The 531,493-nt window shown below is 36.8% G+C and overlaps 17 protein-coding genes across 36 annotated transcripts in view; 8 read left to right on the top strand and 9 right to left on the bottom strand.

Moving 5' to 3' along the window:
• Positions 1–21,902: 21,902 nt before the first annotated feature.
• LOC139139712 (atrial natriuretic peptide receptor 2-like) lies at positions 21,903–25,484 on the top strand. Its single transcript, XM_070708572.1, has 4 exons — positions 21,903–22,067; positions 22,509–23,250; positions 24,767–24,904; positions 25,360–25,484. Exons 1-4 carry the CDS (start codon positions 21,903–21,905, stop codon positions 25,482–25,484), a joined length of 1,170 nt encoding a protein of 389 aa, XP_070564673.1.
• Positions 25,485–49,384: 23,900 nt separating this feature from the next.
• LOC139139745 (dihydropyrimidinase-like) lies at positions 49,385–125,646 on the bottom strand. 14 transcript variants are annotated; one of them, XM_070708622.1, is made up of 17 exons: positions 125,512–125,646; positions 85,988–86,200; positions 82,252–82,340; positions 81,229–81,413; positions 77,463–77,627; positions 76,562–76,623; positions 76,219–76,299; positions 75,734–75,802; positions 71,037–71,157; positions 69,669–69,825; positions 69,305–69,446; positions 67,681–67,851; positions 61,749–61,841; positions 60,672–60,758; positions 59,758–59,941; positions 53,299–53,406; positions 49,385–52,008 (listed from the first exon to the last, which is right to left on the bottom strand). In XM_070708622.1, the coding sequence occupies exons 2-16, from the start codon at positions 86,036–86,038 to the stop codon at positions 53,315–53,317; spliced, it is 1,749 nt and encodes a 582-aa protein (XP_070564723.1). In that variant the 5' UTR covers positions 86,039–86,200; positions 125,512–125,646; the 3' UTR covers positions 49,385–52,008; positions 53,299–53,314. The 14 variants fall into 14 exon arrangements, with proteins under 14 accessions (XP_070564723.1, XP_070564721.1, XP_070564722.1 ...); XM_070708620.1 differs by lacking the exon at positions 71,037–71,157 and adding an exon at positions 70,514–70,634; XM_070708621.1 differs by lacking the exons at positions 71,037–71,157; positions 125,512–125,646 and adding exons at positions 70,514–70,634; positions 121,710–121,803.
• Positions 125,647–135,647: 10,001 nt separating this feature from the next.
• Positions 135,648–147,486, bottom strand: LOC139139747 (molybdate-anion transporter-like). The gene is made up of 2 exons (XM_070708629.1): positions 147,346–147,486; positions 135,648–137,275 (listed from the first exon to the last, which is right to left on the bottom strand). The coding sequence occupies exon 2, from the start codon at positions 137,142–137,144 to the stop codon at positions 135,780–135,782; it is 1,365 nt and encodes a 454-aa protein (XP_070564730.1). The 5' UTR covers positions 137,145–137,275; positions 147,346–147,486; the 3' UTR covers positions 135,648–135,779.
• On the top strand, positions 147,446–151,235 carry LOC139139749 (large ribosomal subunit protein eL15). Of its 2 annotated transcripts, none has more exons than XM_070708631.1 (5): positions 147,446–147,473; positions 149,351–149,543; positions 150,148–150,284; positions 150,577–150,769; positions 151,008–151,235. In XM_070708631.1, the coding sequence occupies exons 2-5, from the start codon at positions 149,372–149,374 to the stop codon at positions 151,118–151,120; spliced, it is 615 nt and encodes a 204-aa protein (XP_070564732.1). In that variant the 5' UTR covers positions 147,446–147,473; positions 149,351–149,371; the 3' UTR covers positions 151,121–151,235. The 2 variants fall into 2 exon arrangements, with proteins under 2 accessions (XP_070564732.1, XP_070564733.1); XM_070708632.1 differs by having other exon boundaries at positions 147,449–147,473; positions 149,348–149,543.
• A 7,020-nt stretch (positions 151,236–158,255) lies between these two features.
• LOC139139748 (E3 ubiquitin-protein ligase SIAH1-like) lies at positions 158,256–180,288 on the bottom strand. Its single transcript, XM_070708630.1, is given in 6 exon segments — positions 158,256–158,593; positions 165,080–165,272; positions 167,247–167,381; positions 167,384–167,485; positions 168,105–168,340; positions 180,188–180,288. Coding segments are annotated over 6 exon segments (864 nt in total). The 5' UTR covers positions 180,208–180,288; the 3' UTR covers positions 158,256–158,415.
• Positions 180,289–187,943: 7,655 nt separating this feature from the next.
• On the top strand, positions 187,944–201,518 carry LOC139139744 (uncharacterized). Of its 3 annotated transcripts, none has more exons than XM_070708611.1 (2): positions 187,944–188,544; positions 198,639–201,518. In XM_070708611.1, exon 2 carries the CDS (start codon positions 198,673–198,675, stop codon positions 200,284–200,286), a length of 1,614 nt encoding a protein of 537 aa, XP_070564712.1. In that variant the 5' UTR covers positions 187,944–188,544; positions 198,639–198,672; the 3' UTR covers positions 200,287–201,518. The 3 variants fall into 3 exon arrangements, with proteins under 3 accessions (XP_070564712.1, XP_070564713.1, XP_070564711.1); XM_070708612.1 differs by lacking the exon at positions 187,944–188,544 and adding an exon at positions 189,232–189,350; XM_070708610.1 differs by lacking the exon at positions 187,944–188,544 and adding an exon at positions 193,966–194,120.
• Positions 201,519–204,778: 3,260 nt separating this feature from the next.
• Positions 204,779–254,175, bottom strand: LOC139139741 (E3 ubiquitin-protein ligase UBR3-like). Of its 2 annotated transcripts, XR_011553873.1 has the most exons (35): positions 253,731–254,175; positions 252,022–252,158; positions 248,615–248,752; positions 246,529–246,657; positions 244,718–244,851; positions 243,737–243,965; positions 239,646–239,825; positions 238,904–239,037; positions 238,231–238,383; positions 237,582–237,671; positions 237,023–237,151; positions 236,037–236,223; positions 232,914–233,059; positions 232,017–232,180; positions 231,592–231,739; positions 230,651–230,746; positions 229,817–229,954; positions 228,205–228,878; positions 227,764–227,855; positions 226,897–227,049; positions 224,493–224,626; positions 223,937–224,047; positions 223,473–223,676; positions 222,408–222,541; positions 221,572–221,654; positions 221,285–221,393; positions 220,370–220,467; positions 219,534–219,664; positions 217,454–217,552; positions 215,504–215,629; positions 210,171–210,359; positions 209,467–209,676; positions 208,509–208,648; positions 207,584–207,774; positions 207,047–207,180 (listed from the first exon to the last, which is right to left on the bottom strand). XR_011553873.1 is itself a non-coding variant. In XM_070708606.1 (34 exons), the coding sequence occupies exons 1-34, from the start codon at positions 254,150–254,152 to the stop codon at positions 207,657–207,659; spliced, it is 5,559 nt and encodes a 1,852-aa protein (XP_070564707.1). In that variant the 5' UTR covers positions 254,153–254,175; the 3' UTR covers positions 204,779–207,656. The 2 variants fall into 2 exon arrangements, 1 of the variants encoding a protein (XP_070564707.1); XM_070708606.1 differs by having other exon boundaries at positions 204,779–207,774.
• A 1,965-nt stretch (positions 254,176–256,140) lies between these two features.
• On the bottom strand, positions 256,141–265,946 carry LOC139139740 (uncharacterized). Its single transcript, XM_070708605.1, has 11 exons — positions 265,752–265,946; positions 265,467–265,574; positions 264,563–264,632; positions 263,389–263,707; positions 261,950–262,029; positions 261,440–261,604; positions 260,743–261,058; positions 259,957–260,036; positions 259,336–259,548; positions 258,873–258,998; positions 256,141–258,493 (listed from the first exon to the last, which is right to left on the bottom strand). The coding sequence occupies exons 2-11, from the start codon at positions 265,515–265,517 to the stop codon at positions 257,415–257,417; spliced, it is 2,499 nt and encodes an 832-aa protein (XP_070564706.1). The 5' UTR covers positions 265,518–265,574; positions 265,752–265,946; the 3' UTR covers positions 256,141–257,414.
• A 2,250-nt stretch (positions 265,947–268,196) lies between these two features.
• Positions 268,197–277,762, top strand: LOC139139743 (tissue factor pathway inhibitor-like). The gene is made up of 10 exons (XM_070708609.1): positions 268,197–268,451; positions 269,566–269,652; positions 270,203–270,233; positions 272,777–273,074; positions 273,549–273,625; positions 274,692–274,889; positions 275,026–275,166; positions 275,825–275,992; positions 276,429–276,596; positions 276,895–277,762. The coding sequence occupies exons 1-10, from the start codon at positions 268,449–268,451 to the stop codon at positions 276,903–276,905; spliced, it is 1,182 nt and encodes a 393-aa protein (XP_070564710.1). The 5' UTR covers positions 268,197–268,448; the 3' UTR covers positions 276,906–277,762.
• A 2,524-nt stretch (positions 277,763–280,286) lies between these two features.
• Positions 280,287–294,305, top strand: LOC139139739 (U1 small nuclear ribonucleoprotein C-like). Its single transcript, XM_070708604.1, has 5 exons — positions 280,287–280,371; positions 283,054–283,096; positions 283,919–284,027; positions 286,500–286,700; positions 293,901–294,305. The coding sequence occupies exons 1-5, from the start codon at positions 280,364–280,366 to the stop codon at positions 294,047–294,049; spliced, it is 510 nt and encodes a 169-aa protein (XP_070564705.1). The 5' UTR covers positions 280,287–280,363; the 3' UTR covers positions 294,050–294,305.
• Positions 294,306–300,087: 5,782 nt separating this feature from the next.
• Positions 300,088–347,829, bottom strand: LOC139139742 (DNA-binding protein SMUBP-2-like). The gene is given in 17 exon segments (XM_070708608.1): positions 300,088–300,991; positions 302,107–302,224; positions 303,789–303,990; positions 309,870–310,046; positions 311,636–311,759; positions 312,045–312,139; positions 321,077–321,195; positions 321,619–321,650; positions 321,653–321,803; positions 322,432–322,529; positions 326,885–327,109; positions 336,736–336,933; positions 337,306–337,478; positions 344,009–344,115; positions 345,062–345,257; positions 347,175–347,344; positions 347,632–347,829. Coding segments are annotated over 17 exon segments (3,036 nt in total). The 5' UTR covers positions 347,712–347,829; the 3' UTR covers positions 300,088–300,220.
• Positions 347,830–351,756: 3,927 nt separating this feature from the next.
• LOC139139737 (ephrin-B2-like) lies at positions 351,757–398,348 on the top strand. Of its 2 annotated transcripts, XM_070708602.1 has the most exons (5): positions 351,757–352,490; positions 381,642–381,931; positions 386,080–386,196; positions 388,149–388,217; positions 394,272–398,348. In XM_070708602.1, the coding sequence occupies exons 1-5, from the start codon at positions 352,396–352,398 to the stop codon at positions 394,424–394,426; spliced, it is 726 nt and encodes a 241-aa protein (XP_070564703.1). In that variant the 5' UTR covers positions 351,757–352,395; the 3' UTR covers positions 394,427–398,348. The 2 variants fall into 2 exon arrangements, with proteins under 2 accessions (XP_070564703.1, XP_070564704.1); XM_070708603.1 differs by lacking the exon at positions 388,149–388,217 and having other exon boundaries at positions 352,236–352,490.
• A 9,756-nt stretch (positions 398,349–408,104) lies between these two features.
• Positions 408,105–413,498, bottom strand: LOC139139736 (ephrin-B1-like). Its single transcript, XM_070708601.1, has 4 exons — positions 413,147–413,498; positions 411,369–411,649; positions 410,195–410,287; positions 408,105–409,332 (listed from the first exon to the last, which is right to left on the bottom strand). The coding sequence occupies exons 1-4, from the start codon at positions 413,251–413,253 to the stop codon at positions 409,121–409,123; spliced, it is 693 nt and encodes a 230-aa protein (XP_070564702.1). The 5' UTR covers positions 413,254–413,498; the 3' UTR covers positions 408,105–409,120.
• A 9,222-nt stretch (positions 413,499–422,720) lies between these two features.
• On the top strand, positions 422,721–431,025 carry LOC139139735 (proline-rich transmembrane protein 1-like). Its single transcript, XM_070708600.1, has 4 exons — positions 422,721–422,900; positions 428,812–428,993; positions 429,343–429,480; positions 430,180–431,025. Exons 1-4 carry the CDS (start codon positions 422,882–422,884, stop codon positions 430,351–430,353), a joined length of 513 nt encoding a protein of 170 aa, XP_070564701.1. The 5' UTR covers positions 422,721–422,881; the 3' UTR covers positions 430,354–431,025.
• A 5,889-nt stretch (positions 431,026–436,914) lies between these two features.
• LOC139139734 (proline-rich transmembrane protein 1-like) lies at positions 436,915–443,465 on the bottom strand. The gene is made up of 4 exons (XM_070708599.1): positions 443,257–443,465; positions 442,021–442,130; positions 441,322–441,453; positions 436,915–438,322 (listed from the first exon to the last, which is right to left on the bottom strand). Exons 1-4 carry the CDS (start codon positions 443,270–443,272, stop codon positions 438,089–438,091), a joined length of 492 nt encoding a protein of 163 aa, XP_070564700.1. The 5' UTR covers positions 443,273–443,465; the 3' UTR covers positions 436,915–438,088.
• Positions 443,466–443,476: 11 nt separating this feature from the next.
• Positions 443,477–481,401, top strand: LOC139139733 (selenocysteine-specific elongation factor-like). Its single transcript, XM_070708598.1, has 16 exons — positions 443,477–443,618; positions 452,116–452,199; positions 452,911–453,030; positions 454,850–454,920; positions 455,503–455,601; positions 456,941–457,072; positions 458,785–458,925; positions 459,263–459,440; positions 460,957–461,025; positions 463,243–463,320; positions 468,903–469,123; positions 469,990–470,046; positions 471,141–471,212; positions 473,402–473,558; positions 479,503–479,586; positions 480,989–481,401. Exons 1-16 carry the CDS (start codon positions 443,540–443,542, stop codon positions 481,108–481,110), a joined length of 1,764 nt encoding a protein of 587 aa, XP_070564699.1. The 5' UTR covers positions 443,477–443,539; the 3' UTR covers positions 481,111–481,401.
• A 30,984-nt stretch (positions 481,402–512,385) lies between these two features.
• The window catches only part of LOC139139732 (prostaglandin E synthase 3-like), a 22,626-nt gene continuing 3,518 nt past the window's right edge, over positions 512,386–531,493 (bottom strand). For both annotated transcript variants that reach the window (XM_070708596.1, XM_070708597.1), the window contains exons 2-6: positions 529,993–530,188; positions 529,285–529,383; positions 523,024–523,107; positions 516,664–516,763; positions 512,386–515,550 (exon numbers count right to left, since the gene is read on the bottom strand). In XM_070708596.1, coding sequence (XP_070564697.1) covers positions 515,531–515,550; positions 516,664–516,763; positions 523,024–523,107; positions 529,285–529,383; positions 529,993–530,188 — 499 coding nt within the window. In that variant the 3' untranslated portion in view covers positions 512,386–515,530. The remainder of the gene's footprint in view (positions 515,551–516,663; positions 516,764–523,023; positions 523,108–529,284; positions 529,384–529,992; positions 530,189–531,493) is intronic.

The following is a 531,493-nucleotide window of genomic DNA, read 5'->3' as shown; positions in this document are numbered from 1 at the left end:
GCTCTATTGGCTGGCTCAGAATTAGATATGCGCATAATTAATGAGGTACAGGATGTGGTGTCATAAGGTCTCCCATCATACCAAATATGAAGGGTGTAGCACTTGTGGTTACTGAGTTATTGACATATACGTATATTCAAGGTCAAAGGTCATCGAGGTCACGTGATATTTTGTCAAGAAAATTGTAATGCTAAGTTATCCCTATATACCAAAAATCAGACCTCTAGCTCCATTGGCTGGCTCAGAATTAGATATGCGCATAATTAATGAGGTACAGGATGTGGTGTCATAAGGTCTCCCATCATACCAAATATGAAGGGTGTAGCACTTGTGGTTACTGAGTTCTTGACATATACGTATATTCAAGGTCAAAGGTCATCGAGGTCACGTGACATTTTGTCAAAAAAATTGTGTTGCTAAGTTATCCCTATATACCAAAAATCAGACCTTTAGCTCTATTGGCTGGCTGAGAATTAGATATGCACATAATTAATGAGGTACAGGATGTGGTGTCATAAGGTCTCCCATCATACCAAATATGAAGGGTGTAGCACTTGTGGTTACTGAGTTATTGACATATACGTATATTCAAGGTCAAAGGTCATCGAGGTCACGTGATATTTTGTCAAGAAAATTGTAATGCTAAGTTATGCCTATATACCAAAAATCAGACCTCTAGCTCTATTGGCTTGCCCAGAATTAGATATGCGCATAATTAATGAGGTACAGGATGTGGTGTCATAAGGTCTCCCATCATACCAAATATGAAGGATGTAGCACTTGTGGTTCCTAAGTTATGGACGTATATGTATATTTGAGGTCATAGGTCATCGAAGTCATGAGACATTTTGTTAAAAAAATTGTTTTTCGTAGTTATCCCTATATACCAAAAATCTGACCTCTTGCTCTATTACATTGCCCAGAATTAGATATGATTCTTACATAGGCCAGAATAAGCCATTTGTATAGCGTAGCTGCAGAGGTATAGGGGAGGTCAAAGGTCATTGAAAAATCAGAAAAATAATACTTTAAAAATTTTCTTCTCAAAAACTGCCTGGTTAATTTCCTTGAAATTTATTATATAGCATCTAGAAGTATGGCCTATAAAGTTTGCGAAAAGATTTTGGTGTTAGTTCTGGAGAAGAAGATTTTTAATGATTAAATTGCGATTTTCGTAAAATCCAAGATGGCGGCCAAATCATGTGACCAATCCAAATGTCTTTCGCAAACTTAAAAGAGATCACTCTAAGGATGACATGAGTAAAATTTCAGTGAAATCAGTGTGTTTGTTCTGGAGAAGAAGGTTTTTAATGATTAAATTGCGATTTTCGTAAAATCCAAGATGGCGGCCAAATCATGTGACCGATCCAAACGTCTTTCGCAAACTTGAAAGAGATCACTCTAAGGACGACATGAGGAGAATTTCAGTCAAATCGGTGTTTTGGTTCTGGAAAAGAAGATTTTTAATGATTAAATTGCGATTTTTGTAAAATCCAAGATGGCGGCCAAATCACGTGACCGATCCAAACGTCTCTCGCAAACTTGAAAGAGATCACTCTAAGGATGACATGAGTAAAATTTCAGTTAAATCGGTGTGTTGGTTCTGGAGAAGAAGATTTTTAATGATTAAATTGCGATTTTCGTAAAATCCAAGATGGCGGCCAAATCACGTGACTGATCCAAACGTCTCTCGCAAACTTGAAAGAGATCACTCTAAGGATGACATGAGTAAAATTTCAGTTAAATCGGTGTGTTGGTTCTGGAGAAGAAGATTTTTAATGATTAAATTGCGATTTTCGTAAAATCCAAGATGGCGGCCAAATCACGTGACCGATCCAAACGTCTTTCGCAAACTTGAAAGAGATCCTCCTAGGGATGACATGAGTAAAATTTCAGCTAAATCTGTATGTTGGTTCTGGAGAAGAAGATTTTTAAAATTAAATCGGTATTTTTCGAAAATTCAAGATGGCCGCCAGGTCGCGCGACTATTCAAAATTTGTATACCCAGGTGCACGAGATCTCATAGGTACCTATTAGCCCTGCAAGTTTTAGAAGTTTGCGGTAAGCGGTGTTTGAGTTCTAGGTCGACAAAAAAAGAGCGGAAGAAGAAGAAGAAGAAGAAGTAGAAGAAGAAGAAGAAGAAAGTTGAACTCCTATAAAACCAATAGGGGCCCAGCCGGTCGGCTTGGGCCCCTAATAAAATAATTTCCGCCCGTAGATTAATACGGTGATGGCGGTCATTTTGAATTTCAAGTGTAGATAAATCTTCGACAATTTGCTTCTCTATGACCAAAATTTGCCTGGTGAGCCCCGATTTTTATTCGCATTTGTAAAGAGAATGATTTAAAGGTTGCTAGAGGAAGTTTGAGTAACAGTCCAAGTCTTTCAATTTCGAGGCACAAACTACCTTAATCGCCAATCTGCTCTATATGCTATGAAAAATAGCTATGAAACATATTTCATATGTCTGTATGTTCACATAGTCAGGTATATTTAGAGAAATGTGCCTTGTTTACATTAAACGGGTATGCAGAGAAAATAAGGACAATTTGACAGACTGAACAATTTCTTACGTTGCACTTAAAAAAACCATGATCGCCAATTTGCATATTTGACTTGCATTAACTAACAAAAAGTAAAATATGACAAAGTTACCCTTTAACCTTCTTTATTCATAAGAAATCCCAACAATTCAGCGGCTATGATGATATTTGAAAATGGAAATCAACATTTTGAATTTGCAGTTAGGTCACCGACGGCAGACGTATTAACAGTGACTCAACGCAATTCGACGGGGGACGTAAAAGTTTTGTTGGTAGTGGAGGGGGATTTGAAAGATTTGAATTGTGTATATAGGTGGGATCTGAAAGTATTTTGTTCCCCTTTTTTCAGATTTTCAGATTCCACAGTTTGGTAGGTAAATTCGATGAAAAATGAATGAATGGCATTGATATGTTATCCAATGGCATTGATGTAAATAATGATGAGACAAATCTAAAATATATGGTTGTTTATCACTTTTAGTTTGAAAAAAATTCAAAGCAGGACGAATACGGTTGGATTTTCATAGGAAGAACAACAAGTGAACTATTCCGTGGCATTATTAGGCCAACCGAATTTGAATGTCGAAATCGAAGAAGGAATTCTGAAATATCGTGATATTTCTTTCTGTGATTGTCGTTTTAGAGTTGGCATTCCCAACATCGGATTTTACATGTAACGCTGTGCATTACGCGGCCAGCTTATATATGATGACGATATTAGAGAACGAAACGCGTATTAGCTCGAAATCCAGCACATATGCAATGTTCGCACGAAATAAGTGAGAAGATGTAAAGGCCATCGCTTTGCAATATGCTAGGAATAAATCGAATATCGAAATTTGGTGTAGAACAGGAAGTTAATTCGTTTGTCAATGTTTCATTTGTAAAGGCGGAGTCTCCTTTTAAAAGGGCGCGAAGCTGTGGTTGCGTTCACTGTGTAAGTGGACACCAAATAGGCAACACGCGAGCACACGCTCCAGAAACTGCCACTTTCTAATTTTTTTCCAGTCGCAACAGGGCAGAAAACTGTCAAGCAGTCAGCGCGAAGCTGCTGCCGATCGAACTCTGTGGTTATATTCAAATTCTAACGCGACTGGAAGATGATTTTTAGGAAATTCGAGCGTTGGTGTTTGGGAATCAATGACCATTGGCGATTTGAACGGACTGTCAATCAAACGCTAACCTTGTATAAACTCTGTTTGCAGGATTAGCAAAAGAAGCCAAAAGGTTGAGATCAGTTTGTGTAATTAATGGTATAGAAATCAAACATCATACTGGCCAAGTGTTTGACTGGGAGGAGAACTCCACTAATGCGAGAACCTGGGATTGAAAATTGCGGCTTTAATGTTGACCTTGACCTGGCGTCGCAAGTCGGACGGCTATGCCAAACATAATAAGTTTCAAATTAAATGAATGTTTCAGTCAGGCATATTTAATTACAAACGAGTTACTCTGCTTTGTTTCCGAAACAGACGGCACATGGTCACCATGCTCCCCCCAATCCCAATAGAGCTGTTATTGAGTTGCGTTTGCCAGAGTGGACAAAGTTTCAGGGTAACCACTTTTCGGCTAGATGCGTTCCTTATTCAGAATAAAATAATTGATGGGGGTTTATAAACACGTAATTAATTTGCAGTTCTCTACAGCTCGATATCTTTTCTTACTTTCTTTTTTCACTTTTCCCGGGATCAACTTGAAGAAAAGCCTTTATGTAACTATCATCTACTGACAGCTATTCTAGATCCATAGCTTTCCTTGTGACAGACTTTCAGATCAGCCTCAGGCTGAGTTAACAGCGGCTCAGCATAGACACTAACTTTAGGGTTTTATCAGAAAGTATCACAAGGGCAGGAAGGAGCGCGCTTTTTACGTGTAGACACCAGCTATTGAGGAAACCGTTGACAGTATAGGCGCGGATGGATGTTTTGTCTAAAATGTATCAGTCTCAGTGAGACGGGATTATCACTAAAAATGTAACATTGTCGGGTCCAAACCAATATCGAAAATCGCATATCGGAAATAAGGGGCTGTGTATCAAATTGCAATATTCGATTTTGTTTCACGCATAAGACAGAACACGTCTCACAAGAGCAACTACTTCATGCGCAATATTGCTGGTCACACTCGTAAATATCAATTTAAAGCCGATTCCATACAATTGTTTTTCTCTTTCCAAACTAGGAAGATGCCTGGTCGCCAAATGTATCGCGCACCTCGCGGAATTTAAATTTTCGAATTTGTTCACAAATCGCAGCGGTTTATGTAAAATTAGCTGGTAAACGTCATTTCCTTGGGTCTGAAATCTGTGACGAAATGCAATTTAGACATAATTTATCATGTCTTTCTCTGATTTCCACATCGAATATGGTTGGCCTAATAATGCCACGGATTTGAACTATACCAATGACAGCACAGCTACAACGAATTTTTATTAATACTTTAACTATTCAATGTACCAACTGCAGTTTCTTGCTGTCTCCCTAAAGCGCGCTGAAACACACAATATTCAACTTGGCAACAAAGCTTTTATATGTATATACTATCGTTGATGATTGAATTAGAGCCCGGACTGAAAGTCATTTGTCAATTATACAAATGCACAGTACACATACACAGGCTGAATCTATTGTTGATATACTGAAAAACAAATTATAAAATACAAAATTTTCGTCAGCTAATTTCTATCAAATAAAGATCAGCGTGCCCCAATAGACAACAAGAAATCCACAGATGTCTGTTAACCTAACCTGTCCCTTTGACTCTCATAGCAATGCATGCATACTGGTACATGCAGACATCACAGTCCGTACAGAAAGCAATTATATAATTGTTGACAATTAAATTTTAATACTTTTGTTTTGCCCCATAATTTTGTTCTATGTATAAAAATGAATTTCTTGTTCTACTCATTTTAGCATGTATTGAAACACCAAGTGTTCACTTCCGATATCGACACAAGCTGTATTTTTTAATTTAACGATTTATTTGCAATCAAGGTTTGTGCTGACTGTATATAATACCATCTATTGACAAGCCAAATACTTGTTATCAAGGAGTAAGGCAATATTGATTATATTGTCTTTCATATCTTTTATAAATCACTACCCCCATCTAAGTGTTCAGTGTCATCTTCCTCATTCAGCCTAGCTTATCTACCTCCATGAAGTTGCCATCATTACTATCCTCGCCACCACTTCCCTCTTTCATCATCATCATCATCCTGCTCCTCACCATCATCATCGTCATCATCGTCGTCGTCTTCATCATCATCATCACCATCACACAACCATCACCACAACTATCATTATCACTGCCATCTCATCACCATCATCACAAACCCAATTATTATACTTGGGCCTCAGCCCAAGTACATTTGTTTTCATTCCGTGGGAAAAAACTCTGTAAGGTATAACCATTTCTGGCTGAGACCAGGGAGGGCAAAATGTCTTGGCTTCATCTTTCTTGGCATACTAAATGGCGTAATGATGTTAACTGAATGGAAGTGCTGCTCTCAGCCAGTCTTGAATAAGTGAGATGTGAATATTAATGCTTCTCTATCTGAGTTTTTGCCACAGAATCTTCTGAATATAATCAAAATGTGCATCGAAATGCAACAATTAATGCACCCTCCGTTTCCTAGGCGATGGCACGACCCTTGCTACACCCACTGGACGAGCCAAAGTGGGAGGGGTAATTTCAGTTTGGTCGAACAAGAGGGCTCGAGACCAGAATTTAACATTTAAACTTGAAACATGTTTAATCGCTGACAAGATATGGACTAGTGTTAATCAAGTTAATCAGTGTGAAAAGGAACGGTTTTATATCCCGGACACGATGAAAAACATTACGACTGGAAACTGTACCCCCAGTTGAGAATAGTAATGCCCACAGCGATGGAGAACACTTATCCTTGAGCTGAGAAAACCAGACCATCATTTCGAAATAGAGCTGCAGATTCGAGAAGCTCGTTCAAAATAGCTAGGTACACCCCGTAAAGGGGTGGTTTCGAGTTTTGAGGGCAAATTTCGCCTCCTTCATATAGAAATCGTACGTTTGTTTTTCCAGGAGAACACACCATTTGACACAAAATTTGCATGTAAAGGGGCCCCCAGTAAGCACGTGGTCAAATCTGGCATAAGAAACAATATGAAATGTTGGGTAAAGCCAGTCCAAAATAAACTGATTTGAACTTTTGTGTTTTGTAATCTATACCACTGCAGTAACATTACCTTTTTTTGACAACATCACACAATGTAATACGTTTTGAAACTGAATACTCCGACGTATTCTGTGCCTCCTTTGCTAAAAAATACGGTATGCCGATTACCATGTAAGGAGATGATGACGTCAAGACAGATTTGTAGTGCGTTTGGTCCTGGATGGTGCACGAAGTTTTGTCCAGGTAGCTTGTGTATTTATTTCCAAAATGGGAGAGATTAGGGTCGATCTAAACGAAGGCCGAAGAATGTTATGATACTCTAAGCGAGCTGAACTCTAACGCGAATGGTTGGATAATTTGGAGGATGTCTAGAATGATCTCGTCTCTGTCTCACTATTAAAGATTATTTGGCGGTCAGTATTGAATTTCAACTGCGTCACAAGTTAGCGAAATGAGTATTCCGTCGAACGGTCAACCATGGGTCAACGAACGATATTTTAGAAATCTGGAGACATGGCACATCGCAGTTTTATTTTAGTATTTTATATTTTACAAAAGATTTAAGAAGCAATGATTTTGTCGAAAATTCTGAAAAAAAATATAGGAAGATTTGATCGCGAACACATTTTCACTTGGGGTCAACTACTGAGCCCTGCGTACGATGCTGTGTGTTCCGCTACAGCTAATCGCCCCGCTCACCACAGCCCTGCAAAGACCCGTACGTAGGGTCGGTGACTTCAAATCCATTTTGGGACTTGACGTAAAAAGCCAAATTACTGCCGAAATTCAGCGTTCTTGGGCCCAAGTCGTATCCCAGCCTACCTCAGCTACTCGATCGCTTCCAAAAATGACAGTCTTTTATTCACTTCTCGTAAATAACCGTCGATGTCGGCAACTCTCTCGCTAGCCCTGCGTACGATGCTGTGTGTACGTGTTAGCTGTAGCACATAGCATCGTACGCAGGGCGGGGGGTCAACATTGGGTCGCAGCCATGTTGCATCAAAACTTATTTCTGTTGCACTCGTCGCACTCGAAACTCAAATGTCGGATATGAACCTGAAAAATCGATGCAATTTTGTCAAACTTCGGCGAAATTTCAGCCTATTGACAAAATTTCATCTAGGTAAGGTAAATTTACTGAAATTTGATCGACAAATAATCCTGAGCTTGAACGTGACAGCTCGCCTTCTCCGGGAAGTCAAGCATCCAGCTGCCCATACACAGTTGACCATATGGCCAGGCGACGGCGGCAGACCGTACGGGGCTCTGGATATGAACCTACCGCCGGTGTAGCTGTAATAACTGTTGCGTTGTTTTTAGTGCCCACGGACGAAGTCCTTGGGGAGTTATAGGTTTGGTCATGTCAGTCCGTCCGTCCGTCCGTTCACGCAGATATCTCAGACATGCCCTGGTCAATTTCTTTCAAACTTTGCACAAGAATAGTACCCAACCCCATACAGATGCACGTCGATTTGTTTCACAATGCGATCGAATTTGGCCGCGTTAGAGGACTTTTTAGTTTACACCTCCATAGACTCCAATGTATAAGGCAGTTCTCCATAGACTCCCATGTATAAGGCCAAGAAAAATAAAAATTTAGGTTCTCGTCGTATTCATATTGCCTAAAGGATGCAATGACACAGTTTTTTGTCCCCACGGATAAAGTCCAGGGGGCTTATAGATTGGGTCATATCCGTCCGTGAGTCAATCAGTGAGTCCATCGGTTCACGCAGATATCTCAAACATTTTGACAAAATATCATGTGACCTTGGTGACCTTTGACATCAAATATACATTATTGTCCATAACTCAGTAACCACAAGTGCTAAACCTTTCATATTTGGTATGATGCGACACCTTATGACGCCACATATTGTAGGCCATTAATTATGCGCATATCTAATTTTGAGCAAGCCAATAGAGCTAGAGGTCTGATTTTTGGTATATAGGGATAAGTTAACAATATAAGTTGTTTGACAAAACGTCACGTGACCTCAATGACCTTTGACCTCAAATATACATATTTGTCCACAACTCAGTAACAACAAGTGCTACACCCTTCATATTTGGTGTAATAGGACACCTTATGACACCATATATTGTACCTCATTAATTATGCGCATATCTTATTTTGAGCGAGCCAATAGAGCTAGAGGTCTGATTTTTGGTATATAGGAATAACTTAGCAATACAATTATTATGACAAAATGTGACGTGACCTCAATGACCTTTGACCTCAAATATATATATTTGTCCACAACTCAGTAACCACAAGTGCTACATCCTTCATATTTGGTATGATAAGACACCTTATGACACCACATATTGTACCTCATAAATTATGCGCATATGTAATTTTGAGCGAGCCAATAGAGCTATAGGTCTGATTTTTGGTATATAGGAATAACTTAGCAATACAATTATTTTGACAAAATGTCACGTGACCTCAATGACCTTTGACCTCAAATATATATATTTGTCCACAACTCAGTAACCACAAGTGCTACACCCTTCATATTTGGTATGATGGGACACCTTATGACACTACATATTGTACCTCATTAATTATGTGCATATCTAATTCTGAGCAAGCCAATAGAGCTGGATGTCCGATTTTTGGTATATAGGGATAACTATAGGGTAGAAATCTAAATATGCCCATCTAAATATTAGACATCTACCATCGAGAACAAAAGAAATTTGCTGTAATTTGTATATTTAAGGAGTTTAAGCAATTTCCACTATAAATAAAGAACCCCTGCCTCAAACTCCACAAAAGTTGCTAGACATATTTTGCCGTTGTCATGCCATTGCTTCGTTTAATAACCAGTTTATCAAATGCCTAATTGACAGGAGGAAATTCAAGACCATATTTGAATAGTAGTATATATTGTCCTCAAAATTACTCTATCACGGCCCAAGTACTCATTGCCTTCAGCAATACTGCCTTATTATTATTATTATCATTATCACCACGGCAACAAAGTAACAACAACAACGACGACGACAACCATCACATCACCGTCACCACCATCATTAACTTCACCAACACCATCACCATTATCAACACAACGACAACCATCGTCACAACTATCGTTACTAGAACCACCATTATCATCATCACAAGCACCACAATTATCGGCACCACCACCACAACCTACGTCACCATCATCCCAACCAGAACCATCAAATCACCACTATCATTATCACCACCATCTCCAGCATCTTGACCGCCACCACAACCACCACCACCACCAACATCATCACAACCACCACACCATGACAACTACCATAACCACCACAATCATCATCATCCTCATTCTCATAACAATCAACTTCACCTTTCTTTCTAAAGCTCTCTCTCTCTCTCTCTCTCTCTCTCTCTCTCTCTCTCTCTCTCTCTCTCTCTCTCTCTCTCTCTCTCTCTCTCTCTCTCTCTCTCTCTCTCTCTCTCTCTCTCTCTCTCTCTCTCTCTCTCCCCGAGTCTGAAACCTCTTGATTGGGCCGAACAAAAAATCGTGCTGTTCCGATATTCCGACGTACTCTATTTTTTACCTGCCGACCCTAAACTTTTTACAGCTACGTAACGAAAAGAAAGAAAAAAACCCGTAAAATCATGCGTTCGTTACTTGGCATTTGATTTTTGCTTGAACGAGGATGTCTTTTATGTTTTTTTCCCTTTAAATGTATGATACATTTTTCTGGAAATGTTGTGGCCAGTGTTTGACCATCCTGAACCCCTGAAAAATGCATATTTAAAAATAAAAATATTTTGGAAAAAAAAATTCCTGTCGACCTACCTGCCCTATTTTTGAAAACCATGTTATCGGAACAGCACAATTTATTTTGATTTTTTGATTTTTAGTCCTTTGGGCCTTTGGCCCAAAGTACTAATGTGATGACGCGGCCTCTGTTGTTGCATACAGTGGGCCGTATGCTGTGGACGCAGGTATCCCAGAAACGCTTCAGTAACTTTTTCTGAAATTTGGTCTGGTGGTCACTTTGGCATGTATCTCAAACGGTCTTTTTTCTTTTTTTGATTGAATCATTTTAAAGTCACTTTTTTAGCTTTTTTGTGAAAACCACTATTTTCAATTTTTCCTCAAAACCACTGATTTGATTATTGTGATATTTGGCATGGGTGTTCGTATAGTTGAAATGCCGTCAGAAATGTTCAAAATTTGGTGATACATGCCTTGTATTATTTTTAAACAATATTTTTATCCATTTTTATTTTATATTTACTTGATTGTGACTCGCTTTCGTTAAAGCTACCGTCTGCGCATGCGCACAACTCCAGGACAAAATCTGAGTTGAGAATCGAATCGGACGCCATCTTGTTTCTCGGTGTGGGCACATTTTTTACTTTGTGAACGTTTCACTGTGCATTTCAATATATTCTATAGTTATGACGTTGACAGTGATGCACTTTTGCGGCTGTCGTGTATTTTTTGGTACGAAAGGCGCCTTTGATCGACTGAAGAATGATGGTACCGGCAGGCATATCAGTTCTACTGAGGAAGTAATCCACTGGCCCGCATAGGTCAGGGACTCACTTAGGGGAGAACCACTTGATTTGTGGGGGGGGGGGTATGGAGGATTTTGAGAAAAAAAATTGTCACCAGGTGAAATAAAAGAAAAAAATAAGCCTGTAATGGCTTGAGAAAAAAAATTCTCATAACAGACAGAAATAAATAAAAAAGGAATTGTCATAATGCAGTTGAAATGAGCAAAATTTTGGAAATTCATTCTCATGTGTTCTTTGCTAGCATGCTGCCATAGGCAGCGCAAATGTTTTTACCACAAGCAATTCTCATGTGGGTTTTTTTCCCAGCACTTATGATATAAGCATTCACTACTTTACACCTCAGTGCACTCGATGTTTTCCTTCCCTTTTCTGACCCAAGAAATCATATTTCTGGATTTCTGTTGCAATATCTCAATGGTACAGGCAATATCTAGATGGGACTATTTGACTTCTGTACATTGTGAAAATTGAAAACACAAGACAGGAGTCAATAAACTAGTGTGAAAACCAATATATTATTCTCTCAAGATAAATATGTTAGAAAGATTACAAGTTGTCAAAGAAAAATTGAGGAACAACAAATATAATGAAATACAATGTGTGAGCCTTGTTTCTCTGACCACAAAAGATAACATCTCCCCTGAGAACTTAAAAGGAATTGACTGTTATAAAGAAAAGCAGGTATAGTACTGATCACTGTTGATTTGCCAAAAAAGTGTTCTATAATTTAAAGTTGTATATATACTAGACTTTCCATTTTGTTTTCATTCGTTGGAATGTAAAATGAATATATAAAACCATCCTGTGATATGTGAAACACTGGCTTAAATTTGAAAAATTGCACTGCTACTCCATTTGATAAAAAAATTGATGCAGGTGTGACAGTTGAAATTAAAAAATGCTGTCTCTCTGACAAAAAAAGTTCCCATACCCACTTCCTGCATACCCCCCCCCCCCGAAATCAAATGGGTCTCTCCTTAATATGCGCATGCGCATATAACAAGTTAGCGTTGTTTTGCAAGGACCAGCTCCTGGGAAGGACTTTGAAAAATCAAACCGACGCTGTCTTGTTTCTCGGTCTTGTGCGAATTTTGACGTTTTGAAGCTTTTAGCATTTATTTGATGATGTTTTGTAAATATGAAGTTCACGGTGATTGTATTTTTGTTGCTGTCATGTATTTTTTTGGCACGAAACGCTCCTTCGTTACCGGCGAATCCATTGCTTTAGCGAGGCAATCCCACCGGCGGCCCGTTAGCAGTCCGGGTTATGTCCATATAGAGGATAGTAGGGAAGAGCCAATGGCGTACCGTATATGTAATGAAATTAAGGCAATAACCAATCACGTACTGTATATGTAACGTGGGTCAAAGGTTACGTTGGTTCACTTTGTTCAGATCGCGATATGACAGTGACAGATCCACATTAAGGTGCGGAATTGTGTTTTTATCGTTTTTAGCTAGTTTAGCTGGAAGTTTAGAAAGCTAAATTAGCATTGTCTAAATCTAAATCTAAACTTAGAAAGTTTAGCCAGAAACGATAATTATCGCTTTCTAAATAGCGTTCTAAATTTAGAAATTAGCTGAAGTTTAGAAAGTCGGGCTTGCAGTGGAAAAGGTTTTGGGATATAGGTTGAAATTTTTTTCCAAGGATATATCGGATAAAAACGATAATTATCACTTTCTAAATAGCGTTCTAAGTTTAGAAATTAGCTGAAGTTTAGAAAGTCGGGCCTTGGGTGAAAAAATTTGTTCTAGGATATATCGGATAAAAACGATAATTATCACTTTCTAAATAGCGTTCTAAGTTTAGAAATTAGCTGAAGTTTAGAAAGTCGGGCCTTGGGTGAAAAAAATTGTTCGAGGATATGTCGGATAGAATCAGGAAAATACTGTATCAGTTTTGCCAAGCGGCAAATTCAAAGCTCAAATGTGATTTTTTTCCATAAAGCCGCGAGAAAAGCACCCCTTATTGAATTGACCATTGCAACGGGCAAGAATTGAATGTCATGAAGTAGAGAAATGTGGCTCTGAGTGAGCGATGACGAAAATTGTGAATGTTTATTCTTTGACCGTCAAAAACAAAGACTGTCAAATAGCCACCGCTAGTGTTAATGACAAATAAACCAGATGTGTGACGTGAAGACGAATGTAAATAACCATACTGCCACAATTCGCATGACCAAGGTGTGTTCAGACACAGACAAGAAGAGGTCAGATAGTTCCACGACAATCGTGTCCATTGTGGTGCAAATTAATGCTAATAGCCTTATCAATGCCTCATTAGCATTAACTTGAAGCACAAATTGACACCTTGGTCATTAGAACTGTGGTAGTATTGTTCCATTTTTGGTTTATTGGACAAGTCCCATTTGAGCTTTGGATTTTAAAACTTACTTCTGAGGGAAACTGATAGTATTTTCCAGGTTCTACAAGAAAACTCCTACATACTCACACTTTTTACTTTAATAAAAACACTTGGGAATATACAGATTACAACAGAAACGTTGTATCAGCCTTTTTTCCGACATATTCTTGGAAAAGTTTGCACGACTTCATCTCACGCACTTCACATTTCACGGTGAACACACAGCCTGGAGATGGCAGCCTGGCCGGCAACACTTTTGATAGGGCCAATGCATTAATTTGGAGGTACTATCTCGTCGGTCTATTGGACAAGTCACATTTCAGCATTGGCTTTTAGAACTTGCTTCTGGGAAAACTGATAGTATTTTCCAGGTTCTACAAGACTGCTCCTACAAGCTCACACTTTTCCCCTTGAAACACTAGGGAATATACAGATGACAACAGAAATGGTGTACCAACGTTTTATCCGATATATCCTTGGAAATTTTTTGAATGATCCAATCTTTTACTGTGAGTACGCAGCTGGGAGATGGCGGCCTGGCCGGCAACACAATTGATAAGACCATTAGCATAAATTTGCATTAATCAGCACAAATGGACGCGATCGTTGTGGACAAAGATAATCTCAACACACCTTGGTCATTTAAGTTTGGCAATATGGTCACTTTTATTTACATTCGTCTTCACGTCACACAGCTGGTTTATTTGCAATATACACTAGCCGGGAGGTTGCTTGACAGACCTTGAAAAACAAACATTTACAATTTTTCTTCACAAATTTTGTTTTAAGCTGACTCACTGTCATATTTCTCTACTTCGTAACATTATACTTCTTGCCTAATGCAATGAGCTGAAGGTATAGTATCTCGGGCATCACATTTGAGATTTCGATTGTAAAACTTACTTCAGGGGAAAACTGATAGTATTTTCCTGGTTCTACAATAATGCTGCTACAAGCTCGCAGATTTTCATCCGATTTATTCTGGAAAAAAGTTTCACTTCAGGCCCGGATTTCTTAATGACGCCATATTTTACTGCGAGCACGCAGCTGCCAGGTGATGGCAACCACAGGGGCAACACGTTTGATAAGGCCATTAGCATTAATTTGCATCATTACTTAATCTGCTCCTGTCGTGGAACTAAGATAATCCCAACACACCTTGGTCATTTGAACTGTGGCAGTCTGGTTACTTTTACGGTATTTACATTTGTCTTCAAGACACACAACTGGTTTCAACCTAAGACCTAAGACCCGACTTTCTAAACTTCAGCTAATTTCTTAACTTTGAGCGCTATTTAGAAAGTGATAATTATCGTTTTTATCCGATATATCCTTGGAAAAAATTTTCAACCTAAGGCCCGACTTTCTAAACTTCAGCTAATTTCTAACTTAGAACGCTATTTAGAAAGTGATAATTATCGTTTTTATCCGATATATCCTTGGAAAAAAATTTCAACCTAAGGCCCGACTTTCTAAACTTCAGCTAATTTCTAAACTTAGAACGCTATTTAGAAAGTGATAATTATCGTTTTTATCCGATATATCCTTGGAAAAAAATTTCCAACCTAAGGCCCGACTTTCTAAACTTCAGCTAATTTCTAAACTTAGAACGCTATTTAGAAAGTGATAATTATCGTTTTTATCCGATATATCCTTGGAAAAATTTTTTTTAACCTGGGGCCCGACTTTCTAAACTTTCTAAACTACAGCTAATTTCTAAACTTTGAGCGCTATTTAGAAAGTGATAATTATCGTTTTTATCCGATATATCCTTGGAAAAAATTTTCAACCTAAGGCCCGACTTTCTAAACTTCAGCTAATTTCTAAACTTAGAACGCTATTTAGAAAGTGATAATTATCGTTTTTATCCGATATATCCTTGGAAAAATTTTTTTAACCTGAGGCCCGACTTTCTAAACTTTATAAACTACAGCTAATTTCTAAACTTTGAGCGCTATTTAGAAAGTGATAATTATCGTTTTTATCCGATATATCCTTGGGAACTTTTTCCACTCCAAGCCCGACTTTCTAAACTACAGCTAATTTCTAAACTTAGAACGCTATTTAGAAAGTGATAATTATCGTTTTTATCCGATATACCTGGAAAAAAATTTCAACCTAAGGCCCGACTTTCTAAACTTCAGCTAATTTCTAAACTTAGAACGCTATTTAGAAAGTGATAATTATCGTTTTTATCCGATATATCCTTGGAAAAAAATTTCCAACCTAAGGCCCGACTTTCTAAACTTCAGCTAATTTCTAAACTGAGAACGCTATTTAGAAAGTGATAATTATCGTTTTTATCCGATATATCCTTGGAAAATTTTTTTTAACCTGGGGCCCGACTTTCTAAACTTTATAAACTACAGCTAATTTCTAAACTTTGAGCGCTATTTAGAAAGTGATAATTATCGTTTTTATCCGATATATCCTTGGAAAATTGTTTTCAACCTAAGGCCTGACTTTCTAAACTTTCTAAACTACAGCTATTTTCTAAACTTAGAACGCTATTTAGAAAGTGATAATTATCGTTTTTATCCGATATATCCTTGGAAAAAATTTTTTAACCTGGGGCCCGACTTTCTAAACTTTCTAAACTACAGCTAATTTCTAAACTTTGAGCGCTATTTAGAAAGTGATAATTATCGTTTTTATCCGATATATCCTTGGAAAAAATTTTCAACCTAAGGCCCGACTTTCTAAACTTCAGCTAATTTCTAAACTTAGAACGCTATTTAGAAAGTGATAATTATCGTTTTTATCCGATATATCCTTGGAAAAAAAATTTCAACCTAAGGCCCGACTTTCTAAACTTCAGCTAATTTCTAAACTTAGAACGCTATTTAGAAAGTGATAATTATCGTTTTTATCCGATATATCCTTGGAAAAAAATTTCCAACCTAAGGCCCGACTTTCTAAACTTCAGCTAATTTCTAAACTTAGAACGCTATTTAGAAAGTGATAATTATCGTTTTTATCCGATATATCCTTGGAAAAAATTTTTTAACCTGGGGCCCGACTTTCTAAACTTTCTAAACTACAGCTAATTTCTAAACTTTGAGCGCTATTTAGAAAGTGATAATTATCGTTTTTATCCGATATATCCTTGGAAAAAAATTTTCAACCTAAGACCCGACTTTCTAAACTTCAGCTATTTTCTAAACTTTGAGCGCTATTTAGAAAGTGATAATTATCGTTTTTATCCGATATATCCTTGGGAAACTTTTTCCACTCCAAGCCCGACTTTCTAAACTACAGCTATTTTCTAAACTTAGAACGCTATTTAGAAAGTGATAATTATCGTTTTTATCCGATATATCCTGGAAAAAAATTTCAACCTAAGGCCCGACTTTCTAAACTTCAGCTAATTTCTAAACTTAGAACGCTATTTAGAAAGTGATAATTATCGTTTTTATCCGATATATCCTTGGAAAAATTTTTTTAACCTGAGGCCCGACTTTCTAAACTTTATAAACTACAGCTAATTTCTAAACTTTGAGCGCTATTTAGAAAGTGATAATTATCGTTTTTATCCGATATATCCTTGGAAAAAAAATTTCAACCTAAGGCCCGACTTTCTAAACTTCAGCTAATTTCTAAACTTAGAACGCTATTTAGAAAGTGATAATTATCGTTTTTATCCGATATATCCTTGGAAAAAATTTTCAACCTAAGGCCCGACTTTCTAAACTTCAGCTATTTTCTAAACTTAGAACGCTATTTAGAAAGTGATAATTATCGTTTTTATCCGATATATCCTTGGAAAAAAAATTTCAACCTACTGCCCGACTTTCTAAACTTTCTAAACTACAGCTAATTTCTAAACTTTGAGCGCTATTTAGAAAGTGATAATTATCGTTTTTATCCGATATATCCTTGGAAAAAAATTTCAACCTAAGGCCTGACTTTCTAAACTTTCTAAACTACAGCTAATTTCTAAACTTTGAGCGCTATTTAGAAAGTGATAATTATCGTTTTTTTTGCCGTGTTTATCGTTTTTAGCTAGTTTAGCTCCCATAGGGAATACACGTAGTTTAGAAATGGCTTTCAGGAAAAGACACAATTCCGCACCTAACTCCTCAAAAATTGTAAGATTTCTTCAGGAATAGTTTTCTGAGTTTCTTAACCCTTGACCATATTCGACAAAGAGTTATTGGACGTTTTTCGTTCTCTTTTCCAGCTTTTGGTTAACTTCTCGGCGATTGATCCGGCGCGCGTTTTTCTGAGCGAAGGGTCAATCGTACCGGGCAACGCATGGTGATCGAAAAAATCGTGCTCCATCGTGCTCCGATGACCGACTAAAACAGTTGACCCATCTTTGAAAAGCTTGAAACATTCTCTATACTGCAGATGGCAAGGTTAAATTGAAATTCGACCAAAAATAGGCGATATTTGGCGACAAATAAACTTACTGTAGATTTACAAGGGTCAAATGCTGATTTCTAGGAGCCGTACCCGGCCAGGAAATTCATCCAAATAAGTAATTTTCAATGTACTAACCACTTGTGTCGGTCACCATCTCGACCGTACTAACATTGTGCATAACGTCTACATCTAAAAACTACCCAGTGCTAAAAATAAAGGGCGAAATCAAGCCGAAAACTTCCAAACTCGTTGCAATGTACGAGCCCAGGTTTGCATGGTTAATTATTCGTGACGTTGGCGGCGGCAGGTTCGCTGATTGGTCAATCGTAATATCCTCTCTATGGACATAACCCGGACTGGTTAGTAATAGCTGGGTGAGAGCGAGAGAATTCGCTCTGTCCATGTCATAACAAACTAGCGTCGTTTTATGTTGATGTACAGTCCTTTCGACACAGCGATAACTTTAAGTTTTCTGTTGCTTATTTTGGGTAATTTCGACAGTTGTGCATTGATTTTGACATCATTGTTGAAGACAGTGTGTGCTTTAGACTGTCGACAGTCCTCGTGCCTTCTTTTGACCGGATCCGGAGTCACTTGCGGTAGTAATCCAACGTAGGCGATCGAGCGCCGAAGCATCATTGTTGAAGACAGTGTGTGCTTTAGACTGTCGACAGTCCTCGTGCCTTCTTTTGACCGGATCCGGAGTCACTTGCGGTAGTAATCCAACGTAGGCGATCGAGCGCCGAAGGCGCAAGGTCGAGTGCCGAAGGCACGAGCTTGTATAAATACCGAAAGCTACGCGAGACCAAGCAGTACAAGCGACTGGCGAGAGTCTATGTGTGCTTATGTTGACCGATTTACGCGCACTTCAGAATCACGGCATAATCCGACATGGTAATTTGGCATGATCATCAGATCATACATGATCCGAGATTGCACTTTAGCAAGGTCACGATAACTAATGTTGTTTGTTTCACTGTGGTTTAATACCTATATTTCCACTAAAAGACCATTAGAATTTCCTCCTGGCTACTTTGAAATCGTGCACTGGCATGCATGTAGTTGTCAACATCACTATGCTTGAATGTAGTAGACTCTTACTATGAATATATCGACTGTCACTGCATATTGCATATGTGTGCAAGTCACTCCATATCATATCAAAAAATGTAGTATTGCGACGTTTGAGCTGCCACAAGCCAGAATTTACAGTTTATGAGAAAGTTATCTTACATGTAAAACTCAGTTCTACTGTGAACAAATGCAAGCTATGTTGCTTAACTATGGTCACAGTCCCTCCACTTGTGGAGGGACTGTGACTATGGTGAATAACATAATATTTTGTACCTATCACCGTGTCAGAAAATCAGAAGGAAACAACCACTCAGACAAACTCTGGTCAGGATGATACTGTCCAATTTTAATATGTCTCTCGGCACACACTAGATACTCATGACTGTAAAACAACATAATTCAAAATTAAATATTGTTTTTGGCCTATACATACTTGAGGGGTAAGCTTATTTAGTCTCATACATTAAAGATGCACTGTTGACCTTCAGAGTCCAAACTTTTTATCATTGTATTGTAGATAGGTGTACACTCCAAATACTAAGTACAAGTGTGGTGAGTGTAACAAGCAAATGTTTTTTAGTCAATGGCCCAAATTTATTTTCTATTTGATGGACAATAAATACATGTGTAATCAATGCCAACAATCCAGTTTAAGTAATTTGGTTTAGATTAGCCATTGTCCATTATATTACAATAGTTTGTGGCTAAATTTTCTCCCTTCTGTATCATATAAGTTCACCGTTTCCTGTTTTAGATATTGTTGATCCTATTGAGTTCCATCTCTTATTCTTGATTCACTTTCACATTAACTTTCATTTATGTCCAAACAATTTGACTTTTTGCCAGATTTCACATTTATGGCAAATAATAAACAGTAAGGAGGCACAAAGGACGTCGGTGCCCCCGGGCCCCATGTTTTGATTTAATTTTTTTTTTCCCTTAAAAGGTGGTTCAAATTTGATTTCAAAATTGATCTGGCTTGACTTGGCCTTTGCATTTTGGGGATTATTTATAATGATAGCCAACATATGCTTATCGAGGTCTACGAAACAATTCATTTTGCCAGTTACAGTGTCCCCGGCTCAGAGTGACAATCATGCAGAATGAGATTTCTCGAAAATATGATGATGAAAAAACACGGTGAACGTTTCGCATTATTGAACGGTGACTATGTTACTATAGAACTAGCAGATCGTAAGGTATAATTATCACAGAAGTTAGTCTTCCAATTAACATGGCATTTCTTTAAGTTTCTTCACGGAGGGTAATGCACGAATCATATTCACACTGAGAATGCAGAGGGTATAATGAGCACTTTTGCCATGACGCTTTCACAGTGTCACGTTTCTCAATGATGGCCCAGATATTGGCGCAGTCATTAAAATTAAAACGCTGTTGTATCGTGAACATACTGACAAGTTAATTACAAACGTACAGTGTAGTCCATAAGCAGAAGTAAGTAACGGAGAGGGACGTCGGTTAATCGTTTGACGATAAGGATGTAGGCGTATGAAATCATTTGATTGACATTTGTGTTCAAGGTAGTGTTATAGGAAGGTTTACATTGTCCGAGTATAAGTAAAGGTAATGGCATTGATCTGACCAATGAAATTGTATCTCGTCAGTGCTTCCTGTCGTTCAGGTGGGATCAATGTCAATAACGTTTTGATATCCTTGAACCTCGTTTTCATGTACCGTCGGTAACTCTGAAAGTACTTATTGAAATTGTGCTTCGGCTAGATAAGGAGCATTTGAAACTAAGTACTGACAAATCTGTAGCTGAGTTGATTCAGGGAGGTAAGGTTATAAAATCCTTCAGCAGACCCATACTTGTATGTTATACAGCATTAGATGTGATGGATGATAAATGAATTATTATATGGCGAGATTCATTCTATTCAAATTTGCACCGCGACAATATTGCAACACTCTCATGAATCTATATAAAGAAATGTTTATGAACGAGTCAACATTGTTGCTTCAGTGTTCAGATTGGCGCCAGTGTCGAGGGAATAGTCAGGTTTTCAGACTGAAGGTAATAGATACACGATTATGATTGTAGGAAATCCTAAGGCAAGTCTATCAAATACAACAAGCGTGAAGCAGGTTGAATCACTTGCATTTAACTTACTCCTTATTTCTTAGATTTATCAACGTTCAAGGCAGGTGTAAAATTACTTTACTGAATCTACAGAAGGGGTACATGTGACGTCAAATTTTGTCAAATGGAGCGTTCGATGAATTTGAGCGAAATATAACACATTTCTATCTACAGCGCATAATTCTGAAATTATCACCATTTACCTCAGTTGGTTAAACGTCGTTCTCAACTGTGACTAAGCTCCGTTTTGACTTTGTAAAATGAAACAAAACTAGATTGACAGATGTATGAGACTGATGGACAAGAGGAAGTTACATGGCGTTGTACCGAGGCCCCGGTGTTATAATACTTTTGGTAAAAAAGCACAACCTAGAAGATATTAAGCTTTGGTCATACATTTGAATGTACACTGTGGGTAACATTCTTCTTTCTACATATCTTGAGGACGGTGCATAAATATAGAATACAGACAGCGTTTGTGAGAAAAGTAGTGATATAAAACTTTCCGTGAGCTGCCAGAATTGCTCCTTCGATCTGAATAACAACGGTACGTAGAATTTGGTTTCACATGTCATACTCGTATGTACATTTCAGATTTTAAACGGTTTCTTTGAAATGAAATCACAAAGAAGAGCGCAAGATGGAGTGGACCACCGAAGTGAGGTAACAAGTGGAGTTAGCCATGTTGAGTCAAACCATAGCCAAGCAAGCCTGAGTGAAATCTCGACACCCGCTCAAAATATTTTCTCTTCGAACGGAAGGCATCAATGGAGCTGCGATCCAATGAGGAAGTCTGGCAAGAGATGGCAGCTGACCAAGATGATAGCCCTGACGATGATTCCCATCATTACATTGGCCGCCTTGGCCAGCAACAACTTGAAATTGGTCATGGCAGAGAACGAAGCCTCTATGAAGATCCGTCAAGCTATTTCGTTTGGTAGAGAGCTGGGAAAGTTTCTTCATCATCTGCAAAACGAGCGTGATATGACTACCCTGTATCTAAGTAGTATAAGTCCATTAAGCCGACAGTTTCTCACAGAAACGTATCCTGAGACTGATGCCGCACTTGCTGAACTTAAAAGCTGGCCAGTTGCTGCAGAAAACCTTATACTTGATCTGAATTCTAAAGAGGCTTTTCAAAGATATCTGGATACTCATCGCCGTGATCTATACATCTCTTCATCCACTATGTTCGACGAGATCGAGTTTTACTCTAATTCTATTAAGTTTTTCATCGACTGGCTGTACACTGCTATAGCACCTTTCGTGGTTCTGGCCAGACGTGGACAAACCTCGTTGGTTACCAACTTTTAATCGTGAGCAAAGAAGACGTTGGAGTTGAGCGCACACTTGGATCTGTTTACTATTCTCAGGGCACGTTTACAGACTACAATCATTTCGTTGACTACCTGGAAAAAGCTTACAGGGCACAAGGCAACTTCGAGGCATCTTGGCAGTATGCTCCAATAATCAAAACACTTCATGATTCAATGATGGATGATCTACCAGGTGATGTGGTGAAAGCTATCGCTAATATGCGAAGTATCATCAGGAAAAATGTTCCAGTAGAAGCTTCCTGGTCTGGAGCAAACTACTGGTATGGGAATATGACAAACTATATGGAAATAATTCTGCTGATTCAAGAGCAATTATCAAATGAAATTTTAATGACACTTGATAACGAAATTGAAAGCGATATGAGAAATTTGGGTCTGGTTATATTTGTTTTGTTGCTTGTATTCACTATTGGTCCAACTATCGTGGTTCTAATGAAGAAATCAACTACCAACATGCAAACCTTTGCCTCTACCCTTGTCGTACAGAGTAAAGCCCTGCAACGCGAACGGAAAAGGGCGACTTCTCTCCTCTATCGTCTGCTACCAAAGACAATTGCTCAGCAGATTAAGAAAAACGAGCATGTTGTACCAGAAAGATTTAAAGAAGCCACAGTTTTCTTCTCCGATATCGTCGCCTTCACTTCAATTTGCTCCAAGAGCACCCCACTACAAGTGATACGCATGCTCAATATGCTGTACTCGTGTTTCGATGCTCGCATTGAAAAATACGACGTCTATAAAGTGGAGACCATTGGAGATGCTTACATGGTGGTGTCAGGTACGTGGTTAAAAAGTGAATGAAACAAAGTGTATATGAACAACATAGGCCTAATTTATTTAACATTTATTTCCCGTTTATTTATTGAAGTATGAAGATATTTAAGACAATTTAAAGAGACCTGAATCAATCCTTGGAAAGCGATGCTGTCACGGTGTCGTTTAAATTAAAATCATGATATAATATTTATCTCCTGTCTAGCATTACCCTAAACGTTAGAACATCGATCTCAACATTTATTTTGCTACAGTTCTTGTTGTTGCCTCACAGGAGCGCATTACCAAATGTGGCATTCATAATGTCCGTGTATCTTCGATAAGGAGAGCGCGGATCGTGTTGTCCACGCCAAGGAAACCGTTACTAGCTCAGATTGTTAATCCGTCGCCCGGCTTCTCTCAAGCACAGAGTCTTAAGTGGTAAAAACTGGTAAGGAGTTTAGGGTACTTTGACGTTCAGGTTGCATGTAGCATTGAACATTATTAGATCGAAGATAACAAGTTTTTATACTTGTTTTAAATAGGAAGGTCGACTAATAAGTGACTTTTTGTGTATTAGACTTGTAAAATACCCAAAACATACATACATACATACATACATACATACATACATACATACATACATACATACATACATACATACATAGAGAAAAACAAGATTTGAGCAAAAGCTGAGGAAACAAATCATACATTGTGCTATCATCATGTAGTTACCGACTGGGTTCACTTTGCGCACGGCCATCGATAAACTGCTTTAATAGACCGTATAAATGGACTTTCTGTTACATATCGACTGCTAAAGTTGACCTGCTACCAATCACAATGTCGTTGTACCGAAACTTCTACATTCAATTTTTTTGTATTTGATCTAAAGTTTACAACAGATACACTTTTGATGCAAGGAAACTTTTTTCATTGAGAATGGTTTACTGTGCAAGATACATTGTTACACCAGACAGATTGGATACTTGAGTACATCAGGTTGCTGTCATCTATGTATCTGGTCGTTCTTTTACAATTACAGCTCAACCATCGCAAACTTCTGAATCACTCTACATGATACATTACAATCAAAGGAAACTGTAGCCGTATCTTCTTCATTTCATTCATTATCATGTTAACACACTGTGTGTGTGAAATCTTACTTCATGATTTATCTTGACTCTACTAAAATCGTTTTACAAAAATTTGAGCCTTCAGAATATTGTCAACTTTGCGCGTGTAGACCTGCAATAATATCGTTTGCTGATGGTGTAAATACCCTGAGTTTAACTGTGTAAGTATAAGTATTGACGATATAAAGGACTGCCATACTACTATGAATGACGTCAGAAGCAAAGACAAGCTAATCATTACACATATCATGCGCTTTCATTTTTTAATTTCAATTTAATCAATATGTGTTTTGTTGGTATGTATCGGATATTGGAATACGGAGTATTGTAGTTAAAAATGTCGGATAGCAGTCTTGACAGTTTGAAAATGACTCTAAGATATGATGATGGTCTTTAATTCGTCAGGTGTTCCTCGCAGAAATGGACAAAGACACGCCGGTGAGATCGCCACTTTGGCATTGGATCTGAGCCATCGTATATCGTGCTTGTTATTACCCCATCTTCCAGAAGTTGAAATGAGACTGCGCATTGGAATCCATTCCGGTACATCAATGGTTTTGTTTGTTTTCCCAATGAAACATGTCATTCTTTCAACCAATCAAAGGTCGTCATGACTTAATGAAAATCAACAAAGTATGTTTTCAACAATAAGATCCTGGATTACTATTGCACATCTGATTGATGCAGTCTTACATTACTCTATATGAGTCATGAACACGAACTGATGTCATGATTCAAGAAATAATTTTGATACAACTTTCCTCGTTGTTTCAATCTCTAGCAGGTTCGGTTAAAAAACTTTGGTACAAAACTTTGACACGTTACAATGCTTGTCATACGCCACCAATTTTACACATATTGAAATTATGCTTCTCTATGGCCGTGTTCTGAATCACCAAAGATGTCCGTATACATGTAATATGCTTTATAACCATTTCAACTTTCTGAAAACAGTCATGCTTTCACCTGCAAGTAAAGAGAACTGTACTTCTTTGCAGGTGCTGTTGTCGCAGGAATCGTCGGAACTAAAATGCCCCGCTACTGTTTATTCGGCAACACTGTTAACATCGCTGAACGTTTGGAAACTCTGGGAGAGCGTGAGTTTAACACCACCTACCGTTGAGAAATATCCACACGAGGAATTCATTGAATCTTGGGAGGGAGAGAGAGAGAGAGAGAGAGAGAGAGAGAGAGAGAGAGAGAGAGAGAGAGAGAGAGAGATTCTAAATTGTATCTCGGTGTACCATGGGACTGGTCAGTTTCTTCGGCCTGGGTGGATTCATGGGGGAGGGGGGAAGTCACTCTGTTTTTTACTTTGGTGATGGGGAGGGGTCATCATGTTTTTGAAATACTCGATAGGAGGGGGGGTCAGTGTGTTATTTTAATTACAACACGGGGTCATACTTGCCTAAAATACATCGTACCAGCCACGAATTTCATCAGTCAGTGGATGTTTGCATATTTTTGAAGTTTGTTTTGCAAAGCATCCTACCAGCCACAAATTGCATCATTCAGTCACAGTTTTCGACATGCCCATAACTTTAATGTACAATATATATATATATATATATATATATATATATATATATATATATATATATATATATATATATATATATATATATATATATATATATATATATATATATATATATATATATATATATATACTGAGAATCTAGGAACTTGTAGTTGTCACTCTACAGGCTGTTTCATGCGCTAAGCAATCATCAGGACTCCTGATGATTGCTTAGCGCATGAAACAGCCTGTAGACTGACAACTACAAGTTCCTAGATTCTCAGTATTACCGCCCTGCAGAAATGCATTGAGCACTATACTTTGCCTGCATTGACAAGCAATCCATTTCGTATATATATATATATATATATATATATATATATATATATTATATATATATATATATATATATATAATATATATATATATATATATATATTATATATGGGTCTAACACCCATATATATATATATATATATATATATATATATATACGAAATATATATATATATATATATATATATATATATATATATATATATATATATATGTATATGAGATATCTAGATATTTGTAAATTGAAAGTCTGTTTTGCAAAGTGTACTAATCATTATAAATTCTGCTGTTCATATGGAAAGCATGACAAGTTCGATTCCCTATATCCTTTTCTGTTTTCTCTATGAGAATTCAGTATAAGAAAGCAACATGCGCTAATATTTCACTTTATGTTTGATAAAGTGACATATTTTAGAAAGAGAAAAATGACAAGATATCTTTCGTTCTCATTGATGCAACTACTTTCCTTTATGTCACAGATTTTCAAGGGAAAGGTGTTTTTGCATGACTAATTATAAGTGATAGTCAACAAAGGCAGTTTTTGTCATTATTAGCTGTGCTTTTATGGTTTCAACGTTAAAATATAAGGTCGTCTCACACACTGCACACGTCACATTTGGCTACAACTCATAAAAATAGCTCTCAATAACTTCTCATGTGATGTAAGAGGATGGCTGGCAAGTCTAACACCCATCAAAGTTTTTGATTACTGCTTTTCTCTCTTTGACATTAATGATTGACATCCATTTATGTACAGCAGCTCTGGAAATCTTGTTAATCTTGTTAAGGGACTGGTCAGTTTCTTCAGCCTGGGGGGGGCGGTGGATTCATGGGGGGGGGTCACCCTGTTTTTGACTTTGGTGATAGGGGGGGTCACCATGTTTTTAAAATGCCCAATAGGGGGGGTCAGTGTGTTTTTGAATTTTGACACAGGCTCATCATTGCCTAAAATGCTAGTGTCAGCCACAAATTTCATCATTCAGTTGTATTTTTCGGCGCGCCCTTCGGGCGCGTAACTTTAATAATCAGTCATATTTTTCAGCACGCCCAACTTTAACATATCAAACATACATATATCAGAGATATCTGTATGTTCAATATTTTTCAGCGTGCTCTTCAAGCTCATTACTTTAATATATCAGACATTTTTCAGCATGCCCTTCAGGTGCATGACTTTAATATACAAGGCATATATATCAGAGATATCAGGATGTTTCATATTTTTCGGCGCGCCCTTCGGGCGCCATACTTTAATAAATCAGAGATTTATGTCACAGATATCTTGATGTTTGCTAAGTGAAAGTGTACCATTATGAAATCTGCATTTCATACGAAAAGGATGACAAATTCCTGATACTTTTCTGTTCTCTCTATGAGAATTCAGTATGAGAAAGCAACATGCACAAATATTTCACAATATATATTTGATACAATGACTTATTTTAGAGATAGAAAAATGACAAGATATCTTTCCTTCTCATTGATGGAATTATTTTCCTTGTGTCTCAGGTTTTCTGTAGAAAGATGCTTTTTTATGAACAAAATAACAGTTAAAAAAGGCAGTTTTTGTCATTATTAGCTGTGCTTTTATGGTTTCAATGTTACAAGAAAGGTCCTCTCAGACACTGTACACATCAGATTTGGCTAAAAAGCTCTCTATGGCTCCTCAGGAGTTGGCAAGTCTTAACACCCATCAAAGTTTTTGATTCACTGCTTTTTCCTCTTTGATATTAATGATTGACATCCATTTCTGTACAACAGTTCAGGACATCTGGTTAAGCATAGAAAGTGTAAAATACATTCACAGCTCATTCAAAATGTACTGTATTCAAACTTTAAGATTGACACTTTGAAATTCCTATCTTACAACTCTGACATGTCAACAATTTCATTAAAACATAGAATGACTATTTAAAATATAAATATATATAAAATGTAAAATATAATATATATACATATATATATATATATATATATATATATATATATATATATATATATATATATATATATATATATAATTTATGTCCACCTTTGCTTTACTTATGTCGCGCGGCCGCAGGGGGGGGGGGGTCACCCTGTTTTCGAAATTGGGAATAGGGGGGTCACCCTGTTTTCAAAATTGGGAATGGGGGGGGTCAGCCACTTTTTGACGTCGGCAAAAAATAATCCACCGCCCCCCCCCCAGGCCGAAGAAACTGACCAGTCCCTAATCTTGAAAGTGTAAAATACATTCACAGCTCATTCAAAAATTCTGTATTCAAACCTTAAAATTGAAACTTTGAAATTCCTATCTTACAACTGACATATCAATAATTTCATTAAAACACAGAATGACTGAATATTTAAAATATACCCCAAAATTTTATATATATATATATATATATATATATATATATATATATATATATATATATATATATATATATATATATATATATATATATATATATATATATATATATATATATATATATATATATTATATATATATATATATATATATATATATATATATTACGAAAGTTGGAATAGGGGTGAGCCATTTTTTGATGTCCGCAAAAAATAGCACCCCCGGCCGAAGAAACTGACTAGTCCCTAATGATTCACCTTCGTCCTTACCTTTGTCTGAAATTGTTGTGCATTCACGATGCTAGTGCGAGTTGACCTCTGACATTAGTGTGATCTCTTTACACACAGCGAATCGTATCCATATTGTTATGTAGGTCATTCCCCCCACACTCATCATGACCTGAGTTCAATTAGTCTAGAACATTCTCAAGGTCACTGCCCTTGATGACCTCACAACCTTGAATTCAATTAGTCATGTTTGGAATGTTCTGGAAAGTTGATTAGTTGTGTAAGGGAGATAATTTTAGAACAGTAATTAGCATGTCAATAAAAGTTCTAGATTGTTCTTATATGCCTTTATAAAAGGGACGTGCTCAGCTTCCAGTCAGACTTTTGGGATCGTGTCTCTTGTGTGTTACTAAACTCCAGCAGTAGTCATTCTCAAGACTTTTCAAGACCTTCACTGCCAACGCTGGATTTATACTGTGGACTTTGTGCAGCTTCAAGCCTGCAAGGACTGTTCATACATCCAACTGACTGTTACAACTCTGAGACTGGAGCTTTGCCGTCCCAGCTGAGATAAGTAGTCTGTACCTTTTAAAGCTTGTACTCTATCCCTGACTTAGCAATTAGTTTTATTTTCGTAATAAATTTTGTTTAAACGTTAACTGCTGAGTTCACCCTTTTGTTCGTTTTCTCTGCACGTAACAAAATTGGGGGCTTGTCCGGGATACGAATATTTTGAGCCGTTTGACAACATTTTGACAGCCTTTTCAAAACTACTATATACTGTGAACTCAGCGAAATTTAATCATGGCGGAATTTAAGCCAGACGAATTTATGAATGACCTTGATCAGGGCACATTTAATTCCCTCAGAAAAGACAACCTCATAGCACTGGCAAATTTCCTTAAAGTAGATGTCAAAAGATCTATGCGCAAGCGAGAAATTCAATTCAAGATTGCAAAACATTTAGTTAATTCTGGCCATTTTGAAGAGTCTGCCTTAAAAGATTATGAGCCTGAGTCTTCCTTCGAACTCAAAAAATTAGAATTAGAAATTCAGGCAGATTTGGAGCTTAAAAATTGGCATTAGAAAAAGAAAAAATACAAATGCAATTACAAATGAAAGAAAAGAATTGCAAATGGAAGAAAGACAGAAAGAAAAAGAAAGGCAGGAAAGATTAGAAATGGAAGAAAGACAGAAAGAGAGGGAATTGGAAATGAAAGAAAAGAATTGCAAATGGAAGAAAGACAAAGGGAGAAAGAAAGAGAGGAAAAAGAAAAGGAAAGAGAATTAGCTGAACACCCGACTGCAGTTAGAAATGAGACGTTTAGAGCTTGGAAAGTCAGGAAAATTCTTCCCTTCAGACAATTTTGACATCACTAAGCATTTCAGGTTAGTTCCCCCTTTCCAAGAAAAGGATGTTGATAAATATTTTCTCCATTTTGAGAAAATTGCTCAGAGTCTGAATTGGCCTAAGGAGTCCTGGTCTATGCTTTTGCAGAGTGCTTGGTGGGTAAAGCCAGAGAAATTTACATTCAGTTGTCAGTAGAGCAGGCTTCAAATTATGATTCTGTGAAGGAATAATTCTCAAGGGCTATGAGTTGGTGCCTGAAGCTTACCGTCAGAAATTTAGGGATTGTGAGAAGAAGAAGGATCAACTTATGTTGAATTTGCTCGAACAAAAGAACAACTGTTTGACCGTTGGTGCTCTTCTGAAAAGGTCAGTCAGAATTATGACAAATTACGACAGCTTGTTTTGATTGAGGAATTTAAAAGGTGCATCCGGAGTGACATCAAGACGTTTATCAATGAACAAAAGGCAGATAAATTAGAGGTTGCTGCACGTTTGGCCGATGACTATTCATTGACCCACAAATCTTCATTTCTCAGCAAACCATCCCAGTCCTTTTCCTACAGAAACAATGCAGGTAAATTTAACTCCTCCTTTTCATCCAAGAATTTCTCAAAGGAGAGTAGAAAATCAAATGACAACAGTTCACAAAATTCAAGTAACACTCCCACATCATCAGATCCCAAGTCTCAATCTCCTTCTGACAAACAGTTCGGTACACTTTCTTGTAATTATTGCAAGAAAGACGGCCATTTAATGTCAGAGTGTTTCAAATTGAAAAGAAAACGTGAAGGTCAAAGTGGTCAAAGTGGATCTAAGCCAACCGGCTTTATTTCTTCATCAACTCAATTAGAGTCTAATAATGTGTGCAACACATTTTCTGAGGTTAAACCCCTCTTATCCCCAATTAATGAGGTCAAGGTCAATTCTTCTCAAGATAGCATTATGGGTATTTTCGAACCATTTATTCATGATGGTTTTATATCACTTTCTAGTGATTTCTCTTCCGCTACCCCTGTCAAAATTTTAAGAGATACCGGGCGTCCCAGTCTCTTTTGTTGGCAGATACCCTGCCGTTTTCTGAAAAGTCATTTTCAGGTTCTAAAGTTCTTATTAAGGGGGTAGATTGTAATGACTTTATTCCTGTTCCTCTCCATAATGTCTATTTGTCTTCGGACTTTGTTTCTGGACCTGTGACTTTAGGTATTAGGCCTTTTTTGCCTTTTGAAGGGATTCACCTTCTTCTTGGAAACGACCTTGCTGGGGACAAGGTCATTACTAATCCACTTGTGACTGATAATCCTAGTTTAGATCAAAATCCAGAGCCATAGAGGAAGACATTCCCGGCCTTTTCCCATCATGTGCCATTACTCGAGCCATGTCAAAGAAAACTTCTGAGAATCAAAATACTCTCAAAAATAATGTCACAGATGTTGACTTAAATGACACCTTTCTCAGTCAGGTGTTTGACACGGAGCATTCCGTTATCCCTCGTGGATTTGAAACTTCCAGTAAAACTTCTGCTGACCAAAGTCAGACATTTTCTAGATCAAATCTCATTGCAGAACAACACAAAGACCCAGATATTTTGTCTTTGTTTGACAGGGTAGATGATGAAGATAAAACTTCAGATAGCTCTGTTTCCTATTATACAAAATCTGGTATTCTCATGCGTAAATGGAGACCTCCAGATGTTTTGGTTGATGACGATTGGGCTATAAAACATCAAATTGTGGTTCCAAAGCCCTACCGTGCTGAAATATTGCGCCTGGCCCATGAAACCCCCTGGGCTGGTCACTTAGGAGTCAGGAAAACTTATCATAAAATTCTCAGTCACTTTTATTGGCCTAATCTCAGGCAGGATGTAACACATTTCTGTAAAACTTGTCACACATGTCAGATGGTAGGAAAGCCGAATCAGACCATTCCAAAGGCCCCTTTACAGCCAATTCCTGCATTTCAAGAACCATTTAGTAGGATTCTAATAGACTGTGTTGGGCCCTTACCAAAAACAAGATCAGGAAATGAGTACATGCTGACAATAATGTGTACATCAACTCGGTTCCCAGAAGCCATACCACTGAGAAACATAAAGACAAAGACTATAGTGAGAGCTTTAGTCAAATTTTTCACTTTATTTGGCCTCCCTAAATGTGTCCAGTCCGATCAAGGCTCCAACTTTATGTCTGGTATTTTTCAACAAGTAAGGATCAGCTAGGCATTAAACAGTATAGGTCATCCGCCTATCATCCAGAAAGTCAGGGTGCTCTTGAGCGATTTCATCAAACTTTGAAAAACATGATTAGGACCTACTGTTTTGACACAGAGAAGCAGTGGGATGAAGGAATTCATTTTTTGCTCTTTGCTGTTAGAGAGTCAATTCAGGAGTCTCTTGGTTTTAGCCCATTTGAGCTTGTATTTGGACATACAGTCCGTGGCCCACTTAAGCTCGTTAAAGAGAAATTCCTGTCTGACGACGATGATTGTCTGAATATTTTGCAATATGTGTCAGATTTTCGTACAAAACTCTCTAAAGCATGTGAATTAGCCAGAGAAAATCTTAAGTCATCTCAGCAGTCAATGAAAACCAAATATGATAAAAGCACCTCAAAACGGAAGTTTGAACCAGGTCAAAAGGTTCTTGTTCTACTTCCGGTTCCTGGCAAACCACTCCATGCTCGTTACTTTGGGCCATACCTAATTGATAAGAAATTGAGTGATTTAAATTACATCATAATAACACCTGACAGGCGAAAACAAAAACAGCTATGTCACATAAATATGCTTAAGCCATATTTGGATAGGGATAATCCTACTATAACTCAGCCTGTCAGTGCAGTCAGTTCAAACCATTATGAAGATAGTGATACTGAAACTGACTTGAGTGAAAATACTCTAAACTCAAAGCTGGGCTCGGTCAAGCTTCAGAACTCAGAAATCCTGGAGAAGCTGGAGTCTACAAAGTTGGCACACCTCCAGCCAGAACAACAACAACAGGTGAAAGAACTGCTCCACGAATATAAACACCTGTTTCAAGATATTCCAACGAGGACAAACATCACCTATCACAACGAAGATGTCTGCGACAGTAATCCAGTGGAACAACATCCAGACGGACTGAATCATGCAAAAGCGGAATATCTCCAAGAGGAAGCCAAGTATTTGCCGAACAATGACTTTATTGAACTCAATAAAAATAACTGGACTTTGCCATGCATACTTTATGCCAAGTTCAGTGCCATTTCAAGTTTTCCAACAACAAATTGCAAGAAGATAGTCATGGGACATCCTGTTTGCTACTTTTCACGCAAATTTAACAAATCCCAGAGAAACTACTCTACAATTGAAAAAGAGTGTTTATCTTTGATATTAGCTTTACAGCATTTTGAAGTTTATGTTACTTCTTCAAATCAGCCAATAGTGGTTTATATTGATCACAACCCTCTTGTTTTTCTGCAGAAATTTAAAGGCAAAAATCAGAGATTGCTAAGATGGAGTTTAATGTTACAGGAGTTTAATCTTGACATTAGACATATCAAAGGCAGAGACAATTTAATTGCAGACTGTCTCTCTCGTATTTAGAGTTTATTGTTGTTCACTTCAAGAAATTTTATTGTTGTTCACTTTCAAGAAACTTTACTTTAGAGTAAAACAAAATTTGAGTACTTAAATCCTTTTCAAGATTACATTTGTAAAAGAAAGATTTTTCTTTGAAAAATTTTCTTTTTTTGAAGAGGGGGTGTGTTATGTAGGTCATTCCCCCCACACTCATCATGACCTGAGTTCAATTAGTCTAGAACATTCTCAAGGTCACTGCCCTTGATGACCTCACAACCTTGAATTCAATTAGTCATGTTTGGAATGTTCTGGAAAGTGTTGATTAGTTGTGTAAGGGAGATAATTTTAGAACAGTAATTAGCATGTCAATAAAAGTTCTAGATTGTTCTTATATGCCTTTATAAAAGGGACGTGCTCAGCTTCCAGTCAGACTTTTGGGATCGTGTCTCTTGTGTGTTACTAAACTCCAGCAGTAGTCATTCTCAAGACTTTTCAAGACCTTCACTGCCAACGCTGGATTTATACTGTGGACTTTGTGCAGCTTCAAGCCTGCAAGGACTGTTCATTCATCCAACTGACTGTTACAACTCTGAGACTGGAGCTTTGCCGTCCCAGCTGAGATAAGTAGTCTGTACACTTTTAAAGCTTGTACTCTATCCCTGACTTAGCAATTAGTTTTATTTTCGTAATAAATTTTGTTTAAACGTTAACTGCTGAGTTCACCCTTTTGTTCGTTTTCTCTGCACGTAACAATATCAGCTTACAAACTAAAGATTTACTGACTCAGTTAGGAGGCTACTACATGACTGAACGTGGACTGATGGAACTGAAGGTAAAATTGTTGAATAGCTTAATCAGTTTATAGAAAAAATCATACCCATTTCATATGTTTGATCTGTCCCATCTTTTCTGGAGTCCACCCTTTTCTAGTTACAGAGGTGTTGTAATTTGTGCAAATTAGTCCCTGCATTTTCTTGAGTCGTAACTCATGACATTGAACTTCAACGATGTCGGTCAAGTCAACGACCATCATCTGTACGTCATACAATAGTTTTCTTCACTTAAAATTATAATCTAAAAATCAACATTTCCAAGAATATAGCAAATTCCAAATAATAATTGTTACTTAGTTTCCAGGTTGAGATCTTTATCTTCTAGAGATACAAGGGACGATTCGATGGAAAGCATACTTAAAATATTGGATCATTCAACCTCGCATTGTTTTCTTTCTACAAGACTAAGTACAGCTGTTGTACACTTCGTTCAAGTCACCATCTCTTTCACCGTAAATCGACAGTTGCGTGATCACAATATTATCCACACAGAAACTGCAATGCACCTTTCGTTTTACCGTTTGACAATGGCAATGTAATTTGTCACTTTACAGGGCAAGGGGTCTGTATACACCTACTGGTTGAATGGTAAAGATGGTTTTGATCCCGACTCTCTGTCCTACACAAGTCACGTACCGTCCTTAAATATACCTTCGCCGAAAACGGAACCTCTCGTCAAAGTCGATTAGAGCGGCGCAAGATAAATCTCATTGGTTTCATTCAATCTTGTATTGGAAATGCGACAAGGTATGTTCAGCGAACAAAGCGTCAGGAATTGCAAAATCCTCAAATTCTTCGCAGGAGAGACAGCTTAACAAGTCGTACGTCTACATTGATTTACCTGTTTTCACGTTTTGTTCATTACAGCTTTTTCTAGTACTTTTCTTTAGGATACCCCATGCAGTGACAATGATTGACATTTGATGATGGCAATCACTTGAAACTCATTAGCGTTTTTCTGCTGTGAGTTATCTGTACAATATTGTTATTTAGGAAATTAAAAAAACACGGGGAGGACAGCCTATTTAGGCAGTTTCGCCTTCAGAGAAATAAGGTTTCCAGACTTATCAAACGAGCAAAATCCGAATTCTTCAAGACAAAATTAGTCAATTGTGGAAATAATAGCAAAGAGATTTGGAAAATCTTGGAAAGCTTGGGAGCTCCCCTTAAAAAGTTGGTTCTAATTTCACAAATATTGGCTTGGTTATAGGCAATGAGGTTTGTTTTGATAAAACAAAAGTTGCACAAAGATTTAATCACTTCTTCAGCACAATAGCATCTTCACTTGTTGACAAACTACCTCCTATGTCAGGTAAGTTTGGCATAGACCATGTCAAACATTTTTACTCTAGCAAAGGAGTTGTAGAAAACGATTTCAAACTGTCCCTTGTTAGTGATTATATTGTCTACAAGCATCTTTCCTCTCTTGACAGCACTAAATCGACAGGTTTAGACAATATTCCAGCCAAATTTATTAAAGACGGCGCTGAGCAAATTGCTGCTCCTCGAACTCATGTTATTAATTTATCAATTCATCAACAAGTTGTTCCGAATGATTTAAAAAATGCCAAAGTTGTCCTAGTTTACAAAAAGAATGACAAAACTTTTGAAGGTAATTATCGGCCAGTTTCGATTACAAGCATTGTTTCTAAAGTTCTGGAGAGAAAATTTATGACCAGCTAGAAGAGTACCTTTTGAAAAACAACTTACCGTATGAATTTCAATCAGGATTTCGACCAGGGTACTCTACTGATACATGCTTGATTTACATCACTGATCAGGGTAAACGAACAGGGATGGTGCTTATCGACCTTAAGAAGGCATTTGATACCGCGGATCATACGATCTTATTAGACAAGCTTAAAGCGATAGGCCTGAGTCAAAAAGCTGTTCGTTGGTTCAGTTCTTATCTGACTGGCAGACAGCAAGTGGTCAACGTAAATAATCATATGTCATCATTTAATCAGATTAATTGTGGGGTGCCTCAAGGATCGATACTGGGTCCGATTCTATTTTCAATATATGTTAATGACATGTGTTCTGCTGTAAATTGTAAACTTCTTTTGTATGCTGATGACTCAGCACTGATGGTGTCTGACAAGGATATTGGTAAAATACAAAACGAACTAAGCTTAGAATTGCAAAGTTTGAATGAATGGTTAGTGGATAACAAATGACTTTACATCTTGGTAAAACTGAGTCAATTCTTTTTGGCTCGAATCATTTCTTAAAGAACAGTCTACGCTGGAAATAGTCTGTAATGATACCAATGTCATCGCCAAGGATATCGTTAATTATTTGGGTGCCGATCTGGATCAAACACTATCAGGAGAGAGTATGGCCACACAAATAATTCAGAAGGCAAACATTCGTCTTAAGTTTTTGTTTCGCAAACGTCACTTTTTGGACAGGAAAACACGTATACTTCTTGCCAACAGTCTCATTAATTGTCATTTTGATTATGCCTGTGCCTACTGGTATCAAGGTTTGAAAGTTGTCAGCAAACATAGACTACAAACAAAACAAAATAAAATAATAAGGTTTGTTCTAGGTATGCACCCCAGGGAACATATTGGGCCAGCTCACTTTGAAAAACTGGGTGGCTTTGTGTAGAGCAAAGAGTGTCGTATCTGAAACTGAATCTCATGCATATAATAATAAGGGGTCAAGCTCCATCCTACCTAGCGTCACATTTTATTACCAGACAAAATGTACACAATTATAATACACGTTCTGGCAATAACTCAGTTTTTATCCCAGGAGGAGCTTAATTATTTCAAACAAGTTTTCAGTACTCAGCTTCGCAGTTATGGAATTGCCTTCCACGTAGTATAAGGAATATTGATTCCAATTACAATTTTAAAAAAAGTTAAAACGTCATTTGCAAGATTCTTATGTCGAACGTGTTAGGAGAGATTTCATTTAATCTTTGGTGTGATTTGCAGAGGGTTTTAGTCCGTTTAACTTATTTTTGGAAGTGCTTGTTTTACTCTCTGTTGTCGGATTTCTCACTTTGTACTTTTTCTTTTTTTGTTAGTCTTTTGTTAATATGGACCACAGTGGAAATAAGTCTTTCGACTTTTCTGTGTAATCCATGCACAATTTTGTTCATTTTGTGGTGTTTTATGTATCATTTTGTGCAAATAAATAAATAAATAAATAAAATATTGTGACTATCCGGAGGTTAGGGATAACACTTTACCCGCCGTCATGCATTGCTTTAGATTCAGCCTTGTTACAACTTGCTAAATTGTGTTGAAATGTCTGGTGGTGTTTAACTTGTGTGATCGTCGAAAAAAGCTTTTTCGACGATAACATTGCATATTTTACATTATTGCAGAGCGGTGGCAAGGAAATACTTTGTATAATTAGAAAATATATTTCTTTTAGATCAAAGATAACTAAAATATCATTGAAAGTCACATTTAATGTCCCTTCAAGGTTATCGCTTGTTCAATAGTCGTTCATACTATTCCTTCCTTTGCAAGAAGGACTGTTCACATTGAGTGAACTCGTCCGAACTGAATGATGTACCTGTCGCTTAGATTGTTTATTGCTGTTACATTATCGCAGTGTATCGAAATTATAGAATGAAACGTGGTAAAAGTGAAATATTCTGTAACTGAAAGCTGGCGTTTGTTGCAGCTGAATTAAATCGCGGATATAGCACTTATTTGTATATCTTTACCGGCCACCCGTATAATATAATTGCGTGGATATAATGTTCATTTTATTTTAACAACCCCTCTGTTGTGATCAGCTTTATTTGATGAATAAACAAATAAATGAGATGAATAAACAAATCAATTAACAGATATGTCAGTAAGTATGCCATCATTTGATGACCTCGACAAAAGACAATGACGCTATGGAGATGTTGACCAGTTGTATATGATGGCACAGAGCAGAAGGTGATGCTACCTCAATGTCAAGACGACCTATAACGTAGCGCAGTTCGATTCGTAAAACTTGATGTTACACCACGGTTGGGGTAGAGGAACCGCGGTTACACTTTAAAGAATTTGTATGCTGTCGAACATTTTAACATTTCTAAAAGATTTACAGACATTATTTTACGAAGGCAAGTGCATATTTGTACAATACTTGTCAAGGAGACTGAGTGACTCCCGGGTAGTGTCTGCTACGATGCCGGATGAGTGATCGGGCCACTGCGCTTGCAACCAACAATGCTTCTTTATTTTCTTTTAATTGAAGGTTAATATTTGAGACTTTTAAAATGCAAAAAATCCATATGTCACCAGATTAGTTTTGTGGCTAAGACGAAATGAATAAGCTAGGGTGACTTGATAATATTGTATGAGGAAATTTCATTGGTCATATTACACGGCAAACATTTTCAATTTTTTCAAAGTCTATAATTTTAGATACAGAAAAAGCCAGACGGAAAATTGTGTTTGTAACATATGTTGCGTTGTAGGTTGTAAATGCTTTAGTGTATTATGGAGTGTCGATACAGTTACATACTCCATGATGTAAACTAATTATGGCACAATTTGTAAATCAGCTATTTCATCAGTAGAAATGGAAATTATGACCATGCCTTCTTTCATTCCCATACTATGTTAAAAAGTAGTAGGCTCAAATGTTACAGTGCCCTTAACACGATTGGGAGTAATTTGAGTAGATAGGATATTGTAGTAGTGTTAGTTTAATCAGCAAATTTAAGCTCATCTACTTTTCTTTTTCGCAATTCTCTTGTTTTTATGGGTAATTTTTAATATTGCAACTTTCAGCTATATGGCACTGACATTTTTGATAAATTTGGACAATTAAAAGATCCTATTCTACCAAATAAATTCCAATCGTGTTTTTCCTAGAATTATGAGGAATGAAACTGTGGAAACCATGAAAAGTATGTAGTTTCATACGTCTGAAGAATGTCAATCAACGAAATTACAGAAGATTTTCCTTGGATCAAACACTCAATATATCAGCAGAATGACCTTTCATGAACTATGACATAATAATTAGTAGAATAAAATGAATGAGCGCTTGTTTTTCTGTGTAGAACCGGAATGCATGACAATGGAAATAGACGAAACGATATTAGACGAAAATTTCTTAATTCAGAATATCTCTGAAAGTGATGTCAACGTAGCAGTAAACAACATTGGAAGCGGCATACATCATCCATTATACTCTTTGGACATCTTTCACGGTTGATGAAGTGGCACTGTGTATCGTTGAGGATCCAAAGAGCTGAATCTTAAAGCAGAATATAAGGCTTAGTCCTATTAGAAGTGAAAACGATATACGAAAATGAAAAAAGAGTGAATTTCGCCGTTATGACGTCAGCATCCTCAAACACTTTGTTTACTGAGTCGAACAATGTTCGGAAAATTAAGATGCAGCATATATTAGCGTCTAGAAGCTTCAATGGGGTGATCATATCGTCATTACGTATTTTTCCCCTCGACAATTTATTAATTATTAAACACCAATGTTCGGTTTTCCGATAGGTTATCTAGCCAATAGATAATGCATCCGTAAATTTCCAGAGATGCACTGCATTGTGGGATGACACAAAGGTTAAGTCAGCGCCATAAATTTCTAAAAGAACAAGAGAGCGATTCATTTTGGGTCAACAAGCCGATACATCGTCATACTTTAGCCAATATCATAATAATTTTACTTGCTCGGCTTTGGTCAGTTTGGCAATCCACTGAGCAGCTAAGACAACATGTATGAGAATTTTGTGGCCCATGCAACGTTCATAATCTTATCAATTGTAGACCTATAATTCACATGTGAATAATAATGTATGTAATTTACTATTCGGTTCGCATAGCTAGCTACACTTTTGAGTTCGCAGACGACTTAGCCAGATCAGGTTCGTTCAACTCGGTGGGTTGAAATCTGTCGTTGCCGTTTGTCTTTTGACTGTCCCACGTGCCATGTATCGCAGGCAGATCATTGTTTGAAGGATTGTTAAAACTTGAAGTATTTCTTACCAACGATGGAGCAACTAGCCGATATGTGCCGTTGCAGTGCTGTCACTCATCCAGTCTCTATTCTTGCATGAGGAATGATGCATACACCGTACAGGGTGAGTGAGAGTGGAATATCGTTAGCATTTAATTTGTTGATCATTTAAATATCAACCCCATCACCATGGAAAATCAGTATTATTACGTATTAAGAGGTTTCAATTACCTACAAAATATTGAAATACCATAACAGGTGTGGTTTCATAGCGTTTTGAATTCAGATGTCGGACTTTCTTGGGACACACCTTGATTTGACGACTTCAATATGGAAGGCTCAAGGTCAGAAACTCTTCATCAGTCACAATGTGGTAACGCCCCTGTCTTGGTTGTTTTTTGTAGTTAATTTGTTAATAATACATATGCAATGAAATCATAAAGATTAACGGTTTATAAGGGAAAGTACGCTGTTTAGCTACTTCCATTTAATCGACGACATGGTGACACTTCTAACGTTTTATGTGTAGCATGGAGACACCTAACGTTTTATGCATGGTGTGGCGACACTTAACGTTCAATATATACAGCATGGCGACACTTCTCCATGGATCCATCCTCGCTGTCTCACATAACAACAAGTTTCCTTCTTATTTATTGAAGCGACATGACCAAATGTAGCAAATGGAGATGTTAGAGTATCCCTACGTCGTCAAAATGTCATTAGTTAGGTCGTCTTCATTAGATTACATGAAATTACAACATGAAATGATTGAAATATTTTTCTTCTTTCCAGAAACAATCTATTGCTCTCGAATGTCCTGGAGTGACATCTTCACCGTTCAAGTCAGCATCCCAAACGGCCAGTTGAATTTGATTACATATTCAACGGTGTCAAATCGATGCTTTACATTCTGCACACCGTTTCACTGTTCTTCAACAGTTGTTTCTTGAGCGGTTTAATTTATCGTCATTTGAGCTTCATTTGAGCATTTCAACGTATACGGAAGACATTTTTCAGAAGAAACTCTTCCTCCAGTTGGATCATTGATATTCGCGTTTCGCGTGTGAAACATAAAAATAAAATGGCTGTCGAGGTTCTGAAATACTGCGTTAATTGCGGATACAATTCAACCAGTTTACCGCAATGGCTTGACACAACAAATCAGATGCTTCTCTATATCGACATCAGCATTGCCGTCATGGGAATATTCAACAACACTTCCTTTATCATCGTCATCTTCAAAGTAAAAGATATGCAGACAAAAACACACGCTCTGCTGGTAAACTTAGCGATTTCAGATCTTGTTTACCTTGGATTTCGACTGTTCAGATTTTTCGTGTCAAACTTTCCATGCTTTATTTCGAATATATCTTTTTTTGCCCCATTGATTGAGTCTTCTTTGACTGTGACTTTAGTTTGCGTAGAAAGGTACATTGCAATCTGTCATCCCTTTCGGGTCCATACATTTCTGGATGGCAAGAAGACAGCTGTTATTGTTTCCCTGACATGGATTTTTAGCATCCTGTCGCCAATCCTGTATGCACAGAAGTGTTTTGATTTTCTGACCGAGGAAGAAGTTAACTCAAGTGTAATAAGTTTCTTTTGTGTAGTAGTGACTCTTCTACTTGCATGTGTCTGTCTTGCATCCGTGTTATACATCCAGATCACTAGAACCATGTACAGACGTAGCAAAGCCTCTAGGCTACGGTCACACTTACAACTCGTCAAAACGTCGCGGCAAGTTATCCGAACAGTGACCATCACTAAAGTTGTAAATTTTCTCTGTGTCATTCCAGCTGTAGTTATTCTTTCCGTGCCTATCTTGGTGCGTTCTGAAGTAGTTACATTGACTATTGCAGAATTGACAATTCTCCATCTTCTAATAGAAATTATGCTGACTATACTCACCGTGAACTCTTCCATAAATCCTTGTATTTACAAGCTGAGCAGTCCATCATACAGGAAAAGTGTCAATACAGTTTACTGCCCGTCTTTTACGAAATGGAAGGGGAAAAGAAAAGAAAGAAATGTCAATATTGAATATCATTTAAATATTACGATTACTTCTTTTTATTTTACCGAAAATATGCAGATACTATGTGTGTGCGGTCAATATTCCTGCCTTCAAATAATCTTTACAGTCTACCAACTGAATTACATTAAATGTTCTGGTTTTAAGGGACAAAGTCAGCCATTTTTCATGAATTTTGTTTGATGCAAGATACTACTTATATTGTTTGACATGTTGAAAGATACTGAATGAATGGGTGACTATGCCTATATTCTACCCCGATTTAAGACAAATTAAATGAAACCATCGCGAAAATGAATTAATGATTATGACCATTAATTCATTTTCGCGATGGTTTCATTTAATTTGTCTAAAACCGGGGTCAAATATATGCATGGTCACCCATTCATTCAGTATCTTTCAACATGTCAAACAACATAAGTGTATCTTGTATCAAACAAAATTCATGAAAAATGGCTGACTTTGTCCCTTTAAAATTATAAAGAGTTTCGTTGCTTACAGGCTTGATCTATATTTTCATGTTTGCGCTTTGTCTGTTTGGTAAATAGATAATCGATCAGAAAGCATATAAAGATATTCTCCTATTTGATTCTAATAGAATTCCAACACTGCCTTTTTCATTCTGTCAACTTCTGTATATATCAGAAACGTTTGTAAGTATGTTTTCAGTAAACATGTCCCAGATTGGCCTGGGTGATGTATTTTCATCACTATGCACACAACGTAAAGATATTTTCCTGTCATCAAATTAAATCAGCGAGATTCCATGCAATTTTACGCTTTGATAAATATACGATCTGGAAGAAAAGATGTACTTAAAAATCACATGAACCAGAATGAGACATCAGAGTTGCTAATTGTTACTAAGAGTCATGTTGTCAACTACCCTTTTTCACATCGCATTTAACATTCTTAATTTCTCATTTATGTCGGGTTAAATATTCAATTTCGATACTCTCCATAAACGTTATTCTTGTAGATACCGAGTGCTGCATAAGCAACCTTGTTGAATAAGGTCAGTTGTCTGTCGATGATTAGTCATTAAAACCGTTCAGTCAACGATACACTTTCAAAATTCCGAAGGCAAAACGGATGTCGTAACATGTATTGTCTGATGCTGCAATTCTATCATTGTGTACGACAAAATGTAGAGTTTGTAAGTGGATAAATGTATGTCGCTCGACTTTATTGTACATAAGCTTATGGCAGCCCTTTGTAGTCTGGTCAGTTGCACGAATTCTATACGCTGGACCAATCATAGACATGCAACTTGTGAAGGCCACTTCCTGTCAGACGCTGTAGACTGCATCACGTGGTTTTGATCAGCAAGAATTCGCATCTTAAATTATTTTGTGAAACGATGAAATACAATCATCCTAAACGAAGAGGTATATGCATATGGCATATGTAGAGGGACATTGGTTTCAATATTGTTATTTTTAATCCTCAAAGTACCAAGCAATGAGAATTGAATCAATCCAAAAACGCTTTCTCCGTTTTTACCTGTCAAACATGGCTTTCGTAAGGACATTAATGTGCCTATGACTTATTCTGCATTGTGTTAATATTCCACATTTACATCTCGGTAGGGATATTTTAACTGTATATTCCAATGTAGATGTTTTGTCACATTTGTATAGTCCCAGAAGAAGGAACCTTATTTGTAGACCTCATAATAGAGTCGATGCTACAAACAGAAGTAGTTCCGTTGGTCGCATTTACTGCTTATTTAAATCACTGAACAGAAATATTGATATCTTATACGATTCACTGCAAGTTTCCAAAACAATATCTTTGCGGTCTTGTCCATGTGATTTTAAAGGGACATAAGCTGTAACTTGTGGCAAGTTTTTCCGTATTCTGCTTCTGTACATCAACAACCGTGTCTGACCCTAATCCGTTTGTCATGCTGAAATTTCGAGTATTTTTTTATCAACACAGCTTGTATGTGTGTAGTGATCATTGTTTATTGTTTACAAATGAATTCTAGTCCGGACTTGAATACAATTTTCAACAATAACAATATAGATTATACTCATATAGGTTGTGCTGATATCCTAAATACTTGGCATTCAATTACAGTTTAGGGATTCAATGCAGAAAGTGTAGGGAAACAATAAAACAAAAGTTCTGAAAAATAGCCAAAAGATACAGCTTATGGAGCTTTAATGTTTGTAAGTTTCTTGTATATATATTTTTTATTTTCAATTTTGTTTATTATCAACTTTATTATTAAAATTGTAACTTCTCTCCAAGTGGCTGCCAATTAACGCCGTTGAAGAGAATAAAATAATGTTGCACAATAAATGCTAACAATGTAAAGAGAATTATTTGCAAGATTCAGATTCCAAGTTTTCACAACATAATTACATTTGAACAACACATGGCAATAGACAACACTGAAAGAGTAAATAAGGGACGCATGCAGGTTGTACGACGACTTGGTTAAATAAGGCTATGAACTTTGACCTACCATACATTCTTGACTTGTTGAATGACAGCTCTCTGGACATTTTGCATATTCTTTGTTGAAACAGAACAATAGACTCTGAATATATTTGTTTCATCCGTGTCTCAGTGTAAACGTTCCATCGAATCCATATTTGCAAAACTTCAATCAATGCTCGTAACTGTCACTCACAGTGTTTAAAACCATCGGTTTTACTTCACCGTGTCTTCCAAACGTTCAAACAAAACAAGCCAAACTATTTCAATGAATATTTTAAAAATTATTCCGTTATGACAATTGCTACATATTAATATTTGGTGAGTTTGGCGGAATATAAAACTATTACAGAAAGTGAAATCAGTTTGAAAATTACAAACCTGGTGTACTATGCCGTTGGTTTTGCTTGGTAAGCTGCGACATGAACAAATTGTGATTTGCAGAGAGATTTTATGATGCAAAAATATTGATGAGAACAGCTAAATTAATGATATTCGAATTGATTAATATACTTGAAAAACATTTCTACTGTTTACATTGGATAGAAACAATGAACCATTAATGCGTAAACATAGTCACTTCCTACACAATGGAAAATGTCATTCAGCAACGGTTGAGGAATATAAACACCCAGGACGCGAAATGATGGTTATCCCTTAAAGGTATACTGTCACCTGTTCCAATTTTGCCACAGTTACCATGGAAAGAGAAAATCTAACCAATCAATTTTGCCACAGTTATCATGGAAAGAGAAAATCTAACCAATCACAGATTTTATGCGGTTGGCCGCTTTTAAAAACAGCGCCCTCAAATGGTCATTTTGAATATCAAGGAACGCCCCTTTGACCACATATGGGCATATTTAGAGGTGACTGTATACCTTTAAAAGTGTCTCAGTTACTTTTTCCCTCAAAAACCCCTTTCACCGTTCCGAAGTAGACCAATTTTGACGGTTAGGCCAAAAGTGGCTGAGATGTCCATTTTCGGGCGTTTACACCTTATTGCAAGCTGATTCAAATTTCTACACTCGACAGTTGCCTTCAATTACATTTACTTTGCCGATTTGTTGATGTTGGAATCAATTTTAGCGTCAAATTACCTGTAAAGCGGTGAATGTTGGTCATAATTTTCAAATATTTAGGTACAAATGATTAGCGGTGAGGGCGCACTCTATGCTGGTTTGAATTAAGGGACCGACAACACTATCACTTAATGCGGGTAATCTCTGCAACGCACGGAATAGGGCATGCAGAGGGAATATGGCAATGACAGTCTTATACGTGGTCAGAGATATTATAAAATAGACCAGGGCAACAATTTCAGGACATCAGACCGTATATTTGGATAGTTAAGACTTAACCGATGCTGCATAGGCGTATAAGCCACATATTACTGTAAACAAATAGCTATGAAACATTCCACAATGCAATTGAGTTAAAAAGTTCATAAAATACAGTTAGTTTTTTTCGGGGTATAACAAGGAGGGCAAATGTAGACCTTTATAAAATATTGTAGACTCATTTGTATAGAATGGGCTGAAGACTTACCAAGTATCAGAGAAGCGGTCATGTATCAGTAAATGTCGTGAAGAAATGCAAACCATAGCATGACAAACTCCTACGACAAATGCCTATTTTGTCAGAAATGTGTGGGAGAGGCATTGATTTCAGAGTAGATGAAAATCAATCAATATGTTATCGTTGAAAATCTAAAAAAAAAAAGTATATGGGAAGTGATGACTGTCTGACAACTATCGAACAAACGACTATTCTCGATGGAGTGCGTGCCTTCACACACACACAAAAAACCCCTGCGTACTAATATATATGGTTTTCCTATCCATCACAAAACATCGTATATTTGGAATTTGAATAAAATGCAAATTTGTTTGGTTTTTCAGTTTTGTGCAGTATAAACTGTGTTCTGTATATGGTGGTGCAGGGAGGCCTTGATTGATGATGTAATCGGTAATCTCTTTGTTAGCAGATATCACTACCAATGAGAAGCAAAAGGAAAAAAAAATTGATAGAATTGTTGAAAGCTGACGACAATTACGTTTTTCTAGTACTGAAATTAACTAAAGATTGTGCAGAAACATTTTTCTTTCAGTCGTTAAAATTTCAATGGTGGATGTCAATCTAAATTTTGATGTTAAGTGAAAGGTATTGAGAGCCAAAGATCCACATATAGACCGTTTGAAGGAATGGTGTCGAAGGAAATGCTCGTTCAGTTTATATGCCTAATAGTACCCGTGTTATTTTGTAATCAATTTAACCTGCTAGCACTTCAATTTATTGACAACTCTAATAACCTGAAGCTGCCAATTCCAATAGCATGAGTTTTTAATATAATTATTTGATGGATAAACCCGAGGAATAAATTAATCAATAAAACGAAGAAAAACTGTGTACATGCATTTATTCTTTTAATTAAACAGAGAGGGCGCTATTCTGCAAAGCAGTACACATCATGCACAACCAGTTCAGTAAACCTTCATCAGTAATGAGAGTGCTGCACAAGATTATTAAAGCCATTCCGTAATGCCATTGTATATCCAAGTGATCATGTCCCATAATGTGGGAGAATCTATTTAAAGCAGATCTATGTGTGGGATATTTAATAAAGAGTAACACAAATTCAAACCATCCATCATCACGCCTAGACAGGTTAGCAGACACTGATGCAATTACTAGAATTAACACACAGGTCTTTACATAGAGATTGATGTGCTGAAACAGAAGAGAGTGTTGTTGCCTATGCATACAAATAAAAGTATTTAACCAATACAGTTACATGTAAGACTGTCTTAACTGTCCTTATTAGGCATCGGCAAAATTATTTTCTTTCTGATAGGTTATTCCTTGAAATTGAATAGTCTCCAGAATGACATCACAAAGTTTGATGAAGCTTGTTAGATACATTGTTATGATAAAAAATTTATAACAGGGTTGTGACATTTTCCAGTGCTTTACCATGCCAGAGTTGTCATTTTTGCTCTCTCTTTGTTTTGCTTAATTTCTACTTTCATGGACGAGGCCATATAGGCCTATGATACTTGGTCTAGGCTTTGAATTTGTTCAGCAACACTCAATCAATTTTAAAATCTGCTCTTCCCTTTTGAGTGCTAAACTTCGGAGAGAAACATACCTTAACATGTTGATGTGTGTGTGTGTGTGTGTGTGTGTGTATATATCTTTATCACATGAACTGGACCGAATTCCCACCTGTGTGACGTAGAACAGGACGGATAAGAAATCCGAATTACCCCTGTGTACGTCATCAACCGGAACTTTTTTCTTGCATGGTACCGTTCATACATGCGGGTCGCGACGTGAACATAGACCGATTTGTTGTGATCGATGCCGTGCTCTCATGACATTTTTAGCTCCGCTGTCAGCGACGCGGAGCTTATCAAATAGGCTGATTTTCCGTCGTCGTCCGTCAACAATTGCCTTCTGCTCTGAAACCGCAAGTCCAATTGCTTTGAAATTTTATATGCAGCTCACTTGGGGTGACCTCACTTAAGTTTCTTCAAATTGTGGTGATATTTGCATGTTTGTATTTTTGGGGCATTTTTTTGGTGTTTTTGGTAAAAAAATCTTCTTCTCTGAAATCGCTTGTCTGATTGCTTTGAAATTTGATATGCAGTTTACTTAGGGTGACTTCAGTCAGATTTGTTCAAATCGTGGTGAAATTTGCATATTTGTATTTTTAAGGCAATTTTTGTCATTTTTGGTAAAAAAATCTTTAAAAATCTTCTTCTTCAAAACTACAAGTCAGATAGCTTTGATATTTGGTACATACTCGAGCGTTTGTGGTGGGGAATCAATGACCGTTGGCGATTTGAACCGACCGTCAATCAAACGCTTGTATTAACTCTGTTTGCAGGATTAGCAAAATGTGACAAAAGGTTGAGATCAGTTTGTGTAATCAATGTTATAGAAATCAAACACCGTACTGGCCAAATGTTTGACTGGGAGGAGAACGCCACTAATGCGAGAACCTGGGATTGAAAAGTGCGGCTTTAATTTTGTCACAATCTGAACAAATCTAAATATCATTACTATGAGGCCTTTGTGTACAAAATTAGACAAGACATCACGTGATAACAATGGTAACTGATGACAGGTAATCACGGTTTTATAAGATTTGTATCATAAACAGCAGACCTACAAAGCACATATCAGCTAAAATGTTGCCAGATTTTCTTCTCACAATAAGGAATGTGTATATGGTCAAGTAAAGTGAATTGTGAGAGTGGCATACATGATTATTGATTGTGAAAAGTATTTATGAAACCAGAGAGTGTTTAACAGTGCTGATAAACCTGTACCTATACATGATGATAGAAGTCAATATATAGCAGACAGTGATAGAATGAATGCTAGTCAGCATAGCAAGCATTGAAGACGAAAAGAAACTTGGTACTTTTTGAGCGTCACATTTATTTTATATGCACTTTCCAGCTTGGAGGTTTTTCAAGACTCAAGAATAACACATACATTCAGTTAAGGTAAACAGGATAGAGACCTTTGACCTTTTGTAAAATTGAAGAGTTATTAACCAATCACTGTAAGGCAAGAGTCTGGAGATGATTTGTATTTGATTTTCATCTTTATGAGGGTAGTGATTGATTTGAAATTCGAAATGAAAAATATTGTTTTGAAAAAGACCAAGATTGAGAATAAAATAACCTAGACTGCATCAAATGATTAGTGACATTGATTCATCGTGTGACAATGAATTACACAACTTAATTTTGATCTTTTTTTTTATGAAGGGACAAGAGACTTAATGTAAATTGTTGTATTTGATGGATTGAAATATATAAAGTTGGTCATGATTGTACAGGATTTGTGAACCCTTTGTATTCAAACTTGTTACCACAAATACACAAGTGCCACACACAATTTTGTGCATTTCTACCTTCCAACTTCTCACACAAGTTGGTAAATTCCTGGTAATTGCTAATTTTCACTCTGACGTCAAAAATTATATTCACTCAAAGATGTCTGTGATAATTGACTATTTGATCTTTTTTATGTTCAGAGTGAGGTTTTTTACTGTTTGCAATTCTTATCGCACAACTTCAATAAAGTTCAACTTGGTAGAACATCAGAACTGTGATAATGTTCTCCTGCACATCACATGGTTACTGCAAAGACACATCTGATGATAACTTGAATGTCTCTCTTCAAAGATTTCTACATTAAATTTTTCAAAAAAATCGTTGATAAAAAGTTGTTACTATCTCCTTATAATTGCATCATTTGAGAATGTATTAAGCTGGTGGATGTCTGACGGGGGAGAAAACTCTAAAAACAAAATCAAGACAAAATAATGTACTGTGATTCTTGTTCAAAAAATTATATAACAAATATGTTTCTTGAAAAAAGGCACTAGAATACTGTCAAAATATTCCTAATTCACTGATTATTGAATGTATTGTACTCAATGCAACTCAAAATGTATAATTACCATTGTGTTAGGGGTATTCTCTGATTTTAAAACCATAGACATTATCAAAACAGTGAAATAAAATCCTGGTGAAAATGATCTATTCCACAGTAATCATCCACACAACAACATATTCATAGAAACCGATAGTCTGAAGTGGTGATTGTTGGCATCAGTGCTTGTTATCTAAACCTACTGATTTCACTACATCATCAAGATTGAATATTTAGCTGTGTCTACCATTTAAGCTGCATGTGTGTAGATCTGTGTTGAAAATCCACAATTTCATGCATCAAATCTTTTGACATTACAACGGAGACACAGATAAGATGACTGAGAGACAAAAGTTACACTATTGTGGTCTGTTACAAATTTTACCCAGCATGTATTACTCTAAATCATGGCATCCATACTACAGTCAGAGTACAAACTGCCAAAAGTTATATTTCTAAGTGAAACAATCACTCAAACTGATATAAAACTGAGAATGCAAAAATCAAAGTTCCTTGCTTCAAAATCAAGAGAGAGGGCAGCAGCGTATTTTATACGATATTTCAGTTAGAGTGAAACAAAATTCAACTTGGCATAGTTTTTGTGTCTGGGATGTTAAACCAGATGAAAAATATTAAATACAACAAAATGACCGTTGATCTACAAATGTGTGATCATGGAATTACAAAAATAATGAATTAACACAAAGTGTTTGGATTATCATTTCCCATTCCCTGGTGAGAGGCACATTTCATACAAAGAAGCACTTCAAATGTACTTGATAATGTATAAATAGCATTACTTATTACTTTTCAAAATGTCAGCTAGCTGTGCAGTGACAACAGAGCTGTATTCTGCTCATTAATTCAGTCACCATACATGCAGCATGCACTCTGTTGTCTAGCATAAACACATTAACTAACTACTCATTTGTCACTTGATCTCAAATCTTGATGACATTTTCATGCTTTCACTGCAACATTGCTGATTTTATTTTCTAAGACTACTTGGCCATGGTAATCTTAAAATGAAATGATTGTGAAAAAACTCACTGTATGTAATTTGAAAAGCCATTAAAACAGTATCTGATGATAGAATATATATATGAGTGCACTTGTCAAAGCTTTACAGAATGACAGACGTATAGTGACATCTAAAGTTGCTGCAAACTTTGATAGGTTAGTGCTTCAGTACTGCCATGATATGACATCTTTCATGAACACGTGTTCTTCTTTAGTGACTGTACTCACTAGGTTTACTGACAACATTTCCAACACCTAGACTACTTTACATACACCTACTCTAAATGATTATCAATTCACAATTACACCATACGCCTTTCTACTACACATGGTCAAATTTTATACCAAACCATTTATACACACAGTACAGGTTCAAGTATTTTTTGTTCCTTTCTGTTCTCAGACATCTACAAATTGACAAAAGCATAACTACATGATTCTGTTGCTGCATAACACTCAAAATAGATTCAGTGGATATTTAAAATTGAAGATTGGAGCGACCGCCTGGAGGTGCTAGTATGCGTTTGTTTGACTGACGAGAACTCTTCTGGGAACCGTAAGAGCTGTCATCTTGTCCACCTGAAAGTAAAAAAGAATCTTCAAATAAGAATTAAGTAGTGTTATATTTACAGGTGTGTATTTGTGTACAATACTTTGCAAATATTTCCAACATCTTTGTCACAACATCTTCCATCACAGCTGAGCTGTAAATTTTCTCACTTGTCAGTGCATCATGAAATGAAGTCAGCATTTTGTCTGTATATGACATTCCATAGACATCTACAACTATTTGTCCTGACATTATGACAGTCAGTGTGACAGTCATGCAATGTCCTGTATACGACGTCAATTTCAGTGAGTGCCTTGAATTGCAAGTGAGTCAACAAAGCAAGCACTACACGCCTCATGGCTTTGCTATGCACCATCCAATCCATACTTCAATTTGAAACATTCACACTAATGCATAGGACTTGTATGTGTACATGCAACTAAAAACTAATTGACATAAAACTTAAAGCAAAAAAAGTATGCGCAGTTATCACTGAATACATGACTCTAGTAAACAAAGACAATGTACAGGAATGCTGGAAAGTTTTGCAAGAAATGAATGCGTTCTTACAATGAGCAAGATCAGTGCTTACATGCAGTCACTAAAGATAAGATACATTAATTCTACAGCAAAACAAGACATGAGGTGCATGAACAGGCAACAGGTACAATAACATCACAAACAATACATGTATGTCAATGATGGAGGGTAGAGAGTTAAAAATTTGATAGAATTATTATCTTTGCTGTACTTTTGTAGTTTTTCTTTGAATTACTGGTTATTCTGTCATTGGTTTCAATGTTACATCATATTTTAGATGGAATGACAATTCGTTTGTTCTAAATAATGCCTTAGATTTAAAGCAACTATCTGGTGTTGAACATTACTGATTCAGATATCTATCAAGATTTTACCAAATTTGTAACACAGGATCTAAATTATCTACTTAAGAAGTACAATATGCAAGTACAAAATCAACTGTCTTGAAAAATTTACGCAAATCAAACTTTTGCACATTTTAAGTGTTCAATGTGCCTTTGGTAATTGTCATTCAAGATGTATTGGTTTAATTTAGAAATGTAATCCATTCTACTATATTTCCAGGTTTTTCTTTTACATCAGGTAAAGTATGTTCAAATTAAAGCAACTGTAAAAGTTTGTCATAAATTTTCAGTGAATATCATTCAGATTACAAATTAAGAAGGACATTTGAAGGACAAGTCATTGAAGCATGAAGAGCAGAATATATGATAGAATTTTAGAGATAAGGGAAGGAATTGCTTCAATATCTGATGTTATTCATAGAACAAAATATTTACTTTGTTTGGCAGAAACCTAATCACCAAAGATGATACTAGACTTTCCACCAGGAGGGTTGCTGATCTTTTGGGAGGCCCTTGGAGAGACATGATCATCTACCTGTCGACCTGTGAATATGAACATATTCATTTGGAAAATGTGGAAAACTCGCAAATCATATGGAATTAACACGGAGAATATCATGACAAACAAAACACATGAAGGAACAAATTTAAGTGCAAACCTTTAGATACATGCGTGTTAATAAACATACCATTGTTTTCATCACAGCTTAAAACTACTGTAGGTCAGTGTGACATTGATTCCTATTCTACAATACTATGGAATCCATTGGAAACAATTTTCTGCTTTTTGATGTTTGCAGCCATCAGAAATTACATTTACCATAGTTAATGTCGCTTTATGATTGACAAGTTTTACACTTAAGACACAAACTCCTCAAAAGTAGAAAACTAAAAGAAGAAAAAAACATTTTCACAGTTGTCCCATGAAATGAAGTTCTCAGTCAATACAAGAGCAGAGTATTTGTACTACTCTAACAAGCTACACTATTTATTGTCAGTGGTTACATTGTTTCTACTTGTTTACATTAGGTAGAAGATGTTGTCATGGTTACTTTGTTGTATGGAGACACCTAATATGATTGGTCTCTATCTGAATAACTTGCAAACACTTACTGTTATTCTTTACAAAATGAAGACTTACTTTTTGATCTCTCTACAGATTGGAAACTAATTATCGGTGCAGCAATCTACAGTAAATTTATTTGTTTCCAAACTTTTAGTGACATATGCAAACTAAATTCTCAACACTGCTTGAGCCATGCTTGTACAAAAATAAAGCTATTGTAGTTATGTTGCACTTTACAAATGACAAACAAAGTACATAACCTCTTGATAAAATCAAAAATCATACTAAATTACTAAATCGAATCACTTCTCATATTCTTCCAGTTTTGGCGCGAAATGATGAAATGTATGATGATGAAAATGCAAGAATGCAAAGAGAAATGTAACAGTAAATTACTCTGCTTAAAAATGTATTTGTACATTTATTTGTTTTTTCAATAATTTCACTTTAAAGTCAGGTCAAATTTTCTTTCTTTCTTTCTTGCTTTCTTTATAACAAACTAGCAGCATTGTCAATGTAGTAACTTTTGAGACTAAAAGTCATTTCCACACTATCTGATTTTATCAATTTTTTCTTTTCAACTTTATTACCATTTTACAAGTCTCTAGCAATGTACAACCTGATTCTGACTTAGCCAGACCTAAATCCTGTGTTTACGCTTGATTTGCAATATGGGCACCAAGTGTGAGCTGTGAGCAACCACAGCTTGTGAGCTGTGAGCAACCACAGCTTGTGAGCTGTGAGCAACCACAGCTTGTGAGGTTTTGCTGCAACCAACAGGCTATATATACTGTCAAATTTGACTCTTTGATGCTTGGCCACATCAAAGGGAAGCATTATGAATTTTTCAGGCATGTATCGAGCACCAACAAAAATAGCCATAGTAGTCGACTGATTGACTTGTGTCATTCAACCAGATATGAACTGTAAATGCTCACGTGTTTCATTATATATTGCAGTTACATGTATGTGTAAATTTGAACCTTTGCCACATGTTTGCAACTTCATTGAAAGTATTATGATCAACATAATGAACATAATTCACCACAGATGAACTCTATAGGTCATTAAGTATTGAAATATGTAATTAGCTGAAAAAAATATTAATTTCTTTGACTGCTGTCATTGTATCACCACTTTATATAGCAAGTGTAATTGCCTTTGGTCAAGTCCTTCACACTATATATTCCAAACTTTGAAAGCTCATTAGATATGCAAACTATAAATTAGCTGACATGAAAACTTAAATGCGAAATGACTTCCAATATTGATATAACCTGGTATAATCATCAATGTACATAGCATGTTATGCCAATTTTGATTAAATAAATCCAAGTATATATCCCTAATTAGGAAAGTTCATTAAATACACAAATTAGGAATTGGCTGAAGCAAAAATGTTTAATGCCTTTCAATAAAGTTAGCCTACATAATAGTATCTTTAATGTACACAGCAAGTTTCATCAATTTTGGTCATGTAAATTCAAATATATATCCCTAATTTCAAAAATTCATTAAATATGCAAATTAGGAGCTGCATGAAGTAAAAATGCTTAATGACTTTCAATAATGTCGTATCATAGTATCTTTAATGTACATAGCAAGTCTCGTCAACTTTGGTCTTGTCAATACAGATAAATATCCCTGATTATGAAAGTTCATTAAATATGCAAATAAGGAATTGGCTAAACTTCAAATGCTTAATGACTTTCAATAATGTTCTATTATAGTATCTTTAATGTACATAGCCAGTTTCATCAACTTTGGTCTCATCAATTCAGATAAATACCCCTAATTAGGAAAGTTCATAAAATATGCAAATTAGGAATTGGCTGATGTAAAAATGCTTAATGACATTTAATCATATTCTATCATAGTATCTTTAATGTACAAAGCAAGTTTCATCAATTTTGGTCATGTAACTTCAAATATATAGCCTTAATTTCAAAAGGTCATTAAATATGCAAATTAGGATTTGAATGAAGTAAAATGCTTAATGACTTTCAATAACGTTAAATCATAGTATTTTCAATATGCATACCAAGTTTTGTCAATTTTGATCAAGTAAATCCAGATATATACTCCTAATTAGGAAATTTCATTAAACATGCAAATTAGTAATTATCTTTCAGGTCACCCCTTAATATCTTTCAAAGCTGATATATCTTGGTGTGATCAACATTTGTAGCGAATCTCATCAAATTGTGTGCAGTCGTTGTCAATATATATCATTTTTTTCTAAAATAATTAATTATGCAAATGAGCAAAAAGTAAGCAAGCCACACCCACCAAAAACTAATCAGTTCTTGCCATTTGCAAACTGAATCTATGTACCAGATTTGATTCTGATCTGATGAGCCGTTTTTGAGATATTGAGTACACAGACAGACAGACAGACAGACAGACAGACAGACAGACATCGCTGCGACATATGCCCACGTGTGTCAACACGTGAGCAAAAAAGGAAAGTTCCGCCGGACGAAAAGTATCTTGAGTTGATCTCAGCATGAATGTAGGACATGCAAAATGACTACTGTACCCTGATTAATGAAATAAAGAAATTAGAGCAAACACCTGATTTGTAATAGCATTTCAGGATGGAAACAACATTTTGGTAAATTTGCTGAAGGGTTGTGGCAGGTAAGTCAACTGTGTACCAGATTGCTACATTTTGCAGATATTTTACAGTGTGCGGCTGTCAGACTGTGTTTGTGACTGGAAGCAGAAGATATTGTTACATTGTCGATCATCAGTATCCTCTACATTTTAATTTCTTTATTAAAACAGAACTTTGGTCTTTTGGAGCCAACCAATTGCCGACAAGGCAGTGATAAACAACCTCACTTTGTAAGAGAACCATTAATATTTACAGCCATTTTCCTCAGCATTCATATGTGGAACACAGGTATGTGGAATGTGCAACGCTGTAAATACTCATAATATCTGGGTAGTCATCAGCAGTCCAAAGTACAACTCATTAGAATAGGAAAGACAGCCCAAACTCTGATGCCATCACATTCCTAAGCAGTTGTTCCAGACCTCGGAAAATGTGGTTGTTTGCCGCTTGTGGTTTTGCCACAAGGAAAATGCCAGATTAAACCTGACTTTGCCATCAGTTCCTTTGTTATAGGAATTCCTAAAATATTGATATGCCACTCATGTGAATTCTACTGAAAATCTTGGATTCAACTATAAATACTATTTATGAAGTAACGATGTATGAAGTATGAAGTAAGCTACCTTGCACAACACTTCTCATTCAATATTCACGACTCAGAGGCATTGCAACATATGCCATATTTGCAACGTCTCTCAACATCATGCACATTTAAATATTATCTGAGCTTAATTGTTTTCTAAATGAAACAGTATGTAAGATTATCAAAAGTGATCTAATTTGATACTGATCAGAGAGACAAAGTGTGATCTGATTTGACACTGACCTGCCAGACAAAATGTGATCTGATATGACACTGACCTCCTGGACTAGATGTTATCTGATTTGATTGCTGATCTAACAGATTAGATGTGATTTGATTTGAGACTGACTTTCCAGACTAGATATGAACTGATTTGACATTGACCTTACAGACTAGATGTGATCTGGTATGACACCCACCTTACAGACTGGATGTGATCTGATTTGACCTTACAGACTAGATGTGATTGATTTGACACTGACCTGACAGACTAGATGTGATCTGATTTGACACTGACCTGACAGACTAGATATGATCCGATATGACACTGACCTGACAGACTAGATGTGATCCGATATGACACTGACCTGACAGACTAGATGTGATTGATTTGACACTGACCTGACAGACTAGATGTGATCTGATTTGACACTGACCTGACAGACTAGATATGATCCGATATGACACTGACCTAACAGACTAGATGTGATCTGATTTGACACTGACCTGACAGACTAGATGTGATCCGATATGATACTGACCTGACAGACTAAACATGATCTGATTTGACACTGACCTGACAGACTAGATGTGATCCGATATGACACTGACCTGACAGACTAGATGTGATCTGATTTGACACTGACCTGACAGATTAGATGTGATCTGATTTGACACTGACCTAACAGACTAGATGTGATCTGATATGACACTGACCTGACAGACTAGATGTGATCCGATATGACACTGACCTGACAGACTAGATGTGATCCGATATGACACTGACCTGACAGACTAGATGTGATCCGATATGACACTGACCTGACAGACTAGATGTGATCCGATATGACACTGACCTGACAGACTAGATGTGATCCGATATGACACTGACCTGACAGACTAGATGTGATCTGATTTGACACTGACCTTACAGACTAGATGTGATCTGATTTGACACTGACCTGACAGATTAGATGTGATCTGATTTGACACTGACCTGACAGACTAGATGTGATCTGATATGACACTGACCTGACAGACTAGATATGATCCGATATGACACTGACCTGACAGACTAAACATGATCTGATATGACACTGACCTGACAGACTAGATGTGATCCGATATGACACTGACCTGACAGACTAGATGTGATCTGATATGACACTGACCTGACAGACTAGATATGATCCGATATGACACTGACCTGACAGACTAAACATGATCTGATATGACACTGACCTGACAGACTAGATGTGATCTGATTTGACACTGACCTGACAGACTAGATGTGATCTGATATGACACTGACCTGACAGACTAGATTTGATCCGACATGACACTGACCCAACAGACTAGATGTGATCTGATTTGACAATGACACCTGACAGACTAGATTTGATCCGACATGACACTGACCCAACAGACTAGATGTGATCTGATTTGACAATGACACCTGACAGACTAGATGTGATCTGATTTGACACTGACCTGACAGACTAGATGTGATCTGATTTGACACTGACCTGACAGACTAGATGTGATCCGATATGACACTGACCTGACAGACTAGATGTGATCTGATTTGACACTGACCTGACAGACTAGATGTGATCTGATTTGACACTGACCTGACAGACTAGATGTGATCCGATATGACACTGACCTGACAGACTAGATGTGATCTGATATGACACTGACCTGACAGACTAGATGTGATCTGATTTGACACTGACCTGACAGACTAGATGTGATCTGATATGACACTGACCTGACAGACTAGATGTGATCTGATTTGACACTGACCTGACAGACTAGATGTGATCTGATATGACACTGACCTGACAGACTAGATTTGATCCGACATGACACTGACCCAACAGACTAGATGTGATCTGATTTGACAATGACACCTGACAGACTAGATGTGATCCGATATGACACTGACCCAACAGACTAGATGTGATCCGATATGACACTGACCTGACAGACTAAACATGATCTGATTTGACAATGACACCTGACAGACTAGATGTGATCTGATATGACACTGACCTGACAGACTAGATGTGATCTGATTTGACACTGACCCAACAGACTAGATGTGATCCGATATGACACTGACCTGACAGACTAAACATGATCTGATTTGACAATGACACCTGACAGACTAGATATGATCCGATATGACACTGACCTGACAGACTAGATGTGATCTGATTTGACACTGACCCAACAGACTAGATGTGATCCGATATGACACTGACCTGACAGACTAGATGTGATCCGATATGACACTGACCTGACAGACTAAACATGATCTGATTTGACAATGACACCTGACAGACTAGATGTGATCTGATTTGACACTGACCTGACAGACTAGATGTGATCTGATTTGACACTGACCTGACAGACTAAATGAAGATGCATGCAGATCTCTTCCTCCTCCATGGCGTGTTGGTGGTCTGGAAAACTCATCCTGGTGTGTTATGGGAGAAACTGCTACAGCCTTAGCACTCTCATCTTCAGTTGATGGCACAAACACTGGACCGTCATAAGGTTCACGTTCTACTTTTACTGGTTTTTTGATCTGCAATATGGAGTATCACAAATGAACGGTCAATTTGCTTATTTATCCTTATAACTTATTCACTGTGATGCTCTGTAAGGATTGGAAAATGACATCACTGTATATGTATGTATATGCTATAAGTTTCCAATTGGGTTTGAACTCACAACATACAGCAGCAAGTCACCTAGCAAAGAAGCAACAGATAGAACCGCTTGGCCAAATCCATCCACTCAAAAAAAGTGGTTCAATAACCGAGCTAAGTTGTTAAAATTTTTCTGACTGGAACCCCTCCACACCTGCTGCAGAGTTCGCACTCACCCTTGTACACTCACTATCACACATCACACATAAACTTTATAGAAGCAATGAATACATCGCTTAAACTGGGTGAAAGACAGCCTCAGGGGCAATTCTGTCCACCAGCAGAGCTATCAACCCAGGGTAGAAAATACGGTAAGTTTCCAATCGGGTTCAAACACACAACAATAAGGCAGCCAGTCACCTAACGGAGAAGCCACAAAGTGGTTCAAAAATGTTATTCTTCATTGACAAACTTCATATGAAGAGAGCAATACCATCCCATACTTGTTCATTACTAACTAGTGGTACAGCACCATTTTTGAACATTAAACAGCAGTGAAAGGTTTAACCTCTCTTCATCGCGATACCCTGAGAATAGATCTACAATAATCAATGATAACAATGTATTTGGACCAAACCATGTCAATGAAAGGTGAATTTGAAATACCTCATCTCTGCGGGCAATCTTGGAGTAGCAGGCGGCAGAATTGGTTGGATTTGGAATGAATCGTCCCGCACCTTGTGTAACATGTAACTGAAAAAAACCAACATATCAAATTTGCAAATGACCAAATCTAGTGAATTAGAACTGTTTACTCTGAATCTGAACAAAAACTCATTGAATAGTAAGTATTATTACATATGTACCACAGATTATTCAGTCTACGGCAACAAAATAAAGAAGGTATTTTCAACGAAGGTCTCCCAACAGAAAAAAATAATCCCTCTCAACAATATGTATATTTAAAAATCTTGGGATAAATTTCAGTTTTCACTGCGTAACTTCAAAGATGTTGAACATGAAAATTTCGCAAGAAAATGCTTGATACTGTTCCTTAGAGGAATATTAATTTGAAGGGATTGAGTTTCCTTTCCCATGAAATCCAATCTGTAATTTCTTGAATTCAAATGATCTGATAAAGATTGACATTGCATGTGGTAAACTTTGAAGTACTTTACACTTAGGTTTTCATTTTATGAGATCAGCCATCAACTGATTAACATATTGCAAGCTAGATATCAACACTTTAATCATCAGTTTCTTTATCTGTTTGGAATGCAAATTAAGCTGATGGTATGTCATTCTGACCATTCTAACAATGCATGTTTTACAGTTCTTACTGATATAACTGTCTTCTCAGATGATAAACAAACTCCCAAAGACAGGACTTTATATCACAACTCCTAGCATTAGACAAATTTGAATTGAATAGCGTTGATCGCCATTTCAGGTTTGTTACTGAATATAGCTGCACGTGCGCAACTTTTGGACAAATATGCCTGAAATTTGGACAAATTTTGTCGTTGCATGCGCGGCTGTTGTTGCATCTTGTAGTCTTAGCCATCAATTCATACGAATAAGTGTAACTTTTAGTTGCCATTGTAATACTATGCGGGAAATGCGGACGAATATTTATTTATGCATATCAATGAGAGAAAAACATGACGTTATTTGTGATCTGTGCTATTAGCTATTTGTCACAGTGAGTTTCTTTTCCATATTGTTCACTGAGGAAGAACTTACCACACCATCCTCAAGAACCACTCTACCCTGACATATGACAGCCACTGGCACACCATGGCATTCCATTCCTTCAAATATGTTGAAATCCACAGCCTGTGAATGAATTAGTGGTAGAAAAATGCGTAATGATGACACTGTGCTCCTCAGTGCATTTAGCGGTAGGGATGCAAGGAGAGAGGTTTGGGGAATGTTGCTGAGAAAGATGCACAGAAAGGGTTGAAATGTGAACTGTAATAAAACTTATTGATTTTTTAGCAGTGAGCGTCCAGCTTGGTAAACATGCCCTCTTGTACATGAAGGCAAAAAACATAATTTTCACATGTCCACCAAACTTGGAATTTGCATACATGTACATAGATCATCCAAATTGATTTATCTGCAAGATTTTGTATGTTCCTTGCTACAAAATTCTGACCCAATTGAATTATAACAGGAAAACATGCACGCATGATTGGACAGTGTGGACTGTGTATTGGATGCACTACCGGTACATCTGCCGTGATGATGGATTGCCAGACGACCACACTGCATCAAAGAACTGTAGTTTAAAACGAAAATATAATTCTAAACAAGTCATTGACAATGACATAGTAATAGGAGTATTAGTCTTGATGGGGCAGGGAAATGTGGTCATTAAGAAGTATCACTGGATTGATATGTTGAGATCTATGGGCACATAGGTCTATGTCGTTGTTCCTAATTTGAAACACATGAGGCATGTCTAAGTTATGGTTCTAAATTGGGAAAAAAGATCAGACCTGTAGCTGTATTGGCCAGCCAAGAAATACATATGCGCATAATAAATGAGGTACAAGATGTGACATTTTAAGGTCTAATATCCTATCAAAATTGAAGGGTATAGAAATTGTGGTTACTGAGATATGCATATATATGTATAATCAAGGTCAAAGGTCATTGAGGTCACATGACATTTTGAAAAAAAAACATGTATTGCTAATAAATCCCTATATGCCAAAAATTAGACCTCTACCTCTATTCGCTTGCCCAGAATTAGATATGTGCATAATAAATGAGGTAAAGCGTGTGTTGTCATAAGGTCTCCCATCCTACTAAATATAAAGGGCATAGCACTTGTGGTAATTATTTATTGACATAAACGTATATTTTAGGTAAAAAATCAAGTTCACATGACATTTTGTCAAAAAATTTCTATCCTATAGTTATCCCTATATACGAAAAATCAGACATCCAGCTGTATTGGCTTGCTCAGAATTAGATATGCACATAATTAATGAGGTACAGTATGTGGCGTCATAAGGTCTCCCATCATACCAGATATGAAGGGTGTGGCACTTTTGGTTACTGAGTTATGGACAAATATGTATATTTGAGGTCAAAGGTCATTGAGGTCACGTGACATATTGTCAAAAAAAATTGTTTTGCTAAGTTATCCCTATATACCAAAAATCAGACCTCTAGCTCTATTGGCTCTCTCAAAATTAGATATGTGCATAATTAATGAGGTATAATATGTGGCGTCATCCCATCATACCATATATGAAGGGTGTAGCACTTGTGGTTACTGAGTTATGGACAAATACGTATATTTGAGGTCAAAGGTCACCGAAGTCACGTGACATTTTGTCAAAATGTCTGAGATATCTGTGTGAAAGGATGGACGAACGGACACAATGACCCGGACACCATGACCCAATCTATAAGCCCCCTGGACTTCATCCGTGGGGACTAAAAACTGTGTCACTGCATCCTTTTTGCACTAGAATACGATGAGAAACTAAATTTTTATTTTTCTTGGCCTTATACATGAGCGTCTAGGGAGAACTGACTTATACATGGGAGTCTATGGAGAACTGCCTTATACATGGGAGTCTATGGAGGTGTAAACTAAAAAGTCCTCCAAGTCTAACACGGCCAAATTTGATTGCATTGTGAAACAAATCGATGTGCATCTGTATGGGGTAGAGTACTATCCTTGTGCAAAGTTTGAAAGAAATTGACCAGGGCATGTCTGCGTGAACGGACGGACGGATGCACGCACGGACAGACGGACATGACCCAATCTATAAGTCCCCCCAGACTTCGTCCGTGGGGACTGACAAACTTTCTTCGTGTCATTGATAGCCTTGATTTTCTTTGGATATTAAATGGACACATTTATTAAAGACGTCACTTTAGCTTGTCATTGACAGTGAAACGATTTTTTGCAGAAACTTGATCGGTCCAGCCAAGTACACATGCTTGTACACATATACATGAGTATATGTATTTTTCTTGAGACAAAAAGGGTTGGGCCAAACACAACTCTTGTAAAACACAAGACACAATGACACAATGATATATATATGTTCATTTAAATTACTCAATGTTTGAGAGTATTCATTGTTTTAATGATTATGATAACATTTTAGCTCAGATATATTTTCATTTCATATTTTGATATGATCAAGAAATGTTTGATGTTCACTTCTACATCATTAAACAAGAGGTATCTGCAAAAAATATTAAAATAATTCAGAATCACATAATTCTTGTATAAGTTATAACAGTTTGAAATAGGCCGAATGGACAATTGTAGTAGTTCTACTTTGAATTGTTGCTTTAATGTTGACATGCAAAATTTTAATTCACAAACTTTATGATATGAAAATGGATATGCTTACTGCAATTACTGTTGACAATTTCCCTTTGCCATGACTCTTAATAAAATTTAATTTAAAACTGACGGTCAAGCTCAATGCCATTTCAATTGGAAGGCAACAGAAATTACCTTTCAGCTATTGGACCACCCTAGGTGGTTTCTTGTGAACCATAATTGTGTACTTAAGGGGTCTTCATCCAATACATCACATGATGAGATGACCTTGACTTGACCTTTCAAAAAACCTCGGTTTTTCTCCTTTTCCTTTGTATTATGACTCCGTTTGTGAAAGTTTCCTTTGAAATTATGGTTTTTACTATCAAACTGAGTAGTTGCAGGCCAAACGTTGATTCAAGCAAAGTATGTAAAACTTTTGATAGACTCCAGGATGGACGGGGCTCACAGTACAGCGGCAAAGCAAGCCCAAAGCAAAGCCTGTGTACTGTACCCTGTACCAGGGAATTTGTAACTTTGTAGAAATGAGAGTAAACTGTTTCAATACATTGCAACTTTGTAGGAAGGAGGGTAAAATGTTTCAACATCTTACAACTTTCGATTGTTTGCTGTAGTTTTCTGTTGAGGGGCACTGTCTAGAAAATCAATCGCCACTACATTCGCCAAACTGGAATTTTTGTAGCCATTTTTAATTTTTTGTAGCATTTGGCTAACTGGCGATCGGGTATCGGGAGCCCTGCCGTTTCACAGAAACTGACTGCGTATTCGAGCGCCACAGCAATGAACGAACGGTCGGGGAATCCCCACGAAAATCGCTCACACTACGTACTCGTCCAAAACATTGATTGTTCACTTTTTAGCTGCATGATTCACTTGCCAAAAATATTTTTATTTTGTAGATAAATAATTAAATTTCTCAGTTTTTTATTTCGTTTGTTAATGAAAAGTCATTTTAATGTTTTTAGATGCTTTAAAAATTTCAAAACCCGCTAAAAAGCAACTATTTGGCCAAAATTCAAACGAAAACCAAGCTCGAATCATGGGCTATTTCTGTATGAATACTCTTAGTCTCTACTCTCGCCGATGCACGATTTTGCACCGACATTTTTCACTCATTTTCGTTGGTATCACTTTGAAACTCCAGGAAGCGATTGAGAAGAAAGGGTTACCTTGAATTATTGAGGTTTTGGCTGATAATTTGCCAAATTAAATGAGAAAAAACACTACGAAAATTTCCACAGGCTTACACACTGAGTGTTTCAGAGGCCTTTCATGTTCGTGTGGTACAACATGTGATCATGGAGGTAGTAGGAGACTGAGGTTTCTTGCACGGTCGCGCCGATGAAATGGGAAGCTTAAATTTTCGCTCGTAATTTTGCAAACGAAATCATAAATCCACTCAAAACTTCGTATTTTTTTTACATATTTGAAACCCATGAGGAACGTAATTCATTCTCCCCTGCACAGTAAAAAGGAGATCGAAACGACATGCATGTCAGACCATGGAGGTAGTAGGCTACCCCATCTCGTAATTTACACTGACGGAACAAAAACAATTTGATCGAGCATGGACGTTCTAACGTAAATGCATCATTGTCTATCGCATTTTCATGTAAGCCAATACACTCACACGTAAACTCTACGTTCAATTATTTTCGCTGATAGTGAGAGTGCAGCGTGAATGGTATGCTTTAGTCGTTAGATAACACTGATCACGTGGTGTGACAAAATAGTTTTACGGAAGTTGTTGACGGAAATGACGTCAACTTTGCCTCTCCTAACTCTATAAGCTTCCTCAGTTACGTAACTTCGTCGCTAAAAATGGTAATGATAATACAGCAAGATTGGTTTTTATTACAACCTCTATGGCATGCAATACATATTCCTGTACTTCAAGAGCCATACATTAATACTTCTTATAAACATTGTTTTTCCCAAACCTGCATGAAGATACATATCAAATCAGCATATCACATCAAGCTCAGTTGACCTTTACAAAATTTACAATCATAAACATGTAGTTTAGAAAATGTGACTGGTCTGGGATGTATTGGTTTAATATTTTATCCAGTAAATGGTTGTTTTATAGATCTACACATGTTAATTAACCCTTATCATGCCAGAACTATCACTCCTCCATCTGCTGATGAGTCAAGGACACGGACACGGACCCGACTAGTTCCTCGAGAACTATTTCTCTGACCCCCCACAAGATCTGAGATTACTTTTGTCTTCTCTTTCGCACATGTATATATTTTGTCTACATATTTCTGGTGAAATAAAATTCACTTCATTTCACTTCACTCAGTGTAAAGCAGTATTTAGCAAACATTTGTGAATATTATCACCTACTCGGCATGATGAGTTATGGCTGCTTTGGTCAGTAAAGATAACATATAAAGTATCTATGTTTTGGTCGGTAAAGATAACATTTAAAGTATCTATGTTTTGGTCAGTAAAGATAACATTTAAAGTATCTATGTTTTGGTCAGTAAAGATAACATTTAAAGTATCTATGTTTTGGTCAGTAAAGATAACATTTAAAGTATCTATGTTTTGGTCAGTAAATATAACATTTAAAGTATCTATGTTTTGGTCAGTAAAGATAACATTTAAAGTATCTATGTTTTGGTCAGTAAAGATAACGTTTAAAGTATCTATGTTTTGGTCAGTAAAGATAACATTTAAAGTATCTATGTTTTGGTCAGTAAAGATAACATTTAAAGTATCTATGTTTTGGTCAGTAAATATAACATTTAAAGTATCTATGTTTTGGTCAGTAAAGATAACATTTAAAGTATCTATGTTTTGGTCAGTAAAGATAACGTTTAAAGTATCTATGTTTTGGTCAGTAAAGATAACGTTTAAAGTATCTATGTTTTGGTCAGTAAAGATAACGTTTAAAGTATCTATGTTTTGGTCAGTAAAGATAACATTTAAAGTATCTATGTTTTGGTCAGTAAATATAACATTTAAAGTATCTATGTTTTGGTCAGTAAAGATAACATTTAAAGTATCTATGTTTTGGTCAGTAAAGATAACATTTAAAGTATCTATGTTTTGGTCAGTAAAGATAACGTTTAAAGTATCTATGTTTTGGTCAGTAAAGATAACATTTAAAGTATCTATGTTTTGGTCAGTAAAGATAACATTTAAAGTATCTATGTTTTCAGAGCCTTCAAATGTTCAAGTCTTTGTTAAAATGCAATGTATAGGACCTGTAACCTCACTGGTGTAGTAACCGACATGACATGGTAACATATGAACTTGGCAGAATAAGGGTTTAATAATTGGGTAAATTAAAATAAATACTGTTTTACAGATTATTTTTCTATGTCTGTTTATTTGTATAGTTACCTGGTGGTGAGTGTCTTTGGAGATTGTCCTCGTTGCATTTGGATCCCACACTACAATATCAGCATCAGAACCAACTTGGATAACACCTTTCCTTGGATAGATGTTGAAAATCTTGGCAGCATTGGTACTTGTCACTGCTACAAATCTGCATGGATCCATCTTACCAGAATGCTAGATATAATCAACAAACAAACCAACAAAGTTGAATAGAATTAGTTTCACCTTTGTGATCCTAGATCAATGAATACCTTGTAATTGATACTGCTCTGTTGTAATACTGAAGTAGTATAAATCCATGAAGGACAATGATTTGATTCTGTCTGGTTTCAAAAACTACACACAAAGATAAAAATATTGAGATATAAGTTCCACTACTGTTATACCATAACAAATTCATTAGATAATTTAAAACCAAATTATTAATATAAAAGTGATTAAAGCATCTGTTCTGACTCTCATGTGGTTAATTTCATTGGAGTCAAAATGGGATATCGTAATGTAAGTCCCTGAAATTGAACAATTCACATCTCATAGTAGTTCAACCAAACCAATTGAAGGAAAGGTATTTTGTCTGATCAAATATTACAAAAATATCCCCAATACATAAAATACTGCAGTTAAATGATGGTGTACTTCAAGTTGAAGAATGAGTGAAAATACCACAATAAATTATTCAAGAGAAATTCCATACACATTCACTTATCTTTTATTAAAATGCATGCTTTCAATAAACGTCAACACGTCTTATTTTACACAAACTTTTCTAAATTCACCTAATAATTATAATTACAGTATATTTGTAGGAATGCCATTGAGTAATTGAAAACTTTAAAATAAAAGTTGTATTTCGTTCTGCTCATAAACTCATATTTTAAAAGATCACCGATAGGGAGCTGTTTCTCCATTTGCTAATATTTGTGTACTGTCTATATGTGATCAGAAAGTTTACAAAGTTTTCATGTGGTTGAGTACAGTGGTTAAAAACATAGAAAGTACAATGTGTGTTCTTCTTTTATTATCGTTCATTTATGTATGATTTTTGCAATATTTCACCATACAGTAGGATTAAAATTATCTTGGGAGATCTGTATTCTATGACACTATTTCCTGAGAGATTTTGAAGAATGGCTGTTGTCATCGGTTAAAACCATTTTTTGTAGAGTTGGAGTGGATTTAAGATGGAAACCTCCACTTTTGGCCAGAAGCTTGTTAATGTCATGAGGCTGTATAGCTGACAAAAAATACATGTTTACACCAAATTTGAAGCTGATAAGTGCAACCATTTCCAAGAAAACTGAGTGGAAAGACATAAAGACACAGACGACAGATACTGGACAGCTACTACCCTTGAAACCATCGCAAGAGGAAGCTTTACATTTCCAATTGTTGAAATGATATGGGTTTATAGATAACAATCATTGTGAAAGACATTCCATAGTTTTCAAGTTTATTCTACGCAGCTACATGCAACTCAGCTTTCCTTTTTTAATTGTTGCTAAAAGTTATTTCTGATGATTTAGTAGTTTCCTTAAAAGAGGAACTTGTCACATGCAATGTAATGAAAGATGCTCTCTCTTTGCAATTCTAACTCTGAACCAAACCTATAGCTTCATGTTCAACTTACCACACCCTTCTCCCAAACAACAGACATTCTGTCTTCAACACCATTGACACCATTTGGAATCATTGTAAAGTTATCCTTGCCAAGAGCCTTCTGGTTAGAACTGAAGGTACAGTTATCAGTGCCAGTCAACTGCAACTCATCACTGTTCATATACAAAGCAGAATAGACAATCAAAATTACAAATTGCAGAGTTGTGTTGAAAAATACACAGTTCTCTCCACATTACAGTTACTGTACACTATCAACAGGGTTCAATGTATTCTCACATCAAAGTCAACAGATGGGAAGTTGGCACTTTAATGTCACAGAAAGGCAGTAAATAGTACAACTTAAGAACTCTATTGACAGAGAATTATTAACTCACTTGGCCAACATGTCCATCAGATATGAGGGTGTGGTTGTATCTGGTCTCAGTGGTGGACTCAACACATGACCAGCAGCATGACGCCAGCATTTGTCATGGTAATGAGTACCATCTGTGCCAAGACTGGCAGCAATAGGTTCACCAAATACAACATTACCTATTGAATAAACAGAGTCAAATACAAAAATATTATGGCCTACTAAAAAAGTTGTGTATAGTATTCAAAACATAGGAAAAACAATGTAAGATACAGCTACTGATGGGAAAGCTCTTCAATAACATTATACATCAATATATATTCAGCTACATGCAAGTGTAAAAGCAATATCAATTTTACAAAGCACCACTGTACAGTGATTGTGTTTGTTTCAGTTGTTTTTGAAAAAAAAAATTGTTTTGTAGAAACATGACAAAAATGACAGTGCAAATGACAACATGCTCCTATTTGATCACTAACTTTACTATACCACCATGGAAGCTATCTGAAGAGGTTGAAGTGAAATAAGATATTTGGCCAAATAAGAGAAATTTTGGTAAGAAAATTTACATATGCAAATCTTACATACATTTGATCAAATTGGACTGAAATTATCTGAAGTTACCTACAAGAACAATCTGACATATACTTTTGAAAAAATGTTGTTGTACAAAAAAATAAGAATATTAACCAAAACACTTCAAATATCAAAATTTTGCACTCATAAAAAATTAGGTTAGTTAACTGCAGGCACCAGTAAATATTTCAGACAATATTTTAGAGCTGTAAGTCAAGTGATTATGGAGAAAAAGATTGTGATCTTGAAATACAATAACCTAAAATCTACATGAAGAGATGAAGCATTTACCTCTCTTTCTTGCGGCTGAAACAACATTTGCAGCACTTTTACTCATAACATGCACAATATAAAGTGGACAATTGACTTCATTGGCTATTACTATAGCACGGTTTGTAGCTTCAGCTTCAACCTTTACATTGACACAAAATCACATATGAAAAATAAAAATGAAATTGAAAAAAAAAAAAATTATTATCATGAGGTACATCACTTGGAGACTGCACACATTACTTGTTGGTACATCTAGATTATGAATAGAAAACATTTTTGTAATCAGGTGGCTTGGCCCATTCTGAGAATTATCATGGCAGAGTAAATCGTTTGTCAATAGTGTTCATATAGTCACATTGGCAATCAATGGTTTTGTGTACGGATCAAGCGATCTGCAAACATTCACTTTAAAGTAAGCTGTTGCTTTCATCATCCCAATAACTGATGCAATGCAATGATCAATAACATAAATGTAAAATCTGATTTGTTCTCAGAATGGTCAAACACACACTGCTCACATTCCTGCAATCAGTAATTTCACCTTTCTTTCTAGCTGCTGATATGATATCAGCTGAACTTTTGCTCATGACTTTGACGATGTAAAGAGGTACATCCACTTGTTTGGCGATGCAGATAGCTCTGTTGGTAGCTTCAGCTTCCATCTGTATTTGTGAACAAATGATGATTTTCCGGTTGAAAATACACAACAGGACACTTCAATATACAATGATGCATGTAATTATAATTATACTGTCATCTTCAGTAAAATACTGGTTAGATATACTATGATAATCACATGCTTTCATAACTTGTTGATTAATTTCAAAAAAGCAATTGAAAAAAAGCAATAAAACACACTGCAGTGTGGACAGCTGAAAAGAAATATGCACAGTGAAATTGTTCTGCCATTAAGAGTGAAATGTATGAATATTCTTCAACAGTGTCAATCATCAAGGTATACATGTATACTGCAATGCATGGATTCATAGCTGTTGACATTGAGATGTTTTCCAAGATTACACATGGGGAACTTAATAAATACACTGCATATGCTAATCCTGTACATCCCTCCAGAGATAAAAGTGGACCATTCCTCAAACACATCAGGTATCCTCAGAATACTGATGCACTGGGTTAGCGTATTTGAACATTACGGTACTCATTTAAGAGAAGGACCATTTGCTATCCAGGGAAGGTGCCTTCGCAGATTGATGAGGGCATAGTTATGTTTTCAACTTGGTGAATTCCTGTAAATTTTTTTTTGTACTCCTTCTCAAAGGAATTTTTTCAGATCATGGCCAATATTTGAAGTACTTATTGACCATTTAATGTTTCTGATGTTAGATAATAAGTTGGCACAGGAAAGTATACATTTCATGTTTTTGTCTTGAAAACTGAATTTAATACGGTAAAGATACCAAACAAGTGTGTAAGATGTACTTTGAGATACAAATCTGCATCATAGGCAAATGTATACACACAAAATAGCAAACCAACAACTTGAGAGATGATCTGCTAAATTCACCATATCAATATCATAGCAATGTCTTCTAAAGACATCTTTGGGATTCAGAAGTGCCTATTTATATAGTTCCAATAACACTGGTGAAACTATATATTTATATGTAACAGCAGTATAACTGCTAGTCTTATAAGAGGCATGTGTTGAACTGCCTATGAAATACGCCCCTACAGCCAACATTACTATCATTATTGTGACCTAAAGATGTAATATGTTCATCACCACTGCATCTTATTATCTGAGCTTGTGAGATTGACATGAAGAAACTACATGTATGAGATGGGCACTTCCTTAAATTTCGCACAATCAATTTTTTTGAAAACAGGATTTCCTTGACAGTATTCAAACTAGGCCATCCTGTTCATGTTTTTTTTACTTTTTCATTGGTTTAATCCCTGCAAGTACACTGTATCAACTCTCTTTGCTTATTCCAACATTGTCTCTCCTTTTTACATTACAGCTCAATGAGGCAAAGTGAAATTGACCTTTGGTTGATGAAGTGAACAAATTGTTACCAAAACGTTACTACACATGCACACTTACAACCCATGGGTATTGTGGATCAAGCAGGTCACAATAGCATGTGGAAAGTCACAAGTCTGGCAAAGAAAAGTTCAGTGATTAGAATTTTCAATGTTTTAGCCAAAATTTACCATGTTTACAGTGAATCAAATGACCCATGAATCTAGACAATAACTAAATGACAGCACAAAATATGTTAATCTTCCTGTAAAAGACAGAAAACTTGTTTGCATACCATTTGGGTATAAATCGAATGGCTAGTGTGGAAAATGACAGAAAACCACATCCTCCACTTTATTGTAAGGCGAGTTGTAACTCCTTTGGTGTGCCAACTCCATGGTTTATATAAAATCATGAGATTGATCAGAATCATTGAAGTTTTCCCATATTGATACAATGGGTGCGGTACTCAACCATATTGATACAATGGGTACAGTACTCAATGGTTGAAGTTTTCCCATATTGATACAATGGGTACGGTACTCAATGGTTGAAGTTTTCCCATATTGATACAATGGGTACGGTACTCAATGGTTGAAGTTTTCCCATATTGATACAATGGGTACGGTACTCAATGGTTGAAGTTTTCCCATATTGATACAATGGGTACAGTACTCAATGGTTGAAGTTTTCCCATATTGATACAATGGGTACAGTACTCAATGGTTGCCTTGAAAGGAGACGTGCAGCCACATTTTATAGTCTCAACATTGTGACAACACTGTCTACAGTGAAAAGTATGTTACTGACATGGCAAGACAAGAGATGACCAAAACCATACTAAATATTTTTCTTCATTGATATCAGTCTCAAATCTATTTCACATTTTCCAGAACCTCCCCTCCCCATCCTCCTCCATATCAAATATAGTCTAACGCTTTGCACCACCCCATCCCCTTTCCATATCAAATAGTCTAACGCTTTGCACCACCCCATCCCCTTTCCATATCAAATAGTCTACCGCTTTGCACCACCCCATCCCCTTTCCATATCAAATAGTCTAACGCTTTGCACCACCCCATCCCCTTTCCATATCAAATAGTCTAACGCTTTGCACCACCTCATCCCCTTTCATATCAAATAGTCTAACGCTTTGCACCACCCCATCCCCTTTCCATATCAAATAGTCTAACGCTTTGCACCACCCCATCCCCTTTCCATATCAAATAGTCTAACGCATTGCACCACCCAATCCCCTTTCCATATCAAATAGTCTAACGCATTGCACCACCAAATCCCCTTTCCATATCAAATAGTTTAACGCATTGCACCACCTCATCCCTCTTCATATCAAATAGTCTAACGCTTTGCACCACCCCATCCCCTTTCCATATCAAATAGTCTAATGCTTTGCACCACCCCATCCCTTTCCATATCAAAAAGTCTAATGCTTTGCACCACCCCATCCCCTTTCCATATCAAAAAAAAGTCTAATGCTTTGCACCACCCCATCCCCTTTCCATATCAAATAGTCTAATGCTTTGCACCACCCCATCCCCTTTCCATATCAAATAGTCTAATGCTTTGCACCACCCCATCCCCTTTCCATATCAAATAGTCTACCGCTTTGCACCACCCCATCCCCTTTCCATATCAAATAGTCTAACGCTTTGCACCACCTCATCCCTCTTCATATCAAATAGTCTAATGCTTTGCACCACCCCATCCCCTTTCCATATCAAATAGTCTAATGCTTTGCACCACCCCATCCCCTTTCCATATCAAATAGTCTAACGCTTTGCACCACCCCATCCCCTTTCCATATCAAATAGTCTAATGCTTTGCACCACCCCATCCCCTTTCCATATCAAATAGTCTAACGCTTTGCACCACCCCATCCCCTTTCCATATCAAATAGTCTAACGCTTTGCACCACCCCATCCCCTTTCCATATCAAAAAGTCTAACGCTTTGCACCACCCCATCCCCTTTCCATATCAAAAAGTCTAATGCTTTGCACCACCCCATCCCCTTTCCATATCAAATAGTCTAATGCTTTGCACCACCCCATCCCCTTTCCATATCAAATAGTCTAATGCTTTGCACCACCCCATCCCCTTTCCATATCAAATAGTCTAACGCTTTGCACCACCCCATCCCCTTTCCATATCAAATAGTCTAACGCTTTGCACCACCCCATCCCCTTTCCATATCAAAAAGTCTAATGCTTTGCACCACCCCATCCCCTTTCCATATCAAATAGTCTAACGCTTTGCACCACCCCATCCCCTTTCCATATCAAATAGTCTAACGCTTTGCACCACCCCATCCCCTTTCCATATCAAATAGTCTAACGCTTTGCACCACCCCGTCCCTTTCCATATCAAATAGTCTAACGCTTTGCACCACCCCATCCCCTTTCCATATCAAATAGTCTAACGCTTTGCACCACCCCATCCCCTTTCCATATCAAATAGTCTAACGCATTGCACCACCCCATCCCCTTTCCATATCAAAAAGTCTAATGCTTTGCACCACCCCATCCCCTTTCCATATCAAAAAGTCTAACGCTTTGCACCACCCCATCCCCTTTCCATATCAAAAAGTCTAATGCTTTGCACCACCCCATCCCCTTTCCATATCAAATAGTCTACCGCTTTGCACCACCCCATCCCCTTTCCATATCAAATAGTCTAATGCTTTGCACCACCCCATACCCTTTCCATATCAAATAGTCTAACGCTTTGCACCACCCCATCCCCTTTCCATATCAAATAGTCTAACGCATTGCACCACCCCATCCCCTTTCCATATCAAATAGTCTAACGCTTTGCACCACCCCATCCCCTTTCCATATCAAATAGTCTAACGCTTTGCACCACCCCATCCCCTTTCCATATCAAATAGTCTAATGCTTTGCACCACCCCATCCCCTTTCCATATCAAATAGTCTAATGCTTTGCACCACCCCATCCCCTTTCCATATCAAATAGTCTAATGCTTTGCACCACCCCATCCCCTTTCCATATCAAATAGTCTAATGCTTTGCACCACCCCATCCCCTTTCCATATCAAATAGTCTAACGCTTTGCACCACCCCATCCCCTTTCCATATCAAATAGTCTAACGTTTAGCACCACAATATACTGAATATGGACAAACTGTAGTGCATAAGTAGCATCTATTGCTGTTATTGACACAGCATGTAAATTGTTCTGGACATAACACTATGTCTTCTTTGTCACGGATACTTACATCTTCTGGTCTGGCCTGGGAATGACCCTCTGGTCCAGTGATACCTAAGTCTAACATCTTCTTGCAACTCTGAATATTGAAAGGAAAAAGAAGGACAGGAGTCAAGCAATGAATTACATAGCTTTCTCTGTTTGCTTTCCATCTATTATTAGATAGCACAATCAGGCTTTAATAGATAGGTTCGTCTCTTGAAAAATTCTAACATCGTTTCCTCTAGAAATGTTGATACCTGTCCTATTAACATGGTCAGAACTGGCAGAACTGGAGCTCTTCCAGCATAATGTATATGTTGTAACAAATCAGATGCACATTAAATTGTTTCAGATCTTCACATAAACCATCATAAAGTCAACACATTTACCCTTGAGATTAAAGTTGCTCTTTATCTAGTGTGATCACCTAAAATTGTTTTAGCATTGCTGGATTGTATGTGATTTGACTTGTAGTTCACTGACATTTTCTAATGGATATTATAGTTCAAATACCTCTGCGATGAGATCTCCATTTTCAGCATGGACTTGAGCCAAGGCATTCAATTCCTTACAACGTTTGAACGCGTGATACAGCTGTGGGGGTAAAAATAGAAATCACTTACAACCTATGTGTGACATTGTATCCAGCACAGTCAAATTCAGTTTACTCTGGGAGAATGGCTAAAACACTTTGACATGGTGTTCAACAATAACAGTGCAAGTCAGCAATGTTCTCAAGTTATTTCAAGTTGTGTTCTTCAAGTTGTCTTTTAATAATTTGCCATTTCTGGGGTTTAAATACTCCTGCCAAACAACTCTCCTGACAGCCTTGGCCTTGAATGTCAATAATACCTACCTCAGTATCATTCACCATAAATACATCTTTGTATGCCATAAACATTTTGAAGGAGTTGATGCCTGTAGAGGACAATTATACCACATATGAGCATTCAAAAGTGACTATCACATGGTGAAAAAATCAAGGGGTCTGTCTCATAAAGAAGATGCTTTCCTTGTCCTATATAAACATCAAAACTTACAGATGTGTGTAAAACTTACTGTGACAACATTTACTGCATAGTGCATTTAGCCAATAAAGCACCCCCTGCGATGGTATACACGATATTTTGACCAGTTCACAACATATATGCACGAGTGATAGTGAGTGCATATATGAAGTGAACTGGTCAAAATCTAGTGGTATACCATCGCTGGGTGTGATTTATTGCTATTATATAATAACAGATTATTGAAATTCTGGGATAAAACGTCAAAAAAAAGGATTTTTGCACTTGCTGAGAGCTCGTGCGTGTGCCAATCGTGGTATATTGCGAATATACCACGGTTGTTTTCATGTCTAGACCAATCAGATTGCTGCATTTGCGCCATCAATATACTGGTATGATATAATACACAATATTGAATCCTATGGACATAACTTGGAGGCATGTAATTATCATTGGGATAGTTATGCTGACACTCAATCAATATTGTGAATTTGAAAGCTCCTCCAAACAATAGGTCGATAGACTTCCAGTGTAATAAATCTGAATCTACAGTAATACCACGCCATAAATATATTCTCATCTTCTTTCATCCTACATGTACACATAAAACATAGCTATGCAATGATATTGCATTGTCATCGACCAGTGAAAAATTTGTATCAAAGGTAGAATATCTCATTCAAAGAATAGTGGTGCATCATGTGTACAATGAGTAGTAACACAATATGTGTAGTCTTGTCAGAAGCTTACCCTTTTCCTTTGTGAGAACTTCCATTTCTTCTGCCACTGTACTACTCCACCATGTGACAGCAACATGGAATGAATAGTCACAGCAAACCTTTGGATCTGCCCAACCACGCCACTTTTCATAGGCAGCTAGAAGTGATTCACCTTTCCCGGGTATCACAAAGTCCACTGTAGAAATACAACAGCCACACATGTTTTAACAACAATTGGAAGTGAAAAATGAACTGCAGATTTTTGTGCACACATAAATCTGTGCTTAAAGGTGTAGGAGATGAAAAGGAAAAACTATTTATAAAAATCAAAGCAACTGCACATTTTTATCTTCTAAAATGTCTCATTGCCCTCTCTGTTGAGTTTCCAAAAAACCTCATATATCTACATTGTGAGGACTGTAACTTTCTAATCATGGGGGTGACTACTTTTCTGATCAGAGTGAGTCTATTTACTGATCATGGTGATGACTACCTAATGACTATTTACTGATCATGGTGATGACTAACTAATGACTACTTACTGATCATGGTGATGACTGCCTAATGACTACTTGCTGATCATGGTGATGACTACCTAATGACTACTTACTGATCATGGTGATGACTACCTAATGACTACTTACTGATCATGGTGATGACTACCTAATGACTATTTACTGATCATGGTGATGACTACCTAATGACTACTTACTGATCATGGTGATGACTAACTAATGACTACTTACTGATCATGGTGATGACTGCCTAATGACTACTTGCTGATCATGGTGATGACTACCTAATGACTACTTACTCATCATGCTGATGACTACCTAATGACTACTTACTGATCATGGTGATGACTACCTAATGACTACTTGCTGATCATGGTGATGACTACAATGACTACTTACTGATCATGATGATGACTACCTAATGACTACTTACTGATCATGGTGAAGACTACTAATGACTATTTACTGATCATGGTGATGACTACCTAATGACTACTTACTGATCATGGTGATGACTACCTAATGACTACTTACTAATCATGGTGATGAACTACCTAATGACTATTAACTGATCATGATGATGACTACCTAATGACTACTTACTGATCATGGTGATGACTACCTAATGACTATTTACTGATCATGGTGATGACTACCTAATGACTACTTACTGATCATGGTGATGACTACCTAATGACTACTTACTGATCATGGTGATGACTACCTAATGACTACTTACTGATCATGGTGATGACTACCTAATGACTACTTACTGATCATGGTGATGACTACCTAATGACTATTAATGATCATGGTGATGACTACCTAATGACTACTACTGATCATGGTGATGACTACCTAATGACTACTTACTGATCATGGTGATGACTACCTAATGACTATTTACTGATCATGGTGATGACTACCTAATGACTACTTGCTGATCATGGTGATGACTAACTAATGACTACTTACTGATCATGGTGATGACTACCTAATGACTACTTGCTGATCATGGTGATGACTACCTAATAACTACTTACTCATCATGCTGATGACTACCTAATGACTACTTACTGATCATGGTGATGACTACCTAATGACTACTTGCTGATCATGGTGATGACTACAATGACTACTTACTGATCATGATGATGACTACCTAATGACTACTTACTGATCATGGTGAAGACTACCTAATGACTATTTACTGATCACTACCTAATGACTACTTACTGATCATGGTGATGACTACCTAATGACTACTTACTAATCATGGTGATAACTACCTAATGACTATTAACTGATCATGATGATGACTACCTAATGACTACTTACTGATCATGGTGATGACTACCTAATGACTATTTACTGATCATGGTGATGACTACCTAATGACTACTTACTGATCATGGTGATGACTACCTAATGACTACTTACTGATCATGGTGATGACTACCTAATGACTACTTACTGATCATGGTGATGACTACCTAATGACTACTTACTGATCATGGTGATGACTACCTAATGACTACTTACTGATCATGGTGATGACTACCTAATGACTATTTACTGATCATGGTGATGACTACCTAATGACTACTTACTGATCATGGTGATGACTACCTAATGACTACTTACTGATCATGGTGATGACTACCTAATGACTACTTACTGATCATGGTGATGACTACCTAATGACTACTTACTCATCATGCTGATGACTACCTAATGACTACTTACTGATCATGGTGATGACTACCTAATGACTACTTGCTGATCATGGTGATGACTACAATGACTACTTACTGATCATGATGATGACTACCTAATGACTACTTACTGATCATGGTGAAGACTACCTAATGACTATTTACTGATCACTACCTAATGACTACTTACTGATCATGGTGATGACTACCTAATGACTACTTGCTGATCATGGTGATGACTAACTAATGACTACTTACTGATCATGGTGATGACTGCCTAATGACTACTTGCTGATCATGGTGATGACTACCTAATGACTACTTACTGATCATGGTGATGACTACCTAATGACTACTTACTGATCATGGTGATGACTACCTAATGACTACTTGCTGATCATGGTGATGACTACCTAATGACTACTTACTGATCATGATGATGACTACCTAATGACTACTTACTGATCATGGTGAAGACTACTAATGACTATTTACTGATCATGGTGATGACTACCTAATGACTACTTACTGATCATGGTGATGACTACCTAATGACTACTTACTAATCATGGTGATAACTACCTAATGACTATTAACTGATCATGGTGATGACTACCTAATGACTACTTACTGATCATGGTGATGACTACCTAATGACTACTTACTGATCATGGTGATGACTACCTAATGACTACTTACTGATCATGGTGATGACTACCTAATGACTACTTACTGATCATGGTGATGACTACCTAATGACTACTTACTGATCATGCTGATGACTACCTAATGACTACTTACTGATCATGGTGATGACTACCTAATGACTACTTGCTGATCATGGTGATGACTACAATGACTACTTACTGATCATGATGATGACTACCTAATGACTACTTACTGATCATGGTGAAGACTACCTAATGACTATTTACTGATCACTACCTAATGACTACTTACTGATCATGGTGATGACTACCTAATGACTACTTACTAATCATGGTGTGACTACCTAATGACTATTAACTGATCATGATGATGACTACCTAATGACTACTTACTGTCATGGTGATGACTACCTAATGACTATTTACTGATCATGGTGATGACTACCTAATGACTACTTACTGATCATGGTGATGACTACCTAATGACTACTTACTGATCATGGTGATGACTACCTAATGACTACTTACTGATCATGATGATGACTACCTAATGACTACTTACTGATCATGGTGATGACTATCTAATGACTATTTACTGATCATGGTGATGACTACCTAATGACTACTTACTGATCATGGTGATGACTACCTAATGACTACTTACTGATCATGGTGATGACTACCTAATGACTACTTACTGATCATGGTGATGACTATCTAATGACTACTTACTGATCATGGTGATGACTACATGTACTTACTAATCATGGTGATGATTACTTACTAATCATGGTGATGATTACTTACTAAGCATGGTGATGATTACTTACTAATCATGGTGATGATTACTTACTAATCATGGTGATGATTACTTACTAAGCATGGTGATGATTACTTACTAATCATGGTGGTGCCTCCAGCTAAAGCAGCTTTAGTGCCTTGATAGAAGTCATCTACCGCTGTAGTTCCCATAAATGGTAACTGCATATGAGTATGAGTGTCAATACCACCAGGCATTACCAGCTTGCCATGAGCATCTATGATTGTAGCCCCTCCTGGCGTTATCAGGTCTTTTCCCACTTGACTGTAGAAGGAATTCATTCATGATATCAATTCCTCAAATCATAATTGACTTTACAATACATCAATCTAGTTGATAAAACTTTGTGGATAAATGTTCTTGATGAAAGACTTTGATGGACTTAGATGCCAGTCCTTTCAAGCTCTGCAGCACTATGCAGCACGTTATGTTTGTGGTGTTTTTCATGTTTAGTTCTGTTTGTTCTAGTTCTCCTCCAAAACTTGAGTTTAAATGCCTGGTGTTTACATTTGTAATGTCCAATGTTATTGATGACAAATAAATGTTAGTCTGGATAAGAATCATTTATCAACAATAGCGCCGGCAATGGTTCACGTTGAATAGTGTTTACAAGACGGACTATGTGAATTCAATAGTATTTCACAGTGAAAAAAAGAAAGTCTGCATGTTTTCTGCAATGGTAATGATTCAAATATTGTCAAAAATAAGTATCATACACTAAATATAACTTAAAATTCAATGATTTTCAACAGCTTTTCGGCAATTTTCAAGGAGGTTTTTAAACCAAGATATCACTTTCAAGGTATGACTTAAAGACACTTCATTTTTGTATCATTTAACAAATCATTTATAAAATATCATGCCAACTATTAACAATTTTTGAAAGTCATAGTTGGCTCATCAATTTTCCAGGACTTTCTGGACTCAAGTTCATGTTCAAGGATTTTCAAGAAATTTGCAGAAGGTCTTTTAAGGACTTCCCAGGAGTGTATGTACCCTGCAAATATTGTGGCATTTCTTGTACCTTTGATAAACACATCATGTATTCAAGAAGAACAGACATTTTAACATAGACAAAAAGAAGAGTTGTAAAGAGACATACCGAATAACTCCATCTTCGATGTAAACATCAGCATCAAAGGCGTGATCAGCATTCACTACCTTGCCTCCTTTAATCACAATTCTCTGTGTCTGAAATACAACACACCATTGATAAAAATTATATTCGTGTGCTTTAATATTATTAATGAACTTGGAACTATTCTTGCCAGTGAATCTGAATATTCTTCAAAGAAGAACCTATAAAGCTAGAAGGAGAGAGAAATTTTTCCACATAAGATGAGCAACAGAGTCCTTAAAGTAACATAAACCATATTTGATCATTGTTTGACAATGTCACAGAAAAAAAATTGAAGAAAATCGGGCAAAAACAGAGAAAAATTCACAAAAATTCATATACTCAAATTCAATGCTAATTTTAATAACACTTAATCAAGGCATCCCTCAGAAGATATATAACAACTTTGAAAGCTGAAAGACCAGCTGTATCAGGGAATATGATTTTTGACATAAAATAAGCCCCAAAAATTTGCATAAGCAAATAACTGAGAGAGGTCCTCAAAAGTAAGTTGAAACATAAGTTTGATTGTTATAGGATTTCCAGATACTGTCAGGGAAAGTGATTTTCCAAGAAAAGTAAGATATTGAAAAAATCCTAAAAAATTTGCACACAAAATTTTTTAGGTAATTTTCATGAAATTTTGTATGGTTATCCCTCAGAAGCTACACACCGAATTTAAAAGATGTCAGACCAGCAGTGTCAGAGAAGAAAGCTGTTAACTGACCAAAAATAAGAAAATCAGCCATTAGGTTAACATATGCAAATTTCCATCACATGTAAAATTTGAGGACAGTCATCCTGAGTGACCTGTAAATCAAATATGAAAATATAAAAGATTTCTGAGCAGTGGTTCAGAGAAAAAGTGAAAGGTTCACGGAGGCAGTTCACAATAAGTAGGTCTTCCAGTAAAATGATGAAAAACAAAGTGTTTAAGATAATCAAGATAAAGATTAAGATAATCAAAAATAGTAATTTTCCTCATCCCACTTGAGAAACACATTGGAAATTTCATGTATGTATTTACATTGTTTTATTTCCTTATTTGTCTTTTCTCTGTCGTTAAGGTGGGTTTGAGGAAAATTTGCGGATGGCAAATAAAGAATGTTATTCAAGGTGCCTAATGCCATTGCCTGTGTTGAGATCATTTTCTGTTGATCAAATAGAAACCCATAGCATAAGGTACCATACGGTAGTACTGCATAGTACATCAAATAATAGTTAGTTGTGGAAATGGCATGGAGAGACGATGTTAGCATTGTCTGCATTTTACATACCAACAGTTGATATCATTGTTGACTGCATAAACAGCATGCAGATATGCTTTTACACGAAGGAAAATCATCAAAGAATTTTATAAAAATGTGACCATTATAGTTTATACTCAAATACCACTTTCTTCTTAATAGCTTATTTTACATGTCAATGTTGCCATAGAAATGTGCGTTGTAGTTGTCTTAGCAACGTCATCATACAAAAATGTTGCAGCAAACCTTCTCAATAAGCATTTTCTTCACTTTCACAAGACTTACCCTTTGTGAAAGTTTTCAGCAAGAAGTTAGAAAGAAGTGTCTCTACCAAGCTCCTGCATGTATCATTGTTATAGAAGCATTAAGAATGGTAAAACCATGGACAGTAGAGGATGCGGGAGACCCCCTCTACTGTCGTATGGTAAAACAGAAATCAAAGCACCTTTAGATAAATACACTATACCAAATCTACAGTACAAATAAATCAGATTTTTGATTTTCATCTCAGTAGACACAGTTAAGGTTGTTACTACAAACACAACTGTCTAAATGCTAATGAAATACTGTAGCTCTTTGAATGCAAGGTTACAAGCCCTTGTACAAAATACCAAGAATCGGTTGTAAGCTGTAAGTGTTGACAAATTCATTTTTGAATTACTGTATATCGATAAAAAATTGCTGAAGGAGAAGTCATCCAACTTATTTCAATACAAGTGCCCATCAACAAACAGTTTGACAATGAAAAAAGACCCTTCTTAAATCAAACCAAAGCAAAATCACAATAAAAGCCAGACCATCTTTTAGTTCTCATCAGCTGCTGAGCAAGCACATGCTTCAAACATACATGAATGCACAACTAACAGGTTTTAGTTGAGTATTCTTGTAACTAAATTGGAAGATTATTATCAGAACTTGATGTTGACTGTCAGCCATTTCTAAAAACAGACTTTGTATTTCACAAAATACCTTTAGGAATCTTAGAAAAGGGTTGGTACAAAATTTTACCTACAGTTATCTATCTTACTACCAGTAGTGATTTTCTAGAGCAGAAATGCAGATTCACATTTATTAAAGAGAAAAGTTTTCAGACAGAGGAATGGTCAAACAATTGGAAGAGAGCAAGGAAACAAGTAACAAACAGGAAATTTGTACTCTACATCAATATTATGTAGCAATGGATGTGGTGGGCAAGGCATGAATTGATGTTGATATTTACAAATTAAGTCTTACATTAAAATCCTTACACAACCCTCTCTGTCATACATGAAAACCTAAAATGCCAGACTTAAATGTATCCTTGCAATCATATAAAAAAAAAGGGAAACACATTCAAATATTTCATTTCTCTGTTCCTAATGCTTGATTATCTGAATGGACTTCATTGATTCAATGGGTTGAATTTGACACTCTATGGTTTCAGCTGAATATTGTAATACTTGTATATCAGTCTTTGGTATGCTGTGACGCCACAGAGTACTGCTGGTAATTTGTGACAAATTAGGAAGGAGACACTCCAGTTAGCTGCCAGGCATACATACAGAATAGAGTATTTCATTATTGTATTTCAGAGAGCCTAGGAATACAATCAAATTTCTGAATGATGGAGTTTGATTCTGAGAACATTTTTACTCTCAGCTTTTACATGGTAATTCTTTATCAATTTTTATTTTTTTATTTTTTATTTTATTTTATTTACCTTTGAAACGGTTAAAAAAAGCAGTGTCCTTAAGTACAAAAACAAACACACACAAACAAGAAGACGCCAAAGGAAAAAGAGCCATCGTTAAACACAAGTAAATACTGAGTCTTTAAGAGCAGTATTTCTCATATTCCAGAGAGTTTTTATGTATGTCTTGATCAATTTTGTGACATTTTCTCCCACAAGATCTTGCTAAATAAAACGTTCGACCAAAAGTTCAGCTAGATACATGGAAATGATAAAATCTGGTTTCCAGTGACATGACAGATCATATTGGGAATAGGTGGATCATGATCCCATCTTGGGAGCTTGCATAAGCATTTAACATTCAGTGACAGACTGAATGCATGTGTACCTTTCTTCCAGTATAAACTATTATATTTGTACATTTTTTACAGCCTTCATCTTCACACATGTACATTATATCGGTGTGCTTGCCTGGTGTATGGCGCCATGCTTTCTCTCTGTGACTGTACAAAATATTGAATGCTTATGTTTGAGAGTTTGTTTTCAAATGGTACCAGGACTACAAGTTGGGATAGAGAAGAAAACTGCAAAACAAAGTATTGGGCAAAATGATCAAAACTAATCAAGAAAAGAAAAATAACGCTAAAAACATTGTATAGAAAGATAGAAAGAAGCTGGCAGATAGGAACTATTGCTAATTTGCTACTACATGTACGAAAGGTAATGAAAGAAAGAAAAAAGATGCACTGCATTAAAGAAATGCATACTATGGTATTACAATAAAACTATCATACATTTACAATACCTTAAGATGGGGCACTTGCTTCAGTGATCGTTTCTCTTTTTCATGATCCATTCTAACAGTTGGGGTTGTTTTCTACACACCGAGTAACTTACAAATTAGTACAACTGCTGCACACGATGGGATATGTGACACCAAGATGGCCCTCAGTCTGTTTAAGTGTAGTAGTGGAATTCAATTGTGCTTTATGAAGTCATCAACCCAAAAACATAAGACCTGTTTTCACAAAAGTGTTTTCAGTCAGTTGCGGGGAATACACACAACACAAGACATGTCTTTACATCATAAAGAAATGGCATACAATTATACCACAAAATGAAGCAGCTACAAATATTACACATCCAGGCCAAGAGATGGAATTTCAAAATTCTACATTACTCAAACACATGATTGCATTTGCAGTATGGTAGTATTTAGAGGTTACTGAGTGACCTTTGACCTATGGATGTTAGAAATTTCTATCATATCTCACAGCAAAATTCAAGGTCATTTAAGAGATGTGCATTCCATTAGTAAGACTAAAATGAGGTTATGTGACATATATGGAAAGTTAGCATAAAATGTCAATAAAAAACCTACAACATAGAAAAGTAAACCAAAGCTGACCAGTGTAAAATTCACATGCAACAAACATGCATCACAATAGATGTATGCCTGATAAAAATTGTTGGGTCTACCATTTAGTGCAAAAATATGCTTTTCACTTTGACTTTAAAATGCATTCTTTGATTTTCAATATTTTACCAAAGAGTAATTTAACATGACATATTTCTGCACAAAATTTGATGTATTTCAAATATTACACACCTTCTTTGAAATTTTTAATTACCATTTCCAAAGGGTAATTTGAGGAGATAGAATGACATATTTGGATTGGCCTTGGATGCTAATGATGACATCACATGAGGCCTTACACTGTTGTAGGTATTTGGTATTGATTCGATTTACTGGTCAGCTTGGCTGTTTCTGATTGGATAAAACGATTGCTACACAATGAAACTTATGAACCATCACCAATGTCTGTTTTGTCTTATTAATAAAACAGTGTTCTTTCAAGGTAGTTGATACAGAGACAAGGCAGGTGTTCCATAACCATAATTTCACACAGAAAGTAACAAAAGCCATGGACTTAACAAAATACTTCACTCAACACAGCCTGTATTGACAAAATTTACAACTCCCACTGATGGACATTATATGAATGTATGATGATGGTTAGCGTCTATTAATTAATATTGGAGCCTTCACCAAGGTCAATATAGTTACAATACAATTAGCATTATCTGCTATTGGTATTACATGCAATTACTGATGATAATATCCCATCACTACATCTACAACATGTTATCTTTTTGTCAAGTTTCATTGTAAATCTTGAGAAACCAAATCTTGTTATTTCTGAGAAATGGTCTACAAGTACAACTGCCTAGGACAGCGTTTCCGTTACAATTTCAAAAATTGCGTACGATTTTACGCAACTGAGTTTTTATTTGCGTAAAATGTATTCAAAATGCGTACGGTAGGAATCAGTATCTGAAGTGAGTTGGGCAGTCTTTTCTGTAGAACTTGGGAGTTTCCTGTAATGCGCATGCTCTATTAACAAAAAACAACAACCTGGGGGGCTTCAAGGTGTAGCTGAACACTTGCAATGCCGTGAATCATGTATCGTATATGATCGTTGAGCAGCACAATGAGTTCATGTTCAAAGAAAATACCTTCTGACTACGAAATTAGTGTTTTCAAAGGGCCAACAAAAAGCGGATACTGTTCAAAGTCCAGCGGCACCTCTCAAGAATGCAACCCGACAGAGTCTAAATGGTCACCCGTAAACAATTTCCAAATAATGCGAGTAATGACCATTAACTGTATTGTGTTACCAACAACGTAGACTCGGATCGATTCTCGAATTTTTTTGCATCTGTAGTGCCATAGTCTGTACAGAACTGATTGACATGACGTTTTGTGATGATGAAATACAATGTTGCATAAAGTGCTGCGGTCTGCTAAAGTCTAAAATGTTGCAATATCATGATAAATGTCACTTGCAAGCAGGTGCATATGTTCTATTTTTGTCCTGCATTGAACCACGTTCAGGCAATGTAGTGCGAGCCAAGTACATCATGTCATGGGGCGGCATTTCTCAATGCGTATTAGTTTACGCAGTCATGATTTTTTTTGCGTATTTCCGAACAATTTTGCGTAAAATACGCAAGATTTTGCGTTAACGGAAACATTGCTAGGACTTGAGTACAACTGCCATAGGACTTGAATGCTTTATGTGTACAACTGCTATAGGACTTGAATGTTTTATGGCTTCAACTGCTATAGGACTTGAATGCTCTATGTGTACAACTGCCATAGGACTTGAATGTTTTATGGGTTCAACTGCTATAGGACTTGAATGCTTTATGTGTACAACTGCCATAGGACTTGAATGTTTTATGGGTTCAACTGCCATAGGACTTGAATGTTTTATGGCTTCAACTGCTATACATTCTCGCAGGCCAGAGCAATAATTTCCGCTCCGCTGACCTACGCAAAAATCAAGCTCTGGCAGATTACGCCGGGAAACTGCGGAAGTATGAATGGGGTTAATTAATTATTCATGCGAACATATCATCAGAATTAGCCAATCACGAATACGTTTTACAAAGTCATGTCGGGTCGTAAGCTCCTCATTGTCTGTGTATACACAATCGAGCTTTCAGGGCCTGAGATCCTCTGGTTCTGTTGCACCTCTTCCGATATATGTTGCATTAAATCGACAGCTTTCAAAATTTTGACTGTTTTTCTGTCATGATCGAGAGCAACGGCGACACCATGTGGATACTATGGCTTCGATAGGTACACAGACTACGGCCATCAACGAACCCTACCCGGTCCCACTGCAAGGTCGTCCCCGTACACTCAGTGTGACTATTTTCGGACGATCTCGGTTCGGACATTCAAAGACATGCTGTTCGTTGTACTCACTTTGCTCCGTATTGATAGCGTTTTACAAGTCATGATACCGCATATTAAGTCAGGTGACGCTGCTGTCCCGTTTTGAATAGTTAGTTTTTTTCGGTAGAAGCTATTTCGGGCGCTATAAAACTTCGCGAAGTTAACACACCGTACGATCTAAAGCAACACACAGAGACAGCCCATATCCGATGTAAGCACCATACACGTCGAAATATAGTTGCGTCGTCCATGGGTTGAACGTAACTAATTTATCACAAAATTTTACAAACAGTTTTCTCAACACATCGAAATTGAAATCGAGGGTTTGAAGTTTCAAAATATCAATATTTAGCCCCTATAATCACATTCCAAATACGACGTCCGATTACTACGCACTCACTATGGAGTCAACAATTTGGCAACTTTGACCCCCCCAAATACCACTTCCGTCCTGTTAACAGTTTTAGGATAAACACAATAAAGTTTCGAAGGGTATGGTAATAAGATTTCGTACTGCTCGTTATTTGTGAAACGGCTTTGGGCGAAATTCACTATACCCTGTCCGAAAATTGTCACCAGGTCACACTGAGCGAGTGTACGCATAAGCTTATACGTGTTCGTACCCCGCTGAACTGCAAACCCATGGAACAAACTAAACCTCTCTTGGTTTGATTCCGTTGTAAGCGTAACTTTTGTGATGAATTAATGAAACATAATCGGACTTGAACAACTACGCAATTTCCCGAGATCTGTGATTTCGGCAGTGTTGAGACGATCGGGAGCCTTAGTAGCGTACATTTGTGATTTGTATCGCGGAGCACCAGCTCGAATGAAAGGGCCCAATATACCATTCATACGTTTCTAGCTCCATGTATACCCACAGCACGATAAGAAAGCTTTCAGTGTGAACCTTAATGAAGAGATCGATACATAAACGTTTATACATAACTTGTGGTAAAGTAAATTTATGATCAATAGTTTTGACCAACGGGTTTTACACAGCGGTGTTGTTCTACGTCTGGGTCGGACACTGTGCATAGCGAGGCGTGGGGCCAGCTGCTCCAGTTATGCGATACCCTTCGATATAACGCCCGTGAAACACGATGGGCCGGACGGCCTGCCATGCCTGGTAGCATACAGACTTGCCACCGCTGGTCCTTGTGCAAAGAAACCCATCTTTTCCTTGTGAAATAATTATCAATGGCGTCTTTTTGGTGTGAATAGAGCGGTTGAGTCCAAAAACATTAAACATTTACACATTGCGCGCTCTTCGTCGACAGTGAACGCTGTGTGGTTACCACCACCAAGATCAGCTCTGTAACGGGCAATCTGATTGGCTCGTAGGTTTTCCTGACTATCATAGAGCCTTGCAGCAATGCGTGAACGCTAAACGTGGCCAGTGATACCACGGCCTTTTCGGCGTTGGGTGATGAGACTCGCCGAAGAGGGCGTGGTGTATGACGATGCTGCTATAGGACTTGAATGTTTTATGGGTTCAACTGCCATAGGACTTCAATGTTTTATGGGTTCAACTGCTATAGGACTTCAATGTTCTATGATTATAGGACTGGGACTTGTGTGTTCTATGAGTACAACTGCTAAAGCAGGGAAGACACTTATTTTTTTATCCACTTGCCCTTCGGCAAGTGGGGGGTTCAGTTCACTTGTCCGAATTGGAAAACCACTTGCCCAGTATAATTTACGTGTTTGAAAAAAGCTAAAACATCGGTTTTTCATTTCACCCACTTTATTTTGAAAATTATCATGTTATCATGAGAAAATGTCAGACATTCTCATAGGGTTCTCCTCACACTTCTAAGAGTGCACGACGGCTCATGTATATTCAATTAATTATTACAGCCCCACTAGCTGTATCTTTTAGCATTCTTTATGTGATTTTACTTCTGAACTAAAACAAGTTTTTGGAATGTGCTCTTTGAGGGGTTGGAATACAAGTATTGTTAACTGCCCAGTGAGACTGCATGTGCAATTTTGAACAAGAAAAATAATAAATGTGTGCCCAAACGTAAAATGGCACCCATGCAAATATAGCAAAAACAGTGTACACCGTGCATATATCATTTGAATATTCACGGAAACAACAGAGTAGTCCAATGTAATGCATAGTGTTGAATATTTTCAACTGGGACACATATGCTTTGTTTTCTTTGTAGTATGGCGGGCAATCAAAATAATGGTTACAATGTAAATTTACTTGTCCAATTTTTCAATAAAGAATGTTTTGTAAAGCAGTGAAAGACTATATCCTGTAAATAGGTAGAATTTAAAGAAAACCACAGAAAATAGGAAGCCTTTTTTAGATCAACAAATTTCAAGATTTACAGCTATTGGGGCTTTCATATTCATAGAAAAAATTCTTACAATTCCTACATGTATAATAACAGCCATTTCAATTGTACCTTCAAGGTATTTTTGCAGTTAAAAGTTTTCACTTATCTATACTGAAAGAAAAAAATCTGTAGCTCTAAAGGTATGTTTTGAAGCTTCTGAAAATAATGTACTTCTTTGTCATGTTTTTTACTGCGCTTATATCATGCACCAGCCCTATGAAGTTTGGATTACCATTGCACTATACAAGTATCCTATGTTTTTCTAATAACCTAGGTGGTCTTTAATGCTCATGCGCAGACTAAATAGAATTTAAACCAGCAACCAAAGGCGTCGGTGTTTTTCAATGTATTTTGCAAGCTGAATTTGTCGATGTCAATTTCGCTCCAATTGCTCTTGACAGTCGTTTTAGAATGGGAAAATTCACAAAAAGAGAGGTTGGTCGCCACGGACAAGTAACTTTTGGCTTATTGACCTGAAAATTAAGTCAGTGTTCATTGAAATTTCAAAGACAGGACCTGTTGACACCAAAGCTTGCTCATGACGTGCATTGCATGCGGTCTTGCCACGATGCCACTCACTCACTGTCACTCAACAAGTTAACATTGAAGAGTACGTTTTAGTAAAAGTCTCATTTTTTGTGGTGATTTTTCACCACTAGACTTTTATTTTTACCTTATTATAAACGCTCATACAAAGCACAAAACCACTGTGTGTTTCTTTTTTTTACCGTATCGACATATTGTGAGACACCGTAACCTCACAGTCAATGTGAACGTACGCTCCACCAGCTGAACAGCTTTTTCATATGCAAAATCAGCGTATGGTATTTAACCGGTGGTATTGTTTGAATTGTGTTTTATTGGAAGCGATTATATGATTCTTTTCATCAATTCTTCATGCAATTTTATGAAAAAATCTTATGGAAATGTTCACAATGACATAATATGATACCGTGTTCCCTCGCCAGAAAATCGCTCTTGTGAATTCAATTTCTAGGTAATTATTTTTTTTTCACTTGTCCCGTCGGGCAAGTGGCATCAGAGGTTCACTTGCCCGAACGTGACTTTCACTTGCCCCGGGCAATCGGACAACCCTTAGTGTCTTTCCCTGCTAAAGGACTTCAATTTTTCTTTAAATACAACTTCTACAGGACTTAAATGTTCTATGAGTACAACTGCTATAGGTTTTGAATATTGAACACAACTGCCATGGCAACAGATGATGTGGACATGATGTCATACATGTAATAGTATACTTTCAAATATCACAAAGTTTACGCCCAGAGAATAACTCCAGCTAGAACTGCTTAAAACAATCACCATTGCCATGATATTCATCTTTGGTGACTTTAATATATCAGTAATGAATGGAAATTAAAAGGGAAATGGGTCAAAATATAAAGACACAATGTACATGTACTATGATATGGATACTTAAAGTTTCAAGTCATGAAAAGTCCTATAGATATGTCTGTAAAACAAATTGTGACCTTAAATTTTGGATAAAGCATGAAGACATTTGATGAAAACCCTTTGATTTGAGTTATGGAGATAACTATGACCTAGATTTGCATGTAAAAGAGATAAACCCCAGATGGAATGTATGGTATGAGATTGCTTATTACAAATAAAATGATATCGGATATGACAATCCATTTTATCAAATGTGTATCGATTTATTATTTGAACCACAACTGACACGTTACATCAACCTTTTATCAAACTTGGAAAGCTCAGTTTACATGCACAGCTTTGAATGTTCACTCTGTGTAAAACCTTAACTTTAAAAGAGGCCATTCAATATTAATCCTTTGCCATTTTCGATACTTGGATAAGAGGATTATTCAGCTGTTTACTAGGTTGCAAGTTGACATTTATGGGGTTCACATCTAGGCCCAGGGCCGGCCAGAACTAATCCGGCAGAATGTGAGAAGATAAGCAAATCTTTTGTCCGCGTTCACATTACGTTCAATACTGTCCTAGCCTAGATCATTTGGTAGCGTCTAGCCGACCTTTGACCAATGACTGTCTTCGACAACAGGACCATGTTCGTCCTTTTCTGGTTGTTTTTACGATTTTTGCGATTGAGACGGGACAATTTGACCCATCGATCGCTTTTAAACGAGGTATCTGGTATACAAGAGCATGGATGTAAAAAATTTTTTTACATCCATGACAAGAGTTAACTGGTGAACCTCGAAGGCGAAATCGACGGAGTGGTCGTCAGCAGCGTGAGGAAATTCGGCGGTCAAGAAGGCGCTTTGTGTTTCTGACAACAATGGCCGCAAACGCGCCGTGGGTGAATACGGTCGATCGGAGAATATGGACACGGTTCCGAAGTCGTAATTGGTGGGAAGATGTCGTTCTCCGAACTTCAAATGTTTCATCTTACGTTTGCATTGATCTGGGCTACGATCAAACCCATGCTCTGACAAACGCTGTGAGATGATATTGTAGGCGATTCGATCCCTTGACGTGCCGTCCATCAGATTTTTCACCATATCTTCGTTCCAAATGCCTAAAAGACACTTGATTTCTTCCGTAGCCCAGTTGACTCCTCGACTCGCCATGTCTAAAATGATACTGAATCGTCGAATAGGTCAAAGACTACACTGCATGTCAACTACAGAGGGCGTCAACTGGGACCTGAGTCGGACAAAACGCGTTCACATACGCTGTTTACTGCTCGGCCAGAGACCTGGGTCGGCCACAAACCACCCCTCTCGACTAGGACAGAAATTGTCCGGACAGTGGCCGGCCAGAACCGTTCACACCTGTTTTTTTGGTCGGCCACGAACCTGGCTAGGACAAGGGCCTAGTCTTTTTGGGCTAATGTGAACGGCCCTATTGACTTTGTATGGTTAGATTTGGCCGAGACATGTCTGCAGGCAGTGTGACATTATCAGCAAAGAAAAAGACACAGATGTCTCGGTACCTGTTGTATTATAAACTGACTAGACACAAAGATGAGTGAGCATTGATCAAAAGTTAGCACAGCATTGGGTCTGGGCAAATACAACAAAGTCTGAAACACTTTGGATTGACCTTCAAAATGTCTTACCCTGACAATTCAATTCTTGCAGTATCTGGAAATTGAAGGATTATAGGTTCTAGCTTACTGAGTAGAAATCACACCACATCCTCTGTCCCTTTACATCAAATAGTACAGTGACAACTGCAACTAATGGGTATGATATGTTCTTGAATCATTGTATATTGGGTGGAAGACAAATTCAGATATCATAAATCAGATATTGCATCTAATCACAATATAATTACTGGTATCTTGTTGTCATTAGCTCCACACAAGACAGATAGTATATCAGTACAAGCATTTACAAAAGAGACACCCATGGGAGAAATTTGTGATCTTTGCAGTCAGATCAATGTATACACACATCAAATTACTTAAGGTACATTACCATACTGTTGAAACTTTCCTGATGATGAAATTTGTGATAAATAATATCAGTTGTGTAATTTGTATAATTTATAGAAATAGACATGTATCCTGTAATACAGCATAAGCAGATGACAGAGCTGACAATTGCTTGATGAAGGAAGAGAGCTGTAAAGTACACTGTGTGTTTGCTAACACTGACTGGATCTTGCACTGTTGGATCAAACAGTATGAACAATGTCCTGATGCTGGTTACAGGACAAAGTGTTTACACATTATAGTAATGGTATTAAAAAGAAATATGGGGGACATTTGAACTTATACATTATATGTAGCTTACCATTATAATTAATATCCTTGCTATTAGTATTTGAATATTAGTGAAATAATAAATTATCAACCCACCAAGCACAATAGATCTATTCAAAATTCAATTCGGTGAGAAATTTAGAATGACGATTACAATGGTTGGTTGATGGGTTTTACTAGCTGGCTAAGCACAAGAAAATATATCTTAAATTTCACATCAACTTTTGTTGCAGAAAATAAGACTGCATCAAACATGTGGTTGCCTAAAGGCTTCAATACCTTCAGCTTTAATGTGACAATATTTTCACATTAAGATTTCTAAGAGGTTCATTTTCCTAATTTACCTAACAACAGCTAACTCAGTATCTCACAAATAATGCATAGAACCGACTTGTTGCAGTTCAATTCCTTACAGTACCAGGGTGTAAGTAGCCATCAAATCAACAAGCCCAGGCAAAACCCAGAGCTACCGTACAGCAGCAAAGGATATCTAGTCTTACACTAAAATACCCTACACTACCATAGCCATCAGATCCACAACCCAAGACAAAACCGAGAGCTACCGTACAGCAGCAAAGGATATCTAGTCTTACACTAAAATATCCTACACTACCATATAATAGCCATCAGATCAACAACCCAAGACAAAACCGTGAGCTACGGTATAGCAGCAAAGGATCTAGTCTTACACTAAAATACCCTACACTACCATAGCCATCAGATCAACAACCATGACAAAACCGTGAGCTACGGTATAGCAGCAAAGGATCTAGTCTTACACTAAAATACCCTACACTACCATAGCCATCAGATCAACAACCCGAGACAAAACCGTGAGCTACCGTACAGCAGCAAAGGATCTAGTCTTACACTAAAATACCCTACACTACCATAGCCATCAGATCAACAACCCAAGACAAAACCGTGAGCTACCGTACAGCAGCAAAGGATATCTAGTCTTACACTAAAATACCCTACACTACCATAGCCATCAGATCAACAACCCAAGACAAAACCGAGAGCTACCGTACAGCAGCAAAGGATCTAGTCTTACACTAAAATACCCTACACTACCATAGCCATCAGATCAACAACCCAAGACAAAACCGTGAGCTACCTTACAGCAGCAAAGGATCTAGTCTTACACTAAAATACCCTACGCTACCATAGCCATCAGATCCACAACCCAAGACAAAACCGAGAGCTACCGTACCGCAGCAAAGGATATCTAATCTTACACTAAAATACCCTACACTACCAGGGTATAAGTAGCCATCAGATCAACAACCCAAGACAAAACCGAGAGCTACCGTACAGCAGCAAAGGATATCTAGTCTTACACTAAAATACCCTACACTACCATAGCCATCAGATCCACAACCCAAGACAAAACCGAGAGCTACCGTACCGCAGCAAAGGATATCTAATCTTACACTAAAATACCCTACACTACCATAGCCATCAGATCCACAACCCAAGACAAAACCGAGAGCTACCGTACAGCGGCAAAGGATCTAGTCTTACACTAAAATACCCTACACTACCATAGCCATCAGATCCACAACCCAAGACAAAACCGAGAGCTAGTCCGTACAGCAGCAAAGGATCTAGTCTTACACTAAAATACCCTACACTACCATAGCCATCAGATCAACAACCCAAGACAAAACCGTGAGCTACCGTACAGCAGCAAAGGATCTGGTCTTACACTAAAATATCCTACACTACCATAGCCATCAGATCCACAACCCAAGACAAAACCGAGAGCTACCGTATAGCAGCAAAGGATATCTAGTCTTACACTAAAATAACCTACACTACCATAGCCATCAGATCCACAACCCAAGACAAAACCGAGAGCTACCGTATAGCAGCAAAGGATATCTAATCTTACACTAAAATAACCTACACTACCAGGGTATAAGTAGCCATCAGATCAACAACCCATGACAAAACCCTGAGCTACCGTATAGCAGCAAAGGATATCTTGCTGTGAGTCTTGTACTCAAATACCATACACCACGTGGGTGTCAGTGATTCAAGAAAATGAGTAAAAATTATTTATGGTTTATGAATGGCAGAATAGAGAATACAACTGGGTGATATTTTCTGTATTGCAAAAATGTATCAAAGCTGGAATCATATATTAGGAAGACCTCAATCAAATTTGAAAACATGGGTTACGGGACCATCAAACGATGCAACAGAAAATAAAAGTTGTAATGAGTATTACTGCAAATGACTGGTACATTATTGTAATATTAGATACAGTATTAGAATGGCATTGCTGCAGCATGTCCAGTTTGGATCACATATTCTAATTCCACAACAGCAATACATGTTTATCAGTACAAACATGTACATGCCTAAGCTTGAAGTGTGTAGAGAGACCATCCGTTTCGTTTGCAGATGAACTTACAGCAACATGTTGACTGTATATAATTATAATATCAGAAGTAAACCACTACTAGTACTACCGGTACATGTTTTATGCAATTGACAACATCATACTTATAGCAAGTGTCCATGGATAAAGTTATATTTATGACATACAGTAACTTAACCCTTTCATCCCCAGTTCCCTGTATACAGATCCAACTTTACCATAGAAAACAATGGATTTGGGACAAACCATGGTGGTGAAAGGGTTAAGACAAAGATTTTCTATAAGATGTTTTAGAAACCTTAATTCCTGTATGTTCATAACAACTAACAGAGAGCTATGTACGGTACCGTTCTTTGTACCACAATAGTTACCAACTCCTATATGGCCCTGCTACTTGTAGGATTATGATGTACTATTACAACTTAGACAGAATCAAATCACATCCTGTAGTTGAAAGACAAAAAGAAATTGCATGCTACAGACACTCCCACATGATTTGAACAGTGTAACAGAAAGACCTTTCCTGCATTCATCTTAACAGTCAATAAAACACAGTCACAATACAACGTCTTCCTTCAATTGACCAGACGTCAGGTCTATCGACCACACGCTATTTGGGACAACTTTATCAGAAATCAGATAGTCATTATATATCTTTAGCTGAAAATTGATGTTAAATACAATTTTCAGTTACACGTGAATTTAAAATAGAGATATCCAGACCACTATGAAAGCTAGACCAATAAAATTCACTGAATGACAGCCCCATAGTGCAAATGTTATAGAGATTACTTAGGATTTGTCAACAATAAAATATGCCACATTATTCTTTCCAGACACGTACACAATTCTACATCATCATGTCTGACATTTCTATTCTTTACAAACTGAGTTCATGAGTATATGAGGCTATAAGTTGTGAAGTTTCCGATGAAAATGAGTCATACCATACCTTGGCAATTTTATTTTTACAATCTTACAATATACACATGTCAAAAATTTTAAATTCAGTCATTTTAACATCAAGTACATACAATCCATGTACATGCATATATATAGCAGTCACACGTCTCCATTCAGAAAATGGGATGTGACATAAGCTTTAGTATTTTCCATGTATGTGATTGGCTACACTGGCACACATTGTGCTGTATATTTATGCTTTGATGTATTCTTTTGCAGGAATTTTGTATGGCTCAAATTGGAGTTAACAGTGTTGCTATTGCCTGAACAATAGCAAGGATGTCTGATGATAAAAATGATGCACTGGTTGTTTTGTGTCAGTCTTTGAATTTATAACCTTCAAGGTGCATTTCTGAAGTTCACGTTGAAACTAACATACAGGCATGCTTACATTTTGAATTGTAATTACTACTTTAGGTGTATGTGTGCTTCTATATGGCAAACATACAAGTACTTTATCGACTGTTAGTCATTATGCAAGCACTGTATGGATAGATTTGATTTGTTCACTGACAAATATTTACTGGTACCATGTTTTTTAAGTGTAGTCATTGTGCAATGACAAAATACTATACAGATACAGTGTTAAGCATGCTTGCAGATCAGTGCCCAGCTGACTGCAGTATTTTTTTTGAAATTTTATCAAATTTAATAATCTGCATTCATTTTAGTGTTCATCAGCTTTGATAAAACTCACACAAGATAAAAAAGACAGTTTTTTAATTTACAATAATTTAAGTTACTGATTTGTATCAGCAATAAACAGTAGAGTCTAGAAGACTGCTTCATAATCATGTTATATGACAGGTCATAGTTTGTGTTTCTGAATAAATAAAGGATGTGAATAGTGCAGACAATTTATGGATAACAATGGGCTGTAATACAGACACATGAACCAGATGTGCCACTTCTAACAAATGATATTATTTCTCTCTTTCTTTGAAACGCTGCATTGTAACAAAGAAACAAAGAACAGTAGTTCCTATGCACATAGTAATTTGAATTAGCACTATCATTACTAGCATTTACATCTAATTTTCTTTTGTTTATCTAGTCTGTATCATTTTGTAAAATCAATCTTAGTCAAGTCCAAATTAATCAAAACTATCTGAAATTTATACAATAGAAACAGCCACATCATGAAAATGTGCACTATTCATTCACTGTTTTAACTGTCAACAATCACTCCTAGATTAAAATAAATACATGGGAATAAATGCCTACTGCTGCTATGGCTAATAGAGTACAAGTGTTTTTTGATTGAGGTAACTGCATTAATTTTGCCAAAGTTTGCTATGGCTTATCAATGCAATCATATCAGGGTATATCAGGGGACAACTGAAATTGCACTTGATTCCAAAATCATATCTATGTTCACAAACATTGGAAAACTATTCTTTGGATCTGACTTCTAGCTGCTATTAATACAATAGCAATCATTGATGGGGGCTTTGCCACATTGTAGTCAAATATGTCCAGTCTATTCAAATCAATTATGACACAATTTTGTGTTGCTGGTTGATTCGAATCGGCATGGTATCCTCTGAAAACCCACTCTGTGGATCATGGCAGCAAGACTTGAACCTGAAACTTGTCAGTTTCAAATTTGCATAACAAACACACCAGCCTTGAGGGTCATCCAGACACCAAACCATCATGAGTCTTCATAAATTTGTGATGAGTGAAAAATGTCTTCAGTTTTAAGAGATTAGTCATGAGCTTCTGTGACACTTGAACAAACAGAATTTAGAATATGCAATGTGTTAATGATGACGGATGAGCAATATAAAGCTGGGTGAATTTACAACAATCAAGGGCCATTTTGAAAGACGATCAATTTACAAGATCTGACTCATCAGTGCTTGCTACATTTTTGCCGAGGTGCTTCAAATTTGTCATCAATTTTTATTACAATCTTGAGGAATTATGTTATTTGCAACAAAAAAGAGCAACATTATTCAAATCAACATCACCTGATGAGAAATGGTGATGAGAAAACGTTGATGACAAATCATGTAAAAAAAAATTCACCTAAAGATGTGGACAGGCATTTAGAAAACACAATACTGTATTTCAAGCACAAAGGTTTTAACAAAATCAGCGGGGCGAGAAAAAACCCTAAATAACATAGGCAACCATCAAAGAGTAAAGCATGGTTTCATCTTATTAGCATTCATTAGGTGACTTCACTGGGCAGCCATCATTGATTTTAATACTATGCAGTCTGCAAAGACAACTGCAAATATCAGAATGAACAAATCAATGATGTTATATTTTAACAGTGTCTTTCTTGCATTTTTTTGTAACCTTAAATTGTGTTTGGAATATTTTGCGATGCATGTAATTCCATGTGGTGTATGTGGCAGTCGGAAGGAGTGCCAGGAATATATGGAATACATTATTTCATTAACATTTGATGTGAGTTGGATCACATGGCAACATTACCATTTCCATCCTGGTCTTGACAGCATCTATCTCTGTCACTGTATTCACTTCTGTAGCTTCTTCTGAATTTCCTTCATTTTGTATTTGACCATTTCCATTTCCATTTCCATTACTTTGCCTGCTTTGACTCTCTTTAGCACCGGGAATTTTGTAACTATCAAGATGTTCTGGAGAGGCTCGGAATATTGCCCTTTTGTCTGGAAGCTTAAGAGTGCGATCTATCTCCTTGAATACCGGCTCAGGATCTCTGCGTTTGCCAAGAGGCAATGATCCCATTTTCTCAGTCACAGTGTTAAACATAGAATCAGTAACTCTTCTCACCCTTCCACCAATCCCTTCTTTTCCAAATTCTCCAGCAGGATGGAATACAGCTTCTGGGTGTTCATCTTTCCGATTACTCTTCTTGTCTTCTTCCGGTGGCTCAGCCATCTTGCTGTATCCGGGATGGCAGGCTGAGCAGATGTTGGTTAAATTTGGCTTCCACAGGATTGCAGTTTTTACTGGACAATCACTAATGGTAAGATGAGTAGAGTAGCCGCTATGCGAGTAGACTGATTCACACAATACAGCCTCAATGGATTTCTAGTTACAGTTCCATTATACGATGCAGACTGAACTATTCAATCTAAGTCACAAGGTAGTAAGTGCTGGGACAGTCTCTCACCTAATATTCAATAGCTACCTATTATTCATCCTCTTCATGTATTCTCCTCACATCTACGTGCCTCCAAAAAAACTCACCGCTTTCAAGGAAACCTTGTGACTGTTTGCTGACTGCAGTCAATCACTAGACACTGTGTCTACAGTACAGGATAGCCTAATAATGGGTTGAACCTCTGCTACGATGGGCAGGGCAATATTCAAAGCTGTCACTCTTCAATGTCTAGCCTTGCCTATAATCTCAACGGCCTCCGTTTCACTAAATTGCTTTCTGTGCCCACAACTACACAATGAGAGGCATGCACACCGACTTGTACTTTGAAATTATCATAATAATATGAGAGAGGCCTTCAGTAGGGGATCCCCTTTACACCTGATATTGACATCATAATAATCTCTTTCCATGGTCTACAAACATAAACTGATATTGTCACACATGTGCAAGGTTTTCAAAGGATACATTCCAACAGCGCTGCCTACAAATGTTTTTTAAGAAAATAATTTACAACTATTTCACGGAAAGAAAACAATTTAGATATAAGCATTTCAATGCAGTGTATATTTTACCCTGTGAGGAAATTGAAAAGCGATCACTTCAATGCATGGTATTCTAAATTATTTTTATCTCAGTCTGCAAGACCCATGTTAGAATGCATGGTCATCTCTGATTACTGACATAATATTGAGTGTCTTCCCTGACCACATGCTGCAAGGATTATCTTTCCGTAGACTGCTATGATATTAGCAACCTAAAATGACTCAAATGACACACTTTGTGTGTCAGTCTTCTATCTTAAATAAAGTGACTCATTCTCTTTTCTGCTTCAATAAAATTAAGACGACAATTTCAGGGGTAGTCAACTTTCCTGCTTTCCAATATTACTGCAGTACCAATAGATATTTAATAAAAATTCTCTCTAGATTCTTTCAAAACCAGACTGAGATGAAATTAAATATCATAATGACACTGCATATAAAGAGAGATGAGATTAAATTTTAAAATAAGACTCCCTAGGTATGTGTTTATAACTTGACATAAACATCTACTGGACAGGCCTTTGTTGTTACCCTACCTTTATCAAACATGCCTGTGATATTGTAATACATGGCACCCAGGGTCATAGTTCATTAAGATCAAATTTAATCAGGAAACTGGCATTTTCTGATAAAAATTTCCAGTCCGGGTACTTAGAAAATGCACTATTAGATATTGTATTCATACACCAGGTGCCATTGTATATTTAACTTTTAGTGTGGCTGGGATGATAGACAAAGGGCATTGTGGGCATTACTATTGACTTTGCTGGGATATATACTTATATACCAGTATAAAGCTTTTGCTATTCTATTATTTCAAGTACATCACAAAATTCACATCCCTAGAAACGTCCCCACACTGAAGTACACAGTAACTTGTAATACTGCCCCCAAGAGTTCACATTCAGAGTTACATATACACTACAACAGATGTACTATAACATTGGTGAACCTCATCACTTCTTCTGGCATTGTGACAATGCATACCAAAAATAACTTTTAAAAACTAAACACTGGAAGAAGATGACAAGAAGGCAGTCAAAGAGACGGCATCTTGGCACAGAAGAGATAACTGGGAAACCAGTATGACAGTTGGGATAGGGCAATGTAGTTTCTTCTTATGATTCCCTTTGTAGACATGCAATTAACAAGACCACACGTAGCAACAGTCTTTCTATCTTAGTAAAAAACACAGTTATTAGGGTAATTAGACTGCTGAAAATGGGCATAGACCACTTAAAGGTGTCTAACACTAATAGTTCTGACTGAGAGATGTCATGTCACAGGTAATGGGGTCATAGACAGGAGACCTATCTACCTCAGTTTTCAAGATCAGGACACAGTTAATGAGATCACCCACTGTGAACCAGAAACCATTGATCCAGATCTGTGCTATGGACAAACATCTGGTTCATCAGAAGCTTAAAGAATGACACACACAGGTAGTTCTGTTGTATATGTTCTAGCAGATTTGAACAGTACATATGTTCATGCCTGTAAAATTGGTCACCATAGCAAAGCATCAAAATGTGGATGAGTTATTGTGTCATAAATACTGTATGATAGATACAACCATAAATCAAATTACATGGACAAAGGATAACGATGGTGGTGTCTCCAACACCATGTGTGCACATGTACATGATAGTCATACAATAGCAAAAAACACTGCATATCAGTGAGATGCAAATGGTATTGCTAGAAAATATCAAAGTTTATGTGATGGCAAGGAAGATAAGTGACCCTGAAAAACTTTAAATGTGAACAAAGGGCAAGTAAGGTTAAAAGCCTATGGCTACGAATACTAGACCCATTGAAAGATGGAACGTCCGGGTTTTTGTGAACTGAGTACCGGTATGTTATTTCCATTCATCAATGGGTAAATTTCAATCAGCTTTCCTTTCTTGCTTGACAATCTTCATGATAATTCAGACTTGTTGCTGACGTTTCATAACGACAAGAAAGATTTACACTTCAAGAAAAATAGGTTTAATTATTGACCCTGTCTGTAAATGTGTATTATAAAATGTTATTCAAATGACTCAAGTGAGGAAGTCCTGAAATTTTAATTTAACATTAAAGTTTTGTTGAATATGCATTTATATTGAGTGTCAAACAGATTTCGGTATCATTTGATGGTTCAATGTCAGAAATGTTAAACATATTACTATGAAGATACATAAACATAAACCGGGACATGACAGTTATGGTTACCCTGGCAATGGAGGAGTGTTGACATTGCAGTTATCCATCATCAAAACAATAAGATAAAGATCATGAAAACATTGTAATGATTATTTTCTTCTGAAATGTTCACACATTTTAATAAATAATATCCCGTCCTTGCCATTAAGTACTTAAACCTCTTGTTACAAATAAGTGATTAACGTTTTCATGGCATTGTGAAGTCATCAAAATAAAGGTTGGTACATGAACATGATGTGATGCCCAACATTGAAGTAAACTTGTGCTATAATATAAAGAACAAACTTTATTGGTGCCAGTAAACCTGTATGTGCTGACATGCTGACCTACATGTACATGTATTCTATACTATAATTCACGTCCATCACGTCATGGCTACGGTTGTCACTTCTGTTAAATTATTTTACAGCAATTGACATCTGGCTTAAAATGAGCACACAGATATGTGCCCTGGCAAATGTTGATAAGCACATACCATAGCAAATGATACAGCATAAAATGAAACAACTACCTGCCTAAAGGAAATGCTTTTATGTTTAATTACAACAAATCTACAATTTTCTTTCTTTCTGAAAACTGAGAAATACTATTTGTAATTTGGCCATGAAACACAGCTGTATGACGGATTAACGACTGATTGTGTGCCAAGAGAAATAATGGTCACATTTAATAGTTGAGTCATTTGAAAGTGAAAGTGTTACATTGATACTTGGAGATAACAGTTGGTTTGTGAACAACAATACAGTATAATAGGGTGCTGCATGTTGCACAGCATTTTTTCCCTAATATCATTTTTTTGCAAAAATTTATTCAATTTTTAGTAATTTGTAAACCAAAGATAAAATATTGGTAGGGTTTACAGTGCTTTTGCTAAGGTTTGGGAACAGTGTTAAATGATTTGGGAAACCTGCTTCCACTTCTGCTGTTCCCTAATCTGATTGCATTGATGTACCAATGGGAACTCCATTAATACTGTGTTCACACAGGGTAAAGTTGGAAACGTTTCAGTGACAACATTTTGTGATTTGCAAACACAGAGGATTTATAGTTTGAGTCCGCTTGTGTCCACACACACAATCGGTGTTTTAACCAGCTTAATGCGCCCTCTCGAGGTAAAGTGTTGTACATGGCCAAGCTTATAGCACTGCAACAAGATGGCAAATGTGAACGATATTTTCCCTCTACCACTTTGCCTGTTGCTGTCCACAACTTCATTGTACATGAGTTTTGGTGCCTTCATCTTCCAGTGGCACTGCTCGGCTGTCCCGTTCAGCCCCTTTTGCAGAGCGTTTTTGGCAATTTTTGTACATACCGGTATGACTGTCCCTACAGTTCCATTGAGCAATTCATTGGATGCTTTCCTCTGACCAGACAGAAATAAGTAAATTGACCTCTTCATTGAACCAACTGTTGCTATGAGATGAAAGTGAATTGAATGTTGCATGAAGGGGTTTAAAACAGCTCAATTGGTCCATTCACACAGCAAGTTGCCGATAGGGTTAAAGGCCTGTGTTGGCGCCAGAAATTTACTTACTAGATTACAATTTCCACTATCACACTTTTATAATCCTCTTACATACCAGAACAAAGGCAATCCCAAGGATTGCCCAAAGGGCCTTTAATCTGTACACTATCTCGGTCCAGCCAGCAACACTGTTTCAGGACCACTTAGGAGCGTCCACATATAACATTTTATGCCAGTATTTCACCTGAGATATTTCAGAAGCGTTTCAACAGACTGTGTGTGAACAGGCCATAAAACAACTGGGGAACCCTGGTGACATTTACTTGTTACCTCCCTTATATCATAGACCCCCCCCCTCCCCTGAGAAAGTTTCTCGAGGGTCTACGCTTACATTAATAAAACACTGGTTTACTTTTTAACATGACAAGCAGTCGTGTATTTAGTTGGATTAGAAAGAGGTGTGAATTTATGCAAACAAAGCACCTGATTTTCTGGCTTCTTTGTTCTACGTTCTCCTGTTTTCAACATTTCAAAAGAACTGGCTGGGCCCATAGACCCTTGAGGGTCTCTGCTGGGTCAAATTGTATGAATTTCACATTTCAGTCTTGGAAAACTATTCAACAAAATAGTGAATTTGTTTGGCAACATCATTCATCCATTTGGAATGAGAGTCATTTCAACCGTTCTAATCAGGGTTTTAACAACTTTTTTGAACGTCCGCCATTTAAGACTGGGAGTACATTACAGTAAAAACAAAATTGCTGGGTTTTTCCTCATAACTTCTAGTTTCAAATTATATATTAAAATTCAACATCAGTTTCAAGTTTTTGACTTATTTTTTTTTTATCAACAATAAAATTGAAGTTTTTACTGTAAATGTGACCTCCATCCTTTGCGTAAGCTATTGCTACCACACTAAACTTTAAATTTTCTGCGTTTTGAAAATATAACAAATGAAGTCTTCTTCATGTCATCTTTAATTAGGAATATTGCTTTGTAACATAAGCGTGTTGGTTAAATGCAGTGCCACCTTATAAAACACTGGTGACTGTCATGAAGGAGTATTCCAAGCATTTGATACAGTATTCATATTAAAAGTATTGTATTTCAACTCTTTGACGGAATCAAACATTTATTGATATTCAAAATCATGAATACTTTGCTGTGCTTTCTAAGGTTAGCTAACAATGAACGTTTTTGTTTCAACAGCTACGTGTAGCTGTGAATTCCACTGCTATACAACAGTGAACAATGCACTAGATCCCTCCTCTTTGTATCTGACTGAATAAACACAATGACCTAAAGACTACTGTATCTTGCATACATTGAACCAACACAATCCTTGGTAACGAATCCAACTTAATGCAACTATTGCAACCAGTATAGAATCACAGATATTCCAATATGCCAATGATGGAATGAGTTGATCCAGATATTTGTCAGTGCACATGTACAAATGCACTGTACAGTTGTATAACAGGTTTTATGTCACATCAGTCTACGCTTGTTTCATACAGCAATTACTATCTGATCTCAAGTTTCATAAATTAACCTAAAACTGTCCCATCTAATTTACATTTCTGTTACAATTGAGTCATCCAATTAACATTTTGGTTGCAATTCTCAGTTCTAGGCTAGGATCCAGTCACAGTAAATCTGTAATCTTCTATATTTCATATCACTCACATTAAATGTATGTAAATAAAAGCTTTCCTTCCGTTGAATTTGTGCCAGAGCCTTCCTTTCTAAAATTAGACTAACCAACACACGTCAGTTATTGTAGCTCAGCAAACAGTTTCCTTAGTTCATCCGTTCTTTTTCACAGAATCTAAACAGAAATTATATATTATTTAGTCTTTTAGTTTCCAAATGTTTTATGCATGGTGAACTTCTTTTCTAACTTACTGACATCTGATGAAGTGAGAAGGTGGTTTACAGAATACTGTATCTCAAGTTTTTCACACTTAATAGATTACATGCACACATAGAAGTACATCAACTGAACTTATCAAAGGATGAACAAACTTGGAAAATTCACATCGAGCTTTTCAAAGAGTAAAATCTATCAGAAAAGGGGACAGAAATTCATTCAGAAACTTCAGAAACTTGCAGTAATACACTAGTCACAGAACCAAAACACATCTGTAAAATGTGATACTTTATACATTATTAATGGCATTGACAGGCCTCAGTAAACTATACATGTATATCTTCTCTACCCTGCCACACAATATATTCCATGAACGGTAAAATTATATAAAATATGATATCCAATGTACAATATATATATATACAATAAGATATCCAATATATACAACAAGATATCCCATGTTCAATATATACAACATGATGTCCCATGTACAATATTTACAATTAAAAACTATCTACTGTTGATTGACCAATCAGAGTGCTCAATTCAGGGTGTTTTATCTACTCATAAAGCCTTGGTCACCAAATTCCAGAAACGAATGACAGCGCTGTAGTAAAGTACTGTCCAATCAAAAGTGAACATGTCATATTCTGTAGACATCTGGTACGTTTTAATATTCAAATTTGGTAACACAGCGGAAACCAGCTGCAACACAAAATCTGCTGTGCCCTAGGGCATTTATATAATGTGCCCTGGGGCATTTATAGGATGTTCCATTACATTGGAAGGCTATTTCACAAATAAAAGTTTAATTCATATCCTAAACATGTTACATTGACAAAGGGACGGTTGACATAAACACATTGAAAACGAAAATATATCAGTTAGGGGCGATAGTTTTTAAGTCGGATAAAACCCTCGTACTCTCGGGCTCTTCTGGTACATAAAGTCCAACCCTACGATAAAATGTCTCGGCCTGCGGCCTCGACATTTTATCGTTGGTTGGACTTTATATACCAGAAGAGCCCTCGTACTCGGGCTTTATCCTATACATATCCCATGTTCAATATATACAACATGATATCCCAGGTACAATGTACACAACATGATATCCAATGTACAACATGCATGTATGTGGTATACACTATCCTATACCAATGATTCAACTGGACCACGGTCCCTCCAATAACTACATGGCTAATTGACATTTATATCATAACAGAGAATGTACAAGTGAAAGATCTGTCAGCTATACACTCATGCTTTATTATTACCTTCATTGTCTGGGCAAAGACGACAGGTCACCAAGTCAACAAGGAGTTCAGCTATGACAAACTACAAAACTGACACTGACTTATCTTGTTGCTAAGATATATATGAATGCAGTAGAATGCAAACTGTTGGTTTGTCGGCCGATATCTCTGGACGGAAAATCTCTTGTGACAGGTAGCTATGGTTGAAAAGTGGCTAATGCACAAACTTAATTACTATACATCTCTCAGATATATATCATACACACCCAAAGTACACTTCTTTACAGTAATTGCATTTCTTGTTGTAACAAATCATTTGCTTGCTGTTTATGAACTAGCATGCCAATTTTTCATTGAAAAATAAAATACAAATTGAAAAACCATGTTTCAACATGGCATTGAAATATTCAATTCTGTGAAAGTCTTTTGAATGTAAATATTTCCTGAATTCACATCTGTCTGATGTGATATGTTCTATGCTAATCAGTGAAAATCAATAAATTATGTATTCATATGCAATGAGAACTCTGTCTGAGTTGATAGACCTTTACTTTCAAGTAGAATCCAGTACAGTGGCATTGTGCATGGGTGTGGCAAAGACAACTGCTAATTCATTATGATATAAACTGATCAATGACATGCTGCACTCTGTTATATCATTTACTAATTCAGCTGACAGTTGTAAATATTTGCAGTAGCACAAATAGCATATGACTCCACAATACAACTCTTATTATTTCTAGGAAAAGTATCATTATAACAGCCAACACTTGATAGAATATTAGATGTTATATACATAGATACAGACAGGCAATTTTTCCACCCTAAAATAAAATTTGAAATGAAAACAACCGCTGAAAATAACCTGGCTTACGAACCAGAATAAAGCATTTTGAAGCATACCACTGTTTTAGGAAACATTACACATCTCCAAGAAGACAAACATCAAAATCTGGTAATTTCATTTTTCTAATTATCATTATTGTTCGTTTATACAATTACATGTTTATACATGAAAATTGAGATCCATGGAAAATTAACAAATAACTGTATAACTTTATTAGTGAACTATTTATGTTATGAAGCTGTACACAAAGCTTTGGAAATTATTCAGGGATATTGATCTTTGCTGAAACTAAATGCTAATTACATTTTTGTGAAGTGTAAACACCATGCAACAAAATCACATAAAATTTTTGAAAGTGAATGATTCAAACCCCTGCCATGTGCCATTTTGCCTAGCACAAGATTGCATGGAGACAGAATAATTTGGCTATCATCTCAGTGTTATAGCATCATGTTAGAAGACAATTGTCTGAACGTGTCTTCCCAGAGGACAATGCAACATTACTGATGAGTCACACTTTACGAATAAATTACAATACCTGTCATACTGATAATATGGTCTGTGCATGTGTTTTTATCAGAAAGGTTCATATGAGATCACTGTCTATATTAGTTCATCATCAAAGGCCAAATGACAAATACCACTCAAAAGATTTGGATATTCTTGTACTTTACTTCTTAGTGTTTCATCAAATTTAAATAAGGCCCTCTAAAAATATTTTCTTGCCCCTTTTAACTCAATTTTTTCAAATCAAATAACCAAGTGAAGCCTAACCTCTTGACAATTTTGTCAGCAAATTTATTTACATAACACACATGTACAGTACATTGGTGAACCATATTTTACTCTTCCATAAGCTTCATTGATGTTCTGATCATCTGAACATATTCATCTTACACAAAGAAATCTTTTATAGTCTTACATGTATGTCTCCAGACCAGTATAGAAACAAGTCCTGTGATGTAGATTGCTAGTGCTGCTTACTATTTACTTGATTCTAAAAATATATTAGTGTCCACTATGATATGAGTCAAATGGAATGGTTAAGTTTATAGTGCCAACATAAAATTATTTGATGTCCTTGACCAAAGTACCTCTGAATTTTCTCACCTGAAGAGACTATTGTCTTTTATATTTTGAAATTTCAAACTTGACACTAGAGAGCTATGATCAGTTTTCATAAATGTGTGGAAGGTAGGTGTGTGTGTGTGTGTATATATATTGAATATTCTGTCTGAGCATTGCAGAAAGCATGAAACTTAGAGTAACAGATTTCATTACTTTGTACTTAAAGTAATCTGTGATATATATATATATATATATATATATATATATATATATATATATATATATATATATATATATATATATATATATATATATATATTGAGAATCTAGGAACTTGTAGTTGTCACTCTACAGGCTGTTTCATGCGCTAAGCAATCATCAGGAGCAATCATCAATCATCAGACTCCTGATGATTGCTTAGCGCATGATACAGCCTGTAGAGTGACAACTACAAGTTCCTAGATTCTCAGTATTACCGCCCTGCAGAAATGCATTGAGCACTATACTTTGCCTGTATTGACAAGCAAACCATTTTTGTATATATATATATATATATATATATATATATATATATATATATATATATATATATATATATATATATATATATATATATATATATATATATATATATATATATATATATATATATATATATATATATATATATATATATATATATATATATATGCACACAACACACACCCTAGATTAAAAGGCAGAGAGGCTGGGTACCTGATAATAACTGTCAACAACACATGATTAATTGTCAAATTACAGAACATTAAAACTATTGTAGACTTATCAATGCCTTGATTACATACGATGTAGTTTCCTACAATTCAAAAGCTAGTTACCAAGCTAGATGGATTTACTATTCAAAGATGATAATCATGATAGTTGCCTTTTATAACTTTCCTCTTGCAGGTTTAACTTGACTTAAAATTGTAGCATGAACACAGCAAAACTCATAGAATTCAGGGCATGACATAGTTTTGTCACAAAGTAATAATACATTGATTAAAAACTCACTCTTACCAACACTCTCAATCCACATTGTAGCTGTTAGAAGAGCAACAACTGTTCCATACCCGTAATATGTATTTAAATAATTGAAAATTACCATCATATTATATGGTTTTCATATGGAGAGATAAAAAGCTCACCCAAGTCATTTCACTATGGATGAAATGACACAATTTTCTCAAATATTACCCTCCAGGGATATATTGCTATACAACTAATGTCAACAAACAGCCTTGGGAAATCATCGTACCATTATGGCCTACTTTCAGCAGTGTTGGGGCCAAGACATGCCCTTGCGACAGTGTCCCAAAAACGGAACCCGTTGTCCCACATTCTCGCTCACTGTGGGTCACCTGAGGTGCACTCATGAGTCGACTGTGTTTAGTGGGTGTAGTCTCAAAGTAATATCTATTACTGACGATGGCCTTTGTTTAGCATGATTATTTTGAGGCTTATATTTATGTACTTTTCAAGCTGTGATTAAAAATAACCAAAACACTGCACTTGGGTGTAGTCCGACTGAACTCTGATTTGAGGCAGATATGGTATCATGTTACAAATGCCTGAAATTAAAGCATAGTGCCGCAGTCCCAGTAGCTTGAATTTTGTTTTGTGAAACTAATTTATAACAAAATAATAAAAATTTGATTGACACCTGATGCATGTTGTCCCCAAAATGTGCAAAATGTCTCTAAAAAAATGGTAGTGGGACATCGTGTCCCCTGGTTTAAAATTCCTTGCTGCAACACTGCTTTCAGTTCATCTAAGTTTTTTTGTATGTTGCTTGTAATTGCTATGATCAGTGTTCTCCCCAGCGGACAAATAGCGCGGCGGTGCCGCCACGCTTACGGCCACACCCGCCACGCTTTAATCAAGGCCGCCACGCTTACCACTTGGCCCGCCACTCTGTGATCACGGCCCCGTTCTTTGTAAAATCTTTTCATTTTCACCGACATTCGTTGTTTGAACGTCCTGTTCATTGTCCTCTTTTTTGTTTACGTTCTATAGGCCCTAATTATCACGTTTACACTTCGTTTTGTCAAGTTCAATTTCAAAGAATCTTAATTTTGAAGGTGTTATAAACGCAATTTGATGGTGTAAACCGTTTACTGACGTAAGTAAAAGACGTTCAATAAAAGACGTTGTCACCGCGGCCAGCGGCAACGCTGATTACTTGGCCTGGGGGTGACAAGGATGGCGGTAAGGGTACGGGTAAAGTACTTCAAAGACTTTTCGTTCGAGACGTGTTTTGAGTTTTATTCATTCGTCCTGTCATGGGACTAGTTGTCTTGAGATTTTTTTCGCGATTTTAATAAACTAAATGTCAGATCGGTTCGATAAATGTCTTTCGTCAAAACATTGCGTCGTGTATTGTCAAAATTGATCGGTGTGTTTCGAGGGCGCTCGTGCCGATCCGAGCACTGTATGACTGGAGGAGAGTACTGGAGAGTACTAACTAACAGTTCAAAGTGAGAACGCAGAGATCGTTCGGCTACCTCCATGGGTTAACAGACGGCGTGGTTTCTGATATCTCTCATCCTTTCAGGGGAACAAATGTAGGTCTCCTATTCTAGAAAGTTATTTTTAAGTTTCAAATGCCACCGTAACTTGTGAATGTTGATAATTGCTATGTCTCTCTAGAATCTATCGTGCACGGCGGCGGCCATTTTGTTTCATGTCTGTTTACGTTTATGGCTGTAGGGCTTCAATAACAATTTTCACTGGAACGAACGGCTACAGCGTTTTGTAAATCATCGTCGCATTCCTTCGTTTTACGGCAAATAATGCCACACTATCAACCGAAAATAACAACTACAAAATTATATTCGCGATGTCATTTTTTTGTGGCTGGTAAGATTACATTAACTTTCGTGTCACAACCAGACCCAAGGAGGCAAAAACTTGGGGGTAAAATCGAAGTGTCCGGGATACTTTTGTTATTGTACAAAGTGACCTTTTCGTCTTTTCTTTTAGGAATGCTATGCAGGGCATGTCAGAAGTTCAACATTAAGTTTTTGATGTCCTCTGTTTGAGAATGTCAATAAAATACTGATCATGTAAAGCAAATGCGTCTTGTATTAAAAGTAAGATGTCTTCAGTGTAGTTGCAGTTGCAAGTAGAGATCCCATGATACATATGCAAAAATCATGCAAATGATATGTAAATATTATGCAAATTAGCCGCCACCCTATTTCAAAATCCTGGGGAGAACACTGTATGATCATACCATGTTGATGGCTATGATAATTGCTATGATCATACCATGTTGATGGCTATGATAATGGCTACGATCATACCATGTTGATGGCTATGATAATGGCTATGATCATACCATGTTGATGGCTATGATAATGGCTATGATCATACCATGTTGATGGCTATGATAATTGCTATGATCATACCATGTTGATGGCTATGATAATTGCTATGATCATACCATGTTGATGGCTATGATAATGGCTATGATCATACCATGTTGATGGCTATGATAATGGCTATGATCATACCATGTTGATGGCTATGATAATGGCTATGATCATACCATGTTGATGGCTATGATAATTGCTATGATCATACCATGTTGATGGCTATGATAATGGCTATGATCATACCATGTTGATGGCTATGATAATTGCTATGATCATACCATGTTGATGGCTATGATAATGGCTATGATCATACCATGTTGATGGCTATGATAATGGCTATGATCATACCATGTTGATGGCTATGATAATGGCTACGATCATACCATGTTGATGGCTACGATAATGGCTACGATCATACCATGTTGATGGCTATGATAATGGCTATGATCATACCATGTTGATGGCTATGATAATGGCTATGATCATACCATGTTGATGGCTATGATAATGGCTACGATCATACCATGTTGATGGCTATGATAATGGCTATGATCATACCATGTTGATGGCTATGATAATGGCTATGATCATACCATGTTGATGGCTATGATAATGGCTATGATCATACCATGTTGATGGCTATGATAATGGCTACGATCATACCATGTTGATGGCTATGATAATGGCTACGATCATACCATGTTGATGGCTATGATAATGGCTATGATCATACCATGTTGATGGCTATGATAATGGCTATGATCATACCATGTTGATGGCTATGATAATGGCTACGATCATACCATGTTGATGGCTATGATAATGGCTATGATCATACCATGTTGATGGCTATGATAATGGCTATGATCATACCATGTTGATGGCTATGATAATGGCTACGATCATACCATGTTGATGGCTATGATAATGGCTACGATCATACCATGTTGATGGCTATGATAATGGCTATGATCATACCATGTTGATGGCTATGATAATGGCTATGATCATACCATGTTGATGTGAAACATTTGTAATGGCAGATTAAAGAGCAGCAGATATGATGAAGCCACATAAAAGCATACATGTATGGTCAACTTTAAAGGCAAGTATTGAAATTTACTTTTCCAGGTAAAAATTATACTGCTCCATAAGCTCTCACTTTTGATGTATGTTGAAGTATTTCCATTCTGTTTTATAGCAAACTGTTTATTGTTCTTCTCCCAATATCATGTTGACATTGTCAATACAGCCTGTATGTGTCTAACTTACATGTATGCCAATATTATTGATGTCAACTGAATTCCAGAAGAAACCAGAATTCATTTGTCAACAACAACAACAACATCATTACACATTACATGGCATTGGTGTGTCTTTACATGTTAATGGTTTTAAAAAGTCCCTAAAGACTGACAATTCATTACTTATTATTAATTGATACTAATGATGATGTACTTCAAGGAAGTCAGTGAGTACAAGCATTCAGTCCATTCTATATATCAATGAAATCCAAACAGACTCAGAGGAGGTCAAATAAATTTTAATGGAAAATTATGCAATTGTAAAATTGTAAAATTAATACACTTTTAAACTTAGACATAGCAGGGTAGTGGTTTTAAAGACTGACACTTTTAGTATAATGTGCTACAAGTCCACAATGTTTTACATTTTTGAGGATGGGGAAACCTTTACAGTTAAAGGTAACATCTGGCTGATAATGATAATCAGTTACCAAACCAACAGTCATCAAGACATGAACGTAAGTACCCACTGAAGTCATTTACAGTTATATATATAAAGAGAGTGAATGTGTGTACTACGAGGGAAATGATGTTTCGATTTCTTTTCCTTTCATTTACCCATCACTGCATGATTATGGAAGAGTGTAAGTGTAATATAATGACAGAAAACAGTGCAGAAAAATCATTCTACACTTGGAAATCTTTGAACTTTAAGCCTTTTCCTGCCGGACAGTATCACTTCCCCATCAGCCAACTCAGTGAAAAGCGGTATTGAGCTAAAACCATACATATTGCCACTCATTTGGCTTGGTCTGTTCCAACGGCTTTAGTCCATAAAAATCATGTTCACAGTATCTGTGATTTCGGGGGCCTTCAAATGTTCAATTTTTTGTTAAGATGCACCAGATTGGACATATTGTGCTTGACTGGTTTTAATAAACTTGATGTGATGGTGAATTATGAACTTGGCATGTTTTTGTCATGGTGATTATCATTAGTGTGTGTATGGTCATCATGAAAACAGAGGGGTCAATAATTATTCATTGTAAAAAATGGAATACATCCTTGATTGAAATCATTTGAATATTTTTAATATGAGTACATTTTGTGCAATCGAGTAACTCACAGCATTCAAAAACCTGCCACAAATTTAGAATTCTTAAAAGCATTTCAACCATTTACTGTGTTCTTGAAGGAGGGGAGAGATTTGGTCACTGAATTTTCACACTTCCAAAGTTCTGTGTTAAGGAGAGGGTACTCAGCTGAGGAGGGGTAATGAGTTTTGTATGATGTGCATGTGTTTAATTCCTGTCTACCAATGACCAGCACTGTAAATGTACCTACCAGTGACTGAACATATCTTAGTCAATTAGTGACTAGGCATGTACATGCCAACTACTAGACTACCGACAATCCCTTGTCTTTGCCTAAAATACATGTACTGACGTAGCCACTGTGGCACATACTCTGGAATATGCTTTTTCTCTACAACCAAGAGCTGAAGGCTCAAGGGTTAGTGCTGAAAGCAATAGTGAAATGTTCAAGCTGAACAGACCAGCAAAGACCACAATGACACAAGCAGCTGTTGACAGTTTAACCAATGACCATCAATGTCAATGTTACAATCTACCAATGACTGAACACGATGTGACATGTGAATCAACCAATGACTAGCTATTTACATACAGACTACCAATGACATGAACCAATGACTGATCCTGTAATTCACTCATGAAGACTGTCTGTGAAGACAGAATTTTGCAAAAATTTAGGTATAACAACATTTTGCAAAGAAACAAACAGATATCATGTTGTTGGGATTTGATAAAAAACATTTATTTCCCTAGTTGTACTATATTCCATTATACTTATAAAAAGATTTACTCACAATCAGAGACATCATTAACAACGTGAATACACCAGGATCTTCAAAACCAAGAGTGTTGCGTTTCTATAGACTTTGGGCTACATGTTTACAAACCTTGTACGTCAGCATATAAAACATTGGCCTCACTGAACATTATTTATAAACAAGATGGCATTGAGTGGTGTATTTGTGAAGAAATGAGCACTACAGACTCCACATGTGGTGTTTCAATAAAGATTCATTTACGTTGAGGATAATCCAGGCATCAAATATCGCTGACATATTTACCACATAACAGAGATTGCTTGCCATCCAGGGTGCAATATATAAATGATATGCTATGCTAAAGAAAGACTCCAACATAGTTCAGATATCTGTACTTCATGGAGATTAGTTACCCGCAGAGAAACCTTGGCATCACAGCTGGAATTAGGGCAGTATAAAATAGGGCAGCCAAAGGTCAACAATTACTTTGCATAGTAACATTCCTGCATCATGGAAAAGTTCTGTAACACTGTATGTAAATAGTCCCATCGTATATACATGATTGTCATTGAATATACAACACACATCAAGACAAAGTTGCAGTCAAATCTATTACAAAATTGATGACTTTTATTTTTTTGTGATTTTCAATTGAAAGATTTATTGGATTGGATTCCATGCCTATGCATCCATTGAGCAAAGACATTCATATATCCACAAAGAGTGGTGCACAAAGCCCTTAACCAGAAGTATTGACTGTACAATAATATTAAACATTTGCATTGACTCTTCAAATATTGTTATGTTAGAGATGTAATTAAAGTTGAAGTCTGCAAGATGATCCCATAGATCCTGAAATTATTAAAATCAACTGCTGCTGTAGACGTGCAGTAGATAATCTGTGATGTTGATTTGTTGGTTGCTAACACTGTGACAGGTGCAATCGTGAATTCCAACAGACCAGAAACAAGGACTAGTTTTAAAATTCACCCTAGCAGTACATTCATGACAGTCTGGGTCATGTAAACTATTCCTAGAAATATTAGGGTTACAGTTCTCTTCAATGGAATTGGCAGTAAGCACACAGTGCCCTAAGAATGTGACAAGGTTGACTGCACAAACTCTTCAAGACCTTTTAAACTCATGTAATACTTAACACTTGAAGAATTACTGTTATTGATATACAACTAGTCTACAGTAGGTTAATAAATTGTCCAAGACTTGATGGCTTGAAGGCCAAGTACCATAGACTCAATAAGAGAGGAAATTACGTGATTTATCCACTGACTGGGAAGTTTGTAACCTGCAGCGACATTCCTGTTTCAATAAAATAGTTGAAAGACTTTACTTGGAGAATATTGCGGTTCATTGGACTGAAGAAACCAAGGTGACATAGTTTGACCAGACACTTCAGTGTCTTAGCCTACTGGTACAGTAATGCCATTCATCCCAATTCCCTGTGAGCAGGTCCATATTCACCATTGATAACAATGGGTTTGGGTGAAACCATTATGGTGAAAGGGTTTAATACAAGAGTTCATACCTGTGGATTATATAATTATGTATTCTTAGAATCTATGGTTAAAACTTTCCCTTACATTGTGTATTATATGGTTAAAACTTTCCTATAAATTATGTTTTCTACCATTAAAACTTTTCCATACATTATGTATTCTATGGTTAAAACTTTCTCCTACATACATGTAAATGAACTGATGTCTAGAGCAATAAAATGAAATACGAATCGATTATGTACTGTATATTTCAATAATTTCACAGGAGTTTTGTGCTTGTCAGCCATGATGGACGTAATTTACTGGAAGACCTATGCTTCACTTCATGTTGAGATATCTAGGAAATGTCAGTTGACAGTGTGACATTGTGTAGATCATTAAAGTTAGGCTTAGCAGTGTGACACAATGTAGTCCACTCTTACTTCATATGCATCCACTGAAATAATCTTAACGTATACATAATTGTTGCATCCAGATATAACTGGATATGCCAATTTTTTCATTCATTGTAAAAATAACATTAAATTGATCATAAAACTCAGCATAAAACAAATAAATACATAATGCAGATTTCCAAAATGCATTAAAACAACAATAGAAAACTAAACATTCAAGGACAAAATCTTTTTCATGGATATAATAAAGTTTATGCAATAATATATGACAATTTTACAATCACTCACATTTGCTATTTAACAGAATTTGACATGATTTTATAATGTGCAACAAACTAGTAACTTTATTTACACTACTGTATCAGCAGCATCATTGATGAAACAAAGAAAATAACGTTCTTAAAGGCATTGTAGAAACTTTTGTAGAGCAACTTAAACAATAGATAGAACTGCTCCACGATAACACAGCATTCTTTCTTCCATTATGTTGCAGACATTCTCTCATTTACCCTGAAGCTACTGCTTTTATTTTGAAAGAAGAACCTATGTTAAACAATCCATGCTTTATGCCCTGATCAACTGTGTAGAACTTAGAAATGTCATTTGCAATCCTATCCTCTGCCTTTTCTGTCAAGTGTTTGGATTCACTTAATCTGATAACTCTTGTTCCCACGGTCCCTCCAGAGCACAATGATTTACCACAACCTACTATTGCTACTTTCTTTTTTGTTGCAAGGTTGTGTTTAGGTGATAGACACAGTTAGTATCCAACCTGATGTGCTGTACAATCTGTAGATCCTGTAAACCACAGTGCAATATTTCCTTATATGATTCATTTTCTTATCTATGCTTTTTTGAATAAGCAGATATATTGTCTATAGATCATATTAGAAATTGCAGCATATCCAGGGGTACAGAACTCTGAGTATTCCAAGGCGCTACTTGTAATCTTACACAAGTCCATATCCTGTCAAACTTAACAACCAATCACAGATAAAATCAGGTTCACACAGGCAAATTTGGCCAGGGCCAAATAGTTCAGATCTAGTATCAGACCCAAGGATTTAATTTAGTTTTCACTATGACATGATTGCAACAAAAAATATGAAGACACAACTTAAGTTTACGAGACCTCTGACCTTTCAAAGCGCAAAATGGCAGGCATGGATATTACATGTAAATCACAATGTTCTTATGTGTTTCACGCACAAGAAGGGCTGATATGACCACCAAAGACTATTTCAACTATCGGAGACAACTTCAGGATATTTTTACTGAGCATAGGGGCTAGAATCGGATAAAAACATTGTTAACATTAATTTGTGTCTCTCAGTTGTATAAGCACTGTGATTCAGGTGACATGGTCTCATTTGCGCAGCAAAATTTTGCGGAAATATGTCGTTCTGACTACATGGGATGATAAAGGACTGGACTGAAAACTTTCGGCAAATGTAAACTTGACAATTAAACTTGGCAATCATCTGGGACCAAGGCCGGTGTTATGTGTCTACATACGCAAATCTGGGTCTAACTCGGATTTTGTGTCTGCCCTGGACCTCTCCACTAGGACAAAATTGGTCCTACAGTATGCCAACCCTGAGCGTTCAGATTTATTACGTCTAGGTAAACGTAATGTCGGTGCAGCGATGCTGCAGTTTCATCCGTCGTAACAGGGTTAATCTGTGGCTGCCAATACTAATGTTATTAAAGTTGTTATATTGTAACAATTTGTACCATCACTGAATGTCAGTTTGAGCAATGGCTTGACTAAATTAAATTAGAAATGTCCAGTCAATGTTCCAGAATTACTGCGTAATAAATTGTCAATATTTTGAAAGGTAAAATTCCTATCAGGTCTTCATAGAGAGCATATATGTAAATGTGACGTAGAGTATTCCACCAATGGTCTAATTGGTTTCATAATTAAATGTACATATTTTCAAGACTGGTCTCAAAGATACCAGTGGAATTTCAATTTACAGTTGATAGCGTGAAAAATGACTGCTGGAATAATTGTTGCATGATCACAAAACTTATCATGGTGCTTTATCATACAAGTAGCAGACAAATAAAAGACGAGCTGACATTCAAACTTGCAGTAAAAGTATCAGTCACTGACAGTAAAATATACAGTGTGAAATAACTTTGCTATCACTTGGGACATATGCAATGTAAGAAATGTTATGTTTACCTCACTTTGAATTTCATGCAAACCTGTTATCGTAGCCTCAAAGACACAATATACAACTAAATTCCATGCAATTACTGGACTTGACAAAAGTGTCTGAACAGCTATTTGAGTGAAATATCAAGATGGTTGAAAACAGAATCTTGAACAGTTTCTGTGCCTTTCCCTACCGTTACTTCAATATCAACTATTTGATTATTGAATATTGCTGCACAAATCTTCAAGAAACCAGACTTTAATACTGGAAAAAAGGACTGCAATGAAGCTAAATGGTATGCATAACTAATAACTGCTGTCTGTTGTTACTTGCATGGGTCACCATCAATAGTTCAGTCATTCTTCACATTTACATATCCTTTGCTTTCACAACTGTGTGCATCTGAAATACATACTTCAGACTAACCCTGGACAACTGTACTCTCTGTTAATACATACCTTCACACCCATGTCCTTTTTGTAAATCTGTGAGAATCAGTTCACTGTTTTCCCAGCTCCAATAGTCTACAGTGTAATGCCTTCAGGAATTTCTAGAAACTACCTTGACAAGCCTTGATACAATGTTGGAACAATCAATAACTCACTTAGTAGGACAATTAATTGGCCAAATTAATGGTCTTGTGGTCTGGCTTTTGTTGTATGCCAAATTTGTACACACTGGAAATGTTACAACTCAGTGGGAATGACCAGTATCCTACAATGTCAACAATCAGGCCACAGTATTCAAGTGTTGACAGCCTAGCTCTCTTCTATCAGTATCAACAATTTGACTGGGAACAATCTGACACCTTTAGTGAAACAGAATATCCTTTCTTATTCTGATGAGGACTAAGCAAAGTATTGTTACAATGGTTTGATGATAGGCTAATTTTTTTGAAATGTATTACCACTTCTGAAATGTGATTGGGGTGCTTATTTAGAAACATCTGTAAATTATAAGGAACTACATGTATACAGTAATAAACTTGCCATATGCAATGCAGTGCCTTTGATAATGCAAAGTATTTTTATCATGTACATTGTCTTTGCTAATTTAAGTGTATCTGCTTTTTATTGTTGTGAGTGTTCATGTTGCAGCTTGCTAACACTATAGAGTTACCCTGGAAGTTTAATACTACTGTGCATTAAGTCTGTTGTGGCTATCTTGCATGTCACTGAAACAAAGAGAATATCCTATTGTTGATAGGCTATTGTAAAACATTGGATTGGCAATGTCTTTTACTGCATTTGTCTGGAAGCAAGCCACAGGCTAGGTATGTCAATTTGCAGAATTAGGGGCAGGCCAGTTTTGTCTGGCTTAAGGCCAGAGGTTGTGTTTAAGTTAATGACCTTAGAGGTAAACAAATATCCACTTGGCTTCAGCGGACTTCAGTCCCAGTGCAGTGTATTGTAAGATTCAGGAATATAGTTCACTGTATGACAAGATCAGACCATTACATATAACAGAAAGTCTTTCAATCTGTTAGATTTTTACTGATCCTTAATTTAGAAATTAATTACAAACACTTTTGATATCAATACCTGATTCTTTGAAAAGCTATGTTTTATTGAGCAATAGGCAGTATCATCCAGAATACATGTATCCTGAAGTCCCTTATCCTTTATTGTTTACCTGTCACATGACCTATGACAGTTTTATACACAAGGTCAACTCTTGATGACAGAATTGTGCAGACTTGCTCGCCATGCAGCCTGTCTGCTGAGATAACATTTTGGTTGAGTTTACATATTTTTCCCGATAAATACAATATTTGGAGAACTATTTCAAGGGCTTTATGTCCTTATTTAGCATTGATGAAGGGTACTGTCAAGGGCTTTATGTCCTTATTTAGCATTGATGAAGGGTACCGTCATATCATAACAATATCACACTGACTACATTCAAAAATTTTACCCCATCTGTGCAATTCATGTATGTTTAAGTGGGCAAACAAATCTGTATATTTGATAACATTACAGACTTTCACAAAATAGATTAATGGACTTTATCAGACTAAGTGCAATGCTGGTCTACTCATACAAGAGAACATACTTTTTTACTGTATAATCACTTTCTAATCAGCTTTGCATTTAAAGTTTGCTAGCATCTGACCTAGTTTTATAAAAAGCGCAACAAAAAAGAGACTTTAAGCTCCTCTGGGCATTATTATTAGTAAGCCTGTGGAAGTTTCTTGGAATTGGCTACAAGGAAAACATAGCATGGATGAAAGCAAACAATATGATGTCATTATTTTAAAAAATCAACAATGATAACAGATATTCCTGCAGCCAACCAGCTCAGTATGTCCAACATGTATAATATAGATGGATGTAATTGTACACTATACTATCTGCAAAGTTTAGTCCTATATGTCAGTTAGAGTTACTGACCATTGTAAACATGCAACACTGATAGTAAAATACGACCAGATGAAACAAATACATAGCTTGAAATGAAATATCTCAAGCTATTGTATTTAGGTCATTACACAAGTACAAGATCTGCTCTATCTCTGCTGCAACAAAGGGGTCTATTCTAACAAGCTACAAAAATAGGACTAATTGTTTTGATATATTTTTTGCAGGGCTTGATATTCTCACTTCAGTAAATCAGATATACTGGCATGCTATGCACAGTAAGAGACTCATAACACCACTGCTTGCATGAACTTATTTGTGTCTGGTTTTAATTTCAATTGAATAGTTCATTGTAATTAGAAAATAAAAATGAATAGTAACACTGATGATGAATCAATTAAATGATGAACTCTATTAAAAGTCTCAATGTAAGAATTCATTGCAAAGATCATTAATCATGGTTGTCAACATTTTCTTTCCCATCATGCAATATGTTGCCAGAGGGGAGGGGCACTCGTCGTCATACAGACATGTACTGTGCTAAAATAAAATTGAATTTTATCAGCTTTCCTAATTCTGCCACAGCAGCTGATCTCCTATATGGATATGCCATTGAAATTGAGAATATGAAATAGCATACCATTACTAATGAGAAAAGGTCATGGTCAGGGCACATCATAATGAAACAGTTAGACTTGTGATGGGGAAAGTCAGACAAAAGGTATATTTTAGCTTTTACCAATAAAAATCATCTTTGTTTAAAAAATAGAACCTTTCGATATTGACAAGTTTCAGATGGTATCTGTCATTTACTGCTTTCCTCAAAATGCTGTGAAATCAACATAGAAGTGCTGCAAGCATACAGGCTAGCTTCCTTTGGCCATTCTTGTTGTAACTGAAGGGTTCAGCCTAAAGTGTCCATTGAATTGTACAAACATTGCTGCTACACCACTGCAGTGTGAATTGTTTGTGGGGACACATCCCAATGGCCAACCCCAAATCTTTAGGAGTCCGCTTTACACATTAAAGCATTGAAAGCAATAACATCAACAATCGCAATGGCAGACAGTTTGTGTTCTGATGCACACTCGATGAGTTGAGTACTTACTGGCCATGTCATGCTGAATTATCAAATATTTCAGAGCTTCCAACGCAAAAAGATATAGTACCGAATATGAGGAGGCATTTTTCACACCTACGCATAGGACATAATAGGTAGCCATTAAGATAATGACTTCCAGCTTTTCCTTCATAGCTGACGAGCGTTTACTACGTAACCAAACGTCATAATTCCTATGTAAATATAGCCGTTCGTCGGCGTCCACATCATCGTATGCTACGTGGAACGGGTACGGGTACGGTAGGCACCTGCATCCCTCGAGCTAAACGATTTCTATGCCATAGAGCTACATAGATGACCTTTCAATTTGCCTAGGCCTGGCCATTCAATTTCAAATCGATCTCTGCTCAACACGTTCAGATACACATTAACAGCAGCAGTACCAACTCAAGTTAAGACACCCACTGCCTCTAATTCATACAGGCAACGCACACAGTCGACCTGAAATTGATTAAACCTCGGGGAGAGGTCATCGTTTTGAAATTGACCGCTAAACCATCTGGTGCACAGATCGATCAAAATCGCGCCGCAAATATGCAAGATGATGAGGAGCCAATTTTGAATGAAGAACAATAATGGCAGTGGTTACTGGTGTTACGCTGTACCACACCTGCCTTGTCTCACACACAGAGAAAGCCTATTTTTTCTGTGTGATGCCTCCATCACCACCTTTATATGTATATAAATGATGGGAATATTTCTTTTTCCTTTGAATACAGACATTGGTGATTTATCAAAACGGTGGACATAATGGTGATAATCTCATTGATCTGTGGTACTCACCATTTTCAGCAGCTCAGGTGAAGTGTAGCTGAATGTTTTCGCGCTTTTGGACGCTTAAGCCTCTGCCGTAAAACAGCGTACACAAAAGGGGGACACACTCCTAGTTTCAGCTCATTAAATATTCTTGTAACTACCGCAAATGTATGAGTTTTCATATTTTTTACCTGACAGTGTAATAATAATAAAGAATACTTCACAAACTTACAGAGATGAACGTACATCTATGGCATAATTCGACGGGAAAACATTAATGCAAATTTGCGACAGTTGGATATTCACGACATTATCTGTTAATGATGACAATATACGTGTTATATATCTATAAGATAAGCCTTAATCATGTAATTGTGGAGAATTTTAGCGATAAAAATCAGAAAAACTTGGTCCGTAACTGAGCTCGGAATACGCAAGTACGACATTTGTACTTTTACGTTAGTTATAAGGTCACGACATCTAAATACGACTGTCGCCGCCATGCTGCCATGTTACTGTTGTAAATGTAGGATATCCAAGTAGGAAGTTGACCAATGTGTTGAAAATGAGACACTTGCCGTTCATAGCTAGAACTGTCATGGTTCGGAATGGTAATGTTGATGCTGCTTACAGAAATTTAAACAAGTACGTAATGGACTAAACCGTAACTTTTGTTTATAGGCGGTAATTTTGGACCGGTTGATAGAGGGACTGTGGGTCAGCGCATGGAGGTAGACGAGTAGGAGTCTAGTCACAACTAGTCTACAGTAACTTAAATCCCCATCAAATTCTCTGGTTTCAAAGCGTATCAATCTCTTTACTACCTTTGCGCAAGATTCCTTCCCCCAATGACAGGGACCGCAACTCTGACGAAAGCGCAGGGAAGGGGCATTCTTCCCCATTGTGTCAGTATCCTCGCTTCTACCTCCATCATAGCTCTGTGTACGATGCTGTGTGTTGCCGGCGTTTTGATCAAAATTTCATGTTTTCAAATTATGATGAAATCTACAATTTTGTATTTTTTAGCAATTTTTGCCATATTTGGTAAAAAATTTCTTTCTCAAAAATTTCTTGTCTGATAGCTTTGATATTTCATATACAGGTTTCTAGGCTTTATCTTAATGCGATATATTGAAATTGTGATGAAATCTGCAATTTTGTATTTTTAAGGCAATTTTTGCCATTTTTGGTGAAAAAAATTTGTTTTTCAAAAATTACTCGTCTGATAGCTTTGATAATTGGTATACAGGTTCCTAGACTTTATCTTAATGATATATTGAAATAATAATGGAATCTTCAATTTTGTATTTTTGCAGCTATTTTTGCCATTTTTGGTCAGGCCATCCTGAAATGAATTAGCAAAGATAGCCACCTTCTTCATCAATACGTGTCACTAATAGTTATTCTCTACATAACACAGTGGAGCTCTATTGGCTGTCAGGCTTCTTGTTTCATCAAACCCGCTGGTCAGACAGCTTTGATATTTGGTATACAGGATGACCTTAGTGAGATAATTTCAAATGGTTAGGAAATACTTAATTTTGTGTTTTGGGGGCAATTTTTGCCAGTTCTTATGTGTATATAGGGGTCTGTAAGTATGAACTATACTGAAACAATTCTTCTGCCATAAGAATATTGCCAAAGGACCTCTGCACTTGCAATATCAGGTATTATGGTCCGTACGTCCTCTATACCATCCACGTCTTTAGTAGCTTCAGGGACATTGGCGGCCCTATGTTTCTAATTCTACCATTTATGGTTTTATGCAAGAATAAATGGTTTGTGGTAGCCAAAATGTCCTGACACAGTAATGCTTCCAAGTTGCAGGTAAAAACGTTATGATATATTGTGGCAACATTGTTTTAGGACAAGTTGGTAGTATTATGGTATTATCCTTGGGGCAAAGTGGATTTAGTACGAGGTGGTACTTTTGGCGAAGTGGCGCTGGATGAGGTAGTACTTGGGACGAGGTAGTTTTGGTACGAAATGGTGTTGGGACGAAGTTGTGTGGGGCAAACTGGTTTTGGTGCAAAGTGTCTTGACCCCATAAAAAACACCACGCATCCTGGAATTGCAGCTACATGCAGGCTTTATATGTGGACTGTTGTGTTTATGCTATTTGTTATGGGACACTGATTGTACAACCTGGAATATTAAACCTTGTCATGGAGCCATAAATGTACGAAATTGAAGTTTGATCTGTCTCTTTTAGTCTTTAGCTCCATAATTCATAATTGTTAGTATTTGGACATTATGAATTATTGCCTCAAAACTGTTAGAATGTACAGAACAGGCTTGCTGTAGAGTATTTTTCGTGCATGCAAACTTCTACATTTTATGTTAGTTGATATATGAATGACATGTCACTGTCTGCATATGATATACTGGTATGTTCTTAACCAAAGGACTGCTGTTGTTTTATACTTTCCTCGTTCTGATTCTTGCATAGAATAGATTACATTATTATTGCTAGAAGTATTTTCTTCATTACTGCTGCTACAGAGAGAGGTGGCGTCCATGCTATGCATAGTCTAGAACCATGAAGTTCCATGCTATAACCTATCCATGCATTTTCAGTCTCAAGAGTGCATAACCAGCCACCATACTAAGACCAGCATTTTGCAAGAGAATAAAGATAGTTATGCTGTTGCATGACACAGACTTCTGTACATGTATTTCATATGGTTCATATTATTATCTGTGTTTAACTAGATCTGTACACTTGAAAATTTTGCAAAACTTGAAACACATTCATAGACTGCTGTGTGCTACATTGCTAGATGTGCATTGTCATTTCACTAGAGAACAGTATCTGTTTGACCTTTATTTTGCATGTTAATTTGATATCATTGTGTTCTTGACAGTATCCTTGGCAGGGAAGGCATAATAGAAGAAGCAAAGCGGCAACGATACTTTGAAAAGCCATTCCGTAAACGCCAGAGGCTTGAATATGAAGCAGTGAAGAAATTGTACAATGATGAGATGAGAAGAAAAATTCAGTTTTTAATGAGGAAGAACAGAACACCCCCTTGGGTTGTATAGGATAGCGATAATACCCAAATGGATTATCTTGAACAGAATACAAATTTCACTGTTGCAGTGTGATCACAAACCATGAACTTGTGCAGTACACCATTACAATATGAACTGTCAATGTCAAAGAAGAGAATAGATGGTTCCAAGTATACCACCAGGAATGCAGGTTTTCTGACTTCAACAAGAACAGAATTTGGGCCGACTCGCAGCGATTTCGAAGCTGTTATCCAATTGGTTGGCAGAATCGTACCGTTATAATGAAATAATACAAATAAACTCCCTAAGTTGCTGTGAATAGTGACAATCGACCAATCAGATATAACCTTGCAAACACGCTGCGAGTCAGCCGCAGAATTTACCAGCCCAGTGCCCCAAAAGAACTGCATTTTAATTCTTGCAGTGCCTACAAACTATACTGGCATTATCTGAAGAAGATGATATTACTTTGGTTACAGTATCTTTGAATAACATCGTGCTATTCAGAAATTGTTGTTGTTTATTGTCACAATTATGATACGTATACAAACATGTTTTACACCAATGGATTCCTAAAATGCAATGTTCCAACTGATAATTTTTGTCAAAACTGTATCTTTATTTGGAAACTCTGCGGTGTTTTGTGTCCTCATTTATATCCATAGACTCTCCACTTGCAGATTTCCAAGAAGGAACTGCATGTTGCTGTGCTATTTTTTTGTTTTCCTTGTATGCTTAAATAAAAGTTAGTAGTATATTACTTTACATATCTTTCTCATTGTGAAATGTGTCCATTAATAGAATTTGACCATAGATCACGCATCAGTGTCCATAATATGCCACCTGCACTACTGCAATGCTGTGATCCAGCTTCAGTATCGAACTTGATCATGCATGGGCACATCACTGTGCTATTGCAATACTGTGACCCATCTTCATTATTGAACTTGATCGTCCATTGTCACATTACAGAATTCTGTTACCGGTACTGACAACAAGATTTATTGAAGTTTTATTCACAAGTTTTTACTCTGCATGACAAAGTATCTTGACAATCAGAAAACAACAATGTACTTGTTACTACACTTCCCAGCAAAAATCATTATAAATTTTTAATTTTATACAGCTCTGGCTCACGAGAACATCCATATGAAACAAAGACAATATGTGCACTGTAGAGCTGCTTGATCATGAAATATTTGTTTGTGTCATTCAATAAAGGACAGTCTCAGATTGTTGCATGAGTTCAAGAAACAAAATTCCTTTGTTTAGATCAAAACCCCTCCCTCTCCCCTAAACAAAAGTTCAAAAGTGCAAAATGTTGATGTCTGCCTGTTGGTACATGCTGTATGGTAAGGCGCCCTCTTCAGGTAAGATAGGACAATTTAGCATTCATATGGATAACTTTGATAAGGCTAAATATACCTTAGATACTACATGGATGAAATGAAATAGATGCATATTTCTGTCCATTCAGGCTTGGTCAAAGCTCAATTAACTTGTCCTTCGAAGCTGAGATTGGTGAATTTTTTCGAAATCATATGGCTGAAATGAAAGTTTCCTCTTTTGTGAAAAGTCCATGGAAATTACAGGAGCATTCAGCCTCACACCAACCCTTGTAATAAAACTGTACAATCAGAAGCTCATCACACACAAGGTTACCCATCAAGACTTGGCATATCTAGGAACATTCTTTAGTGATAGCTTCAACCAATGAACCAATAAAATATCTTGCACACCTTTGTGTAAATCATATTCCCTTTATTCCTTAATAGTCTGTAGACATGACCACAGTTTCAACATCAAGCACAGACATATTCCATTTCCATAAGGAGGCCAAGTGTTCCAATAGAGCAGAGATTTAACAAGGTAAAATCGATGAAGAAAAGAATGCTCTTGAAAACAAAAAACAGACAGCAATTGAAAGAAGTGATAAAAAATCTTTTGACAAGGTTAAATATGACGCCACTCTTAACTTGGATACTTTATGAAATGAATCCTCCAATTTTTTACAAAATATTAAATTAAATTAAAACATGAAAGGTCTTCAACTATTAGCGTAACAATAGGGTCACGCAAGGTATTTTCCTTGTTAGGGTAGTTCCTTTACCAATGCATTGTGTAGCTGCATGGAAACTAAAGAAATAAAAATAGTGTTCTAACATACAGTAACATGCTATAATAACATGTACATTTTTATCATACATCTTTTTTTATGCAGTAAAGTTTAAAGTTAGCTTGACAGTGTTTTGCTTAGGAATTGAAACATACTATTTCTACTGTCCCTAAACGAAATTGGATCAATAGCATTCACTGATTTTACCATGGAAACCATAAAAACTAACTGGTGCAAATCATACTGTATAAGTAAACATGGTTGACACGCTATTTTCACCATAATATACATGTATGCAATTTTTAGGTAACTAATGGAGAACCCACGTCAGATGACTTTGCTAACATTAACTAGCTCAACAGCCTTCATGCATATTTAGACATGGGCAGAAAGGTTACAATTCAAGTATGAAAATACAATCATAGTCATCTCATATTTGCCTGTTTTAAAATGAATGAACCTGCATCTTCCCCTGGATTTTTGAAGTGGGTGAGATAAAAACAAAACCACATGCACAAATGTGCATAGAAATACAAGTATCCCTGTATGAATTTTTTACATGCAGGTTCTGTTTGTACTACCATCATATGAACTCTAGGCATATGGTGTCAACAGAACACTGCAAGTGTTTTTCATTCTGGAGAAGGTTTATGAGATGTTGATCAGTGCCTGGTAAGCTAAATTACCACTGACAAAAAAATTACCACTGACAAAAAAAACCTTCTTGAGACAGTAAATTGTCCATATTATAAGTTGTGCTGCATTGCTGATGCAAAATAATTTTCTAAAATTCATACATTGACCAAAATAATTCAGACATGTAGCAAGTTGAAGGGCACTTTGATGGTGACTCAACATGATAGTGACCATCCAGTTCAAAAGTGCTGATAACTTGAATACTATCAGTTTGAATTTAACATTATTACCAGGTTAACAGTGCTTGTCTTTGAATTTAGCATATTCATTAATTAATATGAAACCAAACAAATCTATATGCATTGTATTGTTGACATTTTCCTGGCTTTAACATGGTCAATCAAAGTTCTGATAGGAATAGATTATAGTGATCTCTACAAATGGCAAGCTTATTCAAATGCAACATATGTTACTTGTGGAGCAGATGTCACACATCATCCTGGGATCATTATTGACTGTGGTATGACTCATGTTATTACCAAAGCTGCCCTCAAGATTCATTTTCACTATAAATGACATGTACTTATGCCGTCTCTGGACTGACAGAAAACTTTAATACATAGAGTCTGTCCCAGTTCACTGATGAATACTGGCATTGCAGTATGATTTGACTGAACTTGTCCCTCTTTACAGGTACCACAGCACATGTACTGCCAGGGAATAGCAAATCTAGCCAGTGTTTGATGGTCTTTAAGGACTGGTATCAATGTACTCACTTCAGTCCTCCAGCCTACCGGTACTTTGATCATTTTTTTCACTGTTTCATCACACGCACTTCAATTAACTGTTGGTCTGCCTAAACTGCCAGAAAATGGTTAACACTGAGTTGTCCTCAATCTGAGACCTTTGGATGTGTTGTTTGATCATTTCCCATTTTTAAAGATGAATAAAACTGAAAAAATTTCAAAAACCTGACTGTTACACAACTTATCCTTATGCTACACTTTGTCAAAATTTCACTTTAAAAGGGCACACATCTTCTTGACTTGTTGTAACTTTCAAAATGCATTAGCAAATAGAAAATGGCTTTCAGTAAGGGATGGACCATTAGACCTTGGGAGGGGGGGTGGTCACAATGAAATTGTGAAAATTTTTTTTTACTATTGTAAATTTCTGAAATTTTTTTTTTCCAATTGAGATTAGCTGTGCAAATTTTTTTTTTCAGAGTAAATTTTCAGATTTATAATTTTTTTTTCGTTCGTCGCTGTCTGAAGATAAAGAAGGCAAACATGTGGTGCCAAGCACCACAAGCGGCCACGCAAGCGGTCACTGGGAAGAGGTCAGGAGAGGGGTGTCCCCCTGCTGCTGTTGGAGCTGTTGAAAAATAGAGATTAAAATGGTGTTATTTGGTGGCACTTGGGGAGTATTTTTGCGGGGGGAGGTCAGGAGGGGGGTGTCCCCCCTCCTGCTGTTGGAGCTTTTGAAAAATAGAGATTAAAATGGTGTTATTTGGTGGCACTTGGGGAGTATTTTTGCGGGGGGTGGTCAGGAGGGGGTGTCCCCCTCCTGCTGTTGGAGCCTTTGAAAAATAGAGATTAAAATGGTGTTATTTGGTGGCACTTGGGGAGTATTTTTGCGGGGGGAGGTCAGGAGGGGGGTGTCCCCCTCCTGCCGTTGGAGCTTTTGAAAAATAGAGATAAAATGGTGTTATTTGGTGGCACTTTGGAGCATTTTTTTCGGATTGCACATCTTCCTCTGAAACATGGTCTTCTTGCTCCTCAGTAGCTTCCTATGGTTTTGAAAATTGACTATTTTGGTTTCCTGGCTTCCCTTTCTACTGCGTGGTGAAATGCCTACATTCACCCCACCAAACATCATGCATATCTCATGATTTACAATTTATTTTGACAAGCTGAGAATCTAAAATAAGCTAAATAATATAGTGAAAATTGCATATTTGTGTTTTTAGAGCAATTGTTGCCCTTTTTTGATCAAAACATCTATTTCTCTGTAGCAGAAGGCCAAATTGATTGGATGTGTATAGATGTGTTGAAATTTCAATATTTGTCTTTTTGGGCAATTTATGCCATTCATGGTCAAAAAATCCGTATTTTCTGAAAGGGCTTGTCCAATTTCTTTGAAATTTGCTACACAAAAACAATTAACCATGCAGATTTATTCAGTATTTGCTATCGAGAAACTTTCAAAGTTCAACCCTTTTATGTGTTTTTGTGTTGGGATTTGTTGGATAGATGGCATTCTACGTAGTGTATTGTTGAATGTTAAAACATGTGTTGCTGTTGTTATTTGAGGCTGTTTTTTGAGAAAAAAGAATTGAAAATGCCTTTTTAAAAGCAAAATAATACATAATGACTTGATATGTTGTTTTATCATTATTAACGTGTTTCTACTTGTTCACCCATTCTTGCATCCATCATTGTAATAAAATGCTGTGAAAAAAATGAAACTGATGTGGCCTGCATCTGTTTACCTTGATCTTAAAAGGCAAATACAACTTTCTATCTTGACAACCATACCATAGTTTCAATGTTTTACCTAGTGTACCTGCTTGGTTTGTACGCAGGAAAGAAGTAGAAAACAGGCTCTATAATTTCATAATTTTCAAGTGATCAGAATACAAAAGTCCTGAAAAGATAAGATAATCACAACTTCCAGTATAAGGGATACAGTCACTCTAAATGTATAAATTAAAATTAAAAATGTGCCGGGAGGATGTATTAAAAATACAGAAAGTTGCTTACTGTCGGTAAAATCTAAAAAAAATTTAAAATTTTAAAGACTTTTGCAGATTTTTTTTTTTACCCTTTGTCTTCTTATTTATTTTTTTTTTATTTTGCAAACTAGATTGAAGATTTTTTTTTTCCAAACTTTCTGCTCTGAAAATTTTTTTTTTCTGTTTTTGACCACCCCCCCTCCCAAGATCTAATGGTCCGTCCCTAAATGAACTCAAGGCAACCTGTTCATGATAATTTGACATAACAAAGTTACACCCTGTCAAATAACACAGACTGTGTTGATAAACTGATAGTCAACCACATTGTGTATCAATCATTACTGATAGTACATAAAACTAGTCATTGTCAATGACATAGTCCCCACTCGGTTGAAGAATTTGGAAACAACTGGTGGAAATGATGGTGAAGTGATATTGGTCAACGAATATTCATACTTAAGTTGTTCAAAACACAGAATCTTCCAATATATGCATGCAAAGTGATTTGGATAATAGAAATCAAACATGAACAGGGCTAGCACAAAAGTTAAACATATTTTTTACAAATTTCTGAGAAAGAGTCAGAGCTTTGTCAACATGTATGTCCAAAAAGACATTATACAAAGGTTTCAATAAAATCAAATATGTTGAAAACTTTCTGACAAAAGAGCACATACTAGTTTCATATTGTCATTGCAATCCAAACTATGAAGTGAATTATTCAGTGACATGGCCATGGTGTAATGAAAATGCACCAACAATCCTTTTAAGTGACAAGTCCAATGAAATTCTGTGTCAATGTAACACTGACCATAGCCAATAAAGATTGACATACATGCTACAGTGTAACACAGCCTGTAGCCAATAAAGATTGACATACATGCTACAGTGTAACATAGACTGTAGCCAATAAAGATTGACATACATGCTACAGTGTAACACAGCCCGTAGCCAATAAAGATTGACATACATGCTACAGTGTAACACAGACTGTAGCCAATAAAGATTGACACACATGCTACAGTGTAACACAGACTGTAGCCAATAAAGATTGATACATTTGTTTTACATAATGGTAATAAAGGTGGCCAGCCCACAATAACCCTTAAATTATACATACAGAAAACATGCATATTTTCAATTTCTCTGTTTGAGTCAAGCTTGATACATTAGTGGTTTGGTTTATAATTAACTTGTAATGATTGCTAATGGAGCTTATACAACTGTTGAACCTGATGGAATAAAAAAGCTAATTAATATTTTGGATATTGTCAAATGTCACTGAAGTTCTGTACCTTTTCACATCTCAATTTTCTGTAAAGATCTATGTACTTTTCTCTTTGAGCTGTGGGATACTGTACATGGCAATGTTCACAACTAGTTGTGTATTACAGTAGCTACATGTAATTATTACAAACAGATGACAGTTTTGATGATATTATTATCATTTGTATATCATATTTCAGTGAAAATTTTCAATTTAATTTCTGGACATGGATTTACTGTGTAAACAGGTTAAAGTGCAGGTGCCACACTACAGACTTTGAGTTGCCAAATACTATGTTTTTTCATGCTTAAGAACAAGCAGTGGATCAAAGGACTGTACATCATACACAGAGCGAATACACTGAAAACAGTGTCAAAAATTCACAGTATGCAGTCAACTTGTCATTAAATTAAAACACTATATTGGGAATACGATAACCTCTTCCATTTTATTATGAAAGGAGATTTTCATAATGGTTTTACAGCCACAGATTTACTTGTACTTCTCAAACTCCATCACAAATACCTAACTTACACTGATACCAAGCTATTGACTGGATTTTGATTGTTTTCAGAATTGTTTGCTGGTTTAAACTCATCATCATCTTTAACAATACTTGCAAAATTAATACCACATAGCAATGCTATCACCATTAACACAGTACATATTGCAAATATATTTCTTTCCCCTGTCTCTGAAGGATCGCCATGTAGCAGCATCAACCCTACACAAGCTATGAGATTAAGTGGAACTCTGAACCAATTCATTATTCCAGCTCTTTGAGCTTCTGGTAAAACTTGACTGCGAAGGAATCCCATTGCTGGAAAATACAGACCACATGCAAATTCTAATAGCAAAAAGGCTATGTATGAGGTTTGTGGGCTGAAGTGTTTAGGGTTGGTGGAGGCTACACATATTAGCATGGAAACTAGGCCCAGCACCAAGGAAGTGTTCAGAATAGTGTATGTTGTAATTCTTTTAGCTGACATCATTTGGAATGCTGATGAACCAATCATAATGCAGATCATAAAACATGAGAATACAATACCAAGAGGCGGGCTTGCTGAATCTAAAAGTGGTGTCCAGATAAACACAAAAATATACATTACACTTTCATACAGAGACTGAATAGCCCCTATGAGCATTATGCGTCTGTTTTTTACAATGTGACGAAGGCCTTCAATACAGCTCTTATGGAGTTTTGTCTTCTTGCTGCCATAGTTTTCTTTCCATTGCATGGATACTAGAATTCCAGAGACAATCAGGAATGGAATGGCTAGTACAAAGGGCGAAACAGGTCCAAAGTTGAAGGCTTCAGCAAATACGTTGGCAACAATGCCTGCCACAATCGCAAGAATTCCGTTCCAAAAAGTAGCTTTTGAAAAAGTGATTGGTAACCATTCTGTTGGAAAGTCATAAGTCTCTATGTGTTCATGAACATACCATGCTTCAAATGCAGAAAACAGAAGTGATGTTGATATTCCGCTCAAAACTCTTCCCAATATTAAGATGGCATAGTTGCGTGATAACTTGGTCAGGCATGAGATTGAGTACATTATTGAGAATGTTATGCATAACTTCTTTCTTCCAAATGTATCGGCAAGTATCCCTGTTCCAGTGCCAAAGACAACGCTGGAAGCAAAACCACAAACATACAGTACTGCAATCTGTGGTTCAATAAAGCCATAATAACTGTACAGTTTATAAAGATACGGCCCTTGTAGCCAGTCAGCTGCCAATGCTAAGAAGTAGACCAGAAAATAGTTTCTCTGGAATTGAGAGAATGTTGGGTTGGATGTGATTATTTCTTCTTGTTTAGTTCTACTTGACAGGAAATGCAGGATGCCACATACAACTGAGAGTGCACCAAATGACATATAAATCAAAGCCTTCATGGTTACTATGCTAAATGATCTTCACTAAAAGTGTGAAACTTGAGTCCTGTATATAATCAAATTGGGAACTTCTTCCACATTGTCTTCAGTCAATCTCTTGAGAAATCCTTGCTTCACTGCACTTAGTTCATCTGTTAAAAGAGAAAACGTTTATAATAACGTTACAATAACGTTGATTTCTTCAAAAATGCATTTTATAAAAGAAGAGTCACCTCTCGAAGGTCATTTTGATGATGTCATGGTCAAATGTCTCACTAGAAGAAGAAATGCAAGATTATTTGTCATATCATAGTCAAAGTTGATGTCAGTGTCACATAAACTTTCTCTTTTAGGGATGTACCTTCATAGTGACAAAATATTTCTTCCTTCACTTAAATTTCATGCTTTCTTTTTCACCACATCTATACCTGTATCCATATCATATATGTTTGTCATATAATCTACCAACTTCTGTGTACATTTGATTCCACAATTCATCCCTTGTTACTGAAAAATCATCTTGTTTTTCAGGCTACATGACTTGGTGAATTTTTGTGTCAGTGTTTGAATAAAACAAGAAGAGTTTTCACAATTATCTTTAACTTATCACTGTATTCCACAATGTCTTTCAGTGCATAGGTTGATACAAGAATTCAAGCCATTGCGTGAATTAACAAGTCATCGTTGATGACACAGTCCCCACTTGTTAATGGGTACTTTGATTACAGGCCCTCAGAGAGGATAGAGTCCTCTTCATTAGGTCTGTGATAAAAATACTTTTGAATAAATTTGCACGATACATGTCTGAGCTGTATGTAGTTCAGGACATGAAAAAATCGTAATAAAATGGCCACATGGTGGCCTTATTGGATCGCAGGGTTCGAAATACCCGGTGGTCATGCGTCAAAAGACCACCAATCATCTCATTTTGACCACCAGATTCTATTTTGGGTGGTCAATCTTGACCACCAAGTTTTTTGAGGTCACAATAGTGCACTGCAGAGCTGTAAATCTTACATGCCTCTCACAGTTTATTGCTAGGAGTATCCAGAAACAATACATTGTCCTCAGAGATAGATATTTTAGCAGTTATCTAGTACACGTCTTGTCTGTTCAATCACAGTCCCCCCACTGTGGTTTAATGTCAGTCCTTCAACCCCACTCCACTCTACTCAAATGAGGTGTTCCTTTGGATAGACAATGTCTCTCTTTGTTTTACTGTTTACTGCTATGATTATTGTGATAAAATCTTTTAATGTTGAATAATTCGGATAGTTTTCAATCGGATTCGAACCCACAACATACGGCATCAGTCGCCTAGCTGAAAGGCCACAGACAGAACCAGTCGGCTAAATCTCCACTCCCAAAAAAGAGTGGTTCAATAGCCGGCTAAGTTGTTACATTTTTCTGACTGAGGCCGCTCAACACGTTGTAGAGTTCGTGAAGCACTCACGCACGCATGCTCACTATCATACATCGCACATAACATCTCCTAGCAAATTTTGTCTTGTCATTAAAGTGACACATGCAAAACTTCATAATAGTCCAAAAAATGCAATAATTGTCATGTTATCAGCAGTAATTGTCATTTCTTTATTACACAGTAATTCTGTCAAAACTTAAAATCTGTAACTCAAGTCCTTTGCATATAACCAGTCAGTCAGTCAGTCATGCATTAGTCAAGTTGGTCTGTAAATGACAGTGGATTTACTGGGCATCCAACATACCGGTACATGTAAACCAACTTAACATGTGTAGCAGCATGGTGAAATGGTTCCAAAACAACATGTACAGCCCACTATTCACCCCCATGGACCCCAACCTCCACAAGATTTACACTCTGATATGACTGATTTTTTTTGACCACCAAATTTTGCAATTGACCACCAAAATTTGAATCTGGTGGTCAAACTTGACCACCGAACAAAAAAATAAATTTCAAACCCTGGATCGTATCACAAAACAAATCAATGTGCATATGTATGACATAGGTCAATGTCCTTGTACCAACTTTGAATAAAATCTGTTGAAACATGCCTGAGTAATGGCTCTGTACATGAAAAATCGTAATAGAATGGCCACCTAGCGGCCATATTGGATCGTGTCACAAAACAAATTGACATGCATATGTATGACTTAGGTCAATGTCCTTGTACCAAGTTTGAATAAAATCGGTTGAGATATGCCTGAGTTTGGTTCTGTACATGAAAAAATCGAAACAAAATGGCTGTAAGGCAGCCATATTGGATTGTATCACAAAACAAATTGGTGTGCATATCTATGTCATTGGTCAATGTCCTATACCAACTTTGAATAGAATCGGTTGAAACATGCCTGAGTAATGGCTCTATACATGAAAAAATCGTAATAAAATGGCCATACGGCAGCCATATTGGATCATATCACAAAACAAATCAACATGCATCTGTATGACATATGAAGTAATCCTTGTACCAAGTTTGAATGAAATCGCTCCTTGCATCTCTGAGATATCTGCGTGAAAGGACGGATGCATGCATGCACGAACGCACGCACGGACCCACACAAGGACATTACCAAACCTATAAGTCCCCCCGTATGGTGTCCGTGGGGACTCAAACCATCTGCACAAAGTTTCATCAAATTTGGTACAGTCGTACCAGAAACAGCGCTCTAATCTCGAATTATGCAAATTAGACCTAACTATGCATGCCACACCAATATAAATAGACCTGCTTATGTATGCCATAGTGTAGTATCCTTGTACCAAGTTTAAAAAGAATTGGCACAGGAATATCTCAGATATCTGCATTCATAAGCCCCTATGCATAGACACAGCATTAATATTAATTCCATCCTGGAACCCGTGTGGATCATACCTGGGGACCCTGTGGATGGATATCAAATACAGGAAAGAAAACAGCCGTCACACAGCCATTTATGATCGAATCATTACAAAAATCGGCATGCATATATATGTGATAAGGATTAATATAGGTACTAACTTTCAATGCAATCGCGCCCAGCATCGCTGAGAAATTTATGTGAACAAACGCACAGTCGTAAAATATAGGAAACAAAATGGCCGCCACGCAGCCATTTTAGACCAGATCAAAACAAAGATCAATTTGCATATGTATAACATATAGAGTAATCTATGTACCAAGTTTGAATGGAATCGCTCCTGGCATCACTGAGAAATGTGTGTGAACATACGCACCGACATCAAATACAGGAAACAAAATGGCTGCCAGACGGCCATTTTGAATCGGATCGTAAAACAAATGGACGTGCATATGTATGGCATAGGTGATAATCCTTGTACCAAGTTTGAATGAAATCGCTCCAGGCGTCTCTGAGATATCTGCGTGAACGGACGGACGGACGCACGCACTGACGCACGCACGCGCACGCACGCACACACGCATGCACGGACATGACCAAACCTATAAGTCCCCCCGGATGGTGTCCGTGGGACTAAAAATCGTGTTTTCCAGCCGTATTCAAATCTGCCAATTTTTATAAATATCTATGCAGACTTGCCTCCGTTGACATGAACATATTTAGTAAATGGGAATATAGAAATTGGTGCAAATGTTAGAAGTTTGCTGTAGTCAAAGCAAGCCTTGTAATTTATCCAGTGTTTTGTCACATCATGCAGTGTATCTGTATATTACAATAGAACCTGATCTCAAACAAATGGAATCAGAATAAACACAACAGTTGCTTGTGCAATGCATTTCCATTCAATTTTAGCAAAAGGGCCCTTTCTTATTGTTGTTATTGTCCAACAGGGAGGTTTAAGGTATGAATGATATCCTGTATATACCGGTAGACATGACTTTGCCAACACTTGAGGAAAGTGACTTTATGAATTCATAAGACTTTCCTTTTCCCTACTTGATGATTATTCATCTATCATAATCAACAATTGGAAAGAAAAATGAATGTACATGTATCATCATCAGAGCTATGAATTTTTTTTAAATTCAAAAACAGGAGCTTAAATAGAATAACATTTCTTTGAAAATCATTAATGCCATAAGTTTATTCATTCATTGGTTGAACACTGACTAGTATTTGTTTATACAAAAGAACATCCCCAGCAACAGCTATACCACAAGATTTTGACCAGTTCACAACATCATATGCACAAGCCATGGCAAGTGCATGTATGGAATGAACTGATCAAAAGTGTTACTGAATACACCAATAAGCGTTACTGTTACATGAATATCATAATTATCTTTATCCATTTTCAAACCAATGAAGCAACAAGCAGCCACACTTATATTGAATTATTCAAACTCAGATAAGCTTTATGGCAACATACCCCTCACTTGCACAAAGTGTCTGCAGCCGACTGAAATGAAAAACGATATCGCTGACAAGTTAACAAAGTAGCTCGCTAATTACAAAGGGAAATAGCAATATGCCTTGCAATACAGCTGGGTAACTTGCAAATAAGGTGCCCCATTTCCAGTCACCACTGCTGTAACTGAGTAGTGTCAATGTTTCTGGGGTGGTTTATTGCTATCATGTCATGACAAATATATTGAAATTCTGGCATGAAATGTTAGAGAAAGCTTGCACATGTTCCAACTGTGCTATACTACTAGTATACCACTGTTATTTTCACTTCACCAATCAGATCCCTATGTTTGCACCATTAACATACTGGAATGATATAATTAATGTTATCATATACCCATGCCCATATTGCTTCATCCTGGTGACATTCACCGTAAAATATCAGCCGTGATATTTCATGGTAAACGTCGAGATATGCATGATAAACGTCATCTATTTCGGAGTTCTCCGGAACTACATTAGCAATTTGTTGGTAAATAACATAAACAAAAAAGTGGCTGCCGCTCCCAGCCTGCAAAACGATGTCCCCGACTAAAAAACTGAAGGGCTTTGGGGAACACGGGTATTTCTGGTTGCCAAATATGGAAATAAAATGTTGAGTCTTGTGATGTTTTCCCATGGTTTTCCTGTTAAAGTTCTAGTATTTTTTTGGGCAAGCTCTAGCAAACATTCTGCCATTCGCAGGGCGCCAGCACTGTGCACAGTCTACCCCCAAACAGGTAGTCAGCGCGTGGGGTGACAGCCATCTTGCACGCGCGACGACTGTTGACATGGCAACTCTCAGAGTAAACAAACAAAATGGCAGCCCCTCTCTGCTCGAGCTCAGTGCCGTATGACGATCAAGTGCGTTCGAAATCAGGATAAATTGAAAGCTGAGGACAGTTTTTGATTGGTTACAATTGTAATAGCATATTGCACCTTGAAAGGTTCCTCCTGTATGACGATTTTTGAATCCCGGTGTCTTTCTTCTTGGGGTTCATTGAGATACCAAGGACTTGTTGCAGCGATGTCACGCGTGACGTTGACTTCGACGTTGTATACTTTATGAATGAAGCCTGTTCACATAAATATTGCGCTATTAATGTGCAAAGCGTAATAAAGTAAAGCCTCAAAATTTGAGTTTTTTTCGTATTATTAGTAAAGTTATGGGCATGGGTATATGATAAATCGGGTATTACCCAATATTGCCTGTTCCTTGTGTAGTATCAGCATTCGTGTCATTTGTGCTGCGTCAGACACGAGACGAAGTTGAGTGTCTGACGCAACACAAATGACACGAATGCTGATACGACATACGAACAGGCGATATTGGGTATTAACCTCTGAGTATTGTACATGTAACATTTTTCTTGTCCTATGTTGTCGAGATCCATAAATCTATTTTGCAGTGGTTTCTACAGCAACGCCACCTTCAGATCCCCATCACAATCAATGCAATCTGTAACCACACACTACAGATTGTAAAACCTGAGAACCACAACTTCAAAGCATCCAGAGGGTGGTGTCAGAAGTTCATGAAATAGAATGAACTTGCCCTCCTCAGCAAGACCTCAATTTCACAAAAGCTTCAAGCCAACCTCCAGTAGCTCATCACCACCTTCCACGACTACGTCCGTACCTGATACCTAAAAGACAATTTTGATGTCGTTGGGAACATGGATGAGACGCCGGTCTACTTTGATCTGGTCCCCAGTAAGACGGTAGAGAAGCGTGGCATGAAGATGATAAAAGTGCGAACGACCAGCACTGAGAAACAACACCTCACTGTGGTACTGGCGGTAGCAGTGAATGGCGATGTTCTACCACCGATGATCATCTTAAAGGAGAAGCGCAGAGCTGAAGCTGATGCATCCACCAGGTTTGTCATCACTGTCCAACCAAAGGGCCAGATGGACAAGAATTTGATGCTGAGGTGGGTGGAAGAAATTTGGGTACCATACACCTAAAGTCGCTACTCGATGTTGGTCCTCGATTCCTTCCGAGCCCATAAAACTGATGCCATCAAGTCCAAATTCCTTTGAGCAAACTTGGTGATAGCGGTGATTCCTGGTGGGTGTACCTCCAAAGTCCAGCCCCTTGATGTCGTCCTGAACAAGCTGTCCAAGGCGAACCTTCGTTGCTCCTGGACATCTTATATCCAAGAAGCAGCACAGAAGGCCCTCGAAAGTGAAGACCATGAAAGCCACCTCACCACCGCTGATCGTCAGGCCATCATTTGACTGGGTGGCCAACGCATGGAAACAAATGAAGACGAAGCCAGTTATAGTGGCGAAATCTTTCTTAGTATGCAGCATTTGCAATACTTTAGATGGTAGCGAAGCATGGCTGATCCACAATGACCAAGTCTTTGTGGACATGTTAGTGGACGTGGTCACGGATGAAGAGGATGATGAAGAACCGTGGTTTGAAGGCTTCACCTCAGATGAGTTGGCTTTGTAGAGCATCTCAAACTTCAGACCACATTCAATATGTTCAAACACATTGATTGTGTTCCGAAAACATTTCTGGGAGCCGGCGGCTCCCGGAGACATGGATGCCCCACGCTCAATCTTTATTGAAAACATTTCTGGGAGCCGGTGGCTCCCGGAGACATGGATGCCCCAAGCTCAATGTTTATGGAACGTGATCGACATGTTTGAACAATTTCCAAACCCCATAAACGACAAGGTTAGATGAGTTTACTGTTTAGTCTTCAGTAGTGATAAATTGGTATGACCAAATGCAGTAAATATGTAGCATTTCACATCAACACGCCTGGTCCAGGGGGATGCCTCTACAGGGCCATCAGCATTGTAGCGCTACTGGTGAGCAAAGTCGCAAAAACCAAAAATCACCGACCACCTCACCGTAGCGTTACAATTTTGAAGCTAGGCTTTGTGTAGCTGCAAAATTGTTGCGCTACGGTGAGGCGGTCGGTGATTTTTGGTTTTTGCGACTTCGCTCACCAGTAGCGCTACAAGGCCGATGGCCCTGGGGAATATCATATAAGCGCACCCCACTCGACCAGGCGTGTTGATGTGGAATGCAACATATTTACTGCATTTGGTCGTACCGATTTATCACTACTGAAGACTAAACAGTATACTGCACTAACTTTGTCGTTTATGGGGTTTGGAATTTGTTCAAATACGACGATCGCGTTCTGAAAACATTGAGTGTGGGGCGTCGGTGTTTGTGGGAGCCGCCATTACCGGAAGTTGGTAATGACGGCTCCAAGAAATGTTTCGGAACGCGATCGTCGTGTTTGAACAAATTTCAAACCCCATAATTGACAAAGTTAGTGCAGTATACTGTTTTATAATCTTCAGTAGTGATAAATCGTTACAACCAAATGCAGTAAACATGTTGCATTCCACATCCATACGCCTGGTCGAGTGGGGTGCGCTTATATGATACTCCCCAGGGCCATCGGCCTTGTAGCGCTAATGGTGAGCGAAGTCGCAAAAACCAAAAATCACCGACTGCCTCACCGTAGCGCTACAATTTGCAGCTAGGCTTTGTGTTACCGGCGTTATAGGGCCTCCCACACTGCCCTGCCACGCAGAGCTAAGGAAACATCATGACGCGACGTGTACTATAGCGTACACGACAGGAAGCAAAGAATACGTACTAAAAATATAATTGTGGTTTGTAGAAGTTGTGGGGATCAGTCCAACTACAGTCAGTAGACACAGAAGAAAAAGTAGGCCTTGAAGAATTAAAACTTCGGTTTGGTAAAACAACTGAAGTCCGTCCTCATGCATTTTATTATTATTATTATAGACTTTATTTCGGACTCATTGTCCATATAACAACAAAAGAAAATCTGGTGATAAATATACACAGCTTGGTTAAGTTATACAAAAAGAAGCTTGTTCCATAACTTTATCATTTCGGAGTTTAAATATAATGAGTCATACACACATCGTACAATATCATTACTGCTTCTCAGAAGTCTTTGCTTTAGACCATAAATTTGCCTTCTTAGCAAGGCATCAAAGTTATTGATTCTGTTAGATACAAACATAGAGCTTGCACTACTACGTTTATCATAACCCAATAAAAGACGAGCAGCATTATTGTACGCAACTTTCAATTTCCTCATAATATTAACAGAATATTTCATCCAAATTGGACCGCCATACAATTGATAACAATATGTTTTGAAAAGAACACTCTTGACTTCAAAGGTACATCGAGAAAATTTCTCATAAGCATATTAGCTGATATATAAAAGCATCTCATCTGTCGCTCGATATCGTCATCATCACGAAAGTGATCATTGAGAACAAAACCCAAATGTGTCTTCTTTGTGACAAATACTAATTTAACTCTATGAGATACACAGAAGGAATGTGACGAATCATAGATGAATCGCATCTCACACACATACATTTGGTCTTTTTGTTATTAAACAAAATATCATGAGTATCACCATAGTCACTACAAATATTGACTAACTTCTGAGTTCCCTTGACAGAAGGACTAATCAGACAAATATCATCAGCATACATTAAATGATTGACGAAAAGTCCTCCAATGTTACAACCTGTTTGGAATTAGACAGCATAAAGCTCAAATGATCAATATAGATATTAAAAAGCTTAGGTGACAAGATCCCACCTTGCTTTACACCATTGGAGACAGTAAAACCACTGGAGGTACATGCACCCCAGCGAATAAAAGTCTGTTGAGTTCGATACCATCTCAGGAGAAATCTGACAAAATACACTGGTACTTTGCGATCAATCAACTTTTTGAAGAGAACCCAGTGGTTGACTCTGTCAAATGCCTTGGAGGCGTCCATGAAAGTGACAATGACATTACTACCATGCTTTCTATAGTAATTGATTACTTCTTTAAGTACAAAGACACACATATCGGTCGAGTGACCAGATTTGAAACCAAACTGGTAATGTGACGTTTCAAGATAACATTCAATATTTCTAAGTAAAATTAATTCCATAAGCTTAGAAGCAACTGTCGAAACTGCAATCGGACGATAGTTACTTTTGTCATTGATATTGTTGTTTTTGTCCTTTATGATGGGAACTAAAACAGTATCGGAAAGGCGACTAGGGCAAACATTATGCACAAACATCGCCGTAAAACACATACTGAGTAAAATGGAAACTTTACTGCTAGCATACATAAAATGCTCAGCTGAGAGATAGTCAGGGCCAACAGATTTACCAGCCTGTAGTTTCCCTATGGCATCACTAATGTCACTGGGGTAAACAATGAAATCATTTTCGAGAGTACACTTTTCAACAACATCTAACACAAACTTCTGGTCATGTGTCGTATTCACTGAGTTGTAAACGCCATAGTAATGGTTACGCCACATATCAGCAATATTAGCTTCGCCAGTACAGCCACCCACATTGTTTGGCCTGGACGAACACTTTTTACTATTAATGGAGTGCCAAAATTTCTTGTGATTTCCACCAAAAAGATTTTTGGCCATAGCATCTGCTTTCATTTGCTCTTCATTAGCTCGACACGCCCGTAACGCATACTTAAAGCGAGCATGAGTACAACGTTTAGGGACCGGGCCGTGTTTTCTTCTTTTATTATCAACTTTGATAAAGGCTGTCTGTGTACAGCCAAAACTTTGGGTTTTTAGCAATAACAAGCCAACTTTTACCATGCATGAAGACTTGAGTTGTTTTACCAAACATTAGTAATACAAGTAGAGTATTATGCCATGGCAAACAGCACAATCACAAATATTCCTCCTAGGCGTGTATTCCTCCATGGGTTTGTGAAGAAAGTGATGATTGTATGACATACAGTCTATAACAATACGTTCAAAATAAACTTTAGACATAAAAACTTCAATTAATTACTGTAAACTGACTCAAAAACTCCTTGTCAAGAAACGCCAGCTCACCTGCTTCCACGTATATCATTCAGCGTTCATCCATGTTGTGAAGTGATTTACTTCCGGTTCGGTCACCAGTGATTCGGCATACATCGGCTATATTCGGTCTTTTGAAGTGTCGGCCATCTTTCCTGCAGGTGGGAATTCAGCTCTCTGAAACATCAATCTGTTACCATCCGCCCTATTTTTCACAATTTCTCCAATATTTATATATTTCCCGCAATTTAAATGTCTTGCGTTACCTTTGATACCATTTAGCATTCACATCGTCAGTGTTATTTGCGAAAATCGCCTCAACAATACATGACACAGTCCGCACAACCTTCAGGTGCACGTCACAACCGATGAAGCCGTGCGGAGCCTACACAGTATTACAGTACGCTGCATATACAGCAGGCTGTTCTTGTAGTATCGGTTCATGGTGGTAACGTCTGTCGGTGTAGAGACATTTATGTGAATCGAGCCAAGAAGAAACCGTCAGAACGTACTAGATCTCAGGGAACTTTATATAATTCAAGCTATGTCATTGTATATTAAAGACACTGGAGAGAATACTTTCTAATACCCCGTCTATAATGTTTCGACCATGGAGGTAGTAGAGAAGGAGTCACAACTAGGCGGAGATCAAAGGGACCATGTGTTTTGCCGCTGTTTGCCTTACAAACTACTCCATTAGCACCAACGGGACTTGCGAATGCGTTTTCTCGGATTTAGTAAACAAGATTAAGTTCGTTCGGGGTCGTTCGGGTGTTTCGGCCGTCCCTCGGCAGTTGACAGATCTTCAAACATGGCGTCACGTGTCCCAGCGTCGCGTCGGGAAGTTCGAGTCGTTCCACTGATTTTGATGTACACGATGTTAAAGAGGTCGAGGAACAGATAATTGAGGAAGGGAGCTTTTGTATCTGCAAAGGCGCGGAGACTGAGTTGATGATAGCTTGCGATCACAAAAAATGCCAAACATCGTAGAGCAGCATTGTTAACACGCCAACTTTTTCCAAATCCAGTTCTTGGTTCTTGCCGTGTTTTATCATGTTGTACTGGCATTAATGATAAGGTTAAATAAGAAAGCATAGCTTTTAACTGCTACATCCATGACTTTTATGAATGGTCGCGATATAAAAACAACACGTACGATGCATTGAAACAAAGCGTCACAGCGTTTTTCTATGGCGTTCGCTGGCGTCGCGTCATAAACACCCGGGAAACGCTACAAGTTTAACCCACGCTCACGGCAGTGCTGCAGTCCGCTGCACCATACTCAGTACATGATTGAAAAGTTCGTGATCAGAACTTTCATTCTAACAAGGAAAGGTTCCTGCGATCGAATGTACAGTATATAAAAAACGACGTTAAAATTACCAAGATTTTGAGAATGAAAAACTTTAATTCCTTGTAACTTCACTTTTCGTGGACGGAACGTGTCGGTTCTTACACTATCATGACGCACTTGACCCAAGCTACGCAAATACAGTGTTTGCGCATGTGTTATGACACTGTGGAGAAACTGAGTCCCATTAGCAAACCCAGGTTAATTTCACTCGGTTCGGCTGCGAAGGTACCGTCGGCAACGCAGATGGCGGGAAAGGGGTTTTAAACAATGGACATAAAGGGATTAAACCAATGGTGAACAATAGTAATAAACGTAATTATCTCAGTTGTGACTCCTTCTCTACTACCTCCATGTTTCGACTAACATAACAGGGTACAACAGTATAGCATGATTTCTGCATTTTCTTGAATGTATGTTCATAAGTTGATGAAGCCACTACTCACACAAAACTGCAAATATTTGCATGAAGTATGTTAAGGATGTAGTTTTCTTCATCGCACTATCATTATTTGAGCTCTTGGTCGAAGAAAAAGAAAGCATGGAAACACAACTCAAACTGATTAGCCATTAGTATCATCTCCTTAGTATTACACAAAGCGACAATGTGAGTGGTATTCCGAATTTCCGTGCATGGAAATAGTGAAATGTAATTTGTCATCTTAAATTATGTTTTATCTTCAGAAGTTTCCCATCAAAAAGAACAAGATGGGTGCCTATAAGTACATGCAAGAGCTTTGGAAGAAGAAGCAGTCGGATGCCATGAGATTTCTCCTTCGTGTCCGATGCTGGCAGTATCGTCAACTATCATCAATTCATCGTGCCCCTCGACCAACTCGTCCAGACAAGGCCAGACGTTTGGGATATAGGGCTAAACAAGGTGGCAGTCCATTAATTTGAATAGGTTATTGCAATGACACCATGCTTTAAATCAATTTCCAGCAGGGGACAATATGTCGCTGTAGAGCTACTGACACAAGTTCTTTAGAATTAAAAGCATAGTAAGAATGGGAATTTAAGTGTGATCATACTTCTTATTAACATACTTTTTGAAGAGAACAAGTAAAACAAAGTATTACAAGTAAAGTACCACAATGCAAGTCTAAAATCCACAGACAAGCACTAAAGTCGCATAGTGTCACTACAGTAAATGACATGTCCTAGTGGTTAACTTTACTACCAGTGTTCCTGCTAAGACTTGTGTTCCAGTTGCATAGTGTCACCGACTGCTTTAGCAGTTGATTTTCATGTTTTGCGCAACTTTAGTTTGAGTCATTTGGATTGGTATTAGTGTTGGTTACGATAAACATCAAAACTTGTGATGATCTCAGTGCCAATTTTACTTCGGAGTTTTGAGTTTCGGTGCTTGTTGGCTGTGCATTTGCTACCAACACAAGGCACACCTACACATTCAGGACATGTTGTGACAATGTGATCGGATTTACATTATCAAAATAAATATAAGCTTTTGTGCATTTTTCTAGGATATGTCATTTATCGTATTCGTGTTAGACGTGGTGGCCGAAAACGTCCTGTACCTAAAGGTGCTACTTATGGTAAGCCAACAAACCAGGGAGTCAACCAACTGAAATGGCAAAGAAGTTTGCAGTCTCTTGCAGAGGTATGTTTGAATTCATTTATGTCAAATAGACCTTATGAACAATCAGTGTTTCCACTGAACTTTCTTTTCCCCTCACAGTCATGGTACGACTCTGCTGATGAAATTGCTAGAGGTCATAATGTTGAAAGGTAATAAATGACCAACTTCAGTTTTCATATTCTGGGTTCAGGAAGTTTTGAAGACGATATAAATTCATCTTTACAGATTGAAACAAAAATGGTACATTTTTTGATCAAATATATTCCACAGATATATTCCTCTTTAATCCACATGTTACTTATTTTGATTTCAGGAAAGAGCTGGTCGTAGATGTGGTGGTCTTCGTGTGTTAAATAGTTATTGGGTTGCCCAAGATGCCACATATAAATTTTATGAGGTGATCATGGTTGATCCATTCCACAAAACTATTCGCAGAAATCCTGACACCCAATGGATTTGTAAACCTGTGCACAAACATCGTGAGCTGCGTGGCCTCACTTCGGCAGGTAGGCAGATAATCTAGAAAGAGGCTAATGTAGTACATGGCACTGTTAATTTCATATGTACAAATAGTTCCTTGGATTCATGCTGTATTATCAAAGACAGCTATACAAGCCATAATTAAAAAATTGAACCATTCAAAGTCATTTGAAGGGTGAAGTTATTTTAAGTAACTGTTCAGCGTGTAAGAGATGACACATTGATAGTCTGACCCACACACTTAACTGTAATTTTGTATTTCAGGTAAGAAGAATCGTGGAATTGGGAAAGGTCACTTTTACAGCCAAACTATTGGAGGATCTCGACGTGCAGCTTGGAAACGCAGGAATACTATACAGATGCGTCGTTACCGTTAAAATGTTGGACACATTTGTCTTCTTTTTTGCCCATTTTTTTTTCTTTTTGTGTCATTCATTGGTAACGGAAGGATGAGTAAAACCTGAATGAAAAAATAAACTTGAATAAGTACTATACTGTAGTTGTAATAGTGTTTTGTGAAAGGTTCATTGTGTGTAAGATGTTTGGTTAGTTAGCCTTCCCCACAAGTGAACGTAACAGTGCAAGAGGCTGGTTGAACGAGTTAGGCCAAAGTAATTAAATTATTAGTTTTGCGTCCCCCACCCGCGTAGGTTTTTAAGGTTTCCATGAAAAACACACACAGTGTATTTGAATAGGAAATTTTAGGACATGACCGCTTAGCTTTTCTGAACTAAAAATTTGTTACAATTTTTTATTTGCTGCAATCAAATTACCTTGTGTTAATTTTCTTGTGCGTGTTTTTCAGCCGCTTAGACGCGTACCTTTTCCCATTTAGAGTGGACGCAAAACAAAGAATTTAATTACTTTGGCCTTACAAGAAGTCACATGTACATGCGTACCTTATAGACTTGCAGAGACCTGTTCAGAGAAAATGAGAGTATTCTTGTCTCAACATTTCTACACAGAGTGGCAAAAAATTGTGCAATGATACATGCTGTGTCATTTTTACCAGTCCTTAGAAACCAATTGTAATATCTCCATCCAGGGAAGAGAGAATTTCCTCTTACATGTTCCAGAATATATTAGAATTGTGGCTATTCCAGTTTCTTCAGCATGGAAAGAGATTTGCATCATACAGATGGTGGATATTTCTTTGCACTTTCCTCAACAAGCTATATGCGGTGATGTGTATATTTCTCCTTGGCCTTAAAAAACACCTGCAGCTGGACACTTCAATGGACTGAAAGCATAAACACCAACAGCTATGGATCATGACATATAAGAAACATTCTTTTTCAGTTGAAAACCCAAAATATAAAATAACCCTGCTTTGCTTTCATATTTGGTGGATACAGAGTGCAAGATGAGATTCTTCACAAAACAGGGATGTCAAGTGTGAATGACAATCAAACCATTCATTTAAGCCCTACAACATAGCATATCTCATAGTCAGTTTCCAGCACTGGGAGGAGACAGAAATCTGCGTATCACATATCTGTGGTCATGAACTTAAAGTGTCTTTGGGAAAAGTTGCAATTGCTTTCAAATAATCCTTGCCTAGTCGTCCCTTGCATTTCTGTTTTCTTGCAGTTTAATATCCTAATACAACAGATTACAATGTTAATGCAATGAAGTAGAAGTAATAATGCTTGTGTATGGAAAGAAATGTTACAAGATCATTCCCTGTTTACATGTATGGCAGAAAAGCAAAATGGCTGCCAAAGTTGCACAAGTTTGTCGATTTCAAGATTTACAATGCATGCAGTGTCAGGTCTGTATACGGTATATAAAAGGTAGTATGCATCTTGGAAGTGACAGACTTGAGCTTTTGCTCAAATTTTCCTCAATAAATTTTTAAACTATTCTTTTACCAAACAAAAATCAGAGGATCATCAAGGTTTGGTACGAAAGAAACAAATTGCCCAACCTTTACCAATATTTGAAATTAGAAATGGCCACCATCGCCATCCATGGGAAAAATAAAATTTTTGATTTTGGAAAAACTAAGATGGTGAATTTTGCTTCAAGAGATTTTAGCCATAAAATGAAGCCCCAAGAGTGGTGAACCAAAACAGTATTGAAAAAAATTGAGCCAGAATACCTGTCACAGAGGCATATTCTATCTTACCGAATTAGAAGCTGTCAGTAATTTTCAGTGAACCATTCTGAAATCAAATACATGACACAAGAATACACTCCATAAATAGCAATATTTTTTGTAACAATCTTTTCATTGAAATAGTTTATTTATCAGACTGAAAAGGCCTTTATAACTAAAGTACAAATCAGAGAAACCTGGTTTTACACAGTAACCTTACTGTCCAAATTAAGATTGCTCACTTTACATGTAACCAGCAGCATTGCAATAAAAGATGTGTTTGTCTACCGTGTTTAGTTTGCAAGGCCAACTCTTCAACTACTGAACCCTTGAAAACCCTGATGTCCATCCTTGCTCTGTCAAATACTGCAGCTCAACCGTCTACCAATCACTCAGAAACCAGCAGACCATGGGCTTGGGTATTTGTCTGGACGTGATAAGTTTTATTCATTTGTTTTGTCTTCCTTGAGAAATTCCAGTTTGTTTTTGTGGTAAATATCTGTATTTTCATTATAGATCGATAATTGTTCTTATGACCTAAAGCAAAATAGTTATTTCCACAGGTAAACTGATAATTCTCACATCTTTGGATCCTGTAACCTTGTCCTGCCAAGTGCTTGTGTTGCCATCAGGTCATTTAAAACCAGGGAGGCATATCCCTGATGTTGCATTTTAACAAAGACTTGAATGTATAAGACAAACAGTAGAAGGTCCTTGAAAACAGATACAGTAAACATAATTTTTTTGACAAAGCTGCTTTAATATACAGTGTCAAGTGAGTGAAAATACGAGTAGGCTTCGGCTAAATACAGCTCTTTACTAACTCATCAGGTGGGCAAGTAAAATTCAGGCAGAATGGGTTTTTCTAAAGGAATGGGTATATGTGTGTGTACTAGTTTGTAATTCAGATGAGCTATGCAAGATTAATGTTTCTCAAAATGTTTGACTCATTAATGTTTGACGTGACTTTGTTTTCTGTAATGATTTTATACGTAATATATTAACCGTTATCATGCTGGCTGCCAAGTTCATATTTTACAATCAGGTTAAGTTGGTTAAAACTAGTCAGAAGCACAACATGCCCCATGTGGTGTGCATGTATTTTAAAAGAAGCATAAACATTTGAAAGCCTCTGAAAACAGATATGCTGTAAACATGATTTTTTCAGACTAAATCTGCTTTGACAAACCAAGCCCAGTGGGTGAAAATACACATGGTTTTCACTCTGTACTGCTGTTTACTGATTTGGCAGATGGGAAAATGACACTGCCTGGCAGGAAAAGGGTTAACACCAAAAATCAACATTTAACCATGAAATTATGTGCAGATCTCGTAAAATCAATAAGAAAACATGGCTTTTTCTGAGAAGTTTACAGTTTGATGAATCTCTTGTTATCTCAGCTAGGGAAATTATGTGCAGATCTCGTAAAATCAATAAGAAAACATGGCTTTTTCTGAGAAGTTTACAGTTTGATGAATCTCTTGTAATCTCAGCTAGGGAAACTATGTGCAGATCTCGTAAAATCAATAAGAAAACATGGCTTTTTCTGAGAAGTTTACATTTTGATGAATCTCTTGTAATCTCAGCTGGGGAAATTATGTGCAGATCTCGTAAAATCAGTAAGAAAACATGGCTTTTTCTGAGAAGTTTACAGTTTGATGAATCTCTTGTTATCTCAGCTAGGGAAATTATGTGCAGATCTCGTAAAATCAATAAGAAAACATGGCTTTTTCTGAGAAGTTTACAGTTTGATGAATCTCTTGTAATCTCAGCTAGGGAAATTATGTGCAGATCTCGTAAAATCAATAAGAAAACATGGCTTTTTCTGAGAAGTTTACATTTTGATGAATCTCTTGTAATCTCAGCTAGGGAAATTATGTGCAGATCTCGTAAAATCAATAAGAAAACATGGCTTTTTCTGAGAAGTTTACAGTTTGATGAATCTCTTGTTATCTCAGCTAGGGAAATTATGTGCAGATCTCGTAAAATCAATAAGAAAACATGGCTTTTTCTGAGAAGTTTACATTTTGATGAATCTCTTGTAATCTCAGCTAGGGAAATTATGTGCAGATCTCGTAAAATCAGTAAGAAAACATGGCTTTTTCTGAGAAGTTTACAGTTTGATGAATCTCTTGTTATCTCAGCTAGGGAAATTATGTGCAGATCTCGTAAAATCAATAAGAAAACATGTCTTTTTCTGAGAAGTTTACAATTTGATGAAGCTCTTGTTATCTCTGCTAGGGAGTACAGGTACACTGTAAACTCTGTGAGGATACAGCTTGGCACACAGCAGTAGCATATGCTTTGTTTCTTGTGGAGTCTTTTGAATATTATAATTCAGCTTTTGAACATGTTTCCTAATAATCAGAAGATAGGAACCAGTCATGGTTATGGAATATCAGATTCTACAGGGTAGTCTCTTAAACAATCCTTTTCTCTCAATTTCATGTTATCTGCCAATAGTTTTAAAGTCAAAAACTGACTTGGCATCAGAACAAGGTATATAAAAATGTTCCACAAAGAATGCCACTTTAATACAGAACTTGTAATTTGAGTTTGGATTTTCAGTGTTTGGCACACATGGATGTCTTGAATGGTTCACCCTAAGGATTAGCGTTCAACACAAAGAAACAACTGACCGAAATGCAACAATTTATGCAAAGACACTACATGTTTCATTTTTGTCTTGCTAATAGTACATTTCTGTTGCATACAAATTTTAGGCGAGCAATATTACCAGATAACGGTAATAACTATCTGTCTGAACAGAAAAAAGACCAATATTTTATCATCATACCCTCTTATATTTATTGCCTTGGACTAATCCGTTGAAAGAAAGCACAATACATAGGGAAAATTTACGGGAGTCCTTTGGAGAGGCAACCAGCAGCGATCTCCCACAACTGCATACTAAGATATTAATAGTGATTAAGGTGACTGGTTTCACAGATCATATGTTGCAAATTGTTGTTACAAATGTTGCAGAGATATTTCGATAGGTAGCATCGACAGTAAAGAACATTTCAGCATTTTTTGCTAGACCAGTTCAGTATCTCCCCTGAGAACTAATGCAGTGGTTGACAATGAGTATTACTCAATCTTGTCATTGGAAGTCATCAAAACTTATGAGCTGTCTGTCACAACTGATGAATTATAACCACACCTTGAGCTACACTTGTGAGTTCAATACACACGTATTTTTGGTTATTTCCATATGAACTAGCTTCAGTTTTTTGCATTTATTTCATTATTCCCAATAAATGATGTTAAACTGCGAACCTTCTGCTATGGTTGACCATGGAGGCACCGCACTCTGTGAGCTATCTCCATGGGTTGACCAAGACTGCGAACTTTTGAGCCAATCTTATGCATGAATCATAGAAAAAACTGTAAAAGATCTGCTACAGTGTATTTATTTTGAAACATTTGGCAAGATAAGAGAATATATGCCAAATGTCACATCCTTTGATGTTGTGTGACAGAGTAAAACAACTTGTACATTACAGTCATGAAATCAATGTGTGCGCAAAACACTGAAATTCCATACTAAAATGACAAGCGCTGTATTCTAACAGATGAATAGCATGCCTATGGCAATGCCCAATGTAATACATACGGTGGCTTAATGAGGCCATAGGTGTAATTTTTTATTTCATACCTGTAATTTTTTTTATTTCATACCTGTAATTCTTTTTCATGCCTGTAATTTTTATTTCATGCCTGTAAGTTTTATTTCATGCCTGTAATTGTTTTTTCATACCTATAATTTTTATTTCATGCCTGTAATTTTTATTTCATGCCTGTAATTGTTTTTTCATACCTATAATTTTTATTTCATGCCTGTAATTTTTATTTCATGCCTGTAATTGTTTTTTCATACCTATAATTTTTATTTCATGCCTGTAATTTTTATTTCATGCCTGTAATTGTTTTTTCATACCTATAATTTTTATTTCATGCCTGTAATTGTTTTTTCATACCTATAATTTTTATTTCATGCCTGTAATTTTAATTTCATGCCTGTAAATAGGCACGTGAATACGGATATTTGTTTGGTTCAACAATGCCATATTTGAGGCGAAAGTAGGCTTTTGACCCAGGCTGACAGCAAACAGTACCGGTAGGTTTAAAGGTCACAAAACTAAAAAAATTACAGGCGTGAAAAAAAATTACAGGTATGAAAAGAAATTACAGGTATGAAATAAGAATTACAGGCATGGAAAAAAATTACAGGCATGAAATAAAAATTACAGGTATGAAAAAAAAAATTACAGGCATGAAAAAAATTACAGGCATGAAAAAAAATTAAAAGTATGAAAAAAAATTACAGGCATGAAATAAAAATTACAGGCAAGAAAAAAAATTACAGGTATGAAATAAATATTACAGGTATGAAAAAAACATTACAGGCATGAAGAAAAAATTACAGGTATGAAATTAAAAAATTACAGGTATGAAATAAAAAGTTACACCTGTGGCCTCATTAAACCACCGTAAATACACATCAGTGTTGTAGTGAGCATACATTATGTGCTTGACATCATCACTTTCAGCAAATATTAATGTCATGACAAGCAATTTATGATGATATCAATTTTGCCATTTCTAAGCCACATTCAGTATAATTTCAGATTCAAGAAACTTTGTTGCTTTCTGAACTACAATTTTTTGTGATCATAAACAGCAAGATTTTCAATATTTGTTGTGTATATCATTACTGAAGCTACATGTGTGTTTTACATGCTGTAGCGCTCACAGTGTTGTATGGTCTTAGTCTGTTCAACTTACTTTTTATTCAACTTTCTTTCTGGAGATGAACATATCAATTGTTTCTGTGTTTTGAGACAAGAAAGGACTGAAAGTGTGTAGAAACAAAATTCAATCCAAAGATCTTGAAAACATTGCCAACAGTTTGAGACAGAAAAGAAACATTTATTGCATTATGCAAAAAAAAAAATAGTGACCAAGAAACAGTGATCATGTAGAATAAAATGAATGATAACTTGAATCTAAACTTTTCTGAAACAAGTACCTTTAAGAATATTGATACTTTGCAGCATTAACTTCTGAAGAATGGATCAATAGTATAAACTATTATTGAAATTAAAAAATTATGCCACATATCCAAAATTGAATAATTCTAAAAAAGGAAAACATGCAAGTATTGGGACATTTTTGTTGCCTAAATGTGGACTGCTCCTGCTGATACACACTATGACGGTGGTAAGCTTAGAACAGCTAAGAGTTACACATAATCTCTATGATTTAGTGTGGACAATGCATGCATGTCAACAGAGACTTAAATTAGTTTATCTGTAACACTAAATATTTTGTACATATATCTGAGTTTCAATGTGTGAGGTGGGAAATACATCCTTAAAGTCATCTTTCATCAACACTTGATGTCATTTTAGTTTTATGGATGTAAAATATACTTTTAAAGATAATATTTTACATGGTATGCTAACTTACTGAGCTACTGCAATGAAACATTGTCAATGCATGCCCCTTTGTTCTTGAATGTATTACATCCCACTTTGTTCCACCACACATTAATGAAAATGCTCTCATTCTTAGACCATGGAAATAGTAACATTAATTCCCAGGTTACCATTTTCTGCAAATAACTGAGCTATGCTTGTATCAAAGACAAGACAATCACTGTTCATGATGGCAGCTTGTACTCCCTCGTGAATGGAGCGTGGTGTAGCTTCCCAGGACAATCTCCGCCTGTGACCATTCAATTCTAACCTGAAATTGATCAAAGAAAAGCACTGATGTTAAGACAAACCATTCAAAACATCTGCATACACCACAAATAATATAAAGTATATTAAATCATTACTTAAAGTGGCACTTTACTTTGGTAACATTTTTAAAACACATTTTTTAAATGCCAACGGTCGATATTTGACGTGGCGAGTGCGTGCGGATCGCGAGATATCGATAAAACATGTCATTTCCCGAGTGCATTTTTTGTATCCCGAAGTTTTACGATCGTTTCTGATTATGACCTGAAGTCCCCCGAAGGTTTGTTGTTGTGCTGATTGACGATATTCAAGGGAGTCCATAATAAGTTCGAACGAGGCAATTAATTTACCTCCCACTGCGAAGACTTTATATACAGCATTATGCCTTTACCTCAGGTATGTTTTTTTAAAACTTCTTTTTAGTTTTTGTCGTTTTCATCATTCTCAATCAGTTTTTATTATATTTTTAACCAATACCACATAGATATCAGTTTTTACGTGTAAAATATTAGCTGCCTCTGATGACTAAGCTTACATTTTGTCGTCTGCCACACAGTTACGTGTGGCCAGGTGTAACTGTGTGGCCAGGTGTGGTTCGATACATAGCGGCGGCCGCGTGGTATGCGTCTATGCATACCACGCGGCGGCCGCTCAACCGCACGTAACTGTGCTGGTCACCTATGCAAATCCTGGTGGAAACAGCAAACTTTGTTTTCCGTTTATTCGCCAAGTCAGTAAGACTCAGCTTTCTCCAACGGGGCATGACCGATCACCCACACTAGCAGTACTGTGGCGTACAACAGCGTCAGCGTAGACTTGTACTCCACAGCTTAATTGACAATGGCACCAGTGCCGAACGTTCGATGTTTGGAAGCTGAATTCAGGTGGGCCACCGGAATTCAAACTTTAACTTTTTTGAGGACATGTTTTTATCGATATCTCACGATCCGCTTGCAGTCGCCACATCAAATATCGACCATTGGCATTAAAAACTTGTGTTTTAAAAATGTTACTAAGTAGGAGTGCCTCTTTAAAGAGAAGCTGGAAGCTAGCCATAATCAAGACCACAAAGTATACAGTACTCATCCGATTATAAGCCCCTGCTCATGTATATGCCCCTCCACTGATTTCAGAGGATTTTTGAAAGGGCTGTACATCTGTCTATAAGACACTAACCTAGTTTAAATCAAATACAGAAGGGTTAGGAAAGTATAATAGGTCGTTACAGTTGGTAAAATTCCTTTTCAGATCAAGATATTGAAACATGGGACATCAAAGTTCCCCTGACAGCATTGCATGGAAATGGCATATTTTCCCTGTATTTTTATGATTGTGTGACCCTCTGTCCCCTTTACCTAAATAGAATAGTCACAATCCCAGTCACATTTGCCATTATTTTCATTCACGTTCATAATGTTTGTTTTCATCCTCTTAATATGCAATTGCATTGGTTTGAAGCAATTATCCTTTCATCTGTGAAGAGCTTTTACCGGGAACTATTACAATTTTCACTGCTATGTTGCTTTCACAAGATGCTGACCGTTAGACATGGAAAGATGAGTTGCTTTTACATACAGCCAACAGTTCACACTATACTATTGATTGGCAGCATACATGACGTCTTTTTTTCAAGTTTGTTTTTTATTTCAAGATATGATTCAAGCTAAAATTTCACCAAAATGCCACTTCTGTATTGAGGGATTGTGTAATCAGTTTGATTTAAAACAGCAAAATAAAATACAGTCTTTTGCGTATGGTTGTCTATCAGTATCAATGTGATCATGGCATTCAAATTCATGAAGATCGTGGGAATATAAAAATTTTACTAATAATTTTTTGTCCTTTACAATTTGTTTGGATTAAAGTCAACTTTTGAAAGTGATTGAAAGTTTGTGTGTTCTTCAATAGTCATGCATAAATGTGGGCATTCAAGTATACACCCCTACCCTATCTAGTATAATGGCAATGTTGTGTTGCTGAACCAGGTGCTTATACTCAGAAGAATAAGGCATATTTAAAATCTAGAAGAGTTTTCATCAGTTCCTATATTTACCCTGATATTCAGAGTTTCTCTCATTTGAATAAATTTGATATGATCATATCTATTTGAACAAATACAAATATCTTTCTGTGAAATGCCTATACACTACATACAAAGGAAATAGAAAATCCCCACAGAATTTTTATTTCAGTAAATAATACTTAACTTCCAAGACGAGAACTATGTGCCTGTTTGATTTTAAAATCCAAAGGGACCTATATAAGAAACTGTAATTTACTCGAGGGGTCATTTCTTAGCACTATAAAAGCTATTAACCTTGCCTGAGTCCTCAGTTACTGGCTTTGTAGACTCCAATAAACAACACAACGTTCTAAGGCCAAGAAAAAAAAAAAGTTTGTTTCTCATCCTAGTCATATTTCATATTTCAAAACTGATGCGGTGACGCAGGTTTTTTTAATCTCAAATTATTTTTTATTCTTTAATCAACAAGAATGCAGAAAAATATGAGACTCATCTGAAGACTCATCTGATACACTGATGAAAAAACAAAGATGATAGGTATCAACAATCCACCTAGAAATAGTAGCTGGAGAAACTGAAGCATCAGACAAAGACCAGAGTGAAATAAACAATCATTTCTGTTCCCCCGTATTCCATTAGAATGCCAAATGTACCACTTAAAGGCTCGGACAGGACAAAGAAACACTTCTATCTCCTGTTTATCAACCTAATTAGTTAATAATCAAATGGCTGGGGTGGCTGTGATGCAACCCTGTTTTTGCCACAAACTTAGGGTTAGCCACTAGGTAACACCATCAGCAGAGAAACAACAATGCAAGGTTGAATTGATGAACTTTATGAAATTCACTACATCTGCCTGCCATAGCTATAGCTAGTAGGAAGACAGTCTTATAAGCGAGATATTTGAAGTATGCTGGCCATAAAGGCTTTAAAGGAGAAAGAAATAACACATTAAGTACCAAAGACATACTCAACTGTGGTACTAAAGAACACATAGTTTGTCTGTTAAAGACAGATTGTCAATTAAACCTGAAAGAGACTGATGTAATGTAACCACTTCTAGCCCTAACAGAAGGAATATATTACCAATAGCTGCTCTGAAGGCCTCAAAGGGGAAGTTCACCAAGGCTGATTTTTTCACATAAGCTAATTTTTGGATCGCAAATTTGAAACTTGCACAATTTTTTACAAAAAAAATGAAATAGTGGCGGAAGTTGCAGTTTAGGGCTTCATCAACTTAGTATATTTTGAATCATGGGACGGCAGTGCTAAGCTTTGCATTTTAATCACATCATATGGCAGGGACCATCTTCCGATGGGTATGGCATTGTCATTCACTTTCACACCAGACTGTGTGTATTTGCATATCCATCGTTTATGTTATGTAAATACACACAGCTTCACATGAACGCAAGTGAGTTGACAATGCCATACCCATCAGAAGATGGTGCCATGCGAAAAAAACTATCAGCAAAAAATGCATAAAGACACACCAAGAAAGCAGAAAACTACTTTCCAACATGAGAATATCAGCAACATTCTGTGTTTGTCAAGCTGTAACTTTGCAGGATCACAGCAGCAAACCACACTATTCTGAGGAAGGCTACAAAGAATCAATTAAAGAGTCAGGAGTTATGAGCTTTTATAGGGCTAATAAAGGACCCCTCAGGTGAGTGAAAGATTCTTATGTAGGTTCACATGGATGAAGAATCAATAAGGCATACAATTCTCATCTCAAAGGTCAGTGTTATGTAATAGAAATATGTATTTCAGTTCTCATATATTTTGTGCCCAGGGCCAGTGGTCATATTGGTTGACATCATACAATTTCTGAGCAATAGCTAAAGGAATTGGTGTATATGTTAGAGTGCCGTGAGGAGCACAATAAACATCATGAAGTAATGCTGCCTGAGTTGGTTCATACTACAGGGTTATGCAAAGTATGCATGAGGACAGCAGTTAACCGCTCTCCGCTTAAAAAAATGCAATAAGAGGCAATGTCCAAATGCATAATTACTTTGCTGTATTTTTGTAATGATAACAAGTCATCGTTGATGACACAGTCCCCACGTGTTAATGGGTACTTTGATTACAAGTCCTCGGAGAGGATAGAGTTCTGTTAGATCTGTGATTAAAGATGAGTTCCATGGTAGTGAAAACATAAAACCAATGTGGACTACCAGCCTGATTGCATAGGGTCATTAAATAAGTCCATTAATAATTAATCAACAGGATGTTGCCAAACATTTTTGCATTCTATTATAACACTGACAGATTATCACGTGTACCACATTTTATAAACTATACCGCCAAGTGTCAATGAATTGTATGACATCACTGTGAGATCAACATCTTTACAGTTTCATCAAATTTGATGAAGTGTTTCTGGACATATCATTCTAATTAGGAAAGTTCATTACATATGTAAATTAAATATTAATTAACATAACACTATAGTCTTTATTCAATGTTGAAGCAATGTGAGCTCAACATCTGTATCAAGTGTCATGAAATTTGATGGACCATTTCTCGCCATATCAGCCTAATTACGAAAATTTATTCCATATGCAAATAATTGACATGATACTACTACATAATCTTTGCACGCCATAACACTACCGGAAGATTGACATCTGTAACACATGAATTTGATACAGCATTTCTAGACATATCATACTACTTATGAAAGTTTATTAAATATGCAACATAGCAATCAATTGACTTGATACTGCTTAATGTCTTCTCACAGTATTACAGTACTGAAAGATCAACATCTGTACCATGTTTCATCAAATTTGATGCAGTATTTCTGGACATACCCCCTAATTAGGAAAGTTCATTAAATATGCAAAATAGCAATTAATGTAAATGACACTGATAAATGACTTAATTCAAATGTTAAAGCAATGTAAGCTCAACATCTATACCAAGTTTCAAGAACTTTGATGAATAATTTCTTCACATATCAGACTAATTACTAAAATTCATTAAATATGCAAATCAGCAGTTAATTGACATGATAATACTACATATTAATGCATGCCATTATGCCATCAAAAGATCAACATCTGTGCCACGTTTCATCAAATTTGATCAACATTTCTAGACATATCACACTGATTACAAAAATTTGTCAAATATGCAAATTAGCAATTAATTTACATGAGACTGCTTAATGTCTTCACACAGTATTACAGTACTGCAAGATCAACATCTGTAACATGTTTCATCAAATTTGATGCAGTGGTTCTGGACATAGCCAACTAATTAAGGAAGTTCCATATGAAAATTAGCAATTAATTCGCATGACACTACTAAATGTCTTTGCAAACTTATATGACACTGTATGCTAAAGATCTACACCAAGTTTCATCAAATTTGCTGCAGTATTTCTACACATATCACCCTAATTACAAAAATTCATCAAATATGCAAATTGGCAATTAATTGATGCAATACTGACTGTGTGCTATCAGAGCTCTGTGTGACAAATATTTTTACAAAGTTTCATCAAATTTAGTGCAATCGCTTTAGAAATAGAGCTCTTTTATAAAAAGTCATTGCCAATGACACAGTCCCCGGTTTTTCAATAAAATGACTGTCAAACAGCCATATTTGGTCGGATTGCAAAACAATTTGATGTGAACATGCCTGACATAAGGAGTAATCCTTGCAGCAAGTTTGAATGAAATCGCTCCAGGCGTCTCTGAGATATCAGCGTGAACGGAGGGACACACGCACGCACGGACGCATGGACATGATGTAAGTCCCCCCGGAAGGTGTCCGTGGGACTAATAACCAAATTATTGTAGAGATGCCTGTAGTTGGGGTGCCTAAAACTGGCCAACGTTCATTCTCTACAACTATTTTACAGCAAACAAAATTATACTGTTCTCGATGATAGATGTATAATAATAGACTTCATCATATACCTACATCCATGTGCCCGTGTAAAGCTATGGGAAAAAGCGCCCTCAGATCCGTGCATTTTTTTTACATATCACGCCCTAGCCCGGTGCCCAAATATGGGCAATCGCTTGCATTTCTGAACTATCTAGATTCTGGTTACTACACATGTTGCTATCCGCAAACGTTCCATTCGTACATATTGGTACATATTGGTCATGGAACAGTGTGCCCTCTAAGCCAATATCACGCGCTTTTGACACAAACAAATTTTTTGCTTTACTTGTCAAGATATAGGGCTAACGCAAGGAATTTTCCACAATTCCCCATATTGACACAAAGTTTCAAGAAAGGCATGTTTGTTAGTTAGAGGGCACACTGTCGTGGAAATGTATCCGATGGAACAGATATGAAGATGTTAACTCTGCAACAAACCAGCGTATTATCGATGAGATATTCGTAAAGGTGACATTTTTAACAAAACATGATGCATTCTGAATACAATAAATATACGGCTTCTCTCTATCATCTAATGGTACACAGCTTTTATCATCCTACCTGTATGCAAAATTTTCAGCCTGTTTTCTTGACCCAATCAGCTGCACTATCGCAAAAAACTGTTGGTGCCCATCATATTTTTCCTGTTTTTCCAATACCAGCATGAAATTATGGCCAAAACATGACTGCATCATTACCCAGTCTACTGCCCCTGGTAAGTTGATATCTGTTGCAAGGAACACTATGTCTTCCCCTGAAATAGAAAACATTGATTAGTCAATAATGTCACACAAGCATGAGCGCTACCGTAACATTTCATAATCAAGAAAACAATATATTCATTTTGTATTGAATTATTCACACTATCATACATGCTATGTATGCATTGCCATTCTCCTATTGTTCAGATAGTATGGATATGAACCAATACTTTAACATGTTACATTTAATTATAACAATCATATTTTTCACTGTGACTTGAACTAACAGCACAGTGTCTGATGCAGCCGAGGGATAAAAATTCTCAAAATGTCAAGTTTTAGTAATAATTAATATTTATTTTCAGTTTTTGGCCATTGCATTTAATACAGTTCTACCGAAAATAAACACATACACCTATTGAAAATCTGTGGGTATGACGACCAACATGTGTGTCACAACAGAGTGCTGTGCATGCCGTCTGCTTATAGAGTATGGTGTATACTGAATCACAGAAGAACAACTGTAGTCTTTATGCCAATTTTTCCAAGAACAAGTTTTACTACCCAGAGAGTGCTATTACATTTTGCATAAACAACAATCAACCATCAAAATCCGATAACTGAAAATATACCACAGAACAGGGGCATATATTTTCCAGATTCACACAGTGATTATGAATACAAATGGCAATGGTAGTCTTTTCTGAAGTGTCACTGTTATATTTACAGAGTATTACATTTTCTGACCCAGAAAGTCACACTTTATTTTTTAAGTTTATCCTCCATTTGGCTAGATGGCAACAAAAGTATATAACTAGACTCTGTAAATACCTTTGGATTGCTTTGTTCGTAATGCACAAAATGTATATTATCAACAAATTTCAAATTCAGGTACCAAAAACAATGTACTAACTTCACATAAAGTCTCGTTCTAACATATTAAATTTCTACATAGGAGACATCTACAAACACTTATTCCTAGCAATAAGCGGACTGACTGATCAATGACCACTTAAACTCCTATTGCTAATTTTGAAATGTTTCAGTAAAACGCTTTACCAGAAACACATCACTATTCCCCGAGGCTGTAGGCCCAGAGGTATAGTGATGTGTTTCTGGTTACACATGGGCATGAGGGGCAATGAACAGGTGCAATAGCCTGAATAACAATCAGATTATAGGTGTTTTACAACATGCTACAAGCTCATATAGTTTTATGTAATTGCTTTTAGCGTTCTGTAATATTATTCCCTGCTATAATCCATTGTGATAAGTTTACTTGGCAATTTCTCCACAGCAGTAACAGTAGTACCAATTTCTTCACAAAAATATACTAAGCATACCTAGCAACATTCTTAGTTGCACTTGAATCTTTGAAACGAATCAATGAAATACGCTTTTGGAATGAAAAATCTTGCTGTTTGAGAGAGAGGCTCATCACTCATCCTGGGCACTTATCACGTTCTAGTCACCCGCCATTGTTAAAAAGCTGCAGACAACACTATGCGTATAGTCACGTGACTGAGCACTTTTCCAAATTTGCCCCAAAACTATTTTCCTAGGGAAAGTTGTTCAAAAAGACCCTCTGACATCACTTTTGTCAATTCAGCAGGGACTAGACGTATCTATTTTCATGTCACATGATGTATTCTGGCAAATCGCAACATGGAATTAGCATGTGGCATGTTATAATTTGCAGTATGGCCCAATCAGATCTGGGTTTAAACCAGAAAATCATAATATGTCCTGTACGACGATTTTGATTGACTTGATGTGTTCCTAATGATGGACACATTACAGACACAACATCAAGGTCACAGATATACATGAATACAGTGAATTTTACTGACTGATTAAAATAGCATGTATCGCAATCAACCTTCTTGGTCTTTGATCTTTATGTTATTTTTAACTATTTGAACCACTTTTCCCTTTTTTTATACGTACTATAAAATGTATAAATACAAATACTTCGGAGGAAATTCCTCACTGGGCAAAAAAACACCCTCTGTATCTAGTAATATTACCTTGTAACGTTGTAATACTTTTATGTGCATGCATGAGATGTGGCATAACTGCATCCAAAGAACCCTGCCATTTGCAAGACGTCCCAGGACATGGACATGAGTATGGACGATATTCACACGCTTCTTCATGATCTGCTTTTCTGTGTGTGGTAATGTAACTGGACAACCTGATGATTGGTATTTACACGGAAACATGACTGTCTGTGCAACTTTCTCCATTGCAAGATTTCTTATACTACCTGCAGGGTGAAAATATTAATAGAATCTAATTTTGTAAATATCGTGTTAAAAAGTAGCTGTGTCATTATAAAATCTCTTCACTATGATATTTTGAAACATCGCCTGTCATTCCTGATACCCGGTAAGATATATCTTCAAAGTAGCACTTGAAATACAATGTTGGAGACAGGTATACTTCATTGCTTTAGCAAGGGTATGTGAGACATGTAGACTCCCCAAGGCCTCCTGCATTTGCTATGTACTGTTTATGTCTACACATTGAATCGCTGCCTTACATTGGCATCGATGTGATCTAAATTATCTGGTTGAGAAAGTAAAACACACTTTGCAGTTAAAACAGCCTCTCATTGGCTGCACCAACTCAAACAGCATGGTTACACTGGGCTTCAATTGTTGAAGGGCCACACTGCAAAGTCAAAGAAGAGCTGCCAGGAAGTATAATTTCACATAATATATGATACAATCAGAACTTGATCCCTAGTAATGAGTGTGATTTTGAGATGTAGTGATGTTTGGGCCATGGCATAGGCACACTGAAAAGAATACAGACTCATGTCTGATAATTGACAATGAAAGATGCTGGGGACCATAGTAAGTTGTAAAACATGGCATACTTACCTAGAGGGCCTCGACATGTGGGACAACATGTAAGTTTAGGTCGACAAGCTGAACACACCAGATGCCCAGCCTGGCACTGTAAAATTGGTGGAAGTACATAATCAAAACAGACTGGGCATTCAAACAAACTGGCTAAATCCTGGTTTGATGCTGGTGTGGCTGCTCCTGTTGGAGTTGGACCCCTGGTAGACTTCCCATTTGTTGGTTGCCGACTCATATTCTGCATCGGTAGTGGCCTAAAATACACGAAAAAAATTGAAGCTACTGACACATACTTTCAATTTGAAAACGATAACATGAAATGAAGAACAACTGCTTTTTTAAGTTGAAATTCCTTTCTGTGATCTTTTTACAAATTATTAATTACATGATGGTAATAGAACGAAAACTCAGAGAATTTTCAAAATTTAAATTGACAGCTGTTTATGTCTTGATACACTTACTCAGTCTTTTCTTCAAACTAATTGTTTGTTTGACATTCAGAGCTACTGAAAAGTTTTAAAGACTCACTGTAATATTATGAAAAGTCTGGGAGTTTGGGCCCTTGATAAGGAATAAACAACAGACATTCAGTAGTTACCAGTACAAAAAGGTTATTATGTTTGAAGTAAACACTTGTATTGAAGATGAAATTTAGAAATGACTGATTTTAACTTGGTAAATACAGATAACAAATTGCAGCTCAGAAATAACAATAAAAACAGCATCAATGACTCTATCGTTCCCATAAAGTTTAAAACACGAGCTAAAAAATCTGTGAAAATTGTAAAATCAAAAATTTTCTGGTCCCGTTATGTCTTACACACATAGCAGATTTCATCATATCTAAACTGTGTCATCACTCTGGATTTTCATAAAAAAATTTAAATACACAGGCCAAATAAACATAGGGCCAAAGTCCCTGAAGCTACTATAGACATGGATACAAAATTAAGTATTTCCTGACTGTATGAAATTATCTCACTAAGGTCATCCTAGGGACATGTAAACCAAATATTAAAGCTGTCTGACCAGCAGTTTTGAAAAAACAAGCGACTCAACAGTTGACAGAGCTCTGCTGTGTTATGTAGAGAATAACCTTTTGTGACACATGTATTGATGAAGAAGGTGGATATCTTTGATAGCTCATTTCAGGATGGCCTGACCAAAAATGGAAAAAAATTCCGTAAAAATACAGATTTGCATATTTCATCAGACTATATTAGTCTATAATAGCAAATAAACGAGAGTTAATTACATTCTAATTAAAGTAAACAAGACTTGCTTAAATCAAGATTTACGTCATAAAAAAACAGCATATCTGTCAGGTTATAAAGAATCTTGAGCTGGTTATCTTTTAATATATTATTTTCATCCTATTAACCAAGCACATTTTAACTTTCAAATTAACTTGTAAGTTCCTTTGAATAAGTTGAGACTGTACGTACTCAGAGAAAGCACACTGAAGAGACAAAAGTTTGAAACTTAAGAAGTTTATGGTCATCAAAAGCATTATAAGGAATCATATTACACTTTCATTGCACTGTTTACACAGATTGCATAAGTGCTATAAATAGCACATGAGGAATCTTACAGCCCAGCTTTACCATAAAAACCCCATCACTTTGACCACTCTTTTAATTGACCACTCTGTTTTTTTCCTCAAAAAGTAATCTTATTTTATCCTTACCAAGTCAACCATAAATGGAAATTAGAACTTTCTCTATCTCTATTTATTTGATCACCCTATCATAACAAACTATTATGAGCAATTTCTTTTAGATAATATAAATGGTGGTTCAGAATATATCAAAGTTGGGATTCAGGAAAGTTGCCTTTACATGTTTTCATCCTCCAAGATGGTAAGCATTTCACTATGAACTGTCAAAAAAAGTTGAACTTTCTGATAATTCCACACTAAAATTATTTTGGCTTTGATGATTTCCTTATTAATTCAATTATTTAAAATCATATTAATTATTTTTTTCTGGGTGAATTGATAGGGTTTATACAGTACAAGAATTCCATACAATGTAAGTCAAATTTTGACCAAAAATGACAAAAAAATTCCTTAAAAATACACATTTGCATATTTCATCACAATTTGAACAAATCTAAGTTGGGTTATCCCTAGGAACCCGTATACCAAATAACAAAGCTGTCTGACCAGCGGTTGTGAAGAAGAAGATTTTTTACCAAAAACAGCTTTTTTGGCATTAATTTGCCTACTTTCAACAATATCAAAAAATAAAAAAAAATAGTTTCTCAAAATCATATTTTTCACCTACACAACAAATATCAAATCAGTAAGTACTGCGGTTCTCAAGATATTTGAGTGGACGGACGCCTCACAAACGGACATACATACATACATACATACATACATACATACATACATACAGACTGATGACGGACGCCGGACGGATACCCATCCCAATAGCTTCTATAGACTATAGTCTATAGTAGCTAAAAAACTGTGTTTCCAGTAACCCTATTGACCCTATTTAAAACCCTCAAACCCTAAACGTTTTCTTTCTTATTAACAATAATTACACATGATTATGCTGAATTTTGCTGGGTTTTTTTATGGGTCACACTGAAATTAAGAATAAAAAAGTTCCCAAACGACCTACCGTATTTCCTGAGGGCTTATCAATGGAAATTTTGACCAACAAGTCCTAGTCACATTGCGTGTTTGGTGGTTGATCAGATGTAAATGAGGTAGCAGTAGTTGTGATTATGTTGCATACTTATTAAAGGGTTGATTACACTGAATAATGGATATATATCATATTGGTATGTGTTAAACAGAGGTGAGCAAATATATTGGAGATCCACAGACCCCTTTTGATGAGTAGCTCACACCAACGAGTGGACTGTTTGACAGCATTGTAATGAAGAGCAGGGAGCAAGCATACTGACAGTCACAGAAACAAAAGCAGAGGGAAAAATTACTATTTTGCTGCCTTCCTTCACAATTACAGGAATGACAATGTTACATTATTTGAGCATCTTTCATGATTTTTACTCATCTAAAATGAAACTTTCAATACTAAATGAGTGACAACACATTCCTCAGGCATACATATCCCTAAAAACAAAGACAATCTCCATTAAAGCTTTCTACAAACCACACAACCTTGATAGTGCCCATTGGCAGGACAATACAACTACCATCTAAAGGACAACGTCAAAAGATCGATGCTAGATAAAAATGTGAATTCTGTAAGTTTGGTTGGGTTTTTAACCCAAAAAATTTTTCTATCCAACAGAAACAATTAACGATGTCCTAGTTTGGTTTGGTTAAGAATTCTATAAAATTGCGTAGTAATTTCCCACACATTTTCGCTCCTTTTGCAGCAAAGTTAATCGAGAACCTTTGATACTTTGATATTGGAGTTACATTTACACTGAAAGACCACGAAAGATTTTGAGTGAAATAAAGGTGTTTTTCATTTGAATAATGTTGTCTTTTACAATATCACCCATCCTGACTATGTGTAAGTATGATTGGATATATCACAGTAAGGAAATAATGGGAACTTCTGATCAACATTCAACAATTAAGTTTCATTTGGGTGGGGGTTTGTGCAAAACTTAAAGAATTAACATTTTTATCCGACATGAGTCTTTTCATGTTGTCCCTAACAGCGTCTGAAACATAGCCAATTGAATAGTCTTCTAAAAGTGGGGGACGGTCTTATACACAAACAATCTGTATGAGCTTGCAAGAATTACATGATTTACAGGGCCTGAAAAGTACGCTTGCCCGATGCCTGGGAAAGACAGATTTCTAATACGTACAAGCGCAAAACTAGCCCTCACTTGCCCACGGGCAGAAAGTTCCGAGCAAACTCAGCGTTTCGCAAAGAGCAGGTTCTTTCGTCTTTTGATGCAAATTAGAAACAATGTCCCCCAAAAGTACCAGAAATGGGTCGCTGGGACGCACTCAAATCGGAGCATATTTTTTTCGTCTCAACAGAAACATTAAAGACGCCCATTGGTTATAAATACCGGATTACATGAAAGGACGCTCATTATGCAAAGAGACGCCGTGCGAGTAGCTTGAACTGAGAGCTCCAGAGATTGCAGTTTTTGCGTGTTTTTTATGAAAATTTATGAAATGGGAATGCTCTACAGCAGGGTAAATACCTGATCAATACATAACAACTCCATATTTTACAAACCGATAAGTTTTCGGGACAATTTTAGTGAGTAATTGTGCGTGGCCAGTGAGAATATTGACCTAAGGGACGCCGATAGGGATTTGAATACCACTGTCACTCAAACCTTGTGCAAAGTAAGACACAAGTCACCTAAGGGACGCCGATAGGGATTTGAATACCACTGTCACTCAAACCTTGTGCAAAGTAAGACACAAGTCACCTAAGGGACGCCGATAGGGATTTGAATACCACTGTCAATCAAACCTTGTGCAAAGTAAGACACAAGTCACCTAAGGGACGCCGATAGGGATTTGAATACCACTGTCACTCAAATCTTGTGCAAAGTAAGACACAAGTCACCTAAGGGACGCCGATAGGGATTTGAATACCACTGTCAATCAAACCTTGTGCAAAGTAAGACACAAGTCACCTAAGGGACGCCGATAGGGATTTGAATACCACTGTCACTCAAACCTTGTGCAAAGTAAGACACAAGTCACCTAAGGGACGCCGTTAGGGATTTGAATACCACTGTCAATCAAACCTTGTGCAAAGTAAGACACGAGTCACCTAAGGGACGCCGTTAGGGATTTGAATACCACTGTCAATCAAACCTTGTGCAAAGTAAGACACGAGTCACCTAAGGGACACCGATAGGGATTTGAATACCACTGTCAATCAAACCTTGTGCAAAGTAAGACACAAGTCACCTAAGGGACGCCGATAGGGATTTGAATACCACTGTCAATCAAACCTTGTGCAAAGTAAGACACGAGTCAGCTGAATGTGTAATGTCGATTAGCATTCGCCTTATCTGCTGACGGTGACTAAAAATAAATAAAATATGTGTCAAGATTTCCAGTGTCGAAAGACGTGCGTAATAGTTTCTTCACAGTTCTACAACTTTTGTACTACCCGCCGCATTTCGGGATAAAAAACGATATCAGACGACATTCAAGTCGATTACATCTTGGTAACCGTGAACACGGTCCCTCCACAAAACGTGCCGTGAAGAAGAAAATGTATTATCGGGTTCTCTCTTACTGGAAAGTTCAATGGCCAAAAGGGCCGTTTGGTTTGGTTTTGTGGTTTCTACCGTACACCCAACGATGGCAAATGTGTATGGTACGCCAGGTAAATTTGGATATAACGATCGGACAACAAAAGTCACGCAAAATGGCGAATCAATTTTCTTCTTGTGACGAGTACGTCATCGGCCAGCATCAGATGCTGTTTTCGGGCCAAAAATAGCTCATCACACCAAGCGTGTGTCCCATAAAGAATATCCCAATACTTCCGCCAGAGTCGGAGTCGGACAGACACGCTGTCATTGCCAAACTAATTATGCTAAGCTCAGAATGAACAATCAAGAAGTGTTCAATTCCCCGGCACAGAGGTATCCGTGAATAGCACAGTATCCGTGAATAGTTTCTGACAGAGTGTCGTTTGTACCTCAATGAGTCTACTAATAAACCAAATGTTTATTTGACCATGGAGCTGAAAAAGGATGATTTGACTTCCTCTGTTTCGTTCCGTCATTACTTCGAGCTTACATATCCACGTACAAGTGCCATTGTATCGATAACCGACCCGATGCAATTTCGCTGCATATCCATCAAAGTTCATTACGTTTGAGAAATTTACGAGATTTTCTGTCTGAGTTTTCAAAATCCATCTGATTTTGTACTTTTTTGGTTCCATTGCAAACGAAGTCTCGCAAAACAAATTAGCAAATAATGTAATACACGCAAATCTAGACTTGTTTTCTGACTTCCGACCACCATCTTGGCTTCATAAAAGTTATACGTTGGCTGGTTGAGTACATTGGGATCACGGTTCAATCTTCAGAAAATACTCATATTATATATTTGGACACCGATGTTTCCAAATTTAATAAAACATTAGTTCTAAGAATTTGAGAGATTCGAAGGAGATCGTGTTTTTTGCATACCAGTATACTGACTTGTAATTTTCTGGGTCGAGGCATAGACAGTAGAGTGGGGAAGACGGTCGAGGACACTGTCCGCATCCGGCGCCAAGCGACACACTGCTGGAATCGGTGAAATCTGTAACTCGAACGCACCAAGTATGGTGAAAACACCTCATGCCAAAATGTACGTACTCCGACATGCTCATCCACGTTCGACGTGAATTTATGTTTGTAAATCTACTAATATAGCTGCGTTTGACTACTAATATAACTGCATTTGATGCAAAACAATGAAAACGATACTATCTGACAGGGTGGAGTACCCACTAATGCGCGAACCTGGGATTGAGAATGGCGGCTTTAAAGGAAAATTAGTTACTCTGTTACTGTTTGCGATTCATGGTATGAGCAAGTCGATGTGTGTCCACTAGCCACTGCATCCTGGGGCAAATGCCAGGCCACGTACTTCCCCACTCATTTTACATGTAAAATGTAACAAGATAATAACCAGACAATGATGTTTGAAGCGGAAGCCTAGATCATTTTTAAAAGAACCACTAACTTTTCACCAAACAATTTGGGCAGTGAAACTGTAAAGCAAACTTTGTTGACAACCACGGTTACTCTAACCCACTAACCTGCTAGCTAGTTGTACAAAGTGTGTATGGAGCATCAAACAGAATTGACTGCACTTGTATGTGGTGTGATGGAACCTAGTACCTCACAACTTTACCTAAAAATATCAGAATAGCTCCAAAATGTTGATGGAGCACTATATCCCTTTCTTTCACAGTAGTATTTTGCACGGTCAAGACCCCCTATCTTGATTGTAGCGGACCTTAACAAAAGCCACCTAGCTTGTGAACACCATGGTATGGCATTTTGCTATAGCTATTATGAAGAGAAAGCAGTTCCTCACAGATATTTAGTATTTTCAACCTATTTTTTTTTGCAATTTTAATGAAAAGGTATCATCATTGGGCAATTATAAAAATAAAGTGAACTTTACAGCAGTAGTAAAAAAACATTAGACTATTGTCTTCAATCACTTCTAGTTTCGTGGTCATAAGTGTGATGAAACATCTTATTTATGTCTGTTAAACACATCTAATGCGGTAACTAGCAAAAATCCCCATAAACAACGAAAGCATATTAAATTAATTTCATTATGGTAATGTACTTTTTTTACAATTAAAAACTGTAAATACCACCAATTTGTGACAAACCATTGTAGAAGTCCCACAATCTGGGTAAGAGCAGAATTTTTTCAGAAAATTTTCAGGGTAAGTGAGTTTCTGCTATGGACAAGTAGAAAAATAGAGGCTACTTGTCGGGAGACAGGTGGATAGAAATTATATTTTTCAGGCCCTGATTTACATTTGAGGTCTGCATGAAGTACAATTTTAGATCGGGCTAGGTCTGGATGGGATTGCATGAAATACATTTTCATATTTAACACTTTTTCTACACGCTTTACGTTTAAGGCCTGCACGAAATGCACTGGGCAAGTGTGCAAATGTGGAATTTCTCCTGCCCCTACCTACCATTTGTCTGTATGGGCTCCCACGAAATACAAAAATTAATACATATGTTTTTTACTTTTCACTGTAACCCACCCCTAACCCTTACCATAATCCTAACAAAGTCCAAATTTTTAAATGTAAAAATGTAAAACATACATTAACTGTAAAAATGCAAGTCATGTAAAGCCCTCCTTACGATGTCCTGATTGTAAGATGTTTTTTGTTAAGAAATTTAAATGTAAGAAATGTTATAATGTAAAGAATGTAAAACTGGAAAAATGTGCATAATTCTTGACTTCTGGCCATGGATGACAAAGACATTAACAATTTTGTTCTTTATATATCTTTTCTACTCACTGCTACATGCAACATATGCAATTATAAAGAAAATTACAGTATTTGTACTATTTTATTGTCATTTTAGGATTGAGTTTACTCAAAATGAGAAACTGTTTGTTATACATTGCCAGCTGAACATTGCATCTCAGAACAGCTGCTTTTTTATCAATTTCATACACTCAAGACATAACTGCAAGGTCTAATATTTACCAATAACAATATAATAGGAATAAGTTACCTACCGGTAGTAGTATAATGTCACTTTTGGTATGCTTGTTTCATACTTTTCTGATATTAAATGGCAAATATCTCACTTCTGAGAAAGTGTTCTTTTATGCTGGCTTACCAACAGCTAATGTTTAATGCTACAGGTGAACTCTGAATAAAAGTCTCTTGAATTTCAATATAGGAATACATCTCCATGAGACTCTCCAAATTGGAATTGTTTGATGGGGTTGCTGCAGCTATGCTTCCACTTACCTAGCTACACTACGTTAATGCACCTGTGGAGTCAATTGGCAGCTCTATTGGGTAAACCTCTGATAGTGATACCACAATAATTTAGAGAGTCATTAAGAGGTCAAATTTGCATGCAATGTACAGCATGGTGAATCTGCTGTTGATACTAGTGAGAGCTTATTAATAGGTAGACCGTATGGCGGTCTTGCGTTTTTATGGCGCAAATCGATAAGTCATGCTGTTAAAGTCCGTTCCTTTAATGATAGCAGAATTTTAGGCATTGAGCTCAATATAGCCAATTGTCAAATGCTTATTATTAATGTGTATATGCCGACATGTAATAGTGAAAATCATGACGAATTTATAGAGCATTGGCTAAGGCTCACGCCATTGTTCAATCTAGTGATTGTTATAGTTGTATGATGATTGGTGATTGGAATGCCGATACGGATTCACTATTTGGTACAACTCTGCAAAGTTTCTGTGATGAGTACGACTATCTTATCTCTGATAAGCTTTTACTGAGAGATAATCCATTTACTTATGTCAGTGACGTACATGGTACCACTTCATGGCTTGACCACTGTATTTCGTCACTCTCTACTCACCAGTGTATTAATTCGATGTCTGTTTTATATGATGTTATATCTTCTGATCATTTTCCACTCAGCATAGTTCTCAATACTGGTACATTGCCGTCATGTGAAAATCTTAATAACAACAATAAGCAGTACTCTGGGAAATCTGTAAATTGGTCTAAGGTGAACTGTAATCAATGTAATGAATATCGTAATATCTCTGACAAGCTTCTTGCTGAGATTCACATTCCAACTGATAGTCTTTGTTGTAAGGATGTTCATTGCCACAACACAAATCATGCTCGGTGTATTTCTCAGTTTTATGATGATATTATTGATAGCTTGTATTCAGCAGGTCTTCAGATTTCACCATGTATTCGTGATAATGTTGATCATACTGTGACAGGGTGGAATGATTACCTCAAAGACGTCCATTCTGTTGCTCGGATGCATTTAAACTATGGCGTGAAAGTGGAAAACCGAGGAATGGGCCCCTTTTTGAATTCAAGCGTCGTACGCATGCGAGATTTAATATGCTTTAAGAAGTTGCAGACGTAATGAGGAGCAAATCAAAGCTGATGCGGCTGCGAATAGTTTGTTTACTGGTAATTGTAACGCATTTTGGCAGTCCATCAACAGAATTAATGCAAAGACTCCGCCTAGACCCAACACTGTAGATGGCTGCAGTGGCGATGTCAATATCTCTGAAATGTGGCGGAACCATTTTAGTGATCTCTTAAATGTGGTGCACTCGGTTAGAGACAAAGAATTCGTGTTGAATAAGGTTGACGATTGCAACCTTGATCAAATGAGTTTTGTATCACCTAGTGATGTTCGTAAAGCCATTGACAAGTTACAACAAGGTAAATCTGCTGGTCCAGATTCTCTCTCATCTGAGCATTTTGTATATGCTAGTAATAAGTTAATTGTACTTTTGAGCATGTGTCTCACTTCAATGCTTATTCATAATGTATGTCCTCCTAGATTTTCTGAAGTTTTGTTAGTGCCCATAGTTAAGGATAAGAACAAAAATGTAAGCGATAAGAACAACTATCGCCCGATTGCTCTGTCTACTATTACCTCGAAAATTTTTGAATTAGTTATTTTGAATAAGATTGAGTCGTTTCTTGGATCTTCACCTTACCAATTTGGTTTTAAAACTTGTCATTCTACTGATATGTGTATGTTTGTCCTGAAAGAGGTCATTAGCTATTATAGAAGTCATGGTAGCAATGTTATCGTTACTTTTATGGATGCTTCTAAAGCTTTCGATCGTGTGAATCACTGGTCATTATTCAAGAAGCTGATCAACCGTAATGTTCCTATTTGCTATGTGAGATACCTTTTAACCTGGTACAGAACGCAGGAAATCTCTGTTCGATGGGGCTCCTGTATTTCAACACATTTTACTGTTAAAAACGGTGTGAAGCAAGGTGGTGTATTGTCCCCAAAATTTTTCAATGTGTATATGGATCATCTTAGCCATAGATTGATTAATTCTAAGGTTGGTTGCAACATCGGTGGTATTTTTGTTAACCATCTGATGTATGCAGATGATATATGTCTGATAAGCCCGTCAGTGAAAGGAACTCAGATACTTTTAAATATATGTAGCAATTATGGCAATATTCATGATATTGTTTTCAATACAGAGAAAACTGTATGTATGTGTATAATTCTCAAGCGATGTATGATGGAACATATTCCGGCTGTTTATCTCAATGGAGTTAAACTGCGATTTTTTGAAAAGAAAAAGCACCTCGGCTATATGTTGGCAAATACCTTCAGTGACAATTCTGATATCGAGCGTCAGAGGAGATCTTTTTATATCTCTGCTAACATGCTTTTGAGAAAATTTTCTATGTGTTCTCAGAGTGTTAAATGTAAACTCTTTAAAGCATATTGCTATCAATTGTATGGTGGTAACTTATGGGTCAGCTATAATAAAAGCGCCCTGAAACAATTGAAAGTTGCTTACAATAATGCTGGTCGCATACTTCTACGATATGACAGACGCAGCAGTGCTAGTACTATGTTTGTATATAATAGGATTGACACTTTTGATGCTTTGCTTAGAAAGCAAATCAATAGTTTGATGAAAAGGGTTTCTATGAGTGAGAACCTAATTATACGTAAGGTGTATGATGTTGTGTACTTCACTTCTGACTTGAGGAAAAGATGGATAAATTCAGTCTTCTAATCTGTGTTCAGAAATATGTCTTTATGGTCTAACCCATAAATGAATATTTCTTGATGTAACCTTTTTTGTATCATTCTTTTTGCCAATCCTGTAACCATTTATATATATGGACATGCTCATTGTCCGAAATAAAGAATTAATAAAATAAAATAACAAATTCTAAAGCTGGCCAAAATATCATTGCGCTTTGTCTCAATACAGCAGATACAGAGAACACCAATTTAACAATACGAAGTAGCTACTGTCTATGATTTTACCCCTTACAAAGTCAGCTATATCGGGTTGGATGGATGTAGCTTTACCAGCGTTCAAACTCCAGTGGGGTTGTAGTGGCACTAGTTACATTAGAAATTTCATATTACAATATATCTAGGTACATCAGCCGCCCCTCCCCTGTTTAGTTCAATTCATTTTTAGAGATTGTTGCCCCTTTATGATCTCTATTTTCTCGTATTCCCTCACCCTGACGCCGCTCTCTTCCCTAAATGCGAAATCACCATAGAGTTTGAAGGAATCGGGTACCTCAGCTCAATGAGCAGAAATGAATGATGAACTCGGTGAACTATTATCAAGTGATCATCGGTCACATCCTATGGTTATGGCACAGTCGAGTCTAGCCAGCGACGCGGTGACCCTAGTGCTGTTGTTTTCCTTCATACGTACAAAGTAAAGGACGGCTTGAAATGTGGAGAGAAACGAAATCAAATCAACAATATACAATGTATCTGAAAACAGGAAAACCATAATATTATATTCGACGGGTCATTACATTAGCATCACGTTGTTCAGAATTTACAAATATAGGTAGAGGCAAGAGAAATTCCACATTTTCACACTATTATGGAGATTTCATGAAAAAGCGGTAATTCTGTTTCAAGTGTAAGTAATTATGATGAATTACAAACTTGCCTTTCACGTAGTTTCACCATATAAACGAAGGGTTTCCAAAATCACAACATGGTGAACGACTGACCACATACGAGCTAGGAGCTCCAGCGAAATGACATGACGTCACAAACTATCTACACACCAACAGATGACGTATGCGCACGGCATTGAATCAAACAATGCCCATATGCTCGATAGTCTGGAATCAGTAACAATTTCTGGTTTTGTACCCCCTAGTTCCCTTTAACGCTTAAAAATATCATTTCACGTAAAACCTCTACATTACTTTATGCATGGTTCAGTGAAAATGATGAAGAAAGTATACCACGTTTCCCATGGCACTTTCGTAAGGTATAAGATATTACATGTAGCCTACCTGTGTTTGTCGTTGCTTTCCATTTTTTAAAAAGTAGAATTACGGATAGGAGAATATTGTATGTTTTTGAATTAATACACTGGCTCATACATGTACAAAATGCATCGTATTAGCCACGAATCGCATCATTCAGTTGCAGTTTTCGGCGCGCCCTTCGGTTGCATCAGATAGGCCTATGTCTGGATGTTTACAAATTGAAAGTTTGTAGGCTACCCGTCCTGATACAAAAACTTTTTAAAATTTGACGTTAACAAAACGTCATTTGGTGATACTCAGAACAACTATCACAAGTGAATATTTTGCGTAACTCCATCCCTTTTCGTTTATCATAGTTTGCATCCGCTTCTTCCAACCCCCGCTGTAAATAACGACGGCTCCCTAAATGTCATTTCTGCATAATCTCTCTTAAAATACGATAGACTTTGTCATTTACACGATCGATAAGGTCTTTATACGTCTTGTATGCATTATTTATATTTCTAATTCCTGACCACAGCAGCCCATACATTAGTAATTCCATTGAAGAATTCCAAAGTGTCTTACGCGTAATGCGTGCCAGTTCAACAAACTCTTTCCCAACAGAAATAAAACAATACTCAGTCTGCCGATGGAATTGCATTTACTTTTCACCTGAATATCTGAGTCGGCTACAATTACGATAACTATTTCTTTTTACCGGGGCTGGCTTTGTCACTAAATGTGGTAGAGACGCGTCCGTCTTCCTCCTCTATAGTCTACAGTTCCCGCTGGCCCGTGGCACTCTCAGGATCATTAGGTACCTATGTATATTCTAAAAATCACGGAAAAGGAGTTTTTTGTTCATTATCTAGGCCGTGAAAACACGAACAACTGTTTGGGTTTATTTTCAAAATCTGAGCCGTGAGATGATTAGAATACCCCTTTGAAACCTGGTAAATATTTTCCCTAGATGTACTGCCATGTCAGCGCTAAATCGAAAATGAGACATTTTTAATAAGGACGTCACCATGTAACTCTTCTCCCGAAAGTTACCATGTTACTCTAGCCAGTCCATCTACTGACTACCTTGCATACTGTAGACTGTATTGGGGGTAGGCTGGTACAGACAACAACGCTACACTGCATTGATGTATCGACACAATATCACTAATTTATAACATTGACATGGTGGTAACAGTGTTTGCAATTATCTCACTCACTCCTAGATTTTATAAATTAGAGGGTGTTTTCTAGTTTATTTTTCTCCAATATTTCTCATAATAAGGGTGTATTTTTGTTGAAAAATACCAGATATAAAGGGATGTGTTTAAATTTTGAGAAACATTTACAAGCATGGGTACCCGGTCTTTCCTGTTAGTGCCACAATAGGACTGTCACCCCACTCTCCGAAGTTTCTCAAACTGACCGCGCCGAAAACGAGATTTCGTTGCCTATCTATACTAAATCACTACAAGAGAACACATGCTATGCTTTAACAGTATGCAAAATAGTCAATAGACAGACTGACTGCATATTTTACTGCTTCCATACTGTTTTAACCTCTTGCAATTTAATCTTAATCACCATAGAACTGTCGGTTTTTGCGATGTCCTGTCCCCGTCTCCGTAGACTTGGTTCAAGTCTGTGATTTGTGAATGTTTGAGTGGAGTGAACGCGACGATTTGTGTTTTATTTTCATGTGAAACGCGTGAGTGGGGTGAACGTTATTAATGAGAGGTGTGAACGCTATACTATGGGAGTTTCTCCCGGAATCGCAGAATCCAACAGAAACTAACTCACTCAGCTATTGCGCAGACTCAAAGGTAACGCGTTCAATTAATCGCAAGGAAAACCTGGCCTGAGGCCTTGGCTGCTAAATTCCAAATAGGTTTGAATGAAATAGGAGAGACACAAGAAAAAAAATAATAAAAAAGCTTTTTTTTAGAAATTCACCGACTTGAACCAAGTCTACCGTCTCCAGTGTTTTCTAGGTTTTTGGTTTTTTTATTTGTTCGTTTTTTTGGTTTACGAATACATATTACATAAAGTTAATAACAACTTAACTGAAACATGAATATTTATGTTTTCTTTTAAAGAAAACAAAAATCATAAAATATACTCTGGCCCAGATTTACCTATCACTTCTTCCGCGTAGAAGAAAATTGCGATTTTTGACAGGTCTGACAACATCTGGAACCAAATTTTAAGTGGTATAGGATGATAATTTCAAGTAAGCAATCATTTGTAACCTGCTATGAAGGACTTCGCTGACTGATAATGTCAGCATAATTCAAATCAGGTCATATGTTTTAATCAGGTGATATGTTTTAACAAATACTTTTTAATCCTTCTTTCATCGTTTCTTCTCAAATAATACATATTGATGCATGACTCAGGAAGTGATAATCATCACCATATTCTGTGATTACTTGAAAACATTTCTTTCTCGAGTTTTTGCAGGTATAACCTTTTAATCATCATCCATCACGCACCGACGGACAGCGGACACTATAGGTCTAGATACAGTGTAGCTCATTCTCGCGAGCCAGAGCAATAATTTCCGCTCCGCTGACCTACGCAAAAATCAATCTCTTGACGGGTAGTGCTGAGCTGTTGCCGTAAAGAGGCGCGTGGTTTACGACGATGGTGTAGCTAAGACTTCAAAAGTGTTCAGGTGATTATAGAGACACTTCGAAGTCAATGACACTTTTGAAGTCCTAACATATATACCTGGCGTACTGAACTTAGGTGTGAACAAATTTAACATATTATATTTTGTCATCAAAGCATAGTATGGCAGTGTTTTATTATGATCCCTATACGCCTCTCCCAAAGTCGATTGTTATTTTCAAAACGACCCCACCGAATTACTTTCTGAATCCAAAGACGACTCAGATCAAAAACACTTTTCAAAGTACATCGGTTAAAAATTCCTTCTCAAATACTTTACTCAATCAAACTTAATAACTTTGAGTTTAGTGTATTGTTATTATACCTGGCCATGAACTTTTAACTAAGTTTCCAAGTTTGTGATATTGTTTGGCCAAAATGTTGCTAAACTCACATGTAATATGACGCGGGTCTCACCTTGTAAGTAGGAATCCATTTTGCACTAGGACAGGAGCTTGCCCCTCTCCCGCTGAAAAACAAAACAAAACAAAATCAAAAACGGCAACAACAACAAAAACAACAACAAAACGCCCTTGGATTCTTCAGCGTGCAACAAGAAAGTCCGTTTAAAGACCGTTTTAATTTATCGTGCTGCATCCACTTCTTTTACGAGATCTTTAACATGACAAATTATTCTAATGAGAAAATTTCATATTGTAACTGTACATATTTTTAGCTCGAATGAAGTCAGTATTATAAATGGTCAAACTATACAACCATTCACTTTTTGAAGCTTGACCAAAGCATTATTCGACAAAGCCTTGAACAACATTTTAATAACATGAACTTGCAAAAACAAAAAACTTTTCGTTCGCCTAGTTATGGAAAATCTAATTGCAAGTCGTTTTTTGTACAAAACTTAGTTTGACCTGCATGAGGTCATACCTACTAGTAGAGGCTTATTAAAGCCTACATGGCCTGATCGGACGAGCAGTTTCAGAAAAGTAAATGTTAAACCTATTATGAGAAATTTACCTAAAAAAGTTCGCACATGAAAATTAAATGTCTTCATTCTGTGAATATCTCGATTGGGTCATCCATCTATACCCATAAAGCAATATATTACCGCAATGGGCTCGGTCTTACATATTCTTTCTAAAAAATGGTGTTTTGATAAACACAGACAAAACTGATAACAATAATTGACGCACGAAAAGTTCGTGATACTTTACATCACATGTAATGTGGTGATTTCACAGACGCTCGTTGGCTGGATAGTCAACCCCTGGTGCTGCCTATAAGTGCCAATATGGTGAAACCTACTCCAGTCCGATCAAGATGATGTGGTCGTCGGAACTGCGCCTATACGACTTTCTTGATGTATTTCACCACTGATTTCATGCACGATATCTCGATGTATCGCGTCAACATAGCCGCAACATCGAGATTTCACGATGTACAATATGATGGCAAACAAGATTATGTTTCCATTTTCATCAATCGCTAGACTTGGTTCTGTCTGTGATTTGTGAAACGTAAGAATTAACGGGTGAACGAGCGGGTGAACATGTCTGGAACTCCGGCAGAAACTAGCTCACCACTGCGAAGACTCAAAGGTAACCCGTTCGATCGCTAAAAAAATCCTGGCCTGTCAAATTCAAATAGGTTTGTATGCAATAGAAGAGACACAAGAGAAACTGTTGCAAATGATGTTTTTTTTAAATTCAATGACTTGAACCAAGTCTAATTATCAATCGCCAACTTACCTTAGACATGGTGCACAGTTTTAACATTGGTCGTATGGGTGCCATGTTTATTTATTTATTTATTTAGCCGTGTACACATACGTGACATTAACATAAAAAAATACAACACAAAAGAATTACAAGATCGAAAACACTTCACGAGGGAGAGATGAAAAAGTCATCTCAAAATTACATCTTGTGAGATTTCATCAGCTCATTAAAGAACTTTGCAGTAATATGCACAAAGGAATCATCTGAACAAGACATTATGTAGTTGAAGAAGGACATCTTGTCAAAATGTTTCAGCTGAGCCTGAATCTCAAAAATAGAATTACAGTAAGTATCTCTTAAACCTTGTGCAGGTGCACTTTGACAAGTCATAATACAATGGAATTCATCTTCAACATCTCTTCTGCATAAAGTACAAAGTCTAAGGTGTCTAATAATATTCTTATAACGACCAACTTCAACTGGGAAAATATGATTTGAAATTCTTGTTTTTGTTAATGTTATTCTATCAAACGGATTTTGTACAAAAGACAGATACTTCTCATATTTGAAAACAGTTTTAATTTTATTATAAATATTTAGTTTCTCATTACTTTCTATGGCTTTCTTCCAGACGTCAACAAACTTTGCTTTCAAGGAATGTTTTACTGTCCTTATAACTGTAGACAATTTACAATTCTTCTCTCTCATTACAGAATGCAAAGACAGATTTCACAAAGTCTAAAAAAGACGACTGACCCTTCTCATGCAATTTGTTTTCAAGTTCAAATGCTACGGCAAGGAGACTATTATTTTTAAGGCTTACTAAACGACTCCAATATTTAATCACATTAACAATAATACATAGGCAAACAGGCATGGATGCATGCACTTTTATTAATATCAAGAATGTGCTTGCAAACCTTCATCTGAACAATCTTAAATTCACGGTTTGGTTTCAGGAAGTAATCATTAAATCTTTTTGAACTTACTTTTCTAAATAAGGAACTCCCCCAAAACCTCTGATCCATACAACAACACTGGTTTAACTAGAGAGTCAAAAAAGATGCAGTTGTACCACCACTGGCGTTCCATTTTGAGAGTTAAAGGTTTTCATAAGAGCAAATAGAGAATGCAGTACTTTGTTTTTTAAAGAAAGCCTTGCTTTTTTAAAATTTCCAGATGGAATAAAAGTGATACCTAGGTAAGTATAAGAGGAAACAATATCTAATCTCTTACCGTAAATGTAGATATTATATTTATGCATATTAAAGTTTGCATTAAATATCATGATCTTTGTTTTCTTGAGGCTTTTGTGTACAGGTGTCATGCTTACTCTCGATAAATCATCAGCCCAATTGGTACAACCAGATGATAACTTGATACATGACTTGACATTATCATACATGCACTTTACAATATTCTAAAACTTAATACTAAAGCTTTTTTTTGATAATTTATAAAATAACCCTAAATACCAAACACTGTCAAAAGCTTTCTGTAAGTCTACAAAGCATGTAAACAATTGCTTCGTTCTACCTTGACGCTTGTAATAATTAATCAAAGACTTTAAAACGAAAATGTGATCGGATGTACGACATCCTTTTTGAAAACCAATTTGCTCGCAACTGAGCAATTTTTTACTTTGAATAAAACTGTTACCTCTGTTATTCAGAATAATAGTAAATAGTTTCCCTACACAACTGCTGATAGTAATACCTCTGTAATTTGAAGGATCATCTTCTGGCCCAAATTTGTGATAGGCAGTATATACCCTTTGGCCCACACAGTTATAGAAATTACAGTTATAGAAGTTATAGAAGTTACAGAAATAACTCACAACTCAAAACAGCATTGAAGATCTTGAGTTGAGCTGGAATCAAAATAACCTAGCCACTCTTAATCATTTCATTTAAAATTCCATCATCGCCACAGGATTTTGCCCGATTTCAAGGATCTAATAGCAGTCAACACTTCACTGGCAGAAATTTCAGAGTCAAGAAGCTCATTACTATAGAACTCAAAACCACTTAATAGTCTCCTCTTAATTTTTGCTTCAAAATCAGCATCAACATTTTGAGAGTCAATGCCCTTTTGTGCAAGTGATTTAAAATGACTAAACCAAACGTCAGGAGCAACACTAATACTGGCTGAGTTGTCTTTATTTTTCAGAGTACTAGCCTAACTAATTTCCAAATTTTTTTCGGATCTCTTTTTTCAGAATCAACAATAAGAGACAATCTTGTTAGCTTAGGGACTGTCAGTTTCTTCGGCATGGTGGGGCCGGTGGATTCAGGGGGGGTCACCCTGTTTTAGACTTTGATGATAGAGGGTGGGTCACCATGTTTTTGAAATGCCTTATGGGGAGGGGGGGTCTATGTGTTTTGAATTTCGACACGGGCTCATACTTGCCTAAAATGCATCGTGCGAGCCACAAAGTTCATATTCAGTTGCATTTTTCGGCGCGCCCTTCGGGCGCATAACTTTAACAATAATAAGACATATTTTTCAGAGCCCCCTCCAAGCATATAACTTTAATATTACAGACATGTATATCAGAGATATCTGTATGTTTAATATTTTAAAGTAGCGTGAAAATATCAAACAATTTTTCACCATGCCCTTCATCCACATGACGTTCATATAGGCCCCTAGGCCTATCAGATATAATGATCAGAGATATCAAGATGTTTAATATTTTTCGGCGCGCCCTTTGGGCGCAGTATTTTAATATATCAGAGATATATGTCAGAAATATCTTTATGTCTGTAAATTGAAAGTCTGTTTTGCAAAGTGTACCAATCATTATGAAATCTGCAGTTCATATGAAAAGCATGACAAGTTCCTGATACTTTTTCTCAATGAGAATTCAGTGTTAGAAAGCAATAAGCTTATGCACTAAAATTTCACAATCACATTTTTCTTATAACAGTTCTGGACATCTGGTTATGCATAAAAAGTGTGGAATACATTCACAGCTCATTCAAAATACTGTATTCAAACTTTAGAGCTTTAGAAGTTTTAGAGACAGGCAATAGGTGAATTAGCGCCATCTCTGCATCTGGATACGTCCTATTCTTCTCTCTACAAACAACACACTATCATGGCAGTGCTGTCGTGTTGTAAGCTTACAGGGAAGTATAAAATTATTAATTACTGACAGCGACCACATTATTAGTTTACCTCTGCTGCACGTTATTATAATATATAGCTATCTATGGCAATATCCCGGGGGCAGTATCATAAGTATCAGATTGCTGTTTGCTTGGTTTCCATACTGTGCACAGGTGTTGGGCGTGGTTATTTTTGCGTGACACATCCCGGAAGTACTTGGACGTAGTTTCCCAAGTTACCGCCTGTTACGTAGGTACGCCCTTGAAATATGACTATGAGTTGTCGACATATTTAGTCGGTAAACACGCATAGAAAAATACACGCCCAGAAGATAAAATAGGTTTGCTTCTCAGAAGATTTCCTCGGTGGCCACCACACATAGAGGCCGTGTTAGATTCGCACGTCCAACCAACCATGGTTAGGTTACTTTCTTTTACAAATTTATAGCCTAGGAACTGAATTCAATGCACACTTGCTCTTCGAACTATATCGGTGGTCGTGTCAACTGACATCGATCTCTCTGATTGCGATTTTCTGTGACGACAGTGTACATGGTGAAGGGAAGACGAAAATAACAGAAAAAACAGGTATAGTAAATTTTATCTTCTCAAATCAAGAAATCTTTCCCAGACTAGCTCTGCACGTAAGACAAGTTGTAGGCTTGGGAGGCTGCAGGTCTCCATCACCGGGGTATGGTCACAGTCGTTTGGAGAGCTATTCAGCGCTGCGACTATTCGCCCCATAGACGAGTGTACAGAAGCGAGAAATACCCCAAGTCTGGAAACAGAATGGCTATAAAAACCACGCCATGTCACATTCCGTGTCCGATTTCACTGTGAAAATTAGCAAGTTCATCTATCATGCAACCGTCGATCGTTCCCTATCATTCTAAAATTTCATACCTGATACTTTATCTGATTCAAAAACGCTCGTTTCGTGTGATTTTCGGCCGAATTCGACGGACACCTCGCCAAAACCTGGGGGTGAGCAACATTCCGGTCACCTCTTGGGTACCTCCACTTTACTGACGTTGGCGCCGCCTACCCATGAGGGATGACTGGAATGTTGCTCACGCTTATGTTTTGGCCAGGTGTCTCTCGAACTCGGCCGAAAATCACAGGAAATGAGCATTTTGTAAGCAGATGAGTATCAGGTATGAATTTTCGTGTGATTTTCGGCCGAGTTCAGAAGACACGTCGCCAAAACATAAGGCATGAAAAACCTTCCAGTCACCCCTCATGGTACGCGGCGCTAATGTCAGTAAAGTGGAGGCGCCCAACGTCCACTGTGAGGTGACCGGAATGTTGCTCACCCCCAGGTTTTGGCGAGGTGTCCGTCGAATTCGGCCGAAAATCACACGAAACGAGCGTTTTTGAATCAGATAAAGTATCAGGTATGAAATTTTAGAATGATAGGGAACGATCGACGGTTGCATGATAGATGAACTTGCTAATTTTCACAGTGAAATCGAACACGGAATGTGACATGGCGTGGTTTTTATAGCCATTCTGTTTCCAGACTTGGGGTATTTCTCGCTTCTGTACACTCGTCTATGGGGCGAATAGTCCCAGTGCTGAATAGCTCTCCAAACGACTGTGGTATGGTGCTCCCCCCGTTGTGCTACGACAACACAATGACAGCTACGACTAGTCTGCAGCAGGTAGGGCTACATCGATCAAGGATGTACTTGGGTGTTATCGGTTTGTATATTTCACTCAAGGCACTGTATTTCAGGGTTTCGATAACACATTCAACAGAATGGAACTATCAGTACACCACAACCTAAGTTATTTCACGTTTTCTCACTCATCAGAATCTCACAGGGCAGGGGTTATTTATTAGATTATGTAACTATGTCTAGCTTAGCTATCAGAGGATTCGGATTTAACAGTGACTGCCACGGCGGTCGCTCTACTGGTGATTCGAACCACAAGCGATGTGCCCAGAAAGGGGGTGCTTACAAGGACCTTCACTGTGTATATATCCATATCCACAAACAGCAATGCCACAGTGTGTACAACTCATACCTTATTTGTACAGAATTTAATCCAACCATTGAATCATTCATCTATATATTAAACAAAGATGGAAACTTAAGCTTACATCCGTTTGGGTTTCTCTAGAATTAATTTCAGTGACAGCTTCAGTAGTTTTTAAATCACACCGCGTAGGCTCATAAAAATTTATATTGGCACCTTCTAGAAAGAGGATTATTCAAATCACTGTGGAGCAATAACAGCGTTTTGTCCAGAGATATGTAGTCTAATTCTATTTGAATTAGACTATTAGGTACATAAATAAATATTCACAAATCTGCCAATTGTAGATTCGTCATCAGTGACATGTACGCATGTGGCATTTGAAGCATGTACATTGTCCACAGAGGAGCCTACATAGGGTAGTTCACATGCCACCAGTTCCAGGGGTTTGCTGTCTGGAGCATGGTACATGTACGCTTAAATACTTTGTACCAGTCACTGCAGTACACAGTGTTTGGGTAATTAAAACACAAACAACACTGAAGGTGATTAGTAATAATCTATCACCTTCCCTATGTTCAACTCGATGTAGTGGCGATTGATCAGGGAATTAATAAATTGCTGGCTATTAAAATCAATTATTCATCAATCATTCTACAGTAATACATTTCCTGCTCTATTGTGACTATGTTATCAATGTGAAAGTAAATATGGCCAATTCTTACTGGATGATAGTAAACCTTTCAAAGATTTCAGATATCCATGAATAGAACACCCAATTTTATGTCAAAATTTCATTGTGAAAGGCAAATAAGACAATAGGAGCTGAGAGTATCATCAATGCAATCAATCAGTCTATCAATCAGTCAACATTTTATTACCCTATGTTTGTAAAAATTTGAGAAATATGGTAAGACGTGCTGGGTTTAAAGGGTAAAGGAGACTGAAAAATAGCGAAAGGTAGTCAAGTATGTTTTCCTGGCCATTTAAAATTTAAATCAAATTTAGGAAAAAGAAATCATAAATCTTGAGGGCAGTGTGTCAGGAGAAAAACTCAACTTGCATGTATGTTATCATAATAAACTCAGTGAAAATAAATAATATATACACTATGTAATACGAGCAAATATACAAATAAATACACAGCATGTAAGAACTAAACTTGGATGAGAAAACTGGCGAGGGAGTGTGGAAAGGATTGTCCACTTTATTTAGATTTTATTTGTTGAGGTAAACTATTGGAGAAAGACAAGCCATTAACCCCTATATGCAATGTAGTAGTTAGCAAAACATCAATATAAGCTAACCAAGAAAAGCTACTTACAAGAAAAACTTCACTATGAAATGCATGGTTGAAGAAGTTTTCAAGTCATTTGTCAGAGCAATAGTGTACAGGGTGGGGAGGTTAGAGGTGGTAGAGAACAACGCATAGTATGAAGGGTGGGCAGGTTAGAGGTGGTAGAGAACAACGCATAGTATGAAGGGTGGGCTGGTTAGAGGTGTTAGAGAACAACGCATAGTATGAAGGGTGGGCTGGTTAGAGGTGGAAGAGAACAACGCATAGTATGAAGGGTGGGCAGGTTAGAGGTGGTAGAGAACAACGCATAGTATGAAGGGTGGGCAGGTTAGAGGTGGTAGAGAACAACGCATAGTGTGAAGGGTGGGCTGGTTAGAGGTGGTAGAGAACAACGCATAGTATGAAGGGTGGGCAGGTTAGAGGTGGTAGAGAACAACGCATAGTATGAAGGGTGGGCTGGTGGTAGAGGTGGTAGAGAACAACGCATAGTATGAAGGGTGGGCTGGTTAGAGGTGGTAGAGAGCAACGCATAGTATGAAGGGTGGGCAGGTTAGAGGTGGTAGAGAGCAACGCATAGTATGAAGGGTGGGCAGGTTAGAGGTGGTAGAGAGCAACGCATAGTATGAAGGGTGGGCAGGTTAGAGGTGGTAGAGAACAACGCATAGTATGAAGGGTGGGCAGGTTAGAGGTGGTAGAGAACAACGCATAGTATGAAGGGTGGGCAGGTTAGAGGTGGTAGAGAACAATGCATAGTATGAAGGGTGGGCAGGTTAGAGGTGGTAGAGAACAACGCATAGTATGAAGGGTGGGCAGGTTAGAGGTGGTAGAGAACAACGCATAGTATGAAGGGTGGGCAGGTTAGAGGTGGTAGAGAGCAACGCATAGTATGAAGGGTGGGCAGGTTAGAGGTGGTAGAGAACATGAGTCTGTTGGAAAAATACAGTATGTAGCAACTGTAAGATCATTTGGCAGAGAAGAAGGATGAAAAACCTTATCCGTGTTTTCATTATTTTTTCTGGATAGTGATCATCATATACTGAAACCTAAAACCTTGTACTGAAGAAAATCACGTTTGGCAATGATATTATGTTCCTGTAATTGAAAAAGACAATTTTATGAAAGATAGAAAAAGACCTATAGATCAAGTACTGTTAATTTTTCACAAATTGAGTCAGTTATGCAATAAAATAAATGGGATAACTATACATAGACTCTCAAAGCTTTATGTACATTTTTGAAATGTAGACTCAAAACTTATTTCAATTATGAGCAGGGATGTCAGTCAACCTTGTATAAGTATCAACATGTTGAGAAACCTGTCTATTCCAGACAGTCTCTCAAGAATAGAACAATAGAGCTGTATTAAATTCCAGTCAGCTTGCTACCTTTAGCTTGGAAAATCAGCAATCATTCTTCTTATCAAGGAGGTGTTGATAAGGTTGGGTTTCATTGTACATCTATTTAGAATGATAATTTCACACCAGAAATAGATGAATTTTATTCAAAAGTAGGCGAGTTTAGTTGGAGACAATAATGTGGTAATGCATATTTTACCATCAGATTTGTTCAAAATCTGCCATTTTAAAAAACAATTATACAATTAAAATTGTGAAGCAGCCATGTTTCATTACAGTTCTTTTGAAAATAAGTTTATTTTGATGTGATTCAGTCTATGTATGGCAAGTTCAAGCTACCAAATTTTCACAATCACATCCTATTGATTAATTAAAAAGATCTAGGTTTAATGTTTAATTTAAAACCATTCTTTTAATATTTCTCTTCAGAATTATCTTGATCTCAAACTGTTTTGTCATCATAAGTTCGAATTATGCAGTGCAATAACATTGTTTTGAGAAAGCTTTATCAAAATTTGATCGTTTGAAGGTAATGTTTACCAATACTTCTTTGTCTTGACCTAACCCGTTTGAACCTTGGCAATCTGGAATATCATTGGTCGTAACAGAGGGTCATAAATGTATTTGCAGTTAACGCTGTTCATGGTGTAAATAACCACTTTTAGGAAAAGTTAAAAACCGTTCTGTGCTGTGTGAACATTTAGATTTGCACTCTTACAGGTATTCTGTAAAATATTAATGTAAAAAAAATGAGTGTTAATGGTAACATTATCACCGCACCCTTTCCATTGGTCATAAATATGGCATTATGAAGAATGGCCACAATGCCAAACACTTCACAACTCACTGACCAATCACTGACCATACTACTTGTACCTGTTTATAGGTTGTTTTCTGGAAGTTTTCACTATTGTATGGTACATACTTTGTAAAATTATTCTTGACAAGCTTATACCGATAGATGAGCTTTTGTTCGCAATTCTGCACAGTCACATTGTTTGACATAAGTTGGTACCACATAACCCTATTCAAGTGATTATCTTTTGAAACTTGGCACATTGTCCTTGAAGAAATACTCTTTATTGCTCCTATAATTTCCAAAAGGTCATTTTCCCTGAAAGTTGTGTTGACATAGTTTTTCCAATGCTCATGTCTGTATCAGGATCTGGCTAGTTGCTGTCTTTGATTTTAAACTCAAAGAGAAAGGACGAAGTTCACTTTCACTGATGCTACACATTACCTGATGAAAATGCATACTCTCTGTCCAGGCATCTTTTGTTCTGCAATACAATGGTGTTGTATTTTTAGCCATGCAAATTAAGTTGGTAATGTAATTAGTATTCAGCAGTCGATTGGTTGCTTACATTGGCTTGTTTTGACATGACCCTCCACCCATAAAAGAATTCACTTTTTGTTGGTCTGACCACTGTGGTCTGACATAGTTTGCAATCAGCTGGATTATGTTGTGTCTTACTGTTGGAGCGTTATCTCCCTGGTATTGTAGTTTTGGTTATTTTCCTCAGAGAGTACAGGTAAGCTACACTTCAAGACATAATGTGAAACGATTTGAAGAAATATGCTAAGCATAGTTCCTGTTTTACAGGAATCCTTGTCAACTATGGTGGAGCATGGAGTGGGTGGACGTACCACAGTGGTATGTCCATCCATGCTCCATGGGTGGAGGGATTGGGTGTCAACCAGTGTTATTACTATCCTCAACATCAGTATCAATGCAGATTGTGTGATATAATAAACAATTTATTGCTTATGATAACAATCATGTCAAAAACATTGAGCGGTTATTGTCAAACCTGAACATGTGCTTCACTAGCACATCAGGATTTGAGCACATGCAGTTAATCCAGAGTAACTATTGTTAGAGTTGCTGCAGTTCTGTAGTCAACAACCTTCCCGAGGGATTTTGTGTGGTTGTGAAAGGTAGACATACCTTTTCCCCACCATCCAAAATTGCCAGGCAAAGTTATTGGCTGCGGAACTGCAGTGAGGTTTGAGGTAAGATTCACAATCTGAAGATTGTAACCTGCTGTTTACATGAGATGGCATTGATATCATGGGAAGTTTAAAGTTTTTCCACCTAAAATACCTTTTAATACCATTACTGTCTTGATGTCAAACTTATTGCAGATTCACTAATATTTGTCTTTGAGGATAGTGATGTCATCAAATCTATGGGTACATGATGAGCTACGTAGGGAAGTCTTAATACTGGCAATCTTTCATGAAACTTTGTTGTATTTGTGATGTCATTCCAAAACATGTGTGACAATCAATAGGGATTTGCTGTTGTTAATTTTCTACAAATTTGTGTAAAATTTATACCCCAATGGAGAAAATGTAATAAGTGTAATACCTTTGGTACATATCATAATGTGATTGGTTACTGCATTGTATCCATGTTTAAAAACATCTGTCCAGGGGATACATGAGGATCTAAGGAAACTTGAAATTGAAGATGTGCATGTTTAGGATAACTGGAAAAATGTTTGAAGTAACAGATTGAATATTGAGAGCTGAGGACAAAATTAGATGAAGTGCTACTGTACCTGAAACCTGTATGTTTGAAGTGACTGACACATGTACACTAGGTATTTCCCAGTGTACTGATCAGTATGGTTGTACTGTCTATACAGCCAAGGTCAAGCTTTTCTCCCTGTGTGTGACTCTTGAAATCTCATGATCATCAGAATTCTAACAAAATGTGTCTGACAAATTTCTAATTTTGATTTGATGAACACTGGGATATAATTCTGTACGAGAAGTTGGGGATAGTGATTTCGTTTATTTATTTATGATGTAATTTAGCAGTGTATTCTTAATTCATCAAATATGCTGTCATTGCGTAACTCTCCATTTTCTTTCATCAAGGTGAATTTCTTTTCTAACAAAATATTGCCAACATCTGTATCGTTATCATTTCTTCAAATTCCTGATTATGCAAATTATTTCAATGATATCGTTATTAAATACCACTGTTCGTGAACAAGACCTCTTTTCATATCTATAGTAATTCTTTTGATTCAACTTCATTTTGTAAGCTTGAGTATTTTATCCAGTAATTAGTTTTCTGAGCTCGAATTATCATGTGGTAATTAATCCTTAATTATTGTAAATGTTGATTTTAAAGGTTGTAGTTTTAGTATGATATTGTGAAGTTATACTAAAATAATTTCTTTATTATTTGCATATAACACTGAATACAAAACATTTAGTGTAGTTTGAATATTTACATCCTTCAAACTTGTTACTCATAATCGCCCACAATCTGTGAAATCAGTGATGAGACTTGTTTAGCATTTTGTAGTTCACTAAATTGTCACAGATTAAACATTAACTGTCAATACATTTTTATTATTAGCAGCTGTTAACCAAGGTCTATAAATGCTACATTGTCTTCGAATTACAGCATGAAATTGATGTTAATGTTTAACCCTTTGTATGAGTAACAAGTTTGAAGGATATTTATATATTCTACAATTTGTGCATGACATTAAGGTGACCTGTCTGGTGCTATTTTTGTTATCATCAAACACACTGAAATATGTTTCAAAGAAAGTAAAGGAAGACACATTGACTTATGAGTGGTCTGCATTGACTGATAAGGGGAATATCATTTTGAATTTGTTACTTCTAAATCATTGACATTTGTAGTGCTACACTGTAATCCATGGATGGTGCATCAATTGTGGAACCAGATACTAAGAACATTTGTGCTTTCAATCACATACCGGTACATGTAAGTCATTGACACCTAAAAAGCTCCAACACAAAATGTCCAATACGGTAGACTCTTTATTGCAAATGATTTTACTTTACATGTAGCATTACTCAGTGCAGTCCAATTCTGTCAAACTATTCAGATGTGATTATATTCACTAACATAGAAAACTAAAATGGAATTTGCTAAGTCATGTGACACCGGACCATGAATCAGTTACCATCAAATACTCCAATAAACTTTAATACAGGATTTAAAGATGGTATAATGCATTCATTCTCATCAGCCTTGTATTATGACACTCCCATGCAAATAAAACCAAACAATCATTTCCTTTTACATGCGTGAGGTTTTTACATTCTTCACATATCTAACCTTTTGTGCACTCTCTGAGTAAGCACTTCACTATTCATCAGTGATTTTTTTTCACTTTTGAAAAAGTACCTGTGCCGTGTATATTGTGGTCCCTCAACCAGCAATCATCAGCCTGACTGCCACCATGAACGTACTCGCTATGTCCATGGACGTACTACGGTACATCCATGGTGCCGTGTATGTCTTCACATGGTCCCTCCACCAGCAATCATCGGCCTGACTGCCACCATGAACGTCTATGTCCATGGACGTACTACGGTACGTCCATGGTGCTGTGTATGTCCTCAGATAATCTAACAATGTCAAAGCAATGAAAGCACTATAATTCAATCACACATAAGGTACAGAACTCTTTGCAATGATTAAATCTTCAACAAGTTAATTGTTGTATTTCCTTGAAATGAATCAGTTTGTGTCAATCTCATATCACGTAACACTGACAAGTTGGCTCTGTTGTAAACGTAAGTTTTGAACATTTAAAACTTGTGCGACTCGACAATTTCTTTCAAACTTATGATTGTTGATCTGAGATTTAATTTTAATTTTGTATTCAGTGGTTTAGACCAAAAGTTTATTTAAAACAATTTTGCATTTTTGACTAATTTTGTGTGTGTGTTGATGTTTAAATCATATGGCTGACCTGCATTCAGGCTGAATAGCAAAGGTGGTAGTCTTCATGTACTTACGTAATACCAGTAGCTGTCTCAACTGGCCATTGTTTACACTTTCAATTTTACACATCCTACTTGGTAGTGTTTGCAAAAGCTTAACTTCCAAGCGTCTCTTTGAATGAAAGGCCTTCTTGAAATCAACCCAAATGTGAAAAAATCTCTCTTGGACTGAAATTCATTATTCATAGTGTTTTACATGTGGACTATTTTACACAATTTCAACTGGACATAACATGTTATAACCATAGTAGATTTGCACTGAGTCACTCAATGACACCAATTGTTCAATGGATCATGGTACACTGATTTCCTACACAGATACTTTCATGTGTACAGTGTAAGATTTTCATTGTAGCTTTTGTGAATTCTTCCAAGTAATTACACCACTCTTTTGTCACTTCACAATTGTTCTAGCATATAGCCTCTTGTTTTCCAAATATACAAAACTGCACCAACGCCTTACAAAGTGGCCAACACCCAAAAACAGCCACATCTTTTATACTATTCAGACTATTACTAGCAAGTCCATTCGCCAGGGTAAATCTGACGATTTTTAGGGTCAATAACTGTAAAGACTAGTATCTGATCTCCTTAAGTCTCCTTCAAGTGAAAATCTTTGTTTCTTGGAGACAATGTCGTTGAGTGGTTATTTGCATAGTTACATACATACTTGGAGAGTGTTGTCTGAGAGCTAGCTTAAATGAAACACTTGCAGTCAGTAGGTTTTCACATTTTGCTTCATGGGAGTATCCCATCAACATATACAATATGTTATAGAGGGTAAAGCTGATTGAATTTGACTTTTTATGTTCATGCTGCAATGTGGCATTCATCACACTTTCATATAATCCATTCTGTATAAGCCTTCCTTTTTCTCATCAGGGAGCTGGTAAAATTGTAGGTTCAACAAGTGATTTTACTAAACTCTAAGTTTTATCAAGACAGTCATAGCTACTGTGAAAGAAACCAGAAATGTTACGATAGACGTCATGATGTTCATTAACTCATGCAAGGCACTGTTTTTGGACTGATTGATCGTATTTTGGTTCTAATGTTACAGTTACTGTAGTACTTATTAGTTTCACTGAAATCTTTCACCAATGTTATACAGATTGGTAAAGTACTGTATCCTGTCCTGCTGACAATTCTTTCAAACCATTTAAACAGCAGATCTGAGAGCTCATAGTGAACATTGTCTACAGTTTGGTTAGACATACATGTGTAAGTACACAAGCAAATTATTAAATGTTTTGTCTTCTAATTCACAGGCCCAAAAGGTGTAAGTGTAAAGCATAGAAGAAGATGGGCTGTACAAGTTCCCATTCTGAAAACCTGCCACGGTTGCCATTGTTAACTTCGGATGAATTCCTTCAGTCTATCCATGAACCACCAGGATATTTTATCAGTTCTCTACAGACATCACGAGACTTTATTGGAAGTACAAGAAGTACAAGAAAGATAAAAACTCCCGAAATGTCATATAATGGACCGCCATCTCATCTTGAGAGTTCAGCTGATGTTCATCCATTTTGGGCGTATCATGGACTGGACTTTTACAATAACTTTCTGAGCAATACAAGTTCTAGTGAAGCCCCACCAAGTTTATTTCCATCTGCAGAGACAGCACAGGAACTACGTCAGATTGAAGTGAATGAAGCTTTAACAGATTTAAGACAACAAGTGATTGGTGTGATTGCAGACAAGAAATCAATTAAAAAGAAGAAAGAAAAAACACCTGAAGATGATAATTCGTTACAAGGTTTGACAAATGATGAGAAATTGACCATAGAATTCTTAGAATCTGTACTCCGAGCAGAAGATGACTACTTTGAAGAAAGTGAGCATCAATCTGTACAGAGCTTGGATGCTTTAGAAAGTAACTGGATAATTGGACCTCACAAGTACTCTCATTCCTCTATTCATCATGATGGGCATGACGGTGATCAACAAAGTATCTCCACTGAAGGCAATGCTCATCCTGTGCCAGGACACATGCATGATATTGTCACAGAATGTGATCTAGCTAGCCAAGGAAAACCTGTGGATAGAGAGGACTCTTTCCTTCACAAACCTGTTTATCTTCCAAACAACGATGTTCTCATAGTTGATGCTGATTGCGAAATTGGTACCAACACAAAAACATCTGGAGAAGATGCAATTTCAACAGTGAACGTGAACAGCAGCAGAAGCAGCAGCAGTAGAAGTAGTAGAATATCCATCACAGAACACTATGTTACAGAACAGTATATCCCTGACACTGAACAGCAAATGAATACCACAAACAGCATTGCCAATGAAAACAATGAAGATCTAATAGATTTTGACACTGATACCCAATCTAATGACTTTGTGAAAACCATATATCCAGAAACACAAGTTCCTCCAGATGTAAATGATCACAATGCAGTTGAAGTGAATGACTCAGCCATTGAAACTGGTGGTGCTAATGAGGAATTCAGCCTTGAAGCTGCCAGAAGTGCTAGTGCAACCACAGTCAGGGGCAGCAAAGTCTTTGAGATGGTTCAAATGTTTGACCAGAAAGTTCGGGAGAGTTTTGGAGAAGCTGACAAAAAAAGCAAAGGCGTGAACAGGGAAAAAACATCTGAAGGAGAAGATGAACAGGTGGATGACATTGCTAAACTGTTAATGGATGGAACTGGTAGCAATGGCAAAACACAAGTAGGGACAGACCATAACTCTGATACAATGCCAGTGATCTTGTCACAAGAGAGAAGTGGTACTTCTTTAAAGGAACCGTTGGCACATGACATCCATTCATCTGACAATAATGAATCCATATTAGGGCAGATAAAGAAGGACCTTGTGCTGTTACAGCAAGGAGAAAGCAATGATGATGGTGATGATGATGATGATTATGGCAGACAGGAAAGCATTGATAGTGGTTTTGTCAACTAAAAACTGTCAAACTGTGCAACTTCCCATCCACCGTAAAGGCCAACAATGACATTTTCCCTTTTATATGGTGCTTTGTCCATTAATGCTTGTTTACATTCCTGACAAGCCTGCCATTTTGTTTCACTTTTGTCATCCCAGACTTTGAAAAGGTCAACAGAAATGTAACAAAGAAACCCTTAACATAATTTATGAAGATTTGATTTGCACACATCTCATGTTATCATATATATATTACATGTACTTTACTCAGGACGTAGAGATACATTTATCAACTCTAAGAATAACAGGTATTGTACATTGCAATTTATACATTGTTATAAAAGCCTTCCTTTTTTGTCAAAAATTTTGGTTATTATGGTTTAAAGATACTTATTAACTATGGTACACTTTCCAGTGTCATAGGATCATCTTTATCATTAGTGTAACAGACAGTAGAGTAACTACACAGGTATAATAGCCAAGCCAAGCTACCGGTTTAATACATGTACATTGTGAAATGACATATTTCAAAGGTACAAGGCAAGAATGCCAATATACCCAGCATGCCATTTACCTTACATATTTTACAATTTGAAATGCTTTCTGCTTGTGCAATGTCCTCTTGCCTTAAATTCACTAATGTTTTTCTTCTTGGAAGGGGCAAAGTACCGGTATAATTTCTTCACATTACTTCAGTGATGTTTGACAATGTATCGTTTTGAATGTTGCATATGTACTATACTGTAATTTAAATATGTTGAGCAAGGGGTTGTTCTATATTTCTGCAAGTACTCGGATTCTTTGATGATAGAAATTCATACACAAAAATTTACACTAAAAATGTTGGAAGGTTCTGATGGTTTTTACTACCATACATTGTAGTTTATAGAATGCCGTCTTGGTTTCTGTCAAAATTGGTGACTTTGCAGTAGTCTTTTTTCCACAACTCATGCATGTTCAAACAAGCATCGAGAGAAAAAAAATGTTTTATTATCTGTAGAATTGGGTGTGCATGCATTGGAGTCTCAGGTTTCAATTCAGGTTATGTACAGTATTGGACAACCACTGACAGAATGCATTAATGCAAATATTATTATGTTACAATCATGATTTGATAATTTGTAACTGGAATAAGGGATCCAGTTAATTAGAGTCACAAGACAAAGTTTCATTATTTGTAACACAATATTTCATTTACACTTAAATATTATGTTCTGCTGAACCTAAGTTAATAAAATATGAACTGAACATTATTTCCTCCTGTGTGATGTGTTGTTTGTCTTTCTCAATGACACAAACTGGAAGTATCTTCTTTGAAGGAAATTTACTTTTAGTCCATTGTAATTTTGATGTAATTTCCACAGATACTAAAGAGTGTTCATTTAATGCAGTATATTACAGATGTATAGGTCTGCTCAAGTGGAGTAGTACTACTAATTTTCTTTCAGATTGTTAAAATATGGCTCATATGATAGAAAAGAAGCGAATCTATTGGAATTCTGTGATTATCCAACACAGACCCTTTAACTACTTGATTTAACTTCACTGGTCTAGAATTTGGTCTTTGAAATAACTGAAAGCATAATAGAATTTCAGGGGGTTATGTTCACATGGATACTTTTCAAATATTCGAAATCATTTTCCAAGCCAAGTTTGCTGCATGTTATGACATCGCTGTAAGATTCAAGATTTGTATCTATCTGTGCATGAATTTTAAATCTTGGCTTTCAAAAATTTACGAGATAAAAATTCCATTCTCCCAAATGAGTTCAAAGTCTAAATATCCCTTCTACAACTGATGTAAAATTTGATTATGGCAATGAGGTATACAAGCTACAATTCTCTGTCAGAAAAGTAACCCTTGCAGTTATGTATTAATTTTGAAACAAAACATTGGATCAGTAACTGTATGTCAATGGGAACAATCAAGTTTGAGCATAACAAGGAAAAGACCACAAGCTTCTGATGGCAAACAAGATTTGTATGTAACATGACGTAAAATTGATGATAAAGGTATATGTGGACCCTAACACTGACTGAACCACACCAATCTGTGAATATGTTTGTACTAAATGTACCTTAATTACAAAACTTTAGGATGCAAATTAGCAATTAATTTACATGATCCTGCCATAAATGTCTTTTCACACTATTACAACTTAGGTATATAAACATCTTTACAAAAATTCATCATCTTTGAGACAGTATTTCTTTGACATGTCACCTAACTCATGAAAATTCATTAAATATGCTTATTTCCAATAAATTGACACAATACTGACATATGTCTTTGTTCATTATCAGAGTTCTGTACATCTGTACAGTTTCATCAAAAGTCTCTCAGGAAACACAAGTCTCTTTCAAAAATCATTGATTATACATGCCACACCCAAACCAATGGACGTGTATATGTATATCTCAGTGTATTGTCCTTGTTTGAAAGAAATAGGTGCAGGCATGTCTGAGATATCTGCCCAGATGGACTGATGGATGGATGGAGCCATATCCATATAGTCCCACGGACAAAGGACTAAAATTGCATCAATGACACTGAAGATTATCCAGCAAGTCAAAATTGTTGCATTTATTGCTACACTGGCAAATAAGGTAGCTTTTGTCCAGATGGAGAGTTGTTTTTTTGTAGGATTTTGTCTGAGAGGCAATAGACTGAGGTGGCTGTGTGTACAGATGGTGGGAGTGAAATGCTGTAATGAAGCTATGCCTTACTATTGTGCCATAGAAAGCTGCGACAGTACAATGCAAGAGTCGATTTGAAGTTTTTGCATTTTAAATGAATGGACACCGACTTTGCTATTTGTACTACGCTGACTATTTTTTCTGTGGTAAAATGTAAAGACTTGCAACACATTAAAATGAAAAAAGTTGTCAAAAATTCAGCAAATGTCTCTAAATGTTGCAAAGTGTGACTGAAAGTTGAATGTAAGGAAAAAGTAGAACAAATTTTTACTAACTTATAAATTACGTAGCTGATGCAACATGACTTGACAAAATCACTTTCAGTCTTTGTACATATACTCTATGTAAATATAGTTTCTAATAACTTTCCCTTTCTAATAACCTTCACTTTCATAACTTTGAACTTTCTCTCACTCAAATGACAGGCTTAATGGGATATTCTATAACTATATAATCCCATGGAATTTGGCTTGACGTTTTATGGCTCCATGACAAACACTTGCATACGATGATGTCAGAGAAAAATTCCATGGGATTACATATTTATCACATGAACAGTTTCTTATTTTTTGTTTGATGCGGAAGATCAAAATTATTGTTACAGATCGCAAAAATTTTGTCACACTCTGTGTTTTATTTCCCAGGATTACTTTCATTTAATGAGTGAAACAGTCCATCACCCAGGAGATATGCAAATGACTTCCAGGGTACTTTCATTCCTATATCCAATCATAGATCCTAGAGTTTTTCTCGAGGATCTATGATCCAATCATGTTGAAACAGGTTATCAAATTTTTGATACAATGAATGCCATCTTTACCAATCAGACATACAGATTTTGTAATATGAACTTGCAACTTTTTGGGGCTCGCCAAGTTAATAAGCTTATGATGTTTTTGAAGGCCATGACACCTCCTGGAATAAGAATTACTGTTTCAATCTTGTTTTTTGAAAATATTCTAAACATCTCTGATAACTTTGACTCTTCACAGCTAGTGCAGTGAAACCTTTCTGCCCGCTGATAGCAGCATGCTTGTAGCCCCAAAACTTCTATCACTGGTCTCTACAGGTGCCAACTTGTCAAGCCCAATCCTGGTCATCAATGTTTATGTCTTACAGACTTTGAAGTTTGCAGTGACACATATCTCGTATGTACATACCTTCAAACTTTATCACTTGATGGAAACATATTTCTATGATCATATTTCTATATCAATAATAAAGCCTTTTCATTGCTTACATGACTGCCTAACACATTGAATCCATCAAACTTCCATGACATATTTCTCTTGCAAGTAACACTACCTCAACCATGATCCCCTCTGGTGCCACTAGTATCATACTGCTATGCAGCAAGTAGCTTGTCTGTGATATCATAATGCTGTGATAGGCTGCATGTCTCTCTCTCTGGATTCAATGAAGTATCACAAACATGAATTTTAGGATGTAGACAAATGTTTTGGCAATGGATGCTTTGAACATGGAAACCACTACTTCAACTTGCTGAAATGGTGTTTTCAATCCGGTTTGATCTCACAACATATGGCACCGGGTCAACTAGCGGAGAAGCAAGAGACAAAACCACTCAGCCAAATCCCAACTCTCAAAAACAGAGTGGTTAAGTAACCTCTCCACACACTGTAGAGTTTGTGAAGCACTCATTCTCATAAATTCACTATCACACATCGCACACAAACTTTATTGAAGCAACAGCCTCAAGGAAAATTCCATACATCAACAGAACTATGAACCCAGGGTAGAAAATACGGTGTTTTCAATCTGGTTGTGAACGATTGTGAACAATTTTGCATATCAATTAATTTATTTAGACTGTATTTTTAAACAACGCTGTGCAAAAGTTACATCATGTGTATGTACAACATTTACAAAGAAAATCATGGCTTAATAATAAAATATCACTGTATTTACAAAATTGAACTCTGCATGGAAAAGAAAATTTGAAATTTGAGTGAGCCATGATATGCACATTCACACTGAGTGTTCACTCACAAAAAGACCTCTTCATATGTTGTTGAAATCACTGATGAACAACAAATAATATTTAAAAAATTCATAAAGCCACTATTGGGGTAATTAATGGGTGGACTTGATTGGGGCGCCCTGGTTTACCTGACTGGAGCGTCACCGTTTTTTTCCGTCACATGGTCGGGGTCACCCGGCGGATTCTCCAATCAAGTGGCCGCCATGTTGTGTATTTGTCTGCTCCCGACCAAACTGGATCAGGCTAGTCGAGGATCCCCAAATAGATGCGAACACCAAATCCCCGAACCAATCAAGTATGAACTTAGTTGTCCTGCATGCACCGGTCCAAACCGGTCGCCCTAATCAAGTCAACCCAATAATTATCAATTTTATGAATTCCCTGTATATTTGCTGTTAATTTACCAGCAAACACCTGATTTTGTGAACACTGAACACAAATTGATTCATTAATGTCAACAGAATTCTCCTTTACATGTCATTCAAATTTGAATATTTTCTTCTAAACTGCTGCTTGTCCTGACTACAAATCATACATTATCAATTTAAATGAAATCAAAGAAAAGAGAACTACACCACACAACAATGCACTTTCAGAAGTGGCACCACCGCTTACTTAGAAGTGGATCTTGTATCATGTTCAAAGACATGACCCGATGGCTGGCACTTTTCTGACTGATTGCCACCTCTTCCTTGAGTTCTAGTTTTACTGTACATCTTATTATTGAGGATCTCTAGGTAGGTTATAACTACTACGATTCATCTTGTTGGGGGAAAGTCCATCATGGTGTTTTGTTTGTGTCAATAGAACAATAAAATAAGACCATCATTTTAAGAAAATATGTTTTGAGTGAAAACTAAAACATTGCCTAAAATTTACACATCAAATTTGTCAATGCTTTCAAAAACAAACATTATGTCATCTTTAGGAAGCCATCATTAAACTTTGAAAGCAGTGGTTTCTAACAAGATGATTTCATAAAAAATGAGAAAATTGTGTTAAAAATTTACAAGAGAATATTTTATTATCATTTGTCATCCAAAAAACCCTAAACACCACATTTGAGACCTTTTGGATAAGAAAAAGAGTTTTGATGAAAAAATCACCAAACAAAAATTTTCTGCTTATTTGAACAAGTGTGAAATGGAATATCTCAACAAAAATATCTATGAAATATCAAAGTAATAAATCTGTCATCAGTAAAATTTTTGAAACATACACAAAAAATTATAATTATTTTTTTTTTCAAATTATGCAAGCCACATCTACAAGATTCCACCCACTTCCAGATTATTATCCAAACATTCCACATACTTAAACTGCTCACATTTAATTTGCTACTTTTGAGTTATGAACACTACAAATTTAGGCACACAGATTGACACATACAGACTGACAGAGTGATGACATTTGCCCTTTTATAGTGTTCCTTCTGAGTATGGGGGCTAAAACAATGGCACCATCTCCAGCTATACATATCAGTCATTACTTCAGATTGAACATATGCACATGACAGTATATCAACCAGACTATACTATTCATGCATAGAATTTATGTCACAGACAAACTTGTGGTCAAAATCCTCTCCTCTGAGTATATTGATTGTTCTGGATTTAAAAACACAAGTTACAGTTATGTTCTTTAGCAAAAGTAACAAGAAAATCAAATACAAGGTGATAATAAATTGCAATGGATGAATGGACTAACACATACTGACCTGTTTACTCTGTGTCACAAAAAGACGTGACATTGAACCTCAACTAGATCTCAATTGGAATTGTTAGTGAGCATATTGACAAAGAAGGCAAAAATTGATCAGTACTTTCCAGTGTCATGAGATATTTACCACTTGTCACAATATTGGTAACTATGTAACCACAAATGTCAACTTTGAACAAGTTGTCTGTCATGATCTCAAGAAATTTCATGTCTTCCATGAAAAATTTCATTCTTAAGTAAATGAAACTTTGAAAGTGATTTAAAATAAAATCTTCAAAGTCATATACCGTTACTTTGCAATAAATAAATGGTGAAAATGATCTAAGCAAGGTTAGTAAAGCCAAAATATCTGAGAGCCATTCTGTTAAACGAATTCAACATACCTTTTAGTAGAAATAAAAAACTTTTTTTAATTTGATTTATTGATTACATTTGAGTTTCAATCTTTTCAATGACTGACATGTACATGACTAAGAATTCCTGGATGTGTTAATAATTTTATCGATATCTTCAAATCATGTTTATCATTATACACAATTGCATAAAAATTTCAGATAAGTTAAAGATGAGACAATTTATTACTCTAAAACCTTGAACAAGTCTTTTCTAGTGAGAATAATAGTGTCAGTTTTGCAGAAATTCCTTGCTGGTCAATGCTTGCTGGTCAACCCTTGCTAGTCAACCAAAATTTGAACTAGAAATACCGGCAACCATTCTTTGTATTTTTGTAAAAGAAGCATTGTGCAGACATTGCAAACCATCAAATAATGCTACCATGCTTGGAGATACATCTCTTGAAGACATCCTTCATTTGTTACAAAAAATATGACAATCTTTGTCTTTCCATTTTGACAGTTGAGTATAACTCACTCACTCAAGAAATTACCAATGATAAACAATGATTTCTCAGCAAAGTATCAATTATTAGATAGTATTCTCTTGACATTATGATACCCACTCTACATCTACTTTATCATAATCTATTGTGATGCCACATCCATCTCTTACAAGAATGATCAATGCTCAATGTTTTCCAGAGTTGTTCAAGGACTTGAAATCTTTCTCTGCTCAGATGTAATGGTTTGCCTCTCCTGTAAGACAGAATAAAACAATAAAAAACAACGTCACTCATTTTAATTCAATAATTCTCAGTAAATGAGCCAAACTGTACTCTAGCAAGGAAAAAAGAATGGGTCCATCTCTAATTGTCATGTAAGTTCTGCAATTGAATTCAAAGCAATTTCTCCCTTGCCTCTGTTTGTCCTCAACAAAAGTTTGCAGTGCAGTGAGATTATGAAGTAAAAGTATGGATATAGTTATTGAATGATAAACACACATAACTGTAAAATGTCAACAAGTTAACAACACAATACATTTACTTTTTCGTGAAATCTTGTGATGAAAGTCAAAATAATATACAGATGAAATATCCCAACACTATGACTAGCACACACTACAGAAATGGGCTCTAAAAACAAATTTGGTTTTGAACCTTTGAATAATATGACTCTATAAAATCACAAGTTTCTTGACAAACTCTTCCTGCAGTGTAGTTTATATTTATGCAGTGATTTAATAAGGCTGTGCACTGTCAAAATATTTGTTTCATTTAAAGTAGCTGATGTTGGTTGTTATATTCCAATCATGCTAAAACTAATTCACACAAATAACTTTGACCAAGCACTTGAATTATGGTTCTCTCATGGAGAATGGGCTTATACTTCCATCACTACAACAATATGTGACTGTTGAATTTGTACTGTTACTTGAAAGGTCAACCTTGAATCTTTGATTGATATCTTGATTTATGGAATCTCTGACATACCTGAGGTCACGATCTTCTTCACCATGGCTATCCAGGTAGAGTGACCCCCAAGCACATGCCCTTTGACCCCTAACAATTATAACTGTAGATGAATTGACTCCAAGATAGAGGGCAGTACCAGCACCACAATTGATAGCATGCTGAAATCAATTGATAATATTTACATCTGTGAACTCATTTTTATGGTGAGTTATCATTTGTAACTGTTAAAAATACTCATGTTTTATCGGACTGCACACATAATTTTGACATCTCTTGTAATTTCCACTAATAATTGGTGTGTTTATCTTGAGATATAATGTCACTGGGTTTTTGCTTGAATTTCTGTAACGAATCCGGTCTTACCTTGGCATTGCCAGCTTAAAGGTATACAGTCACCCGTAATCTAAATATGACCATATATGGTCCAAGGGGCGTTCCTTAGTATTCAAAATGCCTATGCAAGGGCGCTGTTTTTAAAAAGCAGCCACCCACTTAAAATCTGTGATTGTTAGATTTTGTCTTTCCATAGTAACTGTGGCAAGAGTGGAACAGATGACAGTATACCTTTAACCCTCACTCTGACAAACTATGCTTTACAAATTTATTCAGTATTACATGGAAAATGTGCCATGATACAAGATACATTTGATATACCAGCAATAGCTGTAAACAGCAGAGTAACATCAAGCATTCAATGTCACTAAACTAAATAAATATGTACATGTATGCTTCAAGGTAAGGTTTTTTGACTGATAAGAATTTAGACAAGGTGAAAGATAAAAGATTTGTTTTATCCTGGCTAAGACATGCATCATCATAATAAAATTGCTGACAATTTTTAAATTCAATTCAACATTTCTTGTTTCCTCTGACTACATATACTTTGTGTCTTGAGCAATACCCATTGAACAATGAATTTGAAACCCACAGAACAATGAATTTGAAACTTGAAAAGAGAGTATATGAAAACAATCACCTGTACTGATTCCAGTATACTCTGTTGTCTGCAACACTCTGATTTCAGACAAACCATTGCACCACAAACTAAACACACTGCTGGGTCTTTGGGAACTTGACAACAAACATGACATTGTCGTTTTCTGTAGTATTGAAATATCTTATCATAGTTCTGTGGCAGTTCCAGTAACCTTGGCGCATAGAATGTTGGATTGTACAACAGTAGATTCTGTGAAGGCAAAATGCATGTTACCACAATATTTGTAGAATTGCGTCTTCATAAACACAACTATCAGTGAATTATCCAAACAATTCAAATCACTCCCTAATGGAATTCTGCTGCTGATGCATTTAACGCAAAATATAAACTGAAATTCAAAGCATTTATGTATGTTCACCTTGGAGATTAAATCCACATAGCATTATGGATTGCGGAACCCTGTAAATTTAGGATGTTTCTAAAGGGCGGTACTCCAGTAAATGTTTCTCTAGCGTTGCACACTGTTTTTCAATGCCATGGTAATATAGCTATAGTTTACAGAGCATCTACCAATGTTTACCAAGATTGGTAAATGTTCAACACAATCATTTTGGTGAATGTATCCTTTTGAAAATTCACCCCATATCCACATGTAATACCCTCCAGTTTCTAATGACTAGAGTTCTAAAAGTTTTTATGTCACACTCTTGTCTCCTTAAAATTTATGATGTAAAACTACCAACCTTGCCTGTCTGTTGCAGTTTCTTCACAAATCTGGCCAGTTCCTCACACCATACTTTGATAACAGTGTTTGGATCACTGTGAACAAACTGCAGACATCGTAGACTGTACACCGTTTGTCCCTTTGTTGGTAAGTCCTTACCCACCAAGCCCAGGTAATTGACCAACACTTCAAATTCTAAGTCAACATTCTGTGTGAACAAACAACAAAACTGTTATTATTATGTGCATAATGCATGAAATCATAAATGGAGTTGAAATCTAGATAGTGTTATGATTCACATCATTGAATAGGTGATTGATAATTCATCTTTGTGTAGGACTCAGGAATCTAAGTAAGGTAATGATTAAATGCTGGCTAAGACTTAGTTCATGTTGGTGATTGTGTAACATAAAGTAATTTTAGCAAGTTATTGCATGTTAATGTTACTTTCGGTATGAAATGCTTTGACTGAAATGACCACAATATGATCCTGCATCATGGTATCTGCACTTGTATGATCATGGGGTAAAAACACTTGTTAGTGCATTTGAGAATGTAGTGAGTGAATGATACTGGCAGTACGTTTCTCCTGAAATGACCAAGTTGGGAAGCTTGCATGTCCTGCCATGCATCATAGGTGGCTGGATGGACTGTGTACTGAGTTACATGAAAACATATACAGGATGATTGACAGGCCTTTCATCAACCAGTTCAATACTAATTAGCTTTGCATATATTTTAACTTTGCTACTGTTATCAGCTTATCAGGTGAACGGCAAATGCAAAGTCACAGCAGCTTCAACTTAACTTACATCAAAAATGGCAACAAGTCAGTTAAAAGACTGGACTCTAGGATCAATTGGTTGGTCAACATTGATCATACATGATCACAAAGATGCGCAGACATTACTTTGCGTTTTCGGTGGAGGGGACATAACAGGGGTCATACTGATTTTCGTTGGCACGGTCGCATCAAAAATTTTGCTACAGCAAAGTTGTAAAGTCACAAGAATTTTATGCTTAGGGTCATGAAGTCACTTGTTACTCTTCCCATTATGCAAATAACTATGGTGTCATCTTATGGATAGTCAATTTCAGAACAGACATGTAATCTTATTTATAATTCATAGCAATGCAAATACTGCAAGATGAAAAGTCTGTGAATGTCATGATGTCTCTGCTACATCACGGTCTGAAAAAAAACCCCAAATCAGTGATGTCTATAGTAAGTCAGTGATACCTTACCCAAGTCAGTGATGTCTATAGTATGTCTGTGATGCCTTACCCAAATCAGTGGTGTCTACATTAAGTTCAAGATAACCTACCTAAGTCAGTGATGTCTATATAATTTGGTTATACCTTACCCAAGTCAGTGATGTCTATAGTATGTCAGTGATGCCTTACCCAAATAAGTGATGTCTATAGTAAGTCAGTGATACCTTACCCAAGTCTGTGATGTCTGTAGTAAATTGCTGATACCTTAGCCAAGTCAGTAATGTCTATAATATGTCAGTGATGCCTTACCCAAATCAGTGGTGTCTATGGTAAATCTGTGATGCCTTACCCAAATCAGTGGTGTCTACATTAAGTTCAAGATAACCTACCCAAGTCAGTGATGTCTATAATAAGTCAGTGATGCCTTATCCAAATCAGTGATGTATATAGTAAGTTCATGATAACCCTACCTCAGTCAGTGATGTCTATAGTAAGTCAGTGATGCCTTACCCAAGTAAGTGATGTATATAGTATGTCAGTGATGTATATAGTACGTCAGTGATGTGTTATCAAAGTCATTGATTTTTCAATTAACCCTTTTAAAAATAAGTATAATAAACTGTTCACTGGGACTGCATGTGCAATTTTAAGCAAGATAAATAAACGTTTGTCCAAACATAAAATGGCGCCCTCATGCAAATAAAGCAAAAACACTGTATGTCGTGCATATATGCATTGGAATCTTCACAGAAACAACAGGGTAGTCCAATATAACGCATAGTGCTGAATGTTTTCCACTGGAACATCGTATGCTGGTTTTCTTCTTAATATTACCAGTTTTTAAAAATGGCGGGAAATCAAAATAACAGTTAATGGGGCGCTGCACCCAACACAGCGTATTTTGCTCAAAAATCAATTTTTTGCAAATATTCATTCAATTTTAATAATTTTGTCAACTCAAGATTAATTAATTGGTTGGGTTCACCTTTTAACTTGTCAATTAGTCTTAAGTTGTGTGATGAAGAAGTGTTAATTTATGTTAATGTATGTAAATATCCCAATTTCCTGGCTTCTTTTTCCTCCCAATTTCAAAATCTCCAAAGAATTTAACTCTACTCTGGCTGGGTCAAATTTTCTGAAATTTTCATGTTATGTTCTTTAAATGCTATATAACAAAACAACTATTTTGTTTGGAAATAAAGTTCTTACATTTTGAATAAGAAGTTTTTTAATTTTGCTAATCATGATTTTTCTGGTTGTCAGTCAACATAGAATATTTGCAAAAAATTGAGTTTTGAGCGAAATACGCTGTGTTGGGTGTCAGTAATTCAACCCTTGCCATTCTAGAATGAGGATAGATAATGCAAAATAAAATAGTAGTTTTTTAGCTCCGCTGTCAGCGACGCGGAGCTTATCAAATAGGTTGATTTTCCGTCGTCGTCCGTCGTCGTCGTCGTCCGTCGTCGTCCGTCAACAATTGCCTTCTCCTCTGAAACCGCAAGTCCAATTGCTTTGAAATTTTATATGCAGCTCACTTGGGGTGACCTCACTTAAGTTTGTTCAAATCATAGTGAAATTTGCATATTTGTATTTTTGGGGCATTTTTTGGTGTTTTTGGTAAAAAAATCTTCTCCTCTGAAACCGCTTGTCTGATTGCTTTGAAATTTGATATGCAGTTTACTTAGGGTGACTTCAGACAGATTTGTTTAAATTGTGGTGAAATTTGCATATTTGTATTTTTAAGGCAATTTTTGCAATTTTTGGTCAAAAAATGTATTTCTCAAAAAGTACTGGTCTGATAGTTTTGAAATTTGGCATACAGGTTTCTATAGATGAACTAAGTAATATATATTGAATTTCTGATGAAATCTGTAATTTTGTATTTTTGGGGCAATTTTTGCCATTTTTGGTCAAAAAATGTGTATTTCCAAAAGTACTCATCTGATAGCTTTGAAACTTGGTATACAGGTTCCTACAGATGAACTAAATGATATTTATTGAAATTATGATGAAATCTGCAATTTTGTATTTTGGGGGCAATTTTTGCCACTTTTGGTCAAAAAATGTGTATTTCCAAAACTACTCATCTGATAGCTTTGCAGTTTGGTATACAGGTTCCTACAGATCACCTTAATGATATTTATTGAAATTATGATGAAATCTGCAATTTTGTAATTTTGGGGCAATTTTTGCCATTTTTGGTCAAAAAATGTGTTTCTCAAAAAGTACTGGTCTGATAGCTTTGAAATTTGGTATACAGGTTTCTACAGATGAGCTAAGTAATATATATTGAATTTCTGATGAAATCTGTAATTTTGTATTTTTGGGGCAATTTTTGCCAATTTTGGTCAAAAAATGTGTATTTCCAAAACTACTCATCTGATAGCTTTGAAATTTGGTATACAGGTTCCTACTGATGAACTAAATGATATTTATTGAAATTATGATGAAATCTGCAATTTTGTATTTTGGGGCAATTTTTGCCACTTTTGGTCAAAAATGTGTATTTCCAAAACTACTCATCTGATAGCTTTGCAATTTGGTATACAGGTTCCTACAGATCACCTTAATGATATTTATTGAAATTATGATGAAATCTGCAATTTTGTAATTTTGGGGCAATTTTTGCCATTTTTGGTCAAAAAATGTGTTTCTCAAAAAGTACTGGTCTGATAGCTTTGAAATTTGGTATACAGGTTTCTACAGATGAGCTAAGTAATATATATTGAATTTCTGATGAAATCTGTAATTTTGTATTTTTGGGGCAATTTTTGCCATTTTTGGTCAAAAAATGTGTATTTCCAAAACTACTCATCTGATAGCTTTGAAATTTGGTATAGAGGTTTCTATAGATGAACTTAATAATATTTATTGAAATTATGATGAAATCTGCAATTTTGAATTTTTGGGTCAATTTTTTCCATTTTTGGTTAAAAAATGTGTTTCTCAAAAAGTACTGTTCAACAGCTTTGAAATTTGGTATACAGGTTTCTATAGATGAACTAAATTTGATCTTTTGAAATTATGATGAAATCTGCAAATTTTATTTTTTGGGGCAATTGTTGCCATTTTTGGTCAGAAAATTTTATTCTCCAAAAAACTACTCATCAGATAGCTTTGGTTGACATGTTCTTAGGGATGATCCAATGTGATATATTCAAAGTACAATGAAATCTTCTATTGTGTATTTTTGCAGCTATTTTAGCCACTTTTTTCTGGCCACTGCATTGAGCTATCAAAGATTTCCACCTTCATCAACATGTGTCAAAAATAGTTATTCTCTACATTAACACAGTGGAGCTATATCGGCCGCTAGGTCGCTTGTTTCTACATATAGTCTTCTTTTAAGTGAAGTATTACATTTCAGAAAATAGCATCAACTTTTTTACTTAAATTAATTTTTATCGTTAATACCAAAATTGAGGTTTTTACCCCAAATATACACCAAATTCATCCTTTGAGTAAACTACTGCTATCATACTAAACTTTAGAGTCTCTGCTTTTTGAAAATATATATTATTCAGGGGTTTCCTTGTCATTTTTGATGAGAAATATTGCTTTGAAAAAAACTGTTGGCGACATGCAGCTCCATCTTAAAATTTAAATCTACTTGTCCAATTTTTCAGCAGTAGAAGGCTATATCCTTTAAATTTGTAGAATTTACAGAAAACCAGAGAAAATAGAAAGCCCTTTTCAGGTCAACAAATTTCAAGAGTTACAGCTACAGGGGCTTTAATGGTGTGGTGTTTGTGCACTGTGGTTGTATAACGTCTTGTACTGACATAACATGTGAGAAGTCAGCCTGAATGGTATGGAAATAGCCTGCTTTTCCAGGGGAACCAACTGAATGATATGATGCTTTTTCCTACTCTAACCCTTGTTCACTCTACCATAGGCATGTGAAAATTATTCAAATCACACTCAAATAATGACAGCTAACCCATCCCAAAAAATGGGCAATTTTCCTGCCAAATACCTAGCAGGATTATGACTCTGGCATGTAATCTTCTGCATACACATATTAGAAGGCTAGTTTCTACCCAGTTGGTAGGATAGCTTGTAACATACCAGGCAGGAAGATGGTTTAATGAGGTAATGACTTGCCAAAGTCATTGATAGATCAACAAAATCACTAACCTGACACGGTGGCAGATCATCTTGGAAGATGAAATGTTGCAGCAACGCAGCAATTCTGAGAAATGGAAGGCATTGCTCCTGTATAGCATTCTCAACACTCTGAGGTGACCATACTGACTGGCATATCTGTACCAACATATATAGAACAATTATAGTAAAAATACACTTCAAATATACATGTGACAAAATGACAAGACAAAATGTCAACAAAATCTCCTTTTACACCTTTAACATGCAATGTACAGTAGATTGTCCTCTGATATAGCTTGTATGATGCATAAATATCATTACGACGTATGGAGTATGAGAAATTAATTATTAAAATACAGATATCAGTTTCACTGAAAACCTATACATGACAGTATTGATAAATATGTCAGCTATCAATTGTCTATTGAGATCTGCGAAATACGTGATAGCATTATTTCTTAAACATTTTTAGCATCAAAATGGAAAGGCACGGTGATGTTCTAATAACTGATAGTCTTTTTAGTTATCTGCTAAATACGGCAACTTATTTCAAGAGTACTTATTGATATTTACACATCTGACAGTCTTGAAGGAATATCTGATGACACAGATGGTAACATGAGGAATTGAATACTTTTGTACAAACATTCCATGTTACAAATGTTATATTATCAATTGTTTTCCAGTATATTTTACGAAACCAAATGGTATATTTTCAACTTCCTACTGCACAGTAAATATGTCACTTTAGCCCTGCTAAAATACAATTTTGCCATTAATTTACACAATAACAAAACTTTAAAAGACAATAAAATAAGGAAGTCATACTACAAGGGGTATCATCTTTGTCATGACAGTACCATTTACGCATCGATTATTTTCCAGTGTGTGATCTTGTTGATTAAATGCAGAATCCAATGATCAACTTACACACTACAAAGGTTTATCAATGATTCCAAGGATATTTTCATCACGATGTAGATAACAAAATCATATATCTTTAACTTAATATTATATATGGCTCAGCCCTTGGTGTCGCGCCAGGGGTTAAATAAGATTAGAAATGTTATTTGTATTGATTCATAATTAGTAATAGTAAAGGATGAAATAGAATTAATTGTTACTTGCTGTATACGTTTGTACGACAACAATGCCCAGTTTACCCCAGACTCTGATGAAAACAGTTCATGTACATGATACACCGCTTAATGTTTAAAAATGATGACATAATATTGGCAATTTTTATCATGATAACTCCCCATTGTGTTTAACAAAGGATGTATTGTGCCATCATTATCGTTGTAAGAGAAACTGCACAGCCCAACTTCCACTTGCCAGCTGAAAACAGGCAATTTTTCCATCTAGTTATTGACACAGACGGCGCTTTCCAAAATTCAATCCCAGTATTCTTTGCGTATGTCCTCGTTTATATCATATGCAAGACAGTTTTCTCTCTTTTTCTATTTTTTAGGCGTGATAGTAACTATATTTTGTATCAGTGACATGGTGGATAACAATACTTACTTGCTATATAAAAGAGATATATTTTATTAATGGCGTGTTATAAAATAACACTTTGCAAATTTTGTATTTATTTATCAGGGCTCAAAAAAACATGGCGGCGCCCATGAAAGTCGGGTACACTTCCGGTTACTTGCACAGTATATTATGAATCTGTGCATGTGTAGTCAGTAAGCTGCTGGCGCGACTATTACAATAATGCAGTGACTATATAGCGATATTTTGACTTCTTTATTGAACAACCTATCCAGTAACTACCATTATATCTTTCATACAGCTTTATCAAATACATCTTGACCAGCACTGTTAAAAATCTGTTGCTTTTCTCTCATTAAATTCTATAAACTTAAATCAACTTTCACCATAGCCCTTATGAAAAAAGTTGTTCTCTTTAGAAAGTTGCCGATATCTACAAGTCCACAGAGTAAGGTAAGCCACTGTGAAACACAGACTACTTACAGCAATGCCTGGTAACATATCAGCATCAAGATACAGCCAGCTGGGAGACAACAGTGTTATCACATGACTCATCAGACCCTCCAATGTCATACCATGGCTCTGAAAGAGAAAATGATGAGACACATTCAAATCTTCAAGAAACATGTCATTGTTGGTGACACAGGTCTATGCTATGACTTGGACAGTGGCTGAAAGTCTAGTGACATAACCCTGCTATCAATGTGAAGTAGCTATTTGATATTGCTGTCTACCAGAACATGTATTGTGTATGACAGGGTTTAAAATTAAGAATTTTACAACCAAAAAGATGGTGTTTCTTTGCTTGTGAACAACAAACAAATCATGTTAGAGCTAACAGGCACTGTGAAAGAGAAGAACTCCCTGTGGTGCTGGTAGAAACTTAAACAAGATTTATTTTTGAGCTAGATATGTCAAGATGTGTGAAAGCAGGTCAAAGATAAGCCAAAATTGAGATAAAGTAATACTTTAATTGGTAATATAGGGGAAGGTGGCATCAACATGATTGATATTTTTTCATTGTATAATAACGGCATATAGAATTTCATGGATTCAACGTTATCTTTCTGACTCTGTCAATCATCCATGGAAGCTATTTTTTCCTACTTTACAAAAGATACTGGAAATGAGTTAATTTTCCACTGTAACTATGATGTTAAAGTGTTGCCTATTCGGCTTCAAAAGTTCTATGAAAGTATCCTCCACTCCTCAGTGGAGCAGGTTATTTGGAATAATGCAAATATTCTTCTTGATAACAAATCTGTTTTTCATCCATATCTGTACAAAAAAGGTATTATTTATTTATCTGATATTTTTGGGAACAATGCTAAATATAAAAATCAAGCTAATCTTAAAGTTCTTGGATGTAATTTAAACCATTTTATGTTTTTGTTGGGTATTCTTGATGCTATTCCATTGAAGTGGAAAAATTGTGACCCTGTGCTAGTAAGACCAGTATTGCCAATCGGAATCTTTCTCAAAACAAAGTTTGTTTGCTTTAATATCTAGCTGCAAAGTATTACTTTGCAGCTAAAGAGATATTAGAAAGCATCTTTCATCCAATTATTTCATACCAGCAAAATGTAAACTTTATTTCTCACGTTTGTTCACCATTGATACGGAGGAATGGGCAGAAATTTTTTTGTTACCTTTTAAAGTGTCTCTAGAATCTAAATTACAAGACTTCGTACACAATTTGATTTATACAAACAGAAAACTGTACAGAATGAACCCTCCTAGTACAAAGAGTAGTCTTTGCATCTTTTGTGAACAAGTAGAAGAGACCTTGACGCATCATTTTGTTGAATGTGAGAGTATCCAGTGTATTTGGAATGGTTTCATTTTGATATGGGGTGCTTCGACTGAAGCCCCAAAGAAACTATCTGCTAAACAAATTTTGCTGGGTGACACCTCTTTCTCGGATCTTATGAATCATCTGTTATTGATAGTAAAGAAAACAATTTTTAACTGTAAAATAAAGAAGATGATCCCTTCTTTAACATTAGTTAACTTAAATATTAAAACTTCACGGCAGAAATGAGAGATATAGAAAGTTTTTAGACAAATGGTCTGATTTTGAAGTATGACTCCTCTGTCAGAAGAAGAAGTCTTATGTATGTGTATGTATTTTCTTTCTTTTTTTTTCAACTAAGTCTTCTGTTGTAAAGAAAAGGAAGAGCTCAAAATAAAAATATATGTTAAAAAAAATTGAGATAAAGTACAAGGGTAGTTTACTGTTCACGGTCTGAATTGACATCATACATGACTTCATAAGACTCTTCTTGCAACACATAAAAACACTCTATCTTATTGTGGTTGCTGAGATGTATGAATAAAGTTCAAAACTCAAACTTTCAAATTTTTGGGAAACTTAAACCATAAGTTTTCCCTAGCTTGGTCTGCACAAAATAAAAGAGACAAATATTTATGAACATTGAGCACACATACATGATCAACATTTTTTATAACTGGCACTCTTTAAGTTTTTACTTGGAAAAATTGATAGAGATGTAATACTTCTGGTAAAATCTGTTGTTTTTACACTACTATTGTGAGCACATACCTCTGTCTTCAATCTATTGCCATTTTCTTGCCACGCTATTCTCTCTCCCTCTGGAAATCTACAGCTGATAATAGCCAATGACTGGATGTACAGTAGTGAATACAGTGTTTTCACTATGCAAATATAGTGTTCTAATGGTGAAAATATAAAGAAATCAATATTGTTACCGCCACATGCATAAACCAAAGAGCCAAAATGACCACAACAACAGGAGTTCTTGGTCTTTACCTGTATCTTTCTTGGAAAGGAATAACATGCTTTTACAAGCTGGGCTTGCAAGTTGTAAGGAATGAAATGTTTGTTACAAGCTGGGCTTGCAATTTGTAGGGAATGAAATGTTTGTTACAAGCTGGGCTTGCAAGTTGTAAGGAATGAAATGTTTGTTACAAGCTGGGCTTGCAATTTGTAGGGAATGAAATGTTTGTTACAAGCTGGGCTTGCAAGTTGTAAGGAATGAAATGTTTGTTACAAGCTGGGCTTGCAATTTGTAGGGAATGAAATGTTTGTTACAAGCTGGGCTTGCAATTTGTAGGGAATGAAATGTTTACATCCTAATTTCATTTCACTTTGTATACAAAAATTTACAAAGTTCTGTAAAATAAAACTGAAGTCATATATGAAGATAAAGTTTAGATATCCATAATTTCTAATTTTAAATATAATTTGTGATTTACCAATTCATAATGGCTCCACACAAAGTCATGAATTCCCATTTGCAAAATTCTCTGCCTAAAGGACATGATTTGTGAAGAATCTGCAGCAGAGAAAAAGAACGTCCTTCAAAGACTGTAAAACTGAATTGAATGAGAATGTATCCTGAACAGTTTGATACTGACCTTTGGGAAGAGGCTGAGGTAATGATAGAACAAACTGGAGCAACATTGAGGTCACATCATGATACAGTAAGGGAACTTCTTTCTTGTCAGTCATCAAACTGCAAAGCAACCATGCATTAGCATTATCTTCCTGGATTCTGCTTTAAATATTACGTGGTACTATGAACATTTTTTGAATTTTGAAGGAAAAACATTTAGCCTTACAGGACATGCTTGTGTCCTTCTGTATCCAAATGCAGCTTGGAAAGTCTTGTGAAGTAGATGATTGTAATTGGATGGACACTTAGTAACTTGGTTACATTCTTGTTGAGGTTGTTCACAATAGATAAAACACCACTTAAAGAAGTCATGTGACAAGGACTTGTAGCTGCGTAATATCACACAAAGTATGACATGGAATGTAACAAACTGTCATCATAGAAACATTCAATGTTACACAACACACTAAACACTCATTGCATGCTGTGATTTGCTAGAACAAAACATAAGTACAAGAAGGCAGATAAGAATAATACAAAAAATATATATCACTTTGACCACTCTTATTCAACCTTCCCTATTTGTTTGGGAATTTATTTTTGATTTTACCTTTTATACTTTGACAATTGGTTGAAATAAGAATTTCTCAAATTTCAATTAATTCTACCGGATGATTAAGCTATCAAAAATTATATTCAGTTGATAAATGACCAATATTTCAAGGTATTGAAAATGTTGGTTTGGTCAGAACAAAAACATTACATTTCAGTCAAACCACAGTACGCAATCAGCCAAGTACATAAAGGCAGAAAGTGTCATCCCAAATAGCTGTAAATGGCTTTAAGATTGGGTTTTATTTCATCACCTGAACATTTTCAGCAAAGGGGAAATGTTCTCACTCAGACAAGCATACACAGAAGTATGGCTGTCACATACCTTTTCTTATCTTTGTTTCCATATATTTGAGTTAATCTAGACCATCTTGGTAGTAGTGGTAATTTCACAACTATCCTACAATGCATTCCCAAAACATCAAGCAAGGACCCTGAAAACAAACACAATTTAAATTTTCATGAGTCACCATTAACAGTTGGGCTTTGGTTTATAAAAAAATTGAAATAACTGATACACATGGTATCGGTTCTGATCTGTCATGGCATCTTACCAGACAAGACACATAGCTGCTGTGAGTGGTCAATTATTTTGGTACTTGTACTACTCACCAATACAGGATCTCTTCTGTGGTGTACGTGAGGTTGATACCAGATTGCCACCTCTCTTGACAAGTTCCAGTTCAAGATTTGTCCTGGAAACAAAGTGTACAAATTACTACAAATTACAGATTGCAACTTATGAAAATTATTATGTGCAGCATAAATGATGAAACAATCTTTCTTGTCAATCTGACCAAAATGTGAATTCCACTGAAAGCATAGGCTGTTTGTATTGAAACAAACTCAGCAAATCTACCAGACAGTTTAGAGGACATACTGACATACTGTGACATACTGTATACTGTGAAACATTTTGGTAATTGAAATTGGAATGTTTTATCACCAGACTGCACAATTTATATTCTACATGAAGAAATATTACAGATCTTATAAGATCTACTGTAACAGTTGTTTTGACAATACAGATAGGGTTATTTTAAATGATAATATAACTTCATTCAATGTAGATTCCATTACTTCATACAATGTAGAATGACAATTAATCTTTTATGAAAGTTTCAGAAATGTTATGGAATGTAAAACAGGAAATGTGTGATTAAATACTCACTTTTCTTAGAATGCAAAGTTGACAGTTTGATGTGAATTTTTAATAGGTTTTATGAGGTAGTACATAATGTATCTTTGTATTAAATAAAGTAAAAGGACTTGAATACCAATCTTCATGATATTAAACATGATCTTTCTTCAGAGACTTCTACAAAATGAATTTTCATAAAGCTTTCTTTTCTTTGTAAATGCTGTCACTGCTGAGGACACATCAACTTAGTTCTCCAAATTCAATAAAAATTCACTTTCATGAACATTCTGTACATGACTCAGCCTACCTTGCCACAGAATATATAAAGAGGAAAAGATTTTCAGGACACTGTGTCTTGCAGTAATTTGTAAACTTTGGATAGGTTGCATTTGTGATGTCCTCCATGACACAACTCATGGCTTTAGTTAATGCTGAAGATGTCTGCGAAAAAAGAAAGCCAATGTTTAATACTGAGACATTTTTTCTCATGTCAACTTTTTGTATCATTCTGTGGTGCTTGAAAGAAATGGGTATTGAAAACATTAACAAGCTAAGATCATAATTCAAAATGTACCTACGAATGAACTGAGTATTGCCTCTACATTTAAGGAGAATGTCAACTGTGTAGTATGTTATCTTTCTAATTTTGTTGGGTATTTGTTAACACAGCCTTACAAAGGTATTCTAATCAGCAAGCTTATTAGAGTATACTGTGACCTAAGAGACGCCTAATAGTTATGGATGTCACACCTACCATGAACTGCACAATTGTCTAAAAAATCCTTATCTCTTTGCAAAAGCAATATTTTAACCCGACCCAAGTACAATATGTGTAATACAGCATGTACCAAGCACTTATTATCCACCTTAGCCCAGGCTTAGTGTGAAGACCCCTGCCAGTCTCCAACCAACGGATCTAACTCCTGTCAATAAATTCCTTACAAATGTACTTTAAACTTTATTGTTAAGCTAGTAAGCATACCCATATTTAGAGAGACATCCATAAGGATAGGTGGAACTGTCCTGAACTTGACAATTTCAAATTAAGCTATAAACAGTACAAATAAACAAACAAACAAAGAGAAAGCCATAGCAGCTGCTGACCAGGTTTGATTAGCATCTGTACAGCCTATCTTGAAATAAAAATAAAAGTAGGCATTGAAATGTCACAAGAACTGTACCTGCAATCAAAGAGCTCAAATTAGGCTGTATATAAATTTAATTGATTGTGCAGACACTCTATGAATCAATGACATGGTCAATTTATCATAACTAAATCACCTCAAGCTAAGTGTGTCACATCACAATGTATTAAATGATTCACTTAACACATCACATACACTGGAAAACCAATTTATAATAAAAAACTTACTGGTATTGTTTGGGATGTATTCATAATGGACGCTAACTGTTTTGATACTGTCTCCATGTCTGTTTCCACAGGAACCATAGCCTGAGACATTGCTGTAGACTGTCTTGTACATGGTAACACAGCATTTGATAACTGTCTACATAACGGACATGTAAATTCTCCCTTCTCTACGGCCAAATTTTGAGTCATGTGGATTTGTTCCGTCTGTGTGATTAATAGTAATTGAATATATCTTCTTGAGAATTCAGTTGACACTTTCAGAAATGACTTTTCTATACCTCTACAAAAAGTATAATGTTTAACAACGTATGACTGACTGTCCATATTATATAATATTCGTATCAACATCACAGCAAAATACAATGAATGACAAGAAGAGGGCAAGGAACCAATGCTGTTTGATTTTCAAAAGAGATGACTTGTTATTAGTAATTTGTTTTGTGCTTGTACTGTGCCAAACTTACCCGTAGTGACTGCAAGTAGGATTTATGGCAATGTAAATGAAGATAATGACCACAGGTCTGTGTGTGAACACCTCCTTCCCAACCAATACTTACTGCTTGAAGACAAGATGCCTTAACAATAAAAGGAGAAAGAAAACACTTGTAACATTTTGACTTTAAGAAAATGACAGAAATACTAAAATTTATCACCTGAATAGCTTCAAACAATTTCATAAACACAGAATGATGGCTCTAACACTCAAAGATAAAGCAAGCTTTTCCTGATTCAAATTCTTTCACAGAAAATAAAAAATGGAGTTCATTATGTTAGTATGTCACATGGTCAGGTCATCTGGTCAGACAGACAGAGCAAGTTTGTTGTTCATGTTCACTGTGAGCTTTGATCTACACACCATTACTCCACAAATACTATTCTGACATCATGGTTCTCCATCGATTTCCATGTTAGAAATTACATTGCATCATTCAAATTCAACCAATTCCATTGCACACATTGAGGCACTTTCCTAGATAAAAACTGATTTTTTTAAAACAAACAAGTTTGATTTGTACTTACATCATCAAAATACTTCTGTAAGGTGCTAAGTCTGACATCATGTACTGCACTACACAGATTACCTTGATAAAGGGTCATTCCATCACTCACAGGCAAATGACAGCTCTCAGGATTCTGTGACCTATGACCTAATACTGCAATTAAACCAATGGAAATTATGTTACCAATAGTAACACTATGCACTTTACCTAATCATGGAGCGAAGCACATTGTATTGATGAGGAGTTTTATGATACGAAGCTGACCACTCAGTATATCAACTCATCCTGTCAGGGTTTGTGTGTTACAATGAACTTGAACTCCAAAGATCTATGAATATTGTAGTTTCTATGACTTGCACACTGGATAAAAGTAATGTCATTGATCTGTTTGACATTTTTGATACTAGGAAGCAAAACAATTGCTCCCTATTCTCATAGACTCAGGATTTTACAGTCAACAGTCAAACAAAAATGTCTCTTCAATGATAAGATACATCAGAATTGATTTGTATCACGAAATATCAAGAAATACATGTAATCTAGCATAAATAAACTTCAGCAAGTCTAGTATCAGTCGAGACTGGCTCAATCGGTTTCCGTCATTTGTTACTGTACGATCCAGTTTTAGTGTTACGTAGACTGCACCATTCCTCATTCAATACAACTCTTTTCTGCAGATCACTCAAAAAATTTCACTACGCACTTGAACGCAAGGGATGTTGCAGTTACGCATTGATGGGCTTGTTTTCCTTTGTCAGCTATATTTTGACGACAAGTTATGCTGAGAATATGATTGGTTCAATTGAAAGTGATGTGACAGCACTAAAACTGCCTCTGATACTTGATTGGATTGCAGTAAAATTTGTCATTAAATTCATGGGATATTTTGACTGATCAAGATAACATCAGCAGACACATTGGCAATACTGTGCAGTGGAGGGAATGCACTCAAAACTTCAAGTAACGCCACTCAACAGTAATGCTTATTCAATAGGTATTTTGGGGTCACAGCCTTTGGGGTCATTGCTTTGTGAACACTTGAGTGAGCGAGTACACGTTGAATAATCACATACTGAGAAATGTCTTTAAAAAAAGTTCAGTTGCAAAATGCAACTAACCTAAATCCTTTAGTCCAAATCTCATAAAATTTGGTCACCTGCACAACTAAAATGGTCGCAACTTTGAGCCCTGTAATATGTCTGGAAAGCAATTTTGCTGAATCTACTTTCAACTTCATGGTAAATTTTACAGTACATACAATTTGCGACTTTGGTGATGTGTTCAATGAGGAGATCAGAGACATAAACCTTGATTACTGAATGTATGATATGTAGCATGGGATATATGGGCTGAATTGGAGATCTACAACTGGTGATGTAGCATGGGATATATGGGCTGAATTGGAGACCTACCACTGGTGATGTAGCATGGGATATATGGGCTGAATTGGAGATCTACCACTGGTGATGTAGCATGGGATATATGGGCTGAATTGGAGATCTACAACTGGTGATGTAGCATGGGATATATGGGCTGAATTGGAGATCTACAACTGGTGATGTAGCATGGGATATACGGGCTGAATTGGAGATCTACAACTTGTGATGTAGCATGGGATATACGGGCTGAATTGGAGATCTACAACTGGTGATGTAGCATGGGATAGATGGGCTGAATTGGAGGCCTACCACTAGTGATGTAGCATGGGATATATGGGCTGAATTGGAGACCTACCACTGGTGATGTAGCATGGGATGTATGGGCTGAATTGGAGGCCTACCACTAGTGATGTAGCACGGGATGTATGGGCTGAATTGGAGACCTACCACTGGTGATGTAGCATGGGATATATGGGCTGAATTGGAGACCTACCACTGGTGATGTAGCATGGGATATATGGGCTGAATTGGAGGCCTACCACTGGTGATGTAGCATGGGATATATGGGCTGAATTGGAGACCTACCACTGGTGATGTAGCATGGGATATATGGGCTGAATTGGAGGCCTACCACTAGTGATGTAGCATGGGATATATGGGCTGAATTGGAGACCTACCACTGGTGATGTAGCATGGGATATATGGGCTGAATTGGAGACCTACCACTGGTGATGTAGCATGGAATGTATGGGCTGAATGGAGGCCTACAACTAATGATGTAGCATGGGATATATGGGCTGAATTGGAGACCTACCACTAGTGATGTAGCATGGGATGTATGGGCTGAATTGGAGACCTACCACTGGTGATGTAGCATGGGATATATGGGCTGAATTGGAGACCTACCACTGGTGATGTAGCATGGGATATATGGGCTGAATTGGAGATCTACAACTGGTGATGTAGCATGGGATATATGGGCTGAATTGGAGACCTACCACTGGTGATGTAGCATGGGATATATGGGCTGAATTGGAGACCTACCACTGGTGGCTTGCAATAGCACTACCATGCCCATTGGATTTGCTTCAGTTGAAGGAGAACTCTGACCACAGATTACACAATCATATTCCTCTATTGTTGGTTTGGATGTCACTTTGACCTTGGCCTCTTCTGAACTGCCACATTCATCCATCACTGAAACAACAATGCAGACTTTCCTTGTGGAAATAGTTTTCTCAGTTTCTGCTTTCCACATTGCATTCAACACTTCTGTTGACACATTCACGAGAGTTGGCAATGCTTAAAGCAAAGGCTCCATAATAAATTAGTGTCTTCAATTTTTGGTTGGGTTATCAACAGTAGTGAATCAGCGTAGCTTGAGCATATGTAGTGTGAACAAATACTACATTAGTTGAGTGCCAATGAGTCACACACACCCGTATCACAACTATGCTACTTGATATCAACCCAACTTAGTCATAAATGTGATTATTCTTGTGTATACTTTGGAAATGAAAGCTGATAATTCCAAATGTGACAAGTTTGTAACTGCTATGTATTTATACAATGTTGTCAAAAGTCTACTGCCTGGCATTTATCTTTGCAATGTTCCATGGCTCATGTATCCATAACAGCAAGTCACATTTTTTCTACACTTAGGCATCTACATTTCGAACACAATGAAATTCACTTACATAGGCTTACCAATTTGAAAATGATGTTTGTTTCACTGTGTTATTAACAAAACAGCACAAAGTTGGCAACTGCAAAAGTTAGCATTAATGCATAAAGTTGGAAGTATTTTCCAACTCAGAAAAAACACATGAAACATTTCAGCAAGTGAAATGAACGCACAATAACAAAATTAACAATGCACAATTGTTGACTCTGAATATTATATTTTCTTACCATCAGATTCTAATGCTTGTTCCATAAATTTCTTCTGCCTTGATGCAAACTGAGCCAGCAGTTTCTGTTGTCTTTCTCGAGCTTTTCTTCTCCTGAAAGTAGAAGTCAAATCTTCCATGACAGTAAATTTTCTAGGTATTATTCATAAAGATTTGTGAAATGTACAGAGATGCCACCAACTGCTGGGTCAAAAGACAGCAATTTTAAAAGATAAACGCTCAGTCTCTTGGCCAAAATTTGCCATTATCTCTGAGTGTCATGCTGCTTCTTTATCTACACTTGCAAATATATGACAAACAATAGCTGTTCCTGATACAACTGTGTTGTGTTTTAAACTCAACCAACTTACCGTAGGTCTTAAAAGTAATGAAATTAACCCAGGGTTATTCTGTACAACCAAATGGTAAATGTTTATTACAGAATCTACCAAGGTATTCTTACCTTTCACTAATTGAATTCTGTTCACTGTCATCACCATCATCTGTTGTTTCATTAACATGACATATCTCTTCCAAGAGTTTATTTGCTTCTGAGCTTAACCTTGACACTTTGTCAAGAAACAATTTGATGTAATATGGTCCATCTCCAACTTTCATACCAGTCACTTTACTGTCTGTGGATCTCTTTGATGGAGGTTTATAGGAATTTTCTTTACCACAGAGTCTGCTGTGTAATTTTACAAGCAAACTAAGAATGCTTTCATTGACTTGCACAACCTCTGTGTTAGGTAAATGTGACGTACCACTTGAAGTGAAAGAATTGTTTGACGTCTTTGGAATAGCACCAGAATCTGAATACTGTGCTGGTGTTGGAGCAGGTGTATGCATAGAGGGTGGTGCATGGGTTGCTGTAGATGATGCAGTACTATGACTGGCTGTTTCAGTTTCACTAGTGTCCATACTATCATCATCACTGGTGTAGTCTGCAAGGTTGCTACCCTGATGGGTGGCATTCCCCTGGGTATGTGTACCCTGTGGGTTGATGTTTCCCTGAGTCACAGCATCAGTTACGATGCCTGCACCACCAGCTAAAAGACCAGCAGGTGATAACAGAACAAAAACCTCATCATTCAGCAATGAATTTAACAGCTGATCTGCATTGGCTGTGGCATTTTCCTGTGACCATGGATAAAAACAAAGTGGAAAATTTATCAGTGTATTAAACATGAACCTGTCAATGATTTCATTTAAAACTCATTCACAGTATGACCTATGCATGAACTTTACAAGGCCAACAGCTGCGACTTTGATGTACTTTTCAATGAAAATAATGGCACAAACTGTTCATTGTCCACAAATATGTTGAACAGCCTTGAACCACAACACATCGTGTAACACCATGCTATAACATTATTATTGTTACCAAATGAATTCTACTCAAAAGTAAAATTCTGGGGTTAATAACATTGCACGTTACCAGCAAACAGGCTATGTGGATATATTGGTTAAAATGGCAACAGATAGGTTAAAATAATAATTCTCTGTAGACAGAACATGGCATCACATCTTTTGCACATAGACAACCATTTGAAGCACTGTGACAAGGTTGTGACTGTACAAATCCCCAATTTCAAACAAAATCCCCCTTAAAATAAACACAAACCATGTGCCATGTCCCCCTCTACAGTGAGATTTTGAGATATTGATATACACAGAGTATTGATAGTAGCATTTACCACTGTGATTGCTGCCTATGATGTAACATCACATAGTATTTCAGTATCTGCCAGGTTAAAGTAAATGACAAAACTAGCTTCCATTTGCAGAAAGATGTGCTAAAGTTGAAAGAGTATTAACTAGAGTTTGCCTACATATTGTAAAACTAAACTTACATAAATGAAGTGAAAATGATTTGTATGGGCTTCTAATATACCTTACTGGAAGGGTAAGAGCAAGAAACTGGAGACTATCTCTGATATTTGATTCGGGCAGGGTAATTTTATGAACATACTAGGAACAGGGTAACTATATGAACACACTAGGAACAGGGTAACTATGAACACTCTGGGGACAGGGTAATTTTATGAACACACTAAGGACAGGGTAATACTTACAACACTTGTTCGAGTTGGTTGTAGAAGTTTTGGTACAATGACTTCCTTGATAGTATGTGAAAGATTCGGTAATACGTAACTCATGGGAAACCAATCTTTAAACTGTTTGTCAAGAACTCTATCCAACACTTCTGTTTTCTGCAAACACACAAGGAACAACATTAAACTATATATTACTTTAACATGAATCTCTGAATGAAAAGTATAATGCAAGCTGATTTTCTATCCAATTGTTAGTCTAGGTATTTATCTGTCCCATGGTACATTTACAAAATCTCTGAAGACAGATACCATGTTTGTTAATACTCATCTATTATGTTGAATGTAGAGAACATAGTTATTACCGTAGATTTTGTCTTATGGCTACTGATTGGCTAAGATATCACTCATCTATACAGCAAAAGATACAGTGACTGACTTTGAAGCAACATACCTGAATTACCATACTGGTACATGTAGGGTTTATGCCTGAGATCAATGAACTATTCAAATGCAGTATAAAAGCATATTAAGAGTTCTATACCTTCACTGACTTTTAATAACAACAGAGTTGAATTTTTTGAACTTCTGTAGAAATAGAACTGGTTCAGTATACCATAACGGTGCCTTGAACACAAATTTACAAATTGACACATTAACAAAATGATGCAACATGTACAATTTTACATCCAAACTTTGTCAACACTTACAAGAAAGTTGTACATTATTTTACCGCTACCAGGACCTACTATTCAATGATATAATAGAATTTCCACAAAAAATGATCAATAGCTTTTCTGTCATTCAATCAGACAAATGATCATCACATCATAAAGACAATAATCAAATTATTACCTTTCTTAAAGGAAAGCTGGGGCAATCAACAGCCATATCTAGCAAATTTAATGCCATATAAATGGGTGGTTCTGGTACTGATTTGTTGTGTAAAGCCTATAGTTAGAAAAAGTAACATTATGTTAATTGTACTTTGTCTACTAATGATTATCTTAAAAAAATATCTGCAGTGTGATTGCTAAATTATTCATAAAAATACAACCTAAATATAATTTCTAAATCCTCTGATAGAATGATCACAGATTATAATGTAGGTCATGTACAGTAGACAACAGATTATAATGTAGGTCATGTACAGTAGACAACAGATTATAATGTAGGTCATGTACAGTAGACAACAGATTATAATGTAGGTCATGTACAGTAGACAACAGATTATAATGTAGGTCATGTACAGTAGACAACAGCATGATCTGAAAGGCTTTTGCAAATTAACATGTTCCCATGTCATGGAAAATAATACTCAATACAAGGTAGTAATACCTAATGATAAACACACTCCTTCATTTTTGAAAACTCACCTTCTCCAGCAGATCCAAATATTTTCAAAAAATTAGAAAGCTAAGAGACACACTGAATCTATGAATTATGCTTTTTTAATTTTTTTGATGTACCACATGCCAAGAATTCATCATCACAAAAATCAGGAAATATTTCAATCAAGTACTTTCTTGACTGTGATTGGGGATAAAATTAATTCTTAAAATTAAATTTCTTAAATCTTTAATTTCTTGAAGTACAGTAACAACACCTTTTGACAACACTCCCTAAACTAGACTGAATAATCAATTCTGTGATTTGTCAGTACAGAGCTTTAAATAAAGTTGTAAAGTGCAATGTTATTGTTTAAATTTTTAAACAGAAATTTGCTGGTTATCAACAATGCACTTCATGAGATTATATCTGTGTGTGACTGAAAAAGTAAAGATGTAAAATCATACCTTGTATAATATTGTGAATAAAATACCATGTAGAGTTCTGCAGTGTAATACTCTTCTTAAACTTGTAAATTCTCTATGAATAATTTTGAGTGGTTGAAATGGAGGCCAAGGAGATCCACTACCACTAAACTTGTTGGCATTTTTCACACTGTAATGATAAAGTGATAATTACAACTTAATTTGTAATTCAACAATGTTGTTACCTGCAATTTCACAAATTTTCTTTGTGCTGTAGTTTATAACATATGGATATTATTGTAACATCAAAGAAAAAAGAACCTGTTTCAATATTAAATGACATCTCTGTTACAAAATATAGTTCAAACATGTAAACATACTGTCATAACCATTAAAATATTTCAATGATGTTGGTGGATGAATTTCCATATTGATCACTTACAGACAGTCTTCATCTGAATACTTACAATGCTGTGTATCTGTCCATTGCACTTTGTATATCTCTTTTATGTACAGCTCTAAGTATACTATGCAATGGGTCATAATGTTTCTCCCACACTTCTGATTTAGGAGTATACATCCCTTGTTGCATTCCACCAGCTTCAAACACTGGTTCTTTGTAATCAGATACCTGTGACAGAGTTGACAATCAATGAGTATTAAAGGTATACAGTCACCTGTAATCTTAGTATGCCCATATATGGTCACAGGGGTGTTCCTTGGTATTCAAAATGCCTATGTGAGGGTGCTGTTTTTAAAAAGCGGCCACCTGCTTAAAATCTGTGATTGGTTAGATTTTCTCTTTCCATGGTAACTGTGGCAAAATTGGAACAGGTGACAGTATACCTTTAAGATATGACAATACTGTGTGTGCAAGGTAATTTGAAAAAAGTAAAAACGTATCTGTGTTGCTGCATGGACAAACATATCTGTACAGAGTGGGGCAGCGTTCATGACAATGATTATTGTCTAAAAAGGTATGAAGTTATTTTCATTTGGCTGAAAAAAAATTGCATTCAAAGTCTGTCAAAGAAGAAAACGTTAAAAAAACAACAGTAGAATTGTAAGTACAATGCTTGGTTTAACATGTGGAATCAAACTTCATACATGTATTTGTCTAAATACGGATTATTGAATTCCGTTGGAATTTAGTGAACCAAACATGCTACAGACAAATGGATTTTAGGCAGGTTTCAGGGAAGATAGAGATTGTAAGGAGACTATCATGGAATTTGGCATTTTTTAAAGTCCTGCACTTACCTGTTTAGGAATTGTTTCTCAACATTGTGTGCTTACCTCTATAAGGACTGTTCCTTAGTCCTACTTTTACCTGTTTGAGGATTGTTTCAAAGTCCTACTCTTACCTGTTTGAGGATTGTTTCAAAGTCCTTTTCAGGTCCAGTTAGTCCAGTCTTGTCTGGTACCAGATCTATTAGCTGACTGTGTGTCCTGTCACGAGCACACAGCTGTGTAACTATCTCAGCTTGTAAGACTTCCTTATCCGAAATGCCTGTTGTCATGTAGTAGCATTAAAATAGAGATGTTTTCAATCTTTATTATAGTTCTTATTCCATTATGGTATCCATAAATTTCAAAAGCGACAATACATTACGACACAATAGTAAATTTGACAAAGGTCAAATTAGGGTCATTAGGGTCATGAATACAGGGTCTATTCAGTCAAAGACACTTAAAATTCAAGGACTTTCAATGTCTTTTCTTGGTAATTTTTAAAGATTTTTTGAGGTCAAATACTGTTTTTTAGGAATCATTTTTATGTGTAATTATAAATATAACTTTTACTACAGTATTCGTCCGAGTATAAGCCCCTGCTCGTGTATAAGCCCCCTATTGATTTCAGATTTCAGGATTTTTGAAAGTGCATTACATCCGTGTACAAGCCCCTACCCTAGTGTAACTCAAATACAGAAAAGTTAGGAGAGTATATTTGGTTGTTAAACTTGGTAAAATTACTTTTAGATTAAAGAAACTATTAAAAGATTTTAAAACCATGGGGAACCTGGAGTTTTCTTGACAGCATGTTTTTCCAGTACTTTCTTGATTCTTTGACCCTGCTCACCCCTGTCGCCGAAATAGAATACCGTAGTCTCACTATCACTTCGGCCATTGTTTATTTTCATTCACGACCACAATGTTTTAATCCTCTAAACATGCAGTTTCATTTGTTTGAAGCAATTATCCTTTCATTTGTGAAGACTTTTACCTGGTGACTATTACAATTTTTACTGCTATGTTGTTGTTTTCACAGGATATAGATTGTTTGATATTGGAATGTTGAGTTGCTTTTCCGTGCAGGCAATGCATCATGCCAGTTCACACTACCAGTATCACTGTTGATCAGCAGCATACATGACGTCTTTGTTTCAAGTTTTGGTTTTTTTTCAAAGCTGAAATTTTACCAAAATGTCACTTCTGTGTCCAGTGATTGTGTAAGTCAATCAATTGGATGTGTAAGTCAATTTTGATAGCGATAGATTGTTTGAATGGGGTTTAAAAAATCATGCATGATATAGTGCTGATTGCAAATGATGTCACATTTTCTCTCATTAGTATGCATAACATTAATATTTGTCCACGTTTTCAGCATAAACGACAAAAAGATAACCTGCTCGCGGTACAATGGCTACAAAAAGTCAAACTGATTTGTATGAATCAATGGTTTTTGACCACAAGCTACAACAACAGCCGCGCATACAACAACAAAATTTGTCCGAATTTCAGGCAGTGTTGTCCGAAGTCGCACGCGTGCAGCTATATTTAGTAACAAACCTGAAATCGCAATGAACACTAATAGCATAAATTAAGCGTTTACAGCAGATGATATGGGGTTGCTCAAGTATAAGCCCCTCCCCTAGTTTTTTCACAGTTTTGTGTTGCCAAACATGGGGCGAGTACGGTATATCATGACTTGTCATGTCATGATTTTCAAACTTCATAGTTGGGGAGGGCTGGGTTGGCTTATGAATTTTCCAGGACTTTCCAGGATTCCATTTTATTTTCAAGGACTTTTTAGGAGGTTTTAAAATTCAAGTACTGTAAATGACTTTCAAGGCATGTATGGGCCCTGTAAATATACACAGAGATTTTCATTTATTATAATTATTGCCTTTGCTGTTTCAGGTACACTATTGTAATATTGCAGTTGTTTGTACACTATTGTAGTATGTAAGTTTGATGTGCTTTTGAAGTTGTTGAAGATGAAATGCTTTCCCATAAGTCAACTGAATTTTGCTTTCTAAAACTTTGAGATAAACACACACACTCATTCCTTCACGCAAACCCATATGAACACCCATAGATACAAGTACATTCAAGGATGTATGTACATAACTAAAGTGGATTATTGACAACATTCACTATTTGATTATACGTGTATTCCTGGATGGTGAAGCATACTACACAAAATGGAGAAACACATGATGTGCAAGGTACCTCTATAATATCGTAGTAATATTATGTGGCTCGTTTTTCTATTTTGAATAAAGATTTTGAATAAAGTTTCTTGCTAATTTCTACACTCTGGGTTGTTATGATGTTTTCTTTAACAAATTCACACTGTTAAACTTTTCATTTGGAAGCTTAATGTTCTCAATGGATTTTATTTCCACATCACTATTCCGTTTAGTTTTATGCTTTTTCAGACATTAACCCTTTGCACCCTGACCCCCTGGTACCCTATGACATCATGCGGACATTTTTGTCCAAGCTGGGTTCAAAGGGTTAACTTGAACAGAATCATGTGTTCCAACCAACAAATACTACAATGATTACATTAAAGATTTTGACACTGAGGTACAGTAGTATGTTTGTAAATTACTAGATTAGGTTTGGTACTGTTTTAAAAATTTACCCTTTTAGTCTCAAACATTAATAATTTTGTGAAAACCGACCAAGACAACATCGTTCAAGCAGTCTGCTGGAAACAGCTTTATTATCTTATCAGTAGCTATCAATTTCATTGGTGAGACTGTATAAACAGAAGCTTGAACCAGAGAAAGTGGCATTGATACCTTATACATTAACAGCATGTACGCCTATATTCACAATGGCTGACAATGACAATCTGCTGAGTAAACGCCAAAGGCAGACATTATTCTCAGAGTAAGAATAGAGTTGTCTGCAATAGACAAGAAAGTCTACAGAAATGGATACATCTGTATAAGCAGAAGGTCATCGAAGGATGATGGTTTGTTAAAAATCTAAGCCTCTGTCTTGCTGAAATGTAAGAATTGCAAATCAGGAGAAAAAATATATCATAACAGTTTGCCTAACTCAATTTCTTTTGCAAAGCATACAAGAATGAGATCAGTGGGTGTAAGTTAATGTATAACCATGGACAAATTACTCATCAATTGTCTCGAAAAGTCACATTACACACTGGTAAACTCTGTATTGCATCTAGACACCATCACTTTGATTAGTTTTACATGACATCATGTGTTCACACAACAAATTCATGTACTTACCAAGTAGCTGCCTGTTATTCAATAGCATTGCAAATAGTGTTAGTGCGCCCTCTAGCATAGGTATTTCCCGGTCAGCTTCCAAGTGTGAGTTTTTGTACTTTGGGGCAAAGGTCAACCAGTCCATTATGCAGAATCTCTCAAAGATTTTACTTGTGAAGTAGTCTGGGTCCAACTGTGATCCACATAACTATGTTGAAAGACATTATGAGAAATTATACCAAATGATTTACCACACAACTTTCTTGTGGTTCTTTTTTCCTCAAACTTCACAACCTATCATTCTCATCTGTCCTCCGAGTCGGAGGCTCTGACCTACTTTTGACAACACTGCAACAAACAAATTGGGGGAACAATTGACAGAACTATTAGTTGTTTGTACATGGTAATTCAGTGCTGCACATTCAGAGAACCAAATGTAATATCCTTTATCAAAAATACATCAACAAGCGGCAATACAAATATCTTATGACTGTTAGTCAGTCAGTCATTGACAAGACAATAACATGAAACTATGTAAGTTGATGCTGAAGTTGGACCAGTGGACCAATCACATATCAGAAATCAGAAACACAATCTTCCAACAAAGTATTGTCAGTTTTTGCAGATATTTCTTACTAGCAATATATCACAGTCAACACTGAGGTCAAAATGTCAACTTGAGAATCATCACATGCAAGCACAAAGCTGTTCCTATACTTTGTGATGAAGGAAGTGTAGTGTTAGCAATGACTATAGATCATGTTGATTTAATGATAAGTTTTCAATGTTGAAACATCAAATTGTTTTATGTCAACACAAAGCATAATGACAATGATAGGTGCAGAGTGTTTGAGCATAAAAGTGTTTTACGTCAATGTCCGAGAATGTTGTGACAAATCAGTATCAAGTTCGCTATGCAGTTTGATGACAGGTTAACACACTGTCTTATCATCAATAAAACACACAATGTTGTAAAGTGAGTGTTAAATGGTCTATGATTTACAAACCTGTAGTAAGAAGAGATCTGGATCTATCATGGAATTACAAAAATGGCTCTGTGCATATGTCATAGCTTGACCACGGATTTGAAGTCCATTGCGTGCCCACATTCCACAGTGAATTTCACAATTTGCAACCTACAAAGTTTCAGAGGAAAACATATTTATATTGAAAATCATGTTGATCACATTTTAGATGTCACTGAACAGACTCATGAGAGGCATTACATTTGGACTATTCATAGCAATATAATTCCCTTCAAAAGATTCACATAAGATTCTCATCAATTTGAATAGCATATCACTGGTTGATTGAGAATAATAATACACTTATAACATCACAGTACATTCACTTGAAAAAGCTATGTATAAACACTCAATGATAGTTTTTTCTCTTTCCTCATTTAGATTACGTGTCAATAAATTAATTGAATTTGATGTACTATCTGTTTGTTAACTCTTTTGGGTAAAACTGGCATTTGAGCATTACACAGATACAATGATGTAATGGATACCACTGTCATTAGAGTCTGGTGTCCACATGGCTTTCAAATTAAAGTTTGTTCACCTGTATTGCCAAGGGATGCACCATTAACTTCTGAAGGAAATCCTCAGTTAGATCGAAATCATGAATCTTAGCATCTTGCTTCCTGACAGCCTGTTAAAAACATGAAATCAACATCATGTATTAACAATTTGATAGAACTGATGACCATACAAATTTGAATATTAGTTAGAAATTGCCAACGTGCATTTGGAGTTATATATAACATGTTGGTATACTTTATGACCTTTTGTTTCCCTCTGTAACAACCTGAAAATCTATGTGTTCACATTGTGTATAAAATTAACTTTGTAGTCAATGCTGTATTAGTATTTGCCTTTTGTGTAGCCCTGACAATCGCTCTGTATAACGATGTCAGTACAACCAATAACATCACCATATAGGAACTCAGGAATGTTTATGGCTTTGTAGTCTGTGAAAATTTTAATCTGTCTAAGCAGGTAACATATTGCAACATCTACATATTTGGCAACTGTGTAACCTAGATGGTGGTTTTGGTAAAATATTTGTGAACAGAATTGAAATGTCACATTTTGGCAGAAATCCACATTTATGAATGTAGAATGTTCTTCTGGCAACAAACAGGGAATACAAACAAACAGGGAATACAAACTGGAGATAAAATGGGAAATGATGGCACGTGTTGACTTACTTGGCTGAATAACACAGCAAAATATCTGTGAAGGGGTAGATGGTAGGATATTTGATATGGATTTGGACAATCTGAGATATTGAGAGCATCAAACCAGTCCTGTAGATGGTTCTTACAAACTTGAAGCAAAGACTTGGACAATGGTAATGTTTCCTGCAGAGAAATTGTTCATGTGTTAAGAAATGTGGTTTGAAATGTCATCAAATATGGAAGATGGTGTAATGTTCACACAGTATTGAGCTACTGCATTGATTAACCTGAAAACAATATTGTACTATGGAGTCTTTCATTTCAGCCATGAATATCAATGTATACAGAAAGACATTTCTTCATGGCCATGATTCCATGTGACAGGTATGCTAAGTTACACACCAAAATTGAAAGATGTGGATAATTTCATGGTCATGTTATGACGAAATGAAGACAGAAAGACTCAATAAGAAGTTATGTATTTCACACCACTTTCAAATTTGAATCAGTGTGGCTTCATTCCTTGGATGTTTGAAAAGAAGAATTCTTGGAATTTCCATGGTTTGAATTTTGTTCAGTATTTCCTGGTAGTTTGAATGACATGTTATTTCAAATAGAATGTAATTCTCTCACACTGCAAAGATTTCTGATATTAATGGACATGACCCTGATTGACCTTTATTGTACATCTATGGCTGCTCACCTTTGTTTTACAATGTGATGCCATCTGCCACATGGGGGCAGCACACGCCTCCAGTTCAGTAGAAAATGCAGCATAGTAAGTGTTTGGTTCAAACTCCACATGCTGACTCAACTCTCTTATGTTCAGATTCATTCCTGTTACATAATAAGAAGTAAAGACACAGGATGAAAGCTACATTGAATCATAGCTTCATTTGCCTTTCAGGCATTGTTCATTGGCCAATCGCCCATACATGACTGTGTCACAAAATCATAAATAAATATATAAGTCGTAATGTCTTTGTGCCAACTTTGAATGAAATCAGTGGAGTGTATACATCATAGCTCTTCACACAAAATGGCCGCCTGGATTAGATGGCGAAATAAATCGACGTGCATATGTATGCCATAGTGAGTTGTACTTATACCAAGTTTGAGACAAATCAGTCCAGTCATATCAACAATCCATAAGTTTCCGTTCTGGACTTTGTCCAGCAAGTATTATACTCCAGTTTCTGGCTCTAGACATCAGAGCAGAGTTTACTATAGTTTTATGTAGCATTTTGTATGAATCTTTTATGATTCTTAAAATCATCTTATGGTATTAATGAAACCACAAACTATCAACCATCTATGACAAAGTGTGATTATCAGGAAAACCTTCAGATTCTCAGATGTGCACTCTTTGAAAGTCTATATAACATAACACTTTGAAAACACATGCATTATTTAAAATGCAAAAGCGATAATAAGAGGTCACATACCTGCAAAGTATGAAAGAAAAACCATCCAGTACTTGAGAAGAGTTTGATCTTTGAGAAATCTTTCAGCAACTTGTTTATGTGAAAGAACATTGATCAAATCACTGACTACCGGCCAGTAACAATTGAAGACAAGGGTACGATGAGCACAATTAACAACCATGTGGAAGTTTTGATCTGGCTCTGAAAAGAAGAATAAAGAAAGTTGCATTAACTTCTCATGTACCTTTCTATGCATGGATTTCTCTGAATGACAACTTTGTCAACATGTCATGTTGTCTATTACAAATTTATTTCGAACTTGTTTGAAGGGAAGGCTTTGTACATGTAGTCTACAAAAGTCTACAATATTTTGATATGATATATTGACATGATTTTTTACATAATCTTGTTTTCTTTTCATTTCATCAAAAAAGTGAATTAAAAATCACTCAACCACATATAAAGTACCATATTTTGGATTTAGTTGGAGACAAGCAATTCTGGCAAAACACATGACAAGTTGTAAAACTTAAATGTCATCAGTGCATCACAGTCACTTAAATTACTTTGTACAAACGTTAGAAATTTTGATGAAAATATGTACAGATTCTACATTGCACAACACGTACTGACCTCATCAACTAGGAAATGAATACTGTATTAAAATCAACTCCAGAAATGATGTACTGAGCATTTTGGACAAATCCAAGATGAGATCAACAATACACCTGTAGAACACTGGGCAACATTCTCCCTTCAGGATAAATTACTGCTTGTCTGAAGATGATTTTCAACCCCTAACATACTCCCTAGGTCTGGCTACATGAAGTGTTCACAATATGTCTTGAAATTAATGTGCTTTGTCACTTGCCTCATGTACTGAACATCACATACCCAATGGGATTCAATGGTAACTTGTTGACATAGTGGCTGCATTGTCATTACTTGACAGAAACTGACTAACAACTTTCTTAAGGTAGTGACTCAGTTTCGTTGACACATATTTTCAATCAAAAGTTTCACATAGAAAACAGGGTCTCACACCCAACATGAGGTACATTTTCTAATAGGTCTATATTTGAAGAAGGTAAAAATTTGTTTAGTTGTCAAAACATGCATTGGTATGTTTGTTTAAGTCAAAAACATGTGATTTTGAATTTTTTCACTTAAAAGAGTATAAGTAAGAATTGGCAGCACCCCTAAGTGATCTGGTAACGGCACTAGACAGCTGGATATACAGGGGGAAAAACCGTGTTTTGGATTTTTGAAATTCGCTTTTGTTTCTGCACAGTGAGCCTTCGAAGTGTGAACTGTCGGATTTTTGCATAAATTATCGGCTTTAGTTCACGTTTGTCAAATTATCGTCACTTCAGGGGGGTTTATCAAAAATCTAAGACACGGTTTTTCAGGTCTATTCATGACGTGTTAGCATGCGAAGAATCGGGGAAATCCGCCCACGCGTCGCCGACTTACACTCATTTGAAGGTGCGCATACATAGCAAAAATCGGAACTGAGAAAATCGACGATTTGTGTAAACGTCCCATTTTTCACACAAAATCGCCGAAAAAAGTCGGATTTTTGTGCGTTTCAAAAAAAATTATTCGATCTGGGTCTAGGTTAAATATTGGGCATCAGGTTAGAGAATTTCTGACAAGTCCTAAACATTAGTTCGCCTAAAATGATGAAAATTGTGCGTAGAACGTGAGGCTGGTCAGCGTAAGCGGTGGGTACTATTTACACGATAAACACTAGAAAGATAATTCAGGGCATATCTGTTTGTCAAATACGTATCTAGCTTATAATTATATTAACTGTACACTGTTTGGTAACGGTTAGAGTCTGGTTACAAGACGAGAAAAGTTTTAAAAATCATACAGCCGGAATGGTTTACAGGTCTGCGTTCTGCGACGACGCGCGCTCGCTCTCTCACAAGCGCTCGACTTCCGGTCTCACAGCCCGTAATTTATGCACGTACCGAGTGTGAAATGGTTGCCCAGTTCATTTTAGTGCCGATTTTTGTGCCTATAGTACAAGACGGCACTTGCTTGCTTGCTTGCTTTCGGAGATGAGACGACCAACTCTCGATGCTCTAAAAAATTCTGTAGTTGAGAAGTTCAAGGAATGCGGGAAAGTCGCACTTGTTTTTGTGGTTTTCACATGTGATCTGCTGCAGTCCTTTTGCTCACCATAAAAAATGACCGGGTTTTCGTGCGCTATTTCGCTTTCCACTGTGACATGTACTATTATGGCCTCGGGTATGAAACCAAATCAACTTCAGTTACACGTAAAAGCGATTCTTCATGACTTAAAATAAACGACTGAGGCGATACTCGACAGATTCACTCATTGTAAAATTGAAACGGCGACATATCGCGACACCCAGCGACACTCTCTTGACCACAGATAGAAATTGACAGGCAACGATCGTGAAGCGACGTTTCGCGTACGTTGCTGTGCTCTAGACCGACATAACAGTGTCGGATTGACAAATTGGACAAACCATGCTTCCTACATCCATGGACAAACTAAGTCCAAGATATGGGCTGCTGTTATAGAACCATATTTTCCAGTGAAGATTAATAGATTCTCTTTGGACGGCAGTGTAATCTATAGCCCGGCGTACGATGCTATGTGTTCCGCTACAGCTAATCGCCTCGCTCACCACAACCTGCAAAGACCCGTACGTAGGGTCGGTGACTTCAAATCCATTTTGGGACTTGACGTAAAAAGCCAAATTACTGTCGAAATTCAGCGTTCTTGGGCCCAAGTCGTATCCCTGCCTACCTCAGCTACTCGATCGCTTCCAAAAATGCCAGTCTTTTATTCACTTTTCGTAAATAACCGTCGATGTGGGCAACTCTCTCGCTAGCCCTGTGTACGATGCTGTGTGTTAGCTGTAGCGGCCAACACACAACATCGCGTCCATCAGCTTTCCATTTTGCTTCTTTGGCCCCCGTTTGTATGGAAGACCGGTCACGACATGCGACATGCGAGTTTTTTTTTAACTGCGACCTGGGAGTTCTTAAACTGCGACATGCGAGTTGCAAAACTAATATGGCGTTTGCATACATGTCATTTCGTTCTCCTCCTAACGATGGATTACAGAGGTAGAGACGAGCTTATTTCTGCATACTTCTACAATGGATATACCCTGGGAGAAATAGCGGCCACGTTAGGACTCCGACATGTAGGGAAGACCGGTCACAACCTGCGACATACGACCTGCGTCTTTAAACTGTGATCTGCGACCTAACCCCAACCCTACCCTAACCCTAACCCCTAACGCTAACTAACCCTAAGTTATGCCGTTACAATTTTTCCCTCCCTTGTCCTAATCTCCAGGGTTGAGAGCAAAGTAAGGCTTTTTACCAGAGAAAACCTAACCCCTAATCCTAACCCTAACCCCTACCCTACCCCTAACTCTAACCCCTAACCCTAACCTAAACCGCAGATCGCAGTTTTAAAAACTCGCATGTCGCATGTCGTGACCGGTCTTCCATACGTTTGCGTTTTCTACACTGCTTATACTGCCGGCAGTCATCAGCCATGTTGGATAGCGTCTCTTATGAAGACGTGCGCGCATGCGCAACATGGTGCATAAAAATTTACATAATCTCCTCAAGGTATAACGATAACGCTGACAGTAATCCGGACCGTTAAAACAAAAAGAAAATAATAACTCGCGCAGTGGTTAGAAGGCCGTGTTTTCACTAAAATTTAAGACATTTTCCAGTACAATGTTACCTCACAGTTTTCTTTAATAAAAAGATCATATTTCAGGGGTTCAGAATATGAAATAATCACAAAATCGCTAAAATTTACAAAGGAACCCGAGTCACTACCTTAAACTTGCAATTGCATTAATTCACCTGCCATGATTGACATCTGGGAATCTCATACGTAAATATATACATATACATACAGGCATACAGACAGATGGACTGACATACACGGCTGCTTCAGCAATACCTATATATTGCAACTTGAGATAATAAAGACATTATAGCCCTAACATGAGACAAATGGTAACCTGCCCTTGGACAAACAGTCCTTTGTTGAGGAATACACCCTATAATACTGTTATGGGAAGTGAAGCAGAAGATATACTGACCTCCTATCGTGCTGGGTATTAGGATATCTTCAATCATATTTAACAATGATATGACCATGACATGAAGAAGCTGCATTTCATCTGTTACTTTAGTTGCAAGGTTTTCATTACTGAACAGCTGAACACTAATGTGTACAACTCGGTTTGACAAAGTTTCTGGATGCTCAGTATCAGTCAATGCAACAGATATACGACTGTAATGCTGAACAAAGGCTCTGGTAAAGGGTTCCTACAATGCAATAGTCATACAGAGATGTAATAATATCTGGTAATGATAGGATTGGTATCACAGATTACTGATTCTATTCCTTGCACACAACTGTAATATCACATAGAAGTCTTTCATTACCGATGTAAAAGCTCAAAGTAATATACAATCAATATTTTAATGTGCCAGTACACTTACAGATATGTGTTATTTCATATTATATTACCATGCCCTGCCCGTCCCATTTTGATTGGTCGAGCTGAACCATGTGACTGACCACAAATACAAAGTAATGGTTTGGTTACATGCCCGTGAATATGAATAATAAGATTAACAACTCAAAGTATCATAACTTTACAGCTGAAACATAAATCATAATCAATCACAAAATAAAATGGAGCACTTGTGGGCCAAGTTGAGATATTTTGTTTCTGAAAACATCTCTGGATTTGTCAAATTTTGACAGCGTGCGTGACAGTGCGTTGCGTATTAATCAGTTCCGGGGCCAGTTCTTGTTCGCTTGTGAAATTTTCGCAAATTTTGACGGTTTTCTTGGGTTCGTTGATAATATAATGAAAATAACAGACTCAGCCCTGACCATTAATGTTTATTTATGGGTGCAGGCTTTAGGAAAGCCAAAATTAATGGGCTTGGCAAGCATTCCTCTCACCCTTGCCCATAAATACACATTAATGATCAGCACATCGCCCATTATTTCTATATCATATCACTCAACCATTTAATACTTGATAAATGGGAGCAAATTTACTCACTTTGTAGTCATTGAACGGAAGCATATTGAGAAGCAAAGTGACCATTTTCTGAGGGAATTCATACTTCACTGCCCAAAACACTAACTCTTCAAGCAAAGTCTTGTGTTCAAGTTCAGCTTGTAGACCAGTACAATCTATTTGAAACCAAAATAACAAGATCTTATTCAAACTAAAATATACTTTCTATTTATTTGCATTTTCCTTGTGTCTTTATTGTCATCTGATGAAAGTTGACCTGTGAACTGATGTACAACTTATCTGTGATAGTTACATACATGTACATTGGTGTTACTTTATGATAAGTACAATGTTGATGCACTAACTTGTCTACTTTGTGAAAGGCCATGCTGTGTTTTACTCTTAGCAATGACAATCTGCATTTGAAAAGTTTTGACTGAAAGTAACTTGAGTATTGGTCAATTCCGAACTAGAAAATAAAATTAATCTGCCAAAACTTACAGCCTGGTATCATTATGAGTGTGATTAGTTTCTTTATGAAGTGTTACAAAAACACATGGAGTTGAAATTCACAGTCACATTCTGTCAATTTTAATACACTTAATAATAGTGAACACTGTCTGTTAAAGGAAGCATTCCTTGTTAACAAAATTCTGAAAAGCAAGTGGTATTGTAAGATTGAGTCAATCTGTTCTAATATCAGGGAAATGCAATTGGTTAATTCTGATCAAATTATTACTAGGTCTGAATCGACCAAAATGTATGGCAAACTTAAAGCCACATACGATGAACTGTGGGAAAGAGAAATCCAAGATGATAAAAGTTAAAAAAAAGAATGAATAAAGATGCAAAAAATAAATTGAGAATATACAGAATATTTAAACAAAGTATTGAGTTTGAAAATTACATTACTACTATCAATAATATTGATCTCCGAGACAGTCTTGTCAAATTTAGATTAAGTAACCATTCATTAATTAAAAATTGAAACAGGACGCCAAAATAAAATTCTGGTACATGAAAGAATCTGCGAACTTTGTGATAGCAAATGTGTAGAAGATGAACAACATTGCATCATTTCTTGCAAATTTTACACCAGCCAAAGAAATCTGCTGCAGAAATTGCTGCAGCTGCAAAATATAACACCACATTTTATGATATGCCTAACAAATTTGAATTCATAATGAAAAATACTAGCATATCAATTCCTCTAGCAAAGTACAGATCTACATGTATGAAATTGAGAATGGAACGCCTATCAGAAATGTAATCATTATTTGATTTTCTCGTTATCTTGATAGATTAATCATGCTATTGTTTTGGTTTGTTTTGTATGAATTTATTTCTTTTTTCTTATTTTTCCTTTGATACACTGTTTTGGTTTCTTTTGAGTAACTTCCTCATTTGTTTTTGTAACACTTTTCTTCCCTTCAGAGGGAAGTTGTGTGTCTAATAATAAAGATAAAGATTTTCCTCCTTTACACCATGACATGTATGGTGCAACTACTGATCAGTCTCCTACAATGATCAATTGAAAAGCAAATATGAATATTTTTGCTAATAACATTGTCATATGACCACAAAAACTTTCACTAAAGATAACACTGACAGGTAATTTTACGTTTACAATGTATCTGTCATAAACTGTGATTTCTGCGACAAGTCAATTGTTGAGCCCTAGGACATATCTAACAAGAGTGACAAATTCTGAAATATGACGGTGTTTCCATTTTCTAGCATTTTCTATCAAACACAGTGTGGAAATAAATGATTATTGGAGAAATCCTTTGCAAGTAAATTAACAAAAGACCAAAGTTATTGATTGATTCAAATGTACTTATGTTCACATGTACCTTTCAAATGTCTTGGTATATTCTTTGGTATTTGCATGCTTTCTAATGCTGCCAGATAACATTCTCTATTCATCTCTGCATAAGACCTCTTTCCTTTCTCAGCTTTGTACTTCTTGCTGGTGTTAGAAACTGAAACAGAAAAATAGAATAGAGATGAAAGTTGAGAAAAAGAGAGGTTTGTCGATGGAAGATGATATGCTAAAACAGATGAAATTACAGATGTTGTATGAGAAGAAGTAAAATGGATTATACAGTATATGATAATGGATCACAGTGTGAGAAATTGGTCATAAAGGAGTTAGCATGTTTCAGATGGGAAGAATGTCACATTATGTAACACTGTCATGCCAACAAAGTCATTCTACTGAGATTAGTAAAGTTCTATTGCAAAAGCTCTACAACCAGACATCATCTGGTGTTTCTCAAGCAAGTGAAAAGTAGATGACATAGTAAACATATTCTTGACAGTTTGATACTGAAATACAACTGTTTCATTGATATTATGATAATGAAGGTAAAGAATTTCAAAGCAAGGAAGTACAGACTGTCAGTGTATATATACTTTATAACACAGCATGACAAGGTCTTCATATATTTTGAAATGAACTGCTGTCTGTTTTCAGAAGAAAATGGAAACAAAAAGTGCATGTCAATTATACTAGATTAACAACAAAATTTGAGGAATAATAGTCGCGCCAGCGGCTTACTGACTACGCATGCGCAGATTCATAATATACTATGCGAGTAACCGGAAGTGTACCCTACTTTTATGGGCGCCGCCATGTTTTTTTGAGTGCTCGTAAATAAACAAATACGAAATGTGCAAATTATTATATAACATGCCATTTGTAAAATATATCTCTTATATTAGCCAGTAAGTATTATTATCCACTTTGTCGCTGACACAAAATATCGTTAACATAACGCATAAAAAATAGAAAAAGGGAGAAAACTGTCGTGCATATGAACGGGGCATACGCAAAGAATGCTGGGATTGAATTTTAGAAAAGCGCCCCCTGCGCCCTCTGAATTGCCAGTTTTTAGACGGAACACTATAGTTTTCAGCTTGCAAGTGGAAGGTGGGCAGTGCGGTTACCATTGCAATGACAATTATTGCATAATACATCCCTTGTTTAACGCAATAGGCTGTTATCATGGTAAAAATTGCCAATTTTTTCCAACATTTTTACACATTACAGCAAATCTATACCTGCACTGCTGCAGGGTTTGACGTCGTGTACGTACGTGAACTGCTTTCATCAGAGGGAAACTGGGCACAGTTGTCATATGAAGTAACAATTAATTATGTTTTATCATGAATCAATACAGATAACATTGCCAATCTTAACCCCTGGCATGACACCAAGGGCTGAGCCCTATATAATATTAATAGATTATAAACATGATTCAAACTGGTTTAGGTACATCTCTGACAATACAAAATTGTACAATCCACAAAGATGTAACGGTATCTTTTTTCAGTATGAAGTACACCACCAGTGTCATTTATTTACTAATACATTTCAATTACTAAACATCAATAGGACAGTATGTACTGCTTTGTATGCCTTCATCAATGAAATTTGCAGTTTTGTTCCATATCATGCTTTATAACAAGTATTACTGAATGCATGGAAACTGAACACATACTGCAACAGAGCAAGCATTCTGCTCAATCTGGTGCAAATTATTAAGGACCATGTTTTGAAAATGATTGCCACATTTTGAAGTTAACAGAAACTTATTATATATCATTTTGTGTTGAATTGAGGCTAATCTTGAAATTCTCCACAGCTACTTTTGTTATGTTACCAGTGACGTCACAGTATACTAACGATTGAAACACACTCGCTTCAGTCATTGCATTGTCTAAGTGTAGTGTTGCCTAGAATATAAATGGAGTGTTTTGGCCTCAGAGGTTTTTTGCCTTCGCCACAATAGAGAAACTCGCATAAAATAAATAACAATGTAAAATGCAATTATACATATTGTATATTAACAGCTACATGTTGTTAACAACACAACTACATTTACATAACTTACTCTATTTCTTTGATGGATGACATAAAAACTTTGTTGTACTTACTATCTGTGAGGTTTTTGTAGAGTTGTGGATTTGTTAACGCTGTGGTGAGTACACCGTGCATGGCACCACCCATCTTACACAAATCATGAAGCAATTCCAACATACCCTCAGCTTCTTGTATAGCACCAAGGTATGCCTCTGTAAACAAATCAATACCATAAACAATTAAGGCAATACCAAAGGATTCAAATTGCTAAGCAATGGTTGCTAAGGGTAATTTCCAAAATCAATCAAAATACAAATTTTTCATGATTTTCTTTGCATAATAAAGATTTACCGAACCATACAATTCCAAAAGACGCAGGTTTGTCGCACGATTCGTCAGTGATGTCACACATATACAAATTTTCACAGCTCTACTTTAAAATATTTCAGCTCCTACAAATTTGCACCAAATTTTCCAAAATTTCAGAATGTAGCACATGAGATACCTGTTTATGCATGGATTAGGTTATCTGTTTAAGGTAATATGCACCTCGAAAGTGAATGACTTAAACTTTTGCTCTAACTTTCCTCAAGGAATCTTTCAATCATTCTCTTTCAAAATCAAGAATAAAAATAGGGGGTCACCGTGCAAATTTTGGTACTAGAGAAACAAATAACCCAAGATTTACCGATATTAGAAATTCAAAATGGCCGCCATCCCTGTGTTAACCCTATGGTGAAAAATAAAAATTTCGAATTTCAAAAAACTAAGCCGGTGAAAAGTTTTCTTTCACCAAGAGCTTTAAAATGAACCCCCACATGTGGTATATCAGAAGAGAACTGTAAAAGTTTGAGAGTCCGAATGTCTGTCCCCGAGGTGCGTTCTACCTGTTTAAGTACAAACGATTTTTGAACAGGAAAACATCACTGTGTCATTTTGTGAAATTTTGAAGGGTTTTATGGCGATATCTCATAACCGGTACAGAATTTTTAGAAATGCATGCTTATCTATATTCTCATGTATGACTTCAAAATACCAGTGAGTCGAAAATCCATAGAAAACAACGGAACAGTAAGATTTTGCACGTGCAAAAGTGTGTGTTTCGAACATTGCCAACGATAGCAACCAATGCGTGCTTTGAATCCTTCGGTATCGCCTTAAAGCTGTAACTTGTTGTGATGAACTTTAGAGTAGCTGTTCAAGTGCCCTTATTAACAAAGCCTGTAACATGGTTTGACTTGCAAACATTATCACTGCTGCTATAATCAGCAATTGCTAAGTCAAAATTTGGGGAGGGAATATTCTCATGTGTTTTGAAATGATACATGCAAAATACCGGTACCTATGATTTGAGACCGTACTTCCACTGTTCGAATGACTGCATTGTAACAGTCAACCTTTTCAAATGAAAATGCTATAGAATAATGCTCAAATGAACCCCTGACTGGCTGCTTGAATGACGCTGAAGTATACCTATTGACATATAGCTGAACCGCAGGATAATAATTCAGGCCAATAATGTTAGCAAATTATAATTGCAAACCTTGAAATTACTATCTTTACATTAATAGGACAAAAGGTGCATCCATCCATAATATTGTTTAGACTACAGTCACACAAGCATCTGTTCTCTTTGCTTTTACATGTAGTTGAAGGTACGCACACATTACATGATGATAATGCTGGTTTACAAATGTATTTTCATAGTTATATATACCAAAGGAACATTTTCCTAAAAATGTAAATCAATGATCCATGGTGGTCAATCAACTCAGAAAGTCAGTCATATTTTCAATTCTAGAATTCATTCTCTGACCCCTACAAATCATGTCGCAGCAATAAGACAAGAACAATGCCAAAACATAGGGCCAAAGTCCCTGAAGCTACTATAGACATGGATACAAAATTAAGTATTTCCTGACTGTATGAAATTATCTCACTTAGGTCATCCTAGGGACTTGTACACCAAATATTAAAGCTGTCTGACCAGCGGTTTTGAAAGAACAAGCAGCTCAACAGTTGACAGAGCTCTGCTGTGTTATGTAGAGAATAACCTTTTGTGACACATGTATTGATGAAGAAGGTGGATATCTTTGATTAACATTGTATTTTTTTCTGTTGAATAAGTTGAGACTGTACATACTCAGAGAAAGCACACTGAAGAGACAAATGTTTGAAACTTAAGAAGTTCAAGGTCATCAAAAGCATTATAAGGAATCATGTAACTTTCATTGCACTGTTTACACAGATTGCATAATTGCTATAAATAGCACATGAGGAATCTTACAGCCCACTGGGCTTTACCATAAAAACCCTATCACTTTGACCACTCTTTTAATTGACCACTCTATTTTTTTCCTTAAAAAGTAATTTTATTTTATCCTTACCAAGTCAACCATAAATGGAAATTAGAACTTTCTCTATCTCTATCTCTATCTCTATCTCTATTGACTATTTTGAGCAATTTCTTTTAGATAACATACAGGGTACAATAAATGACGGTTCAGAATATGTCAGAGTTGGGACTCAGGAAAGTTGCCTTTACATGTTTTAATCTTCCAAGATGGTAACATTTCACTATGAATTATCAAAAAAAGTTGAACTTTCTGATAATTCTACACTAAAATTATTTTGGCTTTGATGATTTCCTAATTAATTCAATTATTTAAAATCATATTAATTATTTTTTTCTGGGTGAATTGATAGGGTTTATACAGTACAAGAATTACATACAATGTAAGTCAAATTTTGACCAAAATGACAAAAAAATTCCTTAAAAAAACACATTTGCATATTTCATCACAATTTGAAGAAATCTAAGTTGGGTTACCCCTAGGGACCTGAACACCAAATAACAAAGCTGTCTGACCAGCGGTTATGAAGAAGAAGATTTTTTTCCAAAAACACCTTTTTTGGCATTAATTTGCCTATTTTCAACAATATCAAAAAATTAAAAAAAATAGTTTCTCAAAATCATATTTTTCATCTACACAACAAATATCAAATCAGTAAGTACTGCGGTTCTCAAGATATTTGAGTGGACGGACGCCTCACAAACGGACATACATACATACATACATACAGACTGACGACGGACGCCGGACGGATACCCATCCCAATAGCTTCTATAGACTATAGTCTATAGTAGCTAAAAACCTACATAAAATCATGTTACAGCAATAAATCAAATGATGTCACAGCAATAAGACAAGAACAATGCTCAGAAAGCTACATTTTGTCCTAAAATGACACCTGTATCCTGAAATATACAAAATCAATAGACTGATCACATTTTCAACAATTTTGAATTGTGAGTATCATAATTGCCCTTACACTTATTATTAATCACACAATGAAAACTGCACAGTCTTTGAGAAGCTAAAAATGGACAGGGGACTACATTGATTCACTGAAATTCTTTTACATATCATAGTTCAATGGATGATAAATAAATAGCACAAGTCAAAGAAAACATTCTCACCTGGCTTGCAATTATCCCTAAGATGTTGAATAAACCTGAGTAGAAGTCTGGGAACAATATTCTCTGCCATAATCAAAAGCTCATTTGGTGGCTGTTGAAATCTAACAGGTCTTTCAGGGCCATGTCTCGAACAAAACCTAAACAAAAGAAAGCAGTTACGCTGTATCATACCATACAAAGATGAATGATGTCACTTAAAATATTCTGAATAGCGTTGATTGCGATTCAGGTTTGTTACTTAATATAGCTGCAAGCGCGCGACTTTCGGACATGCGCGGCTGTTGTTGCATCTTGTAGTCTGAGCCATCAATTCATACGAATAAGTGTAACTTTTAGTTCCATTGTAACACTAGCAGGTTTTATTGTCGTCATTTATACAGGAAATGTGAACGAATATTTATTTATGCTTATAATGAGAGAAAAACATGACGTCATTTGCGATCTGTGCTATTTGCTAAAAGTCATCACAAGAAAGACTTTTTATCCCATAATTTCAATGTACGTACACGAATACCTGTGAATTTTTCAGAGGATGTACAAAGAAACATTCATTGCAATATATATGCCAAACTACTGTGCTTTTTTGACTTTACTTTTGAATATTGAATTACTTGTGAATTTTATGAGTAAACTTGGTTATCTTGGATGTCAAGGTTACACCAGTGAGCATGTTTTAAAGGATTGAAAACCCAATCATCATTGCCAAGTCAGCATTGTTGATCAGAGATAGTGTGTTTATTTAATTCTATGAAAACCCTTGGGATGAAGAAAATTTAAAGAAAATTTAAATCGTTTGTTATTTTAAAGTCGATGGTTTTGGCTGCTTTCATTACCATGGCAACACAAGTACACAATCGTCTCAACATTTTGGAAAAGGTCATTCAACAGGGTGAACCTTTTGAACTAGTTTTGCTGCAGAATGTTCTCACAAACTAAAGAAAGTTTGACTTGAAAACCATCCGAACTATCGTTTTCTATAGTACGTTACAAGCAGATAGGCCTATGGCAAAAACGTATACACTCCTTGCGTACATGTACACCAGGGAACTTAGTAATCTTGTTGTTGTTGTTGTTGTTGTTGTTGTTGTTGTTATTGTTGTTGTTGTTGTTGATGGTGCTGATGATGATGATGACGATAATAAAAAATATTAAAAAACAATGTCTCATTCCTTGCTGTTGTCTGTCGATGTTGTAGATAATTGTAAAAGAAAACTGTAATCGTGATCAAAAAACGACGTAGGTCACCAAACGTCACTCCCGTCCTATTATACAACCTTGGTTGTATAATAGGACGGGAGTGACGTTTGGTGACCTACGTCGTTTTTGATCACGATTACAGTTTTCTTTTACAATTATCTACAACATCGACAGACAACAGCAAGGAATGAGACATTGTTTTTTAATATTTTTATTATCGTCATCATCATCATCAGCACCATCAACAACAACAACAACAACAACAACAACAACAAGATTACTAAGTTCCTTGTGTACATGTACACCTAAAATTAGTTTCGTAAGTGAACAAACTAAATGTTCGTCTTGAGCAGCCAATTTTTTTGGTGCAGCGACGTGCACTTTATGGTCAAATGACAGATCTCAAAGGTAAGATACCGGTAATATCAACAATGTCCCAGAAGAATGGCATACAATTATTATGACAAATGTTACTGCATATGACCATGAGAAGGATATACAGTGTTTCTCACCCTGCAGCTTGCATCACACTGATGTCACCGCAATCGCATGCGCCACCAGCCTGACTTCGGAACATGTTGAAATCGTGGCCGGAATGGTCGCCACCCTGAAAGCAGTCGGAACACAGAGACATGCATGGTGATATTCCACAAGTCCTACAGCGATATGCAACAAAATTTGCGGTCCACACAAGACCACAGGTCGTTGCATTGTCATAGACCCGAACTGTCTTTGCGAATTCGTTGAAGGTGGTACCTCCTGCTAACAGATGACGACACCAATCGAGGGTGTCCCAATTTTCTAGAGGTTTCTGTGGATCTAATAAATTATCTAAGAGGTCACTGAGTTGCTGTTGTCCTCGAGAACGGGTAATCTGGGCCTTAAGATACGACGGTGCTCCATTTTTGCCAAGGTTCAGCAGCATCTCCGCCATATTGGAAGTTGGTTTGCAAAGAACTCTGGGATATTGCGTTGTTCTTCTGTCAGCTATATAACTTGCGGAAAGAGAAATTGATCAATATGACAACGGAATGGCCAGTTTCTCGGGACGAGGATAAGGGGTTTGACGGTGAACTGCAAGGGCGTATACTCTGTGTTTTTTTTAATTCTTAAGTGTGTCGGGTCGATGCATTTTATTGAAATGTAATGAAATCCTTGATTACACTGAAATCATGTCTTGATATGGTATCAGCACAGGGTACTGCAGGCAATATTCGCCTATAGTAGAAGGCCTGTGGTGTCACTGTCGGGGGAAATGGGTATTCGTGCGTGTTCCTAAAATCAAGGGGAAGGGAATGTTTTTTATTCCCTATCACGGATCGGTGAAATCGAGAAAAAGGTGTACTTTTCCAAAAACCTGGCCTAGGAAAGGTTTGAAATATCCCAGGAAATACCTATCTAGTCAGATATTCAGGTTTAAAACTGTGATTCGAAATGTAATGAATTTTGTGAGGTTGACAATTCTGTTCCAAAGTTAACAGTTTCTTTCAGACTCTAATCTGTTAATAAATGTGAAAACAATATCATAATTCAGCATTGACCTGACTCTAATATTACGTCTCCCTCTCCTGGAAATTTTGTGGAATGAGCATGGATGCCCATGCTCTCTGAGAGTGTCACCACCGGGAGTATAAGTTATGAATACGATTAATAAATGTCAACTATGAAACTTGTATTCATCAGGTGCCGCCAACCAAGCTGTTCGTGCAAAAAGGTGTTCGTGCGCAGTTTTTCACAGGGTGGGCAAATTTCAAAACTAATCAGGGGGCGGGGAGAAATTTCATTATTTTCAGTGGGCGGGGAGAAAATTTTTGACAGTGGGTAAGCTTCAACCAGAAAATATTACGTAGAGGGAGGGGAAAGCCGTGGTTGATGATAGAACTTGGGAGAGCAATGTTCTAAGGTATACTGCTAGCTGCTGGCGGCACAGTTTTGTGTTGATCTCGATTGCCCAGTGGGCACCTAGTGGGCAACGGGGAATTTCAGAAGTGGGGAGAGGGCAGTGGGAGCTTGAATTGTTGTGGGGAGTGGGAAGCGGACAGACCATAGATACTGCAGGGCAATGGGCATCAAAATTCAGTGGGAGGGCATATTTTCCATGTATAAGCTTACCAATGGGAGGGCAGTTACGAACAGCTCTACTTTCCCCTCCAAATTTTAGATCAAGGTAAAAAATAAGTAAAATTGGTATATCGGCCTTCAAAACATGTTTTGTGATGATTTTGCGAAATTGATGAAATTTACTAGTTGGCGGCACCTGATTCATTGTACGAGCCTTACAAGTGTCGTGTGCGTGCCTATTACTTAACCCTAGCTATCGCTGTTTACTGCGAAATACTTTATTTTCACTTGGGATTTATTTCGTTATTTTCGTAGGAGCTTTTTTCCGCTAAAATAAAATGCAAGTGAAAATTTTAATTTTTCTATACTTTGGATGTTGTAGGCCTAAGTCAAGACGAAGTGAAAATAAGATCACAGTGAAACATTAAGAATCTGTTTTCAGCTTAAATAAATTCTAGTGAAAGAAATTGTCCACAGTAGTATTTGAGGAAAGAAGTCCATATCTGTTAATTACCCTCCATAACCCCCTTCATTAATTTGTTCTGCCGATCACCGATGTAGGCGCTTATCTCCCTGACAAAATAACTCGTTGACAGCTCATAAGGTAAAAGACGGAAAGGGGTGAAACTCTTAGGGTCCGATTTCAAAAAATCTGTATTTTAGAAGGATTAGGTCTGATTAGGTGTCGTAAATTTTCGAAAAAAAGTTAAGTGTCCGGGTTCTTTACTCACATCCTCTAGCCAAGGGCCCTAAGATGATCAATTTCAAATAAACTGAAGGAACAATCTGAGCTACTACCAAAAGTTGTCTTACATAAAATTTCATCTAAAGCATTATATTGCAAAAACACTTCACCAAGTACGAAAGTTATTGATGATATTTAATAAAGTTGCATTGCACTCATCAATGAAGCATTACCGATGAAACTGTACAACAATGACAATATAACCTTTGACATCAGTTTCGGAGTTCAGAGTGTCATTGCAATTCATGTCGTGTTGTTGAAATGGAAAATATCAAAACAGTATCCCACCTCATGAGTTCATAGTAACTGACAATCAACATATATACAGATTACTCAATGTCTTTAACATTTACGATATAACTCATTTATTGATGATATTGACAGGTACAGTGGTTAATGCATATCGTCAGTATCTGCATGTAATCAGTAGTTTACACTTAACATTGATGAAATACAATATTTCGAAGTACATGTACTTGAAACTACAAACGGATGAATGGAGTGGTATCTTAATGAAACTTAAACACATCTGCTTTCTGACGATAATATCATGGACACAATCCACTCCAGAACCTTTGGGTCAAATATTCAAAAGAAAATTGAAGATCATCGACAGAGGTGTGAGGGAATCTTTATTACTTATCAACGGGGGCCTGAGGAATTGCTTTTAAACATTTGTAACTTTTTCTGACCCCCTTTAGTAGCCCCTACTTTCTGAAGAAAAATGTTTTTACCTCCCCAGCAACAAAATAGATTTTTGCAAATAAAGCGATAAAATGAACAAGTCGTATTACACTCACAAGAATTGTTGTTGCTGAGCGCTATTAAAATAAAAGACACAGTATCTGTTACTTTTGATACATTATTCTGTATTTTTGTCACAAATTTCTGTTCTACTCCTCACATTATGCTGAAATGTCAGGTATCTGTCCTGTCAGTACAGCCTGTACAGTACATGTATTACCAACACCTTCCAACAAATGCTCAATGATATTTAATGCTTTAAAGGTATATTCAAATAAATTTAATATTTCATATTCAGGCAACAAAAGCAATAATAATTCAAATATTTATGAAGGCTGTGTTTAAAGTCACATACTGAATAAAGACAGTAAAACACGAATCAGCAGTTGTGTCACTCACTCAATAAAATTGAATACCTTGATGAATATTTCAATGTACAACCATGTTCAGTAACCCCGTCTTTGAAGCTTTCCATTTTTTCGGAACCCCCAAATTCCTCTGCCCGTAAACCATAAATAATGACAGTTATTTAATATCCTGCTGGTACCTACGACACATGAAAGCTTACCTATGATGATGGCAGAAACACTGACCTTTAAATCTGGGGAGCAGAGAAATTTAGGGCGTAATTTCGGACACAATTCTGTTATGGATTCCATTTGTACAAGGCACCTAACCTCATAGGGTCAGGAATGAGAATGTATTGACTACCGTGTACGTTAAAGGTTGCACAGTCACTAGGTCCCCGAGTTATGAATGTCTGATATGTATGGAATGCGGCTTGATGTAATTTAAATAAGATTGATTGGCGAAAACGAATGCTACTACCCTTGCCACTTGTTATCAGAAGGAATAGTTCATCATTGATCACAAACGGACAAGCCATTGATGGTGCGTATGTCGGAATAATCTGATGTACAGCGAACTGATTATCTCTCCACACATATAAGACAGATTTGGTTTGATGATTGGAATTTGGCCACCGAAAAATTGAGTCAAAAAGATACAGGGCCCCGTCGGGAGACCAAAATGATACTATTGCAGATGAAGCTCCGTATATCGGCAAAGTTTGGTGAATTTCAAGGCTAGTTGAGGTCTCGTTGAACATGTATACTTTGGTAGGAGAATCGCCAGTGTCGCCTGCCTCGGCGAAAACCAAATATGTGACATTACCCACGTTAAACGAGGACCCATATGTTACTTGATCTAAAAGCAATTCTTGAACTTTCTGAAACTGATCATTTTGCCATTCAAAAAGTTCTACTTTGCTGAAACCGACAAGGGGACGAGCACTCAGAGCGACGAAGTGCCGTGTGCTTCCTGAATGAGTTATAACTTGGAATGAAAGAGCATCCAAATAGTGATAGGTACTGCCTTGTAAAGTCTGGAAAAATGTGAAGTACTGTCCATCCCATCGGTAGATAAATGAATTTTTATCTTGGATATTTACAGCAAACACCAGATAATGTTCACTGTCTTTGTTGAAGTATTCGACATCATACACTGATGTCACTTCAATTGATTGGTACAATTGTAATGAATCCGTCATAAATTTATACAAATGGACCCTGTTCGTCTGGTAATTTGGTATCGCTAGATAAACAGATCCTTCCATGTTGAACGCTCCAACTTGATGAGACTGTCCTGTCGCTATGATTTCTTCACGGGTGAATATTCCGGTCACAAATCTCTCCGGGGGATCAGTTGATGGGCATTTTACAGAACCTAGAGAAAATAAGGAAATTATTACAACTAAATAACTTAACAGCAATCTCTCTCTCTCTCTCTCTCTCTCTCTCTCTCTCTCTCTCTCTCTCTCTCTCTCTCTCTCTCTCTCTCTCTCTCTCTCTCTCTCCCCAGATACTTCTGTCGTTCGTGCACTTGTTACTATCGCTCTGTGCTGGCGGGTGTCTTTAGCGTTGATGTAAACCACATGTACTTGGAACAAAGAACTTCAGGACTCGACTATCATCTCAAAGTAAAATGGAATTAACATTTATAGGGTAAAGACGAGTTGAAATGCTGCTGTAAGTGGAGTCTAGATCTGTTTACAATAAAGTAAATAAATGATAATTTGATGAACACTGAAAAAGAGCAATGTTACCTGTAAATCCTTCATCAGCTCCATTTCGACAATCAACTCTAGCATCACACACTAAACTTGTAGATACACACGTGTTCACTTGGCACTGAAACTCATCTGTACCACTGCAGTCACTCATGGTAAGCTCTGTTGGGGTTAGATAATAATTTATCAACTAAAGTCCTACTACAACAAATATTTTGAAAAAAATACCGACTATCGTGGCATACATTTTCATACAGCCAGTCTAATATTTCAAGGACAATCTCTACAGAGATTCAAATATGTACGCTGCTGTTCTTTAAAGTTCGATAACAATAACAATTCTCACCCAACCCTTCTGGTTTAAGCATATGATAACATTTTTGCCGAAAAAACATTTCATGACCAGCATATTCAATTTAGCGATACTAATATTTCAATATGTATTCAAAATAATGTACACATATTTTTGTTACTTGCATCAACAGTGTTAAATAATTACCCGGGTGGCAGACTGCTTCATCTGTAATATCATGGCAATCGTAGACGCCGTCACAAGTAGCCTTCATATCCATGCATTTTTCAAGGCAACAAAAACAGTCTATTTCATCGGAGCCATCGAAACAATTTCTGAATCCATCACACTGAATTTCCTTGGGAAAACACTCTCCACTGTTACAGACAAAGTACGGACTTTCGAAACATTTGTCGGGGACTGCCGGTATACAAAGAGAACATTGAAAAATAAAGCTTCTTGAATACAGTACAATATTAAATATTTTTGTAACATTAATGGTCTGTAAGAAATATTGATGTAATAGCAATACAGTAAACAGAAATATGCGTATATTTAAGATTTTAATGATAATACTCTGTAGTCTTTACAATGAATGATAGAAAATCATGTTAATAGTACTCGCCGCTTCAAGTCTTTCTGACATTAAAGGTAATAAAAAACTGGATTTGTATGTCAAGGAAATAGTCCAAAGGGAAAATGTTCTCGTTTGTGGAGGTAGAATAGATCCATGCCTACACGAAGACATACCATAGATGTTATGTTCGTAAATGTATCGTTGCAAGTATGTCAAAGTGTCTTTCTAGAGAAGGGAAAAAAGCAGATTACCTCCATCAAGCTTGTACTGACATATGAATGGATGTTTCTTGCTGCATTCTCTGTCTTGCCATCGGTAGTCTGACTGGTGTCTGTGATGTGAACAGAGACGACACTATATAAAGACATGGATAAGGGAAACGAGGCGAATAGGAAATTGAAACAGATGGTGTTACGTGCACTTGAATGAAATCAAAGAAGTTTAACAGACACCAGAGGCTCAAAAGCAGACACATGATATATGGAGAGGGAGGGGGAGGGAGGGGGAGGGAGGAGGGAGGGAGGGAGAGAGAGGAGGGGAGGAGGAGGAGGAAGATGATGGAGATGTCATAGCACTCAGACGAACACGATATAGCGACACTTGTCCTTGTCGTTTTTGCCCTCCTTGATATTTAATTTGCATCCATACAAACTTATATGAGTGTCGGAGACTGAAGTGTAAGAAAGTTGAACCTTTTAAAGTATAAACAGGATGCTGCTAAACGATCGAAAATAACGTCACACAGTGTGTGTAACTGTGTTATACAGTTCGGTTGTGCTGAGTCATCAAAACAAATGATTTTGCTCAATCGAGAACAGGTTCCAGAAAAGAACCAAAACTGCCGATCAAAATCAAACAGACGACCAGGTACAGTTTGTATTTTGTTCATGTTTTAGATGCCAGGTCAGTCAGTTGAGCTGAAAATCGACAGTTGATTCGCTCTACTGTCTATGGATCAGTGTACACAGTAGTATTTTCAAAGTATTTTCCATTATATTTTTCCAACTTATCGTTTACCCATAGACTGTTGAGCTTACCCAATAGCTGCACAATCTTTACGCTCAGAATCTCCAACATCATTATCAAGCCAGTTAGAATAACACAGACGCCGATTGTCGTCGAACATCCATGTACCTTCTATCACTTTATCACGACCATCTATCCAATAGTCATAGACATCTAGATGATTCACACCTAACATATTGTTTATGATGTCTTGTGTTTCCCCATCAGTGATTTGGACCAACACGCCACCGTCACGTCTGCATGATCTTTTAGCTCTGAACCACTTCTCATGTTTTGTGAATACTTTGAAAGTACTACAAGAAGTCACATAAGGGCCATAAATAGCATCTGTTAAAAAGAGCAGTTGTATCAGTGCCAATGCTGATATCAATATGATAATTTATATAACAATCAAGAAGCACATGTCAGCTGAAGTGCCAAAAAGTGAACGCAAATTCGCTGTAAGAATCGTACCGATATGTAGATATTAATCAGTTTTAATTTGTCACATCATGTGTATACAAACCTTTACTGATGCTGGATTAAGAATAATATGTTCATCTATAACCCCTACCACAATATCTATAATGCTATACTATATTTGTTCCATATCAACTTAATTGTCGCAACTCCGACAAGAGTCTGTAATTTTGTTTATTGTAATCATTGAAAGAAATGGACAGGGTTTCGTAATTTGATGAGTTTCTATAGGACTCACAGTAAACTTACTTGCTTTTGGCATGGGGTACTGAGTAGTCGTGTTACCACAATTAAGCTCATCTGACCTGTCTAGACAGTGAGTAACTCCATCACATATATTGTCTCTCGGAATACACCAACGTCCATCGTTGCAGGTAACGTAATCATTTGCCCAATGGGAACAATCAGAATCGGCTGGCCAATAAATAATATTTGTTCTACATGAATGACATTCAATCGTATAAGAAGAAAGGCTTCAGAGGGGGTATCTTCAAAGAAAGCAAAAACTTCAATCAAACAATCATATATTTTTTGCATGAAATAAAGTACAGAGATTACCTTATTCGTAACCTAGTCTAACTACCACAGCGATCTAGCGAGACTGCCATAACAATCGGACAAAGAGGTATTAGAAGACTGTTTTGTCGTCTGTTGTTGGTTTATTGCTTATTTCAGATAAGTTCATAAAATATCAGTGAACAAAATCAGTCGGTAAATGTATTTACTAGTTTTCGAAATAAATATAATCCATGTACTCACGATTGGTAATGTTGAATTCGCACAGAAATTTCGATCTCCTTGAACATCTCACTGGGAACCATTGAAAATTAGAATTATGTCTGAAAAGAGAGTTACTTATTAGTATATTGTATTGGAGAAAATTTCTACGCACCGGCTGTAGTGGAAGACGCACCAACAAACAGACAACTTGGACGAGTTCAGTGACGTTTGGCAAATTTACATTTAGCGTTTAAGACCATTTGTGTCGTTGTTTTAACTTGTCTCACACAACAATACCATCATGTTTTGGAAAGAAGAAACGAAATGACTGCGAAATCATCATTCAACCAATGTACATACATGAAAATTGTCCATATTCGCGAAAAGTCTGTATGAAATACATGTTCATCAAACTGGTTCGATGTTTTCTAAATCTCTGAATCTCATCGGTATATGACTAACCAGACGTAAAAGAAACCAAGCATTACAGATACGTAACCATTCTGTTTCCTTTATCTATCAGAGGATATTATCTGGAAAGACGGATTAGCGAAAAAACATCTCACTTTGCGGAAAAAGAATTCGCCAAAATAAACCTCAACTATCCTTGAGACCACACAGAGAGCCGGAATAGGGACAGCTACTAATTAAAGTCCAATAATAATACTACCATGTCGAAATGCTAAAAGAAGTTATCGGTGAATTCTGTGTTACTGGAAAGTTTTGAACAAATGCATTTGTAAAATTTGGTTAAAACAAATACATAGCGACATCAGATGTCAATGTGCTTGTTTCATCAATTGTTTGAGCCAAAAATAAATCTACTGACACTATGTGAAATTGTTCTGTAGTTTGCGGCTCTTTGTTGTGTGATTGGAACATCTGGGTAGAAGACATGACCTCATACAAAGTCGCGAGACATCCAATCCCAGGTCAAAGAGCTGAAGTGACAACGTTGCTGTCTGAACCTGAGTGAAAATATTTTTACATACTCCCATGATGCTTGGCAGGCATGGCAGAAAACGGAACACTTGACGATAATTACTGGTATCTCGCAAAATGTATGCTAATGAGACGATGGCTGCTTTTAACATCAAAATGCAAAACTCGACATAACCATACTTCGAGATTTTATTGCTGATTCATATCATTCACGATTAAATATTATCAATGAGTCACTATGTATTTTTAAATTACAAGGGTATTTTCTGACCTGTCACTCGCTTCACCACTAAATATTTCAAACAGCCCCAGCAAGGAAATTTTGAACAATTGTAGGATATACTCATTACTGTGGTTGAATAACATGAACATCGCTTTCTTGATTCTAAATAACCTCAAATCGTAGTGCACACATTTTCAAGTCACTACAGACCATTGTTTTGAACTGTGTCTTAGGCAATCGACAAAATGTATTTAGTTACAATACGGACGTTAGCTTACTCTGCCAGTCTTGCATTTACTACGATACGACTTACCGTAAAGTTGCGCAGTCTTCATGATGTCGGCCATATCTTGTGCTTGGGTCATTGGTCCAATTATAATAACAGATTGGAAAATTCTTACTAGCATATCGCCAACTTCCTTCATCATCAATATCTGATATTCCGATCCATAAGTCTTTATCAAGACCGAGTATCTCAAGAACACTGAGCAGGAATTCCTGTTCGCCTGGACTCTTTATTTCAGCCAGTATTCCTCCTTCATTTTCACAATACTGTTTGGCTTCTAGCCATGGTTTTGGTCGAGTGATTATACGGTACCTGGCACATCCAGAATTGAATGAATTGGATTCCTCTGAAACCATCAAACAACATATCAGAAGTAGTAGTTATGATATAATGAGTACGGTGCGCTCAAAATACAAACTTTGTAAACAACTTGCCATTTTGATCCAACGTTTTAAATCGTAAACACTAAAATCAAATATGAAACTTAGACTTCTTTCGGCATCCTTAAGATACTTCTTCTTTGCCTCTTTCAGTGCGTGGAAGGAGATTGGTGGGCGTGAAACTGTAGTTGATTCGAAACAAAATAATGAGGCAAAAATCACCTGAGCTTTATGACTATTTGCTTATCTTCAGTGAAACACACTCAACCTTTACGAAACTTTTTATCTTTGTAATGGATCTTTTTATCAAACATTTTATCGAAAGTTGAAGTTTCCTGGTCGATTGTTTATTTGGAATCACTATTTTGTATGGAGGTATCTTATTAATTATGTACATATCTAAATTGAAGTAATTGGGACAACTAAAGAACTATTTGCTAATATGTTTATATGAAGACTGTTATTTTTCCCACGACAGTTAATTTTTGTATTTCGATCAAAATTTTACAAAGCCATTCCGTTTCACCACTCACTTAGTGTATGTTTAATCAAGCTGGCTTTGTGCAGTTTTACTTTGATGACGTACTTAGACGAGTAATGTATGATAATGTAATATCAGCAATTACGTATACTTACAACGATACTTACAGTAGTAATGTTACATTCTTTGATCCCACAAAAGCTATTTGCAGTTGTTTCTGCTCGCAATCGTAGTGAGCTTATAATGAAGAATATTTTTCTTTTACTGAAAGCACTCAGAATAAGAAATTATGGGTATCAATGAAAAGATTTTGTCTGTTGGTAGAAAATCAGACACTCACCGCTACGACCATGCCAAGCAGTGTTCACGTCAAGATCTCTATCCGACACAACATGATCGGCTTTACAAGCCTGCGTGTTCAATGAAAAAAATGATAATGTTAAAGTAATGAATAGTAAGATGGCTACATATCTAGGCAGCACACAAGCGCTATACTATCGTATTTTACAACTCCAACTGATAAAGTAATCAGGGAATCCCTTCCATGCAAATATATCATAATATTCATAAATGTTATTCTTTACGCTCTAGATTTAAACTCCGTTCTGATTTAATCCAAAATCTAGCAACTTATTTATATAAAACTTGCATTTCCAAAGGAAAACAAAAGACAGGAACACATAATCTTCTTAAGTAATACCAATCCCGCGCGCCTTTTCGAGCCATTGTAACGAGGACATGGAAATTTGGATTTCGTAATTGTCCGTAAACGCATTCGATAACTATCCATGCATATTGTTACTACACTGAGTGGACAGCTATGCGATAACGACATCAGTCTTTTTTTCGCATCTTGTTGTCTCTTCCCTGTAAATGTTTTACAGTTTTCCTTCTAATGTTCAACCTTTTGTAAAGTTACCTGTAAATGAGCCTAATGTCTATTGATCGGCCCAGATAAATAAATAAATTATGCATGAGAGTTGGCGTTTTTTAGTAACTTGCCGCCCTGTGATGTTATTTCTTATTCTAAATGTGACAGCCACCTCTGTTACTAACTTTAATCGAGTACATGATCGAACCTCGTTGTAGTTCCAAAGGATGGTTTCGAATTACGATACATTGTATTTTCGCGCTCAGGTTGAAAGTAAGGACATCACGTTAAAATTGATGGTGCTAAAGTTAAGTTTGTGCAGTTTGTGGTTGCAGATCTGGAAAGTAATTTCGATGGAACTGAAAAATCTTACCAACACAGTCATTATCATCACAAATGGTAAATCATAATTCTGAAATATCATCCTGGCATTCTCTGAAAGATGGATTATGTACGCTGAAAGTGTTGGCCTAAGACAACTCTGAAATTTGAGAAAAAAGACATAACGTTAAATATAAGGGTCTTCATACCTAAAAAACGACCTGTTAAAATTCGCAAACAACACAACATACTGACTTCAGAAAATACCAAATTCAACGGTCATCATAATGATTGACAACTTCGAATGACCAACATACACGGACTGAAGAAAAACTACCTTCACTGGATGTTGGAACTCCTCAATGGATTTTGGTAATTCGGACTGGTATCACTGGATTGTCTGGCCAACTGTCATTATCACACACTACAGCGTATTGAGATTCGCCGCACGCACAATAGCGAGATTTAGAGTAGCTTGATTCACCTCACTGTGACTTGATTCACCTCACTGTGACTTGATTCACCTCACTGTCTCTTTAAATAAAAGGAACGTACGCGCAAACAAGTTCGACGTCAAACCGTGTTGTTTCAGATGACAAATAGCATTGAATAGAATGATGTACTAAGCTTATATCTTTGTTTGTTCCGCGAGGCGAAAACAGTGACAGGATGTTGTAAGTTGTGATATTAAAACATACCCTGCAATACTCGCCTAGGATTTGAATAAACTATATTCATCTTTCTTCGAACAATACAAAAAACAATGAACTGAAGTACTTCTTTTTGAATGATCACATTGTAATGATGTGATCTTTCGGATATGAGTCGGAAATTTGCCAGCGATAAATGTATTCCTCAATTATATTAGTATGTGTGTTTGCTCCTATACAACATTTCGTTCGCCAGTAGTGAAGATATTCGTGGATTTTGGAATTTGGGACACGTTGACCAATATTTGTACTTCTGTCTTAGGATCGAAATAATTAATTAATGTTATTACTCATCCAACAGGCGAACCTAATTACAGGATGAGGTACCCAATAACCCAGTACCCGATGGTGCAATGGGGAGTAAACTGCCCTGCTCAGAAGTGAATAAAATAAAGTGCCTCGCTCAAATATCTTGTGTGAAATGTGTTTCGCTGTCAAACAATAATCATCAAGATATTTGTGCCAATAAATCGGCAACACTTTCCTGGTTACATTTACAAAAGACTCAGAAAATGACTGGGAATTGAAACGCAAAGAGCTTGCAGTGTTACTCCGGAACCCCTGCACATCTCGTACTTTGTCAGGAAACGTCTATAACTTTGGTTCATTCATGAGAGGAGATTTTAACAACTATTTAGCTGATCAACACTTCCTTACTTTGCACACCAACAATATATCTATGCTGCCATTCAACCTCAACGTCAAATATTTCAGTTTCAGCTGTTTTGAAATTTCAACTCTGTTTTAGGCTCTGAAAATACAGCAGCGTATTTACGTTCTACCTTACTGCGCAAATTACCATATGCCTTTGGCTGCTTTGCATAAGGATTATTGTTAACCTTTTCACAATGAGTGATCGCTATTTCAAACAGTCAACATAAAATGTAAACTACACGATTGACATTGTCTGATAAATGTGTGATGAAGATTCTAACTGGTACCCATCCAATTATTTGATCGATCTTACAAACACAGAGCATATGCGTTCTGCCTTTTCTTTTTCCTTTCCCTTTGAAATTATTTAAAAAATATGATTCTCCTATGTTTGGCGAGCAACATTATTAATGGAAAGGTTTAATAAAATTGTTCATATGTTGGAATAATTCATTTACGATTGTCCCATTTACCACCATTTTTCATATTGGCACGAGACAATGCAACGTCTTCACTTGGTAAAGTAAAGAGCAAAGAGAGATACCTGTCTCAATTATGTATGCAAACAAAGAACTAGTACCTAACTGAAGGTAAAATGAATTACCGATTACGTTTATATTTTGCAGGACACTTTGTGCATTATCAACGTACGGGACAATCATTACTTAAAGATTACAAACTTTGGAAGCTTTTGACAAAGCTATAAAATTTACGTTATGAAATTGCACCGTGCTTATCCCGGCTAGAAAGCAGCTAGTTTTCGAACTATTTAACACTGACACCCTGACACACACACACACTCTCTCTCTCTCTCTCTCTCTCTCTCTCTCTCTCTCTCTCTCTCTCTCTCTCTCTCTCTCTCTCTCTCTCTCTCTCTCTCTCTCCCTCCCTCCCCCTTGCATACCGGAATTTCACCTTGAAATTCCACGAAACTATGCTGCGAAAGATGATCACCGCTACAGAAACGAGTTCATCGAGTAAGGGCATATGCGCTTTTCAGCAATCAACAAAAGATGCAGATCATTGTTCCAGTATTCATCATTAGCTAATAATCAAATAAAGCCTACATGGGAACTATCATAATCAGTTCAGAAGCCAGTTTACGGTTCAACGTACATCAAAGAAGGTGAGAGTTCAAAATATCATAAAGCAAATGCAATATTTCAGCAATGGTCATAAACGTAAGATATCATTCTGAAATAATGTCATTTATGACGTCATATCACATGACTCGTTCAAACAGTTGTCTGACATCAAGGTGTCGGAAAAAGTAAATATTGAAGATGGTTATAATAATAAATTGTGTTCTGTATTTTTGTCGTTGTTGTTGAAAATTCTTAGAACAAGGTGTCTAATAACACTTTGCATGATTTATAATTTGTTCATTTCATTAAGAAACAGTGATTCAAATAATTTACATCACAATTTGTGTTTCCGTCGAAATGTTGGTTTGCGATAAGCTATTCCACATGACAAGTTATTTTAATAGGGGATTTACTGGACACAACGCAGTGAATTCCCATCGTAATCTGTAAAATGTAACATTTGGTGCGCTTACTATTGGATAACTTGAGAAATCCCCGGATGAACTTCGCTACGCCATTACAGTTACTGCGCGCTTTACGGAAATCGATCCCAATACGAACTAAGATTTGTGTCGCACTTAACCCATGGTAAGTTGATTTTCGTGTATTTCTTAGTATAAACTGACGTGACGTTAGACCATGCCTACCTAAATGATGGGCGTTCATTTTTCACAATCGGGAATAACACGACGAATAAACATTTGGTATTTTACGGTTGTCGGTTTTCCTATCGGATATACAAGTGTATTAAACAGGCACTGGCTAAACGTACAACGCAATGCTGACACAAAAAAGTGGTAAAATAAGTGAATGTTTGAGATTGATGTGCATGCCTAGCCTCTCATCTTATACTATGGACAGAGATACACGTCACAATCTAGTGGCACTGGTAGAGTATTAATAACTAAAGGGACATATACTCAATAAAGGGTTGGACCATACAGCTGTTGCATAAATAAAGTGTTTGTTCACGTTGGGCCGGTTTGTGCATCGATGTAAATATTACGTGCCTACGCAACGACGGAAATGGTAAAGAAATTGTAATTTAGTTTACTGAAGGTGATGTGGTATAATGTTCTCATGATATCACTTAACTCATAGATTGTGAGATGCAAGTATTTGTTGGCTTTCAAACTATTAAACAAATGATTACTTTGTCTCATTAAACCGTATCGGTGGTTACGTGATTACAGTGAGGTGAATCGACACAAATGTACAGAAAGATTATGAACATAGCCATGGCGTTTGGCTAGCACAAATCAGGTACCTGCACACACTTCGATACTGCCGGGTTTTTACAAATAAATTAGCGAAATATTTCATAGGGTGAATGGCAATACGTGTCTTGAAATAATGGTATGACGACGAAGAAAACATTGTCATACGTTTTGTACTATTTTGAAACGGTTTAACATTGAATTTGTACAAACTTTACTTGTCACATTCATCGAATCGTATTTAGAAAATTGATCTTTTGAGGAAGGTGATATGGCCGTCTGCAGAGGAGTATATCAGCAAGGAAAAGCTAAGATGGCCGGGGATGACACATGTTGGGTGAAATCACCACAATATGAAAAGGAAAACAAGAATGAAAAACTAGAACATCATGATAGCACAAAATAAAAAGAAACAACATTCGTTCAAATTAACCCTTCTTCGTCCGAGGAAGTGTTCAATGAAATTTCTGGGTTTCTCTTGATAGATCGGCATGAAGATCACGTTTTATATAGTGTTAATGTTACCGACACTTTTTGTGCAGCAATGTACTGGAGCAAAACTACAACACAGAGTAAGTATTGTCAGCCATTACGGTTCGTAGATGACGTAATTCAGTCAATGACAGTCTCTGCTGTCTTCACTTATTGCAGCAAACTTTTTGTGCATTTATGATCCTACATGGTGTGAAACTTGTGAATTTACCATCTATAATTTATGATCCTATATGGTGTGAAACTTGTGAATTTACCATCCTATAATTTACAATCCTATGATGTGAAACTTGTGAATTGTGGTAAGGTACATTAACATGAACGCCATCTAAGTCCACTAAACACCAAACAACACTGAAGATTTTACAAACACTTAATCAGCGTCAACTTTCACGTCCATCGATCGTCTCAATTACTGTTTAAATACTTTTCCTCTCCGAAGTGACGGTTACACCATCCATGGATTCAAACAATGAAAGTAACATACTAAGGTATTAGAACGATCAACTTCAGGAAATATTAAGTGTATTACTATTAGTGACAAAATATGTTTGAACACGAGAATTCGACATCAGAGAAGTTGTAATAATGTCTTTACTTTGCTGTTTAATTATTTTTATCTCTTGACAGTCACTGAAGGCTCATCAAGTAACGAAAAGAGGTTTGTTATCAGTTACTTTCGATTGTTGATACATGGACGTAATGCTCATACAGAGTACACATTTTGGTACGGAATGAAACTATGTCATAATTCATTGGTAGACATTTGAGCTATCAATATGTTTGTTAGAAATATGTAAATTCTATACTGTCAGCGTCTATGATGTTATTTCTAACTTCTTTCAATCCATTTGACTTCATAGCAGCATTACTTTTGTAGGCATCAGCTGTGCCTAGTCTCGGTTACCCTGTCTGCACTTCAGGGCTCTAATCCGGCCACCCTGTGTGTGACCCTGTGGTGTGGGGACGGCTAGTTGAGAGCCCGAAAGTGCAGTCTGGGTAGCCGAGACTAGCCTGTACCTAGCTCGATCACATCGTACCTGTGATGTGCTGTGTGAACTGTTTAAACGTCGTAGTAGAACGTATAAGGGAGCGTTCAGTTATTATGGCCGGGGTGGGCCGGCAAATTCTTCCTGCGCATTTATAGTCAAAATAAGTGAACCCCCTACCCAATGAACCAAAAAAATTGATGAACCCCCCTTTTAAGATGACAAAAATTTTATGACCCCCCTCCCCCACATTGCTTGAGTAAAGCTGCACACACAAACACCTGGGGGTATATGAGCGATAGAGTCCCCCAAAAAAAGATCTTAGATTTTTTCAAATGACCATCCTTACAAACTCACAAGGTGTTAATGCTCAGAAATTACCCCTTGGACAGACATTACAGGTGGATCGCAATGTTTTGCGCAAGCGTGTGTGTACAAAATTTTGATATTTGGATTTAATTGAAAATCAGCTGTTGATAATGCTGATTCACTATACATGGTAATATATCGGAAAACTATGTTATACTTTTTCAATGCAAAACTATATCTATGCATTTATAGATATTTTATAATTGACATAAATGTAAAATGAAATAGGGTTGTTACAACTGGCATGTGCACAAAAAGTTTGACTTTAGAATTTCACCAAAAATGTTCATCCACTATACATGGGAGTCAATGATAAAACTGTGAATAATTTTTTTTCCAATGAAAAACCTGCTATACTTGTGCATATACAGACATTCAATAATTAACATAATTGCACTTGATTAGAATATGATGGTTAAAGGTACTTATTATGTGTACAAGAAATCTGATAATGGAATTTCACTGAAAATGTTCATCCACTATACATGGGAGTCTATGAGGAAAGTATGAATAATTTTTTCCAATACAAAAATAGGTAAACCTGTGTATTTATGTACTCTCGATTATTAATATTAATGTACTTGATTAGACTTGGGTGGTAACAAATGGATATGTTCGCCAGAATTGTATTTTGGAATTTTACCAAAATGTAGATTCACTGTACATGGGAGTCTATGAGGAAACTGTGAATAATTTGTTTCCAATACAAAATTATCAAAAAATCTGTGTATTTATAGACATTTGATAATTCATTTTAAAGTACTTACTTAGCCTAGGATGGTTAAAGGTTGATATGTGTGCAAGAAATTAGATTTTTGGAATTTCACCAAAATGTTGATTCACTATGCATTGGAGTCTATGAGAAAACCAAGAATAATTTTTCACAATGCTAAACTAAGTTGATTTGTGTTTTTATAGGTGTTTGATAATTGATGCAAATGTACTTGATTCAAATAGGGTATTTGAAAGTTCAATTATGATATTGGAATTTCACCTAAAAGTATTATTTAACTTTTCATGGTACTAGTAGTCGTAGTACAGGTAACTGTTAAATAATTTCCTTGACAAAACTTGCTATATCTCTAATATGTAAGTAATAGGAATTGTTCATTGCCCTCAGTAAGCTCGATTTACAATAAGACAAGCCTCAAAGTTGCTTAGTTAAGATGTTCATGTGACAGATAATTACACTTTTGTTCAGATTTACAGGTGAATAACTTCAGAGAATGAAATCATGCAACAAATCATTTTTATCTCCCAGAATATTTCTTTCCGAACACTGAAACTGCTTTTTGACGAGACGGATACTTATGAATATTAAGTGACCCCCCTCTGAGCTGTTTGAAAAATACATGATCCCCCTTTGCAGTTTTCAAATTTGTGACCCCCCCCCCCTGGATTTTGCCGGCCCACCCCCGGCCGTAATAACTGAACGCTCCCTAATTGTGTGGTGTTCGAAGGGAGTTGTATTGCATCTGCTCACTTGCTTGGAACTTTCTACTGTTAGTTTGGATTGTAAGCTGTTATATTGAGTAAGACAGGCTGCCACATATTATGCATTACAGCAATGGCCTTAATTTAGTTGAATTACATGTGCCTGTTTTGTTTTGTGCTGTTTTGTTTAATTTTGTTGAGCGAGATACAGTGTGACACAACTCTCTGTTCAAAGCTTGACACGTAACCAGCACCTACAAACACCTGTAAACCTAGACAGATTAGCATATACCTCCCGCAGTCAATTGCCCGGTCCGACGATGTGACCAGTGAAAGAAATCAATAGATATCACTAATCGCACAAACCCTACTCTCCCTCTTAGTTTTTATTTTTTTCCCACTTGAAATTCAGAGGTGTACACACGACAGTCTGAAGCGATAAACATTGGAGTTATAATTGGAGAGGAAACTTGGCAAGATGCCGAGGCGTACTGCGAAGAGCAGGGTGGTATGCTTCTTAAAATACCGGAAGAAGACTTAGAATTTGATGTTGAGGAATATTTAGATGAAGATCATTTGGAGGAAGAGTTTTGGATCGGTGCAAATGATATAGAGAAGGAGACTGTGGTGTGGGCTGATGGAAGTAAGGTATTGTGGGAACCAGATGAAGACGCCGAAAATGACAAAGATAAAAATTGTGTCGCATTGTGGTAAGTCGACAGTTTCTTATGCTGGTCAATTGTCCAGTCATCGGTGCGACTTATTTGCATGGGGAGCAGAGGAGTCATAAAAATTACAAAAAAGTGTATAATGATACCAATGTCAGTCCAAGTGTCAATATCATTAAATTCGTTCAGCCTATTCGGCGAAGAAAAGTAAAGACGAAAGTGAACAAAACTTCCACTGGAAATTTCTTATTCTTCCAAGTGGTCCTGTCTTTCCATCGGTGAAGAGCTGCATATGCAAACGACTCGAAAGGTCAGACATACTTTTTGCCTGGCGTTCAGAAAATAAACTTGCTTGTTGTTCAACATATGGTGTTAACACTTTTCTCCAATATCTTGCATAATCTTCTCTCCTAGAAGATTGATTATCAGTATTTTCCTGACAGTGGTGTTATTTCATTTGTATCACTTACAAGATTCTTCATTCTTCATTCATTCTTGCCATTTGATTCAAATTAGTCCGGAGGATGATGGTTCCTTCAGCTGGAAATTCCGTGAGTGCAGTGAACCAAAGAACTTTCTTTGTCAGTTTCCGAGTGAGTATCATTTATACCCAGCTTTTAATAGTATGTGTCTTAGTCGGAGTACTGAATCGTCAGAAAGATATTTCTTGTCAGTTTCTGTTTCGATACTTTCAAATCAGTGGACATGATTTGCGGAGTTGTTCTTGCAGACCGTATTTGAACATTTATTCAACGTAAAACGCAGGTAGAATTTCTTACAAACGTCGTTTTTGCTTGGACACTGATGTCAGTCTGTCGTTTCTCTGGATAACTTTTAAATCTGTTACCCTGCTGCCATGACCACAGGCGCTTGGCACATTGCTGGGATAATAATCGTATTTAATATGTAGAATGTCTATATACGACTTGATTATTCAGAAAAAGAATCACCGTACGTGAGATATTAGTGTAGGCCTATAGGCCTACATGTTGACTGGCATTATACCGAGTGGCTATGGCTGCCTGGCTCGGGCCAGGCGAACGCACTGCATAATCATCAATGAGTAGAATGTCTACATGAATTGACTATTTAATAAAGAATAACGGTACGTGATATTACTGTACATATCGGCTAGCTTAATCGAGTGGCTGTAGAGCTCTGCAGGGCTTGGGCCCGTTGTCCACTGCTGCACAGACATGTCTGTGCAGCAGTGGCGGGCCCAAGCCGGGCCAAAGCCCAGCAGCTACAGACGCTCGGTTAAGCTAGCCGACATGTACAGTAATATCACGTACCGTTATTCTTTATTAAATAGTCAATTCATGTAGACATTCTACTCATTGATGATTATGCAGTGCGTTCGCCTGGCCCGAGCCAGGCAGCCATAGCCACTCGGTATGCCAGTCAACATGTAGGCCTACACTAATATCTCACGTACGGTGATTCTTTTTCTGAATAATCAAGTCGTATATAGACATTCTACATATTAAATACGATTATTATCCCAGCAATGTGCCAAACGCCTGTGACCCTGCTGCCATGACCCTATAGCGGGAATAGTTTCTCTCTGTAACAATAGTAAATTATCAAATTCAGTTGGTTGAGACGTTTATTACAAAAACTTATCATTTATTCCATCATTGTTTTGTACGTCTTTGAAAGCTGAGCCAGACATCGCCAATCCTGGAACGGACCCATGCTGTGAAGAACCACAGCCTGGCAGTTGTCAGGGAGCTATCCCACGTTATTATTATGACTGTGAGAAAGAAGAATGCGAAATGTTCTGGTGGAGTGGTTGTGATGAAGCCCTCAACAATTTTGAATCGAAGGAAGAGTGTGGTTGGGTATGCGCAGATACAGGTAAATGGAGATATAAACCTTTGCCGTTCCTTTATAATCGATTTTCTTGTTGATCGAAGGCAGCTACACAACAGTTGCGTATCCACAACATTGAGATATGATATCATAATATTCACCTCCGTCTTGATCTCAATAGATGAGAAACCAGGTCAATGCCCTGAGTTAGAAGACTTTGACAACTGTGAAGCAGAATGTGACTGGGATGAAGATTGTGAAGACAAGATGAAGTGTTGCTTCAATGGTTGTGCACCTGTTTGTACACAGCCACTAGCAAAAGGTGGGTCGAGGAGGTTCTCTGCAAAGTGTCATGAGAACCCCCCCCCAAAAAAAAACCCCCCAAACCAAACATGTATTTTCTAGTGTGTTATTTAAAAATGTTTATGGTATATTGACAGACTGAAAGAAGACAAACTGAGATCAAGCTATAAGCTAGTACAGGTACTAGGTCTAGTCATAGCCTATACTATACAAGGCGACATAATTAACCAAAGTAGCCAGAAGACGAGTCTGGTCATATTGTGACAGTAAAAGTTCATCTCCAAGTTTAATGTCGGGCGTTGACCTCGGACGAGTAATCAAACGTGAGAGCGAAGAGTTGGAACAATGATCAAAATGTGTTTCCCGAATTTCGATCTCTCCTGATGGATGTGACATTCGTACTCGGGTGTTATATGGAAACTTCTACAGATTTGTCTACATTAGGCTGACAGCCCATTGATAGTGCAGATTCCGCGGCATATATTCACAACATAGTTTTACAAATACAATTTATATACTTTCGGCGATGTAAGAGATGGGATTAATTTAAGTGTCCATTGGCTAAAAATGACAACCCTACCCTAAATCTCGACCTACGCTATTGATGTAAAGCAAGCAGTTGGAAGGACGCCATCTTTGTATTTGGTATCAATATATTTTGTCTTTTTTCAACACAGGACCATGCCCTGATGGAAGTTTTCCGTTGAACTGTTCAATCGACCCTTGTAGTGTTCAGAAATGTGAGACGCCCCCTACAGACAAAGAAATAAGCTGCAGGCCTAATCATTGTGGAGGTTGTTTCGCTGAATTTTACGATGAAGCGGACAACGTAATAAATTGCAATGGTAAGAAGGTATCACCTTTCAGGTAGAATTATGAACGGACAGACAAACAGACCGGGAGACGGGCAGACACACAGACATACAGACAAACAGCGCGCAATGGAAACCAGGTACTTATCGCTGCGAAGTTTACATTGAGATGAGAGTTACTTGTGTACACCTCGCCGCAAACATAACTTCATTCACATAATCACTTACATTGACTTTTGCTACGAAGATTGCACAAGCATAGTGAAAGGATTCTTTCTACTGTCTATGACACAAATGAGTAACTTCAAACTGAGCGATTATGTACGTAATTACCGAGGGATATTCAATTTGAAATGTCGAGATTACGTGGAATGTAAAATGTGTACTTGTTTGGAGACACAGATAGATTAAGATTTCTAGATATTTCCGACGATGATTATAATAAGGAATATTTACCTTTTCATGGTAGATTACTGTTGCTTAGAGGTTGACCCAGGTAACGGTGAAGAGAAAGAAGCAAGATGGTACTACAACTGTGAAAAGAAACAATGTGAAGAATTTATTTATTTTGGCGCCGATGGAAATAGCAACAACTTCAAATCTAAGGAAGAATGCCACCTGGAATGTGAAATTTGGCGTAAGAGAGCGTATTGAATAAAACGATAGAAATGAACCCCATACCTCCCCGTGCACCGTTCGTAGCAGGTTTAACCAAGTACAATGTATAGTGTTCTGTCGAATAGCTGTGTCTCTATACTGATTAATCTCTCAAAATTAAATATATAGTTTAGTAATTACATTTTCACTGCATCATACTTTCGATAAACTTATGGTCTTTCTTTTCACTGTGCAAAAACGGCAGTGTTGCCTTGCTATGAATATATTTACTGGACAATTAGGGCAAGAGAACTGACAGTTTGACTCTTTGATTACAGGGGAAAAGTAGAAATACTGTTGATTACAACTAACAAGAAGTAATCGGATACGAAAAGGAATCTGTTTGCGCATGGCACCAACTTTTGCTGTGATGGTGGTTGACAACAGTAAGAAGAGAATCTATGGGCCATCTGACAAATTTAGCTGTAGTGTTGCTTTGTCGATGCAGTAGTTATTTGAGATAATTAGGTTAAACAGCATATAATGTCAATCAACAGATAAACCTAATCCACTGTGGTTGGGACACATGTTTGGTACAGTTTGTGAAATACTTTGCAAAGAAAATCACTTTAGAAGATGAACCCCAAGTTTGTGTCATCCCATGACAGTCATTACTGCGTCTGATAATGACGCGTAGAAAACGCCAAACTATGGACAGATCCCTCAAAATGTTACGTACTGGGCACTGTCCTGACTTTTAATGAGAGCATACCAGTGTTTGTATTCCCTGCAACATTAGCCATGTACTTTATTACTGTGATATAGCTTAATTACTAGCATTAGACTCGCGGTTCTCATGCTGATACTCATCTATAATCGGAAACTTTCAAAAATATCAATGAAATTGTTGTTAGGATAGCTTGCTAAATAAGTTTACTGGTAAATATTTGCACATTGGCTATTGTTATTGTTCAGAGTTCACGGTACATTTTTCAATGAATACCAAGTCAATACCGTAGACTGGCGTGACAATAACTTACAATGAAGTTATTCAGTTGTTAGATCGGCGTCAATACCCGCGATTATTACTAGCTGCCAACAATCTAATATCATTTAATATTTTAATGATGAGAATAATTTGACTATGGTTAGCCCTGCGGGGCTGTAAAGGTTAATTTAAATAAAAGTAGATTTCACCACGAACAAGTTTCCGCAGTATTTATTGTATCACACTCGCGCACTTCTCACAGCACAGACACATTTTGTGCAACTATCCACTCAAATTAAATAGATTTCTTACGTATGTATATTATACACATAAAACAACTACACTTGGACGAACACAGATGCTTGCACGATGCACGTGCACAGCCACACAAAGCATGCAAAACGCATAAACACGAATGCATGAACACAGGGCCGAATGTAAAATTTCACATTTAAAACGGACTTTGTAAGGCAAACAGACTACATGGGACACTACATACCATTGACATAAAACACTATACGCATAAAACACAGTCTTCGCACACGTTTACTCATACAACAGGCCTGCTGTAGCTGTACCTGTAGTCATACATGCATATTGGTCCACGCACGCATGCGCGTGCGCACACATGAAAAAATCGATCAATGCAACGGTTTTGAATTACTTTTTATTTTAACTATTTAACTATTATTTTACTAATAAGTTACCAAGCTGTCTTTGCTCTCAAATTAGTCAGGAATATTTTCTTTTGAATTAAAATTTGACCCCACATAGAGAACTTTCGCTTTGCGCTGGCAACGTATAGTACGTAACTTGCAGCAGACGGACTTGAATTATCGTTTATAACACCAGCGTGTTATCCAGTGTACAGCACAACAAGTATAATTCGAGTCAGGTCACAATCTCAGGGATGTAACTTGCGTCTGCATGTGGATGCGATCGAAGGAGGTCTCCTCCCACTATGTACATTCTTTAGATTGTTCCAAGACAAGTACTTGACATTTTTAAGCTAACAATTCTCTAGTGGTTAATAAGCTCAGAACCCCCGTAAATTATATATTTTCGGAAAGCCTAGATATAAGGGAACATTTTTGTTACCATAGTGTCACCATTGTTAACATAACTATCACGTGACAGGTAATTTGCATAACCTTTCAAAAATCGGTGTTCCCTATGTTTTATTTCAATGCTTTGAGATATGTGACTGAACTGCAAGTTGTTCTAAGGATCTTCCAAAGTGTGTTTCAGAATTTTATTAAACCTTCTAAAACAATATTTATGCCAGAAAAACTTCCAGAGCGGTGAATTTAACCCTAGTTGATTTCTTTAAAATTGTGCTCCAAAAAAACTAAGCAAGATATAAAAAAATCTGAGACACACTTTGGAAGAGCGTTGTGACAGCTTGCATTCCAGCAAGTTTGAGTCAGATATTTGAAGTATTGCGACAAAACATAGGGAAAGCCGATTTTTGAAAGGTTATGCAAATTACATTTCACGTGATAGTTATGTAGACAATGTTGACACTGTGGTTATCAAAATGTTTCCTTATATCTAGGCTTTCAGCAAATGTATAATTTATCGGGGTTCTTAGCTTATTAACCAGCAGAGAATTCATAGATTTAAAAGGTCAATTACTTGTCTCGGAGGGTAAAGTGTATTCAGTGTGTGACAGATTCGGCGATTGCAGGACAAGGCCTGCTTTTTGTGATGATCCCTGCCACGTGTTCATTCAGATACTGGAAAATTTTGAAGAAATTGCCCGAAAACGGTGCCACAAGTTTGTTTAGGGGTAGGTCTGCCAGAAAACCGAAAAATACCTACGCAAAACGAAAAGTAAGAAAAACGTTACCGAAAAGCTTGGGTTGAGAACCTGATAAAGACGATATTTTATTTCATATGGTATGAGACCTATATTGCATTACACAAAATCATGTTATCAAAACCTAGTAAAATTTAAACAGCTCACTTTGAGATACTGGGTGACTTTGTGTCACTCATGACAAATTGATTTAATTTAATAAACACGACAGTCCATTCATTGGGCCCTCGATCTCCGATGATGGTGATGATGATGATTTAAATATTTACACTATGAAGAAAAATAAAAAAAATTTTGGACTCAGTATACTTGTTGTTGTTATTATTATTCTTCTTGTTGTTGATAGTACTTACAGAATTAACAAAGTATGCGCTTAGGCTGTATTGAATTTTGCAGCGCATACTTCTTTTCTGCAAATACTATCAACAACAACAACAACAACAACAACTAATAATAATAATAACAACAACAACAAATTTACTGAGTCCAAATTTATTTTTATTTTTCGTCATTTTTTAAATATTTAATCATCATCATCATCATCATCATCATCATAGAGTGCATTCATCCGACACCGAAAAGTAAGTTCAAAGAGCAACACATTTACAAACGCGTATCACTTGACCCGAACATCACTCCTCTGAATCGATGTTACTCTCACAGAAAGGCATATCTAAAATTATGGGAATAAAACAAACTTTGACAAACGATATCTCTAAAATTTGGCTACCAACGTCTTTCCATGGTAAATACAAATATACAACTCATCGGGAAGAATTGTCGTCTTCGACGATCTGCGTTGTTTATTTCAGGAGCGACATTGTGATATTATGATATGATCATTATCATTTTACGAATGTCTTGGATGTACGAATGTCTTGGATGTACAAATCCGAAATGCAGATTGAAACCGAAGCTAGCTTAATCAACAAAAGGGCGACCTCTACGGACTGAACATAACGACGCCGTTTTTTCATGTGCTTGACACTTCCGGGGAATTATGCCGAAGTAAGTAATTTTCTAATCGTAAAGCCGTAAATTTACCGAACCCATGGATCATACATTTGACTGGATCACACTGGAGCTTTTCGTGTTGCTCGACAATTTTATTTGTGATCGTGCTACTGACCAGGCGGGTTCAACCTTCTGCCTATCACCTCGAAAACGCCTCGGTCTGCGGGCAGTCACCACCACTACCCCACCGAGGCACGAATATCTGTTTGTTTTAATGCGAATATGACAATACGTCGAGCGATCTAGACCAAGTCTGAAATTATTTTGAGCAAAGATATGTAGCGATAATTTCAATGTTCGGTTGATGGAGATCAGGAGTGATGAGCGCAACACATTTATGTACACAGGGGATGCTCTATCGACGTTTCTTTGTTAATCAACTGCAATATTCATTTCAAATACACCTTTATGTGCGGTCTCAGTGATTGCTGAAGCAGTTGGAGAAGGTGGCCAACACATACTAAACTTCACTAACTGTGATCATACAATGCCAGTATTTGTCGATAAGTAATCATTTTTACATTCATAGTTACTGAATTAAACACAGGTGTAAGTTAATATTGAGAGTGTATTAATGACATACACAGATTCATGGAGCTAAAAGGTAGATGAAGGTAGACCTGTCCATTGTCATCTAGAATTCTAGACGCTACATGTAGATGACACAGACAGATTTTTGAAACGTCCGTAGTTATGACACGGTCTCTCCTAGAGGGATCGTTGTTTTAAGAAGTTCCCTTCTTTACAATGACTACAACCCAACACTCAAAGCACCCACAGGTCCCAGGAGTACATGTGACCAAGGAGGTAAAAGAGAAAATTTTAACCTCCATGATGTGACCGGCTCCCTGAACTGTTTGTCACTGAAGCCAACCAATGTGTGGCAAGCATTGTGGGCAGTTGACCAGTACTGTACATGTAGTTGTCAGAAGATTTAAGTCTTTATCAAGCAGAGTACAAGGCATGTCAGGGTTGGTCAAAGCATGGAAGTACAAGTGAGATCTTCCATGGTCCAATTTGCACTTTGGTTCATTCACACATGAATAGACATGTGATAACTTTTGTATTTCTGTACACACATGCACAACTTTCAATCAACATTTCATGTACAGGTATTTCACCTGAGGTGCCTCATTAAGCATGTTACATGTATGAATTCAAGAGAAGTCAACATGTTACGGGCTCAGCCAGTTGGAGTGGTCGGCCAGGTACGGGCTCAGCCAATAAAAGGTGTATCCAACCCATTTTATTTTCTTGTTCCCACCAAGTTATCATATGAAAGTGATTTCAATATCATGCATTGGCATTGCCACCTTCCTTAAAGTTTATGTACATAGAATCCTAACTATGCGATCACAATGGCCGATCTATGTGTTCAAGGTGGACAGTTACAAGCTATTCTCTGAATTTTACCCAACTACAAAATGTAAATCTAATTTCTTGCTAGTAAGTGTGTTAATCATTTGCTGATAAAGGATTTTGTATTTCACGAGAAAGTGAATTTAAACATATCCTGGCTGACCACCCATACAGGCTGAGATCGTCTATGCAGGCATTGGCCATGCTCACAATTGGTTAACATCTCTGGATTCTGCAGGTACAGTTCCCATTCATATTCCAGTGGTGTGCCATCCACAACTTCAAAAGAGGATTTGAAATAACTGAGAGGGATCTTAGGTGTGTGACTGTATTCTATGTACACTAATGTTTGACAGGTAGAGCATGACTTGCCAAATAGCACAAATCACATGGCCTAGCTGAAACTGATATACATGACCTTGGTAGTAAAGAGCTACATCCATTGCAATACCATGGTTAGTAATGTCAGTCACCAAAGTAAATACTACAGATGTCAAGTTCTTGAACCATAGTGATACAGATAATTAGAAACACTTTTTTTATACTAGTGGAAGTGCGGTATAAGAAACAGTGTCACAGAAAATGCACAAAACAGTTTACTGTTAGCAAAGGTTTGGGAGTGACCTTGAAATATATGTAAAATTACGGATGGTGATGTATCCACAGATGTTGTAAATAGTACTATTCCAGCAAGATCTACAGGTCCTAGCATTGACATTGTGGTTCCAACATGTTTAAGTATACATTGTCATACTTTGCACTGTTAAATCCTCAAAAGAGCAAATATATGTACCGTAAAAACCCTATGAATTCAACCACTCTTAATTCAACCATCCTATTTTTTTTTCAAAACGTAATTTCATTATACCATAACCAGATCGACTAAAGGTGAAAATTAGGACTTTCTCAGTCTCTAATAATTCGATCAACCAACCATGACAAGCTGTTTTGAACATTTTATTTTCGATAAAATACACAGAACAAGTTGCAATCATCCAAGATAGTAAGGATATCACTTATGAACTGTCAAAAAAAGTTGACATCCCGAATAATTCAACCACTAAAATTATTTTGGCTTTTTTAATTTTCTAATAATTCAACTATTTAAACTTGTAATTACTTTTTTCTGGTTGAATTGATAGGGTTTTTACAGTGTAGTGTTTTGTGAGAGTATAATGTTTACATACCATTACATCATGTCACAGATATTTTTCTATTTTTTGGTCAAAGCAAGGTGTTAATTTTCCTTGAAAACAAACCACAAAATTCTGCACTTATTTTGATTACATGTACATGTATTTGTTTACTTGTTTACAGGTACTATTGTGATTACTGTGATACATATCTAACACATGATTCAGTAAGTACAAATATGTTTTGCAGTCATTTTGTTTTAACACATGTCACTAGCATTAAAAAATGACAGCTGATTTGCAGCGTGTTTGTAAGGTTATATCTGATTGGTCGATTGTCACTATTCATAGCAACTTAGGGAGTTTATTTATATTATTTAATTATAACGGTAAGATTCTACCAACCAATTGGATAACAGCTTCTAAAATGGCTGCAAGTCAGCCCAAGAATGATTTACTTGAATATCTTGATTAAAACTTTTTTAGATACTTTCCTACATTCCTCAAGTGAAACAAAAATTGTCTTTGTCAGCTCTGGGCATGTATTTTAATTCAAGTTTTGCTGTGTTCCATACGTTTTTAAATACATAGTACTCTTTACCGATAACATTGTTCTGTGATGACACTGAGTGTTCTGTACACAGCAAATAAAGCAGGTACATGTAGATACATCTAAACATATGCACTGCACTGTAATTAGTAATTGTTTTGATACTTGCCATGTCTAACCTTAAAATCCCTTTGCTGTTTTCCCATCTAACTACTTTGCATAAACTGTGAAGCTCTTAAATTTTGTGGTTTTGAGGCATTCATTTATGAAGTCCTCTAGAAATACAGCAAACATTTGTGTTTACTTATTATTTATTGTAGATTAATTTGTGAAAGTGGTGCATATATAAATTTTCGTTGTGTTGTATCAGCATTTGTGTCTTTTGTCCTAGATTATGATGCTGTACAAATAATACACTCATATTGATAAGACATAGGAACAGACAATATTGTGCAATATGCTCCAAATATTGATGTTTTGATGACTTGTGATGTTACAGCCATCAGTCAGAAAAACACACTGCCAGGGAAGAAAACACAAAGAAAATGTGAAGATTTACTATCAGAAATGGATGGAAGAACAAGCACAGAATCTCATCGATCAGACAAGTAAGTCAAGTACATGATTTTATGGTCCATACCGATCATGCACTGCAACAGAAAATGAGGGCCATCAGAGAAGTGATACACATCATTGTGATAACCACGTACACTCTATCATGCCCATTGATGATCTTTCTGTATCTTGAATCACATTTTGGTTTGCACTGAATCTTGATTTTACCCATTTACAGTGTAAATATGCTATTATCTGCAGTCACTGTAATGTAAGACAACAGTGTTAACCAATATGTTGCATATTAATTTATTCATAATTTATAAATCAGCAAAATATTCTATGATTTTGTAGCAATACTCACTAATGTGGCTTTTTAACAATTCTACCAACCAGTTTGTATATGTTCTGCAGGGCAAAATCAAAAGCATAAGTGATAGGGCATTGGAGATAAAACCTCTCCATAGTTACTATTGTTATTCCGTGATGTTTGATTTCTTGCATTAACTACAGAGAACAAGAAAGATGAAGTGGTTGTAAAACTTCTTCCGAAAAAGTCTAAAATTTGAAGTCCATGATCATTTCTGTATGTAATCTGTCTGATCCATTTTCAAATGAAAATGTCATCTATCATAGTTTGTGGCCAATGTACTGGTAAACTCCTTTGTTACTTCCTGCTACTAGTTTTCATCAAAAGTGCTTTCTATCAAGCAGGAATTTTGATTTTTAGCTCACATTTGGTTATACCAATGTGAAGTCATCATATAAGCTGAAGTCGGTGGCGTCTGTATGTATGTGTGTATGTATGTAAGTATGTACGTACGTACAGTATGTCCGTCAACTTCAAAAACTCACAAACCGCTGCTCTTTTTAGCACGGTATTTGGTCTGTGGATGCATCCTGGGCTGTAGATGGGATTTTATTCAAATGAAATTTGCAGTGCCGAAATTACGCAAATGAGCTTAAAAATGTTAAAATGGTCAAAAATCAATAACTCAAGAACCGCTGGTTTGATTGCTTTGAAAATTAGTGTGCAAGTACCTTAGGTAGACCTTGTACAGTTTTATGTATATCGTGAAGATATCTTGAATTTTGTATTTTTGCTGAATTTTTTGGTTATTTCCTGATTTTAAGTAAAAATTCTTTTTCTCTGAAACCGCCAGCCCTGTTTCTCTCAAATTTGGGTTGGATGTTTGCAAGGGTGTTACCCTTCTAATTTGTTGAAATTACGACAAAATTGAAAAAATTACTATTTGGGGCAATTTTTGTCATTTTTGGTCAAAAAATCGTAAAAAATGTTTTCTTTTTAAAGCCCTTGACAGACAGCTTTTATATTTGGTGTACAGATGTCCAGGGATGACAATAGATAGATATGTGGAAGTTGTCCTAAAATATACAAATTTGTAGTTTTAAGACAATTTTGTCATTTTTGGTCAAGAAAACTTGTTCTCAAAATTACTTGTCTGATAGCTTTGTAATTTGGTATAAAAGTCCTGAGGGGGTTATTAGATAAATTTTCTGCTTAAAGTGTTGGGAAACCCCCAAATTTGTATATTTTAGGTAATTTTCTCAGTTTGTGACCTTAAATGACCTACACCAACCCAGGATATGTTGTGAGAGAGTGTTGAAGGCTATGAACATAATTTTGTCATATTTGGTATCGATGTGTAGTAAAATTTGATCCAGAAAACAAAGCTGAGGTAAATTTTTTCATTGCGGATCAATTTTTGCAACATTTCCATGTAAGACACACAAGAACTGGTGAGAAATTTGGATCCAGGATAATTCCAGATGTCGTAATCACCCCCCACAAAGGAAGACATTTCACTAACTGTAACTAATTTAAGTGCTGTTTTTTTCGAATGATAGCACTCATAGCATTAATTAAAAAATCCAAAGGTTGTAAATATATTTCCTGCCATCTGGCCTTATGTAAATATGATCAACAAAGGGGTGGAACATTTGATATTCAGGTGGGGGTAGGGTCTAGAAGATTGATGAGGTAGCATTACTTTTTACCAGATCCCTGGTACATTTTTTCCCACTCTTTATTTTTTCCCCACTCTTCAAACCTTTTCTTTTGTCAAGCCTTCTCTGGCTAATTTTTTGTTGACATTTGCTTATGTATGTAGGATCTGCTTGTCCTATTGCTATATAAGTTTATATGTACGTTCCTAAAGATGACCTCCAGTACCTAAGTTGCAGACTTTATTTGCTTTTGTTATTCTTGTTTTTCTGGTTTAAATATTTCCTGAATGGACCAATCAAACCGAATGTGAGCACACTGTCCTTGATGGTATTTTTCAAAATGACAAATAAGTGACAAATATGGAAAATATTTCTCAAAGTGTGACAAACTCTACACTACAAAATCATGCACAATATTGTCCAGTAGAATTTTCATGCTATTTATATCTCCAAAATGTATTTCCTTTCACAGAAATACATGTTATACAAAATGTAGGGTACGTTTATTATAATAATACATGTACCAAATTCATTTAAAAAACTCTTCTTTCCTTTAGCTGCGGCATTCCAGGCTGGTAAAATCGCAAACAATCCATTTCCAAATGCCGGTCCCCCACCAAGAGGAGCGATGATCCCTCCTCCAAACAATTATGGTCCACCTGGTGGACCACCTCAACCAGGTGGTCCTCCACCTGGACCAGGTGCACCACCACCACCAATGATGGGTCCACCTCCAATGATGATGCCACCTGGTGCAGGTATGTAAAGCCAACTGTAATCAAGTCGTTGCAATTTTTTTCAAGTACAAAAAGTTATTATGTGTTTAAGGTACACATGCAGTACATTACTCTGGTTGTTTAAGGTACACATGCAGTACATTACTCTGGTTGTTTAAGGTACACATGCAGTACATTACTCTGGTTGTTTAAGGTACACATGCAGTACATTACTCTGGTTGTTTAAGGTACACATGCAGTACATTACTCTGGTTGTTTAAGGTACACATGCAGTACATTACTCTGGTTGTCTAAGGTACACATGCAGTACATTACTCTGGTTGTTTAAGGTACACATGCAGTACATTACTCTGGTTGTTTAAGGTACACATGCAGTACATTACTCTGGTTGTCTAAGGTACACATGCAGTACATTACTCTGGTTGTTTAAGGTACACATGCAGTACTTTACTCTGGTTGTCTAAGGTACACATGCAGTACATTACTCTGGTTGTTTAAGGTACACATGCAGTACATTACTCTGGTTGTCTAAGGTACACATGCAGTACTTTACTCTGGTTGTTTAAGGTACACATGCAGTACTTTACTCTGGTTGTCTAAGGTACACATGCAGTACATTACTCTGGTTGTTTAAGGTACACATGCAGTACTTTACTCTGGTTGTTTAAGGTACACATGCAGTACTTTATTCTGGTTGTTTAAGGTACACATGCAGTACTTTACTCTGGTTGTTTAAGGTACACATGCAGTACTTTACTCTGGTTGTTTAAGGTACACATGCAGTACATTACTCTGGTTGTCTAAGGTACACATGCAGTACATTACTCTGGTTGTCTAAGGTACACATGCAGTACTTTACTCTGGTTGTTTAAGGTACACATGCAGTACTTTACTCTGGTTGTCTAAGGTACACATGCAGTACATTACTCTGGTTGTTTAAGGTACACATGCAGTACTTTACTCTGGTTGTTTAAGGTACACATGCAGTACTTTACTCTGGTTGTTTAAGGTACACATGCAGTACTTTACTCTGGTTGTTTAAGGTACACATGCAGTACATTACTCTGGTTGTTTAAGGTACACATGCAGTACTTTACTCTGGTTGTTTAAGGTACACATGCAGTACTTTACTCTGGTTGTTTAAGGTAACACATGCAGTACATTACTCTGGTTGTTTAAGGTACACATGCAGTACTTTACTCTGGTTGTTTAAGGTACACATGCAGTACTTTACTCTGGTTGTTTAAGGTACACATGCAGTACATTACTCTGGTTGTTTAAGGTACACATGCAGTACTTACTCTGGTTGTTTAAGGTACACATGCAGTACATTACTCTGGTTGTTTAAGGTACACATGCAGTACATACTCTGGTTGTTTAAGGTACACATGCAGTACTTTACTCTGGTTGTTTAAGGTACACATGCAGTACATTACTCTGGTTGTTTAAGGTACACATGCAGTACATTACTCTGGTTGTTTAAGGTACACATGCAGTACATTACTCTGGTTGTTTAAGGTACACATGCAGTACTTTACTCTGGTTGTTTAAGGTACACATGCAGTACTTTACTCTGGTTGTTTAAGGTACACATGCAGTACATTACTCTGGTTGTTTAAGGTACACATGCAGTACTTTACTCTGGTTGTTTAAGGTACACATGCAGTACATTACTCTGGTTGTTTAAGGTACACATGCAGTACTTTACTCTGGTTGTTTAAGGTACACATGCAGTACATTACTCTGGTTGTTTAAGGTACACATGCAGTACATTACTCTGGTTGTTTAAGGTACACATGCAGTACATTACTCTGGTTGTTTAAGGTACACATGCAGTACATTACTCTGGTTGTTTAAGGTACACATGCAGTACATTACTCTGGTTGTCTAAGGTACACATGCAGTACTTTACTCTGGTTGTTTAAGGTACACATGCAGTACTTTACTCTGGTTGTTTAAGGTACACATGCAGTACTTTACTCTGGTTGTTTAAGGTACACATGCAGTACATTACTCTGGTTGTTTAAGGTACACATGCAGTACTTTACTCTGGTTGTTTAAGGTACACTGGTTGTTTAAGGTACACATGCAGTACTTTACTCTGGTTGTTTAAGGTACACATGCAGTACTTTACTCTGGTTGTTTAAGGTACACATGCAGTACTTTACTCTGGTTGTTTAAGGTACACATGCAGTACTTTACTCTGGTTGTCTAAGGTACACATGCAGTACTTTACTCTGGTTGTTTAAGGTACACATGCAGTACTTTACTCTGGTTGTTTAAGGTACACATGCAGTACTTTACTCTGGTTGTCTAAGGTACACATGCAGTACATTACTCTGGTTGTTTAAGGTACACATGCAGTACTTTACTCTGGTTGTTTAAGGTACACATGCAGAACATTACTCTGGTTGTTTAAGGTACACATGCAGTACATTACTCTGGTTGTCTAAGGTACACATGCAGTACTTTACTCTGGTTGTCTAAGGTACACATGCAGTACTTTACTCTGGTTGTTTAAGGTACACATGCAGTACTTTACTCTGGTTGTTTAAGGTACACATGCAGTACATTACTCTGGTTGTCTAAGGTACACATGCAGTACATTACTCTGGTTGTCTAAGGTACACATGCAGTACATTACTCTGGTTGTCTAAGGTACACATGCAGTACTTTACTCTGGTTGTTTAAGGTACACATGCAGTACTTTACTCTGGTTGTCTAAGGTACACATGCAGTACATTACTCTGGTTGTTTAAGGTACACATGCAGTACATTACTCTGGTTGTTTAAGGTACACATGCAGTACATTACTCTGGTTGTCTAAGGTACACATGCAGTACATTACTCTGGTTGTTTAAGGTACACATGCAGTACTTTACTCTGGTTGTTTAAGGTACACATGCAGTACATTACTCGGTTGTCTAAGGTACACATGCAGTACATTACTCTGGTTGTTTAAGGTACACATGCAGTACTTTACTCTGGTTGTTTACAATTCAATCCCTCAAATAATATTAATCGACAAATACAACAAAAAAAGGATTAACATTGTTCATTAGTCAACCATCGTATTGTGAGAGAGTTTATAAAGTGTATGTTATAATTTACTATCAAGACAAGGAGAGGATTGTCTTCTCAGAGTCAATGGCAAGAACATAGTTTCTATTTTTAGTCCCCACGGACACCGTCCGGGGGGACTTATAGGTTTGGTCGTGTCCGTGCGTGTGTGCGTCCGTGCGTGTGTGCGTCCGTCCGTTCACGCAGATATCTCAGAGATGCAAGGAGCGATTTCATTCAAACTTGGTACAAGAATTACTTCATATGTCATACAGATGCACGTCAATTTGTTTTGTGATACGATCCAATATGGCCGCCAGGCAGCCATTTTATTACGATTTTTTCATGTACAGAGCCATAACTCAGACATGTTTCAACCGATTTTATTCAAAGTTGGTACAAGGACATTGACTAATGTCATAGATATGCACGTCAATTTGTTTTGTGATACAATCCAATATGGCCGCCAGGCGGCCATTTTGTAACGATTTTTTCATGTACAGAGCCATAACTCAGACACGTTTCAACCGATTTTATTCAAAGTTAGTACAAGGACATTGACCAATGTCATAGATATGTACGTCAATTTGTTTTGTGATACGATCCAATATGGCCGCCAGGCGGCCATTTTCTAACGATTTTTTCATGTACAGAGCCATAACTCAGACCACAGTCCCTCCACCAAACGGTCGGGAAACGCTATTGTCAAAACGTGCGAACGAGGGGATTAGCTGTAGGATGCGCGTTGCGCTGGCGTTCGCTGTTGATGACGTCACACCAGCTGTAGCGTCCCCTCAAAGAGTGGGTACGGTGGTGTCGTCTTCGACGAAGAAACTAGCCTGAATCGGCTGTAAGTGTACAGCTATTTTGAAACGTCAGTATATTCTCGATAAGCATTATTTCTTGATAAGGAAAGTGGGTGATCTTTTTATTCCCAATCGATTTTCAGCGCTAAATCGGCGTTTGTATTCGCTATCGCGTGTAGGTCATTTTCATTGAATTGCGTCTTTCATGTGTCAGGAGAACATGATTTTTGTTCGCTCTACACTGCAAAATTATGACGGTCTGTTTCATTCTGATGTCTGTACTTGTGATTAAAGTATACGTAAAATTACACTGACGAACCCAGTTTTTCAATAAAGGTTTATAATGAGACGCAAACTGATAGTTTATTGTGTAATGCTTTGCTCTGCAATTTAGAAAATGGCGTCCACTGACGATCTGTGTTCGCGTTGTGTGAAGAGTCGAAATATTCATGGTTTTCGTTTTGATGACTGGTCAAATAAGTTCGATTGGGACCTATTTATCTGATTGAAAGCAATTTCAACTTATTTTAGCGATTCAATAACTGCAAATCGAAGTATAAGGGAAGGATAGAAAAGCAGATGACCCAAACTCGGCCGAACGCCATTTTGTTTTTGCGACCCTCGCAGAGTCGATGTTCGATTCTTTGAAATCTTTTTTGATCGCTGTGCCTTGCGTACTACATGGTATTTAACGTAGATTTTCTTGATTTGGTACTTGTATAACACCATTTAAAATACACTGACGACGCAATTTTTGTGATCAAACGTATCCATTGGCGGGAATTTTACGTGAAAAACATTGTTTTGATTCACCCCATTGCGGTTTTTCTGGCGTGTCATGAAGCCCTATCGAGCCATGTGCTTGATGTGTCACACAGGTCTCCCGGTAGCTGTAAAACAATGCCGCTACGAATGCCGCTACGAATACGAAAATTTACATCAAAGAAAGGTCATTTTTGTTTCGATGCCTATGTCCTCGAAAATCGCTGGCTCCTTGCATTCGTTTTCACGGACGGGGCATGTGAACTTCGTTTTAACTTCAACTGAAAGTTATACAATCAGAACACTGTAGACCTCTTCACTCTGTTCCTCTGAAATGGTGTTGAAATCGATGTCTCGTCATCAAGAGAAATGAAATCATGGTCGTAATGATTACATTGGTGTTGACTGCAAGTGTAGTCCAGTCAAACGCAACCAGCACGTGTAAATACGAAACACGGCCTATGTACGCATGCGCATTGTCCTTTAGTTCATTGCATGTCAGGTAAAAATGGTGTCATCGTTTATGCTAATGTTAGACCAAGTCGCTATAATCTCTTTACGCGAATAAACAGTGTAACGGAAGCGCAACGCGCATAAGGACAATAGAAATACATTGCGTTTCCCGACCGTTTGGTGGAGGGACTGTGCTCAGACATATTTCAACCGATTTTATTCAAAGTTGGTACAAGGACATTGACCAATGTCATAGATATGCACGTCAATTTGTTTGTGATACAATCCAATATGGCCGCCAGGCGGCCATTTTGCAACAATTTTTTCATGTACAGAGCCATAAGTCAGGCATATCTCAACTGATTTTATTCAAAGTTGGTACAAGGACATTGACCAATGTCATAGATATGCACGTCAATTTGTTTTGTGATACGATCCAATATGGCCGCCAGGCGGCCATTTTGTAACGATTTTTTCATGTACAGAGCCATAAGTCAGGCATATCTCAACCGATTTTATTCAAAGTTGGTACAAGGACATTGACTTATGTCATACATATGTACGTCAATTTGTTTCATGATATGATCCAATATGGCTGCATGGCAGCCATATTGGTTACAATTTTTTCGTGTCCTTAGCCAAAACTTGGGCACGTCTCAACTGATTTTATTCACCGATTTTATTTAAACTTAGTACAGGGACATCGACCTATGTCATACATATGCACATTGATTTGTTTTGTGATACAATCCAATATGGCCGCCGTGTGGGCATTTTTTCCGATTTTTTTCATGTCCGGAACCATAACTCAGACATGTATCAAGCAAATTTATTCAAAGTTGGTACAAGGACATTGACTTATTTATACATATGTATGTCGATTGGTTTCACGAGATGGTCCAATATGGCCACATGGTAGCAATTTTGTTATGGTTGTTTCATGTCGAGAGCCATAACTCTGGCAAGTCTCAACTGATCTTATTCAAAGTTGGTACATGTATATTGACTTATGTCATACATATACGTGTTGATTTTTAAACAGTAAGATCAAATATCGCTGCATGGCGGTGAATTTGTTACAATTTTCTTATGTACAGAGCCATAACTCAGACATATTGCACCAGTATCATTCAAAGTTGGTACAAAGACATTGACCTATTTCATACATATGCTCCTCAATTTGTTTCACGTCATGTAGCAGTAACATGTCAATTATTGAAGTTTCGTAAATAGGCTGATATGTCAAGAAATACTGCATCAAATTCATGAAACTTTGTACAGATGTTAAGCTCACATTGCTTTAACATTGAAAAAGACATTATCAGTGTCATTTTAATTAATTTGTAATTGCATAAGTAATGAACTTTCCTAATTAGGGTGATATAGCCACAAATTAATACAACGTCAAATGTGATGAAACTTGATACAGATGTTGATCTCATAGTGTTGTAAATACTGCATCAAACTTTATGAAATATGGTACAAGTGATAATCTGTTAAGTGTTAGGATTGTATGCAAAAATGTTTTGCAACATCCTGTTGATTAATTCCTAGTAGACTCATTTTATGAACTTTAGGATGGTGGCCTACTTTGGTTTTATGTTTTCATCACCATAGAACTCATTCTTGGCCATTGAGTGCCATCTGTATCAAAGTATTTTATCACAGACCTAATTAATGAAGAGGACTCTATCCTCTCTGAGGACATGTAATCAAAGTACCCATTAACAAGTGGGGACTGTGTCATCAACGATGACTTGTTTATAATAAAAGCCATTTCAAGTTGGCATGCACAGCTTAATTTGACATTTTTTAAACAATCACACATCATATGTCAGTTTGTAGAATACTAAAACTTACTGCAAAGTGCCAAAGATGAAATAGATAAAACAGTTTTCAAAAGATTGCAACTTTTGTCAAATTTGGCATTGAATACTTAATTCATTTTGATGTGATTCTAAATTCATTATGCTAGGCAATCTAGGCAAAATTAGTTGTAAACGCTTGAGTTTGGTTGGACATTCAATATGTTTTATAAAGACAAACAACAGTAGATACAACAAAAGTTGTAAGATATTTAATGTAAGATCTGTCACCAACGATGAGGAACAGTAAAACTGTATCCTGTGTCTTTCTACAGGTGGAAGACCAATGGGACCACCAGGGGGTCCTTTACCCATGATGCCTGGATTACCCATGATGCCACCCATGGGACCGGGTGGACCAATGGGTCCAGGACCCATGCCGCCAACACAAAACGGAACAGCACAAGTTTCAGATAAGAAGTGAAAAAAAAACTATCAGTGGATCAAGAGATTTGAATACAGCTGACTTCTTTCTGACATACGGACTTGTGATGAAATGATCTGAACATTGACTCTACATTGTGGTTTTTCTTGAATGCCACGTCAACCACATGTTGAAAGATCAATGAAAATACATCAAGGTACAACTTATTTATACTAGTTTGTCATGAAAGTTATTTTTTGTGTCAGTAAACAGTGACTTAGAGCCTTTTATCAAATAAATGTCTTGTGTTTTTAAACTTTGTGTGATTTCTTCTTTATATACACTGTATATAGTGAGAAGGTGACTAAAGTGAACCCAACACAATCTCCAACTTGTCCAAGCCTAACAGAATTTTCCATGGTACAAATTCATTCTGAATATTTTGGTAAATACAAATTCATACACTTGTTTAACTCTAATTTTCTAATGCTTGTGATGGAACTTGTCATACTTCAACCCATAACTCTAGATATGGCCCTGCCGAGAAAAATCAATAAAAAAATGGGTGGGGCAAAATGTAACTATATTGTTTCTTTGTGAACAAAAAGTAGCAATTCACAACAGCTGGCTTAACACCTCCAAAATAGAACATGCACGCCAAGTAATGTAAACAAAGACAGCACGGTGACTTATACTATACTGCATTCACCTAATTTCACTGTTTTTGTCCATGTAATACATCTAACCATTTTTCCCATGGTTTCGTCTTGAATATGGACTTTTTAAAGTCTTACTTGAGTAGAGGTTCTCATGCATTTGTATTGCATGCAATGATTTTTAGCTCATATTTGGTTTTATATATAAATACCTAAAAGAGCTTATATGATGAGTCTGAGTGGCGTCTGTGTCTGTATATTTGTGGGTATGTGCGGATGTATGTCCGTCACACACAAAGGCTCCCATACCGCCAAAGCTACTGTCTCAGTATTTGGTGTACAGGTAGATGTAGGGGTTGAGATGTGAATCTGTTAAAATGAACACATCAGTGTCAAAAATGTGTAAATGAGGTAAGAAAAAGGGAAATTCTGCAAATGTTCATGAGTGGTCGCATGCCAATGGCTGAAACAGGATACTCCACTGACCTGTAGTCATTTCCTGTCATTTTTTATGAACTGTTACATATTAACAGACCTGCTCAAACTAAGGGACGGACCATTAGATCTTGGGAGGGGGTGGTCACAATTGAAATTGTGAACTTTTTTTTTTACAACTGTAGATTTCTAAAAAAAAAATTTTCCAAATGAGAAAAGCTGTGCTAATATTTTTTTCTACGTAATTTTCAGATTTATAATTTTTTTTAGTTAGACGCTGTCTGAGATACAATGTACATCCATATCACTAGCGCAAATAAGATTGCGTGCTGTAACTACTTATGGCCCAGTGATTTATATTGCTGATAGATTTCGCGAAATGTTGCAGATCATCTTTTGACAAGCTGAGAAGCTGTTTGCAAAAAATGTGGTGAAATTTCAATATTTGTGTTTTTAGGACAATTTTTGTCCTTTTTTGATCAAAACATAAATTTCTCTGTAGCAGTATGTCAAACTTCTGTCATTCTTGTTGTTTTTCTGGTTGTACTGTGCAGAAATTATTGTCATAACATCAACGTAGAATTTTCCTGCACTGAACAGATAGAAACAACATTTATTGTTGATCTTTGGTACCCATACTGGTATGTACCAATTCTGATCAAATGTGAGTGACACCGTATAATTGCGGTATTTTTCTCTGGTCTAGCCAATAGCGGTCGTTAAAGTTTATAAAAATTTAGAATACTGATTTGTTAGCAAAGCAGATGAAAAGTAACTGTGTGCAGTGTGTACATTGATGAGAAAGATACCCCTTGTATGTATAAATCAGACCATTTCCGGTGTGTTATGGGAGCATAGCAAAGTTGTGCCTAATGTCCAACTTTATTGACTTTGGTTATTTTCATGGATGACACAAAGCATGGTACACACAGCATGGTACAAAGGCTAATTGCATATGTTGCCGCTATCATTATTATTACTGGATCAATTTATGAAACAATCCATTTTTTATCATCTTCAAAATAAAATGTTAGTTTACCACGGTTCTTGGATGATTGTTATTTCCTTTTCAAAATTCATCATCTCATGCACTCAGCGCTGTCCGATGGGTACTGACAATGATTCCCTCAGTTCCAATCACAAGTTTCATGGCCAAAATGAAAAATGTGGACGTCCATTTTATTGTCTTATTCTTGTTTCAAAAAGCCACTGGAAAATAAATCAAAATCAGAATAAAGTGATCATGTGAATTCTCAGAGCACATGTTCCAATGTTCACCCCTCCTTATGAAATGGTAAATTTCACAACTTCGAATGGTCTTGCCAAAAATCAAGTGTATTTCTACACTAACCATGCCATCACCATACTAACTCATTACAAATGTGTAGTGGTCAGACAGGGGATCACACTTTGTCAACTGGTTTTATAAAGATAGCGGTCACTGAAGACCAGGAGTAAGCCTGGTAAATTTTCTGTGTCATGAATGAATAGTAGCTTGAGGTTTGTGGACTGTAATGTATTGGACTGTATGGTGACCTCAGCCGCTGGCGATGTTAGTAGACTCACCTCCCCACCCTACTGCCTATGGTAGACTCAAGGTCATGACTAGGAGCAGGCTTAAGTGACCCAGCAGTGATGACCGAACATTCTGAAAGTGATAGCAGGCGTCAAAAAAAATCCTGGTTTTGTCAGCATATTGGATTCTGGAGATGACTTGTGAGAATTGTCTTTTTGCTCACACCGTGTAAAACATACAGGCATGCATGGCTTGGATTGGGTCAAAGAGCACGAGCTGGAAGCAATCTTGTGAGAAAGAAAATGTATAAACACTTTTTGAAACAGCTAAGTGATAGTTACACTTGGCACTTTCAACATTACATTGAAAGGAAGAGGGTACTTCTTAAAAAAAGGAGGGAGATATATGCAGACAGTGTGGACAAAGCGAGAGATCATGCCAGAATTTGTGCTGGTACTTGTCCGTGGTCTCTACCCGAACTTACTGGGTGTACCTTACGTTGGGCATAAATGGCATTTGGCCTTCCCATCTATACAATGTATGGTCAGTCCATAAAAAAATTTCCAAAAAGAGAACTACCGAATCAAAAGTGTTTGCATGTATTTATTTTACACTGCATATGTGTGTTTGTATCTTTCGGTATGCTCCTACAAGTATTTTCTGGGTTTTTTTCGATAAAAAATAAAAAATATATCAACAATGACCAATTTTAAATTTACATATCACGTCAATTACACAGATTCAAATTGAACATTGTACGTTATACCGGCGATAATACCAGCAAATGTATTACCTTTTTCTGATTTAGAGGTAATTTCAAATTTAATTTCGTCAGAAACTATGTATGTTGTGCTCAAAATACTTGTACATATATTCCTCAATTTCAAACAAAATCATCGGTAGATTTCTAAATTTACAGTTTTTATCAAAGAAGTCCTGAGCGGATCGAGTATATTTGAATATCAAACCATTATGATGACCGTCATAGGTTCTTGCGCTACATGAGAGTTGCGGCTTTTTAAGTCGGTCTGATAAGTATTTCACAACCAAATTTCCTGCTCAAACATTTGCTGCAAATTGTGATCAAATGATATTGTGTTAATAATCTACAATCTTACATCTGTCATAATTCTACATTTTGAATTGTTATTGGTACAAAAGCTCAATTACCTATCTGGCATTTACTATTAAAGATAACCAATAAAAATCTGAGACTGAAATCAAATGGGATTCAAAATTGTATGTACATCTAGATGATGGGGCTATTCACTTCTATTGCTCCCAGGAAAAATACACTAAATTACCATCAATGCCACTTATATAAAAGGACTAGTCTTCTAAACAAGGCTTGTATTGTCATTTACAACATAACAGTTTGTACGTCATCAATACCTGTTTAATGCGGTTTTCTACACCATGCTAGTAGTGTCATTTACACCAGACTATATACTGTTTTCTCCACCATGTTATTACTGTCACCTACATCCAACTAATACTGTCACCTTCACCATGCCAGCACTGTCATCTCCACCATGTTAGCACTGTCACCTATATCTAACTTGCCTAGACCCTATACGTCGCTTACGGCCTCTTTGCCTCCGACCCCACTCCATCTAGCCTCAAGGTCCACTTTTAGCACCGTAGCATAAAAAACAGCTCATTTGAAAGTGAATGGTCTCCAGGAGAGACGATGATGTCACTGGCCTCCTTTTCTTTGAAAGTCAATCAGCCCAAATGTTCCTCACATGATTGGCCAATGATTAAATGGGTGTTGCTCATAAACTAGCCAGAGAACGTTCAGTTTATGAGCAACACCCATTTAATCATTGGCCAATCATGTGAGGAACATTTGGGCTGATTGACTTTCAAAGAAAAGGAGGCCAGTGACATCATTGCCTCTCCTGGAGACCATTCACTTTCAAATAAGCTGTTTTTTATGCTACGGTGCTAAAAGTGGACCTTGAGGCTAGATGGAGTGGGGTCAGAGGCAAAGAGGCCAAAAGTGACGTATAGGGTCTAGGCAAACATCCAACTTATACTGTCATCTTCACCATGCTTGTACTGTCACCTACATCCAACTAATACTGTCATCTTCACCATGTTAATATTCTCACCTATATCCAACTAATACTGTCATCTTCACCATATTAGTACTCTCACCTATATCCAACAAATACTGTCATCTTCACCGGACTAACATTGTCATCTCCACTATGTTAGTACTCTCACCTATATCGAACTTATACTGTCATCTTCACCATGCTTGTACTGTCACCTACATCAAACTAATACTGTATCTTCACCATGCTTGTACTGTCACCTACATCAAACTAATACTGTCATCTTCACCATGCTTGTACTGTGACCTACATCCAACTAATACTGTCATCTTCACCATGTTTGTACTGTCACCTATATCCAACTAATACTGTCATCTTCACCATGTTAGTACTCTCACCTATATCCAACTAATACTGTCATCTTTACCATGCTTGTACTGTCACCTACATCCAACTAATACTGTCATCTTCACCATGCTTGTACTGTCACCTCTATCCAACTAATACTGTCATCTTCACCATGCTTGTACTGTCACCTATATCCAACTAATACTGTCATCTTCACCATGTTAGTACTCTCACCTATATCCAACTAATACTGTCATCTTCACCATGCTTGTACTGTCACCTACATCCAACTAATACTGTCATCTTCACCATGCTTGTACTGTCACCTACATCCAACTAATACTGTCATCTACAACATGCATACTCATTGAATCTCTGTAGTCTCTGTGGATCTATTACTCTATGATGTCATTTTCATAGTTAATATTGATTTATGGTGCCAGATAAGTTTCAATGTTGCACAGGGATCCATAGAAGGGCTGCTGCTCTCTATAAATTACATGATGACGACTCAGCCTGTACCTGATCTGTCCTTTGCAAACGATACCAAGCATTTTAGACTCACAAAGGATATTTTTGACTGTAAACATCTGCAAAACTCAGTCAACAAACTTGTAGAATGGTAAAACTTTTCTGATAAACAAAGGGTACTTATCATCACATCAGAAATGAAAGCAATCAAGTTAAATTATAAACAGTTATGTGTTTTATCAAGCATCTAACACAAAGATTTAGATCTCCAAACTTTCATTTTTCCATCATACAAATTCTCCCATAGGGAAAGCCTGTCAATGCTTTGTTTTATCAGGTGCAATTAAAGTCCTTCAACAATATTGCTGCCTTTATATTACAGTACATTCAATTATAAAATACTAATGTAATTTATGACAGCCAGGACACTGTCTTGAATTCTATCCAGAAACGTTGATATTTCACAAATCCCTCTGTGATTTGTCCAGTAGTTTCTGCTTGGAAATTATTTTATTGTATGGTTTGTAAGGTTTGTGCTTTCATACCACGTGTGAATATGCAAGTTAATGAAAGATCCCACACAAATACAAGAGTCACAATGCACTATACTGCTTGTTTAACTAGATTTTATTGCTTTGTGTAAACTATTCAAAATAAATAATATACATCAGCACAACAGAAAAATCAATTTTTATCCAAATGTCATTGTTGTTGTAACTCAATATGCAAACACCAAAAGCACATTTCATTTCTTTGATGGTTTTGGTCGTCGCTTGTCTGCAAACTCATTCATTTTTTTGTCCATTTTTCTCTGTAAATTTGCCCTAGCTGCTGGATCCAACGGTTTATCCTTGCTAGTCTTCATTGCATTGCCCTGGGCACGTCTTCTAGCTGACTGTTTGGCTTGAACACCACATCCATGTACCTCAGCCATATGATGTGAAAAACAATACATTTTCTTGCAAAATTCACAAGTCTGACCAAATGTCCTTGTTGATTCTTTACATCCACTACTGTTGCATAAATAATCTCTTTTTGTCACTTGTTCTAACAATTTATCAATATCATCATTTTGTGCATTCTCAGGTATTGCTTTCTTCTTCCTTTTCTTCTTATCTTTTGATTTGGCACTGTCCTGTGTCACATTGGTCTTTACTTTATTTTGAAATTCACAGTTTATTTCATGTAGTAAACGATTAAGTGAAGGTATTATCTTCTTGCAAATTGTACATCTGAAGTAGTCCTCTGGACATACTGCAGAGTCTGTTTCTTTATCAAGTTCAGTTGCCATGGTTTTTGTAACTGTAGTAACAGTGATTTCATCATCTTCCTCATTTTCACATTCTGCCTCATCATTTCCATCATTATCCGTAATCCTAGAATCTGTATTTTTGTCTTCATTCTTTGTACTTTTCAAGTCAGAATCAAGTGTCTTGTGTTTGATTTTGCTAACAGTGATACATCTTTCAACACCATCTCCTTGACTGTAATGGCTCAATCCTCTTTGTTCAGCAGCCTACAATCAACATCAAATAATTGTGAAAGTTGTTATTCATCACATAAAGATCATAAGATCTAGCAAAAGTAAAAGTTCCACTTTCAAAACATCATAATTGCATGGCCATGTCTACCTTTATCAAAGCTCCATACTTTTTCAATATGTCCAGTTTAATGTCATGCAATTTTTCAAGCATCCTGTGTGCCACTGTCAATATATCTCCTCCACATTGGTATCTTTTCTGTTTACCCCCCCTTCACCCCCCAGTCTGTAAATGTGTTGTCATCATGGTATTGCCTTATCAAATATTCATATAATATTTTGATATGAATATTTGATAAGGCAACATCATGATGAGAACACATTAAATATTCATCAAATATTCATATAGTATTTTGAAAATTCCTTTATCAATTTACGTAGCCAATTTTATAAGTTGTTTGTAGAACAAACTATCAAACTGTGTGAAGTTTTTGTATCAGCCATTTGTACAACATTAATCATACAATTCCATAGCTTCCAGTCATGTTACAAAGCTTATAATCTAATTGCTCCTTAAATTTCCTGAAAGCAGAGGGCAAGTAAAACCATCTACAGTTGGTGATTTCCCAGACCAGTACACAGCCATTTCCCAGACCAGTACACGGCCATTTCCCTGACCAGTACACAGCCATTTCCCTGACCAGTACACGGCCATTTCCCTGACCAGTACACGGCCATTTCCCTGACCAGTACACGGCCATTTCCCTGACCAGTACACGGCCATATCAAGTGATTAATGAAACCTATTTTAACAGACATGCAGAACATTCTTCTCTATAAAGGTTCCTTGATACAAAATATTTAGATTTGCTGGACACATACAAGTAGAATTTAAAATTAACAGACCCCAGACTAAAATTGGTGGCTTCAAATCCAACACAGCTGAATTTGTCATCTCTGATGGCAATATATATTATTTCTACATTTCAATGGACTCAGGATGGCCAACCCAAAATAGAAACTGGTAGTCTAAATGAGAAAATTGGTGATCTTTTGACGCATGACTACTGGTTATTTCGAAACCCTGTCTTTAACATTTGCTATGAAAATCCCTCTCTCCGTAGTTCAAGGTCATCAACTTTCAGACTTACCTGATGTACAAGGTATCTCTGATGAGAAGTCAGGGTATGTGGAAATGTAAATTCTAATTGTTCAAAATCACAAATAAAGTCTTCAATTTGCTTTTCAATGATCGGTAACTCAGGATCACTGCAATAAAGTAGGACATTTAGTGTTAACGTCAGAGAGAGAAACAAACAATACATTTATTTCACACGATAATTAGGATTATATTACCATGCCCTGCCCGTCGCATTTTGATTGGTCGAGCTGAATCACGTGACTGACCACAAATACACAGTAATGGTTTGTTTACATGCCCATGAATATGAATAATAAGATTAACAACTCAATTTATCGTAACTTTACAGCTCAAACGTAAATCATAATCAATCACAAAATAAAATGGAGCATTTGTAGGTCAAGTTGAGATACTTTTTTATGAAAACATCTCCAGATTTGCCAATTTTTTACAGTGCGTGTGACTGTGCGTCACGTATTGCTCAGTTTCTGGGGCCCTGTTGTCGTTCGCTCCTGAAATTTTCGGAAATTTTTGACGATTTTCTTGGGTTTGCTGATAATATAATGGAAATAACAGACTCTGCTCTGACCATCAACGTTTATTTATGGGCGCGGGTTCGAGGAAAGCCAAATTAACGGGCTCGGCAAGCCTCGCCCGTTAATTTTTGGCTTTCCTCTTGCCCTTGCCCACAAATAAACGTTAATGGTCAGCGTGTCGCCCGTTATTTCTATAGCATTACTAATACATGTACACCATAACAAAGCATGCAAACAGGTAAAACTAGCTTTATTCACAAAAACGTCAGAACAAGAAATACAATGATTTGTTTAGTTAACTACCGGTAATATGAAATAAAACAACACTAATACAGAAGAAAAGTTTAAGAATGAATATCAGAACTAGAGATTTCACCAATAAATAGATTTCAAATACAATGGAATCTTTACTTTTCCCTTCAAACTGACGGCAGTGAAATATCCGAAAAAGCAATTATTTTAAAATATTAAATGGAATAGATCGAAATATCCCAAAGTCATGAAAGATTACCCATACTTAATTAATCATGTAAAGTCAACTGTATTTTGAAATTGGCATTTTTTCCATATCTTAGGGAGCACTATTCAGATTCAATTTCCATGGACACGGATATAGTGACCCCCATCTTTTTTTTTCATTTTTAAAATGATTCTTTATCGAAGAATGTATTTGTAAAATTTCATGAAATTGACATTACTTTTAATTTTGGTATGAATTTTGTCATACTTCACCTAATAAACAAAAAAGTAACTTATTTGCATTGCAAAATGCGCTTCAGAACACATATTCAAACTCTCAAATTGTAACAATAATTTAATCGTCAGCTACTTGAGAAGACTCATTTTAAACCTTGAGGAGCAAATGAAATTTCACTAAGTTTATTAAAATCAAAAATTGAATTTTTCTCTATAGAGTTAATATAGACACACAGACCCATTAGATAAGTTCCCACTATCATATACAAAATGGGAGCTAGCTACAGCACCTATCAAAGCATGTTACCCAGTAACAACTTCTGCAAAATGTTGTTATCAACACTGTAGTATGCAAACGGTTGTGTGAGACTCGTATCTCACACATATTAAATGCCAAACCATATCCTCTGTTTGTTGATGTCAGACATAATCGGCAACTAAATTTACAACAGGAACTTACCTTGCTTCACTTTTGTGTGTCTCATTAAGAAAGCCCCTTGATTTTACAATCTTTGTTTTTGTTGTTTCCTTTGCATCATGTCTGGTTGCCTTCTGTTTAATAGTTTGCTTACCACTACTCTGCAGGTACTGTGTGTCTGGGCCATGGCTACCACCACGCTGCAGATACTGTGTCTCTGGGCCATGGTTACCAATCAAACCATCTGTGAGGAGTAATATTTACACTATACATTAACACTCAATTCTGAAAATGTTTGTTTTCATATTTCAGAGCTGTAAATTTTAAGTTTTTCTAAAACACTTGTTGTACATTGTGAATCACATTTTTAATTCTTGCAAAATATAGAGTCTTCTTCTAATTTTGATGTTGGTCATACAGTTTTGTTACTTGTAACTTCAAACCACATGAAAAAATATGTTTTCAATTTGTTGTTTCAATCATAGAAAAGTAAACAGACAGAAGTTTCAATAGTCGATTAAGTCTATTCCTGCCAAGTTGGTGAAAATCCGCTTGAAATTCGGTGTAGCTAGAATCTGAGCAGCCACGGCCGTTATCCTGCCAAGGCGGTGGAAATCGGGCTACTTTTTGGTACCCCCTTTCCTGCCTAGTCGACGGAACTACGTGTAGCAAACCCTTGCTCGCGCTAGGGGTCGTTCGAGGACAGGTTTTGGGCGAGGAACGGCGTTTGCTCTCGAAATGGGTTCACAGAGAGTCCAACGACAGGGAAAGGTGCGGAAGCTACCCAGCCAGTCCCCCATCCCGTGGGGGACTGGTTTTTTTTGGGGGGGATGAGTAGCGTACTTGGCAGGTTAGCACGGTGACGTATCCTTGCGGAGTTTGGGCTAACTTGGCTCTGAGGCACTACATGGATTGCGGCCGAAATTGACCGTCTCGGCAACGCTAATCTGTAAGGCAACCGCCTAAGACCGCCTCAGCTGGCGGTGCAATTTTTTGCCAATGGTGCGAGACGAAAATCACGGATTGACGGGAAGTGCGGACGGATTTGACGGACTCGGCTTGATTAGTCCCTGACATGGAACTGATCCGAACGGACTTGAGCGACATTTGTGAAGGGTAACCACCGCTTTTAACCGACTTGTTACCTTCTCGAAAAGACTACCCACTCAGATGTCGGACGTTGTCGGCTGCACTTGGCTCTAGACGTTCAAGCCGTGCAACGAAACACACCGCCTCAGCCTTGCCATTCACGAACATGGCCTCAAAATTTGATACCATTGTTCACCGACTTGGCGGCTGCGGTTAGGTGCGTAACCGTTGTTCACCGACTTGTTACGCCTATGTTGTCCCTGTGAAGTTCGGCTAACGGCCGAGTCTAACGGGAGTTGGCAGACCTGTGTTTGGTTTATACCGTAGTATGACTGACTCAGGTAGAGGTACCTGTCGGTATATTCCGAGTTTTACGCACTCGGCGTCAATGACGGGTCGTCATCACCGCTGATGACGTAGACGTGCTGGCCACGTTATTTGAAGGAGCCATGTTTGCCCAACGGACGAGGCCGAGACAGCTGTTGACAATTTTGGCATCCTCATCTTTGACCGCCTTAGTTGGGTAAGCCGCTCGGCAGGCGACAGTTATGACCTAAACAAGCCGCTAAAGCACTGTTCGTTGCCGTACAAGAACGAGACGGCCAGTCCATTACTGCTTAATGGGCGATCTGTCGGGTTGGCTTGTCACCGACTTGGATGACAATACGCCCTGCGCAGGCGTACTTAGAGGGACATGAGGTTAAAGATACGGGTTTCCCACCCGTACTAAACATGGGCTTGGGCCAACGTCCTTGGGTGGCAGGTGCGCATGCCACGTACCCAGCTGGACGGAATGTCAAGTTGAGATGCTAATGACATTGACTATGTTATGCTAAGTGCTCGAGGGATTTGCATTGCAAATGAGTATTATTAGCATATCAAATGGTGCGGACAGGCAATTTACATGACGGGTAGGAATGTCAGCGCCGGTTGGTGGACTGATTGCCGTAGGTCCATTATAATAACAGTGGCTGCATATATAAACACCCCTGCGTCCAATCATGTCCAGGCTTTGTTTCCCTGTGGCTTTAAAAGGGTGGGACCTGCTAGTCAGTCGGCACTGTTCCAGACATGAGCTTGACGGACCGCAAAAGTTTTCTGAAGGCGAGCAGACGACTGAAGCTCAAAGATGCAGAGTCTCCGGGCGGTAGTGGTAGCGATCGTTGTGATGTCCCTAGTAAACGTTCTAAGAAGTCGGGCAAGAAACGCTCCCGTAAGGCGAAGCTATCTCGGCTGAAAAACCCAGTGGTAAGCGTAAACGTAAGACTGATCGTTCTGCCGATGAGGATGATGATGGGTCACCGGTTGCCAGTGGTTCTCACCCGGCTGCTTCGGGAGAGACTACTTCACCTGCAGAGACTACATCTGCTCTTGTGGGGGATACTTCACCTGCACAGACTACGTCTGCTGCTGCTAGTGAGACAGAGAGTAACGAGACGGCTGATGCCATTGGTTCTCCCCCGGCTGCTCCGGGAGAGACACCACCTGTTGCGTGCACCATGAGCCCTCATCCTGCGTCAGGAGAGGTTCCTGTGCCCAGTGCGAAAGAGCTTGAGTCCTCGTCATCAGCAGAGGCTGCCCAGCCCTCTCCTGCCATAGTTTCGTGTGCTGCGATGTCCCCGCCGAAAAAGATAGTGCGGAGGGTTTGTTATCAGGATAGCCCACCTGATTTTGAGCCAGATATGATCCTTGATGCCGCTACGGGCGAGTTCAGGCCCAGACGCCCAGACGACGGTGATATCACCGCTGAGTCTGACTCGGAGGTTGACGAGGATGCGGCAGAGGACGATGACTTTTATGACAGGCAGTATGTAGGTGAGGCAAGCTCTGACGACGATGATGACGTTGCTGCTGTGTTGGCGGAGGACGACACCCCTCCTGTCTGGCGTATGTCGGAAACTACCGATGCTAATATATTTGAGGAGACCGATTTTGACCATGAGAGAGGACCGACTTTCACCTTGCCCAGCCACTCCCGTGAGATTGATTACTTTTTAAGTTTATTCCAGCTACACTGATCAGATTGGCAAAGGACGAGACTAATAAATACGCCAAATTCCACCAGCGATATATCGCTAGGAAGATAGATAAATACTGGCGTAACGCTGACTACCGAGAGGTGCAGGCGTTCATTGGCGTCTTAGTCTGTATGGGTATCGACCGTAAATCATCAGTGGAGGATTATTGGTCTAGCGATCCATTTCTGAGAAACCAGGGTATTTCTACTGTGATTACCCGCAGTCGCTTTCAGCAGCTTATGCGATACTTTCATCTGGCAGACCCAGAGAACGATCCACGTTGTGATCCTGATGAGGCACGCCGCCGACGTCGGTGTCAGGAGGATCCCCTTTATAAAATCAATCCATGGATGGAGCCCATAGTTGACAGGTGCGTAAATAATTATAAGATGGGTAGAGAGATCTCCATCGACGAGGGCATGGTGCGATTTAAGGGCCGTTCTAAATTTAAGCAGAGATTACCGCATAAGCCTGATCGAGACGGTTTTAAGATATGGCAGCTGTGCGACTCCACCACTGCATACATCGCTAACTTTGCACCGTACCTCGGTGTGAAATTTCGGGATCGGACTGATGGGAGACGGCAGGAGCGAGGTGTGGTGAAAAGAATTACGATGGAGCTGGTCCAGCCATTTTGTGGATATAATCACAGCCTATTTTGTGATAGCCTGTTTAGCACGGTCGTTACTGCTAGAGAGCTGATGGAGACCGGGATCTACATGGTCGGGAGTTTTAACCGCCGTAATCGTCGCACCATGCCCCCTCAATTAATTCCGCCGGGTAAGAGGAAGCGCCTTCCTCTGTCTGTTGGGGATATGAAAGCCACGACCAGAACGGACTCTCGTCTTAACATCACTGCTTATCAGGATAGTAACGCTCAGGTGCTGATCTTGAATACGGTCTATCCACCCTTGGAGTGCGTGCCAGTGGGGGAGGGAGACGAGCAGCGACAAGTGCCTCTGTCGCTGTATAATTATCGCCGGTACATGGGAGGTGTCGACCGAGCCAACCAGAAGCGCAAGTACTTTCACACTGGGCGCAAGAATCACAGATGGTGGACATATCTGGTATGTTACCTGATTGATGTAGCCCTGGTAAATGCATATATATGCTTCAAGCATGTACACCCTGATAGTAAGCTGACCCATAAGATGTTTCATCTGCGTGTCGGGAAACAACTCATTGGCGGTTATTGTGGGCGATCGCAGCCCAGTGTGAGAGAGGTCGAGGCCACCGTTTCTCTTGCCTCGTACATAAATCCACAAAATCAGCCAATGCACGTTGTCAGCCGTTTGGAGGGGCGGCAGAAATGCTGTAAAGTGTGCAGCAGAGAGGGTAAGACCACTGCGAGCGAACGACTGTCTGAGACGTCCAAAGGATGTAGTCTGTGCGGGGTTCATCTTCACGAGGGCGAGTGTTTTGCGGCTTTTCATCATCGCATGATGCTACGAGGTAAGAGGAGCGTTGGCGTGCAGACCTCTACTCACACAGCCCCGACGACACCCATCAGCAAGAGAACCCGACGTAAATAACGGACAGGGGACAGCTTCGCCTAACAGTGGCTTGACTGTATTCTTAACACGGACCATGATCACATTTTGAGCACGGTTGTGCCGTTTGTTTGTGCTTTACGATCCCGCTGATTGTAAATTGAAACACGGATTATTTTGTACAATCCCCCCGATTGTAATCTTTGTAACACGGACCATGCACTCGGACGTCGAGACAGACTCTGAGATTTATTATTCGGCATAATGTAAATTATTCCCGAATAAAATACTATCTATGGATCGCATATTTTCGTTTGTTTTGTTTAGACGGATTATTTTGTACAATTCCCCCTATTATAAATTTTGTAACACGGATCTGCACCCCGATTGTAATTTTTGAAACACGGACCATGCACTCGGACGTCGAGACAGACTCCGAGATTTATTGTTCGGCATAATGTAAATTATTCCCGAATAAAATACTATCTATGATCGCATATTTTCGTTTGTTTTGTTTTTACCCCCACTTTCGTTTTTGGCAGATCCGTAAGGACGCTATACATGTAGTAATGGATGAACGTGCGTTGTATCACGTGGGAGGGCACAGCCAACGGAGGCTGTGCTCGTGCGACGTAGACGTTGTACCAACCATCTGTCGTTTGGGTTAGTGCATAGAGCAGTTGCACTGTCCAGAGCTAAGGTGGTACAAAACTGCACCTTAGTAACAACTGCACAACTAACGTGTTAGGAAACGGTAACACTTACGAGCTAAGTGTGCACTGAACTGGCCAAACTACGTACACGCCTTCCTTCAATGGCGAAGCTATGTCGTTGACACTACGTCAAAGCAGACTGCACTGTGCGACTCTTCCAAGTCGTTCAAAGTATGTGGCCAAGTGACACAACCCAGGGGAAACAGGACAGGTTTGAGGGTGCTGCCGCACCCATAGCACTAACCCTGGGTCTTCTACTAACCCACGAGCGAGGTGATGTTTCCCCGGTGTGGACGTGCGTGCCGGCGAACGAGCTTTACTTCCGCAAAAGTAAGCTAGAAAAGGGCATAAAAGTGCACGTCCCCGGGGCAAACAACGCCCGAGACCTCGTCATTTTCTCGACACAACCTCATCAGCGGTTGCCCCTCTATACGGGCATGCAAAAATTTTTGAAGTCTAACACGTATATGGTCGGTAATCGTACCCCGAAAATGCGGTATTTTCCCGCCAAATGCCTGGCAGGAAAGCGTGCAGGAGAGCCTATCTTCTGTAGACACGGAAAAGGGGGCCGGTTTTGACCGACTTGGCAGGATAACGGACAGGGGCGCTCGGCAGAAAAAGTCGATTAAGTCTAAAAGTGATTCTTGAGTGAATTCACAAAGTCTGCATTCCCTAATATTTGTTGCCATTCAAACATGCAATGGCATTTGTTGTAATATTTTTAAAACTGTTTCAAGATACCATTTCTGATATTGTAACTTATTGTCACTGTCTTGAAAGTTTCCAGATGCCTTTTGGAAGATCTAAACTTACTCTGTATATACTGAAATGCTGTATGTACTTCTCCATTGTCAGTCATGTAATCAGTTAAACTCTTCAAGAAATGATCATGACTAACAGTTTCTGAATCACAGATCACAGCTAAATGCCTCCTTGCTCTTGTAACAGCCACATTCATTCGTCTGTTCTCAGAAAGAAACCCTACAATTCCTGCCAATAAACAATAAGGGTAAACATTACTCTACATTTAGCTTAGCCCCAAGATTGTATCATGTGAATTTACTTGATGTGTATTCATGGAACAATGCTTATTTATTGTCTACGTGACATGGTCTACAGCTTCAACTTTGGTTTTCATTACCTGCCTTAAACTGACAATAGTACTTTAGTGTTCGGAAAACTCATGAATATTCATATCAAGCAAGCCCCTACAGTTCTTGACTTTTAGCCAATGGTTAGCTGAAACTCATTGTTCTTATTGAATTATTTCAGGACAGCCAATCAGGTAGAGAATAGCCCTAGTTTCAGACTCCTATAGTCACTGTAAATAATTTCAAAATCTACCAATCACATATAACCTTCCAAGTTGCTGCACATTGCCAACAGCTGTTTGTGCATGGCTGTGCAATATGGTCTTCTAAGTCTGCAAATTACTTTTTTCGTCAACAAGATCTTTTCACACAGGATGGAAAATCATCCTGATGAATTGGACCCAACAACATTGAGAACACTTGAATAGAAATGTACTCTGGTCATAAAAGGTAAAACTATACAAAGTCAAACTGAATGTACAAGTTTATATTGTAAGTATGGTTGCTTTTCTTATTAACAGTGCTGTAAGTATGGTCATTGGCATACGTACCAATAATAATGTGTTTTATAGTGTACTGTTATGTATAAAGTCATAGTACCAAAGACTGGCCAATGGAAGTGCAGAATGTCATGGCTGACATATTCAGTACTTGTATGTTTGTTTGTGCTTTGATTTGTAAAACTGAACAGACACTGAAACTCAGGAGTGTGTGTATGTCAGGTGATATAGATCTGTGAATTAATTGTGCATGACCATGGTCTCTAGAAGAAAGCACAACACAAGAAAGCAAAGTGCTGCTTTCAGAGAAAAGTATGAAAACTGAATGTTTTGATTTAAACAAAATTAGTAAATCAAGTGTTCTGCTTTTGTATACTTTTTGTTGTTATCCTGCCTACTCATAGGATCATCATATTGTCAGAGTATGTGATCATAACGATATCACATTAACACTATGAAACTGCTTTCTAATCTGTACAATGCTGATAATCTCACTTTAATGGAACAGATGTTGAAAAGCAGAGCAGCCGAAATGTTGAAGAAATCTCAAAGTAGTTTATTATCAAGAATAAAGACCACTGAGTGGATCTTAAGAGCAGACTCTTGTTGGGATTTTTTTAATTATAAATATTCAGTTTCCAATAGATGTGCAGAAAATTATCATGGATTTCTTGAATACCTGAGGGAGATTTTGTATTGAATTGACAATACCAAAATGATTGTTGATGACATTGGACAGTTGAATCCTAACATCAGAAAGGACCTCTATTTTGCTTAATTAACACAGAATACTTTAAAATGTTTTCCTGTATTTCACTCCTATGGTGAAATTTTTAGAATTGCAAACTGATTATTTTGTAGCAGTTTCTGCATAGTTGGTTGAAGCAATTTTATTTTCCTTGTCTTGGAGCCATTATTATCTATTGAAATCTGAAACAACAAGCAAAGAAATAAATAGAAAAGCAATCAAATAAATACTATACCATACCCTTTGGATTTGATCTGACCATTGTTATGACAACAGCTTCCTTTTCTCGTCCTTGAAATCCATCAACAGACTTGATTTCTAAATTTGCATACTTTCCAGAGAGCCTCATTTTCAACATGTCAACCTGTGTGAGCAAATGTCAATATTTATTAAGATTGAGATTTACTTGATCACCCACTCGGATATCAATCATAGTTCACATCTTTTCTATAACATCTACGTCATGGAAACAGACAATCAACATATAAACAATGGTATACCCAGGTATCACCAACAAGTTCATCAGTATCAGATAGGATACTATCATACATTTCAAAGTCAGCATATTTTGCAATGCTACCATATTTGCAGTAAATGCAAAGAGATCATACAAATGAATCATCTGATGCCATAGCAACATGTATCCTACCTGTAAATTGTACGGAGCAATAACAGCAATATCAGATGCTTTAACTCCAGCACAGACCAATGCATCAACATGAACTTCAACTAAGTCTACCTCTCCTGGATGATCAAAAACACAACTTGGAATCACCAAAATTGAATGCAATAAAGCCATATTTATTGTAGAAGTAATTCATATTAAAGTATGATTCTGAAATGAAGTGTTCATTCTCTTGATTGCTATCCTTTCCTTTCCTCTGTGCTGAGTCTCTATATCTACACTAGTTTGTACAATTTCTTGATTGCTATCCATTCCTTTCCTCTGTGCTGAGTCTCTATATCTACACTAGTTTGTACAATTTCTTGATTGCTATCCATTCCTTTCCTCTGTGCTGAGTCTCTATGTCTTAACTAGTTTGTACAATTTCTTGATTGCTATCCTTTCCTTTCCTCTGTGCTGAGTCTATATGTCTAAACTAGTTTGTACAATTTCTTGATTGCTATCCTTTCCTTTCCTCTGTGCTGAGTCTCTATATCTACACTAGTTTGTACAATTTCTTGTTTGCTATCCTTTCCTTTCCTCTGTGCTGAGTCTCTATATCTACACTAGTTTGTACAATTTCTTGATTGCTATCCTTTCCTTTCCTTTCCTCTGTGCTGAGTCTCTATATCTACACTAGTTTGTACAATTTCTTGATTGCTATCCTTTCCTTTCCTCTGTGCTGAGTCTATATGTCTAAACTAGTTTGTACAATTTCTTGATTGCTATCCTTTCCTTTCCTCTGTGCTGAGTCTCTATATCTACACTAGTTTGTACAATTTCTTGATTGCTATCCTTTCCTTTCCTCTGTGCTGAGTCTCTATATTTACACTAGTTTGTACAATTTCTTGATTGCTATCCATTCCTTTCCTCTGTGCTGAGTCTCTATATCTACACTAGTTTGTACAATTTCTTGTTTGCTATCCTTTCCTTTCCTCTGTGCTGAGTCTCTATATCTACACTAGTTTGTACAATTTCTTGATTGCTATCCTTTCCTTTCAGGTATGTAAGAGTATCTCAAACCATACACTCCGAGTTCCAAAACCGAGTCCGACTTGCAAGTCCGAGTACTCGGACTTGCATACTCCGAGTAAAGCTGCTTACTCGGACTTGTATACTCCGAGTACATGGCCTAATCGGACTTGTATACTCCGAGTACATGGCCTACTCGTACTTGAATACGCCGATACGTGTTCCTTAGTGCATATTTTGCCATACCGGTCAATAAACGGTCTGTAGAAAAAATGTATTTTATTACTCACTGAGTTTACGGCTAGCGCGGATCGATATGTCGAAAATCTGCTCTTTTGAAAAAAAGAATTTCATTTTCACGACGTCTTGTAATCTGTTGCGCAATGTATATATTTAACCACGGTCCCTCCACAAGGAGCGACCGTGATTTTACCATCGGCCATCAGAAGAAAGCTACTGCCACGGCCAGCAGCGAAGTTTTTTGAAAGATGACTTAGACATAACATTTACAGTAAAGCCAATAAACTTCAGGCAAGTCTAGCCATGGCCAGTTACTCAGTTCGATATCGCACAATCGTTTGATTAGCGAAATAAATGCATGACATCACAGGTCAAGTCAGGTCATTGTTTACGACCAAGTGTGTCACTCGCACTGGGTTCATACCATACACGAGCGCACTGTGCTCATTTTATTTTGAAAAATTATTAGTTTAATTATTTTATCAAGACATAAATATGCCTAAAATGCATTGTAGTCGGCTGAAAATATGGTTTGACCCTAAAAAAATTGCTACAAAAGGTTTCTCAACGGTTTTTGATAGAGTCAAATGTGCTTAATAACATATTAAAAGTCTACCAAAATCTGACCACCGGAAACGCGTCATTTTCAAGATGGCGTCCAAGATGGCCGCCATATACTTAAAATGGCCATAACTATACCCCAAAAAAATTGCTACAAACGGTTTCTCAACGGTTTTTGATAGAGTCAAATGTGCTTAATAACATAGTAAAAGTCTACCAAAATCTGACCACCGGAAACGCGTCATTTTCAAGATGGCGTCCAAGATGGCCGCCATATACTTAAAATGGCCATAACTACTTAAATATTAAACCTAGACTAGTGATGTCTGTGTCTACCACCATGTTTTAGTGGTTTAGGAATCCAACTATCATATCTAGATTATAGGCAAGTGGTCATAAGTCCCATAATTTGCATATTTGTACATGTATTAAAAATAATCACTGTCACATTCTTCGTCCAGAACATGTTGCTCATGTGGATTTTCACAATCTCCGAGGTTAGGTAGTAAAGGGAAAGCAACTCCACACATCGTTCATATTTTGGGTGTTTGCGTTTTGTGTATGAAATTGTGTATAATATAAGTGTATGTCATGTTTGGCTGTTTTAAGAAAGTGTTGCTTAGCCATGGTGAGACGTATCCGTAATCTACGTGTCTTGATGTTACTCCACACTGGAGTGGAGAGACAAGTGTGACACTGCGATCCGTTGCAGTGTTCGCGCTACCACTCGCCAGACGGCAAAATGGCGAATTGATTGACTCATTGGCGACTCATTCGGCCAAATCATTCGCCAGACTGGCGACTCGAATTTGTAACGTACAATGTTCTACCATAGACAGTCTGGCTTCTATGGTTTTATGACCATGGTTCTCCGATATTCTGTTGCATTGCGTAAATTCTTTTTAACTTCTTTGGTAGTGTTTTGCCATAAACTTTGTACGCAAGTGGGTTTTTATTTGGGTAAAATGTGTCAAAAATGCGTACGATTGCATAAAATTACCGCGGCCGCGGAGTCCGTACAGCTGAAGTGAGTCGAATTTGCTGATAGTCTTTTCCATAGAAGTTGGGGGTTAAATTTTCCTTTGATGCGCATGCTCTGTTACCTAAAAACAATAAGCTGGGGGTCTTCAGCATCAACGTCTCAGACGTTGATCTGCCGTAGCGTGAAATGTAGCGGCCATGTGCAGGTTCCATGCCGTGATGTACGTTCCTTTAGCAGTATAAAGACTTCATGTTCACACAAAAAACTCTTTTACTACAAACTAAGTGTATTCCAAGGCTAGACAAATAAGCAGACGGCGGTCAAAATCAAATGGGACCTCAGGATTGTCACTCAGGCCGTAACGGTAAACAGTATACCCCATGTGACATCAACCATAACAAATACACGTAACTGTATTGTGTTTACGTGAGAATTTCCTGCCTGTCTAGAACCGGGCCTTGTTCTTGCAGAACTTGCAATTTGTGATGTGTAGATACAATGTTGCTTGGAAAGTTAAGGTCTGATCATAGAGAGGGACAGTGGTTAGCAATATAATGAATCAAAGTCACTTTTGTTTTGTGGCATTACCGTGAATGAACCTTTCACCTACAAGCAGGTGCACGTGTTCTATTTCCATGTTCAGGCCGGCCATTCAGTGCAGTGCAAGCCGAGTAGTCATTGTCACAAATATTAAATTACCAAGACGTCAATTATTTGCATATTTTAGAATAATTTTGCGTCAAATACCAAAATGTCACTTCTGTATCAAGGAAATTGTTTCATCAGTTTGATTGGAAACAGCAATATAAAATACTGTGTCAATTAAGCTTGGAAATCGTTGCTCAGTTCAATGTGATCATGGCATTCCAGTACATGAAGATCTCGAAAATATTAATTTTTCCTGTAACTTCTGTGTCCTTTACAATTTGCTGGTCAATTTTTGAAAGTTATTGAAAATTAGAGTGGTGTTCAGTAATCATGCATGAAAGTTTTGATGTGAAGTAGCCATTTTTTATTGAAGTAAGCAGCACTGAGCCTGAGGATACATAATGATGAGAAAGTGGCTGACTTTAAGTTCTGAAATGTTTTGTCTATGTGTTTAATTGTATGACCTTTGACCCTCTAATATATGTGACCCTTGACCCCGTCCCTCGAAAAAATCTGGCTACTTGTGTTCACACTGTATTAGCCAGAAAGGCTAATCAGCTTGAGTAGCCAGAGCAAACCCTGCGTTGGCGCTGCATTTCGAAAACAGAGTTTTCTTCATCAGTCGCTTGAAATTCATTCTTGATTGGTGAGACGTGTTGAATGGTTGATTGTTTTTATTTGGTAGTATATTGTTCCACTTACATTTGGTGTTCAAGTAGGGAAGCTAGAATGTCTACTGGTTGGTCTTGTTGTGTTTGTGTAGGTTCGTGTGAACCTGAGTTCGAGCTCTTGTCGCTTTTGTGAAGTCTGGCACTTATAAGTGTATTGCCTATATTTCTGTTCCTTCTATATGCGATTATTGGTTGATTTTGGAACAGTTTTTGATTTAGTGTTTCGTCTTTTTCAAGTTCATTTCAGTTTTCTGTCAAGGCTTGCTTGATTTTGTCATTTCGATGTTACGGGCTATATGTTGTTATGAAGACTACTGTACAAAATACATGATAGCTCTGCTAAAAATAATCTTTAAAAACAACACATTTGAATTAAACGATGAATTCTACCGGCAAATATGGGATGCTCTATGGGGTCTCCCTCGTCGCTGGAAATAGCAGATATTACATTTCACGAGACAGAAATGAGAATAATACAGAAACACAAACAACAAATGCCGACCTGGCTGAGGTTCAGGGACGATGTTTTCCTGATTTTGATCGGAACACAACACGAACTCAATGAATTCATATCAAACATCAACAAAATGCATCCTATTTTCAAATTTTCGTTTGAAAGCTCCTCTCAAGAAATCACATATTTAGACCTGACTATCTACAAAGGTCGTCGATACAACAAAAAGAACATTCCCAACACCAAGACACACTTAAAACCAACAGATACATTCCAGTTCTTACAAAGAAACTCATGCCATCTGGCAGCAACATTCAAAGGTCTGATCAAAGGTGAAACATTATGATACATCAGAACATGCAACAACGAAACCGATTTTACAGAGAAAGTCACACAATTTAGTGAAAAATTACAAGACTGACAATATAAAAATACCGCAATTATACGGTATCACATTTGATCTGAATTGGTACATACCAGTATGGGTACCAAAGATCAACAATAAATGTTGTTTCTATCTGTTCAGTGCAGGAAAATTCTACGTTAATGTTATGACAATGATTTCTGCACAGTACAACCAGAAAAACAACAAGAAATATATAAACCAGAAAACAAGAATGACAAAAGTAAATAATGTCTGAAACTTTAGGTACTGGAGGTCAACTTTAGCAACATGCATAGCAAAAACAGCTAGTCCCTCTTAGTTTGAGCAGGTCTGTTAATATGTAACAGTTCAAAAACAATGACAGGAAATGACTCAAGGTCAGTGGAGTAGCCTGTTTCAGTCACTGGCATGCCACCACTCCTACATATTTGCAGGATTTCCCTTTTTCTTACCTCATTTGCACATTTTTGACGTCCATTTGAAGAACGTCACGTCTCAGCCCCTGCATCTACCCTGTACACCAAATACTGAGATGATAGCTTTGGCGGTAAGGGAGCTTTTGCGTGTGACGGACATACATCCGCACTAACATACCCACATACATACATAGAGACACACAGACGCCACCGACTCACCATAAAAGCTGTTTTTGTTATTTATGTACATACCAAATATGAGCTAAAAATGAAATAGAACGCATTATCAGAGAAACAGATCATAAAAGCAGAAAAAAACAGCTTGAACAACAAAAAGAAAGAAAGAACGCCACCAACAATACAGTAGTCTTCATAACAACATATAGCCCGTAACATCGAAATGACAAAAATCAAGCAAGCCTTGACAGAAAACTGAAATGAACTTGAAAAAGACGAAACACTAAATAAAAAACTGTTCCAAAATCAACCAATAATCGCATATAGAAGGAACAGAAATATAGGCAATACACTTATAAGTGCCAGACTTCACAAAAGCGACGACAGCTCGAACTCAGGTTCACACGAACCTACACAAACACAACAAGACCAACCAGTAGACATTCTAGCTTCCCTACTTGAACACCAAATGTAAGTGGAACAATATACTACCAAATAAAACAATCAACCATTCAACACGTCTCACCAATCAAGAATGAATTTCAAGCGACTGATGAAGAAAACTCTGTTTTCGAAATGCAGCGCCAACAGATCGCAGTGTCACACTTGTCTCTCCACTCCAGTGTGGAGTAACATCAAGACACGTAGATTACGGATAGTACCGTCTCACCATGGCTAAGCAACACTTTTCTTAAAACAGCCAAACATGACATACACTTATATTATACACAATTTCATACACAAAACGCAAACACCCAAAATATGAACGATGTGTGGAGTTGCTTTCCCTTTACTACCTAACCTCGGAGATTGTGAAAATCCACATGAGCAACATGTTCTGGACGAAGAATGTGACAGTGATTATTTTTAATACATGTACAAATATGCAAATTATGGGACTTATGACCACTTGCCTATAATCTAGATATGATAGTTGGATTCCTAAACCACTAAAACATGGTGGTAGACACAGACATCACTAGTCTAGGTTTAATATTTAAGTAGTTATGGCCATTTTAAGTATATGGCGGCCATCTTGGACGCCATCTTGAAAATGACGCGTTTCCGGTGGTCAGATTTTGGTAGACTTTTACTATGTTATTAAGCACATTTGACTCTATCAATACCGTTGAGAAACCTTTTGTAGCAATTTTTTTGGTATAGTTATGGCCATTTTAAGTATATGGCGGCCATCTTGGACGCCATCTTGAAAATGACGCGTTTCCGGTGGTCAGATTTTGGTAGACTTTTAATATGTTATTAAGCACATTTGACTCTATCAAAATCCGTTGAGAAACCTTTTGTAGCAATTTTTTGGGGTAAGGTCTTTTTTTTTCATAAATGCAGCCGACTATTGGGAAAGTCTATCATGGCCTCGCAACGCTAGCAAACCAAGGCCATGACGTCACAGGTCGACAGGTCATTCATATTCGATAATGGCGTCCGTGTTCTAATACATGGACATTGTAATTCGCCGCGATGCATCGCGGTGATCATGAAACGTTGTTGTGCCCAATTCAAGTCATGTATCAAATCAGGATCTGATCCGGTAATGAAACGAAAAGACAAGACAAACTAATAATTTGCGTGACGGTAGCTACACTCGACAACGACAATGACTTGAGGCTTGAGCCACGGACCGTGCTTGAGCGTGTTGTACAAGATGGTATTTTACACAGATCAGAGATCAGAGAGATCGCGTTAACAACTCTTTTCTTTGAGCGACTGGAAGTACATGTACTGTATACGCTGTTTGCAAATTTTTATCACAAGATCGAATATTTCCTCTGTTTTTCCAGCATTGTTTTTCTATAAGCAAGTGTAACTCGGCGTATTCAACTCCAAGTAGGTCATGTACTCGGAGTATACAAGTCCGAGTAGGCCATGCACTCGGAGTATACAAGTCCGAGTAAGCAGTTTTACTCGGAGTATGCAAGTCCGAGTACTCGGACTTGTAAGTCCGACTCGGTTTTTGAACTCGGAGTATGATGTTGAAAGCACTCTTGCTGAGTCTCTATATCTACACTAGTTTGTACAATTTCTTGTTTGCTATCCTTTCTTTCCTCTGTGCTGAGTCTATATGTCTACACTAGTTTGTACAATTTCTTGTTTGCTATCCTTTCCTTTCCTCTGTGCTGAGTCTATATGTCTAAACTAGTTTGTACAATTTCTTGATTGCTATCCTTTCCTTTCCTCTGTGCTGAGTCTCTATATCTACACTAGTTTGTACAATTTCTTGATTGCTATCCATTCCTTTCCTCTGTGCTGAGTCTCTATATCTACACTAGTTTGTACAATTTCTTGATTGCTATCCTTTCCTTTCCTCTGTGCTGAGTCTCTATATCTACACTAGTTTGTACAATTTCTTGATTGCTATCCTTTCCTTTCCTCTGTGCTGAGTCTCTATATCTACACTAGTTTGTACAATTTCTTGATTGCTATCCTTTCCTTTCCTCTGTGCTGAGTCTCTATATCTACACTAGTTTGTACAATTTCTTGTTTGCTATCCTTTCCTTTCCTCTGTGCTGAGTCTCTATGTCTAAACTAGTTTGTACAATTTCTTGATTGCTATCCATTCCGTTCCTCTGTGCTGAGTCTCTATATCTACACTAGTTTGTACAATTTCTTGATTGCTATCCATTCCTTTCCTCTGTGCTGAGTCTCTATGTCTTAACTAGTTTGTACAATTTCTTGATTGCTATCCATTCCTTTCCTCTGTGCTGAGTCTCTATGTCTTAACTAGTTTGTACAATTTCTTGATTGCTATCCTTTCCTTTCCTCTGTGCTGAGTCTCTATATCTACACTAGTTTGTACAATTTCTTGATTGCTATCCTTTCCTTTCCTCTGTGCTGAGTCTCTATATCTACACTAGTTTGTACAATTTCTTGATTGCTATCCTTTCCTTTCCTCTGTGCTGAGTCTCTATATCTAAACTAGTTTGTACAATTTCTTGATTGCTATCCATTCCGTTCCTCTGTGCTGAGTCTCTATGTCTAAACTGGTTTGTACAATTTCTTGATTGCTATCCTTTCCTTTCCTCTGTGCTGAGTCTCTATGTCTAAACTGGTTTGTACAAATTCTTGTATTTTAAAAAGGAAAATCTCTCACTGAATGATGTCTTATTTAAGATTTATCTAGTGGTGTTAATTTTGTCAATTTCTTAAATTTCTTTCAGAATTAAGTAAAATTTTGACTTGTGAAACTTATTGTGGTTACTAAACATAACCGTAGTAAACTTGTAGGTTGCACCAGGCTTACATTCGAATAAGCAAATCCACAGTGTGGCATATGGTCTCTCAGACACTGGTAAATAGAGGCCACCCATCCTACAGTGGTGCTGTGTATGTACTTCATGGTTAATCTAAGTTTTCGATGGTCTGTTTTCCTGGGGGAATAATAAGCTTCCAGTCAGGAAAAGACACATCAGCGGTTGCATGCCACAGCCCACAGTTGCTACCTACAAGTAACATATTTTACCTGACACTAGATGAACTAGATGATAATTTTTACCTTCATTAGCTTTGGACATTTCATCCTCCAAGTCTAACTCATAGAGATCGCATCCAGCTGTATCAATTAGCAACAATGGGACTGATGTCACCTCAGTATCTTCAACATCAGGCAAATCTCTGGAAGGAAATAAAATGGTATCTTGGTTAGGATGGTAGTCTAAGGATATCTGCTTCAGGATCCCATCTTTCACACTTTACATTCACCTCCTACATGACAGTGTTTTCTAAGATCTTTCACATCCAGGCCCTGACCTACATCAAGAACTTATGTACATGCCAACGTGCCAAAAGAACCCTACCACCTACACTGGGCACTGAACCTGATACTATTTCATCATAGTTATGAGGCAATCATCACAGGTCTGATGCAGGCTTGATTCAGGCATGTCTGAGTAAAGGCTGGAGATTAATGGAGCTCAATCTATTGGTTACCCTGGACTTCATTGAAGGAGACTAAACCCTCTTCTTGTCAAAACTTGTACACCGATGTAAAATTATAATGACATAGAAAGAAGTTTGTACAAATGTTGGAAAACCTACCTGAGAAGATGGTTGGCAACTGATGGATGTGCGCTGTTAATTTATTCTGATACAATTGATGTGATGCCCATGTCATAATAGCATTGTGCATTCTGTACTGTACTGTCAACATCTTTACCACACTATCACCATGGAGATTCACAATTCTTTCCATTAAACTAACACTTAGGCCATCTTTGGAAGCTCTGTATCAATACGCAAATGTAACAAATGTTGTGCAGAGTGTAAAGCAGAGGCAAAAGCCACATGATTGGCAAAGATAAACTGTAGAAAAAAACTTGTAAATTTGGCTAGAAAATACTGCGTGGTGAATTTTTGACACTTTTTCAGTGTACACATATATTCAAAAGTCCAAGGAGGAGTATTAAGTATATTTTCTACAGGAAATGGAGGATGTATTCTAGTCATGTAATAAAGTTTTTTGAGATTTTATCGTAATCTAAGTTGCATGTATGAATCATGAGAAATCAAGAAAGGGTGGTTTCTCAAATCCAACATTCGGCAACTCTCACAAGCCAATAATGCTTCATTTTTCCAATTTTAAACTGACTCTCTCAAAAGGTATATCACGCTGACTGAAACTATCATGATTCATGATCTCCAGCAAACATAATCATTGAGTGCTGACATTAAATAAACAGTTCGAAAAAAAGGTTTCAAGGGGGAAATGTCTCTATCAATGAATAACTTCAAAATGCAACAAGTGATTTAATCCAGGACTCTAAATAGTGTGTTCTGGTCAACATTTTCAATGGTCGGTGCCAATTCTTTGTGCGTCAAATTTCCAAGAAGTAAGCTTGAATTTTCACTTACTGATTGGATATAATTGTTGGTGGAAGTTGGTGATGATCTCCTGCTAAGATGCATTTAGACACTTGCAGCAGTGGAATCCAACAACTTGCTTCTAATGCCTTTGAGGAAATAAAGATAAAACAAGGTATGCATAGCTGTATGTCATCTTTCACCTATATTTAAAGGTTATTACCCAATATCGCCTGTTCCTGTGTCGTATCAGCATGAGCTCGAGTGTCATTTGTGCTGCGTCAGACAATGGACGAAGTCGAGTGTCTGACGCAGCACAAATGACACGAATGCTGATATGACACAGGAACAGGAGATATTTGGTAATAACCGATTTATCATATACCCATGCCCATAATGTTAGGGAATTTTTACTAATAGAACAAAAAACCTTAAATTTTGAGGCTTTACTTTATTACGCCTTGCGCATAAATATCAGAATGTTTATGTGAACAGGCTTCATTCATAAAGTATACGACGAAGATGTCAACATCACGCGCGACATCGCTGCAAGTCGTCCATATCTCAATGAAACCCAAGAAGAAAGACTCCGGGATACAAAAATCATCATACAGAAGGAACATTTTAAGGTGCAATATGCTATTACAACTGTCAAAAACTGCACAGCTTTAAATCTATCCTGATTTCGATCGTCGTACGGCACGGAGCTCGCGCGGAGAGGACGCCATTTTGTTAGTTTACCTTTAAAGTTGCCATGTCAACAGTCGTCGCGCGCGCGACATCGCTGTCACGCCACGCGCTCACTACCTGTTCGGTGGCGACCGTGCACAGTGCCGGCGCCGTGCGAACGGCAGAATGTTTGCTAGAACTGGACCAAAAAAATACCATGGGAAAACATTTCAAGACTCAACGTGATATTTCCGTATTTTGCAACCAGAAATACCCGTGTTCCTCGAAGCCCTTCAAGTTTTTACGTCGGCGATATCGCTTCGCAGGCGGGGAGCGGCAGCCATTTTGTTGTTTACGTTGTTTACCAACAAACTGCTAATGTAGTTCGGGAAAACTCTAAAACTGATGACGTTCATCGTGCATATCTCGACGTTTACCGTGAAATATCACGGCTGATATTTTACGTTTAACGTCACTAGGATGTAGCAATATGGGCATGGGTATATGATAATATCTGATACTGTCACAACAGAGATGGGTAGGTCTCCCATTGCTGACACAAAAACCTCTTTAACACAGTAACATGAAGATGAAACATTCTTTGCTTTTCATAAAAATTGGAAAACATTTCCTTCACTTTGATATCAGTAAATGGGTACGTTTACAGAGGCTGCTCTTTTATCGCTACATGATACGTTTGCTATACAAATTTGTTTCTTAAATTGTCATAAAATTGTACAAATTAGATAACTTTCTCCTCACTATAATCCATTTGTAAAACTTTGAAGTTTGACTGACATATACACTGAGGAAATATTAACTTTACAGGGTAGATTGTTATGCATTCCATTTTTATCATATCTTTTAAAACCTGTGTAATATTTCACCATGAAGTACTATTTCTACCATAAGGTAAATATTGTAATCATTATTTTAACACCAAAAAAACTGTGCTCAATACAGGCTTTACTCCAATGATGAAAAACAAAGTGACATATGTATACTCTACAATTTATCTGTCTAAGTTTTTCCATACATGCATGAACAGGTATTCAAGTTGCACTTGTTGCTTGGCAAGGACTTGATGAAGTACATCTTGTCACCTACATGGGCACATTCATCAATCTTGGCAAGGACTTGATGAAATACTTAGAGGTTATTACCCAATATCGCATGTTCCTGTGTTGTATCAGCATGAGTGTCATTTGTGCGGCATCAGATACGAGGTGAAGTCGAGTGTATCAGCACAAATGACACCAATGCTGATACGACACAAGGAACAGGCAATATTGGGTAATAACTGATTTATCATATACCCATGCCCATAATTTTACTAATAGTACGAAAAACCTTAAATTTTGAGGTTTTACTTTATTACGCCTTGGGCATAAATATAGAAATACTTGATGTGTGAACAGGTTTCATTCATCAACTATAAGCTTACCACAAAGTCACGCACGACATCGCTACAAGTTCTCAATATCTCAATGAACCTCAAGATGAAAGACACCGGAATTCAAAATCGTCATACAGGCGGAACAATATGCTATTACAATTGCAACCGATCAAAAACGCCCTAGCGGCCGATATAGCTCCGCTGTGTTTATGTACTGAATAACTATTTTTGACACATGTTGATGAAGAAGGGTGGAAATCTTTGATAGCTCGATGCAGTGGCCAGAAAAAAGTGGCTAAAATAAGCTGCAAAAATACGCAATTGAAGATTTAATCATACTTTGAATGTATCACATAGGATCATCCCTAAGAACATGTCAACCAAAGCTATCTGATGAGTAGTTTTTGAGAATAAATTTTTTGACCTAAAATGGCAACAATTGCCCCCAAAAGTAAAAATTGCAGATTTCATCATAATTTCAAAAGATCAAATTTAGTTCACTATAGAAACCTGTATACCAAATTTCAAAGCTGTTAGACAAGTACTTTTTGAGAAACGCATTTTTTGACCAAAAATAGGAAAAATTGCCCCAAAAATTCAAATTGCAGATTTCATCATAATTTCAATAAATATCATTTAGTTCATCTATGGAAACCTGTATACCAAATTTCAAAGCTATCAGATGAGTAGTTTTGATTATACACATTTTTTGACCAAAAATGGCAAAAATTGCCCCAAAAATACGAAATTGCAGATTTCATCAGATATTCAATATATATTACTTAGCTCATCTGTAGAAACCTGTATACTAAACTTCAAAGCTATCAGACCAGTACTTTTTGAGAAACACATGTTTTGACCAAAAATGGCAAAAATTGCCCCAAAATTACAAAATTGCAGATTTCATCATAATTTCAATAATTATCATTTAGTTCATCTGTAGGAACCTGTACACTAAATTTCAAAGCTATGCAATGAGTACTTTTGGAAATACACATTTTTTGACCAAAACTGGTAAAAATTGCCCTAAAATTACAAAATTGTAGATTTCATCATAATTTCAATAACTATCATTTAGTTAATCTGTAGGAACCTGTATACCAAATTTCAAAGCTATCGGATGAGTAGTTTTGGAAATACACATTATCGGATGAGTAGTTTTGGAAATACACATTTTTGACCAAAAATGGCAAAAATTGCCCCAAAAATACAAAATTTCAGATTTCATCAGAAATTCAATACATATTACTTAGTTCATCGATAGAAAGCTGTATACCAAATTTCAAAACTATCAGACCAGTACTTTTTGAGAAATAAATTTTTTGACCAAAAATGGCAAAAATTACCTTAAAAATGCAAATTTGCATATTTCTGCACAATTTGAACAAATCTGAAATAGATCATCCCTAGGGACCTATGTACCAAATATCAAAGCTATCTGACAGGCAGTTTTGAAGAAGAAGATTTTTAAAGATTTTTTTACCAGAAATGACAAAAATTGCCTTAAAAATACAAATATGCAAATTTTGCCACGATTTGAACAAATCTGACTGAAGTCACCCTAAGCAAACTGCATATCAAATTTCAAAGCAATTGGACAAGCGGTTTCAGAGAAGAAGATTTTTTTACCAAAAACACCAAAAAATGCCCCAAAAATACAAATATGCAAATTTCACCACGATTTGAACAAACTGAAGTGAGGTCACCTTAAGTCAACTGCATGTAAAATTTCAAAGCAATTGGACTTGCGGTTTCAGAGGAGAAGGCAATTGTTGACGGACGACGACGGAGACGACGACGGACGACGGACGACGACGACGACGGACGACGACAGACGACGACGGAAAATCAACCTATTTGATAAGCTCCGCGTCGCTGACAGCGGAGCTAAAAACTGTCCTTTGCTTTAAATCTCTCCTGATTTCGATCGCACTCGATCCTTGTACGGCACGGAGAGGAACTGCCATTTTGTCTGTTTACACTGAGAGTTACCATGTCAACAGGTGTACGTCGCACACGTGACAGCGTTGTCACGCCACATGCTCGCTACCTGTTCAGAGGTAGACCGTGCCATGCGAATGGCAGAAAGTTTGCTAGAGCTTGTCTAAAAAAATACAAGAACTTTAACAGAAAAACCATGGGACAACATAATTAGACTCAACATATTATTTCTGTATATTTAGCAACCCGAAACGTCCGTGTTCCATAAAGCCCTTCAAATTTTTATGTCGGCAACATCGCTTCACAGGCGGAGAGTGGCAGCCATTTTGTTTGTTTACGTTGTTTACCATTGAAATGTACTTCTGGAACACTCCAAAACCAATGACGTTTATCGTGCATATCTCAACGTTTACAGTGAAATATCACGACTGATATTTTATGGTAAACGTCACTAGGATGAGGCATGGGTATATGATAATAGTACTATTATTCACCTACCTGAGCACATTCATCAATGATGACCATATCAAAGTGATCTTCTTTCAAATGTTTCAATGGCCCATCCAACGACGCACTGATATTGGTTGCCAAGACAACATCAGCAGCTGACAGGATCTCTCTGATGGCTTTATTTTCTCTTTGTTTTAGTTCTTTCCTCAACTGTTTAGTTTCTTGTCTCAATTTGTGTTTCTCTGATTTGTCTTGGAGTTTCAGCATTTTGATCTGCAAAAATCAAAAGTACCCTACTACTTGATATTATGCTCAATGGTAGATTTTAGTATTAGATCTTTGCCAACCAGAGTCTTATAAAACTGTGACAAACAGATACTGTATATACATCACCTATTTGCTCTCATTTCATACAGCATGTGACAAGAAAATAGAGACGTCTAGTCCTCACAGAATGGAAAAAGTGATGTCAGAAGGTGTTTTTGAAAGATTACTTCTCTAGGGAAGTAGTCTTTGGAAAAGTGCCCGGTCAAATGCATAGTGTCATCTACAGCTTTGAAACAATGGCAAGTGACCAAAATGATGAGTGATTAGCCTCCAACAACGACAATAAGGTTTTCCATTCCAATGGTGTAGGAACTTGAATAGCTCATTGATGACACCAACCAAGTGCAACCAAGGATGTTGCTGGGTATGCTTTTGAAATTGGTACTACTGTTACTGCTGTGGAGAGATCGGCAAGTAAACTTGTCATAATGGATTATTGCAGTGCATATATATCAAAGCACATTAATAACAATAACATGAAACAACATGAGCCTGTGATGTGTTATAAAATTTCTATAATATGGTCTTTATTTGGGCTTTAGCACCAATTCATTATCACTCATCGCCGTGCGTAACAGAAATGCATCGCTATTCCCCTATGCGGTAGGCTTGGGGATAAAGCGATGCTTTTCTGGTATAACACAACCATGAGGGGTTATCGGGGGGGGGGGTGGGGGGGGTATAGCCCTTATGACCAGGTACATTGTAATAGGTGTTCAGTTTAAGAATAAGCAGTATTATAATATCACATTGAGGCAAGAGATAATTTCCAAATTACAAGACCAGATAATGCTACATAACACAGTACATCATCACAAGCTATAGAAGTCACACACGATTACAATGTACTGTATAATTTAGTTTGTTTTATAGCATTAAATTTCTGAGATCATGCTTATATATTGTTCATGCCACAATTTGATTTGATGGTAGATTCAAGTACATCTGAATCTAGCTGTGGAAATGCAGCTATCTGTTGGCGGGGTAGCGGGGATCGCTATGCGGGTCAAAGGTCACCCCCGCCACGGATAGCTGCGGGCCAACTGCCATCGAAAGTGGGTCTATTACGACGACACAACATGTATCGGATCTTTGAACGGCAAAATAAACCAAAGTGAGCGTAATTCAATAAAATGACCTATACCTGCCTGAACTCTGATTATTGCTCATTCCCTAACTCCTTTTGTGAACAAAATTTCCGGTTCGTTTGCGTAATTCGGCCGATTTTCAAAGGAGTACTCAAGATTTTCACTCCAGCATGGAACTTTGACTTCTATTGATATGCTAATAAGATCTGACCGACCGTCACGCTATTCACGTTCGAACGAGCGACATCCTTATTAGCATATCAATAGAAGTCAAAGTTCGCTGCTGGAGTGAAAATCTTGAGTACTCCTTGGAAAATCGGCCGAATTACGTAAACGAACCAGAAATTTTGTTGTCTCGAATCGTCACTGGCATCAGACTTTCGCCGATTTGTTTCACTCAATTTTCAATCAGGGAAAAACAACACGACGGTTGAACGCTGATATGGTATCCGACTCGGCGCTGATATGGTGCCGGGCGATAAATTCCAGACAAATTGTCCTCTTTTAACAGAATGCTGTGCACCAGCATAGAGTTATATCCAGATATCTCGAATTTCGAGACTGAAACTCGAGTTATTACTTCAAAGGTTGAGGGAAAGTATTGCCAAACGATATTTTACATCGATCAAACTTTTTCTAAATGAACAATCAAGAAATAAAACATGAACCTGTACAACTTTACACATCACTTCGTAATCTTTACAAAAGATCGTTTCTGAATCAGTTACTTGGTTTCACACCATCACACGTGAAATAAAACTTGAATTTGTACAACTTTAAACATCACATGGTAAGCTGTAGAAAAACGGCCTACCGTTATTTGTGGTTTTACATTTGAAACACTCTCGACAGCTCAGTCATAAAGTTAAGTGTTGGAATTAAACAATCTCGGAAATCTAGCCGCATTTTTTTTATATATATTTGCACTGTCGATCTTGCCGTTTGGTCCATGGCATGTCAGGGAGACGGCTGGTATCAGTCACCGTGTGGTATCAGTTATACCATCGTTGACATATTCATATAGACCCTGGGCAACGTACCGGTACTCCGCTCCCTCCGGATCATGTTACACCAACAGATTCCAATCAGAACACCTGCACTTAAAGTTTAGGTTTTACTTACGAAAACATTTCTTGAAAATCTATGGAATAAACTTTTATATTAAACAGTTATTTCAACATTTGGTGATACATTTTAACATGATATGTAATAAAAATTTCATAAAACATAAATTTAGAAGGTCGTATTTTGTTTGATAAGAAGGTATGTTGCAGGTTTCGATCTGTTCACCCCCATATCAGTGTAAACAGTTCCACTAACAGGATCTGACCGACCGTCACGCTATTCACGTTCGAACAAGCGACATCCTTATTAGCATATCAATAGAAGTCAAAGTTCCATGCTGGAGTGAAAATCTTGAGTACTCCTTTGAAAATCGGCCGAATTACGCAAACGAACCAGAAATTGTGTTCACAAAAGGAGTTAGGGAATGAGCAATAATCAGAGTTCAGGCAGGTATAGGTCATTTTATTGAATTACGCTCACTTTGGTTTATTTTGCCGTTCAAAGTTCCGATACATGTTGTGTCGTCGTAATAGACCCACTTTAGATGGCAGTTGGCCCGCAGCAATCCGTGGCGGGGTTGACCTTTGACCCGCATAGCGATCCCCGCTACCCCGCCAACAGATAGCTGCGTTTCCACAGCTAATCTGAATCATGATATGTACTTGCAAAATGTCTTTGTCCTCTTGAAAAATATGGAGTACCAGGTTGATCATATTACTTTTTACAGTTGTTAAGCAATACACATAAACGAGTCATAGACTAAATTATGATTGCTCACTATATGCTATTGATATGATTTCAGATAATAACATGTGAACATGTTATAGAATAGCTGACAGACCTACACAATGCTGGGCAGGTAGGCTTAGGATATTTTTTTCAGAAATTAGATTATTACTATCAGGTTTTCTAAGGATCAGGCTTCTTCAGCTTATATGAAGCAACTTAACCCTTTGAGCGCCAAAGTCAACTTTCGTCTCCTTAAAATACCGTATTCCTCTGATTATAAGACCCCGCCTGTTTATAAGACCCCCATGATTATTTTATCAATTCGTAATTAGCTGTTACCGTACTCGTCCGAGTATAAGCCCCTGCTCGTGTATAAGCCCCCCTACTGATTTTAGAAAATGCATTACATCCGTGTATAAGCCCCTACCCTAGTGTAACTAAAATACAGAAAGGTTAGGAGAGTATATTTGGTCATTAAACTTGGTAAAATTACTTTTAGATAATGAAGAAACTATTAAAAGATGTTAAAACAATGGGAAACTGGAGTTCCCTTGACAATATCGTAAGGACAAGTCATCGTTGATGACACAGTCCCCACTTGTTAATAATGGGTACTTTGATTACATGTCCTCAGAGAGGATAGAGTCCTCTTCATTAATTAGGTCTGTGATAAAAATACTTTGATACAGATGGCGCTCAATGGCCAAGAATGAGTTCCATGGTGATGAAAACATAAAACCAATGTAGGCCACCATCCTAAAGTTCATAAAATGAGTCAACTAGGAATTAATCAACAGGATGTTGCAAAACATTTTTGCATACAATTCTAACACTTAACAGATTATCACTGGTACCATATTTCATAAAGTTTGATGCAGTATTTACAACACTATGAGATCAACAACAAGTTTCATCACATTTAATTTGTGGCTATATCACCCTAATTAGGAAAGTTCATTACTTATGCAATTACAAATTAATTAAAATGACACTGATAAATGTCTTTTTCAATGTTAAAGCAATGTGAGCTTAACATCGGTTAACATCTGTATAAAGTTTCATGAATTTGATGCAGTACATATTTCTTGACATATCAGCCTACTTACGAAACTTCAATAATTGACATGTTACTGCTACATGACGTGAAACAAATTGACGAGCATATGTATGAAATAGGTCAATGTCAACTTGAATGATACTGGTGGAAATATGTCTGAGTTATGGCTCTGTACATGAAAACATCGTAATAAAATGGCTGCCTAGCAACCATATTGGATCGTATCACATAAAAAATCGACGTACATATGTATGACATAGGTCAATGTCCTTGTACCAACTTTGAATAAAATCAGTTGAGATATGCCTGAGTTATGCCTCTGTATATAAAAAAATCTTAACAAAATGACCACACAGCAGCCATATTGGATTGTATCACAAAACAAATCGACGTGCATATCTATGACATTGGTCAATGTCCTTGTACCAACTTTGAATAAAATCGGTTGAGATATCCCTGAGTTATGCCTCTGTATATGAAAAAATTGTAATAAAATGGCCGCCTAGCGGCCATATTGGATTGTATCACAAAACAAATCGACGTGCATATCTATGAAATTGGTCAATGTCCTTGTAGCAATGTTGAATAAAATTGGTTTAAACATGTCTGAGTTGTGGCTCTGTACATGAAAAAATCATAATAAAATGGCCGCCTGGCGGCCATATTGGATCGTATCACAAAAAAAATTGACGTGCATATCTATGACATTGGTCAATGTCTTTGTACCAACTTTGAATAAAATCAGTTGAAACATGTCTGAGTTATGGCTCTGTACATGAAAAAATCGTAATAAAATGGCCGCCTGGCGGCCATATTGGATCGTATCACAAAGAAAATTGACGTGCATATCTATGACATTGGTCAATGTCCTTGTACCAACTTTGAATAAAATTGGTTGAAACATGTCTGAGTTATGGCTCTGTACATGAAAAAATCGTAATAAAATGGCCGCCTGGCGGCCATATTGGATCGTATCCCAAAACAAATCGACGTGCATCTGTATGACATATGAAGTAATCCTTGTACCAAGTTTGAATGAAATCGCTTCTTGCATCTCTGAGATATCTGTGTGAACGGACGCACACACGCACGCACGCACGCACGCACGCACGCACGCACGCACGGACATGACCAAACCTATAAGTCCCCCCGGACGGTGTCCGTGGGGACTAAAAATGACACGTTTTCCCAGTACTATCTTGATTCTTTGACGCTGCTCACCCCCGTCGCCTAAATAGAATAGTCTCACTCACGTCCGCCATTGTTTATTTTCATTCACGGCCACGATGTTTTCATGCTTGAAACATGCAATTTCTTTTGTTTGAAGCAACTATCCTTTCATTTGTGAAGACTTTTCCTGGTGACTATTACAGTTTTCACTGCTATGTTGTTGTTTTCACAAGATGTAGACAGTTTGATACTGGAATATTGAGTTGCCTTTCCGTGTAGGCAATGCATGCCTGTTCTGTGTTCACATGTTTACTGACCCTGTGTTGATCAGCAGCATACATGACGTCTTTGTTTCAAGTTTTGGGTTTTTTTCGACCCTGAAATTTCACCAAAATGTCACTTCTGTATTCAGAGATTGTACAATCAATTTCTTTGGATGTGTAAGTCGATTTTGAACGCGACAGAAAGATCGAGTGGTGTTGAAAAAAATCGTGCATAAAATTAGCATAAATTAAGCGTCCATGCCAGATAACATGGGGTTGCTCGAGTATAAGCCCCTCCCCTAGTTTTACTGCTGTTTAGTCTTGCCGAACCGGGGGCTTATACTCGGACGAGTACGGTAGTTTTTTTTATAAGACCCCAAGGGGGTACACCCCAATTCTGACTGGAACAATAGAGCTATTGTCATATAATGAGACAAGGATATCCGCGACACCTACGCAGCTTATCAAAGTAACAAACAAGTGTCAAAATGAAGTATCACACCTCAAAACACGCACACTATTGTCGGGGTTTGGAACATGTCAATCGGGAACGGTTCTATCATTTTCTGGCAATAAAACTACACTTGGACTTCGCTACCTAAATAAACGTTAAAAGAGTTGGATTTTTTAGCGTCTCGATCTAGTACAGTGTCGTCTTTTTGTTACTGTCATTTTGCTACCATCAAAATAAGCAGCTCAACATCTGATCTGATGGCTACCATAAAATTAACATTTAGGAAACTTCACCTGATTATAATCGGGTTTTTGGACTTGTCAATCAAGTACGATTCGCTCATTTCATCACGATCAAACAAACACAATTTACACTCATACAAACACAAAAAAGTTGGGTATCAGTAGTTCACTTTTTGGAGACTGTTGTGGCCGTTTCATTTTTTTTGGTCAGCGGCATGATTTGGTCAGTTTTACTGAATATGTACGGTGAAAACAGTACCTTGGACAGATTGCTTTTGCAGAGGTACAGCCACATCATTTGCCAAAAACCGACGTGACATTTCTGTGCCATGCCAACTCTTGGGAAATGGATGAATGCTTTCTTCTTTGCCTTCAAGTAGTATTTTTTGATGACTGATAAGTCATGATGGATGATATTCAAAAGTAACCGTGCCCGGTATCCGTGCTGCATCTCGCTTCAAACTTTCAACTTAGCAACCATCTTGAACAACGGCTACAGCATTTCGATCATGTATGTTGTCTGCATCTTGGCGAAGTTCATACGGCAAACCAATTTCTAGCTGATTGCGAGGGTAGTTAGGCATGTCGACAGCAAGAATGTTTTTAATAATTACTTCTTTCTTGCCCATGATGATCGTGCACTGTCTTATGACTTGTCAGAAAATAAAGTCTACGATAAATCTACGATAATTTTGTTTGTATTGTACACAGAACCCCTTTTTAATATCGGTAGGTCACATTCTGTTAGTCACCATGCATTTGCAGATGACAATCAACTCTACAAAGCAACCAAAATTGCTGAGATCCACTCTGCCATAGATTCCTTACGAGATTGCATTAATGAGGTCAAAACATGGATGAAGTACAACAAACTCCAGTTAAACGACAGTAAAACTGAAGCCATGCTTGTCATATCACCCAGACTGCAAGACAGATTGTCTCTTCCTGACTCGACGTTAGTTGGTGATGCAGTTATTAAGTTTTCCTCATCTGTGAAAAATCTTGGTGTCACTTTAGATCGCCATTGAACCATGTCAGAGCACGTACATAATGTATGCAGAGCTGCCAATGTTCAGCTGAGGCAGATCAGTTCTATTCGTCATCTACTCACTGTTCAAGCCACTCAGACTCTTGTTATTGCTTTTGTTCTATCTTGTTTAGACTACTGCAACAGCCTTCTTTCTGGCTGCCCGAAACACCTCATTGACAAATTGCAACATGTTCAAAATGCATCTGCTAGACTTGTCTACAAAGCAAAAAGATCACACGACATACAACCTATTTTGAAATCGCTGCACTGGTTGCCCATTGCTAGTCGTACACAGTACAAACTTTCTATAGATTTTTCGACTTGGTTTCAGGGACTGGACCACAATATCTCTCTGACCTTTTGCAAATGTATACTCCCTCCAGACACCTACGTTCTTCATCTGACACATGTCTTTTTAGAATGCCGCGTGTTGCCACAAAATCCTTTGGTGAAAGCTCTTTTTCCCACTCAGGACCGAAAACTTGGAACAGTCTGCCTGTCACCTACGCCATATGGATTCACATATTTCATTCCGCCATGCCCTCAAGACATATTTTTTTAAGGAATAGTGTATTTTGTCCTGCGCCTAGAGCTCCCTTTTGAGATTAGGTGCATTATAAATATTCTTTCTTAATTATTATTCTTATTCTTAAATCGACGCATTTTTACAGGATCATGTGACGATGTCAGGAAATCCTTTTGTCGCCATTATCAATAGAAAATTTGGGACGTGTGAATGACACGAGCCATGAACTTGCTTCGCTCAACTTTTACACTTTTGTTTTCATACTAATGAGGCACATTAAATGGTGTGCTTTTAAAGATTTTTTCAACAGTTTTCTATCAGGTAGGGTATCTTTTGTGATCATTGTGAATAGCTGCACGTTTTCTCTTACGTTCAACTTTACTGTATGAGCAACCAGTGAAAATGGAAATATCATTGGTATTGTAAAATCTTTCAAAAAGACTAGATGACGATATCGACTTCGACAGGTTTGACCCCGATGAAGAGGGCAATTGTATCGACAAACGAAATGTGATATCCAAAGTTTCTTCCGCGCATGAACTGAAAATTCTATGAATTTCTTCCGTTAACATGTTTCATCAATTTAGTAGTTTTTCTCATGTAATGAAGGTATATATGGTTTGAACGGCATTTCATGCTAGTGTGTGTTCTTTTTCTGAACTAGTCCCAGCAATGAGTAGAACGATAGTGTAACAGATTTCAAGATTATGCATGCTTTCGAAGTCTTGCAAGGGAAAAATACCCAACTTCATAAATGGCCCTATACACTTATAGTTAGAAGAAAAACGTGCATGTTCATACCATATTCCGAACAGTTGATCATAGATGACTGAATTCCACATTTCGGTCATCGATACAAGTAATAAAAAAACTTCAGGGTTTATTCCCAAAAATTCAATGCATCAAATAACCAGATTGGGGCAGCATCTTTCGTCTCGGCCAGCCAATGCTTCAACACTTTACCTGTTCGAGCCTGCCTGTTCGTAAGATCACATTTCGTTTCGAGATATGATTAGACTTTTTGAAACTAGGAGCAAAATAATACAACTCACGGCGTGTAATTGATATTTTATTTTAAGGAGTACCGTAAATGAAAATCGTACATAGAAAACATCGGACGGACACAATCCCAGTGAACAGAGTTTTACCTTGACCTCATGCACTGACACCTTTGACCTATTGCAATGTGTAAGTAAATTGACCAATCACAGCCAGCAGAACTTTAGGGACTTTCCCTTTACTCATTGTCTGACCTTTGTGGCCATGCTATGGGGAGCTAGCTGCTGCTGGGGAACGTCCTTGCTGTACAAAGTTTAATGGTGATCATCTATTCACGAAATACGAAGATTTATTGCTATTGTATTGTTTAGTAAAAGAAGGTATGGCAAATACGCTATATTTCAAAACTTTTGGATCTCCTTTAATTTATACTTGTAAAGATTCGACTGCCAGTATCTACGCAGCATGGCATGATTCAATATCACAAAGTATGAGTTGTCTGTAGCGTGAATAAAAAAAAATTATTGGCATATTATTTGCATAACATTGCATACATTAGCATAAATTAACTACCACGTTCAATTTCGCGGTGACATCCGTTATTAGACCCCCAACATGTTTTTCGTCATTTTTGGTTTTGGAAAGGGGCTCTTAGAATCGGAGGAATACAGTATACTCTAGTGAATATTTTTCAGATTTTTGTCAAAATTTTTATAACAAACTGTAGCCAATGGAATGTGATGTCCATTTGGTCCAAAATTATCAAAAAATTACAGAAAAATTCATAAAAATTGTTGAAAATGTTGTACTAAAATTTTGATGGGAACAATTACAGCAATCAAAGGGTTAATTGACCCCCTAAAATTTCATCGATTGTAAAACTTCATTGTTGGCCAAGAAGTCTTCAGTTATGCTGAATAGTTTAATTTCTAAAGGCGAATACACATACTTGAGTTTTGTCGATATCCTTTCTCACATCTTCAACTATCTGGGCTGCATCACTTCTTGACAACACTGCATCCAATGAATACTTATGAATTCCATGTGAGATTCTTGCAGGGTGACCAAGTCTCACAATTTTCACATGATCTCCTAACTTTTCTACAAGGTTATCAACAGCTATGTTTGATGGAGCACAGGCCAGTACCTGAGAGAATGAGAAAGAAAAATTAAACCATGTGTGTCAGAGGGGAAGATAGCAATGAGAGAAAATGATGGTAGATTTTGACCAGTGTCTGCTGCAGGTAAAACAATTAACATCATAATGCCTAGGTGTGTTTGTTCTGTAGGGATTGTCTTAGGGGAGAAAGACAACTGGTTGGAGAAGACTGAAATAAAGGTGTTAAAAGGGGTAAAATATTAGGATAATGATATAGCAATACAAGTTTCACTATACAGATTCTGTGTCCAGATAGACAGAATCTACTAGCCATACTTGGCACACTTTACCCTGTACACCAAGGAAAATACATGCAAACGTCAAATTGTTCAAACTACAGTGATATAGTAGTTTGCTTACCTTCATTTGAAGTTTAACAGACTGTAATATGATTTCTACAAGAGTTGTTGTTTTGCCTGTACCTGGGGGGCCATGGATGACAGCAACCTCTTTCTGTTTGATGGCAAAATTGACAGCTTCCTTCTGAGAATCATCAAGACTTTGGTTGTAAAATGTCGCATTTTGAGTCAGTTCTGTGAAGATCAATGGAAAGTAACATAAGAGATCATCTGACATAGTGATAGAGATATTTGGCCCTCTTTTTTATGTCATCGTCACCATCATTAACAATGTAACTGTTTATTGAACCAAAGGAGGACATCATACATGTATGAACAGTACCACGCAGGAACAAAGTTCTGGCTGATGACGGACAACAGGGTATGATATGAATTCTTATCTGTGCTGGTGTATGTCACACAGGTGGTAATACGGGCCAATTTCATGTGATAAATATATATATATATATCACATGCGCTGGCCAAGTTTGTCGTCTCTGAACAGAAAATTTGGGATTTATTCTCTAATCATTCTACGTCACAACAACCCATGTCTATGTCATCAATTTTGGTGCGTCTGAACACATGGGACCGTGGTTGGAACTTTTTAGCATTGATCTTTCATGTGCTTGTCAAAGTAAACAAACAAAATGGCAGCCTAGCCATATATCTCCGTATATCAAACTGTATATATCAAACTTAAAAGAGTGATATCCCTGTGAAAATTAATGATTATACATTTTGTAAATAAAACAAATCCTGTCTTGAAATACACCTACATGTATACACATGCAGTGTTGCTGCCAGGAATTTTAGATCAGGGGACACTGTGTCCCACTACAATTTATTTTTGGGGACATTTTGTACATTTTGGGGACAACAAGCAGTTGTCAATCAAATTTTGCATTATTTCGTAACACATTAGTTTCACTGAACAAAATTCAAGCTACAGGGACCGCGTCGCTGAGCTTGAATTTCAGGCAATTGAAGCAGTATACCATATCTGTCACAAATCAGAGCTCAGACGGACTTGATTCAAGCAAATTATGATATCAAGTGCAGCATTTTAATTACTTTTAATCATAGAGCTAGCTCCGAAAGTACATTGTGTTAGCCTCCCAATAATTATGCAAAACAAAGATCATCATCAGTAACAGATATTACTTATAGACTACACCCATCACAGTTGACTCACGAGTGCGCCCAAGGTGACCGGCAGTACGCAAGAGTGTGGGACAACGGGTTCTTTTTGGGGACATTGTCGCAAGGGCGGCAACACTGCACATGTAGAGTCACAGACAATTTATCATAATACTTTGAAATAGAATACATTGAATATGAACAGACATGATTGAAAATGCAATAGAAAAATACTTTCCAGTTTGTTTGCTTCATTTGAAAAACTTTAATAATTAGTATTAAGAGTTGTTTTCTGTGTTAACCAAACAGAACCTGAGAAGGGTTATTTGCAAGAATGTTATGATTCCTTTTGTTTCTTGTTTTTATGTTTGATGTAAAGCCTGTAAAAAGATCACTTTTGATCTTTCCATTATGAGTTTTATAAGAATAAACTTTTCAATTAAATAAGGTACAAATTACTTACATATATATCTCACAAACACACAAATGCACTCATACACACAGACATACAAATCCTAATGAAATTTGCACCCTAATGGTGCTTGACAGACTATCTAGATACCAGAAGTGTTCTAATGCTGACTACACTACAATCAATAATTTGAACACATGCATCACTGAAGTTGTGAAGTTACAAGTCTTCAAGCAAAGTCAGCTTTGATGAAACAAATACGCAGCCTGACAGTATTGTCAAAGTCAACTACATGTATGATGAAACAAATGTGCAGCCTGACAGTATTGTCAGAGTCAACTTTGATGAAACAAATACATTCCCTGACAGTATTGTCAGTCAACTTTGATGAAACAAATACACAGCCTGACAGTATTGTCAAAGTCAACTTTGATGAAACAAATACACAGCCTGACAGTATTGTCAAAGTCAACTTTGATGAAACAAATACACAGCCTGACAGTATTGTCAAAGTCAACTTTGATGAAACAAATACACAGCCTGACAGTATTGTCAAAGTCAACTATGATGAAACAAATACGCAGCCTGACAGTATTGTCAAAGTCAACTATGATGAAACAAATACGCAGCCTGACAGTATTGTCAAAGTCAACTACCGGTATGATGATACAAATATGCAGCCTGACAGTATTGTAAAAGTCAGCTTTGATGAAACAAATACGCAGCCTGACAGTATTGTCAAAGTCAACTTTGATGAAACAAATACACAGCCTGACAGTATTGTCAAAGTCACCTTTGATGAAACAAATACACAGCCTGACAGTATTGTCAAAGTCAACTTTGATGAAACAAATACACAGCCTGACAGTATTGTCAAAGTCAACTTTGATGAAACAAATACACAGCCTGACAGTATTGTCAAAGTCAACTTTGATGAAACAAATACTCAGCCTGACAGTATTGTCAAAGTCAACTTTGATGAAACAATACAGCCTGACAGTATTGTCAAAGTCAACTTTGATGAAACAAATACACAGCCTGACAGTATTGTCAAAGTCAACTTTGATGAAACAAATACGCAGCCTGACAGTATTGTCAAAGTCAACTTTGATGAAACAAATACACAGCCTGACAGTATTGTCAAAGTCACCTTTGATGAAACAAATACACAGCCTGACAGTATTGTCAAAGTCAACTTTGATGAAACAAATACACAGCCTGACAGTATTGTCAAAGTCAACTTTGATGAAACAAATACACAGCCTGACAGTATTGTCAAAGTCAACTTTGATGAAACAAATACACAGCCTGACAGTATTGTCAAAGTCAACTTTGATGAAACAAATACAGCCTGACAGTATTGTCAAAGTCAACTTTGATGAAACAAATACACAGCCTGACAGTATTGTCAAAGTCAAGATGAAACAAATACACAGCCTGACAGTATTGTCAAAGTCAACTATGATGAAATAAATACGCAGCCTGACAGTATTGTCAAAGTCAACTACATGTATGATGAAACAAATATGCAGCCTGACAGTATTGTCAAAGTCAACTTTGATGAAACAAATGTGCAGCCTGACAGTATTGTCAAAGTCAACTTTGATGAAACAAGTCATTGACAATGACATAGTCCCCACTTGTAATAGGAGTATTAGTCTTGATGGGGCAGGGAAATGTGGTCATTAAGAAGTATCACTGTAGTGTATATGTTCAGATCTATGGACACATAGGTCTATGTCATTGTTCCCAATTTGAAACAAGAGGCATGTCTAAGTTATGGTTCTAAATTGGGAAAAAAAGATCAGACCTATAGCTGTATTGGCCAGCCAAGAAATACATAGTGGCATAATAAATGAGTTACAAGATGTGACATCTTAAGGTCTATTATCCTATCAAAATTGAAGCGTAAAGAACTTGTGGTTACTGAGTTATGCATATATATGCATAATCAAGTCAAAGGTCATAAAGGTCACGTGACATTTTGAAGAAAAAAAATTGTATTGCTAATTAATCCATATATGCCAAAATTCAGACCTAAAGCTCTATTGGCTTGCCCACAATTATATATGTGCATAATTAATGAGGTAAAGCATGTGTTGTCATAAGGTCTCCCATCCTATTAAATATAAAGGACATAGCACTTGTGGTTACTTATTTAATGACATAATCGTGTATTCTAGGTAAAAGGTTATCGAGGTCACATGACATTTTGTCAAATAATTTCTCTCCTATAGTCTATCCCTATATACCAAAAATCATACATCTAGCTCTATTGGCTTGCTCAAAATTAGATATGCACATAATTAATGAGGTACAATATGTGGCGTCATAAGGTGTCCCATCATACCAAATATGAAGGGTGTACCACTTGTGGTTCCTGCGTTATGGACAAATATGTATATTTGAGGTCAAAGGTCACCGAAGTCACGTGACATTTTGTAAAAAAAATTGTCTTGATAAGTTATCCCTATATACCAAAAATCATACATCTAGCTCTATTGGCTTGCTCAAAATTAGATATGCACATAATTAATGAGGTAAAATATGTGGCGTCATAAGGTGTCCCATCATACCATATATGAAGGGTGTAGCACTTGTTGTAATGAGTTATGCACAAATATGTATATTGAGGTCAAAGGTCACCAAGGTCACATGACATTTTGTCCAAAAAATTGTATTGCTAAGTTATCCCTATATACCTAAAATCAGACATCTAGCTCTATTGGCTCGCTCAAAATTAGATATGTGCATAATTAATGAGGTACAATATAAGGCGTCATAAGGATCCCATCATACCATATATGATAGCACTTGTGGTAACTGAGTTATGCACAAATATGTATATTTGAGGTCAAAGGTCACCAAGGTCACATGACATTTGTCCAAAAAATTGTATTGCTAAGTTATCCCTATATACCTAAATTCAGACATCTAGCTCTATTGGCTCGCTCAAATTAAGATATGTGCATAATTAATAAGGTACAATATAAGGCGTCATAAGGGTCCCATCATACCATATATGATAGCACTTGTGGTTACTGAGTTATGGACAAATATGTATATTTAAGGTCAAAGGTCACCAAGGTCACGTGACATTTTGTCAAAAAAATTGTATTGCTAAGTTATCCCTATATACCAAAAATCAGACCTCTAGCTCTATTGGCTCGCTCAAAATTAGATATGTGCATAATTAATGAGGTGCAATATGTGGCGTCATAAGCTGTCCCATCATACCATATATGAAGGGTGTAGCACTTGTGGTTACTGAGTTATGGACAAATATGTATATTTGAGGTCAAAGGTCACCAAGGTCACGTGACATTTTGTCAAAGTGTCTGAGATATCTGCGTGAACGGATGGACTCATGGACGGACATGACCCAATCTATAAGCCCCTGGACTTTATCTGTGGGGACTAAAAACTGTGTCACTGCATCCTTTTTGCAATATGAATACGATGAGAAACTAAATTTTATTTTTCTTGGCCTTATACATGGGAGTCTATGGACTGCCTTATACATGGGAGTCTATGGACTGCCTTATACATGGGAGTCTATGGACTTCCTTATACATGGGAGTCTATGGACTGCCTTATACATGGGAGTCTATGGACTGCCTTATACATGGGAGTCTATGGACTGCCTTATACATGGGAGTCTATGGAGGTGAAAACTAAAAAGTCCTCTAACACGGCCAATTTGATCGCATTGTGAAACAAATCGACGTGCATCTGTATGAGGTAAGGTACTATCCTTGTACCAAGTTTGAACAAAATCGCTCCAGGCATCTCTGAGATATTTGCGTGAACAGACGGATGCACGGACGCACACACGCACACACGGATGCACGGACAGACGCACGGACATGACCAAACCTATAAGTGGTGTCCGTGGGGACTAACAAATACGCAGCCTGACAGTATTGTCAAAGTCAACTATGATGAAACAAATACGCAGCCTGACAGTATTGTCAAAGTCAACTATGATGATACAAATACGCAGCCTGACAGTATTGTCAAAGTCAACTATGATGAAACAAATACGCAGCCTGACAGTATTGTCAAAGTCAACTATGATGAAACAAATATGCAGCCTGACAGTATTGTCAAAGTCAACTATGATGAAACAAATACGCAGCCTGACAGTATTGTCAAAGTTACCTTTGATGAAACAAATACACAGCCTGACAGTATTGTCAAAGTCACTTTGATGAAACAAATACGCAGCCTGACAGTATTGTCAAAGTCAACTATGATGAAACAAATACACAGCCTGACAGTATTGTCAAAGTCAACTATGATGAAACAAATACGCAGCCTGACAGTATTGTCAAAGTCAACTATGATGATACAAATATGCAGCCTGACAGTATTGTCAAAGTCAACTTTGATGAAACAAATACGCAGCCTGACAGTATTGTCAAAGTTACCTTGATGAAACAAATACGCAGCCTGACAGTATTGTCAAAGTCAACTTTGATGAAACAAATACGCAGCCTGACAGTATTGTCAAAGTCAACTATGATGAAACAAATACGCAGCCTGACAGTATTGTCAAAGTCAACTATGATGAAACAAATACGCAGCCTGACAGTATTGTCAAAGTCAACTATGATGATACAAATACTCAGCCTGACAGGAGTATTGTCAAAGTCAACTTTGATGAAACAAATACACAGCCTGACAGTATTGTCAAAGTCACCTTTGATGATACAAATACGCAGCCTGACAGTATTGTCAAAGTCAACTTTGATGAAACAAATACACAGCCTGACAGTATTGTCAAAGTCAACTTTGATGAAACAAATACACAGCCTGACAGTATTGTCAAAGTCAACTTTGATGAAACAAATACGCAGCCTGACAGTATTGTCAAAGTCAACTATGATGAAACAAATATGCAGCCTGACAGTATTGTCAAAGTCAACTTTGATGAAACAAATACGCAGCCTGACAGTATTGTCAAAGTCAACTATGATGAAACAAATACTCAGCCTGACAGTATTGTCAAAGTCAACTTTGATGAAACAAATACACAGCCTGACAGTATTGTCAAAGTCACCTTTGATGATACAAATACGCAGCCTGACAGTATTGTCAAAGTCAACTTTGATGAAAAAATTACACTTCCTGATACAGTATTTGAATGGAGATTTGAAATGTTTGAACAAACCTTGTGTCTGGTTCATTGTAGTTACTTGAGGAGGTGCAATGCCAAACAACACATCCATAAGATGATATGATCTTACAGTGTGCCTTCCATCCATGTCATTAAGAGCTCTGAAAACAAATAAAGTAACACTGTAAAGTTAGTATGCATTGAAATTCTTATCTTAGATGTAATAGCTTTAATCCTTTCACCCCCAGTTCCCTGTGTACAGGTCCAACTTTACCATAGAAAACAATGGATTTGGAACAAACCATGGTGGTGAAAGGGTTAAAGCCCCAATTGCTGTGAATTTTATGCATTATTTTCATGATTTTATTTTTAAACCAAAGTTGGTTCGTGTAAATGTGGTAACTGAAGGACATGTTTAGAAGTATCACTGCTCCTAAGTTGGACCATGCCTACACGTTTGTACAGGTTAAATAATAAAGGGGTGCCGCACTCATAAAATGGTGCCCCACGGAAAAGTACACAAAATGCAGTATTTCCTGCAAATACACATCCTGATCATAAAGGAAACAAAGATGATGCACAACACATGATGGCTAACATTTTGTTGTTGTAATCTTTACTTTCTCTGTCACATGACTAGTTTTCGAAAATGGCAGGAAATCTAAAATCATGTTAAAACACTTGAATTGACATGCCATTTCAACACATGACAGTGTTATACTCTTTTTCAGTCTTTAATGGGTCTTATTCAAAGAAAACTCTTGGAAAACTGAGGATATTTTGACATCAGTTCATTACACATTAACAGCTATTGGGACTTTAAGGTAGATGACTACACAATGGTTAAATATTTCTATCTAGACTCTTCTTGAAATATAACATGGTGGCATCATTTTTTGAACACATTTTGAAAATGGTTACTCTTACTAAATCCCTTTATGAAAGTCTCATGAAACTGCAATATTACATTCAGGTGTTTCTTGGATTTACCATTCCATGTCATTGGAATTGGCTGACACTGCATAATGTATGGGTTGTAATCTACCTGAAAAATATGAAAAAGCCAAACATACATCATCACAGAAGTGTAAGAAGTGATCACCTTACTTTTTGATTCTTTTGTAAGTGACGTCATTAGCCAACTTAGTGATGGTGTACAGATCTTGTTCACTCAGCGACAAGGAGTCATAAGACTCATCAAATGCTACAGTCACAGAAACTTCTCTCACTTTTGTTAGAATTCCAGATGCAATCATATCTCCGCAATGATGGCTTTGAGACAAGGATAAACCAATTATATCACCTACAAAATAATATCAGTCACAGTAATCAACTAATGTGTGAAAATTTATCTTTCCAAGTTAATGTAAGAGACAACTGTACTCACAGAAATCTTCATTGAGGACATACAACTTACAGGATTTCTCATGAAGAAAATGTTTTGTAATGAAATACAAGTTCATTGAAAGAGATGCGTTTCATATGTTGTTGATGCTGTGTTTCGTAATCAAATTGAAAGTTCTGAATATTATTGTAAAAAGTGTAAATTCCTCTCTTACAAACTTTGATAAACTTTTAAATTTCATTACAATCATTCAGAGGAACCTTCATACAAATTTCAAAGCACAAAGGCAAGTGTTATCTGAAAATTTTAATTTAAAAATAATATTTTCAAAATTACAATGATGCACTTTCATTATGATTTGAATATATGGTAGAACATTTGAAGTGGCCACATACACACATACTTACAGACTTTATATATGTATAATCACTGGATTATTCCACTTATACGAGCAGATAATCTTTGATCGTCATATACACAAGACAAAATGGGATCTAAAAATCAAGCTCAATTTCATTCTCTGGCACAACTTTGTCACAAATGATACTTATACTTTTGCAGAGATAGATCACCTATCTCTTTTTCATCTATTTCTGCATTTGAACAAATTCCATTCAGATCAAAGCAACCTTGATCACAGTATCAACAACTATCATTGGGTCTTATGACAGAACTATAGTCATATTCCCTTAAACTAGATTTCTCTCTATCACTGAGATGCAATAAATGTCACGGTTGAAAGCAATCTAAGAAAAAATATAATGATATAAAGTGGGCTGGAGAAAAGAATTTAGATGGCAAGTAATGTAATTAATGTTTTTCCATTCTAGAAATATATTCATCTACTTATCCTCATGGTTGTATATCTGCTGTGATGTGAGATTATTAACAATTTTGATGTTATCTCTAATTAATGTGCACAGCAAAAGAAACTGTGCTGGAAGGTTGAAACACTCCAATCCATCAATGTTATGAAAAAGCTTGAACTGACTTCCTTATATGAATGAACAATGAATCTTCCAGCCAGATTTTGGAATTAGCATAAAATCCAACGGAAGAGGCCATTGACAAGGAATAGTTTCATCTGGATTTCAACCTATTTGTATTCCTACTTGGTAGTTAACAAAAATGTTGTTATGAGATGTAAGGATGTTACCTTTACAACAACAAAACAGCAATAACAACAAAAATATTAAAGGAACACAGTCGTCGGAACTGCGCTAGAAGGTCGTATGAGACCCATACCACCAATGTAAACATTGTATCCAAGGTACGATGGCGCTAGAAGGTCGTATGAGACCCATACCACCAATGTAAACACTGTATCCAAGGTACGATGGTGATTGATGAAAGTTAAAACAGGTCTGACGTAATCTACGTCGTATAATTTAAATGTTGCAGCTATGATGATGAGGTGCATCTAGATAATATCGTGCACGAAATACATTGTTTGTCAACAAGAAACTCACACAGGCGCAGTTCCGATGACTGTTTCCCTTTAATAAATAAACATAGTGAATATCCAGCACTAGGTAAAGACCATTATAATAATAATAATAATAATAATATAATAATAATAATGGAATTTACAATGCATCTAAATCTAGTTGAGCTGTAGGCACAGGAATATAATAACTGTGGGAAACAAAAAAGTGAAAGGTATTGAGTGTTTCAATAAATGTGTCTTGAGAGCACGACGATAGGCGTCTGAGGACGGAGAGTGATGGAGGATATTAAATACAGCGTTACATAATTGCATGTAGTGACACAGTGAGCGTCGACTTGAAATGTTATTATCCTTAGGTAATTTCGTAACAAAGAATATTTTGACTAAGAATACACATAGCAATCGAAAAATGTGTGAACAAATGTTACCTGATGTCATTGAATGGCATGGAAGTTTTCTGTCAGTGAAATGTCTTGCTAACTCCATTACAACCAAGGTCCGGCCATATAAACCAGTACGCATGCTGGTTATTTGCAGTTTAAGAAGACATAACCCTCTCTTTTGAAGTTCCTTTGCCGAACTTGAAATCCACAATTTCCTGCAAAGTGTGAAAAGCAGAACATTGGGAACAAGCTCAAAGTTATTGTATTGTCAATAGGGACGGGCGTAAAGAGCACAGGCGCTCCTTAGCTGGGTAGTCTGCTATATAGATCGATTTTCGGCTCAATCTGTCGATCCCGTAGTCGATATGTCCGCCACTGCAACCTAAATACTCACTGGCGGGCATATCGACTACGGGATCGATAGATCGAGCCGAAAACCGATCTATTAAGCAGACCACCGGCCACCCAGCTACGGAGCGCCTGTGGTAAATAGATATCGCACCTGGTTTCCTCAATGTCTTCATTTCTCTCAAGCTCAAGAAGCTTCAGAGTCTTTTCTGTAAAGTCTTGAACCGCCGTCATGGTTTCCAAATACCGCAGATATCACAGTTGGGAGAATTTCAGGAGCGACATGTGCATCATCGTACCATCTCTACTACCTCCATGATCGTACCGTCATGTCGACTGTTATATTTCATTTAACCAAGCTTTGAATTCGGCATGGATTTCGGATTCGACTGACAGTGTCTGATAAGCACGTGATAGGTGACGCAACCGAGGAGGCACATGAAATCATTTCTAGCTGTCATATTTATGTTTATATCAATTGCAAATGTAACGGTTGTTTTCAGAAAGCAAATATAACAGCTGTTCTTGTCACCCCTTCTGAACAATTCGGTCTGTGTGTGCCCGGCTTTCAATGTCGAGTCACTTGGGGATCATAGCTGCAAACAACAAAACGCGCACTCTACTACGCGCGCGTCCACTGTACGGGACCGGCCGTGCTCACAGTAAAAATTACACAGTGGTTTTGATGGAGACCTATCTTCATATAACTTATTGCAAGAGCTTTTAGCATGAAAGCGGACGTTGTTAGTGATGATTGAATGAACATCATATTATCTTCGAGTTGTAAGTTTTAAATGTTTGAATGTCGATATACTTACAGTAGGCCTATCTAAGTATCTAAAAATCCCAACAAAATAATTTGAAAAGGACATAAGCTTAAGCTTATTTCTCATCAAATTGTGATTTTTCCCATTTCACATATGTGATGTTAAGCGATGTAGCATTGTAAATAGGCTGGTGACCCCATATTTTTATTTCATGCATATAATGTGCAATATCTGAACAATAATTTATGTGAAAATAAACAAAATTGTTGGATTGGAAATGAATAATTCTACAAAGTATGGATGAGGCGTTTTTGTCATTACTTTTAAGTTTACAATAGCTTTAACTGTTGTTTTGGAAGGTCTGAGAAGTGATAATTTAAATTCTTATGCACATTTTCAGCGAAAAAAGCTAAAACTTTCATTTATTTCATTATTATTCAATGTGGTTCACATGTAAATAAAATAAGTGCAGCATTTCAAGAAAGGAGCTGAAAGTAAATATATCGGGTTGGGCAACACTTACGGGAGATTCATAATTTATATCATTCGAATGGGATAAAGTGGGTGTATTTCAAATCCTTCTAGCTGCTAAATTAGTCTGGTGACATACTGAATTTTTATCATAATCTTATCCTCACATATAAGTCTTACTGTTAGAGAAAAATAACGAAAATTGTTGGTAAAAAATTTAGTGACTCGATCACCCTTAAGATTACATGTATTTCTTTTACGCAATGAGTACATCATTTTCGAATTCAAATTGACCATAAAATCATTATTATTTTGCAGGTTTTTTTTCAACTTTTCGATTGTTACACGACATCTTCAGACCAATGATGCGTGATCGAGAATAGCTGAGCTCAGAAGTGTGAGCACCGGGAAATCGATCTCCGATGTTTTCTTGTTGTTTGTTTGTTTGTTTGTTTGTTTAAGAATACATACAAAGTATATCAACAACAACGGTTTTGTAGTATGGCCAACGAGATAAGCCAAAAGCCTGAAAATGGAAATTGAAGTAAATTTGATTTTAAGATGAAAAAATAAACTCAAAATGCAAACAAAAGTTGAAATCAAAACGAAAATTAAAATGAAATCAAAATGAAAATGATTTACATTTCAGACGACAAAATCAAATGAAAATCATAACGAAAATAATCTTAATTTTGAAAACAAAAAGTAAAAACCAAAATGAATTCAATTTTCGAAGCCATTTAATATGAAAATAGAATAAAATTTTACCATTTTGAATAACTATTAAAGCAATGATTTGGTGAACCATCCGGGAGAAAATCAAAATTTGTAGGGACTGTTGTGGTGCAACTGACAGGGCAAGTGGATGAATAGGACGAAAAGTAAATGTAAAAGTATGTGTCATAGTGGAAACAATATAACTTTTTTCTTACAAAGTTTTTGTTTTGTTTTTTTGGGGGGTGTCTATGAATACATAGGGGCCTACATAGAGTAAATAACAAACATATATCTTCATGTTTCAGTTGTAATTTAATCCATGTATGTATTCATAAACAAACAAGACTGAAATATTGGAGACTGAGCTACCTCAATGATCACAAAGAGCACCGACGTGCAGTCCCTAAAATGTTGGCCTGCGTCAGTAAAGCGCCACCAACGTTGAGCACTTTACTGTAAAACGCATACGCACCAGTGACTCATAGCCTGCGGTATGTCTTCCGCCTCGAAAAGGACCAAATAAACTTGTTCAACTGCATGCCATTATATCCAGGAAAAACTATACCAAACCTTACCAGTATTTCCTGACAAGTCGGTTAAAGAGGATTTCAATAATCTCTTGAAGTTTATTTGTCGTTGTAGGAAAAAAAACCTGAAAAATAGTATAACGGATTGTAGATGGGTTTTTTAGGAATTGACAATTTGAGATCAAATTTTAATTTTAATAGACTAGCAACTCAGAATAGAAAATGTGATAACGTACTTTGTGTTTCATAAAAGGGGATCAAAATAGCACATTTGATAGAGTCTGAAAGATGTGATACGATATCTTAAATGGCGTGGTGCTTGAAATCCTTTTATGAAAAAAAGAAACGACGGGGAGGGTTTGCTGGGTATCAGTTTTCTCATCAACTGTGTCCTCCGACACCAGAGGCTATAGTACGACGACAGTATACCGCGTTCTCAGTTAAAATCTCTTTATTTTACGTGCTCTCGCCAGAATTCAAAATTCAATATGATTTGGGGGAAACCGACTATATTTCCCGGTACCGCTTAAAATGGAAATGCGTAATTAATATTTTCATTGAAATTTTCATTAAACTTAGTCCCCCAAGTCATTTCTGCCTAAATTATATTTCCATATTGATTTTAGGAATGTTAGTGATACACATGGGACAAAGATTTTACAAGAATTTCAAAGTAAATGTATGTATAACCGGTATAGCAAAATGTAAAAACTTATCCGAATTAAAATGTTGCAGCTGTTGAGTTTATGGTAAAACAATTGCGTGCGGAGGCAGTGAGAGAGGATGTCTTGAATTGCATGATCGTAAAGGTTGCATGTTCCAAGAATTTATCGCCATTTAGAACGTACAAACTTTGGCAATTTTTTATTTCTACGAAACAACAAAAATCCTGGATGATGTCATTGGGTCATAGTAGTAATTGTCTAGGAAATATTCCTCACTAAATTTTCTTTGCTGATACCTTTTAGTAGCATGTCGTCATTTCTGCTTTACAACATTTGCTATAGGCCCTACGCTTATGATGAGATTCAGTTGCCCAATTATGTCACCTCCTTCGAATTCTGCTTGACGATTATGTGAAATTACATGAAAATTTTGATATGGCAAAAATCACATAAATATATAAATTTGACATTTCATAAACAGATGCTAGATCTAACAGCACGCGTCCCACCTGTGAGATGTACCTAGGTGTATGCGTAGACCCTGAAAAACAGGGGTAAAAATTCCTCATGCATTGAGAGTTGACACTCATCTTCGATATAGCAGGACTTGCCTTCGTTGTAAAGCAAATGATGCAAAATGATTTACACTATTACTTCATCCTATAGAAATTACTGTTCCCGCGATAAATTGTTTCATTTTAACGGTAGTGTGTGAAATTCCTGCAAATTATAGATTTGGAGTATGCATCAGTGTTTTATTCTTCCGTATAAAGACGGGGCAGGTTCTGTTCAAAAATTGATTGAAGGAAATAGTGCCCTGCGTACGATGCTGTGTGTTCCGCTACAGCTAATAGCCCCGCTCACCACAGTGAGCGGGGCTATTAGCTGTAGCGGAACACACAGCATCGTACGCAGGATTGAAATTGATTGAAGGAAATAGTGAAATGTGAAAATTGACACGATCAAATGCACAAGGATGGCAGATAATTGACGTAACTCATGTTGCATGTATCTTTGAACCTCCGTGGTAGTCATAAAGATGAAGTGTGGATATACATCTCAATGCGATGATTGGTGAGGGCGATATCATCCTTTACGTCACCCCAAGAATACTGTCTTCTCGGCTGACCTGCTAAGACTTTACCTGTCCAGAGACCAGACCTTCTGAGTGGTGAACGAGTGAGTGAAAGAGGCAACACAGCTGTTCAACAAATTTTATTTCAATTTCATCCTTGACGGTGGAGCTGGAGGCCGTGTAGAGGAAAACTGGGAATTATCTCTGAAGTTAGATTAGATCACTACGAGGCAGTAAGCTCAAGTCAAGTTCGCAACAGAACGAGACATCTAGACATAGACGGTTAGCCACAGTCCCTGCAAGCCTACTTTCGGCGTGCCAGTTCTCTCCGTGATAGATAGATATCAATCGCTATCAATCGACAGGCGATATCTTCCTCAACTAAAGAAAATATCGCCGCTAAGGATGACAAGGACTCCAGTAGCTGGTGTGTTAACGACACTTGTGATATTAATATAGGACTGGCGCCGAGGACCAAGCCTTGAAAGTACCCGGCATCCCTCGCGTTCAAGTGGGCGTGACTATTTTGTTAATTGACTGGAAGAAATGATACATTGAAGAGGGCATTGTCGGTTATAGTCTCACGGTACAAGAGTCGTTCCCGAGTGAAGCCTTCGCGGATCGAATTTGTCTGCTGCTGCGGACTCCTGTTTCATCCGAGCACTACCAGAATTCATATAGAAGTGTTGTGGATTTATGATGTTGGTACCGGTGATATTGCTTTTGCTCGCCATATGTGCGCAATACGTGTGTTCGGTGCGACTTGACCCGATACCATGGGATTCGTCCAAGTAAGTGTTGTGAGTACAGAGTAGACTGGATCGAGTCTTCACAATACACCATACCATTGTGTTTGCTCACACCATTCTACTGGTTTCGATTTTCAGACCATTTTCTCAGAGTGTTTAAGGTCACACCGGGCGCATTAATTAAAAATAACACACGAGCTGTGTCTGTCAAGTAGACGCTCCACATAAAAATGATAGCCTCCCATATTTTCGCACCGGCTTGCGTTTTATGTTATTTATTTTACCGATAAACTTCGGCATTGCCGAAAACGGGAAACCGATTGCGATTATACCATCTAATAACCCAAACATTATTTTATTTAATATATTGTCTATGTACTTTGAGACCTTGTTTAAAGATAATGATTTACACTACTGTTCACACTATTTAAAAGCGTGAAACAGTTAACGGTAGATAACTGTATGCAATGTTTTAAGATTTCAATTGGCGAGTTAGTGGACACAAATTTCAGAATATTCTGAATATTGTGCATTTGTGGTGCAAGACGCGCGGATATGTGTTCACTAACACTGCAGTGAAAGTACCGATGTGACTTTGCTTGAGTTGTTCAATAATATGACAATATAGGACTTCATACGGAGAGAGATGACGCCTCGGAATATTCACGAATTTTATGTCCTTGCTTTGCGGTATAGTCGTAGCATTCGGTATCTGGTCGGACTTCCCCAGCGCCGTAATGTCACAGAAAGTACACTGGTTTAGACAACCCACCATCGTAGATCTAAATATATTGGGTATATACATCGTATTACTAAAATTTCTATTCTTTCGTATCGTAGAACTGTATACACTAATCAACCTGTAGAAAGGTTACTGTAGATAATTTACGAAGATATGACAAGAACATGATTATATCGGAATATCAAACTAACATTTATTCATTTCAATTTTGTTCATGATACTGACGCAGAGTCATTGGTTGTGAGTGATCTACGTTCGTAAGTCTTCCGCCAGAAAAAAAATGTATATAGAATAGGCCTATCTTTGAAAAAATAATCTAAAGATACTGACATTTCTCAAACTAGACGGCCATGTCGAAACAAATACAACCTACATATATAACATATCTCCGCTCTCTTACAAGCGTAAACGTTTGTTCATACAATTTTGCACAGAAATGACCGTGTCTAAATAGCGGCGAAATCGACCCATTCAAAATTTACTTTTCTAAAACGTTCCAAGGCAGAACTGATGATTAACGTAGGCCAAATTATATAGTTTTATGACATCCGGACATACTGACTTTTTCCCCCGGAAATGTTTTTTAACAGTAATATGTGAAATGTGTCCAAATATACACCAAGTTTAATGTTTAATTCTTTGCTAGAAGGAAGGAAGTGAGACATTGTTAACCACCAAATTTTGAACTTGAAGTAGAACATGACACGTGTAATATTGATAGGATCAATTGCACAAGACTTTACCAGTTGATGTTTTCATTGTGTAGTTGCGATTAGTCATTAATTCAATGCAAGGTTAACCAGTTAAAGAGTAAAAAGTTGGTTTTAATTTTTGACTTCTTAACAATTTACAGCTACTTTTTGAAAGTATCTTTCAACTTTTTCCAACAGCAAGAACATGGATATACAATTAAGATAACTGTAGGTTTTACAACTGTTTCAAAACAGTAATAACTCTTCATACATTTTTCTATTGTGATGATTTTTAGTTCCTCACCAAAGCAATGTCTCTCTTATCAAAATTTACACTTTTTGAAATTATTCTATTCCAATTATTCCATTGGGTACAAATATCACTACATCATCTCTCTACACTGCACACAAACACAACTAAACATCATGGCAATGAAATGATCATTATAAAACCAAACCTAAAGTTCATTGGTCCTTAGATACCTTTAGCTGACTGTTATAAGTTCTATTTGGACCTCAACCTTAAAAGAGCTAAATATCATCTAGACCGTCACAAACACATTGTCATTTTATGAAATAGATTAATTCTCAAATGATGAAACTGTACTACGGAAATTCATTAAATATTGACCAGACGGATGTGTTCAACATGTGTTGGGCATTTCCAGACAAGTGATTGCAGACTATTTTGGATTGTTTCAGTGTGGAATTAAGGACAGAAACTTATGAAATGTTTTATTGGATAAACACTATTTGGAAAGCATTTTTGTAAGGAAAAAATAGAGAATTTCATCATTAACTTGCTGAATTTGAAAGAATTTTAACTATTACAATGATTGTAGTTGAACTTTGCTATCACTACAGAATAGGACAATAAAATGAGAATGGAATTTTACTGCTGTTTTTCACATATAAAATCACAAATATTGAACATTGTATGAAAAATTTATAACTTTCCATGCATCAGATAGATGTGCTGTAATGTATTTGATAGGATATTGTGTGATAGACACCTCAATATGAGTAACTAATGCATGGCAGTAATTTCCTGTCATTTGAAGAAATCTGATCTACTTGGCAGTTCCTACTGTTTATATCCTGTCTCGGTACTGTAACTTTCTGCCAGGAAATTGTATGTTGGTTAGACTTTTTGGCTTGTGAATCACTGTGTAATTTTTAACACTTGAAAGTCATTATGGCGGAACAATATTGTGGAAGACACAACCGCCGTGATTCTCAATGCCAACTGATTATTTTCTGTTGTCAGATTTCATGAATGATTCTCACATTTCACCATAAGTTTTAGTCTGCTGATGGTGTAAATTCAGTCTTTCAATTTCATTCTGCTTGGCTTGGAGGCCATTTTCAAGAATGTTGATTCTAGCCAACCCAGAATATACAACCTTGAAAAAACATCATGCAAGGAAGATTTACATGCTAGGTCCTATCAGCAATGTTTCTTGTCTGGTGTGTTTTTTCGGCGGCAAAGAAAGTAATGAAGGCATTGTGGCTAGACTTTGTTCAAAGCTGAGATTTGGATTATGCAGATTTTCTTTGTTACTCTGAAATGCAGCTAGGTATAGAGATGACTGTGATTTGCATCTTAAGAAAAGACAAAACATTTGCTCTATCCTGCAAGTTATAATCTGTAATGACTCACAAGATTTGGATATTCACATGAAAGTCTGATACTACTTAACAAATGCAAATCCGACAGTCTTGTGAAATACCATACAGTTGTGTTAGCATGTCAATTACACGTATAAAACCATTGTATTTGGAAGAATGTTTGTGACAATTTTGCATGTAACTCTGTTGATCAGTTTCTGGACCTGACTTAGTGTAATATGTCACATTCCTGGAACAAATAATTCTGCTATGTGTTCATCAGAAACATGGAATTTAGTATGTTACACATGATATAATATTGTTTTTGTCATGGATTTCTAGAGTTCAATGATTTAAACATTTGACTACCTTTAGTGCTAGAAGTAACATTTTGTGCATCAATTTTCAATTAGATAAATAGGTATGGTGTATGGATGACCCAGGGGATGACCATGTGTGATTTCCATGTGGATGTCCAGACACAAAGTCTGTAAACAGAAATACACTATACAAGGAATAATCAATGTTCCGGTCAACATGCTCTCTGACAAGTACTGCTGGACCCTGTCATCATGAAATATTTCCACTAGCTTAAGCATACAGTAGATATTATTGTGAGGTATTGGATATTTCTTTCTGTAGAGACAGTACAGTCAAAGATGAGCAACTAAACAGTTCTAGATTATATATCCGGTGAGTTTGTATCATTGAACAAAGTCCTGACTTTCAGTGTCAGGCACTCACACAGACCAAGCCGTCTTTGGCTTGCAGCACAAAATGTTCTAAAACCCAGATCAGTTTTCTGTGTATTAAGGAAGAACTCCCACCTGGTTAATGTTTATATTTTGTAAAGTGTGACACTGAACACCTCAGCTACATATTACTAACATCAGTAGACCTTCAAAGTGGATATGCAAGACTGACTTTAAACAGATGACAAACATACTAGCGTACTTGTTATTCTGTAAAATCTTAGCAACGTGTTTTGCTTCACTTCACCTAGTTTTCATTTCCAAACACATATACACAACAAAACTAACTTTTATTGAAAAGGACGTTTTTGAAAATAATATACCTACAAATGTGTAAACAGATAGATAAACTTTCAGAAATAGCTGTACTGGTGTCAGCGTCTCCGGTGACAAATCAATATAGGTGAAGGGTACAATCAGGAAAAGTAAGTCATTCAACATCATTTTGAATTTACTAATTGTGATGAATCAGTCTAATCATTGTCAGGCTTTGAAATCATTAATTTTGATACAACTCTCTTACAAATCAGAATATAAGACAGTGTTGTGATGTAGCTGCAAGGACTGCTAATGAATCCATCCATAAATGCATGAGTTGAAGTGCCAGCCAGGGTAGAGACTGTAGCCTGCAGATCATATGACTCATTCTCTCTTGTATATTCCGTTACACCTTCAGAGAAATCTGGAAGAACCAAATGCAGACTAGAGAGTGCTAAAGCTTTGTTTGATGTTTGCTGATTCTGCATAACAGTTTATCTCCAGTAAATCAACACATGCATGAATAATTAGCAATAGAAACAACAGGTGAAATTGATTATAAACAACTTTATGCAATAATAACATGTCACTGTCTCTTTTAATCATTGAATATCTAGCATATTAATACTCATTTGGTTTTGTTGTTAAGCATCAGCAAAAACATTTTGAGATGCAGTATGTGTCTTCTGCATCCAGAAGGTGGCTATGTCAATTGATTTACTTCAAACTACCCCATTGAGGCCTCATACAGTCTGTCCCTATTACAAAAAAGGAATGGATATTTACTGATTTAAATAAATGAACAAGTCAGTCTAAAATTAATTGTGAGGTAGCCTATATGTCAGCTTTAAATCAGAAAATTACAAAAGGGTTTTTAGCTCGTGTTTGGTATGCCTATAAATACCAAAAAGAGCCTATATGGTGAGTCAGTGGCGTCTGTATGTATCTGTGTGTATGTATTTATGTATGTATGTATGTATGTATGTATGTATGTATGTATGTATGTGTAGATGTATGTGTAGATGTATGTTTAAATTATGACAAATTATCAATGAAAGCCATCTTTCAGGGAAAATTTCAGCCAGCACATCAGGGCATGGTCAGTGGAGTAAAGCTGGCAAGTGTAACATGAGTCAAGACTATGTAGAAATCAAAAGGGCAATTAGTCTTCAATTCAGTGTTTCCTTTTTTTGAATTGATGTTTACTTGAAATGATTCTGAAGGCAGTGGTTAATATTTAGATGTATGGCTGAATTAAAGTGGTACGGCAGGGTATTGCTGATAAGATGATAGAGGTGGTTATTCTGAAAGCAATATACATGGAAATACACAATAAAATGAATTCTCAAGTCATAAGTCAAGTGAAAAGATCTGTACTGAAGCATGTCAACAGTTGACTTTTTGAAAGGTGTCTTTTCATATGATATCACAAACCAGTGCCTGGTAGAATGTACTGTCATCAGTACCCACATACTTTCTATTGTTGACCCAGTCAGCATTATGTAGTGGTCAGGCTAGGCAATTTACCGGTGCAAATTTCTAGCTATTAGTCATGTGCAAAACACTTGAGCAGAAGGCAATAATACAAATGTTGTTTTGTTAGCTTGAATTTCAGTCTGGTTTCATCGTGGGTTTTGTTTATCAGACTTTTTCAATACATTGTCTAGGTTGGTTTCTTAGTAGAATAAAACAAATCCACCTTGTGTGAAAAAGTACCTACATTTTTGTGAAGGTGCTCTTTTTGCAGCTTTCATTCACCTATACGCACTAATATAACATTAGCAAGGGAATAATCAGTGTGTTTTCTTTAGTGTCTGCAAAGTATTCTTTCAACTTGATGTTTATATGGCTATTGCAAACCTCAACTAAAGCATTCTTTATGGTTGACTATTGGAGAGACATAAACCATGAATAGGTGCAATTATAGCCTACTCCAGTCACTATACACTATCAAGGGGTATAGAGACGCCCAAATCAGTGCATGGTGCTGTTAATTCATGACAGTCACAGTCGACTACTGTGTGGAACACTTCATGTTACTGTGCAGTCTCAACTGATTTTTTAGCCTTTCATTTCTAGAATCCTAACACAGTTATTCTTTCAGATGTACCTATCCTTTGAAACATTGCTACTAAGGTTATTCGTACGACCCTGAATTCACTACATAAAGCTTCTTTCAGGAGAAGTTGCCCGGTGCGGCTGGTGATTAAATTTTACAGCCAAGTCAAACCTTTTTTCAGTTGAAGTGCATTCATCATCTTGAATACAAAACTATGCATGGACTTGTAACATCGTGTACATGTACAATCTGTCACTCTGTCAGAAATATTACATTGCATGTATCTTGCAAATGAACTATCAAGTCTGTTTTTTTCACTGGGTTATTTGCAGACATTGGTGTACACTTTGATTTGAAGCATTCAAATTAGTACAGTTGTACTTTGTGTTTTTGAGAGATGCCTAGCTTTACATCAAAATTCACAAACTGTACATTGTAATTGTTTCATAAGTAAGCTGAGGGAGGCAGTTTGGTTATGAAACATAATAGTGTTGCTACAAGACATTCATTTGTATTTTAAAATTCAAGATGTCACATAGGAACCATGTGTTAGTGTTGTCAGACTAACATAGACTATAATTGTAACAGTACAACCATAGACAGTATTCTCTACTGTCTATGGTTCAACGTAGTGTTCCATTGTTTGTTCTTACTTTCTACTGGGAATTGTGAGGCTCTAACTTGTTTTGTGCTGTGTGTAGTGAGTTGGTGCTACTATAGGAGGGCTTAGTGGAAAATCAGCTCTCTGTTCAGTTTGATGTAAACCATATGTCTACATGTCTTGATGTATCTGAAGTTACATTGAAGTCAAGATCACAGATCAAGAATTACATGTAATATATGTACCGGTACTGTAAAGAAATACATGTACTGCAAAGAACAACTATTTCCTAGCTTTGTGTAACTTTGTTTGTATGACGCCATGGATGCATTTTTGCCCTTCATCACAACAAAAATTAAGTACATGTAACTATATTTTTGTCTGTAGTGACATTTCTTTCATGGTGGTTAGTGCACGCATAGCTATAATTCTGTACAACACAGCCATCTTTGAAAATTCTCTGAAGTTTTGCATATAATTACAAAGCTCTTCCATTTTGACCACCAAACTGACTAAAGTGCTAGAGTACTTTCAATGTTTGTCCAATTACTAGCAGCTCTTTGCTCTACCATACACACCTAGCTTTAGCTGATTATTCCAGTCACTTCTTTTCCATTCAGTTCTTGGTCAGTTTGCAAAAAGACGGTACTCTGATGCGCAAGCTTTGAGGGATTTCAAGAATACAAATGTTTATATTTACGGCCAGTGAAAGGGATGGAAAGCATTGAAGTATATTCATGGCATGCATTTGAGGTAGTTTAAGCAATTCCAACCATAACAATAGACATGAATAGTGTCTTTAAGATGGGGACTGTACTGTGCCCACACCTGCAGTTTTGGTAAATACATAATACAACAGTCAATTTGAAACTCACCAACCATCAACCCAGTGTAAGTTGCTCTAAAGCCATGGACCATATATGTTCCTATGTGTTTTGTTACTGTTATACAGTCTGTGAAGAGATTAATCATTTTAGTGTCTTACTGTAAGGTATTTCATTTCATAAAATCTTCAGTGTGCAGTAAGTCCTTGGCTTATGCTTGTAAACAACTAAAATGCTATAGAGGATAATAATTTCACCTTCTGCAAAGCTTGGTTGTATTTCATCTAATTCAAATAGCTTCAACTCTTTGTGTCATCTTTTGCATGTAGCGGTTTTGGAAGTGAACAAGAGTATAGACACTGAAAGGAGCCCTTCTCTGTCACACATTTTAGTGTAGGTTAATAATAGTGTTCATTCACGCACAAGTTCTGTAAATGTGAAGCAAGGAAGTCATTATAGTCAAGCCATAGAGGAGAAATTTATCACTAGGTCTGATGCAACAAACAAAATTGTCTTTGACTTTCACACATCTCTGGTTGCTATGTTATCACTAGGTGTTGTTGTGGAATTTTAAAATCAACATTCATCACACAGATTTCTACTTTCACTGTTAATATACAAACATACACACCTACTCTTTCTACATTGTTCAACAGCCACAAACTAATTAGTTTCAGCCTCAATTACATGTAAATGTTGGACAACATTGAAGTTTAATTTTTCAACTAATTTTGGAAAAGAAAAAGTAAGATATGGCAGTGTGTTAATGATATCATTGTTGTGTAATTTTGCGTTTACTTTGTCCAATACTGCACTGGTCACTGTTCAAATGCTTTGCAGTTTTATTTTACAATGTTTATGACCCAGTTTGCTGTTCACTACCTGCATATCACATCTTTCAAAAAACCAGTACAGGAGAACATGAAATCTACCATGACAGATTTAGTCAGATTTTTGTGAAACTGCTTTTCTCACACAATATTCATCAAAACATACAGAGTTTTGTGCAGTGAAACAAGCTGTTTTTTAATGAGAATGGAAATGGATGCATAAGGGCTTAGAGAAAGCTTTGCTGTATTAAATTAGTATATGACATTAAAAAAATGAAGATAATTGGAAAGTTTTACTCAGTGCAATGATTTAGTAGGTCACAATAAATCTATAACCTAACATCAGAGCTACAGAACTGCATGTCAGTGTATCCTTCCTTTCACAAACACTTCTTTCTTCTCAAGCTTTTCTGAGTCTGTCCAAAATTGCACAGTCAAAGTTGACCAAATAAAACAGGCCATTTGCGTACACTGTAAGGTTTAAAGTGAATTAAAATCATATTAGTTCAGGCAGATTTTGCCAAATTATTTTATTTTATGAATATAATGATAGTGAAATCCATATTGAAGACTTGATACACTCATGCAATACAGACCTATGATAATCTACAACATCTTCAGTGACTTTTAAAGGGTTGTGCATGACACAATCCCTCTTGCACAATATCACTTTTTTGCAAATATTAATGTTATCCCCAAATTGATATATTGGTGGTATTTACTTTTTGTGTGATAGTCATAAGTTAGATGAGAAAGATGTGTAATATTTTGCAAATGTATGCAAATCATCATAATTCTTGGCATCCATTTTGAACATTTCAAAAACAAATAATTCCTTTCTGGCAAGGTCAAATTAAATTTTCACACTTTATTCTTGAGATACTATACAATAAAGCTCTTTTTTTGTTTGGCAATAAAGTACTTACAGTCAGAGTTAATGACTTAAATTTATTTTATTTTTACCTTGTAATACCGAAATTGAGGTTTATAGACAAAATATGTACCCTTTCCTGCCTGGTGTAAACTTTGGCTACCAAATGTATAGCATAAAGGGTGTTGTCATGTCATGTTGATAAGAAGTGATGCTTTTAGATAAAAAATTGCCAGCAACATGCAATGAACCGCAAGGTGTTGCTGGTTCTTGCAAGGAGTAGCTTACTTGAGCAGTATTTTCATTTCCTGTCAATGTTGTATTGATTTCAAATATTACTATTCTGAAAGAATAGTACACCATGGAACAGGATTTTCACTGGACAATAAAAAATGAAAGCATGAACCAGCAAAATATTTTATGCAATTTCTTATATGTTTTTATCCATAGCATTGATGTATTTGTACTATGGAAAAACCAAAAAAAAAAGACATAACTGTTAAACAATAATGCCTTTCATGTGATGAATTTTTGACCCTGATACAGAATATCTGTATGGGAATTTCTACTAACGTTTGTTATCATGGAATTTTCTCTCAAGTAAAGAAGACATAATAGGTCATTTCATGAAAAAAATTACCATTAATTAGATGCATCTTTGCTATCATCTGCTCAGTTTAATTTTTTTTCAAATTAATTAACTGAGTCATAAAAACTAGTCATATAGAAGGTAATTGGTAATTAGATAATATGACATGTATTTTAATACCCTGAAATTTGAGAAGAGGATAGCCTAGGCACTGACAAACACCCCTGAAATGTATTGACTAATTAATTTTAATGAGTTAATTGGGTAAATTGATTCAATTATTTCTATGATGACACAGTCAGTCAATATCCTAACATACAGAGTCATACAACCATCATTCCTTCTCTAATTCTAGACATCAAATTTTCTTTAAAAGCGAGATTTCTCATAATATCAGCCAACTTTACAGTTCATTCATTATTTGCGTATTATATTCTAACTTGACATAGTCCAGTCTAATGGTATAGGAACACAAATTTTATGAAAAAAACATTGACTATATTTTTATCCCGTGTGTATTATGTAATCTACTAATTTGTGTTCAAATTCTTAATAAGTGTTTTTTAGTCCCCACGGACACCGTCCGGGGGGACTTATAGGTTTGGTCATGTCCGTGCGTGTGTGCGTGCGTCCGTGCGTGCATGCGTGCGTGTGTGCGTCCGTCCGTCCGTCCGTTCACGCAGATATCTCAGAGATGCCTGAAGCGATTTCATTCAAACTTGGTACAAGGATTACTTCATATGTCATACAGATGCACGTCGATTTGTTTTGTGATACGATCCAATATGGCTGCCAGGCGGCCATTTTATTACGATTTTTTCATGTACAGAGCCATAATTCAGGCATGTTTCAACTGATTTTATTCAAAGTTGGTACAAGGACATTGACCAATGTCATAGATATGCACGTCGATTTGTTTTGTGATACGATCCAATATGGCCGCCGTGCGGCCATTTTGTTACGATTTTTTCATGTACAGAGTCATAACTCAGGCATATCTCAACCAATTTCATTCAAAATTGGTACAAGGACATTGACCTATGTCATACATATGCATGTCAATTTGTTTTTTGATACGATCCAATATGGCCGCCAGGCGGCCATTTTATTATGATTTTTTCATGTACAGAGCCTTAACTCAGGCATGTTTCTACAGATTTTATTCAAAGTTGGTACAAGGACATTGACCAATGTCATAGCTATGCACATCAATTTGTTTTGTGATACGATCCAATATGGCCGCCAGGCGGCCATTTTGTTATGATTGTTTCATGTACAGAGCCATAACTCAGGCATATCTCAACCAATTTCATTCAAAATTGGTACAAGGACATTGACCTATGTCATACATATGCGCATTGATTTGTTTTGTGATACAATCCAATATGGCCGCCAGCAGGCGGCCATTTTATTACGATTTTTTCATGTACAGAGTCATAACTCAGGCATGTTTCTACAGATTTTATTCAAAGTTGGTACAAGGACATTGACCAATGTCATAGCTATACACATCAATTTGTTTTGTGATACGATCCAATATGGCCGCCATGCGGCCATTTTGTTACGATTTTTTCATGTACAGAGCCATAACTCAGCCAGCAGGCGGCCATTTTATTACGATTTTTTCATGTACAGAGTCATAACTCAGGCATATCTCAACCATTTTATTCAAACTTGGTACAAGGATATTGACCTATGTCATACATATGCACATTGATTTGTTTGTGATTCGATCCAATATGGCCACCATGTGGCCATTTTATTACGATTTTTTCATCTCCTGAACTACAACTCAGACATGTATCAAGCGAATTTATTCAAAAGTATTTTTATCACAGACCTAATGAAGAGGACTCTATCCTCTCTGAGGACCTGTAATCAAAGCACCCATTAACAAGTGGGGACTGTGTCATCAACGATGACTTTTCATATTTACTTTGAAATGTGGCTTTTCAATATGGCAGAGAATTTTACATCCTATTACGTCTTAAATTGAAGATAATGTTCTATTTTTATTTCATAATTGATGGCAATGATGTCACTGTCATATACAGGAAATGCCGTTTCATAGGAATTGTTGATTTATTGCTGACTGGTCTAAAATTTATCTTCACAGTTCAGTTCACTGATATTTCTATATGCACAATGTTAGGCTATTTTTCTAAGTGTGACAAGCTGTTTTTAATGTTCATGGTAATATTTTCATGTGTTTACTGAACTTTATCTGCAAAATGAATTGAAGCATGTCTTGAGAATAGCTATGCAGTGGCTATGATGCATAAATATACTGCTTGACGCATTCTGGCTGAAATAGATGCACACTTTGTACATTTAGGAACAGCACCAATTGTATTACGACCACACAACTTTAAAATCCATTACAAGAGAGACTTTAGACATTTCCTACATTCTTTTCTTGTCCAGTTTATGTCTGGCACACCATGCTATTGTTCTACAAATTATGTCAATAGAGTCAAGTGAGTGTACTTAGTACAATCTTGCTAATTTGATAGTTGTGATATCATTGTAGGCATTTTTCATGTCTTTCTTACACAGTAGTCATTTCTCACATGTTAGACAGGATTAGAATGAAGATTAAGAAACATTCCACAAATAACATCCTATTTCTTCAAAGTATGCAAGTGTCGATAGCGAATTCTTTCATTGTTTTATGCGGCTCAAAAATTTCTATACAAAGTGGGCTATAGTATTGATTTGTAATGATCGCCACTTTCCTTCATGAAAAGGTGTCCTTAATCTGTTCTACAAGTTTTGTTTGTATGCATTTCTCTTTATCGGCCTTGGTATTTCTTCTTTGATATTTCAAAAATATTAGTCTGTGCCTATTCAGTAGGGCTGTTTTTGAATTAAAAAACACCTGATCATACAATGTACTATTATTGTGGGCATAGTTATTTGTGTAGCACGATGATAGATACATGTATATGAAATGCTGTTAGTAATGTCTCAGATACTCTCACAGCAAGTCAGAAACTGCTGAAGCAGAATTTATTGCAAGGCAAAGCTGTACAATAACCTGTTTGAAAGCAGCCAGCCAGTTGTATCTTGCAAGTAAAAGACACATTGACAAGAAAGGAAGAAACTATCAAAGGGAAATACCATTGAGTTTGGTTCAATCTGAGTCAGCTATTAGATATATGCTTGAACACATTACAATAAAGGCTGTATTAAATGGTGTTAAATAAGGTAGTTTTGGAGGCCACACCAATGAAAGAGTGGGTGTGGAAAATGAAACAGTAGCTATTCTCCTGGCAAAATTAAACTCTATGATGTATAATATTCTAAAGCACATTCAGCGTTGTCTTGTAAGACTTGAGGGGAGACACTATTATCTATTGCCAATGGCATCAGATCACAGCAAGCCGCCTTTATTCTTTTTCCTTTTTTTTGAAAATTCATTTTGAAATAAGGAACTCTATCATTGAATACATCAATGCATGCCCTAAGACATAGAATTAGTTGCCTGTAGCAGTTCATTTCATTCAGAAATGCCAAAAATCAAGCAATTATAAACTCCTAAAGTAGCTGGTTGTAAGAAATTAACATCATTACCAACCCTGTTGAAGAGAAGACAGCATTTTGAATGATAGGAAAATTGGGTAGTGCCAAAACTGCTACACTGGATGTAGTAATTCTCAAGAATTGTTTAGAAATGATTATGCGACCATTGTGATTGACAAGAAATGGTTTCTCATTTTCACTTTTGGAGTCCTATGAACCTAAGGTCTTTTGTCTTTTTAAAAGAAATGAACTAGCTAGACTGTTGGTTACTTCATCAATGTATTCAGATGGTAAATGTTCTGAGGGTTCCTAGGCCATTTTATCATTCTTTCCTTTGTTTACCAAAGCAATTATATCAGACAAGCTGTAAATGTCAAAGTAGGTCTTGAACTGTGCATGTGTACACATGCTGTGGCTGCCTCACCATATAGCAAAGACTCAGTCTATTTACCATGTATAGCTTTCACAGACCCACAGTGTACTGTGAAACCCAACGTATATCATGTACATGCAGTTTTATAGTGCCACAGTCATCAGGCTTATGTGTGCAGGACTATCTTACTCAAGTTATAATCTGTAGTATATCCTATGTAGTGAACTTTGCTATCCATCTGAAAACTCAGCAGTATGTCTTACCCAGTGCAATGCATGTATGACAAATACATGAACAACGCTGATGACTGTGGTTCTTTATAGGAAATAATAGTTTACATATTTCTGGAGGAAACATCAGATCAGAAATTGAAATGTATTTCCATTTTCCGGACAAATTTTCAAAAGTGAAATGCATATCACCTGGCAATTTGACAACAAATTTTGAATCTCATACTGATTTGTTTACATGTAAAATGAACACAGATGGGAAGAGACACAGTAACCGGAGAGAAAAGTGGTTCATTGATTTCATGGCCTGACCTTGTCCGGGCAAATATCATCAGGGTGCTATATCAAAAATTACCGCATCAATATAATACCAATGCACTGCCCCATAATGTTTGGAGGTACTTAAGGATATATCTTGGTTTTTTATTTCACTTTGTTAGATGTTAAGGAAGTAGGCATTATTTATCAACTTTCAGTAGCTAGTGAAAGTACATGCCAACTCAACTGTCAGTTTCCTTTGAAATTGTACATATGCTATTCAAATAGTAAAATTAGATTTATACCAATGCCTTGAAATTATGCTATATCATGAATTACAGTTTAATATTTACACTGACACACAGCATATAGTTACAATATATGAAGGCAAGACTGAGTACATATATATGGTTTCAGTAGGACTGTTTCTATGCACATTCTTAAACTGTATTGACTGTTTTCAATACACAGGCTGCAGTAGTATACCAGCTACAGCTGAATAGTGTTAAAGGCATACAGTAGTTATCTAAATGTCATAAATAGTGTACATGTTATTGGACCAAGTGATGCACCATTGAAAAGCTGTTACCTATTCTGATCACTGTATCTTTGTAGTGTCATGATACATTTGGTTTCTGAGTCATATATTAGGTTTTCATGGAAAATAATCCCTAAATAATGATGCAGTCTTTCATCATCAATCATATTGCCCTAGATAACTACATCATTCTATGTACAATAATAATGAAGTTGTGTACATCTTTACCATCATAACACTTGTATAGACTGTACCAATGCATTGACAAGTACCATCTATAGACAGTATTGGTACATAGACAGTACCAATGCATAGATAGGCTACCTGTGCATGTAGATAGATACCTGTACATAGACAGTACCAGTGTATAGACAGTACCAGTGTGTAGACAGTACCAGTGTGTAGACAGTACCAGTGTAGAGTGTGTCATATTGATAGAATTGTTCTAACAGACAGAATTTGATATCGTCCTCATTTCAACCCAACAGACATGATGTAAACTATAAAGACTCCATGGATTACCATTCTGCTAAATGGACTTTCTTCTTTATAAGGAAGAAAAGACATCAGCATTTCTTGAGGATTTGATGATGTACTATAAGTCTGATGTGATAAATTTTCATTATACGTTGGAAATAGCAACCACTTTCAATGCTGGAGCCATTTGCAACTGATGGTAACACACCTGGGTAACACACCTGGGTAACACACCAGTGAAAGTTACGCATTGAGTGAGTTGTGTCCATTTGCACTTGTCAATCCAATCTTGAAGTGGCAGATGACCATACCATCTGTTCAGGTTGGTAGATTTTACACCAAATTGTGTAAATTAATCGGAATTTAACCGAAAGTGTACTACGATTTTGCACTTTCTGTGCAGTTAACACCTTTATATTTCATCCCATAGCCATGTCAGGGTGAAATACACCTAAGATAGTTTTGTAATGTTTACACTTGAGTGATCTTGCCTTAAGTCTAAGACCGGAAAGACAGCATGGCCTGCACCTTGTTACACTCCAGTTCACCCTGTGGGGGTAATTTTAAAGCACTCACAAGCATCTAATCCTCTACTCTGGTAGCTGTCTTGCAATTGGGCTATTTACCAATACATGAACATTTTCATTAATGGTTTTGTGATGGAAAGTGATGAAAAAATAGGATGCATTGTGGAATTAGAAATCAGGAGCTGAATGAATCCAAAGGAATGGTTGCCACTCGTCTAATTGCTAAGACTGAATACAATTGGATTTCTAATTCTAATAAGGCTTGACAAGCCAAGAAATAAAAGTCATGTTAATTCATCTATTGGTTCACTGGTACAAAACTGTATTGTCTCTCATGAGAAATAGAAAACCTATTAAATGTTTTAAGTGGTCATATATTTCATTAGCAGGAACCAGCGGCACTTATTCGGTCTTTACAGATGCCACCACTGAGACTAACAATACATCAGACCCAACATATGCCAGATTTAAGAAGTATCTGTGGCTCTATGGTTGACTGCTGTGTTGAAAGCAGCTGGTTTTGACTTGAAGGTCTCTTTGGTGAAAGCCCAGCCACTGTTAAAATAAAGACAGTATTATAAAGAATTAAACTTAATCAGCTTAGTCATTGAATTTGTATGTCAAATAAAGCATTCAGTTGACAAGCAGCCTCACCACTGTCGTCAGCAAGGATTTTCTTTCCAAAAACAATGGTGACTTTGAAAACAACCAGTGTGGGCTGTAAATGCTATTTCAACCGCATGGTTAACAACAGAAATAATCCCCAGAACAGACTTTTATATGTCATGTTTTGTGCAAGAAATTGAAACTTTTCCTGTTGAAAGGGTGTATTTTTGTTTATCATTGCTTTTCCCTCAAAAAAGAACTGTAAGACATTATTTTGATTGTTATACGTCATTTGTATTAAAGTACGTCACTTATTTAAATCTTTCCTAATGGCATTCTCTTCCTGTGAGCCCAAGACAAAAACAACCTGGAGCTGTATGTAGTGAAGTGTGCAAAAGCTGTCTTTAATGGTATTCAATCCATTGTTTTACTTGTTTTGTTCAAAACCTGAATGAAAAGGGAGATTGTGGCTTCGTAATTAGCATACAAACAAGGCTAAAGAATGGCTTTATTGGAAGATTAAAGGCAAGTGATTTCCAAAGCTGAGATTCTTTCAGAGTTAGTAAACCGTGCATTTATTTAATACATGCATATAGTCTTTCTTTCCAGGGACTTTGGATGTATCTGGAAGTGTAATTGCTGGGTGCATGGAAGGTTTTGGAAAAACAGTGAATTGTCCTAGATATTGGAACTCACTCTCCTTTTCACAATGATATGAATTCAATTCTCAGACATCAAGGTGGATTTCTCAAATTATTTTTCACTTCTCACTGAGAGTCTGCTTCTGTGCATCATTTCTAAGACTGTCTTTGATTTCACTCACTTTTAATCATAAAACAATTTTCACCCCATCATCCTGGCTGGCATACAACCTATGCAAATCAGTCTCTTTTTACCAATATTGGTATGGCTTACACCTTTCAATGTCAAGGGAAAGTCATTTCATTGATTTAATGCCAGTTTTGTCTCATGGCAATATATGTAACAACACCGACAGTCATGTGATGTTTTTCAACCAATCGGGACTCAAGGCAATAAACATGAATGATTTTAAGAGATTTCTTAAAACTTTTTGTTTGTAGGTGTGAAAGCCTAAGCAGTGTAAAGTATATCAGAGATTGAAGGTTGCACAGAATGAAACTACACCAAAGAACTGTGAGAAGTATAACACTATATCCCCAAGCAAGGTTTATATTTACAACTTTGTTACAGTGTATGGTTACTGAAAATGCCATCACAGCAAATGAACTGATCAAGGTGTTCACATGTTGTACACTTCTATCCACTTGAATGAAGTTGAGGAGTTGAGTTTTAGCTATAGTAAACGCCAGGATGTAATTATCCCAGCTGGTACATGTAGATTGTCACCATACTGATGTGTTGCAGCCATTGTTAGGTTTGTTCAGTCTTCATTATAAATTCAAACTGTAGTTTTGTGATCAAAAAGGGCTGGATAGCAATTTTTTGACCTAAAGAATTCAGCCTTCAGGAAGATGACATATCTATGTAATCTGGTGTCTTATCATAAAAATGCTAAATATAGTGTTTCACTTTATAGTTAGTTGTCCATTTTGTTTGAAATTTGCAATGGATAATTAATTTACCCTACCAAGTGTTTGTATGTGAAAAATAAGCAGGGACAGCCAACTAAAGCTGCTATAAAGTGGGAAAATTTTACTGGTCTGCTGAACAGCAACTTTGAAAAACCCTTTGGGTGGCCAGGAGAACATGATTCTGTCTTTGTAAATTAAGGTTTATTTGCTGATGGGGAGAGCAAAATCATGTGGTTGGAGGGTTGGAAGAAGGCATTAGGAGGTTTTGTAGTGGAAAGAGGGTCAGCTTGAAGTTTCCTAAATGGAGATAGAGGAATACAAATGGGCAGGGAGGGGACTGTCAAAAGTTATATAACAAGCGAGAACAAGTCATCCTTTTGAAATATGTTTGACTCCTCACACTCACTTTATATGATTCAAACAATCCTGCTATGAAGAGTGTGCAGTTTAGCAACTTTCTTATATCATAGGAGCAAGGTTGATGTAAATCTCTATACACATGGCCTGACACGATCCATGGATGATTTCAGTATTAGTCTGCACAAAAAATTCAATCTGATTTATCAATAAATGAATTTTGGCACATATTTACTGATGTAAATTGCCATAAGGTATAGCTTTGAAAAAAGAATACATGGAGTTGAATGATAAAATCCATGAGTATTCCTCTTTTTACAGTCAGTAGGATTTCGTAAAGTTCACAGCATGTGTTGAAATGCTGCATTGAGTTATCTGTGAGGTCATAGTTCATTTCAAGTCAAGGGATACAATTTCCCAGCATGCACAAGTCAAGGGATAGAATTTCCCAGCATGATGATATTGCCTTCTAGTAATTAGGTTCAAGGAATTGCACCTTTGGTTTTTCTAGTGTCAGTTTCAAAATAAACAGTATATCAGAGACTGTCATCTTTAACAGTCATCATTAAAACTTCAAATAATATTCTATTCTGTCTCTTCCAAGACTTTTTGAATATTTAGAGATTATTTATATTAACATAATTGTCTGGTCCTAGGCATTTTGGATGGAAGAACAATAACTAGGTAATCTAATGATGTTGATAAAATTCGTCATTAACATTTTAATGTATTGATGCCATTAAGTGATTTTTGGATTCTAGATGTTTGTTATAATCACACAGGCACGTACATTGATTCAAAATTGATCTGCTGGTCAGAACTGTTGAATATCAAACTATAAATTGGTTGTTATTCATCAACCTATCAGGGAAATCTTCATACCATAATGCATCATTCATCTGCACGGTTTGAGGTCAATGACTTTCCATAATGGTTTATGATTTAATAGTTTAAAGACAGGATATTATCATCAATTTTGTAGTGAAGACGTACAGACATTTTAGATGTATATTTCCTTTCAGAATTGTCAAGACTTTTTTTAAACAGACTGACACAACATTATGATGTCATCTGTGTTGTGAATGTAATTACCGATGTGTGTGTGTGTGTGTGGTTGTTCAGAGGCAAAGCTTGGTGACCTATTAAAAACAAGTCCTTGAATACATGCCAGTTTCTTCAGGGTGATAATTTACAGATTTAATGATAGTTTGTTGGGTACTGACACAAATTGCTGGCCGGAAATCATGCATGTCTGCATGCATGCAGGCAAGTCACTAGCAAGCCTACAGATCTGATTCCTGTGGAACGTAACCCACATGTCTAGATTTAGGAATAGTAACATTGTCAAAGTACCATAATCACTGCGGTGCATGATTTCATCAGAGTGTTGACAGCTATAGAATGTTTTTTATCCTAATATGTTCTGTGTATGGTATCAGTATTCACCAATATGTCAATTAGTTTAGTCTCTCTATATCATTTATGTCATGCTCTGTAGACTTCAAAACAAAACTACCAGTGGTAGTTTCTCGAGTTCTGAAGAGACTTACAAATACTAGACTGTGTGGTAAATTTGAATGACTATTCATATTTGAACTCAGGTCAATTGTATGAAGTTTGATGTGGTTTGAAAAATGTGATATACAGGAAATGTCTTTCAGCGGTAAGTAGGAATTTACTGTAAATTGTGTTCCCTGCATTTATGCCAACTGATAATACAAAATGTGTGCTTTCATACTTCATAGTATGAATAAGGACCAGGCATAGCCTGGTAAAAAGTTAAAACAGAAGTCAGCATGAAGATTGATCTTAGAATTAATCACAGTCCCTCTATTGGATAGAGGGACTGTGAATTAATCTTTATGTCTGTTGGGCAATCTTCATGGACATGGTAGCAGTAATTTAAAGGCATGTGTTGGCACCAGATTGTCTCACCAGAAAATTTACCAACCTTATCACAATTTCAATGGAAAACAAATGGCTATCACACCTCTGTAATCCTCTTACAGACTAGAACAAAGGCGATCCCAGGGATCACGAGCAGTGCCTTTAATAATCGCTACAAATATAACAAGAAAGGTGCTTTGCACAGACATATGATTGGCCTCCATGGTGGATTGTGGCAAAGTGTTGCCGCTCTATATTAGGATTTGTCTAGTCTATGAAAACCTAAGCCCCTAGCTTATCCCCTTATTGACCTGCATTCCAGGGTTGTCTAGTTTCAAATTGGTCATTGAAATGAAAGTGTATCAAAAGTAAATTTGATGTAAAGGTGCTAAGAGGTTCTTGTTAGTGATTCACTAATCACCAACTCAAACATTTCGTGTTTCCACTTTCTGAAAGTTACCGAGAAGGAGTATGCTATAAACAAATTTAGTGTGTTTAGTCTAGGGAGTGTAAACAGGCTAGGACCAGTTCTTGTTTTCTAACAATGGTGGAGAAAATTAATTGTACTCTTGACAGATTGTGGAGTTAGGCCTGACCACTAAACTCATTCAGCTATGTTTGGATGGTGCTTCCAGTGCTGTTGGTTTGAAACTCTGTTTGCTCAGACTCTAAACAAGCCACAGCTCACAGTGTAAGCATAAATTGCTGGGAATAAAATAGTTGAAGAGGAGAGAGAGTGAGAAGAGACAGGGACCAAGCGTGCTGAGATAATTACTATAGTCTTTGATTTTATTGTCAAGCATATGCTATTGATCATGTAATGACGATGTCTCACCTCAGCATAATTTGTGATGGTGTCAAGTTGCCATGAAAGACTCAACCCAGACAGCTAACCGCCCCTTTCATGCAATGGTGACAGCGACAATGGATAGCACCTTTGACCAACCCATTGTCCAAACCAAGTAAAGAAACTTTTGTTGGTTTTATTGACTTTAACAAAGTGTATTTAATTACATACAGGTGGGCCCTCCCTTGGTAGTCGTCACTATTTTGCAGGCAATGTTAGTACTGTGAAGAACACTTACAGCACATAAAAAAACTCAGTATCATTGACTTCGGGATTTTTTGTGTGATGTCAATAATGAACAGGAAGCAAATCTATGGTGATATCAATGTGAAATTTCAGTGTGAAACCAATGAAATCGTTAAGAATTTATAGAAGTGAATATTCCATTATGGTAATGATAGTGCAAATCAAAAATTGTAGAGGATGTACAAAAATCAAGTGAAGTACTATATTGCATTCAAACTTTACAGTTTTGAAAATCATGAATGTAAATCAATGAAAAACATTAAAAATACTTTATTAAAATAGGGTGAAATGAAAAACTCTATGTGTGAATTTGTATAAGTCAGCTCTGACTTAATTGGCAATGCAGAACAAAAGATTGACAGTGAGTGATGAGCAGTGTCTACCATTGTCAAGTTGTCACCAATTTATGACTGTTGAATTAAAGAGGAAGACTGTTTTCATGGCCTGGTTTGTGTGTTCTTTGTGTTGGATTTCTGTGTATAGAACACACAGGGGGAACTGCTTTCTTTCAAGGTCAAGACAGCTTTAGCCCTAATCCTAATAAAACTGTCTCTGTATTCATTTATTAGCTCTTGCTCCCATCACACCTATACGACCCGCTGCATTACAATTTTACTGTCAAAATCTTTTTGTTTGAAGGTAGTGATGATATCTGAAGATAGGAATATATTTTGTCCAAACAAAATGAGGAGAGAAAATATGACCATAGGACTTGCAGTTGCATTGCGCCACACAGCTGGTGTTTTCTTCAATTCAAATGATGGAAAAACATTATTGTAGCTTTGTTTGCAATTTATATAAAATTGAGCTGCCTTTGATGTGCTAGTGGAGTATAATATCTAGGATGTTTGTGTATGTGTGATGGGTACAGTGATTAGGATTCAGACCTGGCTTGCTTAGTTTGGTGCGTTGAAGCAGTAAATATTGTCCTATTACCTATGTAGATGGACTAACGACTAATAAGAGAAAATCTCAAAAACTTGTAGAAACCAGCATTAAATCTACATAAAGAATGTGTTTCATAATTCTACATTTTTAACGGTCTGGTATGCCCTAATGAACAAAGGCTTTGTGTTGTGAATTTTGTGGACAAAGTGTGCAACTCAGTCATGTAAATAAATGCACAATAATTTGCACAATGCATCATGTGGAATTATTATAAGGACAAAAGCTGTTCCATAAAGAATGTTACTTGACAGAGTAACTCTGAAAGAAGGTATTTAGAGAGGAATTTCTCATCTCTTGGTGAAATGAAGTGGAAATGTAGCATAGAAATCTTGCTGTATATGGCTTGGTTTTCAAGATGAGTGAATTTTCAATTTATCCAGGGTCACTAGGTTAGCTTGGTAGCGTTGGGTCAAGTAAATATATTTTGTTGATACTCAGCAGACAAGAGAGATTTTCAAACAATTATAAAGTAGAGCTGAAAGACAGATTCTGAAGCTATGTATGTACATGAAAGAAATGAAAAATGTGAAAGCTGGCTCTTGTTTGCAACAAAACTGTCCACACAGACCCATATTGTAGAACTTAAAAAAATCACATATTCTTACAGTAGCACATGGTTGATGAGAAATTCATGCTAGTAAAAGATCTAGAACAGAGAAAATCTGTACATCCAAGTTGAAACTCTCAACCTTTTTTGACATTTTTTGTTTTCCGAAGTGTTGCCGTGTAGCCGTAAAGAAAAAGTCATTCACACCTTGAACCTCCCCTCTGTGATAAAAGTAAAGGAAAGTTTTTGTAGACCTACAGAGGAGGAAATGCATTAGCCATGCCAAATACAGCCACAGTCCTGTGATAAAGCCCACTTATTGTGTTTACTCTGTTCACAGGACGCATTGTACGTTGTTTGTCAGGACCAAGATAAAGGCTCTACCATATTCAATGCAAATTACTACACACAGCCTGTGTTGGTAACACAGCAGAATTGCAAAATTTTGAGACATATTTCCATTTTCTGATGCAATAACACATGGACCTAAAATGTTCAGAAAGGCACAATGCCTTAGGTAGGATAGTGGTCATAGGCACTGCTATAATTTTCATATGAAATATAATACTTGTAGTTGTATTGCATGAATTTAAACTGAATTATATTACCATGCCCTGTCCATTGCATTTTAACAGTTGAGGCCATCATTCTTCGGTGGGGCAAGTTGGTAATTACCTACCAATTTAGCCAGCCATATACAAACTTCCCAAGCCAAATTCTGTTTTCCTATCTGGAGCAGCAAGATGAGATCTAAACAAACACAGCAATTAATGAGATTTTAACGCCAGCAATGGTGATCTGATAACTTGGATGTCCCATTTTCATGTAGGTTCATGAAAAGGGGACTGGATTTGGGAATAAAACTACAAGGAATAAAACACGATCTCAAGAGATCATATCGTGCCTTGTCTTCTTTTTGATAAATATTACACATAACTAGGTTTGAAAAAGCTGTATGAAGTAGCATCATTACAGAACATGATATTTTGTACAAAAGTTTGAGATCACCTCATGTACACTGATCTTTACATGCCCGTGAATATGAATAATAAGATTTACAACTCAAAGTATCGTAACTTTACAGCTCAAAACGTAAATCATAATCAATCACAAAATAAATGAGCACTTGCAGGTCAAGTTGAGATACTTTTTTCTGAAAACATCTCCGGATTTGCCCATTTTTTACAGCGTGCGTGACAGTGCGTCGCGTATTGCTCAGTTTCTAGGGCCCAGTTGTTATTCGCTCCGGAAATTTTCGCAAATTTTGACGGTTTTCTTGGGTTCGCTGATATTATAATGGAGGAAAGCCAAAAATTAACGGGCTCGGCAAGCCTCGCCCGTTAATTTTTGGCTTTCCTCTAGCCCTTGCCCACAAATAAACGTTAATGGTCAGCGCGTCGCCCGTTATTTCTGTAGTATACAGTATAAAAGGGATTTTGCGAAAACTCATGCAATGCTATAATTTTGTATTTATAAGTTTAATATATCAATAATATCCTAAGATTGTTTATGTGTTTGAACAATTTTGTACTGTGCATTGCACAGTTGGAAAAACTTGTTGTGGTCTGTCCTTATGTGTATAAATATACATCAGTTCAATCAACTTGCAAAACTTGAAATCATGTTAGCATTAATGTCCTGATATTAACACACTTCAAGAATGTAATGGAAGTCAGATCTTTGTAATAATGTTAAAAGAATGTTCATTAAGATGACTTGTGTAACCTTTGAAACCACATCTGAGTGAGGATGACCAATAACTGATAAGATGACACTAGGGTATTGAATCTGTATAAATAGAACAGGAAAATCAGTAAGAATGTCTATCATTTACTGAATTGTTAGTAGGTGAACAGTGTCAGATGGCACGTCACCAAATGTAGTCATTGCCTATGAGGGGTAACTCTCATATAGTGTAATGAAATTAATATTTTTACTGTGAAATGTTTGATCACAGGACGTTAAAAAATGATAATGGTATCAAGAATTTATTGTTAGTCCCCCCGGACGGACGTCATGTCCGTCCGTCCGTCCGTCCGTCCGTCCGTCCGTCCGTCCGTTCACGCAGATATCTCAGAGAGGCCTGGGGCGATTTCGTTCAAACTTGGTACAAGGATAGTACCCTACCTCATACAGATGCACGTCGATTTGTTTCACAATGCGATCAAATTTGGCTGTGTTAAAGGACTTTTTAGTTTTCACCTCCATAGACTCCCATGTATAGACGCCCATGTATAAGGCCAAAAAAAATAAAAATTTAGTTTCTCATCATATTCATATTGCAAAAAGGAAGCAGTGACACAGTTTTTAGTCCCCACAGATAAAGTCCAGGGGGCTTATAGATTGGGTCATGTCCGTCAATGAGTCCATCCGTTCATGCAGATATCTCAGACACTTTGACAAAATATCACGTGACCTTGGTGACCTTTGACCTCAAATATACATATTTGTCCATAACTCAGTAACCACAAGTGCTAAACCTTTCATATATGGTATGATGGGACACCCTATGACGCCACATATTGTACCTCATTAATTATGCACATATCTAATTTTGAGCGAGCCAATAGAGCTAGAGGTCTGATTTTTAGTATATAGGGATAACTTAACAATACAATTTTTTTTGACAAAATGTCATGTGACCTCAATGACCTTTGACCTCAAATATACATATGTGTCCATAACTCAGTAACCATAAGTGCTACACCCTTCATATTTTGTATGATTGGACACCTTATGACGCCACATATTGTACCTCATTAATTATGCACATATCTAATTTTGACTGAACCAATAGAGCTAGAGGTCTGATTTTTGGTATATAGGGACAACTTAGCAACACAATTTTTTTGACAAAATGTCTTGTGACCTCAATGACCTTTGACCTCAAATATACATATTTGTGCATAACTCAGTAACCACAAGTGCTGGGGCGACTTGCAGCGATTTGAAAGCTTTTATCCAATTGGTTGGCAGAATCTCACCATTATAATTGAATAATGAAAATAAACTCCCTAAGTTGCTGTGAATAATGACAATCGACCAATCAGATATAACCTTGCAAACACGCTGCAAGTCAGCCACAAGTGCTACACCCTTCATATATGGTATGATGGGACACCTGATGACGCCACATATTGTACCTCATTAATTATGTGCATATCTAATTTTGAGTGAGTCAATAGAGCTAGATGTCTGACTTTTGGTATATAGGGATAGACTATAGGATAGAAATTTTTTGACAAAATGTCATGTGACCTATATAGCCTTTTACCTAAAATACACGATTATGTCAATAAATAAGTAACCACAAGTGCTATGTCCTTTATATTTAGTAGGATGGGAGACCTAATGACAACACATGCTTTACCTCATTAATTATGCACATATATAATTGTGGGCTAGCCAATAGAGCTAGAGGTCTGAATTTTGGCATATATGGATTAATTAGCAATACAATTTTTTTTTCAAAAATGTCACGTGACCTTGATGACCTTTGACCTCGATTATGCATATATATGCATAACTCAGTAACCACAAGTTCTTTACGTTTCAATTTTGATAGGATAATAGACCTTAAGATAATTTTGTACTTCATTTATTATGCACATATGTTTTTCTTGGCGGGCCAATATAGCTAGAGGTCTGATTTTTTTCCTGATTTAAAACCATAACTTAGACATGCCTCTTGTTTCAAATTGGGAACAATGACATAGACCTATGTTTCCATAGATCTGAACATATACACTCCAGTGATACTTCTTAATGACCACATTTCCCTGCCCCATCAAGACTAATACTCCTATGAGAAGTGGGGACTATGTCATTGTAAATGACTTGTTATGAATATAGTATGAAAAAGCAATGACTGATTTAAAGAATAAAATATGGCTGAACAGTGGTAGTAGTTACAAGAAATGAAAATTAGGTCAAAAGTCTGATTAGCAGGCCAAATGTCAGAATTTATCATCATTTCTTTTTAATACGCATGCTTCAAGGAATGATGCAAATGATTTAGGGGGTCATGAACCGACTATGCAATGAAGTACATATTTTTTATTACATTCAGCCTTGTTCTAACTGTACACATTCAGCCTTGTTCTACGCTAGCTGTACACATTCCACCTTGTCAAAGCTGTGTACATGTACAGTAGTATTGAATTGATTACAGCAAAGGTCAGAGTCGATATTTTTATACTATATGAAATATAGTGGCACATACTACACACGAGATGGAATCTCTGCAGCAGATCACAGCACACGATGTGGTGCTAGGGAGTTCATTAATGGATAGCCCTGACAGAAACGGCGTGATGTGTTCATCAGATTCATATTAAACATAGTTGATCCTGGAGGGCAGTTTTACTGGAATTCATTTGAAATGCACTGCTCACTGCAGGGTCAATTTTCAGCTGTGTTATCATCTCAGTGGCTGCTTTCAAGTTGCCGCTACAATTTTCAAATCAACTTTAGCATTTGTAGATAAGAGCATTAACACGTAACCATAGAAACAAGGTATTCTGAATTTCAAATATGTGACTTACATTGGCACATTTTGCTCATGCAGTGACTGAAATATGAGAATCAGGAATTACTATTTAGTCCTCTTTTCATTTTAGGAACAAAATATTAAAATGTAATAATACTTACCAGCTTTAAAATGTCAATTTCATGCAGTCTTTTGTTGCGGCATGTTAATAAGAATGTATTGATTTTTTGCCAGTAATTTGTGTTAGTGAATGCTCAGGAACATTTTATTGATGCATATACCAATAAAAGTAAAGTTTACGTTTCCGTAGGCTGTTCTACATACAACTCACTGGATTATGGGTATGTCATTTTAGTCTTCTAGGAAGATGATTTACAACTAGGATTAAAATAGACACACCATAACAAAACTCGACAATTTAATTCATTGCCCAGGGAGGCAAAATATGAAATGTGTATTTGATAACAGCGTATCTAACAGTAACAAAATGGATGATGTAGTGAGTGTTGTTCTCTTGTGTAGACTACAAGAAGTCAAAGTAGATATGTGATTAAAGTGTATCTGCAAGTCTAATGAGAATGTTCCCGGTATAGACATTCGGAATACAGTCAATCAGATAGCAGTGAAACTCTGATCTCATGGAAGGAGGATGGTGACGACATTTTAATTTTAGATCTATAAATGGCCAAATATGCATGATGGCTTCATGAGAAATCAAGAAAGAAAGAAATGCAAAGTACGGTACAGACTTTCAGTATACTAAAATACCTGTACCTTTAATATCAAATATAACAAAGCACAGAAATAACCAAATTTCATTCTCTACTTTTAACATGCAAAACATGAAGAAAAAATGGTTTGATTTACGTTTTCAGTAACTACACAGTAATAGTTAGCTAGATGATAAAGTCATATCATTGTCTTTTTATGACTTTCAAATTATGTTGCAGCATTTAGTTGAATATACACATACCGCTTGGAGATAATTAGCTTGTTGGTAACTTGTATTTTTACATAAAATGAAAAAAATATATCTTTTCACCAAGCCTACACTAAGGCATACATACAATGGCTTTTAATTCACAAGAATTATCAATAGTTTATCTGATTCAGATGTTGGCAGTCATTACAGTTCTAAAATACTACTTCCTGTGTAGTGCAGTTACACATCTTGAAATAATTCATCAACAATTAAATACTGTGCAAAGCTACACATTTCTATCAGCCTATATGTTAATGAAATTCATTTCAATTGACCACAGAAGTTTTACATAAGAATCAGAAATAGGTTTTATGTTAGTATGACATGTAACACATGGCAGAGATATTTTGCAGGTCTTTCTGGTGTAGGTCATTAAAATACACACTATTGTGATGACCTTGTACAGCATTTTTAAATGATGACTCATAGAGAAAGGTGTCATATTGAGCAAAGAAACAACATGGTGAACCCACAGGAAGTGTTTTGTGTGTGTGAGGTTTTGTACTTTATATTACCATGAAATGCACTTGATTTTCAGCAGAAAGCCTTACACAGGCATTTACTGAGTCAAGTGGCAAATCCTGATGATTGCCTTTGTCATCTGAACTATGTCAAATATCTTGTCTGTTTGAATACGCTCTGTAATAGCATAGTCCAAGCTTTCTATATGACAGACTAATTAGAATTCATCTCTTATAGTTCATAAGAAACATCATTGCATCAGTGATATTTATCCATAGGATTATTCACACATTAAAAATATAGGAAACAGTATTCAACCAGTGTCATTGCAGAATTTACTTAATTATTGCATGAGATATGGACCTCGTTTAATAGTTGTGATGACACTCCCAGCATACAAACATCATTGTTAGAGGGCAGTATGGTCATTCAGATTCACATCATTACAGAATGACTACAACTAATCAACCAGTTAAAATGTTCAGTAAATTAAACTCTCCATTTCTTTTGCCTTGTAGAGTCCCAGAAGGAGGATGGTACATAGAAGCCAATCTTTTTGACCAATTAGATTTTGTTTGTCCAAGAGTTGCTAACAATAGCATGGAACGAGACAGAGCTCAGTACAATGTTATCTATGAAGTACCCAAGAAAGGACTTGAAGAATGTGATGCAACTGTGGAAGGATCTCGCATTTTACATGTCTGTGATGACCCCTTCGAAGAAAACAAGTATTCCTTCTTCTTTACATATTTCAGTCCAATCCCAGGAGACTTAATCTTTGAAAGTGGCCGAGAATATCATTTTATAAGTGAGTATTGTATTTCTTGCTGATAATCTTCAAAGTACCGATGAAACAAAGAACATTCAATTATATAAAGATGAGGTGTTCATTAGTAAATCCATTGACAATGTGCTAATCCACACAGCAGTGTTAGATTTGCATCGTCTTAGATTGCTCTTATACATGAAACTGTACTTCCCAGCAATTATGCAACCTACCAAAAGTAAAACCCTTTCTTCATAAATTTGGACACGATTGTGCTGGTTCCCAGGAGATCTGTTTCCTTTGTTTATCAGATGGACCGATGAGTCAAGCCAAATTTTAAAGTTTGTTTACATTTGGTTGAATAGATCATCCAGGCAACACCCACTAGGGTCAAAGAATGGCCTAGACAAGGACCTAAGTGGCGTTCTCCCTGCAACGTTTTCGGTGGCCCAGCACCACCCCTAATCCAAGTCCAAGTCAGAAAAGTAAATGAGAACAGTTCCCAACGCCCCTAGGCCACTGTTAATTTAGGACGGAGTGCAGGGATGGACCTGAGTCCGAGCTTGGACTTAACTTCGGTGCTTGAGTCCGTGTGAACGCATCGAAAATTAACAACGGCGAAAAAAGCCCCCACATGGCGACTTTTTGGCACATTTTGGATGTGACCTACAACCTTTTTCAGTTGCCGCTGTGAGTTCAATCATATAATAAACAGTTCGTGTACACTCTAAAATAGGAGACGTTTAAAATATATCCCATAAACTCCCATGTGACTAAAATGAACCAATCACCGTGTCAATAACGTCATGCAGAACACTGCCGCCAATGTTGAAATGTACGTCTGAGGTCTGGCACATGCGCATATCGCGACTATCGCGACCAAAAATGAAAAAGAACGCATCATCGTAGATACAGAACATAAGGGGACAACTTGAACGAAAACCAAAAAACCACCACCGACAATACTGTAGTCTAATCTAATTGCATACAACAGAACACGGTCCCTCCACAACCATGAAAAAGAACAGAAATATAGGCGATACACTCATAAATGCCATACTCGAACTCCGATTCACACAAGCATACACAAACACAACAAGACCTCGACCGAACCATGGACATTCTCAGTAGAACAACCTATGAACACATACAATAATCAATCATTCTACACGTCCCACCTATCAAAAATGAATGTTAGCAACTGATGAAGAATACTCTGTTTACGAAACGTAGAGTCAAAGGATCACAGATAGTCCCTACGCTCGGCGTCTCCAGTGCAAGACACATACAGCACTAGCGGGTGACTGACACGTCGCTTCATGGCTAATCAACACTCTACATAAAACAGCCAAACACGATATTCACAACATTATACACAATTACAAAATCGCAAACAACTCAGATAGGATTTGTGGAGTTGCTTTCCCTTTATTGCATAGAGACAATCAGTGAATATATACATCTATTTTTTACATCCACGTACTTCATGGGTACGTACCACAGAGCCGTATAGCGCCGGGAACACACAGACCTGTACATGTACGTTGGGCTACGGCTGCAATATACTACTAGTCAGGCGACCGGCCATCAACAATGCTTCCCGTTTTCAAAACCATGCACCGTTGCGCATGCACCTATCTGTGGCACCCACGTGTTAGGCATCATTAGAAAGCTGGTCTTCTGCCCCTTTGAATGATATAAGAAATAACTAAGTCAGCTAGAACTACGATCGTAAAACGCCCGCAAAAATGAGTCAACTGTCAACGTTAAAATCGCGGGAAAAAGTAATGGCGATTTGCGTATTTCAATGACTAATTTCAAAATGATGTAACGAGAAAAATCTCACACCTACCACCCTCCAAAGCTGCCATTTTAAAGTGTAGACCATTTTGGAGATATTTTCATCCGAAAGACACCGAATATCTGTCAACCGGGGTTAAAAAAACCCGCCGAGAGTTGCCAATGGGCTCATTCTTGCAAAATCGTACGTTCACTTCCGTATTCACAAATTTGAATATTCATGAAAAATACCCTTCTGCGATTTGCGAATACAAAAGGTCATGACTTCAGCAAATGTCTCCTTTTTTAGAGTGTACACGAACTGATAAAGGGAAAGAGGCTCCACACATCGCCTATACTATTTTTTTCGTTCTCGGTGTTCGTTTTCGATTTTTTGTGTTTGGCTATTGGTGTAGATATAAGCCACGGCGAGACGTAGCCGCAATCTGGCTGTCGAATGACAGCGTGATCCTTTGATGCTACGTTTCGAAACCAGTGTGTGGTCTCTTCATCAGTCGCTTTTTGATACTTGCTCTCCTTGGATTTTTGTTTCACTGTTTGTGGCTTAAAACTTGTCAGTGTTTTGTTCATTTGGGTCAGTTTGTTGTGTTTCATTTTGTTCGGTCTTTTCTGTAAGATTATGTACTTGTGCATTTATGAGTGTGTCGCCATTGTTTGTATTTCTTTTGTATGCAATGATCGGTTTCATCGTGAATAAATTCTTTAGTGTTTGGTCTTTTTCTATTTCTTCCCAGTTCTTCAGGAGTGCTTGTTTGATGTCTTTTGTTTTGATATGTGGGCTATATGTGGTTGAAAATATCACTTTATCAGTGTTGTTTTTGTGTGTTTGTTTGTGATTTGAATGTGTTCTTCGTGTTGCTTAATTTGTTTCCGCATTGATGTTCGATATTTCATGTTGTGAATATCCTCGTTGTTGTAGTTTTTCATTAAATGTTTTGACTAAAGTCCTCTTTGTTGTTGCATGTCCTTATGTACCTTAATGTTTCGCCTTTGATAAGGCCCTTGAAGGTTGATTTTGGATGACATGATTCCCTGTGTAAGAACTAGAATGTATCTGTTGGTTTTGTGTGCATTCTAGTGTCTAGTATGTTTTTGTTGTTGTATCGTTGACCTTTGTAAATAACTAGGTCAAGATATGTTATTTCGTGTGGAGAACTTTCATATGAAAATTTGAAAGTAGGATGCATTTTGTTAATTATTGTTATGAATTTGTGGAGTTTGTGTTCTGTTCCAATAAAAATTAGAAAAATATCGTCTCTGAATCTACACCACAGATATTTTTGTTGTGTGTTCACGTATGATTTTCAGTTCTAATTCATGAAACGTGATGTCGGTGAAAAGCCGATGCATTTTCGATTTGTGGATTTACATTCAACACTTCTAGACCGTCAAAATGGTCATGAAGACGACGGCGAAGTCGTCTAGAAAGCATATTTAAGAGTAGAAACTGGAGAGTTGTGTTCTCGACGTCTGCCATCTTAATTTGTTGATGTTGATGTCCAATATGACCATAGAGGGTGTTTAGGCCGGCGTCAGTTTAAAAACAAAGGCCTAACTTACACATGTGGACACTCACAGTATTCTCGGGCTAATCCCCTGTATTTGCAAAGCTTCAACACAGACCCTGCAACACCCAAAAAACTCAAAGTGAGAGCAAGACTATAGTTACAGTCTCTGTGATTGTTACAATCACAAATTGTAATTATTGAGTCAAATTTATGTTTCATGTATTTGTTTTGTTAACATTAGAGCCTAAGGGCAAATCTATTTTTGTCTTGGCGAATTAGTTTTGCACATCTAGTCAATAGTGAATCAACAGACCGAGCAAAAGTGGGGACAGACAATGCATTCTGGGAATGATTGCTTTGCTTTCAACAAGATTTCATAAGTCAAGATCAAAAATATGAGTAGAAATTCTGATTAAATTTTCAAAGATCTTACTATTCAATTATTCAAAGTGCTCTAATTGATTCATTTCCAAAGGAATGTTGTCTATGGTATGTGTGTATAAAAACTACTACCAATCCTTGTACAGTGATTGCTTAAATGTTTATATTGTACTTCATTAATTTGTCTTGGACAAATAAGGGAATTGATCAACATACTGTTTTACATTTTAGCATTTCAGAAAAAGTTGAATGCAAAATTCTCTGGCTTTGTTAAGAATAATACCAGCATCATTTACATGCATAGATAGTTCACTGTGGGCAGAAGTCAATTTGAATTGGTTGACTGCTAGCTGAAGTGTTATGTGTATTGAAGGTTTATGACGTTTGCATGTTCATGGTGTTTGTGTTCCACAGTTTGGTTTCAAACTGACACTATGATTATGGTTGTTATGGAAACTTGAGAGTGCTATCTGACAAAACATATTTTTCTTACTACTACAGCTGTCGGTGATGACACAAGAAATGGTTTGAACAATAAAAAAGGTGGCAACTGCCTTGAAAAAGACATGAAAGCCACGATAAAAATTTGCTGTGGTAGTCCTTCATCATCATCACCAAGTGAGTATTGTCTTTGTCGCATAAATTTTGCATGGACATATATCAGCAGTGAAGTATCTTTCAGTTGTTAATGTCATTTTGGATTGTGCTTTATATTGTGTGTGACTCATTTCATGTCATTGTTTTCTTTTAATACAGTTATATTAAACCTGGAAAAAGTACTAATTGATAACCATTTAGTCTGACAGGAATAATCCATGGTTGTTATGTAATTGTACTCACTGTGAACTGCTCAACATAGTAGGAACAGAATAAAATCATGTACGCATGAATAGAAATGTTTGCATAAAAATTGAGGGATCTTCTTGTCTTTTGTCATCTGCCTGTCTTTTGTTATCATCTTATATTAACACGTCACAAATTGGTTTGCTTTGATCTTTTCTTTTGTTCACCACTCCTTGCTGCTATTATTCCATCTTTTTATTCACTCTGGCATAAAATTTTCCCATCAGCTGTTCTTTAGTAGTAAAATTACTTATAATATTGCATAACGTAAACATTTTAGTATTTTTAATACGGCTGCTGATTGCCAAAACCAACTCACACATTTTTCACTGATAATGCCAGCCTTATAATGCTTGAATTCCCTGCAACAAATTAAATGATGTATTTCAAATTTACAGTAATTAAACATTGATATTTTTGTGTAATGTGACTGATTTTCTGAAGATTTCGTTTGTGAATCAACTTCTTCCATGTAAAGTTTTTAAATAGCGTTTCTATACTGATTGAAGCCAAGGCAACCAAAATCAACTGTGTTAGCTGCGCCATATGATTTTTCAATGATTTGGTTTTCATAATGTCCGATGATTTTCCATGAAGAATTGCACAATACAGTTTTAAGCTGTATATTTCTAGAGCTAAAATAAATATTCTTGCTTAAATATTTCGAGTTTTTAAACTTGTTAATTCAACAATATAGCATTAAAGCCAGCAAGCAGTGACTTCAAGATAATCATTAACATGTGTTTCGTTGTCAATGACTACTGGCAAAAAACTGTTCAACAAGAGGTCAGCCAATCAGTTTCAGAATTCCAACAACAATAAAAACAATATCACTGACTATGAAAAGGACTGAGAACCAGATACTACAAAATATAATGAAAGCCTGCATATTCAGTGCAGAATCCAAAAGCAGATATCATGACAAAAAATAACTGTTATGTGAACATTGATAAAGACATCAAGATAAAAATACATTCACTGTATAATTGTCAGTCAACCAATTTTTCAATGGCTTTGCCCAGTCTAATTTACCTTGAGTCAAATCACACCTTCAAGGGACATTAGCTGTAACTTTTAACTAATTTTTCACTACTCTATTTCAATGTATCAACTACAGAATTTTACTATAATCCGATCATCATGACCAATGCCCGGTGTCCTGCTTGCCAACACAGCCTGTGTATGTGAAATGACCATTGTTATTGTTGATAAATGTATTCTAGTGCGGACCTGAATACAGAATTTAAACAATAACAATGTAGATTATACTCATATAGGGTATATTTATGAGCTAAATATTAGGAATTTCTCCATGGTTCAGGGATTCAAACCAGAAACTGCAAATGGTACACAGAACAAACAAAATTTAAAAAATGACGAAAGTTACAGCTAATGGATCTTTAAGTAAATACAAGTCACAAAACTTTGAAGTCAGTGAAATCTTTAGAAAATTTACTCAGTCACATTGTAAATATGTAAAATTGGTGAAACAAGCTTTCTGCATCTCAGCAATAAAAAGTAGTAATCGGAAACATATGTTATGTATTTTGCTAATTCTAATCATAGGGACGTAAAGAAAGACTGTTCCATTTCAATGGTATGAAGAAAGGGAATAAGACTTATCTTCATTGACTGGAATTTGAATAATTCATTGCAATTGTATCATCTTTGCTGTTTAATGTCTTTTTGCATAAACTATAGGTTGTTTCACTTTTTACTTATTCTAGCCATTGCATTTACTACTACTCCAACCAAAGAAACCGACACGAGTCCTGAAAAGAAACCGACAACGAAAGGTGCGTTACTGTGGAAGCCAATATGACCTCTGACCTGTATACACCTTTTGCCACTGTCTCATCTATAAGTGTTTAACATTTCTTGTGCCAACATTCTATGTTAATTAAAAACTTCACTCTATTTATTCATGTAATTCAATCATCAGTAGACATTCCCTGCACGTCATTTAAACTCAACAATTACATTTGGTGTCGGAGAAGGAATGAGCAATTGCGATTTTGAATTAAAGTGGGAATTTGTTGCATATTCATGTGTCATGGTGGTAGGATATGTGATATCCCACAAGCTCCTTTAAGTGCATGTTGTATTATTGTACCGTGCATGTCTGTGTTGTATAGAGAATGTGGTATACAGTAGCATTTATGTGGTGTTCTATTTAACTATAATAGGTTGTTGTGTTCACCATTCAGAGATCAACTGTGACCTCTAGTACAGTTACTACGACCTTTGCCCTGACCTAATATCAATATATCAATGTTTCATGGATTGCAGCTTTGCAAAACTCCAGATAATGCTAATTTATTGAAATGACTTTTGAAATTTACCCCCTCATATGGATAGTAATGTACTGCTGATGATGTTATGAACTCTATATACAAGGCTGACTGGTGTATATTTCCCTTCTTTATACACAGTTTCTCTCACCCTAAGAAAAGCCAGAGTCACTCCCTTATGTACATATCACTTCAATAAGATTACCTATCTCTTGTTGATATCATGACATTGCCTCCCCCCCCCCCAAAGCAACATCATTTCCCTCGTAATTACATCATCATGTCCCATCACAGATAGCGTTTCAATGTTCCTGCTTGTAATTGTCCTTTACGGCCCATGTCTCATCCATCAGACCTGTGAAATTTTACTGCAAATTGGCGTAGTGACTTTGTACAAATCTGGTCAGTTAATACTTTGGGTGAATGCCTCAGTAAATTGTTATTTTTCTCAAGGTAACTGTCATGTGACCGAAAGTAAACATTCTTGTTGGTTGTTTTCAGTGCATTGTTACTGTGCATAATAAAATTTTATTTAGTGGGTGTAAATTGTTGCATGTTTCCTGGAGTACAACAGCCTTAAACACTGATATCATAAGTTACCAATTCAAGTGTAAACAACTACATTTTTAGTCCTCACGGACACCGTCCGGGGGGACTAATAGGTTTGGTAATGTCCGTGTGTCCGTCCGTCTGTGCGTGTGTCCATCCGTCCGTTCACGCAGATATCTCAGAGATGCCTGGAGCGATTTCATTCAAACTTGGTACAAGGATTACTTCATATGTCATACATATGCACATCGATTTGTTTTGTGATACGATCCAATATGACCACCATGCGGCCATTTTATTACGATTTTTTCATGTACAGAGCCATAACTCAGACATGTTTCAACCGATTTTATTCAAAATTAGTACAAGGACATTGACCTATGTCATGCATGTGCACGTCAATTTGTTTTTTGATAAGATCCAATATGGCTGCCGTGCGGCCATTTTGTTACGATTTTTTCATGTACAGAGCCGTAACTCAGGCATATCTCAACCGATTTTATTCAAAGTTGGTACAAGGACATTGACTTATGTCATACATATGCATCTTGATTTTTTAGACAGTAAGATCAAATACGGCTGCGTGGCGGCGATTTTGTTACAATTTTTTGATGTACAGAGCTGTAACTCAGACATATTTCCACCAATATAATTCAAAGTTGGTATAAGGACATTGACCTGTGTCATACCACAGGGCCTGGCGAGAATTATTAGTGTAGCAGTTATGAATATGATCAATAAATGTCTTGTATTAAACTATTTTTCATTATACAAGCCTTACCTGTGTCCAGTGTGTGCCTATTACTTTACGCTAGCTATCCCTGTATAGTATTTCAAAGAAAACAGTCTATATCTGTTAATTGCCCTCCCTAATCCCCTTCATTAATTTGTTCTGCCGATCACTGACGCGAGGGCTTATCGCCCTGACCAAATAACTCGTTAGCAGCTCATAAGGTAGTAGACGGAAAGGGCTGAAACTCTCAGGGTCCGTGGCAAGAGGATGGGAGTAAAGTACCTAGACACTTAATTTATGCATGTATGCATAGATAAACAGGAATAAACAACGTATACTAATTAGGTATGCATGTATGCGCGAACGCCATTACGTAATCTTCTAAGTACATGTAGTTCAGCAGCGATGGCGTCCGCTTTGAATTTTCGTGTAAAGTAATGGATACGGACATATTGGAGTCAGAATGACATATTTTGTCCCCTGATGTCTAATAAATTTGAGGCCAAATTAAGTACTTTCCTTATCATTGTGAGAGAAAATCAACTGATTATGAAGCGTACAGGTGTGATATGTTACCTCCAAGATTATGGACTGGTGGCCCTGATCGTTTGGAGTTTATCGGGCGGACACTATAGCATGGCTTTCCTAACGCCACTCCACGATCTACGCGACATGTACGTGTTGCTCCTATCTCTCGACCACCTCACAACTAACGCGACAGTCTGCTGAAGTCAATTCCTGTAATTCTACTACTCTGTTTTGATATCTAAATGCCACAGATGCGTCAGACTTAGGCAAGTGTAGCTATACCTCCTTTCTCTACGTCTGTTATTGTACAGACCATTGAGGTCCCTCTTTCTTTCTACCTCCCTGTATACAGACAACGGTCTCGCCGGCAGGACCGTGTACAGACCACGTACAGACCAATGACGATCTTATGACGGAGATGTCGCGCAAACGGTAACGGTACGGAAATTAAGGCTGCTATTCTGTTTTGTAATGCCTTCCTTTGCCTTTGTACAATAAACCATGGTCGTAAAAATATAGCATTCAGTATAAACTACTAATTTCCCGATAGAATTTCGTAACATTTCAAAAACACTTCCCGAAGTAAACATCAACATCCATCATTCCACGAGTCATCGCTGGGTTTACTACTTGACTTTTGAGCCGGATCAATGGGGAAAGTCAAAATGGATCAAAATATTCTCGTTTTTTATTCAAAGGTTCATCACTTACGTTTCTTTGCGTAATACTTGATTCGAAACCCATCTCCGTTACATTTATCCAAAGGAGGGAACATAATGAACAACGCAAAGATCCAGTAACGTCAAAGAATCTGTAACACAAGCAATTTAACCAGCGAAATTGCAAAGAAAAGCAAAAAACAACAGGCGAAAAAATAAACGAACCTAGAGAGTCACTACAAAGACAAGCATAGTCGGCTTCTTGGATACAATCTCTCTCCCCCCCCCCCTCTCTCTCTCTCTCTCTCTCTCAGACATTCTTTAAACTAGGAAAATGTTTGAATGTGGCCACTATATAACCACGAAATTGTGGTTATTCCATCGCCACAAAGAACGCTGCCGATCATTTATTTCACGATGATGTCACAGCAAAATCTCAAACAAATCAATGTATTTTCACCAAAATATGTCTCCAGCTACAATAATTTTACTTGGGTCACATCAGACAGTTGACATTTTAGAAAGGGTGGGGGACTTGCAAAGAGTCAAAAGAAAAAGTTTTGTGTTTCATAACATCGACAACGAAAAGAAGGCATGTCAAATGCGTAACTTGTAGATCCGAGTTGCTTTCATTGACATGAGAATTTTCCCAGTGATAGTATTGGTTTTCTATTCGTGTTCATTCTCACACCCGTTGGCTTTCCTTCACGATAAATCTCTACAAAGCAATTTACTTGTTACCAACTTGAGCCTGCAGCTAGAAAATTCAACGCGATCCTTTCTGTTTTGCGGATCAGACACGAGTAGGCGCGGCGTCATTGTCAAGCCATTGGCAGTGGAACTGGTCGTCCACTACGCTGTCTTTGGTCAAATCATAAACAGACAGACGAGTTAATTTCGATCCGAGAAACATTCGTGTTTTTTAGAAATGTTCACTAGATTTAATCATGATTTAATCAACCCAACTTTGCACACACGGGGCAAACACTGCAATTACTTCACACGGTGTTTTTAGTGTTTGTGGCTTATTAGTGTTTTAGTTGCGTCTACCTAATGAAAGCCTGGGAAATTTGAACGAACTTAACATCCCAACTTTGATGCCGGAGTATTTTAATGCACTAAAACACAGTGGGGAGACTAACTGATAGTTTATCAATCGACCTTGACACTGAGCGAAGCTTTTGTGGAAGTATGCAAATTTTGTTTACAACTTGTCCATTTGCTGGCTCCCGTAAACAAGATATGAGCCAGCATAGTGTCAAAGGTCGCAACTTCCGTCTTCCGGCGTTACTCCCATCCTCATGCCATCGACTGGTAGAACCAGTCGATCGTTGTGCTCCGTCTTCGGCCATTGGAATCCTGAAAATAACTAGTCAGTGTTCTTGCTTGCTTAAGTACAAAGCTGATGCCGACTTTTTTCGAAAATTTACGTCACCTAACCCTTCGAAAATGAAGATTTTTTGAAATCGGACCCTGAGAGTTTCAGCCCTTTCCGTCTACTACCTTATGAGCTGCTAACGAGTTATTTGGTCTGGGCGATAAGCCCTCGCGTCAGTGATCGGCAGAACAAATTAATGAAGGGGATTAGGGAGGGCAATTAACAGATATAGACTGTTTTCTTTGAAATACTATACAGGGATAGCTAGCGTAAAGTAATAGGCACACACTGGACACAGGTAAGGCTTGTATAATGAAAAAAAGTTTAATACAAGACATTTATTGATCATATTCATAACTGCTACACTAATAATTCTCGCCAGGCCCTGTGTCATACATATGCACGTTAATTTGTTTCACGTCATGTCGCAGTATCATGTCAATTACTGAAGTTTCATAATCAGGCTGATATGTCAAGAAATGCTGCATCAAATTTCATGAAACTTGGTACAGATGTTAAGCTCACATTGCTTTAACAGTGAAAAAGACATTTATCAGTGTCATTTTAATTAATTTGTCATTGCATATGTAATGAAATTCCCTAATTAGAGTGATATATCCACAAATACTGCTTCAAATTTGATGAAACTTGATACAGATGTTGATCTCATAGTGTTGTAAATAGTGCATGAAACTTTATGAAATATGGTACCGGTGATAATCTGTTAGTGTTCGGATAGTATGCAAAAATGTTTGGCAACATCCTGTCCATTAATTCCTAATTGACTCATTTAATGACCTTTTGTAATTAGGATGACAGCCTACATTGGTTTTATATTTTCACCACCATTGAACTCATTCTTGGCCATTGAGTGCCATCTGTATCAAAGTATTTTTATCACAGACCTAATTAATGAAGAGGACTCTATCCTCTCTGAGGAAAAGTAATTTATCAAAGTACCCCCTAACAAGTGGGGACTGTGTCATCAATGATGACTTGTTATGTATAATTAAAGTCTGAACTGTACACCTTTCCTTTAACTTCCCTATCATTGGTAAGTGCATTGAATCAGTCAAACATGATAATTATTTGAACATTAAGTAACCTAACTTTGAAACATTGAACTCTCTCAATTTAAGAACTTTAATAGTGAGATATTTTCAATTATGTGAAACTGAAAATAAATAAATGATATGGTGCCCAGCGTGCACCATGGAATTGAGGAATAATCTATGGTGTAGCATCATCACATACACCGGTACCAGACATCTCAGAATATCACAGGTTAATGAAAAGGGTGTCCTTCCCTGGCATTTTCAGAATTTCTCAAAAAGATTATTCAATTGATTTTTTTTTTTTTAAATATGGTGAAAAGTCATCTTGTGGTTGCACATTCAGTCTTCAGCCCAAGTATTTTCCAGATACTAGGGAGGAACCATATAGCTGTTCTAGGCATGGAATAGCTAATTGCTTTGTTGCATCTGCAAAACAGAACCAAATCCATCATAGCGCAAGTTTTCTATAGATTCTTTCTTTTCTATTCAAGTGCTGTGAACTTTACGAGAATCTGTGTTTGCAAATTACTCAAAAATGTGCAACACCACCTTAAATGTAAATTGGGTATCAAATCAACTGTTTTGTCTTTAATGCTTGCTTGACTTCTGCACTTGATGAACATTGTGATGAGTTTTCTTTCCTTTTCTTTATTTCAGATCATACACCGGATAGAAAAACAGAAGCCAGTAAAACTGAATCTGGAAATAAGAAACCACAGTCTGATTATTCAACCACAGGAAATGCACATCAAACTCTGGCTTATGGACTGCTAATAGTAGTGATGCATATATTTCTAAGTATAGTAGTGTAATTTACCGTAGCTGATTGTATCACTGTGGCTCATGGTGCCTTTTTGTTCAGCAATAAGGAATAGCCAAGTTACGGAATGTTGCAGTCTTCCAGGATGAATTGCCAACTGCCATAATGAAGTGCAGTCCAATCACAATGGTACACAAAATTTATGTGCTTTTTCCTGAACTTAAACCTTACAGCATTGGTAATGGACCAATCAGCACTCACAACAGATGTGGTTTAAGCAACATTACTTGAGTGTTGATGGACCAATCAGCACTTTGAACAGATCGATTTAAACAACATTACTTGAGTGTTGATTTGAACTTACAAAATGGACAATTATCCTTCTCTTGGTGTTCATTGGTTTCAAAAATTATGTTATCTTTTCTGTGCATCGGATACTTTTTAAAATAGTTTTACATTAATGATAAATGAGAATGATATAATTTATATAGATTGTTGGTAAAATGGTATCAGAGGAATACAGAATCTTAAGGAAACCTTCAGATTTGCTTGCTGAAAGGTTGAATGTATTTTCTTTCATTAGGTGTACATTTACATATTCCTAAGTTTAGTGTCATCTCATATATGGAATGAACTATTGCTGTACATAGCCTTGACTTGCGTTAGTCATTCTTTCATCCCATCTACCGTTACTTGTAAAAATTGATCAAACAGATTTCAACATTTGATTCTTTTGTGTATTCAACTCCTATCATAGTCATGACAACTCGTTACTTATTAGAAAAGTTCCTAAATCATGTAAAACTCGAAAAACTGCCAAAAACTTTCCATTTTATTATATGAACAGATTATCTCTAAATATGTATGGCCTTTGCATTGAAGCTAAATCTCAATGATGATATTGAAATGTAGAGGTTAGTTTTGTAAATTAGTTTGGTGTTGTTGTTGATAAACTGAATATTATCAGATGCTAGTTACACAGAACTTGTAGTAGCATTGTCACATCACTGATCTCATAAGTCATCAATTATACCCCTCAGTAAATATTATTAAGTTATTTCTCCATATGTATACTATTTACACAAAATCAAGTTCACTCATACTTTAGAAATGGCATCCATGTAATAATAGTTGATCAATTCACAAACATATCAAAATTGTAACGCTGAAATGTCTGTCATAATGTTCAAGTCTACAAGAAAATCTGAGTTCAGGCTGAAAGCTAATGAAAGCACCACACTCATTCGTGAATACTGAGTTCAGGCTGAAAGCTAATGAAAGCACCACACTGATTCGTAGATACTGAGTTCAGGCTGAAAGCTAATGAAAGCACCACACTGATTCGTGGATACTGAGTTCAGGCTGAAAGCTAATGAAAGCACCACACTGATTCGTGGATACTGAGTTCAGGCTGAAAGCTAATGAAAGCACCACACTGATTCGTGGATACTGAGTTCAGGCTGAAAGCTAATGAAAGCACCACACTGATTCGTGGATACTGAGTTCAGGCTGAATGCTAATGAAAGCACCACACTGATTCGTGGATAATGAGTTCAGGCTGAAAGCTAGTGAAAGCACCACACTTATTCTTAGATACTGTGTCACATAGAGAAGACAATACTCAGTACATGTGAGAAACATGAGAAGCGAAAATAATATCAGTGAATATTGGTAGTTAACTTTGCATTGGGCAAATTGACATTTCTAAAGTATGGGACCTCCCATAATTTATCTTATAAGTGTTTTTGTATTGAAAACTGTCACATGGAATTATGAGTATTCTCAACTTTTTCAACTATTTATGCAATGCCTTTGTCTTGATAAGTATGTTTCAGGCTAAACTGAGGAAGTACTTTTGACAAAAAAAGAAAAAAATTACAAAAAACTATTTCCTTTGCCTAAGGCAAAATGTAAATATTGATATCTTGTATATGTACATAGAGATTTGACTTTTTATGTGCAATATGTGAGTATTTGGACCTCTGTCTTTGTTACGGTTATGTTTGTTATGTTCTCTTTGTACGGCATTTAATAAGACAACTTTTAAGATAATTCTGTTAAATTGGTACTGTAATCATGATATAATTCATAATCGGAAAATTAGTAAGTTATGGCAGATTGTAGTAGAACATATTTCAAGAGTTACAATGTGTACTGTACATAGAGTTATGTGTTTTAGTATAATGATACCATTCAAACTCTATTAATACAATTAGGCCAATATTGTCTCTCATGAATGACATATATCAATGAAACCATAACATTCCAAAATAAAGAAATCAGTTATTCACAAATTTAGATTTGAAATGAAAACAAGAAGTTTACTATCCATTGATTCAATATACCAAAATGAACTGTCAAAATGCTCTGATAGAAAATTGCCAAGTAAAATGAAATGTCTATGTTTCACATGCACAAAACATTTTGAATATGATAAAAATTCGTCATACATTTTTTATGCTCAATTAATAGAGTTTTTATGGTATTTTACATTTACAGAGAGTGTTGTAAGCATGTAGATAACTTAAAAAATTGAATAATTTAAGCAGCATGTAGCATTTCATCACCTTGTCAAGTTGTTTCATTTTAATTTTCCTCAAGATGTAGATTTCTCATTTAATGTAAAATCTAATTTTGTCAACTTAGAATAATTCACTTCTGCAGCTATAGTTTTAATATGAACTTTGCCATCTGTTATTCTGGAAGGAAAACTTCAACTACTGTTTAAAACTGGCAACTCAGACCTTGATTAATTTACAGAGTATTTGCTGGGGCAGAGTAACTTGAGATAAACTCCCTTGCTGTGTCAAAGAAGCCTGATGTTTGTTGAGCTTTGGAGATCGTGATGTTTGTAATGGCCAGAATTGAAATGTAAACAGCCAACAGACATATATTGAATTTCAAAGGCGAGATAGCTGAGAGATGTTGTTTTATGTATAAAGTCTGCTGAATGAGTATTTTGTAGAAGCTGCAAAACAGTAAAGCTGCTGATTATCTTAGTGCTTGCAACTGGCAGTTATACTTCAAGTTGTAAGAAATTCAGTTTGTAAAATGTTAACCCCGGTCTATGGTTACACCACGGAACCCATTGTATACATATCTTTCAGAATACAACTCTGTATACTGTCTGTCAGAGCAGAATATAAGTCATTGAAGTAACTAGTAATGAAACTAGTATGGCTTCTTTGTAAAAGGAATATTTGAATGTGATTATCAGTGAAACTGGTTTAAAATCATCCTGAACATGTTTAAGTGTGATAATATTAATAGAATGGCAGAAAGATGTCAGCAGTTTGAACTTTGAAAAAGTAGCTGTATGACAATAGACCCAATGACCACCCAGGAATACTACATGTACTGGTGAAAAACAAGAAAGTATAAGTTTGTACAGAGCTTCATAATGATTACAAGCTTGGTACTACAAACTTTACACAGTAACATTTATTTACATTTAAGGTTCAAATGTTGATAGTGCTGACCCAATCGTCATTTTTTTTTCAAAGAAGCTTCACTGAGAGACAATTAAACATCTGGTGTAAGTTGAACAGTGGTAAATCAGAAAATCCAGGGTCCAAGCTGGGAAAACCATAACAGTCATCTAGGGTCCTACCATTTTATTTGCTATAATCCTCCAACATGTAAAACTCAGTCGTTGATACAAATTTTGCCCACAAATGTGCTTTGTTTGAAAACTTGAAGGTCATTGCAAGACAAACTAGTTCATAAAAGCTTTGTTTCAAATAATTCCTACCTTTATTGTACTGAGACTCAAAAGCTTTCTTATAAATGGCATATCTAGTACATGTATTTTTATATGTCTATATGTTGCATCTTAGCAAGAAAGGGGAAATGCCACTAGACAGATGGTCACTTCTCATCTTGCTTTGACAAAAGTCAATATTTTCCTATAGTTTACAGTATATACATTTTTTATAAGAAAACCTGGTAATAAAGTGATATCATTTTTGACTCTACTGTGTTGCTTTTTCCATTGCAGTGTGTGTTGAAGTGAATTCATGCATTTGTATACTTAAAATCCAAGAAAGATCAAAATTTAGGAAAATTAGTGTATCTTAAAACAGCAAAGTGTACAAATTGCAATTACAATAATGAAAGCATACAGTGTAAATTGATATGCAGTGAGTATTGGACTTTTTGATAGAGAATAGCGATATCATTGAAAATTGTGAAAACACGAGTATTGCACGTCTGTTCCCAAACACCTGGCAACATGATAGATCATTGTACTCACTGTACTCGAAAACTGTGACAGCTTTAGCTCTGTCACATATCTTAGCCCAACCACATTCTGTGGCAGGCTATAATAAAGTTGCAGGCCATGTCATTTCCCTCAACCCAGTCTGACAATTGATAACCCACCCTCACCAAACTCGGACAGGCCATGTTGCCAACTCTCACCAAACTCACAGGCTGTCACATTCTGTCTCTAACCAAATACATTAAAAACTTCCAAAACTAAACACTATTTGGACTGGAAATGTGCAGTTTAGACAGGAGTTCAGTTCTTACAGGCATTTTTAACATGTTTATGACTACAGTACAGCTATACCAATCAAATACTGTGCGAGGCCTTTTGTTAACACTATCACAGATTCAATGACATATACCCTCATTTCAATCCAACAATGTCAAGTACATACCCCACTACACTGTCCTCCTAGACTTTGAAATACTACATTTAACTATAAATATGAGCATATTAAACATTTCAGTAAATGCTACATACAATGAAAACCAATGTGTTAGGAAATACCATGAAGTGTGACAGGGATACTGTATATGTACAACATACCTGTGAAAAACATGAAAATACAAGTTTCTACAGAGCTTAGTTGCAGCATAGCATTTAGTTTCCTTACAAACAAACAAACAGAAAGCAGCACTTTTTGTCCCACACACAACAGACTTTAATAGCATGGCTTGATAGATCTGTCAGTCTGTCCATCAACCAGTCTGTCCTAACACGTGTACACTCATTCCCCTGTGACCAACGTGGAACTTTTGGATGGTTCCAGACCATTGACCGGTATGGATGAGAAAACCATAGAACCATAGATGTAAGCATCAGTACTACTGTATCAACAATATACTGCATATACACTCATTTTGAAATGCAATAATTATACAGGTAAATAGAAACACACCTAGAATCACTGATTAAATAAATATCAACCACTGTATGAAGCACTTTAAGCACCATTTTCCCCCATATGCAATCATATAGTAACTGGCTTCATGGTTTGAGTAAAAGAAGTCCCAATTACGAGTATGATATCTCATCATAAAGCTGATAACATCTTAGCAACCAGTCTATAATTCACCTGACATAAACAAGGTTTAAGACTTTTCTGCCAGACTTTTCATGACATCACTGCAAAACACATTCCTATGAACAGGAGACGTTCACATTCCAAATCATTGACAATTAAAACCTTTGCTTCTGAAGGTGCAATTGTCTCTAACAGATATAAACAAACTTTGAAGTTCGTATTTACAGACTGATTTCTCTTTTAATAATAATTAGCAAACTTTTTGGAAACTTCTTCGTCTAACAGTTATGTGCCTCTTTTGAAAAATTTCAGATTTTGATAGATACTGTCAATATGGCTTCCAAAAATGGCACAGCACAAAGCTTGCCTTAGCTGATCTAATTAATGAAATAGGAAGCCCATCAAATTGACAATGATTGTATCACATTTGGTATCTTTTTTGATTTGAGAAAAAGCTTTGAATACCATGAACCATAAGATATCATAATCTAAATTTCACCATTATTGGATCTATGACTCTGCCCTTCACTGGTCTAAACATAGCTAGTGAAGACGGCTAGGACTCACTGTCGTAGACTGTCGACAGTCCCTCGTGCCTTCTTTGTCCGGATTCACATTATTAAAGTGCGGTAGCAATCCAACGTAGGCAGTTTTGTCATTATTAGCTGTGCTTCTATGGTTTCAATGTTACAAGAAAAGGTCCTCTCAGACACTGTACACATCAGATTTGGCTGACCCCCCTATTGGGCATTTCAAAAACATGGTGACCCCCCTATCACCAAAGTCAAAAACAGGGTGACCCCCCCCCCATGAATCCACCGCCCCCCCCCCAGGCTGAAGAAACTGACCAGTCCCTTAGTTTGTGACAGATTGTCCTTCAGATAATCAATACATTCCTTGTGGAGTTCCTCAAGGTTTGACCTGAGTCCACTTCTTTTTCTAATTTTCTATCAACAATATCCACAAAATCTTCCACTATGTGGCACTTCAGACACTGTGTTCCAGTTCAGATAATTTGCAGACAACACAAACTTAATTTTGACATGATTTTGAGAAGAGAAAATATGATTATTCGGTTTATCTGGAAAATAGGTAAGGGAGAGGAATAATAAAACTTTTAGAACTTTAAGAAGCGGTACGGTGCAGTGTCAGTGTAGTGGTGGGGACTCTGAACAGTACGTGAGCAGCTTGAGCTGTTGTGGGTAGGGAGCAGAAAGACCATACTGGAGGACAGTTGGCATTAAAAATTCAGTTGGAGGGCAGGTTTGCCACACATGCTAGTGGGAGGGTAGTTACGAACAGCTTCACTTTCCCCTCCAAATTATAAGGTCGAGGTCAAAGTTACGTTAAATCAAAATCAATATATCAGCTCAAGACACATTTTAATGATGACTTTGTAAAATTGGCTAAATTTACCAGTTGGGTGCACTTCTGGCACTTGTTGGTTGGACTTGGATCTTTGTTGTAAGGGGATCGGATAAGATCTTCAATTTCCTGTGCCAACGAAATGAAAAATCTCGCACCTATATATTATGACCTTTTCCTTGTGAACTCTTTGGGCTCCGACCAGCTGCAGCCGTCATCATTTCAAAGTTGCAGACGAAGCATGGTCACATGACTGTGCACTTGTCTGTGAAACTAGGTGTCATGAACCAGAATGCATATCTATTTAATGAACTAGTGCCCTCTGGCGTCCCAACGCCGACCAAGACAAAAAGTTAATGACTCGACCTAAGGGCCTGAAGAAAATTAACAGGGGGGGGGGGGAGAGGGCTGGTCCAATTTGGGATAGGGTCACTATTTTTCATGCAAGTGTTTGGAAGGGTTTTAACAATTTATGGAAACATTTGGGCATAGTGGGCCACTACTTTTGGTGCAATGATTCTAAGATGAAATATGATCCAATGTCCAAGATATGCATGTAGGTCTACCAAAAACTCAATACTTTTTTCCAGTCTTTGTGTTGCCAAGATATCATCAAGATGATTGAATTTATCACTGTTTGTCAGTCACCAAGATTGCCGAAGTTTTTTAAGATGGAGCTGCACGTTTCCAACAGTATTTTTTCAAAGGAATAAGATGAAACTATATATTTTCAAAAAGCAGAGGATCTGAATTTATTAAGGTAGCAATAGTTAACTCGAAGGATGAAGGGGTTGTATATTTGGGGTAAAAAACCTCAAATTTTGTATTAATGATAAAAATTAATTTAAGTCAAAAACTTGATACTATTTTCTGAAATGTAATGTTTCATTTAAAACAAGAGTATAAGTAGAAAAAAATAACTTTTATTTTGCGATATACATCCTCATTCTAAAATGGCATGGGTAGAAAGACTGACACTTAATAAAAGTGATTAAAAACATGCTAAGCCAAATTAAAATGCCTCTTATTCAAAGTGTAAGAACTTTATTGCCAAAAAAAATCGTCGTTTTGTTATAAAGCATTTAAAGTACATAAAGTGAAAGTTTCAGAAAATTTGACCCAGCAAGAGTTTAGTTAAATTCTTTTGAAACCTTGCAATATATTCAACCAAAATGCGGCGTCAGTATCCATACCCAATACACCAGTAAGTATGGGGGCAGTAATACTGACGTCGCATATTGACACCAACATGGCATCTTCAGTAACATTAAGGAACCAATTGACACGGGTGGACTGCATGTCTTGACGCAAATGTTTAAGATAGTCATAGTCATAGTTCAGAATGCTTTCATGGAATGTTCCATTGATTGGATGGCAATCTGGATAATGAAAGTTTTTTTTTAATTCTTGAATATTAAAAACATTAAATTTATAGCCTATAAGCTTATTACTGAGAAAAAGACAACGTTGTTAGTTTCCGATGACAGTTTTGAAGTGATATAAATCTCCATACTCTGACTATTCTTGTAAACTGAGTCCGGCCCTATAAAAATGTCTCAGCCTGAGACCGAGACCAGCATTTCATTGTGGGAAAGGAATTCACATTCAGGGCCTCGCATATATGACATCCGTTGCAATCATTTACAGAAAGTGTCAATATTGAAACCAGAAACATTGTTACATACAGTACATACCCAATTTTAGGAATTTTCTTACGTTTAGAAGTCAAAGAGCAATATATTTAATGAAGACGTCCTTAGGAATATGTGTTCTGTTTTTTCCAATATACTTCTGAATGCAAATTTACGTTTATTTATCATAAAAGATATGTTTGTATATAATCATAAGTTTCAAACAGGTAGGCCCGGTACATGGTATGGATTGAAGGAAAATAGATCAGCACTTTTCTAACCCAGAAATAAGTGGTAATAATTTAACATTATCTATTATTGTACGATTTAATCGAATTATTCTTCTTAAAATAAGCGTGCACCACGTAACTATACCAGCTTATTAGTTTGTTATTGGTTAACCGTATTAGTTTAGTGGCCTTTTCGCGCTAAATATATTGGTTTCTCCAAGGAATCATATATTCCACTGATCCTTTGATGGCAATTATTCAATGCTATGATAAGTAACCTTGAACAGGTTCAGTTTGATAAATTGACCCCAAACGACCTCACTCTGAGAAAGGCCAAATCAGTGAGGTCAAGCTGCCTGATCTTGAAGCTTGGTTTGTTTGTTTTCACAGTTACCACCGCTCTCTACCACAGGATCGTTGCATTTGGATGGCAATATGTCACCATACTGTAGACTAATTGGCAGTTTTACAAAAACAGGTGCAACATTGTGGGAATAATGAAGGCTTTTAATGTTATAACTCCGAGATAGCCAGGCGAATATTTTATTTTTGAATGTATTTCACTGCTACATGTATTTTATACCTGCAATTTCAGTTTGTCATCTTTTTAATTTAACATCACAGAACAGGTCTAGACGGGATAAACGATCTTAAAAAGGCGTTTTATAATGAACTTATAACCCGACTGGCGTTCTTGTCCTTGATTGGAGGCATCGTGGCTAGGCTGTCAGACTGAAATTACATATTGATAGTGCAGTTTAAAAACCAAGAGTAGTGTTGAAGCAGACAGGACCTCGTAATCAGATTTTCGGGCTATTATCATTCTTTGTTGGTCTACAACTTGCCAAGACTTGTTTTGAAACTAGCAGTGAAATGCCGTTCTCACATCTTGTAGTTTTTATGATTAGAAATTTGATTTTTCTCCCACATATAGAATGGCGGCTGTTTGATAACTTAGTTTTATACGTTTGAAGTAATTTTCTTCTTTGATCGAAAAAATTGCGCTCTAACACAACAAAGATTTTGATCATAGTGTAAGCAAACATGCATTTCCTTGGACTGTTCTTCCTTCATCTGACGTAAACATGCTTTGTTAGTTTACCCTGAGACTAACAAATGGCAAAAGGTGTACAGCAATTTAATGACATGTAGTGAGGCATTTCTTCAAATGTCGCCATGATGATGAACAGTGAGCCGACTAGGAGGAATATTTGTCAAACGCTCAATTTTCTATCGTGACGTTGGCATGCATATCTAATGTTTGCTATTTCAAATTACTAATTTAACGTTCACTAATCTTGGTGATAATGACACATACACATCGCGACTGTTTCTATGAAGATACAAATAAAAGCTTATCGCATCATGAACTCTGTTGTGAAATCATAAATAAAAATAATACAAGTAACCAATGGCAGGCTTTCAAAAAACCAGAACGTTATGTATGACAAATTTTCCTCGCCATCAACTATGTCCCTTGTCGATGAATTTTGCCTCTATAAATCGATTTCGTTGTAGAATAGATCGTTTTAAAAATGGTATCTGATCGTATCTCAGTACTTCGTGTTCCTTCTGTAAATGTACAAAAGAATTCACGATTACACGTGTTCGGATAACCGTGACCCTCTACTGTTGAGTGAATGGCAATAATAATTTCGTTTTCAATTTGGAAATATTTAAAACATCATTTATGACCGTAGTTGATAAATTTGCTCCTATAAAAGAGTTTAGAATAAAGCAAAGGTTGGAAGAATGGATTGATTCAGAAATTTTAGAGGCTATGAAGCTTAGAGACAAAACACTTTCCCAATTTCCAAAAACGGGTTGAGAAACTTTGTATAAAGAATTTAAAAAGCAAAGAAATCATGTGTGTGAAATGATTAGCAGAGCCAAATCAGACTTTTATAAGTTTAGGATAAAAAAATGCATTAGCTCCCCAAAACAACTCTGGAAAACTCTACGAAACTTAGGTACTCCATCAAAAAAGTCATCGCTGATGACACAGTCCCCGCTGGATTATAATTGACATGCACATGCACACTACAATACAATATCTGTGTGCCAAATTTGAATGAAATATGTTCAGGGATAGTTGAGTTATAGTTCAAAACATGAAAAAATCGCAACAAAATGTCCGCCCGGCGGCCATATTGGATCGTATCGCAAAATAAATTGACATGCATAAATATGCTATAGTAGTCAGGGCTCGAAATTAGCGGTAGTCCCGCGTCCATAGACTACCAACTTTTCCCTTGGGCTACCAAAACCCATGAAATGGTAGCCCACACGGACTACCAAAGCCTGGGACACGAAATTACTTAGTGGGCGACATGATGTTGATCTTTGTGAGATGACCGACACTCATACAGTCAACGCACCTGAACATAGAAAGGACAGACTATGACTTTGTAATGCAAATTGAAAGGCGACAGTGCAGTCGAATTTGTTGCGACAAACTTTCAATAAAATATCATTATCTGAACCGATGTACTTGGATGACAGGCTCGGGAAATGATGGCAAATGAAAAGTCATTTTCATAGTTATTTAATCACAATGTATCAATCACAATTAAACACAAAATTATTCAAACTGCAAAGAAAAAGCTGTCGGGCCATCCACAAATTACACTTTCCGAAGTGTACGAGATCATCCCATGGTGGTGTACTATGGTGGAGAAATATAGCCAAAATTGCCACGAAAGTATTTGGAACATGACTGTACCAAGTTGTCATCCTGAAATTCATAGCCAACTTATTTTCAGCCATGTTATGTTTACACGCGCTGAGTGAAATGTCGTTGTCATGGCGAAGATCAAAATTTGCACATAAACTCTGCGTATGTATGAATAGGTCGTCAAACTTTGAGGCGTCACCGTTGTCCACTACACATGATATATCGTTCTCCTAAGGCTATGGTTTGCAGGTATTGATGTCAAATGACTAGAAACTTCACTTCCTGGATAGAACCATGGAAAATAAACCTTTCATTGTCTAGACATAAATAAAAATATCCTTTCCAAAAAAACTCTTCATTCATGCATGGGCTACCAGACCTTGTCACTGGGCTACCAACTTTAGAAAATGGTAGCCCAATGGGACTACCAGGGTAAAAAGTTAATTTCGAGCCCTGGTAGTGTATCTGTGTACCAACATTGATTGAAATCAGTTCAGGGATAATTGAGTTATGGTTCAAAAACATGAAAAATTCCATCAAAATGGCCGCCCGGCCATATAGGATCGTATGAGGCCTTTACTTTTTTCAATATATGTAAACTATATGCAATCAGCATTGTCATGCAAACTGCTCTTATATGCTGATGATTCAGCTCTTCTTGTGTCTGGCAGAGATGTTGAACATATTCAAATAAAACTTAGTAAGGCATTGGGGTATCTCAACGAATGGCTTATTGATAATAAATCATCTCTTTACATCGGTAAAATTCGCAAATTCAAACAGTGTTCGTAAATGCAGGTTTTGTGTGGGGATGTCAACATCGCTGCAAAACAGTGTGTGCAATATCTTTGTACTGACTTGGATCAATTCTTGTCTGGTGAAACAGTAGCATCCAATGTTATTAAAAAGACATGCTCTTGTCTCAATTTTTTATAGCGTAATAAGAAGTTTTTAGATTTTCATACGAGAAAACTGTTGGCTAGCTGTTTGATGCAATACAATTTTGATTATGCAAGCTCTCAGTGGTACAGTGCACTGACTCTTGAAAGCGAACAAAAACTTCAAACTTCCCAAAATAAAGTCATACGGTTTGTCCTCGGTATGTCAGCAACAGCACACCTTGAATCGGTTCACTACAAACAAATGGGATGGCTACCTGTTAACCACGGAGTCGCACATATGAAACTCAATCATGTTCATAGAGTTACATTAGGATTAGCACCGAAATATTTGTCAGATAATTGTTTTTAACAGCCATGTACATAGTACGAGATTCGGATCCTATTCTATTTTATTCCAGATGGGGCTCGGTTTTATCAGAATAGTTTTGTATATACAGCTAGTGTTGAATGGAACAAAGTTCCAAGAAATATACAGAGTATTACTTCAAATTCTCTGTTTAAAAGAAAGTTAAAGAAGTGTTTTTATGAAGCAATGAATCATGGTGAGAAAAATGATTTTGTTTTTTATGAATTGTTGTCTTGCCGATTTGCTTGTTAATTTGTTTTTCGTGGGACCACAGAGGAAATAAGATTTTAACTTTTCTGTGTTATCCCAGCACTTTCGTGTTTGTCTTTTTTTGTTTGTATTTAATGTGTTTTTTAAAGTGCTAAATCAATCAATCAATCAATTAAAAAAGTGCAAAGTGGGTTACTACCCAGTAATCCTGTAGAGTTGTCTGGCTAATTGAAAATTTATAATTCAACAGAAGGAAATAAGCAACCTTGGTAGATTTCATGAGTGAATGAAATGTATTGTTCCAGTTTTCATTTCGTTGATACTTGTATAAAGGAGACTAGGTTCCCTGTAGACAGGCGTAACCAAGCAACCACTGTATAATAGATACCACCGTAAATTAAACGTCGATCTAATTTAAAATGGCTTCCCTACTAACTAAGAGTACAGCAAAGGTGTACTCACAAATTTCTTATCTGAGATTGGCCAAGTTTTAACATTCGGATGTTCGTGTAATGAAAAAACATACAGTTAAGGTAGTTCGCGCCTCGAAAGTGAAAGACTTAAACTGTTGCTCAAACTTTCTTTCAAAATCAAGAATAAAAATCGGGGGTCACCGCGCAAATTTTGGTACTAGGGAAACAAAGAGCTCAAGATTTACCGATATTTAAAATTCAAAATGGCCGCCATTCCTGTGTTAACTCTATGGAGAAAAATAAAATTTTCGAATTTCGAAAAACTAAGCCGGTGAAAAGTTTTCCTACGCCAAGAGCTTTAAAATGAACCCCCACAAGTGGTAGATCAGAAAAGAATTGTAAAAGTTTGAGAGTCAAAATTTGTGTCCCCGAGGCGCGTTTTTCACGCTACTATGTACACAAGATACACGGAATGACAACGAAAATATGGCTTGCCTAGGAGTTAACAAAATTGTATTTATATAGCTGTATCTCGCTTTCCCACCTCATCACCGAATTAATTATCATTGTCTTCTGAACGACCATCATCGTTGTCATCATCGACTACACAATGTTGAAGACTTTCAAAAACACGCATACAGAACTTATACTTGCTTTTATTTTAGTTATATGTCTAAATTTTATTTATATCAAGTTAAAGTCAATTTACATACTAGTTATAAGTTCATTTTCACTCTGAATAAACTGTTGTACTTTAATGGCGAATAAGTGCACCACGTGACCATATTCGCATAGAATTTAAAAGGTAGACTGATAACTAGGGACAATCACCAACATATATCAACAAAGCCATAAAAAGTTTGATTTTCATAAATATTCATGAAATTTTATAAGTGATAAATAATATATAGGCCCCCCTATATGGCATTTAAAGTGCACTGGTGTTTCAACGTATCTGTAAATAGCCAACTGAATGATTCACAATACCCAACAGTTTTTGTCTGGCAGAAACGACAAAGATACCTACAGCCAGTATGTCGTTCAAGCATCCATAACAGAGGTCAAGGGTCACACATCTATTTGCATCGGGTTCTTATCCATATTTTTAGGTGATATACTACCACTGTGGAAGGGACTATGCTCCAGGCTACTTTGCTCAAATTACCATTACAGCACGTTTTGGAATGATTTTTTAAAACGTAGCATTTGGCAACACATTCCGAATATCAAATTATTTTGTGAATGTGGGCCAGTACTTGAAAAGTACCAGAAAAAGCGCTCTCCAGATTACATGGCAAATGTTTCCGTGTCTTGCAACAGCTTTTATTGGAGCATAGTAAATTTTACTAACAACTCAGCGCTGATTCTGTAAAGCGCCATCGAATATTACTTGGTACTTCAGATTCGCGCTATAGGCCTCCTATTGTCATGATTGGAATGCGAAATATCATTGTTACAATTTTTCCAATGTAATATTTAGATCTTGTACACTCATGCAAGGATATCCTGCCCATTTTAAGGGACGTGCTAGCTAAAACTGACACACGTGATGAGTCCAGACATTGAGAGAAGACACTGACTCAATCGTGTGTATTTCAGTCGTCTACCGGCTTCTGATCTTTTCACATTCGTCGTCAACTGTTTCACTATTGTAACTCAGAAAGCTATAAACCGTGGAGTGGTTTCAGAGAATTAGCCAAAGCATTTGTGCTAACAAAACTGTTCGAATTAAAAGCATTGAGTTACGGTCAATACTTGAGGCGCTGTTCATACTTGAAGGTGTTTTGTGTGCATATGAAAGCTTTGTTGTTTTGATGGTCTCTGTTTTTTGAATGGTTTTCCTCGTTGTCGGCAATGGTGTTGTTTTCTCCGGAGTGGCAACAGTATACGTCGGCACTGAAGAACAAAGGAATAATAAACCAAGCATTAACCATGAAAGTAGTGCACACAAGAAGTAAATTTCACAGTCTCTACCATTTCTTAAATTTTCTGTCTACACTCGCAATAGTGTTCCTTCTCTCGTTTCTAAAATAACCACCAACTCTCTCGATGCCACAATTTACTTAACTTCGTGGCATGGTCGGCGGCTGTTTGATATTTTGTCAGTGTTTATTTTTGGTCTTGGTCATTACAAGGTTACTTTATCTTCAGAGTATCCCATGGTATCTGCTATTCACACACTGATATGTGCTCTGATACCCTCTGTACACAAACTTACAGGGCGCACGCAGATTTGCTCTTCGATACCGCCAACACAGTGTGTGGCCCCTGACACTTCGACACTTTGTAATAATGTAAGCAAATCTGTTGCTTGGGTCTCATATATTGCTAAAAGGTACACTTTCACATCGTTCAATCACATTTCCATTAAAGTCGGGGTCATACAAGTGTCGTCAATTCAGCGTCTAAAGCCATGAACGATGTTATTAAGTTGTTGCAAATATTGTTTCTATATACCTGGACACGTCTGTGAAACATTTGATTCTCTGACTTTGTAATCAAATGTTTAATCGTGAAAGGACCATCTTTTACTTGTAAGACCTTGACCGGATCAAGACTTAGAGGCTAAGTTTCACTCAGACTACTTTGTGTTGTGATCCGAGAGAATTTAAATCAAACAAAACCACTGTTTTATGTTGCGCTGGTGTTGGGCGACCAACAGCCACCCGTTTGTTGCCGTTTAAATGTCTGCTTTTTGTTCAAAGTCTGCACTGTGCATTGCAATCGTGTTGTCGTCAACGTTTTGAATTGTACTTACCTGAACAGGAAACTCGAATTATGAGTTTCATATTATTTGTTTTACAAACTCCACCAACACGGTTGTCGATATCTCCAGTCACGTTGTTAGTAGCTGAAATCAAAATCAAGTTCACAAATGATCAATGTTTAATACGTCATATGCCCTACGATATTCTAGTCGTGAAAGTACAGCAAATTCTCTTGAAAGGGTCATGGTGTGTCCAGCATTGAACTATGGGATTGTGCTTACAGCTTCGTCAATATCCTTCGTCCCAACTTTCATTGTTGCCACTGTATGCCACCGTACAAGAGTGTACACTATAGGAATGTGTCAAGACGAAATGGTGATGTTAACAGGTTCGGATGACTTTGAAGAAAAAATTTGTTGAAAATATATTTAAAAGTTGTGCTGCTGTTTTGGAAATGCATGTCGCCATGGGTCGCGTAAGCGATTGAGTTGCACATTTATAAGTTCTACGAGGCGCTTTACCATTAGGGCCTACGTCAAAAATATTAAAAATATCAAAACTATAATTGATACGATGGAACGTACTATAACTGATACGATCAAACGTATCAAAATGTGATGTCATCTACACGTATGTGTTTTCTTTCAATTTTGTACCTTGAACAACAGATGCATCGAGTCACTTGACCAGAACACAGTATAGGTGATGAGTTAAGAGTTGATGCAACGCAGTGATGCCTATCTCCTGAACTAAATGTACACGATTAACAACTGACTGTGTCAGCGTGTCATCAACTTCATCAAGTTTCTCGACAAATGTCCACCGGAGGCGATACGATATCATAGCCGATCGAACACCTGCATGTCAAATTGTTACAGCTCCCTCAACGATGGAATGTGTTGGTACTTTAACAATTCTGTCTATAAAATTTTACACGGTAACAATCTCTCTAACATACTTCCTTTATTATTCTGAATGAGTTTCACGTAATAATATAGGTAACTCTGCATAGACAAGTGCAGACCTCAACCTGCGTGTAGGCTATTGGTAGCGCTGCCTCTCTAGAGAGTGGCTACGGCAGAACAGAAACACATCGCTGCCCCAGCTCATAAACAGTAAGAAAGTTTTTGTAGGGGATCTGTTGGTTGAAACAGATGACAAGTGCAGCTGATGGAATTCAACTGATGTAACTTCGAAGGAATGTAATATAAAATTCATACTTACAGATGAGATGATAGTCACGACAGGGTTCAAAGACGAAGTCATTTGGAATGGGACTAAGTTGGGCGAATAGGAAAGTAAATTTTGTTTCCAGATGAGGTTCGTCACAAGTAAGCAGTCGTTGACCCGATCTGGAATCGCATTTGACATAGTCTTCTCTGTCCACCAGATATATGTGATAGTCGTCTGGCTTTGGTGTCGAAGTGTTTGGAGTTTGCGGACACACAATGTCAATTGTATCTTCAATTCTAACTTGAGCGATAAAACGCATTCCCCGGCGAAATCTGAAAGTTTAACCAACAGCCTATCATTAACAGCTTTTTACCAGAAAACACATGTACTATACACGATTTCGTTCGCTGTGTCCAAATTTGAAGGCGTTAACCACAGACATTGAATGTGCGTCAACACAAGAGATAAGACGTATTGGGTCAAAGTCGTCAATGTTTTTCTAGTATGTTTTCTATCAAAAAAGTTAGTATTCCATGACAAAATGAAAATAATACAATTTTAATAACGTATAAGTATCATCCTTTTAGAGAAATACATCCATATCAACATACTGACAACATTGTTTTCAAACCATACGTATCACCAAATACAGCTGCTACTAGTGCTTGTCTGTTTTAGCACGGGATCAAGGTCAGTTGACTCACGTCATCGTCCCCAATTTTTTTAATCACGCCTTTTCTTTGACTTTCTGATTAACAGCATGCCAGCCGATAACTAAGTCAGCTATCTGATCTTGATAAGAATCGGCTTGTAAAAACAAGCAGCTTTAGATAAATAAAGGCGGCATACGATGGCATCAACATTACTTAAATACGTCCTTGGTTTAACAAGTTAGCCATTGCTTGTGTTGGACAAAAAACTTGTCAATTTCATGAAGTGTATCTATTCTCCAAAGCTCATAAAAGCAAAAGTGAAAATTAATACTTCAACAACCAATTATTACAAACTGTCATGACTGTGTTCAGTTTGGCATCTAATTTGTGACGTCACCTCATGGTATCCAGCAGCATGGATTTCTCATATCGGAGATAATGCATTCCCAGTGTGCATTGCAATTTTGGCTTTATCACGTTCTTTCCTAGCAGACTAGTTACTAACAAATTACCAGTGTCGTTTTTTAATGTAATCCTTTAACTAATCAGAGACAGGAGGAGACTCTCCACCTGTATACACCTGTCCAGAGATTCAGTAGTATACAGTGAGGAACAACTTCTCATATTGTTTCAATAAAGAAGGTCAACCTTTGCAGGGCCTCTCCTGGTAGTATTGATTACAAGTATGTGATAAGCGGAACTCAATGCCCATAAACATTATTTTCAGGACTTGATAATACGCTTCGAAAAACATAATTTGGTTGTTATTAAATTAGTGACACCATACTTCTTGTCGTCGGATATACAGCGGTAGTCTCATGCATCCCCTGTGTATATATATGCATAATATGATATTGCACTTTAAATTGACAGAATATAATCTGTCTACTGTACACGATCACATAAACGAAATTGAAAGCAACAAAACAGTTTTCGAAGTCTCAATCCTTAAGGATAGAAAAGTAGTATGGAAAGAAAGTTTGATTTGCTCTCTTGTAAACATTAGTTTGCCTGGTCCTCGTTGTTTCGATTTTGACGTTCGTTTCTCACTGCGTTGTTGTTTCTGTTTGGTAAGATTGTCTCCAGCACAAAATGAAACCAGGAAACAAAGTTTGCAGTTTTCATTCCCTCTTAACTTCTCCAACAGGCCACTCGCTACAGCATTTTCGTACTTACATAGGATTGGATGAAGTCCAGACAATCGGGTCCAATTCTTCGGAGTAAACTGTCCAAGCACAAGTTAAAAGTGTTAAAAGTAATGGACACCACCACGGCCATATCATGGTTGAACGTTTCAAGTTTGGTCTCTCCGTAGCTACTATCCGTGAAAATAAACTGAGCGAATGCAGTTTGGTTGTTATCTTTGGTCTAATAAGAAGTTGTGACCCAACTGATTGCTACACATGTGATAACTCATCGGTGGGCGCCGAAGATTTTAAGTAAATACTCGTTAGCTTCTTAGCGACCGAACGCTGTTGCGGAGCGAAGGCCAGTCACTTCCGTACATACAGACTGTGTGATCCTTGTGCGCACATGTGTGGACATATTTAGAATAGCCCCCCTGTGAAATATATACAAACTTTTCCTGCGATCGATCAAGTACTTATACTGAGTATTTACACTTCCCATGATCATATCAGCTTGACTCGCTGCCTTTGCGGGATGTAAACAATACACAACAAAGGTTTAACACACCTACACAATAGATACATATATCCCGTGAGTAATGTTATGCCAAACATGAATTTGCTACTGCAAGTTATTACTGACATCCTCGACACGCCTTCTGTGAAAGAGAGAATTTGTTTGCTCGTAACATTTTTAAGGATTGAAAACTTGAAAAAAAAGTATTCCGTATCAAATTAAACGTAAACTTTTCAAACGTAAGCTTACAGACTCAATAATATTTTAAAACAGAGTATTGCTCGACATGACTATATGCACGAATCACTGAGTCACGCAACGAAAATCGCAACTTAAATTAACGATATAAAATTAAATAATAGGCCTCATTTAATAAGGAGGTTCGAGGTTTTGGAGAATTGTAGATAAGGCTCCGAACATTGGTGCTGTTCGTCATATTGTCGGCAGAATGACTGTGCGGACAATGGATTACAGGTGCACGTTAATGTGCTTTGCGATCCATTATGGCTACGATATGTCTCCTTTTTGTGAATTCATTTTAGCACTTTCTTTCCAAATCGGAAAGTCACTATGCACTTTGGTGGATATTGTGTTCACCATTTTGTTTCTAGAAAGGAGTGATACCAGTAGTTTGAAATTGTCGAGCTGTATCATTTTTCCATCATTACAAATAAAGTCTACGGATTCAAGTGATTCACTTCACACTACCACTGTCATTGCTTTTGCTTTTGATCACAAAACTATTAATTTGTATTCAACTCTTTGTTGACCATGACCAGGGTCTGAAACTCATTTAAGAACGCAGTAGTATACTTGTAGTTATATCAAATCTGCTTGGTGAATTTCACATTTGAGATCGTTAAGCTGCAGTGTCTTGTCCACTAGTGTATTTGTGACATCAGAATTTGTTGATACCCTGCAAAGTTACTGCCATATTCCTTTCATGAGTTCACACAGGTGTAAAAAACTCTTCAGAACGATAAAATAATTGTGTAATTTAAATATTGACTTTTTGAAATATGTGGTATAATCCACATTTTTTCTTTCTTTTCACTTTTTATGGAATATTGACTTTTTCGTTTAATATAATACCTTTAGAAAATTTCGCTCGAATGATAATAAAGAAGCTAATAACAGTTTAGGCTTCACTGCAAAAAACAGTTTAGTCATGGCTTCACTGCAGATGGTTGGCGTTGTTTTCCTTGGTTATTCAGACCAGAGTGAAACACTGAGACATTCATGAGTTGATTTCATATGTTGAAGTTTATTGGTTCAGTACTAGTAAGGACTTCAGAAATGACATTTTTTGTATCTAACGTCACAAGCTGCCTGAGGACGAGTAATCTTTCTGTCGATAAAAAATCGGTCATTGACCCTCTACTTCGCGCTCTGAGCACACACATCCATTCTACTGACTATCGAAAATGAACTCTGAACGATAACTTAAATCCTCGAAATTTGATTTACTATAAGCAGTAACGCACCACGGCATGACCACACCTTATTCATCGGCCAGGTCAATGACACCTGCAGCAAATATCTACCTGTCCAGGTAATGCGGCAGCGTTTCGGCATAGCATTTACAAACTACCGAAAAAATTAACAGGTTTTTTGGGCCCAACGTTTCATTGGTAATTAGATTAACCCATAAACATTGCTGTCCTGGAGATAGTCAACATCACACGCGATCAAAATTTTAGCGTGAGAATAAGCCTAAACTGTTATCAACATTTGGGTTGAGACAGATGTAAACACTTTCAGAGGGAAGCCGATGAATACACTTGATAAACAATTTTCAACACCGCACCCTAGGCCTAGGTCGTTTCGAGTAGCCACGGTTACACTGGAAACCGGGGTAACATAGAGACCTCCACTCCATGTTTCCAGATAAGTATTTCTAGGACGACTAAAGATTTCATAGTGGCTACGCCACGCCTTTGGTGGCGAAATAAAAGGGATTTTAAGGGGGCGCTCTAAATATAAGTGAAGTAAGAGTTGACTCTTTAGGTTACTAACAATTAAACAAAAACATTTTTGTGTCCACTGACCATCAGTCTTGCCGTATTTCCTGCCCTAAGACTGTCCTCTGTTGACAAAGATTGATCTCAATTATTGAAAGCAAGGTCGACTTCACCTATCACAGGAGAGCCTTACGCATGACGCATGGCACGATAGAAATCCCCGTCCGACCGGCAGCCTACGACCGGTGACCTGCGCCTGGGCCAATCCCTGGCATTGGTGGCGCTATCTAGTTCCAAATACATAGATAGTAGGGTATCCACAGTACCACAGGAGGGCAACAAACTCAAATGACTGAACTTTATTTAATCCAAACTGCAAACATCCGCGAAGGAAATTTTACAAACATTCTTTCCCCGTGATTAAAGGAAATGGAAACTTATAAAAAGAGTCGACTCAACAGCAGACGGTCAAATTTCAACTGTTGAGAGAGCTGTATGATATGTTAAAACAGAGCTTTAATAGCTCGGCATTGCAGGGCGGTGCTGCATGACAGGTGCATGGAGAGTCCACTGTGGTGGTATGTATGCAAAGAAACAACTCCCCTTTTACATTGCTATACATTGGACAACTACTCCATGCACCTAGCACCTGTGAGTTGTATGTCACCGACTTCTCTCATCTCACCACCGTACTGAACCGCTGACTCTGCACAGTTTCGTGGACGAAGGCATTCGACCCGCTAAAACAGCCGCATTCAAATAAAAGACTTTCATCGATCTTCGTTTCAGTCGTTTCCAAGAACACGTACATCGTCTGATATACCTGATATACGATGTGCTCAGACGCATTTGTTACGTAAAGCCTACATGTACCTTTCTATCTCTATGCGACGAAAGCACGGCGCCCGTTAGGTGGGTTGTCTGCTGGCGATCGATCGATTGCCTGCTCGATGTATCGATCGCATACTCGATCTGCCCTCCACTGCAACCTAAATTTAGGTTACAGGGGAGGACAGATCGAGTATGCGATCGATAGATCGAGCAGACAAAACTTTGGCATTGTACATACATACATACATACATACACAATTTCGGAATTTGTCTTGTTTGTGAAATACATTGCTCTTATTCTACTCCAAAAATCCTGCGGAAGTTTTAAAGTCTTACTTTTTTACAACTGAATTTTATTACTGATAAAAATTCATCTGCCAACAGTAACACTGAATATTGTACACCATGCGATGCGGAAACCTTACATATCGGCTCGAAAGTTATTTAGTTCTTTGTGGTTGGCTCTAGAGGGCGCTTCCGAGGAACATTCCTCGTAATATAGTAAATTCGGTTACTCTTGATGGGATTAAAGTTTCCCTTCAATCCTATGTCATGCAATTGAAATGTCATCTCTCCTCATGGATGAATACATTGTATTTCATTTATAAGATTATGAACAAAACTGAGGATTTTATCACAAAGTTTTCAAGCCTTGTAAAACTGGAAGGAGAAGAATGCATCCTGAATGCATTCATATGATGATCTTTGTAATCAAACAGCTAATTATTTGTTTTTTCACACAAGACGCATTGTAATTTTAACGCATTCACAGTTATGTAGATTTGTTTTATTTGTGACTATGTTGAAATAAATTTATCTTTTTCAAAAAAAAAAATATAGTAGATTTGCATTCATATGATGATCTTTGTAATTAAACAGCTAATTATTTGGTTTTTTGTCTTCAGACAAGATGCATTGTAATTTTAATGCATTCACAGTTATGTAGATTTGTTTTATTTGTGACTATGTGGAAATAAATTTATCTTTTTCAAAAAAAAAATATAGTAGATTTGTTTTATTTGCGGCACAGTCCCTCTAAGAGGGACTGTGTTTGCGGCGACTTTGTTGAAATAAATTGATGTTTGTTTGCTTCGGACTAATTCTCTTTACTTTTATTAGAATGTTTTACATGTCTACAGTTACGAAGACTTTACATTCCAAGTTGTGAAATGCGATACGATAACTTTATATTGGCATCATATTAAGCTTATGATACATTAGGAAATTGTCTTGCTGTCGTCACACACAAAAAAACGCAACACAAAATACTAACTCAAAACACTTTAAAGACGGACAATAAAACCATAAAGGAAATACCAAGGAGACATAAATTTTACATTAAAAATATCGGTTCAAATCTCACCGCAGATCTTTGAAATTCTTCCCAAAAAATGTGGCTGAGGAGAAACATTAATACTTCGTGAGTGCGCTAAGTTTAAAGAGAAGATACAAGTGTCAGTGCACATCAGTGGGGCAGAATCCGCTGCTTCCAACAACTACGCCACACACACACACACACACACACACACACACACACACACACACACACACACACACACACACACATATATATATATATATATATATTATATATATATATATTATATATATATTATATATATATATATATATATATAAACAAAAGGGAGGAGAAACAGTGCAATATGAGGACCGAGAGCGAGAGGAGCAGCTGGCCGTAGTAGCCTCTTGTGGAGATATGGACTTTAATCCAAGACGATCGAAAATACAACCATTTTCAGTAATAGAGCGCGAAGCCACTGCAGTGAACTGCAATAAAATTGCTTACACTAATTAGTTTCAGCTGTAGCCGTGGCCACTTTGATGTTGAACAAGGCTACTTGATAAAGACCAAAAAGTCTGCTTGTACAAAGGCAAAACTAGTTCTGTCTGAGGCTCGAGTTGTAAATGAGAGTTTACTATTGGTACCCTGTGTTCAAGATTAAGATACAATGTAACATTACCATGCACTGGTCCATGTACAATTTTTTTTATTTCAACTTCCCCAGACAAACTGTCTGCATGGGACATACAATGTTGTCGACTTAGCCAGCTGGCTACAGCTGAAACTAATTAGTGTGAGCAGTTTTATTGCAGTTCACTGCAGTGGCTTCGCGCTCTATTGCTGAAAATGGTTGTAAATTCTTATGGGCAAAGCAAGTTGTCTAACTCTGGTGTTTTACATGGAAATTGAGAAGTGATAATGCATGAATACTGTAGAAGGACAACACCATGGTGACCACTTCCGAATGAAATAAAGATGATAGCAAGATGGATGACCTGAATCATGAAATACTGAAGTTATGGAGTTTTTGCTTATAACACTGAAGTAAAAGAATAGTGTTAGGAAGAAGACAAGAGAGAGGGGTTGCCAGGGCCGTCCGGAGATAAGCAACACGAAACAAAACACAATATATCATTAATTCCAAGCTGCTATGGTGAACTTTTCACCACTTCATGACAGGGCTACTGATAGCAAGTTTCTAAATGGCAATCGTGTTAAAGAGAGTAAAGGACTATAATATGTAAGTTGTGAGTGGGTGAAGATCATCATCATATTACCTTAGGATAGAATCTCGTTGTAAAACGTGATATCCACAAATAGAAGATCCTCTTTTGATTTGAATGACATGGAAGACGAATTTTATGTCTGTTTTTTCCATGGCACATGGTACATTGACATATGGTGAAAATACTAATTTATATGGCGATTATACTTACAGGAATTTCTTCAGCTTGATACGCAGGATGATTCACAAATTGTAATTTATTTTTTAAAATTTGTATTTTCTATTTCAACGCTTCAAACGGTACAGAAAGCAGCGTAAATCCGTGACATTTTCAAGCCGATCAAAGTTTCATCTGGAAATTAAAGAGAGATACGGAAAAACCATGTCCGAAATTGCGTTTTGTTACGGATCTCCAGGTTGAGAAAATGGAGTTTTAAAGCAATTTTTACGTAAATCGAGGCGAACGAATTTGAATTTATTAAATTGCGCTAGGTGTGCGATAGATTTTTCGGCCAGGCCTTTTTCTAGTTTAGAAGGATACAGTTTTAGTGTGAACAGGGTATCTCCATGACATTATTCGGCCAACCATTTTTTCACACTGCCATCAAACAATGGTAGTAGAAATATGAGCAAAGATCATGATTTTATCGGTTCACATTTAAATTTACATTTGATCTGAAATGGGCTTTCTTAGCACTGTATTTCTGAATTAATAATAACACATTCAGTGTGCGGATCGTTTTAAGACAATCTTATTTGTAATCAATGAATGACAATGGCAATTATGAATTTGGTAAAATGTTAATTGGCGTCGGTTTTCCTGAGGACGAATAACGACGTTAATTGAAATTAGAAATTGACTCTGCATGATTTAAACTTGGGAAGCCTCTACTTTTATGGAGGGGGAAATGGGTTTAGTTTTGCTAGATGGTTCTGAAGGAGGTTAAATTTTGTGCAAGATGCTTTAAGGGAGAGCCATATTTTACATGATAAGATTTATTTGTCAATAATATTGAACGAGATGTATATGACATTAAAGAAATAAAACGTTGTTTTATTCTGTTAGCATAAAAGTCTACGCACAATACAAGCGCCTTTTGTAAATTCTGACCGCCACCGGAGCCATGTTGGGAAACTAACCCCTTCCTGATTTCCACCGACACCCGAAGATGAAGACTCCCTAAGTTGGAATCACATTTCTAATTTCAGTATTCTGTCAACATACAGGGACCACAGTTATGCCTAACTGGGGAATACCAACACTTTACTTCTATATGGTATTTTACCCAATTCGTAATTTCTACTTTTATTTCTCTGTTAAAAAATAAGGTTAGCCGATAAATAAACCGCGGTGGACGAGTTTTCTTAATTGAGAAACACGGTGCTAAGAAAGAACATTGAAGATAGAATTTGGTCCAATAATACTGTATAATAAAGTAAAAACAAGCAAAAATGAAATGACTAAATAATAATGACAATAACGACGAAATAATCAAAAAGTTACTTACTTCTTATGAAATACACGTCACCAATAAAGTTACCGATGCTATAAAATGCGGCAAAGGCAAAAAAATAAGTAAATAATAAATGAATAATGACATAGAAACAACACATTACAACAAAATAGCCAAATAATGGCATAATGATGACATCATGTTTCAAAGGACATCAATACTAAAGGGATAATAACTGAATATTTACATAAAAACTGTATAATGAGAAAATAACAATAAAAACCATACATGAGGAAAAGAATCACCAAATAACGACATAACAGTAAACAACCAAATAACGGCATAATGATGACATGACATAATTTGGAAATAAAGTCTTCAGTGATGAATAATGAGATAATATAGTAACAACAAAATAACAAAATGGTTACTGAATTATGAAGTCATATCAAATAATCAAATATGGGCAAAGTATAATTGACCGAAGGGTGACACAAAACGACAGAATAATCAAATAATTGCATCACAATAATGACACAAGCTTCAAATAAAGAGATCAAGTCAATCATATTGGTACTGTTCTCAGCTCATAAAATTACAGTCAATTCGTTGGCCTTGTTCCATTCTTTGTAGTGTAACAGAACTTTAAGTACCAGTGATTAATGACTACTGTAAGAATTTAGCTTAGGCCAGGAAGAATAATGAAATTGTTTCTCGGAACCGTCACTTCTACTTTAGCCAATTTGGGATTTCCCTTTAAATCGCGGGAGATTGAATCGGGCCATTTTTGCTGTGCATATTTTTACAGTTTTGTTATTTTCTTCTGGGAGCACGTGGAAATGCTGAGAATCTGTCAACACTGCCTGTATGTGTAGAACCTCTATATTTGTCGACAGTTTGTAAAATCTCCAACCCAACTTACAGTAAATAGAGTGTAACTATATAGAGGGAGATTTTTGCTACAAAAAATCCGAGGAACAATTATTTCTTTCACTCTGGCCCTAGAGTGCTATTTGTATTTGCTGACAACATGACAGGCTGAACGTTTTCATTACAATGTTGAGAGACAGTCCTGTCTGAGTGTCTCTATGGCAGCTTCAAATTGTAGAGTTCACTGAAATTCATAAATCCACTACGTGCCTCTATACATGCAACTTATGAATGTATGTCATGTAAAGTCACTACTTACAGACGTCAAGTACTATGGTATGCATATCACCAGACTACAAACACGGGCGAAATATCGGTACTGAGCTTGACAGCTCACCTTGCAGGCGATTAAACCTTGAAATACTTTCAGGAGACAAGCCACGAAAACTAGCGAGCGGGGTCATGTCATTGGCAATTAAGCATGTCACCAGTCTCATTTTGACCCAATCCTGTCATTGTTGGTTGCAACCAAATAGTCCTAAAACGAACCCGGTGGGGGATACATGCACCAGTTTTTCACTGTCAAAAATCGATTGTTATGCCCATTGCTGGTGTAAGGTTGTCAGTAATTGGAATACTATGGGGCGTGAAAATTGTTCTGTACTTGGTACAACAACAGTTCACATCTCACTCAGGCGTACAAAACTCACATACTCCAAGCCTTTTTGCTGCATGGTCTAATAAATAAAGCTGTCGGTTGAAGTCAGGTCATTCAATAGCTGTGAAGGACGATATTTCTGAATACAGAAAAGATGAGACCGCTATTTTCAATGCAGAATTGAGTGAAGGACAACTTTACACAATCTCTTCTGAATTTACCACGCCATATCTACTTGGCGGTATATATCCTGTACTTGAAGCCCTCGCTAGCTAAGTAATAATAATAATAATAATATTTTATTGCTTGCTTGTAAATATAGGATTTACATCACATTTATGGCAATAAAAGTGTAATATATAAATAAATGAAAATTAAAGAGAACAGATCTCGTTAAACTTTCCATCACGTTTACTATCAATAACCAACTACTAACCGTATCATTTTGCATTCATGTGAAAAGATCGATTTTTACTCTCAGGGGGAAGTATATGCGGCACTGAACGATTCCCACCAACCGGTGTCTTGCTGTACGTCACATGACATCGCAACTGACAATCGTCAACAATATGCTAAGTAAAAGATTTTGTGTGATAAAGAAAAGTGTATTGTGTGAGAAAGACAACAATGCGTTGTGTAAAATGCCATTGACCACTAGTTTACCTGGGATACCATTGGTATAGAGGGAGAACAGACGATGGAAGTATTCAGTGGGTGTGTACTTGAAATATGCAGCAAATAAATACCCACAATACCTAGCCCTTGTTCATAGGGTTATGTCAATAAGATGTTGCTAGGGAACATAAAACGAAAACAGTGAGAGCGATACAGGTGGGTCCTTCACCAACGGGCAGTCATCATTTGAACTGCTGCCTACCTTGTCCGATTTGAACTGCTGCCTACTCTTGCCGTAAATTTGTATCGTCAATATTTCAAGAGTCTCTCACATCTACTTTCACTGCAAAATGGCTGACGACAAGACAAGTGAGTATCTCAAATCCATATTTGAAAAATAACCGGTTTTTCCGTCGTTAACGCAGACAAGAGGTAACGATGCATTGAGATCGAAAGTCAGAATAGAAAATTCACGGACAAATTGGTCGCTTTTCTAATTATTCGCTCGACTTATTTCACGCGTGCCACTCACTATACTATCGCATTTCAAATTTCCCACAGACCTTCGTGCTCCGTGACCTGGATCTCCAATATGCTTACTTTAAGGAATGCACAACATTAATTGCGACTCTCTTCAGAGAAGTGCATGGGTTTGATCATAATATATATTTAAAATTGGAATTCGAAATGCCCGTGTTTCAATCATGAGAACAATCGGGGGTGCTGCTTTCCTTAGCCCTGCGTACCGTGATGTGTGTTCCCGGCGTTATACGGCCTCCCAACAAGGCTGTATATAACGCCAGGAACACACAGAGACGTCTTCTGTACGTTGAATTTGAGAGCGAGAAAGGATGGTTGTCATGGTATTGTGTTCGTCTGTGAATGCAAACTATCCTATACAGTCAACCAAGATCAATATCACTAGGTAATATATTGGTATTTAAATACAAGCGATCATTTCTTTTATTCAAAGTGACTCACTGCTCTCTCCGACACATAAATGTGCAATGTGAAATAAAATATATATTGCGTTCATTGCCTGCCAAAATTCGCCTTTGCAATACTGTAGTGCCGGAATGATATGATTCAATCACAAAATGAACTACTCTTTTCTTCAGGGCCTAGTCTATAAAATGGAACAATTTAGTCTCACACGGTCACGTGAAAAGACACAGTGTTGCCTCCTAACCTTGACATTTGGCGATTGCAATAACTATAGAGATGGCATAATTATGGCGCATTGTATTTGAAATATTACAATTGTCACAATCTACCTTTAAACCTTGCGTGACGTCGTTCAATAACTCACTCAACTTTATAATTTTTTAACAAATACTCTCGCCTCTTTTGAATTGCAGGCCACTTTATTTTTATGATCTTTCGAAGTGTTAAACATTACAATGGTCCCTCCACTGAAGTGATTTACTTTCCAAGTCTCTGCAATCAAAGACTTAATACACTCATAATTGAACTTTGGTCCATGCCACTGCAGAATCAAATTTGAAAATCGTTCTAAATTCTTAATAATAAGTACAAAAACGCAATATCTAAATGAAAACTAACCCCGAAAATTGAAATTCACCGATTTCAGGAAATATTAGAATTTTATTTGGCCGTCATTAGCCACGGACCCACTTTGCCCATGTAGAACCACTGTACCTGCAAAGTCAATGAAGGACCAAGTTTACATGTAACTCCATTTTCTACCACCTGTTTACCATTACAAAAAACCTCAAATGATCCCAATAACAAACCAGGTTCTACGACTTTCAAAAAGGACATTGAAATGAAAGCTTCGTTTATCCCGTGTAATGAAAGACGTCAAACAAACGACGTATGACTGAATGGCGTTTTGCTAAGCAACGTGGAAACATTGTGCCACACCTAGAAAATATTGAGGTTAATCCACCTCTAGTCATGACTTAAACCTGCTTGTATTCGTATTGCTTCACTATGAAAAATACTTGTCAAATGGGTAATCCTGAATCATGGCACGCCTTACACTCTGAAGTCTAGTAGATCTCTCTGTGTCTGATTGGTGACGTTGTAATATTGACTGTTGCCCTGGCGATTAGACCATTAATCAAGCTCATTAATGTGTATTTATCGCAGATTCGTGTCACTTGTCAGTTTTTTTTCAAACAATAATAGACGATACCGCGATAAGGTAGAATGCGTCCCCAGGACAGATATTCTGACAAACAATTTGTCACAATGCTGTTCAGGTCCGTAGCCTGACGCATTTGGAAGCCTGTAGAGGAATGGATATTTTATTTTATCAAACCTTATTTAATGAGGGTAGCCTGGTAAGCTTCAGTAAAGATGCTTATCTTCCCCAGGGCCCTCAGATGAACATACAAACTGATACAAAGCAGAACTACATGAAACATGACAATCAAAACATGCACAATACAATGCACACAAATAAAAGGTGAACCAGCACACAAGAGACAAATGAATGCACACACTAAACGATAAAAACGATTCGACAAGAAAACTAAAATTCAAAACACAAAAATTATTCCCAATAAAGCTTTCAGTAAAGAAGTTTTGAAACTACTCAATGAGTCACTAGATCTCATATTTAAATCAACATTGGGTATATAAGATATATAAGATATTTTATCATCTTACATAAAGTTTTCAACTTTTCCCCGATAAGGCAACACAGTACGAAGCGGAAAACGAAACCGTTTATAACGGCACCCTAGCTTAAGGTTCATACCAGTTGTACAACGACAAGCCTTGGGGTACACTAACAATTTTTTAACATTTGGCTAGTTAAAACAAAAAACATTCCTGACATGATAGATTTTTCCGTTTTTGAACCGTGTCATCGTGTTTCATAACATTCAGTCGTCACGAAGTTCACTCCGGCAGACATGTAACCGATTTCATTCCCGGGCGTTCGTCTCATTCCTCCTAATTAAAAACTCTTAACAAAAACAACAAACGTACAATAGGGCGTTTGAAATGAGAACTGATACTAAGGTCGACAGTTCCTTCGCCGATCGGTTTATCGGCATTGTAGTCATAGCAACAATGTACTTGGCACAGAATATTGATTACCAAATCGTTCGCTTCTCAGAAACTGTTAACAAAGACTATACACGTGAACAGTAAACAAAAGTGATTGTAACAATGGTTGCTCGCTCCCCAACTCCCATCCCCACTCCACGTCCGATAATTTTGAGCATATTTCATTATCTTTCACAAGCCACCTCTGGTTAAAGAGAGCCCACTGCGTTTGCGTTTTAAAGGAAAGATAGATTGCATATATTAATTTAGGGCAAATTAGGGTATTCATCTTATGAAGGCGACTTTCATGAACATCTATCTCTGCAACTGAGTTTAGTAGCCTAATTTGACTTGATTGGTCCATTTCACTGTTGTGACTTGATTGGTCAATTTCACTGTTATGACTTGATTGGTCGATTTCACTGTTGTGACTTGATTGGTCCATTTCACTGTTGTGACTTGATTGGTCCATTTCATTGTTGTGACTTGATTGGTCGATTTCACTGTTGTGACTTGATTGGTCCATTTCACTGTTGTGACTTGATTGGTCTATTTCAGTGTTGTGACTTGATTGGTCGATTTCACTGTTGTGACTTGATTGGTCAATTTCACGGTTGTGACTTGATTGGTCCATTTCACGGTTGTGACTTGATTGGTCCATTTCACGGTTGTGACTTGATTGGTCCATTTCACTGTTGTGACTTGATTGGTCCATTTCACTGTTGTGACTTGATTGGTCCATTTCACTGTTGTGACTTGATTGGTCCATTCACTGTTGTGACTCACAGGCGCTCCTTAGTTGGGTAGTCTGCTAAGTAGATCGATTTTCGGATCGATCTATTGATCCCGTAGTCGATATGCCCGCCACTGCAACCTAAATATTTAGGTTGCAGTGGCGGGCATATCGACTACGGGATCAATAGATCGATCCCAAAATCGATCCACTTAGCAGACTACCCAACTAAGGAGCGCCTGTGTTGTGACTTGATTGGTCCATTTCACTGTTGTGACTTGATTGGTCCATTTCACTGTTGTGACTTGATTGGTCCATTTCACTGTTGTGACTTGATTGGTCCATTTCACGGTTTTGACTTGATTATCAAGGCGTATTCAGATGTGAGCTTTGCTCTTAATTTTCATTGATGATTTAATAAATTATATAGCTTTTTCTAGGTATCGAAATAAATCTGGCTGAAAGGTCTCACATATTTCATTCGGTGTGAGCCACTCTTTTTCAATGTTGATATATTTGACCTTTTTAAAACTCCAATGGTTGGTCAACCCGAATGATTCAAGTTTAAAGATCCATTAGCTGTATTTCTCGTACTACCTCCAAACACGTATAGAAATGCTAATAACCGGTATTCAACTTGTACATACAGCTTGCATGTGTTTAATGTCTTATATATGGTGGCCTAAAGCAGCCGCCGATTTATTAAAGAAACACCTTAAACAAAATCAAAAGCGATTGTAAACAAGGCAAAATAAATTTGAAAAAGAAAAAAAGACATTTTTCTGAAAAGATTGGAAAGAAAACCTCGTTTTTCATTTAAGGAAAAAATCAGGAAGATTTTATTTGAAACATAATTTTTCTCAATATAAGAAACAAAACGAAAAAATTCAATGAAAATTCAAAGTGAAAAAAAACTTAAAATAAAAGTAAAATAAAAGTAAATTACAAGTAGAATGAAAACGAAGCGAAATGCATTTTACATTGTAATTATAGCGGACAGTTGCCACTGTGCCACGGTATACCAGCATGCTTTTCGGTTCCCAACAGTTACACGAAGTCGAATGGCAGCCCTCGGCCGCTGTGTCATAAGGGTGAAAGAATCAAAATTTGGTGATGGCCGAAAGCTGCAACAGTTACCAACATACCTTTCGGTTCCCAAAGATTCGCACGCAGTCGAATGGCAGCCACACTATGTCGGAAGGGAAAAAAGCGGGGGGGGGGGGGGGGGGGGAATCAGCATTTGGCGATGTCCGAGGGCTTCCATGGTATACCAGCATGCGATATGTTCGTCATGGGTATTGGTTTGCCGATAGATCCATAAGTGGTATGTGAAGAACTTTGTAGGTGTATCAAATGTAAAGCAACCATTCTGGCATAACTTTGAACTAACACCTTGGCGGAGGACGGTTTGCTTACGCGGTGAAGACGCCAATTGATACAAATACCAGCAGGGCATAACAGTGAAATTTAGATGTCGTGGTAGGCATGGAAAAAGACCTCGAGATAAGCACGAGGTTCCGTTACGTGTTTTTTCGGATAGGACTACTTTGATATTTTGACAGTTAAAATGCATTGCATTTCGTTTTCATTATACTTTTATATTTGTTTTCATTTTATTTTTATTCTAATGTTACTCCAACCTTATTTTTATTTTACTTTTGATCATTTTTTTTGTGTTTCCTATATTGAGAAAAATTGTGTTTCAAATAAAATGTTCCTGTTTTTTCCGAAAGATTGTTTTCTTTTGGTTCCAATTTTTGTTTATATTTTCTTTTACGTTTCAGAAAGTCAAGCCTTTTTCTTTTTCAAATTTATTTTCTTTTGTTTGCAATCGTTACTTTTGTTTTTTGTTTCACATATCTCGTTATTGATAATAGAATTTTTTGTAAACATTCACTTCTTGAATTAATTTTTAAACATAAAACAAAACATATTTATAATTTTTTACGGATTTTAATATGCGGCAGCTCTAGGCCACCATACTACTGTTATGATTGACACCTGAATTCAAGTGTTGACTATAATTCATTGCATTGAATTCATTGCATGTAGACACTGCGTTGTGCTGGAAGGCAAAAATACATGTTGTATTTCATTCAACATACCTAAGGAATTTTAATAGAAAATGTTTTGTTCTATCGAACAAAATTATGAAAATATTGTCATAAGTTGCAGCTTTTGTCTCCTGTTATTTTTTCCAAATCTCTGTTGTTGTTTTATAAAACAACTTGGGCCGAATGAAATATGAGACGTCAAATTAAAGCGATACAAGTGTGTAACTGTCAGGTAAATTTCGGTCCCTGACTACACGGGGGCGTTTTTCAGTAATTAATGAAGTAGAGTCACAGCGTTTGAACTATTTTGATGATGGTGGAGCACAGTAGATGGGTTCTACTTTAAATTGCAGTAATGGAAATAATTATGGCATCTAGAAATGTCACGAAATCTTCCAGCAAACTGCCGCCTCTCCTTCCGGAGTTCCTTTTCACGAAAATCAATATATAACTGTCCTCTTTCGCTTGGTTTCAGATTTACCCGGACAGCCCGAACAGCCAGCCACTTATGGTCAGCAAGCACAGTATGGTCAGCAACCACAGTATGGTCAGCCCGCACAATATGGTCAGCCAGCACAGTATGGTCAGCCCGCACCCTATGGCCAGCCCGCACCTTATGGCCAGCCCGCACAGTATGGACAGACCAGCACAACTGTCGTATGTAACGCTTGGACTTCCCTATCTTGTATAAACATAATGTATACCTACAAGAAATCAGAGCAAAGTTGAAAGAATGAATAAAGAGAAGAAAGAGACAGCCGTAGTACAGTGTTTGTTCACTTAAAACGAAAGAAAACAAATAGTATATGTCGCCGTTTCATATGAATTTCGAATTCTGACAGTGAATCATTCCACAATTAAAGTCAGTATTGGAGATGAGAAGCACGTTTATTAACGTGTAGTGAGAAACGTCAAAATGGAAAAGCATTCATCACCTTTTGTTTCCGTCTGAACGACACATTTTGTTTCCTTACATCATTTTGCAAATTGTCAATTTATCCAACAGGTAGCAGCACCACAGCCAATGATGATGACAACGACAGTTGTAAAATCAGCTCCTTCAAACTATCTAGTTATGGCCATATTTTCCATGCTCTGTTGTTTCTTGCCAACCGGCATTGTAGCTGTCATTTTTGCTGCTCAGGTAAAGTCTAAGATAATCAGTTTGTCATTACTTTTCTTGTAATAAGTGGTGAGAGAAACTATCTCTCAGTTATAAACATATGGTGTACCGTACTGTTAGCGAAATATGACATGCAGTGTATTGATGAGTTATCTTGAAACAATCGTGTAACAACAGCTGCAGAAAAAGAATATAATTTGTAGATCCACGCCAGCGTCTTAATACTTCTATCGATGTTTTATCCTGTTGGATAAACACTTTGTCTTTACTGGATGGACTTCTGTAGCAGCAAGGTTTTCATTTCTCACCAAACCATTTTGAAACATCGACTAGTCACCTTGTCAACACAGTGTCTATAGTGTAGAATGCACTGTTATTGATTACGCTTGAATTCTAGTCCGGATCAGAATTCACTTGTCAACAATAAAAATGCAGTTTACACATGTACAGGCTGAGTTCACAAACTAAATACCGTGTATATCAACCTACTTTGGAGAGTAGAACAAGAAAATGTGGCTGAAAATGATGAAAAACATCATCAAAAGCATAGACGGTAGTTTCTCTACTGTCTATGTCAAAAGATACAGCTCGGCCCATTAGGAACTTATATATTGCCTTCCCTTGATCAGGGTAAAGTTGTATTCTGCATCCAGCTATGCTTCAAATGTAACAACTGCAGTCTATACAATAGAAGTATTTGGTTTTTGGTTTTAATTTTAGGTTGATGGTGCGTGGCAGAGCGGCGACGAAGACAAGGCTCGTAGGTACTCCGAGAATGCCAAGTGTTGGAGTATAGCCAGTATCGTAATTGGCATTGTTGCCGATGTTCTGGTCGTTGTTATAGTGGTTGTCTATTTTGTGGTAATTGTCAGCAGCATCACACCTGGTTTCTAACTTGTTAACGATCATAAAACAGTCAACATTTACTGTCAAAATCCTTCCATAGACTGGCATCGGTATTCGTATTGGTGCATACACATCATCCATGCACGCAGATATGCCATGTCTATTCCACTCTTGGACCTGTGAATATACGCCACTTATAATTGAATATTTGACATTTATCTCAAGCATTATTACAGAGAATTGTCAAGAGTTTCTGATAAGCACCGTTCTTGACAGCATTTCGTCATTACAGACTGATTATATTAAAATGAATAAGGGGTTTTACCAGAAGCAATAAACTATAATTATAATCTAGATTTCCTATGTAAAGCTGTTCCAATGTCCAGCTGATCCAATGTCTCGTATTCCAGTCTATGCATGTACTACTATTACTACCATTGATATACACATAGCACATTGTATTTTTTTACCAGAATATTTGGGAAAATTCTATTCTTGATGACGATCATTAACTTGCTTTGAAAATATCACTTTCACTTCGTTTTTCAAGGTAATCTAGACTGTCTTTCTAACCTTGTTTAAAAAAGGTTCTAAAGAGTAGGCCTGCGTGAATTCATCTTCCAGTTTGGAGTACAGATAATAATCTTAACATAAGTTCTGTATAGTTTTGTACATATTACACTAGAGAATGTAAATAAATATCCTTTGTTGTTAAAGTAATGCTGTATAATTCTGTTTTGATCGATTTCGTAAGTATTATGATTTTCCAAAGGAACGTTGACTTGTGCATGGAGAGAAGAGATTTCTCCCCTTCTAAAACATTGTGCTCCATTTGTGATGTACTGGTATCCGTACGAGAAGATCTTCAGTCGCATGTTTTCTTAGTTTGAAAAACCTTGAACAATCCATGTATCAAATGGTATGGTATTTGTACGTCCGTTTCAAACTCGAAACTATCTTCAGGTAACACTTTGAGTTAGAGCCATAAAACTACTAATTGGTCGGTGATAGGACTCACTCGCATCCTTTTGAACTCAATTACATTTATTTATTGATTTGTTCGTTAAAATATCTTAAAGGCCCATGAGAGAGCACATGACAATTACTAGTAAAAAGCTCGGATATGGCACAACGCGGGCAATGCAAACTTTTAGTCTAGAGTATTTAGAGTAGTGGACACACATGGGTGCTTGCTCCTCATGGCAAGGGCGGAGACTGCTTTATTTTACATGTTGGATTTTATTAGAACCTTTTAAAAGTATTGATTGTACTTGTAAACAAACAAGCAGCATTCTTTATCGACAAACATGAACACAAATATAACTCTTTATCGGTTCTTTTTAGTATATGGAAATAATATACGTACCAGATAAACAAACACGCATGAAAACAAAAACAAAGTAGGTGCCAGAGTTCCCTGTGATTGAACTAGTAAACATCAATGCTATTTATTCTAGGCTCGGGTCTGCAATAGCAGAATTGTAGAATACCTCACAGGGGCTTCCCTATCCATGAAGCTGCGCATCATATAAATACAATAGCTGGACGTTTTCACTATTTGACATCACGATAACAGTAGGTCAACAGCAATAATGGATTTTGCTAAAACCATAAAAGGCTACTTCTTAAGAACCGCAAGGCCATTCAACTCGAAACTCAACATGTGCCATGCTAGTCCAGGGTCTCGATTTTTGGCTTTCGTATGGACATAGTATGGAGGAAGGCCAAAAGACGGAGTCGACATACTTGACAAGACTTATGGCTGGTCTGACAAAGAGAGCTGATAGTTGGAGTCAGGCTAAAGTGAAGGACATTTAAGGACTGTGAGGAACCATATATCTGAATACAGAAAAGATGAGACCGGTATTTTCAGTGCAGAATTGAGTGAAGGACAACTTTACACAATCTCTTCTGAATATACCACGCCATATCCACTTGGCGGTATATATCCTGTACTTGAAGCCCTCGCTACATGAAAAGAGCACACATGTCCTTTATTTAAACTTTACAGGGGTTAAAATTTGAGACAGTATGAGGTCACGGTCTGGCGAAAATCCACATCGGTCTGGTATTATGAACTAAAATTTTTCACTACACCACGGTCCAGTGCCAGAACACTTTGTTATTACCTTTTCCTGCACTCTATTTCAGTCTCAAACTGCAATCCGATACAAAATTTGTCATAAACTCAACCATTACTGAAACTCCTGCTTGCTGTGTACGTAACACTAATAGCCTCAAAATGTTTACATGTACTTCCGCAGAGAAGCCAGGGAAAAAACAAACAAACAAGCATACATACAAACATACAAATAAATAAATAAGCCAAACAAACAAACAAACAAACAAACATACAAACAAACACGCAAATACATTAATACATAATAAACAAACATACAGCAAGCAAACATAAACAAATAAATAGATAATCAAACAGACGATATAATTGAACGTTGATTAATATCAAACATATATATATATATATATATATATATATATATATATATGTATATGTAATGTGTGTGTGTGATAAAAGACAGTGGCATATTGAAAAAATATTGAAATGATTGACTGAACAGCTCATGCAGCAATCAACATGCGACGGCAGTACCACTACTCTCTGTGGATGAATCGAAATGTATTTTCTTAGCTTTTGTACTGCGCTTCGTTACGACAGTGATTGACTGGTGTTATTTTTGAAACTTCTTGTGTTCTTGTCCTACACAGAGTACTGATTTATGAAAAATAATACTCACGCCAGAGCGTAGAACGGCGCGGGCTGTCGACGACGGTGGCACTCCGAGAAACTATCAACTAATGCAGTTGCCGCGCAATCGGAAGGTTGCGCTCTGCTTGCAACAATGCTTACTAAAAAGCGTTTATATCGGATATTTTCTCGGTGGTTACTTTTAATCGAAGTTTGAATGATTGTCTATATTTTATCATTTATTTTATCGCTAACCCTATATTTGCTGCACTGCTAATCTCACCACCGCACAAATACAACCAGCTAAAACGAAAGAACAGCGATGTTACGAATGCAGACTGTACCAATCCCTCTACATGCATTACATCTATGGTCTAGTCAGTCATCGATGGGCCGACGTCGTTCTATACAGTTAACACGTACAATTCACCATAGTTAATGAAGTTCTGCCGAGTATGAATACAAAATCATTGCTAAGATTTTCTGACTGTATGTCGGCCTTACGGTAAATCAACCTCCTATGGCAAAAAATGCTGGTTTCGGCAGTTCTATTATAAGTGTTCTTTGACGTATCTATGGAGTAGGCCTATTACCAGAAAAGAAAAGGCAAGCCATGACAAATTTATTTCCATTGGTTTTAAAAATCAACCATAGACTACTGTCTATGATTTAACAGATTGGCAAACTTGCTTGATGTGTACTTTTACTCCTAGATTCTTTGTACTTGAATGATCCCCAACCCCAATGCAGTTAGGGAGCCGTCATTATTTATGGCCTGGGGGTCGGAGGAATTTGAGGGGGTTCTCTAAAAATCGAAAGCTACAAGGGGTTGCTCAAAATTGGAGAACAAGAAGGGGGTTCTAAATTTTGTTGATATGTACTGAAGCATTTAGTGAAGTTATGAATTAATACAACAATAATAGTAAAGAACAGCAATATGTATGGTTGAGATATGTATGTTCATACCCGGTATATGTACACATACACACACACACATATAATATATATATATATATATATATATATATATATATATATATATTCACATTATTGTAAACTTCAGACAAGAATGATCAGCTATTCGACGTGACGTGGCAAGCCTTATGTTAGAGGCTAGTACTGAGTACATTTTTCAGTATTTCCTGATTAAACATTGATATATACTTGCCTGATCATTCATGAGAAACGTCTGCTTTCTATATTCTACATTGTATGGATTACCAATAGGGGAAAATGTGTAAACAAAGCTAATTCTGATTCTATAAAGTTTAAAACCAGTGGAATGTCTTGACAACAAACCCATCTTTTATTGCAGGAAAATAATAATAAATAATAAATGTGAATAAATGTATGTCTGTAGCTATTTTTTCGTTTTCAAAAAATGTAATCTTCATTGAAATCAGTGAACTGAAATATAAGTTTTGGAATACTGTCTCAGATTTCTGTTCCTTTGAGTTTTTTATACGAAAAAATTCTGAAAAAATACTCCCCAAGTGCCATCAAATAACACCATTTTAATCTCTATTTTTCAAAAGCTCCAACGGCAGGAGGGGGGACACCCCCCTCCTTACCTCCCCCCCCCCCCACGACCGCTTGGGCGGTCGCTTGTGGTGCTTTAGCACCATATCTTCGCCCTCTTGTAAAAATTCCTATGGCGAACACTGCATGTCATCACAGCACTGGATACAGATCTGTACATCAGCCACTGTCACAGCAATGGAACATTTTTCCGACACAGGACCTGTACCACAACGTTTAATCAGTGTCTGTACAGGGCCTGTCGCAGCAGCAATCCATTTTATTGTATAGATATTTAACTTTCCCAATTTTTTTTTCGGGGGAGGGGGTCACTCAAAACTTCTGTAGCAGAGAGGGGGAGTTACTCAAACACGTCATGGTTGGCAGGGGGGTTACTCGAAATTTTGGAGTTTCTAAAGCAATTCCTCCGACCCCCCAGGCCGTAAATAATGACGGTTCCCTTAATATAATGGCGGACTGGCAACGGGGGATGCGGAGAATTGCCCGACAATGAATCTTCGCATGAATTTGGCATGTATCTGTCAAATGCACTTACCAGAGTAAAGATTTGGACTTTTGAAGGTATTTTCGACCGTCCGATGCTTTATTGTGTTTGTTTTGGAGGGGGTTTGGACTTCTCACCGATTTGTCATGTTTTACCTTGAAATAAATAGTCTGATATTTAGTTGTCATGTTTGTGAACTCAAAATAATTGATACCGATTTGTACGGTCTGATTATCAGGGTCCTGTACACACAAGAGTTCAGTTATTGATAATCAATACAGAAACCTACATGTAAAGGCTAAGAAGGAATTGCAGTAGTCGTTACGTCTTGACATTGGCGGACTGTCAACCAGCATAAGCATTTATTTCTAAAAATTCCGGACCGTAAAACCCTTCAAAATTTCACAAAATGACACAGTAGATATTTTCCTGTTCAAAAATCGTTTGTACTTGAACAAATAACCTAATCCATGCTAGGGGCTCTAAGCATGTATCTCATGTGTTACATTCTGCAATTTTGGAAAATTTGGTGCATATATGTTAATCCTTGTATCGTTGAACTGTAAAGGTATTTTTGCCTTACAACACTTCGTTTAACTGTACAGGTATTTTTGCCTTACCACACTTCTTAAGTGTGTTGTTGCGCAATAAACATTATTATTATTATTATTATTATTATTATATGTAGGAGCTGAAACGTTTTAAAATAGAGCTGTGAAAATTTGTATATGTGTGACGTCACTGACCAATCGCTAGACAATTCTGCGTCTATGGTTCTGCAAATCTTTATTATTCAAAGAAAATCATGAAAATTTTGCATTTTGATTGATTTTGGAAATTACCCTTAGCAACCGTTGCTTAGCAATTTGAATCCTTCGGTATCGCATTTGCTTCACTATATACTAGTACATATGCGAATCAAGTTATTTTATATCTCCACTCGTGACTAATTAAATTTCCAGAAAGTTGTAAACATAACTAATTGATGTCAAGGTCATGAAGGAAAGTGTTCTAGATTAATTAAACTCAGGTCATGAGTGTGGGGGAAAATGACCTACATAACAACGTAGACTGTAGAGTGTGACTTGGTACTTTATGCAGGCAATATTAAAGGGTGCGGGATGCTAACTTTTGATTATTTCACCATTTTTGTTTTTAATGTCAACCGTATTTCTTGTTCTCCTCCCCAAAGCATGTTGAGATACACAGTATACAGCTTGTCAACTCAGGCTGTACATGTGTAAACTGCATTGCTACAAGTGAATTCTGGTCTGGAGTAGAATTCAAATGTCAAGAATAACAGTGCCTTTCTCATATATAGACACTATGTTGACAAGCTCAGCTAAGAGGTTTAAAAATTCTTCTGGAAGTAGAATAAGAATTTGAAATTGACATACAAAATAAACATAATGAAAAACAAAACATCAAAATTAAGCATTACTAGCCCTTTAAGGGTTGCCTTGGAGTTTGTTTGATTTTAAAACTAAAATCATTGAGTTGCGTTTATATGAGTTGAGTATCTTTCTACTCACAAGCAATAAAACTGACACCAGGCTACCCCATATTTTTGTGTTGAAGGGATGCCCTCTTGATATGAAATGGGTTGCATATTCTATTGGAGACTTTAAAAGAAGACCAAAGTCACCCCTGTTCAAAATGGCATCCTGGTTGATGAAAGTTATTAGGATATCTATACATATTTTTTATGAATTGTCACTTAGTGAGGTGTCTATCCACATCAAGACCATTGTTGCTTCAAATAACCCTGGGACCAATGTCCACAAGAATAATCCATCCATCCACAGCAGAGACTAAAGAAGTATTGAAATAGACATTCAAGTACTTACTTTTGAAAATAATCACAAATAATCACAAAATATACATGTGCATATATATATACATTTAATGTGCTTATAAATACACTACAGAGAATTTGGCGTAATAGAAGACATTCAAGGATATCCTTCTGTACATTTATATTGCAACATATCTACAGATGTACATCACTGAAACGTTAAGATTAATACATTTTCAGAGTACATTTCTATCAATGGTATGGGTACCAAGAATTTAGATCAAAGAGCAAGACAAACTCATCTTCTGACAGTTGGTATATGATTTAGTCATTACCTTATTTAACTCTTCCTATGGCAAGAAAAAAGACATGACATTTTATGTCTAGATCATGTAAAACTATACACTGCCATGATTATATCTGATGTAAGGCATATTAAAGTAGTATGTGTCTCAAAAGTGAATTTGCTCAAACTGTCCTTAAGGTATCCTTCAACCATTCTCATTCAAAATCAAGAATAAAAATCCAGGGTTACCGAGCAAATTTTGATACTAGAGAAACAAATTACCCGAGATATTTGAAATTCAAAATGGCTGCCATCCCTGTGTCAACTCTGTGGATAAAAATAAAATATTTCATTTTCGAAAAGCTAAGACTGAAAATTTTTCTTACACCAAGAGCTTTAATGATCCCCTGCACGCTGTAAATCAGAAAAGAATTGTAAAAGTTTGAGAGTCTGAATATATGTCCATGAGGGGCATTCAGTAAACAGCAATACAGTAAAATTGTTGAGGAAATGGGGCCATCATCACATCTACATTATATAATTTTTATTTTGTACACTGCTAGAACATAATGTTATCAGAAAATTTGATGACAGGATGAATAGAATCCTACTGTTATGAGGTACAATTCTGACGACAAATGTCATCCTGATATTTCTCACTAATTTAAATACATAATCTGGGCTTTTGATTACACATTGTATTATACAACTTTACAGACACTGTTTACAATAATTGCAACATTACAGCTGCTGTTACATGTACATGGTATCATGATATTAAATACACTATGTTTACTGCATGGACAGTGGCGTAATTCAGAGTTTGCACTCAAGGTTTCTGAACTTCATCACACACTAAAAACACAATGACAATCTAACATGTAAATGATAATTTCTCTCAACTTTGTCAGTTATTTGTTTGTTTGTTAACATTCACTTCATGCAAGTCAATATTACTGATAACAAGCATGACTAGATATAGGCTGATGATGTCAACAGATCTGGAGTTGCTGTGGTACTTGAAATTTGATGATCTAGGTCTGGTAAGAGTAACGGAATCAAGATCAGATATTCCACACACAGAAAGACCAAGACCAGCATAAAGATAGCAATACCGATTCCAATACTGATCCAGGATAGTTTTCTGGCTTTGTTTGCATAATCCCATGCACGGTTCAAATCATTAGCAGCGGCAGCTGAACGGGCCTGCAAAATATCAAGATAGTTCTCCTTTATATTTATTGAATTAATTTTTCCATAATGACAAATATAACTGCCTTCTATTTACATCACACGTTCCACATACATTTGTACACTTTTGAAGTAATCAGAGTACGTTTTACAGGAAATATTTTTCACAAAATGAACAAAAGAGCTTCAGTCTGTTTCTGGGAATGTTGATTTTACAGTGAAAGCTCTGAACATAGAGTTAGAAAGTGCCACTCACTCCCATAATTAGGATCTTTGTACTTTAACTGTGAAGTAAACTGATGAAAAATACAGTAGAACAGTTTCAATGACTTGCAGGATGTATTTAGTGATCACAGCACAGCTGACTGTATAGCCACATCTTGAACTAGCAATATAACAGTATAGTGTACATTGTGAGTATCTAACTCCTCAAAAACTTTCAATTTTTATTTCAAACTTAAATGATCTACTTCGTTTGCAGATCCATCTTATAATATTAATTCATATTTTGACTGATAGTATTTTAGGTGTCAGTTGATTTCAAATAATTGTCATAAACCTAATCTACTATTAAAGTGTTGCATTATGTATTAGTATACTGCAACTTTAGCAATGTTTTGATATAGTGAAATCTACCTCCCTAATTTTGCTAAAAAACTACGCTCACTACCAAAGTCATGGTCTATATTGAAATTTACATGATCAAGTGAAGAAGTCAGCAATATTCAGGATCACCATTGTACACGCTGATTACACAGTGTCACTTCTGGAAGCTAATGCTGTGAGTATGGCAAAGATACTTACATCAGACACTGTGAGTATGGCAAAGATACTGACATCGGTCACTGTGACTGTGGCAAAGATACTTAAATCAGATGTTCTGAGTATGGCAAAGATACATCAGATGCTGTGAGTATGGCAAAATCAGACACTGTGAGTATGGCAATGATACTTACATCAGATGCTGCAAGTATGGCAAAGATACTTACATCAGATGCTGTGAGTATGGCAAAGATACTTACATCAGACACTGTGAGTATGGCAAAAATACTTACATCAGATGCTGCAAGTATGGCAAAGATACTTACATCAGATGCGGTCTTGCGTATACTGCCTCAATAAAAATCGGAATTGCAATTGACGATTCCATTGGCTACCTAAATTGCTGATTCCTATTTGGTGACCTTTATATACGCTAATGAAAATGTGCATACTACACCTGTTGGCCGTCGCTAGCTCAATTCAAAATGGTCGATGAACAAATGAAGACGGAAGCGATCGCAAGGTCAAGCTTCACTGTACGATCCTTGGTTTTGAAGTGGACCAAGAAACAAGAGAAGGATAATTACGTGGATTTAAACTGTTTTCGAAGGCAATGACCTGATTTTTTTCTCACAAAAAACTTTCCAATTACAGTTGGAGTTTTAGTAAGCCGATGTGCGTTGCACTGCGCTAGGCGTAATTGTGAAGGATTACCAGCTGGACGTATGTTATGTACTGCTCTTCGGTCTATCGACGCCAATAAGAACATCGCCCAGAGTGGTTACAATACGATCAGACCTCTAAATTCACTTCAAAAGCGATCGTCAGGTTAAATCCAAATGTGCGCTTCTGAACGTACAAATTTTCATATCCTATATCAAGGTTCTTACTTTGCATACCCATATAGTCAAATAACCTTGAGGATCTTTGATTCTATTTGCCAAATATGGTAATGATTGTCATTTTTTATCATTACCGGGTATTCGTTATATAAATTATCCTTTTTACCTCCCCAGTGGTATCAAAGTTTTTCATCTACAGATTTCCATACCAAACATCAGGGTTCTTAATTTTAAGCATAACATTATGAGTGTTTCATCCAGGATGGCATCAACAAGGGGGATTTTCCCCCTTTAGCAAAATATGTCGGGGCATTTCATGTGTTCTACTTGTACCTATAAGGTGTGACTCGCACCATTTCATGGAAGGGGGGGGGACAAATTAATAGGGGGTGCCAACATTTCAATAGAGGGGGAATCCCCTATACCCCTGTCTAGATGTAACACTGTATAATATCATCTACATATCAAATTTATATCATTAATAATAGTGAATTATTATAGTTTACCTCCTTAAAGCATAGAGGCTCTAAAGACTTGTTTTCTTTGTTCAAATTATCGTCAACATTACCACATTTTATCATTTTTAATTATGAATTATCATATTTAGGCCTAATCTCCCAGGAAAATGGCTTTTATGATATGAATACAAATTGCCCTGGAACACTGCTGACTATTCCCAAGAAAATACTAGAAATTCAAGTGACTGTAAGCTGTAAAAAGTAAATTTTAGCTCATTTTTCAGGGTTTCCGGCCTTCGGCCGAGCGGGGGAATACCCCCTCCCGGACCCTCCCCAACGACGACCGCTTTGTGGTCATGGCAGCTGCAAGCCGCCTACTTTTCCATTCTAGCCCCCTACTTCAAAACTTAATGAAACCCCTGCTTACATCAGATACTGTGAGTATGGCAAAGATACTTACATCAAACACTGTGAGTATGACAAAGTACTCACATCAGATGCTGCAAGTATGGCAAAGATACTTACATCAGATGCTGTGAGTATGGCAAAGATACTTACATCAGACACTGAGTACGGCAAAGATACTTACATCAGATACTTTGAGTATTGCAAAAATACTAACATCAGATGCTGTGAGTATGGCAAAGATACTTACATCAGACGCTGCAAGTATGGCAAAGATACTTACATCAGATGCTGTGAGTATGGCAAAGATACTTACATCAGACACTGTGAGTATGGCATAGATACTGACATCAGATGCTGTGAGTATGGCAAAGATACTTACATCAGATGCTGCAAGTATGGCAAAGATACTTACATCAGATGCTGTGAGTATGGCAAAGATACTGACATCAGATGCTGTGAGTATGGCAAAGATACTTACATCAGATGCTGTGAGTATGGCATAGATACTAACATCAGATGCTGCAAGTATGGCAAAGATACTTACATCAGATGCTCTGAGTATGGCAAAGATACCGGTTGGCCAGAAACAACACACTGTAGCAAAGATTGCCAATGCTAAGTGGTCTGGAGGTGCTGATCCTAAACTTGGTTGAACAACTACAGCAGGCGAGGCTGACTGTATGAGATAATAAAGAAATTCACTTGATATTTTGTAAACATCATTAACACAAAATTAACACAGCACTGGTTGAAGATTATTGCAATTGTAAACTGTCTTAAATCAACTAATATTAGCATCTATAAGTTAGACACTAGCGAGGGGGTAAAGCAGCTTGTATATTGACTAAGTACAGTGTTTCAATATTGTATGATCTTGAAACAATTAAAAAATGCACTTTCAAAACCATGTTGAAAAATGGTGTCTCAATGACCAATTTCAATACAAAATGCATGCAGAATGTTGTTTTCCACACTTCGTTTTTAGTATTTTAAGGTTTTCAAAGAATTTCCTGGCCCTGTGTTCCTGTAGCTTCGTGTGGTTATTTTATTTCCTGGAAGTGAATATACACTGAAAACTGTCTGAAAACTCATAAATGACAGAATCAGTTAGAAAAGGAAGTTATTGAAAGCATGTACTAATTGAGAAAAATAATTGTTCAGTGCTGGCAGTAGCTATTACAATCTAGGACATTATGTACAATTGACATGACGCTGAAAACCGTCAAAGAATAAAGTGACATACTGTATGTATCATCGGCTGATTGTACATGTAAGGTGGAGGGGCTTGTATTGGAGAAGTGACAACTGGTTGTCCTTTCAAGATAGGTTCAGATTCATCTTCTTTGTGGAGTTCTACAAGTCAAACACAGAATTAAAAATTTAGCTTAACCCTTTCAGGCCTGACTTTCTGGTAACTTACCAGAGCTACCCCTATACATCGGGGTTTAGGCCTGAAAGGGATTTATATTTACAGAACTTTTACATCATACTACAATACATGCTTGATTTTTTGTCCACACATTAAAGTTTGTAACACATGACTTGATATCTTAGCTCTGCTGTTAATTTTTGGCTGAAAACCACAATATTAGAGAACTGATGCATACTAAGCACAAACGAAAAGATTTGTCCCATGGTGTGTTGTTCAATTGCATGAGAAGAGTGAGCTAGCCCCAGATGCGCATTCTATTATGTTATGTATTGCAGACAACTCATTGTGGTATTCGCTTACAGCGTAATGACATTTACACTGAGAAAATACACCAATTTTTTCTGATGCCAAATGATAAGGTAGTTGTATGCCAAATGAATTCCCAATGCCAAATAATATTTTAATGATGGTAGCAGTAATGAGGGTAATCCTTAAAGGCTAAATATCAAATACCAGAGTTCTTAGATCAATGGTATAAGAAACCATGTTTTGACCAAAAATGACCAAAGTGGCACCGAAATTTGCATATATTTCATAATCATTTGAACAAACCTAAATGAGTTACTGAATTCCTGTAAACTCATAAAACAAAGTTTTAGTGAGATTGGAAAGAAATTTTGCAAAGCTAACGGCTGATGTTGGACAACACATAACAGGACCCGGACCACAACAGAGAAGCTATCTTTGCGGTGATAGCAGGCCCTAAGCTCCGATCTGACACGGTCCCTCCAAAGGGAGGTACCGTGGCTCTGAATATAAACTCATCTGTAATGTTCAGCATTACGGACGTCAACATCACACTCTGTCGGAGCTTTAGCTTCTTTTTGAAATTTGGAATTATATATTGATGTTATTATTGAAGGACGTTTTCCGAAAAGAACTGTGTTTATGTACGATGAATCATGGAGCTGGAAACGGATGGAATCAACCCTGTGACCTAAATTCGTCGCGCAAACAACATATAGAGCGCCCTCTCGTAACATCAGTGCGTCAACTAAACCGTGCACCCAGTATTTTCATTAAGATTTCAATATTGCTGTGCCTTACCTTGTTTTTCAGACATTCTCTCGGAAATTTTGTAAGAGATAACAAATCCTTTATGTCAGCGTAAAGCATAAAATGTTGCAACAACTGTAAAATTGTCTATCAAATGCGGTCGTGTGTTTTAAGAGCCGATCGGTCGAGGTCCTTGTTCGACTATCCGCTACTTCTGTCCTCCCGAACCGGAAGTATATTATCAGAGGTCAAACTAGTATGTGTGTGATTGCCCTTACTCAATCGTATGCATTATTGCAGCTAATACATGCCGTAATCGTTAATAATCGGTATAATGGCAAGTGGTTCTGGTAGCACATTGAACTTCAATCTTGGAGTGCTTGGACACATTGACAGTGGAAAGACATCTTTAGGTAATGTTAATTTCCTCGGCTTTTTAGCATCCCTCCTCGGTCGTGGGCCCAGCACGCAGCTGGCCGGAAGCGGCTACCACAGGCACTTGGCTCGTTGCGTCTCGAAGCCCCCATGATACAACAAGTACGCGAAGCAACAAGCTAAGCGCATGTGGCAGCTACCTCCATGTGCAACCATGGAGGTAGAAAGCAAGACCTCCATGGTGCAACAGTAAACGTCGAAGATCACTTTCTTTCATTTCACCACGGCTTTTAATGGAGGGACGGTCGACCGTGATTTCACCATGTTAACTTGCAGATCGATGGGACCAAACAGTCACCGCGCCATTTTGATGCATTTCACACTCCCCGCATCTCCTACCTGAAGAATTGAAAGGATGTTAAGGTCTTGCACTGCTAAAAGAGAATTAGCATAACAAACTGCAGTAAACTTACCACTCAGAGGTCAGCTCAGGTCAGTTAGGGATGGACCATTTGATCTCGGGGGGGGGTCTGAGGAAATGGGAATGACTACAATTTTTTTTTCACCCAGCATCCTTGCGGCAATTTTTTTCTTCCAGAGGTTACCTTGAAGCATTTTTTTAGTTTCAGCACCAAAATATATTGTTTTGCGTTAAAGTCCCAACTAGTTTTAGGCACCATTGTATCGTTTTGAGTGAGAGTCACAACTAGTTTCAACACCAAGGTATCGTTTTGATTAAAGATCTTACTAGTTAAAGCACCAAGGTACATTGTTTTAAGTGAGGTCCCAATTATTTAGGGGAAGCACTGTGTGTTTGACTGAAGGATCTAATCATCATGTTCTATGTTTGTGCATTGCTAAACATAAAACACCATGCTCATTGTTATCTTTGTGACATCCATGAAAACAAAGTTTTGCAGCTTTATACAGGTCAGGATAAAAATGCAATTAACTGGTGGTATATACGTGATAGGTGATTGATATCACTGGTTACAAGACAGTGTGTGAGAGATAGGCCAGTCAATGGACACTATAAATCTATAATACATTTCTTCACATTATTCTTTGATTATGGTAATGCTTTACATAGAAGTATTATCACAAGTAATCTTTGTTTTACAGAAATTGAGTAAAATGTTCACATTTTAGCAAGTTTGCTTGTTCTGTAGGCCTTTCTTTAATAGACCTTTCTAACTTTCTTTCTGCTGTGTTGGCAAGTTGAACTCAAGGCATTTTTGCATGATTACGTAGGAGTATGTCATAGACAGGACACAAATACAACTCACATCACATGGTATATGACCCGTCGTAGAATATGTTAACCATGGGTAGTCACCTTGGTTACAAAACTAGAGTGTTTGTGATGTTCAAATTGGAATGTAAAGCATGTCAATATGTGATTGTTGATCATTCTTATTATAATCACTTTTTTTGACACTCTGAATCTCTTCTCATGAATTCCAAGTCTATTTGCCTTCCTATGTGGCATGTTGTCAATTTACAAGGTTTTGTGTATCTTGATATTTTTGTCAATTTATTTATATTTTGCGTGTTTAGCTTTTAACATTATACCAGACTTACCCGATATTGTATCAACACAGTCAAAATTTAAAGGGCCCATGAAATGATCTTCCCCACATAGTGGCCCCTACATGTTGGTCCTTGGATGTGTTCATTTCAGCTGTCATTTAAGGCTGTTTGCTGGATTATTGGTGAATAAAAGTGTGAAGTTGGCACATCCTATAGATTGACCAGGAGTCTTTTTAGCTTTTCTGAAGATAGCCTGATCTTTGAATAGAACCATCTTAGTTTTGTTTAAAATATGGTCAACTATTCTTACTTTGATTATGAATGCGGACCACCACATCTGACATCCTCCTGCCATGCAGTGTACTGACACCAGCTGCATCTTCTCCGATGCCAGGCTTGATGGCAAAGAGAGTCAAATCGAAGTCTTAAGTGTTATCAATAAACTATTATTTTTGCCAGCCATGCAAAATTTTTGATCAAAAGACATTGCGAGCACTTGCCATAAAGTAATTCAAAGTCATCTTTGAATAGGAGAAAGACCATGTTCACCTTTGGAGGAACAGTGGTAGTTTTATCAGTCAGTTAGAGATCCCAAAACAATTTCAACATTTGTAACAATCTTGTATGTAAATACTCTTATGTAGGTCATTTCCCCCACACTCATGACCTGAGTTCAATTAGTCTAGAACATTCTCAAGGTCACTGCCCTTGATGACCTAACAACCTTGAATTCAATTAGTCATGTTTGGAATGTTCTGGAAAGTTGATTAGTTGTGTAAGGGAGATAATTTTAGAACAGTAATTAGCATGTCAATAAAAGTTCTAGATTGTTCTTATATGCCTTTATAAAAGGGACGTGCTCAGCTTCCAGTCAGACTTTTGGGATCGTGTCTCTTGTGTGTTACTAAACTCCAGCAGTAGTCATTCTCAAGACTTTTCAAGACCTTCACTGTCAACGCTGGATTTATACTGTGGACTTTGTGCAGCTTCAAGCCTGCAAGCCAAAGGGACTGTTCATTCATTCGACTGACTGTTACAACTCTGAGACTGGAGCTTTGCCGTCCCAGCTGAGATAAGTAGTCTGTACACTTTTAAAGCTTGTACTCTATCCCTGACTTAGCAATTAGTTTTATTTTGTAATAAATTCTGTTTAAACGTTAACTGCTGAGTTCACCCTTTTGTTCGTTTTCTCTGCACGTAACAAATTGGGGGCTCGTCCGGGAGACGAATATTTTGAGCCGTTTGACAACATTTTGCCTACCTTTTCAAAACTACTGTATACTGTGAACTCAGCGAAATTCAATCATGGCGGAATTCAAGCCAGACGAATTATGGATGACCTTGATCAGGACACATTTAATTCCCTCAGAAAAGACAACCTCATAGCACTGGCCAATTTCCTTAAAGTAGATGTCAAAAGATCTATGCGCAAGCGAGAAATACAGTTCAAGATTGCAAAACATTTAGTTAATTCTGGCCATTTTGAGGAGTCTGCCTTAAAAGATTATGAGCCTGAGTCTTCCTTTGAACTCAAAAAATTAGAATTGGAAATACAGGCAGATTTCGAGCTAAAAAATTGGCATTAGAAAAAAGAAAAGATTACAAATGAAAGAAAAAGAATTACAAATGGAAAAGGAGAGACAGGCATTAGAAAAAGAAAAAATACAAATGCAGTTAGAAATGGAAGAAAGACAGAGAAAGAGAGGGAATTGGAAATGAAAGAAAAAGAATTGCAAATGGAAGAAAGACAAAGGGAGAAAGAAAGAGAGGAAAAAGAAAAGGAAAGAGAATTAGCAGAACACCGACTGCAGTTAGAAATAAAACGTTTAGAGCTTGGACAGTCAGGAAAATTCTTCCCTTCAGACAAGTTTGACATCACTAAGCATTTCAGGTTAGTTCCCCCTTTCCAAGAAAAGGATGTCGATAAATATTTCCTTCATTTTGAGAAAATTGCTCAGAGTCTGAACTGGCCTAAGGAGTCCTGGTCTATGCTTTTGCAGAGTGCTTTGGTGGGTAAAGCCAGAGAAATTTACATTCAGTTGTCAGTAGAGCAGGCTTCAAATTATGATTCTGTGAAGGAATTAATTCTCAAGGGCTATGAGTTGGTGCCTGAAGCTTATCGTCAGAAATTTAGGGATTGTGAGAAGGTGAAGGATCAAACTTATGTTGAATTTGCTCGAACAAAAGAACAACTGTTTGATCGTTGGTGTTCTTCGGAAAGGTCAGTCAGAATTATGACAAATTACGACAACTTGTTTTGATTGAGGAATTTAAAAGGTGCATTCGGAGTGACATCAAGACATTTATCAATGAACAAAAGGCAGATACATTAGAGGTTGCTGCACGTTTGGCCGATGATTATTCATTGACCCACAAATCTTCATTTCTCAGCAAACCATCCCAGTCCTTTTCATACAGAAACAATGCAGGTAAATTTAACTCCTCCTTTTCATCCAAGAATTTCTCAAAGGACAGTAGGAAATCAAATGACAACAGTTCACAGAGTTCAAGTAACACTCCCACATCATCAGATCCCAAGTCTCAATCTCCTTCTGACAAACAGTTCGGTACACTTTCTTGTAATTATTGTAAGAAAGACGGCCATTTATTGTCAGATTGTTTCAAATTGAAAAGAAAACGTGAAGGTCAAAGTGGTCAAAGTGGATCTAAGCCAACCGGCTTTGTTTCTTCATCAACTCAATTAGAGTCTAATAATGTGTGCAACACATTTTCTGAGGTTAAACCCCTCTCATCCCCAATTAATGAGGTCAAGGTCAATTCTTCACAAGATAGCATTATGGGTATTTTCGAACCATTTATTCATAATGGTTTTATATCACTTTCTAGTGATTTTTCTTCCGCTACCCCTGTCAAAATTTTAAGAGATACCGGGGCTTCCCAGTCTCTTTGTTGGCAGATACCCTGCCGTTTTCTGAAAAGTCATTTCAGGTTCTAAAGTTCTTATTAAGGGGGTAGATTGTAATGACTACATTCCTGTTCCTCTCCATAATGTCTATTTGTCTTCGGACTTTGTTTCTGGACCTGTGGCTTTAGGTATTAGGCCTTTTTTGCCTTTTGAAGGGATTCACCTTCTTCTTGGAAACGACCTTGCTGGGGACAAGGTCATTACTAATCCACTTGTGACTGATAATCCTAGTTTAGATCAGGATCCAGAGCCAATTGAACAAGAGATACCTGATTTATTTCCTTCGTGTGCTATTACTCGAGCCATGTCAAAGAAAACTTCGAGAATCAAAATACTCTCAAGAATAATGTCACAGATGTTGACTTAAATGACACCTTTCTCAGTCAGGTGTTTGACACGGATCATTCCGTTATCCCTCGTGGATTTGAAACTTCCAGTAAAACTTCTGCTGACCAAAGTCAGACATTTTCTAGATCAAATCTCATTGCAGAACAACACAAAGACCCAGATATTTTGTCTTTGTTTGACAGGGTAGATGATGAAGGTAAAACTTCAGATAGCTCTGTTTCCTATTATACAAAGTCTGGTATTCTCATGCGTAAATGGAGACCTCCAGATGTTTTGGTTGATGACGATTGGGCTATAAAACATCAAATTGTGGTTCCAAAGCCCTACCGTGCTGAAATATTGCGCCTGGCCCATGAAACCCCCTGGGCTGGTCACTTAGGAGTCAGGAAAACTTATCATAAAATTCTCAGTCACTTTTATTGGCCTAATCTCAGGCAGGATGTAGCACATTTCTGTAAAACTTGTCACACATGTCAAGTGGTAGGAAAGCCAAATCAGACCATTCCAAAGGCCCCTTTACAGCCAATTCCTGCATTTCAAGAACCATTTAGTAGGATACTAATAGACTGTGTTGGGCCCCTACCAAAAACAAGATCAGGAAATGAGTACATGTTGACAATTATGTGTACATCAACTCGGTTCCCAGAAGCCATACCACTGAGAAACATAAAGACAAAGACTATAGTGAGAGCTTTAGTCAAAATTTTCACTTTATTTGGCCTCCCTAAATGTGTCCAGTCCGATCAAGGCTCCAACTTTATGTCTGGTATTTTTCAACAAGTAATGGATCAGCTAGGCATTAAACAGTATAGGTCATCCGCCTATCATCCAGAAAGTCAGGGTGCTCTTGAGAGATTTCATCAAACTTTGAAAAACATGATTAGGACCTACTGTTTTGACACAGAGAAGCAGTGGGATGAAGGAATTTATTTTTTGCTCTTTGCCGTTAGAGAGTCAATTCAGGAGTCTCTTGGTTTTAGCCCATTTGAGCTTGTATTTGGACATACAGTCCGTGGCCCACTTAAGCTTGTTAAAGAGAAATTCCTATCAGACGATGATGATTGTCTGAATATTTTGCAATATGTGTCAGATTTTCGTACGAAACTCTCTAAAGCATGTGAATTAGCCAGAGAAAATCTTGAGTCATCTCAGCAGTCAATGAAAACCAAATATGATAAAAGCACCTCAAAACGGAAGTTTGAACCAGGTCAAAAGTTCTTGTTCTACTTCCAATTCCTGGCAAACCACTCCATGCTCGTTACTTTGGGCCATATCTAATTGATAAGAAATTGAGTGATTTAAATTACATCATAACAACACCTGACAGGCGAAAACAAAAACAGCTATGTCACATAAATATGCTTAAGCCATATTTTGATAGGGATAATCCTACTATAACTCAGCCTGTCAGTGCAGTCAGTTCAAACCATTATGAAGATAGTGATACTGAAACTGACTTGAGTGAAAATACTCTAAACTCAAAGCTGGGCTCGGTCAAGCTTCAGAACTCAGAAATCCTGGAGAAGCTGGAGTCTACAAAGTTGGCACACCTCCAGCCAGAACAACAACAACAGGTGAAAGAACTGCTCCACGAATATAAACACCTGTTTCAAGATGTTCCAACGAGGACAAACGTCATCTATCACGACGTTGATGTTGGGGACAGTAAGCCTGTAAAACAGCATCCATACAGACTGAATCCAACAAAAGCGAAATATCTCCAGGAAGAAGTCAAATACCTGCTGGACAATGACTTTATTGAACCCAGTAAAAGTAACTGGAGTTCGCCGTGCATACTTGTTCCCAAATCAGACCACAGTTATCGTATGTGCACGGACTTTAGGAAGGTCAACACTTTAACAAAGACAGACACTTTCCCAATCCCGAGGATTGATGACTGCATCGACCGAGTGGGGAAAAGCCAAGTATGTGACGAAATTTGACCTACTGAAGGGATTTTGGCAAGTCCCTCTGACGGATCGTGCTCGTGAAATATCCGCCTTTGTTACGCCAGACGGATTGTTCCAGTACAAGGTGATGCCATTTGGAATGAAGAACTCTCCGGCAACGTTCCAACGGATGATCAACGACGTCATATCCGGGCTAGACGGGTGTGCAGCTTACGTTGACGACGTCATTCTGTATAGTGACACCTGGGAGGAACACATCAAGCTCATGTGGAAGTCCTTTGAGAGACTGAGTAAAGCAATGTTGACTGTCAACCTTGCCAAATCTGAGTTTGTATGGGCAAGGGTAACTTACCTCGGACATACTGTAGGACAGGGTGAGGTAAAACCTGTTGATGCCAAAATCAGTGCCATTTCAAGTTTTCCCATAAAACTGCAAACGACAACTGATGCGCTTTCTCGGTATGGCTGGTTACTACAGAAAATTCTGTCCAAATTTCTCCACAATTACTGAGCCTTTGACTAACTTACTTAAAAAGAAAGTAAAGTTCGTTTGGTCAGAGCAATGCCAACAGGCATTTGATACACTTAAAGCCATACTGCAAAGTGCTCCAGTGTTGTCTGCACCAGATTTCACTTTGCCATTCAAATTAGCTGTGGACGCTAGTGATACGGCTGCTGGTGCTGTTTTATTGCAAGAGGATAGTCATGGTGTAGATCATCCTGTTTGCTATTTTTCACGCAATTTAACAAATCCCAGAGAAACTACTCTACAATTGAAAAAGAGTGTTTATCTTTGTTATTAGCTTTACAGCTTTTGAAGTTTATGTTACTTCTTCAAATCAGCCAATAGTGGTTTATATTGATCACAACCCTCTTGTTTTTCTGCAGAAATTTAAAGGCAAAAATCAGAGATTGCTAAGATGGAGTTTAATGTTACAGGAGTTTAATCTTGACATTAGACATATCAAAGGCAGAGACAATTTAATTGCAGACTGTCTCTCTCGTATTTAGAGTTTATTGTTGTTCACTTTCAAGAAATTTTATTGTTGTTCACTTTCAAGAAACTTTACTTTAGAGTAAACCAAAATTTGAGTACTTAAATCCTTTTCAAGATTACATTTGTAAAAGAAAGATTTTTCTTTGAAAAATTTTCTTTTTTTTGAAGAGGGGGTGTGTTATGTAGGTCATTTCCCCCACACTCATGACCTGAGTTCAATTAGTCTAGAACATTCTCAAGGTCACTGCCCTTGATGACCTAACAACCTTGAATTCAATTAGTCATGTTTGGAATGTTCTGGAAAGTTGATTAGTTGTGTAAGGGAGATAATTTTAGAACAGTAATTAGCATGTCAATAAAAGTTCTAGATTGTTCTTATATGCCTTTATAAAAGGGACGTGCTCAGCTTCCAGTCAGACTTTTGGGATCGTGTCTCTTGTGTGTTACTAAACTCCAGCAGTAGTCATTCTCAAGACTTTTCAAGACCTTCACTGTCAACGCTGGATTTATACTGTGGACTTTGTGCAGCTTCAAGCCTGCAAGCCAAAGGACTGTTCATTCATTCGACTGACTGTTACAACTCTGAGACTGGAGCTTTGCCGTCCCAGCTGAGATAAGTAGTCTGTACACTTTTAAAGCTTGTACTCTATCCCTGACTTAGCAATTAGTTTTATTTTTGTAATAAATTCTGTTTAAACGTTAACTGCTGAGTTCACCCTTTTGTTCGTTTTCTCTGCACGTAACAATACATCTACAATATTGAAGAGGAAATGAATCTTGATATTTTCGTCAATTTATACATATTTTGCATGTTTATCTTTCAGCCAAAGCTCTGAGTCAGACAGCAGCTACAGCGTCATTTGATAAAAATCCACAAAGCAAAGAACGTGGGATAACCCTTGACTTAGGTATGTTGTATGCTAGTGAAGCAACTGATTTTACTTGTAGTGTGTCCATTTTTCACTAATGCTTGGTTATTTTAATACTTATCCTGCTATTAAATTCATATTTGTTCAGTCCAACAAAAACTGCAATATGTTAATTATGATTGAGATGCTCATGGATACAAGAGCAATGTTTGTTAAAGATGGCCATAGGATATAACCAGATACTACTTTCTCAATGGGTGGATGGATGTACACACAAACATCTACAGTAGACCATATGTGTGTGTTCTTCTCAGTGAAAAAATAATATACTGGTGCTTAATCCTTGTCTGTGATACCTGATTCAGAAAGAACTCTTTTTTTGATAGTTTTAAAAATTAGAAAGTTTCATTCAGGCTGCTTGTTTTCACTGTTTTTCAGACTTTGTGAAGGCAAAAATAGCTAAAATGTGTTAGCAAATGACATCATTTAACAATCTAATTTAGAAAAGCGTCAGCATCAGGACGGGATAACAATTTCCAAAGTCATAAAATACAACAAAATGTATTGGAGAAAAGAGAATGTTGAGCAGAAAAAAGTAAAATATATTTTTGTTACAGTAATAGTGATCCAATGTTCCATCGCAAGATGTACAAACTCTGATGAAAATGACAGGTAACACTAGGAGTTAAGAAGACTATCAAATGTAACTGGCAATAAACCTAATTTCAATTCCTATTTATCCTCCTGTAGGCTTCTCATCCTTTTTGACGGATATTCCAGAACATTTAAAGGATGGTAAATATGAAAAATTACAGATGACACTGGTTGACTGTCCTGGGCATGCCTCACTAATCAGAACAATCATTGGAGGTAATTAAAGTACCTGGTCACTGATAGATTGTAGACATATTGCATCATAAACCACACTTCTGGTAGATATGGAGATCTTATATCAAAATATGTCAAATCTGTTACTCAGATGATGAGAGACAGTATTCCAGGCTTTCACTCACAATAATAATTAGGCAACTAGCTGAATTACCGTACAACTAGTTTGTCACTTTAGTTCAATCTTGATGGGTGTAGCATACTATCAGGGTACACTTGCCCATTCTAGACACCTGGTACTGGCCCACTTAAATAGTGGTTTGAGATTGCACTATTGAGTTTGTCAGTGTTTTTTTGTTGTTGTTATTATTTTGTTTGTTTGTTTCTATGACCCGGTGATTTACTTGCCTTGAATGATAGTGATTGCTTGAATTGATTTGATGTCATATTGTGTACCAAATGCTATCAAATTTATTTTTCTAACATCATATTGCATTTGTCACAAAACATGTAGTGATAAACAATGAATTTTTGACATCTAATGATTGCACAGTACCTACTTTTCAGAAGCATTCCCTGAACTCCTCCCAGTTGAATTCATGTTGCTGTACTCACTGTAGATTTCATGTCCCACCAAACTGTGCCCACAATTGACTTCACATGTCCAATCACACTCTGGCCACAGTTGAATTCATGTCCTGTAACACTGTCCTCACATACAGTTAAATGTCTAACCACGCTGTCTTCACAGTTGAATTCATGTCCTACCACTCTTATTTTCTATTATATCCACAGAAGTCCTTTATTTGCTCACTATTATAATTTATTTTTTCCCATTTTTTTAATTCTTTAAGTATGAACTAATATTGGAACTGATGAAAAAATCTCTCTGTTCCTTTGTAAATATCATGGATGACTTCATGACAAAAAAAATGAAAAGATTGGTAAAATGTGACCTGAAGAAAACTAATTTCTCAAACTATATATAGTTATAAGAAAACATTGGAAATTACTTCTAGAATCTAGAAAACTACAGCGAGTTGTTTCATCATTCTCATGTTGCTCATGCATGTATTTTATTAAAAGTGAATGACTCATTTATTGTTCTGGTGTCCCTAGCATGTGTAAACACCAACATATACTCGCACATACTGGCAATAAACACAAAATAATAGCTACTGAGATAAACAGTGAAAATTTGAACTCTGGATGGAATGAAAGATTGTAACAAAAATCAAAAACAGTAAACGCCTGACATGAAAAGGGCAAGAATCACTCACTGAATTTATTACGGTTACATCCACAGAGAGGCTAGGGCAGAACTAAATCACCTGCGCAAGCATTCATCATTTGCTTATTGACTTGCCAAGTTCAAAATGCTTTTGCCACTGATCTGCTGTATTAAATGTCACCAAACTTTATGTTATGTGTACAAAATGCAAAAATTACTGTACTGAAATGTTCATTTATCTATATTTCAGCTGTGTCATCTTAAAAAATCCCTGAGAACTTTTTCAAGTTCAAATTCCAATCAAAATCAGTTCTTTTGCACCAAAATGAGACCAGTACAACATTGTAGACCCATTCAAGTGACATGTCACATGTCAAAAACATGTGACCATGTCAAGAACAAACGTGATCTAGGTGAATGCCAATAAAACTGCTGTCTATTTGCAGTCTGTATGATCAAACAATAACTAGTCAGATTGAGGCAGTTTTTAGCATACAAATTGCTCCCTGAATATTGACTTTGGTTCTGTATTTACACAGTGGCTGTAAAATTTTGAGATAGATTGGCATGGCTGCTACAATTATCTGGAAGTTGCCATAATAATGTTTTGAAATCTTGACATTATTTCAGGTGCACAAATCATAGATCTTATGATGTTGGTCGTTGATGTTACTAAAGGTGTCCAAACTCAAACAGCAGAGGTAAATAATAAACACTTTTTGCAATGATATTGTTCTATGCAACTGTTGAACTGAGTAATTTCTTGACCTTCATGCAATGTCTTCAAAATTTTGACAGACATCCTTGTATCATCAAGTGAACTACTTTCTTTTTTGAATTGAATCAAGAACAAGAAATGTATGGTTTATATCCACAATTTGTACTTTCTCTGTCAAAAGGCAACATGAAAGAAACATTGACATTATGGCAAATAGCACTGCACACCAAAATGGAATTTTGAAAACAGAAGTGTGTAGTGCTGACCATTAGAATATGCAAAATTCACATCACATTTGTGAGCACATAGGATGACCAGGACAAACACCAAAAGATGAACATGAGTGCTACTGGTATTGCCATGTTGTTTATGAAGGTATTTGAGTGTTTTCAGTAATATTTGCACACTCATCAGCCTCAAAAATACTGAGATTGTTTGTGCATCTTTCAGTATTGTCTGTTTTAAACCTTTGAGAAACACCCTGAAGATGCGCATGTACTGTAAAATGAGATAACATTATGTGATATTTGTCACTTTATAAATATATATGTATCTATGTTTGCAGTGTTTAGTTATTGGAGAGATAACTTGTGAAAAAATGGTAGTTGTTCTCAATAAAACTGATTTGCTGCCACCACAGAAAAAACAGCAACAAATTGATAAGGTGAGTTATCAAAGTGTACATGTCTGTTTGCTATGTTGCTATTGTATTTGCATTTCAAGGCCTCCGGGCCATACACAAAGGGGTAAGTATGTTTCTCATCATATGCTATATTATTTGTTGTACGTGTATCTATAGATTAGGGAAACCCCATCCACAATGAATTGAGAGAACTTACCTATTGTAAAGCGCTAGTGAATATTACTTGATGGATACTAGGTGCTACAGCTGTATGTAACTTATTTATCCTATCCTATCCTTTCCCATCCCATATGACCAGTTCAGTCGCCATTAGCCTGAACCTACCATTACATTTTGTTACCCATGCGTATACAGTACTTTCATATCATCTTATATCATGATGAACACACACAACTTATCACCCTTGTAAAAAATTTCCTTATTTCTCTGTTTCATATCTCTTTCATACAACTAGACTAGCTGGGATTATGTTTTCATAAGGTTCTGTGGCTGTCCAGCCCTCACAAGTCTTGCCAAAGCAGCCTCTGAGTGGCTCATGGGTTCACAAGTTGTTTGCCTTAGCTCTCCTTGTTATAGCAAGATAATAGGTCTGCCTGGAAATAAGATGTCGCACCCTGACTCCTGTAGTTTTCTATGAAATACACACATTGGGAAGTCATGTCAAACAAATACATTTGGATAACTGTGTACACTGGAATACCAATAATTCTACATTGTTTTTGCAGTTGGTTTGTTTATATATTAGGGTTCTTTTACATTTTACTGTGGTCCAAGGTGTTCACCTTGCGATCTACACAATAGCCTACCACTTGGCAGAAGTTTTTTCCTTCAATTTATTCTGTTTTGATATTTATATGCCCACAGACTTTGAGCAAGTCTAGGTTTCACCATTGCAAGAAGGTCCAAGTCCAAACCATCTAGAGGCCACCACGAGTAAATTTTATTTGTTCTTGCTAGTTCAACACCAGCCGTGTTACACAACAACTTTCTTTAAGGGTATCAGAACAGTGAGAAATTTATAAACAATGCATTCACTGGTGATAGCCCATAATTCAAGGCTGTACGTGCATGTTCCCATCAATACACTCATCTCCTAATGACTAGCAACTCTTCAACTGCCAAAGTTACCAGTTCCTTGCTAGTACAGAAGTCTCCAGTTTCTTAAATAATCATGTTCCAATTTTCAGGTAGAAGCACATTACCAATTATGTATGTATATATGTATATTGCATCAGTTGTATGTTGTCCAGGATATGATCTGCCTGCAATTATACCAGCATCACACACAACCATCTGCCGTAGTACTCATCACTTTCTACAATCCATCCTCAACAAATGATCCTTCTTACCTCTCTGTCAGATGACAAAACGAATGCTGAAGACTTTGGAGAATACTAGGTTTGCCAACTCACCAATCATACCAGTTTCAGCAAAGCCGGGTGGACCAGAGGCACCGGAAACAGAACCTGAAGGTGTGGATGAGTTAGTACAGGTAAAGTAGTTGTCAAATTTACATCGTCCTCTCTTGATAGTGTTTTTAGATTTGCCTGAAGGTGTGGATAAGTTTATAGTGCAGGTAATATATTTGTCAAATTACACTGTCCACAGTTCATGGTGTTTTTAGATTTGCGTGTAAGTTTTCTGAGTAAGCCAATGTTTGTTACAAATACTCTATTTAATAAACCTTATCACATGCACAAGCCAAGTTTGTCGTCTCCGAACAAAAAATACGGGATTTATTCTCTGGTCGTTCTTCGTCACGACAACCAGTGTCTATGTCATCAATTTTTGTGCGTCAGACCTGTTTTTGCGTTGATCTTCAGTGTGCTCGTCAATGTAAACAAACAACACTGTGGCAGGCCCCGGCCGGTATTTTTCCCATGATCAAAATGTGTCCGTCGTGAAAATGTCGTAAACATCGGTCATGATTATTAGAGTCTGACAAAATACATCAACTAGGCAAATTTTGAGCCCTTTCAGCCCTCTTGTTTTAGTTTTGTCGCCAATATGCATGGGGGTTCATATTCGTATAGACATCCATGCCTGAACTGTCGACGCACTGTGTACTGTTTCCACTACATACAACAAAGGGGTCAAGTGCGGTGTCCAGGCCTCCAAAAGTCATGTAATGAAATCAATATTTTCACAGACTACGACAATAATAATCCGAACGATATAAACGCAAGAGTGTACTGCCTGTATATTCCGAAAGAATTACATGAATAATTTGCGGAAACAACGAACTTGAAGCTGGCCTGGTACTGTGAGTTCCGTAAGCGTTGCAACCAGGGTCAGGCGCGACATTTACAGTGTTCGTGCCTTCGAGATTCAGCCGATGTTTGTTCCCGAAAAATAGCGTCTCTTCGTCTGAGGTGAATTTCTAGGCCTATGCTGTCTTTGAAACATTGTATAACTTTGCAGAAGGTACGTGTAGACCGAGAGGTCGTCTGGCATTTGCTCAATACACGAACGAATGTGAACGCCGTGTTCCTTGCTCACACGATGGCAGACTGGAAATGATTGATAACTTGTGCACGGAGTATTGGTATCGATATTATTCCTCAAGTAGTTCAAAAGTTTAAACGCGGAATCGTCATGGAAAACTTCTTTTACTTTGCCAAAAATAACGAATTCTTGGCTTGTGCATGTGATAAGTATATTATTCCCTAATATCTTTCTTTGTTCAGCGAAGGAAAATACGAGTGACGTAATGACCATGTAACCACGAGTCGAATCTCCATATTAAAAGACACACAGACTGTTCAAGATGTACATGTAGATAGGAAGGATAACTTTTAATGATGAAAAGTGACAATGTTTGAGTAATAACATTCTTGTACTGGAATTCAAGTTCTGTGTAACTATGATATTAGATATCATCCAAGTTACAAGTGTGGCCGTTCATACATAGGCCATTAAAACACCTCTGAAATGGCTCTGGTCCAATACTGGCACAGTGTTGACACATGAAAGTCTTAGCATTTCAAGATTAGGTTGTCACCAAAACAAGTAACCATATTTTGTAAACAGAACAAAGATACTTGACATAGATCAAATGTTACAGCTATGACCAAATAAACAATTATAAAAAAATATTGATGACAATATATGAAAGAAATATTGATAACTATTTGTGTAGCAAAGTGAGACATAATGAAAATAAGAAAAGCAGTGGTATTCTCTCTTTCTTCTTCAAACCCACAGGAGTTGAAAAGGCAGACTTACTTGCCCCAGAGAGACACCAATGGACCCTTTATTTATGCTGTGGATCACTGTTTTTCAATTCGAGGACAAGGGACTGTCATGACAGGCACAGTACTCAGCGGAAGTATATCAGTCAATGATGTAAGCCACATCTTATTTTCCTGCAAAGCCTTGCAACTTATAGTAATATGCGCACTGAGTTGCATTTGTATATCTCAGTTTGCAAGTACACATCACTGGAAAAAGTTAAGAAAGTGATGTACTCTGGGAGGGCAGAGATTCTTATTTTGGTTTCATTGACAAAAACTATCTACCCAAACAATAAGGATGATAGAAATGTAGCTGAGTTATCGTATGATGACCATTGTGGATATGTTACCAGATAAACTAGAATTGAAAATCATTCATCAGGAGGAGTACAAGATTTTAAAATACTTAATCACTTAATAACTACAAAATATTCTTGATGATTGTACAGAATATAGAAATTCCAGCCTTGAAGATGACCAAAAAAGTGAAATCCATCCAGATGTTCAGACAGCCCATAAACACAATTATTCAGGGTGACAGGACAGGGCTATGCGTGACGCAGTTTGATCCCAAACAACTAGAAAGAGGAGTAGTCTGCAGTCCTGGTGCATTACCGACTATACTTGGTTAGTCAAATTTAATTTTTGAATTATTATTTCATATGGAGATTATCAATGGTTATTTACCATGAGTTTGATTAAAAGATGGATCATTGATCAATCTTCTTTTAGCTCTTTGAGTTTCCTGTGCAACTTTTTAATTGTATTTCTTTCACCACCAAGTCTAGTATCATTTCCACCTTCAGTTGTTTCAAGTTAGACTTCCAGGAGATAAATTTATTCATGACAGACAGTTAAGTGACAAATCAGTAAAAAGTGTATCTTTGTAATTGATAACCAACAATACCAGCTTGAATCAAGAGTTTATGTCCTTTCATAACAATTCAAGCCGAAAGTGCCGCAAGTGTTCTTAACATAAAGTAACATTTTAGCTCCGCTGTCAGCGACATAGAGGTCATCTAATAGATGGATATGATGTGGCGTTGGTCATCTGCCGTCCGTCGTCTGTTGTCCAGCATCCAGTGTCCGTCGACTTTTCACATTCCAAGCTTCTCCTTCAAAATAGCCATTTTAGGTCAAGTGATCATTAAAAGTCTTCTACTTGAAAATTGCTGGTCAGACAGCTTTGATATTTAGGATATAGGTCCCTAGGGATGACCTAGTTCAGATTTGTTCAAATTGAGCAGAATTATGCAAGTTTGTATTTTTAAGGCACTTTTTCTCATTTGTAGTCAAAATTTTTTGCTTGTCTAATAGCTTTGATATTTGGTATACCGGTTCATAGGGATGATCAAAATGTGATATATTCAAATTATGATGAATTCTACAAGTTTGTATTTTTGGGGCAACTTTTGCGATTTTTGGTCAAAACATTTGTTTCTCAAAAAGTACTGGTCTGATAGTTTTACTATTTGGTGTTCAGGTTCCTACAGATAAACTAAATGTAAAATATTGAAATTATGATGAAATCTAAAATTTTGTATTTTTTGGGAAATTTTCGCCATTTTTGGTCGAAAAATTTGTTTCTCAAATACTACTCATCTGATAGCTTTGATATTCAGTATAAGGGTTCCTAGGAGTTATCTTAATATGATCTATTGAAATTATGATGAAATCTTCAATTTCGTATTTTTGGGGTAATTATTACCATTTTTGGTAAAAATTTGTTTCTCACAAACTAGTCGTCTTATAGCTTTGATATTTTGTAGACATGTTCATGGGGATTATGTTAATGTGATATGTTCAAATTACGATGAAATCTTCAATTGCCTATTTTTGCAGCTATTTTTGACATTTTTTAATGGCCTACTGAAAGCCCACTATCAAAGATTTCCACCTACTTCATCAACCCATACATCACAAATAGTTAATCTATACATAACACAGCAGAGCTTTATCAGCCGTTAGGTCACTTGTCATGTGTCGTTTTAATTAAATTTCTTAATCTTTATGATTACCATGTAACAATTAAAAACAGAAGAATATTGGATTAACATTTTGCAACTGCCAGCATTGCTTCCTCAAACGAATGTTGTTGGTATTTCCAAAAAAAATGATTGTTGACCTGGCCTTGTCTTTACAGCTGGTATTATAGAAGTTAAGAAAATACCATACTACAAAGGGACAATCTCAACCAAAGCAAAATTTCACAGTGAGTAGATTTTAATTTTTTACCCTTCAAAGCATAGTTTGCACAGTTCCCCATAATGTATGTGAAAGATAATTTGAAAAAACAGATGTGGCAAATTCGTAGTTTTGTACGCATGCCTAGTATCCTCTCTGTAAGTTCTGCAACAATAAATCTGAACAAGGTTTAAAAAAATTAGGGGTACAGGTATTAAAGCCTACCTGATTACATCAATAGTATTGTCCAATTGTCCTCTTTCAAGGTCCCAAAATAAACATACCGGTATTTGAATTGCTGAAAACGTGTGGAAATAGTGTTTTAATTCCATTCCAGTTTCACCAGCTATCAACAGTGTTTTGAATTCATGATTTGCAGTGTGGTACTTTTATTCATTGTTCACTTTGTGTGACAAACAAACTATGAAAGGAAAATGAAGATTTCCTCTTATTTCATGTGTTCAATTATTCCTTTTTGAGATGAATGTAAATGCAATGTCATAGTAGATTATAGAATGTCTTGCTGATTGTTGATATAATATTCCTGTCAACTGCACACAACGGATGGCTATGAGAGACAGAACAGTTTTTAGCTCACATTTGGTTTTACCAATGTGAGTTTATCGTATAGGCTGAAGTCGATGGCGTCTGTATGTATGTGTGTATGTATGTATGTATGTATGTATGTATGTATGTATGTATGTACGTACAGTATGTCCGTCAACATCAAAAACACGCAAACCGCTGCACGTTTCAGCTTGGTATTTGGTGTGTGGATGCATCCTAGGCTATAGATGGGATTTTGTTCAAATGAAGTCCGCATTGCCAAAATTATGCAAATGAGCTTACAAAATGTGAAAATGCTTAAGAATTAATAACTCAAGAACCGCTTTTTTGATTGCTTTGAAAATTTGTGTGCAAGTACCTTAGGTGAACCTTATACAGTTTTATGAATATTGTGCAGATATCCTTAATTTTGTATTTTTGCTGATTTTTTTTTGTGATTTTTGTCATTTTCAGTAAAAATTCTTCTTCTCTGAAACCGCCAGCCCAATCGCTCTCAAATTTGGGTTGTCTCTTTGCAAGGGTGTTACTCTTCTAATTTGTTGAAATTATGAGAAAATTGGGAAAATTACTATTTTTGTGCAATTTTGTCATTTTTGGTCAAAAAACCTTAGAGAGTATTTCCTTTTTAAAACCACTGGACAGACAGCTTTCATATCTTGTACACAGACGTACAGAGATGACAATAGTTAGATATATGGAAATTGTCCTGAAATATAAAAAATTGTATTTTTAAGACAATATTGTCATTTTTGGTCAAGAAAACTTTATCTCAAAATTACTTGTTTGATAGCTTTGTAATTTGGTATAAAGTCCCTTGTTTGATAGCTTTGTAATTTGGTATAAAGTCCCGAAAGATGTTATAAGATAAATTTTCTGCTCAAAGTGTTGGGAAACCCCAAAATATTTTAGGTACTTTTCTCAGTTTGTGACCTTAAATGACCTACACCAACCCAGGATATGTTGTGAGACAATTTTGAAGGCTGTGAACATAATTTTGTCATATTTGGTACCAATTTGTAGGAAAATTTGATCCAGAAAACAAAGCTGAGGTGATTTTTTTCATTTTGGACCAATTTTTGCAACTTTTCTATGTAAGACATACAAGAACTGATGAGAAATTTGGATCCAGGATAATTCCAGATGTTGTAATCACCGCCCACAGTGGAAGGCATTTCACTTTCTGTAACTAACTTAAGTGCTGTTTACATTAGAATGTGAACACTCATGGCATTAATTAAAAATCTCCAAGGTTGTAAATGTACTTCCTGTCATTTGGTCTTATGTAATACCAAGGGGTGGAACATTTGATATTCAGGAGGGGGTAGGGTCTAGAAGATCGATGATGCAGCATTACTTTTTTACCAGATCCCTTGTGCATTTTTGCCCACTCCCACCTTTTCTTTTTTTATCAAGCCTTCTCTGTTTTTTGTTGTTGACATTTGCTTAGGATCTGCTTCTCCCATTGCTATAGAAGTTGATATGCATGTTCCTAAAGATGACCTCCCGTACCTAAGTTGGAGACCTTATTTGCTTTTGTCATTCTTGTTTTTCTGGTTTAAATATTTCTTGAATGGACCAATTCAAACCGAATGTGAGCACATAGTGTCCTTGACAGTATTTTTATCTTTAGGTATAATATTCAATATTAATCTTTCTATGATTATCTTTTCCTGGACAGTCACTACAGGTCATGCTACAGTAATGGGCAGAGTGTCTTTCTTCAGTAAATGTTCAAAAGACAACCAAACCACAACAGGTGAGACTTGAAATTTCCATAGATGCATATTACGTTATTAAACATCTGGTATTGAAAACCACCAAAACACTAGATAGAGTACCTTTTACTGTCACACTTCACAGTTTCAAGGGAACCATTTGATGATGATATGGCTTTGTTTGGTGTGTGTCCCCAGTAACATACCATAATACTATTTCACATTTGAAGAGATACTGTCTTTACTTTGCATGAAAATGGCCAAGACACAGCCTGTTTGACACCAATATCACAAATGAAAGATGTATGAAGCTAAAAAATGTATTGCTTTCTGGTCCTTGATATGTGATAAAGGTCTTAGCATGAATGAGTAACTTTATCATGACTGGAACCTTTGATTGTGAGCACAGTGGCTAGCTGTCAAACATACTTTGTTTCATGTCCGCTGTAGAATGTTGTGTGAATATTGTTGTACAAAATTTTAGGGACTACAGAAGTATTATTGCTACCAGCTCAAAAAATATCAGGTAGAGAATTTTGCAATGGTATTCATGACCTACAGGCCACCATCCCGGGTCTCCCTCCATCATCCATGGATAGATATATATAATATAGACTTACTGAAAAGGTCTATGCAGCTATGTTCTTATACCGGTATATCATTCCCTGTGCATGCAGAAGTATCGTTCACGAATGTATGTACATGTACTTCACACAAATATGTGTGAAAATAGTATTGTTTGGCTGTGTACACAGAAATGTGCCATCTTTATTTCAAATTTAAGTAACAGTATGGAAGTCAAGGATCAAGATACAGACAATGGCAACCTGGTAAAACTAGGCTGCACGGTTTGCCGGATATGACCACAATTGATTAAGTTTTAGTTGTATTTCATGCACCTTTCTAAAGCAGAGATCACTATCCAGCTGACACATGGCGAGGATAATTGTGATGGAACTGCTTATAGATTGTTGATGAACTTGTCTCAACTGTTCAGATGGAAAATGAAAAGAGGTTGTCACAAAATACACTTGGATGAGTCAGACTTGATTTTCTAGTGTGTTATAATGTTGATAGGCCTACATTAAACTATCAACTCCACTAGTGATGTGGTGTCACTTCACGAATACTTCTAATATCCAAAATGATGCTGAAATGAGGAGAAAACTAGCATGGAGTGTACATGTATGTATAACAACACTCGCAAAGCAGATCATTGACAAATTACAGTGAGGATTCGTGTAGTAACTGTACTTGTATCCTCTTGGTTTTTCAAACTCTTGATAGCAACTGAGTACCACATACAGTCTTATTGCCCTGCATTCTGGGAATTTGTGAATGTTTCAACCATAGCAAAAAATCAAACTTGCTCCCAACAGATAATCAGAACTTATTTGAGCTGAATCAAAGTTAGGTTTTGGCCGTAATTACGTCCTGAAAGGGCATGAAAAGAAAGCATTGTATTTAAAATAGGCATTTGCTTAGCTTTTGGAATGAATGCAGATAAAAATTGTATCAAATTTTCACACGCAATCATCTGGACATTGTAATCCAAAAAAGTATTTTATTTTCTTCATTATTGCATTGGTATTATGTCGCAACTCTTCTTAATTTTCTTGTCCAAGAGATGAATGGAACCATTCCATTTTGAGGTTTGAGGCAACTGAAAGTCTCCCTTCCTTTGTTGACGGCGAAGTGAAAAACCCAGGCCTAGTCGGGCCCTCTAGGTTGGCGATCTAAAAATTTAAAGAGAATTCAAACACGTTGGAAATTCCCGCCGAGACTGAGTTTCGCGAAGCTACATTGTGCCTCAGCTGGCCCTGTCGCGACGCCAGGGATAGCTGCCAAAATCAAGCATTTTGCGTACCCTCTATTGATGATTACTTTTTTGCCACCGAACAGAGAATATAGTTTGTGCAGGTTCGATTTTGCTTTTTACTATTATTTGTTTTATTGAAATTCGTGCGGCGAAAAAGCCACTTGCAATTTGCATCGATCGCAGCCTGCTCTTCCGGGATCAAGCATTAAGCAGATTTCGCATCACGACGATTCACATGTGCTCGACATGCTCTATGTCCAGGGGCCGTTTTCTCAAACGTACGTAGCATTGGGCGGGTCTCACTTGTTACTGTCTTCATATTGTGTTTTGTGCCGAACATTTATTTATGCATACAAACTAGTTTTCTGTCAAATAAAAAAGATATTTCTGAGAATTAATCGCACATGTTGGGGTTAATGTCTTTCCCTGCTGTTTTCCGCCCATTTTTAGACTTTACTGTAAACTCAGACATGCCTAAAAGCATATGGGATACGTTCAGATAGGGGCATTGATATGTTTACGTAGCCGGGCGATCTACTAGTGAGGGCGCACACATGAATTTGCTTTAAATTTTAGATCGCCAACCTAGAGGGCCTGACTAGGCCTGGGTTTTTCACTTTGCCTTTGTTGGCCCAGTTTGAGGTTTTAGCTACCTTTACATGCCTCATTGAATACCACAATCAGTAGTCTACACTACATAACATAACTGACTGCATATCTGTAGATCGCTTGCTCTTCCAATGCAATGGGTCATCACACGCCAGTGGAATAATATGCATCAAAGAAAAACTGCAGTTTTCTCCAGCCATGTCAGTTTTTTTTATCACAACTGGAAGTTGTGATATAGAGGTGGTTTGAACCGGTGTTTGATGTCGTCCATTTCCGTAAACGACAAAAAGTCAAAAACTGCTGAACAGACTGCGTTGATATTTGGTACCGATACATAGACTGGTTCCAAGGTTCCAATTCCGAAAAATGGAGCCAAACGGAGCGGAGGTTATATAGTTTTGGGAAATTTCTAACCCCCCTTTTTAACTAATTGATTTTAGGGGTCTTTCATATGTAGTTTTGGAATGTACACCAATCCTGCATTGTGGACTGTTTTATGAGTTGTGGAACAGAAATGAGGTTTTGATGAATGTTAGAAATATGCAGGATGGCTGATTCAAAGTATAAGAGATTTCTATGCTCTTTTGGGTATCAAAAGCAATAAAAAAACATATTTCATAGTTTAGATTCTCACTTTTGAGATGACCCTAAGCATTTGTTATGTAACATCTTGAGTCAATATACAGACTTTGATATTCCTGAGATTAAGTATCCACGACCTCACATGTTACAGTCTTTCACTACCATGGTATGGCCCAAACCCATTGTTATCAATGGTGAGTGTGGACCTGTCTACAGGAAATTGGGGTGAACAGGTTAGACAATGCCATGACAAGTTGCAAGGTAGCACCAGCATAGAGTCCTACGCATGTCCATGTGTTCTCACAGGAAATTACAGGGAAAAAATTTATTGAGATGTTTCTCTCCTTTAAATAGAAGTATATAACAATTTAAACCTGTCATGGATGGATTGCTCTCAAATGATCTGAAACACAGTTATTGCCCATTAGCAACAAATCTATAGCAAGATTTATGTAAAGTTCATGAACTTACACAAGGTATTAGACAAAAGATGACCATGACTTTGCTACTTTTCAACATTTATTTCATTCAGATTTCCTCAGCTTAGTGTATAATTTTGTAATCTTACAACCCTTTTCAGAATTAGAGCGCGAAGCCACTGCAGTGAACTGCAATAAAACTGCTCACACTAATTAGTTTCAGCTGTAGCCAGCTGGCAAAGTCGACAACATTGTATGTCCTATGCAGACAGTTTGTCTGGGGAAGTTGAAATAAAAAAGATTTGTACATGGACCTGTGCATGGTAATGTTACATTGTATCTTAATCTTGAACACAGGGTGCCAATCGTAAACTCTCATTTACAACTCGAGCCTCAGACAGAGCTAGTTTTGCCTTTGTACAAGCAGACTTTTTGGTCTTTATCAAGTAGCCTTGTTCAACACCAAAGTGGCCACGGCTACAGCTGAAACTAATTAGTGTAAGCAGTTTTATTGCAGTTCGCTGCAGTGGCTTCGCGCTCTAAATCTGAAAAGGGTTGTAATTACTGTCAACTTAGCTTTACTAACTTATTCTAACCTCATTATTCTTACACTACTGTTATACCTTATAACCACAAAATTTCAAGAGATGCATATATGATTGTCACTTAACAAACAATTTACAAATATGTCTTCTGCTGTTTTCTCCATATACATATACATGTCCCTTTTCTCATAAAAATGGGCTTAAAATCGCGATGTGAAAAATAGTCTTTCAGCTGTACATTGCTCATTGACTTCGTGGTCTGTCTAATTAGTCTCCACGGACACCGTCCGGGGGGACTTATAGGTTTGGTCATGTCCGTGTGTGCGTGCTGCGTCCGTGTGTGCATCCGTCCGTCTGTTCACGCAGATATCTCAGACAGGTCAATTTCTTTCAAACTTTGCACAAGGATAGTACCCTACCCCATACAGATGCACGTCGATTTGGCCATGTTTTTTTAGTTTACACCACCATAGACTACCATGTATAAGTCAGCTGTCTATAGAATCCCATGTATAAGGGCAAGTAAAATAAAAATTTAGTTTGTCATCATATTCATATTGCAAAAAGGATTCAGTGACACAGTTTTTAGTCCCCATGGATGAAGTCCAGGGCCTTATAGATTGGGTCATGTCCCTCCGTTCACGCAGATATATGAAATATTTTGACAAAATCTCCCGTGACCTCGGTGACCTTTGACCTCAAATATACATATTTGTCCATAACTCAGTAACCACAAGTGCTACACCCTTCATATATGGTATGATGGGACACCTTATGACGCCACATATTGTACCTCATTAATTATGTGCATATCTAATTTTGAGCGAGCCAATAGAGCTAGGTCTGATTTTTGGTATATAGGGATGACTTAGCAATTCAATTTTTTTTGACAAAATGTCACATGACCTCAGTGACATTTCACCTGAAATATACATATTTGTCCATAACTCAGTAACCACAAGTGCTACACCCTTCATATATGGTATGATGGGACACCGCATGACGCCACATATTGTACCGCATTAATTATGAGTAGTTTCACAATGTGCCAGTTGTGATCAAGTGCCATTGGCGCTATTTTTAATTAAATTTTGGAGTGCTTATGCATTGTGTTCAGCAAAAACTAACAGTAGTCTGTTATCGGTTGGCAGGTAGTTTGTTTTCCATTTCCTCAGAGTTTTAGGTCACAAAGGAAAATATAAATGTAGTTTTTGTAAATATTGAATCTATTTTTATAAGGTCATCACAAAAATACCAAAACAAATGTACAGTAAGCCCTCGCTCTAACGTCCATGCTTGGGGACAGAGAAAATGTTCGTTAAACTGAGGTGTTCATTCAAATGAGGGAATTCAAATCCAGACTTGCCTTCTCAGGGACACATTGTACATACGTTATAACGGATAATATGTACTACTGGTGGTCAGTAGAGTGAAGGATTACTGTACTTGGACATTAGAAGCACATATTAATCTCTATTATGTGCTTAACAATGTGATGCACTGATATGATGTCCTTGTATGTAATTTACTGAATGTTCTCAATAACTTCATGATATTGAATTTGTATTTCAACAATTAAATATACCACACAGAATTCTTTTTCTGAGCAAATTAATCTTTATTTTTAATGACTGTTTTCCATTTGAAAGACTTCAACTTTGATCAAGAGTACATCTATCAAGAAGAGTTACTAAGTCAGCAATCAGCAAATGCTGGTAAAGACAGTGACAAAGAAAATACCAACCAATCAGAAGATTCCACATCATCAGTTACAGCCAATCAGCAGTTTGCTCTGATTGAATTTGAGAAACCAATCACATGTCCTGAAAACTCCCTGCTCATTGGCTCAAAGTTAGATACGGATATTCATATCCTTTTGAAGATACAAAGATATGTTTACAACATGCATATTGGTTGATGCTATTGTGTGTTATACATAAATTCATTCATGTCTGTAATAGATGAATCCAACACCAAAGGATTTAAAAGTGATCTACAACAGCTGCCGGGGAACATTATTTATATTGGTCAAACTGAATAAAAATTGGTCAAACTGAATCATTTTATTTCGTCAAAAAAGGTAAAGTTATCAAGACGTCAAACTTTTTTAGCTTCTCCAAATTTTGTCAAAGACTTCTGAAACACAAGGCGTTTGGATTGCCATTTCAGTAAACCCTGATTTAAAGATTCAAATATCAGGTTTGTATTTAATGACATGTGAACACAGATTTCATAATCTTGAAAACTATAAACATTTTCATCTCTTCTGTAAATAAGCAGATAGAATCAGATAATTTTTTTTATCATTATTTTGTTAAGAAGAAAATTCCAATGGACATAGTTCCACCACTACACTACATCACTGGTACGATATTTGAAATACATGTATGTAGCAATTAACCCTTTTGCTGCCAGACAGTATCACTTCCCCATCAGCCAAGTCAGTAAAAAGTGGTACTGAGCCAAAACATGAAGTATTTTCACCCACTTGGCTTGGTATTTTATAGCATCTTTAGTCCAAAAAAAATCAAGTTTACAGTATTTATGTTTTCAACAGCCTTCAAATTTACAGTATTATGTTAAAATACACCATATGGAATATGTTGTTTCATTAATTTCAACCATCTTGACCTGGTGGTGAAATATGGACTTGGCAGGAAAAGGGTTAAAAATGATGGAATTGTCAACATGTCTGACATGAATTTCTCCACCTTTTCCTTAACTCAAACTTTACATGCTAATATGTGTAGACTTGCCTTCTATGGTCACTTAGTACATTCTATTACAGATAAAGTAAGTTTAAAAACCAATAACCTTGATCTGAAATACTTTTCTGTTTTCAAAGGTCTACTTGAAAGTTTCTACATCACATTTTTCCTTGGACAATAACTGCTAGACAAGAAGCTCAAAATCATTTACAATGAGTCAGACATTTTTTATTAATGTTGAAATTTGTGACGATGCATTAGAACACGGTCCCTCCACAAGGACCGTGATTAGAATCATATGTGAAAATTATACAAATTATACATAATTGAAGAAAATATGTAGCGTATGACTTGTAAATGACTTATGACTTGAACATTCATGGAATCAAGAAGTTTTTAGGGATAAAACTAGTCATCTTGTTTCAGATAATGATTTAGAGATTGTTAGTAGAAAGATTCCTTGTAATGCTGAGATAACTCCTCAAAAACACAACATCATTTAGTTTTTCTGTCCAGCCCAGACATTGATTAACGTAATATGTATAACAGTATTTCCTAATACCTATCATGGAACAACTGTATGATTAAGTGACAGATCACCTATCATGGAACAACTGTATGATTAAGTGACAGATCACCTATCATGGACCAACTGTATGATTAAGTGACAGATCACCTATCATGGAACAACTGTATGATTAAGTGACAGATCACCTATCATGGAACAACTGTATGATTAAGTGACAGATCACCTATCATGGACCAACTGTATGATTAAGTGACAGATCACCTATCATGGACCAACTGTATGATTAAGTGACAGATCACCTATCATGGACCAACTGTATGATTAAGTGACAGATCACCTATCATGGACCAACTGTATGATTAAGTGACAGATCAATCCAGTTGAATGTTTCTTTTTATTGTTCAGTGTCTTTTGTATGAACAACAACTATGCGCTCTCTTTCATTCATGTGAAACCTAATATATATATTTGGTTTGGTTTTTCATCCAAGAATTGCACAACCATTATTTGTGCAACCTTTTTGAAAATTCTTAAAGTACATAGTCCTGATAGCAGCTTAAACTTAATAGCTGACAACCTTGCACCAGGGTTGTATGCAAGCTGATGTATAGCACAATGTGATGACTGTACGTGTATGATACCTTCCACAGAAATACCATGAAACAGTTCTTCCCAATCTGAAAATTTACAAAAATAAACAAAGAGAAGGCTTTGCTGAAAGGGTGAGTTTGAGTTTACTTCTAGACAGTCAGTATATCTTAACTTTATCGAAGCTATGGACTTTTTTTAGCTACTTGTAACTATGGACTATAGTCTATACAAGCTATTGAAATGGGTATCCGTTCGGCGTCCGGCATCAGTCTGTATGTATGTATGTATGTACGTATGTCCGTTTGTGAGGATGTCCGTCCACTCAAATATCTTGAGAACTGCAGTACTTACAGACTAAATATTTGTTGTGTACATGCAAAATAAGTTTATGAGAAACTATCAGTTTTTATTTTGTTGATTTTGATGAAAATATGCAAATTAGCTCAAAAAAGCTGTTTTTGGTAAAAAATCTTCTTCATAACCGCTGGTCAGACAGCTTTCATTTCCTGGGGATGACCTTATTTAGATTTGTTCAAATTGTGACAGAATATGGGAATTTGTATTTTTAAGGCTATTTTTGTCTTTTTTTGGTCAAAAAATCTTTAAAAATCTTCTTTTTCAAAACCGTTGGTCAGACAGCTATGATATTTGGCATATAGGTCCCTAGGGATGACTTATTTCCAATTTGTTCAAATTGTGTAGAAATATGCAAATATGGATTTTTAAGACAATTTTTGTCATTTTTGGTCAAAAATATTTTTAACAAAAACCACATGTATTACCACTTTGATATTTGGTATACAGGTTTACAGGGATGATCAAAATATGATACAAATTATAATGAAATCTACAATTTTGTATTTTGGGGCAATTTTTGCCATTTTTGGTTAAAAAAGTTGTTTCTTGAAAATAACTAGTCTGACAGCTTTGATATTTGGTATACAGGTTCCTACAGATTGACTTAATATGAGGTGTTGAAATTGTGATGAAATTTGCAATTTTGTATTTTGGGGCCATTTTAGTTTAAAAAATTGGTTTTTCAAAAACTGCTTGTCTGATAGCTTTGATACTTGGTATACAGATTCCTAGGGTTTATCTTAATGTGATGTATTGAAATAATGATGAATCTTCAATTTTGTAATATTGCAACTATTATTGCCATTTTTAGTCACGCCATCCTGAAATGAATTCGCAAAGATAGCCACCTCCTTCATCAACATATGTGTCACAAATAGTTATTCTCTACGTAACAGCTCAGCACTATTGTCTTTAAGGTTGGTTGTTTCTTCAAAACTGCTGGTCAGACAGCGTTGATGTTAGGTATACAGGTTCCGTAGGATGACCTTAGTGAGAAACTTTCATACAGTTAGGAAATACTTAATTTTGTGTTTTTGGGCATTTTTTGCCAATTCTTATGAGTATATAGGGGCCTGTAAGTATGAGCCATACTGAAACAATTCTTCTGCCAAAGGACCTCTGTACTTGCTATATCAGGTATTGTGGTATGTACATCCTCTATACCATCCATGTCTATAGTAGCTTCAGGGACATTGGCCCTATATTTTCTTTTCTTAAAGTCAATTTTAAATATTGCATGTTTACAAATTTTTCATTCATATCCCAAAGATATTAGTACATTATAACCCAGCAGCATGGAATGAGAACCCAGAGTTTTATTTCAGTAGCTACCATATTTACTGTGATGCTTCAAGGCTCTTCCAATATTAGACAGGTGTTGATTACAAGCATAGTACATGATGAGTTTTGGCCAATTCATTTCTTTAACTTGCATGATCATAATTCTAGGAACAGTCCAACCACATGACATTAAGCAATTGTGTTCGTTTACCATAAATGGTAGTGAGCACTGTGCAGCTAGAACAGCTACACAAGCACGTTAGATTATGTGTAATTTAAAATGGGATGAAATCTCTCTATCTACGGGTTGGAAAAAAGTGCACTTCCGGTCTTTACATGGAGGCAGCCAATTGACTTACTTTGTCATAAAATCAAAGTAGCCATCTACTACAAATTCTATTCGATAATGGGTTTTGCTGACAGGGGAATCTCTCTGCTCCAAAGACATCAGCAAATTTAGTTCAAAATGAGTATTTCCAGATCACTTTTAACAGCTGCATACAATGATGGCTGTGCGGCACCATTTTACAACTAACCAACTGTCCCTAGAAAATCAAATGTTAGCTCTCAGATCAGACCTGCTACTTTTGTCTGGAAAAGCACCATACTATTAGCATAATAGTGTGTGTAGTACATTAGCAATAAGTCATGATTTGTGTCTTTTCAATCTTTGACCCAATAGATGCTTGATGACTACAACATCATAGGAAGAGGACTATTCAAGAAAGAAACAAACATACAGTTGTTTGTTGGTTTGAAAGTCAACCTCTCCACTGGTGAATGTGGTGTGATAGAAGGTGGTTTTGGACAGAGTGGTAAATTCAAAGTCAGAATTCCAGGTGAGGTTCATAGCCCATAGACATTTTGACTTCTTAAACCTCGGCTTGAAAAGACCAAGGCTTTTGGATTAAGGCTGAGTTTAGCTGAATGTGTTTTGGGTAGAGCTCTGTATAATGTGTTTGTTGATAATGGTTGCTATTGCTCACAGCATTATCTGCATCAGCTGTTTGCCCTCAAATCACATGCAGGCGTTGGTACAGCTATAGGGAAAAGCGGTAAATCCTTGGGATGGGGAGGGGTGGGGTTCTTTTTGCAGCAGTTTATTTTATTTTATTTTATTAATTCTGATTGTGATATTTCAAATGAAGATTTTGACTCCAAACCGTCTGACTGCTTTCTTTATTACTACAAGTGATTTTAGCAGCTCAGATTTGGTATACCAATGTGAGGTTATCGTATAAGCGGCGTCTGTATGTATGTATGTATGTATGTATGTATGTATGTATGTATGTATGTATGTATGTATGTGTGTGTGTATGTATGTATGTATGTATGTAAGTATGTACGTACGTACAGTATGTCCGTCAACATCAAAAACATGCAAACCGCTGCACGTTTCAGCTTGGTATTTGATGTGTGGATGCATCCTGGGCTATAGATGGGATTTTGTTCAAATGAAGTCTGCATTGCCAAAATTATGCAAATGAGCTTACAAAATGTGAAAATGGTCAAGAATCAATAACTCAAGAACGGCTGTTTTTATTGCTTTGAAAATTTTGTATGCAAGTACCTTAAGTGAACCTTATACTGGTTTATGAATATCGTGAAGATATCTCTAATTTTATATTTTTGCTGAATTTTTTGGTTATTTTTCTCATTTTCAGTAAAAATAATTCTTCTCTGAAACAACCTGCCCAATCCCTCTCAAACTTGGGTTGGATGTTTGCAAGGGTGCTACTCTTCTAATTTGTTGAAATTATGACAAAATCGGGAATATTACTATTTTGGGGCAATTTTTAGTACTTTGTGCCCTGTGGGCACAAGGTACTAATATGATGGCGCGGCCCAATATGGCCAACATAGTGGGCCGTATGCTGTGGATGCAGGTATCTCAGAAACGCTTCAGTAACTTTTTCTGAAATTTGGTCTGGTGGTCACTTGGGCATGTATCTCAAACGGTCTTTTTTCTTTTTTTGATTGAATCATTTTAAAGTCACTTTTTTAGCTTTTTTCTGAAAACCACTATTTTCAATTTTTCCTCAAAACCACTGATTTGATTATTGTGATGTTTAGCATGGGTGTTCGTATAGTTGAACTACCGTCAGAAATGTTCAAAATTTGGTGATACATGCCTTGCATTATTTTTAAACAATATTTTTATCCATTTTTATTTTATATTTACTTGATTTTGACTCACTTTCGCTAAAGCTACCGTCTGCGCATGCGCACAACTGTAGGACAAAATCTGAGTTGAAGAATCGAAACGGACGCCATCTTGTTTCTCGGTATGGGCACATTTTTTACGTTTTGAACGTTTCACTGTGTATTTCAATATGTTCTATAGTTATGAAGTTGACAGTGATGCACTTTTGCGGCTGTCGTGTATTTTTTGGTACGAAAGGCGCCTTTGATCGACTGAAGAATGATGGCCTCCGTAGGCGATAAACACCGGTACTGGCAGGCATATCAGTTCTACTGAGGAAGTAATCCACTGGCCCGTATAGGTCAGGGGCTCACTTAGGGGAGAACCACTTGATTTCTGGGGGGGGGGGGGTATGGAGGATTTGAGGAAAAAAAATTGTCACCAGGTGAAATAAAAGAAAAATATTAAGCCTGTAATGGCTTGAGAAAAACAAATTCTCATAACAGACAGAAATAAAAAAGGAATTGTCACAATGCTGTTGAAATGAGCAAAATTTTGGAAACTTCATTCTCATGTATTCTTTGCTGGCATGCTGCCAAAGGCACGCAAATGTTTTTACCACAAGTAATTCTTATGTGTTTTTTTTCCAGCACTTATGATATAAGCATTCACTACTTTACACCTCGGTGCACTCAATGTTTTCCTTCCCTTTTCTGACCCAAGAAATCATATTTCAGGATTTCTGTTGCAATATCTCAATGGTATAGGCAATATCTAGATGGGACTATTTGACTTCTGTAAATTGTGAAAATTTAAAACACAAGATAGGAGTCAATAAACTAGTGTTAAAACCAATACATTATTCTCTCAATATAAATATGTTAGAAAGATTACAAGTTGACAATGAAAAATTGAGGAACAACAAATATAATGAAATACAATGTGTGAGCCTTGTTTCTCTGACCACAAAAGATAACATCTCCCCTGAGAACTTAAAAGGAATTGACTGTTTTAAAGAAAAGCAGGTATAGTACTGATCACAGTTGATTTGCCAAAAAAGTGTTCTATAATTTAAAGTTGTATATATACTAGACTTTCCATTTTGTTTGTCATTTGTTGGAATGTAAAATGAATAAATAAAAACATCCTGTGATATGTGAAACACTGGCTTAAATTTGAAAAATTGCACTGCTACTCCATTTGAAAAAAAAAAATTGATGCAGGTCTGACTGTAGAAATAAAAAAATGCTGTCTCTCTAACAAAAAAAAAGTTCCCATACCCACTTCCTGCATACCCCCCGAAATCAAATGGGTCTCCCCTTAATATGCGCATGCGCATATAAGTTAGCGTTGTTTTTCAAGGATTTTGAAAAATCAAACCGACGCCATCTTGTTTCTCGGTCAGTTGCGAATTTTGACGTTTTAAAGTTTTTAGCGTGTATTTGATGATGTTTTGTAAATATGAAGTTCACAGTGATGGTACTTTTGTTGCTGTCATGTATTTTTTGGCACGAAACGCTCCTTCGATAGACTGAAGAATGATGGCCTCCGTACTCGGTACTCCCTAGTACCGGCGAATCCATTGCTTTAGCGAGGCGATCCCACCGGCGGCCCGTACTAATAGCTGGGTGAGCGCGAGGGAATGCTCTGTCCTTCTACCTCCGGCCTCCATGTCATAGCAAACTAGCGTCGTTTTATGTTGATGTACTGTCCTTTCGACACAGCAATAACTTTTAGTTTTCTGTTGCTTATTTTGGGTAATTTCGACAGTTGTGCATTGATTTTGACATCATTTTTGACTTCGATCGCTAAAGTGTGTGCTTATGTTGACCGATTTACTAAGGAAGTACATGCACTTCAGAATCACGGCATAATCCGACATGGTAATTTTGCATGATCATCAGATCATACATGATCCGAGATTGCACTTTAGCAAGGTCACGATAACTAATGTTGTTTGTTTCACTGTCGTTTAATACCTATATTTCCACTAAAAGACCATTAGAATTTCCTCCTGGCTACTTTGAAATCGTGCACTGGCATGCATGTAGTTGTCAACATCACTATGCTTTAATGTACAGTAGACTCTCATACTATGAATATATCGACTGTCACTGCATGTGTGCAAGTCACTCCATATCATATCAAAAAATGTAGTATTGCGACGTTTGAGCTGCCAGAAGCCAGAATTTACAGTTTACGAGGAAGTTATCTTACATGTAAAACTCAGTTCTACTGTGAACAAAATGCAAGCTATGTTGTATAACTATCGTGAATAACATAATATTTTGTACCTATCACCGTGTCAGAAAATCAGAAGGAAACAACCAGTCAGACAAATTGTGGTCAGGATGATACTGTCCAATTTTAATATTTGTCTCTTGGCACACACCAGATACTCATGACTGTAAAACAACATTTCAATATAATTGTATATTCAGTTTTTATATTTAGTTTGCTTTTCACCATATTGTATGTCCTTCCCTGCACTACATAATTCAAAATTAAAATTGTTTTTGGCCTATACATACTTGAGGGGTAAGCTTATTTAGTCTCATACATTAAAGATGCACTGTTGACCTACAGAGTCAAAACTTTTTATCATTGTATTGTAGATAGGTGAACACTCCAAATACTAAGTACAAGTGTGGAGAGTGTAACAAGCAAATGTTTTTTAGTCAATGGTTCATATCAAGGTTGTTGATACTTAGAATCCACACTTGAACTTATGCTGGAGCGGTAACCAACCAGTTCAAATAACTTTCATTTATGTCAAAACAATTTGACTTTTTGCCAAATTTCACATTTATGGCAATTAATAAACAGTAAGGAGGTACAAAGGACGTCGGTGCCCCTGGGCCCCATGTTGTAATTTTTGGTCAAAAAATCTTAAAAAGTATTTTCTTTTTAAAGCCCCTGGACAGACAGCTTTTATATTTGGTACACAAATGTCCAGAGATGACAATAGTTAGATATGTGGAAATTGTCCTGAAATATACAAATTTGTATTTTTAAGACAATTTTGTCATTTTTGGTCCAGAAAACTTGTTCTCAAAATTACTTGTCTGATAGCTTTGTAATTTGGTATAAAAGTCCTGAGGGATGTTATTAGATAAATTTTCTGCTCAAAGTGTTGGGAAACCCCCAAATTTGTATATTTTAGGTAATTTTCTCAGTTTGTGAACTTAAATGACCTACACCAACCCAGAATATGTTGTGAGACAGTTTCGAAGGCTGTGAACATAATTTTGTCATATTTGGTATCAATTTGTAGGAAAATAATTTGATCCAGAAAACAAAGCTGAGGTGAATGTTGTCATTACGGACCAATTTTTGCAACTTTTCTATGTAAGACACACAAGAACTGATAAAAATTTGGATCCAAGATAATTCCAGATGTCGTAATCACCCCCCACAGTGAAAGGCATTTTACTATCTGTAACTAACTTAAGTGCTGTTTTGTAGTTTATGTTCCATTAGACTGAGTTTTTAGTCCCCATGAATCACAGACCCAATTTATGAACAGGACTCTTTCCTCACTCTCTAAGGACTTGTAATTAAAGTACCAAGTAACAAATGGGGACTGTGTCATCAACGATGACTTGTTGAGTTGAATATTACATTTATAAACTGACCAAATTTGCTCCCATGCATTAGCCTCAAAGATACCCATAATTTTCATATGAAGAATACATGCTATTGAAAGTAGTTTTGTTTTTATGTATGTTTGTGTCATCACACAAACATTTAGCTTTGAGACAAATACTGTATTATGCAAATTTATGCAAATTAGTGTTGAAGTTGATATGAAGACTCTATTTGTGTGTTAGATCCGAGGGAGAAGACTTAATATTCTACTAATATAGGGCTCAGCCCTTGGTGTCGCGCCAGGGGTTAAGATTGGCAATGTTATTTGTATTGATTCATGATAAAATAGAATTAATTGTTACTTCATATACGTTTGTATGACAACTATGCCCACTTTCCCTCTGATGAAAGCAGTTCACGTACGTACACAGTACACAACATCAAACCCTGCAGCAGTGCAGGTATAGATTTTCTGTAATGTGTAAAAATGTTGGACAAAAATGGGCAATTTTTACCATGATAACAGCCTATTGTGTTAAACAAGGGACGTATTATGCTATCGTTACCATTGCAATGGTAACCGCACTGCCCACCTTCCATTTGCAAGCTGAAAACTCGAGCGTTCCGTCTAAAAACTGGCAATTTTTGAATATAGTTATTGACACGGGGCGATTTTCTAAAATTCAATCCCAGCATTCTTTGCGTATGCCCCCGTTCATATGCATGACAGTTTTCTCCCATTTTCTATTTTTTATGCGTGATATTAACGATATTTTGTATCAGCAACAAGGTGGATAATAACACTAACTGGCTAACAAAAGATATATTTTATAAATGGCATGTTATAAAATAATAATTTGCATGTTTTATATTTGTTTATTTACGAGTACTCAAAAAAACATGGCGGCACCCATGAAGGTAGGGTACACTTCCAGTTAGTCACATAGTATATTATGAATATGCGCATGCGTAGTCAGTAAGCCGCTGGCGCGACTATAAAGAAATGAATTCCCGAGGTTTTGTTTGTTCTACATTGCCTATGTTTCTTTCAGATGGTTTGGAATCTGAAGCAAAAGCTATTTTATCATCAAGTGGTAAGAAAAAAGAGAAAGGAAAACATGCACAGCAATCCCAAGGTGAGTTTACCTTAAAAGGATACAGTCATCGGAACTGCACTCAAAGGTCCTATGGGACCCAGATGACCAATGTAAACACTGCATCCAAGGTACGATGGTGATTGATGAAAGTTAAAACATGTCTGTCATAATCTACATCTTATTATACCATATTATATAAATGTTGCAGCTATGATGATGAGGTGCATCTAGATATCGTGCACAAAATACATCTTTTGTAAATAAGAAACTCACACAGGCACAGTTCTCAGGACCGTTTCCCTTTCAAGCCCCAATAAACCAATCTCAAAATATCCTCAGTTTTCCAAGAGTTTTCTTTGAATAAGACCCATTAAAGACTGAAAAGGTGTATAACACTGTCATAAGTGTTGAAAGTGGCATGTAAATTCAAATGTTTTACCATCATTTTAGATTTCTCGCCATTTTCAAAAACCAATCATGTGCAGAGAAAATAAAGATTACGTCAACATTCTGTTAGCCATCGTGTGGGTACATTCAAGTATTAAAATGACATCATGCTTGTTTCTTGGATGATTACAATGAGTATGTGCATGAAATATTGCATTTTTGTACTTTTCTTTGGGTGCCATTTTTATTATTTAACTTGTTGAAATATTTAGTCATGGTCCAAATCAGGCAGCAGTGATACGTCTGTAAATGTCCTTCAGTCAGCACATTTACACGAACCAACGTTGGTTTGAAAATAAAATCATAAAAAAAATTAATGTAATTTGCAGCTATTGGGGCTTTAAATTTCCCTCTCTAGAGGTCAACAATAGAAAACGATGGGATTTGTTCAAACTGCTGGCCCAGGGGTAAAAGGGTTATGATTCCAACTCATTCTGCTTAACCATCACCTCTTATTTTAACTCCTGCCTCACTCTCTTTGCAATCACTCGATGTTTTAGACTCTCTCACAGTCCCTCGCTGGCTATGCACTGTGGCGGGTAAGCTTGATACAAGCGCTATGGGCCGCATGCCATCTGCCATCTCTCAAATTTCATGATTCACATTCTGCAGTTTAAGCTAGAAACACATGCATTTTCACTCCAATTTACTTTATCGATTCATCAGTCTTTTATGGAGTGATCATGGATTCATCTGCACTGATAAATCACCATGAGGGCTTCAACCGATGCTTTCGATATGCATGAAGTGGTGACCTGCATTGTATGTGGCTATGTTGTTCTGTAAAGCTTGGTTGAAGTAATACTTTAAGCCATTTCATTTTGAATTGGTCACAACACAGGTATAGTTACTACAGGTTAGTAACTGAAATGAAAGCATTAGATTCTATTTGAACACACATTGACTTAGTTATGCTGTTCATTCTATGCAACTAACTCAGCTTGTTATCTATATTTTGTTGAATTGTCTTCAATTCATGTTATCTTGTTTACAGGTGATGTGGCACCCTCTAGTGAAAAGGACCGTGACTCTTCTTCAGAACACAAAGTCATTCGTATCACTTTAAACTTCAAGCGATATATACATGACCCAAAGAAAAGAATGATTCAAACTTGACTCTGGATAATTCTAACAAAAGAGACATTTTACTTCAGATTGAATAAAAGGTAGCATTGAAAAGCTGACATTAAAAAAGGTATGTGTGCAAGACTTTGATCCAGAAATAAGAAATTGTATGTAAATCAGTACTTTCCTACATGAACATTCACAAATAAAAACAGGCAAAATTTATCATAACATCACAATTTCAGCTAAATGAAGCAACTGAATGAATGCTTTGTGATTTTATTCTGAGGAAGGAAATGGTATGTCTTGAACAACTTTCACGAATAAATTTCAGTCAAGATATCTCTTTCTACCCAGAAATTATTTATCAAACAGTAAATTCATCAATAAACTATAAGCCATGGACTTCATTGCTAGAAAATCTTATGAAAGAAATGGTCTTCTGAAATCTCTCAGGAAGTGATTTCACAGGTCAAATATTTTAAAGGGACACTATCGCTATCTTTTGACCCTTTTTTCACCAATATTGTTGCAAACATGCAGTTGCTGATGTTGTTCGACTTATTGAAAGATGTTTAAAAAATAGTCAACCATAGGCAACTTCCATCCCATCTTGCCTACCGGTACACTTTGTAGAAAAACCTCGGGTCAGGGTTTTTAGGTCGAACAACATCAGCAACTGCTCGTTTGCAACAATATTGCTGAAAAAAGGGTCACAAGATAGCAATAGTGTCTCTGTTAGAGTAAGGAATTTAACAAAATCAAATCAGTAGTTTTCATATGCTAAGTTGTATGATGCTCATTACTGATAATATAATTCAGAGTTAAAGTGTCAGCGATGTATCAGTATTCTGTCAGCAGAATTTACTGCAATATGAATAATATGATATAAAGGAACAGTTCACCATAGAGCAACCTTCTTAGTGTCTTATTCTACTGTTTTCGTTTCATATAAATGTGTTAGTTGTGGAAATTTCAAACAAATTCAACAATCAAATTGCCAGCTGCAATAATGGGCTTTTTTCATGGAAAGAGAGATGAAATAAGAGGAGAAACCGATGATCTGAATTTTAAAAAGCCTGCTGGTTCGACATTGCCTTTCTGTCTTCCTTATCCACAAGCTGAAACTCTAAATTGCAACAAAACAACACTTTCCCCTAGATCCATATTCTGCAACTCATAGTTATCCAAAGACACTGCCATGAGTAACATGTCAGTCATTCCCTGAGCAGTGACATGTCAGTCTTTCCCTGAGCAGTGTCATGTCAGTCAGTCATTCCCTGAGCAGTGACATGTCAGTCATTCCCTGAGCAGTGACATGTCAGTCATTCCCTGAGCAGTGACATGTCAGTCATTCCCTGAACAAAGATGAAGATGTTGTTAGATGTGGTGTATGATTCAATGTCTACATGTAGCCTCACTTTACACCATTTTAAAGATCATTTTTTAATCGCATCATTCTGTATTGTCTTCAAATTTACTGTATAAAGCAGTGTTGTTAGGAAGATATCTGGTAATTACACCAGGAATTTGTTCAATCTGAAGTGCTTCAACCTTGGGTGAAAACAGAAATGTTGTACGTAAACAAAATGTAGGACAGCATGGCGATATTTCACCAAATACGGCACAATTGTTTCACAAAATGTGAATATTGATCTCAAAATCTGCGTTTGCCAATTTGTCATCATTAGTACACGTGTAAGTAAATTCAGTCATATTTAAAAGCTTTCAGGTAAGTTGTGTCAATCAAATTTCAAAGGTCTGAAACAAAGAGTTTAAAAGAAGAATTTTACAAAACTGGAAAATTTTTTCTGAAAGCAGCAAATTTTATGCTAATTTAACAAATCTGAATGAAGGCATCGCCATTTATATATATTCCAGCAAGTTGACAGACATCAGACACCACTTGCCATATACTAAGCTCTATTTCATCCACAACAGAGCTCAAAACTCAACATGAAAAATATTTCAAATGTCAAAAATCTGGACAAAGTTTGTGTAGATTTTCTGGATTGATCACTTATTTATTAGCTCCCATAGCCATATGTATATATGGCAATGGAAGCTATTCTTATAGGCTAGGGAAATGTCTGTATGTCTGTATGTCTGTATGTCTGTCCGTCAACATCAAAAACTCCAAAACCGCTGCACATTTCATCTTGATATTTGGTGTGTACATGGATGATGGGCTGTAGATGAGATTTTGTTCAAATGAAGTTGTCATTGCCAAAAATATGCAAATTAAGTGAAAAAATGTAAAAACAGTCAAAATTGAAAAAACTCAATAACCACTGAGCAGATTACATGAAAAATTAGCATGTAAGTACTTTAGGCTGACATGAAATGATTTTGCACATCTTGGGTCAGTATCTTGGACTTGCTGTTTTTCATGAATTTTTTTGTAATTTTCTCCCATTTTTGGTCAAAAAATATTCTTCTCTGAAACCACAAGTCCGATTGATTTGAAACTTGGTATGGAAGTGCATAGGAGTGACCTTTCCCAAATTTGGGCAAATCGTGGTGAAATTTGCATATTTTTAGTTTACATGTCCATAGACTCCCATGTATAAGGCAGATCTCCATAGACTCCCATGTATAAGGCCACGAAAAATAAAAATTTAGTTTCTCATCGTTGCAAAAAGGATGCAGTGACACAATTTTTAGTCCCCACGGATGAAGTCCAGTGGGCTTATAGATTGGGTCATGTCCATCTGTTCGTCCATCCGTGAGTCCATCCGTTCACGCAGATATCTCGGACATTTTGACAAAATGTCATGTGACCTTGATGACCTTTGATCTCAAATATACATATTTGTCCATTAGTCAGTAACCACAAGTGCTACCACCCTTCATATATGGTATGATGGGACACCTTATGACGCCACATATTGTACCTCATTAATTATGCACATATCTAATTTTGAGCGAGCCAATAGAGCTAGAGGTCTGATTTTTGGTATATAGGGATAACTTAGCAAAACAATTTTTTTGAAATGTCACGTGACCTCGGTGACCTGTGACCTCAAATATACATATTTGTCCATAACTCAGTAACCACAAGTGCTACACCCTTCATGTATGGTATGATGGGACACCTTATGACGCCACATATTGTACTTCATTTATTATGCGCATATCTAATTTTGAGCGAGCCAATAGAGCTAGAGGTCTGATTTTTGGTATATAGGGATAACTTAGCAATACAATTTTTTTGACAAAATGTCACGTGACCTCGGTGACCTTTGACCTCAAATATACATATTTGTCTATAACTCAGTAACCACAAGTGCTACAGCCTTCATGTATGGTATGATGGGACATCTTATGACGCCACATATTGTACGTCATTAATTATGCACATATCTAATTTTGAGCGAGCCAATAGAGCTAGAGGTCTGATTTTTGGTATATAGGGATAACTTAGCAATACAATTTTTTTTACAAAATGTCATGTGACCTCGGTGACCTTTGACCTCAAATATACATATTTGTCCATAACTCAGTAACCACAAGTGCTACACCCTTCATATTTGGTATGATTGGACACCTTATGACACCACATACTGTACCTCAATAATTATGCACATATCTCATTCTGAGCAAGCCAATAGAGCTGGATGTCTGATTTTTGATATATAGGGATAACTATAGGAGAGAAATTTTTTGACCAAATGTCACGTGACCTCGATGACCTTTTACCTGAAATATATGTTTATGTCAATAAATAAGTAACCACAAGTGCTATGTCCTTTGTATTTAGTAGGATGGGAGACCTTATGACATTGAACACACGCTTTACCTCATTAATTATGTACACATCTAATTCTTGGCAAGCGAATAGAGCTAGAGATCTGATTTTTTGGCATATAGGGATTAATTAGCAATATAATTTTTTTTTTCAAAATGTCATGTGACCTCGATGACCTTTGACCTTGATTATACATATATATGCATATCTCAGTAACCACAAGTTCTATACCCTCCAATTTTGCTGGGATATTAGACCTTAAGATGTCATATCTTGTACCTCATTTATAATGCACATATGTATTTCTTGGCTGGCCAATATTGCTAGAGGTCTGATCTTTTTTCCCGATTTAGAACCATAACTTAGACATGCCTCATGTGTTTCAAATTGGGAACAACGACATAGACCTATGTGCCCATAGATCTCAACATATACACTCCAGTGATACTTCTTAATGACCACATTTTCCTGCCCCATCAAGACTAATACTCATATTACAAGTGGGGACTATGTCATTGTAAATGACTTGTTGAGTTAATGGGTTGTATCACAGTATTTGATATATCTAATTCTGTATTTTTTCCATTTTATATTCTGAACAAATACATTAAACATATTTCACTGTCTCCAGTACATTACATTTAAGTATTTTCACTTCATGCACTTTATCCCTTTCACACATGTTCAAATATCTGACCAGAGAACAAACACTAAATAGTCCAGGGTGGGAGCTACAGTGTCATTGACGCTATTTTTTTAAGTGTTGCTTATGTTGTTGTTTGTATTTGATTGTAGCTCACATTTGGTATATGTATATATACCAAAAAGAGCTTATATGATAAGTCAGCTGCGTCCGTATGTCTGGTAAATAGAAGTATGTATATCTGTATGTATGTCCATCCACTTCAAAAACTCCATAACTGCAGCTCCCACCGTCTTAGTATTTGGTGAACAGGTGCACCTACATGTAGGGGTGGAGATATGAATTTGTTCAAATGAACATGTTAGTGCCAAAAATATGCTAATGAGGTAAAGAAGGAAAAATCCTGCAAATTGCTAAAACTCTGTAACCATTTGTCAGATTTGGTTGAAACTTGGTATGCAGGCACCTAGAGGCAACCTTTGTTGAGTATCTTCAAATTGTAGGTGACTTTTTCATATTTGTATGTTTTAGGCAATTTTTCCCATTTTCGGTCAGAAAATCTTTTTCTCTGAAATTGCAAGACCAATTGCTTTGAAACTTGGTAGGCAGGTTCTTTGGGCTTAACTTGGTTGAGTATGTTCAAATTGTAACTTAACACACAATATTATATTTTTGTCACAGTTTTTTGCTGTTTTTGGTCCAAAAGAATGCAAAATATTTCATTCTTGAATTCTCTGGTCAAATTGCAGAAACTTGAGAACCGCCGTACATTACATCTTTTGTTTTGGGTGTGTCAGTGGATGCTACACTGTTAATGGGAATTGGTTCTAATAAAGTTATCATTGGCAAAAAGTATGCTAAATAAAAAATAATGGGCAGCAAAAGTGTAAACTTTGTTAAAATATCAGTGATTGTGAGTCAGAATTTTATATGTTGGTGATATTTTACAGAAATACAACCAAAGACCTCCAAGCCAATTTACTGCTTGATGAATTACCAAATATTGTTTACATTAATTCCATATGGTACAATATCATAATATGACATCTCTACCTTTGTATGTTAGATTGTATCACTAATATGGATGAACCAGGCTGCATGGTATTTTGTATGTGTGTGTCCATTGCAACAGTTGCAACATTTCATACTTCGCCTTGGTGTTTGATGCACTATCAAAATGTGTGCAAATGCACATGACATTTTTTAATGATTATTTGGCCAAAAAATATAAATTGTGCTGTTCCAATATTATGGTTTTCAAAAATAGGGTAGGTAGGTCGGCAGGGATTTTTTTTCCACAATATATTTATTTTTAAATATGCACTTTTCAGGGGTTCAGTGCAATCAAACACTGGCCATAACATTTCCAGAAAAACGTATCATACATAGGAATAAAAACATAAAAGATGTCCTCGTTCAAGCAAAAATCAAATGCCAGATAACGAACATGTGATTTTACAGGTTTTTTCTGTCTTTTTTTTTACTTCCGTGTTATATGTAGCTCTAAAAAGTTTAGGGTCAACAGGCAAAAAATAGGGTAGGTCGGGTTATTGGAACAGCACAATTTTTTTTCTTTGGCCTTACAAGCTAAGGCCCATAGAAGCTATTAAATGTCGTATGTACCTGTATATACCTGGCCTGCCACATCGAATAAAATGTGAGCCATGTGTCATTGACACAATGTTTTCAATATTATAATGAACATTGAACATATTATGTAGCTTAATTCTTGGAGGTATGTAACTTCTCTTTACCCTGGTACATTTTTCTATTTAACGCTGACATTTGGATGCCATAGATCTGCCAATATCTTACATAACATTTGTGTGCATTAATGGGACACAGCATGGAGGTAGAAAGAGAGACCTCTCTCTTTCTACCTCCATGGACATAGTGTCTCTCTATACCTTTTTGTGATATCAGGAATACATGGAATATGTATATAAAGACACTCAGTATACAATATGATATAGATAGTGACAATGTAGAACTTCAAAAGTGTCAAAAGTTCATTCTTTGCGGAATGCAGAGATGATTTTGTCTGTGACCTCTGGACATGACAAACAAACATTGCCACAATGTGAGTGAAAGCTGCTATCTTTATCTATGTGAAAGGCACCGCCAATCAAGATCTCCTTACAAAAGTTTGCATAACAAACGTTATGTAAGTGTTACATTTAAGCCCATGCATAGTGACAGTTGTAGACTGAAGTTGATATCTTGGTACAGACAGTGTAGCACCAAGCATGAAGTTGGTATCTTGGTACAGACAGTGTAGCACCAAGCATGAAGTTGATATCTTGGTACAGACAGTGTAGCACCAAGCATGAAGTTGATATCTTGGTACAGACAGTGTAGCACCAAGCATGAAGTTGATATCTTGGTACAGACAGTGTAGCACCAAGCATGAAGTTGATATCTTGGTACAGACAGTGTAGCACCAAGCATGAAGTTGATATCTTGGTACAGACAGTGTAGCACCAAGCATGAAGTTGATATCTTGGTACAGACAGTGTAGCACCAAGCATGAAGTTGATATCTTGGTACAGACAGTGTAGCACCAAGCATGAAGTTGATATCTTGGTACAGACAGTGTAACACCAAGCATGAAGTTGATAGCTTGGTACAGACAGTGTAGCACCAAGCATGAAGTTGATATCTTGGTACAGACAGTGTAGCACCAAGCATGAAGTTGATATCTTGGTACAGACAGTGTAGCACCAAGCATGAAGTTGATATCTTGGTACAGACAGTGTAGCACCATGGAGGTAGAAAGAGAGACCTACCTCCATGGTAACACCAAGCATGAAGCATAGTACAGGTTATGTACAGTTGAGTATTGTTTCAGCATTTTTCAAGCAATCAAACACCTTTTGCCATCAAACGAAATTTACTTGAACAAGTCATTTTCAGTAACACTTGGTTAATGAATTTGAAAACTATTGATGGAAATGATGGTGGAGCAATGTTGGTCAACTGATATCTGGAAAATTATTGAGAAAATGTATTGATGTGTATGTGCAGTTGATGTTTGATGAATTTGAGAAATAGTTGGATGTGCGATCAATGTTTGATGCGAGATACTACTTATATTATTTGACATGTTGAAAGATAGTGAATTAATGGGTGACCATGATTTGACTCCAGCTTTAGACATGTCAAATAATATAAGTAGTATCTCGCATCAAACAAAATTAATGAAAAATGGCCAACTTTATCCCTTTAAGAATTCATGTTGGTTGAAGTTTCACAAATAAATACTCAGTGTTGTGAATTTTGATGTAATCTAAATAACTCAGTAAGACCATTTGAAGACGCTCATACAAAAATTTCAAAGTAGAAAGGCAAGGTTCCTCATTGAAGCTTTTTTAACAAAAATGACCAAAATATTCTCAAAATTACAAAATTGTTCATTTCATCCTAACTTCAATACCGATTCGTAGGAAGATCTGTTGAGATGTGCATTCAAAATGTCACAGTGATTTGGCAAAGAATTTCTGAAAAAATTTTCCCCAAAATTGAGGAAATGAAAATAAAATCTGCATGCTCTGCCCAAGGTAACTTCAAATATCAGGACAATCTGACTAGTAGTTCCTTAGATGTTGACTTTTTAACATTTTCACATTTTCCAACACCAGTACCATATTTTAAGGATTTGCATTTTCATTTGAACAAAATCCAGTCTACATCTCATCCTAATATACAGGTTCATCCTCAACCAAAATACAGGGCTTATATATGCTGCAGTTTTTGAGTTCTTGAAATGTCATGCAGACAGACAGTGAACGCTGACTGATACACTCCAACTGGCATAATATATATTCATGTATTTACAAAATCAGAATATAAACCTCAGTCAAATAGTACATGTAGTATCTATTCATCAATTCCAGTTCTTTGAATGCTGTGAATCCAAAATCACCATTATAGTTTTGTTTTGGAAATTGATGAATAAACCAAAAACAGGTCTGAGTACAGTACAGGTTGTAAAGGTTGAGCTGTAGCTGCTGCTCAGCGTTTTTGTGATATTTCAGGTGGTCCAGTTGGTCCAGTGTATGTTGGCCTAATCAAGCCAAAATATTTGCGATCCAGTGCATTACAAAACTGTGATTTGGTATTTTGAAATAAACTTCACATTGACATACGTCAAACTGAAAGGCTTTGTTTTTATTACATTTTGGTTGACTGACCAGGGGTAACTTTGTGCCGCCACAATGGATGAAAGTGCTGACACAAACAAAAATTTTGACACAGGTAAAAATCTTCCTTTCTTTTTTTGAACTCATTTGTTTCCTATGCCAACATAATCAAGGTAATCCAGTGATTTTGTAAAGGCCAACACCCTTTAAATGTTACTTGGTTCCCCTTGGTATATCAATGCAATCAGATTTAGGGCCAGCGATGGTACCAGGGTTCCTAAACCATTTACCAAAATTCCAGAACCGAAGCAAAAATACTGTAATCGGAGTTCCTAAGTTACATTCTACACTGGGTCCTCATAATTTTCATCTTCATTTGAATCTTGTAAGCGAGTTGGGTCAAGGTTTTCGTATTCATCACTGTTGTTTTCATGTAACAGATCAGTATATGGTGCATTATTTTCTGTTTCCTGACTTGCTCTAATAGTTTGATCTTCCATATCTTCATAAACTGGCTGAACTTTTGCTCCTTCATTTTCATTGTTCATTTGAAGCACAGCCCTTCCGTCAACATATCCAATGGAATAAGGGTGTGTAGTCACTGCTGATGTTGTTGTGTCTCGGTATTGACCGCGTTGACCTGGATTCAAGTAAACTCTCCTCCGCGATAAGAAAACCATAGCGAAAATAATCAGAGGGAAGCAAACACCAGCAAAGAATGCACCTGAGACAGGCCCAAGGAGAGAGAGTGGGTGCATTCTGGCTGGTCTGGGAGCAAGGTCAACATTTGTGTCATTTAAAAAACGAGCAAGGTTGATTTGTACATTTGATTTGCCAACTCCTATTGAATTCGTAGCCTGACACTCCACACTTGGAACAGATTCTTCTGTTGTTGATGCTGAACCAGAATCACTTCTAACATCTATGTACAGTAAGCTCTGTTTGTCACTGTCAGTGTGCATGGAGATGACATCCAAATTTTTTATGTTCCATGAATATTTTGTAACCAAGGGGTTTGATGAAGAACGGCACAGGCAAGTCAGCGAAATAACGGTTGAATTAATACTCGATTGGTATGAATATCCAACTGTTAAATTCGCTATGGGAGAGTAGTATACAATGATAGGACCAAGCGAACAATTGTGTGATGACGTATATGTTGGATGTAATGCACGACAAATGAAAATGGCTCCATTGTCTTCAGGCGACAGTGTATGGGAGACACTATGATTATTGGCAAGTACGGTGACGCCGTCCCCAAGAGGCGATGTCGCACCATCTGATAATGTCCTGTACCACGATAGAGCTGGCAAGGGTGACCCGCCTGGTAATTTACAGGAAAACAAGATGTCTGTTCCTGTTTGAAATCTCTTGGCTTGTGACACCATCGAACACAGTGGATTTTCTGCACTTGGATATTGAAGTAAAGTTAACCTCACTGGTCCAACAATTGAATCTTCAACTGAAAACGAGTAATTTCCGATGTCGGTATTGGTGAATCTTCTTATGATAAAAGTGACATTAAATGCGAACCCGTTCCTCAAATTATCTTTGGCTTCTTTGGTTAATGTTAAAAAAAGTTTACTCCCTGGTTGACAACGATCAGAATATCTGTTCAGTGGTATGGTTAACTTACACACACTTTCACCGTTCCTCATCCAATTTATGAATCCGATACCCGATTGCAAACGGGACAGTATTGCACTGCTCACTGTACATTGCAGTTGAACTTCCTCCATGTTTGGGATGTATGCCGTGTAGTTTGTTGTCTCGTTTGATAGAAGCAGGGTCTTCACACAGTGAACTGAAGTTACAGGTGCTAAAGCCACCAGTAGAAAAAGCCAAAACATGGTTTTCAGTCGAAGCAGTTGCTCGTAGTGCATAGTCTAGTCCGTCGTTTCAAATCGTAGACAAATCGTACGTTACGTTGTGTCCGTCTTCAACAAGTCTTCCGCAATGACAAGGTTGCGTGATATGCGTATGGTGGTTGTGTACATCCTGCGCCTTTGTTCACGCGTCATGAATATTCATTTACGTGCGTTTGTGTTACTCAGCTTCCGTTGAGCGCGTATAGTACTTTTCAGAGAGGTCAAACTTTACCTCTTTATTGTTCATCAGATGTATAAAGTTGTGACGTAACTTACACCCATTGGATAATGACGTCGGCAAAATCACACTTTCCCGGACCACAGCAATGAATGATTTGTTAATCCAATCTGTCTTTGCCACACTATTTTAACATTCCACATTCGTGCTTGATCCAATATCTTAAATTGTGATCATGATCGAGAATTGTACAGAGCGTGATAATTGGTGGTAATTTTTTATTAACACGAAAGTTTTCATCCCCGAAATGACTAAACTTGTGTAAAAACCATCACAAAAGTAGTCATGAGAAAGAAATCGCCACATTTTTTTCACCACAAGTTTAAACATAGGGGATTCAATCTCCGATGATGACGATGATGATGATTAAATATTTAAAAATGAAGAAAAATAAAAATATATTTGGACTCAGTAAATTTGTTGTTGTTGTTGTTATTATTATTGTTGCGTTGTTGATAGTATTTGCAGAAAAGAACAAAGTATGCGCTGCAAAATTCAACACAGCCTAACTATACAATTGCGTTGCAAATTTAGGCTGTATTGAATTTGCAACGTATATGTATAGTAAGGCTGTGTTGAATTTTGCAGCGCATACTTTGTTCTTTTCTGCAAATACTATCAACAACGACAACAATAATAACAACAACAACAACAACAACAAATTTACTGAGTCAAAATATATTTTTATTTTTCTTCATTTTTAAATATTTAATCATCATCATCGGAGATTGGATCCCCTATGGTTTAAACATCTTTTTTCAAAAATTGGTCCTACATAATTTCGAATTCACTTCAGGAACTGATTTTCAGAATCTCAGTACTCACGTGTGACGGATGGATGGTCTGCAAATTGGGAGAGGAATTTAGAAAATAGCGCTGTTCACGGTTTCAGGTTTGTTACTAAATATAGCAGTACGCGCGCGACATAGGACACGCAGCTTGAAATGCGGACTAATATCAATGTTGCATACATGGCCGTCTTTGCAGCTTGTACTCTGAATCGTGAATATGCCTTTTAGTATTCATTGTTACACTAGCAGTCGCCTACTAAGATGTGTTTTCGTCGTTTTTGCATGCGTAATTTTCAAAAGCGTAATCTAAAAATGCGGACAAATATTTAGCCTATTTGTACATATTAATGAGAACAGTGACGTAAACTGAACAGCCCTATTGTCCAAAGGGAGGGTCACCTTTACAAATGTGAGTATTTTTTAACATAAGCTTATCTTATGGCAGTCAAGCAAAAACTATCTGTCATCGGGAAGGTGAATGACGTAATACGACAATGCGCATCGAAATAACCATCTAGGGAGCTCAATCTTCGATGTTCTCTGGTTGCGTGGCAGAACTGTATAACCGGTATTACATCATACCAGTATATTGATTGTGCAAATACTGCGAACCGCGTTAACCGATTGGTCGAGACGCGAAAAGAACCGTGGTATATTGTCCATATACCACGGCTGGCATACGCGCGAGCTCTCAGCTTGAGTAAAAATCCGTTTTTACGTTCCACACCAGACATACAACCCTACGACTTCGTGGCTAATAAAGGCTAAGTGAAATTATCCATTTTCAATCTAACAAATCCGGTTTTTGACGTGAATAGGCTACAGGGTGAACCTGGAACTATTTTGGTGATAATTTCAATATACTTAGTCCTATATACATTTTTTTTTTAAAATAAAGTCACGAATAGCCTGTCACTATGCTAAGAATGGAGTGCCACTTAGGGAACATGGCGCAAGAGTAAACTTCATGTCACAATTGTATGAATGCAGATATTAACAGAAGCATATTCGTCGTTCCCGGGCTTCTCTCAGCATTAAAGATCACTGAATTAAAGGTATACAGCAAGTTATGCGTACGCGGTATTCTCTTCTTGTCGCCTCTGCACTATAAGGCTTACAAAGCTGCTTAGATAAACTTCATAGTTTTTGTCGTGAATGGAAATTATCTATTAACATAAAGAAAACGAAAGTTATTGTGTTCAACAAAAGTAATCATCTTGTAAAAGGAGTTACACTCACTTACAATGGAGTGACTCTTGACTTAGTGAAAGAGTACTGTTACCTTGGTTTTGTCATTACCCCAAATGGTAAATTCAAAGGCAATTTTCACAATCTTAAATTGAAGGCAATGAAAGCTCTTTTCAGCCTTCGTAAGGGCCTTCAAAATGGTTCACTTTCTGTAAAAGTTGCATTATCACTCTTTGATAGTTTAATTGTTCCTATTATCACATATGGCTGTGAAATATGGGGACATGAAATTAATGACAAGTGTAACTTTCTCAATGATGTTAGTATATCTTATTATAGATTTATCCTCGGAGTCTAAACATGCACCGTCTGATGGTGTTGTTGAGAGCTGGGTAGATATCCAATTCACTTCATGGTGATAAAACACATGCTCAAATACTGGCATCGATTGGTTTTATCAGATGACATCTTATTGAGATCTGCTTATACATCCAGGTTGAATTCAGATTGGTATAATTATATACAAAGCATATTGAACTCTCACAGTGGGAGCGATATATGGTCTTGTGTTTGCAATATTAATTCCACAGTTAATAATGTATATGATAGTTTATGTGAAACTTATGAACAAACATGGCTGAAAAACATTCATAATGATAAAAGGAAGTGTGGAATGCAGAGGAATAAGCTCCGAACTTACAGACTTTTTAAGACAAAATTTGAATTTGAAAGTTACTTGCTAGATATAAGATCTTTTACCTATAGAAGGTGGCTGACAAAACTAAGAATTTCGGATCACAACCTACAAATAGAACTGGGTAGAAGGTCAATTCCAAAAGTTCCTGCAAATGAAAGATTCTGCAAGTTTTGTAAGTCTTTAGTTGAGGATGAATTTCACTTTGTTATAGAATGTCCAAAATACAGAACGTATCGAGATGGTCTATTTTCATCCACAAGTTTGTATTATCCAGGCTTTCTTGATTTGAATGACAGAGAAAAGTTCATGTATATCTTTACTCACAAAGATAAACTACCTCTTGCCAAATTCAGACGGGATTCCTGCCTTTTACGGGCTGGTTCTGACTTTTACGATTTTAACCCCGGTGGCAGGTTAAAAGTCAGAACCAGCCCGTAAAAGGCAGGAATCCCGTCTGAAAACATCACAGCTATGGACCCACAGCTACATCCAGCACTGTTGCTTACATAATCCTATTTGTATTGTTCCAAGACGTCATATATAATAAACATATTCTATATTCCAGTTTTATTTGTTGAATTTTCGATATCATTTTCGTTACGCAATAGTTCCATACACATCTGTAAAACATACCCCTCAACTATCGTAAAATTTAACACCTCTTCATAACCACTTTGTGAAATTCAACCCCGATTTCCTCTGTCCCCATCCCCGTAAAAATGAAAGGTGCTTTACTCTGTCATGTATAATTACATAGAACTACAGTAGAACATAGAATTGTAGTAAGTTTTGTTCAAGTGTGCCTTTATTGAGGTCACACGATTGACAGAGACACTACCCGACCATTTTACCTCAAAGTTAGTTGTTTTGATTTGCACAGAGTTTTCGCACAAATCTTTTCGAAATATCTTACATCTTGTCACCAGGAGGCCAGTAGATATTCTGATTTCGCCGCGAGCAGCCCTTCGTTTGACTTAGAGCGCGTATCTAATAATCATTGACCATTTTCTAAGGTCTATTTTAAACATTGACAGGTCTACTTGTCCAACTGCAGCCCTACAAGATCTTGCTCAAATCATGTAATTTACGCTTTTTATCACAACTGGAAGTTGTGATATAGAGGTGGTTTCAACCGGTGTTTGATGTCGTCCATTTCCGTAAACGACAAAAAGTCAAAAACTGCTGAACAGACTGCGTTGATATTTGGTACCGATACATAGACTGGTTCCAAGGTTCCAATTCCGAAAAATGGAGCCAAACGGAGCGCCGGTTAGATAGTTTTGGGAAATTTCTAACCCCCTTTTTATCTAATTGATTTTAGGGGTCTTTCATATATGTAGTTTTGGAATGTACACCAATCCTGCATTGTGGACTGTTTTATGAGTTGTTGAACAGAAATGAGGTTTTGATGAATGTTAGAAATATGCAGGATGGCTGATTCGAAGTATAAGAGATTTCTATGGTCTTTTGGGCATCAAAAGCATTAAAAAAAACATATTTCATAGTTTAGATTCTCACTTTTGAGATGACCCTAGGCATTTGTTAAGTAAACATCCTTGAGTCAATATGCAGACTTTGACATTCCAGAGATTAAGTATCCACAACCTCACATGTTACAGTCTTTCACTACAATGGTATGGCCCAAACCCATTGTTATCAATGGAGAGTGTGGACCTGTCTACAGGAAATTGGGGTGAACAGGTTAGACAATGATGTTACAAGTTGTAGGTTAGTTATCAAGGTAGCACCAGCATAGAGTCCTGAGCATCTATCTGTCCATGTGTTCTCACAGCAAATTACAGGGAAAAAAATTATTTGAGAAGTTTCTCTCCTTTAAATAGAAGTATATTACAATTTAAACTTGTCATGGATAGATTGCTCTCAAATGATCTGAAACACAGTTATTGCCCATTAGCAACAAATCTATAGCAAGATTTATGTAAAGTTCATGAACTTACACAAGGTATTAGACAAAAGATGACCATGACTTTGCTACTTTTCAACATTTATTTCAATCAGATTTCCCCAGCTTAGTGTATAATTTTGTAATCTTAATTACTGTCAACTTAGCTTTACTAACTTATTCATACCTCATTATTCTTACACTACTGTTATACCTTATAACCACAAAATTTCAAGAGATGCATATATGATTGTCACTTAACAAACAATTTACAAATATGTCTTCTGCTTTTTCTCCATATACATATACATGTCTCTTTTTCATGAAAATGAGCTTAAAATCGCAATGTGAAAATAGTCTGTCAGCTATATGTTGCTCATTGACTTCGTGGTCTGTCTAATTCACAGTGAGTGTGGTTGTTGATAAATGCCGATAATACTAGGCGGTCATTATGTCCAAGCGCCATTGGCGGTATTTTTTAACATAATGACCATAGGTCATTACTGCTGAACAGACTGCATTGATATTTGGTAGAGATATTCAGACTAATTCCAAGGTTCCGATTCCGAAAATGGAGCCAAACAGAGCAGCGGTTAGATAGTTTTGGGAAATTTCTAACCCCCTTTAACTAATTGATTTTAGGGGTCTTCATATATGTAGTTTTGGAATGTACACCAATCCTGCATTGTGGACTATTTAATGAGTTGTGGAACAGAAATGAGGTTTTGATGAATGTTACAAATATGCAGGATGGCTGATTCAAAGTATCAGAGATTTTCATGCGCTTTTGGTAATAAAATTGATAAAAAACAACATATTTAATGTTCTAGATTTCTCGCATTTGTTATGACCCTTAACATTACAGACTTGATGACATAACTAGCTGCTGGACCTGTTTACTGGCGCATTGATTTAAAGACAAAGATCTTTTTATTTTGTAATAAGGACGTGTGATTTCGTAAAACATAGTCTATTAGCCTGGAAATGTGATTTTTGCGAATATTGCTTACCCCACTGACAAACAGTGTGGTTTGAAAATGGCTGGAATTCGCTACTTCGGGACTTTGTTTTCTGTGTGCATTTACTGACAAACTCCAAACCCGCAGCACCTACCCATTCAGTATTTCATGTACAGGTGTACCCAGAGATAGAGTAGTTTCACAATGTACCAGTTGTGATCAAGTGCCATTGGCGCTATTTTTTAATTATATGTCATATCTTTTCGAAGATTTTGCGACAACTTGCGTGCAATGTTATGTCGGATTTATTCATGGTGAGTATAATTTGTGAGAGAATAAACTGCTATTGATCTTCGCTTATGTCATGAATGTCGATAGATATCTTCGATCGTAACTCTAGTCTGCTGCACTTCAAACCACGGCCCACCACAGGGGACCCAGAGATCTTGTTATTGTTGTTGTTGTTGTTGTTTGTATTGTTGTTTATGTTTATTAGTCATGTTGTTGTTAGCTCATATTTGGTTTTGTATATAAATACCAAAAAGAGCTTATATGATGAGTCGGTGGCGTCTGTATGTCTGTATATTTGTGGGTATGTATGTGCGGATGTATGTCTGTCACACACAAAGGCCCCGATACCGCCAGAGCTACCATCTCAGTATTTGGTGTACAGGTAGATGCAGGGGTTGAGATGTGAATTTGTTCAAATGAACACATTGTCAAAAATGTGCAAATGAGGTAAGAAAAAGTGAAATCCTGCAAATGTGCAGGAGTGATGGCATGCCAGTAAGAAACAGGCCAACTCCACTGATCTTGAGTCATTTCCTGTCATTGTTTATGAACTGTTACATATTAACAGACCTGCTGAAACCATAGACAGTAGAGGGGGGAAGACCGTCTATACTCAAACTAAGAGGGGCTTGTTTCTGCTCTGCATGTTGCTAAAGTTGACCTCCAGTACCTAAAGTTTCAGACCTTAATTACTTAATTACCTTAATTACTTTTGTCATTCTTGTTTTTCTGGTTTAAATATTTCTTGTCGTTTTTCTGGTTGTACTTTGCAGAAATCATTGTCATAACATCAACGTAGAATTTTCCTCCACTGAACAGATAGAAACAACATTTATTGTTGATCATTGGTAACCCATACTTGTATAATACGTCGGTTTCGAGTTGTCAGAAAACGCACGAATTTTTAACAACGGTCGCATGGGGGCGCTCGAGATTTTGCAAAAGTGAGGGCTAAAATTTAGTCATGGAGGGAAGTCGCAACATCACGCGTGAAGACGTCCGCAAAATGAACATGAAAGAGCTACGAGAATTTTAAAAGCAAGGAAGATTCCCCTTTCCAAAGCTAAAAAGGCTGAGTTGGTAGAGCTTGCTGAGAAATCCATTGACCTTGGATTAGAAACTAATGTAAAATATGTGAAAGAGGCTCCCCACCATACTATCCAAAATGTTGTTTTTTTGTGTGTTGAGTTGTGTTTGATTCGTTTTGCATATGTGTTCCTACATTCTTATCCGATTGTTTGTGTTAATAAAAATGTTTGTTTCGTTTCGGATATTTGTAGGGAAGTTTGGATTTGTGGTGTACGGTAATGTTTTGTTCGTGTGGGGAAAGCTCATGGCGAGACGCAGCCGGGCCTATGGTGTGAAAAGTTGATAGAGTGGCCCTTTGATGCTTGCGATTCGAAACCCGAGCGTAGTTTCTCATCAGTCGCAGTGTAGATTCTTTCCTTAGTTTGTGTTTGTGAAAATTTATTTTAATGCATTTTAATGATCTTGCTCTTCGAGTAGCGAGGCAAGTTCCCGTTTTACATGCGTTGGCAAGACGCCGACATCGAGACTGTTGCGGTTTCATTTAGTAGGCTATTATAAGAATCATCGCCCTCGAATAAGGTCGAATAATGTCGCTCAAGCTTATGTTTTGGCGATGTGTCCGTCGAATTCGGCAGAAAATCACACGAAACGAGAGATTTTGAAGCAAATGAAGTACGAGGTATGAATTTTGAGAATGATAGGGAACGATCGGCGGTTAATACATGATAGATGAACTTGCTACTTTTCACAGTAAAATCAAACGTCGAAGACGACAAGGTGGCATAATCCCTATATATAGGAAATATACCGGTAGTCATTTGGTTTCCTGACATACTTTTTCTCAGGCATATGTACACACGTCTATGGGGCGCATAGTCAGAGAGCGGAATAGATCACAAACATGTGGAAACTGTTTGGTACCCAGCTAAGTTCACGTCGTATCATCCTTATCCATTTCGATCTCAGGCGTTTCTTAACATCGGGGAAACGGTGGAAGGTCATGCTATTCATCCATTGGTATTTGTCGAGTTTGCCGGCTTTGCAGTAAAAGTTTGGCATAGTCAAACGCTTACGGTGACAACAGAGCAGATGAAAGTAGACTAAACTTAGGTTACGAATACGGAGTCTGTGTTATCGCAATGTACGCAGACCAGAGTCCAGAAAGTAGCCCTCACTTCCGGTCAAAGGAAGAGCGCCCCTAGTGGCGAAAGCTTAAAATCCTTGAATTACCGCATGGTCTTATGGTAACTCGAAACCGACGTATATACCAATTCTGATCAAATTTGAGTAACACCGTATAATTGCGGTATTTTTTTGTTGTTGTTGACCAATACAATTCAACGAACATAACACTCTTCTCTTATGATACTGTGTATGTTCATCATGGAAGCATTAACATTGAAACACAGAACAGTTCTCTTCTTCCACTGTGAATTAGCAAAACAGACATGTTTCGAACAAATCTCTTGTCCTTCATCAGTGTCCACACTTGATCTGACAGAAAGATCCAAATGCAGGCATTTAAACAGCTTGAGGTGTGAACAAACTTGAGGTGTGAAAACGTTTCATTGTCACAGAAAATGTGTTAAGTGTGGACATTGAACTGTCCACTGACTCTCAGGATGTCAAGAAGAGAACTGTTCTGTGTTTCACTCTTCTCTTAATTTACCTACGTTGGCAGAGAATTGCATCGGGTCAAATAATGACAGTGTCCTTGCAGCGTTTCTTATGACATCTACATTACGTTTGAAACAACAACAACACAACAGTTATGTTCGTTGAATTGTGTTTGTCAACAACAACATCACTACTAATAAACATAAACAATACAAACAACAACAACAACAACCACCACCACCAGATCTCTGGGTCCCCTGTGGGCTCAGCACATACCTACCGGGTCTCGAACTCATCTTCCTCTGACAATGAATCCGTTAGTCGGGACACGGCGGCCCAGACGTATGGAGTTTTTCTCACTGTTTTCTCTGTCAGTTCCTCTCCTTTTCTCTATGCTCTGACTGATCGGAGTAAATAAAATAAATGATTATATAACCTAACCTAGCCTCTTTACTCTTTATACCCCATTACAAGGACGTTTATCTCTCATATACACATCTTATAATTAAGTAGTCACCACAACTAATTATGTTAATCCGTGGACATATCAGGGATTTTTTGTGTTGTCAACATTGCGAAAGATAGAGATCTAGTTGCATGCTTGTGAAGTATTTACAAAATTTGTGTAATTATGATAAGATCAATATTGTGTAAGCCAATGACTGTAAGTCTATCTAAAAAAGTGGACAGTACTCTCATCTAAATTTCAAATGTACAGATATGCAAATCAGACGCATGAATGCAGAGATGATATCAAGTACGTAAATGAGAACTCTTTGCAGCTATCTTTTGTCGGCTGACTCGCAGCGTGTTTGCAAGGTTATATCTGATTGGTCGATTGTCACTATTCACAGCCACTTAGGGTCTATTTGTATTGTTTTCTTTATAAAATAAACCCCAGTCAATTTTTTCTAAGATTTTTGCCAAAATTTTGAGAAAAGTCTGTAGCAAATGAAATGTGATGTCTGTTTGGTCCAAAATTATCAAAAAATTACAGAAAAATTCATAAAAATTGATGAAATTTTGCACTAAAATTTTGGCGGGAGAAAATTACAGCGCTCAAAGGGTTAAACACGGAGTTTAGGGACATATTTGAAGATGTTTCGGGTACTGTTGCTGCATTAGACGCCTACTTCGAAAATGCAGCAAAGTTTTGCCCGTACCGAACTGGAACACTGAGAAGAGGTTCCAAAAAGAGATTTGCCTGCCATTAAGTTAGAACGCGCCTCTAAGACAGATAGTCGGCCTCAAATTTCTACATTTCTTTTCTGAGCTACCATTTGTGGGGCCTCATTTTTAAAGCTCTTGGAGAAAGAAAATCTTTCACCGTGCTAGTTTTTCAAAATTCAAAAATTGAATTTTCCGTCATAGAATTATCACAGGGATGGAAGCCATTTTGAATTTCAAATATCGCAAAACCATGGGTGATTTGTTTCGCTATTTCCAAACTGCTGTGCCCCCTGTGCAACTGATCATGTGTGCACCAAGTTTCAGTGACACAGGCTAGATCAATGGCATTAGATTCCATGGTCACCTGTAGCTCGTCTAGTTTGTTTGTCAGACACCTTACGTTAGTATTCAACAATGTTGGCAAATCCCATCTGTTGGTAGGCACTGCACTGAGGTTTTGCAGATTTACCCCAGGTGTTACATTACTGACAAAAGGTCGATCGTATTCAACTTAGTTCCATCCTTTTGAACACAGGCATAGGGAGAAACAAAATAAGATTTAGCGAATTGTTTCTGGCTGGTGACCTAGTCTGCGGAGTCAACAAACGTTTACAATATTGGCAAGACTTATAGATGCGTGTAGCAAATCAGCGTACAAGTGGAAAATGATCGCCCTCATTGGTCGAAGTATTATCCTCTACCTTTCTTCGTTTGATAACTGAATACTTGACGAAAGGAAAACAGAACCATCGCCAGCTCTGTAAATTGAGTTTCAAACTCAACTACTAACATGTGAGGTAACAAGTCTTGATGCTGACAAGAAAAACTTAGTCAAAACAAGACTTAAAGGCAACAGATTACATACCCTAAAATATTCGAAGATAGTGTGGAGGCTTAATATTCACGATTAGGAATGTTGGAGTGCGAACGACATGAGCATCACTCGTAAAAATAAATCTAACACTTGACTTTTGAGCTCTTGAAAATTTCTTTTGATGTTATATAAATATGTTTAATCTTTTGCAATATTCCTGGTAAAGCTACCGAAATTTGCCTCGATCAAGGAGTGCCAGGACATCGCTTGTTAGATTCACTTATGTGCAAGTCATGGAGGTTAAAATACGCAAGATGTATTTACAGAAAGACGTCTGCTATCAAAACGTGGACTCTCCGAATTCTCAGGATGTAAGAACTTGCACAACGGTCCCTGAAAATTTTACCGCCCGCTTCATTTTCATTCTATGATATGGTTGCAATTATTGTAATCAAGTATTAGCTTCTCAATTCTGTAAATATTATTTTGATAATAAATAAATAAAAAATAAATCAATTACAACAGTCATATTATTAAAGGAAATATGACCAATGAAATGACAGAGTAAAAAAAAACAGATTTCTGTTTGCTGCTACTTTAATGTGACTGTTAGTCAAAGACATAACTCGCCAGTCTTTTCTTGTTTCCTGGCTGCCAGAAAGGCGTTCGATAGGGTGAACCATTGGACTTTGTTCAAAAAACTACCAGAGAGGGACACTCCACCATTCATTGTTTGTATTTACTATGGTGGTATTGTGGTCAGGTGTTTTATATTCGAAGGGCTTCTGCTATATAATATCTTTACCATTTGTAGTTATGAACGGAGTTCGTCAGGGTAGTATCATCTCCTCTAAACTGTTTGCAGTATACATAGACGAACTGAGTAATATGTTACAAAGAGCAGGGTTTGGGTGTCGTATAGCTGGTAAAATAATCAACCACTTATTGTATGCCGATGATCTGGTATTGATTTGTCCGTCGATTAAGTCACTTAGAAAACTGGTTAAGATCTGTGAGTTCTATGGGAAGAATCATGATATTTATTCCATACTGTTAAAAGTGAGTGTATGTTCTTCTTGCCAAAATCATGGAAGCTACAAAAAATACCAACAGCGTACCTTTATGGAAAACCCCTTAAATTTGTCACAGTGAAAACGTATTTGATATACATTATGTCCTCATCTAGTGACGATGATGCTGACATTCAGAGGCAACTTAAGTGTATATATGCCAGGCGAATTTTATCCTTCGTAATTTTAATCATTGTTCTTATCCTGTCAAAAATGTTCTTTCTAGATCCTTCTTGTATGGAATGTATTGTCTTAACATTTGGAGTGATTATAGCACAAAGCAGATGAACACCATGAAAGTGGCTTATAATAATTCAATACGTATTGTCTTTCACCTCAAAGGTGTCTGTATCAGCAATAATTGTGTACAACGGAATATTTTTAACCTTGCTTTACTTTAGCGCAAGTCGCTTTTTAACTTTAGTGCACGTCTACTTTGGAGCAAGAAATTTTTTAATTCGTAGTTGTATCGATTCTGATGTATTTTTGCTTTCATCTTTTTGGACTCACTTTAGAATTATAATGTTTACTACAGATGGAGAGGAGAGTCTATAAAAAGTTTGCACCTCTGATCTTGCAGTGTATAAGTTTCTGGTTTATTATGGATACCAGTATGAATGATCATGTCACTGCTATCGTAACGTTAATGGCAGAATGCTTCCCGAGGACGCACATATGGACTCGAATTTTTACAATACCTTTCTGGTCAACCGCTTGTGGTGGTCATTGAAATGTTGAAGCTCTTTGAGTAGGTGATGTTTCGCTGCCTCAGTTTCATAATGATCGAAGAATTTAATTTCCCCATAGTATACAGAGGAATGTCGGCCATTTTGAATTTCAAGTTACTGTAAGTATCGGATTTGTTTCCCTTGTTACAAATTTTGCACGGTGAATTTTTTATTATTGATTGGAAAGGGAATGATTTAAATTTATCATGCGGAAAGGGTGAAGATAAATTTAAGTCTTCCAATTTCAAGGCGCATACTACCTTAATCTGTCAGCATAAATCTTGAAGTCGTGAACGGTTTAGAAACAAATTTTCATACAATCTTTTTCTTTTTTTCTGATAAATTATAACGAGATAAATTCATGTTTAGGCTATGAAGTTTAAGCCGAGAGATATCCTTAACCCTTATATTTTAATATAACACAATTAGTATACTTGTTTCAACGCTGGGCATCAATTTCAAAATCATAGGATCATCATATAATCAATAACGCATCATAGTGATAGTAACGCGTCAATATGAACGTATGATACGACCGCCCGAGAATTATATGTTTCACTGAAAGATATGCTCATCTTTTTAAAGAGGGCGAGAGAATGCAAGATCTGCAACATCAGTGCTTCCGACCAAACAACACGAGACAAAACTCAGGAAAAGCTAGCTTCTGATTGAATTGGATGCGGTAGAAAAGTAGTGAACACTCACGAGGATCGATAAGATCGCCTACTTTTGAATCAGACATGCTTTAGAGTTAGACATTCACGGTTACACATTGCGTTGGAAAAGTGAATCATCAATCGCTTTCAATCAAATAGTTATGCAACCGTAGCGTGAATCTCTCGTGTATTCTAATCCTACTCCGTATTGGATCAAAACAGTGTTGGTACCTGGTCCCAAGATCCTTGATAATTGACCATGGCAGTGTGGTAGCTATTACGTAACCATGGAGGTATACCCAAATGATGCATGTAACCACACAGTGTGGTTACAGTAAGTGCTATCTGTATAATTTGTAATTTGTATTTACTGCATTACTTTTCGTGCCATTTGATGAAATTATGTATTTAATTGCAACCTGTGATTTCTTCAACTTACAATTGAAAGGAATATGTAATTAGCGACGAAGGAGCGCTATGCTTACTGCTCAAAGAAATATCAGAAACAGTGGCAGCCAAATTGCAAAGGGAACTTTTTTAATTTCTTGACAGATATTGTTTTTCGGTGGATCTTGAAATTGTGACTGGACACGGTTATGTTTTGGACACAAATGCCATCCGACAATTTAAGTTCCATGAGTTAGCAAAGATGTTAGACCCCAGTAAAGCTCATGGCCTTGATTTAATTCACCCTCTTCTTGTTAAAGACGCTGTCGAGTATATTTCTCATCCCTTAGCACATATCATTAACCGTTCATTTCTAAGTGGGTGTTTTCCAAACCCTCTGAAACTTGCCAAAGTTACATCATTGTACAAATAGGGATGTCCTCTTGATGTAGGTATAACTATCGTCCTATTTCAGTCTTACCGGTGTTTAGTAAGGTTTTTGAAACCATAGTCAATAAGCAGTTGATTTCCTTTTTAGATAAACACGAAATACTTTTACAGACACAGTACGGTTTCAGGAAAAAATATAGCATGAAACTTGCTCTGGCGGACATAATTTCTGACCTAATGGATCAAATAGAAAAGGGCCAGACAACTATTGGTATTTTTGTTGACCTAAGAAAGGCGTTTGACACAATTGATCACACTATCCTTCTTCAGAAGCTCGATTTTTATGGGATAAGAGGTCAAGCATTACAATGGTTTCATAGCTATTTTGATTCTCGTAAACAAGCTGTTGTTATTAATGGTAAAACTTCACAGCCACAACAAATCAAATGTGGAGTGCCTCAAGGTTCAATTCTCGGTCCTACTCTATTTCTCATCTATATCAATGACATTGCTAACTCAACTAACTACTTTAATTTTCGATTATTCGCTGATGACACTAATGTTTTTAAATCGTTCAATTCCACCACCATCAACCTCGATAATGTCAATACTGAATTTAATAAAATCACTATTTGGTGTAACGCTAACAAACTCACTATTAACGTCAACAAAACTAATTTCATGATTATTAAAACACCTCAAAGAAAAATTGACTTAGAAGGCAATATATTGTTATCAAATCATATGATCGAGGAAGTCACATCGGCAAGCTATCTTGGTATTTCCATTGACCCATCACTTAATTGGAATTCACACGTGAAAAATGTTATTTTAAAAATCAGCCCCAAAATTGGTGTCCTTTCTCGTATCAGACATTTTGTACCAAAGTCAATTCTTATCATGATTTATAACACCTTCATCTTACCACATCTAACATATTGCCTAGAAATCTGGGGTAACACTTACACTACATTATTAAATCCCATTCTCCTCCTTCAGAAAAAAGCTGTTCGTCTTATTACATTTTCTGATTTCACAGCACACTCCGAACCTTTATTTCGTCAACTAAATATTTTACCTCTTCCGAAACTCAGTAAATATTCTTCCTGCCTATTTATCTTTGATTCATTAAATAAAAATTTCCCGACTAATATTTCTAACTATTTTGAAGTCCCTACCCATACTTATTCTACACGTTCATCTGATAGTGGCAATCTCCGAATACCGAATGCCAGACTTACTATTACTCAACACAACATTGTCTTTGCTGCAGTCAAACACTGGAATTCACTGCCGTATCAATCATCTTAAACAAATAAAATCTAGACGTAAATTTCAAAGAGATTTAAAATCATATTTATCAAGCTTGTGAAAACTTTTCTGTGTACTCCTTTTAGTTTTTTTTCTCTCCTCAACAGTGTGACTATTTTGTAAATTTTATTACTGTTATAATTTTGGGCCGTGGACTCGATTAGTCCAATGGGACTACTTCCACTGTCCAAACCAGATATATTTCAGTATTTTTCGAATTGTAAGTTTGTAATACTTTGGTTTATGTTCAACATTGTATTTATATCTGGTTGAATAAAGATTCATTCATTCATTCATGTACAACATGGTGAAGCAGACAGGGTTAGGCTTGCCTCAGAGAAATCACTAAGATCGCAAGCAAGTGCATCGAGTGCAATCAAATTCTGCAAAGTTTCTACTTGCACTTATTAAAGCTCTTATTCAACTAGCTGAATCAGCATTCTGGTCTATTATTGAAAACGCCGACGCTTCAACGGTAACCTTTCTGTATTTTCCTCATTAACATTATATTACAAGTCAAAAGTACAAACGCAATCTGTGTTTCCTTTTGTCGTTCTTATACTGTGATTTTCTCGCTCAATTTTCTCATTTATGTTATACTGTATAGTTGTTATAATTCCCCCAGGAATTGTGTGTTAAAATGACTAACAACTTTATAAGCCAACCACTGATGCCAGTCCCCTCACTATGAAAATTTACCGCCGGCTTGATCCCTGCCATAATGTATGAGAAAGAAAAGGTGGCCGCCACCAATTGAGAAATTGCTTTCACAAAATGTTTAACGGAAAACGGCTTCTTGAGCAGATCTTACTAAGGGGGGGGGGTTATTTTTCAATTTGCAAGGAATTAAATAAATGACAAATCAAGAAACACGAGCACATGCCATGTAATCAGTGTAATGTTATTTACAATTTCTGTGCATTTTCTACGTTCCTTAAAGCACATATTCAATTAGCAGAACCCACGTTCTGGAAATTGAAAATGTGTACTTATTTTAAGCAAAGAGACGATGCAATAAACGACAGGAGGAAATTGACTGACGATAATACTACGATGAGAGAAAACTTGAACAACTTATTGCTCTAATACGAATAAACTGTTAATAAAATCTGTGCAATGCGAAAGTGGAACTGGTCACTATTACTGGCATGGAGTGGATGACACAGCGAATATGGTTTGAATGTTGCAGATCATGTTAGGCCTACATCTGTATCTTGACCTTAATCTGGAATGCTGCTCAACCACAGGCAAATTAGACATTATTTTTGTTGATTTTTTTCAGTTATGATCAAAAATTGATTACGAATATTGATAAAAAATTAATATGAATGTTACAGAATAAAATCTTGCGTTTTTACAAACAATGTCTATTTTTTGTAAATACCTTCTGGAAACCACATTGTTGTTATAATTATGATTATTAATAACTTATGATTATGTTGAATAAAATCATATTTTACACATTGTAATCTGCTTATGTAAATAACCCTCTGGAAACCCTTATTTAGTTCACAATCTGTGTCAAAAACAAGTTTAATACAAGAGATTTATTGATCACATTCATAACTGCTACACCAATATTGCTCGCGAGACCCTGTGCTCACATAGGTGTTAGTGGCATCCGCATCGCATCGCCGACATATCGAATCGCCGATTGGTCGAATCAGCATCGCGTCAATCATGGATTGCATCGATCGCATACGCGTCAATCGCATACGCATCAATCGTTGCTTGTAAAACTTGCATAAATGTTGTCAACTTGCATCATTATGAGAAAAATCGAGGTAGTTTTTGTACCTTGATAAGTAAGGAAGCATGGCAGATTTTGCTCTCCGAGTCGGAAGTTCGGGAGTAAAAGATTGAATACTCCTAGGAACATACAGGTATAGAAATAATCGAATCGTACTTCAACAGACATTCCAAAACGTTTACTTTCCATATTTAATTGTGGTTAAATCTAACAATTTACTAGTTGTCATCATACTCAAATGAAATGTTCTGAGGCAAACTTTAATATTATTTTGTGTATATAGGTGTGAAATCTCGAACATTGCTTTGATAAAAATGATGAATCGTGTGCAAAGAGTGCCGAAAACCGAATTTCAATGTTCAATTTATGTTAGTGATATTCAACTGGTTAAATGATTGATTCGTTTGTACTTGATGTGATTTCCATGCATGTGTTTGTTGAAATGATTGAATCGTACTTGAACGAATGCTTCCGAAAACCCAACTGCATGTATAAGCTTCATTTTAGGATAGTGACATTCAACTGATTCAACGATCGAATAGAACTTGAAAGCGACGGTCTAATACCCGATTTTTAGTTATCTATATACATACGAATTCTATGTTTGTGTTTGGTATGAAGGGACGGTATTGTACTGGCATCAGTTGAATGAAATGAAAAGGTTCCGAAGCCCAACTTTTATCTTAATTGATGTTAGTAATGTTCAACTGATAAAATCGAATCGTGGTCTGGATCTTGAACGAGAGGTTCTGAAACCCCACTTGTATAGTTTTGACTTTGTAAGTGTGAATATTTGTTAGGACAGGACAGGGAATTTTACTCTTCCAGATCAACAGATCATTTTTAAAGTTGGATCTATGGAAATTGCAATAAATGCATGTAATACAAGAAATATCACAAATCCATTATATAGTACTATTTATTTCTCCGAAATCAGACTTTTTTTCAATCATATTTTTAATACAAATATTGACTGTTGGTGTCATCTTCATACTCTTCCCTGCAAGGTTACAATTGATACCAAACTCCACGAATTCCAGTTAAAAATTCTACCTACCAATGGTATTCTGTTTAAAATGACACTGCCATCGCGCCAAGGGTTCCATCAAATAAATGTACTTTTTGTAAAAAGGTAGTTGAAACATTATCACATATTTTCTATGAATGTGAATTTACAATGGAGTTCTGGGATAGTTTTCTCATATTATGGGGTTGTAACATTGGTCTTAATGTTTTTCCTGGTGCAAGACAAATACTAATTGGAGATAAGAACCTCTCCACATCGGTTAATTTTGTAATTTCGATTGCCAAACGTCATTATTATTTGGCAAAGCTTGAAAATCAGAAACCAAATCATCTGATTTTCAAAAGATTACTACAAAAGATACAGAAAGTAGAATATTGTATAGCAGTCATGATCAAAAAGAACAAATCGACTTTACACAACAAGAAATGGGATGGTACTCTGACAACTTATTCCTAGAACTGCAGTACAGTGAATTTATTACATGTAGTTGGAAAATCTTATATGCACATAGTCTCTGAGACTTCTTGACTGACATTTATTGATATCATTGCATTGTAGTTTTTGTAATAGACATGTATGTACACTCCCTATTGAGATGGTAAACTGTTATGATGACCTCAATAAAAAAATTGTTCAAAAAAGTGTGAATGATACAACATGATTGCATTGATGCCATTGTACTTGAATGAAACTAAGTAACCCAATAGTTATTAAATTTATTTTACACAGTCTAGAGTCGTGAAGGGGAGGTCATCGAACTGTGCTTATATGAGACGTTTGGAAACCCGACTATGACTGTTTTGAGGCGATATGGTAGTTGCGTTTGATATCGTATCAGTGAGAAACGTCAGTGTTACAAATTACATGTAGTATCCTGTCAACCGACACAAAAAAGAAACGAAAGCATCACATCGGCAAACAATGCCCTCAACATGAAGGGAAAATGTTGTAATAATAAAAAACATTAGAAAGTGGATCGGAATAGATCTTTTTTTTCATTGGTGTTATCAAAAAGAGTTGATCTTTTCATTAAAACACTGAAAAGAGATATCACGATATTGACAAAGTTGCCTTGACGTCGAACAGAAGGAACTGATAACATAGCTGAAAATGAACAATGTCGGCTAATTTTTCCCGATATAATACCTGAAAAGGATAGTGGTGTTACAGTGATAATTGTACATCTACATATAGAAAGATAGTTTCGTTACCATGAAGAAAATTAAAGTGACGCGATATCTGCAAACTTGTCCTGATATCGTACACAAAAGGGATATCTGTGCTACTTTACGAATATCATTCTTCTGTCGATCTGATCAGCAGATGTATATCAAACCGAAAAACCTATTGTACAAAAATGGAAAGCTTAGTTACGAAAAATATTAATGAGTCTGGTCGTAAATATGATTTTCGTTAATAAAACTTCATCGCATCGATAAATGGAAAAACCTGGTTGGGCGTAAAAAAAATCGAAAGGTAATAATCAAGATAAAAATGACGCGATATCGGTGACTTTGTCCCGACATCGAACATAAAAGTGATAGCTTTGTTCTGAACATAAAAGTTCGAACATAAAAGTGATAGCTTTGTTATGTGAACCAACTTTAGAGTCAAGAGTTATCTTTACATAATACAAGCGACTTCGGCAAGTTCTTCTCAACATACAAGATTCAATATGAATAACCTATATCTACATGTTGGATGTATACTTTCATAAAAAAGACTGGCAAATTTGTCGGACATCGTCAGTAGAATCGGTTTGCAGAAATACTATTATAATGTCAACCAGTTCGGAAGGAAATGTTTCAACCAACTATTTGTTTTTTCATCTGTAAAGGTTTGACTGGTTACTGTTGCAACTTTCAATGCAACCCTGTTTTTACAACATGCTGACCATTGGATCTTGAAAAGCTAGTTTTATGTGCAGCCAACTTGAATGCTTGTTCTCACTGTTGTTTATCGACGCCTATCTGCAGCCTTTGTTCTAAGTTTACTTTTAATTTCAAGATATAGTTCCAAGGAAATTTCACAAAAATGTTATGTCAATATCAAGGTCTTGTGTAATCACTTTGATTTGAAACAGCAATATAAAATACTGTCAGATAGGCTGGGAAATTGTCACAGAGTTCCGTACTCTTTGCCAATGATTGTCTATCACTGTCAATGTGATTGTGACATACCAGTTAAAGAGATTATGAATAACTCAATCAAATCTTATCCAATCAGTTTATTTTTTGTCTTTTACAATTTTTTGGATGTAGATTTTGAAAGTGATTACAAGTGCGAGTAGTGTTCAATGGTCTTCCATAAATTAGCATACATTAAAGGCACATGAGCTGCAACTTTTGGCATTACTTTCATGACTTTATATATTTTTATTAAAATAAGTTCATAGAAATGTTCTTACAAGAGATGTTTACTTCAGTATAATTATCCACTCAGTGGGACTGCATAGAGAGATTTCAGTAAGTGTAAATGGTGCATGATGTACACATTTGAATCTTTACATATACAACATAGTGCCACCCACTAAAAGGACGGGAAAGGGATTCACTCGTGTTTGACCAAAAATTCTCCGTTTATCCCATAACAGGCAAGTTTTTGAAAATGACGGTAAATTTAAATGAAGAAGAATCTGTTCAATTTCTTGCCTATTCTGCCACAAGCAAACGTTGTTGAGGCATAGATAATGACTATATCGTTCAATTTGCAGACTGCAATGAATATCCGAGGAAATTGGTGGTACCTTGGGGTTCGACAAATTTTGCAGAGTTGCAGCTCATGGGACTTTAAGAACGTGAAGCAGAAAACATTATCTTTGCAAAAAGTGATTTTGAGCAAAATACGCAGTGTTAAGTGCAATGCCATCTTAAAAAGCTGGTTATAACAAAAACATACATCCAAACAATTAATACTATTTTTTAAATTTATTTTAAGAAAAAGAACCGTATACAACTCTAAAGGATAAGGACTTCCAGCTTCATTCTAGACTTTAATGAAGATAAAAAATTAAAGGTTTGTAAAATAGTATTCATATTGACAGGACACTTAGGACACTTAATCATACATAGATTAGCATAGTTACCTGTTCTGACATGACCATCAGGCACTACGTACTGAACAGGTACATAAAGAGTACTATACAGTGTTCCAAAGATATTTGAAAACTTTAAAAGAATGTATGAGCCATTTGATGATCAGACCTCTTTCTTCGAGATTGAATTTAGTCTTATTCAATGATAATTAACAACAAAATCTGCAACATGTGTAAAATACTAACTTAACACTCATTTTCTTGTCTTTTCAGATGCAGGCTAAATTTTAGCAATCTGTCTGGTACTTTATTTGCAGAGGGCTGACCACTTGTATGGTCAATATATCTCCAGCCTGAACTGACATAAATTTCAGGTTCTTACATGCCTCGCACCACAAAACAGCTTTCTGTTTTTAAAGCGACTTTAAAATCAATATATTTCAAATTAAATGTACACGTGAACAAAAAGTTATGAATAACATACCTTTCATGACAAGTTAACAGATTTAGTGCTGCTGCAATTTGAATATTTGCAATAATATTATTTATTTGCCAAGAGTAAACACTTACATGGTCTGAATTAGGCAATTTTGTCAAGAATCAAAAGTCACTGCAACTGATCTGTAACCACAGGTTGAAAAATGTTTTGGGCCGGGAATAATACATGTACATCTGAAGAGAAACCTGTTCAAGTCACGGTTTTGTTGTCTGAGCAATTGCTCCACTACACATCTTAATTATTGTAAAAATGATCATTTTTGACAAGTTCGTGTACTTTTCCAAATTTTCAAAAATAAATTACATTGGAACACAACCACGTTCATGGTGCATTTGATGTAATTGCCTTCAGGTCAACTATCAAACATGTAGTTTTGTGGCAATATATCAAGTTTATTAAAAATTTGCATGCAAATGGTGGAGAATGAGATGTTTTTATCATTGTGGCATGTAATAAACACATTTTATTGACACAGGCTACTGATCTGGTATTAATTTCAACTAAATTGGAACAGAAACCTTGTACCTCAATCAAATTGAATTTACCAGAACCGTGCTACAAAGAACAACTTTCTAAAGGAAGTGCCCAGAGTACTTGTGAATGAAATTGATTTGATGTTGTTTCAAAATATGGCCCTTCATCATGCTTATTTCATGCTCTCAACACTTGTACCCGAAGAAAAAAAATGAAAAGATAAAGTACCAGTAAAAAAAAGGTTTCCTGTGAAGAGGACAATGTACAATGTGGTTATGATATTGTTTACACACAGACCAGTTTATGGTACTTATTGAGCCTGTGATAGGATGTTTTAAAACAAGACATTTTCATGTTGAACACGACTACCATGTACAAATACACTTTACCATAATTATCCACTTGTTTCTTGGAAGTTTCATATGGATAAGACCAAGTTGTTCACAAAAGCTTCACTCAAAGAGAACAATGTACACAATGTGATAACAGGATGGATTAAACAGGTTATTCTAAGTTCAACAGGTGTAAATGATGTGACACATCAAAAACAGTTGTGTACCAGTTTGTGATTAACAAATATGTTCTCTTCTGCACAAAGATAATGAAGTGGTATCGTGCCTCCACGTGTTTGAGAGGAGTCCTTGGGTTTGTTTCAATGTAGTAGGTCATTCTCCTATGGAGTACTTCCGGTTCCTTGTTAACAATATCTTTGCTGAAGGCCATGTAGCAAAATCAAATTTTGAATCACCTGTAAGTAGTATGGGGTTTGCAAATCCAGGAATGTGGATTCTGGGAGAACCAATGTATTTGCTCAGACCAGCAACTCTGCCAAGGCAACCAGACTTACAAGTATAAGATTTCAGAAACACATGCAATGCTGGATTTTGGACTACCTAGTACTGAATAAATGTACTCGTTTCTGTTGCAGTAAAATTTTAAGGTTAAATGTTAAAATACCCTTTGCCTCTTATACCGTACATTAGTATTATATGAATTTGAACTTGTTCATTGCATGTACTGTACGATTTCCTGTATATACCAAGGAGAACTTTATTGATGTCTCTTTCAACAGAAGTATAGTCTGAATTTGAAACTTTTCCATATGTGTTCTAAATATTTTCCCATAACTGGCACAACTTGCATGTGTTTTGTTACCATCTGTAGACTCTATAAAGATTTGCAAAAAACACACACTGTCTCTTAAAATCAATAATACTATCCCTATTATGTGGCATTACTGTAAAACACTTTGAATAAGCTGCATGCCTTTTTATTTTTTTCAGATTTACATTGAAATCAACTGGTTTCCAATTTAGCTAAAAAGACATTCTAATCATGGTAAATATAAATATACAGAAAAGTTTAAATTTGCAGCATCTTAAATTAGCAAAGTGATAGACTTGGCTAAATTAGCTGAGAAGGATGCTAGCTAAAAAGAAATGTTTTACAGTAATCCTTTTCTTCTAAAGGGGTTACATATCGCATTTGTCAGACTGAACTTAAGTAAGTTTGTATTGAACCAGATTGATTGCCAATAAGCTGTCTGAATACGGTTGAAATATTAAAATTACATTTAATGGTAGTCATTTAGAACTTGAATTTGTTAATTTTTTGTATAGAAGTCATGGATGCAATAAAGACATTCAGTGAAATTTATCTTCGTAATGAAAGGTCAAGAGAGGTATATAAAAATCACATTTACATTGACATAACATCCTGAAGACATTGTCTGACAAAACTTACATGTGTTACATAGACGCAGTATTAACTTCAATTCTTGCAGCTCCTTTTCATATCATCAGATTTCTGATTGACTGTTTCCATTCAAGCAGTCTCCACAAGAAACCATATTACACTCCTACCTAAATACATGTTTGAGGAAACCAAACCTTTCTGAAATTTAGTTTGTATTTCTATAGCAATGGGCTTGTTAAAACTTTTAATGCATTTGAAATCATAAAAAAAGCATGAATGTTGATAATCGGAGATGGCCAACATGGTTTGTTCAAGGAAAACTTACAAAATATCCAACATCTTTGTACATTAACATTTACTCTAGATCAGGCAGCTCTGAAACAAAGAAGACAAAAGAAAATCTAGTTAAACAATTTGAAATCATTCAAACTTTGTATAACATAACTTCTGTAAAAAAGCAACCTAGCATCAGATCTGCCGGCTGTGTTTTATAGAAAACAAGTCATCGTTGATGACACAGTCCCCACTTGTTAATGGGAACTTTGATTACAAATCCTCAGAGAGGATAGAGTCCTCTTCATTAATTAGGTCTGTGATAAAAATACTTTGATACAGATGGCGCTCAATGGCCAAGAATGAGTTCCATGGTGATGAAAACATAAAACCAATGCAGGCCACCATCCTAAAGTTCATTAAATGAGTCAACTAGGAATTAATCATCAGGATGTTGCAAAACATTTTTGCATCCTATCATAACACTGATAGATTATCACTGGTACCATATTTTATAAAGTTTGATGCAGTGCTTCTGGACATTCACCCTAAAAACAAAAGTTCATCATGTAAATGCAAATTGGCAATTAATTTGATTTATTGGATCGTATCACAAAACAAATGGACGTGCATATGTATGACATATGTCAATGTCCTTGTACCAACTTTGAATAAAATTGGTTGAGATATGCCTGAGTTATGCCTTCGTACATAAAAAATCGTAACAAAATGGCCGCACGGCAGCCATATTGGATCGTATCACAAAAGCAATTGACGTGCATATCTATGACATTGGTCAATGTCCTTGTACCAACTTTGAATAAAATGGGTTGAAACATGTCTGAGTTTAATGGCTCCGTACATGAAAAAATCGTAATAAAATGGCCGCCTGGCGGCCATATTGGATCGTATCACGAAACAAATCAACGTGCATATGTATGACATAGGTCAATGTCCTTGTACCAACTTTGAATAAAATGGGTTGAAACATGTCTGAGTTATGGCTCTGTACATGAAAAAATCGTAATAAAATGGCCGCCTGGCGGCCATATTGGATCGTATCACGAAACAAATCAACGTGCATATGTATGACATATGAAGTAATCCTTGTACCAAGTTTGAATGAAATCGAATGAGACATGATGATGAAACACATACAGATCAGTCTGCATAAAACTCAATTTCGAGGTCCCCCTTCACAGAGACTAAACATACCTTCATCATCACTGTCTGGTTTGTCCTCGTCATCTGGTGCTATGTCATCCATGTCTGGCAATCCATCCCCATCAAACCCACCACCCATCTGTGCCATCATCTAAAATATAAAACAAGAGTATTGCAATATTGATAACATTCTAAAATCTTCACAATATTTACAATGCGTAACACATATGGTGGTACTGGCTTTTTCTGTCAATAGGCCTACCAAAAATTCACACATGGAAGACCATTCAATTTGTATATAGTTGTATAGTGGACCCTAGGTTGTGCCTCAATATGCAGCACTTTTGGCAAAGTAGCAGGGTACATTATGGCTCCCATTATTGTATTTGTTGTCTTTGTTTATTTTCAAAATTTTGTTTGACTGTCATGCATAAATTCGAAAGTACAAACGACCCCAAAAGAGGGATAAAACTGCAGCAAGTGAAAATGAATACAGTAATAATATTGACTGACCGATGTGAGACAAAACATTATGGCAGTGGATAAAAACTGCAATCTGTATCAATTTTCACTTGTTGCAGCTCTTATCCTCTGCCTTTTTATAAGTGTTTTATCTCCCGCTGGTCGGTCAATATTTTATTGTAACTCAAAAGCATTTCTCTGAACATAGCCGCACGAGTACGGCATGTCACTAGAACCAATACATGTGTAAATGTGCAGTTTGTCAAAGAGGTTATATAAACTCACAAACATAGGAATTGTCACTACATACATTATGAGATAAGACGGTGTCATGGGTCCCCTATGATGTATGCAAATACAGGTGATGTGCCTTTGACAGGTCACCATGGCTTTTGATCAAAAATATATGATGCTTAAAGAACCAGAGCCAGAACGAGGCTACACTACGGTGCTTATCCAGAAGTTCAGCTCCGTGATATCTCATTGAAATTGTGGTATTTTTACCACTTCCATGAAATATTCCTATAGGGTCTTGGCTATAAAGAGCAAGACAAACATCTTTCGGGAAAATTGTCTTTGTTGGTCTGAATATTCATCGAGAAATTGAAGAAATTGTACGGTCAGCTACAACGTGGACACCATGACGAGCGAGGATGACGTAAGACCCATCTTCCTATTGTTGAATGATGTTACTGGCGGCAAGCCTAAATCACCAACAGAGTACGTGACGATGGAGGAAGTCTACCTAGCAGCCTGTGAGTGCATTGAACCTCAGTCATTAATCTGTATACAGATAGTTGGTGGGTTATGCCGAATTTATATAGATGGTAGAGAAAATCGTATCAGACTACTCACGAGCGGTATGGCTCTCAGAGGTATGACTGTACAACTCAAGGAGAGAAATCCTTTTATTCAACAGGAAGGTGTTAGAATAACTGTCAAAGGATTGCCTTTCTCAGCTGATAATGCTATGATATCTGCAGCGCTCGAGCAGTATGAGTGTGAAATAAGCAAAATAGAAAATGAAAGACTACGTGTGAAGGGTAAATTGACAAGTTGTTTTACTGGAAACCGCTATGTCTATGTGAAAGCTATAAAGAGACCAATTCCTACGTATGGAGTTCGAATCGGTCGATTTAATGTTCGCATATTTTATAAGGGGCAGCAAAGTAATACGACAGCTGATGTCAACTCAATAACACGTGCTACTGAAACCATGAGTTGGTCTAGCCCTGATGATAAAGCTGGTGCCCCTGAATCGGTCAATGGTCAAGTATCTCAACCAACTGAGACACCTGTTACCGAGACTGACTCCGATGGTTGCGCCGAGGAATCTGAATCTGTATCTGTAGCGGATCTTGAATCGTATATTGATGACAAATTCAATGAATTGGCTTCAGAGGTGCAGGAAGGACTGCCAGGAGACAGCTCGCCTGACCAACAAGGTAAAGGTAAAGGGAAAAGAAAGAAAGGCAAGAAGAAGAAGAAAGCTGAAAAAAAGACAAAGAAAAGTTAGAGAACTCAAAGAGCACAGCTGGAAATTCTGATGGTATAAACGCGAACAATGCTTGTTCCTCACAGATGGCGCCCAATTCAGGAGTGCGTCGCACACGTTCACTTGAAAACGTGTCGCAGGCTACAATAGATACTTTCCTGAAATTGAACAAGCCTGAGGAAACCCCGCGTAGAAGCTTGAGTAAGCGACAATCATCAACTCCGCCTGAACAGTTAAACAAGGAGAGTTCAAACTGGTATCTCGATATTGGTCATTGTCTTTGACTTTGACTTGTAATTAAATTTTTCTAAACGTCGTGCCTCAACAGCGATGTGTAAATGTAATGATTAATTCTCTTTCAGTACTTACGTTGAATGTTCGAGGTCTGCGCGACTCATTGAAGCGTCGATCTCTTTTCACATGGTTTAGAAAGGTAAATGCTGACATTATTTTGCTTCAAGAAACTCACGTTACTGAGGATTTAGTATTTAATTTTGATAACCAATGGGGTGGAAAATGTGTTCATGAGTTTGGTTCCTCCCAAAGTCGTGGAGTTTCTGTTCTTTTTAAGAAAGACCTGAATATTGAAGTGCTTGACACCAAAGGTGTAAATGGTAGATTTTTATTTGTAAACTGTAGTATTTCAGAAACTATGTTTTCACTTTGTAACGTTTATGCCCCAAACTCAAGTAAAGAGAGTTTCTTGTTTTTCCAAACCGCCCTTGACTTACTGAATGATTTTGAGTTGTCAAACTTGATTATTGGCGGTGATTTTAACTGCCTTGCCAACAGTAGAATTGATAAGCGGGGAGGAAATCCTACCTCGGATAGATCCAGCAAAGTACTGAAAACACTTTGTCAAATGTTTAATGTCAATGACAGTTGGCGTTTTAAAAATCCACACACTGCAGCTTTTACCTTTCGCCACAAATCTCCCATGGTGCTTACACGCCTTGATTATTTGTTCACGTCGAAACACCTCAATGAATACATTGAGAAATGCATTATCATCCCAGCAATTTTAACAGATCATCGGGCTGTGCATATAGTATTTAATCTTACAAATTTAGGCAGAGGAAAAGGAATTTGGAGGTTGAATACGTCTGTGTTGAAAGATGACATTTATGTAGAAAAAGTTAAAGAAATCCTGAACAAGGTTAATATGGAGTTTTCTGATCTATCTGCACAACTGAAACTTGAAATTTTTAAGTTAAGAGTGAAAGAGTTTTCTATTGATTTTACGCAAAAGAAAGCGAAAGAACGCAGAGAGGAAATAACTTCTCTGGAAAATAGGCTTGCTAAATTAGATAGACATATTGATGATACATTGGATACCTCCATTCTACAAGAATATGCACAAGTGAAGACTAGGCTTGAGTCTCTTTATAAAGAAAAAGCTCGCGGTGCACAAATCCGTGCACGCGCCAGGTGGGTTACTGAAGGCGAACGTGCGACCAAGTTTTTCCTGAACCTTGAAAGAAACGGAGATCAAATAATGCAATTTCAAAATTGTATGATAATGGTCATGAAATTAGTGGAAATAATAATATTCTTAAAAGCATTGTGGATTATTATACTGCACTTTTCTCTACTAGTAACCCCTCGGTTGAATCGATTAATAATTATCTTAACGATGTTCACGTTCAGCAGCCTTTGTCAGAAGATGATAAGCAACTTTTAGAACAAGCAATTTCAAAAGACGAGTGTAAGGATGCGGTTTTCAAAATGAAAAAAGATAAAACACCTGGGCTAGATGGTTTACCCTCAGAGTTTTATCAAACCTTTTGGGAAAGTATCGGTGATTTAGTTTTTCAATCAATAAGCGAGGGTCTCCACGATGGTTTACTTAGCTCAAGCCAACGTACTGCCATCTTAAGACTTCTTTATAAGAAAAAAGATAAGACAAATCTTGACAATTGGCGCCCAATCAGTCTTTTGAATACTGATTACAAAATTTTGGCCTTCATTTTAGCTAACAGAATCAAACGAATTGTGCATAAAATTATACATCCTGACCAAACGGCTTATATTCCAGGAAGATTTATTGGGCAAAACATTCGCTTAATTTATGATGTAATTGATTATACCAACATTGAAGACTTACCAGGTATCATTTTATTTTTAGATTTCAGAAAAGCATTTGACTGTATTGAGCATCAATTTCTGTTTCAAACTTTAAAAAAATTCAATTTTGGTAATAATTTTATTAATTATGTAAAAACAATGTACAATCATATTGATTCTGCTGTTATTAATAACGGTTATATTTCACAAAAATTTAAACCATCCAGAGGAATCCGACAAGGTTGTCCTCTTTCCGCTTTGCTTTTTTTGTTTGTTGCGGAAATTTTGGCAACTGTTATTAGGGATGATCCAAATATATCAGGTATCAAAATACAAAATGAAGGTTTTGAAGGGGTAAGGCAGATAAAGATCTCCCAAGTCGCTGATGACACGACTCTTTTTTAGATGACGAAAAGTGTGTTTTTCATGCTATTGATATTGTTAAAAAATTGGGGGTAGTTGCAGGAACACAACTAAATACACAAAAACCGACGGTCTTTGGATTGGGAAGTGGAAAAATAGATCAGACAGCATAGCTAACATTAATTGGCCCGATGCGCCAATCAAGTCACTTGGAATGTATTTTCACTCAAATGTTTCGCTGTGTAAAGATTTGATTTGGGAAGAATCGTTACAAAAAGCTTCTTTTGCTTTAAAGCGTGGAGTAAGCGGAATATGACCCTGTACGGGAAAATTGCTGTTTTGAAAACATTTGCCGCCTCGAAGCTTATTTATCCTTTGTCAATGCTTGAATTTCCACAGTGCAAATTAAAACAAGCTGATGCTTTATTTTTTGAATTCTTATGGGGTTCCAAAATACATAAAATCTCACGCAATACGATTATAGCTGATTATCACCAAGGTGGTCTTAAAATGACTGACATTTTGACTCAGTATAAAGCACTCAAAGCATCTTGGGCGAAACGTTTCTTGAAAGATAAAACTGTACATTATTGGATAGCATACAACCAAGTTGGATTTTTATTCCTAATTTTTATTTATGTAAAATAACCTTGATGTGATCAGTTTCTACAGCAGCTTTACAAAACCAGTAGATTGTCCTTGTACTGGTTCTCTGCCAACATTTTATAGAGAAATGATCCTTTATCTACACGAATCTTTTGAAGGTAAAATTGAAAAGCCTAATTCCGTGACGTCATTGCTGCAACAAGTAATCTGTTTATAACAGTTTATAAGGTATAAAAATAAAACTCTTTTTTTCCCGGAGTGGATTAAATCTTGAATTTTGTTTGTAAAAGATGTTATTACTGGGAAGAAAATAGATATACAGAAAATTATAAATATCATTGTTAACAAACGTAATTATGTAAATGAGCTTTTTTTGTTTAAAAATGCAATGAAACCCTGGATTACACTGCTAAGTGAAAATACCGAAACCTCTCGAAATTTTACACTCAATCGAAATATTTTTGTTAATTTTACAACTAAGTCTTTCTATCTTGACTTGCTTCAATACAAAATAAAGAAATCGTATGTGGAGGCTATGTGGTCCAAGACATGCAATTTGCAGAATGTAAAATGGAAAAATATATGGGAAACAAGGTGCAGTAGATGTTCCTTTGATAGAAAACTGTGTAATTTTGTTTTTAAATTTATACATTGTATTTTGCCTTGTGGTCTAAAACTATTCAAATGGAAAATACGCACTTCTCCATTTTGTGCTTTTTGCCACGTGACAGAGAACCAAGTACATATTTTCTTTCACTGTGTTAAAGTTCAGTCCTTTTGGAATGAGGTTAGACTTCTTATCAGCAGACATTTTGACATTGATCCCATAATCAATATGCGATCATTGATTGTCGGCATGCCAAACAAGGCGGTGACACATTTGATCACTATTGCAATGTATTCGATTTTTAAAGCGTGGTGTTTACAAAAGCCATGTAAAGCTGTGTTTCAACACGATTTGGAGACTACCATATTCTGTGAATCTTTTCTAGATCGTAAAGAGCTAAAGAGAAATGGAAAACTTTATACGATGAAATAAAATATACATTAAAAAAAAATATATATATATATGATGCTTATTTTCATTTTTCTTGGTTATACATCTTATAGTGTTTTTACTAAGATGTGTAACTTGTCCAATATGAACATTTTTCTGACCAATGAAACTTTAGAGAAGTGCAAAGATAGACAAAGACACAATCAACCGGTCTGATAAGTTCCGCATTGCTGACAGTGGAGTTAAAATGCTGCGAGAAATGGACTTTCAAAAATTGATACCTTAGTTAAGGATCTTGGACAACTAATCCTCTTTATGGTAGAAGAGCAAAATCATGTTTCTAATTTTATAATGTTGTCTCCATTTTTCAATAACAATTTTGCAATGTGTTATCAGATGACAGCTGTTAACTTATAAAACTTACATCTTCAAGATTTCTATCTCCTCCATCATCATCAGAATCATCTTCATCTTTCCATTTTTGAAAATCTGTTTTCAACCAGTGTACCTACAAGATTACGATGTAAACAATGTTAATTCTATTTCTGTAGTCACATTGAATTGTAATGGTACCTAAAATTGTTCAAATTAACATAACATACCAATGCAGGGCTTGAACTTCATGGTTGCCTGTTTGCCTGTGGAAATTTTTAACAGTGGGTTAAAAGTTCAGACCAATATTTGTTTAATACATATTTTTTTATTGAAGGACAGACAACTTTCACAAAGGACATGGAGTTTTACTGTGCTCCTGGTCCTCATTATCTGCTGCTACGAATTGGCAGAAAATGTGCTCAGCAGTTTATCTGTCGAGGAATGAAAGTGTATGTACAACTGCCCTGGACCAACATGTGGATAATAAAGTACAAACATTATTGAAAATAGGTTTTGTGCAATTTGTACGTGAAATTGATATGTTGGGTGTGGCTAATCAAAGTTGCTTGTGGCTAAATAAAATTTGATCATTTTAGCCACACTATCAGACTGTGGCTACAATGAAAAAATTCCTAGCGCCAACACTGCATGACCCCTGGATGGCAATATTACGTGATCATGTACATACATTTAAATTGGTCTGGCCAAGATCTATGCCCCTATATATAGTTGTATTCTTCAAGTGTGTATACATATACTTAGTTATAGACAAGGGTACTGTGACATTCCAAATCCAAAGATATATGCCAAGTATACTGTTTGTACACCCTGAGAATACTATGTTTATCTGTATATTTGTGGGTGATTCTATAGATCATAAATGTATGCATCCCATACCGGTATTTGATGATACACTGATCCCATATATCCATCATTGAGCCTTGTGATGTTTGTAATAGAAGTTAAAGAAAGTTGAGAAAAAGTAACAACAGCCCAAAAACAAAGGTCATTTGCAAAACAATGACCAACTGGCCAGAATTGTGTGACTCAATTGTATTGAAATGGGGAAATGTACCGCAATGGAAACCGCATACATGTTGTTTTGCACTTGTTTCTGAAGGATGTTGAAACAATTTCCTAATAGAAGATGGCTTCACATAGCAATTTACAGCAATTCTTATAAACTGTTGAGCAAATATCTCTACTCACACAATGCAAAAGCAATATTATCAGTAAATATAGAGAAATATTTCGAATTTTGTGATGTTTCTCATTTTAACAAAATGGATAGATCATTCAAAAAGACCTACATACAAATTTTCAAAGCAAAAGGGAGTTCTTGAAAAAAATTTTTTCTACCAACAACAACAACAATAAGATTATTCTTAATATTGCAATATCTCTCATTTAATTACAATTTATATAATTACATGATTTAATCATAATTATATATATATATATATATATATATATATATATATATATATATATATATATATACACACACACACACATATACACCATACACATATACACAACACATACGCATATATATATATATATATATATATATATATATATATATATATTATATATATATATATATATATATTATATATATATATATATATATATATATATATATATATATATATATATATATATATATATATAATGAGGTTATTACGAAAATACCGCAAAGGATGCACGAGGACATTGGCGCAGCGTATCGCCCGACGCGAAGCGGAGGGCGATGCGCAGCGCCAATGTCCGAGTGCATCCTTTGCGGTATTTTCGTAATAACCTTATTATTATACATCTTACATTCCTGATCGGGGCATCAAAATGTCGGAGTAGTGACCGTTTTCGTGCAATGTCAACAATTTTTCTTCCGATTTTATCGCGCCAGTGTGGAACGCTACCTCGGACGCGCTTCTGCAAGTTTTGGAGTGTGTGCACTACACACATACGTACGTACAGAGCGCGCGCAAGACTTGTTCTGGCACTCGTCCAAGGGGTCCCTTGAAACCGTTCTACAGTGAACACGCAGATACAGCCGCAGGGAATGGGGCGCCTTGAAACCGTACGTGTTACGGAACGGGCGTGCGTTCCGTACGGCTTTTTTAGCGCACGCTAAATTCTATTGTTCTCGATGGTAGATGTATAATAAATATATATATATATATATATATATATATATATATATATATATATATATATATATATATATATATATATATATATATATATATATATATATATATATATATATATATATATATGTCATAAACTCACTAATTACAGATATTAATATGAAATATCAAGGTAATCCAATATAATATTCCGTGGAAAATATTCCGTGTTTTGTAGCAAAAGACTTGTGTAAGTTGCCTCCTGTTGACTACAATAGTATTGATATTTCTTCGCTACTGACTCAAATTTATCGTATGAAGATTGACTTTGAAGGACTCAGAGGCGATGTTAACAATATGTCAAAGCTTTATTTGGAAACCAGTCAGGATATTCGACAAATTAAAAATGCTGTGTCTGTACTAGCTTCAAAGGACAGCAAGGTTGATGGGGCTTCTTGCCTGCGTGAAGACAGCAACCCCGTGGAAAGTGAATGCATTCCTCGAGGTGTTAATAAGCAGAATGACAATGAATCTTCTTTCCGCAATGACCCAACTGTTGCTTCTGGCGTGTCCAATTCAAATGAGTCTGGTGACAATGGTGCAAATCACCACGTCAGTGAATCAGTACCAGCTGCAACACCGATTTTTGACAAGACAGTGAGTGATAAGTCAGACTCAGATGGTTTCACAACTGTAATTTATCGTCACCGCAATCGGCGGCCTTCCAGCTATGTGGAAGTGGTTTCGAATGGAAAACACAACTGTCATCTCAACCAGTAAAAGCTGATGATGTTCGTGCCGCTCCTTTGCTACAGATCGATCATACTTCTGCTAAGGCAAGACCGATTCAGCCAGCTAGTCGTCGCAAATACGTTCTTGGTAAGAAAAAACACGATGGTCTTATTCCAGTTGTCTCGCAAAGAAAATTCATGTTTGTCAGCAGACTTGGGCCCAATACTGAGCCAGCACATCTTGTAAAGTACATTCGTGAAGTTAGTCATATGGATGTCATCGATTGTGAACGACTGCAATCCAAATACGACTCATATGCTTCTTTTCGAGTTTCTGTCAACGCCATGCATTTTGATTCTCTGATGAATCCTGATTTCTGGCCTGAAGGTGTCCTAGTTCGGAAGTTCTATCAACCCCGTAAACAAAATGAAGGAACTTCGTATCGCGTCATATAACTGTCGATCAGTTAAGAACTCGGTCATTGCTGTCAGAGACCTCTGTGAATCGCACGATATTTGTCTATTGCAAGAACACTGGTTGACTAAAGACAATATTTCTTTTTTATCATCGATTCACAAAGACTTCGACTACTATGGTGAATCTGCAGTAGACACAAGTGAAAAGCTGCTCATCGGGAGGCCGTTTGGTGGTGTTGCCATTCTGTGGCGCAAATCTATAGGTCATGCCATCAAAGTCAAATCTTTTGGGGACAGTAGGATTGTTGGTATTGAACTTGACAGTGTAAACGGTAAAATTTGTATTTGTGTGTGTATATGCCTACGTGTTGTAGGCAAAATTATGATGATTTTTTAAACTACTTGGCGAATGTTCACTCAATTGTTCAATCCAATGATGGTTACAATACGATGATCATTGGAGACTGGAATGCTGATCGTCACTCATTGTTTGGTTCTTCTTTTCATAATTTTTGCAACGAATACAATTATTACATCTCTGATGAGTTCTTTCTGTCAGATGACACCTTCACGTACGTCAGTGATGCTCATGGATCTACCTCTTGGATAGATCACTGTGTTTCTACTCATGGTGCTCATAATTGTATTAATTCTATATCAGTATTATATGACACAATATCCTCCGATCATTTGCCACTTAGCATTAATTGTGATTTGAAATTTTACCAGTATGTCATCGTAATAATGAGAAGGCTGGTGCAAACAAGAAACCCACATTGAATTGGGATAAGATCAATATTCAGCAACGTAATGCTTATCATGCACTTTCTGACAGGTTTTTGAGTGATATAAAAATCCCATCTAGCGTCCTTTGTTGTAAAGATATGCATTGTACAGATAAAAACCATACAGAGTGTATTTCGCAATTTTATGACAGCATTATTAACAGTTTATATTCAGCCGGTATGCAGGCAATGCCTGGTGTACATAGCAATCACCACTCAATGGTGGCAGGGTGGAATGATCATGTGAAAGATCTTCATGCTATTGCTCGTGATACGTTTAAACTCTGGGTTAATTGTGGAAAACCTAAGTGTGGTCCACTTTTTGATTAAAGCGCCGCTCTCATGCGAGGTTTAAATATGCTCTGCGTGCTTGCCAACGTCATGAAAATCAAATTAAAGCAGACAATGCAGCAAAAAAACCTGTATTGTGGAAATCAACGTGATTTTTGGCGGTCAGTCGGTAAGATTAATGCTAAAACACCACAAAGACCCAGCAGTGTTAATGGTTGCAATGGCGATGCTAATATTGTTGAAATGTGGCGTCAACATTACAGTGGTTTGTTTAATGACGTCCATAACAATAATGATCAAAAGTTTGTTGAAGACATGATAAACAGTTGTAATGGTGTAAATGACTTCATTGTTTCACCCAGTGACATTCGATGTGCAATAAGAAAATTACAGATGGGCAAATCAGCTGGTTCAGATTTACTTTCAGCAGAGCATTATATCTATGCCGCTGACAAAGTGTTTGTACTGCTTAGTATGTGCTTTACTGCAATGTTAGTTCATGGAGTTTGTCCAAACAAAATCTCAGAAACTGTCCTTGTGCCAATTATCAAAGATAAGAATGGTGATATCAGTAATAAGAACAACTATCGTCCTATTGCACTGTCGACTATTGCTTCAAAAATTCTAGAATTTGTTCTTTTGAACAGTATGGAGTTGTATCTTGACACGTCTCACTACCAGTTTGGTTTTAAGAAGGGTCACTCTACTGACATGTGCCTGTTTGTTTTAAAGGAAATTGTCAATTATTACAGAAAAAATGGTAGTAATGTCATAATTACTTTTTTGGATGCTTCAAAAGCATTCGATCGCGTGAACCATTGGACATTGTTTAAGAAGTTGATTTCTCGCAAGGTTCCAATTTATATTGTAAGATTTTTACTCATTTGGTATCGGACGCAATCTATTATTATTCGTTGGGGTGATTGCATTTCATCTGGATTTACTGTTACTAATGGTGTAAGACAGGGCGGTGTCCTATCCCCAAAACTGTTTAATGTACATAATGATAACTTGAGTGCTTTGCTTGTAAAATCTCAAGTAGGCTGTAATATCGGTGGAACGTTTATAAACCATTTAATGTATGCCGACGACATTTGCTTGATATGTCCTTCTGTCAAAGAGACGCAGAAATTGATAGATATTTGTAGTTCTTATGGTACCACTCATGACATTGTTTTCAATACAAAGAAAACCGAATGCCTGTGTGTCATCTCTAACAAATCTAGAGTTGTACATTTTCCTAAAGTTTACATAAATGGTATACAAATCGCATTTGTAGAAACTAAGAAGTATTGGGCTGTCTTCTAACGTCTCACTTTTTAGACGATGCAGATATTGATCATCAAAAGAGATCATTCTATGTTTCAGCTAATATGCTTCTGAGGAAATTTTCGCTATGTTCTTTAAGGGTAAAAGTATGATTTTTAAAGCCTATTGTTACCAATTGTACGGATCTCACCTTTGGTTTAGATATTCCCTTGGGGCTATGATGAAACTGAGAGTTGCTTATAATAATGCTGCCCGTATTTTTTCTGGGATACAGAAAGTTCAGTAGTGCAAGTTCCATGTTTGTTTCAAACGATCTGTATAATTTTGACAGTTTACTCAGAAAACAAATGTATGGCTTTATGGTACGAATATCTATATGTGATAATGTAATTATTCAGCAAGTGAATCAGTGCTTGAATTTCTCATCTGAATTACGCAAGTTTTGGATTGATTCTCTTTTCTAGTGAGATAATGTTGGCTGTCAGCACCCTCTCCGGTGCTTTATTCCAAGTGTCTTTAAGTTTATTCTTTCATTTCTGTAATAGTGTTTCTATGGACAATTGATGTCCGATTTAAAGAGAAATAAAGGTAATCCAATATAATTGATGGAAGCTAAAATGAAAAGTTAAAAAACTTATTCATGCAGAGATTGTATAACATAAATAGTTTCAGCATCAATCCTTACCTTTTGTTTTACTTTCAGTAACCTGTCCCAGTATGGACCCGGTTCTTTTTTGCTAATTGTGAATTCTATGTTTCTCGGTCTTACAGCATACCTAGAGTTCTGTTAAGTACACAAAAGAGAATAACAATGATCAGTTAATGAGTATTCTAAGAACAGCCAAGTTAAAATAAGGCTCTAGATAAATAAATTAGCTGGAATATCATTAACTAACAAGTTCATTATTTGGGAGCACCAGTTCATCGCAATGGGATCAATTTCAACTTTCTAAAGCCAAGATTAAAAGGCATTGCCAAGGTCATCTCTGAGATATCAGAGTGGACACACATATAAACGCATACAAACTAAATCTATAAAGTCTGAGGGGACTAAAAATAACTTCCAAGATTTCAAATGAATGGAAAGAAATTTAGAAGTTAGAGTGAGGCACACAGTCGACAAGACAGCAGCAAAATGGTATGTATTTAGAATAAGATTCTGAAATCTAAATGCATTATGGGCTAAGAAGTAAAATATGTACACACATACCGAGTGTGGGTCTTATTCAGGCTATGTTACACCGAAGCCACTTTCTCATTTTGTCCATGTTTCCAAGTGAAATCAATTGAGTTACCTGTAGTCTATGAACACAGTCTCCCGTAGTCATCCTCCTTCTCTTGATTGAAGAATTATAGCCTTTCTTAAAACAATGTGTGAATAATAAAAACTCACCTGTATATTAATTTCTTTAAAGAATTCGATGTCCACTACATACTCTTTTCCTTCCTGACCACCTTTCCCTTTAAGAGATAGCCTGGTTTCCTCTAATTTGATATCTGGTCTTTTCATATCTTGCATATCGACTGTAAGAAATACTACATCATTGCGCTGAGCCCATAATACAGGTGGATGCACAATGGACGTATCTCTGCAACATAATGTGATGAAAGTCTTTATGCGACCAGGAAAATAAACTAAAGAGTGAAATGAGGACTCACTATGTGAAATTATTAAGTAAAATAAAATATGAAATGAGGAAAGAACAGAACCCCAAGCACAGGTTGATCCTACATCAAGAGAATACATTTCAGATACTTTGTTAACTAAATTTACGCATCAATCAAGTTCATATTTCACCATCAGGTCAAGTTCCTTAAAACCAGTGAAGCACAATATGACCCATCCATTTGGTGCATTTTAACAACAAGAGACCTAATGGCCAATATAGCTTTGCTGTGTTATGTAGAGACACATGTGTTGATGAAGAGACATGTGTTGATGAAGGTGGACATTGTTAAGTATTTTTTTTAATTTGAAGACATTTCTGAGCAATTTTATGCATTCTTATACAGTGTGTGAGAGGCTATTCCAACATACACACAGGGGAGGGTTTCAGGGAGGGTGTGCAAGAAATTTTTAAAATTTGAAGACATTTTTGAGTAATTGCATGCATTCTTGTACTGTATGAAAAACCATTTCAGCATAAGAGTGTTAGGGTGTTAAGGATTTTTTTTAATTTGAAGACATTTTTGAGTAATTTTATGCATTCTTATACGGTGTATAAAAGGCTATTTCAACATACACACATGTGAAGTGTTTCAAGGAGGGGGTGTGCAAGAAATTTTTAAATTTTAAAGACATTGTGGAGTAATTTAATGCATTCTTGTACAGTATGAAAAACCATTTCAGCATAAGAGTGTTAAGATGTTAATAATAATAATAATAATATTGGGTTCTTATATAGCGCACATATCCACAAGTACATGTGATCAAGGCGCTTTTTACAATTATTATTACCCCTGGTCACTGGACCTAATATGATACCACTCAACTCCCTGGGGAGCAAACAACAGCTCACATGTGCAGCCAATAAGCGCAGCAGAGCTAAACACACACATTACAACCACTGTCCTACCAGGTACCCATCACTCCTGGGTGGGGAGAAGCAATGAGGAATAAAGTGCCTTGCCCAAGGACACAACACCACAGCCATGCCGGGGCTCAAACTCGCCATCCTTTGATCGTGAGTCCACTGCTCTAGCCACTGGCCCATGCCTCCTCCTCATGTTAAGATTTTTTACATTTGAAGACATTTCTGAGCAATTTTATGCATTCTTATACAGTGTATAAAAGGCTATTTCAACATACACACAGGGGGAGGGTTTCAGGGATGGGGTCCCCTCCCTGTGTGCAAGAAATTTTAAAATTTTAAGACATTTTGGAGTAATTTCAT

The sequence above is a fragment of the Ptychodera flava genome, chromosome 9 (genome assembly GCF_041260155.1).
Source record: "Ptychodera flava strain L36383 chromosome 9, AS_Pfla_20210202, whole genome shotgun sequence".
NCBI lineage: Eukaryota > Metazoa > Hemichordata > Enteropneusta > Ptychoderidae > Ptychodera > Ptychodera flava.
This window is presented reverse-complemented; position numbering and strand designations above follow the sequence as displayed.

Excerpts from the sequence above, each read along its gene's own strand:
- LOC139139712 (XM_070708572.1), top strand. The coding sequence starts at position 21,903 with ATGGAGCTGCGATCCAATGAGGAAGTCTGGCAAGAGATGGCAGCTGAC. Across the intron at positions 23,251-24,766 it reads TGCTTACATGGTGGTGTCAG|GTGTTCCTCGCAGAAATGGA; the intron begins GTACGTGGTTAA and ends TTAATTCGTCAG. Across the intron at positions 24,905-25,359 it reads GCGCATTGGAATCCATTCCG|GTGCTGTTGTCGCAGGAATC; the intron begins GTACATCAATGG and ends ACTTCTTTGCAG.
- LOC139139745 (XM_070708613.1), bottom strand. The coding sequence starts at position 101,210 with ATGGCTGAGCCACCGGAAGAAGACAAGAAGAGTAATCGGAAAGATGAA. Across the intron at positions 82,341-100,781 it reads TCAAGACCAGGATGGAAATG|ACACAGAGAATTGTGATTAA; the intron begins GTAATGTTGCCA and ends GTTGTATTTCAG. Across the intron at positions 77,628-81,228 it reads TGGAGGCACCACCATGATTA|TGGACTTTGTGATACCCGGG; the intron begins GTAAGTAATCAT and ends GTATTTCTACAG.
- LOC139139747 (XM_070708629.1), bottom strand. The coding sequence starts at position 137,144 with ATGAAGGCTTTGATTTATATGTCATTTGGTGCACTCTCAGTTGTATGT.
- LOC139139749 (XM_070708631.1), top strand. The coding sequence starts at position 149,372 with ATGGGTGCCTATAAGTACATGCAAGAGCTTTGGAAGAAGAAGCAGTCG. Across the intron at positions 149,544-150,147 it reads GGGATATAGGGCTAAACAAG|GATATGTCATTTATCGTATT; the intron begins GTGGCAGTCCAT and ends GCATTTTTCTAG. Across the intron at positions 150,770-151,007 it reads GCGTGGCCTCACTTCGGCAG|GTAAGAAGAATCGTGGAATT; the intron begins GTAGGCAGATAA and ends TTTGTATTTCAG.
- LOC139139744 (XM_070708611.1), top strand. The coding sequence starts at position 198,673 with ATGGGCTGTACAAGTTCCCATTCTGAAAACCTGCCACGGTTGCCATTG.
- LOC139139741 (XM_070708606.1), bottom strand. The coding sequence starts at position 254,152 with ATGGCGGAGATGCTGCTGAACCTTGGCAAAAATGGAGCACCGTCGTAT. Across the intron at positions 236,224-237,022 it reads CAGATCTCTTCTTACTACAG|TTATGTGGATCACAGTTGGA; the intron begins GTTTGTAAATCA and ends CTTTCAACATAG. Across the intron at positions 208,649-209,466 it reads GTATACTGGAATCAGTACAG|CATGCTATCAATTGTGGTGC; the intron begins GTGATTGTTTTC and ends AATTGATTTCAG.
- LOC139139740 (XM_070708605.1), bottom strand. The coding sequence starts at position 265,517 with ATGATATTTCAGAATTATGATTTACCATTTGTGATGATAATGACTGTG. Across the intron at positions 263,708-264,562 it reads TGCTTGGCATGGTCGTAGCG|AGGAATCCAATTCATTCAAT; the intron begins GTGAGTGTCTGA and ends TGATGGTTTCAG. Across the intron at positions 261,059-261,439 it reads GTACCCCATGCCAAAAGCAA|ATGCTATTTATGGCCCTTAT; the intron begins GTAAGTTTACTG and ends TCTTTTTAACAG.
- LOC139139743 (XM_070708609.1), top strand. Across the intron at positions 273,075-273,548 it reads AAAAATTGTGTCGCATTGTG|TCCGGAGGATGATGGTTCCT; the intron begins GTAAGTCGACAG and ends GATTCAAATTAG. Across the intron at positions 273,626-274,691 it reads CTTTCTTTGTCAGTTTCCGA|CTGAGCCAGACATCGCCAAT; the intron begins GTGAGTATCATT and ends CGTCTTTGAAAG.
- LOC139139739 (XM_070708604.1), top strand. Across the intron at positions 283,097-283,918 it reads CATATCTAACACATGATTCA|CCATCAGTCAGAAAAACACA; the intron begins GTAAGTACAAAT and ends GTGATGTTACAG. Across the intron at positions 286,701-293,900 it reads GATGATGCCACCTGGTGCAG|GTGGAAGACCAATGGGACCA; the intron begins GTATGTAAAGCC and ends GTCTTTCTACAG.
- LOC139139737 (XM_070708602.1), top strand. The coding sequence starts at position 352,396 with ATGATGTTGGTACCGGTGATATTGCTTTTGCTCGCCATATGTGCGCAA. Across the intron at positions 352,491-381,641 it reads ATACCATGGGATTCGTCCAA|AGTCCCAGAAGGAGGATGGT; the intron begins GTAAGTGTTGTG and ends TTTGCCTTGTAG. Across the intron at positions 388,218-394,271 it reads AAAGAAACCGACAACGAAAG|ATCATACACCGGATAGAAAA; the intron begins GTGCGTTACTGT and ends TCTTTATTTCAG.
- LOC139139736 (XM_070708601.1), bottom strand. The coding sequence starts at position 413,253 with ATGATATGGCCGTGGTGGTGTCCATTACTTTTAACACTTTTAACTTGT. Across the intron at positions 411,650-413,146 it reads TGGACTTCATCCAATCCTAT|ATTTCGCCGGGGAATGCGTT; the intron begins GTAAGTACGAAA and ends TTAAACTTTCAG. Across the intron at positions 409,333-410,194 it reads AATTCGAGTTTCCTGTTCAG|TGCCGACGTATACTGTTGCC; the intron begins GTAAGTACAATT and ends TTTGTTCTTCAG.
- LOC139139735 (XM_070708600.1), top strand. Across the intron at positions 428,994-429,342 it reads GACAGACCAGCACAACTGTC|GTAGCAGCACCACAGCCAAT; the intron begins GTATGTAACGCT and ends TTTATCCAACAG. Across the intron at positions 429,481-430,179 it reads CTGTCATTTTTGCTGCTCAG|GTTGATGGTGCGTGGCAGAG; the intron begins GTAAAGTCTAAG and ends TTTTAATTTTAG.
- LOC139139734 (XM_070708599.1), bottom strand. Across the intron at positions 441,454-442,020 it reads ATCAGCCGATGATACATACA|TCAGCCTCGCCTGCTGTAGT; the intron begins GTATGTCACTTT and ends TATCTCATACAG. Across the intron at positions 438,323-441,321 it reads CCATACTCAGAGCATCTGAT|GCCCGTTCAGCTGCCGCTGC; the intron begins GTAAGTATCTTT and ends GATATTTTGCAG.
- LOC139139733 (XM_070708598.1), top strand. The coding sequence starts at position 443,540 with ATGGCAAGTGGTTCTGGTAGCACATTGAACTTCAATCTTGGAGTGCTT. Across the intron at positions 454,921-455,502 it reads TCCAAACTCAAACAGCAGAG|TGTTTAGTTATTGGAGAGAT; the intron begins GTAAATAATAAA and ends CTATGTTTGCAG. Across the intron at positions 471,213-473,401 it reads GAGAAGGCTTTGCTGAAAGG|ATGCTTGATGACTACAACAT; the intron begins GTGAGTTTGAGT and ends TTGACCCAATAG.